At 43.8% G+C, this 576,716-nt stretch overlaps 1 protein-coding gene and 2 pseudogenes across 1 annotated transcript; 1 reads left to right on the plus strand and 2 right to left on the minus strand.

Annotated features, from left to right (window-relative positions):
• The first annotated feature begins 33,822 nt into the window (after nt 1–33,822).
• Nucleotides 33,823–33,941, plus strand: LOC148508958 (5S ribosomal RNA; annotated as a pseudogene).
• A 56,016-nt stretch (nt 33,942–89,957) lies between these two features.
• SV2C (synaptic vesicle glycoprotein 2C) lies at nt 89,958–442,782 on the minus strand. Its single transcript, XM_088443732.1, has 13 exons — nt 442,671–442,782; nt 331,498–332,174; nt 239,294–239,474; nt 184,970–185,121; nt 141,758–141,891; nt 135,132–135,221; nt 122,791–122,901; nt 115,188–115,276; nt 112,954–113,118; nt 102,754–102,887; nt 100,079–100,282; nt 93,442–93,601; nt 89,958–92,101 (listed from the first exon to the last, which is right to left on the minus strand). The coding sequence occupies exons 2-13, from the start codon at nt 332,057–332,059 to the stop codon at nt 91,918–91,920; spliced, it is 2,166 nt and encodes a 721-aa protein (XP_088299858.1). The 5' UTR covers nt 332,060–332,174; nt 442,671–442,782; the 3' UTR covers nt 89,958–91,917.
• On the minus strand, nt 122,182–122,300 carry LOC148508960 (5S ribosomal RNA; annotated as a pseudogene).
• Nucleotides 442,783–576,716: the final 133,934 nt, after the last annotated feature.

The raw sequence follows: 576,716 nt of genomic DNA on the forward strand, positions 1-576,716 counted from the left end.
TAGGATTGTATTAGAAATCGTCAAATCACTTCAGCTATGCTTAACAACTCCTCCCCCCCCCAAAAAAAAAAAAAACTACATCTATACATAGGGATAGAGCATTTGGGAAGGCTATTCATGTTTTGTTGGAGTGCAGTCTTTTTGGACATACAAGACTACCTCATCTCTACTTTATGTCTGCGGTGGTGGTGGGAGGCTGCCAGAAATTACTTAAACTGTTTTACATTGTCTATGCACATATGTATGTAATATTACTAAAGCCACATAAGCACAACCACCTAGGTGCCTTCATCAGCATACAGACCTATCATTTCAGGAAGACAGAGAGAGAATGATAACTTTCTGTAGGACTTGAAAAAGAGATGCTGATGTTGTCTAGTGAGATGTTATCTGCTGTAACATAGATGTAGTATGCCAATTTGTAATATAAATATTACTTATATAATCTGTGAGTGCCACATCTGTTCGATATGGAAACTTGGGAGGATATATATATTGTAACATGACCGGATTAGGGGTCCCTCTCCTGGGGTAGGTGGACTCCCTCTTCACACACACAGCAGCCGGAAAAATAGTACACCAGTCTGGGGTCTCGTACTAGCTGGTCGGTACCAGTCTTTATTGTGCAACATAAAAGGAAAACAAAACATAAAAGTAAATGCTAGCCCGTCTGGGCGCTAACTAGACAAAAGGTTCCCTCTAAAGAAATAGTGGGGCCTACTGCCTCCACCATCAACACAAGCGTATGCACAAGACTTACAGGTAGTTTTCACCAAGTGTCTCTGAGCCAGCCAGTCTGCTTGCTCTTCTAGGTATGAGACACTAGCTTACAATCACACACAGCCTATATCAACCAGTTCCAGGTGCAGACCCTAATGAGCCTGCTAACAGGCCAAAAAGGTCAAAACCTGGAGTGGCCTGTAGATGGAGCCCTCCCTCTCCTCACATCCACACCCCCCAGACCCAAACTGGCTTTTCAAAAAGCCTACACTCAAATCTGCTTCACTGCAGACTTTTCTCCTGGGTTTTTTTACAACACATAGGTCAAAAACCTAGGAGAAATGTATCTACCACTGACCACTTTACCAGTGTTCCTATCACAATATGTACTTGAAAATGCTGTGTGTGTCTCTCTTTCTCTCTGCAGAATGGCAGCATGTCTGGCCAAATCTTAACACCTGTGAAGGCCTCTCTTTTAAAGAAAAGGTGGGGGTGTGGTTTGACTTTTAATCTAGGAGGGGGAATATGGGGTATTTAAGGCCTCTGTAGGCCATGTATCAGTATGACCGACACCAGTTAATTGTTGATGACTAGGGGAGTAGGTCTTTGTTAATAAGTGAGAGGGCTGTAAACATACTTCTCTGTAAAATACACTGTATTGCAGTCATCCTGAAACCAATAAAGCAGTGGTGGAGAAGACCAGAATCAGTGTGCATGCTTCTACTATAAGGCTACTTTACCACAAGTGGTGTCAGAAGTGGGATAAGGGAGGCCTGTTTCCGCTTCCCAACCCACGATGAATCCAAAATGGAGGAGATGCTGAAAGTGCTAGTGAGCGGGTGGCAGCAAAGGCAGCAGCTACATCAGCAGTTTCAGGAGCAAGGCCAGCGACAGTATAAGTTTTGGGAACAAAGTCAGCAGTAGCATCAACAGTTTCAACAGAAACTGCTACAGATGCAACAGCAACTGATACAGATGCAGCAGCAACGGCAGCTGGGTCCTACAGAGTATGGGCTCCTCTGAAGATTGGGCAACTTCAGAAAATGACAGCTGATGATGACATAGAAGCTTATCTCACCAGAACAGCAAAATGGGGTGAAATGGCCACCCAGATCTCTGGGTTTAGAAACTAGCACCATACCTGACCGGTGAGGCCCTGCGGTCTTATATGGACTTCGATTAGAGAGGGGCATCAGTGTATATGACCTTAAAGTTGGAGATGCTGTCTTGTGCCGGTTTTACCGGGCCAGGTCAGGCTCAGCGTTACCATGAGTGGCATTACTCCAAAGAACTTCCAGTCAGACCTCAGCTAGCTGCTTTCATCAAATACTAAAGAAGTGGTTAAAGCTGGTGGAAAATTCACCCCAATGGATGGTGGAGCTACTGGTGATTGACCACTGTGTATGGACCTTGGACGAGGGTCTGCAAAAGTGGGTGCTGCAGACAGACCTCCAAGCCCCCAAAGAACTTGCCATGCTAGTGGAGAGGTTTGGGACCTTGCAGCAAATGGCCAAGCCTCCTGACTTTGTGCCGAAACCTATGTCAAGACAAATTCTGGGTTTGCCCGGAAACCGCCAGGACCCAACTGTGACAAGCCATCTGGAAAGAGGTGAACCCAAGGCTGGTAAAACTAACATGTTTTGGATGTGGGGAACCTGGACACGTGCCGATGAAGTGCCCGACACTGCAGGAGTCTATGGACTGCTCCCTCGTCCAGAATGTGAGGGCCAGTATTTCCAAGCTGCTGTACCATGAATGTACCACGGAAGGGCAATGGGCTATTCCACACAACACTCCTGGTTAACCAGATTGCGGTCCTGGCCTTGGTGGATACTGGTAGTGAACTCACTTTAGCTTTGGGTTCTCTGGTCCAAGCGAAACCAGCACCTCGGTTGCCAAGAGTGAAGGTCTTGTGTATTAATGGGACATATGAAGAATATGAGTGGACCCTCCTGCCACTCACCCTCAAGTGCCAGACTGTATGGGCCATAGCAGCGATAGCTCCTAAGCTGCCATACCCACTTATCTTGGAGCATGATTTCTTGTTATTCCAGGAGGTGATCTTGGAGCAAGTCCAACTGGACATACCGGCAATTGATTCACTAGCTGGGTCTTCGATTATAAAGGATAGGCCAGTGGGAAAAGAAGATCTACACATCGGGACCACAAAGCTTTCAGAAGATGTTTCAACTTCTGTAGGCAAGGTGATATAGAAATCACCCTACTGCTCCCGCTCCTCCTGGGGGAACAGACAGACGATCCCATCATGGAGCCCAATGTGGACATGGACTGGTCACCAGTGCCAAGACTATTTCCATTGCAGGACTTTGCATGGGACCAAGTAAATAACACTACCCTGGAACAAGTCTTTAAGGCAGTGATGGAGGTAAACAGGGTGTCCCAAGTAGCCCCACCATTAAGGGGAGAAAACTACTTTGTAATTAAAAATGATTGTCTGTATAGAGGGAGTACTGTTCAGGAGAAAGTAATAGAACAGCTAGTGGTACCCCAAGTACATGTCCTGGTCTAAAAGCAGCACATACCCATGTTTGGGGGGACATCTGGGTGAGGACAAAACCCGGGAAAGGCTCCTGCTTAGGTTCTATTGGCCGAGGGTACACATGGCTGTAAAAAAAAGTATTGTCAGGTTTGTCCAGTTTTCCAGACAACCTGCCCTAAGCCCTCATACTGGGCCCCTCTTGTATCACTACCATTGATACAGTTGCCATTTGAGAATATTAGTATGGATTTGGTTGGCTCCTAGAGAAGTTGGCTTGAGGCCACCACCAGGGCCAGATTAAGGCTTGTGGGGGCCCCAGGGCAACTAAATTGTGGGGGCCCCCACCAAGAAAATTGACAAAGATCCCCCTGCCACTATTATGCCCCTGCATAATATTAGTAATAATACAGATATGGACATACCAGGGTACTTTGGGGAGCAGTAGGGCCAGCGGGGAGGGTGTTCTTTAGGCAGCAATGTGCCACTTTGCTGTGCCAATTTGCCAGCTGGAACTCCTCATCACAGCTGATTTTGCAATAGGCAGGGGGAGGGCAGAGCACGTGCACACACACAGGAGAGGGCCAAGAACCGGGCACCAATGTGCTACCTTTTCAGGACCCTGGTCTTGTGGTCCCGATCTTCATTCTGCTGGAGCCTCTGTCACCACTCACCGGCTGTTCACAGAGGAGCAGCAGCCTGTGGTGGGAGCGCAGATAGCAAGGTAAGGGAACCGAGCACCTATCACATCTATCCCGGCTGAGAAGAGAGGGCTTTTGCAGTCAGAGAGACTGCAATGCCGCCGGGAGGCAGGAGCTGGGCAGGCCTGGGAGGGTGCATTGTGACCAGGTAGGAGCAATATGTGGGGGCCCCTGGACGACTGCCCCGTCCGCCCTGCCTGTAATCCAGCCCTGGCCACCAGTATGTATTGAGGTATTAGACTACTGTTATATCTGTGTTCGGCTGGTTGAGTCTAGACTGAATCATTGGAATAGTTGCTGACTTTTTCACCTGTAATAATGATGTCGGCCTGGGCTTTGGCCTGATCGACTGTGATTGGTTTGCCAGCAGTTTAAATCAGGTGCTGGCTCTTGGGCCTTTGTGGGTTCTGTTTTGGGGATAAGGTCTTGGTTCTAGTGCCAACCCAAGAGAGTAAGCTCTTTGCACATTGGCAAGGACCCTATGAGGTGGTAGAGGCAGTTGGCCCTGTGAACTATAAGGTCCCAAACAGAACGAAGTACCTGCACAGATTCAAAATACAATTATTCCCTACTGTGTTCATATAGTTACAATTCTCACAGTAGGGAGGTGCACCCAGGAATGAAAATAATTATACCCTAGAAAGAAAATATATGGTGGACTCAAGAACCTCAATATACATAATCAGACAGCAATATTACAACAGTTTGGAATATGACATAATATTAAAATATAACTTTTAATCATTTATTTTTAAAATAATGCCAGCGAAATATTAAAATTTAAAAACAAAAATGTGAATCAAAAAGTGAAATAAAAAATGAATGTAATGCTTTCAAGACTCTTCTTTATAGATATTAGCTCCTCAATGATTTATTTAAATTGCACATGAAACAAATCTACCTTTGGGTATAATATGACACAATATATTGTTGTTTTATGTAGTAATTCTTATAGAGGGTCCTCTATTAACACTTAATGTCCAATGTACCAAAATTAAATTATATGATAATAGTTCCCAAAGTGTCATGACATCATTTGCCATGGCTGTTTATAAGTCAAATAGTGACAGTGTTAGTTCTATTGGTTTATCCAAGAATAGAGGCAGATATTCCACAGGTTAAATCAATTGTACAATAACTCCCCAATAGGATCCATTTAAATTTTTAGCCTTGTACATATTGCTCCTATGACTACTATCAATTGGTTATTCTAAAATCAACTAAATATTATTTTTATCACTGGGTATAGGGATATACACTCTGACACTACATAACTATTTTTTTATCAATTGCCATGGGGCTATATTGTAGATGGATCACCTTGTTATCATATGCACGTTATCACACGGGAAATAAAGGGACTCTCTTTAACACTAAATTAATTTAAATACTTAACTAATCTATGGACACTTCACTTTACATTATTAATAATAATTATTGGGTTATTGGGACAAATACAAGGATGAGTTAAAGGCAATATGGAAATAAATAATTATTTTGCAGTTAGAATTATAATAATTTTTACACTTTCTGTATGTAATCTGTTTTTATTGAAAACGAGAACAGCACAGTACATATATGGCCTGCAGCGGCCTACATAAACATCAGATAAGTACAAATAACAATATAAGTTCAATGGACAAATATAATCATAAAGCATGAAATTAAAGAGCATGAAAGAATAAGTCCCAGAACACTTAGTTTTGAACGTGCTTTCAAATATTGCTAGCTAAAATAAAAGAGAATACAAGAACAGAAACCATAATAACTAATAAAATAAGATACATAAAAATTAAGAAAGAAAATAATATATAAAGATAGAAAAATAATGGGGAAAAGTAAGTGAGGATGTCGCTATATCCTAAGAGTCATTTAAGTATTTATTTTGTACTCAGTAGTCTCTTTAAAATTCAGCCAGCTTTGCCAAATGTCTGTAAAATCTAGGGAAGATGATTTAGACAATGAGAGGTCTTCCATACACATATACTGATCTATTCTCTGGAACCATCGAGAGATGGGAGGACAAGTCGAAGACCTCCAATAACATGGAACAGTAGCCCTCGCAGCATTCACCAGATGACGCACCAAGGATTTTTTATATATGGATATCGGAAGGTCAGATAAATTTAGTAACCAAAATTCAGGTTTATCAGATAAAGGAAGACCAATGATCAATTCCGATAATTGTCGAACCTTCCTCCAGAAGTCAGCTATCCCTGGGCATTGCCACCAGATATGGAAAGGAGAGCCCACCGTTTGTTGACAACGCCAGCAAAGATCAGATAAATTTGGAAACATCCGGTGGATGTGAACAGGGCACCTATACCACCTAGCCAAGATCTTATATTGGGTTTCTAGAACTTGGAGTGAAGAGGAACTAGCAAAGGTAAATTCAAATATTTGTGACCACTGATCTTCAGTTAGTTCCCTTCCTAGTTCACCAAGCCAAGCAGAGACATAAGAAGGCAGAGATGGGTTAGAGCACTCAAGACACAATCGATATATGGAAGAAGTAAGGTGTCTTGGTGGGTCTACTGCCATACATAAAACTTCAAACTTAGTTGGAGTCCAGCGAGAATCACTAGCCTTAAGAGAATTAACATAGTGTCTTAATTGGAGATATACCCAAAATGAACGGGATGGGAGATTATATATTTGCTGGAGATCTGTAAAGGATCGCATTCCACTAGGTGTAACTAGATGGGATATACGTGTAATACCCCTTGTGGACCAACCAGATAAATTAGACGCCATAAGACCTGGGGTAAAATCCGGGTTATCTACCAGCGGAGTAGGTAATGAAGCACCTGGGCTAAACAAGGAGGCGTTTCTAAATTTTTTCCAACAGCGGAGAGTGGGACCTAGTGTTGGGTGAGATAAAGACGGACATTTAACAATCCAAGGAAGGACATGGGGTGGTTTACCTACTGTGTGACCTACTACACATGCCCATTGTTTGATTGCAGATAGTCTAGACATTTCAACAATCCTAGACAAGTGGACTGCATAGTAATAAGGAAGTGGGGTAGTTGCAAACCACCTTTCAAACGACTTTGCATTAATACAGCCTGTGATAGTCTGGATCTACCTGAGCCCCAAACAAAATGACCCACCAAGCTTTGTAATTCCCTAAAAAAGGAAACTGGTATGGTAATAGGCAGTACTTGCATCAGATATAAGACCTTTGGTAAAATAGACATCTTAACCGTGTTAATTTTACCCAACCAGGATAGCTTCAGTAGAGACCATTTCTGAAAGTCTGTCTTAAATTGTTGAATAAGAGGGGGAAAATTTAGTTGGTATAAATTACTATTTGAAGGGGATAGAAGAACACCCAAATATTTAAGACTAGATGAAGTCCAAACAAAAGGAAAAGCACCTCTAAGACTTGTCACAGTGCTGTCAGGGGCTGATATATTCATGGCAACAGATTTGGAATAATTGATTTTAAAATTAAAGATCCCACTGAATCTATCAAACTCATGCATGAGGGCAGGGAGAGAGGTCACCGGCAAAGAGATGGTAGCAAGGAGATCGTCAGCAAATAGTGCCAATTTGTACTCATGGTCTCCAATCTGCACACCTTTAATATCCCCGTTACACTGGATAGCCCTCGCCAATGCCTCCATGCAGAGTACAAATATAACAGGAGACAGTGGGCATCCTTGACGTGTGCCGTTATTGATCGGGAAAGGCTCTGAAAGGGCCCCATTGACCCGTACTCTGGCCGTGGAAAATTTATAAAGGGCTAAAATACGATGAAGGCAATGAGAGCCTAACCCCAGATAGCGAAGAAGGCCATCCATGAACTGTCAATCAATCCTGTCAAAGGCCTTCTCCACATCTGTTGAGAGAAGGATAACAGCGGACTCAGTACCTTTAAAAAAATGGATTATATCAATAATTTTAGAGGTATTGTCCTTAGCCTCTCTACCTCAAACAAATCCCACTTGGTCTTCGTGTATCAAGCCAGGGAGAAGAGAACTCAACCTATTTGCCAGCATTTTAGCATATAATTTGAAGTCATTATTCAATAAAGAGGCCTATAGCTTGCACATTGGGCAGGATCTTTCCCCTCTTTAGGGATTATTGAAATATGGTCTTCAAGTGTCTGAGGGGAAAACCTACCCTATCGGACACTTCATTACAGGCCTTCAAAAAAAGTGGCAACAGCATAGATCTAAACGTCTTAAATTAACTTACAGGAAGATCATCGGGGCCAGGGCTTTTCCCAAGTGGGGTATTTGACAGAGCAAGATCTAGTTCCTCGTATGTAAAGGGGCGATCGAGAGAAGTCAGATCACTCTCATCAAATTGCGGGAAATCAACCGAGGAGAGGTAATTTCTAATCGCTTCCTGATGCGTTAAGGAATGGGTAGGTGATTGTTCCTTGTGTAAATTATAAAGTTTCATATAATAATTTTGGAAGGCAGCCACAATCTGGGGAAAGGTGTGGACAATATTCCCCCCGGAATCCCGGACATTAGAGACATAAGATTTTAGCCTCTGAGTTTTTAGAGCTCTAGTAAGCATTTTGCCAGGCTTGTTACCCCATTGATAAAATTTATGCCTGCATTTCTGTAAATCCAATTTAGTTTTATCTTGAAGAAGCTTATTAAGGGCCTGTCTTGCTTCAGTAAGTTCTCGCAATATAGTTTCATCTAAAGAAGATTTATGGGATGTCTCCAGGGACTTAATACGGGCTAGAAGTTGCTGCCGTTGAGCCATCCTCTCCCTTTTTAATCTGGAACCTAACTGGATACAGTGTCCTCTAATCACACATTTGTGTGCCTCCCACACCATTATTTTAGACACATCCGGAGTGTCAATAATAACGATATTTCAGTAATGGTTTTGAGAAGGTCATTTTTAGTATCTCATTAAAGCGCCATGTCCATGGTCTAGGTATCGAGTTAGGAAAACATATATTTGCAAAGATTGGGGCATGGTCAGACCAAGTAATATTACCTATTTGACTATGGGAAAAATATTGAAGGTTTCTATGATCTACAAGAAAGTAATCAATACGTGAATATACAGAGTGTGGGTTAGAGTAAAACGTATAATCTCTAACCGTTGGGTGTTGAGTCCTCCATAAATCAATTGGTATTCAGAAAATAGTTGGCGTACTCTACGATGATCCCGCAAGGAGACTCGGGGCGATCCCAAAGAACAGTCTAGCACAGGGTCTAAGGACCAATTAAAGTCCCCACCTATTATTACACATCCCTCTCTCAATGGCTCCAAAAGTTTTAAGACCTTGTTAAAAAATTGCCTCTGTTTCTGGTTAGGAGAATAAACATTTACAATAGTGTATATTTGATTATATATCTTACATTTCAATATCTGACATCTGCCTTCCACTAGAATATAATGAGATATATCTGTAATGGCAAGCCTACGAGAAAGGAGTATAGCCACTCCTAGGGACTTACTCTGAGAGTTATTACTACAAAACACATGAGGATAATAATAATTCCCAAGCTTAGGAGCTAATTGCTTAAAGTGTGTTTCTTGCACAAAGGCCACATCTACTCTCTCTAGATGAAGTTCTCTTAGTAAGGTGGAACGTTTCTCAGGAATATTAAGACCTTTAACATTAAAGGAACATAATTTTATATTTTCTGGCTTAAGGGGGGCCATGGCATTGGCTATGGGAAAGGTTAAACATATATAGAGAGTAAGGTATTATATGACTCTTATAAAAAAATTAAAATAAAAACAAGAATAAAAAAAAAAGAAATAAAATAGTAAAGAAAAAACAAAAAAAATAGTCTTATTAGAATAAACAGAAAAATATATCCATGAGAAAAAATTTCCGCTGTTGGAGCAGACGGGAGATGATAGTGGGCCCATGCTCCAAGGTCAAAAATGCGGAACGACACAACTGGGGTAAGGCAGCTATAACCACCCCCCGGGAATAAAGAACTAACATATATCCTGTAAATGGCAATATAAAAAAAAATCATCTCCATAATAAGAATAACAATACCATCTACATCAGTATCATAAATGTATGAGGCAAATCTATATAGCAATTCTAGAAGAATTTCGTAACAAAAAAGAAACTTCCTAAAACATACACAACCCTACAAAATCTGCTGTGTGGTGAGAACAAAAAGCATAAATAAATTCTTTCCTTTCGTAGAAGTGACAAATATAAAGCATTAAACTGTTAGGCAAGAATCAAGACAATTATAAAAATCTATAATCATCAAATGATCAGTGAGCGAACTGACCCCCAACAATGTCAAAAGGATACAATTCCGAACATGTATCCTGTCTGAGCTCAACATAAAAGCAAACAATCACATTTAAATATCGCAGGTGATCAGGTGCCAGAGGCTGTCTGTTCAACTCGTGGAGAAGTTGATTTATGTCTCTGCCCCCTCACTGTTATCCAAGGAGCTTTTGCAACAGGTGGGATGGGTGGATCTAGACGTGAGAACAAGTGGATCCAATCTTGGAGAGGAGGTATTGAAATAGAGAGTGCGTCACAAAAATTATCCAGGTCTTCCGGTGTCTGTAAGACGAGTTGGCGACCATCATGCATGACTTGGATACTCAGAGGAAATCCCCAACGAAAGCGGACACCTTTCTGTTTAAGAATGTCAGTGAGAGGCTTAAGAAGGCGCCTTTGATGGAGTGTATTCCAGGAGAGATCAGGGAAAATTTGAACTTTATTGCCATTAAATTCAATACCATCCAGTTTGCGTGCTTTGCTGAGAATCTCTTCCTTAAGATGATGGTAGTGGAGTCGACAGATAATGTCTCTGGGAGCCTCAGATTGGAGACCCTTTGGTCTTAGGGCCCGGTGAGCACGATCAAAAAGAATTGTATTATCTGGTTCTGCATCCGTAAGTTCATTGAACATTTTGGTGAGCGCATCAATGATACCAGAACCTTGGACGTCCTCCGGAATTCCCCGGATACATAAATTATTGCGACGACCTCTATTATCGAGATCATCTAATCTCCGCTGCATCATTCTCATCTCTTGTGCATGCGTAGAGACAATGTCCCAAAAGTTTTTGTTGAAAAGAACTAACATCCTCCATGTGTGCCTCCATGTCAGACACCCGGTGGGCAACATGAGAAATTTCTTTTTGAAGAGTAGCAATTTCCGCTTTGACTGTGGCTCCAATTTTCTTATCAAGGTCTAGAAAGTCTTGTTTCGTGGGGAGAGAGCGTAAGTGCGCTAGAACCTCAGCCATAGTGGTATCTGACATAGCTCCGGAACCAGTATGAATTGGTGACGCCATAAGACCAGTATTATCAGACGACATAGATGGGTTAGAATCAGAACGTGCGTTATCTTCAAAAGCACCACCGTCAGGGGTGAGGTAGCGGAATAGATTGGGTTGCAACGATGTATCCGCAGTCTTCTTAGCACTAGGTGTCCGGACTGTCCTCTTAGTCTTTCCCATCAGAGAAATAAAGACAGGAGAGACAAAAAAGAAAACACACACATAGAGAAAGGGGAAAGAACAAGCACAGCAGATATGGAGGGCAAAAATATTAGTACATGTATAGCCTCATGAGGTGCATTCCCAGGATGCGGTCACCACGTACCCCTCCCCATATTATACGGGTGAATCAGGGGGTCATGGCCATCCTGCAGCGTACGTGTCAGCCCATAGAAATCAACATCTATCTCCACAGCGATATATAGGAGATATAATAGTAATATTAGGCAATACAAGATGTTATAGACACCTGCTGTGAGGTCAAGTAGGGGGACTTTTATAAATAGGGAGGTGTGAAGTTACAAGCGTGGCCACACGGGGGATCTCCAAGCCCAAATATGTCATAATATCAATACACACTCATAGGAATGAAAGGAGACATACTGGAAGAAAGGAAAAACACATATGGGTTGGCTTGCAGAAGGAGTATATCTGTTATCTGACAGAGTGGCACAGTATTTGTTGTTGGGTACTTTCCACTGGCTCTCTTCCTTTGTATTGGGCAGTCACAGTCCCTGCAATGTAGCAGCGAAAATTGTCACATACAGCTGTCTCATATATGGCAGCAGAATAGAGTCTCCACAGGCAGTGCAGTACCTCCCAAGGCAGTAGCCTCACCGTCCAGCAATAGGCTGGGGGAGATAGAAAGGGGAGCCAGAGCACCAGTAGCGGGGATGTATAAGGGTAACCTCCACCCGGTCACCACTGAGTCCCGCAGCGTCCCGCGATATAGTTACAGGAGGTCCGGAGCACCCGCAGCAAGTGCGCGGCTAGGAGCTGCCGGAGCGCCGCCTGTCTCCAACCAGGGCGCGGTACGGATCTGTAAGTACTTGGGGTCCTCCAGGGGCTACTCGGTAGAGGGGAGGCTGTACCTTGATGCGTATAACGCAGGCTCCGTCGGGCGGCTCGCTAACTCCGGGTCCCGGCTTCTTGGCGCGAACCAGGCCTGAAACCTCCGGGGGCCCACAGACTGCCTCCGGGGACAGCAACTACCCCACAGGCAACACAGCAGGGTCCTGAGATCAGGAAGAAGTGCCTGAGAGATAGATAGATCACGATAATATCTCCAGTGAGGGCTTTAAGGGCTGATTTTGCAGGAGCTCTCTGGAGATGCGACTGCTCAGCTCCAAGTCCAGGCCACGCCCCCCATTTTTACACTTTCTAATTAAGAAATTAGCATAGATTTATTCTATTTTATAGGTTGAAAATATGATGACGTGGGAGGTGCTGAGCATTCTCCCTGATCCTGGTGTGTCAGGCGGCCTGGTGCGCGGGGATCAGAGTCTCCATCATGGGCACCGCCATGACACTTCCTCCTCTGACTTGCCTTCCTTCCCTGACAGTCTGGCCGGTCAGCTGGTGCTGTGGACCAATCAGCGGGCTTCCAGGGGTATACCATTGTTGCTACTAGTGTTACTAGTGGTCTCTCGTTCCAGTTTCCCTTGCTTTCAGTGAGCCACCTCAGCCTGTGAGCAGCTATATCGTCCATCTCACCAGTGCGTTTCCACCTCGCCTGTGTGCAGTATGCCTCCATTTCACCAGTGCGTTACCACCCTCACCTGTGTGCAGTATACTATCTATTTCACCAGTGCTTTACCATCACAGCATGAGTATACTTAAACGTATCCACCTCTTCAGTGTTACCATCTCTGGCCGGGCCCAATACCACTACCTACCTCGTTACTGGACTCCGTGGTTCCTACCTACATTTTACAATATTACACCGTGGTGCACTCCTTCTGACCGGCAACCTGGTAGAGTGTGTCCCCAGTCCCTATGTGCCTCTTACTGGCACCGACCCATTGAGCGATGAGTGTTCATCTCTCCTTTTCCCGTGGGCTTTGGTCACCTAGTCAAAGGACCGCGACCTGCTCACGGGGTGCAGCTCAAGCCCACATCGCGATTGGAGGGGTCACTAGCGAACACCACCTCGTGGGTTAGATTCCACACCTTTGACTAGGTCTCGCCAACGACCAAGACCCGTGGATGCAGAGATCGTACATCCAGGCCCCTCTCCTTCGTTTCCTCCCGCAGCCTCAGGCCTCAGCTTTCAAAGACCCGCCTCCCAGCGTGACAGTTTGTTCAGGCCCAATGGAAGCTGCAGGCTCCCCAGGTACTGGGACTCTTCAGGAGCTAATGACCCACATGGATAACCAAGAGGCGGCACAGCAACATGTGGCCCAGTACCTACAAGAATTATCCGGTCAGCTCATGGCCATCCAGAATACCCTGGCAGCTATGTCTCCTGCTCCGCCTCCTGTCGCTCCCGCGGTTTCTTCAGCATTACCCTATGGGGTCATTCCACAAAAGTCCCTTTTGCACTTGGCTACTCCAGAAAGGTTCGATGGTAGTCCTCAACGGTGTCGTGGTTTCATAAACCAGTGTGAGATCCAGTTCGAATGCCTTCCCCAGAACTTCCCTACCTCCCGGTCTAAAGTGGCTTACGTAATCTCATTACTAACTGGGGCAGCTCCGTATTGGGTCTCCCCATTGTGGGAACGAGCGGATCCGATGGTTTCTGGATATGAGGATTTCGTAGCAGCTTTCAAAAGGATCTTCGATGAACCCAGAAGATCTGTCTCTGCTTCTTCGGATCTGCTTCGTGTCCGTCAGGTTACCCGGTCCGTTGCGCAATATGTAGTACAATTTCAAACCCTGGCGTCCGAACTGAAGTGGAATGAGGAAGCACTTAAGGCAGCCTTCCTACATGGCTTATCGGAGAGGATGAAGGACGAATTGGCATCAAGGGACTTGCCTCCCACCTTGTCGGATATTATATCCCTCTGTATAAAAATTGATCTTCGTCATAGAGAGCGGTGGGGAAATAGGGGGCGTGAAGATCATTCTCGGGTTCACCCATCCTTGGGAAGTCATTCCCTTCCTTCCTCCTCTAGCAGCGAGGAGCCGATGCAAATAAACAGATCCCGGTAAGTACAGCCAAATGGAACCGGCGATTCCAGAATAAATTGTGCTCATATTGTGCTGCTCCGGAGCACATATTAAGGAATTGTCCTTTACTGGCGGGAAACGCGAAACCCTAATTGATGTTGGGAGCATTCAATTAGGGGTTATTACTGACTCCTCCCAGATAACTGACAGTTTATTGCCTGTGTCGCTCTCCTACCAGTCCAGGACAAGGATGATTAAAGCCCTTGTAGATTCCTGGGCTGCCGGCAATTTAATTTCCAAACCACTGGTTCAGACCCTAGGCATTCCGGTGGTCACATTGCCAAACAAATTACTTCTCTCCGGTGTAGATGGCAAGACCCTGCTAGGGAAATCTATTTCCTCAAAAACTCTGCCAGTGTTCCTCCAGATTGGATGTCTGCACCAGGAAACAATTGAATTTTTCGTTCTCCCTGACTCAGCTTATGAGTTAGTTTTAGGCTTCCCCTGGCTAAGAAAGCACAATCCTATGTTTGAGTGGTCCAGTATGCAGATTTTATCTTGGGGTCCAAGTTGTTTCCATGGATGTCTCACCCAAGTAGTCCCTGTCCGCACTAACACTGTTCTCTCCAGTGAAAATGTAAGTTTCTCCTCGTCTGACAAGCCAAGGAGTTCCTCTGTTTCCGGTCTATCGGCAGCTTATCAAGACTTTGCCGATGTATTCTGCGAACAGGCTGCGGATAAACTTCCACCTCATCGTTCCTGGGACTGTGGTATTGAGCTCCTGCCAGGGAAGAACCTATCCCTTGTCAGTTCCTGTAACAGCCGCCATGGCGGCATATATAAAGGAAAATTTAGCTAATGGATTTATCCGGCCCTCTACCTCCCCAGCAGGGGCAGGTTTTTTCTTTGTTAGCAAAAAGGACGGCGGGCTCCGGCCCTGTATTGACTACCGTCGTCTCAACCTGATTACGGTAAATAATCGATACCCTCTGCCTTTGATTCCGGAGCTTTTTGACAAGGTTCGCCGGGCTTATTTGTTCACCAAACTAGATCTACAGGGGGCATATAACTTAATACGTATTAAAGCTGGAGATGAGTGGAAGACCGCTTTTAATACCAGAGATGGCCACTTCAAATATCTTGTAATACCTTTCAGACTCTGCAACGCCCCAGCGATATTCCAGGGTTATGTGAACGAAATCTTCCGGGATGTTCTCTACAGTTTTGTCATCGTCTACTTGTATAATATTCTAATTTTTTCTAACAATCTGCAAGACCATCGCCAGCATGTTCGTGAAGTCTTGTCACGTCTTCGGAAGCATTATCTTTACGGAAAAATATCTAAGTGCCTGTTCGAACAAACCTCGGTACCCTTCCTAGGACATATAATTTCGGGGAAGACCCTTTGGATGGATCCAGAGAAGTCGAAAGCCATTTCAGACTGGCCGCTAACCAAATCCTTGAAAACTACCCAACGCTTCTTAGGATTTTCAAATTATTACAGACGATTTATACCAAATTTCTCCACACTGGTGTCACCTATTACTAATCTCACAAAGAAGGGTGCCAAATCCATCTGTTGGCCAGATACTGCCATACAAGCCTTCCAAAAATTAAAAGAAGCTTTCTCCTCTGCACCTATCCTGTGCCAACCCCAATTGGACAAACCGTTCACAGTTGAGGTAGATGCCTCTTCGGTAGGGGTAGGGGCAGTTCTGTCTCAAATCTCAAGTGATGGAAAGAACCACCCCTGTGGGTATTTCTCTCGTAAATTTTCCACTGCCAAAAAAACTATGGAATTGGTGATCAAGAGCTACTAGCAATGTGGTTAGCTTTAATGGAATGGTGGCATTTGTTGGAAGGAGCCAACTTTCCAGTTACCGTTAACACGGATCATAACAATTTAATCTACCTCCAAATGGCTCACGGTTTAAATGCTAGACAGGCCCGTTGGTCCTTGTTCTTTTCAAGATTCAATTTAAAACTTCAATTTCGTCCTGGCAGTCTAAACAAAAAGGCTGCCGCCCTCTCACGGTCTTTTTTGTTCAACACTCAGGAATATCATCAACGTTCCCGACCAATTCTAGATCCTATGGTCTTCTCCTCTACTCAAATTTTGTCTCCTCCAGGGAAAAATTTTGTGACCCCGGAACTATGGAAAAAATTGCTAACTTGGGCTCATAGCTCTCTGTTCGCCGGTCATCCAGGTATTCTCAAAAGTTACAAATTCCTCCAGTGTTCCTATTGGTGGCCCACAATGAAAGGGGACATTCGAGAATTTGTTCTATCATGAGTGAAATGCTCTTAGAATAAGACTCCCCGTAAGAAGGCAGCAGGTCTCCTGCGACCCCTATCCATTCCTGATACTCCTTGATATATCCATGGATTTCATCTCTGAACTCCCATGCTTCAAAGGATACAATACCATATGGGTAGCGGTGGATTGCTTTTCAAAGATGGCACACTTTATTCCATTGATGGGTTTCCCTTCTGCTCCTCAGTTGGCAAAAATGTTTGTTAAGGAGATATTCAGGTTGCATGGACTTCTTAAAGAGATCATTTCCGACCGCGGAGTCCAGTTCATAGCCAAATTTTGGAGAGCCTTATGTAGCACTTGTGTAACCAAGTTAAAATTTTCATCTGCCTATCATCCACAAACTAATGGGAAAACCGAAAGAGTTAACCAAGAGCTGGAGACCTTCATAAGACTCTTTGTTTCTTCCTCACAAGATAACTGGCTGGATCTACTACCTTGGGCAGAATTTTTGCACAACTTCAAATATCACACTCCAAAACCACTCCTTTTTTTACGGTGTTTGGGAGACATCCTTGAGTCCCAGATTTTCAAAATTTACCTGCAGTAGAGGTTCCTGCAGTTTCTAATTTGGTGGAGTCTTTTGCAACCATTTGGAAGAGGGTTCATTCTTCTCTGAAGCAGTCGTCTAAGAACTACAAAAAATTTGGGGATAGACGTGTCGCTGTTCCATTGCTGAGAGTTGGAGATAAAGTCTGGGTGTCCTCCAGGAACATTCGATTAAAAGTACCCAGTATTAAGCTAGCCCCACGCTTCATTGGTCCTTACCGTGTTCACAAGGTCATTAATCCAGTTGTGTATAAATTGGAACTCCCTCCTCAACTAAGAATATCCAATACCTTTCATATATCTTTGCTGCGTCCTCTGGTGTTGAATCATTTTCAGACTTCTGCTCCCAAGTTACCTCAAGTGCAAACCTCTCAAGGTACGGAGTTCGAGGTGGGGAAGATTCTTGACTCTCGGTTTACTAAGTCTAACAACCTCCAATATCTCATTGACTGGAAGGGGTATGGTCCTGAGGAAAGGGCATGTATCAGAGCCACAGATGTTCACACGCCTCAAATGGTTCAAGCCTTCCATATTAAATTTCCTGGTAAGCTTGGTGGGTGTCCGGTGTCCACCCTGAAAGGGGGGGGGTACTGTCAGAGTTCAGCCGGGGATCGGCCGTCCCTTACCGTCCCGCCGGCTTCCTCTGACTTCCCGGGCAGTCGGGCAGCTGGTGCGGCGACATGGGAGGTGCTGAGCATTCTCCCTGATGCTGGTGTGTCAGGCGGCCTGGTGCGCGGGGATTGGAGTCTCCGTCATGGGCGCCGCCATGACACTTCTTCCTCTGCTTGCCTTCCTTCCCTGACAGTCTGGCCGGTCAGCTGACACTGTGGACCAATCAGCGGGCTTCCAGGGGTATAAATCCGGTTCCTGTGTAACAGGTAGTTGCCTGAACAACCATTGTTGCTGCTAGTGTTACTAGTGGTCTCTCGTTCCAGGTTCCCTTGCTTTCAGTGAGCTATCCCAGTGTGTGCAGCTATATCGTTCATCTAACCAGTGAGACAGGACAGAAATATTGTCTCAATATAGAAAACAGCATTGTACAACAATTAAACGAGCATCTAGAGTTCTTCACAATTACAGTGTTGAGAAGTATATAATGCAAAGGTTAACGAGTCAAGGTGTTGGATAGTAACAAGAGGATTCTATGTACTATGACAATGAGACACAATACACAATTAGTATATAACAGCATGCCAGACTAATTAAAATATTGCCGTGTTTTATAATTCCAAACAATAGTTGTAGTAACATTATAATGCATTTATGACATCCCAGGAATACCTCTATACTAGTTGATGTATTTTAATGAAGTTGATAATTATATGTAATGCAACTGTCGTAGTATGTACCTATGTGGTAATTAAAGGAGGATTATAATACTAAAAATTAAACTGGATCCTATTGGAGGTCATTGTACAATTGATTTTACCTGTGGAATATCTGCCTCTGTTCTTGGATAAACCAATAGAACTGACACGGTCACTATTTGGCTTATAAACAGCCATGGCGAATGATGTCATAACACAAAGAGAACTATTATCATATAATTTAATCTTGGTACCTTGGACCAATTAAATCTTAATAGAGGACCCTCTATAAGAAATACTACATACAACAATATATTGTCATATTATACCCAAAGGGAGATATGTTTCATGTGCAATGCAAATAAATCATTGAGGAGCTAATATCTATAATCAAGAGTCTTTGAAAGCATAACATTCATTTTTTATTTCACTTTCACTTTTTGATTCACATTTTTTTATTTTTTTTATTTTATTATTTCACTGGCATTTTAAAAATAAATGATTAAAAGTTATATTTTAATATTATGTCATATTCCCAACTTGTTGTAATATAGCTGTCTGATTATGTATATTGAGGTTCATGAGTGCAACATATATAGGAATACTCTTTTTCTACTTGTGAGAACTATGGGTGCGATTCAATTCAACGCGAATTGAATAGCGCCGAGAGCGAGCTCCCAAAGCTATTCAATTCAGTGCGCTGTGTGGTCAGAGAATGCCAGCTATCGCGCCTTAACAAGGGTGTTAAGGCGCGATAGCCGGCAATCTCTTACCAAAGTGCGGGGGCTAAAGAGAAAGGTCTGCGTTGCTCAATTTGACGACGCTGGGAGGAGGGACATGTGGCAAAAGGAGCCAGGTGTGTTGAGTAGCAAGCCCAGGAAAGTTATGCATTGGAAAGATAAAATTGGTGTTTTACCTGCTTGTTGAAAATGCTCTCTCTCTCTTTCTCTCAGGAAGGAGTGTAATTTGCCATCAATCTAGGAGCGGGAGGAGGAATCCTGGGTATTTAAGATCTCTGCAGGCCATGTATCAGTATGACTGACGCTAGTTAGTGGCCGGTGACTGGGGAGTAGGTCTTAAGGTGCCCACACACATGCCGAGTTTTCATCCAATTTGGCCGATTTAGACGAATCGTGACGACAGATCATGTAAAAAAGGGCCAAATCGTGAGTTTCTACTCTTGATCACGATGCCGATGCTCGTCCCCACTCGTCGTACCTCGCATCTTCAGATCTGCCATGCTGTAGGGCAGATTAGCCAATCTGGGATACAATGCACTGGCTGCAAGATAGATCTTAAGTCAGATTGGACATTTTTAATTCCAAATCGTGACCACGACTGCCTGGGGAGAGTTCAGGGGAAATCGTGTACATCGGCTGATTGGGAGCAAGTCGGTATGTGTGTGGGCACCTTTAGTAAGTGACAGGGCTGTAAAAATACTTCTCTGTAAAATACACTGTTTTGCGATCTTCCTAAAAATAATAATACAGTGGTAGAGAAGACCAGAATCAATGTGCATGCTTCTACTATAAGGCTACTTTACCACAATATATACATATATATATATATATATATATATTTATACATACACACATAAAACAAAAGGTCACTCTCCAGTATTCAACCTGAATGTCTTTGTTTAATATCGCGTATAAACGTTTATACTGCATGATCTCTGATAAGCAGTTGATGGATTGTTGGATGTCTCTGTACAGTCTGGCAAGAGACTGAAGTCGACTAACACATAAGTATTTACATTGAAGTTTCTGCCAATTGAAATTCCGCTGTGGACCTATGGGTTCTGCTGGATGTTGTAAAGCTGCTATGTTATAACTTTGTATGCAACTGCTTTGTCTCGATATTAAGCAAATAACACACATGGAATTATGTTGTAAACAAAAAAGTGTTAAATAAATCAAAATATGTTTTATATTTTAGATTCCTCAAAGTAGCCCCATTTTGCTTGGATGACAGCTTTGCACACTCTTGGCATTCTCTCAATCAGCTTCATGAGGTAGTCTCCTGGAATGGTTTTCCAACAGTCTTGAAGGAGTTCCCAGGGGTGCTGAGCACTTGTTGGCTGCTTTTCCTTCACTCTGCGGTCCAACTCATCCCAAACCAGCTTGATTGGGTTTAGGTCGTGTTATTGTGGAGGCCAGGTCATCTGACACATCACTCCATCACTTTCCTTCTTGGTCAAGTAAGCCCTTACATAGCCTGGAGGTGTGTTTGGGGTCTTTATCTTTTTGAAAAACAAATGATGGTCTACGTAAGCGCAAACCAGATGGGATATCATGGCGCTGCTGAATGCTGTGGTAGCCATGCTGGATAAGTGTGCCTTGAATTTTGAATAGATCACCAACAGTGTCACCAGCAAAGCAACCCCACACCAGCACACCTCCTCCTCCATGCTTCGCAGTGTGAACCACACATGCAGAAACCATCCGCTCACCTTCTCTGCGTCTCACAAAGACACGGCGGTTGGAACCAAAAATCTCAAATTTGGACTCATCAGACCAAAGTACAGATTTCCACTGGTCTAATGTCCATTCCCTGTGTTTCTTGGCCCAAACAATTCTCTTCTTCTTGTTGTTCATCCTCAGTAATGGCTTCTTCGCAGCAATTCGACCATAGGAGGTCTGATTCACGCAGTGTCCTCTGAACAGTTGATGTTGAGATTTGTTTGCTACTTGAACTTTGTGAAGACTTTATGTGGTCTCTAATCTGAGGTGCTGTTAAGTAGCGGTCCCTGAGGCTGGTAACTCTAATGAACTTATCCTCTGCAGCAGAGGTAACTCTTGGTTTTCCTTTCCTGTGGCGGTCCTCATGAGCCAGTTTCATCATAGCGTTTGATAGTTTTTGCAACTGCACTAGAGGATACATTAAAAGTTCTTGAAATTTTCCTTATGAACTGATCTTCATGTCTTAAGTAATGATGGACTGTCATTTCTTTTTACTGAGTTGAGTGGTTGGTGCCATAATATGGATTACAACAGTAGTCAAATAGTGGTATCCACTGTGTACTAACCCTACCTCTGCACAACACAACTGATGGTCTCAAACACATTAAGAAGGCAAGTAATTCCACAGATTAACTCTTGACAAGGCACACCTGTTAATTCAAAACCATTCCAGGAGACCACCTCATTAAGCTGATTTAGAGAATGCCAAGAGTGTGCAAAGCTGTCATCCAAGCAAAAGGGGGCTACTTTGAGGAATCTAAATTATAAAACATATTTTGATTTGTTTAACACTGTTTTGTTTACAACATAATTCCAACTGTGGGCCTGATTCAGAGCCGGACGCTATTTGCGAACGGTCGTTCTGAAAAACGGGCTGGCTATTTAAATGAAGTGCTCGCTCTTTGCGGTCTGCTGACGCCTCTAAGTCTGAATGAGCGAACAAAACCTGCGGCCGCTATTTTGATAAAAACGCCCCCTGGCCGCTCGCATCCTACATCATCTCCGCTATTTATTTGATTAATCGAGTACATCGAAAGGCGTCTGAACTGCTCGCAGTGCTTGTGGTTGGATTTTCCTACCGCAATCATGCGAACAGTTCAGGTTAAGAAACAACCAAGTGACGTGGTCGATGACGCTGCTTTGTTAATTATGCACACCCTTAAAATGCACGTTTTGGCACGCCTGCGTTCGGATCACCACTCCCCGTTTTCAAGCACCTTCCCCTGTTAGCACCAACAAATGCCTCATTCTGTCACTCAAATTATCAGGCATTCGCTATTTTGCGAGCACATGAATTTCGACCACACTGACTGGTTCGCACATGGGTATTACGAGCCGTACGCATGCGCAGTTGTGCGAACATCGCTCGGAGTGAACGAGCAGCCGCTTACGAGCGGCTCTGAATCAGGCCCTCTGTTCTTTCATAGTTTTGATGTCTTCAGTATTAATCTACTATGTTGAAAATAATTTAAATAAACAAAAACCATTGAATGAGAAGGTGTGTCCAAACTTTTGACTGGTACTTGTATATATACGAAGTCCAGCTATATCAGCATCAGAGATGAAACGCGTTGAGGACAGAGTGACCTTTTGCTTACTGACATGGTCAGCTATCAGATAAGACTATTGCAATCTCATTTGATGTAATTGTGCATTTTTTATGTGTTTGTGTATTTGTAATACATTGTGTGTACTACTACACCATGGGAGTATTATCTATCTTTCCATATAGTGACTGGGTCCTGTGACAACTCTTATATTGAACCTTTGGAGGTACCAGAAGGGACATCCTTACAAGATTATCCATATTACCTATTACATGCCTATGTACTAGGGCAACACGGTACGCAGATTTTATATGTATGTTGCGTCCTACCGTTATTGTAAACGATTTACACTATTGTGCGCTTGTTTCCATTCTTTTATTATTATAAACACTGAGGACCATACAACAAGGGCCTTGTTGGGAAACTTCGAGCAGCTGTCTCCAGAATTGGGAAATATAGTGTTTGGAAGTGGATGTACATATCAGAGACTGATTGTCCGATTAAAACACCCTGACTTTGGTTTAGCGCTGTGACCAGTACCTGGATCATTATATATATATATATATATATATATATATATATATATATATATCAGCTCAGGGTGGATGGCACTCCCAATAATAGAAATAATAGTCCCGGGTGCCCTCCGCAGGAAGCCATAGACAAGTTTCCAAATATAAATCCCTCAGTGGCGGCGCTCCGGTAATAACAGATACAGCAGCAGATAAGTAGTCAACATTTCGATGTTTTAATACATCATAATCAGGATACCTGATGTTGATGTATTAAAACATCGAAACATGTACTACTTACCTGCTGCTATATCTGTTATTACCGGAGCGCCGCCACTGAGGGACTTATATATTGCTATTTTTCAGCAGGTTCCAGAACCTCTCATTAACTGTGACGTAATGTCCTGGGCCAAAATTTATTTTCCACAAGATAGGTTGTCTTCTTTTCTGAATGATATATATATATATATATATATATATATATATATATATATATACAGGTTGAGTCTCCCATATCCAAATATTCCGAAATACGGAATATTTTTAGCATGACTGAGATAGTGAAACCTTTGCTTTTTGATGGTTCAATGTATACAAACTTTGTTTAAGGCACAAAACTATTAAAAAATAAAGTATAAAATGACCCATAGGCTGTGTGTATAAAGTGTATATGATATGAAACATAAATTAATTGCATGTATGAACACAAACTTTGTTTGAGCTACATAATTATTGAAAATATTGTATAAAATTACCTTCAGGCTGTATGTATAAGGTGTATATGAATCATAATGCATTCTGTGTTTACATTTGGGCCCTATTCCTAAGACATTTCAATATGGTATACAAATATTCCAAAATACGGAATATTCCAATATCCAAAATACTCCTGGTCCCAAGCATTTTGGATATGGGAGACTCAACCTGTATATATATATATATATATATATATATATATGTACTGTGTGTATATATATATATATATATATATATATATATATATATATGTTCTGTATATATATATATATATATATATATATATATATATATATATGTTCTGTATATATATATATATATATATATATGTAATTGCTTTTCTGTAACTTCACATCCAGTAGCTCCACTCACAGTTCATGAACCTATTTTTCCAGAAAAATAGTCATATATATAGATTGCTGGAAGACAAAAACTCATATGTCACATTGCAACAGGATCCACTAGTAGAATATACGGAGGAACTCAGAGTACTACTTCTACGAGGCCTGCGAGATGGAACCCTTGGTAAAGAAGAATACCAATACCTGATGACGACTAACCCCATCACCCCCATATTTTACTTTTTACCCAAAATTCATAAGTCTTTGGTAAATCCACCAGGAAGACCTATTGTAGCAGGCATAGACTCTTTGACCTCTCACCTCTCGGAATATGTAGATGTCTTCCTGCAAAAATATGTGGTCAAACTAGACTCATACTTGAAAGACACCACGAACCTTCTTCAACACCTGGAAACAATTGAATGGAAAGACACATATAAATGGATCACTATTGATGTACAAGCCTTATGCACCTGTATTGAACATTCCAAAGGTGTTAACGCATGTAGACTAATCATGGAAGATGATGAACTCATGGATACCACACATTGGCCCTCATTCAGAGCCGCACGTTACCAACAGTACGCTCGTTGCGTTCCGATGTTGACTAACCGCGCATGCGTCGGTGTTACACTGCGCATGTGCGTACGGCAGATTGCGATTATTTTTTCTCTCGTTCCTAAAATAGCGTACAGGAAGTGACATGTCAAATGTGATTGACAGAACAGGGCGTTTTTGGGTGTTGACGGGGGTGGAGATGAAAAAACGCAGGCGTGGCGAGGCGTTTTCGGGGCGTACATACATTAGCAGATGCGAACGTCAAATGTGTTCGGACCGTCTCATACGTCACTGGAACATCCGCTTTCCCTTCAAAATGCTCGCACAGCTTAGGGTCAGGATTACTCGACCACATTGGCGATGGCCTTCTCCTCCGTCCCGGGACTCAACGATGGTGCTGCGATTAATCGAGGCGGGTCAGTAAAGTAATTAGTGTTGGATTGAAAACCGGCTTGGTATGTGTTTGGAAAGCAGTTTATTGGGATAGCACAAAAGCGTACGCAGGTGGAAATCAGAGCTGCTAATGTCATGATTACACAATCAATTAGCGTACATTTTTGGTGTTTTATTTTGGCCACAATTTGTTGGTTATGGCCTATTGTAACAATAATGTCATCATGTTTTAATTAGCTCCCCTTTTTTTTGGTTTACTGTGGAATTTGCATCGCTATGTGATTTTTTAAACGTTCCTTAAAGAGGCCTTTTTTTTTTTTTAAGAGGGTCAGTTTTTGCCTTTAGGGCCAGGATTAAATGGAACCCATTTGTACAATAATGTCACAATACAATGTCAGTTTTTTGTTTTAAATTTATTGTTTAAACACAAACAAATTGGCCTAATATTTTGTTGCCTTTTTTTTGTGGCAAAGATATTTGTTAAAAAAAAAAAAAAAGCCATAACTGCTAACATCAACGTAAATACCAAATGTAAAAACATTTCACAAGAAAGGAGAGGGAAGTTTTGACCAGAAAGGAATATGAGCCAAGCACAGAAGGAGTGTGGGAAAAGTCGCCATTGCTGTCACCGTTTTCTCGCCCGTTTGGCTGGGTGAGGGTGGGCGCCAGACCGGGTCCGGGATGCCATCGGGCTGGCCTGTACAGAGGCAGATGTTGTGGCCTCTGGACTAGGCACAGGGCTAGGCACATTTGGAGGATTGGCTGATGTTGTGCCAGAGGTGGAGGATCCGGATGTTCCGGCAGGAAGGGAGGTCGGCTCCACCATGTGCTGGCGAACGAGCTGCTCGAGGGCATCGGCGATGCGGATGTTGGCCCTGGTATTTTCCGCCAGGGCCTGAGCAATGGTCACGTTGGCCGCAGCATTTTGCTCCAGGGCCTCAGCCACCCGTATCAGACTGGTGTCCATCCTCTGCAGAATCTCCGTATGGCAATCCGATTTAAAATTGAGTTCTGTGAGGAGGCCCACTGCCTGCGAGGGGGCACGCCCTGGACTGGCTTCTGCAGGGTCCTCAGCCGGATGTACTGGTTCCTCCCCTGCAGAGCCAGCAGAAATTCTGCGGCCAAGGCTCCCCTCTGGAGCAGACTCATCCGCCTCTGTCTCTGTTCGGAAAATTGGGAAAAGACTCACATTAGAATCTACATATTGGCACAATAGCATTTCAGAGTTGGTGACATCACAAGACTTACCTTGGCCAACATGAGGAGCCGCAAAGTCTGGCATGTCCGTATCCATGTTGGACACGCCAAACACCTCCACAGCCTGCACACAACCCTGTGCCAGCTCTTCTAAGTCTGTCAACTCCAATGACACAGGGGTGGGACCCCCACCTGTCCCCCTTGCATGCCTAGCCCTGTCGGCAAGTTTTTGCTTGAGACGATATTTGAAGTCTGCCCATCTGTGGAATGAAATTGGAACCATTATCCTTTTTTTTACAATGGGGTTTGTTTATAGGATGGGAAAGTGTTTACTTACCGCCGTTTGACATCCCGGGCTAGATGGACATAATCACCCACCCTATTGACAGCAACGGCGACCTCCTCCCACATTCTCCACTTCTGGCTTTGGCTCATATTCCTGGCTGCCTGGGGCAGGATGTCAACGCACTTCTGGATCAAAACCTCCATCTCCTTGCTTGTGAAATGTGGCTGCCTTTTTTTTTTGGCAGCTTTGGCGGGTTGACTGGGGCCAGCAGTCTCTTCCATGTCATCCTCCTCACCTATTTGGGTAAATATGCAGATTTAGCCACTTCTCAACTTGCCCAATATATTTGTTTTCAAATAATCATTGAGCCAAAATGCATGAAGGCCTTACCGCCGGATTTTTGGCCATTGTTTCCCTGGTCTGAAGCCATGTCTCTGCTTCCAGAATGAAATCAACCAGAAATTCAATGTGATTTCATGACGTATTTATACATGCGTCCTTTGTTTGCGGCCGCATCATTGATTGTGCGTCCCTATGATTCATCCTTAATTTGTGCGGGAAAATAAACACTATTTATGGCTTGGTGTGTGTGGAGTCGAGGTTGGGTTGTTGGATTGTTGGCGGTTAAGTTGTTTGGATTTGGTTGTTTGCGGTTGGAGGATTTGGCAGAGTTGGTTTTTTGTTTGGTTTGGCTACAGTTGTTTTGGTTTTCCGTTCGCATTTTTTTTCTTTTTTCCCCATCCTTTCCTGATTTGGTAAGTTTTGTGCAGTCTAATTTGTGTCCAATTGGTGTCTACTTCTGTTTTTTGCTTAGCTATTTTTTTTTTAACACTAATTTCATCTTTTTTAGTTTGTTTTGGCTTTCGGACCCAAAGACCTTTTTTTTGGAAATTTTATATATTCGAGTTGGGTAAGTCCATTTTTTTTCTTGCATTTGCGAACTAATTAACGCATTTTTGAGTGTTGGTGTAGTGACTTGCATTTGCGAACTAATTAACGCATTTTTGAGTGTTGGTGTAGTGACTTGCATTTGCGAACTAATTAACGCATTTTTGAGTGTTGGTGTAGTGACTTGCATTTGCAAACTAATTAACGCATTTTTGACTGTTGGTGTAGTGACTTGCATTTGCGAACTAATTAACGCATTTTTGACTGTTGGTGTAGTGACTTGCATTTGCGAACTAATTAACGCATTTTTGAGTGTTGGTGTAGTGACTTGCATTTGCGAACTAATTAACGCATTTTTGACTGTTGGTGTAGTGACTTGCATTTGCGAACTAATTAACGCATTTTTCGCGGCATATTCATCATGTAAACCAGTTTTGCTTTTCCCTTTTCCATTTTTGGGGTCCATTTGAACCCTATTTGACGTACGGTGTGCAATGTCGTTTTCATCGATGGCCAAATGTGTGTTTCGCCTATTTTATGTGTTGGCTTGCAACAATTTGACAAACAAAAAATCACCCTCGAAATTTTTGATGTCTCATTTTTGGCTTTTTTACAGTTTATACGTATCATGACAATACCCCGGCATGTAAGCAGCTATGGATGGTATCCGAAAGCTAAGTTGTTTTATGTTACTTTTGGGGTGGCTCAAAAGCCTTACATTGTAAACTTTGAATTTCAGGTAGATCTGGGGCGAATTGTTCTGGCCCTGCTCCCGGAAGACGACCAACCTCAAACTCGTCCCAGGCGTAGGCATCGTAGGCATGCAAGGCCCCAGATATTTCGAACACGTGTCACCCTTTTTGGAATGCCCGATGATGAGGTTTTAAGACGCTACCGTCTACCTCCCAAAATCATCATAGACACTCTCTCATTAATAGAAAGTGATCTTGAGCGGCAAATTGACAGTCCAACAGCAATACCACCACTGACGCAATTTATGGCGGTGTTACATTTCTGTGCCTCAGGATCGTTTCAAACAACGGTGGGAATAGTGACGGGCATCTCCCAATCCTCCTTTTCCCGGATCCTGAGGGCAGTGATGGAGGCACTTTTCAAGCACCTCCATCATTTTACTAAAATGCCTTTGGATATGGGTGCCCTTAGTGTGGCCAAGGCCAATTTTTACCAAATAGATGACTTCCCACACATCATAGGGGTTGTGGATGGTACTCACATACCACTTCAGCCTCCAGCATGGCTGGAGGCAATATTTAGAAACCGTAAACACTATCACTCCCTGAATGTAATGGTGGTATGTGATGCCTCCCTCCAGATCCTGTCCCTGAATGCTAAATTACCCGGAAGTGCTCATGACTCCTTCGTCATCCGGCAATCAGGGATATGGCAGAAATTAACCAACCTACAAGCTGGTGATGCGTGGCTTCTGGGTAAGTGGAGACCTTTAGTACATAACAATGTTAAGCTTGATACACAGTGTTCCTGATGTGGTCTATTTTTGTTCACAGGAGACAGTGGATACCCTTGCATCTCCTGGCTGCTCACTCCTTATTTGGCTCCCACACCAGGGCCACAAAGTGCATATAATTCCGCACTTACAGCCACCAGGCAAGTGGTGGAGCGCTGTATCGGCCTTTTAAAAGGCCGATTCAGATGCCTCCACCGCTCTGGTGGCGAGCTCATGTATGTGCCGGATATGGTGTCTAAAATTGTGGTCCTGTGTGGGATATTTCACAACATTGCCATAAGGAGTGGTGTCCCAATGCAGCCAGAGGATGCCTTACCTGAGGATGGCCCCCCGAGGTTGGTCGAAGGTCAGTATGTGGGGGGGCCATACGCGATGATGTGGTGGCCAGATTTTTTAGGTAAGTTTGAACAAAACTACAGTGTTTATACCTAATGTGTTTGTGTTTGTTTGCGAACATCTAATTTTGTTTTTTTTTTCTCAACATCTTCTGTTTGTTCACATAATCTTTTGCACTCCAACGCTCACTACTTCCTGCTACCCTTACCAAACCTGGATCTGGTCCTTTTGGGCATATATTCTGGAACCCATATCGCAACGCCATGTTTGTGGAATCATGTTGGCATGGTCCTTCGTCAACCAGTTCTTGATTTTTTGTTTTTATTTAATTATTTCTTGGTATGTGTTGTATTTGAATTTATCACTGTGTTCTTTTTTTGGAAGTGACCACTTTGTTTTCTCTGTTATGTTGTGAATAAATGTTTGGAGAGTGAAATGGTCTTCCTTTTTTGGGACGTTAACAGCAAGTGTAACCAGGTTAACACAAGTTACATTTGACTAAGGGGTAAACCAGTACTGACGCCAGTTGAGCTAAACTAAAATATGTTTTCAGCTTCCCAACCCACACCAAAAGGAAGCCTGGCCCAACCTTGGGATTTGTAAGATTGGCCTAAGCAGCTTGCGCACCAACTAGGAACCTGGAAAATGTAGAAATATGTAATTGACACTACACCCAAAAAGGGAAATGACATTGTTACTGTTATGTGTTTCTTGTGTCTGTTTGACATACAAAGACAAAACACAATCTAACATTTAAAAAAGGGAAATCCTTGCAGGAACAGTCTACTTATGTCATGCTAAACTATCTTGGTTTAGGATTTTAAAAATGAGCCACAACGTATATTTGTCTTAATAAATTTATTTAGAAAATATAACAAAAAGAAAAAAACTACTGGCGAAGGAGGCCAGACAGCCGGTCGAGGGCCACCAGAATGCCGATGACATGTTGGCGCGTCTGCCCCACACAATCCGCCACCTCTTGCCGACGCCTCTGTTCCTCTGTGGGTGAGAAAAGTGTGTGGGTTAATACAACAATAGGGAATCCACATTAAAAAAAAAAAACACAACCAAATCACTCCTAAACCCAAACAAAAAAAAAAAAGGGGGAGGCTGGCAAAAATACAAGGCCTAGGTACAAATTCCCACAGGTATGATATGTGTATGTTGAAATCACCAGGAAGAGGTAAAGGCAAACCTTCAAAATCACCAAAAGTCAAGCCACAAAAACACGAAGAAAGGCACGACACATGATTACATACAAACAGTTTGTGCTTTAAAAAAAAACAAAAAAAAAACATACCGGGAGCCAAAACGGGAGCTCCGGAAATACCTCCATGATCCTCCTCGGAGGATCCGTCATTACCCAAAGAATGGGGAGGAGTTATGATGGACTCCGGGGAGGGGGTAATTGGAAGAGGGGTGGGTGGAGGAGAGGGGGAAGTGGGACGGAGGGGAAGGAGGCCCGACATTTCCGGGAGAGGGTCTGGGAAGGATGGGGAGGAGTGGGGAATAGGGGAAAGATTTGGGGTGGAGTGTTGGCTGGGGGTTGGGGATAGTGGCCGGGAACGCCGTCTGGACGGACGGTGATGGCGGAGTCTTGGCTGTCCCCCTAAAATATGACAAAGAAATTGCGGTTAGTTTATGGACAAATCCGGGCAACAAAACTAAAAAAAAAAAAAAAAAAAAACAAATAAGCCAAATAGCAGTAGAAAGAATAAATCAGAAATAGAGTGAAAACATGCACACGCAGATATGAGTACAAAGAATAAATAGAACAGACAGGAAAACATGCACACGCAGATATGAGTACAAAGAATAAATAGGACAGACACTAAAACATGCACACGCAGATATGAGTACAAAGAATAAATAGAACAGACAGGAAAACATGCACACGCAGATATGAGTACAAAGAATAAATAGGACAGACAGGAAAACATGCACACGCAGATATGAGTACAAAGAATAAATAGAACAGACAGGAAAACATGCACACGCAGATATGAGTACAAAGAATAAATAGGACAGACAGGAAAACATGCACACGCAGATATGAGTACAAAGAATAAATAGGACAGTCAGGAAAACATGCACACGCAGATATGAGTACAAAGAATAAATAGGACAGACAGGAAAACATGCACACGCAGATATGAGTACAAAGAATAAATAGGACAGACAGGAAAACATGCACACGCAGATATGAGTACAAAGAATAAATAGGACAGACAGGAAAACATGCACACGCAGATATGAGTACAAAGAATAAATAGGACAGACAGGAAAACATGCACACGCAGTTTGCCCCACAAACACAAACATTAAAACCACAATACATAACACTTACTTGCCAGGATCTGCATGCGAAAGCATGCCAGCAAGCGGGGCGTTCGCCGTTGCAGGTCGGACCACCTGCGCTCCAGCTGCCCGATGTTGCGGCGTGAGCCGAAGGACCGCAGGCGGGACCGTGCCTCCGCATACGCGGAGCGCTTCTGCCGGTTGGTCATGGGTTGAGGTTGGCTGGTGATCCGGCGATCCATGACCTCCGTAAGCACCAGCAGCTCGCGCCTGGTGAATGCGGAGGCTCTCATGATGGCAATGGGGTTTTTCTTAAAAATCATTTTTGATAAAGTGTATAAAAATTTTCTGATTGGCTAATGTATTTTGGAAATTAACAGGAGCAATTTTATTGGTTAGTGTATGAGTCATGTGTTCGACAGGGCCAGAAATCTCTGGAGAGTTATGATAGGCTTGATGCAGTGACATGCGTAAGCAAATTTAAATAAATAAATGAACCCAGGGAAATATGCGGGGATCCACAGCAATAGTACAATTGTTTAATTGTGGTTCACATGTTTTTTGAACAATAAAAGCGAATGTTTCATCCGTACGTATTCTGCGGGTAAACACAAACACGGACAAGAGTAAAGTTTCTTGCATTGTGTTGAAAAAAACAAACAATTAAGGTAATTGATACATTGATTGGCATGATACGATTGATGGAGGTAGGCAGAATAAAGGAGCAGGTAATCGACATCTGACAAGGCCACTTCCTGTTTATACTTGTGCGTGCGTTCCTTTCAAGCCATTTCGGGGATGTACGCTCGCTATTTCGTACGCTCGTTAGTTAGAGGAGGGGTCGTCAGAGTTTAGGGAGGAATTTTAGATGCGAACGAAAATACGAGCGAGCCATTGAATTTAAATATTTTTGTACGTACGCCTAACGTATGTGCGCCCGCTTGCAAGTGGGTCTGAATGAGGGCCTTTGTGAGTTTTTATGTGATCTTATGACTTTTATACTTAAACACAACTATTTAAAATTTTTAGATGTGTTTTATCGCCAAGTATGTGGTACTGCTATGTGTACGGTTTTTGCGGCAAGTTTTGCCAATATTTTTATGGGACACTGGGAAAAAGAGTACATTTACAATAACAATCCTTATAAGAACAGAATAATCATGTACAAAAGGTACATTGATATCCTCATTATTTGGAATGGATCAGAGGAAGATTTTAAAAGGTTTTTAGAATATATTGAGCTCAATGATATGAATCTGAAATTTACATCTCACTTCAGTGATACGTCAATAGAATTTTTGGATCTAGTGTTGGATCATGACAGAGGGAAAGTCATCATGAAAACTTATATCAAGGAGGTAGATACTAACAGCTATCTGCATTATAAAAGCGGGCACCTCAAAAAATGGAAAAACAACATCCCTTATTCTCAATTTCATAGAGTTAAGAGGAATTGCACTAGAGAAAGTGACTGTCAATATCAGATTAACATCTACACTGAAAGATTCACGCAAAAAGATTACCCAGTGGAACTCCTAAGTAAGGCAGCAGAAAGCACAAAAGAGCTGAAGAGAGAAGATCTCTTGAAATATAAGAAGATCACACCTAAAGAGAACTTTATACCCTTTGTGACAACATACAATGGACATGAGAGCAAGATTAAGGGATGTATCCAGAAGCACTGGAATATATTGCTTATGGATCCAGTACTTAAGGACATTCTTCCTCCTAAACCAACTGTTCTCTTCAAGAAAGGCAAAAATCTAAAGGATACTTTGGCACCGAGCATGATTAAGGACACTAATCAGACGAGACATGATCTTCTTCCTCCTTGTCTAGGATGCTACAAGTGTGGTCGTTGCAATATATGTCGGTATCTTCATCCACGGAGAAAAGTTTTTTAGAATTATAATGATTCTAAAGAATTCAAGATTAAAACCTTTATGAACTGTAACTCCACTTCGATTATTTATGTTTTGGAATGTACATGTGGCTTAAAGTATGTAGGGAAGATTAAAAGACCCCTCAAAATAAGGATTCAAGAGCACATTCGAAACATCAAAAATAAAGTAGAAGGACACGCGGTTTCTAGACATTTCATCACACATCACGGATCCAATCCTGAAGAATGCACTTTTAAAGCAATTGAACAAGTGTCTTTGGGAGACAGAGGAGGAGATCTGAGCAATAAACTTTCACGGAGAGAAATGTTTTGGATTTTCCAACTAAATACTATGACTCTGAACGGCTTTAATGAAAGCTACGAAATTGCCCCCTTCTTATAAAGGAAGAGTCGGTAGCTGTGGTTATCTATTAAATATCTACAACCTTACCATTGTACTGACGCCCAATCTCATCTGATCTTGAAAGCTAAGCACAATTGGACTGGGTCAGTACTTGGATGGGAGACCTCCTGGGAATACCCAGTGTTGTAGTATATGATATCCACAGTAGGCCATTAAATAGCCACTCAGTCCTTTTTGAGGATTATGGGTCACATACGAGTCAGAAATGCTGGAGAGAAAAAATGAAGATCCTATCTATTTATTTATTCATTGATCAACATGGATTCATAAGTTGTGGAGCACTGAAGCTATCATTGGACTCTATTTTATACAAGACTAATTAGTCATCTTATATCCCCCATTTTTTGTTTTTAAAAATTTGTTTCCTAGTATAAGAGACTTTTTACATATAATATTGGAACTACCATACATGTTTTTCACCGCTTTTTCACATTGGTATCAGAGATTTTTTTTTTATGTATTACCTTCGCTGAGTGAATACACATGTCCAGCTAAATACATGATTAAGAAGCCAGCCTTCTACTTATATATATCTCTATATACATTTTTCTAATTTCTTTCCCCTTATTTTTCATTAGCCGTATATGAAAGATGGCGTCCCCGTTACCATAGCAACAATGATGCCGCTATGTTCCAGTGTTCGGAGAACACTTGAAGAATCCTGCCGAACTGAGATTCAATTGTACACGGACTACAACAAAATGGCGGACGCAACAACAGCATACGGACTACAAGAAAATGGCGGATGCAATATTATAGATACGGACACCTCATGGAATGGCCTAAAGTTAACCTGTGCTACCGGTCACATGACAGATGACGTCATCATTGGGCGGAAGCCGAGCTAGTAATGGCGGAAGCCAGTATACGAAGAAGTGTCACCGCAGGTGTCACCGCGGGGAGAGACGCCACTGTTTATGTCACACATTCCACAAATCATTGTAGAATATATGTAAGTCGCTAATCACCTAACATATTTGCACTATATATATATATATATATATATATACGGCAGTCAGGAGGCCCATCACCATACAAATATATTCATACAAGCCCCAGTGCCCTCCAAAAGGATCCCAGTATATGGAATCCACAATACACTGCTTTGTTGACAGCACTCAGGTAATAAAGTACTATAAGACCCAGGAATACTCCAACGTTTCGATATCTTTACTCGTCATCAGGGATACAAATAATACAAACAACTCCACCACCAATACCATGTGCAAACTTGCTCATCCGGTCATGGAACTCTGCACCCACCAATGACATCAAAGTCCATAGCCCGTTGCCAGGGAAACAATAAGTGCCACTAAAAAAAATTCCATCTCATCCCAACAAATATAATGTTATCATAAAGTTACATATGTTAGTCATAGAATAGCATCAATAAAATTGACCCTAGATTGCACAGAAAATCCCATATAATACCAATAGCCATAATGTTATCTTAGAGACTTAGTAATAAGAGTCATAAATTCACATCAAGACAAGAGTCATAAAATACATAATAAATAGCTATATAGTCATTAAATGCATACATAACTACCTCACAAGATTCATAAATAGCAATGCAGTCCCAGGGATGACACAGGACTGATGGTAGTGGTCACCTTTCTTTCTCCAGACAACAGTTTTTCCAGATACCCCAAACAATCAGCAGGCCATTCCCTGTACATTATGAAGAAACTCAGTCTGTCCCTGATGTTTTTGCTGGAGAGAAGTGGCTTCTTTGCTGCCCTTCTTGACACCAGGCCATCCTCCAAAATTCTGCGTCCTGTGCTGTGGCGGATCCAGGGAGGGGGGGGGCGATTGGAGCGATCGCCCCCCCCTAGCACAGTTTGTCTGACCTTTATTATCTCTCTCTCCATCATTAAGTTCAGAGGAGAGAGATGATAATGGCTGTGCTGTGATCGGAGCTCCCGTCTCCCAGTTAGGGGGATGTGTCACTGACAGGCTGTCACCTGACCCGGGAACCTCGGAGGAAGCGATCACAGCCGGCTCCTCATACCCTGTGATCAGCTGTGTGGTCTAAACAGACCACATGCTGATGTTTGATAAAATAATTTAAAAAAAAACTTACCTCTGTCCAGGGAGCGAAGATCGGGGGCGGGCTCCGGTGATGTCCTCCTTCCAGTCAGCTGGTCTCCTGGCTCCTGCACTGTGACCCTGGTCAGCTGCTGCATTAAACAGCTGACCATGTAACAGTGCAGGATGGGAGAGCAGCTGACTGAAGCCCTGAGGGAGAACATCACCGGAGCAGCAGAGGTAAGTGATGGTAAAGGGGGGGATGGGGGGTCGCGGGGAGGGGGAGGGGGGTTTGCTGCGAGGGCTGAATTAATCATTCACTTGCCCCCCCTAATACAACAGTCTAGATCCGCCCCTGGTCCTGTGTCATGCCAACAGTAAAGCATCCTGAGACCATTCATGTGTGGGGTTGCTTCTTAGCCAAGGGTGTGGGCTCACTCACAATTTTGCCTAAGAACACAGCCATGAATAAAGAATGGTACCAAAACATCATCCAAGAGCAACTTCTCCCAACCATCCAAGAACAGTTTGGTGATGAACAATGCCTTTTCCAGCATGATGGAGCACCTTGCAATAAGACAAAAGTGATAGCTAAGTGGCTCGGGGAACAAAATATCAAAAATTTTGGGTCCATGGCCAGGAAACTCTCCAGACCTTAGTCCCATTAAGAACTTGTGGTCAATCTTCAAGAGGCGGATGGACAAACAAAAACCCACAAATTCTGACAAACTCCAAGCATTGATTAGGCAAGAATGGGCGGCCATCAGTAAGTATGTGGCCCAGAAGTTGATTGACAGCATGCCAGGGCGAATTGCAGAGGTCTTGAAAAAGAAGGGTCAACACTGCAAATATTCACTCTTTGCATAAACTTAATGTAATTGTTAATAAAAGCCTTTGACACTTATGAAATTATTGTAATTTTACTTCTGTATTCCATTGTAACATCTGACAAAAAGGTCTACAAAACACTGAAGCAGCAAACTTTGTGGAAACCTATACATTGGGGCATATTCAATTAGCCGCAGGCTAATTGTCGCGCTGGACGGGATACAATTGATGGGGATTCCACGCACGGGTGTCCCTGAGACCCCGCGCGCAAGTCCCCGCTGTTTGACTTTACCTCGCACCTCTTGTAGGTGCGAGGTAAAATCAGCGTGAGACCGCCCTGTTCGGCCTCGCGCGAGAGGTTATTACACACTGTTTCCGCGTTGCTCGCAGAAACAGTGTGTTCCCGCGCGAGACAGCAAAGTTAACGGCGCGGGGAGAAAGCTATTTTATTGAATAGCTTAACCCCACGCCACTGGACTTTCAAGCCCCAATTACTCGCGGGAGAGGTCCCGCGTGTAATTGGATATGCCCCATAGTGTGTCTCTAGTAGCTCTGGACTTGGATTTGGTATGAATTAGAATTTTATCTGACTGTTTATACCTGTTGTTGCTACGACTGATTGACACTGACCGATAATGCCCCAGGATTGAGTGCGTTTCTTTTGTTTTATTGATGAGGGTATTTGAGTCAGCTCTTGGTGATGGTGCTAATATCTCTCTTTGGCTGCGTGGTCTGCACTTGTCTGGTTGCTGTGTCCTGATGAAGGTCCCATAGTGGACCAAAACGTCGACTTTATGCACTGCACTTTGTCACCTGTGAGGTATGACTATTAAATAAGAAACTATTTTTGAATTAGTACGGTGAGTGTCTGAATTTTTTCCTTTTGAATATGTTAAGGACTTTGGTCTTTATTGGAGCAACCCCAAGTATCTATCTATCTATCTATCTATCTATCTATCTATCTATCTATATATATATATATATATATATATATATAAACTGCAAGGAAGCGGCTCTCCTCAATATGTGCAAATCACTGCAATAAATACCTAAAATCTAGTGCCTTCCAAACAGCTGTACACAAAGGCCCTCATTCAGAGCCGTACGCTCTGAGCAGAGCGCACGCTCTGAATGAGGGCCGGCCTCCATGAAAATGGAGCGTCCTCCTGGACGCTCGTATAGCTGTGGGTCACCACCCACAGCCTATACGAGCGTGCAGTTTGATGGCCGCGATGGTCGTGACCATCGCGACCATCGAAATTGCGAACCGGAGCCTGCGGTTGAGGTTTTCAACCGCAAGCTCCGGAGTGATTTTGGCTCTATCAGAGCCAAAATCACTCCCACTGACATCACTAGTGATGTCAGTGGGCCGGCTTCTGACGGGAGGCGTTCCCGTGGGAACGCCCCCGTCAAGGAGGCACGCCTACCAAAGGGGGCGTGCTGTCAATCAACATCGACAGCACGCCCCCTTTGATCAGACACAACGAGCGAAGGACTATCCTTCGCTCGTCGCGTCTGGCGCATGCGCACGACAGAGCTCCCTCCGTCGTGCGCATGCTCAGTCCAGAACATCGACCCACTTGCGAGCGGACAGCCGCTCGCGAGTGGGTCTGAATCAGGCCCAAAGTGCAAAGAAGTTGTCATATATCCATGATGGCGGCACTCAGGAAAAAAGACAGACGAAAATGCACTACCCAATACAGCATAGAAACGTTGGTTACTCACCCTGCGAGTCTGTCTTTTTACCTGAGTGCCACCATCATGGAGATATATATATATATATATATATATATATATATATATACACACACAGTCAGGTGCATAAATATTGGGACATTGACAGAATTTTCATATTTAGCTCCAGACCTTTTACCTGCTGAATTGATAATGAAATAACGAGGGAATAGCCCACACCTGTCCATGAAATAGCTTTTGAGTTGATAGTCCCATTACTTTTGGCCCCTTAAAAAGTGGGAGGCACATATAGAAACCATTGTAATTCCTACACCGTTCACCTGATTTGGATGTAATTACCCTCAAATTAAATCCGAAAGTCTGCAGTTAAAGCACATCTTATTTGTTTCATTTCACAGCCATTGTGGTGGTGAATAGAGTCCAAAATATGAAAATTCTGTCAATGTCCCAATATTTATGCACCTGACTGTATATATGTATATATATATATATATATATATATATATATAAAACAATTTTCAATAAAATGTAATCATGCTACATGAAAGACTAATGACCAATTATTATATAAGACACTTAATGAAGCACTATTTTAGAAGCTCCTCTTTTGTGTTACTAAATTACCCCTCGGGCTTTGATTTCCAGCGCGGCAACAGATTAGGGTTTGAGGCTTTTTAGAGAATTTTAGATGAGGAGGGGAGTCCCTTATTTCAACAATTTTGTTGAATGAAGGGATACTACATTGAACTGTGATATTTTTTATACAAATTGCAATTCTTGAGATCTGTAACAAATGTTGGTAAACTAGTCATAGAAGCATAGCAAATGCAATAGCTATAGGACATAAAGTTTATGAATAATGGTCAAAATCAGACCTGTAAGTTCTATTGCCTCACTACTTTAGGACATTCACAACACAAGGGAGGACCATGCCATCTAGTGGCCTGCATAATGTATTGCTTTAAAGTTTACTAATTATTATTTTGAAGTAACTCCTTTGTTGTATGCACACTTTAGATCAGAGGTTCCCAAACGCAGTCCTCAAGGCACCCCAACAGTTCATGTTTTAGAGAGATCCATCACAGGCTAAATTTATATGAATGTAAACTCCAACTAATCTTCCTGCAGAGCTTTGCTAGGAGATCTCAACTACAGATCACTATAATGGCACCAGTGTGAATGCTTGGTATAGTTCTCCAGATGTATGTGGTGCTTCGCCAACATACAGTCCAAATCAGTATATTAAAGCCCACATTGACCCTTATATGAATAGACCCACACACATTTCCTTGCTTCTCAGTTATTGCTCACATTACAAGATTGTTAGGTTAAGATTATTCAAAATAAAAAAAGGCTCCTGGTAAAAGATGTGTCCTGCGCAGTGGCACCAGCCCAACGTTTCCTACAGAGAAGTTCAGGTGCTGGTGCAACTCATGGTGGAGAGGCTGAACTTAAGGGGGCAGAACCCTCACCACTTGCCTCTGGTCCTGCAGCCCCAGATCACTTTGAGACACACCTGGTGACAAAGGAAATATTGTCCCTGGGGACAAAAAAAAAGAAAGCCCTAACCAGTGAACAATTTTAATGTGTTAAAATGAGACTGCAATTGTGAAATAACTGCGGTTTGCAGGCAATAACCCTCTTTGTATTACACACATAAGTAAACAAAAACATCACATTATCATACCTGCCTGAGCATAATAGTCTTCATTAATATTCACAAATATGCATTAGCTTAATTATTTCATATAGGTCTGTTTATTGAGCGCAATCATTCTTGGATTTGCACCTACCCTGCAGAAGTTGCAAATTGTATGTGCGTACGCAAATTTTTCAAGTCTTCATAGGATGCACTACGTGAACACATCCTTATTGTACATTGCCTACCTGAGACAATGGGGGAAGAGAGAATGCCTATTCCCACCCCAGTTCCACCACTTTGTTCGTAACTGAGATGTACATCTCTGCTTTAGATTTACTTCCAGTTCTGGAGAGTGCACAAGGCGAAAAAACACAAGATATACTATGCAAGCTTACTTTTGTATCAGCCCGACAGTGGTCTGTGTGAGACTTCTTATAAGTCCGTGGCAAGAAGATTGTACATGGTGTATAAGTAGTATCTTGCAGGAAAAATAGTCTCTGACTAAGAAAACTAATATGGAAGGAGAGAGGAGTGAATTAGAAAATGTATGTGAAGTTTGAAGACAGGGAATGGCAGAATATTCTTCTTTGTTCAAGGAGACAACATGTAGGGAACACGGGAATAAACTTTACTGCGAATAGTATATGTAAAACTTCATACAGATATTCCTCACTTAACAACCGATATCTGGGCCTGATTCAAACCCACTCGTGAGTGCTCGCAAGCGGGTCGATGTTGGGCCAGTACGCATGCGCACGACGAACCCAGCTCCGTCGAGCGCATGCGCGAGACCCGGATAGCGATGGGCAAGCCGTCGCTATGGGTCTCGCTACAAAGGGGGCGTGCTGTCGATGGTGAGTGACAGCACGCCAACTTTGGTGGGCGTGCTGGGGGTGTGGCTGGCCAGACGGAGGCGTTCCCATGGGAAAGCCTACCGTCTGGGGCCGGCCCCACTGACATCACAAGTGATGTCAGTGGGAGTGCTTTTGGCTCTGATAGAGCCAAAAGCACTCCAGGGCTTGCGGCAGACGAGACCCTACCACAAGGGTCTCGTCGCAAGCCTGATGGTCTTGACCATCGCGACCATCTTTTTGGCCGCTCGCTATAGCTGTGGGTGGTTACCCACAGCTATGCGAGCGGCCAGGAGGCCGCTCTAAACTCAGGAAGGACGGCCCTGATTCAGAGCGAGCGCTCTGTCAGAGCGTCCGGCTCTGAATGAGGGCCTCTGTTCCTACGACTTGGACATTAAACAAATTGGTCGTTAAATGAGCAATTATAAAATGAAGCTGGCACATTCAACTATTTTGAATGGTAAAAATAGAGTAAAAGAGGCAGAGAAAGCATCAACAGGATATACTATACCGTAATAGTACAGTACAGTGTTGTATACATGTACAGTAGTATATACAGTATACTGTACCTGTATGAAGTATGCACAACAATTATTTATGTATTTACCTGCATTTTTTTAACTTTGCAAAACTTGTTTTATTTTGAATAACTTTGTTTACTTTGCATACTGTAATTTTGCATTACTCTTTACAGTACAGTAATTTGCATAACTTTGTTTTATTTTGCATACCTTTACATAGAATATTTTTTATTACTTTGCAACACTTGTTAGACTTAGCATAACTGTTGCATACTGTACCTTTACAGAACATGTACAGGACAATTGGCATAAAAAAAATAGTTATAAAAAAAGACATTCTAGCCAACAAATCCTTCATCATGTGATAGTGGTTCGGGGTCTCCAGCGTCATCATTGGTGTTATCAGGAGGTGTTATCAGGATCTGTAGAGGACTCAGGTAAGGGAGATGACGGACTTGTAGGGGTAGGTATACTGGGTGTAGCTTTCGAGAAGAATTCTGTTAGGGTGGTCTGCTTTGTAATTTTGTTTTTTTCTTCATAAATTTCATGATAGCATTGTAAAAGTTAATTCATTTTCTGTTTCACTTTTGAGAACCTTTCAACATTTGGATCCATACCCTCTAGTTATAACATAGCCGCATTCACTTTCGAGAACACACCAGCTAACCCCTTAACAGTAAACATCTTTTGTACTTCTTCCATTCTTTCCTCTTCACCTTCTTCCTCCTCTTCCAGGTGCTGCCGTGCTTCCAACTCTATTAAATCTTCGTTATTTAGCTCTCCCTTAACATTTTCCACTAATTCTGCAATATTTTCCACTTCAAGATCTAAATTAAGTACGTTAGCAAGTTGCACAGTTGTTTGATTTATGTCATCGACATGTTCGTCTATGTCAAACACTTCAACATTATTCACAAGACTTTTTAGCCATTTTTTCCATATGCCTTGCATACAATTTTCTGTCACTTCCTCTCAAGCGGATTCTATGTTCTTTATGCAGTGTAAAATGTTGTATAATATCCAAAAATCAAAACGGGTTACTTCATAATTTTCTGTTGCTGAGATAATTTTGAAAAAAGTTGTGCGCAAATAGTATGATTTGAACATAGCTATAGCTCCCTGGACTGGCTGTAGGATAGCAGAGTTGTTTTTAGGCAGATACATTACCTTTACATCTAGGTTAACATCAAGATGCTGGGGGTGTCCTGTGCAATTATCAAGCAGAAGGATAATTTTGACCACCCTTGTCCAGACAATAATGCTTGACCAGGGGAATGAAGCATTTGGCAAACCAATCCCCAAATAAAGCTTGTGTCATCCATGCCTTGTTATTTGCACAATAGTATACGGGCAGCATGTGCTTACTGACCTGCTTCAATGCATGTGGATTCTGGGAGCGATAGATGAGCAAAGGCCTGAACTTAAACCCAGTTACATTTCTACCCAGCAACAACGTGACCCTGTCCTTAAAAGCCTTGAAACCGGGCATTGTTTTAGCTTCTTTGTGTACGTAGGACCTTTTGAGAATTTTCTTCCAAAAAAGTCTTGTTAAATCCACTTTGAAGATTTGTTCTGGACGGTAGCCACCATTCTTGATGATTTCATCAAATTGGTCAACAAATTTTTTAGCTAATTCTATGTCAGCACTTGCTGCCTCACCACTGATACTGCGATTATACAGGTTGAATCTTTGACTAAACCGTTGAAACCATCCATGGCTTGCCGTAAATGTTTCCGTTGATTCATCCTTCTCACGCGTCTTCAAAGTTTCAAAGATACTGCATGCCTTGGCTTGAATAATTGAAAGGCTCAGTGGCATTTTTTTTTCCATTTGGTCATCAAACCAGATCGCCAGTAATTTTTCCATTTCATGAATGAGGCCTTTCCGCTGCCTAGTTATTATGGCTTTAATTCCTGTTGCCTCTTTCACATTATCTTTATCCTTCAAGATTGTTGAAATGGTTAAATGTACCAGCTCCAAGTCTCCTGCTATCTCTTTAACTACGACCCGCCCGCTAAAGAGTCAGGGTGGGTCGTAACTCCGAAATGGTTGCTAAAAAGTCTGCGCAGGTCATAGGATGACGCGTGAGTGCGGTTGTAAGTGCGGACAGTCGGTAAACAGGTAGGTCATTAAGTGAGGAATGTCTGTACTGTGTATAATATGGAGGATTAGCAAAATAAGTTTACATTGTCACAACTCAAGAAACAGTGCCATCTACTGTGCCTCAATTGCAGCTTCTCAAGTTTACTTTCCTGCTAGCTGTTGCTAGACTTCAACACCTTCTCTCAAGTTGTAAAAGTTCCATATAAGTATTAAGAGGATATTGCCAGTTATTGTGGTGTCCTGGATAAGGTTAGAAGACAAGTTGCATTGTAAAAGCCCAATTGTAGAAATCAATGGAGAAAAATCCACAAGACGCTGGAAGATGTTCAGTGAACTCAGAGTTAGGTAGACTAGATGCAGTGATTGGTGGTGTGGAGCTAGACTGACATGTTTCATTGCAAAACAGGCAACTCCATCAAACGCCCATTATTACAGTCCACATAATAAGGATATCCATGCTTGAGCACAAGTGACTTAATAAGTATCTCAGTCAATTTGATTTAACCATCTGGACTCAAACATGGATATCCTTAAAACCTAGACTGTTATGTTGGAGTTTTGGAACCTCTGGACTACCCTTTTCTATTGCTGTTATCAGTGATATCCATGTATTCAAATTATCAACCTACTGAACAATATAGCTTTACTTTTGTAAATGTTTGTATATATAGTAATAGTTATGGAAATCCAGATTTATTTTAACTTGTAATGTCGAACCTCTGGCACCCAAAGGGTAGAGCATTGCCTGGGGTCACAACGTCTTGCAATGGCCTGGGTTTAATAGCTGGTGACGGGCTGTTGCAATCTAACTGTGATGCAGAATATGCTTCTTTGATCTGTCATCAAACATGAAGGGAAAATTTTTATAAAAAATGACTTTATAATAATAATAATAATCATTTTATTTATATAGCGCTTTTCTCCTAAAGGACTCCAAGTTCTTTACATTTGCCTTTATAGTACAAAATACAAAATGAGTTTAAACAAGGGACATTAGTGAAATGCTTGGGTGAAGAGGTAAGTCTTGAGTCTAAGACTTTAGTATTAACAGAGTAAACATTTCACCTTGCAGATATAACTTAACTTGGAGAATATTCAGAACATTCTGCATGAGATTATAAGAACACAGAGAGACAATTCAGTGACACATTAGTACACATACAGTACCTCGTGTAACTTCTCAAGCAATATTAACTTGAGGCTGATGCTGTATACCAACATGATGACCAAAAAGAGTTGCAAGGTTCATGAAAGTCAGAACACTTTGTTTATAGAGGCAATTAAATCTTACCTGTATTTTGAAAAAGCAAATTCATTCTTTATTTATGAACTGAAACAAAACATAGTCGGCGATATTCTGGAACACAATAAAATAATTGGGGCTCACAGCGGGATACACGAATAGGCCTCACTAAAGGTGTTGGTGCAAAGCTAAAGGTGTTTGGCCAGCCACCAAAGGCACATAAGGAAAAAGGAATAACTGCCCCGGGCACCCCATCTGAGTGATTATTATTTCCTTTTGGTATAATGCAAGGTGCATGGATTTCTTTTTGACCAGTATGAGGCCACTCCTGCACCCGGTACTCACTTTCTCAACCCCTCAAACACTTTTATAAAATAAAAATATTAACTCTTACCTACTGGCTGGTTAGCTGGCATGGCTGCATTCCAGATGTATTGATGTCTGATCTAGAACTTTGTCCAAACTCCAGTGCTGTCCAGGGCCAAATGTAGAATTTCTAGAGGAGTGGTTAGAGATATTAGATTTTGGAAAGCCAGAAACTGTGATCTTGTACTTAAAAAACAATGTAATGAAAGCCTGAAAATCTTCACCAGGTTTTACCTCACATGCTCCTCTAGCCACCAGCTTTCACATCACTTGCCTCTTCCATAGTGTGTTATTATTCCCCACATGTCCCCCATCTCCCTTACGTGCCTTTCTGTACCTACAGTTTCAAATTCATACATCCCTACCACAGCAGGTTATTTCTCACATGCCCACCTGTGTGCCCCACATGCCCGCAATCTTCTCACATGCACCTCTACCCCCCAGCATCTCCATCATACACCACCCAAACAACAAAAGGTTATTCCTTACATGCCCACCAGCATCTCTCTCTGCTCAACAGCTATTCCTTCACATGTCCCCCTGACCACAGCTTCTCCCTTAAATGCCACTGCGCCCACCATGAATCCTACTTATTTCCCACATTATACTTACCTGATTCTCCATTGTAGCCATCACAATTATAGTATATAACACATTGCTGTAGCAGAACTGTGTCAGAATGTCACTGAAAGGGATCATCTAGCTACTAACATTATTATCTAGAAGAAAATAAGAGTTATGGTAGACTTACCTTTGTTAATTATTTTTCTTTGAGGTCCATAGGATCCATATGGGTCATATGTTCCACAAGGATAACCATGGGGTGTAGGAGCTAACCGGGCACCAAACAGTCAAAAGCTTTTGCTCCCAGGATGCATCGGTCCTCCTCCACATATACCCAGCCCCCAGCCAAAGGCAGACCATTTTGTGAACAGGAGCAGGAAAGAGGAGAAAGAAGAACAGTACACATGAGAAACCCTCTCACAGAAGATGAGGGAATCAGTAACCAAGAGGAAATACCCAATAAAGCCAGGTGCATCAGGGTGGGCACCTAGGGACACTATGGACCTCGTAGAAAAAAGAGTTAATAAAGGTAAGTCTACCATAACTCTATAATTATTTTCTTCTTCAGGGTCCATAGGGATCTACTGGGATAACCAAGGGGATGTCCTAAAGCTGTTTCCCCTAAGGGTGGCGATGCTCCTGAGCAGAAAAAAGAATCTGTTGCCTAAAGGAAGCATCCCGAGAGGCAAAGGTGTGAAAGGCGTAGAACCTGGGGGAGGTGTGGATGGAAGACCATGTGGCCACCCTGCACAATTGTTCAGCAGAAGTGCCATGGTGAACCGCCCATGAAGGTCCCACAGACCAAGTAGAATGTGCTCTAACCACAATCTCTTCATTTAAATGGAATTGGGATACCACTTTAGGAAGGTAACCAGCCCAGGTACAGAGGACAGCTCCGTCCATATGAAAAATCAAAAAGGGGGAGCGATAGGAGAATGCTGCTAAGTCAGAGGAGATAGCAAGGAGGAAGAGCATCTTCGCTGTCAGCCACTTGGGGTCTACTGAGTCTGCAGTTCAAATGGAGGAGCCTGTAGAGCCCAGAGAACCAAGGACAAATCCCATGGGGCCAACAAAAGGAGGTTAAAGGTGAAGAACACCCTGAAAGAACATTCTAACATCAGGGAAGCGATCCTTCACTGGAACCAGACTGACAGTGCAGAAATCTGAACTCTATGGGAGACCAAGTGGGAGCTGAGGTCTAACTCAGCCTGGAGAAAGGCAAGCACCCGGGAAACCCTAAAAATTGTAGGGTCATAGTTTCTGGGGGAGCACCATTGAAAGTAAGGGTGCCAAACTCTGTAATAGATGCGGGCTGAGGAAGGCTTATGCGCCCTGAGCATCATGTGGACCACAGAGAGAAACCCTTGACTTTTAAGAGGGATGACTCAAGAGCCACGCCGTCAAAGACAGACAAGGTAGGTCTGGGTGGAGGCAAGGGACCTGCACTAATAGATCCGGCCATAGAGGAAGTGGAAAAAAAGTGTCTATGGAGAGACTTCATAGGTCGGTGAACCAATGGCACCTGGGCTAGGCTGGAGCTATCAGCATCACCGTGCCACCTTCTTGCTTAAATTTTCAGAGAACCCTCGGGAGGAGGGAGATCAGTGGAAAGAGGTATGCGAGATTGAAGTCCCACGGCACTGCCAGAATGTCCACGAAGGCGGCTGAGGGGTCTCTGGACCCGTATCTGGGGACCTTGTGGTTGTGATGTGAGGCTATGAAGTGTACATCTGGTACTCCCCATTTGTCCACAAGGAGTTGAAAGACAACTGGGGAGCCCATTCTCTGGCGTGTACACCTTGACGGCTTAGAAAGTACGCTCCCCAATTGAGGACTCCGGGAATGAACAGCTGCCGGGAGATGATGTTTGTCCCAGACCAGGACGTGTGCTACTTCCCGCATGGCTGCCCAACTTCGCGTGCCTCCCTGATGGTTGAGGTAGGCTACCACAGTCGCATTGTCGGAAACTATTTGGCCTTTCCTGACACGGAGGAGATCTTGCGCGAGTGACTGCTCTGTAAACTGCTTGAAGCTCCAAAATGTTTATGGGCAGGCGACTTTCCTGGGTTGTCCACCATCCGTGAAAGGTATGATGACTGGTTACCGCACTCCATCTGCGAAGGCTGTCATCTGTAGTGAGAATATCCCAATTTGGAATCCAGAAGGGGTGACCCTTGTCCAGATGGGATGTCTGCAGCCACCATAAGAGGGAAAACCGGACCTACGGAGGGAGGAGGATCATCTGGGACCGGATCACATGATACTGCCCTTCCACCAGGAGAGAATCAGTTGTTGAAGGGGCCTGGAGTGGAACTGGGCGTATTCCACTATATTGAAAGACAATCTATTTTCACAGTGATCCACCATATAAGCTGCATTCGTGATGTATCAGATAAAAAAAGTCTTGATTAGATAGTTGACATTATAATGCTGCAGTCGCAGTAATAGTTAGATGTACCGCAATTGTCTTATGGAGACTCCAAATCCTGAATTTCTAGTGTGGTGAGGCTATAGTTACCAGTTCCAGTGTCTGTATAGTATAGCAGGGTCTTTATTAGTAATGCTTACAGAGCTATTGAATGAAGGTAGTCCCTTTAGGCACAGTTCCTGGTCCAAATAGCAGTCTCCAACAATTGAGGATCTCACTAATAAATAGGAAATGGGTATGCTCCTAGCGGTCGACGGTGGTCACATAAGAGCCAGGTCCTGACGTGTTTTGCTCTGTGAAACCGCAGCTTTATCAAAGGTGATGTTGCTCTGGCATGGCACCCTTTTTATCTAAGCCATCCAAGATGGTGTGCATCAACAACATTTAATATAAAATTCAGCAAAATAAACATATATAATACAAACAATAAATATAAATAGTTAATAAAAGTAGTCACAATAGTAGGAGGCAAACCTGATCATTAAATTCCTATTAGATGGATATGGCCATATTATCCTAAATTGTTTAATAAAACGTACCTGCTGTTGCTGGAAAGCAATTAGTTCTGTCATGTCTTTCTCCGGAGTCTAGAATGGAGCTACGACGACTGTACGGGTCCCATCCACGTGATGTAAACAAACATCACGTGGACGGACCCACGCAGAGCGTAAAGCCCATTACGTGAGCTACTGACTTGAAGCCACATCTTGCGATATTCTACAGTGTCTAAAAGATGTTGTAGTAGTTTATAAATAATCATGTGATGTAAACAAACATTGTGTGAGACAATTGGAATCATTTATATATCGGCAAAAAACTGCATCAATCTTAATAATGAAATCAATTTATAACTCCACTTTATTCACCATTTCCAGTCACTCCTATTTATTATCATTTGCCCAAAATTCACAAGTCCCTCACCTCACCTCCTGGGCATCCAATTATTTCTGGTATCAATTCTCTATCTGCCAACTTATCATTTTATGTAGACTCATTCTTACAACCAAGAGTATCTACACTCAGGTCTCATATTCGTGGCACTACCCATTTTCTGAATTTAATTAAAGAGATTGAGTGAAAGGAGTCATATGCTTTTATGACTCTTGACGTTCAAAGTTTATATACCAACATCCCCATGATTTAGGGGTTGAAGTGATTCGGAGATGTCTCCTTTGTGATGGGGATCTCTCAGATTCACTTCAAGAATTTCTCATTAATTCCATTTCTTTCATTCTCAGTCACAATTATTTTCTTTTTTTGGACACTTTTTATTTACAGATGATGGGTATGGCCATAGGAAGCAGGTTCGCGCCCAGCTACACCAACCTCTACATGGGTGAGGTCACGGACCAACTCATTTGGGGTGGAGGGCTGGGCTCGAACCTGGTTCTCTATGGCCGATATATTGATGATTTGTTTATTATTTGGGATGGGTCCCCCGACACTGCACTTAATTTTGTTGATACACTTAATAAAAATCAATACAATCTGAAATTTTCACATACTTTTCATAGACAATATATTGATTTTTTAGACGTATCTTTGGTGATTTGTGAAAACAAGATTACCACATCTAATTTTATTAAAGAAGTCACCAATGTGTATTTACACTTCAAAAGTGCACATTACCCTTTGTGGAAGCAGAGTATTCCAAAGAGCCAATTTATGCGCTTGAGAAGAAATTGCTCAGATCAAAAAGGTTTCCAATTACAGGCTAATTCTTTGGCAGTTTCCTTTAAAACACGGGGATACCCATAACATCTCATCGGTACGGCATACTAAAAGGTGCTCATTATGAATAGAGACTCGCTATTAAGCCGGAAAGAAAAACAGGATGGGTCAGATGTCAGTACAGATCTAACTGTTTTGCCCACATTCAATAGCCAATATACAGACATTAAGAACATTATGAATAAGAACTATAATATATCCTCTGCGTCCTGATTCCCTACAAACCTACAGTTGTCTTTAGGAAAAACAAATCCCTTAAAAACATACTAACTCCTAGCTATTTGAGAAAATCTGAATTTTCTTCATCTAATAAAACATCATTATCTTGGCTCCCTCCCAAATCAGTTGGCTTTTATAAGTGTAGGGGAACTAGGTGCACCACATGTGAACATACACTAAATGGAACCAAGAATATTTCCACACATGAACATAAGGAGAGCTATTTTATAAAGGAATTCATTAATTGTAACTCAAAATTTGTAATATATATGCTTCTCTGTGGATGTGTATATAGATATGTGGGGAGGACCCCCCAGAGTCTCAAGACTCGTTTTATGGAACACCGAAGGAATATTGTAAATAGATTAATGACACATAGTGTATTCAGACATTTTTCAGATACTCATAATGGAAGTACTGAGTCTCTCAGATTGATAGGGATTGAGAAAGTTCCCTATACCCCACCAGGGGGAGATCGATTCAGACACTTTTGTAAACAGGAATCGTATTGGATATTTAGTTTGAACTCTCTCCATCCTTATGGTTTAAACGAAGCACTAGAACTCAATTCCATCATTTAGATTCCATTTTAGGTTACCCTTGTCCCATTCCCTGGTGGTCTATATCTGTTCTAACAATACTACTAGATCATGCCCCAAATAATGCTCTTCATATTGTGCTTATATGTTTTTATATAATCTCATCCTTCTCCAGTATTGGTGCTCTATTTATAATACATATTGGAGTGTATTATAGATATTGCTTTTCTCTTATTATGTTTATATATATTATATTTTTTAACACAATTCCATATTACTTTTGGATAAAAGACTATGGCCTTATTGATACCTCTAGAATCCAACTAGAGTTACATATTTTTATGACTATATATACTTTATATTATGATTATGTGTTTCATAATTATTTATAAAAACGATTGTATATCATATATTGTATGTCTAGATTGGAATTATATTTCTAACCAATCGTCTTATTTAAAATATGGAAGACTGAACTCTATGCAGTGAGCTGTGTGTGGCTAAGGCTCCGCTCCGGATTCGGCAAAATATATACTACAAGGCTGTTTGACAGCCTCAACTCTGTCCCCTGAAGCTCCCTCTGGCACTCGGGACCCCACTTACCTGCATGGAAAAGTACTTCCCCTCCTCAGTGCCGGGGAAGTCACAAAGGAATCGCGCTGACCGCCACCCCTCCGAATCCAAGATGGCGGCCGCGACTCCACAGCAGGGTGAATCGATTCCCACTACTACACAGCATGCTACTCACAACTCCTCTGAGCCTGCCACAGGTACCGCTGATTTTTTCATAACATATGGGGAGGTGGTCCAAGCCATTAAAGAGACTATGAGACCTATGCTTCAGGAGCAGGCAGATATTTTTCAGCAGACAATGTCTGCCTTAAAGGGCCAGATGCAGCAAATATGCCAAAGAGTCTCTGATACCGAGAATGTGTCTGGATCTAATTTACATGAGCTTAACACTATAAAAGCTGAATTTGCCACACTGCATAAGTCTCACCAGAAATTACTTTCTAAAGTTGACGACCTTGAAAACAGGTCACGTCGAAACAATTAAAGAGTCGTAGGTCTCCCGGAGACCATTAAAGGGACAGACCTTGTTAAGTTTTTATCTACACAAATCTCTGTCCTTTTGGATGTTGCTGAGAATTGTCAAGATATTATTGTGGAGAGAGATCACTGTCTGGGCCCTCAAAGAAACACCCCTGACAGGCGACCTCGAGTTGTTATATTTCGATGCCTGAACTATATCCATAAAGATATTATATGGTCAGCATCCCGCAAATGCCGTAACCTCACCTGGGAAGGTCACCGCCTATTTATATTCCAAGACTTTTCTACAGAAGTTACCAAGGCTAGGAAGGAATTTTCCCCTATCTGCCAAAATTTAATTCAACATGGTCGTCGCTTTGCTTTATTATTCCCAGCACGTTTGAGATTATATGACGGTGACACATATAAAGATTTTACCACTGCAGCAGATGCTGAAGCATATACTCGGGAGTTATTTGAATCCGAAAAAGATGCCACACTGTCTTCTCCTGCTTCTCCCACAAGGGTTTGAACAAAATGTGTCCTACTGACATTGACGTTTAGTCTGTTTATAACCCGTGTCACCCTTTAGTTAATAATGAATAATATATTCAGTTATAATGCACATTGTTCCACAAATTTGAAAATGTTGTCTGCTGAAACTTATATTATTGAATATTTTGCTGGGTCTGGCTAGGAGTCCACTGGCCAGGACTTTCTCTTTTTGGCGCTTATCCACCTGCACCAACTGGAAGCCTTAATTTTAATTATGAAACAGCCTGTTTGCAATTACAAGCATTTACCATTGCTTTTCACAACGGCTGTATTTTTATTACCCCATTGTATGTTGTCTCCCCATTGTATTCTCTCCTCCTCCCCCTGTCCATGTACGTATTACTTTTTCTATTTGTCATGTCCTTATGATGAGTTTGGGGAAAAAAAATTATTTGTGATTGGCTCATTGGTATTATGGTACATGTCCTCTTAGTATCATCTTAATTTAATGTTATGTCACAAATAAGATTTGGCACTCCCCGATCAAGCACAAAAAGATTCTAATATAATTAAATAAACTTCATCTAGACTTGGTGTGTTTGCAAGAGATGCATCTAGTCACGACGGAGGTTGCTAAACTTAATATGTTGGGATGGAGGGTGTTAGCGTCATCCCCATACAACTCCAATTCTAGAGGGGTGGTGGTGATGGCCAGACATTCTCTACCTGTTACAGTTCTTAAGACTGTGGTGGACCCTGAAGGTCGTAATGTCATCCTGGAAACTTCCATTTATGATTTACCCTATGTGATTTGTACTATTTACGCACCTAACAGATATGACAAGATATTTTTACGATCTGTTCTATCAAAACTATACCCTATATGCAATGAAAACGTAATTTTTTGTGGAGATTTTAATTTAATAGCTTCAAAGGAGATGGATTGTCAGCACCCATCTCGTCGACCTACACACACATCCAGATATGGTATACCATGTGTTATGCAGCAACTAAAGCTCATTGATGTTTGGAGTGCCAAGCATCCCACTGAAAAGGATTACTCCTGCTTGTCGGCTGCCCATGGCTCATTATCCCATCTGGACTACATTTTGATGTCCGACCCCATATTTTTGAAATCATTTGATAGTTGCATTGAGCCAATAGGTCTGTCAGACCACGCGTTGGTCTGGGTTGATCTTGCAGTTAATGTAGATAAAGGCCCATTTCGCCAATGGCGTTTCCCGTCCAGCCTAATATACTCACTGAAATTTCGTAATAAAATTGAATCCTCATGGCAGAATTACAGGCAGGATAATCTTTCATGTGAGCAAGAGGACCCTCTGTTATTTTGGCAGACCTCAAAGGCAGTACTCAGAGGGGATATAATTTCATATGACAGCTATAATAGGAAAATATTTTTGAAGGCTTTTAAATCTGCTCAACAAGCACTTACAGAATCCTTTTCTAGATTTAAAACTTCTCCTACTCCCACTCATAAAAAAACATACTTGGACTGTAAAGTTCATTTTGACGCAATTCTGACTGATATGGGAGATCGGCACACTTTTCAAAGAGGGTTTCAGTTTTACAAACACGGCAATAAGATTGGATGCTTTTTATCCAATCTTTTAAAGGGCCCGCGACCGTCTACCCTGGTTAAAAGACTTCGTACATCCACCGGCCCTTATACTTCTTCTAGCAAACAAATAGTCGAAGAATTTTGCTCTTTCTATGCCAAGCTGTATGCTGCGTCCCCCCCTGATGAAGCAAGCAGAGATTAATTTTGGTCCACAATCACCCCTCCTCAACTACCTTCCAACTTGGCTGCTTCCCTAAACGCCCCGATTCCCATATCAGAGGTACAAAAAACTATACAAGGTATGAGTTCGGGTAAAGCCCCAGACCCTGATGGGTTTAGCGGAGAATTTTATAAATTTCTCTCCCCTAAAATTGCAGATACATTAACGTCTCTATATAATCGCATTTTGACTACTAAGACCTTACCATCTTACTTTAACTCAGCAATCCTAAAGGTCCTACCCAAACCAGGCAAAGACTTGGAATGCTCTGGCTCATATAGGTCCATTTCTCTTCTTAATAATGACTACAAAATATTATTAAAAATACTAGCAGAGCGAATGAAACTATTACTTCCCAGGCTGGTCCATGAAGACCAGACTGGGTTTATCTGGGGGCGTCACTCGACGGCCAATATACATAGAGTGCTGGCAGCGTCCAACTGGGTTCAGTCATTAAAAACCAGGGATTTACATACCATTTTTATCATTTAATGCCGAAAAGGCCTTTGACCTGGTGTCCTGGGACCATTTATTCTTCACACTACATAAATTTGGATTCCAGTCAGATTTCATTATGCGTCTTACCTCATTATATGCTAATTCATCCTCACAAATTGTTTGTAATTGCTTTGCCTCGGATCCCTTCCCTATATACAAGGGTACCAGACAGGGTTGTCCCCTTTCACCACTCTTGTTTGGTCTCGCCTTAGAGTTGCTTGCCATAGCACTTCGTGCTTCCACGGTATTTCGGGGAATCCGGGTTGGAGCAGTTGAACTAAAGGTAGCATTATTTGCTGATGATATGCTTTTATTTATGTCCGACCCAGCTTCCTCGACGCCAGAGGTAATGCGCCTCATAGACTTATTTGGATACTTCGCGGGTTACAGAGTGAATGTGGCCAAGTCAGAATATTTACCTCTTTCTGGTACACCAGATGATTTTCTTTCAATCCCAATATTTCCAAATTTTCGCTTAGCATGCCCAACCTTGAAGTATTTGGGGATACATATTCCTTTAGATCCTGGGAAACTATACTCAGTAAACTTCACCCCATTACTCCGATCTGTATCAAAATTATTGACAGACTGGTTATCTTTCCTTTGTCCTTACTAGGTCGCATTGCTGTTTTGAAGAGTGTTATATTCCCCAAAATTTCATACCCTATGCAGATGTTGCCGATCTCCCTTACCAAAACAGATCTACATGCACTTCAAAAAATATTAACTAAATTTATTTGGAATCGTGGAAAATCAAGGATTACCTTGGCTAGACTCCCCGTAGAGAAAGAGGATTGAATGTCCCTGATCTAAAGAACTTCTCTATCAGTTTCCTTTAGATATATCTCAGATTGGTTACTGAATCGTTCTGTTTATACTTCCCTGGAAGTGGAGAAAGAATTATTTAAACCGTACTCCCTGAGCGCTCTCCTCCACACCCCCCAAAAATTAATTCCCCAACAAATTATATTAAACCCCCTGTTTAATAACACTTATCTAGCTTGGATAGTGATTAATCACAGCCTGAAAAGGGATTGGCATTACACTCCATTTATTTCTATCCTATCTGTGGCAATCCACTATTCCCTCCTGCTATGACTAATAAGGGTTTTGCAGAACAGAAGAGGAAGGGATTCTAATAATCAATGATGTATTCGATCCGGGGGGTGACATACTACCATTCGTCAATATTAGAAATACCTTTGATGTCTCGAATAGTTGTTTCTATATGCATGTCCAACTGCGACATTATATTTCCAGCTTACCTATAGCTTATTTAACCTCAGATAGATCTGACCCACTAGTTTCGCTTCTATCTTTGATAAAGTCCCGTCCCTACCATACTAATTGTTAAACGACATGTTGAATAAGAACAACTCCCACAATGCCTGGAACTCTTTACATAATAGCTGGTCTAGGGACATTCCATCTTTTCCAGAACCTAGCAACTTTCTCTTACATTTTGATTCTACAATGAAGCACTTGCGTATGGCAATGCTCCAGGAAGTACACTATAAAGTACTGAATAGAGCATATATTTCACAACATCAGAGGAAATATATGGTCCCTAATGAGATAGCCCAATGCCTTAAATGTCATCATGACTCAGCTTCCTTTTATCACAATTTTTGGGAGTGTAGGAAGATTCACCGATTCTGGAATAAGATAATGTTTTTTATTAATAATATTTTTTCCTTACATTTACGCCCAGACCCTTTAGCGATCCTATGTCTTATTTACACTAATTGGGAATTGGGCCCGTACCAAAGATCTATTATTCCATTACTTTCTATTATTTTCACTACTGCCAAAGTTATTTTAAAACAATGGACCAGTAAGACCCCACCCTTTATTTCTGAGGTTCAACATTTATTGCTTAAAAATCTATATTTTGACAGGAGGGCTTCATTTCCAGATATCGAGAAGGGAGTAGTGCGATTTTATAGGAGATGGGGTCCATACATTGATCATCTGCAACCACAGTCCCAAATCCAAATATTACAGGTGTTTGAAAATACGAACTGGCATTTACTGAGACAGCTGATTTAAATATTAAGGGTATAATTGTATTACTTTCTCCATAAGTTAATAATACACATACTATCACTGTATCTATGAGGATATGGCTGACGGATGCAGAAAGTTAGGAGCCTGATTGTATTCATGATAAAGAAATCGTGAGGTTCAAATTACAACTTCTTCCTGAGAATTTTCCCTATGTCCCTCCCACCCCACCTATCGTGTTTTCCTACTTGTATTTATGTCTTGTGTACCCCCATTTTATTAATATTTGTAACTATTGGATTATTATAAGAATGTAGTATGATGGAGATTTCCGTTGATTTATCTTCTCTCTGTATGAGCAGTGACTCTTTTTCTTTTATCTTTTTCTACTACACAAATGGGAAAAACTCAAAGCAGGTCTTTGAGTACAGATTTTCATATGTTCTTAAATCAGTATTAAATCCCAATGTGTGTTATCGCTATAAATGCCTTTATTGCTGTATAGAGAAATGGTTGTTCAACTATATTTTGTACAATTTCTATATTACCTATCTATGCCAAGTTGTTATAGTAATGTCTATTTGTAATTAATACAGAATGTCCAATTTTTGTATGTAATTATTAAAAAATTTCAATAAAAAGATTTAACAAAAAAAAAAATATGGAAGACTGTCTCTTTATAAATTGATTTCATTATTAATATCAATGCAGTTTTTTGCCGATATATAAATGATTCCAATTGTCTCACGCGATGTTAGTTTACATCACATGATTATTAATAAACTACTACAACATCTTTTAGATACTGTAGAATATCGCGAGATGTGGCTTCACGTCAGTAGCTCTCACGTAATGGGCTTTATGCTCTGCGCAGGTCCGTCCACGTGATGTTTGTTTACGTCACGTGGACGGGACCAGTACAGTCGTCATAGCTCCATTCTAGACTCCGGAAGAAAGACATGACAGAACTAATTGCTTTCCAGCAATGTGCTACTGTGTGGCATAATTTGTATCGGGAATACTATAATGTGACCACGGCCCTTTCTTTTGAGACCACGCACCTGAGGCGCGCACTGTCCCATTATTAACTGTGCACCTGGAGGGGGTTCCACCACTTCTCTAGGACCACTTTAAGCAGTGTGTGTGTATGTATGTATATATATATATATATATATATATTAATTACAATGTGTTACACACATGCCTATTTGCCATAACAATATTGATTTCAAATGTAAACATTAGGCAAGATACTATTATTATACATATTGCACAGATTGTATTAAGGGCCTGATTCAGCAAGAAACGCAGTTGCTAATACGCACACAATCGTCCGATTGTTGCATCGCGTGCGCAAACCGGCCACTGCGAACGCAGTGGCACGCATGACCCATCGCAGAGTGATTGACAGGAAGTGCCCTTTGTGGGTGGTGACAGGGCATTGGTCGGCCAAACGCAGAAGTGCCAGTGTGTTTTTTACACCATTGCAGGCGTACGTGGAAGTTAGGCCTGATAGCGTGTGTGAAAGTTAGCAATTTCTGAGTAAGGTCAGGGCTTGTGCAAGTGTGCGTGAGGCTGCGATGGTACTCGATTGTACCAATGGTTTTGCAGTCCTACTAAACAGTACGGATGTGTGTAAGGTAAAGTGTGCGTCCTTATGTAGTCTTCGGCGGCATTGTGATCGCAATGATTTAGCATACTATCGCAGTTGAATTGCGTGCGTAATCGCTATTGCATTTGCAGTTGCGTTCCGTAGTGAATCAGGCGATAAGTTCTTTACTGGCACACCATGACATGGGCAGTATGGTTATATCATATTTATTGTTATTGTAGGATTTATGTTACATAAGGCACTGTTTTTAGTACTGTCCCTAATATTAGCCATGACTTGGGGTGGAAGTTCTTCCTGGGTGGGGCTGTCCCTTAATAAACTGTAGAAGTCATTGTGCTATGGTGTAACCCAGCTGTAGCCAAGCTGCTCTCAGTCATGTGTCTGTATGCTTTGTTCTAAGATTTACATTTTTCAGCTGGCAGGGTTGTCAGCTTGTCCACAGATATGAATTGATCTCTCCCCTGCTGTGCTCCCAGTCACCCCAGTCTCTAAATTTTCCTCTGACTCAGGGCCTGATTCAGACCCGCTCACAATCGGGTCGATGGCTGGGCGCACGAGTGATGTCAGTAGGGCCGCCCTCAAACGGCAGGCGTTCCTTCGGGAACGCCTCCGTTTGGCCAGCCACCCCCCTCCCCGCACTGCGCGTGCGCGAGCCCCGGAGCGAGCGAGAAATCACTCGCAACAAAACGGGGTGGCTGTCGATGTTGATTGACACCTCGCCCCATTTTGTAGGCGGGGAGGAGGGGGGGGTAGCTGGCCAAACGGAAGCATTCCCGAGGAACGCCTGCCGTTTGAGGGCGGCCCTACTGACATCACTCGTGATGTCAGTAGTTGAGCTTCTTGCTTTATCAGAGCAGGAAGCTCACTGGGGCTTGCGGGAACGAGACTCTACCACAATCATGACCATCACCTGGCCGCTCGCTAAAGCTGTGGATGGTCAGGAGGCCGGATTGAAAAAAAAAAAACAGGCTGCCCAGATTCAGAGCGAGCGCTCACAAAGAGCATCTGGCTCTGAATCAGGGCCTTAGTACCTTAGACTGAAAAAAGCATAAACCCTGAAACTGCCAAATAAACTATATGTTTATTGCGTCCAACTACTTGAGTACTGATGCTGTTTTTTTTAGCATGGGTCTTTGCGAATGTACAACAGCACATTGTATATGTCCTATATTGTATATTACTACATAATGAAATGACCTGGGTAATTTTTTCATATGTTTGGCATTGAGCTGAAATTCCAGATCTTAAAGGGATAGGATACTACAATTCCCGTGCATTACAATATATCACTCCAAGCAGATGCTGTAGCGCTTCATGATCCATAGAATTGTCAGACTAGCTTTAAAGAATTTATTAGAAGTGTGCTTATTACTTCATCTTTGGATGCCCATTGTTTTACATATACAACTCTATAAAGCATCTTCCTGTGTTATGTGTGTGTGTATGTATATGTGTATTTACTGTGTGTATTGATTAATCTTTGTGATTATTACTGCAAGCCGTCGAGTGTTGCCATCTTTTCCAGAGCTATATATATATATATATATATATATATATATATAAGGGGTGAGCGGGTTTGGATTTCTGAAATCCGAACCCCCCCGAGCCCCCCCGATCCGAGGCCGATCCGAGTCAGGCTCGACTTTTCCCGCCTGACTTGGATCTGAAATCGAGGCAAAACTTCATCATCCCGCCTTCCGGGTCTCGCGGGTTTTGGATTCTATATAAGGTACCCGCGTCGGCGCCATTTTCTCACTCGGCTGTGGACAGTGAAGAGGGAGGGTGGGAGTTAGGGCTGGCTGGGCTGTGTAGTGTAGTGTTGTGCTGTGCTGTGCTGCTGTTGTCCATAGGGGCTGTGTCCACTCATCCAAAGTCCATAGGGGCTGGCTGTGTTGTGCTGTGCTGCTGTTGTCCATAGGGGCTGTGTCCACTCCTCCAAAGTCCATAGGGGCTGGCTGTGTTGTGCTGTGCTGCTGTTGTCCACAGGGGCTGTGTCCACTCCTCCAAAGTCCATAGGGGCTGGCTGGACTGTGTTGTGCAGTCAGTTGTCCATAGGGGCTGTGTCCACTCCAAAGTCCTGAGCAGTGTCCCAGTCCTAAAGGGATGCTGTAGTGTTGTGCAGGGGGTGCTCTGTCCATCAGGGGTGCTCCCCCCAAGTGCAAAAAAAATTTATATTTTTTCTGTGTTTGTGAATTGTGTGCGCAGTAGCCGCACGTGCATCAACAAAGTAGTGCCAAGCATGCGCCTGTGTCCCATAAGTAAAGGGCCGGCAGGCTTGTCCGTTAAAAGGTGCTGTAACCCCCAAAGGGCACTCCAAACAAAATAAAAAAAATATTTTCTGTGTTTGTGAATTGTGTGCACTGTGGCTGCACGTGCATCAACAAAGGAGCAGCGCCAAGCGTGCGCCTGTGTCCCATAAGTAAAGGGCCGGCTGGCTTGTCCGTTAAAAGGTGCTGTAACCCCCAAAGGGCACTCCAAACAAAATAAAAAAATATATTTTTTTGTGTTTGTGAATTGTGTGCGCAGTAGCCGCACGTGCATCAACAAAGGAGCAGCGCCAAGCGTGCGCCTGTGTCCCATAAGTAAAGGGTCGGCTGGCTTGTCCGTTAAAGGGTGCTGTAACCCCCAAAGGGCACTCCAAACAAAATAAAAAAAATATTTTCTGTGTTTGTGAATTGTGTGCACTGTGGCTGCACGTGCATCAACAAAGGAGCAGCGCCAAGTATGCGCCTGTGTCCCATAAGTAAAGGGCCGGCTGGGTCATTTCTTAAAGGGTGGTGTAACCCACAAAGTGCACTAGTCTCCAACAAAAATAAAAAATTATTTTCTGTGTTTGTGTGCGCCTTAGTTGCATGTATATATCAATATAACATAAATGGAGGACCAAACTTTCTCCGATAAAAATAAAATAGGGAAAGATCAAGAACCACTTCCTCCTAGTGCTGTTGCTGCTGCTGGGAGTTGTTCATCATCCCAGAGAGGAAGTAGGAACACCACTACTTTTATTAAACAATTGACCCTCCAACAGTCCTTAGCGAGGAGGATGAAGTACGACAGCAGTCATCCTGAAGCAAAACGTATAACTGAGGCCTTAACTGCTATGTTGGTGTTAGACGTGCGTCCGGTATCCGCCATTAGTGCAGTGGGATTTAGACAATTGATGGAGGTAGTGTGTCCCCGGTTCCAAATCCCATCTAGATTCCACCTGCATCCTCAAAGCAGCAGCGACAAGCATGCGTCTGTCTGTTAAAGGTGGTGTAACCCTCAAAGTGCGCTCCACAAACAATAAAAAAATTCTTCTTTTTTTTCTGTCTTTGTGAAATGTGTGGGCTGTAGCCGCACCTGCATCCTCAAAGCAGCAGCGACAAGCGTGCTTCTGTCTGTTAAAGGGTGGTGTAACCCTCAAAGTGCGCTCCACAAACAATAAAAAAATTCTTCTTTTTTTTCTGTCTTTGTGAATTGTGTGGGCTGTAGCCGCACCTGCATCCTCAAAGCAGCAGCGACAAGCGTGCGTCTGTCTGTTAAAGGATTACCTCGGTGACAGCATCCAAGTAGGCATGTCAGACAGTCCGTACATGTACTGGCAGGAAAAAGAGGCAATTTGGAGGCTCCTGTACAAACTGGCTCTATTTTACCTGAGTTGCCCCCCCTCCAGTGTGTACTCCGAAAGAGTGTTTAGTGCAGCCGGGAACCTTGTCAGCGAAAGGCGTAGGAGGTTGCTTCCACAAAATGTGGAGAAGATGATGTTCATAAAAATGAATTATCAACTCTTCCAGGGAGACCAGCCTCCATAACGTACAGAGGGACCTGTGGTGGTGGATTCCAGCGGGGACGAATTAATACTCTGTGAGGATGAGGATGTACACAACACTGAAGAGGGTGAGGAATCGGTGAATGAGGAGGATGAGGACGACATCTTGCCTCCGTAGAGCCAGTTTGTGCAGGGACAGATTAATTGCCAGCTTGTTTTGTGGGGGCCCAAACGAACCAATAATTTCAGCCACAGTCGTGTGGCAGACCCTGGCGCTGAAATGATTGGTTTGTTAAAGTGTGCATGTCCTGTTTATACAACATAAGGGTGGGTGGGAGGGCCCAAGGACAATTCCATCTTGCACCTCTTTTTTTTCTTTGCATTATGTACTGTTTGCGGCCTAGTTTTTCAAACTGCCATCCTGTCTGCCACTGCAGTGTCACTCCTAGATGGGCCACGTGTGTGTGCCGCCCACTCGTGTCGCTTAGCATAGTCATCCAGCTACCTCGGTGCAACTTTTTGGACATAAAAACATTATTGTGAGGTGTGAGGTGTTCAGAATAGACTGGAAATGAATGGAAATTAAGGTTATTGAGGTTAGTAATAGCATAGGAGCAGAAAAACCCACAAATTCTGTGATTTTAGCTGTTTTTATGCTTTTTTTCCCAAAAAATACAGATCCAACACCCAGAACCCAAAACACGGACGGGTGGTTTTGGCAAAACCAATCCAGATCCAAAACACGAAGAAAGATCCAGATCCAAAACCAAAACACGAAAAGTGGCCGGTGCACACCCCTATATATATATATTCATTCCCTTAGAATGTTAGAATGAATATGTATTCCCTTAGAATGTAAGCTCCTATGAGCAGGGCCCTCTACCCTGTTGTGCTTCTCCTTACTATACTTTCATCTACTTCTTACTCTCTACCAGGGCACCTGACACTTGGTTGCTTTGCATTGTTTCTTATCTGGGTGTTATGGTCGCGAATGTAGCAATGTATATTATCCGTGTCCTGTAATGTATTGTATTGTACTGTACTGTAAGTCACTGTAAATCAATCTATTTGTTTATGTACTTTGTAAGGCGCTGCGGAACACTTGTGGTGCCATATAAATAAACGATGATAATAATGATAATAATAATTCATGTATAAGCTTGAGAAAGGATGACACTAGATACAAAACGTTGCTTCTGCAAATAAATAAACTAATATGTTTATTGCAATCTCCTGGACTGCTATCTATTCCTTGAATTTTATATCTATATCTAAATGATTGGAGAAAATCTGTCCTGTCATCTCATGCACGCGCAGTGGAAGCCTGAGCACGCGTCCCAGTGGCTCACACTGTGCAGGAGACAGGCCAGGCGAAGGAGACGTAGGAGAGGAGGAGCAGACACTGGGGTAAGTATGGGAGGTGGGGGGGCGAAGCGATGGGAAGAGAGAGCCATGATGGAGCAGGAGGGGTAGGGCCGGTCAAAGAGGGGGCAGGGCCGAGAAAGCCAGGGGTGGAGACTCAGGTGCCTGGCATATGCTGGGACCATTATACTAGTATAATATAATCTGCTAAATTCTATCCTGCATCCAAAAAGCATGCATTGTGGAAGCCAGTGTATGCACCCCCATGGGGGGTGTGATGACCCTCCAATGGCTCTCACTGCTACAACGACGAGACACACTAGCCTAGCCGGAGCCGGTGCAAGGCAGGACAGAGAGTGGGGCATGGTAATACAGGGTGATGGACAGAGAAGGATAGCAGGAGTGGGAGCAGCGGACAGAAAGGAGGCGAGGTGTGGGGAAGAGCACTGGACAAAGAGAGTGACAAGGCAGAACAGCAGGGATGAGAGGAGGGCAGCCGCCGGCTGACTGCAGACCTTTTACTAGTATACTGTATGTATGTGTGTGTATATATATATATATATATATATATATATATATATTGGCAGGGTTAGTACAGAACTGACAGGATGTGTAAGAATGCTGGGTGTCAGATACAGGCCAGGTATTATGTGTGTAAAACAGGGCAGCATGTTTGATTGTAAGCACCTGTCAGTGGCTGGTAAAAGAACTTCAGACACAAAGAACAGTGTTACTGACTCTGGACAAACTGGGGGTTTGGGCTACGCTAGGGACTTTAGGTACTCTGGGCATGAATCACTTCCGTACGCAACTGCGAATACGCACGCAATCTGCCGATTGTTTTGCAGTGGGCTAACTGGCCGATGCGATGGGGACTGCGATCGCAGTGACTACACAGACTCATCGCAGAGTTATTGACAGGATGTGCCGTTTGTGGGTGGTGATGAGGGGGTGGTCCGCCAATCGCAGGCGTGCCAGTGCATTCGCACGCCGTTGCAGAGGTGTGCATAAATTATGCCATACACAGTCTGAGGTCTCTTAGCGTGCGTGATTGTCAGCAATTTGTTAGTAATTTCTAAGTAAGGTCAGAGCTTGTGCAAGTGTGTGTGAGTGTGAGGCTGCGATTGTACCGATGGTTTCGCTATTCTACTAAGTATTACGGATGTGTGCAATGTAAGTTTTCATGAGTTTGCATTGCGATTGCAATGGATTAGCATACTATCGCAGTTAAACTGTGTGCATACGAAATATTGCATTAGTAGTGAATCAGGCCTTCTGTACCAACTTTGCTAAGAAGATTGTAACCTGTTGTGCTGTGACCTGTGTTACTGTTTGAAGATGATGTAAACTGCCTGTAATACCTGACCTGTGAAACATGCATTGTCCTGTGTAACCTGCCTGTGGCGGAGAATAAAAGTGAGTTGGATTCTACCCTGTCTATGTGATCCTCGTCACATTTGGTACCCGAACAAGGACCTGACTGCTGAGCGTTACTACACAGCAAGAACCCGGATATGAGAACTGGACCCACCCACAGCGGCAGTTATACGCATTGCAGGACGATACCCGCTGCACAGCGACTTGCTGAGTCTGAGTCTCACTACTTGCAGCTGGGTAGGTGAGTGTGGCAGGCCAGCCATAAAACAGCAGTTGTCCACAGTGGGCCTGATTCAGAGGTGGACGCTAATGCGTACGGAGCTGCGCTTTCCCATGCTCGCAGCTGTGAAAATATGCTAATGTTAGTAAAAATCACCTGAGCATAATGACGTGCACTGCTGCCTTCATACTTGCATGTGCGATCGCATGCACGCTTAAATATTGTTAACATTGAAGGACATTGGTGGCCATTTTAACCTTGCGAAAGGTCTAACCTGCCGCAGCCTAGGGAGCTCTTCTGCCACGCAGGGCTGCGTATGCACTTGCAGTGGCTAATTTATGCACGCCCACATAATGGTGTTCAAACGCCCAGGCACGCCTGCATTTCCTTTACCACCCCCGTCAACACCCCCAAATGGTCACTTCCTGTCAATCTATCTGCAGTGGGCCTCCGTGGTCTGCGGGATCGCACAGCTGCCTTTTGCGCATGCGCACTGCGAAGCATACGCATGTGTAATGGCAAACAATCTCTCAGTCTGCGTGCAAATTTCAATAGCATCCATCTCTGAATCAGGCCCATTATTAATACCTGTTAATGTGTATGTTGCAAGTGGTGCATAATATAAACTGTTTATTCCTGTGTATGGGGTTGGGAGCCCAGGGAATGTTGTGCTGGGAATCTGGCTTGCCAAAGAGAGATAATTAAGCCTGCTAAGTTTGTCCATAAGGTAGAAAAGCAGGATAAAATGGTGTAGGTCAGAGGTTCTTAAACTCGGTCTTTGCCCAGCGGTAACAGGAGCTAGACACGGTGGATTCCCCAGACAGTAGAAGCACTTCTGTTGTTTCCTCTGGGGATAGCGCTTCCTCTCTCTCATCCCCTGTTGGAATCATAGACAGGGGAAAGCAGAATTGGTGTGCTGCTTTTCTCATCTCCCTGGAGCTTACTTCTTTCCCTTATTCATGACATACATGTCGTTATTATCCTCAGCAATAGAGGTTCATTAGGTTTATGTATATGTATATATGTCAATTCCAAATGTTTTGAGATTTACATGCACATTTCAGGTTTTGTATTCCACATACCATTTTCAACTATTCCTCCTTATACATTTGGAGATTTCCTTCCCTATTATAGGTTGTGTGGAACCAATAACCCACCCATATTGGGAAGTACTTCACGTACTATTTCTTATAAGTCCTTTGATTACACTTACTTACCTTTGAACCTCTTATACCAAGAGTTTTCTTTCCCAACAGCTAATACTGTTATTATTTACATGTGCGTATGATTGGAGGCTATATGATTTCATACAAACAATTTTTCTGGAGTGGGTATTAATCCCTGAAGGATTTATAATGTTTTCAATATGAATTGTGTTTCTGCTTCCTTCAGGGCTTGTTATTTATATATTTTGCCATTTATGTACATCTGAAATCACTTCAAGATTTACTATAAGGTCACCCTAATATACAGCAGAATATTTTGTATATTTACAATAATCTGAGAGATATATATTGATTTCTGAACATGTGTTGACCTTTTTAATTACTGATATCAATTTATTGATATACATTTTCACCCCCAGATGGGAATTCTCCTTTTTTATAAGCAGATCAATAAATGTTACGTTTTATTTTCACTCCAATATTGTATACATCACGATTCTTAATTAATTTTTGAATAAGAGTGCCCCCACAAAGACATATTTGTCTTTCTCTTTTTTTGCTCTTTGCATCTAAAGAATTTTGTATATGTGTTCAGCACAAATCTTTGGGAGGCACCACCAACTCAGAACTAATTGAAATTAATTTTGTTCGCATTATCCAAATGTTGGTACTCTAATTGTGTTATAGTGACTCTTATAAGAGTCGCCGGAATTTAATTACTGGTGCGGACTCATCCTCTTGTTTCTATATAGCTCCTATCCTCACCTGAAGGAGGCTATACTCAGCAGGGTTGGGGTGACAGGCCCCAGTAAAGCCCAGGAGTTTCATGTATTAAAGCTAGATATCTTGGATAAAGGCATTTACTTATATAGGTTACAAATAATGATCAGTCTATCTGATTGTATGAGATCTGATTGTATGCCATTGTGATTTATAATATTGGACCATTCCTTGGGCTTGTTCTGTTCTGTATTTCAATAGGATAACTTTGGTGACCCTGCAGAAATGAACACACCGTGCGGTTATGGAATATGATTAATACAAAGTTCTTACTTTAAATTTACTTTAAGTATATTTATAATTTTACATAACCGTATATTGATGTTTAGTCTTATTTTAATCAGCATTTAATATGTATTGTTTTATAGATAAATATGGCATCTCTGCTGTAAATATAAATGTAATATTATTGATGTAATGTTCTAAGATCCCTTTATTTGCAGTTAAGCAATGTAATGTGCTGCTCCTGAAACTTTATATTTTCCCCTCACCCATGATACTGTAAAACAAAGGAAATCCAGCATGGCATAGTCAATGGTGGGGCCCTCAGGCTTTATGAAGATCCGACTGCACACAACGTCGAGTACAACGTCTATCCAACGTCGAGTACACCCAGATCCCTGCCTGTACCCAATGATTTTATTCCCTAAGGACTATTTGAATGTGAACCTATAAATTGTACTGTAGTGACCTTTGGAAGTCAGTGCACTGAATTGAAGCCTTGTGTTGGTGCCAACCGTGCATGTGCATTGTAAGGGGCGGTATTTCTTTGTGCAAAAAAATCTTTTTGACTTTGGAACTCCAAGTAAGCTGAGCGGACTTCACAATTATTTTACTATAATACATGAGTGGCGGCTGAGCCCGTCTGAGCCTTCAAGGGTTCAATCGGTGAAATTGGACAGACTGAGTAAAGCATGGTTACATCTGGATAAAAATACTGCTCCATGTATAGTAGAAATTGTTACTTTAGACCAGTGGTTCCAAACCACGGTCCTCAACGCACACTAACAGTCCAGGTTTTAGGGATAGCCATACTTGAGCACAAGTGACTTAATTAGTACCTCAGTTATATTGATTTAACTATCTGTGCACATCCATGAATATCACTAAAACCAGGACTGTTAGTGTGCCTTGAGGACCGAGGTTGGGAATCACTGCTACAACAGTGGGTTCCCCAGGCTGACCCGCAAATGTTTGAGGCGTTAGCCGTGGTAATTGAGCCGGTACCTGACCCTTGAAAAATTGACAAAGCCACACAAGCTTTGCCACCAGTTCCTAAGCCCAGAACCCGGGTCCCAGTTGTTAAACAAACCAGCCCACCTCCAGCCATGTGTTTTGAATGCGGCAAGCCAGGACATATACGCTGAGATTGCCCAAAGCAGGGTGAGCCAATGGATTGCAGCATGGGGAAAACTACTCATCCTGCGGTCAGCATAGTTGCCGGAAGCATTTCCCCGGCAGAAACCACCCTGTTTCGTCTGATGGTACAGGTGGAAGGCCGGGAGATCTGGACCTTAGTTGATACTGGCAGTGAATTATCCATAATCTCTGCTAACCTAGTTCAACCTGGAGCAGATGAGGTTTTACCTCCTGTAAAACTGCTATGTGTTCATGGGGAACTAGAAGAATGTTCACGAGTGCACCTGCCGGTGGTAATAAAACGATGACCATTGAAAATGGTAGCTGCAGTAGCCAACAGACCTCCTTACCCTATGATCTTAGGACGTGACTTTCTGCTACTACAGGAAATGGTAACCTGGCATGACAGTGGCAGACCAACAGTGGCTGATGACCTCCAAGAGGCCAAATCTACAGGATATCAAAGTTCTGTGACTATAAGACCCTCTTTGGCCAGAGGGAAAGTGAAACTAAGGGCCTCATTCAGAGGCGGTCGGAGGATGCAAGCGGTCGCTCAGAAACTGGGCAGCCACTTGCATCCTGACCGCCCGCCTCTGTTGCGGTCGTTAGGCTGTGGGTTAACACCCACAGCTCTAACGACCGCTCGGGGCTTACAACGAGATCCTAGGGTAGGGTCTCACTTGTCGTAAGCCCCGGAGAGCTTCTGGCTCTGTCTGAGTGATGTCATTGGGGCCGCCCCCAAACGGCAGGCGTTCCCATGGGAACACCCCCGTTTGGGCTGCCACCCCCCCAGCCCACCTTCGAAACGGGGCGAGCTGTCAATCAACATTGACAGCTCGCCCCCTTTGGATCCAGACTCGCTACGACCGGCGCTGTCGGTCGTAGCGGGTCTCACGCATGTGCACGACGGTGCCGTCGCCGTCGTGCGCATGCTCTGTGGGGGGCCATCGACCCGGTCCGAGCGCATTGGCGCTAACGACCGGGTCTGAATGACCCCCTAAGGCCCTTTGGACTCCCATTGGTGAGAGTGTGTCTTTACAGGACTTTGGGCGGGACCAACAGAATGATGGAAATTTGATAAATGAATTTGTATGTGTTGTGGCGGTAAATTGTAAAGTAATTACCTCTTTGCCACCTGAAGGTGTGCCATATTTTATATTGAAAAATTATTTATTATACCATGTAACTTATTTGCAGGGTAAGAGAGTAGACCAGCTGCTAGTTCACTGGAAGCATGAACAACTGGTATTGAGGGCAGCCCACATGCCTTTATGGGGTGGACATTTAGGGGAGGAGAAAACGCTCCAGCATATCCAGTTTACTGTTCTTTTGGCCAGGCTTTCATGCAGCAGTAATGAAATATTGTCAAAGTGTCCAGTATGCCAAAAGACAGCACCCCGAACAAAGTTTAGAGCATCCTTTGTTCACCTACCTATAATTTCCGTGTCTTTTGAGCGAATTGGTATGGATCTGATAGGGCCAGTGGAAAAATCTACTCATGGGCATCAGTATATACTAGTGGTGGTGAACTATGCAACCAGGTACCCGGAGCCATAGAACTACGTAATATGAAATCTGGTACTATTGCCCGGGAACTATTGATGATGCGGACCCGACTAGGAATACCAAAAGAGGTACTAACGGACCAAGGTACCCCTTTTGTGTCTAAATTAATGAAAGATGTATTTCGTCTGTTGAGGGTGCATAAAATTAAAATCTCGGTTTACCACCCCCAGACAGATGGCTTAGTAGAACACTTCAACCGAAACCTGATGCAGATGATAAGAAGGGCTGTGTCTCAGGAGAAGTGAGATTGGGACCTAATTTTACCCTATCTAAAGTTTTCAGTTCATGAGGTGCCCCAAGCCTCTACTGGGTTTAGCCCCTTCAAGCTTCTCTATATTAGACAACCCAGAGGAATCTTAGATTTGTTGAAAGAAGGGTGGGAACAGCAGTCATCCCAAGAGCCTAACATCATTCAATTTGGTTCCCAACTGTATGGCTGTTTAAGGCAAATTGAACCACTTCTGAATAAGCATATGGTTGAGGCTCAACGCCGTAGATATGACGTTACCGCAGTCAACTGCTCCTTTAATCCGGGAAATAAAGTACTGGTTCTCGTGCCTACCACTGAAAGTAAGCTCTATGCTTAGTGGCAAGGACCCTGTGAGATCTTAGAGGCCGTACGACCTGTTAATTATAAAGTGCGCCAGGAGGGCAGAAGAAATGAGGTACAGATCTACCATATTCATTTATTAAAACCCTGGAAAGAATGTACCAGTCAGCCCTCTTTAGTGGCTAAGAAAACTCCAGAGTGTCAGGTACCCATTGAAGATACACTGACTCTTTTCCAAAAACAAGAAGCGGCAGACTTATGGTGCATACACACGGTCAGATGAACGATGAACAATTGAACGATTTTTAGAACGATGAACGATTTCTGACAGTATTAAAATGAATGAAATCGTTATTATCTGACTGCAAACATCAGATTTCAGAGATCGTTATCTGACATGCGGGAACGCACATCGTTCATCAATGCATGCCCCACATGTCAAAGATATGAACGATTGAAAGATTTTTAAACATTTTTATCTTTCATATCTGAAACAAAAGCTGACCGTGTTTATGCAGCATTAGTAGTACGATATCAGGATGTGTTCTCGGCCCTCCCAGGGAAAACCTGAATCATTCAACATGATATCACTCCACCTGGGGTAGTGATAAAATAAGGACCATATCGTATTCCTGAAGCCAAAAGGGCAGCAGTAAAACAGGAAGTGTAGGAGATACTGTGTCTAGGGGTTATAGAGGAATCAACCAGAGAATAATCTCATTGTCTTGTTCCCTAAGCCTTCGGGAGCTTTAAGATTTTGCAAAGATTTCTGCAAATTAAATAAAGTTTTCCAGTTTGACACCTATCCCCGGGTTGACAAACTAGTTGAAAATGTAGCAAAAAGTCAGTAACTCACCACTATTAACTTAATAACAGGGTACTGGCAAATCCCTTTGACTGAAGCTGCCAAGGCGAAAACAGCCTTCTCCACCCCAGAGGGTCTATTTCAATATAAGATGCTACCTTTCAGATTACATGGAGCCCCCTGCGACTTTCCAGAGAGCTTTGAACAAGTTACTTCGGCCGCATATGGAGTATGCCGCCACTTATAAGGATGACATTCTCGTTTTTAGCTCTGATTGGAAATTACACTTTCCAAAAGTGGAGGAGGTATTACAGTCTCTATGGGCACACGGGTTCGCCGCTAACCAAGAGAAGTGTGCCATCGGAATGGTGGAGGCGAAGTACCTAGGAAATATTGTAGGCAGAGGGCAAGTAAAACCACAACCAAATTAGGTGGAAGCGATCCTCACATGGCCAAACTAAAATGCAAGTCGCAACTCAGGACATTTCTTGGCCTGGGAGGATACTATCGCAGATTTGTACATGACTTTGGGCCTGATTCAGCAAGGATCGCTATGGTGATCACAGCTGCGATTATGCATGCAGTCTCACTGCAAAAATATGTTAATGATTGGTATGGCAATGCTGTCGCAGCCTAACATAAGGATGCCCACTTCACCTTACACACATCCGTAATACTTACCAAGTCTGCAAAACCATCAGTAACATCGAGTACCATCGGAGCCTCACGCACACATGCACAAGGTCTGACCTTACTCAGAAATTGCTAACCTCATCGTACATAGTGAAAGCCCAAGCTGCGTATGGCATCGCAGGGGCTAATTTATGCCTGCCCCTGTAATGGCGTTCAAACACACTGGTACGCCTACGTTTCGCCGAACACTTCCCCGTCACCACCCCCAAACGGCCACTTACTGTCAATCACTCTGTGATGGGTCTGCGTAGTCATTGCGATTACAGTGAAACCTTCATGCACGCTCACTGCAATGCATATGATGCGCGGAAAGCAACAATTGGCCATCTGCATGCGTAATTGCAGTAGTGATCCTTGCTGAATCAGGCCCTTTGCCACTAGGATGGCACCACTAAGCACTATGTCTGAAGAAACAATCCCCAGATAAAATAATGTGGTCTAAGTCGGCAGAGACTGCTTGGCAGGATTTAAGGCAAACCTTGTGTGCAGAGCCTGTCCTGCAAGCACCTGATTTTGGGAAAGAGTTCGTATTGCAAACTGATGCCTCAGTAACAGGATTAGGGGCAGTCCTTTTCCAGGAGGTAGATGGGGAGAAGAAACCCATCCTCTACCTTAGCCGGAAATTGCTAGAGTCGCTAAGATATTATTTGCTGGGACGAAGATTCAAATTAATCACAGGCCATGCGCCCTTACAGTGGATGCACACGGACAATGAAGTAAATGCTTGTGTGACCCGCTGGTTTCTGGCTTTACAGCCATTCAAATTTGAGGTGCACCATCTTCCAGGGAAACAGCACCCCAATGCAGATGCCCTTACCAGAAAGTTTGTGGTCCTGATCCTCCAAACCACCCTGTGGTGAAGCTTGGGGTGGAGGAGAAAGGGAGTGACGAAGGGGAACTCTGAAAGGTACTGGAGGAGTGTATTCCCGGACGGATGGCAAAAATAGATGAATTGCAAGTCTGGTGTATGAAGCTGTAACCTGTCTGTGCTGGTAATAAAGGATATATATATATATATATATACATATATATATATATATATATATATATATACCAGTCAGCTGTAACATTGAAACCTCCTGCCTAATGTAGTGTAGGTCATCCTCCTGACACCAAAACAGCTCTGAGCCATCGAGCCATGGACTCCACAAGAACTATGAAGGCGTCCTGTGGTATCTTGCACCAGTACATTAGCAACAGATCCTGGAAGTTGTGAGGTAGGGCCTCCATGGCTCAGACTTGTTTTTCCAGCACATTCCACAGATGCTCAATTGGATTGAGATCTGGGGAATTTGAAGGCCAAGTCAACACCTTGAACTTTCTGTCTTGTTCCTCAATGTTGGTATATGGGGAGCACTACTATGCTATCTCCATGATTCTCCTTTACTGGAAGCATCTGTCCTTTAACTCCAACAGTGTTACTGTGCATGCATGGCACCATCTTGCCGCTGGGTTAGAGTACCGAAGTACTTGTAGTACTGAGCTCAGGGAAGACCCTGTATTATCCTGAATACGGCTACCAATATACATGACTGGATGGTCCGCTGTCTGCTGATGTTTTTGGGAGTACAACTTTACAATATTTGAGCTCTGCAATAAACCCAAACTCCTGGTTAAGTTGCACTACCTGGTCCGCCTTAATATTGAGGTGTTTACTATCATCCTTGGGGGTCGCAATGGGGTTGGTGTTGGGGTCCTTCTATCCCCTGGTTACTCATACCCTCAGAACCATCTCTTACATTCTCTACATTTGAAGTTCATTCTATACGCTTCTTCCAAACAGTACACCTCCGAGTAGCTGTCATTTACTGCCCCCTGGCCCTCCCTTCAAGTTCCTTGACAACTTTGCTTGCTGGCTCACTAACTTTCTCTCCTCAGACCTTCCCTCTATTATCCTAGGTGACTTCAATATTCCAATTGAGTTTTTTTTTCTACATTTCTGTCTTTCCAATTGCTTTTCACATGTTTTAGACCTAAAAAATATTTTATATGTTCCACCGAACAATTATGTATTAAACAGAAATGTTCTGAAAGATGATGACTTTGAAGACCCTTCTTTATGTTCCTTAAATGTTCAGCTATTCGGATTTTTAGGGGTCTTGAAGTTCTGCCAATATAGGCCAAACCGCATTTACATTCACCTAAATAGAGAACATTAGCTGTATGGCAAGTGATGAAATCCTCTATTTTAATTGTCACGCCATTGACTTTAATGTCCGTATATTTTGAGGATTCAGCTTTAATTTGTTTGCATCCAGGACATAATCCATATCTGTGGAAACCTTTTGTTCGTACTAAGTTTTTAAAAGTTGATGGAAGTGCACTTTTTACCAGATGATCTTTGATGGTTTTTGCTTTACGGTATATGAATATTGGTTTCGTGGGTATTGCTTCCTTTAACACTGGATCACTACATAACAAGTGCCAGTGTTTGGACACTATCCGTTCAACCATCTTATGTTCTGCATCATAATTCATAATGAAAGCCCACTCGTTGTCTTTAACCTGTTTGTCTGGATGGTCTCTGTCAGATTTCAAAAGAGAATCTCGATCCTTGGCCAGAGTTTCCTCCATGATAGATGTTATAACAGTCTGATCGTAACCATTGGCTTCAATATTCCAATCCCCACAGAATCCTCTGCCTCCAAACTACTCACCCTCACTTCCTCATTTGGCCTCTCCCAATGGACCTCCTCACCCTCCCATGCGAGTGTACATTTGCTTGATGTGGTATTCACTCACCATTGTGATATTTCTGCCTACTCCAATTCCCCATTCTCCCTCTCTGACCATCACCTTCCCTCTTTTAACCTATCCCTCTCTTCTCTCTTTTAACCTATCGCTTTCTCCTTCCCATCCTCTACCTCCGAAAGCCACCATCACTAATCGTAACATTGAAGCTATCGACACTGCTTGTTTTTTTCTTACCTACTTGACTCACTTCTCTCCCCTATCCTCTCTTTCTCCTGCCTTGAACAAGCTGCCTCCCTATACAATGCCTCCCTTACTTCTGCTCTTGACTCTGTTGCTCGGGCGATCACTACTCACCCTTCGTAAATCCACACCTCTACCCTGGCATTCTAAATGCAACAGATACAGTAAAAAGAAAAGACGGGAATTCTTTTACAGCGCTACACCTAATAGGTGAGCTGCTTTAGTCAGTTCTCAGTCTTCCCAAGGACTAATAAAAACTTTGAACTAAAAAATTGAAAAACTGACATAGGCGCTACCTTTTAACCAGGAAAAAGAAATGTGGATTTGTGTTCGATGTTATTGAAATGATATGTATACTTATGTAAATATGTCAGGTACACTAAAGACAATCATAAGGTGTACACTATTATTGACATAAAAACATATAAGTATAAAACACAAATATACAATGCATATAGCACATGTAACTTCGGCTTGGTAACTTTGATGTAAGTGACTACGTTTACCAAATTAAAAATCACAAATGCATAACGTATGAAACACATATAAGTCCAATCTCGGTGATAATGATATAAGGTGGCTGCTTTACCAGAATTATGCAGGTCATGGGCATAGGTGTAAATAGTTGCAGAGAGGTAGTCCGGATCCCTCAGATCCACAAGTCCATAGATTCTCCACAATCCTGATGCTGCAGCAGCGACAACTCCCTCCTGCCAACGCGTTTCGGTACTGTATGTACCTTTATCGAGGCTTGGAGGTATAGGTGCTTGGGCTCTCTTAAATACCCCTTTTGGTATTAACTTCCGGTTCCGGTTATCGCGGACCGGAAGTGGCCGCATGTTACTGAATGGAGTCCCTCTCAACATTCTATTAATTGTTCCAGATTTGTGCGGCATGTAAAGATGTTCCTCCCTATCCTGAAGCTCCCGTTTTTTAGTTTTCTATGAACGGTAGTTCATAGCGTCAAAACCGGAAGTTTAGATCGTCAAAACGGAAGTGATGTCATCTGGAGTTACAAGAATAGGATCCTCGGAAATTTGGTGCATAGAATTGGTTCCACATCATAATAAACTGGGACAGGGGTTCTAAAAGAGAAAAATGCACCAATGAGTAGCATTTGTAAAGCTGATATAAAATACTTGAATAAATATATAAAAATGTTTGAATATATATGTATAAAAATGTGAAAAAGGTATAACAAAAGTAATTGGCCTAAATTGCGACCTAGAGGAACCATTTAAGATCAAAATCTTGGTTCAAACCCATCGGGCTCAGGGTTTTCAACTTATAAATTAGTTTCATTTCGGCCATTGCTACATTTTTTTCTACATTTCTGTCTTTCCAATTGCTTTTCACATGTTTTAGACCTAAAAAATATTTTATATGTTCCACCGAACAATTATGTATTAAACAGAAATGTTCTGAAAGATGATGACTTTGAAGACCCTTCTTTATGTTCCTTAAATGTTCAGCTATTCGGATTTTTAGGGGTCTTGAAGTTCTGCCAATATAGGCCAAACCGCATTTACATTCACCTAAATAGAGAACATTAGCTGTATGGCAAGTGATGAAATCCTCTATTTTAATTGTCACGCCATTGACTTTAATGTCTGTATATTTTGAGGATTCAGCTTTAATTTGTTTGCATCCAGGACATAATCCACATCTGTGGAAACCTTTTGTTCGTACTGAGTTTTTAAAAGTTGATGGAAGTGCACTTTTTACCAGATGATCTTTGATGGTTTTTGCTTTACGGTATATGAATTTTGGTTTCGTGGGTATTGCTTCCTTTAACACTGGATCACTACATAACAAGTGCCAGTGTTTGGACACTATCCGTTCAACCATTTTATGTTCTGCATCATAATTCATAATGAAAGCCCACTCGTTGTCTTTAACCTGTTTGTCTGGACGGTCTCTGTCAGATTTCAAAAGAGAATCTCGATCCTTGGCCAGAGTTTCCTCCATGATAGATGTTATAACAGTCTGATCGGAACCTTTGGCTTCGAAATGATTTTTCATAGTGATCATTTGTTTTCTACATATTGAATTTTCGCTACAATTTCTCCTCACTCTCAATAGTTGACCCTTCGGTACGCCTCTCAGCCAATTTTGATGATGTTGGCTATCTATAGGGATGTACGTATTCACGTCCGTTGGTTTATTATAGGTCATGGTATTGATTCCTTTTTCAGTAATATAAATTGTGAGGTCCAAGAAGTTGATCTGTTCTTTACTGCTCTCAAATGTAAAAGCAATATTCATATTGTTCTCATTTAATCTATTCAAAAATGTCTTGAGATCGTCCTCTGGTCCCTTCCAGATGACTAGAACGTCATCAATGTAACGAAACCAAAATAAAAGTTTTTCTTCTCGTTTTTCACCCCAAGCTACGCCATTGTAAATATTCTTCAGTTCCCAATAGGCCATAAATAGATTGGCGTAGCTTGGGGCAAATCTGGTTCCCATGGCTGTCCCGGATTGTTGCATATAATATTCTCCTTCAAAATAAAAATAATTATTATGTAATATGCAATGGATTGCTTCAATAATAAAATCCTTTCTTGCTAGCACATACTCAGTGGTGTCCAGAAACCACTTAGTTGCCTCTAGTCCACTGTCATGTTTAATGCAAGTGTACAATGACGTGACATCTCCCGTTGTCAAGCTCATATCTGACTCCCAAATGATGTCTTTCATCTTTAGCAGGGTATCTCCAGTGTCTTTTAAATAAGAGGGATTTTTCTTCACTATGGGCTGTAATAATGTGTCTATAATAGCCGATAGATTGGATGTGAGGCTGTTAGTGCCTGCAATTATGGGTCTTCCCGGTGGATTGGTGGAGTTTTTATGTATCTTCTGGAGGATGTATATCGAAGGAACCATAGTATTGTCTATCGTGGCAAAATCAAATTCTTCTTTGATTATCCCACCTGTGTCCAAGTGTTTCTTTAAAAATTTCCCAGAATTTTCTTGTATTTTCAATGTCGGATCTGTTCTTAATTTTTTATAAATGGATTGGTCAGCCAGTTGTCGGAAAACTTCTCTTTTGTAGTCTTCTTTATTTAATATGGCTACTCCTCCCCCTTTGTCACATGGTTTTATCACTATATCTTGATCTTCACTAAGGGATTTGAGGGCTTCTCTTTCCTTTTTTGTTAAATTGTATTTTATCTTCTTTTTTCTCCTCTCAGCATTCTTCATTTTATCTAGGTCATTAATGACCAATTTATTGAAAGTGTCTATGTAATTTCCCTAATATGGGCTGGATAGAAGTGAGACTTCTTTTTGAACTTGGTGGTGATCTGTTGTTGTTCAATGTTCTCCATTTCATCTTTCTGTTTTAATTTGAAAAACTTTTTAAGGGTGATTTTTCGAGTAAATTTGTGTGTGTTTATGAATTTACTAAAATCATATCCCAAGGAGGTGGGGGCGAACTTCAGTCCTTTTCGTAATAGGCCTAATTCGACCTCTGTAAGCTTCCTCTTGCTTAAATTGAATATTTGGTCTGGTGGGACTAATTCATGTATTTGTTCCATTCTGTCCATTTGTATTTTTGCTCTTTTCTTTTTGTTTTTTTCTTTATTTTTTATTTTTCTGATCTCATTGTTTTTGTTTCCCGCCCGACAACCTCGTTTTCTCAATTTTCGAATTTGAAGGGGATGATGGCCTGTATTTCTATTTCTCGGTTCCTCATTCTTTTTATCTATTGGAAGTTCCCTTGTTTTTCTGTTTCTGGAGTGCAATTGGGTCTCCGTTGTTCTCTCCAGTTCATATGTTGGTAATTTCTTCTCCCTCTCCTTTCTCCTAGAAAAGGGGATGAGATATGTTGGTCTCCACCAATCCACCGGGAAGACCCATAATTGCAGGCACTAACAGCCTCACATCCAATCTATCGGCTATTATAGACACGTTATTACAGCCCATAGTGAAGAAAAATCCCTCTTATTTAAAAGACACTGGAGATACCCTGCTAAAGATGAAAGACATCATTTGGGAGTCAGATATGATCTTGACAACGGGAGATGTCACGTCATTGTACACCTGCATTAAATATGACAGTGGACTAGAGGCAATTAAGTGGTTTCTGGACACCACTGAGTATGTGCTAGCAAGAAAGGATTTTATTATTGAAGCAATCCATTTCATATTACATAATAATTATTTTTATTTTGAAGGAGAATATTATATGCAACAATCCGGGACAGCCATGGGAACCAGATTTGCCCCAAGCTTATGATCAGACTGTTATTACATCTATAATGGAGGAAACTCTGGCCAAGGATCAAGATTCTCTTTTGAAAGCTGACAGAGACCGTCCAGACAAACAAACCATCAAAGATCATCTGGTAAAAAGTGCACTTCCATCAACTTTTAAAAACTCAGTACGAACAAAAGGTTTCTACAGAAGTGGATTATGTCCTGGATGCAAACAAATTAAAGCTGAATCCTCAAAATATACGGACATTAAAGTCAATGGCGTGACAATTAAAACAGAGGATTTCATCACTTGCCATACAGCTAATGTTCTCTATTTAGTGGAATGTAAATGCGGTTTGGCCTATATTGGCAGAACTTCTAAACCCCTAAAAACCTGAATAGCTGAACATTTAAGGAACATAAAGAAGGGTCTTCAAAGTCATCATCTTTCAGAACATTTCCGTTTAATACATAATTGTTCGGTGGAACATATAAAATACTTTTTAAGTCTAAAACATGTGAAAAGCAATTGGAAAGACAGAAATGTAGAAAAAAATTTAGCAATGGCCGAAATGAAACTAATTTATAAGTTAAAAACCCTGAGCCCGATGGGTTTGAACCAAGATTTTGAACTTAAATGGTTCCTCTAGGTCGCAATTTAGGCCAATTACTTTTGTTATACCTTTTTCACATTTTTATACATATATATTCAAACATTTTTATATATTTATTCAAGTATTTTATATCAGCTTTACAAATGCTACTCATTGGTGCATTTTTCTCTTTTAGAACCCCTGTCCCAGTTTATTATGATGTGGAACCAATTCTATGCACCAAATTTCCGAGGATCCTATTCTTGTAACTCCAGATGACATCACTTCCGTTTTGACGATCTAAACTTCCGGTTTTGACGCTATGAACTACCGTTCATAGAAAACTAAAAAACGGGAGCTTCAGGATAGGGAGGAACATCTTTACATGCCGCACCAATCTGGAACAATTAATAGAATGTTGAGAGGGACTCCATTCAGTAACGTGCGGCCACTTCCGGTCCGCGATAACCGGAACCGGAAGTTAATACCAAAAGGGGTATTTAAGAGAGCCCAAGCACCTATACCTCCAAGCCTTGATAAAGGTACATACAGTACCGAAACGCATTGGCAGGAGGGAGTTGTCGCTGCTGCAGCATCAGGATTGTGGAGATCTATGGACTTGTGGATCTGAGAGATCCGGACTACCTCTCCGCAACTATTTACACCTATGCCCATGACCTGCATAATTCTGGTAAAGCAGCCACCTTATATCATTATCACCGAGATTGGACTTATATGTGTCTCATACATTATGCATTTGTGATTTTTAGTTTGGTAAACGTAGTCACTTACATCAAAGTTACCAAGCCGAAGTTACATGTGCTATATGCATTGTATATTTGTGTTTTAAACTTATATGTTTTTATGTCAATAAATAGTGTACATCTTATGATTGTCTTTAGTGTACCAGACATATTTACATAAGTATACATATCATTTCCATAACATCGAACACAAATCCACATTTCTTTTTCCTGGTTAAAAGGTAGCGCCTATGTCAGTTTTTCAATTTTTTAGTTAAATGCAACAGATACCTGCAAAAATGTTCACGAACCGCCGAGCAACAGTGGAGAATATCGTGCTATCAGGCAGATTTTCTCCATTTCATGCTCCCATCTTGCCCACCTCCTTAATATCTCCCTCTCTTCTGGCACTGTCCCTTCTGCATTCAATCATGTCCTTGTCTCTCTCATTCTTAAAAAACCTACCCTTGATCCTAACATTCTCTCCAACTACCGACCCATCTCTCTCCCCCTTTTTGCCTCCAAACTCCTTGAGCGTATTGTTTACAACCGCCTTACCACATTTCTTTCCTCCCACTCCCTCCTTGACACTTTTCAGTCTGGCTTCCATTCTCTCCACTCCGCTGAAACTGCCCTCACGAAAGTAAGCAACAACCTCCTTACTGCCAAATCCAAGGGCCACTACTCCCTGCCAATTCTCCTTGTGGCGCCATATAAATAAATAATAATAATAATAATAATAATCTAATCTGTGCATATCACAAATAGTACACACATATCAACAGATTATGGGCCCAGTCACCTAAACACCCAGGATGCCCAGACACTCTACCCATCCACCACAAATGCCATAGAACTCTGCATGTGAGAGAGAAACCAAACAGTGATGCTGCAGAATGACACAGCACGTGCACATAGTAGCTTTATCCAAAGTGAGCTTCATAAAACTCAGAGGCTGTGGAAAATAACTATTAATACAGGTGACAGCTCTAGCCCTGATGATGTATATAAAGCTATGGGGACCATAGGTGTAAGTCAAACTTGCCTACTTTTGAAAGAGCATTTCAGGGAGATTGTGAAAGCACCACCTATTAGCATGATGGTAAAGTGGACGTGTATTGCTACATCTGAGATGTTTGTCATAAAATTCACTTACATCCGAATGTAAATGAGCCCAAAGCAGTTAGAAAGATCTACTTGTTGATGAATTGAAAACACAATGATACTTTTCAGAAAACTGTATAAAACTAAGTTAAGTGAATGCACATTTATGAGTGATTATATTGATAAGATCAGAGGCGGGCTGGGCCGGGGGGCAGGATGCCATATGCCCCCCAGGCCGGTACAATTCAAGTTTTCTAGGGCCGCCAGGCTGCGAGAGGCAGAGGATGCTTCTGCTCCCCGGCCACTGCTCTGCAAGAGAGATATCTGAGTAGCTATAGCAGTCTATAAGAAAATGGCTTCCCCCATATCAGGCTACACAAATATGGCCGCTGTCGATCAATGGGGAGCCAGGTTTCCCTACCCAGAAACCCTGGCTGGAGAAGGGAAAAGGGGGCGTGGCTTTTTGGGGGAGTTGGAAGAAGAGCTGAAAAAAATAAATTTGCACCGCACCCATGGAGGAGAGAGTCAGAGAGGGCAGAGATGAGGAGTACCACAGACTGGGGGAGATCCTGCTTCCTGTATACTCCACCCATACCAGGTAAGTGGAGGGTAGATTGGAGATATATAATGTCACAATTGCACAAACTTTGCAGGGAGAAGATGTTTAATTATTTAAAATGTGTGTGCATGTATGTACAGTATGCATGTGTGTATATATATATATATATATATATATATATAACTATATAAAACTGTATACAGGATTGGGTATGGAATAACTGCAGTTGGGAATGCCGGCTGTCAAAAGACCGACAGCGGCATCCCGATGCTGAGGTTCCCAACAGGGGATAAGTATGCTATCCCTGCCCCTTTTACACCCTAATCATAACCATCCTTTTCTTTACCCTAAACCTCACTACCCCACATTCTAACCCTAAGTGCCTACACCTAACCATCCCCCCTTAGTGCCTAACCCTAACCTCCCTTCCCGGGGGAGGCCTAAACCTAATCCTCCCCTCCCCCGCCCGTTGTACTTATGATCGGGATGCCATCTGTTAGGATTCCAGTGTCAGGATCTCCAGGGGGAACGCTCCAGAATGGCATTCCTGGAGGTCTTCTGAAAGATTATGTCTTCAGGAATGGAGTTTCGGAACCTCCCGTCTGTGCAGCTTGAAGTGCTGTTACTCTGGGGTCTGGCCCCCAACACATGAAGCACAGTGGGGACGGTGATGACAGGTAAAAAAAGATCCTGTCATCATAACCAGAGACCCGGGGGGCGAGTGTCTGCTGCTTGTGCACACACTTCCAGGGCCATAACGGCGGTGCGACCATGAGATGGTCACCTGGGGCTCAAGACCCCACCACACACTATAGTCCTGCAGCCCGGTAGCAGCTGCACCTGGCTGCCGGAAGACAGCAACTTCGTATCCCCACTGAAGCAGTGCACTGGCACTCATTACTGTTCGCAGACACGGCACCTAAATCAGCAAAGTCTCGAATGTGATGTCATGACACTGCGATGTTGTCTGTATGCCTACCAGGATCTAAGTGCTGGCTACTGCTACCTGTCACTGTCAGTCAGAGCCTGGAGACAGGAGAGGGATCCGGCGGCTGCAGAGGGTGAGATTGGACCTGGAGCAGGAGCTGAGCTGCCGAGTGGGTTCTCTCATAACCTAGGCAGCATTGCCCCTCCATTCCTAATTTCCCTCCACTGGCATCATAAGAGGAGAGGATTTTGTTTATCTTGCCCCTTTATTAGGGACCTTAGCGCTGCTACCTGACTCTCCTCCTTTATTCTCCTCTTATACCTGCTTACACAGTAATAGAGGCACACGGGACCTTCCCATGTGTACCCATACCCACATTACACAAACCACACCCCCAACATTCCCACGCCCATTTTTTTAATTGCATTTGCTGTTAGAAAACCTGGGCCACTTGCTCTTGTTTGCCCCCCGGGCTGAAAGTTGCCAGCCAGCCCCTGGATAAGATGATGTCCATATCTCAGCAATTAATGTCAGCAGGAGTCTAAGGCAACAAGGTGATCACTATTGCTATACTACAGAACTTAACCCTAACCCCCCCTTCCCCTAGCCTAACCCTAACCTTCCCGGGGGTGCCTAACCCTAAGTCCCCCCGGGGGTCCCTAAACCTAACCCCCCCATCAACGGGCTAAGTATATACTTACCCAGCAGAGAGGACGATCGGTCCAGCATCAGGATTAACATAGGCATCGGTATTTCAATGCCTATGTCAAATCCCTTGCCGGGATTATGCTGTCGGGATTGAGACCACCAGCAATGCGGCCGCCGGTCTCATAACTACATCCTCTGGGCACACATAAGGGCATGGGGGGCTTTGAGCACACATGAGGGCATAAGAGGGCTCTGCCAGATAATGGGGCATGAGAGGCTCTGAGTCATATGACTCTGGGCTGGCATATATGGGCATGAGGGGTCTCTAGGTCGACATGTAAAGGGGCTCTTTATTAGAGTGGTAAGAAAATGGCTTGAAATCTGACATACAAAATGGCAGGATGAAGTTTGCATCCCTGCTGTCGGGATGCTGGTGCTCAGAATGCCGGCATCTGAATCCCGGCACCAGTCAGAATCCTGGCGCCAGCATCCTGACCGCTGGCACCCCGACAGAAAGTATGAGGTTTAGAAGTTAGGCACTAGGAAGCGGGTTAGGGATTGGCTGCTGGGGGAGAGGGTTAGGTTTTGGCTGCGGGAAGGGATAGTTAGGTTTAGTATATATCAATGGTCTCCACAGGTAGCACCTCCAATTATATATATATATATGTCCAGAATGTGCAGTCTGAGATCCATTTTCTTTGTAAACTAATTAGTGCATTGATTTGCACACCTGGGAAGCCTGAGCCACTTCCCACTCAGACTAGCACTTCTACTACATTGGTTACAGCATGGAGTCTGGCAATGTAATATGCACACCAGTCAGAGGCACAATATAGGTAATTCCTGCTAATATTTAGACTGTGTAGTGCAGCTTTGGCTCATTTTTGGGGTGTGGGTCCCCCTAGATTGCTTTGCTGATCTGCTTCAGGGCACCGCAGTATAACACATTTTCCTTTAACACGTTTTAATAACTCACTGTCTGTTTCTTTTATATATATGTATTTCACTTTTTTATTTTTATGCTTTATATGCGGCCAGCGGCTGCTCTTAACACTTCACTTTTCCTATTAGAGCGGTGCCTTGGGGTGGTTTGGCTGGGCTAGTTTGGGTGTGTCCTGCGCTCTGGATTTGAGCCTTAGTATGTTAGGGACCTGCCCGACAAGAGGTTACCCGGATATGGTGGGCAGTCCCATAACCTTGGCCAAGATTATGCCAAAAACCTCTATTGTATTTACTGCAAAATTTATTTATTTATATATAATCAGTTAATTTGGAGTTGTGCACCTGTATTTCTTCTTTGTGTATAAGTCTGCAACTTTATTTACATAAAAAAAAACAATTTAAAAATGTTTACAATTTGAAAAAGTATAGGAAGCATATGTGACCCCTTCAGACCAGCTGGAGAGAAACCACAATCAACTTTGCGCAGAAACTCAGAGCGCTGGCCAAGCACCTAGTACATTTCCACCAAAAACAAAGATTATCCAAGACAGCAACACAAAGTAGAAGGCAAAATATGCACACGCCAAGAGAGCTGCAAATAGGTGGGCAGGAGAGAAGAAGAAAGGTGTGACGAGGAAAAAGTAATGAAGGAACAATCCACAGCAAAATGGTGGCTAGTCCCAAGCCCTTTTATAGCTACGGCTGACCTAGTACTGTACTGTACTTTGAAAACTAAGTTTATAGGAATTAGCAGAACTGTAAATCAGTGGCGAGATTGTGCAGTGATCTTTCCACTTGAGAAGTGACAGCATTGCACAGCATGCTGGCATCCACATGGTCTTGCATGGTGCATGAACAGCACCATGACAATGCAGTCGTGACACATGGGACTTTGGGTATTCGGGAGCAGCATGATTTCATGCTGGTAATGGGTTTGAATTCTTTCATGATCTATAAGATTACAGTTAAAGTAGCAGCCACAGGGTTGTTATCACACTCAGTACAAGGCGTTTCTCAGACTGCTGTCTGCTTCCTCATGCTAGATGCTGTTAAAAGATTCTATACTGGTCAGAAACCATGTACTTTGTTGTGATAACAACCACTGGCGGACAACGTTGTGATATTGTCCAAAGTGTTTCTGTCACTCCAGAAAAGTGAGTGCAATTACACGTCAATAAAAATGATACCTTAAACATAGTGTACACTATTGTGGTTTTCTTTCTATCTTTCGGGTTTTACCTCTAATTCAATTCTATTCCTCTCCTTCTCTAGGGCTGTGTGTATTTTACTGCAGGCAAGTAAGGCTGGGTTCCTACTGAGTGATTTTCCTACAATTAACTTTAGTAAGTAATCTGCAAGAAAACATTCACAGTGCCATCTACTAGCTCTCCTCTTCAATATGATTTATTGTCGTTGTAAGTATCTTGTGATGATAAGGCAAGAGATAAATGGGAACATGGCATTCATTAATACATTTAAATATTCAGTATCAGACGAGAAGCGGATTATTTTGGATCCTAGTCTACAAGATTTTTTTTTTCACTTACAACACAAAGCGCCCCGTCACTTACACATAGTGCAGGCCTCCATTCTATGGACTGAAGAGATATGCTACCTTTCAATTAATTCTAAATTCTAAATTCCTGACTACACTGAGGCATAGAGGGGGAGATGTATCAAGCCATGTAAGGAGTGGAGAAGTCGAGAAGTTGCCCATGCCAACCAATCAGCTTCTACCAATCATTTTATAGACCGTACTTGATAAATGCTAGCTCAAAGCTGATTGGTTGCTATGGGAAACTTATCCACTGTTTAGAGGCTTGATACATCTTTCCCAGGGGGGAGTGGTGTCCTGGATAGAGATAAAGGGGTCTATTTACTACCTTGGATGGAGATAAAGTGAACAGAGATAAGGTGCTAGCTCCTAACTGCCATTTTTCAAATGCAGCCTGTGACATGACAGTTAGGAGCTGATTGGCTCTGTTCACTTTATCTCCATCCAATGCTTAGTAAATATACCTCAAAGTGAGAAGTCGTGCAAAGCAACCAATCAGCTTTTGTCATTTTTCGTGCACAGTATTTGAAATGACAGAAGCCTATGCCTTAACTTTCTCTCTCTCTCTCTCTCTCTCTCTCTCTCTCTCTCTCTCTCTCTCTCCAAGGCTTGGTACATCTCCCCTCCAGAGTGTTTCAAGTATCAGTGACGTCGTTAGTTCCTAGTGAATTTATAGGCAGCATCTCATGTGTATTAGTGCAACTCACAAAATATTTATTTCTTAATTAAATTATTGAACCATAGATTACACCAAGGAATTGTATAGACACCACTATGGGAGACCATATCACAGGAGTCATTATAGAGAATCAATCTTTATTTGTATACAGCAGAAGGAAAAATACTATTTTTTCAGTTTGCTCGTCATTAAATATCTTTGTGTTTAATTACAAGTAGAATGGGTATTTGTCAGATAAATGTACACACACATGTGGTCTTTTATTGTACATAGGGTAAGGTGACACAGAGCATGCCCTTTCACAATTCTACACACAGCGTTGGCTCATGGAACATTTGTAAAAAGGTGTAAAAAGGTTTGGGTAGATTTGGCAATATGATACATACAGCAGTAGCATACAGGACAATGAGGTCACCATGGTAAGAGTTATACTAGAAGCAAGCAGGTCTGGCTGACCACAAGGTGGCAACTACATCTTAGTGACCTAAACGTCAGGTCAGCTCTTGCAGTGCTGGAGATTTCTTACAGTAGAATTTCTTATACAGATTTCAGCAGCTGATGAGATGCTCACTTCTACTTCTGAAAGTTAAGTCCCATAATGGGGAATGTCTTACAGATCAATAGAGATCGGCATTTAGTTCCGTGGATGGTATATATGTAACCATTTAGGTGAATTGTGGACAAGCTGTCTTCCATCGTGGCAAAAATCAGAACAATAGCACTAGTGGGTGGCGTACATTGCCCCTAGTGATCTATTCCAGCCCACTCTAGCAAACCAACTAAAATTAAGTAAGGACAAGGTTTCATAAATCCACACATCATGCTAACACATACACTGAGGAATAGGACAATGCACACTCAGATGCTTGCCCGCTGTAACACAAGGATGTATCACTTTTGATGCAGAGCTGGTATTATAGTAAATTTCTTACTAAAGTGATTCTTAGCCAGAAAATTTGTGTAGGCACCTTTCTTCTGTGTAAAAAAAAAAAGAGCAATTAGCTTACCCCTAAGTTAGTATTATTTCTATGGCTCAGCGTCACATCAGTGTTAGGTTACAAAAATATTTAGCTTCATCATGATCACACAGAGAAGAGGAAATTCTAACTTCTCATAAACCCAAATGGGGTACAGGACACAAAATATGACGAAAGTAAAACACAATCTAAACAATCCATATGAAAAGTTGGCATATTTTCCACAGACATATAACTTTCAGCATCTTACATTTTTCCAGCTGTTCAACAGTTTTGGTCCTGCCCACCACCACCATTATCTACAGTGAATCTGTATTGCAGGTAAAAGCCTCATTACAAAGCCGTGGTGCCCAGTGATGACGTACAAGTCAGGATGAGGACATTGCAGCTACAGCTCACTGAAGTGAACTAAAAGATGTTGGAGGATCATTATTTTCTAAGGGAGTACTTGGATTGCTGCAAGGCACCACAGTGGTTAGTAAGAGTGATTGTGTGGGGACAAGGGATTGCAGTAAAGGTCATTACTGCTGCATAGTCCAAAGATACTTAACACTTCATACTCAAATGATAGGTTTGGCAATATATGAGCAAGTTTTCCATAATGTACCCAGTGTGTTTCTATTCAGAGCAGAAAAGCTATTGTTAAAACTCAATTGACTCCAAAATGAAAAGTTATATAAATCACAAATACAAATGTATACAAGTCGATGATGTAATGTAATTTATAAACAATGAGTGCTGTATGCAGGGCCGCCATCACAGGGGGAACTGCCAGGGTTGGAGACTCGGGCCCGGACAGAGAAGGGGGCCCACCCCTGGCTCCTACCGCTCAGGGCCACTGGGATCTCGAGACAGCTCCCGGAACTCCCCTGAGTGGCTTGACAAGCCCACAGTCCCTGGCTCCCCCATGTTGGGACGATTCTACAGGCCCAGTGACAGGCATGTACCTGGCAATAATTTTTTTTATTTTAATGTGGTACTGCTGAGAGGAACCACGAAGTGAAGAAGAGTAGCTGTCAGCCAGAAGGCAGAATAAGGTAAGTGATGCTGGGGCTGGCTGGAGACACAGAAGGGGGGCTGGCTAGGGAGACAGAAGGGCTGGCTGGAGCTGGAGAGACACTGCATGTCTGGAATTGCAGAAACCTGTGGGAGGGGGCCTGCCAACTTTATTTTGTCAGTCCTGGGCCCCACAATTTCTCATGGCAGCCCTGGCTGTATAGATAAGTTGTTAATGCTATCAGTGCCAGTGCTGTAAATTGTATTCCAATATACGTAACTTACTTTTGGGGTTTGATAGAAGTTTTCTGAATGTAGAAAAAAATGCTACAAATGCTGTAAATGTTACACGTATTCCCTTTACGAAAAAAACAGTTATGCGTTTTCTTCCCTTGTTATTTCCTTGTTTGTCTGCTTTCTTTTACTGAAGGGTTCACACTATGTACTTTAAATAATGGATTAATATCAACATTTGTTGCCAGTTACAGAGTAAAATAATGTGAGTCTTGAAATTAAACATTGCATAATTTTTTTAATGTTTTTTTTGGGGAACTTTTAAAAAAAGATCACTCATAAGATCAAAAATGAAGGTCTTCCCTGTAAATGAATTGAACAAAAAAATGTGACAAAAAACTAAAATTATAACAGCCGCGATTGTGTCTCAACTATATTTTCAATTCAAAATGCCACGGCTGATGGGCTTCCTACTGAGACGGCCAATTGCTACAGCGCTGCATACTAAATTGCACCTTCTGAGATTACACCAGCCCTACAAAGAAGCAATTTCTCCGTCTGAACATGGCCACCTGTGTCAGAGCAACTGCATGTTTAGACATAGTCGTTGACCGCAAAACACACACGACATGCGCTGCGCCTGACTAGCCTTCTTCCTGTGGCCACCCATAAATGCCCACAGCCTCTTTTTGCAACCTACATCTCCACGCAGTAACCACCAGGACGCATGCACAGTACTTCCAATATTGGGCAACTGTGTGAATATTGGTATTGCGTGCAGTTAGCGTGCCTCCCTGAATCAGGCCCGTAATATGATTGCACACATTGGGGCTGATGCAAAGTACTACTCTAGTTTGCATGTGACTTCACTGTGCGCATACTTAGAAAATGATTGCACGCATATGCTCCTAAACAGATTAGCGCAACTCAGCCACTTACTGTCACCTGTGTCCAGAGAAGTGAGACAGGGGAGGGAGGTGGCGGAGATAGGAGAGGGAGGTGGCACTCTAACAGACAGGCCGAGTACATTAAGTACAAGCGACTCATGCCTAAATAAATGTGTATAAACATATATACACTTGTTAGGAGGCTTATCCTAAATAAAAACAACAATATATTTTATTCTCTCATTAAATAAATTGTAAAATTATGTTATTTAATTTTATTCTACATATTGTTAGAATATTTATTAAATAATGTATTTATATAAACTATGTTAAATAAAATATTTTTTTTCCTTTAAAGAAAAATTTATTAATTCACATTACAGATATTAGTTGAGTGGTTGGCATGTAGTCAGCCAATCAGAAAATGCTGGAAAGTGCTGCTGACAGTCATCATCGTTATTGCGTGTCGCTACACATGCCACCAGCACCCGCAAGAGATATGTCACCTAATATGCATATCTGGGAAAACTGACATGTAATGTGAACATGTCCTCACTGTAATTGACCCTGGCGTGTATGTCCAGGCATAGGGAGATGCAACTGAAAGACTTGCCAAACATGTATGTGTATATATATATATATATATATATATATATAGACATATGCTTACACAGTTTTAATGTGCACACAAGGTACAGAAAAACATAGCTTATACAAAGGAAAAAAAAGCATCTAACTTTAAATAAGCCCAAGTGTAATTCAACCTTCATGAAACATCCCAAGTTAATCAGCCCGTGCAACAAGCGCAATTAGAAACACAGGAAAACAAGCAGAGTGACAACGACACTGAATTTGGCAATCCGGCAGGAGAGAAGTACCATCTCTGTCTTCAGATAGCAAATCCTTAAGAACATTCAAGTGAAATATCTGTGTTACATGGTAACACAAAGCCCCACATGACACAAGTCACAGTTGTGGAAGGAGATGGAAAGACTGTCTATGAGAAGTAGCCAAATCCTTCAACCAGCTCCAGAACTGGGAAATTTTTATACTATTATGTTTTTCTAAATATATTACTTTATAGTTTGTTTAAATTTTTCACATGAAAATGTACATAACCTGGGTAGATCTGTTTGCTTTGTTGCCTCCGGATATGACAGTAGCTCAATCATAGGGTCAAAGCTGTGAGCAGGCATCTTTGTAGGCTGCATTGAATAGTGTGATGAATCTATTCCTCTTCTTCCCATGTTTGTCCTATCCTATCTCTGTGTCTCTCCCCCCGTTTGTATCTGTCTCTCACTTTGCAATAGTGTCTTTGTTCGTCCATTTGTATGTATGTCTCCAATTGTCCCCTCATCCCTTCTGTTCCCCCTACTTTATCTCTCATCTGATCTCACATTCGACTGTCTATTTGACCCATACCTTCACTCCTTTCTTCCCTCCTCTTTTAATTGATGTGAAATGCAAAACCAGGTTTGGTGACTACTGATCAGATGTGGATAAGCTGAATGCAAACGCCTCTGGCACCACATAACTGGCTGAACATAACATTTGCAGGTAAGCACAATTTTTGTTCAGTGTCTCCATAGGAAACTTTTGGCAAAGGGGTACCATGAAACTATTTCTGAGACACTAAGGAGCACGAAGAACTGAGAAAGTTTGGAAAGCACTATCCTAATCTATCACTTTTCCGTGCTATAGAAAGTATTGCTATGGGGAAAACTTTGTTTATGTGGATTTGCACAGACTCCTAAATGCAAACATTCATATGAAGTCCAAAATGTAATTAAATATTCCACTTATCAATACCCCTCTTTCATTATGTGTGTATTTTGTGATAGTATTTGTTAACCAATAATGGAAGAAAGGCTTACGGTGACATTGATATTTTGACTGGACACAAGTAGTATAAAATAAATATTTTTTTGCCTGAACTTTGGTGCATTTCAGTATCCATCCAGTCTAATAAGTTACTCACTATAAGTGCCTGTAGTCTGTGTGCATTTAAATATGGCAACACTGCAGTGGTCCTTGATATATATAAAAAAAAATGTAAAAAACAAAGAACATTGAACAATATACAGTATAACTCATGGAAAACGCTAACTAAAAAATTAAAAAACAATGGACAACTTTAGTTCTAACTACACATCACAACAAAGACAACTACATTATAACAACATGATGTGTTGGGGCTTCTCAATTGAATTCTGAGTATGTTATCCAGTTGTTTTATTCATATTCAGCTGACTGTTAGACAGGAATACAGAAAAAAAAAATGGTGATGGCTTTAGTTTCCGTTTACATCAACACCTGGTTTCTTGTGTCTGGCAGCCGAAGTCCCACCAGACCTCCACATACAAGCACGGTTGAGGCCAGAAGAATAGGTATGGCTTTGGTGATTCCGACAAGTGAACCAAATATCAAGTTTCCAAGTACTGCTGCTGCTTTACACAGTGCATTCAAAAAGCCAAAACCAGTGGATCTGAAATTAAACAAATAATGTAAGAATAAGTTATAAAGGGTTGCAACAGATAGATATACATTTTCCTATTCTATCCTAATTTGTTCCTAACTGCATGCTGAGTTCTGTTAAATCCATATAGTATTTCTTAATTTTTCATGCTATCACACACTTTCTATTTCCTCATGTGCTCAATTGCAGAGGGTGTAATAGAACACACTTGCAGTCGCTAAGGCGGAGCGACTTCCTTTGTCTTGACAGCTAGCGGAGAATATTGCTGATCTCTGGTTGGCTGCAGCTGTCCAGGGAAAGAGCTTTACAGCAGCAAGTGTGGAGGGAGAGAGGATGGATAATTGGTTGGCTCAGTAGGAGGTGTTGAGTTTGAGAAGGGCATTGGTAGAACAAGAGGAGGAAGGAGAGGTAAGAAAGGAAGGTGGGCTTTGGAGGAACAAACTAAGATAATAGAAACAGTGGCACAGGAGAGAGAACAGAAAGTTAAGCTACTGTATGTACTCATTTGTGCTTTCTGGTGTCAGACCCATTTGCATGCATTTTATAACTTTTTACATTTACTGTATGTCATTTCAGTAATGTAAAACTACTCTTGACAAAAAAATCTGCTGCTTTTAAAACTGAATGAAGGATAAACTTAAAGCTTAGGCCGTGATTCAGAGCCGGACGCTCTGACAGAGCGCTCGCTCTGAATCAGGGCCGTCCCTCTGAATTTAAGAGCAGTTGTGGGTGACCACCCACAGCTATAGCGAGCGGCCAAAATGATGGTCGCGATGGTCAAGACCATCGCGACCATTGGGCTTGCGACGAGACCCTTGTGGTAAGGTCTCGTCTGCCGCAAGCCCTGGAGTGCTTTTGGCTCTATCAGAGCCAAAAGCACTCCCACTGACATCCCACTGGGATGTCAGTGGGGCCGGCCCCAGACGGTAGGCATTCCCATGGGAACGCCTCCGTTTGGGCAGCCACGCCCCCGGCATGCCCACCAAAGGGGGCGTGCTGTCACTCACCATCGACAGCACGCCCCCTTTGGTGCGAGACCAATAGCGACGGCTTGGCCGTCGTTATTCGGGTCTCGCGCATGCGCACGACGGAGCCGCCTCCGCCGTGCGCATGCACACTTGGCCAACATCGATCCGCTTACGAGTGCTCAGCGCTCGCGAGCGGGTCTGAATCAGGCCCTTAGGTCATAGGGTTCCTAAACAGTTTCCAAAAGGTTTACTGAAATAATGCATCCAAAATTCAGAGCAGATGAAACAATTCTTAGACTTTTGAGTTTGGATACCCATTGTCCAACTTAATACACTTGTTTCAGTTTGAAAATGTTTACAAAGTTCTCAATGTGACTTTACCTCTTGTCTGTTGGGTACAATTCCACAGTGACCACATCAAGAGAATTCCAAGCAGAAATGGTTAGACCGTTGTATACACACAACATCCCGACCATCATAGACTCGCTGGTACCAAACCACAGGAAGAAGCAGCTGATGCCGGAGAGGACCATGGAACCTCCTGAACATAAAATCACCAGAGAAATTGGATGATTGTTGATGATCGTCCTAGCATGTCTATGTTTTGAACAAGTGATTATGCTTGAAGTGAAGACAGCTAGTAGCTGATTGCCAGCTTACATCTCTGTCTTGGGTACCTAAACATCACACCTCTATATAAAAGTACAGCAGTGTACAAATTCATATATAACAAATTTTTTAAATCCTTTTGACACGCTCTATTGTTTAGATAACAAGGTTTTTGTGAAGATCTGTTCTGCGCTAATATAAAATCACAATAAATAAACAGATTATTTACAATGTGGCAGTAATGACAGCTCGTATAGGGCCTGAATCAGAGGTCCACACAGTTCATGTGCGGATGTGATTTCTCATGGATTCACAAGTGAGAAAATATAGAAATGTCAGCTTGAGCATTCCTCTTATGTACCGTGCGATGGGCTGAGCAATCCCTGAGATGTCCATTTTGCATATCTGAGCACTGCTCAAGTGCGCTGCTAGATCTGATCTTTCCACCATCAACACAACATTGGCTCCCCGAACAGCTTCTGCCTGGCGCACAGCCTCCCCTTGTGACATTCTCAAAGTCTGACCATGGCCATGGTGGCTGCGGTGCTGAGAAAGAGGTCGCAGCCGCATGCTGAAACACGCCCATGATACTCGCATGACACGGCCATGACAACTGCCATGAATCACAGAAGCCATCTCAAGTGATAGCGATGTTGTACACAAATACATACGCCATCACACAACTAGGTTGTGCGTGCGCAGTAAGGGTATTCAAGGCTTTCACACATACACAGTAGCAAAACATCACTCAACTGCGCAAATATCGGCACCGCGTCCACCTCTGAATCAGGGCCATAATGTGCATGTTATTAGAGATATCTGTAATCAGAATAACACACTAATCTATTTTCATGGCTTCTCTTGTAGAGGAAAATGTTTAGTTAAAAAAAAAATGAGGATGTTAAGCCTGAGGATTGGAGTTGGTCGGAACAGGCGTGGGAGGCTGGAGTGGAGACTTGGGAGGCGTGGATGAAGCTGGGAGGCTTGAGCCTTTACTTCCTCGTGTATGAAGTGAGGAGTTAGTGAAGCTGTATAGGATGATGAGCCTGAAGGTGAGGGCAGGAATGCAATGTCTTATTAACAGTGAATAGGAATGAGTACTGCAGATAATGATACTGTATAGATGAGCAGAATCAGGTTGGGACCGATGATGCTGGATTGTTGAGTAGGGCCGGAATGACCGGTAATGCTGAACTGAAGAGCTGGATCGGTTTGAGACCGATAGTGATTAACTGGAGTTCTGAATTGGTTGGAGTCCGATGAAGATGTTTTGAATTTCTGAATTGATTTGAGACCAATAATGATGGGATGAGATCCTGGAGTGGTTTGAGACCAATTATGATGAATTGGATTTCTGAATCTGTTTGGGACCGTTATGAAGATATCGGATGGGACCGATGTTTTGGAGATGACAGCTGGAATCAATGATTGGAGATATTGGATTAGACAGATAATTGAAGGTATCGAATGAGACCGATGACTGGAGGTATCGGATGGGACCAATGATTGGAGGTATTGAATGAGACCAATGATTGGAGGTATTGAATGAGACCGATGATTGGAGGTATTTAATGAGACCGATGATTGGCGGTATCAGATGGGACCAATGACTGGAGGTATTGAATGAGACCAATAATTGAAGGTATTGAATGAGACAGATGATTGGAGATATTGGATGGGACCGATGCTTGGAGGTATTGAATGAGACCGATATTTGAAGGTATTGAATGAGACCGATGACTAGAGGTATTGGATGGGACCAATGATTGGAGGTATTGAATGAGACCGATGATTGGAGGTATTGAATGAAACCGATGATTAGAGGAATTGGATGGGACCAATGATTGGCGGTATTGAAAGAGACCGATGATTGGAGGTATTGAATGAGACCGATTATTGGAAGTATCCGATGGGACCAATGATTGGTGGAATTGAATGAGACCGATGATTGGAGGTATCGGATGGCACCGAGGATTGGAGGTTTTGAATGAGACCGATGTTTGAAGGTATCGAAAGAGACCGATGACTGGAGGTATCAGATGGGACCAATGATTGGAGGTATTGAATGAGAACGATGACTGGAAGTATTAGATGGGACCAATGATTGGAGGTATTGAATGAGGGCCTGATTCAGCTTGGATCGCAGTTTCTAATACTGTACGCATGCACTTAGCCGATTGTTGCATTCTGCACATGCATATGCATCACAGTGCATGTGTCAGCCACTGTGATCGTATCTGCGATCGCAGTGACTATGCAGACTCATCGCAGAGTGATTGACAGGAAGCACCGTTTGTGGGAGGTGACGGGGGAGTTGTCAGCGAAATGCAGGCGTGCCAGTGCGTTTGAACGCCGTTGCATGGGCATGCATAAATTATCCACTGCGATGCCATACGCAGCCTAAGGACACACAGCATGCGCTGAAGTTAGCAATTTCTGAGTAAAGGTCAGAGATTGTGCAAGTGTGCGTGAGGCTGCGATAGGTCTCAATTGTACTGATGTTTTCGCAGTCTTGCTAAACATTACGAATGTGTGTAAGGTAAAGTGGGTGTCGTTATATTATGCTGCGGCGGCATAGCGATCGCAATTAATTAGTATACTATCGCAGTTGAACTGCGTGCGTAATCGCAGCTGCGATCGCAATAGCGATCCTTGCTGAATCAGGCCCTGAGACAGATGATTGGAGGTATCGGATAGGACCGATTATTGGAGGTATCGGCTGGAACCGATGGAGGCAGTAAGGACAAGTCTCAGTGGTAAAACTAGACTGGAGTGCAAGATGGTATAGGAGATTTGTTTACCAGACTTTGGAACTGGATATAATGGACTTGGACCGTTTAGATACTGAGCACCAGGGTAACTTCAGCACTCTGAGTGGAGGAAGAGAGTCAGGTGACAGAGGGCCTGATTCAGACCCGGTCGCAAGTGCTGAGCGCTCGCAACTAGGTCGATGGTGGCCCAGAGCGCATGCGCAAGACAGAGCCGGCTCCGTCGTGCGCATGCGCGAGACCCAGACAACGACGGGCAAACCGTCGCTCCGGGTCTCGCACCAAAGGGGGCATGCTGTCGATGTTGAGAGACAGCACGCCCCCTTTGGAGGGCGGGCCGGGGGGTTGGCATGGGGGGTTCCCAAGTGAACGCCTACCATTTGGGGCCGGCCCCACTGACTTCACAAGTGATGTCAGTGGAGAGATTCCGGCTCTGTTAGAGCCGAAATCTCTCTGGGCTTGCGGCAACGAGACCCTACCACAAAGGTCTCGTCGCAAGCCCGATGGTCGCGATAGTCTTGACCATCGCGACCATCTTCCTGGCCGCTCGCTATAGCTGTGGGTGGTCACCCACAGCTATGCGAGCGGCCAGGAGGCCGTTCTTAAACAAAAAAAAAGACCGGCCCTGATTCAGAGCGAGCGCTCTGTCAGAGCGTCCGGCTCTGAATCAGGGCCAGAGTCCAACATGGCTGCGTCCATACTGTTGTTCTGGGTGGAACTCTGGCCTGCAGTTTGTATCCCAACATGCTGGGGAGATACGCTGTGAGCAAGGGACTGCGGAGAGCCACCTCCATGCTCCATGACAGGACACTGGACCTCATTCAGACTCGCTCGTAAGCTTTGAGCTCTCACAAGTCGGTCGATGTTTAGGCCCTGTGCTCGCGCAGCGGCTGCACTGCGCGTGTGCGAGCCCCGGAGTAAGAGAGAAATTCTCTCACTCCGGAGCCCACTACAATAGGGGCGGCTGTCGATGTTGATCAACAGCTTGCCCAGTTTTATAGGCGTGGCGGGGAGGTGGTTTCACAAACGGAGGCCGTTTTGTGGGCGGCCGCACTGACATCAGCAGTGATGTCAGTGGGGAGCATCCTGCTCGATCAGAGCAGGAAGCTCCCTGGGACTTGCGGTTGCCGAGACCCAACCTCAGGGTCTCGTCGCAAGCCCTGATGGTCGCGATGGTCTTGACCATCGCGACCATCAACCTGGTCGGTCGCTAAAGCTGTGGGTGGTAACCCACAGCTTGGCTAGCAACTAGGAGGCCGCACTTCAAAATACAAGCGGCCGCCCACATTCAGAACAAGCGCTCGCATTTTGCGAGCGCCTCTGAATGAGGGCCACTGAGAGGACGGGACAGGAGCAGTGCGGGTAGACTTTAGCAATTTTCAGCATGAGCGGACCTTAGCGCTAGCCTGGACATGCACTGGAAAGGTAGAAAAGGGGTTTTAAGTGTCCGGAGCGTGACAGAGGATGTTAAGGACACATATTAATATGTTTAACAATCTCAGATTTTATACTGGCCATGGGCCTGATTTAGAGGTGTGCGCACCTGTCAGATGTAGTGAAGAGAGATTTTGCTACTGTGCATGCACCTAAGTTGCGCCGCTCATGCGTCATGATTGTGTCTATACAGAGTCGCAGTTGTGATCAGGTCCATGCAGGGAGAGGGTGTATTGCAAATGTAAAATGTAGTTCCCGGGCAGTGACAGGGAGGAGTCTTAGCGCACACACGGAGATGGTCCATCTTATGGGCGTGTTATGGGTATGGTGGTGAAAGTGGATGAGTATACAGACAACTGCTCACACAGGAGGACATACACGGATGGAGGGACTGCACCTGTAATAGGGCTGGTGCAAGTTTCGATGGTGCGACCAATGGTGCATCTAAGGACAGAACAATCGGTCTTACTGTATGTACGGACGCTGAAAATGGATGTCTCAGTCCTTGCACATTCGGATGTAAAAAAGGGAAAGGACTTTCTATCAGCATTTGCATAATGGTGCAGATGGGCGACCGCAATAGATGCAGCTGCGGGCGCTTCTGCATCTATCTCACATTCAGCCCCCATATGAGATACAATAGTGCCCAATATAGTAGTGTTTGAGGACCACAAAACAAGCACAATTCCTGATAATACCCTAACACCCAGCTACACTGTCATTCTGTGTTACATGTGTGGCCAAATTAAATATTTACCCTCTGGTCGGCACTTAGGCTGAGTTGCAGAATTCTATGGATTGTAGCCAGCATTACATAACTAATATTGTATTGGTACCAATGGTGACACATTTCAGCACTATTCACTCTGGTTGTATTTCTCTTTATCTACTATAACTATAAATATACACTTACATCTGACAAATGAGGCTGCTTTGATTTTGTCTGCATTGAATAATCACGGGGACCACACAAGCAATTAAAAACATATCCCTTATTCTACTAGTGTATCCAGTATATGAAGTATGTAATAGAGAATGCCAGGGCTGATTGGGTGCACCTTTGCGGGGTGCCTGGAGTGACACTGGTTAGAGACACATGCCACAGAAGCATCACAAGGGTCAGGATGCCATGCACACCAATTTGAGCGTCTCAACTTAGATCCTTGCCAAACCCATTGGTTGGCAGCGCAAGATGGAGCTCAGCCAATGCACCCTTCAGAGGTGCTGAAGGGTGCATTGGCTGAGAAGTAATTCCTTGTTTTATGGAGCAGTACAGAAAATGATATTGAGATTATTGTGATGAGATAAAGGGGTGAGCGCAATGTAAGAGCTATTTCATGCTGGATGGAAAGTCATTTCCACTCTGCGGGGTAACTTAATTTTTGCATCAGCTCTGAAGACCTCATTCAGATCCGGTCGTTTAGTTGCAAGCGGTCGCACTGAATCAGGGTGGCCGCTTACATCCTGAACGACCGCCTCCTTGTCGATCGTTAAGCTTAACGACAGACCAGGTTGATCACCATCGCGACCATCGGGGCTTACGACCAGAGGTTGGGTCTGGGCACTCGTAAGCCCCAGGGAGCTTCCTTCTCTGATGGAGCAGGAAGCTCCCCACTGACATCACTGATGATGTCAGTGCGGCCGCCCACAAAACGGTAGGCGTTCGTTAAGGAATGCCTCCATTTTGGAAACCACCCCCCCGGCCCGCCTATCAAACGGGGTGAGCTGTCGATCAACTTCGACAGCCGCCCCTTTGGTACCGAGCTCCGGAGCGACAGAGTTTCTCTGTTGCTCCGGGGCTTGCGCGTGCGCAGTGCGACCGCTGCGCTTGCGCAGGACTAACCATCCAGTAGGTTACGAGTGCATCGGCACTCGCGGCCGACTCTGAATAAGGTCCTGAGTCCTTTACACATTTGCACACTGTGCTGTACATCTTAAGAGTTGTTCCCATCTACAGAACACTTAGGAGCACTTCTGGTTTGCATTGGTGGAGAGTAGGCATCCATGTTGAAATGCACTTTGCTAAAATATGTCCGCACTGACAACAGATGGCGCGATGAGAAGGGATATTTTTGCAGGTTGTGCTAGGTGCAAATTCACCTAGAATTATGTTGCATAAATATCAGATCTCCAGTACATTGTAACATTGTATAATTATTGTATAGTAAATTGGGCTAAAGCATGACATCGTAGAGCATGAGACATACCCAGCATTGTTAATCTCCCAATCTTGTCCATTAAAAGGGCTGAGACAATGTTGCCCGGAAGAACGGCCAGTGTACCCAGGAAATTCACAAAGTAGATCCAATAGGCACTGTAGTCATCATCAAACGTCATCTGACATCCCACCTTTGGATTGTCAAATGAGCAGTTTTTGGTATCACTGTCTATGAACTTGTAGTTTTCAAAATCTGCAGAAACAAATGTGACAAAGCCATCATAAATCTGACATTTACAATGCAGCAGGCATATTCTCCTAGGCAACGCCGTCTATCTTATACAGAAGATGATTAATAAGGTTTACAAATAATCCATAAGGTGCGTACACACACAACGATGTAAGTAATGAACGATTTTCATTGAACAATTTTCATTCAGTTTTTCCCTTGAAAAAGTGAACGAAAATCATTTACAAAGTAGTTGGTTTTACTTTACATAATAAACGATTGTCTGTGTGTTGAAGGAAAAATGTTGCAACTTCTATTGAAAATCGTTCAGTTGGCCAGTCTGACTGAACTACAAACTACAATCGACAAATGTGAATGCGCATGACCGATAATCGTTTATCGTTTTACACTGAACGAGTTTTTGAACGATTGAACGATAATGACGTCGTTATAGTTAAATCGTTCAAAAAATCGTTGTGCGTGTACGCACCTTAAGTGCTAGGAACTAATCAGTGGTTATTTTTCAGTCTGCAAAATGAGTTTGTGAGAGTCATATTTACAAACACACATTGGTTTACACAATTATAGTTCAGTAAATATTATTAAAGTATTCTTAACATCTTTATTAAACTATGGGCTGAACATGATTTTTTTAGCAGACTTTTTTAATTCTTTGATTTGGTTTTGTATAATAACGAAACTTTACAAGTGACAGTTATTAAGAGCATTTCCTGCTGCCATCTGTCGCTCATATGATGCATAGCAGATGTCACTATTTTCATATTGTGCATGAAACTAAGACAAATATTACTGCAGCTATAAACATGAACAAGTTACAATATAAAACTGCAGACTTTCTTACAGGTGCATATATTTTCATAATAAATATCTCTTGCATAGTCACACCAACGTCCCTTTACTGATTCTTAAATAGATCACGTCACTAGGTGTCCAGGATAGGACATCATTTGAGTATGACTAGAGAGTGCACATGGCAGCGATACATTATTGGAGTTTACTTGTCAGAATCCTGTACTTGTCTCTACACAGGTCACATAAAAGAGTACACAAGTGTAATAAGTTACAGGCATTCATACTACAGTCCCCAATTAAATAATTCCTTGGATACATGTACCTAAATCTTTATAGTAACTTAGCATAATGTCTTATACAACCTCATGGACAATCCTTTACAGATCATATTTACTTTTAGTGGGGATGTAGTTACCAGACCGGCGGATGGCATGCCATTGGTCTGAATCCTGACGGTGGAAGCCCGATGTGGGACTTAAAATAGGCATCAAAATACCGACGCCTGTCTTAATCCTGATGCTGAATACAGACAGGACACCGGCCCAAATGAGGTAAGCCGGGGGCATTTTAGCTGGGGGGGGGGGGGGAGTGTTAGGTTTAGGTAGCATAGCTAGGTTAGCGTTAGGTTTTCTTTTGGGGGGGGTAGTTAGAGCTAGGCACCCCTAGGAGGGGGTGTTAAGGTTAGACACCATTGGTTTGGGTTAGGTTTGGGCATGAAGGGGGAAGACTTAGGTTTAGGCACTAACGGGCAGGGTTAGGGTGCGGGGTGGGGAGGGTTAGGGTTAGGCTACAAGAAGGGAGGGTTAGGGAGAGAAGGAGGGAGGGTAAGTATACCCGACCCCTGACGGGATACCACCCTTCGGGATGCCGCTGTCGGTATTTTGACAGGAGGCACTACATAACGATTCCCTTTTAGTGCAATAGTTTGCAAATGATCAGTAAACTGTTCTCCCTGCAGAACAATACCATACACGCACTCATCTTACTTTCTCCGTAATGCAGTCAGGATACCGACGGGCGCTATCCTGCCTGACGATATCCCGACACTGACATGCCGACATGGGAATAAAGATAGGTGTCAAAATCCTGACGCCTTTCATTAACCCCATTACAAAATCCCAACACCCGGCATACCGAACAAAGGTAAGCAGGGTGTCCTAGTGTTTAGCCGTGTGGGGGGGGGTTAGGTTTAGGGACCCTCAGGGGGACTTAGGGTTAGGCACACCCCCCGCAAGGGTTAGGGTAGGGAAAGAGGGTGTTAGGCACCACTAGGGGGTGTTAGGCACCCCCCCGAGAGGGTTAGGTTTAGGGTGCTGGAAGGGAGGGTTAGGTTTGGGCACTAATGGAGGGAGGTTAGGGTTAGGTACTAGGGGGGAGGTTAGGGTTAGGCACCACTAAGGGAGGGTTAGGGTAGGGAGAGGAGAGGGTTGGGGTACTTACCTGCTGCAGTCAGGATTTCGTTCCATCGGGCTGCTGCTGTTGGTATTTGATCCGGAGGCTGAACAGCTGCCGGCATTACATACCGATTCCCTTTTTCCCTATACAAGTACATATTGCAACAGGCACAAATGCTGTACTTATTGTATACTCCATACACTGTACATAATGTAACAGTTTGCAATCAGACAGAATCTATTCCACAATTTTATTGCCGTTGTATAAATGCATTGATAGTAACTCACCTGTGTTTACAAAATATGTATTTAAGAAAGTGCAGTTTCTAAAGTAAGTGTTCAGTGACGTGACATCCTCAAAATAACAATTTACAAACAGTGAGTCTTGAAAGACTACAGACTTAAACTTCATTGCTGTGAACCTGCAAAGTATAAACACAATGTATCTGGGTAAGTAGCAGCATTTATAAAATGTTCTTATCAGTAACAGTCATAGTTACATATAAACATAGACATATTTTATACTGTACCAGGTGCGTGGCAATAATAATGCCATATATCTATACAAAATATAAAAACAACTGTTGTCAATGCTATAACTGCAAATACTGAATGTGTGTATCTAGCAAGTGACTATCATAGACACAGTTAGCAGTTGGGGGTTAGATTCACAAAAGTCTCCAAAGCAAAGGAAATTTACGATTGGATTGTCTGAGACAGCAAAAGTAATATTTTCAGTGTTCCATTGATATGATACAATGTAGTGGTATTTTACACATAAGGGGAGATGTATTAAGCACTGAAAAAGGAGGAGAAGCTGCCCATAGCAACCAATTGACTTCCAAGTGGCATTTATCAAGTACATTCTATAAAATGATAGGTACAAGCAGTGGCGTCACAAAGTGGGTGTGGGCCGCACCCGGGTTTCACCCACCGAGGGGTGACACCAAGGTGTTGGCTCCCCCTCAGTGACAGGAGCAGAGTGTTGAACTGTAGCATTAAGTGCAGCTCTTGGCTCCTGTCACAGTGTGGGAGCCGGCACTCCGCACCTCTGGCACCCCCTACAACCCCAGTGATGATACCCACGGCATGGGTCGGGGTTTGGGCAGCGAGGCCACGCCCCTGTTAACGAGGCCGCACCCCATCCACGAGGCCATTCCCCCTTTTCGGCTGCATCCCACCCCGCACCAGGTGTCACAGCGGAGAGGGACTCCACTGGGTACAAGCTGATTGGCTTCTTTGGGCATCTTCTCCACTAGTCCACTTTCACTGCTTGATACAGTACATCAGCCCCCAGGGCTGCCATCAGAAATTGTGGGGCCCAGTACTGACAAAATAGGTAGGGCCCCACGGAGGTATGCGGCAGAGGTGGGCTTAGCTGTGGATAATGGGGGTTGAGCGATTTCGGGGGTGGGGCATAATTGGTGCGTAAAACAGTTTAACAATTCTGAAAGATTGAGCTTTTGGGGCAGTTGTTAGGGAAGGCTGGTTGAACTAGGGGTAGCAAAGGGCATGGAAGGCTGACTAGACTGAGCGAGGGGCAGGTAGACTAGATGGACTAGGGATAGGGCGCAGGGAAGGCTGGCTGGCTAGACTGGGGGGGGCGCAGGGAAGGCTGGCAGGACTTGGGCAGGGAAGACAGTCTGGCTGGACTAGGGGTAGGGTGCAGGGAAGGTTGGCTGGACTGGGGGGCACAGGGAATGCTGGCTGGACTGGGGGAGGGGCGGGGAAGGCTGACTTGCTGTACTAGAAGGCCGGCTGCCCTGGGGGGGAGCGGGCAGAAGAAGGCTGGCTAGGCTGGAGGGCACAGGGAGGGCTGGCTGCTCTACAGCCCCCCTGTAGGAATGTACAGTAAACAATGTAACAGCTGCTGCCAGACATGGCTGGGTGTTCCTCTTCTGCTTCTAAAGCGTTTCATAGATTTGCGGAGATGTCGGATACATAAGTAATCACTTGTGATAAAGATTGCCAAGACTATATATGTGGTACAACGGCAAGGGATTGTTCATATAAGCACAGGGCAAGGTCAGTCAGCATCTCGGGTGGTGGCAGCGGCCAGGAATACACAGGAGGCAGGCACTGGCAGGTTGAAGGAGCATTGGCTCACCGAGCCAGCCGCGAGCCAATCACAGCTTGCGTATCGGCAGCCGCTCCTGATTGGCTGCCGTTCCGTGAGCTGTGATTGGCTCGTGGCTGCAAATTTCTAATGGCGCTACCGCGCTGAGCCTGGTGCGCCGATGCCTGCCAGTGCCTGCCGCATGGCCTGTGTATTCTTCACCGCTGCTACCCAGGCCCCTCTCTGTCCGGGCCTAGGACTGGAGTCCCGACAGTCCCCCCCTGATGGCGGCCCTGTCAGCCCCATACACTGGTAACATCTTTAAATAACTGGAGAGAAGTTTTCTTATTGCTCACCTGTCACTTATATGACAAAAAAGCCAGAATTATCAATAAGGCAACCTAGGCAACTGATAAATTAAATAGTTATGGGTGGTGCCAGAGGTTACCCTATAACTGCAGTCTAAAAAGAATACAGGGCTTCCCAGACTCTTGTGGGTATATAAAAAGAAGGATTCTCCTGCGCTGGAAGAGGCCAAGATACAAATAGTTACTTTACATGAATGGGGTCTTTGACACTATACTGTGATCAGACCTCTACCCTTACTCTCCCATATAGATAGAGCTAATGTGTAGATTGGGGGAGGTCAAAGTAATTATCACAACTATTAAACAATTGGGTAACACCTTAGAACCATTAATAAAAAATGTAATTCAATAATAGAGGGTAACCCCTTAGGCTCAAATAACATTTATTATATATACTGTAAAGTTATAAGTGGCTTTAAAAGTACAAAACAATTTATGTCATGGACAAACGTAATATTGAAACATATGAAACGTTTTTGCTATTTACAGACAGTATAATACTTTAGACCTCTCTCATATGGGCATATCCAATTGCAGGCAAAATTTTGAAAAACCTCACAGCACTGGGTTTTTCACGCAGCTGCAACGTTTTTCCTTTTATTTGCCAGGTAGAAAATCAGTCTCAGTAATTTCTATAGGAGTTACTACAGCTAATTTCTCACATGCCCCAGAGCGGGTCGCTAAAAATGTCGGTGACCCCTTCAGAACCCCTTGGACACTACCCAATGACTGATAAGGCCAATGGAAGTTTCAATTAGCCTAATTGGTACAATAATTACATGTCATTACTGGTTGTTAAAACCAATATTGGGATCATTTTACCCGAAATTATTATTCTTTGGAAATTTTCGCACACAAAATGAATGAAGGCATTTATTTAAATGAAAAATAATTTCTTTACTATCTTTTTTTTTTATTTGGCCAAAAATTACCCCAAAATAACCTTTTTTTCTACTTTTTTTTTTTGCATCTTTCCTTTTCAATAAAATGAAAAACATTATCTTTTTTCTAATTTGTTTGCTTTAAAAAAAATGCACAAATCAGCCAATAAATGCATTTTATATTAAAAAAACAACATATTTTTCTTTGAAACCGTAACAACCATTATTTTTGTTATGCATTATTGTACTTTCATATGACTATTTCCTGATTGTTTACCCTGGGACTCCATTTTATTCTTGTTAGTACAGTGTTAGCACTACTACTAGAAAGTATGTCACATTAGACAGATCATTATACACACATGTATATTTTAGTGATCACCAGCAATTTTAGGGTGTTACAGTATGTTGTATAAGCAGGGAAATATTTCTGCTTACAAATTACATGCAGTTTTATTGTAATGAAAAGCATTGATAGAAGAGATTTTGTATTGCCGCATATCGCAGAGATACAAAATCTTCTATCCTCGCTATATATTATTAAGATGTTGCTGTGGCAGCTGAGCAATGCTGGGTTGCCAGGCAATAATAACACCACATTGGTAAGCACAGGCAGATGTAACAAGTAGTGGAGAGTGTGCAGAAGCGAAGTTGCCCAGAGCAACCAATCCACTTTGATGTAGCATTTATTAAGTACAGTCTATAAAATGATAGGTAGAAGCTAGAGATGAGCAGCTCGGATTGCTTGGATGAGCAGCGGCATGGGTCTTCCCGTCTGACTCAGGTTCCACTTCCAGGCAAAACGTCATCCTTGCGGTGTCGGATTCTTGCGGGTTTTGGACAGGACTTGGTGCCATTTCCCTGTCAGGCAAGCTGCATTGTACTCTGCTGTATAGGCTGTGCTATGTCCAGACTCAGTCAGGGGTGTTAAGAGCCGGCCTGGACCCAGGTGAAGGGGGGCATGTACTAATCCCAGGAGGTGAGGCCACACCCCCTCTAAAAAAAAAATAGAGAAAAAACCCAAGTTGCGCGCTGGGGTGGGCCCCCCAGCCCGGCGCAAATCCATGGGGGGTGCATGATCAGAGTGATTGCTCCCCACCACAGGCATAGAAGACTGCTGCAGCTGCTACTCAGCAGCCGCGAGTAGTCTCCTACTGCAGCCCAGCACACAGCAGTGTGTGCTGGGCTGCTGATAGGTAGGAGGGGGGAGCAACATCAGACCCAGGCCCTTGCCAGGCCCCTCCAGCAAGTACCCGCTTCCTCCCCCTCTCAGCGCCCCTGGGCTCAGTCACAAAGTGTGCTGCTCTTAGTCATGTGTAATGTGTATAGGGGGTACACGCTGCTGTACTCTGCTGTATATAGGCTGTGCTGTGTCCAGACTCACAAGTGGCTGTGCTGCTCTTAGTCAATGTGTATAGGGGGTGCATGCTGCTGTATGCTGTGCTGTACTCTGCTGTATATAGGTTGTGCTGTGTCCAGACTTAAAGTGGCTGTGCTACTCTTAGTCAATGTGTATAAGGGGGGCATTCTGCTGTATGCTACACTGTACTCTGCTGTAAATTGGCTGTGCTGTGTCCATCAGTAAAGATGTTCATGTGCATATAAAGGCCTAGTTATTCAATGCAGTTTGAATTGAGCTGCAACATCAAAAAAAAAAAAAAAAAAAAATTATAGTTAAATTCTATTGTTTGTACTTTTTGGTGCGCTTTACCCTAGTGCGCGTTGTTAACATGCATATGTAAGCCCTGTGACTCCACGCTGTGTGAGCCATGTGCTATTTTTGAAGTTGAACTGGGCAACTTCTATACTTGTCCTCTTCTCCACTCTTTTCACTGCTTGTTACATCTACCCCTATATCATTTATTTCACTAAGTTTAAAAGGAAACAATGCTTTATTCAATTAAAGTATTTTATCCTGTATGGCCCCAGTTATCACCATCCTGAGATGGCAATAGTGACTACTGTTGTAATTGTACAGCTGAGAACCCTTCTAAATACTGTAGGAGGCGCCGCAAAGTTTATCACAGATGACATAGGGCAACAGTTTTTCTAGGATTCAAGGTTTGATAAATAAGGAGACGGCCTATAAAAAACAGCCATTGTCGCTGGATTAGGAGTTTTCTCCCTTTGCTAAGCAGAATGATTATTACATCCTGTTTTATTTTTCTAATTAAGCTAGTTGCTTCCAAAAATTGAAACAACAAAAATTAACATGGTTTTTAAGCTCTTGAGCCCACCAAAGAGATTCATTCTGCATCTATTCACTTGTGCTTCAAAATGGGCTACTCCTGCCTGCACTGGAACATACTAAATCAGTGTATGCTATATATATATAGAGAGAGAGTGGCTGTGTCTGTTTTTGAATCTTTATAAAATAATCCAATTTTCAGATTTGTCTTTGTCATCATCTCCCAATTATGTTTTAGCACATTTCTGGAATAAATAACATGATCTACCATACGCTGCACTGCTGCCTGGCGTGGCAGTTGTGATGCTGCACTGTTAATACAGTACCTTGCTTAAACCAACGTATCTATATTATAGCTGTAGTCTATGCTATAAAACAAATGACTGACAGAATTATTATTACATGTACCAACATCACATGCACTGTTATATAGGCTTTTGCAAGGAGAAAATAAACCAATTTGTAAAGAAATTCCATAGATTTTACTCCACACCAAACCTGCTGCATAAGACTGCAGCCGCTGTAGCCCATATTTCTGACACACATGTGTAACTACACCATGAGACACATGACCGGGGCCGCCATCAGGGGGGGACTGCCGGTACTATAGTCCCGGCAGAGAGGGGGCCCGACCGGCAGAAGAGTGCATAAGGACTAGGGGTATTTTGAAGTTGGTGCCAGCAGCGAGTTTATCATAGCTGGTGAACAGCTCCTGATTTGGTGCCAGGCGCGAGCCAATAAAGCTCGCGAACTGGCAGCCAATCGAAATGTTGCCAGTCCTTATGCACTCTGCTGCTGGCCGGGCCCCCTCTCCGTCTGGGACTGGGGGTGAGTGTAAGCAGCAACGAGGAGCAGCAGCACGGCAACCACCTGCCTCTGAGGAGAGGCTGGCCGGAAGAGAGCAGCTGGGGGAGGAGGGAGTAGCAGCGGCGGGGGAGAAGCTACCTACAGCCGCCGCCCATGCCATATGAAGAGGAAGAGGCTGTGGGGGATCCCACTCCCATCCAGATATTCCTGGTATAGAGACTCCCATTATCACACCTTCACTTTGCTCTCAATCTCTCACCCTGCACTCTCACCCTGCACCCTCAGCCTGCACTCTCACCCTGCACCCTCAGCCTGGACTCTCACCCTGCACCCTCAGCCTGCACTCCCACCCTGTACCCTCTGCCTGTACCCTCAGCCTGCACTCTCACCCTGCACCCTCAGCCTGCACTCTCACCCTGCACCCTCAGCCTGCACTCCCACCCTGTACCCTCTGCCTGTACCCTCAGCCTGCACTCTCACCCTGCACCCTCAGCCTGCACTCTCACCCTGCACCCTCAGCCTGCACTCCCACCCTGTACCCTCTGCCTGTACCCTCAGCCTGCACTCTCACCCTGCACCCTCAGCCTACACTCTCACCCTGGACCCTAACCTTGCATCCTGGCCCTGCACTTTCACCGTGCACCCTCTGCCTGCACTGTCACCGTGCACCCTCACCCTGCACTCTCATCGTCACCCTGCTCCCACACCTTTCTCTAAACTGGTTTACCCACCAATTGATGCCACACCTCCACTGTAGCTCCACCCACATTCACAGCAACACCCATCTCTGACAAACTGTCCCCCCACCCGCCCAAAGTAAGGGGCCATGTCTGTTTTGCCAGTCTGGGGCCCCACAATTTCTGATGGCAGCCCTGCACATGACACATGGAAAACACCACATACAGTATTTATCTACTACTGACTATTACAGGTTACCTATAATAGTCACTGACTACTATAGGTAACCTGTGATAATCCCAACAACATTTCCCATTTATACACAAAAATCTACCGCTACACCCCCTGAATGGAAATATATAGAGAGTATTCTGACTAAGGCCCGTATTCTATTAGAGGCGAAAAGTCGGAAAGGTTTCGCCTGACCGACTTTACGCCTCCTTCACCTGTTTCAGAGGTGAAAACATTTCGTGCGCGCCCCTGCTTTTCGCCCTATTCAGTTCCAAACCATGCTAAAACGGAAACTGGCGAATGCGGAACAGGCGGAAGATACTGTCAGAAGTGGGGACGTCAGTCTGTACCCCAAAAAAAGATGCACAAACATAGGGAATCAATGTAGATGTGTACTAATAGCCCTAATAAAAGTGTTTTGTGGGTACTTAAGCAGTTTAAATTGCTTCTTATTAGCGTCTATGCAAAAGTAGTGAAGAATGGCATAAAGCAGTAATTTTAGGAGAAAATAATTAGTCCTGTCATATTTGGGGTACTTGAAAACGAGTGCAAGCATATTTAAATGTTTCTAAAGTTAACTTTTAAAACATTTCAAAAACGCACCTGCTACATGCACCTGCAATCCCAAAAACACCTGACCCATCCTTGCAGACCCCCCAGAGGTCTATTTCGCTAGTTTTTATGCTTGTCCCCTCACTTTTTACTTTTTCGTCCATAAAATGAAAGTACTTTTTTGGGGTGTTCTTAGTTTGTTTTTTTCTTCAATATTTGGCCTTTGAGGGACTGTGCCAAGGGTTCTAGGTCATTTCCCCACGTTTGCACCCCAAAATAAAGATTTGGCACTTCTTTTCACCTACTATTCATAGGCGAATCTTTTTCGCCTATTACATTGCATTGAGTTTCCGTGTAAGCGAAAGCCGTCTGGAATTGAATTTGGAGATAAGTTCCGACCAGGTGAAAAGCGGCAATAGGCGAACCTTTTTCACCAATTACAGATTTTCACCTCTAATTCAATATGGCCCTAAGCCTTAAATACCACTGTGGGGAATATACCAACCCACAAAAAAAAATAGAGCAATAGATAATTCAAGTAATTCAAGGCGCTGTCAGATCAATGAATTTAATCACAATATGGACAATAAAATACACAGTAAAGATAAAATACAGTTGTGCACTAAGCCACTTCCCCAATAATGGATCCATATGCGGGAAATATCTGAAAAAGTGAATAGAGAAACCTCTCTATACCGCATCCAAAGAAAGGCAACACAGTCATCAATTTGTATCCAGCAGAGAGAAATTGTATCTAATATGTAATTTTATGTTTCTTCACTTTAAAGATGAGACATTTTCACATAGTTGGCAGGGACGGACTGGGGCTGTACATCAGACCTGGCAGTTCGCCCTGTGCACGCGCTCTCGTGAAGGGGGCGTGGTTTCGTTTCAAGGGGGGCTTACCACGAGTCACGGGTCCCTGGCCTCATGGCATGCCCCCCTCTCTTCCTGGCCCACTGCCGCCACCCCTTCCTTCTCCCAGAGCTAATATCATGTATCCGACGGAGTTGGTTGGATGGCAGGGGTACTTCCGCCCTCTTCGAACCAGCCCTGAGAACATCAGCCCTTCTGGCAAATGCCAGAACTGCCACGTGGCCTATCCGGCCCTGATAGTTGGTATATATTTCACGCCATGCTCATTAAAAAGGAAACCCATATAATAATAAAAAGCATACTTTGTTCATCTGCCCGAGTTGCAAAAAGGAAAATGGACCTGATACAGCTTGGATCGCAGTTGCTAATACGCACGCAATCGGCCGATTGTTGCATACTGCGTATGCTTATGCATTGCAGTGCGCGAACCGGCCACTGTGATCGGCAGTGACTATGCAGACCCATCGCAGAGTGATTGACATGAACTGCCGGTTGTGGGTGGTGACGGAGGGGTGGTTGGGGAAACGTAAGCGTGCCACTGTGTTTGTTCGGCGTTGCATGGACATACATAAATTATGCACTGCGATGCCATATGCAGCCTGAGGACACATAGCGTGTGATGAGGTTAGCAATTTCTGAGTAAAGGTCAGAGCTTGTGCAGGTGTGCGTGAGGCTGCGAAGGTACTGTATTGTACCAATGTTTTCACAGTCTTGCTAAACGTTTCGGATGTGTGTAAGGTAAAGTGGGCGTCCTTATGTAGTGCAGCGACGGCATAGCGATCACAATGGATTAGCATACTATCGCAGTTGAACTGCGTGCGTAATCACTATTGCAATCGCAGTTGCGATCGTTAGTGAATCAGGCCCCCAGTCTCCACTTGATACAAATATCTGACATACAAGGATAAAATCACTTGTTTATATGGCTCATAAAAAGTCTCATAGACCAGGCTCCATAATGCTTTCTCACACGCAATTCATATGGAGAAGATTTGTACCATCTATAGACGGCAAGCTCGCCAGCCTGCCTGCTATTTTAATCCGTCCCTCATGTGAGGCTGCAGTGTTTGAATGGAGCTGGTAAGCAGTGATACAGTAGTCAGATATTTGTTTCTCAACGCCGCCTCTCCGGACTTGCGGCTCCAGTTGGAAGCGACCAGAACGGGGTGATGTCAACAGAGACCGGTCAGTAATTTTCAAGGATAGACATCTCTACGCATTTCTCTGCCTTTGACACTATCGGCAGCTTCCTCAAGAGACGGTCTCCTGAGGAAGCCTGTGAGAAAGCATTGTGGAGACTTTTTATGAGCCATATAAACAAGTGATTTTATCCCTATATGTCAGCTATTTCTATCAAGTGGAGACTATTTCCTTTTGCAACTTGGGAAGATGAACTGAGTGTGCTTTTTATTATTATATAGTTTTCCATTTTAATGAGCATTGTGTGAAATATATAGCAACTATGTGAAAATGTCTCAGCTTTAAAGTGAAGAAACATAAAATGACATATTGGATACAATTTCTCTCTGGTGGATACAAACTGATGACTGTGTTGCCTTTTTTGGATGCAGTAACAGTGAACTACAGCTGAGTAATGAGAGATTTATCTGTATTTTATCTTTATTGTTTATTTTGTATTTTATTGTCCATATTGTGATTAAATGCATTGATCTGACAGCGCCTTCAAATGACTTGAATGATCTATTTCCCATGTTGGATATATTGCCACTTCGGACACCTATTAGGGATGGCTTTGCAGCAGCGATTTCCCTACTTGCCGTTCTGTTATATGTGCGATTTACTGTATTATAAATCAGAATGAAACAACATAAATGAAAGGGAGGTAAATACTTGTCATTGATGAAGTCTCCATTTCTGTGGATCTGATTTTCCAGAGTAAAGTTAAAATTGTAATTTGAAATGTTTTCTCCATTGAAAAATTTTGCTCTCAAGGCATATTCATCTGCTTGGAGGTGTTTAATTACATCAGAGAACCAAACCGACAAACCGTAGTAGCTGCGAAGAGAAAAAAAGAGATGACATTGCTTGGGAAACAGATTTCCTGAAAGGAGCTATAAACTGTGCCTGCAATGTGGTTTATATACACACACGGCACATACACACACAGCAATACAATCATGGGTGAGACATTTTCCATTGTACATTAGACATGATCCTACCAATAAATCCTACCAATAAGTCCATTTAAAGACACGGCAGAAAAACATTTAGGGCCTGCATCAGAGTTAGGAGAAAATAAAAATAGGAGCAAAGTAGAAGCAATTTGCTCCCGGAACAAACCATGTTGCAATGCAAGGGGTGCAAACACATTTATTTTTTTGCATGCAAGGAAATTACTGGCTGCTTTTGCATGTAGCAAACTAATACTGGGAAACTTTGTTTTTACATTGACATTTACAATTAAGTTGGGACTCACCCTATCATAGTTCTAAATCAGCCCCACCTGCAGTGCAACATGGTTTTGCCAAGGTACAAATTGCGCCTTTTTTATTTTCTCCTAACCCTGAAACAGGCTTTTATTGTTAAAAATATCTGATTACAGATCATAGCTTTCAGCGATATAGTTAATACAGATTTATATTTTAAAGGATCTGATAATATATCACCCAATGGATGGTTATCTGCTTAAATCAGATATTGTATGTGGTGAATATCAACCTATCCTTTGGGAAAATATATCAGCATTTTATCCTATAAACTATTATATTACAAACTTTATTTTTCTGTGGTAAATGGTGCACAGCACCATCCGCTGACAGATTCGTAACGTTTGCCCTTATTACTCGTTTTCCCTTATTACTTAGGGCTCTATTTGCTACAATCCACATTTAAAATGAGTTTGTGGTATGATATTTCCGACTAAATTCGCATTGCAAATTTAGGAAATTTCACAGGGATTTGTGATAAAGCTCTGTCCCTGTGAATCCCCTCTGCAGTCTTCTCCTTGTATTTTTTGGAAACATACAGGGAGACTGTGTCTGCGCATGCACCCGCCGCCGGAAACTGTGACCCAGCAACTGCCCCCCCCCCTCGCTCAGATCACACTTACCTCCTCTGACGATGCTCCGGCGATGTTCTATGCAGCAGCTAACCAGGGTCACAGTGCAGGAGCCAGGAGACCAGCTGACCGGAGCCCCAGAGGACATCACCGGAGCACCGATCACCGGTCCCTGGATCAGGTAAGTCATGTTTTTTTTAACTATTTTTTTTACAGTGATCAGCTTGTGGTCTATTTAGACCGCACAGCTGATCACTGGCGCCCGCCCCTGCTCTGCCTGTTAGAGCAGAGCAGGAGTGGGGGAATCGGGGGAAACCCTGGATAACGCCATCTCTAGGTGGCGTTATTATCACAGAGCTTCCCTCTATATAATTTCACAATATATTTTTAGTAACTCTGGCCAGATCACATTTCCCATTACAATTATGGGAAATGCGATCTGCTTACTAAAAATATGTGATAATTAGGGCTTGGAGTAGAATTTTACGAATTCTACTCCAATTGCCCTTTAGTAAATTTATGTGAAACTATAGGGCCAAGCTTATTGAACCCTAAGCTTTGCCTCCTTTTTGAGTTATCCCATGTGTCTTGGTTTTCCAAGTTTTTACACTGTAATTCTGCACCTCAAAATATGTTGTATAGGATACAGTGCTTTCTTTGGAATTATATGCCTGATTTTGGGTTTTAGACCTGGAATATAAAAAAAGAGCAAGTGGTGGCTTTTAAAATATGGACAGCATAACCTTCATGTAACATGGGAGTTCTTAAATGTACAGGTCCTAAAAATGGGTGAATAATAAAAGTATCATAAAAGAGCTACACTACAGGAGTGGAACTTTAGTAAATTTGCTGCTAGCCTGCTACATTGTCTTGTCTCCATTGTGTGTATCTAACTATCTATCTGTTGTCATTCCATAGTGTTAGATTTACCATTCCTTAAGTGATCAAACCTGTTTTTCTGAAATTAATTTCCATATTATACACAGCAGATCACAGTATGCACTGTGGGCAGGAATTTTATTAGGCTTATTAAATCTTTATATTAATTTATCCAAGTAAGCCTTACCCAAATGACAGCGTGAGCCATACAATTGTCAGTTTGATTGTGTTATCTTTCACTGGGTAATCAAAGCACCTCATGAACGTTAACCATATCTGTAAAATAACATATAATATTAACAATCATGTAAGTAAAATGATAGACCTTATCACAATACAGCACATCTCATGACATAAAGATAAGGGTAATTAGTGGACTAGGTAATTACATGCTTTCATTTTAATTAATTTTCAGATGGAAGCAGAAATAGCAGCAGTGTAGGAGGGACCATTAACCGCTGGCCTATATTGAATTACCAAGATGCAGTAAGATTGATTTATGCCAAATTCCAAACACTACCGCTCATTGTGCAATCCAATACTGTATACTGCTAAGGTATAATTATTTTAGTAATGCTAATTTTTGCTGAATACAAGCGACATAGAGAATTTTATCATCAGCAAAATAGGTTTCTTAGTAGTTGTTTATCACCTTGAATTGCCAGTGTGCCTGGCATAGAAACAGCAACGTGACCAAGCTCTTCCCTAAACACAGAATCAGTATATAGAGAAATATTAAAATTGCACAAATGTTATTGGATTAAATGAAAAAAGTGTAAACACTAAGAGAAATAAACTTTATATAAGTGAATTTGTGGTCACTCAGTTCTTATTAACTCAGGTTACAGCCCAAAAGCATGTAAGGAGCTTGAAGAAACAAAAGAGGAAAAAATGCACAAATCCTATTAGGGATTGCAATGATAATTGTGGTACTGATATACATGTTATAGTATACTCATGCCCTATTCTTATTAGGAATTGCAATGATAATTGTGGTGCTGATATATATGTTATTATATACTCATGCACTAATCCTATTAGGGATTGCACCTATCATTGTGACGCTGATATACATGTTATTGTATACTCATGAGGCATTGAGAAGATTTAATTGCGTTTTTTAATAAGAGGTTTTGAAATTTTATACATCCAGTAAAACAATAAACAATACAGACACCAACTCACAAAAGAATATTGCATATGAATGGAATTACACATATCAAAGCATAACGCTGGTATATATACGGATAGCACATGTGGTAAACAGTATGAAATCCCATCACAACAATGACAACACAAAAGATAAGGGGCCTCACGGGAGTCGGGCGCCTGGTGTCCAGTAGAGCCAGCATACCAAGAAGATCAATATCATAAGGAGAGACTGGAACCTCTACTCCCCAGACAATTAAGTGTAATTAGATCATAACAATATCTGTGTATAAAGTCTTCATATACAAAAACACTTATAATATCTGACCTGAAGGCACCATTCAGGCCTAGCAACACAGAACCAGGGTAGCTGTAGGTTTTTAATGCTGCATCTTCTAGCATATGTTTAAGTCTACATAAAGGATCACCATACACACACACACACACACACATACTGTACAAGGACCACCTCATCACACTCAACAAGAGACCAGGCCATCCTGATGCAAACCCATGCACATGTAAAACCATCATATAGTGGGTGAGTACCAGGAAAATTTATAGAAAAAGTAACAAAAAAAATAAACATAAACAATTCAGCCATCATTTTCAAATTAACAGACTACAGACAACAAAACCCAACATCCCCCCCCCTCTGTATATGTTGGATATATGTGTGTACAGGTTGGATGATACAGCAGAGTTACTGTACACATCAGAGGATGCCCTGAGACAACAAACTTCTTGCCGGTGGAGTGTTACATGAGATACAGCCATACTCACTGTTATACACACTGGTTGGTTGGAGTAGAACAGGGTGTCATACAGCTTACCGGCCACAAAGTGTATGCAGCTACTGAGTACCGTTGCAGGATCCCTGGTAGGGCATAGATAATGCAGGTAATCTCTGAGGTCTCCAGGAGCTATGTGGAAGACTTGCATTTCGCACTGTGGTGCTCTAACACAGTGAACAAGATGGCACCATGCATGCGCAGTAGTAGCCTCGTTGACCATCTTGGTACAAGGAATGAAGCCTCCCTGGAGGAGTAATATGGAGTCTCCATCTTCAACACTATACTCATTCACAACACAGTATACCTGAAGCCCTAACATCAATCTAGAAAAATAACAACATCCAAAACAACCCTCCCAAACAGCTCAACCAGTATCCCAGGCACCACCAATTATCATAAAAGCCCAGACACTACCCAGGCAATCAGACTATGCATTAGGGAAACAGACATACATAAAACAGATACAATAGAGACAGGAGCAATGTTTTTAGAACAAAAACAGACAGCAGAATGTAGAACAAAAACAAACAGAAATAAAATTATATATTTAAGGGGCAAAGAGCCAGTAGAATCTAAACAGTATAAAAGTCAGGGGGGCCTATATATTAATCAGGTTTTTCATAAAATTATACAGAACTTTTACGCTTCTCGGCTATGTAACAACAGCCAAATGTAGGAGATTTCACAGAAATGTCAATGAGGAATGCAGTCTGACCCCTATGTTTGGTCCCTTTAGTTTACGCCATCCTCAGATGCCTATGGAGGCATATTCGCAGGAGAGGAATCTTTTGATCTCTCCCCCGCAGCCTCTGGCTGGCTCCCGAATCTGATACTGTGCACATTCACAGTGTCGATTCCCTGGAGGACTCTTTCACGGATGAGAGACTTTACCGATGCAACAGGAATCTAACTCACAGGGACAGTGGTAAGAATGTAAAAAAAAAATGAGTATACCTGCTGTGATGTACAACGAATAAAATTGTGACACAATTAACAATTTTTTAGTACATACAGTATGCCCAGTGCTATTTTTCAGCAGGAACTCAGGATCTCATTCAGAGTCAGTCGTTGCGGCCGCACGGTCGTACGCCACCGATGTTCGCTATACTGCGCATGCGTAAAGTTTGCAATGCGCGTGCGCAAACTAGCCGCTACAATCAGAAATTTCTCTCTCCTTGAACACAGCCAGGTCGGTAGTTTGAGTGACAGAATGAGGCGTTTGTGGGTGGTAACAGGGGAAGGTGCTTGAAAACGGGGGAGTGGAGATCCGAAAGCAGGCGTGCCTAATTATGCGAACGGAGTTTTATGGGAGTGCATACGGTTTATGGGAGTGCATAATTAACAAAGTAGCGTCATGGCACATGTGACATGGGAGGTTTTTACACTGACATGATCGTAGAGCTTAAGAGAGGGTATGGTCAACCTTAAGCTCTACGACCAGTTTCGATGGTACCCAATGGTCTCGATTAATCCTTATATGCCCGGAGATGACGTGCAATGTGTACGAGAAGGGGGCGTATTTTTTTTAATTCCGACTGCTTCCTCCCCTTGGTCGGCCAACTACCGATCCAAACTTAGGGACGCAACTTGCAAGGGAATCATTTGAATATCCGGCCCCTTTTCCCATACGACCGTGCAGCCGCTTCGACCGACTCTGAATGAGGTCCTCAGTTCCTGAACCTCTCATTAACTATGACGCAATGTCCTGGGTCAAATGTATATTCCATAAGATAAGTTGTATTTGCAGTGCCTTCTTTTCTAAATACAATTTGTATGTATATATATATATATATATATATAATACATATAGAATTGTTTTTCTATAACTCCACCCCCAGTAGCTCCATCCACAGTTCCTGAACCTATTTTTCCAGAGAAGTAGCCCTGCATATGCCCCATGGCCTTAATATAGTCAAATAGGAACACAGAGTCACTAGTCTCGGAAAAGAGTGTGGTGAGGGTAACAAGGAGGCACATAAACAGGTGCTGGGTTCTCAAAATAAAACAGTGGGGAAATGTCCCTAAAAAGGATATTATGCAGGATAATGGCAGATGAGCTTAGTCCATGCTAAGCCAGGCCACGCCCGAGAGGCTCTTTAAATTACCTATTGTAGGCAAGTCTGAGGATTTATTGTTATAAAAATACATTATATAAGTGCTCAGGTGTGCCAATTGGTATTTATATGTTGCATTATTTATAAGTTACATCTGATAATATAGTGCTAGAAATTATTCTTTGTTACGCTGGTTTCTGGGTAAGAACCCAACAGTTTTACTCTTCTGTTTTATGTTTCTATCCTAATATATCAATAAACTACAGTATATCTGGCCCTTATTTTTTCATTAGATACAAGATATGGCCAGCTGGCCTGGCAGTGAACTATAGATTACATCTAGCACACAACAATCAAAATGTTCCAGAAAAAGACCAAAACCAATAATACAAGGATATGAAAAGCATAAGAAAACAGAGCAAATCCATCAGTAACATGAATACTGGACATGTTGTCCTGTTAGTAGTACAGGGATATCAGAATAAATACAAATAAGCTGGGTAACAGATGTTAAATTGGGTACACACTGCACAGATATATCTGCAGAAGATGGTCTTTCATACACACTGGCTGTGGGTACCGCTGGCCGGGGGGGTGTGCCCCGCTCCCCTCCCCGCGGTCTCTAATGCATATCTACGGGCGGTCTGCCGACCGCCCGTACTCACTGCCCGATAGACAGATATATCTGTCGTCGGCTGTGCAGCACAGCCAACGCAATATGTCTATGAACGACATCGTTCACACACATATCGCTGGTACACACCGGCCGATGGACACCAGATATATTGGCCGATCACTTAATCGGCCAATATATCTGTCAGTGTGTACCCAGCATAGGGCCATATTCAATATGGGGCGAAAAGTCCATTATCTGCAATAATTTATCACCGATGACGTCATTTTCGCCTATTTCCCATATCCCCATATTCAATTACATTGACTTTTCGCCGGTGCGAAAAGTCAATGTTAAAAAACGGGGATAATTTTTCGGCAGTCTTTTGCTGGCGAAAAAAAGTGCAGAATTGGGGTTTAGGGGTGCAGGCTTAAAAAAAAATAGCCTGCACCCTTGGGAATGCCCCCTTAAAACGATCTGTGTAAAAAAAAAGTTTTTACAAAAAATAGGGACACAAATTTGTTCAATTTTGGGGTGGTTAAAAAAAATAATATGGCGAACAAATTTTAAACTAATAAAATAAATTCAGGGGGGGTTCCCAAGTATGCGGCAGGTGTTTTAAAGAATGCGGGTGGTAGCGGCAGGTGCATTTTTTAAGAATTTTCAAAAAGCACCTTAGGGACTTAAAAATAAACTTACACCCATTTTCATGTACCCCAAATTTGATGCACCTAGTTTTTTTTTATAAAAAAAACCCCTAAGTGCTCTTCTTCATCCCTTCTTGCCTGTCGGGAAAAAACACCTGCCGCGGCTGTTTAAAAAAAATACTTACCTTCCGCAGGCCAAAATGGGCGTAGCCATAATGATCCCCCATGTCTGGACATCATTAGGGGGGTCCCTGGATGCTTTCCCGAAAAGTCTCAAATTTTTCCGATACTTACCTTTCCATCGGGTCCCGTTTTTGCAGCTTTCAAATTGAATACGGGGATAAAGTGGGCGTGCGCGCAATACTTTATCCCGTAAAACCTCCAATATGGAGCGAAAAGTCCAGTACGTACTTTTCGCTCACATATTGAATACCCCACATAGTCTATTAAAATGATTGGATCACTCACAAAACAGAACCATGAATTGTCAAGATCATCAAGAGATTGGTTAGAACTTAGAAGTATCATAAAACAAAGACTAAACATGTGTGTTATGTCAAAAGCCTTTAATTTAAAACTTCTAAGTAAATAGTTAAAAAGCTAATTTTAAGAATGGGTAACAAAGCTACAGCAAGCTTTTAGTGCCGAAAGTGAATCTGAGAAAACAGGACCTTCCCTTACTTATTCATGACATTGGCAATGCTACCACATCGAGTTAAATAAAGTACACTCTATACCAGAATTTATCCAATAAATTATTTCAGCGTCAATGAAATGTTGATTATGCTCACTTTTCCCCATTACTTATTATACCAACATTGCTCCTAACAGTAGCATTTCCCTCTTTTGATCATATCTATAATCTATTACAAGTGACACATGTTGACATGTAGCTAAATGGTTACATGGTACAAGCTGTCTCTTAACTGTGTATGACTCATCTTACTCAATAATATTACATGTATGTGTTATTGGCTGTGCATGGCTCATCAGCCACAGTAACACCACGTCTATTGTTAATGACTTGTCACATGTTTGAGTCACCAAACTTAAAAGTCAAGCCATTAGACTACAGGTGCACTTGTTTATAAAAGGGTCAGCATGTGCCCAAGTCTGTCAATGTGTAATTGGAGCCTCACAGTGCTGTATGGCTGTACAGTACTTGACCCAAGAGAGATTACTACCATTACATATTGACTGCTGTTTATCTTGTATAACCTGTATCCTGTTATCGTCACTAAAACCTACTCTAACCATCTTGCTCACATCCGCTACGCACCTACCAACTTGTAGGCATCTGCCAACAACATGAACTTCACAGGCATTTATGGACCAGGAAAAGATTCACAAAACGTTCCTTAATGTTGATATTTGGGATTCTACCACCCCAGCTGAAAAATATTCGGTGAACTGCCCTGTTTCCACGAAATTCATAGTGAGTTCTTATGCATCCTAACCAAAGTCATTTATAACTGAATTTAATTCTGAATAGCTGCTGAAGAACTCACTGTGCCAAATGTAATAGGGTGAGAGTTTAGAAAATGTGAGTTTAGCAGTAAACTCTCACTTTGGTCGAGTTTTATCTTCAAAATGGGAAAACATCAGGATGAGATTTTAAATCTGTACAAAAAACAAAGAGCCAAGAAGGGCTAGTTGTTGGGGCACTCTTAAATCAAATTTAATAAAATTTAACCTTTATTAGTAATTATTAAAAAGCTGCATATTTTAATAGAATAAATGGATACGGCGAAATAAATATTCAAATAATTCTGGGTAATCATGCTCCTATAAGTTCTAGATTATTTATTCACATCATACAGGAGTTTTGTACCCGTTGTGATCCTGAAATCAACATAAACCAAATCAAATGTAATCACTTATGTCCCTGCTATTATACACTTAGTACCGTTCTGCTCCTAAATATTACCTACAACACCCAATATTCCCTGGTGGTCTCCCATCCAAGTACTAATCAGGCCCAATACTGTATAGCTTCCAAGATCAGACGAGATTGGGCATATTCAGTAAGGTATGGTTGTAGGACTATATAAACAGGAGATAGGGGGTCCTGGTGTAATATAGTTAAGGGCATTATGTAGGACTAACTCAGTATGAGAAGTCCGCTTTGATTAAACAATGGACATAAATTCCAAACAAAGTATTGCACCAGCATACTTTGATTAATGAATACATTGGTTATGTTACCTTCTAAAGTATGTATATCATATTCATATAGAAATATAAACATATGATCTAAATGCAGGTATAAGTAATGTCAGTCTAATAGTGCCTGGGGATAATCATATCACATGCAAGTTTGCTCTGTTGCTTTGTTCTTGGACTCTATTACATTGGCCAAGTTTAAAAAGTGTGAGAAACTGACATTTTCTAAACTCTCACCCTATTACATTTGGCCCACTGTGTGTTATACAGAAAAAGCAGCACAGTATAGGGGCACCTCATAGTAACTTTTTGAACAGGGAGTGGAAAGCTTCTGTGGGCAACGGGCAAAAAGAAATGTTATTTTACTTACACCGTACAGTTCTGTGCGAATCCTCACAAAGCATCTCTTATACCATGTCCCTGTGTCTGTCTCAATTTCAATTAGCTCATCTATCTGTTTTGGAGTCTTGATTCTTTGTACCTACAAAAAAGAAATTGATATTATTGTATATTAAATATTAAAGGGGATGGTCAACCAAGTTTATATTTAGAGTTGATGCTGTGCTAGGCATAGAATATTCTCTAACGTAGTGACTGTGCATATACTCACATGCTCCATGTACAGTAACTCAACTCCATTATTTTTATTGGTAAACAGGGTGCTGGTAAAGAATAATTAAAAAACATAAAGGGCATTAAAATAAATTAAAAATATTTGCTGCCATCTGTCTGAACTGTGCTCCCCAAGATATGTGCCAAGCTCAGCAAATTGCAAATACAGCCCAGTGTATGGTCAGATTCACTTGATCACTGGGTCAGTTAGCACCACTTTGAATTTAGCCCTTCCTTTTATGAAGCCAGTTAGCTAAGCTTGAGGCAGGAGCAGAACTATGGGAGACAATGAAGGCACCTACCGACGGGCTCCAGCTTTGAAGGGGCACCTCCTCCATTGTCCACAACATATTCACCCCACTTAGGGCTGTAACTATGTACCCGGAGTGTACCATCATGGCCGCCCAATACATGGCACCCCTTCCCGGCACCTGAGAAGCCACCATACACTAGTGGAGAGCTCCATGTCAGACCATCAGCTCCTGCCTTTGTCAGGGCCACCAAGAGCCGCTCCAGGCCCGGGTGACAGGGGCGTGACCACGCCCCCTTAGGAAAAAAAACAAACATTTTTTTTAGCAGTGCCCCTCAGTCTGGTGCACAGCCAATGGGGGACGCGATCAGCGTGATCACTCCCCCCATTGGCATAGAAGATTGCTCCAGCTGCTGCTTAGCAGCTGCGAGCAGTCTCCCACTGAAGCCCAGCACACAGCAGTGTGTGGGCGGCTGTGATGTAGAAGAGAGGGGTGGGTGGTGCCGGACCCTGGCCCCCGCCAGGCCCCTTCAGCAAGCCCGGGCCCGGGTAATTTGTACCTGCTCTTCCCCCTCTCTGCGCCCCAGGCCTTCGTCTATCTATAGCCTGTCAGCATGCGAATTGCTACATTACATGACAGCAGCTGTGACGGGGAGGGGGGCACCAAATTATAACATGCCTTCGGGCGTCTGGAATGAACTTATGCCGCTGGCTTGGGGAGTCATGATAATTTTTTCCCAGGAACCAGAATCCCACATTTAAAATATCTGGTTCTGCAAAATGTTTTTGCCTATTGCCCCCCTGAGGTGGCGCACACTCACATACACATCCCAGGAATTCCACTTTCATTCACATCAACTCATTATAGTCTCGTTAAGGATTAGGGGTTTAATTTATGTATTAAAGCCCCAAATCCTACATTTTCACAGGAATTAGGGCTATTTTCCAAAGCCCCCTCCTGCTGAAGGCTAGCGCCTGCTATCACAATTAGTGGATTTCACTGGGGGCATTCTACAAAACAATGGGAAGCCTATTTAACACAAAAAAATGCGGAACAAGTACCGCCACTGTCCTCCGATAGCTAACGCCATTTCAGGATGGCGTTAGCTGGGGATCACCACAGTAAAAAAAAGAAATAGAATGAAATGTATCAAGCATTTCATTTTGAATACAATAAGTCCCTCCACTTACCACATTCTTTATTATCGCCGTATGCATTTAGATTTGCGATTAAAACCTTAAAAAAAGAGCTGTGCTATGCGGTGCGAGAACTTCTTGGTTTATGACCAGGGAGTCTTCTGCACGGGGGACACAGGGAGGGTTCCTATTGATTCCTCTCATGGAATTATGCAAAAAATGGCCCATAGGCTTCTACTAGGCAACGCCTTCTATAGGTGGTGTTGCCTATCAGGTGCAAGCTTCAGAAATTATTATATAATATTAAAATTGTTGGATGGGACATGTTCTAGCTCAACTTTAAATCAAAGTGTAAAAGTAAAGGGACCTATCCATTACACAATTTTTTGAACGATCCGACTAAAACCAGGAGGTTTTGGAAGGATCGTTGAAAAAGTCGTCTAATGGATAGGTTGCAAACGTCCTGAGCCGCGTACTCCCGCGAATGACAAATTAAGTATTTTGCCGTTCGAACACACTGGTCAATTTCTGCATGTTGCTGAACGACTTTTAGAAAAGTCGTTCAGTGGATATGCAGTGAACAACCAATGGCAAACACATTTTTTTTAATGAATATTCACTCCAGTCATTAAAAATTTCCACTCCCTTGTCTGTTCAGTGACAATCCTTGGTCCTTGGTATTTAAATATATCTTTCACAAAGTCTTTCATGTTTGTGAAAGACTTTATGTTGGCAGGAAAAGCCTTTCACAAAAAAAGTTTTCTAATGGATAGGCCTCTTAAAGGGCTCTATTTATTAACATTATTTTTACTAAAATAAAGTGAGAAAGGGTGTTTTCACACCCTTTTCACATTATTTTAGTATCACCTAAAGTTACCACAGGGCAATTGGAGTAGAATTCGTAAAATTCTACTCCAAGTCCTAATTATCACTTATTTTTAGTAATCAGATCGAATTTCCCATAATTGTAATGGGAAATGTGATCTGGCCAAAGTTACTAAAAATAAATTGGGAAAAAATACCGGGGAAAGCCCTGTGATAACAACGCCACCTGGAGGTGTCGTTATCCAGGGTCTCCCCCGGTTACCGGACTCCTGCTCTGCTCTAACGGGCAGAACAGAGCCCGGAGCCAGCCCCAGTGATCAGCTGTGTGGTCTAAACAGACCACATGCTGATACACTGCAAAAAAAAGATAAATAATTAGCAAAAAAAAAAAACTTACCTGAGTCCAGGGACCGGTGATCGGGGCTCCGGTGATTTCCTCCCTCCGGTCAGCTGGTCTCCCATCTTGCACTGGGGCCTGGTTGCCACCTGACTGGGTCCCAGTGCAGGATGGGATGTCAGCTGACCGGAGCCACAGAGGACATCAAAGGAGCACCGAGCACCGGAGGTAAGTGTAATTAAGGGAGGGGGGCTCCTGGGGGGGTCATGATCGTGGGGGGCGGGGCTTAGTGACAGGGCTTATCAACTGCCGGTCGGCACATGCGTCGGCACTTGTCATGGTATTTTTTGTGAAAATACCATGATAAGTGTGCAGAGAGCATTCGCAGGGACAGAGCTTTATCGCAAGCTCTGTCCCTGCAAGGGATTTGTAGTAAATCCCTGTGATATTGGCTGAATTCGCAATGTGAATTCAGCCGGTAATATCACACTACAATCTGCATTCAAAAGCGGATTGTAGTAAATAGAGCCCAAATCCTGTTAAATGCAAAAGCAGGCTGTATTATCTCTGTATGCAATAATACAATGTCATATTTTCAACCCTGCAATGGTTCATCCAGGGGTAAATCTGCTGAATTTGCTTGCAACTATAAATGAGGTCAAATATGTATGCAGAGTAGGGGTGAGCGGGTTCGGATTTCTGAAATCCGAACCCCCCCGAGCCCCCCCGATCCGAGTCCGATCCGAATCAGGCTCGACTTTTCCCGCCTGACTCGGATCTGAAATCGAGGCAAAACGTCATCATCCCGCCTTCCGAGTCTCGCGGGTTTTGGATCCTATATAAGGTACCCGCGTCGGCGCCATTTTCTCACTCGGCTGTGGACAGTGAAGAGGGAGGGTGGGAGTTAGGGCTGTGTAGTGTAGTGTAGTGTAGTGCTGCTGTTGTCCACTACTTCAAAGTCCATAGGGGCTGGCTGTGTTGTGCTGTGCTGCTGTTGTTAATAGGGGCTGTGTCCACTACTTCAAAGTCCATAGGGGCTGGCTGGACTGTGTTGTGCAGTCAGTTCTCCATAGGGGCTGTGTCCACTCCAAAGTCCTGTGCAGTGTCCCAGTCCTAAAGGGGTGCTGTAGTGTTGTCCAGGGGGTGCTCTGTCCATCAGGGGTGCTCCCCCCAAGTGCTAAAAAAATAATATATTTTCTGTGTTTGTGAATTGTGTGCGCAGTAGCCGCACGTGCATCAACAAAGTAGTGCCAAGCGTGCGCCTGTGTCATAAGTAAAGGGCCGGCTGGCTTGACCGTTAAAGGGTGCTGTAACCCCCGAAAGTACACTCCAGTCCAAACCAAAAAAAAAATTATTTTCTGTGTTTGTGAATTGTGTGCGCAGTAGCCGCACGTACATCAACAAAGTAGTGCCAAGCGTGCGCCTGTGTCATAAGTAAAGGGCCGGCTGGCTTGACCGTTAAGGGTGCTGTAACCCCCGAAAGTACACTCCAGTCCAAACCAAAAAAAAAATTATTTTCTGTGTTTGTGAATTGTGTGCGCAGTAGCCGCACGTGCATCAACAAAGTAGTGCCAAGCGTGCGCCTGTGTCATAAGTAAAGGGCCGGCTGGCTTGACCGTTAAGGGTGCTGTAACCCCCGAAAGTACACTCCAGTCCAAACCAAAAAAAAAATTATTTTCTGTGTTTGTGAATTGTGTGCGCAGTAGCCGCACGTGCATCAACAAAGTAGTGCCAAGCGTGCGCCTGTGTCATAAGTAAAGGGCCGGCTGGCTTGACCGTTAAGGGTGCTGTAACCCCTGAAAGTACACTCCAGTCCAAACCCCAAAAAAAATTATTTTCTGTTTGTGAATTGTGTGCGCAGTAGCCGCACGTGCATCAACAAAGTAGTGCCAAGCGTGCGCCTGTGTCATAAGTAAAGGGCCGGCTGGCTTGACCGTTAAAGGGTGCTGTAACCCCCAAAGTACACTCCAGTCCAAACCAAAAAAAAAATTATTTTCTGTGTTTGTGAATTGTGTGCGCAGTAGCCGCATGTGCATCAACAAAGTAGTGCCAAGCGTGCGCCTGTGTCATAAGTAAAGGGCCGGCTGGCTTGACCGTTAAAGGGTGCTGTAACCCCCAAAGTACACTCCAGTCCAAACCCAAAAAAAAATTATTTTCTGTGTTTGTGAATTGTGTGCGCAGTAGCCGCACGTGCATCAACAAAGTAGTGCCAAGCGTGCGCCTGTGTCATAAGTAAAGGGCCGGCTGGCTTGACCGTTAAAGGGTGCTGTAACCCCCGAAAGTACACTCCAGTCCAAACCAAAAAAAAAATTATTTTCTGTGTTTGTGAATTGTGTGCGCAGTAGCCGCACGTGCATCAACAAAGTAGTGCCAAGCGTGCGCCTGTGTCATAAGTAAAGGGCCGGCTGGCTTGACCGTTAAAGGGTGCTGTAACCCCCAAAGTACACTCCAGTCCAAACCAAAAAAAAAATTATTTTCTGTGTTTGTGAATTGTGTGCGTAGTAGCCGCACGTGCATCAACAAAGTAGTGCCAAGCGTGCGCCTGTGTCATAAGTAAAGGGCCGGCTGGCTTGACCGTTAAAGGGTGCTGTAACCCCCGAAAGTACACTCCAGTCCAAACCAAAAAAAAAATTATTTTCTGTGTTTGTGAATTGTGTGCGCAGTAGCCGCACGTGCATCAGCAAAGTAGTGCCAAGCGTGCGCCTGTGTCATAAGTAAAGGGCCGGCTGGCTTGACCGTTAAAGGGTGCTGTAACCCCCGAAAGTACACTCCAGTCCAAACCAAAAAAAAATTATTTTCTGTGTTTATGAATTGTGTGCGCAGTAGCCGCACGTGCATCAACAAAGTAGTGCCAAGCGTGCGCCTGTGTCATAAGTAAAGGGCCGGCTGGCTTGACCGTTAAAGGGTTCTGTAACCCCCAAAGAACACTCCAAACCAAAAAAATATTTATTTTCTGTGTTTGTGACTTGTGTGCACTGTGGCTGCACGTGCATCAACAAAGGAGCAGCGCCAAGCGTGCGCCTGTGTCCCTTAAGTAAAGAGCCGGCTGGCTCATTTCTTAAAGGGTGGTGTAACCCACAAAGTGCACTACTCTCCAGCAAAAATAAAAAAATATTTTCTGTGTTTGTGTGCGCTTTAGCCGCACGTATATTATATATCAATATAACATAAATGGAGGACCAAACTTTCTCCGATAAAAATAAAATAGGGAAAGATCAAGAACCACTTCCTCCTAGTGCTGTTGCTGCTGCTGGGAGTTGTTCATCATCCCAGAGAGGAAGTAGGAACATCACTACTTTTACTAAACAATTGACCCTCCAACAGTCCCTAGCGATGAGGATGAAGTACGACAGCAGTCATCCTGAAGCAAAATGTATAACTGAGGCCTTGACTGCTATGTTGGTGTTAGACGTGCGTCCGGTATCCGACATTAGTGCAGTGGGATTTAGACAATTGATGGAGGTAGTGTGTCCTCGGTTCCAAATCCCGTCTAGATTCCACCTGCATCCTCAAAGCAGCAGCGACAAGCGTGCGTCTGTCTGTTAAAGGGTGGTGACACCCTCAAAGTGTGCTACACAAACAATTAAAATATTGTTCTTTTTTTTTCTGTCTTTGTGAAATGTGTGGGCTGTAGCCGCACCTGCATCCTTAAAGCAGCAGCGACAAGCGTGCGTCTGTCTGTTAAAGGGTGGTGACACCCTCAAAGTGTGCTACACAAACAATTAAAATATTGTTCTTTTTTTTTCTGTCTTTGTGAATTGTGTGGGCTGTAGCCGCACTTGCATCCTCAAAGCAGCAGCGACATGCGTGCATCTGTCTGTTAAAGGGTGTTGTAACTCTCAAAGTGCTCCAAAAAATCAAAAAACATTTTTTAATGTGTTTGTGACTTGTGTGCGATGTAGCCACACTTGCATCCTCAAAGCAGCAGCGACAAGCGTGCGTCTGTCTGTTAAAGGGTGGTGACACCCTCAAAGTGTGCTACACAAACAATAAAAATATTCTTCTTTTTTCTGTCTTTGTGAATTGTGTGGGCTGTAGCCGCACCTGCATCCTTAAAGCAGCAGCGACAAGCGTGCGTCTGTCTGTTAAAGGGTGGTGACACCCTCACAGTGTGCTACACAAACAATTAAAATATTGTTCTTTTTTTTTCGGTCTTTGTGAAATGTGTGGGCTGTAGCCGCACCTGCATCCTTAAAGCAGCAGCGACAAGCGTGCGTCTGTCTGTTAAAGGGTGGTGTAACTCTCAAAGTGCTCCAAAAAATAAAAAACTATTTTTTTAATGTGTTTGTGACTTGTGTGCGATGTAGCTGCACTTGCATCCTCAAAGCAGCAGCGACAAGCGTGCGTCTGTCTGTTAAAGGGTGGTGACACCCTCAAAGTGTGCTACACAAACAATAAAAATATTCTTCTTTTTTCTGTCTTTGTGAATTGTGTGGGCTGTAGCCGCACCTGCATCCTTAAAGCAGCAGCGACAAGCGTGCGTCTGTCTGTTAAAGGGTGGTGACACCCTCAAAGTGTGCTACACAAACAATAAAAATATTCTTCTTCTTTTTTCTGTCTTTGTGAATTGTGTGGGCTGTAGCCGCACTTGCATCCTCAAAGCAGCAGCGACAAGCGTGCATCTGTCTGTTAAAGGGTGGTGTAACCCTCAAAGTGTGCTCCACAAACAATAAAAATATTCTTTTTTTTTTCTGTCTTTGTGAATTGTGTGGGCTGTAGCCGCACTTGAATCCTCAAAGCAGCAGCGACAAGCGTGCGTCTGTCTGTTAAAGGATTACATCGGTGACAGCATCCAAGTAGGCATGTCAGACAGTCCGTACCTGTACTGGCAGGAAAAAGAAGCAATTTGGAGGTCCCTGTACAAACTGGCTCTATTTTACCTGAGTTGCCCCACCTCCAGTGTGTACTCCGAAAGAGTGTTTAGTGCAGCCAGGAACCTTGTCAGCGAAAGGCGTAGGAGGTTGCTTCCACAAAATGTGGAGAAGATGATGTTCATAAAATGAATTATCAACTCTTCCAGGGAGACCAGCCTCCAGAACGTACAGAGGGACCTGTGGTTCCAGCAGGGATGAATTAATACTCTGTGAGGATGAGGATGTACACACTGAAGAGGGTGAGGAATCGGTGGATGAGGAGGATGAGGATGACATCTTGCCTCCGTAGAGCCAGTTTGTGCAGGGACAGATTAATTGCCAGCTTGTTTTGTGGGGGCCCAAACGAACCAATCATTTCAGCCACAGTTGTGTGGCAGACCCTGGCGCTGAAATGATTGGTTTGTTAAAGTGTGCATGTCCTGTTTATACAACATAAGGGTGGGTGGGAGGGCCCAAGGACAATTCCATCTTGCACCTCTTTTTTTTCTTTGCATTATGTACAGTTTGGGGCCTAGTTTATCAATGCCATCCTGTCTGCCACTGCAGTTTCACGCCTAGATGGGTCACGTGTTTGTGCCGCCCACTCGTGTCGCTTAGCATAGTCATCCAGCTACCTCGGTGCAACCTTTTGGACATAAAAACACTATTGTGAGGTGTGAGGTATTCAGAATAGACTGGAAATGAGTGGAAATTAAGGTTATTGAGGTTAATAATAGCATAGGAGCAGAAAAACCTACAAATTCTGTGATTTTAGCTGTTTTTATGCTTTTTTTCAAAAAAATACAGATCCAAAACACAAAACCCAGAACCCAAAACACGGAAGGGTGGTTTTGGCAAAACCAATCCAGATCCAAAACACGAAGAAAGATCCAGATCCAAAACCAAAACACAAAACACGAAAAGTGTATGTCAAATAAATAATATAAAAAAGGTATAGTTGGTTTTAAGCCCAGGTAACTACAACTAGTACATTATAAGAGATATAAGTAGTTTACGAAAATTCAGAAAATCCAGATTACATATTGGAGTATCATTAGCGGTTGAGGCCTGAATTAGTTGAAGCTAACCATGTTGGAATGACAGGGGACATACACTCTTTCATTCTTTCTTTAAATATTTTTTGCATGCAGGGAAAATGCTGCCTGCTTCTGCATGTAATACTGGGCAGATCTATTTTAGCTCTGATTTTACATTTGAGCTAGTAGGCATCACCCCACCACCACCAATCAGTTGTACATTTACATTGCCTGCTTCCCCCCTCCCCCCTCCCGCAGCATAAAATGGCTTCTCCAAAATAAACTTTTACATGGGTTTATTCCTAAATCTACATGACACCCTTTGATGTTTGCCAGATACCATTGTCTAATATACAGATGCCTGATAAGGATTGTGCTGATAAAAGGAGCATCAGTAGGTGGCTGTAGCTGGATTAATAATAACTGGTCAGCCATCACATCTCATCCAGTTTTATGCAGAGTGTCAGAAAGGCTGTGAGTAACTTTCCTGGGGAGGCTCATTTTCTCTCTCATATTACTGTAGAATGCTAATCAGGTGCAATATCAAAATCAGATGAGGAGCTGTCACCATTCAGAAGCTATTAATTCTGCTCTTTTAAGAAGAGGCCATTCATTCTATCCTGCCTTATACTGATTTATTTGCTGCTCATCACAGACATAAGTATTAGAGCGTTAAATATATTTAAACTAATACGTGTTAACCTAAGTGTTTCAAAAACTACTGAACAATAAAGATAAAGCCAATAATAGTTAATCAACCAGCCTTTGTTATTTTACATTTGAATTCCTGCCAGTACCGGTCATAGTAGAATGCTGCAGAATATATATGATCATGTCCCATTGACTACCATGTAGCATCTGAGCGTCTGAGGTTCTTCTGTAAGCCACATTTCATTTAATGAAAAAACACTAAATTGTGTTGAAACACAAAGGGGTATATTTACTAAAGTGCAGGTTTTTTAGAAGTAGAGTTGTTGCCCATAGCAACCAATCAGATTCTAGCTGTTATCTTCTAGAAGGTGCTAGATAAATGAGAAGTATAATCTGATTGGTTGCTATGGGCAACATCTCCACTTCTAAAAAAAACAGCACTTTAGTAAATATACCCAAAAAGTCTGGCAGCCAATATCTTCATTTGTTTCCAATACTGTATATCTTATTTGGGGGCAACTACATTCTAGGCAATGTGATGCTGGACATATTAAGGTAGTCAATCTTTGCTCATTCTCCTGTGAAGCCTCTATAGTGTGCAAATAAAAATGAGCAAAGTATTGGCCATGGAGAGCCTTTATCTGACCGCTCTGCGCACAATTTGTGTGTAAATGAACTGCCTCTGATATGTACTAAAGTGTCACATTTTACAAGAAATTTTTATGTGACAACCAGTGGCGTAACTAAGGGGGGTCGAGCGGGGCTCCTGCACTGGGCACCGCTGGCTGCGGTTCACGACACGGGTGGTCAGTGTAGTAAAGACCACACGGAGTGCGGTCCGCACTACACAGTAACAAATGCCACCGCCGACTAGTACACTCGTACTACTTCGCGGCAGTGTTACTTCAGAAAGACTCTCATTGACTGCTGTGCTGCGCCCACTGCTGGAGCTCACTCATGAGCTCCATCTTCCGGTTCCCCCGCAGTGGGTGGGTGATGGGAGAGACGTCATGACGTCTCTCCCATAATGCAGAGCGGGCCGGCCTGGGAGGACGGAGGAGCGGATGGCAGCAGGAACAGGAGCAGGGATTCAGGTAAGTGGGGTTTTTTTTATGTGTGTGTCTATGGCACTGCTGGAGGGGACTACTGGGGGCACTAATGGAGGCACTAATGGAGGCACTGCATCGGGGGAACCACTACTGGGTGGAAATGCATAGGGGGGGACTACTACTGGGAGCACTGCATAGGGGGATCACTACTGGGGGCACAATATAAGGGGCACTGCATAGGGGGGACTACATGGAGGCACTACTGGGAGCACTGCATAGGGGGGACTGTGGGCACTATATAAGGGGCACTACTGGGGCACTGTATAAGGGGCACTACTGGGGGCCTGCATAAGAGGGACCATTACTGGTGGCACTGTATACTGAGGGTAGTGTATAAGGGGCACTACTGGGTGCCTGCATAAGGAGGACCACTACTGGGGGCACTGCATAGGGGGGACTGTATAAGGGGCACTGCATAGGGGGCCACAGTATGAGTGCACTACTGGGGGCACTGTTTAAAGGGCACTACTACAGGGGGCACTGCTACTGGTAACATTGCATAAGGGACACTACTACAGTGGGCATTGTAAGAGGGGCACTACTACTAGGGACATTAAAGTGCATATGTAATGGAAGATGTTCCCAGAGTGATGAGAAAGGGGTGTGTGTCATGTTGACATGTCCCATTTTTCAGTGGCCATGCCCCTTGTGGCACGTGACCAGGCCCATTTTTTTGGCATGCACCCTGGGCTCCATATATCCTAGTTACACCACTGGTGACCAGAAAGGGGGGGGCGGGTACTAATTACCCGGGCTTGCTGGAAGGATCTGGTGGGGTCCCGGGACCGGCACTGCTCCCCCTCCCTCTTATGTCACAGCAGCTCAGCACATGCTGCTGTGTGCTGGGCTGCACTGGGAGACTGCTCCACCTGCTGCTTTAGCAGCCGCGAGCAGTCTCCTATGCCTATGTGGGGAGTGATCACGCTGATCGTGCCCCCCACTGGCTGTGCACAGTGCCCCCCTCCCCAGCACGCAGTGCCGAAAAGGCGCTACAAATATATTTTTTTAAGGGGACGTGACCACACCTCCTGCAATTAGGCCACGCTCCCTGTCACCTGGGCCCGGCGTGGCTGTCGGCGGCCCTGCTGGTGACAACACATGCTAGAATGAAACTCATCCTGATTTTCTTTATAAGATTAAGGGTAACCAATCTACCTGTTTTTTCCTTTTAAATGATTGCCCTTTTAAAACATCGGCCAGACTCGCTGAGATCTGGTCAATGCTTGCTATTACCCCATAGTTTCAGAAATGGGAAACCATAACCATTTTTTAGATTTAGTCCCTCAATATTTTCACATGCAGCTCTGGAAACAAGAATTTAGGGATGGTAATATTAAAGCTGTATTAGGACCTAAACTGGAAAAACTGTTATGTCCACCACCTTAAAATGTCTGTATAGGGGGAGGGCTTGCTTGTCTGCTAGTGGTCCAGTTAGATTACAGCTTCTGATTGGTCCTTCTAATTACAACCAACCTCCACAGCATCACAAAGCGCTGGTTTCTGGCACATGATGCCATCGGTGTTTTATAGCAATTAGTGGAGGCGGGACTCAGCGGGTGGCGAGCCAATTGGGAGGGGGCGAGGCTTCTGACCTTCCGTGCCCTAAAAAAATATTGCAGGGCTCTCAACCCACAACTGGTCGATGGCTGTTAGTCATCAATGGTCGATTGACATCCCTATGACTGATGCTTTGAGCTAAACAAAAAAGCCAGAGGAATACTGCAGCATTAGGCAATTCCCTGGATTCCAGTGAATGGCACTATAGGTAGGGGAAATCGTTTATCCATCCTGTAAGTGCTTCTTTATACTCTCACATATGAGATTATGTCTACAATAAAATATGGTGCAAAGAATACAAAGATTTGCCGAAAGTTCTTGTATTGGCGCACAGAGGACTTACAGTGAAGACTTTCTCTGGTTGTCCACGAGCCCTCATATTTGTGTCATGGATTTGTTTTAAGATCATCCAGGCTTCATCGTGTTTTCCAATCTATAATATTGTGATAAAAGAAAAACATATGATCACATACAGTAAGAGATATTAGGAACAGTAAGAAGTATGTCTCACAAACACAATGGTTAGACATATGCATGTGTGTGCGCGCGTGTGTTTGTGTTCAGAAAGTAGTGTATATACAATATTATCAATATGTCCAATTTCCATACAATTTCAATCTTGTAAGATTTCAGCACTGAAGAGCATGGACCAAGGGGACGTTGCAGGAGGGTGCCCCCCCTCAGCGGCCCTGAATCTTTACAGGGCATCCAATAAAGGAGATGAAGCACCAAGATGTTTAATTTACATTTTTGGGAACTTAGCAAAATTTCGAATGGACCCCTAAGTTTTCAGGGAGGGAACCTCACCCCCTTCCCTTTCTTATCTTTTATGTTGCTCCACTCCCCTTTGGCCTGAGAGTTCCCTTCCCCTTTCATCACAATTAAATTTTTTTGCCCTCATACACAGCATTTTGGAGTTTCAAATGCCTTTCGGTAGCGGATTTTACATATGGGCTGCAGCCTCCCCAGTAAAGTCTGCCACTCCCAGACAGTGGGGCTATGGTCGCGGTGGTGATCCCAGCACTGCGACCTCCGTGTCATATACTGCTGCATTTGCTCGATTGCAAAGATTGCAATTGTGATCCTTGTGAATCAGGCCCAGTGTTCCCTGGCTGTAGCAGTGACTTCCTATTAGCAGCACTGTCTGCTAATTACAGCCAGACAGGCAGTCCCAGGGAAGGTGTTTTTCCTCCAACAGAAGCCGGCCAGACCTATAACAAGGCTGCTGCACGGGCAGCCCCCTGCCAAAAAAGGTAGGAGCCGCCTCTGCTTGCAAAACTCAGAAAGTAGGGATCTCATTAATCACCTTGCTGCCCCACTATTGTGTTCAGAGCACTGTGCTCAGAGCAATTGGCAGTGGAAGAAAGGACCTAGAGAAGTATGAGTGGTAGGCTGGCAGGAACAAGATGCCCAGACCCCAAAGTTGCTAGGCCTTGTAGCAGGCACTACACATGCTGCCCTGCTAGCTACAACCATTGGAACAACCCAAACGTCTGGTATTGAGGGACTGTCTTAAGTTGTTGCTTTTTTAAGTAGACATACTGTAACTGTAATAGCTTTAGAAATGCCTTCACTAAAACTTGTTTCTGTCCCTAGACTGTATGCTGTTTTCTGCTGTCACATCAGATATTTACTTATATATCCTCTTATATACTTTTATTTATCATTTTCCACAGCATACATCAGAATCAAGGGTGTAACCTAACCACCATATTTACAGTTGCTATGGTGTCCACAGCTGGGGGGAAAGGTGAGGGGGAGAGATAGGAGGTAATTCCTGCCAAAATGAGTTGATTTCATTGGGTGGTACACGGGGGGCACTTACAAAATGTTACTATATGGCCCACAAATATGGACTCACTCTCCTGTGTAGAAACACTGTGGGGCCTATTCATCAAACGATAAATGTTTCCGCATTTTAAGTTACCGGGCCATTCATCATTAGGGGTCCTATCCCCGGGTATTCAGCAAAGTCCGAAAACTGAAAGTTTCCGGACTTTGCTGCCGAGAACAAGCGCCATCTTCAGATGGCGCTTGTTCTCGGATCCCCGCTCCGTCCTGTGGATCACTCCGCCGCCTCCTCACCAGCTCCCCGGCGGCTGTGCGCATGAGTGACCCGAGTGCTTTTTGGAGCAGTTGTCCCCTCACCGGAGCAATGATGAATTGCTCCGGTGTCAGGCTTCCCCCGCTGCGAGTTGGATACTAAAGTATCCCTCGCAGCGAGTTCTAAACATCATCATCAGAGGCCATACAGCCTTCAATGATTAATAGGCCCCTGTGTGAGAAACAGACACACAGGTCTGTGCTAACATACCCAATACCCAACATACCCAATCACGCCATTTCTACTTTCCTCCTTCCCCTGCCTGGATCCTTATGTTACGCTGATTCAGTCATTTTAACAGACATTCATTGTTCTTTGCCAACTTATTAATTTGCTTACTGCAGTATAGATGAAAAGAGGAGCAGGCATTCACTACTCATCTCCCTGAAAACACTGCAATGGCTGTGGGCTGCTTTACTAGTAAACTCTGCAAACATATCATTATCATCATCTACTGTACTCAGTGGCAAACGCAGGATTTCCAGAGGGGGGTTTCCAAATGCTTGATTTTAGAGCGAGTGTGGCCAGTCCATGAAGAGGGTAGAATTAGCACTTAACCAGCTTTAGTATGCGTCATACAAAGTGTATTGTGTGTCATAATTCTAACATATACAGGACCAGTGATCACAGTAAGCCATTAGATGCGGCAGTAGGGCCATCCTGCCTGAGCTGAATTTTTTATTTTAGATGTGGGCACCATTCCACAGCATGGGAGCAAGTCCGGGAGTCTGGGAGCAGCAGGAGAACCTAGCACTGCCCTGGACATATATGTACATATTGGGCTCTATAATATTACTGCCTATTACATGTTAAAAGATCTACAGGTGGTGCTAATTATTTCATTTGTGATACTGAGAAGAACATGCAGCGCTAGTAAGATTCTATTACATTACTATATCTATTGTGGTCATGGTGTGGGCTGGGGAGGGGGGTTTCCAGGCAGACGGAACCCCCCCCTGCATTTGCCTATGGTACTATATTTCGACTGTCCCAACTATGCGAGCAGCTCTGCTCTCTTCTGTAGGAAATAAGTAGACACCGGTCCCACCCATGATGATCCTAGTGCTCAGTAAGCAGCCCTGGACGTATCAAATGCTTCCAGCATATGATTCATAGCTACTTACTCAGGTGGAATAAACTACAGAGGATTTTTAATGAGTATTCAGAAAATTACATTCAATATTTGATTATGTCTCATATTAATGTAATAACTGTTAGACAGCAGAGTGGTTCAACCCCTGTAAGGATAGAATGGGGTTTACAAAGTGGATCCAAAACCCCCTCTTTGCTACAACCATAAGATGTGTGATCTAATCTTCTCGCATAAGGACAACTAAACCTAATGCTGGCCATATACTGTGAGATCAGACAGACAGACAGACCAATTATCTGACATTGCCATACACTGTCATATAACTGGTCTGTCTGATGGTGAGTATATATACTGTCATATAGCTGGTCTGTCTGATGGTGAGTATATATACTGTCATATAGCTGGTCTGTCTGATGGTGAGTATATACACTGTCATATAACTGGTCTGTCTGATGGTGAGTATATACACTGTCATATAGCTGGTCTGTGTGATGGTGAGTATATACACTGTCATATAGCTGGTCTGTGTGATGGTGAGTATATATACTGTCATATAACTGGTCTGTGTGATGGTGAGTATATATACTGTCATATAGCTGGTCTATCTGATGGTGAGTATATACACTGTCAGATAACTGGTCTGTCCGATGGTGAGTATATACACTGTGATATAGCTGGTCTATCTGATGGTGAGTATATACACTGTCATATAACTGGTCTGTCTGATGGTGAGTATATATACTGTCATATAGCTGGTCTGTCTGATGGTGAGTATATACACTGTCATATAGCTGGTCTGTGTGATGGTGAGTATATACACTGTCATATAGCTGGTCTGTGTGATGGTGAGTATATATACTGTCATATAACTGGTCTGTGTGATGGTGAGTATATACACTGTCATATAGCTGGTCTATCTGATGGTGAGTATATACACTGTCAGATAACTGGTCTGTCCGATGGTGAGTATATACACTGTGATATAGCTGGTCTATCTGATGGTGAGTATATATACTGTCATATAACTGGTCTGTCTGATGGTGAGTATATACACTGTCATATAGCTGGTCTATCTGATGGTGAGTATATATACTGTCAGATAACTGGTCTGTCTGATGGTGAGTATATACACTGTCATATAACTGGTCCGTCTGATGGTGAGTACTGTATATACACTGTCAGATAACTGGCCTGTCTGATGGTGAGTATATACACTGTCATATAGCTGGTCTGTCTGATGGTGAGTATATACACTGTCATATAGCTGGTCTGTCTGATGTTGAGTATATATACTGTCAGGTAACTGGTCTGTCTGATGGTGAGTATATACTGTTAGATCCAGGCACCAATTATTGCATCTGTCAGGCATGTTAAAAGATTTTTCCTGCCTGACTGTCCGATCATTGGTTGGTTATGGCCATACACAGTACAATTATCGGTCCGAGCAGGCAATAATGGTACAGTGTATGGCTGCCTTTAGATGCAAGTTGGCTTATCTAAAAAACCTGCTTATAATGTTCTCAAATATGGATATACAAGTGACAGGAGCTTCTGAGAATTCCTGTCTATGTTCATAACTGTATCATACAGTTATGAATGATGAACATAGACAGGGATAATTTCCTAGTAGACACAGAAGACTTCTGTTGGTAATCCCATAGAAGGACACTGCCATCTGCCTCTTCTCAATTTGATATGACTGATAGCAGAAAACAATACAGTAGCGTGGTCTATATTAAATGTAAATACAATGCAAAATATTTTAAACTGGAACTTTTATTATACGTGTCTGTGAATGTTATTAGCCCAAAGGTGCAGAATCCCGACAGCAGTGGTAAGTAACGTAACCCTCTCCCCTCCTAACCCTCCCTTAGTGATGCCTAATCCTAAGCTCCCTCGGGAGTGTCTAACCATAACCTCCCCCCACTGGTGCTCAACTCTAACCTCCCTTCCCGCACCCTAAACCTAACCCTACCCGGGGTGGGTGCCTAACCCTAATTTCCCACCGGGGTCCCTAAACCTAACCTCCACTTCCCTGTCATAACGCACACACTTATCCTGGATCCTTAGTTCGGGATTCCGGTATCCTGATCCCCTTCGGGATAGCGGCGTCTGCATTTTGCAGTTCGGCGGAATTCCGGCGGTATATCGACGGCCGGCATCCTGTTTGACGGCATAGTCACTACATCCCGTTATCTGAGAGGCAAGCTTTTTATGTATGTTATAGTGATCCTTAAGTTTTTATGGTTGGAGTCATGCAAAGCAGCAGCTGTGTATTCAGAACTGATGTGATAGCACAGATAACAATAGGACCTAACAACTTGGGGCCTGATTCAGAGATGGCCGCAGCGTCTGTGCTAATATATGCAAAAGCTGCAGGAGGCGTCTAGTGTAAATAGACGCCCACTGCTGGCTTCTGTGATTCGGTGCTGTGTCTGAAGACGCACCATCGGATCACCATTGGGCAGACTTCGCCCATCTGAGTAACTCTGAGGTTACTCAGGAATGCCACCAGAACTCCGCTGCAGAGGCCAGAAAATCTGTGTCGTAAGACGTAGACAATGGCTTCAGCACGCCTACAATACAGGGCTGACACCCCCCAGTTTTGTTAAATGCTCCTCGTCACTGCCCCTGCCCCTCCCCAATGGCTGCAACCTGTCAATTAGGCTGCGGTGTCCAGGGCACTGCAACCAGAACCGCAGCCCATGTGCACTGGGGCTCCGGTTATGCCCAGTAAAAAAAGAAATTGCCCATTTGCTTCAAAATATATATAACGTCCTCAGCTCCTTGGTGCATAATTGGCTAAAAGGGGCATAGAACCTCATTCAGAGTCGGTCAAAGCGGCCGCACGGTCGTACGGGAAAAGGGGCCGGATATTCAAATGATTCCCTCGCAAGTTGCGTCGCTAAGTTCGGATTGGTAGCTGGCCGACCAAGGGGAGGAAGCGGTCGGAATTCAAACAAATATGCCCCCTTCTCGTACGCATTGCACGTCATCTCCGAGCATATAAGGATTATTCGAGACCATCGGGAACCATCGAAACTGGTCGTAGAGCTTAAGGTTGACCATACCCTCTCTTAAGCTCTACGATCATGTCAGTGTAAAAACCTCCCATGTCACATGTGCCATGACGCTACTTTGTTAATTATGCACTCCCATAAACCATATGCACTCCCATAAAACGCTGTTCGCATAATTAGGCACGCCTGCGTTCGGATCTCCACTCCCCCGTTTTCAAGCACCTTCCCCTGTTACCACCCACAAACGCCTCATTCTGTCACTCAAACTACCGACCTGGCTGTGTTCAAGGAGAGAGAAATTTCTGATCGTACCGGCTAGTTTGCGCACGCGCATTGCGAACTTTACGCATGCGCAGTATAGCGAACATCGGTGGCGTACGACCGTGCGGCCGCAATGACCGACTCTGAATGAGGTCCATAATGTGCAATGAGCAACTTTCATGTCTGACCTCAATTTCTTAAGTGAGGATTAAACATTTTTTTTTGGCTTTGTGATCGGTGGCATTTTCCTAGCTAGGACATTTCAATACTTTCTTTTTTTTTAAGAATAAATTTACTGTTTTCTTCACTGATGGCTTTTTGGCTCCTCTACTCTAGGTAATACCAATAAAGAGTCACTTGTCTGTTGTAGGAAAAAGCTGTATGTTCTGTATGCTCGCCGGTCATACATCCCAAGAGTTCCTTTTGAGCCTAGATTAAACATATGTTTCCCACTGAGATAATAAGACAGCACTTTCATTCCCAGGCCTCACCTCTAACAGAAACCGTGGACTTTCTGGCATAAACGTTAGAGCCACAACAGCAGAAACACAGGGCAGCGCACACACGATGACAAACACTCTCCAGCTGTGGAACTGATAGGCTGATCCCATGCTGAAGCTCCATCCTATGAGAAAATAGAAGGTAAGATCATTTTATAAAATGAATAAATTCAACAAATTTGAATATACCTCACCCCGCATACATGCCGACATTGTGGTGTCGACATTATGAATGTCAACATTGAAAATGTCCACCTATTGACTACATTCCCTGATGGTAAACCTTTGATCATTAATTACTGTAGGGAGCAGTTATTATTATTATTATTATTATTATCATTTATTTATATGGCGCCACAAGTGTTCCGCAGCGCCTTACAAAGTACATAGACAAAAAAGTAATCATTGACTTACAATACAATACAATACAATGCAATGCAGGACATGGATAAACGTTGCTATATTAGTGACATTAATGCCCGCATAAGCAGCCAAGTGTTAGTTGCCCTAGTGGCTAGTAAGCGATAAATTAAATGACAGTAGGGAGAAGCACAAGAGGGTAGAGGGCCCTGCTCGAGGGAGGGGAAGACAAACTGGAGTGACACAGAATGGGGTGGGCGGGGAGAAAGGAAGATGTAGCAGCAAGTTAGGATGAGAGCTGGAAGGCTTTAATGAAGTAGTGGGTCTTAAGAGCTCGTTTGAAAGATGATAGAGAGGTGCAGAGTCTGATAGGGAGAGGGAGGGAGTTCCAAAGGTGAGGAGCAGCACAGGAAAAGTCTTGAAGGCGGGAGTCTGAGGAAGTAATCAATTGGCATGAAAGGCGGCGTGTATTAAGTGAACGAAGAGGGCGGACAGAAGAGTGAAGGGAGATGAGATCAGAGATGTAAATGGGAGAGGAATGGGTGAGGGCTTTGTGAGTGAGTGTGAGAGCCTTGAATTGGGTTCTGAAAGGGAATGGGAGCCAGTGGAGAGTTCCACGCGATCCTCAAATTTTGTCATTGGATCTCTATTCCTGGTTCATTTATCTGATGAAATCCCAACTGGCCCACACACATTATGAAGAATAAGTTACAATTTCATAAACTGCAAATACATTTAAATATTATTTATTTAACTTTTTTTCCATTTTCAGGAACATGGCTCTTACAATACTGCCTTAGGGTGCCTAAAACACAAAATTAATTACATAAAGTCATCCATTTAGTGTCTTTATTGTCATTGCTATGGGGTCTATTCATCAAAACATAATTATCACATGTGATAATTATGGTTTGAACTCGCTGCGAGTTCAAAGACAGTTTAGGAGACATTCATCATGCCTCCTGCCCTAAACTATCACTTCTGAAAAACTGCTGTTTCTACGCAGCTTGAAGACAGGCTTCGGACTTCGTTGCCCCCCCGCGTGTGTGTGTATGATCCGAACACCCCCTTCCCCCGCGGGTGTACAATCCAGCCCCCCGCGGGTGTCTGCCCCCCCACGTCGGTGTACGATCCCCCCCCTGCGGATTTGCAATTCCCCCTCCCCGTTGTTTGACCTGCCTCCTTAGCCTGGCTCACCTGTCTTCATTGTTTTTTCGGTGAGCTGGGCCACATGTCTGCGGTGCCCATGGACGCCATTGGTTGATGTATGCTGACCATCAATTTTTTTTGTGATGTTAGTGTTTTTACCATTCGATGGCGGAATTCCGATGTTTGCCGCCATCGAATGGTAGTGATTTGATGATCTTGTGATAGTTACTTTTTATTTTTATAATGCTGAGAGCTGCTCTGTCCGCGTCTGCAGCTTTCAGCTTCGGACATCTCATCACAGGAACCACTAAAGGCCCCGCCCCCGATCCCATTTCGTCTCGCCCCTCAGTTCTGTCTCTTTCCAGTCATGGTAATATTGTTATTGCACATGCGCAAACAGGATATTTTGCGCATGCACAAGTCAAATGATTACTTTTTTCCAAAAAATACTTTTGATGCGATAGTTAGCTACCATTGCATCAAAAGTTTTGATGGTGGAAGCCCACCATCAAATGATGGCTGTGCTTCCACCATCAATACACCATCATCCCACTGCAGACAAAGCAGGGAGGGATCTGAATGGATCCCTGTGCTGTGTGGCTGCCTTGTAAATCTTCACATGCTGACGTGTAAACGAAACCTGAAAGTGGCGTTTAGTAACACCATCGGGTACCCGAAAAAAATGCTTTTTCGAAACTTGATGAATAGCCCCGACAATTATTTTTTACAAAAGTTTCTGAAAATGTTACTTTTCCCATGCTTTTGTGAATAATAAGTGATGATGAATAGGCCCCTATGTCCCCGCATTTTTGACAGTTTCACCTATCTCTGCTTCTCACCTGTGATGCTGCCAGCTGCTGCTATCCAATGTGGAAAATTGACTGAGATTGTTGTGCTGGGCCATGAAGTCACTGCTTGGTGCCACGCTCCCTAGATGATGACATGCCACCCTGCCCGTTCCATACATGGTAAGAAGTGGCATAATGGCAGGAAGGTGGCCAAAGGGAAAGCAGGTGGAAGCGTCTGACCAGAAGGGGGAGACATGACCTAGTGCGTGCCACATATGTGTCTTGATTGAGATCGGAGGCATCGCGGCCGCCGGTCTCATAACTACAACCCTGTGTAAGGTGTCTTCTAGTTTAATCAATCCATTGCAATGTTGGTGCCACTCGGCACCTGTGAAATATTGAAAATTAGATCTCATTCATGTCCAAGGAGTTGGTTCTGTGGTCTGTCCATCCAAGGTGAGTTACATGTACAATGGCTGAAAGAAGATAGGGGTTGTTTTGTGAGATCATCTATTGACTTTAATCACTAGTTCTTGCTAGAATCAATAGACGACCCAGTAAGACATTGACCTGTTTAATTGATTTTATTATCCCAGTCTGTTCTCAGTAATTGGTGCATTTAGAGGCAATACTGTATATCCTGGATTATAGAACACTGAAGCAGCTCCCAGGGCAGCTATTGTATAGAATAATACTCCAGGGCCGGCTCTAGGGGTGTTCGACCAGTGCGGTCGAACAGGGGTGCCACCCATAGAGGGCGCACCCCTCCCTAACATCCCGATTTCAGCGAGACAGTACTGTCCCGCTGTTCCACCCATGGGCCGAAGTGGCCCACAGGTGGTCAAATCGGGAGGTTGGGGACCCCCACTGCAGCAGCTGTGCATCGGGGCTAGACCCCAGAGTCTGAATGGATGCTGCGCGCATGTGCGCGGCATCCATTCAGTGATGGGAGAGGGCTGGGCGAAGCCCAGCAAGTTCGGCTCCCCCCAGCCTGATGTTATTTGGAGGCGTGCCATGTGGGCACGTCTCCAAATAACGGCACATAGGTGTGTGGCCTATGGTAATGTTGGGATGTTAGGGCGCACTGTAGAGAGCGGGCACAGGGTGCTTCGACCCCTGGAGCCAGCCCTATAATACTATCATATGAGAGTATCAACTTTTGATTTGTGAGTGATGGATTCTACTGGATAATACACTTTAGAGAATAATTCTACGTCTTACTTTCAAAGCAATCAAATATCAAATATGTTGTTCAAATAAGAAAATATAAGGGAGATGTCTGAGATGTCCTATTAGTCACAGGGGGTTGAAAGTTTTAGGACAGAATTTTATGGAAAGCTGTCTAAACAAATACAGAAGGACTATCAGGGGTAAATTTACTAAGATGGGAGTTCTATTAAGAATTGATGTTGCCCATAGCAACCAATCAGATTCCAGATATTATCTTCTAGAAGGTGCTAGATAAATGAGAAGTAGAATCTGATTGTCTCAGTTTACACAACTATATGCATACTGCAGGGGCTTTATATTACATACTGTACGTTTATACATGATGCAAGATGGTGGCACTTGGCCACAAAAGAGCACTTTTTACTGTGCCTAATGTTTTACTTACTTTTTGTCTTTTACATTGACCAGTCCAATAGTCTATTGTATTTATTATTCTGGGCTTTGATGACATGTCACGGTTACCTGCTGATCCTTACTGTTCTACACCCCCATCTATTCTCTATCCAGACGATGTGCCATCTATCACTGACTCCACACTCCAAGTTTATCCTTGTCACCTTTCCTCTCACAATAAGTGCAATGAATGTAGATTTCTACTCAGCTTTAATCAAAGCATAATGCAGAGAGCGGCCTTGATAAAATGATTAATGATCTGCGGCTGAGTCATTTTCTCCATCCAGATACTGAAGCTGCAGTGAACCTGTTTCATTTCAACCCTTTGTATTATGTGTTTATCTTATCTGCTACACTCATGGATTCGACCATTTAATTACTTTCTCCTTTACACTTACTAAGTGTTCTGCCAGCCATGTTTTACTGTTTTGATAGAGTACACCGTTGGAATGTAAATAGACGGTGTCCTCATTGAAACCTCAATACATAATAAGTTTATTACAGTACACGAATTACGTCATTTTATTTTTATTTTGTATTTTTTTCTTGTGTAGGTTTATGAAGGTTTATGAAACGAGTCATATACACTCTTAGGGGCAGATTTATTGTAAACTGCACCAAGGCCCTGAAGATTATGAATCCTTATGCCACATATCATAGCTATAAGGTATTGGACCCGGCTGCGCTACTGCACATGCGCGGCTCTCCAGCTGTGTATGCTCAATGTGAACTGGAAGTGATGGGCATCAGGATCTTCTCCAGCCCACTCACCACTGCACTGCGCTTCTGCTTGGAGTGGTCCTAACGCTAAACAATGAGAGTCCCTATATAAGGTCATATATATTATGTGTTTTTTAAAGTGACAGCTACAGTAACTTATTAGGAGGTACACCAAGAACCTCCTATGTGGCACTACAAGGAGCATAGGCAGGCTGTGACACAAGCGTAGTTTGCTAAACATCGCGACCGCATTCGGAATGGCGTGTAATTTGAATCATGCCTACGTATGTGGGAGATGAGGCTCTGGAAAATCCTATTGCCTTGATAACATGATTACACACCATTCTTAATATTAAAGAGTATCAGGGTTATGCACCCTTTTAGGTAGCATAGAACTCAGTCCTTCGCAATGTCATCCTTGGTATCACTGTATCTATCTCCCTGCAGACACTCCGTATCACCTATTCTGTCTGCTCTTTGCATAGAATGCCTAAAAGGATCACCGAGATTTGCCAATCACTCAGACTAATAGGTTATGAAATAGCAACAGTGAAGAAAACACAAGATAATAAATAACTGTGAAATCTCATTTGCTAATGGAACATTACAATTATCGTACTCTGCTTTACTTTGTCCATAGCAATTATCAAAACCTTACTGAACATTTGTAAATATTATTTGCATTTATCACAATTTAACGCAAGACATTTTCTTCCTTTGTATTTTAATGAATCGCATGTTATTTTATTTAGAGTTACTGGAGTATAAGTCATTTCCATTAGGTCCAATTTCATAGTGTTACCAGCACTGATGGATGAGACTCTGATGTCCTTTGGTGTTTGGAAACATAAAAATGCTTGAGGACAAGTAACTCCATTGTATTCTACGTTTGACATCTCATTTCAGAAGCACCACGTATAACATGTTGCAGGAAAAGGCAACACACATGATTATAAATCCTAGGAAGCCATCCCCAGTCTCGGATTAACTGTACCATCAGCACCTACAGTACCGGTGCTCACTCTCTCCACATGCTTTTTTCATGCCTGATCAACCACTGAATTGTAATTGTTTAATAACCCATACAAAATAATTGTAATATTGCATTTCCATTAGAACATACAGCAAGTCAGGATATGTAATAATACCTGTCTACTCTTCCAGCAGGTTAGGAGACTCATGACTCTTGGAAAGTCCCACATAGGACCGTTACTAGGTTCGACCGGTGCCACCACCTAGGGTGCAAGGCCGAGGAGTCGTCACTGTGATAATGGTTCCTGTATCAGGCTTCTGGCATGCCTGGAGGGACACCCCACTGCTTTAACAGTGGTCTTGGTCACTCGCTTCCGTGTTCCCCGTGGCCAGACCCCTCACTTGACGTCATGATGTCACATGTGCGGGGAGCGTTGTCAGCTAGCACAGGACGCTTAAATATTCTACTATGGCTATGGTCCCCTAAACTCCAGGAAGAAGAGTTCACCCTCCTGTATCCCACCCTCGTCCTAGTGAAATGGACAGGAGTTGGAAGAGGGGTGCTGACGCAATTCTCTGCAAATTGAGTCATCATGGCTCTGTCCCCCTCTGCGTGATGCCACAATCAGTTGCACTGCACCACGAGGGGCCACAATAATACATTTGCCTCTCTCCCCACAGTGTCCACTTGCATCTAACTTCAAGCAAGCTGCAATGATTTTAGAATGAATAGCAATAGGATCTTTCCACGTTATTGTAATACACAGACTATAAACCCAGGGTCTGTAGGATTTCCCAATAAGCCACATCCCTTTTGGGACTATTGCTCTCGAAATGGGAGATATCAACCTGTTCTTTTGTGAGTTAGTGTAGAAATCCTGGTACCAGAACTCAATTCTAAATGATCCGGGATTTCCGCTGCCCCACTTTAAGCAATTAAAATCTAATTGTGCTAGAAAATACAAACCAACTAAAACTTAGGATTGATGTTGGTCAAAAGTCCACTTTCGTCTTTAAGCTGACAAGGGCGGTGAAAATCTCATTAAAAGAATGTGGTCACGGGATGGGATTGAGCTGACTCTAAGGATGACTGTGTCAGTGACTGCTAGGGAGATTTATATACCAACTGCTCTGCAGAGTCCTTGATTGGGTCTGGTTCAGTGCTGCTATTCAGTGACAGCGCTCTGCTACACTGAGAGGGAACACAGGAATACAATTCTCATGAATCAGCAGCTTATCCCTCACTGAACAGGCTGGCAGGGACACCTAATGCTATGGCCATTCTCACAAGTCCTCTCAGGACACAAAATATACTGTCTAACTAACTGAAGGAAGATGCACAAAACATTTTATTACATGACTGAAACTGCATCCATTACCTAGGGCTCTATTTACTACAATCCGCATATTGAATGCGGATTGTAGTGTGATATTACCGAGTGAATTCGCATTGCGAATTCCGGCAATATCACAGGGATTTACTATAAATCCCTTGCAGGGACAGAGCTTGCGATAAAGCTCTGTCCCTGCGGATCCCATCCGCACTCTAGTCGCGGTATTTTCGGAAAAAATACCGCGACTAAGAGCCCGCGCATGCGCCGACCCACCGTCGCTACTACCCCCCACCGACGCTAAGCCCCGCCCCCCGGCACTAAGCCCCGACCCCCACGACCCCCCCTCCCTTCATTACACTTACCTGCACCTCCTGGCCTCCGGTGATCTTCTCCGGGCTTCCCGATCAGGTGATCTCCCATACTGCACTGGGACCCGATCACCTGATGACCGGGCCCCAGTGCACTGTGGGAGACCAGCTGACCGGAGAGGAGCCATCACCGGAGGCCCGATCACCGGTCCCTGGATTCAGGTAAGGAAAAAAAAAAATGTTTCTTTTTTTTTCTTTTTTTTTACAGTAATCAGCTTGCGGTCTACTTAGACCACACAGCTGATTACTGGTACCGGCTCCTGCCTCTGCTCTCCCCGTTAGAGCAGAGTGGGAGCCCGGTAACTGGGGGAGACCCTGGATAACGCCACCTCCAGGTGGCGTTATTATCACAGGGCTTCCCCGGTATTTTTTTACAATTTATTTTTAGTAACTTGCACACAGATCACATTTCCCATTACAATTATGGGAAACGCGATCTGCTTTACTAAAAATAAGTGATACTGGGGGTTGGAGTAGAATTTTACTAATTCTACTCCAATTGCCCTGTAATAACTACAGGTGAAACTAAAATAATGTGAAAAGGGTGTGAAAACACCCTTTTTCACTTTATTTTAGTAAAAATAATGTTAATAAATAGAGCCCCTAGACACAGTGCGTGGAAAGCTGCAATATTGTAGGCTACATTTATATTCAGGTTATACTTGCCTACTTTTGAAAAGCATTTCAGGGAGATTGTGAAAGCAGCACCTATGAGCGTGGCTGTAAAGTGGACGTGTACTGCTACTTCTGTGAGGCGTGCCATAAAATTGATTTACATTTGAATGTAAATGAGCCCCAAAGTAGTTAGTAAGATATACTTGGTGATGAAAACACACTAATACATATCAGAAAATGCATGTAGCCATAGGGATCATTGTGCCTTATAACCAATGCAGGGACATGATACTAATGATCCCATTTGAATGTACATGTCTCTGTTTTGTTCTATTTTATATATATATATAATTATATATATATATATATATATATATATATAAAAAGAAATAGCCGGCACTCTCATGCTCCTAAACAAATTGCCAACCCTCAAAAAGGGATGGAAAAACACAAATATATATATATATATATATATGTATATATATAAAACAGCTACATAATTGAGATAAGGTGAATCAGGGAGATTGCTGGTCTCTTCAGGGAGTCAGGAGATTGCTACTATTTCAGGGAGTCTCCCTGACAATGAGGGAGAGTTGGCAAGTATGAGTCAGGTGAATACAGCCTTTACTAGTAAATTGGTGACATCACAGAGACAAGAAATACATTCAAATAGGTATTGCTTAAAGGCACTTGCAGCACAGCGGACGACGATATATATGACAAATATAGCGTTTCATCTGACTGTATGGCTGATCAGCCAACAGCCCGATGTGTCTGCAGCAGAAGTCATTCAATATGACGTCATCAGTGGGCGGTCATATTCAAATAGCTCTGCTGGCACGATTGGACACTATATCTGTCAGCCGGTAGGCCAGGTGTGTACCCAGCTATATAGTATATCTATTTTTTTTTACATAATCCTTCCTTGCCCTTCTATATGAAGGTAGGAGTAATGTATTTGCTTATCAGACTTTTGTTTAAAGGAAAGGAGGAGGGAGGGAAAAGCAAAGGATAGCCAGCAAAAAGAATGTTAGTTATTAAACAGGTCACTAGGAACTTGCCATCCACTGGTGCTAGTAGGTTTCATAAAGAGCCATAACTAGTCTTTTTGGTGCCCTGTGCCAGAAAGAGCATTGGCGCCCCCCTCATTTTTCAAAGGGACATAATGCCCCCAAAAAAGGGCCATGGCTTCATGGGGAAGGGCCAGGGAAGAGATAGGAGAGGCCAGGAGATGCTGGGGATGAAATAAGAGGAAGCTACAAGTGAGAATGATACTAAACAGAAATTTGACAGGCCAAAAAAAGCGCCCCCTGACCTGTGGTGCCCTGTGCCATGGCACCGGCCGCACTACCCTAGCTACGACCCTGGTTTCATATCTTACCATTAGTCCATGTGTCAAAAACCTTTGTACAGGGGTTACCACCTTTTTAATTTCTGATTCCTGGACAGATGGTGTGATCAAAGAGCATGACCAGCAAGGGCGTGGTCAAAACCACAGTAGGGTTACAACATTTTTATTTGTAATTTTTTATCATTTTAATAAAGACAGAAACATTGATTTTTAAGCTCCCTCTCCCAAAAATATGCAAGTTAGTAGCCAATATGCTATTATAGGACATCGCCATCTGGAACTAGCGTTATCCTGTCTGGGCCAAACTCCATAGTACATCTGTGTGCAACTGTTTTCGGGGAAATATTACATAATGTGCTTAACATTGCACTCCAAATAAACACACCCCCATGACAGAGACCCCTCACATCTACATATTGCATCATACCCCTCACACCCCTATACAGGTCATAGCTCCTTCATGTCCCTACAAATGCCAATCAGAGCCCGATCATGCACCTACATACAGTATGCCAAACAGCTCCCTCATGCCACTATTTATGCCAAGCAGGCCTCCCTCATGCCCTTTTATATGCCATACAGAGCTTCTCATGCCCCTTTATATGGTATCAAAGCCTACTCATGTTTCTATAAGCCCCACATGCTCCCTTACAGTATATGGTATCAGAACCCCCTCAGTCATTCCCCTTTTTCATATTAAACAAAACCTTCCCGTAAGGTCTAGGAGGCTCCCGCCATTTCTGGTAGTCTCACGGAAGAGTGGGTGGTTCTCCCGCATCCCACCCACTTCTTAATGGGCAGGATGGGGAGATAATAGCGTGTACTATTGCACCAAGGAGGATTTGGCCACACTTTTTCCAGTACCCATCTGAGCTCTTTGACCACCCTGCGTGGATCCGCAGGGAAGGAGCGGGATTAAAATATCATATTGGCCGCACCCACTCCCTCCTGGCCACCTCTTCTCCAGTTACATCCTCCTTTATTTAATGCACACATTTCAAAATACTGTTATACCCGGGACTCAAACCTATCACTTCTTACATGGCTGTCAGTCACTTTACACATAGCGCTATCTGCTGATGCAAAGTAAGCCCACTACATATTTGGTGGGAGTGCTATCTTCTCCAATCTTTTGAGGATAAGGTAATTGAGATGGCTAGTCTCATCCTTCAGGAAGACTTGCCTTCATGCCCTAGTTTCTGGCTATTGAACCTCGTACGGAAACATCAAGCACATTTTAAAAGAACTTTACTACAACATATACTAAGTGCCTCCAAGGCAGTCATCGCTGTCCACTGAAGAACTACCTCTGCCCCCTCCATGACTGAATGGTGTGCACGTCGTAATCATTATATGTCTATGCATGATAATTGTCAGAATTTTACAGTGATCTGGTACCCATGGTTACATTACAAAGAATCAGAACATTATAAGACGCTCTGTCGTGGTTAAGGATAGAAGTAACAGAACTTGGCGGATATCCCGCTGATCTCTCAAGGTGATTGGTCTAATGCAGTAGTTCCTAAACTGTGTACCGTGGCACTCTGGAGTGCCTCGGGACACTTGCAGGTGTGCCACAGGATGGTGGTCCAGCACCGAATCAAATTCTTTATGGTCAATGTAATTTAAACAGAAGCGCAAACCTGTCCACCATCATATAACTGAACATAAGGATGACAGGTAGCACAACTGACTTCACTTTACTAGTTTACTAAATTTTTTCTGAATTTCTCGATAAACTTTTGACTTAGGGTTGCCGTGGAAACAATGCTGATTCTCTACGGTGCCGTGATTCAAAAAAGTTTGGGAACCACTGGTCTAATGTACAGTTTTGGTATCTGGTAACGAGGCTCCCTTTTCCTTCCCTATTTCTTCTTCTTCTTCCTTTGTTGTTTTCCTTTTTCTTCTTCCCTCTACCTATTGTACTTCCTTTAATGCTTCTGTTAACTTTTTCATTTTTATATTTAGGCTTTTTATAAAATGTGACCTATATTGTATTATTTACACCAAACTGCTATGTCAATTGTTCTCTATTTTATTGGATGATATTTTATTTGTGACGGATTTGACATTATGTTTTGGTCATCAATAAAAATACATTGCGTAAAAAATATATAGTTTTGTAAAAAGTGATCATCATTGCAGCTGAGCAGATTGGACGTGTGGCCGCACACTACATAGATCTGCTTACTTGCAATGGTTTTAAATTTACAAGTAGCTTTATATAGTTAGAATTTGCAGGCTTCCATTGCAGGAGCAAATAGCTACATGTGTATGGTGCAGAATATAAAAATATATTGTAACACATTAAGCGGACCAGGGTTCACCTCACTCAAGTACATCTTCATCACAATGGAGTCTGGGTCTGGCTCAGAGGTTGACACTGTCCAGTAACGGCTGCGATTGTTGTTTTGCGGCCGCTATTGCAAATTTATGCTAATGCCATAGCCGATGGGCTGTCTACTGAAATACCCACTGACTGTGGCTGTAATCACCAGTGGCGTATTTATAATGGGTGCAGGTTGTGCGGTGCACACGGGCCCTTGGGTCCAGGGCGGGCCCGCACCGCGCAGCATCCACCCATAATTATTTTTTCATACTTCTCCAATGTCCCACAATGTAGCACTGCTGAAAATGCGGGAAAATGGACGTCGCGGCCATTTTTCCCGGCGTTTTGCACATGCGCAGTAAGAAGTCACAGTGAAAATGGCTGCCGCACCATTTTCCCAGTGAACCATGCATGCACAGTAGACTCCGGACACATTCTAGTGCCGGAGTCTACTGCTGCTGTCAGTTCGCTGACAGCAGTCGGAGAGAGAGGAGGGGGCCCCGGACTTGGAGTGAACACGGGACCACTCCTCACTGAGGCACACCATCGAGCGGACATCGGCCACACCGGTAGACATCAGAGCAACCCTATGGTTGCTCAATGTCTGATGGTACATGGTTGCCGGTGCCAGTGAGACTGTGTTAGTCACAACTGCAGTTTTCACACACCATACTACTACTCCTATCATCACACAGCAGACCACAATTCCTGTAATCACACACCATACTACTACTCCTATCATCACACAGCAAATCACAATTCCTGGTAATTACACACCATACTACTACTCCTATCATCACACAGCAAACCACAATTACTGTGATCACACACCATTCTACTACTCCTATTATCACACAGCAAACCACAATTACTGTGATCACACACCATACTACTACTCCTATCATCACACAGAAGACCACAATTCCTGTAATCACACACCATACTACTACTCCTATCATCACACAGAAGACCACAATTCCTGTAATTACACACCATACTACTACTCCTATTATCACACAGCAAACCACAATTACTGTGATCACACACCATACTACTACTCCTATCACACAGCAAACCACAATTACTGTGATCACACACCATACTGTACTACTATTCCTATCATCACACAGCAAACCACAATTACTGTGATCACACACTGTGCTACAACTCCTATAATACTACAATTTACATTCAATTACATAAAATATATGGTAAAGAAGATGGCCCTTCCCAAAGATGCACTATGCCAAAAGGCGCACATACAACTCTGTATCAGCACCTGTAAGTTTTCAGTGTGAGTTACAAACCCTGGAATGTTAGTGTGCACCTACGTACATACAAAGCAGACATATGGGCGAATAGAAAAGTATTTTGTAGGCACATATTTTTCTGTTAGTAACTTATATTTATAGTCAATTTCATGTACAAAAAAATTATTCAAGCGCCAGTACAAAAGGATTGCTTTATATTGCAGGAGTTGGAGTAACAGACTGTAGCTTAGACCAACTAAGGGCACAGCAGCAGAAAACAAGAGAGAACAAAAGGCTAATAAGATTAAAGGACACAATCTTTCAATAGCAGGTAGCCAAGGATATCAAAACAGATGATGGGAACATCTGCAGAGGAGAGGAATGACCCGCACAGAGGAGGTAGATGTGTGAGTATCGCCCACGGATACAGTACAAGTAGAACAGAATACTCTAGTCAAATGCCAACCTATAACAATTTACCTAAGTACGGATTATTATTCCCAGTAAAAAATGGATTTAAAAAATCTCTGATGTTCCAAATGTTATATTTTTTTTAAATAATCAACATAATGTAAGTCTATTTGTATATATTTACTACAGTATGTTTATGTAGTATTCAGTTTTCCTGATCAAATACAGTAATCAAATAATATAATCTCTCCATGCCTTTTATAATTTATATTCTTCTAAATAAGAAAAGCTACTACGTTGTTCAATTTGCATATATCATTCCCCTTTCAAATCTATACATCCAAAATAAAAGTAATTTTGAGAACAATAAGAAGATAAAGAGGAAAAAATAATAAAAATAGTACTGATGTGTCCACATACATCTATCCTCCGTGCGCTACAAGTCACGTTACACATAACGCGGGAGCGCGGCGCGACTTGATAGCGCCAACCATCTTTTTGTGAGATTTTTTTTTTCCCTTCAAATGTGTCTTATTAGCAGAGCGATGCAAATAGGACGCACAAGTAGCTTCTGCTGATTAAAATATGCGGAATGCCTATATTCTATGTGCGACTGCAGGTGTAATGGCCTGCATGTACGGCATACCTGCCGATATCCTGGCTGCCCCTTCCGGGAGGGAGGCAGCCAGGTCAGCTTAGCAGGGGGCAGGGCCGGCAAAAGGGGCATGTCTGGGACTGCACATTCCGTTTGGGGGCAGGGCTAGGGGCGGAGCCACATACACGCATCATTTTGGCCCCCACCCCCGCTGGACAATGCTGAAATTTCCGTCATTGTGGAGCAGGGGGCGGGGTCATGATAACACGATTCAGCGAGAATCGCATCATCAGTCCCCATGCTGCGGGTGTTTGGGGTGGTATTGCCGGGAGGCATGCTTACTTTTCCAGGAGGTCGGGAGCGGCACCCAATTTTCGGGAGGCTCCCAACCAAATCGGGAGAGTAGGCATGTATGATGTACGGACCACAAAAGACATCGTTAATAACCCGCGGGAGCGAGCATCGTTGGTCATTCACTGCATACACACTGAACAATATGAGCGATACATCATTGAACGATATAGTTATCGTCCATATCGTTCATAAAAATCATCTAGTGTGTATGTGGCTTAAGCCGCTTTTCAAGGGAAAAAGTTGCACGCAACACGCGCAAGTACGCTAAATGTGTGCGGAGAACTTGCTGAGGACTTCTATGACCACATAAATATATGAGACTAGTTACAGAAATCCAAATGGAATTTCAATATCCATATAATATACAGTAGGGCTCATTCTTCCTTTAACTTGACATTTTTGCTGTGACATTTTCAGTACTTCTTTTTGAGTTGCCCACAATATTAATCACATCCAGGGGCGTATTTATAATGGGTACAGGTTGTGCGAAGCGTATTATAAAGGGTGCAGGGTGTGCGGAGCGTATTATAAAGGGTGCAGGGTGTGCGGAGCGTATTATAAAGGGTGCAGGGTGTGCGGAGCGTATTATAAAGGGTGCAGGGTGTGCGGAGCGTATTATAAAGGGTGCAGGGTGTGCGGAGCGTATTATAAAGGGTGCAGGGTGTGCGGAGCGTATTATAAAGGGTGCAGGGTGTGCAGAGTGTATTATAAAAAAAAACACGTTTTACCATGATTCACAATTCTCCAGGACAGAAAAAGACACCTTGTTTCAAAACTGATCTTTACATAACCTTATTCAATTTCCTAGAATACACACAAACAATAGTGACTGCAACTAGAAGTAAGTAGCACTGTTGTTGGATTATGAAAAGACAAAGTGGTCTATTAACAAGCCCTGGCTGTAAATAGTTATGTTGTAGCATTTTAATTTATCAAGTCGGACTCCTCTAGAAGACCCGGAGAAAAACCAGGTAAAGTTTTCTCCATCTCAATGGCAGTCTAAAGCTGCAGGTAAAATGTTAAAGGGACATGAACATGCTCAGCTAAAGTCCGCCCATGTAACTAGAGATTTACCCGGAAGTGATCCAGTGTAGCCGCTCTGACTCTGCTGGATTGCATCTGGCTGGATGTTAAATTGTGTCAGGTTGCTGTCCCCATAGACTAGGTTTATGGGGATGGTGGTTAGCGGTGCAAAGAGAGGTACCGTAGGAGAAATCAGTGATTAATCTACTGGTATATTGTGAGAAGCTGAGATAAGACCTTTCTCCTGCATTTTCTATGGAATGGTGGAGCAATAATCTGAACACTGCATGTTGTTGGGAGGCTAGAGTTTATCATGTATAACAATGTTTATGTGTGAATGTTTGGCATTGCTGTCAGTAGAGAATTATTGGATGTTATGAATATTATTCTTTAGACCAGTGGTTCCCAAACTGTGTGCCATGGCACCCTGGGGTGCCTCGGGACACTTGCAGGGGTGCCTCAGATTGGTGGTCCAGCACCAAATCAAATTATTTATGGTCAATGTAATGAAAATATGTGGACAAAGAGAAGCCTAAACCTGTCCACCACCACATAACTGAACCTAAGGAAGAAATTTGGCCCCTCGCGGGCTCGCTGCGCTCGCCACGCTTCAGGCTCAGTGGCTCGCTACGCTTGCCACAAGGTTATATTCCCCCTCTATGCCCACTTGGATGGTAGGGAATGACGCTGGATACTGGGAATGACGCTGTACACTGGCTGCTGACGTCAGATTCCTCTCCATGAAGGGGATTTAGACATTACCATGATTGATAATAATAATGAGTGTAGGACACTTAGGTTATCTATGCAATGAGTACATAAAGTACACAAGTACCATATTTTTTTTCTCAATAAAACACATTTGGCTTAGGGGTGAAAACAACGCTGATACTCTAGGGCGCCGCGATTCAAAAAAGCTTGGGAACTACTGCCCTATACTCTCAGCATTTTTTTCATGGCACCCCTAGTCCAAAAGTTTTTTATTGAGAAAGTCCGAAAAAATGATTAACCTGGCATTATTGAGGTTGGGTCATAATGACCCGGGGCATTGTAAATTACATGTATCTTATTACTTAGTTATGCTATGTTGCCAAACCTCTCAGCAGCTGGAGTTAAGACCCCTCCCCTACCTGTTTCCCGCTACCAATCATTCAGCCGGAGAGAACTAGACAGGTGCAAACTCAAAAATACTGTAGTTATTATGACCCAACCTCAATGTCGGTGTAACAAATTTTTTGGTATTTGTATTGTTTTAATTTTCAAAGATCTCATACTCAAGACAACGAAAAACTTTAATTTTAGATGAAAAGTTTATTTTCTGTTAAGATCTTGGCAATAACACAGAAGATGTAAATTCTGTTGTTTTTTTAAGACTTCATAGTTGGGAACCACTGCTTTAGACAAACTACATAAAAAAACACTTTAATATCCAGCATTAAAAGGGTTAAGACAGCATAAAAAAAGAGAACGGAATGTGGGATGCACAGTTATTATTTTCAAGAGGATACAAACACTCTGATATGTCGTTTCATACAATGCATTGAAAGTGGGTGATTATTATAGCTCAGCCCACACAATGTCAGTTATAATTCTTCACACAATACTTCTTATGCAATAGCATTATACGGCAGAGCTTTAAGTATATTGAGACTGTAGTGTGGACATGGGATGAATGTGAAATTATTTGCATATCTGTTGAGAGCAGGAATGCACTGATAGATAAAATATATTTCAGAGATTTTATTATATATAAATCCAAAATTGGTTTATTGAAGTAAATGGCAAAAGCATGTACCTTGGCGCAGAGTGCACCAAATGAAAAGGAAGAAAACAGTATTGGGGCTCGTGTAAAGTTGTGCGCAAGTGCAAATTGTGTTCAGATTCTGACACACTTTGCACTTTTTTAACTGTGATTGCACCAATTTGGAAGCATTGCCTCTTTGCATTTAGAGAGGCAGAGGAGGGGATGGAGGGAGCATGCAAGCATTGGCCAAGTACAGCAAGGGTGCGTTCATGGAAATTCGTCCCATGCAGGCCATAGAAAAGACACATGTGCCTATCAGCAGATGGATCACTGGAAAAAGCCAAAATACAGGATTAGACGGTTCCCCAAGACGATAATTTCAAAACCGCTGTCCAGAAGGCTTGATTTTGGAGCATTTCCACCAGATATGGAATGGATAACCTGGGGCTGATAGGCGATGCCAGCAGACAATGGAAATGCTGACATGCATTTTGCACAAGGTGCCATGGCAGTTGTGCAAGAGCTTATATTGGATTTCAACAACCCTAGAACTGGATGAGCTGGCATGGGCCGGTTGAAATATTATGCTGATTGGGGTGGAGGGGAGGGAGGGCAGTGGTACTAAATTTGTACTATTTAATTATACCATAATGCAACTGGCTCCCTGGAACTTTCATTAAGCAGATGTCTCCTAATGATTGTGTCCGGCCGTGACGCTGTCACAGTGCATAGACGAGTTGGGAAGAGCAACAGGGACAGAACAGTTTGCCGTATCCTAGCAAGTGCAGGAGTGGACAGAAGTTCAATACTGGGTGCCTCTAAGGCAGTTCACCCTATAGGGCATATTTACTAATTAACGGGTTTTAGATCCAATAATTAGAATTTCTTATGGCTGCTATTCGCGGCCATAAGAAATGAGGTTTTCACCTGAATGACAGGACAGTGGCTCTGAAAAAAGCTGTAAAAAAGTGAAATGATCACCAAAGCAATAATTTCACTTCTGTACTAGGATGTTCTAGGCATCGCATCCGCAATGTGGTACATCCTGCCTCTTATCCGGTACATAATTAACCCAGTATGCACTTAGAAATGCAATTTAAATCGCAAAGGACAGCTCTCCCAATAACAGCTTTCCTTTTCTGTAGCCGCGGCTAGTGGGACTTCCGGATCTAATACCCAGAAGTCCCTCTGGCGTCCTTCTGCACATGTGCAGATGGACGTGCGAGCTGCGGGAGGGGCTGGGACGGATCCAATTGGATCTCTATCAGAGGGCGTCCCGATAAGAAGCCCATAAGCTTCTATTGGGTAATGCATTCGGGTGTGTAGTATTTATGGGAGATGTGGTAAATCCCCCCAAAAACTGCATTTTCAGGGGTTTTACCCCATTTTTCATCTTAGTACATCCTGCCTTATATCTGCTGCCCTCCATGAGTGGGATCTGTTTTCATAGAGGTTTATGGGGATGGTATCCCCAGAAAAAGGGTGTTTTAGGGGAATATCTTGCAAATATTATTTAATAAATAGGCCCCTGTATAACATATACAGTCAGTGCTTAATTTATTAGAAAATTGTAGGGAATCATAAAAATTGCTCTTATATAGTATGGGAGGAACAGCTGCAAGTAAACTGATTCATTAATAATTTGATCAATTATAATTAGGTTGTGAGATATATCATTTAAACTTATCTCCAAGTAAAGGGGGTCCCAGGATTAAAATGTGCCTACCCTCCTGGAATGACAGGGAGGCTCCTGAAAATTGGGTGGTGCTCCCGTTCGTCCGCAAGAGAGGGCAAGTCTCCCGGACCAAGAAAGATCCCACCCTCCTTCCCACGCAGCTGCCCACTTACTGAGTGAAAGTGTGCTGTCCTGGGGGGTCCGATCAGGGGCAGAACTTTGGGAGACAATGGAGGCGTCTGCTGCCGGGCTCCAGCACTGAAGGGGGCACCTCCTCCATTGTTCACAACATATTCACCCCACTTAGGGCTGTATCTATGTCCCCGGAGTGTATTGTCATGGCTGCCCAATACATGGCACCCCTTTCTGGCACGTGAGAAGCCACCATACACTAGTGGAGAGCTCCATGTCAGACCATCAGCTGCATCATCCGTCTATCTATAACCTGTCTGCATGCAAATTGCTACATTACAGTATCAGCGGCTGTGACGGGGGGGGGGCACCAAATTATAACTTGCCTCCGGGCATCTGGGATGAACTTACACCACTGGGTCCGATGACACGATTCATGCTGAGTTGCATCATGATAGCCCCATCCCCTTCTTTACAATGCTGGTAATCTCAGCATAGGATAGCGGGGGTGGGCACGAATACGCGATTGTGCCACCACGCCCTTGCACTGCCCACTATTGCAGCCACCACGCCATCAGCTGCATGGCCTTATATAGAGTTAGGGGAAATGGTAGAAATTTTCACCAGGACAAACTATGCTGCAAAGGAAGAGACGCGGGGTCGTACATTGCATCCCCAGGTCTTCCTGCAAAACCATCTGGCCTGGGATGCGATGTACGATCCCATTCAAATGGTGGAGGGGGAAGCCGGCATATCGTGCGGTCTGCGGGGACCGCACAAATACCGGCAGTGACAGCACGATCCGTCTGCTGACGGAGCGGCAGTCGCACTACACGGTGCCACTATGCTAAATGTCACCTTCTAAATAAATGTACTCCTACCACTAAAGTAGGCCCACATTATGTACCGTTAATAAATGTATATATATTATTAAATATTAGACTATTAAGTAGATTTATGCTGGGTACATACTGAACATTATATTATTTGCACAGCTGACAAACGATATATCATCTCGACAGTCGACCATACTTGCCAACTCTCCCTCATTATCAGGGAGACTCCCTGAAATAGCAGCAATCTCCCTGACTCCCTGAAAAGTCTACCAATCTCCCTGATTGCACCCTACCCCCATTATGAGGCTGATGTATTAAAAAAAAAAACCAGATATATACATTTGAATGGGATTATGATTATAATTTTCCTGCATTGGTTGTATAACACAATGATCCCTATGACTACATGCATTTTTTGAAAAGTATTAGTGTGTTTTCATCAACAAATCGATTTTACAAACTGCTTTGGGACACATTTACATTTGATGTGAGACAATTTTATGGCACTCCTCTCAGATGTAGCAGTACACGCCCATTTTAATGCTGCAAACATAGGGGATGCTTTCACAATCTCCCTTAAATTATTTTTCAAAAGTAGGCAAGTCTGCAGTCGACTCATGTGTGCACCAGATATATCTGTGAAAGAAGTTGTTCACAGATATATATTGCATTTGCCATGCAGCGTGTCAGATGCAAAATATCTTGCGGATATATCGTTCACATCTGCTGGTGTGTACATGTAACCAGTGGGTTAAATAATTAATTTCTACATGGCATATAAGTTGTAACACACAACCTGTGCTAGGCCCCATTAAGGTTTGTAAAAGGACATTGTATTCATGTAGTTGCAGTCTATGCACAGAATGGTCAGACTGGGGTCAGACAAGACATATATTGAGAGGCCCAACTTGTACCTTAGCAGAGATGTATAATGAGCCCTTCATACCTTATATGGTGTTATCAATAGACAGTTAGCCACATTCCAGTGGGGTGACCACTGTGAGCTGTGTAGAGATGCTAAGCATTATGGGTTACTGATAGTGATGTCCATATTCTACACAAAGGGGCTTTGAAACATAGTGTAACTCCAGACATTTTAGTATACATCATAACTATTTCTTTGTCTGAGTATATCTTAGCGCTTACTGAGCATGTGCAAGAGATAACAATTGTCCATGCTATGTTGTACCAATCAGCAGGGCCGGCTCCAGGGCTAATAGCGCCCTGTGCCGGCCGAGTGCTCTGCGCAGCTACGCGCAACCGAAATTGGGGGCATGGCCTAATTATCATAGGCCATGTCTCCTTACGTGACGTTATCTGAGGGGTGTGCCCGCATAGCACGCCTCCAAATAACGTCAGCTTGGGGGGAGCCTCACTAGCTGGGCTTCCCCCAGCTCTCTCACGGCACTGAATGGATGCCACACGCATGTGTGCAGCATCCATTCAGACTCCGGTGTCCCGGCACTCCATATTTGACCACCCGTGGCCCACTTCGGCCCACGGGTGGAACAGCGGGACAATACTGTCCCGCTGAAATCGGGATGCTGGGGAAGGGTGCGCCCTCTATGAGTGGCGCCCCTGTTCGACCGCTCAGGTCGAACACCCCTAGAGCTGGCCCTGCCAATCAGTGCTTGATACCCAGTTTGCAACTAATATGGGTTTAATATCCGGAAAACCAACACACAGACTATGGTATATAAATCAAGACCCACACAAAGGCCCTTCGGGTCGTGCATTGACTTGAGACTGCAGTAGAGTGCATGCAATGTAAATTGAAAGACCTGGGCGTTATTGAAACAGAGGCTCCCCAGAGAAGATGAACATGGACTACATCTTATGTTGAATCACTGGTGTCATCTGAATACACAGACAAAAGTTAAGTATACTGTATACTTTGTTTATTGTTTTTTTGTTACTTGTAAATAAAGTGTGTTAATTTATACTCACTCAAATGGTCACGTGTGTAACTATTCACTTAGATCAGAAAAAAACCCACCGGTATGCAGTACACAGGGCCGTAGAGAAAAAATAGTATGTGGGGTGCCACGCAAGGTGCAGGAGGGCGCCTACAGCCACACAAAGTAGCAGTCTGCACCCACAGGATGGAGGGGAGGAAGGGACTTGAGGTTGGGGGGCTTGTGCACTCAGGAGGAAGACTCTCCCCATAGGTACCGATTGCTGTGGGCGGGGCTATGTGTTCTGCAGGAAGTGCTCTGCCTGCAATTAGTACCCACTCCCCTCCCTCTCTGCTCACCTGTGTGTACACAAGACCAACCTACCCATATGCTGGCCACAGGAAAGTTCAAATTATGTTCAAATTATGTCAACACTGCTTCCAATACTCAGACATGCCAGTAGGCCAGCTGGTAAGGGTGTATGCACAGCATAGTTGCCTACCCTCCCGATTTTAGCGGAAGGCACCTGCTTTTTAATGAAGCCTCCTGCTCCCCCGCAAATGCAGCGCTGCACTGATCAGAGACAGCAGCACAGGTGTCAGGCAGCAGTGGTGTGGTGGCCTTTTCTCTCCCCAAGGTGGCCTCAAATGTAAGCCAATGAAACAGAACTTCGTCATATACAGCCCATGATGGTGGCTGCGGCTGGGTGCTGAGTGTCACAGGCATTATTAACTGCACTTTGAAAGGGCACTTACTGATAGCCAATAAATGGATGGCTGTCAGTGAGTGTCCTTTCAGAGTGCAGTTAATGCCTGTGACTGGATATATGATTAAATATATATAAATAAGGGAGCTCTTAAAAATGCAGCTGCCCCCTCTGAGCACATTTCTTTACACACTAATCATTGGCAACTATTGTCTGAGGACATTTTATGGTTTTTATATATATATATATATAAATATATAATTTTTTTTAAATTAAATAACATAACATGGCTCCATGTTTTAAATATCAGAGTCAACAATTTATATATATATGTATATAATTTTTTTTAAATTAAATAACATAACATGGAGGGGGCGTGGCCTGACCTTTGAAGAAGATGGATGCGTGCAGCCTGAGCTCCCGCTGACTAAGGGGAATATTCTGCTCCAGACACGTATTGGTGACTGCTTTCCACCCACCTTACCCACTACTATAACATCCTACCGGGCGCACGAGGTCCGCGGAATCGGGCAGTGTGTATTCACGCTGCCGCGGGTTGCGGCCTCCAACCGCCTTATAAGCCACGGCCTCGATTTCCGGCCGTGTCCAGGCGGGACTCACGGCTACTACATATGCCACACGCCAAGGCACCCCCTCGCCCTCCGCCCTGCAGTGATACCACCGCGACTTCCATCCTCTCGCGGCGGTCCTCAGGATTCGGAGCTGCCCGCTGAAGCGCGTCTTACAGTGAAGCTGAGAGGAGACGCTGGCGCAATTTTGAGGAGCGCTGAGAGCAGTGCGCTGGTCGCGGCTCACAGCTCAGGAGCACAACACCTGGAGACGGGAGATTCATTAGTCTCGCTGCTCTCTGCTCTCCCTACTCTGATCACCTTTGCTGGTCAGAGTCCTTTTCTCCTCATATGGTGAGTGCTGTTTACTTTCACCCCCAGCCTGTTACATACTATACAGGCCTGCTCAATGCTCTCTGTCATGTTGTAAAAGAATCCTACTAACCCTGTGCCTCCGGCGTGATATGGAATAGATCTATATTGAAACTCCACTGCCACCCCGACCATTTACTAACCACCCTTTAGGCGTCCGTGACCCCCCTCTTTATTTAACACATCTCTTGCTGAGTGTCTCCACTGTATGGAGAAATTTTTCCATCCGCTGATGCCAGGAAAATCAAGTCAGAAACAACGGGGAGACAGAAGCAGAGATTCCCCCATGGACGCTGTTATTGAGCCGCAAGTGAAAGACTCTAACTTACAATCTTCAGACTTGATCTCCACTAAGCCTACACAATCCAACCCGGAACAGCCTATAAGTTATGCTTCAATGGTGCAGGCTATAAAAGACACAATGGGTCCAATGTTGCAAGATCAAGCAACCATCTTTACACAGGCTATAGTTGACATTAAGTCAAATATCACACGTGTGGAAACTCTTGTGGACACAATTGAAAATAGAGTGGGGTCAACTTCCATGACATACAAATTCTTAAAAGTAAATGTGAAACGCTGGAAAAATCTAACTATCAACTATGTAGCAAAATCGACGACTTAGAAAATCGTTCCAGAAGGAACAACCTGAGACTAGTGGGTCTTCCTGAATCTTTCAAGGGAGCTGCCTTATACCATTTCTTACGTCAGACCCTTCCTGAATTGTTAGAGCTGACTGATATTAGCTCCGATTTAGTAATTGAACGAGCGCACTGCCTGGGGCCTGTCAGAGATACAGGTTCAAATAGACCTAGAGTGGTCATCTTCAAAATGCTTAAACTTCACACATAAGGAGGCCATCTGGTCAGCTTCTCGACGCAAACGCAATTTAATGTGGGAAAACACCAAGCTATTTTTGTTTCAAGACTATTCTACCGAGGTCACCAGAGCCCATAAAGAGTTCAACCCAGTGTGCTCTCGGCTGATTAAGGATGGACGCAAGTTTGCACTTTTTTTTCCTGCACGCCCTCGGTTGTTTGATGGCTCCTCATATCAAGATTTCTCCACGGCAGCAGATGTGATGGCTTTCCTATCGGAAGAAGGTGACGCTGCTCAAACATCCCCACCCATCCACTCTGTCTCTTCAGTGGGTTGACCTAGAGGCTTCCTTCATTGTGTTAATGAAAGGTGCATAATGAATGTGGTAATTACTACGAATTTCATACTTGTTTCTCTTCTGCTGGTGTATATTACCGTTCTTCTAGCTATATATGATAAATGTCAACACTCCTATCATAGGGCCGTGGCAGGCTAAGAGTATAATGTGTTATATTGTTTTTCTTTTCTTTTCCTGTTTCTTTGCCTGAGGTTTTGGGTATTGATGCTAATTATATCAGAGGTTTCAATGCTTTGCCTGAGGGCTTCAGTTATAGATTACCTCCCTTTGGAGGATAATTATATGTGTTTTTATTTTTTTGTCATTCATTTTTTGAATGTTCTTCTTTCTCTTTTTTCCCCTCTTTCCCTTCTCTTTTCACTTACTAATCCACCCCTCTCCCCCCGACTTGATGAGGATAATGTATTTAACATGCGCCACGCGACTTTTAAGTACACACTACAGTTTATTACTGCCAACCTTGTATATGGGATAACTTTTAGTAGTGATGCTAGTGTGAGAGCTGATTTATCTCTTTCACAATGAGCTCCCTGAACATTGGCTCGTGGAATCTGGGTGGTTTGCATTCTCCTATTAAAAGGAAAAGAGTGTTTACTTATATTCGCAAACTACGCATTGACCTGATGATGTTTCAAGAAACCCATCTACTAGATCCTGAAGTAAATAAATTGAACATGTTCCAATATAAAGTTATGGCCTATGCTTCTTTCACCTCCAAAGCGAGAGGTGTGGTAGTATTAATACATAAAAAGCACTCCTATGTCATACATTCCTCTGTCCTGGATCCAGAGGGCCGTTTTGTAATAATTGATGTGACTATAAATGGTACTAGATAGAAAATATGCAATGTTTATGCCCCAAATGTATATAACAGATCTTTCTTCCAAAAAATTCTTAATAAACTAAACTCACCTACTGGGACTAGGCTTATAGTGGGAGGAGATTTTAACATCATATCGTCATCAATTCTAGACAGACAAACAATTGGGACTCGTCCAATTAAAGCACCTAAACTTGGTATTTCATCCTTTGAACAACAATTAGATCTTATAGATATATGGAGAACGCTACATCCATTAGAGAAAGAATACACTTGCCTATCGGCTGCTCACGGCTCTCTTTCTAGAATCGACTATTTGTTGATCTCGACTAACCTTTTCCCTAAGGTACAGAGGCACATATTGAGACGATCTGTATTTCTGATCACGCATTGATTCGGGTCACTATTACTGAAGAAATTGACAAAGGTCCTTATAAACAGTGGAGATTCCCCACACAGTTGGTCAACTCAATAGAATTTAGATCTATGCTAGAGTCTGCCTGGCAAAAATATAAAAATGATAATGAGGAGCACAGGCTCACGAACCCTACCCTGTTCTGGCAAGCTTCCAAAACGGTAATAAGAGGCGAAATAATATCCTATGTTAAACAACATACGAGGAATTACTATAAAAATTACCATAAGGCCCAACGAGAGCTAACTGATGCTTTCCAAACATATAAATTAACACTCTCTCCCATACAAAAAAGGATATACCTAGATAAAAAATTGATTTTTGATTCCATTGTGTCAAACTACCATGATAGATCACAATATGTCTCAGATTCTAAACTCCACAAATTTGGCAACAAAACAGGACGTCTACTTTCCAATCTATTACGTGGCCCTCGCACAACAAATATCATTCAGTCCCTAATAGATCAAAAAGGTAATCGAATACACACCGGTGCACAAATATCCGAAACTCTTAGGACGTTTTACTCAGATCTTTATGCAAACAGTAAAATAGACTACACACAAAGAGAGAGATTCTGGGAGGGATTACTCTTACCCAGATCAGTCAAGAATTCGTGGAAAGTCTGTGTACCCCCATTACGATATTGGAACTCTCTATAGCTATACGCTCACTCAAACCCAATAAAGCTCCGGGGCCTGATGGCCTTACCGGAGAATATTTGAAGATTCTCTTCCCCCAATGTGGAGACACTTTATTAGAAATGTATAATGATATACTTCAAAATAAATCTTTACCACTTTATTTTAACAGCGCTATTCTTAAATTACTCCCAAAGCCAGGGAGAGATCTTGAACAACTAGGGTCTTACAGACCTATCTCTCTACTAAATTTGGATTATAAACTTTTTACAAAGATTTTGGCAGATCGTCTTAAGCTATGCCTTCCATCGATAATACATACAGACCAAACAGGTTTTATCATGGGTAGACACTCAGTAACCAATATTCGGAGAGTTATTTCGATTATGCAGGGATTAGAACTCAAAGAGAGCCAAGGGACGCCTTTGCTTCTCTCTCTAGATGCCGAAAAGGCGTTCGATTTACTAACATGGGATCATCTTTTTGAATCTCTAAGACGTTTTGGGTTCCCTGAAAATTTAATAAATCTAATTTCTGCTATTTATGCTAGTCCAACAACCCAGATAGCCTGCAACGGTTATCTGTCTCATCTTATTGTGATAGGCAGGGGGACGAGACAGGGATGTCCGTTGTCCCCCTTGCTTTTCGCATTAGCACTGGAGCCTCTGGCGATCACCCTGAGGAAAGACGAGCAGTTTTCTTGTATCAAGATAGGCTCAGTAGAATCCAAGTTGGCTCTATTTGCGGACGACATGTTGTTGTTTGTCTCCCATCCAGAGACTTCTCTACCCTCAATTTTAGAAAACATTGAACGCTTTGGATCCATCTCGGGATATAGAGTAAATTTCCACAAATCTGAGTTATTATATTTAGGAGCAAATTCCCCTTCTATCCTCCCCACTGATTTCTCCCAATTCATAAGATCGCAGAACACTTTAAAATACTTAGGAATTTACATCCCCGAAATAACTACTAAAATATATAGCTATAATTTTTCCCCAATGCTCTCGAAAATCAATAAGCAATTCGAGGATTGGCGTGACCTTCCTTTGTCTCTGATGGGACGAGTAGCGGTCCTGAAGAGTATAATCTTCCCAAAGATTGCTTATCTGATTCAAATGCTTCCTATTGCCCTTACCCAATTTCATATAAACGTTTACTCAAAAGCAGCCTCCAAATTTTTGTGGCGCGGCGGGAAAACCGCGCCACAAAAAGCTCTAGCTAAGCTTCAGGGTAATAAGGGGAAGGGTGTTTTGGGTATCCCGGATCTAAAAGATTTCTCAGAAGCCGTATTTTTTAGATATGTGTTAAATTGGTGCCTTGAACGTAATGTTTATACGGATCTGTCTCTAGAAACAGAACTATTCTCTCCCTTTGCTCCAAGTGCCCTTTTACACACACCTAAACCCAAACTCCCCAATTTAATTTTAAATAATATGATTTTTTGTGACACCTACAAGGTGTGGTGGACCATCAATCGGAGACTCAACAGAAATGCCTGCTCTACTAAATACAACACTCTTTGGGGTAACTCAATGTTTAGCCCGAGCTTAGAAAACTCCCTCTTCCTCGTCTGGAAAACTAAGGGTCTTGTGAAAGTCAAAGATGTTTTTGACCCAGGGGGCACCTTTCTTACGTTTCAAATTCTTAAAGAAAAATTAAATCTCCCTAATTCGCAATTCTTTATGTATCTCCACGTCAGACATTTTATTCAACATATACCTCCTGCTTTGAAAGGCCCAGGTACAAAAGATGCATTAGATTCTATATTTACGTTCACAATACAAAATAATTACAAAACCAAATTTTTGACAACTGAATTTATTTCATCTAAAGCAAACTCCCTATGGCATAAATGTGCAGTGAGATGGGCAGTAGATATTCCTGCAGTAAATTCTCCTGAAATTCTTTTGAGATATTATGAGACCACCTTGAGAATCTTACACTCGGCTCGCCTACAGGAAGTCCATGTGAAGATTCTTCACAGAGTAGTAGAGCTCATATGGTATTAGAGGAGACAGGATAGTGTGTGAAGTGCAAAGCCTCTAAAGCCACTTTCTGGCACAATATATGGGAATGTGGACGCATCCGCAAATTCTGGGATAAACTTATGTGCTTTATAAATGGTTTGCTATCACTACGTCTGCTAAAAGACCCTTTAGCTTTAATTTTAGCGAATTTTAGTAATTGGGATGTGTCCCCACACAATAAAAAAACAGTAATACCGCTCCTTACGACAATAGTAATGATCGCTAAGAAAGCTATTCTCATAAATTGGACGGTAAAAAACCCTCCTTTTCTTGGTGATGTCAAACGTATGTTACTTCAAGTACTCTACTTTGACCGGCGTGACACTCTCCCAGATATAGAGAAGGGTGTAGAACGTTTCCAAAGAAAATGGGGATTTTATATATCACATTTGGATAACACCACTCAATCCAATATTAACAACATTTTTGAAGCCACTACATGGTACTTGCACCAAAGGCTGGCTTAATTCATATACTGTGTCTGTTTCTCTTGAGGGATTTGGAAGAATTTTGTTCAAGTTTTTTGTATTGATATATTAAAATGTCTCTACTATAGAAGACTCAGCCTTAGAGGCACATAGAAATTTGGATACTTATCCTCCCCCCCTCTATTCTATTCCCTTTCTTTCTACCCCTTCATTATGAATATTGTCTATTTATATTTATTTTAGTTTTTTTATATTATTGTACTATTTTGTATTATTTAGTTAAAGATATATATTGTCTTTATTCAACAAAATACCAGACTTTGGAAAGGTGATGTTCTCAGTCTTTACAGTTTCTATGTAATTTGTGAGGTTGGAATTTCTCTTAGAATTCCTTATTAATACATTGTTTTAATTCATTTGTAGTCAGTCTGAGATACTTGATAATAATTGTCTAAATTCTGGTCGACTTTTTTGTCTTTAATCAATATGTTTGCATTTACTCCCTTCTTGTTACACTTGTACGAGTATTTGATCACTATTTTTTGTATTTTTCTGTCTGAAAAACTAAAATAAAAAGATATTTGAAAAAAATAAATAAATAACATAACATGGCTCCATGTTTTAAATATCAGAGTCAATTTATTGACATTTGATTTATATATTTTTCAAACAGGCAGCTGTACTTTCTGATATTAATCATAAAATGTCCTCAAACAATAGTATCCAATGATTATTGATTGTTGAAAGGTGCTCAGAGGGGGCAGCATTTCCATGTACCTGCATACCTTCAGGCCCTGTAGTGACCACACCCTGCACCCTCTCTAGTTTCACCACTGGACTTGGCTTTCACATACTGTATGCAAATTTATATTTTAGTAGTGGTTCGTGCTTTGGTTAAACAATTTATCAGTGACTGCCAGGGCACTCAATGCACATGCACAAACATTTTGCCAGTGAGTTATTTATGTATTGTGCATCATCTCATATACTGTTGTCTTCCATGCTTTAATGGAAAGGTAAATATTAAAGAAATAAAATAAAAAAATAGATACATCTAAAGGCCCCCATACACGGGGCAATATAGCAGGCGATCCGACTGATTGGTGCGATTTGCCTGCTATATCACACTGTTTATGGCCCTGATATCGGGCCGAGTGCGGTCCAACGGGGTCGTACATCGCACCCCCTGATCTGTCTGTAGGACCATGAGATCAGGAGATGCGATGTGTGGGTGAGACATGGGGAGCCGTGTATGGGGGCCTTTAGATACATTTACTATAGGCAGATAAAGTATATGACATTGCTAGATAAACAATAGGTAGATATATATTATTATCCTTTATTTATATGGTGTCACAAGGGTTCCACAGCACCTAACAAACGGCCTGATTCGCTACAGATCGCTATTTTGCTAATAAGCACGCAGCTCCGTTGCGATCATCAGCGGTGATATGCAAATGAATGCAGCCGCTATGCGATCGCAGCAAAACATAAGGACGCCCACTTCCCCTTACATTTGTATACCTTAGCAAAATAGTGAAACAATCGGTAACACCGAACCCGTATGCACACTTGCACAAGCCCAGATCCTACTCAGAAATTGCTAATCCTCACGCACGCTCTCAGGGCCCGATTCAGACCCGGACGCTAAGCGGCGGACGCACGCTATGGGCGATTGTCAGATATGCATCGCAGTGCGCGAACCAGTCATTGCAATCTGGATTTTCACCCTTGCCGAGCTGCCGCTGTCGGGCGGTAATATCTACTACACCCACTTATACAATGCAGGACAAATACGTGGTATATAAACATTGCTGCAACAGGTGTCATAACCCTCAAATAAGTGGCAGGGCGACAGAAGTCAAGGGTTGGGTAGGTGCCATGAGAAATATTACAGGAAGAAAAAGCACAAGGGGTAAGAGGGCCCTGCTCGTGAGAGGAGCTTACATTCTACTTTCTATATTATTCCTATACAATGTCTTGTGTCCCTTATTAACAACAAAAAGCAGAATATTATATAAAGTGAATAACAAATAATACATGATTGCTGGCTTTGACTCTACAGCCTCTGGTAGTATGATACCCATAGAAAAACTAGCTCCGGTGGTATGCTGCTCTTAGTACTATAGTTTTCACCTTCCACTGCAGGACACGCCCCTGAGTGACAATAGACACACCCATAGGTGGAGCTAGACACGCCCTTTGGGATGCACAGGCACACACTTAGCAAATCGGCAGGTAGGCCGTTCCGTCATCCAAATGTGTACCTCCACATAACATATATGAAATATTTATAATTACTTATGCTTAGAAATGTTATTTCCTTAAACTAAAACATGCTAAATTACATTTAAACTACCCCGTGTCACTTCCTTTCTTGCATTCACAGTGAATATAGGGAGAGTCATAAAGATTATTCTCTGTAAAAATGTTATTTATTTATTCATTCTTTCTTGAACTCTCTGTATAATGGAATTTGGGCTGGGTTGCGCAGTGACATTGGGTGACCCATGGTACGGGGAGTAGACAGTGGTCACATGGGGCAACGGCCATGACCTATCGTGTCTACTGAGAGTACTGTACATGCTGCCATAAAGCAGTGGCGCGCATTGGGGGGCATGGTCATGGTATCTCGGGGGTTACACCCAGCCTGTACTCCAGGTCCCCTAAATATTGTACCAGGGTTGCCGACTTTCTGGCTGCCGCTTCTGGGAGGTGGCAGCCAGATCAGATAATCAAGGGGGCATTGCCGGCATTTGTAGGTGGAGCGGGAGGCGTGTCCACGCAATCGCGTAATTTTGGCCCGCACCTGCTACATAATGCCAAGATTACCAGCACTGTGAAGCAGGGGGCGGGGTCAAAAATTACGCCTTTCGGAGAGAATTGCTTCCCCTTGGAAAGGCAGGCAAGCCTTCAGGCAGCCGCCGCCGACTCCTCCGCCGCCCCGCGGTAATAGGAGAATCCCCCGGAGCAGGGGAGGCGGGGCGGCGGAGGAGTCGGTGGCGGCTGCCTGAAGGCTTGCCTGCCTTTCCAAGGGGCCGGGAGGCTCCTGAACGAATAGAGAGGGTAGGCAAGTATGTTTTGTACCCACTTTTCCCCCTTTCCTCTTGCTCCACCCTGGCTCATAGTTACTTCTATTTCTTGATGGCAGAAAATAGTTCTGTAAAAAGGGTATCATGTGGATCCACAACTTAATTTAAAATCTATTTCTAAAGCTGCATACACACGCAATGATTTTTTGAACGATTATCGTTTAACGATAATCGTTTGAAAAAATCGTTCACTTTCTGAGTTAAACGATGAACGATAATCGATCATGCACGTTCACGTTTGTAGTTTGTAGTTCAGTCAGACTTGTCAACTCAACGATTTTCATTAAGGGAATATGCAAAAATCGTTTGTAGTTCAAAAAAATCGTTCATTACACTTTAAAAAATCTGACAGAAAATCGTTCATAAAATCGTTAGTAACAAAATTGTTGTGTGTGTATGCAGTTTAAGTGTTTCCTTTATAAGGGCACGTTGGCAAATCTTATTATCTTGAATTATTAGAGAAATAGACGAATGACAGAGCTACTTGGAATTTTTCCGATAGTGCGGGTGACCATCATGGCTTGTTTGATCATTGTAAGAATTTTGTGGATATCGTTTCTGTGCCTACTATTCAATACTACAGTAAAAAAGAAATCATTACAGTTCATTTCCATTTAGTACATTTTTCATCTTGATCCATCCAAGTCCCCTGTGATAAATAAACCGCTGTGCCTTGAAGAAACCATTCTCACTAATGGAAGCTCGGTATTGTGTTTCAGAAACCCTTGGATGTGCACTCAAGCAGCCACAGACCAGAGAGCTCTGAGTCCTGAGCTATGTGTAATGAACCATATCATGCTTGAATGATTTCATACAGAACAGTCCCTTCAGTAATAACACTCAAGAGATAGCACTAATTCAATATACTAGTCAGATGTTCCAGCACCGGCTACTTTCTTTATAATGACCAAGTGCTCAATTATAGTATTTTACAAGATTAGAAAAATAGCAAATGTTTTTTAATTAGCGTTATTGTGATGTGACAGTGTTTTTGGTGTTTTGTTTTTATCATGTTCAAATAATTAAAACTATTTGAGGTAAAGGCAATCAAATCTGGATGCACATTATCATGTTCTTATTTATAGAAAAATGGTTTGCAGCCAGCGAGCTACTGTACAGAAAAAAACATTCCCACATAAACTCCCAAATTCTAGCAGGAAATTATGGGAATCGATTTGGGTAAAAATTCCTTGTATGGGAATTCCGTGCATTTTTTTCTCTTTGTTTGGGCTCTATTTATTAACATTACTTTTACTAAAATAAATTGAAAAAGGGCAAAAGGGGGCGCGTGATCGTGGAGGGGGGGTGTAGCGGCGGCCAGTCGGCCTCATGTGCGGCACCTTGTCACCGTATTTTTTCCGAAAAATATAGTGATAAGGCTGCGGAGGGGATTCGCAGGGACAGAGCTTTATCGCAAGCTCTGTCCCTGCAAAGGATTTTTAATAAATTCCTGTGATATTGCCTGAATTAGCAATGCGAATTTTGTCGGAAATATCACACTACAATCTGCATTCTAAGGGTTCTGTTTAATAACATTTTTTTTACTAAAATAAAGTGAAAAGGGTATTTTCACACTTTTCACATTATTTTAGTATTACCTATAGGGGTCTATTTACTAAGCAGTGTTAGGAGACAGAGTGAAAAGTGATAAGAAAGTGATAAGGTGCCAGCCAATCAGCTCCCAACTGTCATTTTTCAAACACAGCCTGTGAGATGACGGGAGCTGATTGGCTGGCACCTTATTACAGACTTATCACTTTTCACTCTGTCTCCTAACACTGCTTAGTAAATAGACCCCATATTTACTAAAGGGCAATTGGAGTAGAATTCGTCAAATTCTACTCCAAGCCCTAATTATCACATATAGACCCTGATTCAGAGCCGGACGCTCTGACCAGAGCGCTTGCTCTGAATCAGGGCACACCTCCATTAATATGGAGCGTCCTCCTGGACGCTCGTATAGCTGTGGGTCACCACCCACAGCATATACGTGTGTGCAGGATGATGGTCGCGATGGTCTTGACCATCGCGACCATCGAAACTGCGAGCAAAAGCCTGCGGTTGAGTTTTTCAACCGCAAGGCCAGGAGTGATTTTGCCTCTATCAGAGCCAAAATCACTCCCACTGACATCACTAGTGATGTCAGTGGGGCCGGCTTCAGACGGTAGGTCGTTCCCTTGGGAACGCCTCCGTCTGGCAGGCACGCCCCCCGTACGCCCACCAAAGGGGGTGTGCTGTCAGTCAACATCGACAGCACGCCCCCTTTGATGAGACACTCCGAGCGAAGGAAAGTCCTTCGCTCGTCGCGTCTCGCGCATGCGCACGACGGAGCTCCCTCCGTCGTGCGCATGCGCAGTGCAGACCATCGACCCACTTGCGAGCGGACAGCCGCTCACGAGTGGGTCTGAATGAGGGCCATATTTAGTAATCAGATTGCATTTCCCATATTTGTAATGGGAAATGTGATCTACCTGGAATTTACTGAAAATATTTTGTGAAAAAATACCCGGGGAAGCCCTGTGATAATAATACCACCTAGAGGTGGCGTTATCCAGGGTCTCCCCCGGTTACCGGACTCCTGCTCCGCTCTAACAGGCAGAGCAGAGCCCGGAGCCGGCCCCAGTGATCAGCTCATACATGCCTACCCTTTTTTTTCGGGTAACCCACCCAATAATAACGCAGGGTTGCCTACCATCCCGATTTTAGCGGGAGTCTCCCGTTTTTTAATAAAAACTCCCGCTCCCCCGCAAACATTAACTAAACTCCCGATTTCTTAATCCCCCTAGGATTGCGCATGCGCGAACCGGACATGTCAGGGGCGGAGTCAGCCGAGGGGACGTCATGACGTCACAACGCGTGACGTCATGATACTTAAAGGCCGGCCACCGCGGGGTTGTGGGTAGCGGTGGCCGGCTAGTAAGTAATCAGCGCATATGGACGGAGTGTGCTTGGGCGCGGCGGCGGCGGTGGCAACGGGCAGAGCGGAGCAGATCGGAGGCGAGTCAGCAGCGCTGCCTCACTGGTCAGCAGCGCTGCACTGTGTGCAGAGACAGGTGTGTGACCTGTGATGGCCTCACAAAATATAATTAGAAGAGGCCATTGATACCTGTGTCACAAGCGTCATGAGTATATATATATAGCTGTTGGGGTACTGACTGTCACAGGCAATAACTGCACACTGAAAGTGCACTCACTGACAGCCAATAAATGGATGGCTGTCAGTGAGTAGCCAATAAATGGATGGCTGTCAGTGAGTAGCCAATAATGGATGGCTGTCAGTGAGTAGCCAATAAATGGATGGCTGTCAGTGAGTGCCCTTTCAGAGTGCAGTTGTTGCCTGTGACTGTAATCTGGATATATGATATTTCACAATAAGGGAACTAAAAATACAGCTGGCCCTAATCATTTGCAACTATTGTCTAAGGACATTTAATGGTTAACAAGTCAATATATGATTTATATATTTTTTTTAACAGGCAGCTGTACTTTCAGGAGCCTCCTGCTAATATAGGGAGGGTAGGCAAGCCTGATATTAACCATAAAATGGCCTCAAACAATAGATTCCAATGATTAGTGTTTTTTGAAAAGTGCTCAGAGGGGGCAGCATTTCCATGCCCTGCATGCCACAATGACCACACCCTGCACCCTCTCTAGTTTGCACATTGTACGTGCTTGATTAAACAATTTATCAATGACTGCGAGGGGACTCAGGACCTCATTCAGAGGCGCTCGCAAAAAGCGAGCGCTTGCACTGAATGAGGGCGGACACTTTTTTTAAATTTTTTTATAATTTTTCAGCCTGATTGAAACCATGCTATAATATTATATACAGATACATCTTAACCATCAATCACATCGCAACTAACACATGATATTTGACTATACAGCCTTTGGTAGTATGATACCCATACAAAAACTAGCTCTGGTGGTATGTTGCTCTTAGTACTATAGTTTTCATCTGCCACTGCAGGACACGCCCCTAAATGATAATAGACACGCCCATAGGTGGAGCTAGACACCCCCCAGGGCTGAACATGACACGCCCCCTCAGCCACCGACAATCTCCCTGAAACTAGTTTTCAAAAGTAGGCAAGTATGTATTAACGCCATTATGAAGCAGGAGACAGGGCAACGTTGATGCAATTCAGCACTAATCATGTCACTGCCCCACCCACTGCTGCAGGGGTGTATTTAAAGGGATGTGGTGGGATGGAAGGGATGTGGTGGCCAGCCGGGAGATTTGCCTACTTTTCCGGAGGGCTGGGAGCACAACCCGATTTTCAGGAGACTCATGGCCGTCCTGGGAGAGTAGGCATGTATGGTCCACATTCCTTCAGGACACACCCAGTTTCCGATATCCCTCATACATTTCGGGCTCAGAAACCCTGGCAAAATTGGTACAATTTGGAAATATGTACAGGTGAAATTCTTACCATGAAAGTTCTGTTTCCTACTGCACTACTGCATTTGGCTGCATACTAAACTGTACTATATAATGTGCATTAGGTAAATGTGTAGTGAATTAATCTATTCTCAAATAAATACACTTCATTTGTGTATGTATTCATCTGAAACATAAAGAGTATTCCCCTCCTGTCTGATTATTGCATATCATTCACAATTAATGTTATCGGACCTTCAAACAAATATAACATTAACTAGAAATGATGCTGAGTGAACTAATAACACACACTACTGATTATTACGTCTCTTTAATTCATTAATGGAAGTAACAACCAACGGCGTTTGTGGAGATGTAATTGCCCACTTGAACTCAGTAACTGGATACTGCACCTACAGCAGCAATAGCTGAACTACACACTTCCTGTAATTACAGCTCTCTCCACATTGCAATAATCGTCAATGCAGTGATATTTGGTGGCTTTTGAGCATAAGCTCGATATCTCAGTGGGGTTTAAGACTAGGCGCTCTATTTATCAATCTTTTATTTTTACTAAAATAATATTTAACAGGGTGTTTTCACACCCTATTCACATTATTTAAGTTTCACTGAAATGTATTATAGGGCAATTGGAGCAGTTTTCGTGAAAACTAGTCCAAGCCCTTCAATTCACATTTCTTTAGCAAGCAGCTCGCATTTCCCATACTTGTAATGGGAAATGCGATGTGCTTGAAATTTATTAAGGGAGAATTGTGAAAAAATACCGGATGGGAACCCTGTTATAACAACGCCATCTGGAGATGGCATTAAGCTGGGTTCCCTCTGGTTCCCCTACCGCTGCTCTGCTCTGACAGACAGAACAGAGCCAGGAACCAGCCCCCTGTGATCAGCTTTGTGGTCTAAATAGACAACAAGCTGATTACTGTAAAAAACAATAGTCTAAAAAAAAAGTCAAACAGCCAAGGGTCCGCTGATTGGTGAGCTCTCTCCTCCGGTCAGCTGGTCGCCGGCGCTCCTGCACTGTGAACCCAGTCAGCTGTGCTGTAAACTGGCATCTCAGTTTACAGCACACACCAGATGACCGGGGCACAGACCAAGGGGATATTTACTAAGGTGCTAGTTTTTAGAATTGGAGATGTTGCCCATAGAAACCAATCAGATTCTAGCTAATATCTTCTAGAAGGTGGTAGATAAATATTAAGTAGAATCTGATTGGTTGCTATGGGCAACATCTCCAATTCTAAAAACCCGCACCTTAATAAATATACCACCAGGAGCCTTGATACCAGCTGACCGGAGGAGATAGCTCAGTGATCGCCAATCACCAAGGTAAGTGTCAGCTGTGGGAGTCGCATGGTGGGGGGTGTAAGTGCGGGGTGGATTTGCGCTAGCCATCGTTGGCGCATGCGCAGAGGCACTCTTACAGTATTTCTTTGCGAAAAACTACAGTGAGAATTGTGCTGTGATGATTCGCAGGGACAGAGGCCCTGATTCAGAGCCGGACGCTCTGACATAGTGCTCGCTCTGAATCAGGGCCGTCCCTGCTCCTTTTTGGAGCGGCATCCTGGCCGCTCGCATAGCTGTGGCTGCCACAAGCCCTGGAGTGCTTTTGGCTCTATCAGAGCCAATAGCGCTCCCACTGACATCACTAGTGATGTCAGTGGGGCCGGCCCCAGACGGTAGGCGTTCCCATGGGAATGCCTCTGTCTGGGCAGCCACGCCCCCGGCATGCCCACCAAAGGGGGCGTGCTGTCAATCACCATCGACAGCACGCCCCCTTTGGTGCCAGACCCATAACGGCGGCTTGGCCGTCGTTATTCGGGTCTCGCGCATGCGCACGACGGAGCCGCCTCCGTTGTGCGAATGCGCACTTGGGCAACATCGACCCGCTTGCGAGCGCTCAGTGCTCGCGAGCGGGTCTGAATTAGGCCCAGAGCTTTCTCGCAAGCTCTATCCCTGCTTGAGAATGTTGATACATTCTCGTGATAGGTCCTAAATTCGCAATGCAAATTTAGGTGAAATGATTACACTATAAGCCGCATTTGAAATGTGAATTGTAGAAAATAGGGGCCTATACTTTACCAAAACGACATTTCTTCTTCAACAATTTAAATGTAGCTTTGTTGGTGTTTTCCAGATAATTGTTTATCATATCACCTTGTTTCCGCTCGTGGACCTTCTCCTATCCTACACTTGGAAGCACTCCGCGTCACAGCATCAGCACTCATCAGAACCATCGGATTAGTATGGAAACCATCAGGTTTGTGTACAAATCCGAATCAGGCCCTGTGTGAGCACAACCACATACATACAGTTTCCTTCTAAATGTGTAGACTAAGAACTTTTTATTTACACATGAACTGCACACATCCTAGTGTATGCTACGTATAATATTTTCATGCTGTCCACATCCCCTACACATTTATTGATAAGCATCTCTTGAATGCATTTTCCTGAATGTTATTTTTTCCTTTAATAAAACATCTGTCCAAGCATTTTTCAATTCACTTGGGGCTTTAGCAATCTGGACGCATTCACTTTCCTATTACCTTTTCTCTCAGAAACAGTTGGTACATTTCCATTAATTTTGTTTCCTGTAGGCTAAGTGCGGCATATTTGCAATTGGGTACATTTAAGTGAGCATGAAATCATGAAAGCACGAATCAGAGTCTGTAAGTTATATGAAATATTAAATCTCTGATCTACATTGCAACATAACACAAGCCGTGGTGTTGGTAAATCTGCTGAGCACAGTATATTTGCATTATTCTTCAGGGCAGAACAATACCGGTACCAATGGTCACAACACCCATACACTCGCTGCCTCTAACTCCATCCATATCCTGGAAAGTCTTTCATCACCTGGTACTGCTGCTTAGCCAGTGCTACCACTTACAGTAGCTACATGAATCACACCATACCTTCCAACATATGGGAAGTAACAAACAGGACCCATTTGCACACGTCTGAAATGGGGGCATGGCCTTGTGAGAAGGGGGAATGGCCTCATGGCACATTTCCTTGTTTCCGTCACTCTGGGGGGTGCCCGGAGTCCCTGGAGAAGCTGAACGGCCCCCAGGCCATACCTGCCTGCTCTCCCGGAAGTTGCGGGAGTCTCCCAAATGTGCAGGTATTACCCCGCACCCCCAGAAGAGTAGGCAGCCCTCCCGCATCTTGCCCTTCATCTTCCTATTGAAGTGGGCACTAGGAAGATAATCCTGTGAATCGCAGGTAAACAGTGAAATTACAGAAAGTTTAAAGTTTAAAATGTGTGTGTATCTTAATGTCACGCTCCGGGATTCTAGACTCTCTTATCTCAGTCACCGCTGTTGCTTCTCTAACTGTCTGTCTCCACAGACCAGCCATCTCAGGTGTTCATTCCACTTCAGTAATATGTTCCTGCTGCATGGGGGCAGCCATCTTGCCTGAGGTCAGCTGACACCATTTCAGCCACTAATGAAGACTTACTTCTCATGTAACTCCTGTGTCCAATCCCAGGGCAGTGAGTCATTTATAAACTTATCCCAGGCATCAGTGCTTTGCCAGTTCAGCTACTCTTCTGAGGAGATTCCTGGCTCCAGTACGTATCTCTATAAACCTAAGCAGCTTCCAACATTGCTAAAACGGGATCGGTATGAATGACTGCCGGACCTATGGCTGACGGTTCAAATCCCAACGCCAGAAGACCGGCACTAGAAGATCCCGACACCCGCGCTGGGTGACAGAGGGGGAGCTGCACTAGGCAACAGAGAGGGGGATCTGCGCTGGGTGATAGAGGAGGAGGAGCTGTTCTGGGTGTCAGAGGGGGAGCTGTCACCCAGCATAGCTCCCCCTCTCTGTCACCCAGCGCAGCTCCCCCTCTCTGTCACCCAGCGCAGCTCCCCCTCTCTGTCACTCAGCACAGCTCCCCCTCTCTGTCACTCAGCGCAGCTCCCCCTCTCTGTCACTCAGCATAGCTCCCCCTCTCTGTCACCCAGCATAGCTCCCCCTCTCTGTCACCCAGCGCAGCTCCCCCTCTCTGTCACCCAGCACAGCTCCCCCTCTCTGTCACCCAGCACAGCTGCCCCTCTCTGTCACCCAGCACAGCTCCCCCTCTCTGTCACTCAGCATAGCTCCCCCTCTCTGTCACTCAGCACAGCTCCCCCTCTCTGTCACTCAGCACAGCTCCCCCTCTCTGTCACTCAGCACAGCTCCTCCTCTCTGTCATCCAGTGCAGTTCCCCCTCTCTGTCACCCACCCACCACCATTACAGCACCCTCCCATGGCATCCTGCACAGGAATGAGCATTATTCAGGCCACTTACTCGACCCACTAGCTGAGATCCGTGTACCTGGAGGAGATGTTCATTCCCTCCCCTCCCTCTCTGGCCAAGTAACAGGTCAAATCCTCTCCTCCTGTGATGGGGCTGAGCGCATGGACAGCTCCCGACTCCTCCTCCTCCCTGTAATGAAACTGGTAACCCGCAAGCTCTGGTCCTTAGTGGCTACCTCTGGGTGACGTCCTCTTTGCTAGGCCCCGCCCCCGACACATGTGCAGTCCAGTTACTCTGAGGCGGTAGGCTCCTCCTCCCTGGAATAACAACCATAACCCCACTCTGGACCTCTGTCCAGGCCCAGCCCCCTGACACATGCAGTCTCTCCGTTTACTCGACGGGCAGTGGGGTGAAATCTGGGGTATTTCTTGAACTGTCCGGAGCAGCAGGAGACTCCACAGGGAATCGTGAGTCTACCGCAGGATGCGGGAGGGTAGGCAACACTGGTGTGCATGTGTGACTGTGTAAGCTGATGCATGTGGGACTCTGCATATGTGACTTGCTGGATGTAAGTCTGCATGTGTGACCCTCTGCATTTGAATATGTGTTTTCTTTTGTGATGGAATTGGTGTGAAAGGCTCTTTAATATTTACCACCTACTAGTAACTCTCTCTCACTGGGCCTGATTCAGACATGGACGCAGTTCCTTCTGAGACACCCATTGGCTGCATCGCAAATCCGCCACCGAGCGTACAAATCAGTCACACCATCAGACATGAGCAGACCTCTGGAGGCGGAACATGGCTGCCAGTGCAACATGCCTGTGACATGCCAGCATCTGACTAGCCACCCTTCCAGGAGCGCCCACCAAATTGCTTCTCTACGTTCAAATTCGTTCTGTGTCCTCCAGCGGTAACCATCGGGCCACATGCGCGGTGCTTCTCGGACACATGCGCAGACTTAAAACATCAGCCGCTTGCACCCGATATAGACGCAGCGTCTGTCTCTGAATCATCTGCATATGCTATTCATTTTAGACCATAGAGGCCCCCTGTTTTAAATACTCCAGGTCCCCCAAACCTTTAATCCAGCTCTGATGTGAAGGACATAACAGAGGTGGGAAATCATACTGAGCCCCTAAAAATCTAACAAATAAAATAGCAGGACAGTGATGGAGGCTGTTAGTGGCCATATGTAAGTATTGGAGGCCGTTACATGGGGGTAAATGGCTATCAGGCCCTCTGGCTGCATCCACAGACACAGGATTGGATCAGGTTACTCAGGATGTCAGGCAATACTATGCAGCTGGGGCCAATGAAACTGCCTCTGAGGACGCAGCCACTGACTTTGGCATGCCCCAAAATGGAGACAACACGCCTCTGTTTAGATTAACGCTCCCCATCTCCTCCCCCAAAAGCCTGCAGCATGTCACTCTTGCTGCGTCATCAAGGGCACAGGTGGGCGTCTCAATTCAAAAAACGACACCTGAATCATTTACATACCTTCCCAGATCCGCCGCAACCGAAGACGCAGCACCCATCACTCCTGCGTCCAAATCTGAATCAGGCCCAGTGTACTGTAATTTTTACATTAAAATAAGATTTTTTCCCCCTACTAAAATCCACGTTAATTCCCATTGAGACCTGCATTAAGGGCCTGATTTAGAGATGTACGCTAATGCAATCTGTTATGCAAAAATATGCAAATTCTGTAGCCAGCTAGAAATGTATTGAGTTGCCAATCAGGCCATCGCAAATCCAAGCAAGTGCCTAGAAATTCGCAGCCCTCGTCGTAGATCATTTTATAATCTGCCACCTGAGTAGCCCAATGGTCACGCAGAATGGCCGCCTGAACTGAGCCGTCAGAACCACTTTATTTGATCACAGAAGCAGGCCACGATGCGCCCTGAAAATGGCCGTGACACACCTGCGTTTTTGCCCGCCCTCCCCACTACCTTCCCCCAAATGGTTCCTGACTATAAATCGCTTTGCGAAGGAAACCTCACTGTGAGCGGAATTGCAAAAGTACCTTTGCACGAGCGCACATGCCCAGTAAGTCCGATAATCGCTCAACTGCGTAAATATTGGAGTAACGTACATCTCTGAATCAGGCCCTAATGTGGATTTCTAATTTAATACAAAAAAGTTGCAGCCTTTGTTTTTTAACTTGTGTTAAGCAATTTTTGGCCAACTCATGGCTAATTGAATCTCCCCCTAGCTGTTGTTTCATCAGGGAACTCCAGCAGTCAATCAGAGTTCAATAAAGGAGAAGTAATGATAGAGGGCCTGATTTGCTAAGGATCGCAATATAGTGTATGCACGCAGTTCAACTGCGTTAGTATGCTAATCCATAGCGATCACAATGCCGCCGCACCACTACATAAGGATACCCACTTCACCTAAACGCACATCCATAATGGTTAGCAAGACTGTGAAAACATCGGTACAATCAAGAAACATCGAACCCATACGCACAGTTAAGGCAGGTCAGAGCTCACTCAGGAATTGTTAACTTCAGCGCATGCTATGAGGCCCCAGGCTGTGTATGATACCGCAGTGGATTATTTATGCACGCCCCTGCAATGGCACTGAAACGCACTGGCATGCCTGCGTTTGGCTGCCCAACCCCCCCTCCAGGCGGGACCAACCACAAACGGCACTTCCTGTCAATCACTGCGATGGGTCTGCGTAGCCGTTACGATCGCAGTCCCGATCACAGTGGCAGGTTCGCGCACGACACATCTTTACAAAACTGTGAACAGAAAACTTCACCTACCATAATGTGGAATTATGGCCCAAGCCATGGCTGAAGCGTATATTCCTCCGATCATCCAAAACATACACAGCCAACTCAGATGTTCTCCTCGTTTCTCTCTTGCAAGGACTTCCGAAAAATAGGAGAATGCCGTTGGAAGTGCTCCCCCTATCCTGTAAAAGTCATCAAATATATGTCAATTATTTATTTTTGGTGATCGGGTCTTTTATTTTTAACAACCTTATTTCAAATAAATAGTTTTATTAGTCCTAAACTATCAAGCATGGCTGACAGTTACTCCTAACACCAACAGCCCATCTCATAAAGCTGTGTTTTATAATGCAGCTACAGTACATAAACGGTATTCAGAAGGCAACCGCTGCTCAGGTACATTCCTAAGAAAAAGAATATCATGTTTTTAGATGATAAATTTAAAATATGTTCAAAAGAACAGCAGGCATTCATTATACATACAAACTAGTGTATGTGTAGGGTAACACTGTTGAAGGGACAGCATATAATTGGTTTATTATAAGTATATTCTGTTCTTTTCAAAGAAGGAAACCAGGAATAAAAAATGTTATTGAATCATCGTCAGTGCCAGATTAATAATGGGGTGGATGGAGCTATAGCTCCAGGCCTCCACATTAAAAATAGGCCCTTCATCCCGACAGCATGATGTAAGTATTAAAATTGTATTTTTATTTTCCTCCTAAAATTATGCAATTCTTCTACTTTTATCTATCTAGGCCTATGGAGACATTAGGGGGTTTATTTACTAAGCTGTGTTAGGAGATAAAGTGAATGGTGATAAGGCACCAGCCAAACTGCTCCTAACTGCCATGTCACAGGCTGTGTGTGAAAAATGGCAATTAGGAGCTGATTGGCTGGTACCTTCTCACCGTTCACTTTATCTCAAGCTTAGTAAATAGACCCCTAGGGCTGATAGTGTATGAGGTTACACGTCACATGGTACTGACCACACCCACATAGTACTGGTAACAGCTTCTCTGCTTCTCACAAATGGGCACTTGAACATTTTCATCCCAGGCCCATTTGGCCCTTAATCCGGCCTGACCATCATTAGCAAAACAAGTAGTGCCTTGTTGTTCAGGAGCCCAAAGAAGTCAAAAAGTTAGGCACACATGGTTTTGTCACCTATATCAGTCAATTAGCCCAACTTTCCTGATTGTGCTGCCAAAAAAGCAATTGCACTGCCATATAACAATCCAATTTAATTGTTTGGGACCTTTATTGGCCAGGATGGTAAATGTAATTAACGTAAGACAGCCGTTGCTTGCTAATGGCCTGCATGTGCAGACATCTTCAGATCACACTATTAGGTCTCAATGAAGCCAGATGTGTTTTGGATCCTATATAAGGTACCCGCGTCGGCGCCATTTTCTCACTCGGCTGTGGACAGTGAAGAGGGAGGGTGGGAGTTAGGGCTGTGTAGTGTAGTGTAGTGTAGTGCTGCTCTTATCCACTACTTCAAAGTCCATAGGGGCTGGCTGTGTTGTGCTGTGCTGCTGTTGTTAATTGGGGCTGTGTCCACTACTTCAAAGTCCATAGGGGCTGGCTGGACTGTGTTGTGCAGTCAGTTCTCCATAGGGGCTGTGTCCACTCCAAAGTCCTGTGCAGTGTACCAGTCCTAAAGGGGTGCTGTAGTGTTGTCCAGGGGTGCTCTGTCCATCAGGGGTGCTCCCCCCAAGTGCTAAAAAAATAATATATTTTCTGTGTTTGTGAATTGTGTGCGCAGTAGCCGCACGTGCATCAACAAAGTAGTGCCAAGCGTGCGCCTGTGTCATAAGTAAAGGGCCGGCTGGCTTGACCGTTAAAGGGTGCTGTAACCCCCAAAGTACACTCCAGTCCAAACCAAAAAAAAAATTATTTTCTGTGTTTGGGAATTGTGTGCGCAGTAGCCGCACGTGCATCAACAAAGTAGTGCCAAGCGTGCGCCTGTGTCATAAGTAAAGGGCCGGCTGGCTTGACCGTTAAAGGGTGCTGTAACCCCCAAAGTACACTCCAGTCCAAACCAAAAAAATATATATTTTCTGTGTTTGTGAATTGTGTGCGCAGTAGCCGCACGTGCATCAACAAAGTAGTGCCAAGCGTGCGCCTGTGTCATAAGTAAAGGGCCGGCTGGCTTGACCATTAAAGGGTGCTGTAACCCCCAAAGTACACTCCAGTCCAAACCAAAAAAATATATATTTTCTGTGTTTGTGAATTGTGTGCGCAGTAGCCGCACGTGCATCAACAAAGTAGTGCCAAGCGTGCGCCTGTGTCATAAGTAAAGGGCCGGCTGGCTTAACCGTTAAAGGGTGCTGTAACCCCCAAAGTACACTCCAGTCCAAACCCAAAAAATATATATTTTCTGTGTTTGTGACTTGTGTGCACTGTGGCTGCACGTGCATCAACAAAGGAGCAGCGCGAAGCGTGCGCCTGTGTCCCATAAGTAAAGAGCCGGCTGGCTCATTTCTTAAAGGGTGGTGTAACCCACAAAGTGCACTACATTCCAGCAAAAATAAAAAAATATTTTCTGTGTTTGTGTGCGCTTTAGCCGCACGTATATATCAATATAACATAAATGGAGGACCAAACTTTCTCCGATAAAAATAAAATAGGGAAAGATCAAGAACCACTTCCTCCTAGTGCTGTTGCTGCTGCTGGGAGTTGTTCATCATCCCAGAGAGGAAGTAGGAACATCACTACTTTTACTAAACAATTGACCCTCCAACAGTCCCTAGCGATGAGGATGAAGTACGACAGCAGTCATCCTGAAGCAAAACGTATAACTGTGGCCTTGACTGCTATGTTGGTGTTAGACGTGCGTCTGGTATCCGCCATTAGTGCAGTGGGATTTAGACAATTGATGGAGGTAGTGTGTCCCCGGTTCCAAATCCCGTCTAGATTCCACCTGCATCCTCAAAGCAGCAGCGACAAGCGTGCGTCTGTCTGTTAAAGGGTGGTGTAACCCTCAAAGTGCGCTCCACAAACAATAAAAATATTCTTCTTTTTTTTTCTGTCTTTGTGAATTGTGTGGGCTGTAGCCGCACTTGCATCCTCAAAGCAGCAGCGACAAGCGTGCGTCTGTCTGTTAAAGGGTGGTGACACCCTCAAAGTGTGCTACACAAACAATTAAAATATTGTTCTTTTTTTTTCTGTCTTTGTGAATTGTGTGGGCTGTAGCCGCACTTGCATCCTCAAAGCAGCAGCGACATGCGTGCATCTGTCTGTTAAAGGGTGTTGTAACTCTCAAAGTGCTCCAAAAAATCAAAAAACATTTTTTAATGTGTTTGTGACTTGTGTGCGATGTAGCCACACTTGCATCCTCAAAGCAGCAGCGACAAGCGTGCGTCTGTCTGTTAAAGGGTGGTGACACCCTCAAAGTGTGCTACACAAACAATAAAAATATTCTTCTTTTTTCTGTCTTTGTGAATTGTGTGGGCTGTAGCCGCACCTGCATCCTTAAAGCAGCAGCGACAAGCGTGCGTCTGTCTGTTAAAGGGTGGTGACACCCTCACAGTGTGCTACACAAACAATTAAAATATTGTTCTTTTTTTTTCGGTCTTTGTGAAATGTGTGGGCTGTAGCCGCACCTGCATCCTTAAAGCAGCAGCGACAAGCGTGCGTCTGTCTGTTAAAGGGTGGTGTAACTCTCAAAGTGCTCCAAAAAATAAAAAACTATTTTTTTAATGTGTTTGTGACTTGTGTGCGATGTAGCTGCACTTGCATCCTCAAAGCAGCAGCGACAAGCGTGCGTCTGTCTGTTAAAGGGTGGTGACACCCTCAAAGTGTGCTACACAAACAATAAAAATATTCTTCTTTTTTCTGTCTTTGTGAATTGTGTGGGCTGTAGCCGCACCTGCATCCTTAAAGCAGCAGCGACAAGCGTGCGTCTGTCTGTTAAAGGGTGGTGACACCCTCAAAGTGTGCTACACAAACAATAAAAATATTCTTCTTCTTTTTTCTGTCTTTGTGAATTGTGTGGGCTGTAGCCGCACTTGCATCCTCAAAGCAGCAGCGACAAGCGTGCATCTGTCTGTTAAAGGGTGGTGTAACCCTCAAAGTGTGCTCCACAAACAATAAAAATATTCTTTTTTTTTTCTGTCTTTGTGAATTGTGTGGGCTGTAGCCGCACTTGAATCCTCAAAGCAGCAGCGACAAGCGTGCGTCTGTCTGTTAAAGGATTACATCGGTGACAGCATCCAAGTAGGCATGTCAGACAGTCCGTACCTGTACTGGCAGGAAAAAGAAGCAATTTGGAGGTCCCTGTAGAAACTGGCTCTATTTTACCTGAGTTGCCCCCCCTCCAGTGTGTACTCCGAAAGAGTGTTTAGTGCAGCCAGGAACCTTGTCAGCGAAAGGCATAGGAGGTTGCTTCCACAAAATGTGGAGAAGATGATGTTCATAAAATGAATTATCAACTCTTCCAGGGAGACCAGCCTCCAGAACGTACAGAGGGACCTGTGGTTGTGGATTCCAGCGGGGACGAATTAATACTCTGTGAGGATGAGGATGTACACACTGAAGAGGGTGAGGAATCGGTGGATGAGGAGGATGAGGATGACATCTTGCCTCCGTAGAGCCAGTTTGTGCAGGGACAGATTAATTGCCAGCTTGTTTTGTGGGGGCCCAAACGAACCAATAATTTCAGCCACAGTTGTGTGGCAGACCCTGGCGCTGAAATGATTGGTTTGTTAAAGTGTGCATGTCCTGTTTATACAACATAAGGGTGGGTGGGAGGGCCCAAGGACAATTCCATCTTGCACCTCTTTTTTTTCTTTGCATTATGTACAGTTTGGGGCCTAGTTTTTCAAACTGCCATCCTGTCTGCCACTGCAGTGCCACTCCTAGATGGGCCACGTGTTTGTGCCGCCCACTCGTATCTCTTAGCATAGTCATCCAGCTACCTCGGTGCAACCTTTTGGACATAAAAACACTATTGTGAGGTGTGAGGTGTTCAGAATAGACTGGAAATGAGTGGAAATTAAGGTTATTGAGGTTAATAATAGCATAGGAGCAGAAAAACCCACAAATTCTGTGATTTTAGCTGTTTTTATGCTTTTTTTAAAAAAAAATACAGATCCAAAACACAAAACCCAGAACCCAAAACACGGAAGGGTGGTTTTGGCAAAACCAATCCAGATCCAAAACACGAAGAAAGATCCAGATCCAAAACCAAAACACAAAACACGAAAAGTGGCCGGTGCACACCCCTAGTTATTATTAACATTTATTTATTTAGTGCCAGCTTATTCCATTCTGCTCAGTGGTGAAAGTAAGGCAGTATGGGGGTCATTCAGACCCGGTCGTTAGCGCCGATGCACTCGGACCGGGTCGATGGCCCCCCATAGAGCATGCGCAAGACGTCCTCCCCTCATTCAGACCGACCGCACGCTCTGTGCGACTGGCTCTGAATGACGTCCTATGTGCCGGTACCGCGTACCATTAAAAAATTATTAGCCGGTATATCGTACCACCCGACCACCTTACCTCCGCAGCACCGCCATTAGCTGCTCACTGCGCTGCCGAGCAAGTCACAGTGCACGGCTGAGTGCCATCTCCTCCTGTTTTTGCCTGGCTCCTTGGGACGTGTGGCCAAGGTGTACTTATAAAAAAGAAGTCTACTTGCACCACTGGTTTTGCTGTACAACTGAGTTATAAAACCCAAGTTATTCTATTAGTTTATTGGCGGAAACAAGTTTGAGGGGGGGGGGAGGGGAGGGGCTCACAGGGGGCAAGATTCCCCAGGCCCCCTCTCTCAGGGGGCACCAAGCTTTGATTACAGCTGCACTGCAAAAAGTGTGTGACTATATATATGTGTGTATATATGTTTATGACTGCGTGTGACAGTATGTATATATGTGTATAAGGCCCCTATGTACGACAGTCCACATTTAAAATGTGGTTGTAGTGTGATATTTTTTACTAAATTCATATTGCAAATTTAGGCAATATCACTTGGATGTACTAATATCCGCTTGCAGGGGCAGAGCTTGCGATAGAGCTCTGTCCCTGCGAATCCTCTTTGCATACTTCTCATATGGCATTTTTCAAAAAAAATACAGTGACAAGGTGTCTATGCATGTGCCGCTGCTGGATACCGCGACCCCCCGCAGCCATGCCTCCTCCTTGTCCCCCCACTAAGAGCTGACACTTACCTCAGTGATCCGGTGAGGACTCTTCGATCAGCTGGTCTCCAGACTCCTGGTCTGTGACCCCGATCATCTGGTGTGTGCTGTAAAATGAGATGCCAGTATACAGCATAGCTGTACAGGAGCCCTGTAAACCAGCTGACCGATGGAGAGAGCTCACCGATTAGCGGACCCCCAGCCAGGTAAGTGTTTGATTTCTTCTTTTTTTACACTATTTTTTTTTTTTAAATAGTGATCAGCTTGTGGTCTATTTAGAACACAAAGCTGATCAGGGGACCGACTGACGGGGGGGACACTGCTTAATGCCATCTCCAGATGGCGTTGTTATAGCAGGGCTCCCACCCAGTATTTTTTCACAATTTCCCCTTAATACATTTAAAGCAGATCGAATTTCCCATTGCAAGTATGGAAAATGCGACCTGCTTACTAAACAAATTCTAATTAAAGGGTGTGAAAACACCCGTTGTCACATTATTTTAGTGAAAAAAAGATTGATTAATAGAGCCTTAAGTGTGTGACTGTATGTATGTGTATATGTGACTGTATATATGTGTGTGACAGTATGTATGTATGTGTATAAGTGTGTGACTGTATATATTTGTGTGTTTAACAGTATGTATGTATGTGTATAAGTGTGTGACTATATATTTGTATGTATGTGACAGTATGCATGTGTGTGTGTCTATATGTGTGTGACTATGGGCCCTATTTACTATCTGCATTTCAAATGCGGCTGTGTGATATTTTCGCCTATATTCGCATTGCGAATTTAGGAAATATCCCAGGAATTTTTTTTAAATCCCTGGCAGGGACAGAGCTTTCGATAAAGCTCTGTCCCTGCAAATTCTCTCCGCAGCCTTATCACTGTATTTTTCGCAAAACATACAGTAGGAAGGTGTCCACTCATGCACTGCCGAACTCATTGATAAATGGAGCCCCATGATTGTATGCATACTCCCCAACCATCATCATTTTACCGGGATAGTCCTGTTATTTGGGCACTATGGCACCTGTGAGCTCAGTGCCATCACTAGGGTGCCCTACGCTCTGTGCGAGTGGTGCCCTCACACAGAGCTCAAGGATCTGCCCCACGGCACCCTGCAGCCAGTATCACTGTCACCCTGTTACGGTATTGTGTTGTATGAAGAAAAAGTATGGAGGGAACGCTCCCACCTGCTGTGTGTGTGAGGCTGGGGAAGCGATGTCCACCTCCTTAGCGCAATGTGACATGTGGCCATGACCCCTGTTCATCCCCCTGTTCCAAATGTTGGTCTGTAGGGCCCATGGCTCCCCCCAAAGCTTTAATCCAACTCTGTTTTTAGGCTTTCATTTTCGTAAGTAGATCTACTTTTTACCAGTTACTTGGGGTTTACCAACAATTTATTTTCCCACTAGGCAAAATGGAGGAGGGGGTGCTGACTAGACGTGCATGATCATGTGATATGCGTAACCAGTACTTTAGGCCACGTTTACTCCAAATGCCCAGAGCAGTCTGAATGCTGAATTCAGTCATGGCTGCCCTGTAGATTATCCACCCAATATACTGTAACACTAATGTAACTATAGAAATAAAAAATGTGCATACTTTAATAAAAAAGTCCAAAAAAACAAGCTTAAGACCTTCGAGAATAATAAATGTGTTTAGAGATTAATATTGATTTAGAATTCTGTGTTATTTATCATCTGTCTAAATTCCCATTATCTATAACATGAAAAATGGGTATTTGTGAGGCTGACAGACAAAGTGAAGTAGATCTCCACACCATAAATCATTGGTAAAGATCCAATATTACATGACAGCCATTAATATAATTAATCATTTTGGGAGCAATTTTATCAGTGAGATATAATAGACATTACATTTTCTGACAATCTAAAGAATCGCATTGATCATTTGCCAAGTATATAAGCCACAATCCGCTGTGGCAGATTCTGTTATTCTTATGGTATTTCATAATGAAGCCTACAAGGGCCAGATGTACTAAGCTCTGAAAAGTAATAAAGTGGAGAGGGATACATGACCAGCCAGTGTTTGAAAAATGACAGTTAGAAGTAGGGGTGTGCACCGGCCACTTTTCGTGTTTTGTGTTTTGGTTTTGGATCTGGATCTTTCTTCGTGTTTTGGATCTGGATTGGTTTTGCCAAAACCACCCTTCCGTGTTTTGGGTTCTGGGTTTTGTGTTTTGGATCTGTATTTTTTTGAAAAAAAGCATAAAAACAGCTAAAATCACAGAATTTGTGGGTTTTTCTGCTCCTATGCTATTATTAACCTCAATAACCTTAATTTCCACTCATTTCCAGTCTATTCTGAACACCTCACACCTCACAATAGTGTTTTTATGTCCAAAAGGTTGCACCGAGGTAGCTGGATGACTATGCTAAGCGACACAAGTGGGCGGCACAAACACGTGGCCCATCTAGGAGTGACACTGCAGTAGCAGACAGGATGGCAGTTTGAAAAACTGGGCCGCAAACAGTACATAATGCAAAGAAAAAACCCTTATGTTGTATAAACAGGACATGCACACTTTAACAAACCAATCATTTCAGCACCAGGGTCTGCCACATGACTGTGGCTGAAATGATTGGTTCGTTTGGGCCCCCACAAAGCAAGCTGGCAATTAATCTGTCCCTGCACAAACTGGCTCTACGGAGGCAAGATGTCATCCTCATCCTCCTCATCCACCGATTCCTCACCCTCTTCAGTGTTGTGTACATCCTCATCCTCATAGAGTATTAATTCGTCCCCCCTGGAATCCAGCACCACAGGTCCCTCTGTACGTTCTGGAGGCTGGTCTCCCTGGAAGAATTGATAATTCATTTTAATGAATATCATCTTCTCCACATTTTGTGGAAGCAACCTCCTACGCCTTCCGCTGACAAGGTTCCCAACTGCACTAAACACTTTTTCGGAGTACACACTGGAGGGGGGGCAACTCAGGTAAAATAAAGCCAGTTTGTACAGGGGCCTCCAAATTGCCTCTTTTTCCTGCCAGTACAGGTACGGACTATCTGACATGCCTACTTGGATGCTGTCACCAATGTAATCCTCCACCATTCTGTCAGTGGTGACAGTATCATATGCAGTGACAATAGACATGTCAGAAATTGTTGGCAGGTCCTTCAGTCCGGACTAGATGTCCAAACCGGCCCTTGACTTATGGGACACAGGCGCATGCTTGGCGCTGCTCCTTTGTTGATGCACGTACAGTGCACACAATTCACAAACACAGAAGAAAATGTTTGAATTTTGTTGGAGTGCACTTTGGGGGTTACACCACCCTTTAACAGACAGACGCACGCTTGGCGCTGCTGCTTTGAGGATGCACATACAGTGAACACAATTCACAAATGTTTTATTTTGTTGGAGTGCACTTTGGGGGTTACACCACCCTTTAACAGACAGACGCATGCTAGGCGCTGCTGCTTTGAGGATGCACGTACAGTGCACACAATTCACAACACAGAAAAGAAGAATTTTTTATTTTTGTTGGAGTGCACTTTGGGGGTTACACCACCCTTTAACGGACAGATGCACGCATGGCGCTGCTGCTTTGAGGATGCACGTACAGTGCACACAATTCACAAACACATAAAAAAAATATATATTTATTGGAGCGCACTTTGGGGGTTACAGCACCCTTTAACAGACAAGCCAACTGGCCCCTTACTTATGACACAGACGTACGCTTGGCGCTGCTCCTTTGTTGATGGACGTGCGGCTAAAGCGCACACAATTCACAAACACAGAAGATCATCTTTTATTTTTGTTGGAGTGCACTTTGGGGGCTTACACCACCCTTTAAGAGATGAGCCAGCTGGCCCTTTACTTATGGGGCACAGGCGCACGCTTGGCGCTGCTCCTTTGTTGATGCACGTGCAGCCACAGTGCACACAATTCACAAACACAGAAAATAATGTTTTATTTTGTTTGGAGTGCACTTTGGGAGTTACACCACCCTTTAACAGATGAGCCAGCTGGCCTTTTACTTATGACACAGGCACACGCTTGACGCTACTTTGTTGATGCACGTGCAGCTACTGCGCACACAATTCACAAACACACAAAAAAAATTGATTTAATTTTTTTTGGAGTGCACTTTGGGGGTTACAGCACCCTTTAACGGACAAGCCAGCCGGCCCTTTACTTATGACACAGGCGCACGCTTGGCGCTGCTCCTTTGTTGATGTACGTGCAGCCACAGTGCACACAATTCACAAACACAGAAAAAAATTAAAAAAATATTTTTTTGGTGCACTTTGGGGGAGCACCCCTGATGCACAGATCACCCCCTGGACAACACTACAGCACCCCTCTAGGACTACAGCCTTTATGGGACACTGCACAACACAGTCCAGCCAGCCCCTATAGACTTTGGAGTGGCCACAGCCCCTATGGACAACTGACTGCACAACACAGCCTAGCCCAGCCCCTATGACAGCAGCAGCACAACACAGCCCAGCCAGCCCCTATGGACAACAGCAGCACAACACAGCCCAGTCAGCCCCTATGGACTGAGTGGACACAGCCCCTATGGACAACAGCAGCACAACACAGCCAAGCCAGCCCTAGCTGCCACCCTCCCTCTTCACTGTCCACAGCCGGAGTGAGAAATGGCGCCGACGCGGGGACCTTTTATAGAATCCAAAACCCGCGAGATCCGGAAGGCGGGATGATGACGTTTTGCCTCGATTTCAGATCCGAGTCAGGCGGGAAAAGTCGAGCCTGACTCGGATACGACTCGGATCCGAACCCGCTCACACCTAGTTAGAAGCTGATTGGCTGGTAGCTTATCACTCACTATTTTATCACTTTCCAAAGCTTAGTACATCTCAACAGGATGATAAACACATGCAGACGCCAGGTTTATACAATAGGTTTGAATGCTGTTTTACTACTTATTTACATTCTCTCAGAACACATCCTCTACACATGATACTGTGGGTGGTCCAGCAGTATCTTGCAGTATTGCCCAAATCCCCAATGCAAAAGTCTCAGGGCATATAAAGGATCACTCGATGGAGACCTATTGTGGCACATTAGAGCGGCTATCGTTGAGAGAGCTAGGATTCTGACAGAGAATATTACTATGGGCCTATCAAGTAGTGACAAGTTATATTATGGTAAAAGGTGAAAGATCAATGTGACATGATTTTTTGTTGAGCCTATACAATCCATATTACATATTTACTCCTAAAAAAAAAGCCAGAACAATCTCCAAGCTGCCAGGATAATTCTGACTGAGCAGCCATGTTCCTGATTCACCTTGACCCAACTCTAAACATATCTAAGTCATTCCATACATCAAACCAGACTGTTCTGCAATAAATAAAGGACAGCTGAGGTACATGGGAGCCCTAACCTGTAATGAGCACTGCAGAAACTGTGAGGAACTGATGTTAGTAAAATGTTATCTCACAAACTATTTCCTCTGTTTGGATTATATATGCTTAGACTAAGACTAGATAAGAGATAGTTTCAAGATGATGAGGACAATTTTCTTTTTCCTTACTAGAGTACATCTCCTTGATATGATGCCTAGTTTCTGTTAGAAAGAAGTGTACTCCTGCACTCCTAACTGTGCATACATGCTGGGCACTAGGACCCAGAGTCTACAGGAAGGTTCAACCTCAAGAGCTTATTTCCCCTTCATGCTAGGGACCTGGAAGATTGTGTAATGGTTAGCATTACTGCCTCACAGCACTGAGGGCATGATTCAGACCCTCTCTCAAGCGGGTCGATGGTGCGCGTGCGCAAGCCACGGAGCGCAAGAGAAATTCTCTCGCTCCGGGGCTTGCTACAAACAGGGCGGCTGTCGATGTTGATCGACAGCTTGCCCCCTTTTGTAGGCGGGGTGGGGGGTGGCTGGACAAACGGAGGCGTTCCTGAAGGAACGCCTGCCATTTGTGGGCGGCCCTACTGACATCATGAGTGATGTCACTAGCGAGCTTCCGGCTCTATTAGAGCCAGAAGCTCACTGGGGCTTGTGGCAGACGAGGCCCTACACAAGTGTCTCGTCGCAAGCCCGATGGTCGCATTGGTCGCAACCATCACCTGGCCGCTCGCTAAAGCTGTGGGTAGTCACCCACAGCTTAGCGAGCAGCCAGGAGGCTGGGTTTTTAAAAACAAAGTGGCCGTCCTGATTCAGAGCGAGCTCTCGCTTTTTGCGAGCGGCTCTGAATCAGGCCCTGAGGTCGTGGGTTCACTTCCCACAACGGCCCTAACTGTGTGGAGTTTGTATATTCTCCCTATGCTGCCTGGGTTTCCTCCGGGTGCTCCGGTTTCCTCCCACACTCCAAAAATATACTGGTAGGTTAATTGGCTCCTGACAAAAATTAACCCTAGTGTGTATGTGTGTGAGCATGTAATAGGGAATATAGATTGTGTGCTCCTCTGGGGACAGGGACTGATCTGAATGGCCAAATATTCTCTGTAAAGCACTGCAGAATGTGTGTGCGCTATATAAATAACTGGTAATAAATAAATAAGTGCAGTTCACGCCCATTAAGGCCAGCTAAAGAAGTAAGTTATCCCCACTTAATAAAGTAAGTTGTCCCCTCACGGGCTCGCTGCACTCGCCATGCTTCGGGCTCGTTGTATTCCCGCACTACACAGTAACAAGCACACCGGCGCCAGGTAGTAAACTCGTACTATCCGGCGGCGGTGTGTTTGTTTTAGCAGCCAATGAGAGTCAGACAGACTCTCATTGGCTGTTGCACCCACGTCCGGCTCCCGCAGTGGGTGATGGAAGAGACGTCTCTCCCATAGTGCTGAGCGGGCCGGGAGGTCGTAGGAGCAGACAGTGGCAGGCGTGGGTATTCAGGTAAGTGTTGTTTTCTTTTTCTTTTCTTTGTCTGTCCTATATATGTAAGGGGTATTGCATAAGGGTGGAGGCACTGCATAGGGGTGACTACTATTGGGGGGACTATATAAGGGGCACTGCATAGGGGGGGCCACTACTGGGAGCACTGCATAGGGTGGGCTACTACTGGGGGCACTGTATAAGGGGCACAACATAGGGGGACCACTATTGGGAGCACTGTATATGGGGCACTACTGAGGGCACTGTAAAAGGGGCACTGCATAGTGGGGACTACTACTGGGGGCACTGTATAAGGGGCACTGCAAAGGGGGGGACCACTACTGAGGGCACTGTATAAGGAGCATTACTGAGGGTACTACTGGGGCACTGCATAGGGGGGACCACTACTGAGGGCACTGTTTACTGGGCACTACTGGGGAGACTGCATAGGGGTACCACTACTGGGGGCACTACATAGGGGGACACTGCATAAGGGGCAGTGGCAATACTAGGGGCACTGTATAAGAGGCACTACTGGGGGTGACTGTATAAGGGGCACTGCATAGGGGGACCTCTACTGAGTGCACTGTATAAGGGACACTACTGGGGCCACTGTATAAGAGGCACTACTTGGGGCACTGTATAAGGGGCACTGTATAAGGGGACCACTACTGGGGGCACTACATAGGGGGGCACTGCATAAGGGGCACAGGCAATACTGGTGGCACTGTATAAGGGGCACAGCATAGGGGGGACCACTATTGGTACTGAATAAGGGGCACTACTGAGGGCACTGTATAAGGGGCACTGCATAGGGGGGGACCACTACTGAGGGCACTGTATAAGGAGCATTATTGAGGATACTACTGGGGCACTGCATAGGAGGGACCACTACTGGGGTCACTGCATAGGGGGGAACACTACTGAGGGCACTGGTTAATGGGCACTACTGGGGGCACTGCATAGGGGTACCACTACTGGGGGCACTACATAGGGGGACACTGCATAAGGGGCACTGGCAATACTGGGGGCACTGTATAAGAGGCACTACTGGGGGTGACTATATAAGGGGCACTGTATAAGGGGACCACTACTGGGGGCACTAAATAAGGGGCACTAAAGGGGAAAGGGGGTCTTTAATAAATCGTGCTGGCTTTATTTATTGTGGCTAGATGTTTGTTCATTGGTTTGGTAACCAAGGATTTGGAAACCCCCTTTCAAAATCCTGCATTTGTCACTGTTACCAGTACATGTAACAGTGAGTACGGCTGTACCTGTTATCTTTCAGTAAACCAGCACCACTGTGTAAGTGAATGGGCTGTTCATAGTTTGTCATCCACTGGCGTGTGCCTAAAGGTGTGTCCTTATATATCTAGCCTGTATTCACGGCATGCAGCATGTGAAGCACTTGGCGTGAGTGAGCCACCAGGTCTTGTGCTTAGCACAGAGCACCTTAGTCACAATGTGATGCAACAAAGGCGCACAAGGATACTGCACTGATTCATTTGATATGTTGCACTTGTATATCTGTGTGTGATTGAGTCTGTAAATGTAGCACAACGGAACATGGTGTGGAGAAAAGCCATAGCCGCTGCATTGTAGCACTTTGTATACAGATTCCGACTCATTTGCAATGAGGAATGATTTATCAAGTTAACCAAATGTGACCCTATGACTACTGCATTGGCAATCAAGTACTTACAGCTACTAAAGTTAGAAAAATTAAAGTTTGCATTAAAATAAAAACAAGAACAAAAGTCACAGAGATCCAAGATGTGCTCTATGTACCAGAAATGGGAACACATTTTATCGCCATCAGTGTCCTAGAACAGAGAGGCCACAGAGTTCACTTCGCTAATGGAAAGTGCATTGTACAAAATATAAGAGGAGGGAATGTCATAGCTACAGGCACAAGATGTCAGCAAATGTGCTTCCTTGACACACAGCACTGTTACACAATGATGACAACTGAGGGCCTGATTCACTACGGAAAGCAACTGCGAATGCAATAGCGATTATGCACGCAGTTCAACTGAGAGTATGCTAATTTATTGCGATCGCTATGCCGCCGCAGCACTACATAAGGATGCCCACTTTACCTTACATCCGTAATGTTTACCAAGACTGCAAAACTATCGGTACAATAGAGTACCATCGCAGCCTCACATACACTTGAACAAGCTTTAACCTTACTCAGGAATTGTTTCTTTGCACGTTATGAGGCCTCAGGCTGCATATGACATTGCTGTGGATAATTTATGCATGCCCCTGCAACAGCATTGCCCTGACCTCCCCCTCGTCACCACCCACAAACGGCACTTCCTGTCATTCACTCTGTGATGGCTCTGAGTAGTCACTGTGATCGCAGTACCGATCACAGTGGCTGGTTCACGCACGCGCACTGTGATGTACGCAACAAACGGCCGATTGTGTGCATATTAGCAACTGCGTTCTTTGCTGAATCAGGCCCTGAGTTGCAGTCATTAGAACTCTGGCACAGAAGATGTTGTCACCTTGGATATAACAGTGTACAGAAGCTACAGAGCGGGATGGTCACAAGAATGTTGGTGACTAATGTAGAGAAACCCATATGTGAGAGCTGTATTGTAGGGAAACAAAGTCTTTAGCTATTTCCAAAAGCAACAAAAAGAGCTACAAAACCACTTGAAATAGTACATTTACATGTGTTTGGTATAATGTAAGCACATGTAAGGTATGTGAGTGGATACAGTTACTTTGTGATGTTTATAGATGACTTCACAAGGATGAGATGTGTACTTCACCAGAAAGAAATCTGAAGTGGCAAAAAAGATTGCAGATTACAAGAGACTTGTAGAAATCAAACAGGTTACAGACTCAAGACTCTGAGATCTGATAATGGTGGAGAACATCTAAACAGGGAGGTGGAACAATTCTTATGAAAATTTGGAATAGAGCATCAAGTGACCATTACCTATACTCCTGAGCAAGATAGTGTCTATGAATGAACAAACTGTGCATTAGTAGAGAGAGCAAAATGCATGCTAAAGCATACATGCCTAGAGAATCAATTTTGTGCAGAAGCCATTTCCACAGCAGTTTATCTCAAGAACCGCGCTCCTATGTTGCCCTAAAGGACATAACCCCTGTTGAAGCATGGTCAAAGATAAAACCAAGAGTAAGACATCTCAGAACTTTTGGAAGTACAGACTATGGGCCAGATTCAGAGCCGAACGCTCTGACCAGAGCGCTCGCTCTGAATCAGGGCCCTCCTCCATGAAAATGGAGCGGCCTCCTGGCCGCTCGCATAGCTGTGGGTGACCAATGACCCCCTATGTGCATATATCAAAGGAGACAAGACAAAACTGGATTCAAAGTCAGTAAAGTACATCATGTTTGGCTATTGCCATGAGAGCAAAGGTTACAGATTGTGGAATCCAAATACCAGAAAGTTTGTTAAGTCATGAGATGTTATCTTTAAAGAAACAACGCAAATTGAAGAAATGCTGGAAGTTGATATGCATAGCAAGTATGTGTCACTGGACATACCAGCAACTGAAGATATGTCGGAAATGGAGACCATCAGTGTAGAAGCTCATTTAGAAAGATCTTCTGCAAGGTCAAATATTGTATTTGGTTTTTTTTCTGAGGGTGATGTGTTTTTTTTCCCACTGTCTGTAGTGGTGGGGGTGGGGGTGTATTAATGTTGAGGGCTATATTCATATTACCTGTGTTATATGTGCATCACTGATGGTTATTTATATGTTGGTCACTGCAAAGTTCTCTGTATTATATTGTGGTCACTGCTATGTTCTTTGTATTATATGGTAGTCAATGCAATGTTCTCTTCATTATATGGTGGTCACTGTGAAGTTTTCTGAATTATCTGTCAACATAAATGTTGACATTGTGGTGCCAGCAGAATGAATGTCAACGTTATTAATTTTGACCTTATGACAGCATCCCAACATGTTTGTATACTTTCTGCATAGACCAGTGTAAAGATGAGTTGGAGCTGGTAGCCATCGACGGCCTGCATCTGAGTTGTACCTAAATCAGTTGCAATTCTTGCAGCTTCCAGTAGTCAGAAATTCATGCGAAAATCTGCCTGTGTACTAAGTTAGCCCCACCGATGCAATTGCACTGCCCCCAGCTCTGCGCTTACAAGAGCAGATGTCATCACTACTATCTGTATTTGCACCAGCCCTATGCTCGGCGCAGGAGATGTGACTGTAAACGAATGGATCTCTGCTTACGCTCACCTATAAATAGCCCACAACTCTGTCTGCATGCCCACATTGCATCCTTATTCTACGTTGCTGCCCCGTTGATTCCCCAATAGATCTGAATGTGTTACTGGGTTCAACGGAGATACAGAGAATCTCAGTAATTGCTCTAAGTTGCATCTATGCAGACTGCAACCCATGCGTAGTTTGCTAAATATCGCAAGATCCATCCACATTCAGAATCGCAACTCTAAATCAGGCCCCAATTCTCATCATGTACTTTAAAGCACAATCCAACAATGTAATAAAATACTTTGCACATATAAAATTGCCATTTATAATAAAGGCAGCCCTCATGTCTCTGCACTCTCAGGGAGTAGAGATTTTTTTTTTTTAAATCTTCAAGCTATGGAATTTCACACGTTGTGCCAGAGTGATTTGCTTTTAACTGTACCATGCAGAATTACCCCTATTTATACAATTCATTATTTTACAGGGTTCTGGAAGTGCTATAATGCCTTTAATGTGCTAATTACAAACTGTAGTGACCTACTAATATCACAATTTATGCAACGAAGCGTCTCTAGGAGCTAATTCATAGCAAACATTTAATTACATCTCTAGAAAGAAAAAAAAACAATGTACAACACATCCTTCCAATATCATAATCTGACTAATTTGAATTAATGTTGTAGCAAGTAATTGGCCAGAATGGAATATAATTTCCCCCCAAAATTAAAACTGGTATAATCACCTGGGGCTCATTTCCAGGAGATAGAAAACAGCAAAACGTTTGCCGTGTATCCTTGGATATAGATTTACTGAGTTGTTTATATACCACAGAATAATTCATTGTGTGTGTGTGTGTGTGTGTGTGCTGAAGGTAGAACAGGAAAAAGCTTTACTTTGATATTTTAAGGATGGTGGTAACCATTTTGGGGTATACTTTTTTGTTTTAATGCATTTCTATACGAATATATCGCAACTACACATTTGTCATGTAGGTCACAGAAATGTTATGCTAGTATTTTGGACTCATCATTCACTGGGTTACCAGTTATTGTGCAATTTTTTTTTCCTTTCTCGTCACCTACTCTCCCCCATGTTCTTCATCTCCTTTCCTCCCATCTACCCATGTTCTCCCACCTTTCATCCTGTCTCCCCCATGTTCTTCATCCCCTTTCCTCCCATCTGCCCATATTCTCCCACCTTTCATCCTGTCTCCCCCATGTTCTTCATTCCCTTTCCTCCCATCTACCCATGTTCTTCCCCCTTTTCTCCTGTCTCCCCCATGTTCTTCATCCCCTTTCCTCCCCTCTACCCATGTTCTTTCCCCTTTTCTCCTGTCTCCCCATGTTCTTCTTCCCCTTTCCTCCGCTTTACCCATGTTCTTTCCCCTTTTCTCCTGTCTCCCCCATGTTCTTCATCCACTTTCCTCCCCTCTACCCATGTTCTTCCCCCTTTTCTCCTGTCTCCATGTTCTTCATCTCCTTTCCTACCATCTACACATGTTCTTCCCACTTTACTCCCATTTTCCCATGTTCTTCCTACCCTTTCTTCCTCAAGTGCTGGGCTCAGTGGGGCTATATGTCCCTTCCGAGTAACAAGGATGCAGGGGGTGGCTGGTTCTAGACATTTATCCTCCGGTAGGATGGTTGTGGGCTGGATCCTGCAGGTAGGGTTTGGGGTGTAAAGTGAAGATACCACAGAACCACAGAAAAAAATGCAGTAGGCACTGGCACCTTATGTAACAGGACTAAAAATTGTTTTTTCCCGCATCCTACATACATTTCAGTCATAAGTGTAGGGGTGATTGAAATGCATACTATAGGACTCTTCAACACCCATAGTTGCATGTGCTCAGTTCTGGAGTATGTGCAGTGCAACAACACGCAAGTCACTCTTTGCAAACAGGCATCCAGGATAGGTCTAGCCCACCGGAGGGTCAGAGAGATCCCGGTGGGCCCTTCTGATTTATAGCCATGCCCTCTATCAGGAGGGCAGGGCCTAGACCCGGTCACCAGCAGTGATGTTGCTGTTCACAGGCTGCATTGTGCAGCTGCTTGCCAGGCAGTTGTCAGAGGCTATTGACTGACTGGTGGTGGCTTTAGGTGGCGAGCTCCATCTGTGTGCATCAGCTGCACCACTGATTGCATTTTCCAGAATCAACAGTGAAGTCAGGCTGCTTCAAGCACTCTCTGTACAGACACAAAGGAGTCAGGTCCATTACTTCTGGACAGGTAAGTGCCAGTGGAGGGATGACATTTTTTTTTATGTTATCTAGGGGGGCAATATATTTATACAATAGCGGAGTTTTTTTTCTTTTGGGAGTGGTGTGTTTTAACACTGTCTGTGGAGGGGGGTATATTAAGTGTGTGATCGTGAGGGGTGTCTTCATATTATCTATGTTATATGTGCGTCACTGATGGTTATTATATGGTGGTCACTGTGAAGTTCTCTGCATTATATACAGTCACTGCAATGTTCCCTGTATTATATGGGGGTCACTGCAATGTTCTCTGCATTATCTGGTAGTCACGGATGTTCTCTGTATTATATAGTGGTCACCGTGATGTTCTCTGCATTATATTAGGATAACTGTGATGCTCTCTGCATTATATGGTGGTCACTGCTGCGAAGTTCACTGCATTATATGGCAGTCACTGCAATGTTTTCTGCATTATATTGTGGTCACTGCGATGTTATCTGCATTATATAGAGTTCACTGTAATGTTTTGTGAATTATATGGTAGTCGCTGTGATGTTCTTTGCATTATATGGTGATCACTGCAAAGTTATCTGCATTATATGGCAGTCACTAAAATGTTCTCTGTATTATATGTTGGTCACTATAAAGTTCTCTGCATTATATAGTGGTCACTGTGATGTTCTTTGAAGTATATGGTGGTCACTACGATGTTCACTGTATTATATGGCAGCCACTGTGATGTTCTCTGTATTATATGGTGGTCACTATAGAGTTCTCTGCATTATATAGTGGTCGTTGTGATGTTCTTTGTATTATATGGTGGTCACTGCAATGTTTTCTGCATTATATGGGGGGGTTACTGCAATGTTTTCTGAATTAAATGGTGATTGCTGTGTTGTTTTTTGCATTATATGATGATCACTGCAAAGTTCTCTGCATTATATGCGGTCACTGCGATGTTCTCTGTATATATTGGTGGTCACTGTGGTGATCTCTGTATCATATGGTGGTCACTGTGATGCTCTCTATATTATATGGTGGTCACTGTGATGTTCTCTCTATTATATGGGGGTTACTGCCATGTTCTTTGAATTATATGGTGGTTACTGTGATGTTATTTGCATTATATGGTGATCACTGCAAAGTTCTATACAGTATATGCCGGTCACTGTGAAGTTGTCTGCATATATGCCATATAATACAGAGAACATCACAGTGACTGCTATATAAGCAGTCACTGTGATGTTCTCTGTATTATATGGCAGTTACTGTGATGTTCTCTGCATTATATTAGGATCACTGTAATGCTCTCTGCATTATATTGTGGTCACTGCAAAGTACTCTGCATTATATGGGGGTCAATGTGATGTTCTCTGTATTATATGGTGGTCACTGTGATGTTCTCTGTATTATATGGTAGTCACTGTGATGTTATCTGCATTATATTGGGATAACTGTCATGCTCTCTGTGTTTTATGGTGGCCACTGCGATGTTCTCTGTATTATATTGCAGCCACTGCGATGTTCTCTGTATTATATGGTGGTCATTATGATGTTCTCTGTATTATAATGTAGAGAACATCACAGTGACCACCATATATTGGGATCACTGTAATGCTCTCCGTATTGTTTGGGGGTCACTGTGATGTTCTCTGTACTATATGGCAGTCACTGTAATGTTCTCTGCATTATAGGGTGGTCACTGCAATGCTCTCTGCCGTATATATGGCAGTCACTGCGATGCTCTGTGATGGGTAAGGTAGTGTAGTACAGGTAGCAATACTTAGCCAATTAATTTTGAGACATTTGAGTCTGCATGCTCCATTGAAAAGTGTTGATTCCCACCCCCCTCCCCTACATAAGGGTATCTAGCCCAGGATGACTACTATCTACAAAGGAGGGGGGGGTGAGCAGAGTCTTTGCACGTAGGTGACAGAAGCCCTAGCTTCACCCCTGCCATGCAGCAATGGACAGAAGAAGCATGTAAGTTTGTGTGTGATTGTGTCTAAAGCTTTGCAGATTACCTGTGCTCTGCTCCACTGGTGTGTTTGTCAGGTGGTGTTAGTGGTGGTGGGGCTTCACACTTCCTGCCATCCTCATACTGTATATTATTCACTGAATAGAGCAGTCTCAGAGACCACAAAATAAGCAATGATGGCTGGAAGCCCACTGATCACAGATAGGCTATTTTAATACTGTTAAAAAAAGCTAAAATGTATTATATTAGGACAGTAATCATGTCCAGATGGGATGTACGAATGAATGAGCCTGCTCTTTACACTGTGTTCACAGTGTGACCAGTAAATTCTGTTAAATTCTCCACATCATGGGAGCTTTTATGGATGACCCCTTAACATTTTAATGGATTGTACTTTGGTTTGTGCAGTTGATCATCATGGCCATCTGAATCATGCTGGCATTCTCTTGGATTAGGGAATTGATATACAGTAATTAATCATACGTTCTAGCTCTTAGTGATTGGAACTTTTTTATTATCAAAAACATTATTCAGCAGATCAGGGGAAATGGCGCCTTCACTCATACAGTAGGGCCCTGTCTGGATTGCAAGAGAAGATTGTTACTCCTCGATGTCCTCTATATCACAGTATATGTCACAGCCAGGCCACTGTATGTACTCATCTCCCATAAATAGACCTATGCAGCCAGCCTCACAGGGGTCTCCCAATATCTATATGCCCTTAACTAAACCGAAACCATTACTATGAGGACCAGTCACTTACAGTTTTAATAATGTTTTGCTCTGAGTGAGCATCTGCACAGTGTATTATTGGCCCCCTAGGGCCCACTTTTATGGATTGTGGCTCTCAAGGTAGTGTAATTATGGCCCTTGGATGGACTATTTATTTGATGTGGTGGCTATTTACTTTAATGGTAGGGTCTCAGTGGTGCTTATTTAGTTTTGGTGTATAATTTGGGGAACAAGAAATAGAGAGTGGAGAACAGGTAGGAGAGAGTGGAGGACAGGTAAGAGAGAGTGGAGAACAGGTAGGAGAGTGAACAGGTAGGAGACAGTGGAGAACAGGTAGGAGAGAGTGGAGGACAGGTAGGAGAGAGTGTAGAACAGGTACGAGAGAGTGGAGGACAGGTAGGAGAGAGTGGAGGACAGGTAGGGGAGAGTGGAGAACAGGAAGTAGATAGTGAAGAACAGGTAGGAGAGAGTGAAGAAGTCTGACAACTGCTCTGATTCTGGTGGGGCAGTCACAAATTTAACTGACTGTCTTGATCACTCAGGACTTTGTCCTGACTTCATGAAAAGTTGTGAGGTATATAATGCTGAATACAAATATAAGCTTTGGGTTTTGTTTTTTGATTTTTTGTGGGGTTGCAGAGTGTATTAGCCTAGGGCTGCTAGATCCCCTATCCAGGTCCAGCAGCCTTTCTAGATGAACTTCCAGTTGCTCACAGCTTCTAATCTCTATCCCTTCTGTAGACAGGATGTAAAAAAAAAATGTTACTTATCTGCTTTTAAACTATAACCAGAATACCAGTTTCAGCATTATTGTTATTTTTATTCTTAATTTGGATCTGGACATGTGCAGTTTTCTTATTTTGCTGATGCTCCTCTGGTAGCTAGCCACATACCTGGCTGTCCAGCTTTGTGCCGGCTCCTTTAATTGGGGCCCTACCATTGCATTCCCTCTGTGGCCCTCATGTCTGACACTGATCAGGCCCAATGATCTACATTTAAAATGTCCTTTGTGCAGCCCTAATTTATTCTGTAGATCCCAAACACCACAGAGTAATGGTTCACCATAATTCATTGTTATAAAATGGAATTAGCCTTTGTAGTGTGCACACATGGGGGCCCATTCATCAACACTAAAATAAAAATTAAGGAAATTTTCCTTAATTAACTTTATTTTAGTATTCATGAAGAGACTTAACACAGTAGATATCACTGATATCTCCTGGTTAATTCCCCCTGCGTTCATTTCCACACTCCCCATACATTCCACACTCCCCATACATTCCACACTCCCCATGCATTATTACCGCACACACAAAATTACCGCAGGTGTAAGCAGTGCTGCGCATGCACTGGTTTTATAGATGTAACAGCGCATACGCAGCACTAATTCCAGCTGCGGTAAGGTAGCGTGGAGAGGGAAAACTATTTCCCGAAAAGCTGTCATCGCAAAAATGACAGCTTTTCGAAATAGATAGTTATGGAGAGGAAGAATGATGAATTCCTCCGGTAATTAGGTAGAACTCCATGCAGTATGTACGTGTGAAATAGCCTATGATTTTAACATTATGGAAAGCAAGATATAAGCCAAATAACTGTTTATAGAACAGTGCTGGGCTGTCCAGGAGTGTATGACAGGTGTCCCTGTCTTTTGGGATGAGGACAGCTAGGGCCGGATTAACAATGGGCTGGGTGGATCTACAGCTCCAGGCCGCCCTTGCCGCCACCCACAGCATCTGCTGTAGGCAGGAGATGAGTTTTGCAGCTACAGGCTGCTGCTTGTCTGACAGCAGACATCCGTGGCTCTGCTCTGTGAAACCCCGGCGGGCTGGCTCGTCACATTGCCAGGGTTGTAACTAGGGTAGTGCGACCAGTGCCATGGCACAGGGTACCGCAGGGCAGGGGGCGGTGTTTGGGCCTGTCAATTATCCTGTTTATTATCATTCTCACTTGTAGCTTCCTCTTCTGTTATCCCCAGCATCTCCTGGCCATCGCTATCTCTTCCCTGGCCCTTTCCCATGAAACCATGGCCCTTTTTCAGGTGTACTACCGTATGTCCTTATTTAAAAAATGTGTGGGGGGGGGGCAACAAAAAGTCTTGTTACGGCTCTGGACATTGCTAACTGTAGCCCCCACAAATGCACTGAAATGCAGACAAGCCCGAGCTCCATGAAGGCAGCCCGGCCGGGTATCTGTACCTGACACTGAGTTGACACAGTCCTACAGTGCTGGCTGCTGATCAGAATGCAGTGTCCTGCTGGCTGCTGATCACTGTTCAGGGTCTGAGACAGTGCCTCTGTGAAAGGTATGCAGGCACTTACAGAAGATTGTAACAATTGTATTTTCACAACAATGCTATAAATTTGTGGACAATGCATGCATGTATGTAGGAGTATATAAAAATAATAATATATATATATTTATATGTGTGTGTGTGTGTGTGTGTGTGTATGTGAGTGTGTATATATATATATATATATATATATATATATATATATATATATAAAAGGCAAATATTGGTGTCACTCTCCGGTCTTAGTAATAATCCACAAAGGCAAATGTGTCACAAATCAAGTCAACGTTTCGAGTTTATTATAAAACTCCTGATGACGAGTTTTATAATAAACTCGAAACGTTGACTTGATTTGTGACACATTTGCCTTTGTGGATTATTACTAAGACCGGAGAGTGACACCAATATTTGCCTTATTTACCTCAAGTGCGCACCATGGCAAGTTCTACATTTGGAACAGGAGTGCCTACACCTTGGATATTGTGTATATGTATATATATATATATATATATATATACTCATACTTGCCAACTCTCCCTTATTGTCAGGTAGACTCCGCAATCTCCCTGTCTCCCTGAAGAGTCTACCAATCTCCCTCATTTCACCTTACCCCCATTATGACACTGTTATATAAAAGAAAAAACAGAGATATATACATTCAAATGGGATCATTAGTATAATTTCCCTGCTTTGGTTATAAGGCACAATGATCCCTATGGTTACATGTATTTTCTGAGAAGTATCAGTGTGTTTTCATCAACAAGTAGATCTTACTAACTGCTTTGGGGCTCATTTACATGTGGATGTAAATCAATGTTATGACACGCCTCCCAGATGTAGCAGTACACGCCCACTTTACCGCCGTGCTCATAGGTGTTACTTTCACAATCTCCCTGAAATGCTTTTTCAAAAGTAGGCAAGTATGTATGTACTACAAGTCCCAGTCGCACTTCGCAAACACAGTCCATAAACCAGAGTGCTTGGCACATAAATGTTAGTAACAATAGTAAAAAAGGAGCCAGCACATCCATTTAAATGCTCACTGGATGTTGTTGATTATACCCATTATTATATTTAACAGTCATATGTATTTATATGGCTGCGATTTGTGCCTACACACTTCAGTATAATGCTGTGTTTAAGGGATTGATCGGTTGCCTAACAACGTTGGTCGCTTTGTGTGTTGACTGCGTTGCTATGACACCCGTAATGTCACTTCCGGTTACGACATTGGTTGTTCCGGTTGTTGACACGCGGCTGGTTGCACTTGTTTGGTGTGTATTGAGCAATACTTCCGGGTTGTATGGAGATAGCCGCTGGTGTGCGCTTCTATACAGGTGAGTGAGATTGTCAGTTATGTTGTTGGGTATATATACTGCCATGGTATGTCAGTTATGGTGTCCTGATGAAGGCGCTTGTTTCGCTGAACCAGCTGTCGGACGAACAACTGACCACATGTTTCCACGCATCATGACGGCTTTGGCAAGTGACCATCCTGGCTTAGTTTAGTATGGTACCTGACCGTCATTTTTCACTATGTGTCATCATAGTGAACATAGGGCCTGATTCAGAGCCGCTCGTAAGCGGCCGCTCGTTCGCTCCGAGCGATGTTTGCCAAACTGCGCATGCATACGTATCGTTATACGCATGCGTGAACCAGTCAGTGTTTTGACCCTTAAAACGCCCGTTTTGACCGTTTGGCACGCCTGCGTTCGGATCTCCACTCCCCGTTTTCAAGCACCTTCCCCTGTTACCACCCACAAACGCCTCATCCTGTCACTCAAATTAGCAGGCACTCGCTATTTGGTGAGTGCTCGATTTCTGATCGCACTGACTGGTTGGCGCATACGCATTACTACCCATATGCATGTGCAGTTGTGCGAACATCGCTCGGAGCGAACGAGCGGCCGCTTACGAGCGGCTCTGAATCAGGCCCTGTGTTTGCAGAGTGCGACTGTGACTTGTAGTACATGCAACATTTAATATGTTAGTCGGCACCCACATATTTTAAGAATATTTTTTAAGAAGATTAATTGTTTCTTTTTTTCTGTCCTTTTTTTGTTTGAATATTGCACACGTATACTCATTGTAACATGGATGCCGCTACAAGGTATGTGGATGATTTGACTGATGTCAAGAGATTGATAACCAGGACATTACAATAATTTTGTTCTCAGACACCAATTCATTAGCCTTTGATGTGGACAGCCCGTCTGAAGTATATTCTGATTTATTGAATAAAAAAACGCAAGGTGGAATTGAACCTCTACGGGGCCACATTGTCTCAATATTATAAAGAAAAAGTTATCCCGAGGGGCTTCCGCGTCAGGAATCAACCAACTATTGGTAGATCAACTGCTGGCTTTTGTAAGCAATGGTGCCAAATTGTGAATGAATGTTTATTTCAACTTATGATACTGGTTATTGAGCAGGTTAATACCGATTTGTCTTTTCTTGATAAAGAAATTGTGGTTTGTGAAAACACTGGAATTGATATGCTAAAATCTGACACCGCAGTGTACTGGTTGTCCAAACTTGAGAGCACTGTGAATTTATTTTATACTGAATTGCTTGCCTTTAAGAAAGGTAAATATAAGAGAGTTAAAGAGGATTATAAGGAGTTGCGTGTCTATGGGTTTAAGGGAAGTGATTCAAGACCGAATTGGAGAGGAGGTAACTGGTTTAGGAGAAATAGAGTGGATAGGTCATTTTCTGACATTAATACGTCAGCGAGTGACTCGGATCAGTCTCAACCTAAATCTTTTTTAGGAGGTTCTATAACAAGGAGCAGACGCAAAGACCTAAAAGGCCAGTCAGAAGGGGCTGTGGGGGAGGTTCCCAAAAATACAAAAATGGGGACAAAAAACAAAAAGAAACAGTAATATTTAATTTATCTTCATACCCATTATCCACCACTGAGACAGCCGTTTTATCTAAGGTCTTTCATTTGTTAAGACTTATAAACAACAGGTGTTTGAGTATGAGGTTAAGCTTTATCGCTTTCATCGCTTCCTCAAACTCAAAAACTACTTCAGCAGACATACGAATACACCTGCTGATAATAAAGGCTTTAGACCTAAAAGTACATTAGATCCACCTGGAACTTAGACATTTATTAATCTGGTTAAACGGGATACACTGCCTTTCATCGATAAACAGAAAGCGTCTTATACAAATTTGACGAGAACAGAGAATCAGGCACTGGTTTCTTTGAAGAATAATTCTGAAATTATTATTCTTTCTTCCAATAAAGGTGGATCGATAGTGGTCCTAAATAGATCTGATTACATAAGTGAGATTAAGAGACAATTATCGGATGATTTATTCTATAAAGCACTTAGCTGTGATCCCACCTATGTATATAGAAAGGAGATTGATGGTATTATTAATCTTGGTCTCTTCAATGGTTGGATTGATGAGTCTACCAGGCAATTTCTTACACAGACCCACCTGAGAATACCACTCATATATATCTTGCCTAAAGTACATAAGACCTTGGTGAGGCCGCCCGGTAGACCTGTCATCTCATCCTGCGGTTCACTATGTCAATCTCGTTCTCAGTACATTGACTTCTGGTTGCAGCCAGTTGTTCAAAATACCAAATATTATCTTAAAGACACAACTGACTTCCTTAATAAATTGGATAAATAAGGTCCTATACCTAAGGGTAGCCTATTGGTTACCCTTGACATAACAAGTCTATATACCAATACTGACCATGTTGATGGTGTTGAATCTGTTAGGAGTTTAATCTCCGACAGTCCACACTACAAGTGTTGAGTTTTTGTTACTGCTAATGGATATAGCTTTGCGTAAACATTATTTTTTGTTTGAAAATTCTTTTTATTTACAACTCAGAGAGACTTCGATGGGGTCCATATGGCCCCATCGTATGCCAATTTATATATGCATATATATGAAAATCAACACATTATGTCGCATCCCATTTTTTCAGAATTTATTTTCTTTTATGTACGATACATAGATGACCTGTTTGTAGTGTGGACTGGAGGAGCTGAACTCCTGACTCAACTCATAGATGCTCTCAATTGTTTGGACATCAAAATCAGGTTCACATTGGCATTTAGTAGTATTACTATTAATTATCTTGATGTTTTTGTGTCTAATTGTGATGGTATATTGCTTACCTAAATGTACCGGAAGGAAACTGACAAAAACACCCTTCTTATGGCTGACAGTTTCCATATATATATATATATATATATATATATATATATACACACAAACACACACTATCACATATACCGACTGGAAATAGATGCGGCTGAATGATGTCATCACTATATATATATATATATATATATATATATATATGCACTAATCCATGGCACTTACCATTCCTAGATTTGAGGTGCAACATGGTATGTGACCACATTGTTTAAATAAAAATCACAGGGGCTCTGCACTCACCATAATAACTAACAATAATAATAATAATAATAATAATAATACACATAATAAACAGTGGGGGTTTTGGTTAATGAATTGATCAATGCATTTAAGCTTGCAGCCCCCATCACGGAACCCCATTTTACTGCAAGTCCCTACTCTATTGCTCAGAATCACAACATGGAACTAGCTATCACATTAGTGTTAAACTCAGGGTATGCCACCAAGGTTTAAAGCAACTTTGCTTTTAAACGTGAGACAGTCACCAAGCACACCTGTTGCAAAGCACCTTGGAAAACAGCTAATCCACTGCACTCACCATTCCTAGATTTGGGGTGCAACATGGTGTGCTCGGTGATTGTCTCACATTTAAATTATTGTTAGTTATTATGGTGAGTGCAGAGCCCCTGTGATTTTTATTTAAACAATGTGGTCACATACCATGTTGCACCCCAAATCTAGGAATGGTGAGTGCCGTGGATTAGTGCTTTTTGTTTATTTGATACATTTTTATAATTAATAATTTTTTGATCACATTTTCTCATGCACCCCTTTTAACCTGTTTAATCTAAATTGTGTCAGCTGTCTCCCCCTAACCCTAACTCTCCATTAGCGGTGCCTAACCCTAACCTCCCTCTGGTGGTGCCTAACCCTAACCCCCCCTTCCCATAGCCTAACCCTAACCCTTCTAGGAGGAGTGCCTAACCCTAAATCCCCCCATTGGTGCCTAAACGTAACACTCCCCCTCGCGGCTAACAACTAGAAAGCCCGGCTTACCTTAGTTCGGGATGCCGGCTGTCGGGATTTCAGCGATGGGCTAAAGATAGGCATCGGGATTTCGACGATTTCGACGCCTATCTTTAGTCCCGGGTCGGGCTTCCATTGTCGGGATTCTGACTGCATCCTCTCCTGAGATATCCCCACAGACTCCTGGAATAGCAGGTCACCCATCTGCATCCAATTCACTTTCTATTGAATTGCGTCATCATAGCCCCACCACTTTTGCACGATGCCCCAATCAGAGGCATTATGCAGCAGAGGGCAGAACTTTGAAGATCCAATTTCTGTTGCTCCATCACCTAATACAGGTCACCAGCATCCCTTCCCCGCCTGAAAACTCCTGGAGGGGAGATTAATAAAGGCAGCAAGTTCTACTGGTGTTGTGACCCTGTCTCACTACTCATCTCAGCTGCTTAAACTTTGTGCTTGGACTATTTTCCTGGATGCTGATTTTGGTTCTGTTGCTTATCTCTCCTACCTTTTACACCTTGTACATCTCCATTTAGGTTGTCTACATTGTGTTCCCCTGATTTATGCTGCAGAGCACTGGGGCGTCCTACAAATCTACAAAAAGAATAATGATTCCTTTCTAACAGTAAATGTCAGTGTTATACCAAGTCAAGGAGAAACATTAGGAACATTGGCCCTCATTCAGAGCCGTTCGCTATTTGCGGTCGTTCGTTTAAAAACAAGGGGTGGCTATTCAAATGATCCGTACGCACATTGCAGTCTGTTCACACCTCTAAGTCTGAACGAGCGAGCAAAACATACGCTCGTTTATTTCTTAAAAACGCCCCCTGGCCGCTCGCATCCTACGTCATGTCCGCTATTTATTAGATTAATCGAGTACATCGACCAGCGTATGAACTGCTCGCTATTCTTGTGGTTGGTGTTTGCTACCACAAATTTGCGAGCAGTTCTGGCTATAAAATAACCCAGTGACGTGAATAATGACGCTGCTGTTTTAAATATCCACACCCATAAAACGCCCGTTTTGACCTTTAAGCACGCCTGCGTTCGGATCTCCACTCCCCATTTTCAAGCACCTTCACCTGTTACCACCCACATACGCCTCATTCTGTCAATCAAAATAGCAGGCACTCGCTATATTGCGTACCAATGAATTTCGGCCGCACTGACTGGTTCGCGCATGCGTACTAAAAACCGTACGCATGCGCAGATGTGCAAACATCGCTCAGAACGAGCGTACTGCCGCTAACGAGCGGCTCTGAATGAGGGCCATTGTCTGAATTAATGTGATTTCTGCATAGCTAAAACAGCACAGGCTTCAAAAAGTCAACTACAATCAATGGCACCATTTAATTAAAACACTAGTGATCAATATGTTTCCTAAGAAAGGCAGTTATCAATATATTCATTAGAGTGAATGGTCACCATATGATGATCATTTATTGATCTGACCTGCTGGCTGTTTATCTTTTATGGACTGTTTTATGTCTTTTAATGGCTGGAATCTCAAATTATATTTAGTCTTGTCATAAGGCTTTGCCCAACCTCACTCCAAAAGACACAAAGCTTTTTTTTATTGGGCCCCGTTTAACAAAGAGACATAACCCCTTTAGTACTCACTAAAGGGGATATGCTCTCCTTTCAATATTCGCGAAACAGCTGTAAACTCAGATCACTGCTGTTTGTCTTTGTATTGCTTATGCTATCTAATACCAGGTACACACTAGACGATGTGTGTACCCGGCCAATGCACGATGCAATAAATGACATATCGTGCGTTCATTTGACACTGCACGATCTGGTGAATGAACACATATGTCGTTCACCAGCCACCTATACAATCATTGGGTTTGTAGCCGGTAAGTTCAGACGACCAATGGGAGACTGAGATGATGCAAACAAGTAAGCTTTTTATTCCAGGCTTGAAAAGGCAGAGACAGTGTAATGACTTCTTACGGAATCGCTATGATATCCTGGCGGTAGCATGGCCGGGAGTTTGAATCCCGGCAGTGGCAGCCCGACAAAACAGCAGAGCACGGCAGCGGAAGCTTGACAGCGCTGGACATCCCGATCATCCTAAGGTAAGTATCTACTAACCTAACCTAACCCTCCTTAGGGGTGCCTAACCCTAACCTCGCCCCTGTGCCTAACCCTAATCCCCCCTCTAAGTGCCTAACCCTTCCCCGCTGCCTAAACCTAAGTCCCCCAGGGGGGTGTCTAACCCTAACCTCCCCCCGGGGGTGCCTAACCCTAACCCTCCCTCCCCCTGGCCTAACCCTAACCCTCACGGGGGGTGCCCAACCCTAAGTCCCCCCCGGGAGCCCTAAACCTAACCCTCCCCCCCCGCGGCTGTCCGCTGGTGGCGCCCGGCATCCCTTTGATCGGGATGCCGGGCGCTGGTCTCCCGGCATCGGAAAAATGACAGGCGTCTAGATTTAGACGCCTGTCATTTAACCCTCGCCGGGATAATGCAGTCGGGAAGCCGGCTGTCGGGCTTATGTCATCCGGCTTCCCGATTGCATCCCCTTCTTACATAAGACAAACACAATGCAGGAACAATAATACAGCTTACATGGGACATGCAAAAATAATAGAAGAGACGGTGGACAACTGCGCACAAGGGGCTGCAAAGGCAGGAAGTGCCAATAAAGGGATAACCAACCCCCAAATCAAATAACACTGAACACTCTGCCAGAGTGTCCGGCAGCAGCAGGAAGGAACATCTGGAGAAACACTGAGGAACTTGACCGTCAGATTTGAAAGAAACCTTTATATACACATGTACCTGATTTGAAACGTGAGTTGGCGTACGCCCATTTGATTCACGCTCTGTTTTCCCACACTGCATGATGGTGAGCCCTACCATATGATAGAACATACACTGGTGACATGATTCCCTTGATAAAGATACCTTGATAAGAGGTTACCGTAGCACTATTACGTGAGTACGGTACAGACATCATATACATCTTTGGACTTAAGGAGAGAGGTCGAGCTGCATTGATACATATGTAGGAATTATCTTGAAATACTACAACATCGTGTTTTCCTTTCTCCCTTTTCTTTTTCATTGTCAACAAGAATCTATATAAGGAGAACGTTTAAATCAGTCATCATGTCACCATCTATTCTCACTAAGCACTTCCTTCATTTAGTATCATTACATTATCAGTTGGTGTGCGCAGAGGTTGGGTTTGTCTATATTTGTGTTCAGCTTACATGGGACAGCAGTTCAAACAAGCAGAGTATTCCCAGCACAGTCCAGCATAGGGAGAGCTGCAAAAGGTGCAATCTCTCCCCCACATTTCCACTGACTAAACTTAACATGTTTTTATACCTTAGATGGTCTTAATTGAGGTAAGAGTGTGGTTCCTTCCTAGCTATAGGGAGGTTAACCTTTTCCTCAGAATGTGGGAGATACCCACTCTGTCACATACCTCCCCCCTTAAAGGGCAAACCTAAAACGCCCGTGGCGGAAGGCCGACTCTCCAGCCCAGTTCGGGACAAAAAAAATCTGCATTCATATGTAGACGTCCCGGTCTGTGTCAGACTTCAAAAGAAAAAGGCTGGTGAGCCAGGTACCAACTCGTCAGGCTTGCATTAGAAGGTTTAATAGACTGAAACTATTGTAAAGGTGCACAGTAAATCTGGCCCCACAAAGATAATCTCAATGACTCAAGAGCCCATTTTATAGCGAGGCATTCTTTTTCTATTACAGAATACCTAGTCTCTCCTGGGAACAAATTTCTACTAAGATATTTCTACTAAGATCTTGGTGGTAGTAGCAAATATATATATAGGGTGTTCAATGCCATCAAACTCCTGACACAAAACAGCCCCCAAGTCCACATCTGAGGCATCTGTTTGTACAACAAAAGGCTTGGTAAAATCTGGAGACTTTAAAAACGAGTCTTTTCAAAAAGATGTTTAATCTTGGTGAACGCAGACTGACAGCCCCTAGACCACTCAAGTTTATTTTTAGCAGAATTATTCAACGGTCTGTTAAGGTAGAAGAAAATTGAGGCAAAAACCTCCTGTAATAGCCTGATAAACCCAAAATGGACTTTAACTCTTTCTTGGTAGTCGGAACCGGGGCATCAGCTAGTGCCTATACCTTACTTACAAGGGGCTTCACACACCCACTGCCCAAAACATACCCTAAATACTTGGTTTAATTTTTACCTACAACACATTTCTTCAAATTAGCAATTAAACCTGCCTCTCTCAAAGACTGAAGAACAGCCCTAAGCCTATTAACATGGGCATTACAATGCTGACTATATATGACAATATCATCCAAGTATGCTGCAGCATAATTCTGATGAGGATGAAGCACCCGGACCATTACCCTCTGAAAAGAGGCTGGAGGACCATGCAAGTGAAAAGGCATTGTTTTCCACTGAAAGAGGCCCAACAGAGTAGAAAAAGCAGTTTTCTTCCTAGCTTCCTCTGTCAGCTCAATTTACCAATATCCCTTTGTAAGATCAAGGGTAGAACTATAGCTGGCCGAACCTAACCTATCAAGCAAGTCATTGACCCTTGGCATTGGGTAAGCATCAAATTTGGATACTGCATTAACGAAGTCTATGCAGAATCTTGTAGAACCATCTGGTTTCGGGACCAAGACAATGGGGCTACACCAGTTGCTAGATGACTCCTCAATTACCCCTAACTTCAACATTTCATGTATTTCCTTGATTACCTGCGTTTGTTTTTCCCTTGGAAGCCTATAGGGTCTTTGTCGAACTACTACTCCAGATGGGGTTACAATGTCATGTAGAATTAAATTGGTCCTCCCTGGTTTATCAGAAAAAAATCTAAGAATTCATTAACAAGGTTCCCCAAGGGAGGCTTCAACTTATCTGAATTCAAAGGTTCGAGGGGTGGAGAGACCCCATTAGACTGAGGAATCTGTGAACCAAGGTCACTATGGCCATTACCAGGGTCTACAAAAAACGCCTCTTGATCCTTCCATGCTTTCAACAGGTTGAGAGACTTCATAATTTACTACGCCAAACTTTCTAATGACTTCAAATGGCCCTTGCCACTTTGCTAGTAATTTACTTCCCTAAATAAGTAACAAAAGGACTTTATCTCTAGGTGAAAAAACTTGAGTTCGGGCATTACGGTTATAAAGAACTTTTTGAGCCTACTATGCATTTACCAAATATTCCCTGGCCAATTGACCTAGTAGGTCTATGAAATTGCGCATCTGGACCACATAATGAAGGATGCTTTCACCCTCTATTGGTTGTTCTTCTCATGCTTCCTGCAGAAGGTCGAGAACACCACGTGACTTCCTCCCATAAAGAAACTCAAAAGGGGCAAAGTCAGTAGAAGCCTGGGGCACTTTTCTGATTGCACACAACAAATAGGGTAGAAACTCATCCTACCTTTTTCTATCTCTATAAACTTCTTTAACATAGACTTTAGTGAATGGTTGAATCTTTTGACTAAGCCATCCGTTTGGGGATGATATACTGAGGTAATGACAGAGTTAATTTTTAACAACTTCAACACCCCCTGCATTAACTTAGACATAAAGTTTGTCCCTTGGTCGGTAAAAATTTCTTTAGGTAATCCAACCCTCGAAAATAGCTCTAATAATTTAGGGCCTGATTCAGCAAGGAATGCAAGTGAGAGAACGCACGCGCTCGCCTGATGTTTTCGCACTGCGCGTACTAGCCAGTGCATTTGGGTAAGGGTGCGCAGACTACACGCAGACCCTTCCAATATTGACTGACAGAAAGTGCCATTTGTGGGTGGTAATGGGGGGTGGTCGGCCGAACGCAGGCGTGCCAGTGTGTTTGAATGCAGAGGTGTGCATAAATTAGCCATTGTGAGGTCCTACGCAGCCTGAGCTCTCACTGCATGCAGGAAGTTGCTCAAATCCTGAGTGAGGTTAGGTCAACCACTATTATGCTAATGTGTTCGATGGTTCTCGATGTTTCTGCTATCTTGCGGACTACTCAGGCTGTGAGTAAAGGGAGGTGGGCGGCATTATCTATTGCTGGACGTCTGCATGTTGTGCTGTGGTTGCTGTGTGTATGCATTGATTAGCATATTTTCTCATTAGCTGGGTGCATGCGTCCTCTCACTTGCGTTCCTTCCTGAATCAGGCCCTTAGTCGCTACCTGTTTGGCTGTAGCGACCCTTAAGGGAAATGCCTCTGGATAACGGGTGGCATAGTCAACCACAACTAAAATGAGTTTATAGCCTTTAGATGGTGGTTTAATCAGACCCACTAAATCAACCCCTATTTTTTCAAAGGGGACCCCTACTATTGGGAGAGGGATCAACGGGGCAGGAGACGGTTGGTTTACTGTAGTCTTTTGACACTCTGAACTAGCAGAACAGAACCATGAGACCTCAGCATAAACACCTGGCCAATAGAACTGGGAGGTTATTCCCTCTGTCTTATCCTGTCCCAAATGACCACCCCAAGGAACTGCATTGGCTAAAATCAGAACCTGCTTTCTGAAAGGGCCCTTTACCACCAACTGTCGTATCACCTTCCCAGTTTGTTTGTGCTTGTCTTGTCGATATAAGACCTCTTTAAGCAACACAAAATGGGGATATTTTACTTCTGTTACAGACAAGAGGACACCATCCACTGAAAGAACCTGTTCAAAGGCCTTTTTTAAAGCAGGATCTTCCGATTGGGCCTTTCTTATATCAGGTTGAGGCGCAAGGGGAAGTGTTAAGACCTCTTCATTAATACTACTTGAATCTCAGGTTCATGAGAATTATCAGATATATTGACATTGGCAAGCAGGAGCATTATGGGAAAAGACCTTTTGTCCCAACAAAACATCACGAGCAAGCCAGTCTCTGTGATCCCTTCTCCTTTGTTTATTTAGAAGCCTTTACTTGAGACAGAAACAAATCAGGGGAGAAGGGAAATGTCTTTCCAAGGGCTGCTGCAGGCATCTGTTCCTCTGGCAAACCGAGAGCCCGGAAGTGAGGTCAGTCATGACAGGGGCTGGTAACCAAGGACATACACCCACATATAGTTTGGCAGTATTTCCCCTGATTATCAAAGGGACCATGGCAAAAGGAAAGGCCCGAACATCTCCATGCACACAACAGATGCAGGCTAGTTCATGGGGCAACAACTTGGGGGACACCAAATCCCTTGTATCAGGGTAGTAGCAGATCCAGTGTCCACCAAGCCTGTATTCTAGGCTGAAGAGGGCAGGTCTCTATAGCTTTAAAGACACCGGAAAAAGAGCAAACCATCTGTGTCACAAACTGTGTAAGAGACCTCCACCTGAGACCCCTCCATCTCCCTGTGCGCCTGTGCCATCACGGTCTGAGGTGCCGAGCGGGTCAATGTTTAGCCACTGCGCATGCGCATGCTGGAGCCAGCTCCGACGTGCACATACGCGAGACCCGGCTAGCGACGGGCGCTCCGTCGCTCCGGGTCTCACACCAAAAGGGGACGGCTGTCGATTTTGATCGACAGCTCGCACCATTTTGGAGGCGGGCTGGGGGGGTGGCTGGCCAAATGGAGGCATTCCCGATGGAACGCCTGCCATTTGGGGGCGGCCCCACTGACATCACGAGTGATGTCAGTGGTGAGCTTCCGACTCTATTAAGAGCCAGAAGCTCACTGGGGCTTGCGGGAACGAGACCCTATTGCAACGGTTTCGTCGCAAGCCGCGATCACCCACAGCCATGCAAGCGGCCTGGAGGCCGCACCGAAAAAAAAAAACCCGCCCTGATTCAGAGCGAGCGCTCTGAATCAGACCCTCAGCTTGCCTCAGTCTATCCTCATCCAGCTGCTGGTATAAAAGACCGTCCTGTGACCCATGGTAGTTGCCAGTGCAACAATGTCCATTGCTCCTGCATGGCCTATGTTCCTGAGCTCCCAGTGTGATACTTCTGCTTCCAAGCTCCAAGTTCCACTCTACTCCAGTCCAGAATCAGTTCCAAGTTCCAGGTTTCACTCTATTCCAGTCCGGAGTCAGATGCAAGTTCCAAGTTCCACTCTACACCAGTCCGGAGTCAGATCCAAGTTCCAAGTTCATTCCATATTGCTCCAGTCCGGAGCCAACTCCAAGTTTCAAGTTCATTCCATATTGCTCCAGTCTGGAGCCAACTCCAAGTTCCAAGTTCATTCCATATTGCTCCAGTCCGGAGCCAACTCCAAGTTCCAAGTTCATTCCATATTGCTCCAGTCCGGAGACAACTCCATGTTTCAAGTTCATTCCATATTGCTCCAGTCCGGAGCCAACTCCAAGTTTCAAGTTCATTCCATATTGCTCCGGTCCGGAGCCAACTCCAACATTCAAGTTCATTCCACATTACTCCAGTCCGGAATCAACTCCAACATTCAAGTTCATTCCACATTACTCCAGTCCGGAGTCAACTCCAATATTCAAGTTCATTCAACATTACTCCAGTCCGGAGTCAACTCCAACATTCAAGTTCATTCCACATTACTCCAGACCAGAGTCAACTCGAATACTCAAGTTCATTCTTCGTTACTCCAGTCCGGAATCTAATTTTAATTCTTCAAGCTCATCCTCATCGTTCCAGTCTGAAGTCTAACTACAATTCTTCGAGTTCATTCACTTCCAAGTCTACAGTTCTTCCTACAGATCCTTTTCCAAGTCCAGAGACTATTCAGAGACTTTTGTTCTACAACTTTATTAAGTATCTTCTAGTTGCGTTATCTCTGCACTGTGGACTATATTATAACTTAATATATTACAGTTACCTCTATTCCTGTATGAGTAGAAACTACATTAAACCATCCAGTTTTCAACCATCCATTGGTTCAGGTGTCTCTGTCACTAAACCTAGTACGGGTACACAATCACAAGTTCCTAGTTTTATGACAATCTGTGGACACGCCCATTTTTGATGCCCACTTTGGCCATATGAGGAACACGCTTGAGTTGACATTATTGGGGAAGTCCCCAACTCTGCACCTCCTCACCTTTCCCATAGAATGACTTCTGGGCTGAAAACCCTCTTTATGTGAAGAGAAGGGCGAAGCTATGGGCCTAAAACTTCCCTGGAGCCATCATCTGCGAGGGACACTGGTGCTTATCCGAATCCATATGTGGGGGTACCTTATCCTGAGACAACGCCCGCTGTGGAAACAGACGGGAAGACACCGGTGTAATTAAAGAAGAAAGGTTCTCCATACCATCCTGCACCAGCAAGGCATTTTCCGCTAGCCAGACAGCGGAATCCAAATTCTCAACTCGATGCAGCTGGATCCAGCAAGCAACTTTGGCAGGGAGAAGTAAAACAAACTGTTTGAGAGTGATCAACTCTACCAGCCAGGCAGAATTATGTAGGTCCGGCTGCAGCCATTTAACAGCAAGGTCAGCCTGGTTCTGGGCCAGGACACGTGACCTTCCATCAGGATCATAGGACACAGACCTGAATTTCCGCTGGTACGCTTCCTGATAGAGGCCAAACCAATCCGCTATGGCATTTTTCACTCGGTGATATATATTTGCATTTTCCAGGGAGAGGGTAGTGTATGCAGCTTGGGCCTCCCCTGTTAGCAGAGGGGCAATCTGTATGGCCCAGGAATCTTTGGGCCATGCTTGCAAGGTAGCAACCCTTTCAAAAGTGGTAAGAAAGGCCTCCACGTCATCTGAGGATTGCATTTTGGGAAGTACTAGAGCAATTACCATTGCTTGCTGCTGTTTAAAGAAGTCCAACATTTTTTACAAAATGGCTTCCATGGTGGTCTCTTTAGGATCCTTGGCACAGGATCCACTTAATTCCACTTCTAACACCACAATGTAGCGGGTAACTTCAGACGACCAATGGGAGACTAAAATGATGCAAACAAATAAGCTTTTAATTCCAGGCTTGAAAAGGCTGATCCAGTATAATGACTTCTTACATAAGGCAAACAGTTCAGGAACAATAATACAGCTTACATGGGACAGCAGTTCAAACAAGCAGAGTATTCCCAGCACAGTCATGGTTCAGATTGTCCAGCATAGGGACAGCTGCTAAAGGTGTAATCTCTACCTCACATTTCCACTGACTAACTAAACTCACCATGTTTTTCTACATTAGCTGGTCTTAATTGAGGTAAGGGTGTGGTTTCTACCTAGCTACAGGGAGGTTAACCCTTTCCTCAGAATGTGAGAGAGACCCACTCTGTCACAGGTTTGTTCATTAAATTAACAGATTGAGATGTGAGAAATTACCCAGTGGGAGCGTGCATGGTCGCTCATAGTGGGTTCACACTGGCCCATGTGGACGATATGTCGGCCCAATCCACTGGATCAGGCGACATATCATCTAATGTGTACCAAGCTTAAGGATTGTGATAGCGATACGGTCCCCATTGCCGGGAATGGGGACACAGCAACAGCTCTTCCAGGCTTTGTTGTGTCCCCACCGGGTGAAAGTGTCATGTGCATGTAGAGACGCATGCATATGGCATAGCAGCCCATCGCTGGCAGCGAATGGCTGCCAGCAGCAGAGCAGAGGATACTGCCAAGCAGGGGGACGTCGCTGGACCTTGTCTGAAGGGTAAATAATGTTAAATACCAACAGCAAATTTGTTAATATCACTGCGATACTAAATGAAATATGCCACTGGTATTAAGGTTCATTGACAAATTAGACCCATAGTATGTCATTTATAATTTATACATTACAAAAAAACTCCGCCAAAAATATTTTTAGAAGGGATTCTTTTAATGGTAAGTAAGAAAAATAGCACTGCAAGTGTAGTGTCTTCCAATCCATCTTTTGTTCTTCTTTTCCCTGAAGGAAAGTGGCCAGCCTCCAGTAGAGCTGCTGTACCCCTGACTAATTGCATTCTGAAATTTTACATCCTTAACAATTTGTTAAGAATGCTTCAAAGTCTAAACTACTGTCACTTTAGTGCCACTCCTTCATTACATTATACTTTTTATTTTCTTGTCCTACTGTAAAATTCTTAGTGTAGCCTCATTAATGTCTTAAATAAATCATGAGCAGTAAGTGTGTTAGTTCACATGTCACTAGTTTAATATTTTTTTTTTCTGAATTGGTAGCAATGTACTTAGAAATTATGTTTCAAACATACAATGTAACTGTGAGTTGTTAAATGTGTCCAACTTAAAGTAAAAGTCGAGGCTGGTTTCCTATCAGTATCAACTCGTTCATATGCTCAGCGTTTTTCCACTGGTCTCTCATACTTTATTTATGGTATGTCAGAAAAGATTTGTTCTTGTGCACAAATTTACAGTATCTTTGTTTCTTAATATAGATTCCCCTAGTAGGGCGTTTAGTGCACAGTAACATACACTCAACATTTGTAATGCAAAAGAAACACTAGCAGGGATTTTATAGTTCTGCTGCATGGTCATTATTATTTCTATTCTATCTGTACATACCGGCATGCGGGCAATATCCCGACCATGGGTATTCTGGAGCTCATAATCGCAGCGCCGGAATCCTGACACTTCTGAGAATCCCGGCACCGGCATACCAACCGCAGGAATTCCATGGGTAAGTAGCGGTGTTGGGGGGAGGGTTAGGGTTAGGCACTAGGGGGAGGGTTAAGGGTAGGCACTAAGGGGGAGGTTTAGGTTTAGGGTGCTGGGAGGGGGAGGTTAGGTTTAGGCACTAGGGGAGTGGTTAGGATCAGGCACCAGGGAGGGAGGGTTAGGGTAGGGACAGGGGAACGGTTGACCTACAAGTGTCAGCATTCTAACCCAGTAAGGATGCCAGCATCGGGATTCTGACCGCGAGGATCCTGAACGCCGGCATCCCGTACATACCCTGTGTGGAAGTCTCATAATTTGTTATTTTACAATTGAAAATAGATTAGCCAAATTGCATAATATTGCATGGATGACGTATTGCAGTGGAACAGGCAGTTTGGCTGAGGTGTGAAGTTACGTCAATCTTCAGGAATGAATAAAGCTGCAATGACAACAGTTAATTCATTCTGCTGAGAGCAATGGTTGCAGTAGGTCTGGGAACACTTTAGCCCAAATTCTGCTAATTGAAAAGTGCTACAGTTTACAGCTAAATTGATAGTGCAGGGTGTACTTTGTGGGAATGTTTGGAATGTCTAGGGTTACCACCTTTTTATCCACAGATCCCCAGACAGGGGGCATGGAAAGGGGTGTGGCCAAAAAGAAACTGTCAGCGAGTTACTGAAAAGAGGAGGTACTGCAGAGGGGGCCAACTGAGTGCAAGTATTTTGTTTCTAAAACTTTATTTTGTTTGGTTCTAAATATTCATTATGTTTTGGTTTTGAAAAACCATCATCAAATTTTTCGGTTTTGGATTTCACTACAAATTTATAAGAACAGCTAAAATCATGCCATTTGGACCTGTTGTTGTTCTAACAGGATTATTAACATCAATTACATTCATTTCCAGTTATTTTCAGTCATTTTGACCACCTCACAGTTTACAATATTGTTTTCACCAATATTGGCCAAAGGCTGCAGCGAGCTGGCTGGCTAAAACAAGCGACAGAGCAGTGGAACAAAATGTATAGCAGTTTAAAAGAATATAGGACATCTTTGAAACATAGTGGCACAGCTGAGGCAGACAGGATGGCAGTTTAATAAACTATATGACCATATAGAATTATAGAATGTTTTCATTAATCGAGAACTAATAGCCTAAAAGTAAAAAAACTAGTAGAAAATATAATATATTACCAACACTGCTGAAGTAACGTCTAGTAGAAAACCATCAAACTTATTCCAAGCCACAAATCATAAGCCTGAGGCCAGTACAGGTGATTGGAGCTGGAGTACTATTTAGTGGAAGATAAAGCATTGATTAATTATTAGTTGTAACTATATAAAAAAGAACATCAGAGACATAGGGGCATATTCAATTGGGGGCGAGAAAACCAAAAATCTCGCACCTGCAAGGTTTTTTGTTATTAATTAGGAGCGCGTTTTTTCCTATTTTGAGCATCGGGAGGTTTTTTTTGCACACCTCCAGAACACGACCAATTTTTCCTAAAATCCACAATTTTAGGAAAAAAGGTCGGGAAATGCTCTGGGACCCCGGCGGTACCCCTCCTGATCACTAATTAAGCAATTGGCAGTTTCCAATTAGCCTAATTTGCCAGTAATACTCAACTTCCGAAGTGCTGTCTTCTGCATCCAGCGTCGGGACCTGTTCTCCTGCAGCAGTGTTTGCAAGTGTGTATGAGTGAGTGTGTGTGATCCCCAATGTGTGTCCCCTCCAGTGTGAGTATGCCCCCCCTGTAATGGGAGAACTACATCTCCCAGCAGCCCTTGTGCCTCTCTGGAGCCGCCCAGTAGCCCCCGGGACTCCCAGCAGCCCCCTCCCCATTAAGAAGATGGAGGGGAGGCCACCAGGAGCCACAGAGACCACCGAAGACCCCTGGGCAGATAAGTATCTTTTTCTTTTTTTACGTGGCACAGGGTTTTCAGCTATGAAAACCCTGCAACCACTTTTTTAAAACTGGATACCGTGGGTATTGGGAGCACGTATACCCCCGGTAATCTAAAATTGGGCGCAAGGTTTTTCCTCGCTAAACCTCGCGCCTAATTGAATATGCCCCATAGAATTTTTTTTAAAAAACAAGCATCCATAGTGACATCTATGTGACTGTTTCTGGACTTGGGTGGATATACCCGATTATTAATTTGTGACATCGTGTGCTAAGAGATTTGCATCCACGGACTGGCTACACACACTTTACACACCCGGATGATATAATGTGTCTATTTTAAACACACAAGGCAACAGTGTTGCAAGAAGTGGTTATTTAAACTTGTGAAATGTAAAACATTCATTATTAGTTGTAACTACTGTATAAAGAAAAGTACATCAGAGACTTGGAAAAAAACATCAAAAAACAAGCATCCAAATGAAAGTTTACAACACTGAATCCTAGCAGGAAATTAAAGGTCTCAGAATGCTTGAAATTGATAATTTTAGAAAATAGAACAAAGTACTTTATATAAATAGTTTTGGTTACTTTGATACTTCTATTAGATAAGAGTTACAGATGTGTCCTCATACACCTTTCATTTTTTGCTTCATTTGCCACGAGATGCCATCACGTCTAAGACGCTTCACGACGAATAGCAATTGGATCGATCCCAAATTTTATTTTCCTGCAAAAGTATTCGTATTAAGTAGCAAATTAAAGTAGGAAATTTTAAGAAAAAGCACAAGGCATGGCTAATTTACAGATTCAAAGGCATGGCAAATTTGGTCATATGCTAGATTTTAGAAAAGGTGTATGTGGACACATCTGTATTGTCAGGGTTCGACCTAGGATCAGCTGTTACTCACCCCAGCACCGGCTTCCCCTGACTTCTCATGTGATCAGATGCCAGGTGCGGCGGCGGGTGACGTGCTGAGGATTTTGCCTTAGGTGCTCTGGAACTTCCATGTGTGGCTCTGTGTCTTGGTTTCCGAGGTTGCTGTCATGGGAGCCGCCATGTTAGTCTCTCACCTGACTGTTCCTTAAACCAATGGTAGCGTAGTCTTGGTCAGCTGATGCTGATCTCCAATGAACTGCTACCTTAGGGTATATAACTGGGCTCTGGACACCAGGAAGTTGCCTGTCAACGTCGTCACTGCTGGTGTATGCTTGTTGTGATTCCGTTCCAGGTTCCTGTTCCTCACTCTTGAGTTATTTCCAGATATCATCATCTCGATACCATCCTCCGGAGCATCTGGATTCGCCCATTGTGTACTCATACACACAACTGAGTACAACTACTGAACCACCCTAAGGTGCATCTGGATTTGCACATTGTGTACTCAGTACCCACAACTAAGTACAATTACCGAACCATCCTTTGGTGCATCTGGATTTGCACTTTGTGTACTCAGTACACACAAAACTGGGTACAACTTCAGAATCACTCTCCGGTGCTTCTGGATTCACACATTGTGTACTCTGTACACACCAACCAAGTACAATTACTGAATAACCTGTACCAACCCAATGGTACACCAGTATCCACACTCCGTGCAGTCAGCACCCACCCAGTCAGTGCAACAACCACCCTCCTTCGGTGCCAGTAGAGTATCCTACTCCTCAGTGGACCTTCCCTCTTGTTGTTCTTGTACCACTTCTGGAAGCATTCCCCATTGTGCCAACTCTGTAACGAAAGGTCGAGAATACGTATTAGTACTTCTCCAAAGTACTTCCTCTGAGCCATAGCGGTGTACCTCTCTCCATTTCCCACTCATATCAGATGCCTGACCAAAGGGCCATGACCAGCTTGCCGGGAGCAGCTAAACCCATATCCCGCTTGGAGGGGTCATTGGTGAACACCTTCCGGCAGGTTAGACTCTGCGCCTTTGGTCAGGTCTCATCAACATCCAATACTTGTGGATAAGGAGAACTTACATTCAGGCCCCTCACCTCTGATTTCTCCCTCAACCCAGGACCTCAGCTTTCAGCCCCTCAGTAGGGGATTCCTCAGAGCTGGGTGTGACAGTTTGCACAGGCCCAATGGAAACTACTGCTTCCCAGGGTATGGGGGCACTGCAAAATTAAAGACGAATTAGCCTCTTGGGATCTTCCTTTCGTGGGAGTAATTTCCTTGTGTATTAAGATTGATTTATGTCATAGAGAACAGTTGGAAAGTAGAGGGCGAGAGGACCGTTTCTGGGACCGTTTTTCTCCAGAGGCACGTCTGCCTTCCCCTGCTACAAGGAAGAGCCCATACAGATCAACAAGTCTCGGTTAATGGTGTTTGAGCGTACCCGTCGGTTTCAGAACAAGCTCTGTCTCTACTGTGCAGCCCCAGACCATAATCTCAAAATTTGTCCTCTTCTTGCGAGAAATGCAAGACCCTAACTGGTCCTGGGGGAGTCCAGTTGGGGTTGATGGTCAAGCCATCCCATTTGATGGATAGTCTGTTATCAGTGATCATTTCCTACAAGTCAAGGACAAAAGAGGTGAAAGCCTTGGTTAATTCAGGTACTGCTGAAAATTTAATTTCCGAGTTTCTGGCTGTAACCTTTGGTATACCGGTCACTCCCTTACCAAACAAGATTGATATCTCTGGTGTAGATGGCAATATCATTTGCGGAGATACTATTTTTTCAATTACTCTTCTGGTCTCTCTTCAAATAGGATGTCTTCACCATGAAGAATTGGAACTTCTAGTTCTTCCAAAAGCCTCCTACGAGCTACTCTTAGGTCTGTCGTGGCTTAAAAGACACAATGCCATGCTGAACTGGGCTACTATGCAAATCCTGGCTTGGGGACCTGGCTGTTTCCATCGATGTCTGACCCGTGTGCTTACGGTGCATATCCATCAAGTTTCAAGTAAGCCTCTTCTTTCTGATCAATCAAGTGTCCTCCCCGACTCCTGCTTACCTGTACCCTATCAAGATTTTTGTGATGTTTTTAATGAACAGGCTACGGACCAGCTACCTACCCATCGCTCCTGGGATTGTGGCATTGATCTCCTTCCTAGGAAAATGCCTCCCCAGGGACATATTTACCCTTTATCTGTTCCAGAGACTGCGGCTATGTCCGATTACATCAAATAAAACCTGGCTAAGGGCTTCATCAGTTAATCCTCTCCTGCTGGAGCCAAGTTATTTTTAGTTAAAAAAAAGGATGGAGGGCTCAGACCCTGTATAGACTACCGTGGTCTTAACTGTATCACTATCAAGAACCGATACCGAGTGGAAGATGGCATTCAACACCCAGGATTGTCATTTTTAATATTTGGTCATGCCATTTGGATTATGTAATGCACCAGTGGTATTTCAAGGGTACGTGAACAAGATCTTCAGGGATATCTTTTACAAGTTCGTCATTGTCTATCTGGACGACATCCTAATTTTTTCCAAGGACCTGCAGTCCCACTGACTTCACGTCAGAGAGGTCCTTACTCGCCTTCGAGCTCATAGTCTGTATGGGAAGATCTCCAAATACTTCTTTGAATGATCCTCCGTGCCTTTCTTGGGGCACATCATTTCTGGGAATTCTCTGCAGATGGATCCGGACAAACTATGTGCCATCTAGAATACCTACCCAAACTGTGTGCCATCTAGGCGACCTGCTTGCCGGGAGCAGCTAAACCCATATCCCGCTTGAAGGGGTGACTGGTAAACACCTTCCGGCAGGTTAAACTCCGCGCCTTTGGTCAGGTCTAGTCAACATCCGATAATTGTGGATGAGGAGAATTTACATTCAAGTCCCTCACCTCCGATTCCTCCCTCAACCCGGGACCTCAGCTTTCAGCCCCTCAGTAGGGGATTCCTCGGAGCCAGGCGTGACAGGTATGTTTAGTGCCACAAAAGTTTGTTAGACATATTTCATCCTATAATTATGCGTTGTCTGCTTCTGCTAGCAGTAAATTAACAGTTAATCTGAAGTAAAAAGCATCTAAAATTAAGCTGAACTGCTGTAATGGATGATTAAGTGTTTGTGAGTACAAAATAGGTATAATGGCCTGAAAATGATAGTTGCTGATGTAAGTTTCTATAAAGTAACCTGCAAATTGTGAGCACATTGCTTAGACCTTTCATTATTTAGACCATCCAGTTCCTAACCCTGAGAGTCTTGTACAATTGGTCATGTTTTAACCTTTGCAACTACTTTTTGGAAGAGTGTAGACAGCTAATCATTGTTTCTCTCATAAATCTGTACGTTTAGATCAAATTGTATTTTCACTGTCACAGTATATATTAAAAAGGAAAAAGTAACAATATTAAATACATATTCTGTTTTGTTTATTTTATTTCTCTTTAATCAGGGAAGAATTGCAATTGGTGGGGATTTTTTAAATTATCTACATTATTTCTAATAAACTATTCAGACACCAATAAAATATGGTATTGCAAGACACAGAACATCAGCAGGCCAGTAAAGTGCAGTAATATATACTGACTGTCAAACACACACTATCTTGGCATAGCCCATAACGAAAAGTGGTGCACAATGGAATTGTCCTTGGCCCTCCCACCCTTATGTATATTAAATAGGACATGCACAGTTTAACAAATCAAACACTTTCCATTTGTGGGTAATGTGCTTGGTTTGTTTGGTCCCCCACATAAGAAAACATTGGTTAAACTAAGCTACCAGTGGGCTTAAGGCTACCAGTGTTAATCATCCTCATCATCACTATTGTTAATATCTTCATCATACAATATTAGCTCATCCCCACTAAAATCCACTATTACAGAAGTCTCTGTTTGGCAGCAAAGTTCTTCCTCATGGAATTTGTAGTTAATTTTAAAGAACATCTATTTTTCCAAATTTTTTGGAAGTAGCCTCCTACTTTGATTGCTCACAACATTCCCGGTTGTGCTAAACACTCTTTCCTAGTACACACTGTCATAATGTTGCACTCTGGTATGCTGAGTTGACTCATCATAACACCAGTGGATTTCTTGCAAATGGTAATTTTTTTCCTGGTAGCATTATTTGAAGGAGAAACTAAAGAAGTTGTTGTCATGTTGTCACTCGAGCGAACAACTTCCATGCAAGGAGTTCTTTGAATCTCTTAAGATCTGTGTCAGTTAGAAAGAAAGACATTACATAGGACTTAACTTTGGGATCAAGCATGGTTCCCAAGTTTATTGTGCGCGCAAAACATTGTACGTGATCAAATTGACCCAGTTGTAATGCTCGTAGAATGTTACTTAAATTATCAGAAATTACAAATCCTGATCAGATTCTTAGTGGGGTAAGCAACTGTGTTATCACTTCTGAGTTTTTCCAACATATTGACACCAGCATGCCTCTTAGTGAAGCTAGTGAAACAGGGAGTAGTCTGCCTCTGAATGAGCTGGCATTGTGTGTTAGATACTGCTGCTGTAGGCAATAACCCAGTGAACTGTCACAGTCATGTAATCTTTAGTTTGTCCAGTAGCACTTGTCCACATATCTGTGCAAAGATTAACAGTACAGGTGAGGAATTGCTGTTGTGGTCAAATATAGTCAAGATGGAATTTGGTACTAATCTACTAAAACCAGATTCATTGATGGTGGATATTGGATGCAGATCTAATACTAACATAGCCGTTATGGCTTCAGTGATCCGCTGTGAAACAGGATAGCGGCTATCATTCTTGGTTCCATTTGCAAATGATTGTTTCGCAGTCAATTGTTGTTTGAAACTATTAGTCTTCTTGCTCCACTTATGTGATTAAGATTCAGCAACAGCAGCCCTAGCTGCGTGTAGGACTTCCTTCTATATTGATGATGAGGTTGATGTTGAAGGTGAAGGTGTTGGCGATCGATATTGCATCTCCTGGGATCTATCCATGCTGTTGGTAGCAGGTGCTGGATTACTTGTTTTTATTTTACATGATTTTCCAGATTTTGATAATGCATGAACTCACTGCAAATGATGTAACAGGGAGGAGGTGCCTAGATGGTTAACGTCCCTACCTCTACTTACTTTGGCATCACAAATTGTACAGATCTCTTTACAAATGTCAGGATTTGGGTAAAAATTATTCCACATGGAAAAGGTGACTTACTTTGACACAAACAACATTATCCTCCTGAACTCTATCAGCTTGTTCTTGTCCAATGCATTCATCATGAACACGCTCATTAGTGTCAGATACACAATTATGCCCCTCATCCTGTTTTCCTTCCAAAGTAGCATCCTCAATGTTTATGTCTAATTTATCATCATTATTACTTTTACTACTACTCATCCTCACATTTGCAGATGGTTCAGAAATGGTTGAAGGAGGGTACTCTGGGACTACTCTGTCAGATTTGTGAGACTCACAGATTTAACTTGTGGTAACCCTCAGACTCTCCTCAGTAATGTGTGATGTTTGTGAATACAAAGTTTGTACTTCAGCCTTATATATTTAGTATATTTACTGAAGTGAGAGTTTTTAGAAGTGGTGATGTTACCCATAGCAAGCAATCAGATTCTACTTAACATTTAACTAGCACCTTCTAGAATCTACTAGCTAGAATTTGAAACTTCTAAAAACTCTCACTTTAGTAAATATACCCTTAGTGTTTTTTTGAGCACTGATTTGCTTGTTTTAGAGGTGACACAAGAAGACGAGCAAGAAATTGGTATATGCAAGGTTACAAAAGATGCCTGTGTTTGGCCCTTGCTTTTGCAATAGGCATTGCAATAGGCATTCTAGTACATGAAAGAGCAGTAACAGAACCACCACTCGTAAAGAAAATAATTGGTCTGAAGCTTCCTTGCGTGTGGTGTATGGCATGTTGGCAATTTTATATTTTTCAGCAGTGACTTTTTCCTTCATTTTTAGAGGTAATGTTATTTTTAATATTGTGAAATACTTTTTAGATTTGAGGTGCCCTTTCTTACACCTTATTTCCATTTGGCCTCCTTTAAGAGGAGATGTTGAAGTATTATGATTAGCAGCACTAGTACTTGGTTGTTCTTCTTTTATTGACTGATTTTTTATGCCAGGACAGGAGTAAAGTTAGCTACTGTAGTTGAACTTTACTGCCACCACACCAAGTGAACATACATGAAGATAGGGAAATATGGGACTGTTACCTTTACCATTCAGTTTTCGGTTTATACCAGAAAAAAAATTATTTTGTCCAATTATTTTGGGGTGCAGCTAACAGGGACATGACAACACCCAGAGTAAGTACAGTAATATATGTTGCCTCTCCAAGACAAACTCTCAAAATACTATTTAAATTGAATTCTAAAAGTCTAAATATAAAAAAAGTATTAATTTGTTTTGCAATTTAGGGTACAGCTTGCTCAGACACAGCACAGTATAGTATTTGACAATAGAAATTATATACTGTAGTGTAGATAGATTATATATCCTTGTAAAAAACAAGTGCAAGTTCACTTTAACAAACACTGGATTACAGGGGCTACTATGTGTTACAAATAAATACACAGTAGCATGTTTGCAATTTGCAGTACACTTGATTGCAGTTGCAAGCTCGTGTGTCTGACAACCAAACACACATACACAGTGACAAATATACCTGTAGTCACTCTACCCACCTACTTCATCTACCTACTACAACTCGCTCTTATTTAATGGCATCTAATAGCGTCTTTTGAAGAGCAACTACAGCCCACATCCTCTCCTGTGTGAAATGGCGCCTGATCATAAGAGAGTAACTTTTATATGCAATCCAATATATGAGGATTTATGTTAAATTACATTTTGCCTCATTTTGAGATCCAAACTTGGAAATATATATGTTACATTTCTGGACTGTCTGGAGTAGAGCTGAAGGAGTGGCAAACCTAGGAATCCCATATCTTCCAACATTGGACATATCTCAATCAAAACATGGCCCCAAAAGAGGAATAGCTGTGATATGTTATGGGGCATGGTTATGGTGCAGTGGGCATGCCTTTTGCTCCAAAATGCTAGGCAGCCATCAAAACTGCCGCCCTTCCTCTAAATCACCATTCAAAAGTCATGGATAGCAAAGACACATGCCTCTGGTATCCAGAGCACTGATGTATCTCACAGTCATGCCAATGATGGCACATCTCCCACAAAGCAGGACTTTGTCGTTGAAATCAGCACAATTGGGAGTTATTGAATGTGCCTGTTATTGGAGTTGTGTGAAATTGACTTCTGGCAATCATGTTCATTAGTAAAGGAGATGAACTATGAGGGAGAGAGAAGAAAATCTAGGCAAAGTAGTGGTTTATCCATAATTATTTATTTATTACCAGTTATTTATATAGCGCACACATATTCCACATGTACACACACAAGGATATTTTTTAATGGGGGAGGAGCTTGTTAGCCTATGAGTATATTTTTGGAGTGTTGGAGGAAATCGGAGTACCTAGAGGAATCTCACGCAAGCATGGGGAGAGTATACAAACTCCACACAGTTAGGGCGGTGGTACAAATCGAACCCAAGACCTCAGTGCTGTGAGGGAGTAATGCTAACCATTACATCAACCTCACTATGAGCTGTATTTACTACAATCCGCATTAAAATGCAGATTGTAGTGTGATATTATGAACTGAATTCGCATTGCGAATTCAGGCAATATCACAGGGTCTTATTAAAAATCCCTTGCAGGGACAGAGCTTGCAATAAAGCTCTGTTCCTGCGAATCCCCTCCGCAGCCTTATCACTGTATTTTTCGGAAAAAATACAGTGACAAGGTGCATGTGCTGACTGGCCGCCACTGCCCCCCCCGCGATCGAGACCCCCCCACAACTGACCCTCGTGGTCCCCCTCCCCCGCCGATACCCCCCCTTAATTTCACTTACCTCTGGGGATCGGTGGTCTGGTGATGTCCTCCGTGGCTCCGGTCAGCTGGTCTTCCATCCTGCACTGTGACCCGATCAGCTGACCGGGTCACAGTGCAGGATGGGAGACTAGCTGACCGGAGCCACAGAGGACCTGATCGCCAGTCCCTGGATGCAGGTAAGTTTTTTTTTTATCTACTTGTGGTCTGTTTAGACCAGACAGCTGATCAATGTTATTTGGCTCCGGACTCTGCTCTGCCCGTTAGAGGAGAGCAGGAGTCCGGTAACCGGGGGAAACCCTGGATAATGCCACCTCCAGGTGGCTTTATTATCACAGGGCTTCCCCAGTATTTTTTCACATTTTATTTTTAGTAATTTTGGCCAGATCACATTTCCCATTACAATTATGAGAAATGTGATCTGCTTACTAAAAATATGTAATAATTAGGGCTTGGAGTAGAATTTTATGAATTCTACTCCAATTGCCCTTTAGTAAATATAGGAGATACTAAAATAATGGTAAAATGGTGTGAAAACACCCTTTTTCATTTTATTTTAGTAGAAATAATATTAATAAATAGAGCTCTTAGTATCCAAACTAGGGGCTGTCCTAAAAAAAAAAAATTCCCGTCAGAATTACAATGGTATATACATGCCCCATCTGTAACTCAACTGTACACTATACATTTAACACTACATAGACGACAGTACATAACATATATTTAAAGTGGTTTTAACATGACACAGACAGTCAAAATCCAATGATCGCTTTGGACAAATGGTGGCTCACCTTAAGGGGCATAATTATGAAAGTTACACTGTGGAAACTTTCTTGAAAACAGATGTATTTGGGGGATCCCAGCAAAAGGTAAGAATACCCTGAGCAGATACCTCTTATATCTAATGTGGTCCCTCCACTTCTACTGCAAAAGCAGCCACAATAGGCTTCTATGACGGCTGCTAAACTATCAGATTTACTGAGTTCCAGCATGGAAAGCATTCTGGAGCTTAACCCCAGCAGCTAATACCATCTTCTGCTACCCTCATACACAAAGTGATAGACCTTTTTATCTTTATTCATCATCACTTAAATTTTACAAAATAAATTATAAAAATGAAGTGTTCGGGCCATTCATCAAAAAGGTAATGCAGAAGATATCACAGATATCTCCTACTTACCTTCCTTTTGTGGAATGGCCTGCTGTCCCCATACACTAGTATCACAGATATCTCCTACTTACCTTCCTTTTGTGGAATGGCCTGCTGTCCCCATACACTAGTATCACAAATATCTCCTACTTACCTTCCTTTTGTGGAATGGCCTGCTGTCCCCATACACTAGTATCACAGATATCTCCTACTTACCTTCCTTTTGTGGAATGGCTTGCTGTCCCCATAGACTAGTATCACAGATATCTCCTACTTACCTTCCTTTTGTGGAATGGCCTTCTGTCCCCATACACTAGTATGGGGACAGAATTCATCAAGAAGGTAATGCAGGAGATATCTGTGATATACTTACCTTCCTTTTGTGGAATGGCCTGCTGTCCCCGTAGACTAGTATGGGGACAGAATTCATCAAGCTCCGAAAAATACAATATTTTCGGAGCTTGAGTGCGGCAGATGTCGTATGTTCCCACTCTGGGCTCACAACCTGCTCCTTCCCTATGGGAAGGAGGCCTGGGTTGCGAAGAGGGATCCTTTCGGATCTCTCCGCCCCTGTCCGGCTCCTTCCGCCAGATATCGGGGCTCTTGTGCGCATGTGTGAACTGTAGGTCGCGCATGCGCACTCCCATCACAGCTCTGAAAAGAAATAATGGAGCCGCTCGCAGGGACAGCTGATTTTGCATCATCATTGCTCCGGATTCCGTGGAGATTTAGAATGTTAATTATTGGGGTCGATAATTAACATTATGAAAAGGCCCCTTAATGTGTTACTTATGTATATTGTTGGAATCGGTATGAAATACCGCCGGCCACATTGCCGGTGGTTCGATTCCCGGCAGCGGCAGCCCGACATCAGCAGAGTTCCGAGCAGTGGAAGCCCGACAGCGCTGGAAATCCCGATTGTGGCTAGGTGAGTATCTACTAATCTAACCTAACCCCCCTAACCCTAACCCTCCTTAGGGGTGCCTAACCCTAACCTCCCCCCCAAGTGCCTAACCCTAATCCCCCCTCTAAGTGCCTAACCCTAACCACCCCATTCCCTGCTGCCTAAACCTAAGTCCCCTGGGGGGGTGCCTAACCCTAAGTCCCCCCCGGGGGGTGCCTAACCCTAACCCTTCCTCCCCCTAGCCTAACCCTAACCCTCCCGGGGGGTGCCTACCCCTAAATCCCCGCCAGGAGCCCTATACCTAACCCTCCCCCCCGCGGCTGTCCGCTCGTGGCGCCCGGCATCACTACGATCGGGATGCCGGGCGCCGGTCTCCCGGCGTCGGGGAAATGCCGGGCGTCTACATCTAGACGCCCGGCAATTCACCCTTGCCGGGATATGACAGTCGGGAATCCGGCTGCCAGTATTTAGGCAGTCGGCTTCCCGATTGCATACCATATTGTGTTTTATGTTTGCAATACAAGAAAATTAGTTCAGCAATATCTTAAAAAATATGTATTAGACCAACTAGGCATTTAAATGAGAAATTTAAAATGTTTCCTTACCCAAATCCAGAAAGTAATCGACAGACTAGAAATAGTCCATATCCCTGGACAAACGATGAAAGGAAGGCAAAAAATCCATTGACAGACATGCAGATCAGGAGAGATTGCTTCCTCCCCACCTTGTCCGCTAGTCCTCCCCAGAAGAATGCTCCCATCATCATTCCCAGATACACAATACTGCCTGGGAGAAAGAAGCAACATTAATTAATAAAGTATTGTATGGCAAAGCAGAACCAATGGCTATTTAGCACATGAGAATTGTCAGTTAATAAAAACAAATAGCAAACAATAAATATTACATGATCGTTAATTTAGATAAAAATATTATTTTATAGAGGTGTTGATAAATCTGTCCTAAGATATCTCAAATCAGAAACAGACCAAGGGATATATTTACTAAAGGTCAATTTTAATTGATTTTAATTAATTTAAAATCAATCTACAGTAAATTGTTTAACGTTGATGTTGTGTTTCTGGGGCTCAACCTCTCATTTACTCACAGACAATTTTCGATTTAGTAAATGTGTGATTTAGCCCCAGAAATACAACATTGATGTTGATCAATTTTGATTGATTTGAAATCAGCTAAAATCCACCTTTAGTAAATATACGCCAAGCCTCAGTTAGGGTCATATTTATGAAGGTCTAAATATCAATTCCTATGATCACATTTCACATTGCAACAAAATTTATCAGTGCAAATTTATCATTGCTGAAGAGGCGGAAAAGTGGTTGCAAAAATCTACTGTCCCGATGTAATTTACCTTGTATTTTTGGAAATATCTTGGAATACTTTTGCAAAAGACTTCCTGTTCTATCCCTCTATAACAGGGATGGGGAACCTCAGGCCCTGGGGCCATATAAGGCCCCCGGAATCATTTGGTCTGAGCTTTTTTGTGCTAGCCTCATCTGGCTAGCAGGGTGCCTAGAATGGCACCCTGCAGCCAAAATCTATGAAGCAGTGCCACCTGGAGCGTCCTTAGGATGCTTCAGATGGTCACACCGCTGCCCTTACAGCTCCCGGAGCATCCTGAGGATGCTCCGAGCATTGCTGTAATCACCGGCGATTGTGTGACATCAGACGGACGGGGCGTGGTCTGCATCGGCCCCGCAATAATGTTATATATATCAAAATGGCCCTCGGTGGAAAAAAGGTTCCTCACCCTGCTCTATATGCACATGTGCAAATTTAAGCTTGGACATGTGCATTAATGTTAAATATTTTTTTCTATAATAAAAGGGAAACAATTGTCAGCCTATACATGACTAAAATTAAATAAATCAGATTAATTAAAATTTTTAATCTGGTGTTCCTGACTGATGTAAAAAATCTGGATATGTCTCTGATGCTAGTGTTAACTAGTCCCTCTCTATTGTGTAGTATCTGCAAAGTGCCTGCTAATGCCATGTGAAGATCACGTTAGCTATGGACATTTAGGAGTATATTTACTAAAGTGCGGGTTTCAGAAGTGGAGTTGTTACCCATAGCAACCAATCAGATTTTATTTAACATTTATCTAGCAGCTTCTAGAAGATAATAGCTAGAATCTGATTGGTTGCTATGAGCAACAACTCCACTTCATGGACATGGACTTTAGTAAATATATCCCTTACTCTGGAATAGTAATATATATTTTTCAGGGCTTGAAATGTGAGTAATCGCATTCTTATAGAGCACAAGGGAATGGCGGTGTTGGCATATACTGTATAATATATTTGAGTAATGACCATTCTTATAGAGTACATGGGAATGGCGGTGTTGGCATATACTGTAGAATATATTTGAGTAATTACCGTTCTTATAGAGTACATGGGAATGGCGGTGTTGGCATATACTGTAGAATATATTTGAGTAATCACCGTTCTTATAGAGTACATGGGAATGGCGGTGTTGGCATATACTGTAGAATATATTTGAGTAATCACCATTCTTATAGAGTACATGGGAATGGCGATGTTAGCATATACTGTAGAATATATTTGAGTAATTACCATTCTTATAGAGTACATGGGAATGGCGGTGCTGGCATATATAATATTTTTGAGTAATCGCCATTCTTATAGAATACATGGGAATGGCGATGTTGGCATATACTGTAGAATATATTTGAGTAATCACCATTCTTATAGAGTATATGGGAATGGCGATGATGGCATATACTGTAGAATATATTTGAGTAATTACCATTCTTATAGAGTACATGGGAATGGCGGTGTTGGCATATATAATAATTTTGAGTAATCGCCATTCTTATAGAATACATGGGAATGGGGATGTTGGCATATACTGTAGAATATATTTGAGTAATCACCGTTCTTATACAGTACATGGGAATGGCGGTGTTGGCATATACTGTACAATATATTTGAGTAATCACCATTCTTATAGAGTACATGGGAATGGCGACGTTGGCATATACTGTAGAATATATTTGAGTAATTACCATTCTTATAGAGTACATGGGAATGGCGGTGTTGGCATGTATAATATATTTTAGTAATCACCATTCTTATAAAGTACATTGGAATGGCGGTGTTGGCATATATAATATTTTTGAGTAATCACCATTCTTATAGAATGCATGGGAACGGCGGTGTTGGCATAAGAAGGTGCCGGTACCTAAAGAAAGCAGGAGATATCTGTGATATTGCTTGCATCACAGCTTTAATAAATCTAAACAATACTTAACATTCCTGAAAAAAACCCCAGGAAAGTGCAGTTTCCAATATTTTTCAGCATGCTTGATAAACATGCGCTATAGTGTGAGAGATGTATCGGACAAAATTACTGTTTTTAACATGCATGTATATCAGAAGACAGCCAAGGAAACAGTTTTGCATACACGAATGAGCATTTTTTTTAAGTCAAACTGTCAATCAGTCCTTAGGTAAATGAAAGGAGGAACATATATATATCACAGATTCACTGTATAACTACTATTTTTAAAACAAAATCTAAATACCAAAAAAAATGATGGCAGTTTCATATCTGGTGTCACAACAAGATAAATAAACGCAGTGTTGACCTGTAAGACCAAGTAAATGGCATATTATATAAATATAGAAACACTGGTATCGCTGGACAGCAGGGCATCGCTGACTGTAATCAAATGACATTTTGTATAAGGCTGTGAGTCATTTTTAGTTTGAATGAGTCCAGCAATGATTTGCCATTACTCATATTGAACTTTCAGTTCCTGAAAGCTCAAATGGGGCGTCATGTGCTTGGCACCACCTTCCTACTAGACCCCCATGCTGTCACACCTCTTGTGATGGATAACATTCTGTCTATACCCAAATGTTTCATCTTGACATTGTGTTAACTGCAGCTCACTTTCACAGCTTACAGTGAAGAAAGAAACATATGTATCAGGGCGATCTATCGTTGCAGATACATTTATAAATACTTTAAGTTTACATTGCATAATTCTGTCTCCATACACTTCATTGGGACAACACTGTGCATCGATCCTTGATTTAATGCATAAATTATCTGCAATATCTCCTGTATTGAATTGGTATGTAATGCCGGCTGTCGGGATGCCTCCTGTCCAAATACAGACAGTGGCATCCCGATGGTTGGTATTCCGATAGGGGTCGGGTAAGTATACTTACCCTCCCCCCTTCTCCCCCTAACCCTCCCTTCTTGTAGCCTAACCCTAACCCTCCCCACTAATCACAACCCTTCAACTTGTTCAAGAAATTGTTCAACTGGCCAATAAGGTGGATGAGACAAGTTTGCTGGTGTTACTCTGTTCCTTGGACTGATGCTCATAATAAAGTAGAGTATTTGTCCTGCTCAGGAAGCTGTGTCAAGTATTTGCTAGTGTCAAAACATATTTTACTACTGTGCATGTGATCTTCTCTCCCTTCACACTCCCGCCCGTCCACTTCGCTCAACAAATGCATGTCGCCTCTCTTGCCAACTGATTACTTCCTCCCATTCCCGCATCCAAGATTTTGCCCATGCTGCTCCCTACCTCTGGAACTCTCTCCCTCTCCCTATCAGACTCTCCACCTCTCTACAAATCTTCAAACGGGCTCTCAAGACCCACTACGTCATCAAGGCCTTCCAGCTCTCATGCTAACCCACCTCATGCTCTTTCTTTCCTATCTTCCCCTTCTGTGTCACGCCTGTCTGTCTGCCCCTACCCTTTAGAATGTAAGCTCTCACGAGCAGGGACCTCTTCCCTCATGTGCTTCTCTTTACATTTTCTTCGACTCTTTACTCCCCATAAGGGCATCTAACACGTGACTGCCAACTCCCGGCTGCTTATTGTGAGTGCTTTTATCGCTATTGCAGCAATGTATATAAATCGTGTCCTTGTCCTGCCGTGTAATGTACTGTAAGTTACTTGTTTCTTGTTCACTTATTAGTTCAATATACTATGTAAGGCGCTGCGGAACACTTGTGGCGCCATATAAATAAAGGATAATAATAATAATTAAGGAGTGGAAATACAGGATTTCCCAAGCTGACATTTGATTACAGTGATCGCAGACTTGGGTAATGGTAGTACATGGTGGAGGGGGAAATAAATTATACTGCAAAGTTGGAAAGAAGCACAAAACAAATTGGAATAAAATAAGTTAGTATTAGATTTTTAGATATGTTATTGTGCTCTCTACATTTATAGTGTAACTTTTTTTTTTAAAACAACATATGAGGAAGAAATCATGAATTTGCACCTGTATGTATTTAATATTTATGACAAAAGGTCTGAGAGGATGTAATGGATCCTGTAGTAACAACAGTAAGATTTAGCAGTCTTGCTTCTTCCAATGATCTGCTGGCGGTGCATTTAGCAACACAGCTATGGCAAAAATGTCATCATAAGTAATAGATGGCACTGTCAGAGGAGGACCTTCCTGCTAACAGCTGTTTGCTCTGATAAGGAGAATACATATGAACATAACAGTGAACCGGCAACAGTTCTAAATAAGCTTTTCAGCTTCTGTTTTCATGAACGCTATCAACTGCAATAATATTATTTGCATAAAGAACTAGTTCTGCTGAGTGGCAAAGACAATTGTCTCAGTCTTGATTTCAGTTTTATTGCTTGCATCATTGTCTGGCCTTTTGTTAAATTGCCTTTTTCTCTTCTTCGCAAGACACTGACTGTAGTTGGCTTGCTGTCGTTACAAATTATGCACAAAGTCTGCAATATGTTGCAAATTGTACTAGACAAATCAATAGCCTATGTAGAACGGTGTAATAACCAAAGCAACTTGCAATTCAATGCTGCTTTTTAAAAAAAAAAAAATCTTCAATTCAGAGAAAACTTTATTGAACTGACACAGTATGTTTGTCAATCTTCTTTATTGCTTACTGGTTTCTCATAACCTCTAAATTTCCCCTCCTTACACAGAAGATAAAACTGATCTATTTAATCCTTTCTAATACCACTAATACCAGACTTTCTTCCCAGAGGCAAACATTGAGATTCTCATCCTGACATGACTCTGTGCTTTTCTGTTGTGTATTCAGTCTGCAAAACAAAGCCTTAAACTGACTGGATTAAGTCCAAGTACTGTAGGAACAGTTACTGTGTGAAACTTAACATTCATATCAAGGGCTCAAGGGACAATTTTAAAAATTGATACATAGAAGTATTGAAAGAATATAATATACTTCAATTAAAAATGAATGCCCTTTAACAGAACAAAGTTCAATATTTAAAATGAAAAGAAAAGTCTGTAATTTATAAAGCACAAAATGGCATCTCTGCAGAGGAAATGATAATCCGTTTGCACAAGACCACCTTGAATTTTGCCAGGGTGCAGAACAAGATTGCCCCAATTGCAGATTACCATAAGTGTGCAAGAGGTAATAAAGTATACATGGATGGGCCCAGAGGCGATTCTACTGGGAAACTAATTAAGCTTAAACTTCAGGACCCCTAACCCTGGAGGGGCTCTGAAGCAAATACATTTTTCAACAATAACACCATATACACTAGTTTCGTTATTATCACAAGGCTTCCCCAGTTATATTTTTACAATTCAAATTTAGTAAACCTGAGCAGATCGCATTTCCAGTTACAATTATGGGAAATGCGGTCTGCCTACTAAAAAAATTTGATAATTACGGCTTGAAGGAGAATTTTGCAGATTCTCCTACAATTGCCCTTAAGTACATTTCGGTGAATCTAAAATAATGTGAAAAGGGTGTGAAAACACCCATTTTCACATTTTAGTAAAAATAATATTAATAAATATGCCTGCTAATGAAAAAAAACAGTTCCCATCAACAGTGCACTGTGTAAAATAACATGAAAAAGTAAACAAGAGGCAGCCTGTTCTTCTGAACCTGCTCCAGTTATACAGGCTCAACCCTTCCCCCTGCCATAGTGGAAACCAAAAAAACATACATGATCTTTCATTTTCATTTGATTATCATCTCCGCAGAACCATTATTCACCACTTTATTACATATGAATAAAAAGAAATTCCTTTACGTCATGCGTTGTAGTCCAAATGCAAATAAAATAAATAAATCTTATTTTATTACTTTCTTGATTTGTCACAGTCCAAATGGGGGAAAATGAAAAACTTCACATTAAGAAAAAAAAAAAACCTCTGACGTTTCTAACAATATAAAATACATGCGATTGGTTAGTGAATTCAATAGGACAAAATGTCTAAATTCAGTGCAGTCATGTATACTGTCACTAATAAATGATTTTGACAACCTATTATCATTCTATTTATTTGTAGTGTCCTTAAATATATAGAACTTTTTTAATAACTTTTTTTTTTACTTTGTCTTATATTGCAAGAGGTTGAAGTATAATAATATGTCTGTTGCTGGGCTTCACCTGGCTACTGCTTAAAGTAGATCTTGTAGATATACTGTAGGCGCTATTTGGAAGAGTTTAATTCTCAATGTCAAAGTGTGTAACACTGTGAAACGGTATCTGTGCCTGTGTCTTTAACGCTCACCTGTGCACTTCCCAACAATTTCAAAGTTGCCTGCACTGGATCACTATGGCTTCAGTACTGGTAACACACTGGTGGCACATTTGAACACTAGTGGATGGAGATAAAGCACCAACCAATTAGCTCCTAACTGCCATGTTGCAGGGGGATCGATATGAATGACCGCCGGACCGGCAGCAGTGAAAATCCCGACAGGTAAGTAAATATACTATGGCTAACCCTTTCCACCCCTAACCCTAACCCCCCCTTAGGGGCACCTAGCCCTAACCTCCCCTCCTAGTGCCTAACCCTAACATCCCCGTAAGTGCCCAAACCTAACCCTGCAGCCTAAACCTAACCCTCCCGGGGGTGGTGCCTAACCCTAAATCCCCCCCGGAGCCTCTAACCTAACCCCCCCCGCACGCGGCTATCCATGCCTGCTGCCCGGCTTACCTTCATTCAGTATGTCGGGCTCCTGGCATAGGAATAATGATAGGTGTCGGGATTTCGATGCCTATCATTAGTCCCCTGTCAGGATTGCACAGTCGGGAAGCCAGCAGTCGGCATTTCAACCATCGGCTTCCTGACTGCATACCGTTGCAGGCTGTGTTTGAAACTTGACACTTAGTAGCTGATTGGTATGTCCTTTTTCTCTGTCCATTTTAGTCTTTCCAAGGCTTATTACATAGACCTCCAAGTGGTGAATGAAGAAAAAAAATCTCACACAGGGAAAAGTATATATCAAGCCTTGGAGAGAGATAAAGTGGAGCAGTTGCCCAGAGCAGCCAATCAGCTTATACCTGTCATTTCAAAGACTGTGCTAAATAACTGACAGTTGGATGCTGATTGGTTGCTTTGAGCAACATCTCCACTCCATGTCTATGTAAGGGTTGATCTATCGCCTTTACAGTAACATGTCGATTGGGATCATTAGCGCTGAGCCCCCTTGACAACTCGGGACCCTTACAAATATATTGATAAAAGAAACAAAAAATTGGTGGGAAGTTGTTACATTAGAATGATACATGGCTCACCATTTGATTTCAATAAAGAGGCAAGTTTTTCCCACTCGACGGAAGAATTCAGGAAAGAGTGGGAAAAAATTGTCTTTAATTGTTAATTCTCACTTATGGATCTTATTGTGAAAGAGCGCAGAAGGGAATTGGAAAATGAAATTGAAGAACATTGAATTACCACCATCCCTTTCTCCGATCTACCTGATTTTAAAGAAAAGGAGAGAAAAATTGGGGAAAAAATACAGAGGGTAGAAAGAGAGATTATTTTGAAAAAAAAAATTAAAATGTTGAGGGATATGGAGGAAGTAGTTGATCCCCCCAATACAAATAATCCCCAGACTAGTCCCATACAACGAGTGAATTATTATCCCAATGATGAAAATAGGAACCAATGGAAATATGGGGGAAGAGTTAAAAAGAGGTTTGAAAACAGTAGTTTCAATAACAGGAGATATTTTAGACCTATGGGAAGTTATCAGGAAACTCCTAAAATGAATAAGTTGGATTATTAAATAGAGGTTTCAATTTAAAAAGAAAAGAAAAACATTTAAGACAACAATGGAATAGAAATGATAGGAGGAGCCCACTGATGAAAATGTACAATACATTTTCCTCATTAGCATTAGATGACCCTTGCAGTCCTTTTTTAGTGAGAAAAGGGAGGAGTCTCTATGGCCGTATATGAAATTTGAGGGGAACTAGTGCGGGTCAAAAGAAAAAGAGAGTAGATAGAACACAAAAAAAGAAAAAGAGAAAAAAGAGAAACATAAAAATCAAAACCCTTTAGAAGGTTTAAGTAATGAGGAATCACTACAAAAGATTACAATCTTTAATCTAAGTGATCACATCCTGCATAAGGATGAGATTTCTCTTTTAGATAAAGGCTTAAAATTTGCCCTCTCAAAAAAATTGAAAAGTTTGATACTTTTGTAGATATAGAAAAATTTATAAGGAAACTTACCTTAAAAAAATGCCATAAATTAAGTACTGATCAAGACCCTGACATGACAAATACGGTAACACTGTTTAAACCAAAGTCGTTTTTTTTCCCAACCTATCTTAAAGGTAATTTTTTTAGAGACATTTGGGGCTCTAGTCAAATAAGATTGTAGAAGTTGGAGTCAGAGAAAATTAGATCCAACCTCACTTTTAAGGAAAGAAAAGCACTCAAAGAGTTAAAATCTATAAAGGACCTCATTGTGAAACCAACTTATAAAGGGGGGGATCATTTTGTGGAATAAAATAGACTATGAAAAAGAGATATATTGTCAGGTTGAAGATTGTAACACTTATAAGAAATTAAGGGGAGACCCTACCCCGAAAGTTTTAGCTGAATTAAAAAAGATCTTAGATATGTATGTCAAAAAGAATACTTGAACAGAAAAAGAAAGTAAGTTTATTTTAAACGAATCCCCTGTGATACCTACGATTTATGTGTTCCTGAAGGTGCACAAGAACCCAAGTGCACCCCCGGGAAGACCAATAGTTTCAGGGATGGATTCAGCCATGTCAAATCTTTGAGTTTATTGATTACTTTCTTCAACCTCTAGTAACAAATAGTCCATCACATTTAAAAGACACTGGAGATGCAATTGAATTTTTAGGTAGTGTACAATGGGAGAGCAATTTCATGCTGATCACAGCAGATGTGTGCTCACAGTACACTATCTTCGATCATAATCATGGAATTGAGGCAACTAGGTTGGCACTTTTAGAGTCCACTTCAGGAAAAAATATACAAGAATTTTTAATAGATGGAATAACTTTATAACAATTATTTTATTTTTAAGGACAAATTTTGTATACAAAAGAAAGGTACTGTGATGGGCACTAGGTTTGCTCCAAGCTACGCATACCTATTTATGGGGGTGTGGGGGTGTGGGAAGCAGAGACAATATGGAAGAATAATCCATGTCCTGGAGGCAATGGCGTAACTAGGGTATTTGGAGCCCAGGGCAAATTTGAAAAGGGAGCCCCCCCCCCGATGTGCGCGCGCCGAAACCGCGCGCGGCCAAAAAATGGGCGAGGTCACTTAAAAATGGGGCGTGTCAACATGACACACCCCTTTATTTTCACACTGAACATTCCTATCCATATGCACCTTAACCCCAGTAGTACCCCTTATACAGTACCCCCAGTATGGAGTTGTGGTCCCTCTTATGCAGGCCCTTAGTAGTGCCCCTTATACAGTATCCCCAGTAGTGGTCCCCCCAAATGCAGTGCCCCATGTAGTGTTCCCCCTTATGCAGTGCCCCCAGTAGCAGTCCCCACAATGCAGTGTGCCCAGTAGTGGTATCCCCTGAAGCAGTGCCCTTTATATGGTGCCCCCAGTAGTAGTCCCCCCCCTATGCAGTGCCGTTTATATAGTGGCCCCAGCAGTAGTCCCCCACATGCAGTTTTCCCAGTAGTGGTCCCCTTATGCAGGCACCAAGTAGTGATCCCCCCTATCCAGTGCCCCCTGTAGTCGCAACATTGTATCATTGATGTAACCACAAGATTAACCTCTATTAATCTTGCAGCTACGATGTAGCGGTTCCCACCATAGACTTCAATGCGGAATTCTCACCATAGAAGTCTATGGGACACACAGGCTGGCCGCATTCAGCTAATCAGGGAGCTGCTCCGAGGGAGATGCTCCCTGATTGGCTGGCGGCCCCTTCAATGACGGGGCACACGTATGCCCCGGTCATTTACGCGGAGCAAAGGTATGTGTACACACATACCTTTGCTCAGTCCGGCATGGATCGGGTTTTTTGCGTTTTTTTATTTTAACCCCTGGATTGCCTACTTGGACAAGTGGACGTGATCTACGCAAAGGAGAGGTGAGTATGGATTTTTTTTTCAGGTACACCCCTATGGATTACTTCGGATACTAGGTGAGTATGTGTGAGTGTGAGTGTGCATGTATGTTTTGATAAAATTTTACATTCACGGTATATGTTTGTTTATTTACGTATTTCTTTAGTTGTGGAACTACAAGTGCCAGCGGGCCCGTAATGCCCGGCATGCTGGTATTTGTGGTTCTCCAAATACCAGCATGCAGGGGAGGCTTGTTGGTACTTGTGGTTCTACAACTAAAGACAATATGGACCATTTAATTTTACACTTTACACTAACACTATCAACCCGGCACCCACGGCCATAGGGTGCCGGGGATAGCCCCGGGCTATCAGTCTAGGCCTGGGGTGCCCTGAAGAGGGGTACCCCTTTATTGGGGGGGTACCCAACTCCCCAGGGATCCCCGGCCTGGACTGACTAGCGGTCAGGGATAATGCTTTGGCTGGGGAAACCGGTGAAGGTTTTCCCTGGCTGTGGCATTATCCCCATGCTAGAAAGAGTTCCGTGCTGGTTCTGGAATTTTCAGGGGTCCCCTACTCGTTTTGTCCCCTGATTTTCCAGGACCAGCTCAACAAAGCCCTGTGCTGGTTCTAAATATACAGGGGCCCCCTACGCATTTTGGCCCCTGTATTTTTAGAACCAGAACAGGCTTTATAAAGCCCGGGGCTGGTTATGCTTTTAAGGAGGGGGTGCACGTTTTTTTTTTTAAAACACACACAGAAGCCATCACGGATCTCACTGATCTGTGATGGCTTCTCTAAAACTTGCACCTTTTAATGCCACTCGCATTAAAAGGTGTCAGTTTACATAGTTCTACACTCGCCTAAACTCGCAAATGCAGTAGCCTCGAGCTGAAAAGTTCGCAGGCTATTGAATTTGCGAGTTTCAGTACAAACTCGCACTTTTTAAAAGTGCGAGAAAGTGCGAGTTTGTACTGTTACTAAAACAGACTACCTATTACATTTGGCCCGTAGTGTTTTCCTTTAATAGTAGTAAAGTAAGTGTCAATTTTCTGGATATTAGTTTTTATGTAGAAGAGGGAAAATAAAAAACAAAAACATTTACAAAACCTACGGATTCTAGAGCTTACGTAAATAAAACTAGTTGTCATTATAATAATTGGCTTGACACGATTCCTTCTGGACAGTTCTCTAGATTAAAAAGGAATTGTACATATCCAAAAGTATTTCTTGAACAAGCCCAAGAAATGAAAAAAAACTTTGAAGCCTGAGGATACAAAACAGAGGATGCTGAAAAAGCTTTAGAGAGGGTCATCCCTTTAGATCAAAACACCTGATCAAAGGGAAGGAAAAGAGATTAAAAAAAGGACATTAATGGAAGATTCCAATGGGCTTTTATCACTGACTTTTCATCACAACATGGAAAAGTGGAAAAGATTGTGAAAAAGCATTGGAATTTGATCAAGAAAGACCCGATTATAGGGAATGATGTTCCAGATATCCCAATATGCATTTATAGAAAAGCTCAGAATTTAAGATCAGAATTAGCAAAAAGTCTATGCCCAACATCCCCAAAACATCTATAAATAAGTCTAAAGGATTTTAGGATTTTATAGATGCGGCTGGTCTTAAAGCAACAGAAGTGAATATAAATCAAAAGAAATGCATCATAATAGTTTTCATTATATGTCACACGTCAAAAGTTATGCCGTTGAATGTTGCTGTGGAATGTTTTATATTGGGAGGACCAGTAGACCTTTAAAGGTCAGAATTATGGAACATTTGTGTAACATAAAAAAAGGTCTAGAAACCCATGCTTTAGCATGCACTTTAAAGAAACACATCTTTGTGATCCAAGGTATATAAAAAAATTTATGGGTTGAGCAAAGTTACAGGGGACAGCAGAACAAAAGATACATCTATAATTTTAACAAAAACAGAGTTGAAAATGATTTTTAACTATGAAACCCTACAACCCAAAGGTTTAAACAAAGCTTTTAAAATTAAATTGTTTTTATAATGTTTTCCGTGATTTTTATTCTTTTATCTTATTTTAAGTTTTAATGAGTATTAAGCTTGCATATTTTAGTATACTTGCATATTTTAGTAATATTTATTTATGTGTATTTAAGCTTTCAGATATTATCGACACAAAAATGGCCCCAGTTATTCTAAAAGGGCGTAAAGACTCCATTAAAATGGCCACCGCTAGATGCTTTGGAAGCTCATCATGTCTGTGGAGCTTCCTAAATGTATTGAAATTTCCGCCCTGCAATGAAAACCCATTACATAGAGGACCAGAAAAGATGACACAGCGAATGAGGTCACTTCTGGCTGAAAATAAACGTAACTTCCCTACGAAGGTTTCCAGATGTTGGGAACTGACCGGAAACGGAACAAAGTGTCTCAGAAAAGTGGGGAAAGTTTTTCTAGAGGAACAATGTATATCCTTCCCATTAGAACTTTTTGGAGGGAAATACGAGCGGCACTTTCTAGAAGAAGGAGCGGATATTGAATACAGGGATATTTAGAATAGTGAATTGAAGGATTAGGAGTACTCATTAGCTGGTCTTTGTCTGGTATTAGGTATTACCATGTCATTAATGGTTTGAGGTATAAATATGTGGGATACCTTGAGAAAGAAACAGAAGGTGTCAAAACGCACTGGAGAAGTGTTTATTGTGAAAAAGGAGTGTGGACGGACTCAATCTACTTGGCTGGAGCAAAGGATTGTTTTTGGGGATGCCTGGCTTTCTGCGATTCATGCCTTTATGTCTACCGTTTGTTAGTAGACCGATATATATCTGGTAAGAATCCATCTTCACCCTTTATTTAATTATGCGATGTTATCCATACAAACTTTAATAAAATCAGTATTACACTATTGGAAGCTTTCTTCCCCATTTCTTGTACATCTTGGGGAGGTTTCTTTCATTTCAGTATTGGAAGAAGATTCTATAACATTGGATCTGAAGTGGGTTCAACCCTCTCCTGGTTTATGCGCTGTTTGTCTACCTAAAAGTAGACAAAAATTTGGGGTAGGAGTCCAATCATTATCTGTGGAGATTATTGGAACCCTGTTTGTGACATTATTACACTATTTTTCTATTGTATTTTTTCTTCCTATGTATTGGAGAGACAACTCATGAAGATTGAATATACTGTGGTTTAAGATATTTCTCTCTGGATACACGAAAGGGAAGTGTATAACATTAGCACTCCTTTCTCCTATTTGTGTTTCCTTTTTTGTATTCTCTGAATTTCAAAGTGTGGGTGACATTTTGTTCACATACTGGTGGTTGGAGCAGCTGTTCTTTTGCGCACTGTGTTTTTGTCTTTACTATCCTATTGTACAATCTTCTGGTATAATTGACAGGCGCCTTTGCATTATAACAGGACCTCTGAGGTGCAAAGTTGTCATTCCAGGGAACCCAATCTTATTAGTTATCCTAGCTCCCCATGGGGGTCAAGAATGGCCTACGGCTGTTAGCCTCTAGAAAGGGGACACAGAGCCGTAACTAGACTTTTTGGTGCCCTGTGCCAGAGAGAGCATTGGCACCCCCGCATTTTTTAAATAGGGATATAAGATAGTGCACCTGAAAAAGGGCCATGGCTTCATGGGGAAGGGCCAGGGAAGAGATAGGGGAGACCAGGAGATTCTGGGGATAAAAGAAGAGGAAGCTACAAGTGAGAATGATAATAAACAGGAAAGTTGAGGGCCCAAATAGCGCCCCCTGCCCTGCGGTGCAATGGCACTGGTCACACTACCTTAGTTACGGCCCTGTGGGGACATACTGGGCCCCTGCACTATAGAGACACCAGTTCTCATCCACCAACCTGGGTCTTATTTTCACAACTGAGGAGTCCTGTTTATAGCAGAAATGAGTCCATGGTTCCTTGTGCTTGGGCTGGTTGAAGATTTGTGATTGAGTGAATACTGCTATCACGTTACACAGTAGAGTGTAAATAAGGACTATTTTATTACAGGTGGTGAGTACATCTGAGCCATTGCAAATCTGAGCCATTGAAGCCTAGCATAATTATCTGTAGCTCTGTACAAAATACTAAGAGTATCCAAAATCATAAACAATCCTATTTGTGACTTTTTACTTTAAAACAAATTCCATCAAAAAAAAAGTGCAGCAAAAAAATGATTATTAGCTAATACTGTATCACTCCTTCTCCAACAAGCCGTGCATGTTCCATGCCAGGAACTCTGCATTTAGGGTAAACCCATCTCCGAAAGCCTTCCTAAGCCCCTTCTCTTCTACACAACTAGAAGAAGGGAAGGAAAAGTGTCGTGTGATTGGTTCCAACACAGACATTACATAAAGTATATTGATGCTACAACTTTGTAGCATCAATGTCTATAATAGAAATAGTGCACTTTGGGTTACTTATTTATTACCAGTTATTTATATAGCGCACACATATTCCGCAGCGCTTTACAGAGAATATGTGGCCATTCACATCCGTCCATGCCCCAGTGGAGCTTACAATCTATATTCCCTACCACATGGTCACACACATACACACACTAGGGGTAATTTTGATGGGAGCCAATTAACCTACCAGTATATTTTTTTTTGGAGTGTGGGAGGAAACCGGAGTACCCGGAGGAAACCCACGCAAGCAAAGGGAGAATATACAAACTCCACACAGTTAGGGCCGTAGTGGGTATCGAACCCACAACCTCAGTGCTGTGAGGCAGTAATGCTAACCATTACATCGTCTGTGCTGCCCAACTAACTTAAACTATTCTTGGTTTTCGTCTAAGAAACAGGAATCGCATTACTGGCGGGATGAGTTTCCTGACATGGGACCCCCCAGAGTCTTGCTAGTTAGTGTATTGCCAGAGAATTTCATTCTTAGCAGAAACTGTACACTGAAGTTGTTTTACACTTTTGTAAAGTCCTTGTTATCAATCCTGCCCCACATATACAGCATATAGAGGTAACTCCCTGGCATGCTAGTTTTCAGGCTTGTTTCTGCAAGAAAATCAAGCCCATGGCAAGTCATCCTTTAACTTCAATTGAAAATGCTACAAAATTATTCAATTTCTCCTGTACCAAAAGCCATGATGAGACGTAATGTGTGGTTCTGGAATGAGAACCTGCCTATTTTCTATATGTGGGGATCAGGTTTGAGTAATTAGGGCTTGTTCTATCTGGATTATCTCATTAAGGTGGATACACATGATAGGATATGGTGGGGGTTCCCAAACTGGGTGCTGCGGGGCACTTACAGGGGTGCCACGGGTTGGTGGTCAAGAACCAATCAAGTTATTTCTGGTCAATGTGATAGGCAAAACCATTGCAGGTGGCTGGCAATTATAAAATATGTGGACAAAGAAGTGCATTCCTGTCCACCACCATATAACTGGTGAAGCACAATTTACTTATTTAAAAATGTTATTCTGAGTTTCTCAATAAGAAACTTTTACTGAGTGATCACTGAGAAAATGCTGATACTCTTGGGTGCCGTGACTCAAGAGAGTTTGGGATATGTTGTTTGAGGCAAATGTAAATAAAAGTACACTTAAAAATAGAAATAATTGTGGTAGAATCACTGAAATCACAATATTTTATGGCTTTTCAGTCATAAAACACCCTTGTAGAATTGACCATCAACATTTTAAATCTGAGCATATCATTGCATTTTGCAGTCAGCAATCGTGGGTCCCTATAGTAACCTGGTCAATATCGACCAGGTTGGCCTGCATGCACAGGCGATTGACGATATCATTATCGGAAGGGACCAAAAAATGCACGCTATAAACGAAAACGATTGATATCGTTATCGTTCATATCGAGCATTTTAATCGTCCCGTGTGTATGCACCATAACACTACTATACAGCACACTGCAAATTGCCGCAATATCTAACAAAACGTTAATGTACAAATGTGCTATAAAAAAAAGAAAAGCTGAGTCTTCACATAACGTAATTGGACATGCATGTAAGTTGTTAAAACAGCTACATAAAATACATGATAACTCTGAGAAAAAAAAGAGCTTTTGTGCGATTCCCTGTACTAGCTGACGGAGCGTATTTCATGCACTTGAGCAGGTTGATCGCCTTGTGTCAGGTGGTAAACACAACTTAAAAGCAGCAGAAGTAATTGAATCTATAAAGTCTTTTTTGCAGTGAGATTAACTTTTTGATGAAGCACTTAGTTTGCCAGAGTGTATTATGTATAAAGAAAGAAGTGACAAGGTGTAGGCTGTACTGTGACAATAACAATCCAGAAGGGAATTCAGCAACTTGGCAAGTGCAGTAATTACACAACCCACAAGTGCTGTCAAATTCCATTTTCTGAAAATTCTCCTAAAATAACAAATTTCTTAGTTTCACAGTGTTTTGTGGCAGTGCATTGCGAAGCCCCATTAAAGAAGAGAAAGGAAGATGTTACCCGAAAATTGTATTTGTGGGTTTTTAATTCTTTTTTTTTTTTTTTGTTAAACATGAGCTGTCATGGGTTTTAAAATGTTGACCAATTACTGCCGAAATTATCTCAATTTATACTCAGTACTCCCTAATGTGTGTAAAGTTATTAAAAGTACAGTAACCCTCTTCCTAAGTAAATTTATACCAAACCATTCCTTATGCATGAAGGGTCTGATTCTAAGTTGCAGTAGGAGGAAAGCAAAAAAAACAAAACATGTACTGTAACTGCGCACCTTGGTAATACCGCGTTGCCTTGCAGGTAGGCCAGATGTAAAAAGGTGCACAGAGATTTAGATTTGGGAGGCACATGTACAAACTCAAATAAATTGCAGTGTAAAAATAAACATGTCCAGTATGCGTGGGCTACATGCAAAAGAAGCCAGTATTTACTCTGCATGCAAAAAATATTATAAATGTTTTTGCCCCCCTTATAATGCAACATGGTTTGCTCCAGGTGCAAAGTTACCTGCTTTTTGGGGGTGTATCAGCCGCTAAATGTTTCCAATTATCCATTCTGATTAGCTTTGTATGTTTTATTATTTGCTAATACATTCAATATTACTTTAAGTTACTGTATAGTTAACAGACAGAACTAACCCCCTTGAATGTATCTAAGGTACCAGTTGCCTGTAACATATCTTGACCCCAAGGATGTATATATATATATATATATATATATATATATACGCAATGTAACGGGGTCGGGGAACCAGTACCATCTCCTGGGGTAGATGTCACTGCGCAGCTGCTGAGAAATCACACAAAGTCCGTTGGTCTGGTGCAACTGGCCTCAGCAAGTTTTATTATGCAGCAAAAATAAAATAAACAGAACAGAAGTGATCCTAGCTCACTAACAAAGTAAATACAAAAAGTTTTACCAGTCATAGTTCACTTGGTTTCAGCAACATGTTTCTCTCACAGAGGCACAATAGACTCATTTTCCCCCGGCAGTGTCTCCCAATGATCAGCCTGACAGCCTTTAAAACATAGCCACACAGCTGAAAGACCTAATTAGCCTCCTGTGAGGCCAAAAGCCCAAAAACCTGAACTGGGCCTAATTAATGGAGCCTGCCCTCTCTCTCCATTCATAAACCACAGGAACCCTTTTCCAGCTTTGTCAAAAAGCCCACGAAGCTGTTAACAACCCGGACATTTTCCTGGGGTTTTTAAAATATATAGGTTAGGAACCTAGGAGAAATGTACCGGCCTTCCACCACTATACCGGTGACCTTGTCACTATATATATAGCGTAAAGAAGCCCATTAAACAATGCCAAGGTTGAAGTATAGAATTGTCAGGGTCCAGCTATAGAGGGGCACATGAACATATTACCCCTTGTACTTTTCTGTGTAACTCTTCTCTTGCCACACCCCAGAGGAAATCTTGAGTATTTAACTCCCAGGCACATATGCATGGATAATCTTTGCCCTGGCCCTTTCCTTTAGCTCAACCTCAAATTGGTTTTAGATGTACACCCATCAGCTATAGCATTGAAACCATTGTCAGGTGAAGTGCATAACATTGACTATCTTGTTACAATGGCACCTGGCAAGGGGTCGGATATAATAGGAAGCAAGTGAACAGTCAATTCTTGAAGTTGATGTGCTGTAAGCAAGGAAAATTGGCAAGCGTAAGGATCTGAGCAACTTTGATAAGAGACAAATTGTGATGGCTAGATGACTGAGTCAGAGCATCTCCAAAATGACAGGTCTAGTGGGGTGTTGGCTGTATGCAGTGGGTAGCTTCCTGTGTATGGGGCTATGTAGCCGCAGAATGGTCAGAGTGCCTATGTTGACCCCTGTCCACTGCCGAATGTGCCTACAATTGGCACATAAGCATCAGATCATGGAGCAATGGAAGAAGGTGGCCTGGTCTGCTGAACCACATTTTCTTTTACATCATGTGGATGGCTGGGTGCATTTACATCATTTACCTGGGGAAGAGATGACACCAGGATGCACTATGGGAAGAAAGCAAGCCGGTAGAGGCAGTGTAATGCTATGGACAATATTCTGCTGGTAAACCTTGGGTCCTGCCATTCGTATGGATGTTACTTTGACACATACCACCTACCTAAATATAGTTGTAGACCAAGTACAGTATACTACAGTCAGGTGCCTAAATATTGGGACATTGACAGAATTTTTATATTTTGGCCTCTATTCACCACCACAATGGCTTTGAAATGAAACAAACAAGATGTGCTTTAACTGCAGACTTTCATATTTAATTTGAGGGTAATTACATCCAAATCAGGTGAACGGTGTAGGAATTACAACGGTTTCTATATGTGCCTCCCACTTTTTAAGGGGCCAAAAGTAATGGGACAAACTAAACAATCCTAAATCTAACTTTCACTTTTTAATACTTTGTTGAAAATCCTTTGCAGGCAATTACAGCCTGAAGTCTGGAATGCATAGACATCACCAGACGCTGGGTTTCATCCCTGGTGATGCTCTGCCAGGCCTCTGCTGCAAATGTCCAGTTCCTGCTTGTTCTTGGGGCATTTTCCCTTCAGTTTTGTCTTCATCAAGTGAAATGCATGCTCAATTGGATTCAAATCAGGGAATTGACTTGGCCATTGCATAACATTCCACTTTTTAGCCTTAAAAAACTCTTTGATTGCTTTTGCAGTATGCTTCGGGTCATTGTCCGCCTGCACTGTGAAGCGCCGTCCAATGAGTTCTGAAGCATTTGACTGAATATGAGCATATAATATTGCCCGAAACACTTCAGAATTCATTCTGCTGCTTTTGTCAGCAGTCACATCATCAATAAATACAAGGGAACCAGTTCCATTGGCAGCCATACATGCCCACGCCATGACACTACCACCACCATGCTTCACTGATGAGGTGGTATGTTTTGGATCATAAGCAGTTCCTTTCCGTCTCCATACTCTTCTCTTCCCATCACTCTGGTACAAGTTGATCTTTGTCTCATCTGTCCATAGGATGTTGTTCCAGAACTGTAATGGCATTTTTAGATGTTGTTTGGCAAACTATAATCTGGTCTTCCTGTTTTTGTGGCTCACCAATGGTTTACATCTTGTAGTGAACCCTCTATATTCACTCTTGTGAAGTCTTCTCTTGATTGTTAACTTTGACACATATACACCTACCTCCTGGAGAGTGTTCTTGATTTGGCCAACTGTTGTGAAGGGGTTTTTCTTCACCAGGGAAATAATTCTTCTGTCATCCACCACAGTTGTTTTCTGTGGTCTTCCGGATCTTTTGGTGTTGCTGAGCTCTCCGGTGCGTTCTTTCTTTTTAAGAATGTTCCAAACAGTTGATTTGGCCACATCTAATGTTTTTGCTATCTCTCTGATGGGTTTGTTTTGATTTTTCAGCCTAATGATGGCTTGCTTCACTGATAGTGACAGCTCTTTGGATCTCATATTGAGAGTCGACAGCAACTGATTCCAAATGCAAATGTCACACCTAGAATCAACCCCAGACCTTTTACCTGCTTAATTGATAATGAAATAATGAGGGAATAGCCCACACCTGTCCATGAAATAGCTTTTGAGCTGATAGTTCCATTACTTTTGGCACCTTAAAATGTGGGAGGCACATATAGAAACCGTTGTAATTCCTACACCGTTCACCTGATTTGGATGTAATTACCCTCAAATTAAATCTGAAAGCCTGCAGTTAAAGCACATCTTGTTTGTTTCATTTCAAAGCCATTGTGGTGGTGAATAGAGGCCAAAATATGAAAATTCTGTCAATGTCCCAATATTTATGCACCTGACTGTACCCCTTCCAGGCAATGGTATTACTTAATGGCAGTGGCCTCTTACAGCAGGATAATGTGCCCCTGCCACACTGCAAAAAATGGTCCAGGAACATGACAAAGAGTTCAAGGTGTTGACTTGGCTTCCAAATCTGATTGAACAAATATAAGGCCGAGCCATGGAGACCTTGCAACTTACACCATCTGCTGCTAACTGGTCGCACACCCCTAGTTACGGCGTGGATCAAACCTTCTACGGAGGACAAGTGGTGGTGTTGCTACAGGGAACAACTTCTCCACTTGTTCCCTAATAAGGTATACATCTCTCCCTAAATGAGGATAACCAATGCAAACATTGAAATAAACAATGTAAGTAAGTGATCCTAAGTTCCCAACATGGTAGTAGGATGGAGTTTGAAATTATGTTTTTACTATTTCTGACATATTAAAAAAAACAAAGTAAAACAGAGCTGCTACACAAAAGAATCTTTAGAACCATATAACACATAAGCCTAGCCCTACTCTATGTAATGTCTTTGTGTAATGTGCCGTACACACACTCACGACTCCAAGGAATTTGAACTAAATCTACAGACAGGAATCAGCAAAACGTCCTTTGGCACTGATTTCTCATTTATAGAATTGCAGGTGGTAGTTTTACATGGTAATTGAACTATTACGTTATTTACGTTCTTGCCAAAAGAGGACAATATTCTCTTCTAATTGAATCGGTCTCTAATTAAACATGCTCATTTGTTTCATAATGCCTAAAGCACCCTTTCCATGAGACGTGACGCAGTTAGTTGTTTCTGCAGAGGATTTTTTTCTATTAAGATGTAGATAGAGGTACCTTGTTTCCAGAACTGCTTTTCTAACTCATTTTATTTCCATATAATTGCTATTGTGCATTATAATACATTATACAGAATTTCTGCCAGTCTCAGTCAGCATATTGTGTTTTTATTTTATACTAATAAATGTACGGCACTGCTATTAGCTATATATATTATTTGTGATTTTTTTGCTTGTTTTTTTAAATGCATATTACAATGTAGTTTTTAACATTTATCTATAGCTCTTTGGTCCTGTAGTGATTTGTTCAAGTCTGCTGTAGGCATTGTGAAACTGGAATATGTATGGCTCTGTTATGTTTGTAAAGTTGTTAGTGTAGAGAGCTAAGGGTGTAATGTAAGGCAATGCCCTCATGCAATTATTCCACTGCCAGCCACTCCTTTGCACTGATCCTTTAGTCTGGCCTAAGGCATTCATAACTGGGTGAGGGATTCATGACTATGGTTCTTGCTTAGCATAATGGAGAGCTTGGGCAGAATGTATAAAAAAATAAAATGCAGTAAAATACCGACAGCGGCAGCCCGGCGGGTCGAAATCCCGACAGCTGAAGGTAAGTACCATAACTCTCCCCTCTCCCCCCCTAAAACTCCCTTAGGGGTGCCTAACCTTAACCTCCCCCCCAATGCCTAAACCTAACCCCCCCTCCCCGCACCCTAACCCTCCCGGGAGGTGCCTAACCCTGACCCCCCTAGTGGTGCCTAAGCCTAACCCCCCCTTCCCGTACCCTAACCCTCCTGGAGGGTGCCTAACCCTAAGTTCCCCCATGCGGCTAGACGCTAAGACACCTGGCATACCTTTGTTCAGTATGCCGGGTGTCAGGATTCCGTAGTGAGGCTAATGATAGGTATTGGGATTTCCACGCTTATCTTTAGTCCCATGTCAGGAAGTAAGTGTCAGGATATCGGTGGGCAGGATAGCGCCTGCCGGTATCCTGACTGCATCCCGTAGCAGATATCTGAGATATCTGCTATGGTCCTACGGCACAAAAAGCCCCTCCATGACTTTCCAGTGCTTGTGCCCTTTAGCCAACGCCATATTTAAAATACATTGGCTATAGAAGCCTACAGGCTTAGTTTTGTAAAAGTCTCTGGAAAAGGATGCTTTGCATTCACATTTGCACCCCATGGTCATAAACCAGGAAGTCTATACATCACCAGGACAGCTCTATATTAGAAGAAATGTGCCGGCAAGTAGGTAACAAGGCTTACTAACAAAGCTCTCTGGAGCCTCCATGGTGCTTAACTTCCTGGTGTCTGCAGCCTTGTCCCCGCAGCATGACATCATGTGTTCGTGAACATGGCCTCACAGGGTGCAAAATCGGCACTGTGTGGGTGAGTAGAAGGGGAGGTGAATGCAATTTATTTGCTATAAGGACAAATTTCTCTTCAGGTGAGAAAGCAGATTTTCATGGAAATGGGTTTAATTAACTGGATATCTCCATGTATATTTGTATTTGTATGTAAATGTGTCTGTGCACAGTATGTATCAGCATGTATGCATATTTGGTATTTGTCTAAGTACATCTATATGCTAATCTGTATGTGCATTACTTCTCAGATCAAGGACTGCCACTTTTGTGGCTGAAGTGCTTGGCTTGTTTGGCCCCCTACAAAACAAGCTACCAGTGTTGTTAATCATCTCTACAGTTGGAAGATGTCATTCTCATCCTCACCCTCATCAGTGTTAATATCATCATTTCTTGTTCAATGTAGGTTTGCAATTTCCCCTTGTTTTTAACTGCAGCAGAATTTCTGCTCTCAGGGGAATCGATATGATATCCCGGCTGCCGCATGGCCGGGAGTTCGATTCCCGGCAGCCCGACAAAACAGCAGAGCCCGGCAGCGGAGGCCCAACAGTGCTGGAAATCCCAATCGTGGTAAGGTAAGTATTAACTAATCTAACCTAACCCCCCTAACCCTAACCCTCCTTAGGGGTGCCTAACCCTAACCTCCCACCCTGTGCCTAACCCTAATCCCCCCTCTAAGTGCCTAACCCTAACCCCCCCCCTCCGCCGCTACCTAAACCTAAGTCCCCTGGGGGGTGCCTAACTGTCCCTCCCCCTAGCCTAACCCTAACCCTCCTGGGGGGGTGCCTACCCTAAGTCCCCCACAGGTTCCCTAAACCTAACCCTCCCCCCTCAGCTGTCCACTCACGGCACCCGGCATCCCTTCGATCAGGATGCCGGGCACCTGTCTCCCAGCGTCGGGGAAATGACAGGCGTCTAGATGTAGACGCCGGTCATTTATCCCACGCCGGGATAAAGCAGTCGGGAAGCCGGCTGTTGGGAATCCGGCAGCCGGCTTCCTGATTGTATACCCTCTCAGGTGTGACCCAGGTTCTGAGATGATTGTGGTGGGTAATATCATCATCACACAATATTAGCTCATGGAACTTGTAGTTCATTTTTATGAACATCAGTGTTTCCACATTTTGAGGAAGTAGCCTGCTCCTCCAATTGCTCAAAAGATCTGCTAAACACTCTTTTTTTCTTAATACACACTGGAGGGTGGGTACTTTAAGTAAAGCAAAACTAGTTTGTACAAGGGGCTCCAAGTTGCGTATTTTCCTCACAGTATTCAAAGGGAATGTGTGACATACTAATTTGTACATTTTCATTCAAATAATCCTCCATAATTCTATTGTTGGTTGCTGTGCAAGATTGAGTCACAGTAAAGGTGTCAATCATTTTTGGCAATTCTTTTAAGACTGAGAAGATGTTATAATGTTGTTTCACTCTGGTGCGCTAAATTGACTCATCCTCATCACCAGTGGGTCTTTTGGAAAAGGTCATTTTTTTCCTGGCAGCAGCATTTGCAGGAGAAACTGAAGTAGGAGATGTTGTTGTGTCATGTGCCACTGGAGCTGACAACTTGCTCACAAGGAGCTCTTTGCATCTCTTAAGCTCTGTGTCAGTTGAAAAGTAAGAAATTACATATGACTTAAACCTAAGATCAAGCATGGTTGCCAAAACCCTTTGGTCCTGGCCAAGCGAATAAAGAACTTGATCTTCAAGTACAATATACTTAGCAGAATCACTTTGTTTCATCTCCTGCTTCAGTTTTTCTAGCTTCTATTCCAGTAGTTTAATTAAAGGAATGTCACAAGCCGCAGTCTCTCAGCTGTTAATCATCTGTGCACTCACTGCCCATTGGTGGAGGATATTATTTCAGGATGTCTGGACTGGCGCCACTTTGCTGGTGATAGTTTACAACTTGTCTGTGTATCCCCTTTTTCCTGTCCGTCCTAGCCTATCTCCATCTGTCAGCATCCTGCCAAGTCTTGTTACCTTGCATGAGGGTATTCCTTTAGAGATTTTGTGTGATTAAAAGCATTTCTATATGGTTTTGCACTTCCATATGTGTTATATCACCTTAAGAGATTTATATTCAGATGTTTTCTTGCAAGTTATACAGACTTTCCTTTACAGACCCTGAGAAGAGAACAGATAAACAGTTCTGTAGGAGTGTACTTGTGAAACTTATCTTTTTCTGACATGTAATGTAATTAAAAAGTATCATACCCTTTTTTCTATTTCAAATAAATAGAGCTGACTTATGAATGAACCTCAGAAGCAGTTCAGTGCAGCATTATGCTCACATCTCTTTGTTGAGTGCCTTTACTGCTCTCTAGTTGACTGTAAGGGGGAATATCCAAATAGACATCGAAGGTACTTAGTAGGTGCTGGGTGGTCCCAGCACCCCAACATTTTCTGGGGGCTCATCCGGGATACCCCAATATTTCAACTACTGGCAGGACCAACTCTAAAGTACCCAGGAACAAGCTGAATTAAACTCCATATGGTGGGTAAGTCAAAGTGCACATTTGTGCCTTCTTACTCTGTTCAGCTCTTCCTGAAGTAATTTTTGGGTGTCCAGTAAGGGTTTTAGAGTGGGTATCCCTTGAACCCGGTGTCATTTGGATATGCAAAATTGTTATAGCAAAAGTTATAAAGTAAAAGTGGCTGAAGGCAGAGATAATAGTTATATTGATTTTAAGCCTGCCCATGAGTGTCAGGGGTATTGTCCTGAATGTACATAGAGTATTGTGTAATATAAGCCATCAGGAATAATTACATATATTATGATTGCAGTTACAGATTATTGTAAATCACAATATATATGTCCATATACGTAATACTGTTTTCCAGAAGGTATTAGGAAACCATTGATGAATAATCTGTATAACAGGTGTTAAATACATAAGATCAAATGACAGTATATGAGGCAATTGTGATTTGTCTGGGAAGTGTCTTTATAACTATACTTATTGTTATATTATTGTGGTGTTTAAAAACTGGGCTGAAGAGTTCAAAAGATATTGTATAAATGAGTCTGTATGATTTCTTAGATTTATCTGATATGCCATTTGCATGTACAAGTTGTCTGGGACGTTTATTGATAACAACTGATAATTCAGAGATACCGATTTTTCAAGGTAGTTTGCCCATAATGGCAAAACCAGGTGTGTATTAAGCCTCATTGACAGATCCTACAAATAATGCTCATATTGTCTTAGGAACACATTTGCCTGATCCAATTTATCTTGATCCTTATATTGGTTGTCCATGGGCAGTGTTATATTATTGCCAGGGATTTGTGACATTGCCTTTTAATACTGTTAATGTTATAATCTGTCCTAACAGGGAACAAGGGCTTCTGCTACACTTGAGGGTTTTACAGTCGTTAGACACTTTACAGGTGATACATCATTATTAATATCATAGTTTTATCCACTACTTATGGGTCGAGGGTTGGAGGAGTCTGTCCATATTGTTCTATAGGAGGGCTGCTTAGAAACATTTTGCAAGACATAGCATCACAGGGCAACCCATAAGGATAATTCCATCCCTGTAATACAGTACATAATCTCTACTCAGAGTTGGGGGCGCATTACAGTAAGGATCCCTCTCTCCTGGGATCACCCCTAGAGATTATTAAAGACAGGGAAGGAAGGGTAGCCTCTAAAGGAATACATAGAGTATTCAAGAAGGCAGTTATGCCACCTACATGATGCTTAGAGAAGAAGGAATGGAAGTTGTTTCAAAGCACACATAAAGCATGGATAAAGAAACATAATAAGGAACAAGTTAATTTACTGGTAAAAGCTTGTAGTAAATATAAGAAAGAAGACAAAAACTGTAAAGTCAGTGATAAAGATGATTTTATGCAAGATCCAACACCATACTCACAGCCCTGTGCTCCTGTACAACCTTTGATTCCCAATCAACCAGGTCCTAGTACACCATATAATTCTCTGCCCCATTATCAGTCATTACAGCAAGAAAGTCCACTCCAAAGGGGTACTTCGGCACCAACAGTAGAACCTTTAAATATTGAGAGGACTGGACACCCTATGATCTGTTATGCAGACCCCAATAAAGACACCTGACCCATTCTTCCCAGAAAGAAAATGCTCATACTGTGGAGAATGTGTACATAGTGGATGGGAAAAATGCCCATTCTGTGATAAATTTGTACACCCTGATGTACCACCATGTAACCCTCCACAACCTCAGAACTCACCAATGCACTTCCAGGCCATAACACCTCAACCCTCCACATTTAGGAGCTTATTCAGAGGCGGCCATATGGTCTACGACCGCATGGCTGCCTCGATGTTTTGCCAGTGCGCATGCGCACGAGGGAGCCGGCTCCCTTGTGCGCATGCGTGACACCCGCTACGACCGACAGCGCTGGTCATAGCGGGTCTCTTTCCAAAGGGGGCGAGTTGTCAATGTTGACTGACAGCTCGCCCTGTTTGGAAGGCAGGCCGGGGGGGTGGCAGCCCAAACAGAGGCATTCCTATGGGAACGCCTGCCGTTTGGGGGAGGCCCCACTGATATCACTAGTGATGTCAGTGGAGAGCTTCCGGCTCAGACAGAGCCAGAAGCTCTCCGGGGTTTACGACAAGTGAGACCCTACCCTAGGGTCTCGTCGTAAGCCCCGATGGTCGCGATGGTCTCTGACTATCGCGACCATCACCCGAGCGGTCATTAGAGCTGTGGGTGTTAACCCACAGCCTAACGACCACAACAGAGGCGGGCGGTCAGGATGCAAGTGGCCGCCCAGTTTGTGAGCGACTGCTTGCATCCTCCGACCGCCTCTGAATGAGGCCCTTAGTCCAGAAGGGGTAACACATATGTTTCACCAGTTTCAAGATCTGGTGGGTATAGGAGGAAGAGTAAGTGAAAGACACAGAGCCTGCACAAAAGATGTAGAGGATGGTATGCCCTGTAAGTGTAAAAACTGTACCCAAAAGAAACTCCAATTTTACCCAGTGCAGGTACAAAGGATCACAGGAGCAGCAGGGGGTCTTGAATGTACACAAGAACACCACAAGCCATGGAGCAGTGCAGATATGCAGGGTATAGTAGATAAGGCATCAAACCCCAGAAAGAACCCCACTGCTTTTTCAGCCTACATCTAACGTGTACATGCCATATGGACACCCAGTTGGACTGATTACAAACAGTTAATGACAGCGTTGGCAGGAACAAGAACACGTACACTAATAGAAGGCCTACCCAATCACGATTATGAAGGTATAGGGGTTGTGGAAGCAGTCCCAAATCCAGAATTACAGAAGACAGAAGCAAGTGGAATTCAGTATTTAAGAAGGATCAGAGTATGGCGTATTCAGCAAAGAGATACTGTTCCAGCAGGACCAGATATCAAGCAAGGAAGAACAGAAACTGTCAGGAAATATTATGAAAACAAGCACAGGCACATGAAGATGAAGGTTTTGAAGGTAATAACCCATAGCATCAGAGGTTGTTCAGGACAAAATTTCTGCATGGTTTGTCAGAAATCTACAGGCAACAATTATATCAGACCAGGCCTGAAGCAGTACCTATGATAGTACAAGCCCTTATAACTGTTTTGGAAGGTATTGAAGATAGAGACACAGAAAAATAGCGTAAAGCTAATAAACAGAAAGCTATTCCAAAAGTTACAGTGTATGTAGCACATGAAGTCCTGAACAACCCATTAGGTGCTAGCCCAAAATAAGTAATACACTGTATTGCTCAAGGCACAAGACATCTTACAACCAGCAGAACTGAGGCCATACAAAAAGTACCTATTCCAAAGACCATAAAGCAGATAAGAGCCTTCTTGGGACATAGGATATTGCTGAGATTGACTCTGTTCTGCCTCTTTACTTATGCAACCTTTGTATGATGCCCTTAAGAAGAAACAACAAAATGAACCTATCAATCCTCAGGACATTCACAAGACTGTACAGGTACTTAAACAAGCCATTACAAGTGCATTAGGACTACCAGACTACAGTAAACCCTTTAACCTCTTCTGCCATGAAATGAAAGGACATGCATTAGGAGTTCTTATCCAGAAACATGGAACAAAGCAAAGACCGGTGGCATATTATTCTGCCCAGCTTGACCCCATCATTCAAGGAGCTCTGTCCTGCATCAAGGCAGTAGCAACAGCAGCAATATTAAAGGATAAAGTCATGGATATAGTCCTTGATCATCCGCTTGTTATTCAAGTACCACATTCAGTAACAGAAATTCTCAAACAAGCCAGAGCAAAACACTTGTAAGCAGCCAGACTTACTAAATATGAAGTGGCATTACTCAGCTCTTCACATGTAACTATCAAGTGATGTACTGTCTGAATCCATCTACCCTCCTCCCTGTTGATGATTCAAAAGGGGGGAGTGAGAGGAGAAACGAGGAGAAAACATATGAATCATGAGACAAGGATACCACTATGAACAGGAGCAGATCTCCTGAAGAAGTAAACCAACAGGATAGAGAAACTAAAGAAGTGGATACTGGATATTTGTCTGAAGATGAAGACATGAAATTACACACAAATATTTTTCCTCACAATTGTCTGGAACTCATAGATGCTGAACAAAGTATGCTCTTTAATGTTACTGAGTACTGTTTGCCAAATGCTGACCTTACATTCTTTGTAGACAGCTCCAGGTACTATGTGGATAGGTCCCCCAGAACAGGATATGCTGTCACCACCTTACATGAGGCAATAGTACAAGAAGCTTTACCAGCACATTGCTCTGCACAGAGGCCGAACTGAGAGTACTTACAGAAGCCTGTATTATGGCTGAAGGACAAACAGCTAGCATCTATACAGACTCCAGGTATGCGTGGGGTGTTTCTCACAATTATGGCCCGATTTGGAAAAGCAGGAATTTTCTGGGCTCCAATGGAAAACCTATTAAACATGCAGTTCTTATTGAACAGTTATTTTCTGCTTTACAGGTACCCACTAAAGTGGCCATAATAAAAGTCTGAGCCCACACTTTAGAACAGACACCAGAAGTCAAAGGCAATGCTCTTGCAGATGCAGCAGCTAAGGAAGCAGCCTTAAAATACATACCCATGTGCTTGGCCCAATTAGAAGAAACTACAGATCCATCTCTCTAAGAAGAAGAAACAAAACATCAGAACACTTTGTCAACTCTACAAAAGTTCCAGGAACAAGCTACACAGGCTGAACACAAAACTTGGACTAAAATGGGAGCTTATCAGAGTAATGAACAAGTATGGTGTGTAGGAGATAAATTGTGTTTACCAGCAGCCTTATATCCAGCAATGTTGTCATTGGTACATGGTACTACCCACTTGGCAAAATAATCTATGACCAACACAGTACATAAGCACTGGATAGCACCAGGATTTAATATGGCAGCTACAAGATTTACTGCAGCCTGTTGGATATGTGGACTTCACAATCCAGGACAGAAGGTCAAAGTACCTGAAAAACACACAATCCAAAAGTATATTACCCATTTCAAAGACTACAAATAGACTATATTCAACTACCAAAGTGTGGAATTTATGAACATATATTAGTAGCCACAGACATATTTAGCCACTGGCCAGAAGCATATTTAGCCAGTGGCCAAAGCAACAGCTAAATCAACAGCAAAAAAAATAATTTCAGAAGTAATATGTAGATATGGAGTACCAGAAGTAATAGAATCAGACAGAGGTACTCATTTTACAGGGGACATCATGCAACATGTCATGAAAGACTTAGAAATACAGCAAGCTTTCCACACCCCTTATGGGCCTCAAGCTTCAGGTCGAGTGGAATGCCTGAGTGGAACTCTAAAACTTAAAATTCAGAAAGCCATGACAGAAACTGGAAAGATATGGTTTATGGTTAGAGTGTTTACCATTAGCATTGAATTCCATTAGAGTAACACCCATTAGACCCCATAAGTTGTCACCATTTGAAATTCTGTTTAGGTGTCCACCAAAGACAGGGTGTTATTTTCCTCAGCAATTACAGTATAATCATGGTAATTTAACTGAATATATGTGTAAATTATCACAGACTCTAACTAAAATACATGGTCAAGTCTTTTCTTCACTTCCAGATGCAGAGTCCTTTAAGGAACTCATATACTTCAGCCCAAGGACTTTGTGTATTTAAAAAGACATGTGCGGAAGGCTTTGGAACCCAGATATGATGGTCCCTACCAAGTAATATTGACTACACCCACAGCTGTGAAATTGGAAGGAAGGGACACCTGGGTGCACGCATCACATTGCAAGAAACTAACGGTGTCTATTGAGGAAGTGAAATGAAGCTGTATATCCTTTTTATGTTATCTTGTGTTTGGGTAATTATTAGTTATGCCTGGACACCTGGGGGAATTCTGCAGAGATTGGAGCAGAAAGACTCACAAGGTAAAACGGAAAATGTGTTGATGTACTGATGGTATTGGAACAGAAACAATAAACTCAGAACACAAGGCACATTTCAGTGTGCAGCAAAAGAGTCATGTTTGGTGACCTATGATGGGTGGAGTAATGTTTAAAGGGCTAAGAAACCCTTCCATGAACACTTTGTCATTTTGGAAGTTTGAAAAGAATAGTACATTTTCTGTAACCGTCTGGCCAAACACAATTTGCTGTATCCATGCCTCAGAATATCATACAAATTGGCAGATGGTTAAATAGATTAGAGGGAGACTGAATACAACATGTAGCTCATTAAATCAGTCTAAAGACTATGTTCCACAAACAGATACTACCCTACTATGCATAAATGCTAGTATTATATCTAATAGAACTTTATGGGTGGATGGAATACAATTAATTCATAATAAATTGTCTTTTAAAAATTATACCATTGTACCTGTACCAGCCACCTGTGCAAAGTTGGCAACCAGAAGGCAAACAATAAAGTACATGTTTAACTTTACTTACCCTCAGAACCTGTATTGTAAAGGAATCAGAAAAAGGATGGAATGGTATGATACCTTACTGGGTGCCACAGGTACAGGAGTGGGCCTACTGAACAGTATAGATATAGAAACACTTAGAGGAAAAATGAGCTCAGCAGTTGCAGATTTAGGTAAAATTGTACATATGCAAGCTGATTGGATGCCTACTTTATACAAGCCAATGCTACAGTATGGGCAGTTCTCTCATGAATATTTACAGGTATACAATGCTTTGCTAGTTGGACAACTAGGATTAGATATTAATATCACTAAAATGTTTAATTGGACTTTGTGTAATATGCACATAATGAAACAGGTTATGCAGAAACAGATCACACAGACCAACTTTTTGAGTAGAAGACCGGGCTTTTACAAAGTTCTATTGAATATCTCTGCTAATCAATGGATAAATTCAGATGGTATGTCAATACAATGCAATGATAATTTCTGTTCAGAAGTTATAGAGGTATATCATGTTACAGTACCAATGTCACAGTTGCATGTAAATATTTGATATTGCCGGTTCCACTGTATAGTCCCACAGGAGGAACTCAGTTATGGACACCAACACTTTTATGGACACATATAGAATTAGGTACAGTACTAACAATACATGTGATTTGTCTCTCTGCATATCCACATGTCAAGGAATGGTATGTAATCAACGTCCTACACTTTATGAACCTTGTAAGTTGGATCATCCAACAAGTGCCTGCAATTGGGCCCTGCATGATCCTGAAAAAGATATTTTCATCGAACTAGGTCCCCAATTTGTCTGTGTTATTAGTACAAACCAGTCAGATCTGAACCAGTTAAAAAGGTAGGCGCCATTCTCAGGGTGTATGTATAACATTTAATCCTAGATTTGAGAAGACATACTTACATTTTTTTTCAAAGATGAAAAAAAACTGTTCAGCTACAGGGAATAGGTTATTCCATAAATACAGCAATTTCATTTAATCTACAGCCCCTTATTGATGCTGTAAACAATACACGGCAATTGGAAGAACATCTCAGAAGAGTTAATTATTCAACCAATCATGCTCTAATGACTACAGTAGAAGAACAAGGAAAACTGAAACATCTGGACACCAGACTTAAGGATGGATTAGAATCCAATTGGTGGGACATGTTTGTACATGGCTCACTTTCACTGAACAAAGTTACTAACATACTGATACACCCATTAGTGGTGATTGAATTATATTGTTTTTTACGATTGTTTGGAACTGTTATCTGTCATACAGTTTTAAGAAAATGATACAAAGAACAGAACAAAGAATACCCTTAAGCTTCCCCAATGTACAGTATACCCTGATTGAGAAACCAGACACTAGGGTTTAGACTCTGCCAGAAATATTCAGAAACCAGCAGTCTGACTTTTAGCAAAGATAAAGGATTGATAAATGAACACTTTGTATTTCTGCACAAGGTGATAGAGACTGAATGGTATGTGTTGAACGATGTATTGCTCTTCTCGCATGTGGTCCTCATGATAACATGTGAGGAAAGTAGACACTAGCAACTATGGGCCTGATTCAGAGCCGGACGCTCTTTAAGAGTGCTCGCCCTGAATCAGTGCATTTTTTTTTTTTTGGTTGTGGCCCCCTGGCCGCTCGCTAAGCTGTGGGTGACCACCCACAGCTTTTGCCGGTGGCCAGGTGTTGGTCGAAATGGTCGCAACCATCGGGGCTTGCGACAAGAGACCCTTTGTGGTAGGGTCTCATCCGTTGCAAGCCCCAGAGAGCTGTTAGAGCAGGAAGCTCTCCACTGACATCACTGGTGATGTCAGTGGTGCCCCCCACAAATGGCAGGTGTACCTTCGGGTACGCCTCCATTTGTGTAGCCACCCCCCCTCCCGCCTACAAAACGGGGTGAGCTGTCGATCAACATCGACAGCCGCCCCTTTTGTAGTGAGTCCCGGAGCAAGAGAATTTCTCTCTCGCTCTAGGGCTTGTGCATGCGCAGTACCCCACCATCGACCTGCTTGCGAGCGATATGCTCTCACGAGCAGGTCTGAATCAGGCCCTATACCCTCTCTATCGTCTTGGTGTCTTAGGTAGATTTTTATGTGAATGTTTTAATCAAAAGAGGGGTTTATGAGGGTATTCCTTTAGAGATTTTGTGTGATTAAAAGCATTTTTATATGGTTTTGTACTTCCATGTGTTATATAACCTTAAGAGATTATATTCAGATGTTTTCTTGCAAGTTATACAGACTTTCACCCATGCCACAAAGAAATAACTTATGCACGGCCTTCAGAAACTAAGAATCAGTATAGTGGGAGGTTCTCAAGAAAACAGCGTCCATGACATGAAAGCACAGCAAAGAAAAGAACAGTTTGGGACATTCCTTTATAGTCCCTGAGAAGAGAACAGACAAACAATTCTGTAGGAGTGTACTTGTGAAACTTTTTCTGACAAGTAATGTAATTAAAAAGTATCATACCCTTTTTTGTATTTCAAATAAATATAGCTGACTTATGAACGAGCCTCAGAAGTGGTTCAGTGCAGCATTATACTCACATCTCTATGTTGAGTGCCTTTACTGCACTCCAGTCGACTGTAAGAGGGAATATCCAAATAGACATCGAAGGTACTTAGTAGGTGCTGGGTGGTCCCAGCACCCGAACACTTGCCTTGTCTGTGACCTGGCCGTTCTCTGCTACTCTGAGTTCTGACTCAGCCTGCAGCCTCGCCGCACCTGTGACATTCACCTCAGATCAGCATCTTCCATCTTTGCCATGGTCCAATCTGCTTTAGTCACTCACGCCTCCATCTATGCCCTCTGTGGTGGCCTAGCTACTTTAATCAACAAGGCCGCACTTCAGCCCTCAAGGCCACATCCTGCTACACTTGTCACACCTCAGTCCTCAAGGCTGCACCTCAGCTCTCAAGGTTGCACTTTGCTACACTTGTCGCACCTTGACCCTCAAGGCTACACCCCAGCCCTCAAGGCCACAACCTGATACACTTGTCGCACCTCGGCCCTCAAAGCTGCTCCTTGCCACACTTGTCGCACCTCGGGCTTCAAGGCTGCATCTTGCTTCACTTGTCCTACCTCAGCCCTCAAGGCCGTACCTTGGCCCTCAAGGTAGCACCTTGCCTCACGAGTCGCACCTCGACCCTCAAGCTTGCCACTTCTCATTCTGGTCTCATTACTAATGACTACCATCGTGACCTTATCAGCCTGTACCATCATCAGCTGCTACACATCCATTGATAACCAGGATTGCTATGTAAGCCCCTACTGTCCTGAGTTAAAGACCAGGTGGCCACCTAAGTACCGGTGATTGAATTCAGCTTTAAGGGAACAGCGGGTGGCTGTTATTGGCAGAGGACCTCACCAACGTGACTCTAGGGGTCTTACACTGTGGTTCCTTGGTGATCGTAACAGGGAATCACCTGACTCAAACTGGCAGTGTCTGAATTCACTTTGTTACTACTTCAAATGGTTCAGTAGCTTACATAAAACGGAAAGTATTCTCCACTGTGATGGACTAAGGTACATTCCCCCTCCTATCCTTATGTCATGGCTTGTTGTGTAGGTTTTGATAGCTTGTTGCCGTTCCTCCATTGGCTGAAGCATATAAAGGGTGGAATTCCATTTGTTCACTATCTCTTGCTTCAGTTGGTGGCATGGCAAATTATATTGTTCTTGCAGCCACTGCAATCTTTTACACACAGTTTTTGAATGCTGAAAATGTCCAGAATTTTTTCTGGCCACAGACAGCATCTCCTGCACACCCCTGTAATTGAAGAAAAAATTCTGAACCACAAAGTTTATTGTGTGCGCAAAACATGGGACGTGTTTAATTTGAGCCAGTTGTAATGCTCTCACAATGTTTCTTGCGTTATCGGAAATGACTAATCATGAGGAGAGTACTAGCGGGGTAAGCCATTTTGCTATGAGATCCCTGAGTTTTTCTAACAGGTTGACACCAGCATGCCTCTTAATGCAGCTGCTGATACAGAGAGTAGTGTGCTTGTGAATGTGTTGGCATTGAGTGTTAAGATACTGCTGCTGTTGCAGGTGATACAAGAACCCAGTGGGCTGTTACAGTCATATAATCTTTAGTTTGATTAGAACCGCTTGTCCACATAACTGTGGTTAAGTGGATAATGGTTACAATTACATTTTCTAAGTTAAGAATTAATTTTTTTTTTATCTCGCAAAACAGGCAAAGAATTGCTGTCCTGGTAAAGCTAATCGATATGGAATTTGGCAGCGGGGACACAGGACCTCAATTAACTGTCAAAAACCAGATGCATTGATGGGGGATATTAGATGCAGATCTAATGCTGGCATAGCTATCATGGCTTCAGTGATCCATTGTGCAACTGGATGTTAGCTTATATATTTGCTTCCTCTTGCAAAGGATTGTTTCACAGTCAATTGATGTTTGAAACTACTAGTCTTCTTGGTCCCTTGCTGGGATAAAGATTCACCCCCAGCAGCAGCACTAGAATGCAAGGATTCTTCTGAGGAATCCTGGATAAGGGAGGAGTCAGACTTTGCAAATTTGTGCAGGAGGACTGCCTCTTATCATTAATGAGGAGATTGGTGATGGAGATGTTGGCAGTGGAGATTGCATGTGCTGGGATCTACACATGCTGCTGTTACCTGATTCTGGACTACTTGGTATTACTTTATAGGATTTTTCAGATTTTCCCAAATAACTTAAATGACGTAACAGGAAGAAGGTTCCTAGATTGTTATCGTACCTACCTCTACTTACTTTTTATTCACAAACGGTACAGATGGCTTCACAATGTTGTCAGGATTTAGGTAAAAATAATTCCATACAAAAGAGGTGGCTTTATTGGTCTTATGCCCAGGCATGACAATGGCCGTTTTCTTATCACAAGCAAGAACTGATGCCACTAGTGGCTGACTTACTTTCACACAAACAACATCCTCATTATCAATGTCAATAGCATCAGATATACATTTATCCCCCTCATCCTGTTGTACTTCCACAGTAGCACCCTCAATTTCTGTCACCATCTTTACTTTTACTACTGCTCATCCCCACATTTGCAGAGTCCGCAAAAGTGGTGGAATAAGCCTTCTCTATGATTACAGTGTCAGAAATGTCAGACTCACAGATAGCATTTGTGGATATCCTTAGACACTCCTCAGCGATTTGCAACGTTTGTGAACACACAGTTTGTTATTCAGCCTTAGTGGTTTTTTTGTGTACTGATTTGCCTGTTTTAAAGGTTTTAAAGGTGAGATCTCTGGACTCAGAGCGAGACGGTGTTGCATGTGAGGTTACAGAAGATGCCTATGTTTGGCCCTGGCTTCCGCAATAGGCATTCTAGTGCAGTGGTCTCCAACCCATAGCTCGTGAGCTACCGGTAGCTAGCGGCCCTAATTTGGGTGTGTATATATATATATATATATATATATATAGAATGCTCTCTGTGCTGTATATCCTGCACTCTGTATTTTACAACAGACACTAGGATGCTTTCTGTGTTGTATGGAAGTCACTGGGATGCTTTCTGTACTGTTTCAGGTTACTAGGATGATCTCTGTATGGTACGGTGATCATTAGGATGTACTCTGTTTTATATATCAGTCACTAGGATGCTCAACCTATTGCAGTGATTCCCAAACTCGGTCCTCAGGAACCCATACAGGTTACATTTTCCAGGTCACCCAGCAGGTGCACAGGTGTATTCATTACTCACTGACACATTTTAAAAGATTCACAGGTGGAGCTAATTATTTCACTTGTGATTCTGTGAAGAGACCTGGAAAACATGCACTGTTTGGGGTCCTGAGGACCGAGTTTGACAACCTGTGCCCTATTGAATAGCAGTCATTAGGGTGATCTCTGTATTGTGTGAGGGTCAGTGGGTAGCTCTTTGTATTGCGTAGAAATCATTAAGGTGCTCTCTGTATTCTGTACTGTTTTTGTAGAATGCTCTTTGTATTGTATATTGATCTCTGGAATGATACATCTATTATACATAAACCACTGTTACTCTTTTTGTATTGTTTATACTGTATGTCTTTAAAATGACGCCCATTATTGTGAATTTGAACATAAATGTTGGGCGGTCACTATGAGTATATAACCTAGGGTGGCCGGAGCCCTTAATAAGATCCAATGCACTACCTCCTGATATCTGTAGATGGAATTGTGGCAGATCCTCACAAGTTTCAGTTATCAGTGCTAATGGTGCACTGCCTTCTGTCATCTGTGGCTGGTATTGTGGCGACCCTCACAATAGTCAGTCAGTTCCCTTAGGTTTCTAAAAATCATCCTTTACTGCTAAAAAGTACAGTATTATTTTTATTATTATTATTATCATCCAGATTTTAAAAAGCTCCGATATATTCCACAAAGTTGGTCAAATGAATGGACTACACTAGTTTCATCTGTTTACTACCAAACATGTTTTTCATTTTAATTCTGCAAAAATATTTTTGAATGTTTACATTGAAAATGTTGCACAATCTCCATCTGCTACTAAATTGAATGATTATAGCTATTGAATGCAAATTATGGAACTAGTTCTGAGAACAAATCTCTCCCACTGGACAGCTTTGCTAAACTGTGGTTACATTATATTGGATCGTCCCCAGGTAATTTTCTGTGCACCTGTGTATTTCTACTTGCCAAATAATTGTAACTGGAATGCTTAAAAAAACCTCTATAATAAATAAAGCTGGACTTAAAATTTATCCTAAATGCCCATAAAAAACCTGCACAATATTATTAAGTGAAATAATTAGCCAGCTGCGCAATAAACTTAAAGCAATTTTCTCATTCAACATGTTTTGGCTGGACCACAATATTCTTCATTATTGCATGTATGTCATTGCAAGGTACAACACAAACTATTCCCATGATACTCAGCCAGTTTTCATGCTTACTGTGTTGTTAGAGTAAGAACAGAAAATGGATGAACTTTCTGATTTAAAAAATGTACAAAATTTTTTATATATTTTATATATAATATATTTTCCTCATTTAAACACACATATATATATATATATATATATATATATATAAAGTCAATTAGAGCGGCATTCGCTGGTCTTACTCAATAACGATAAATAAGGACACACAGTCCGTGATATCTGCTTTGCTGCAACGTTTCAAGGTTTAATCCTCGTCCTCAGGCAGTAAGTACATGGTCAATATGACTTTTACATTTATCAATAACAATTTAATAATTCTATGTTATGCATATGATGTTTCTTGAGAGTATTACTGTATATTGTATACAAATTGGATAATGTAATTTTGGCATTTACTCCTAACACTGTTAGGCAACATCTCTATGCTTTTGTTACTTTTGGTGTAAACCTGTGGTATTTTCTATTGTTGATTGAGAACTCCTATTCATGTACCCCAATCAAAGAGAAAAAAACAAAAAAAACACCACTATGAGATTTAAATAAATAAATAAATAAATAGAATAACTTGGGTTAAAAATAATGTATTGCAGAAACAAATCATATTTACCCAAATATATCTAATAAATATATAATTTTATTTATGAATAAATATCTATAAAATATTAAAAAGAAATTAGTAATACTGATTCAGTATTACATTCATGAAGCATTAAAAGATATTTCTAAATAAGGATATTGGTACATTGATTCACATATATAACATATTACATATAAATAGATATTGCAAAATTAACAGATGGTAGAATAATACAGTAATTAACTATTATAGTATCTAAACGGATGAGCAAGGAATTCCATTTACACTGAAATACAGATGTAATCAGCGATAGCGGAAAAAATGCTCATTAGTACCCTAGTGTTGAGGTGGATTAATATGGAACAATAAACTCTCTAATATCTAACAGCAAATGTTTGTAGGATATAGACCATAAAGCTCTCAGAAGCATGTCTCTTAATTTCAATTTTAATTTTGATAAATTGTTCTGGTTAAAATAATACACAGTTAAAATAGCGGTTTGGAGGGTGTTTATTTAATACGTTTTTGCAGTAGTTCGTTTGATCTACTCTTAAGTTTTCAAAAATCTAATGCTGGTTACATACTATGCGATATGTTGTTCATATAACCGACAAATGACATATGATTAATTGCATCGGCGGGTGTGCAGAGACGATATGTCTGTAAATGATGTCAGACATATCAGTGGGAAACCGCCGAAACTGACATCACAACTGTGCAGGCATATTTAAATGAGATGAAAAATCAAGTGGACGAATGGTAAGTGTGTATAGCTGTGTATCCAGCTTAAGGAAATTTAGCAAATTTGAAATACTCTGCAAAACACGACGCGACCCCCGGGCAGCGAGACCCGCGGCCAGATGACAGATGATGGTTGTTCAGTGTGTATGAACAACCATCATCTGAAGATATATCTGTAGGTCAGTCAATCTGCAGATATATCTTTTAGGTGTGTACCCAGCTTAAGCCCTGTTACTTTATAATAATAAACATTTAACTTTTAAAAGTATACAATACTATAATCTGACATTTCTCAAAGTGTGCAGAGTTTTTCTACTCATATTAAGTCTAAACTTTCTGTTACCTTATAATCCCCTCTGGTCAATGAGGACATCCTCCTGCTGCTACTACCCTAACTGTTATGACTTTTTCTCTAGACTGAAATGGCTTCCTGCTGAGATAATGATTACGACACGTTGATGAATCTATTTCACTGAAGAGAATTGGCTTCTAAGTACAATTTCATTGCAATCTTACTGCAGTGAAAACAAAGATATCGCAGATAATACATTTCCCCTTTCTCTTCCCAATACAACATCACACTGACCAATGTGAAATTAAATTCAAGCCACCTGGTAAAAACGAAACTTATAAAAAGATGAAAATATTGATACAATACACGTAAATCCCCACAGAGGCAGGATAACATTGGGCTGAATGACCTGTTTTTTTTATTTCCATAAATTACTGTCAAAAAGATATTTTTTTTGTTTTCTTGTTGCCTAAATGCAACACTATTTGAAATCTGTCAGACCACACAAACTGTGAAATATGGGGGAAAAAAATTGAGAGGCTGCACTCTGTTATTTTAATTCTCTTAGGGGGGTATTCAATTTGGGAGCGAAAATTCTGTGCTGGACTTTTCGCTCCACATCACAGCTTTTCCGGGGATAAAGTATCGGGCGTGTGCCCGCTTTATCCCCGTATTCAATTAGGAAGCAGCGAAAACGGGAGCCGGCGGAAAGGTAAGTATCGCAAAAAATTTGGGAATTTTCAGGAAATGTCCCTGGGTCCCCCCTAAAGATGTCCAGACATGGGGTTCACTATGAGTACCCCCATTTTAGCCTGCTGAAGGAAGTCGGGGATTGTAATAGCCGCAGCAGGTGCATAAATGCGGCTATTGAAGAAGTGGTGAAGAATAGCACTTAGGTTTTTTGGGGGGGAAAATAACTTGTTCCATCAAATTTGGGGTACATGAAAATGGGTGCAAGCATATTTTAAAGTTCCTAAAATGATTTTTAAAAAACACCTGCCGCATATAAGGGAACCCCTCTGGATTTAATTTGGCTTATTTATAAGTGTGTTCTGTATTTTTTTTTTTCACCCCAAATTTAAAGGTCATTTTTTGGGGTGTTCCCATTTTTTTTTTTTTACACATATGTTTTGTAGGGGACATTCCCAGGGGTGCAGGCTATTTTCTTTTAAGCCTGCACCCCTAAACCCCAATTCTGCACTTTTTTTTCACCAGCAAAAGGCTGGTGAAAACTTATCCCCGTTTTTTTACATTGACTTTTCGCATCGGTGAAAATTAAAATGGGATAATTAAAATAGGTGAAAATTACATCATCGGCGATAAATTTTCGCCGATTCTGACATTTCGCCTCAAATTGAATGTGGGCCCTAACTCTCAATATCAATTTGGAATATAATTCTGAAATATGTCAAAGTGACATTAACACACACCACAAGAACGAGTGTGATGCATCCCACGCTATATGGAAGCCTATCAGTGGATCAGCATCACCATGTAAGCAGTGCAGATGCGAAGAGTGGACCGGCAGAGAGCAGCTGCCCCAGAGGCCAGATAATGGACTGCAGAAGAGGCCTGGGGTCAGCGGCTGTCGCACTGTCAGAGAAGCTGCCACAGTGAAGAGGATCCCCCCTGTTATAGTCGGACCTCATGGTGAGAACCCCTTCTGGAAGTCCCTGGTGCAATGAGGACTGGCTGGAGGGCTGATGTTACCCGGGAACGTGCCGCTAGATGGAAAGAGAAACCTGCAGTCTGAAGTGAGAAGATTGCCAGAGAGCGGAATCGGTATTTAATGCTGCTGGATCTATTCCCAGTGGACCAAATACTGATGCCGGAAGCCCAAACAGTGAAGAACCCGACTAGAGCTGGTAAGTACCCTAACCCTCCCCTCACCCCCCCAACCCTCTCTTAGTGGTGCCTAACCCTAACCTCCCCAGGGGGTACTTAACCCTAACCTCCCCCAAGTGGTGTCTAACCCTAACCCCCCCTTCCCGCACTCTAAACATACCCCTTCCGGGTTCCCAACCCTCCCCAGGGGGTGCCTAAACCTAATCCTCCCTCCTGCGGCTAACAGCTAGGAAGCCCCGGCTGGGTACGTTAGGATTTCGGTGTGGGGCTAAAGATAGACGTCGGGATACAGCTGCCTATCTTTAGTCCCTGGTCAAGCTTCCAGTGTCAGGATTCTGACTGGTGGCATTCTGGGCGGCGGTTTCTTAACCACATCCCCAGAGAGCACCAGGACCAAAGGCCAACGGACGGGATACCTAATTCCAGAAGCACTTCGCCAGCATTGTGATAGGTGCCCAGCAAAAGGACCCCGTCAGGAGAAGAGGACACCAGAGGTAAGGCCAAGTCAGAAGCCTGGCTACAGGACATGAAAAGCGGATGCAAACTGGAGGAACCCTGCTGAGTACCCTGGAGGATTGGCTGAGCAAAGGACAGGCCTGCCAGACAGAGGGTTCAGAGCCCAGATACTTGATGGAGAATTTGCTTATCTGCTGACTGGTGCTGGAGGAAAAGAGGAACCTGCCAGAGTACCACTGCAGACAGACCAGAGGAGTCTGCAGTCAGAGGAAAGTCCACTATTGGAATTACCCTTGTGCGTATTCTGGGAGAAGACTTCCGCCGGGAGGAAAGAAGAAGAGGACTTTGCTAAGTGGCTGTTACTGCCCAGTACAGTGTTACACATCCCGGGCATCCTTTAAGACAAGAGAGTGCCGATCGCTGAATGTCATGTGGGGTGCAGAAGAGCCACCGGTGGGGGTGAGAACACTGGTCTAACTTTTTATTCTCTGTTGCCAGTGGCCATTTCCCTGTGTAGGGGTTACCATTCCCTGATTCCAATAGTGAGAGGGAGGGAAAGTACTGTTGGCCCCATAGTTAATGCTTAAGTTATGGACCTCAGGAGAAAGTGGGAGGACCTTTAGCATCCTTTTCCGACACATTTCTACTTTACTTGTCTTTGTCAAGGAATTGTTATTCAAGAGTGGATGTTTTCAGTGACAGCCGGAATGTCTGAGACTCTATTAAAGAATATTATTATCTGCCTACATTCACATTAAACCTAGTAGGAGAAATTGTCACATCTAAGGAGTGAACATTAGAGTAGGATTTATATAACATGTTAAAAATTTTAAAATGTGTTATATTATATGAATAATTTATTAAAGGGCAGACTATGGGATGAAGTATGTGGTGTAAAATAGGTTACCACCGGCGATATTTAACCTCTTCCTCTATAGAGAGAATCAGATAAAGACCCACTCGTTGCCTCGCTGGGTTGCACCATTGTATAGTGTGTACCCAGCTTAACTTGCTTTGGTTGAACACAACGTACATAGGATCCCCAAAACATGAGATCAGTGTGTGAAGAAACGTGAAATAAGGAGGCCCAGAAAACTGCCAGGTTTTGTGTTTTAAAGGGTGTAAATGGCGGGTACCTGTCTCGCAGCACCAATGGAAGAATGATCTCATGGCGGGAGTGCAAGTAAGGATAATCGGGATATGAGGGAAGGGTCACAGGGAGTAAAGGACTCCTAGTAGCTAGTGGAGGCAATTGGAACAACACCACAAATAGTGGACCAAGAGTGCAGTAAAAAGAGCAAAAATATAACTGAATCACAGGTAAAGGGGTTACAATGTAAACAGATGGGAAGTGGGGACTGCCATTGTGCACATACCAAGTATCCCAAACTGTATGGAATTGTTTAACAGTGTAATTCAGCAAGTTATTTATTTATTCCATAGAGGCAGCATGCCAAATCCTGGCTATTAATGCCCTTAGGGAGGAATTTGCAGTGTTCTTCCACTTGTGAGCAATTTGAAGCTTAGCCACATTGCACATGTAATGGATGAGCTTGTCAGATGATGAATTGATGGATTTGATTAGGATGGACAGGAGGAGAACTGAACTTGGGTGCAGTAATCCAAATAGGTTCAATATGTCTTCCCATAAGTGACATAATAGGAGGCATTCCTCCCAAACATGTAGAGAAGAGCCCCTAAGACCACAGTTCCTCCACTACTTATCAGAGGTGTCAGAGTAAATGGAGTGTACCTTTGTAGGGATAATATATAATCTAGTGTATTTCTTGAAGGCGTTTTCCTTTACCAAAGTGTTGATGGAAGAGTTGCTGTGGCTTTATGCTGGTGAAATGATGAGCATTCTTGCTCATCCAACAAGTTATCCAGATCCCATTCCCTTGCTTATTCAAACAGTTAAGTCAATGGGGAGGTGGGGGGAGACAATGGTGTTATACATTAAAGCTATAGTAAAACTTCCTGCAAGGTTATACAAACATGTACTGTACTGTATGTTCAGGATGGGGGGGGGGGGTCTAAGTTCAAATTATTTTATATGTGCTTGTATGAAGCTTTTAAGTTTAATGTAATAAAAATGGAGCCTGGAAGGAAAGCACAAGAAACATTTTTAAACATTTTATTGTGATAGTGAAAAATATATTATTAGGTTTAACCTCCATCAACTATCATCAGCCACCATGTGCCCACAGGTGAGATGGCTTCTGAAAGGCGAGCTGTCCTGGGTCTGCATTGGCAAGCCCTCTCAGTGTCAGATCTGTATATGGACATATGCACACTCTATTTTGTTTCTTTAGTGGGCATGCACAGTACAAATTTACATTGTTTATGTTAAACCAGTTGGTGCATAGCCAACTCAGCCCATAGGGCAGGGGTTCCCAACCATGGTCCTCAAGGCACACTAACAGTCCAAGTTTTAAGGATAGCAATACTTTAGCACAGGTGACTTAATTAGTACCTCACTTATTTTGATTTAACCATCCGTGCTTAAGCATGGATATCACTAAAACCAGGACTGTTAGTGTGCCTTGAGGACCGAGGATGGGAATCACTGCCATAGGGCCATATTTGTGATACCACTGGCTCTATTGGAACCAATGGGTACTGTCATTTAGGAAGCTGCCACTATGTGGAGCTGCAACACACCAAAAAAGGACAAGCCAGCAACAGAAAAGGATTTCAGTCATTTCACATGTGCAGTGGAGAGATGTCGAGGAGCGGAGCAGGAGAGCAGGGTGAGGTGCTGCAGGCTGTGGAGAGAGACTGAGCAAGCAACTTAAAGTGGTGCCAACAGTCACAGAATACCAACTGATGTTGTGCTGGGGACCACTGCAAAAGTACCGGCAGAATGATTGATCCGTAGACAGTGTGACAGCGCTGGGAGCTGCAGCAGAGATCCATGGAGGCTGTGTGAGTTAAAGCTGTTAAAGAGAGACATTCCTATTGCAAGCATATTGAGAGCATGCTGCAAGCATATGGAGAGCATATTGAGAACATGTTGAAAACCTATTGAAAGTACACTGAAAGCATATTGAAAGTACTGAGTAACCCTAACACTTACAAGAGACTGAGCAGGGGATAAGTATGCTGACAGTGTGATATACATCCTGTTTGAGTTAATATTGTACCAGTAACTGAGTCTATTAGTATAAAGAGAGGAATACATTTTGTGAGAGAATTGTAAACTGATTAAAGTGCACTTTAGGACTGAGCTATTGATACTATTAAGTGCTGAAGATATGTGTACTATTGAAAGTGGAACTTTATTTATTGTGCTTTATTACTGGAAAGTCAAAGCTGTTGTTCTCTGGAATCAAGAAAGACCAGCATTTGATGCTAATCCTATTACTTTCATCTATTGTGGATTACAAGTACAAGCTAGTTATAGGACAGTGACCACATACCAAGAGAGTACTCCAGCAACAGAATTTTGTGTTCACTTTAAAGTAAATGACTGATCAGTCTGGAGTTTACTATTCTGCTGAGTAATAATCTGTATATATATATATATATATATATATATATTGTGAAGGTTATTGTCTGTTTGGAATCTAGTGTACTGAAGCAATTAAAAAACTACATGTTCCTTAGTTACAGTATAGCCAAAGTGGAGCTACAGTAGTTAAGTTAAAGAAACCTATTTCACTATTCAAGTGAGTTATTGCCCATTGCCTATTATTACCATATTGCAAACTACTGCTTTAGATTTGCTGATTTGGCCCTGACTAGGTCAGAGCTTAAGACTGTATAACGCTGACTCTTACTAGTGTCTAGTCTGTGATCACGCATATCCCCAAGCCCTGATGTAGTGAGGGAATATAATACTCACAATGATTATTCTATCTGTCTGCTTTTATACTATGCAATTCTCTTCTACCACCACCCATGGAACTAAAACAGGAGCTACAGGTCCCCTAACAATCTATCACAATTGTGCAGGCATGGCAACACAAACTACCACATGGTTAGGTGGTCTCCACCTGCTTCTAGCAACAAAAAATATAGCATAATCTAATTGTTTCCTCAACTGGGTTCTAGAGTACATATAAAAAATAGAACACTTTATATGCAAAGAAGCACAATGCTTAGTTACAGAAATGGTATGAATAAAAATGGTTCCAGATTACATAGACAAACATGTTGTAATTTCAAATAAAAAGGAATTGCATGCGGCTTATTCTGGCCAAGGGGCACAGCAGGAAATGCAGGTCCAGGCTTCAACTCAGGATTGATCCCCAAAGTCTGACACAGAGCATCATGCTCTCATACATTTTATTAGCTTTGCCAGCCCCCATATGATGTCATGACCAAGTGACTGGCTGGCTTGTTAATTAACCCTGGGGAACATACCATAACATTTAACCTAAGTACAAAGAACTGTACATAATTTCCCCTGTATAATATAGGTAGCCACATGAAAGATGGTATGTTTACATTAATCTCTATTACTAAGCTATAAAATGAATGTAATCATAACTGGTCTGAGATGTGTGATTTGTTAGATACCTAATTTCTCCCAAACCATAGTCTTAGTGACTCCCAAATCAAACCAGTAAACGTACCAAATTCTGGTATTTTCAAATGATTTTGGGAACTCCTAGCTGTTATAGAGATATCAATTTTTATGTTAAAAACAGATAAAATATGGCAAGGTCTTTGTCTGTGCTTATGGACAGTCACACCTTTTCATTAGATGGCTGTTTTGAATACCCCCTGTGGTGTTAGGAGGCAGGTAAGCATCCTCTAGTTATCTACAGTATATGTGGACATAGATAAAAGGATGGATATACCAATGTTCTGTCCAGGTAACTGCTTCATCCTGCTCAAAGGATACTATAGTTAATATCGTACATCCTAATGAAACTAAACTACACCACGGCACCTTTAACAGTATACCAAAGGGACATAGCAAAAGGCATTCAGATTACCTGCCCTCACAGATTTTACATTTACAAAATCCAGTTCATATATACAGTTATCATTTCAGTTGAATTATTACTAATGGAAGATATTTTCCTCTCTACAATACCCTGACCATCACAGAGCCACACATACTAATTCATACACTGACAGTTTTTTGACAGTGTTAATTATAAATACAAAAGTCACACTCTACTCACAAACAGAATAATATATGGAAGTGTCATATACACAAAAGAGAATAGTGTCATTAATAACGTGAAAGTCACATTTTCTATACAAAATTAAATTACATACAAAACACTCCTACCTTTGTCATTTACCACTTTATAATGACTCTTTCTAATGCAATAGTCCAAATGGAAATGATAAATAAGAAATCTATTTTGAAGGCCTCGACCTGACATGATGCAGATGCAATGTTAATGAATGATGTACTGGGGTGGTTAATACGCAAACAGCCAATCAGAAGGTGCAATATAGGACTGCTGATAATCATCATCATCACTCATCTTTGTGAATATCCCTGCTAGTCATACGGGAGAGTGAATTTCCTTTCCAGAATGGGGAGACCTTAAAATGTAATCATCATTATCTGGACCCTGGGTCTGCAGTACCTGCAAAAGACACCGCTCTTAAAAAGCATGATCTGGGGATTAGGTTGAGACCCTGCAACCCTCCAACATACACAGCAGAATAATACCACATCACCCAGACACATACAATTATACAGATATGCAGCAGCTTTTGTCCCTTACAAGCAAATAAAAACGAGGACATTATCTGGCATATGTAAACAATATCATGTAAGAAAATGTGTGAATCAATGCAAGTGGCTTTAATCCTTATAAAGTGGACAACATAACTTTTTATACAATCCCTTGCCTGGTGTTACTAAAAGCACATTACTATTCTACAGTAATAAAAGCTGGAGGGAGATATTGCAGCCGGATCAGGATGTGAGCACATCAACTGTACTGTCTTGAAAAGGGTTGTAATAAGTCTCAGCTGAAGCATGTACCTGTCTATCTCTGCTTGGTTCATGAGGCGCCAGCTAAGCTGACACGTCTGACCTGCAGGGGAAGGCAGGAAGCTGATCTGACAAGGGACACCTTACCAGTGATGAAACGCTGCTGTAATCTTTTCTCTAAAGCCTATTTCTGATGAAGTGCATGAATGCAAAATTGGACAGCTGTCTGGGGAATACAGACCATCTAATCGGAAGAGTCAGACATTTAACAAATCAAAGATGTGTATTTGCCACAGAACAAATTCAATTTGTAACTGTAAAAGGAGCCGATGTATGGAGTATGGTGCATCGTTATGTAGGATAATGAGGTAAATGCAGTGCCGAAACTAGTACTGGGGGATCACTAAGCAGGATCCACTCACATCATAGGCTGTGCACTCGCAATCTTAGTATAACTAAATATGGGTGCAGGGTGTGCAGTGTGAGCCCCCCTGGACCCAGGGGCCCGTGTGCACTGCACACCCTGCACCCATTATAGATACCCCCTGGGTCGAGGGCCATTCCAGTGGAGTGGCCGAACATGAATGCCACCCTATAGGTGGTGCAGTGCGTCCGCCGCTGGTGAGATTGGTGAGTGGTAGCAACCGCCAGCCATCTGCAGTAGCATGTCCACAGTGCCAAAAAAATTAACTTCTGGCTCCAGCAACGCTGTACTCATCTTCTGGGTGGCTCAGATGGGCCCGGGCCGTGAAGTCATGGAGGTCACACAGCCACATACCGCATAGTGCACTGCAGTGCAGACTGCACACTGAGGGCCTGATTCAGAGTCGGTGATTGCGGCCGCTCGGTCGTAAGGTAAAAGGGGCTGCATATGCAAATGAAGCGCTCGCAAGTTGCGTCGTTAAGATGGGATCGTTAGCTGGACGAGCGAGGGGAGGATGCGGCCGTAAGACTAAAAATACGCCACCTTCTCGTTCGCAATACACATCATCTCCGGGCATTTAAGGATTAATCAAGACCATCGGAGCTTGTCGTAGGGCTTAAGGTTGACCATACCCTCTCTTAAGCACTACGATCAAGTCAGTGTAAAAACCTCCCATGTCACTACTTAGTTAATCATGCACTCCCATAAAATGTTGTTTGCATATTCAGGCACGCCTGCATTTGGATCTCCACTCCCCCGTTCACAAGCACCTTCCCCTGTTACCACCCACAAATGCCTCATCCTGTCACTCAAACTAACGACCTGGCCAAGTTGAAGGAGAGAGCAATTTCTGATCGTAATAGCTAGTTTGCGCACGCGCATTGCGAATTTTACGCATGCGCAGTTTAGCGAACATCGGTGGCGTACGACCGAGCGGCCGCAGCGACCGACTCTGAATGAGGTCCTGACTCCCTTAGGCTGCCACTTAGTGGGAGGAAGGGGGCAAGGAGCTAGCCTCCACTGCAAGTTACAGTATGTAGCACATCTCTGATAGACTGTCTTCATATTAGGTCAGTCTTCTATGGGAGCAATGTATGTGTGTTTTTTTTCTAGTTGGGGAAATGTGTTTTTTTTCCTGTGGGGCCAATGTGTGTTTTTTTTCCTGTGGGCGAAATGTGTTTTTTTTCCTGCTGGGGAAATGTGTTTTTTTTGCCTCTGGGGGCCAATGTGTGTTTTTCTTACTGTAGGGTCGCACCTGTATTTTTTGCTGGTCACACATCTGCGACTTTATACAAATGATGCTATAAAGCCCTTCCCTTGTGTACATCCGTGCGTCTGAATGTACAAGGACTGAGACACCCACTGTCAGCGTCTGTAAGCACTGAAATACCGGCTGGTGCTTCTTTAGGCACACCATCAGTTGCACCATCCCTATAGTAGGTGCAGTTTCTATCTCTGAGTATGGCCTCCTATGTGAATGGTCGAGCGTCTGTATATGTAACCACTATCACTGACACTCCCATAACACGCCCATAATACGGACCATGTCTGTGTGCTAAGACACCTTCTTGTCAATGCCCAGGAACGACCACTACATTTTCAACACTCTTCTCCTTGCATGCACCTTCATTTACAACTGTGACTCGGTATGGACACTGCATCCTACATTGGCAGAATCAGTCCCTGTGTGCTTTCTTATGTATATTTTCTGTATAATAGTAATTATGGATGTTGTTGGTCGTTCCAAAACTTCTCGTACAGGGTGCTAGCAGACCTTTGGCTTTCCTTGGTGATGGGGGCAGCATCCTCCTAGGACTGGAGATGCGATGATTGTTGTTATGTTCTGCTGTTACCTTTTCTTATAGCAATGAAGCATCATTGCCACTTGTGTCAGCATGTATAATATTGCACACTTGCAGCCGGTTCATGCCCCGCTCCATGTATGTAGCATATGTTTCTGGAAGTTTGAGATCTCCAGCCTACGGCTGCAGCTGACATGTCCTGGCAAGAACCCTTAATCTTATATAATTATGCATCAACAGATTCTGTTTGCAGTTGCATAGCTGTCCTGAACAGGTATTTGGAATGTTATGAGCTGGGTACACACTGGAGCGATGTCGGGACGATTTGCTGTTTCGTAACGACATATCACCTACATCGCTCAGTGTGTACGCATAATTGCACGCTCCCGCGGTCACTAGCAATGGTCGCCAGGTTTGATGTGCTGCACAATTAGCTATATCGCTAGCGGCCAATGCATTGTTAATGAATGACGAAACGGTGATCTTGCCGTCATTCATTAAAGTCGTCCAGTGTGGGCGCACAATCATTTTTTATGGGCATTTGTTCTGACATCGGAATGAATGCCGCTCCAGTGTGTACCTAGCATTAGGCTGCATTTTGGCCTATTCATCATCAGAGGCCATAAGGTCTACTATGATTAAGTATTGAACTCGCAGTATGGGAAAGATTGTACCGGAGTAATTCATCATTGCTCCGATGAGGGGACAGCTGCTCCGAAAAGCAGCTGTCCCCTCAGTTAGGATCGCAGCTACAGATGTAGCTGCATTACTTACCTCCTCGTCGGCCCAGCTATGAATGCGTGACCCGATGCGGCAGAGGGATCCCTCTTTGCATCCCCGGAACTCCTTCCAATAGGAAGGAGAGCAGGGCTATAAGAGCAAGGGCGATCTGAAGATGTTCTCATGAGCAAACTAAAACATGCGGAAACTACTGCATTATTACAGGTAGACACAGACATCACCATCTCCTCATTGCTGTTCTCCTCTCCCTACGAGGGATGGCCATCGACCATTGTAGTAATGGTTATTCATATACTGATAGTGACCATCATTATCATTTATTTATAAAGCATGACATATTACACAGCAATTTACAGAGAATATTTCAGTCATTCGGCCATCAACCTCTGCTTCAGAATTTGGGGTCTATTAATGAATGATACAAGAGCCCTCAGTCTGACACAATTTGTTTACACCGGAGGTAGTGCATATACCTATTTAACCTTCCAACAGTCGGCAAAAGCTTTCACTTCGGAGGATCGAGGTGTAATCTATACCACTGCAATACTTATATCGCTATCAATATCTTTATTTAAATGAAGCCTTTTTATTAAATTTATACATACACTGGTGGCCAAAATTGCGGACACATTTTGAAATTTGAATGTTTATCAAGTTCGAATGCCTATAACAACTGTTACACTTCATGCAGTGCAATGATTCATATACCAAATGAAAGGAAATTTAATGCTGAATTCAACCCAATAAACAGAGGTCAAATATTTGCATTACAAGGGAAGTTATGCAGTGAAAATTCCTGTGTACTTATGATGTTACTGTAACTGTCCTATCACTATTTCATTGGGTATCTTTTATATTTCAAGACAGCAGCACAGCGACGTGATCCAGGATTGTGGTGTTAAGTGAAAATGGTCTTTCATATGCAGCAATTGCAAGAGAATTTGGTGGGAAAGTGACAACATCAGGAGTACGAAAGTTTTGTTTACGCTATCAGGAAACACAATCTATACAAAACAAAGAAGGAAAAGGCCACAAAAAGTGCACAACAGCTGTTGATGATAGGAGTATAAAACGAATTTGCGTCAGGGACAGATGGATGTCATCTGCGGCCATTAGCAGTGACCTGAGTGCAACTGGTGTTTTTGACAGTGCAAGAACGGAACGGAGAAGACTAACGGAGGTTGGCCTAAAAGGTAGGATTCCCCGAAAAAAGCCATTGCTGAATAAAAAGCAACGGCAGAAATGAATACAGTGGGCAAAAGAACACATTGCATGTACAGAAGGTCAGTGGAAACAAGTGATATGGAGTGACGAAGCGAAGATATCCATATTTGGTAGTGATGGGAGAAAATGTGTGAGACGTCGCATCAGGGAAGAGGTACATCCAGATTTTATTCAAGCGACAACAAAGAATCCTACAAGTGTTATGATCTGGACATGTATGACAGCAGATGCTGTAGGCCGCCTTTATGTCATAGATGGCACACTGAACAGCAGAAAGTACATTGACACCATCCTACAACCAAAACTTCTACTTTCTATCAGGGATCTTTTTCCAGATAATGCCCCATTTCTTTTCCAGCAGGATTCAGCTCCCTGCCACACTGCACGGACATGCAAAAAGGGGTTCATGGAGAATGACATACAGGTGCTGGGATGGCCAGGAAACAGCCCAGACCTGAACCCAATAGAACATTTGTGGTTCTGTTTGAAAAAAACAGTACATCTGAGGCGTCCATCCAATAAAAGACAATTAATTGAGGCTATAATTGTCTCATGGCACCACATAAAAAAGAAGGAAGAGTTCCAAACATTGGTTGGCTCAATGACACATCGCTGTGCTGTGCTGCTGTCTTGAAAAATAAAGGATACCCAACGAAATACTGATAGGACAGTAACATCATAAGTACACAGGGATTTTCACCCTAAGTGTTGATTTCACTGCAAAACTTCCCTTCTAATGCAAATATTTGACCTCTGTTTATTGTGTTGAATTCAGCATTAAATTTCCTTTCATTTGATATATGAGTCATTGCACTGCATGAAGTGTAACAGTTTTTCTAAGCATTCCAAGTTGAAAAACATTAAAGTTTCAAAAAGTGTCCGCAATTTTGGCCACCACTGTAAACACAAAACAGACCCAAAATGCGGCAATAGAAAATTTGTTCGGTCTCTGCCAAATGTTAAATATTCTTAGTTCATTTACCAATTATATATATATATATATATATATATATATATGTATATATATATATATATATACATTTGTTACCATGTGATGACATTAAATTGCCTGAAAAGGAAACAATTTAGCATTTCTCCAAAATATTCCTAATTTAGCCAGCTCACAGATTGGGATTTACTGTGGGATTATTAAAAAAAAAATTAGAATTTATATTCATAAGAACAGATTCTACTAAATCTAGAATCTATTGTGTAGCACTGCATCACCACATAACAACAGCAATGTCCACTGCAGTGAAAGACTTGAGTTAGCCAGAGCAAAGTGTCATAGAAAAAGTGTATTGTCTTCCCAAGTGCCTCAAGTCACATACACAGTGACGGGGGTTACATCATGTATATTTTCTTTTTAATGCTTTTGTTTACACTTATACAGTAATACTAATTACACATTTACCATGTGATGAAATGAATGACCTAATAAGACAAGGTGAAGGAAACAATTTAGCATTTTTCTAATTATTCCAAATTTAGGACTTTCTGTATCAAGCAGTGAAAAGTGTGGAGAAGTAGACCAGTGGAGAAGTTGCCCATAGCAACCAATCAGCTCCTTCCTATGATTTTATAGACTGTACTTGATAAATACTACTTCAAAGCTGATTGGTTGCTATGGGCAACTTCTCCACTGGTCTTCTTCTCCACACTTTTCACTGCTTGATACATATCCCCTTAGCCAGTTCACTGCTTCGGAATCACCATAGGACTATTAAAAAAAAAAAAGTTTAAATTTTAGCTATAACAACAGATTCTATTAAAGTGAAAACAACACCCTAATCCTAACCTCCCCTTCCCCGCACCCTAATCCTAACCTCCTCCTTCCTGCACTCTAAACCTAACCCTTCCCCCTTAGTGCCTAATACTAACCCTCCCCTTAGTGCCTAACCCTAACCCTCCTCCTAGTGCCTAACCCTAACCCTCCACCTAATGCCTAACCCTAACCCTCTCCCTAACCCCAGTAGTTACCGTCAGGAGGCCGGTGCCAAGATTCTGTCAGGTGTCGGGATTCCGACACCGGCATTCTAAGCGCCGGCATCCTGACTGACGGTATTTTGACCAGATCCCATTATTATTAAATTATTATGGTCAAAAATAGTGATAAAGTTATAATAATCATTATCATCATCATCACCATCATCAGGAGATAAATTGAACCAGACTGTGGGGAATTTGCTTTTTCTGCTGATAACGTTTATGGAATTCTGTTAATAGGTTTTTATGAAGAAGAACAGTTTTTCTTTGAAAGAGGAAATTGATATAACTGCCTTGGTAAATAATTTTTATGCACATATCGAGCCTTTATTAAGATGTATTTGATGGATTGTCAACATGCGTTAACCACACTTCTCTCTGGGAGCAGACACTGAATGACAGTAAATGGATGCAGTAAATCCCTTCATTACAGAACGTTCATCCTGCCACCCATCAATGTTTCTATGTACATTACAGTTAGGCATGTTTGAGGTTGGAATGTTACTAAGCTGCGCCTACATCTGACTGAGAAGAAATATGCCCATTACCTTATTACTGCATATTTCTAGCAGAACAATTTAATGAAAAAAAGCTATTTAATTCACAGTGTGTAGTCACCCCTACTGTGTAACATTAGCTAGTCAGTCTCCGCAATATGGCAGCTGACCCGCTCCCTGCCGCACTGAATAGACTGCATCGCTGTTGCACAGAATGGAACATTGTTGCTTTATCATAGTACAGGAATAATGAAGGAAAAAATAAAAATGCAAAATGGTTCAGGTAAGTCATAATGAAAGAATCTCAGTTTATCACTGTAATGTTACACAGAGGGGGAAATGTATCAAACCTTCTAAACAAAACAAGTGAAGTTTCCCAAAGCTGCCAATCAGCTTCTAGCTATTATTTATCAAGTACATTCTATAAAATGATAGGTAAAAGCAGATTGGTTGCTATGGGCAATTTCCTCTACATGTCTACTTTAAGAGTTGATATATCTCCTCCATTCTCCTGTTGTACAGTCCTTGACAAAGGAGCATGTCTACCAGAGAATGAGACCACACCCTACTGAATTCAGTGGACAGCTCTTGCAAGGTTCTGAAATGGCTAACGAAAGTCAGGCTGCAAAGGTTGGAAACAGATGGGTGTAATGCAGTGACAATAGGTGGAAAACCAGTTAACTGTTGGAGAGGACTGCGTTCCTGTTCTGTCTCCTTCTCCTCTCTGGGACCCCGCTGAGATGAGGTCACGGACGGTGCATGGGCGACCCTGTGCCCGTTACTGTTTTGGGTGTCATGGTGTCGCATGGCTGTGCAGTACTTGGCACCTCAGAGATGAGACAGTTTACTTTTGTATATTACCTGCATTACCGCTGATATAGCCACTACTGCTATCACCGCTGTTTATCGATGTGTGTGTTACCGCTGTTACCAATAAACCTGCAAGCCTAATTAAGGACCTACTGTTTGGATTAACTTCCATTTCACATTCTGCTGGTATCTATTGTAAATTAATCACCCAGGTTCTACACCAATACTGTAGGTCTTATCAATAGGTTACGGGCCCATTACCCTGCGTGTGAAGGGGAAGCCGACTGCCTATATACCGGCAGCCGGCTTCCCGACTGTCTTATCCCGGCAAGGGTGAAATGGCGGGCGTCTAGATGTAGACGCCCGCATCTCCCCGATGCGGACAGCCGCGGGGGGGGAGGGTTAGGTATAGGGCTCCCGGGGGGGACTTAGGGTTAGGCACCCCCCGGGAGGGTTAGGGTTAGGCTAGGGGGAGGGAGGGTTAGGGTTAGGCACCCCCGGGGGGGACTTAGGGTTAGGCACCCCCCCGGGGGACTTAGGTTTAGGCAGCGGGGAAGGGGGTGGTTAGGGTTAGGCACTTAGAGGGGGGATTAGGATTAGGCACTTGGGCGGGAAGTTAGGGTTAGGCACCCCTAAGGAGGGTTAGGGTTAGGGGGGTTAGGTTAGGTTAGTGGATACTTACCTATCGACGATCGGGATTTCCAGCGCTGTCGGTATGCGGCCGGCGGTATTTCATACCCATTCCGTGTGAAGAATACAGTGAAGCCCTGTTTGTTTGTGAAGCCAGAAAATGCACAGTGCAGCTGCGAGCGTGACCTTCATAGCATTGAGAGGTTCAGAGAATTACGCCATGTTGAAGGTCGCTATGGAGATGCAGCTGTGGAAAATCACAAATGATCCAGGTGACAATCAAAATCCTGACGTGGATTGGGCCATGGGGACCATAGGCCTAGCCGAGGAACAGCACTTGTATTCTCTTTCACGGGAAAGTGTCAGCACATGACATGTGTAGCTGCAGGCAGCGTATGAAGGTCTGATACCAGATGTATGCTTAATGCTGCCCTGCTACGTCTTTGCAAAAATATGCAAATGTCACAGCCACCAGGATTTGTATTGAGACAACTACAGGCAGCAATGCAAATCCAAACGGCTGGGTACAAAGAGGCAGCATCTGTCGCAGATCCCATAATGATCAACCTTCTGAATAACCCTATTGTCACACAGAATGGCTACGTGTACAGAGACGCCAGGACCAGTAATATTGCATACGGGACACATGCAGGCTGTGACACGCCATGAAATGGTCACAACATGTCTGCGTTTTTTCAGTTTCTCCCTTATTACTGTATCTCCTACAAACGGTCCCTGGGCGGGATGTACTAAGCATCGCATTATTGATGCTGGTACATCCCCCCTGACTTCGGGCACATACCGCGGTTCATTACCTTGGTACAGTATGTACCAAGAATTTTCAAAAAGAATTTTGCATGCGCAGAAGGACGCTGGCCGCAGGGGCTCATGGGAGGGATCAGATCGGATCCCTCCCAGCCTGGACCATCCCGATAAGAAGCCCATAGGCTTCTATTGAGTAACGGCACCTGAAGGTGGCGTTACCCATCGGGGTGAAGCACCGGAATGCATCGCATTCCAGGTGCTTAGTACATTCGAGGAAAACCCCAGAAAACTGCATTTTTGGGGGGTTTACAGCATTTTTACCTTTAGTACATCCCGCCCCCTGACTGTCAATCACACTGCAGGTAAAATGTTGCTACGAGAAACGTCAGTAATGTACCTTGATGCATGCACAGTGCCACTAAGATGCATGTACTGTTTACCGATAATCAGTGAACTGCATGAATATTGGTTTTGCGTACATCACTGAATCAGGCCCACTGGACGGTACCAGACTGAGGGCGTGAATCAGCAAGGAATGCAGTTGCTTATACGCACGCAATCGGCCAATTGTTGTGTTCTGCGCGTGCGTATGCATCGCAGTGCGCGCGAACCAGTCATTGCGATCAGCTACGCAGACCCATCGCAGAGTGATTGACAGGAAATGCTGTTTGGGGGTGGTGAAGGGGGGGGGGGGTTGGTCGGCCGAATGCAGGCGTGCCAGTGCATTTCAATACCATTGCATGGGCGTGCATAAATTATCCACTGCAATACATTACGCAGCCTGAGGCCTTAGAGTGCGCTGAAGTGAGCAATTCCTGAGTGAGGTCTGACCTGTTTTAACTGTGCGTATGAGTCAGATGTGACTCGATTGTACCAATGTTCTCGCAGTCTTGCTAACCGTTACGGATGTGCGTGTAGGTGAAGAGGGCGTCCTTATGTAGTGCTGCGGTGGCATTGCGATCGCTATGGTTTAGCATATATTCGTAGTAAAACTGCGTGCATACGCTACAGTATATTGCGATCCCTAAAATGAATCAGGCCCTGAGTGCATACAGAGATATGAACTAGTACATTGACAAGATGTTGTCCATATATCAGCAATTGACATCTGTAGGAGTCCAGGTGGATGAGGATTAGGTGCTACAGAACCTAACGCCTGAATTTGATTTCTTGGTGGTGGCCTTAGAATCCCGTGTGACTTAGTGTTATGATCCGCGGCAGCAGATCACCTTGGCTGCAGGTCCCGGCCATATTAGGCGACTGTTGCAGGCAGCTGGAACTCTGGGCCTAATTCAGCTCATCGCAGATTCCTGATTATCAAGAATCTGCGCGTGCGCATGACCCATTATGCCAGTGTGCAGAATGGGTCTTGCATAGTCGCACGCAGATCCTTGAATGCCTCTGCCTGATTGACAGGCAGAAACATTTAGGGCTGGTGAGGGATCGGCCAGCATTCCCGGAAACAGGGGTGTTTCAATCACTGTAGGTACCAATTATAGTGTAGTTCCATATAGCACATATATTTACCGGTACCGCTCGGTGGGTGTATGGGAGATAGCAGTGTCCAGTCGGGTAAGTAATATTCTGCAGCCTGTGCAGTTCCCTTAGTCTTTCAATAAACACTTCCAAAAAGCAAATAGATCCAGAGCGGCTTCAGAGTGAAATATTCGGTTATAACATTGTAGCAAAAGGAAGTCCAAGTAAGCAAAAGGTCCAGTGTAATATCCAGTTTGGGGATCCTCTGGTATCAGCCTGACGCATTTCCCTGTCACAGACAGCTTTCTCAAAGGCAGTATGAGTTGTAATCCTTGCTCACACATATAAATTAAATACCCCTTACAATTAGAGAGAAATAATTTCACCTGATCGATACTTGCATACTGATCTAATTTCTCTTTATAATGCATAAAATAGGTATATAAAAGGACTCACAGAGTTCTAATAATAATCTCTATTTAGTTTTTATCATTTGGGATGGGGATCACGAGTCAGCACTGTCCTTTGTTAATTACCTTAATTCTAATTCACATCAACTCACCTCACACATACTGTACCTTTCACCGGTCGAATATTAACTTCTTGGATGTGACCCTTTACATACATGAGAACAAAATAACTACCTCAATTTTTTTTAAACCTGTCGATTCCAATAATTATTTGCACTTTTACAGCGGACACTATAGACCAGCGTTTTTCAACCACTGTGCCGTGGCACACTAGTGTGACATGGAGCTGTTGTGAAGTGTGCCGTGAGGTCAGTGCAGTCAGAGCTGATTTTACTTGTACTGCTGGCCTGATCAGTGCTGAGCCCTTCAGGGAGCCCGGGCCATTACCTATAGAGATATTGACATAGATCAAGCACGCCGCGTTGCACGCCTGCCTGCACACTGCTCCCAGCTCTGCACTGTGTGCTCAGTCACTGAGTGTGACTGAGCAACCCCAGCCGATGAGGTACAGGACAGGATGACAGTAAACATTCTCAGCTGGTTATTTTCTGTGGGGACAATGTGATTTTTTTTTTTCTGTGGGGACCAATGTGTGTGATTGTTTTCTTTCTGTGGGGACCATTTTGTTTATTTTTTTCTGTGGGGCCATTGAGTTTTATTTTTTTTCTGTGGGGCCCAATGTATTTGTTTTTGTTCTGTGGGGGCCATTGTGTTATACTTTTTTCTGTGGGGGGCCAATTTGTGAGTTTTTTTTAATTGTGGGGGCCAATGTGTGTGTGTTTTTTTCCGTGAGGGACTGATGGTGTGCCTTTAGAAATTTTAAAATCTTGTTCGGTGTGACGCGAGTTGAAAAAGGTTGAAAATCACTGTTACAGACCGAAGAAAATAAATACCCCTAAAGGCCAACTATATAGGGTAAGGAGAAACCGCTCCACTACAGAATTATTTGACCAGCAAGCTGAAAATATGCTAACTAATTTTAGGGATAAACAATATCCAGAAACAATATTGAAAAAGGCACTAGAGGATACAAGAAAATTAAATCAGATAGACCTTATTAAACAGCCAAATAAGAATTGTCGGATCCAAAATAGCTCTTTGGACGATAACTCTATAATATTATTTCAAAATATAATAAATGCTCAAATCAAATTAAAAAGATAAATAATCATAACTATTCCATCTTAACGCATGATCCCCAATGTGGATATTTGTAGGACAAACATATGGAATATGGATTGAGGACACCTGACTTTTAGTTGTGTTTATACTAGAGATGAGCGGGTTCGGATCTAAGAGATCCGAACCCAACAGAACTAAGGGGATCCGAGTCGGATCTCTGACATCGAGGTAAAAACATAGAGACGAAATCTCGAGGCTCACAAGCTTTCGTCTCTATATATAAGGGACGCGGTGGGCGCCATTTCACTCCGGCTATGGATACTGAACAGGGAGGGTGAGTAGTGTAGGGCTGGGAAGAGGTGCTGAGCTGTTTGCTGTGTCCTGGGCAGGTGTTGATCCATTCTGGGCTGGTGCTGTCTGCTGTGTCCATCTGGGCTGTTGCTGATCCATCTGGGCTGGTGCTGTGCTGTCTGCTGCATCCATCTGGGCTGTTGCTGATCCATCTGGTGCTGGGGCTGTGCTGTCTGCTTTGTCCTGGGCTGGTGCAGATCCGTTCTGGGCTGGTACTGTGCTGTATGCTGTGTCCATCTGGGCTGTTGCTGTTCCATCTGGGCTGGTCCTGTGTGTCTGCTGCGTCCATCTGGGCTAGTGCTGATCTATCTGGGCTGGTGCTGTGCTGTCTGCTGTGTCCTGGGCAGGTGCTGATCCATTCTGGGCTGGTGCTGTGCTGTCTACTGCGTCCCCCCAAAAATATATATATATTGTTAATTTATTTTCTGTGTGTGTGTGCGTGTTAGGCTTAGCCGCACAATATACAGCAAGTTGCAACCTAGTGCTGCCCGACTCAAGTCGTCATCAATCTGTGCTCTGGGCCCAAAGTTCTGGAGCTGAAAAAAAAAACCTTGTCTTTTTTTTGTCTAATAAATAATTGTCTGTGCGTGTTAGGTTTAGCCGCACAAGATCTAGAAAGCTGGCAATGCAACCTAGTGCTGCCCGACTCCAGTCATCATCAATTTGTGCTCTGGGCCCAAAGTTCTGGAGCTGAAAAAAAAACAACTTGTCTTTTTTTTGTCTAATAAATAATTGTCTTTGCGTGTTAGGCTTAGCCGCGCAAGATCTAGCAAGTCGGCAACGCAACTGCTTCAAGACCGCAGAGAATATGGAGGGCTGTCACATGACAGGAGAGCAAGGCCACATGTTGTTGCTGCCACCAGCAGTGCAAGGCCGTCAACTTCCTCATCCTCTATGAAGGCCCATGCCCCAGGGCTTAAGTCATGCTATCGATATGGTAAAGCTACTTTTACCGAAGTTAAGAGAAAATTTTTTTAAGGAAATTTGCCTTTAGATAAACAAAAAATTGGCAATATGCCATTCACTACATGAAGTGGCAAGGAAAGGATAAGGTATTGGCCTTTCTTTAGGAAGACTGCTGGTTCTGATAGCCCTTTGGAAAAACCAACTGTGTACCCTGAGAAATCGAAATCACAAATCCCTGAGGAGAGTGCAAGTGTGTCCGTGGTTGCCATGTGTGAGCCAGACCTAAATACTAGTGTACTGGAGGATCCTCCAAGTTCCAAAATTTTGTGTGCCCTCTGTAAATGTGGGGAAGGGCAGTCAACATCTTGCAGCCGTAGTCATCGAGGATGCTTCTGTGGAATTGCACATGGAGGAGGTGGATATTTTGGTAGTTGAAGGTGCTAAGGATGATGAGGATGTTGATGATGAAGATGTTGGTGATGAGGATGTTGATGCTGAGGATGGCCTTTGTGTAAGTAAGGCAACAGCTGTTGTCCACGGTGTGAAAAAAACCAAAGCCCATTGTTGTCATGCCGGGACAGAAGACAAAAAAATCTACTTCTCACGTGTGGAATTATTTCCACCCCGATCCGGACAACAGTTGTCAAGCCATGTGTGACTGTTACTAAGCAAGAGTGAGTAGAGGGAGGGACCTAAACCACCTAGGAACCTCCTCCTCATTACATCACTTGGAGCGCATTCATCAAATATCAAAGTGTATGTCGCCAAGTTCCAAAACTCAGAACGTAACAAGTCCAGTGTCACCTACCTGCTCCCTCTCTGTGAGATCCAAGCGCCTTCGATCTCCAACACCAACACCTGCATCATCAACATACTCATTCATCATCGGGAGTAGTCCTGCTGCATCCAATGTTGGTATTCGAAGCATGATTGACTCCTCTCTTATCCGTGATTCCTCAGAAGGATCCTTGGTGACTATGCCTGTTGCTGCTGCTGTTGCTGTGAGTGGATCTTCATCCCAGAAGGGGACTAGGAGGAAGACTACTTGTAGCGTACCCTCTAAAAAACAATTACCTGTTAAACAATCGTTTGCAAGGGCAAACAAGTATAACAGCAATCACCCATTTGCACAGCAGATTGCTGACGCCATAACAGCTATGCTGGTATTAGATGTGCGTTCAGTATCCACCATTACTGCAGTGGGTTTTCAACAGTTAATTAAGGTCCTGTGTCCTTGCTACCAGATCCCTTCTAGATTCCACTTTGCTAGAACAGCAATTCCAAGTCTGTACAAGGACATTAAGAAAAACCTTATTAATGTCCCCAGAAATGCCGTTGTACCCACTGTCCACTTGACCACTGATATGTGGACAAGTGGGACAGGGCAAACCAAGGATTACATGACTGTGACAGCCCACTGGGTAGGTGTATTGCCTACAACAGCAACAGCAACAGTAACATCTATGAAAAGACAGCTGATACAGAGGATGGCTACTCTTTGTATAACTGGTTTCCCTAAGAGGCATACCGCTGAGAACCTCTTAGAAAAACTCAGGAAAATCATTGCTAAATACTTACCCCACTTGGACTCTCCTCGGGATTTGTGATTTTGGACAATGCCACCAATATTGTGAGAGCATTACATGTGGGCGAATTCCAACACGTCCCATGTTTTGCTCACACAATTAATTTGGTGGTGCAATGTTTTTTAAAAACTGACACGGTCATGCAGGAGATGCTCTCGGTGGCCCGCAAAATATCCGGACATTTTAGACATTTGGCGACCGCTTGTCGAAGATTGCATGACCAGCAGGTACTGTAAAATTTGCCCTGCCATCAGCTGAAGCAAGAGGTAGTAACTCGGTGGAATTCTACCCTCTATATGCTTCAGCGGATGGAGGAACAGCAGAAGGCCATCCAGGGCTATACAACGGCCTATGACATAGGCCGTGGAGGGGGAATGCATCTTACTCAAGTGCATTGAAGAATAATTTGCATGTTGTGCAAGGTTCTCAAACCCTTTGAACTTGCCACACGTGAAGTTAGTTCAGATACTGCCAGCTTGAGTCAGGTCACCTCATCAGACTTTTGCAAAAACAGCTGGAAAAACTGAAGGAGGAGGTGAAACTGAGCAATTGCGCAAAGTATGTCGGACTGGTGGATCAAACCCTTGATTCACTTCACCAGGATCCAAGAGTCGTCAATCTATTGAAATCGGAAAAATATATTTTGGCGACCATTCTGGATCCTAGGTTTAAGTCCTACCTTGTGAGTTTTTTTACAACAGCCCGAAATCTAAAACTATGCAAAGAGTTGTTGGTATAAAAATTGTCAGCTGCAGCCGCAAGTGAAACGCCATCATCTCCTTCAGTTTCTGCAGCTGCCAGGAAAAAACTCAATTTTCCTTACAGAATGCCTGCTGTACATGCGGATCGTTCACCAAAAAAAGACATCTGGTCAGGCCTGAGAGAACTGCCTACTAGTGACATGTCTTCTACCGTGATGCAGTCTCCATTCACAGAATAGTGGAGTACTATTTCAGAGATAACATCCTAATAGGCATGTTAGACAGTCCCTTTCAGTACTGGCAGGAAAAAGAGGCAATTTGGAGGCCCATACACAAACTGGCTTTGCATTACTTAAGTTGCCCACCCTCCAGTGTGTACTCCGAAGTTTTCAGTGCAGCTGTCAACCTTGTCAGTGATCGGTTTAGGAGGTTACTTCCTCAAAATGTGGAAAAGATGATGTTCAAATTCCACGAGGAAGACATCTACCAACAATTACATCAAAAAATTAGAGGTGCCTATGGTGGATTCCAGCAGGGATGAATTAATATTGTGTGAAGAAGAGGATGTACACACTGATGGGGATAACAAGGACGAAGATGGCGACAACTTGTAATGTAAAGCCAGTTTGTGTATGGGATCATTTTCATTTCCATGTCCAATGCACATTGGCAGCTTGTTTTATGGGGGGTCCAAACAAACCAATAATTTCAGCCACAATTGGCAGTCCTTGTTGCTGAAATGATTGGTTTGTTAAACTGTCCTGTTGCGTATACAACATAAGGGTGGGTGGGAGGGCCCAAGGACTATTCCATCTTGCACCTTTTTCCATTCCATTATTTGCTTGTTGGAGCATTGCTGCCTGAAAATTAATGTTATGGTTGGTTTAGGAATGAATGATTTATTTTTAAATTAATTTATTATCAATTTTGCAGCCAAGGGCTGTACCAATGAATTTCTTTTTATTAGTTATTCAGTCAGGGGCTGCACCCAATGAATTGTTTTTAAATTCATTTATTATCAATTTTACAGCCAGGGGCTACACCCAATGAATTATTTTTAATTAATGTATTATTAATTTAACAGCCAGGGGCTGCACCAATGAATTTTTTTTTATTAGTTATTCAGCGAGGGGCTGCACCCAATGAATTGTTTTTAAATTCATTTATTTTCAATTTTACAGTCAGGGGCTGCACCAATGAATTTCTTTTTATTAAGTATTCAGCCAGGGGCTGCACCCAATGAACTGTTTTTTCATTAATTTATTATCAATTTTACAGCCACGGGCTGCACCACCTATCAATTCTTCAATCCTCAAGGGTATCCCAGCCATCATCTTTGCACAGTCCTAAACTCTATTAATAATTATATCAATCAATTTTGAGCCAGCAAGCTGGATGCAACCTTTTGGCCCTATAACTAGATGAAAAAAAATCAATATTGTGAGCTGTGAGGTGGTCAAAATTGACTGGAAATGAGTGGAAATAAATGTCATTGAGGTTATTAATACTGTAGGAACAAAAAAGGCCAATTTTATGTGATTTTAGCTGTTTTTTATTTTTTAAGAAAAAAAATCCAGATCCAAAACCAAAACACGAAAACAAAACATGGAGGTGAGGTTTTGGCAAAACCAATACAGATCCAAAACCAGGGGAGATCCAGATCCAAAACCAAAACAAGGGGGTTGGTGCACATCTCTAGTTTATACATAAAATAATGAACTCCCAACTAAGAAGATTTATTATGTATTATTTATACGAATATGTATATATATTTTTGCTATGACAACTGATGTACTGTATATAATGGTGCGGATCCAGCTTTATGTGGTATCATATGGGTTTTTATACAAATGTTTATAATATCATTATAGAAACCAAGATAGAACACAATATATATAATTGTGTCTATCTCTAAGTATAAGATTGTTATGGTAATTGTGACACAATGATATATATACCGGGTATTCAACTCCAATTACATGGTTACTATGGTAACCGATGACAAGTGTGATCCCAGTCTGTTTACTTCCGCTTAAGTGATAAATTCAGAGACTAAACATGGTCTGATTGGTTATGGGCGGCAGCGGGATAGTGGAGAACACAAAGCGCTGTGGAAAGTCCTTGGTTATGTGTCTAAAGTCACGTGAGCGAGACACCCTGGAGAGTTTGGACTCCCGCTCATGTGACCCCTCACGGGGAGACCACAGTGCCCGAACATGTATAGAAAAGATAATAAAGAAGGTATCTATATTTATATTTACAAGTATAAATGGTGTGCGATTGTCTCCGACTAAATAGACATTATTATTAGAACTGTGTGAGTCCTTTTATATACATATTTTATGCATTATAAAGAGAAAGTAGATTGCAAGTATTGATCAGGTGAAATTATTTCTCTCTAATTGAAAGGGGTATTTATATGTGTGAGCAAGGATTACAACTCATACTGCCTTTGAGAAAGCTGTCTGTGACAGGGAAACGCGTCAGGATGATTACCAGAGGATCCCCAAACTGGATATTACACTGGACTGTTTGCTTACTTGGACTTCCTTTTGCTACAATTTTATAATCGGATATTTCACTCTGAAGAGGCTCTGGATCTATTTTCTTTTTCGAAGTGTTTATTGAAAGACCAAAGGGACTGCACAGGCTGCAGAATATTACTTACCCGACTGGACACTGCTATCTCCCATACACCCACCGAGCGGTTACAGTAAATATATGTGCTATATGGAACTACACTATAATTGGTACCTACAGTGATTGAAACCAATTCGTGGGACTTCACCCTCTGAGAAATATAGTATACCCCATAAAATGTGTTGTTGATGCTAAATTAACAGGCTACCCCGGTTGTACGGCAGCAACTATAGAATTGTTTTTTTTATGATTATGAGATTTAATTATTATTCTTTATAAAAATAACAGTATTGATATCTTAAAACTCACCGGGGGTGACTTTAGTAGCACCCCATATTATCTGTATATTTAGCGATGGTGACTCTACGGCTCCGGTGAATCCCAGTGCTGGGATTGCAAATGCAGCAGGGGGTGTCATACACCTACTGCTGCATTTGCATAATAGCTGCCTGCATGCAGCTTTGCAATTGCAATCCTTGCTGAATCAGGCCCTCTGTCTGTGTCTTTACAGCTCATAGCTGCATTCCTCCCTCTCAGTCTGTGTGCAGCTCAGCTGCAAAAAAATAAGTGATTAGGGAGGCTCTCTGCAGGGATTGCCCTAATTGATCCCTGCCTCTGATAAGTTACAGCCAGCCCTACACTTCCTGCCATTGATAGTTCTTGTTGGAGCATTGTCATCCGGTCCCTGTTCATGGTTGCTGTCTTCCTGAAGGAATTACTCATCTAAGTGTTTCACTACTCTGCATTAACCCTGCTGATATGTATTCCTTAGTATTCTGCTGTGTGACCTGTGTATGCATTCTGCTGAGCAATCCACCTGTGCCTGTTTCAGATATCATTGCTTTTCTATATTGGGATTGCTGTGCTATGCTGGTGGTGCTGCTGCAATAATAGTGACTGTGTTTAACCATTACTACTGCATTGAGAACTGTGGTGCAGATCTGAGTGTTCTATTATTGCATTTCACCTGTGGATAAATACTGTGCTGCATTTCAAGGACTGCATTACTCTACATGATTCCATTACTTGCATTTCACTTGTGGTTAAATAATATATACACTTCAAGGATTGCATTACTTTACATGATATTCATATCCTCTGTCTACATATTATACCCTTGCTACTACCTGCTACCTGTTCCAATGGACACTAATGACACTTAGCCCAAAAGTCTGAAGTGCAAGTATTTCATGTGTCACAAAGTGGGACATAATGCCTCTAACTGAAGAATGGTGCACAGATGAAGCATGATAAAAGAAACAAGTCAACCATATATGTCACAGACAGTCGCATAGAGGATTGCTGGTACATGGACTTTGGAGCCACAAGGCATTTCAGTTGCATTCAAGAATTCTTTACATCATTGAGTACATATGACCCTATAACAGCCAGTGGGTTTAAGACATTGTCCTTACAGCCACCAAAGTTGGGACAGTCATGATGCGTCTGAGAATTAAAGGTTGAACCATAGTCGCAGACAACCAGGATGTGTTATTTGTACCAGATTTGGGGACCAACCTCATTGTCATAAGTGTCCTAGAACACAAAGGTTTCAAGGTCAATTTCATGGAGGGCAAGTGTATTCTGCAGAACAAATGAGGGACTGTGATAACAACAGCAACCAGCAACCCAGTGCCAGTAACTATACACTGAAGTGCCAAAAGTCATGGGATAGATGTCTAGTATCATGTAGGACCCCCTCTAGCTTGGCGAAGTGCAGCAACTTGACATGGCATTGATTCCACAAGTGGATGGAAGAACTCTGGAGAGATGTTGATACATGCTGTCTGTATAGCTTACCACAGCTCCCTGATATTTGTAGGTTCAGGATCAGATGCGAAGGGACCTTTCCACCACGTCTCATAAATACTTGATTGGATTCATGTTGGGTGAACATGGTGGGAACAGCATTCGTCAGAATTCTCCAAAGTCCTCCTCTAACCAATTGTGGACCACTTGGGACCGATAAGATGGTGTATTATTCTGTTGGAATATTCCATTGTTTGTCGGTGTACATGAAGTCCATAAAGGGCTACAAATAATCATCAAGCAGTGCAACGTAGCGGTTACTGGTCAATGACCAGACCAGAAGACCCAACTCATGCCACGTGAACACACCCCACACCATTACGGAACCACCGCCAGCCTGCACTATGCCTTGTTGACAACTGGGTCCACAAAAGAAAACGCACTTTGCTTCCCTCTATCAAGAACTAACAGATCTACAATTCATGAGCAAAGTCGGAAGAAATCTTAGTGGTGCATTAATCACTGTCTCAGGCATTAGTATGTCTATTTTTCAACGTCTAAACGCTAATTGTTTAAAATGCTGTGAATCCTCGGAAAATGTCAGTTATTAGAGATTGCTGTACTTTAGAATATTTAACAATAGGGTACAACAGCAGATCTCTCTCTCGAGCTCTCTCCTCTCTTAGGGTTCTATTTACTACAATCCGCATTTGTAATGCAGATTGTAGTGTGATATTACTGACTGAATTCGCATTGCGAATTCAGGCAATATCACAGGAATTTATTACAAATCCCTTGCAGGGACAGAGCTCGCGAGAAAGCTCTGTCCCTGCGAATCCCATCAGCACACTAGTCACGGTATTTTCTCAAGAAAATACCGTGACCAGTGCCCTGCGCATGCGCCGGCCGGCTGCTGCTGCTACCCCCTGATGCTAAGCCCCGCCCCTGTCATTAAGCCCCCCCGCATTCACGAGCCCCCCCCCCACGATCCCCCTTCTCCCTTAATTACACTTACCTGCATGATCCGGGCTCCAGTGATGTCTTCCATGTCCTCCGGTCAGGGGATATCCCATACTGCACTGGGACCCGATCACCTGATGACCGGGCCACAGTGCAGCATGGGAGACTAGCTGACCAGAGGGGAGACATCACCGGAGCCCTGACCACCGGTCCCTGGAGTCAAGTAAGTTCATTTTTTTTTACTTTTTTTTTTTACACTGTATCAGCTTGCGGTCTGTTTAGATCACACAGCTGATTACTGGCGCTGGCTCCGGGCTCTGCTCTCCCCGTTAGAGCAGGGCAGGAGCCCGGTAACCGGGGGAGACCCTGGATAACGCCACCTCCAGGTGCCGTTATTATCACAGGGCTTTCTCCGGTATTTTTTTACAATTTATTTTTAGTAACTTTGGTCGGATCACATTTCCCATTACAATTATGGGAAATGCGATCTGCTTACTAAAAATAAGTGATACTTAGGGGTTGGAGTAGAATTTTATGAATTCTACTCCAATTGCCCTTTAGTAACTGTAGGTGAAACTAAAATAATGTGAAAAGGGTGTGAAAACACTTTATTTAGTAAAAATAATGTTAATAAATTGAGCCCTTAGGGGTATATTTACAAAAGTGCAGGTTTTTAGAAGCGGAGATGACCAATCAGATTCTACTTAACATTTATCTAGCACCGAAGATAATTAGAATCTGATTGATTGCTATGGGCAACATCTCCACTTCTAAAAACCTGCACTTTAGTAAATATAGTAAATTTAGTAAATATACCCCTTACTCTCTCTCCTCTTTCTCCTCTCTACCCCTCTCTCTCTCGCTCCCCCCCCCTCATTCTCTTTTGTGCTCGCTCTCTCTGCACATTTTATTTTTTTGAGTAAATCTAAGGCACTTTAATGACTTTTACCATACTCTCATACATAAGTACATTCACAATTCTAATATATTCACTGAATGGAATTTTGAAAACAGCAACTGTAAATGCCTGAGAACTACCTCATTTTCCTCCCTCTAGGAAGAAAATTGCCCATTACATTTTTAAAAAGAGAAAAAAGACATCCATTTGTATGTATCTTAAAGGTTATTTACAAAGCAACCAAAAGTTTGCAGCTTCAGGTGGGAGTAGCTTTGCAGACTGGAGGTGTTGATAATAGTTACTGTACACACAGGTCAGGGTCATTTTAAGAGAGGAAGGGGCCCGTGTGCAGCCTCCATTTGGGCCCCCTTCTCTCTGTCAGTGCAGTAGATTCTGGCTTGATGCCAGAATCTACTGTGCATGCGCGGTTCTCCGGAAAAATGGCATTCGCTCCTTTTTCCCAGGGAACATCTTCTCTGCGGAGTCATTTTCCCTGTGATTTTTTGCTGCTTTGCAGCACATGTACGGCTCTGCAGATCAGCACACTGGAGTTTACGGAATGGTAAGTATAACTAAATATGGGTGCAGGGTGTGCGGTGTGGGCTTCCCTAGATCCAGGTGCCAGTGTGCACCGCACACCCTGCACCCATTATAAATATGCCCCTGACACAGGTTAGGAGCATTTATGTGCCTTGTGTTTCACTTACATGTAAGACACAGATTTATACAGTAGGTCCAAAATTTAACAATTTAACAAGCAGCAATAGCTCTGTCTCTGATTGGTAACGCCATCTAAAGTTGGAGATGGCAGGTCTTACCTACGATTAAAGCCCACCCTGGCAGGCTGCACAGTCAGTGCCTAATTAAACCCGTGAAGGCCCCTAGGCAGTTGAAATCTCGGGCCCCCCTTGGAAATGATCTCCTAATAAATTTTTTATTCGACCAACTAAAGCTACATACACACGTAAAGATTTTCTGTCCAACCATCCAACTAGTTTATTGGTTAGAATGAAAATCTGGTAACATATGATCAGCTGAGGATCAGCAATTTGCTTCTAAATGCCAGAAAACAGATGAAATGGTCATCAGACAAGTTTGTTAAATGTACGATCTAAACAATTTGTTCAAACAACAGTTTTTGTCCATTTTCCAGCGTTTGGGAGCAAATTGCTGATTGTCATTTGCTTTCATACCTTACAAGATTTTCATTCCAACCAATCAACTAGTTGGATGGTTGGACAGAAAATCTTTACGTGTGTATGCAGCTTAACAATTTTAATAAACCGTACGTAGGTTACACCAAATTTTTTTTACAAACTGACAGCTGACAGAAGATAAACATTTAAGACAGAAACTGTAATGTGACTCTGTCTATGGTTTATGTACAGTACTTTAAGTTATTAATGAAAACAATTACATATATACAGTATTTTCTCTATAGGGTCTTTAAAGTAAAGTTTTAGTTTCTTTGAGTTGATTAATTTTTTCTATCTTTTGGAAACAATTTAAGAAAGGTTGATTGTAATTTTCTTTCAAAAATACATAATTTTGATCCGTTGTCGCGGAGCCCCTAAAAGGTGCTGGGCCTATAGGCCGTTGCCTACTCTGCCTATTTGGTAATCCGGCACTGTGCACAGTTCTCCCCTCCTGTACTGCAATTGCTTTTTGTGCATGCATGGACAACAGGCAATTAACAGTGATAGCTATCGCTTTACAGTATCATTCCCAGGATTACTTTATTGTTAAATTGCACTAAACCGCCATCCCTTATTTCTGTGAAACTTAACAGGTCCAAACTGGGATTCTTGATAAATAGGCTACTCAAGGGATTATTTGTTATAAAGTGCACTATGGCCCCAAAGATTAGCATTCCTAATCAACACATATCTCGACAATTTGGAATTAATTTTCAAGCCTATATAGTAAGGACTCTTACTGGAACATGGGCTCTGATGAAGGGTAAAAACTAAAGTGATAACTAATGCTATCACATTACTTCTGGTTTTGGACTTGGCTTCTTTAATGTCCACAGTCAGCCATTGGGCTGGGCATGTGCAAGGGGAACTTACCGGAGAGGGATTCTCCTCCAAACAATATAGGTTACAATGGCTAACGCCAGGTGTTAACTAACGGGTTCAAGCCTCAAAAGTTTTTCAGAGATTTTTCATCATGCCGAGGGGGAGAGAGAGAGAGAACTGCTGCAATACCCTTTGTTAAATAGCCTAAATATTCTAAAATGTAGCAATACTGTAAAAACTGTCATTTTTGGAGGATTGACAATATTTATCTGTTTAAGAAATAGGCCCCTTAGTGTTTGTAAAACAAGATATTTAAATGAGATTCAAGAGGGAGTCTACAGATTATGTGGTCATTCCCAAACTAACGAGCCTCTCTTTCCAGCTAATCTACTTGTATACAGGTCCTCAGTAGGAACTGGTGATTGGGAGTTGTACCATAAGTGTAATGGGATGCCTTTTGCACATTGCAGGTGCATTTGATACAGGCAAAGTGTTTCTGCGCCTAAATAAAAAAAATATATATAAATAATGTAATAATGTAATAAAAACATTTCAGTATACATAGGTTACACTTGAAATAAAGACAGCAAGTCTGATTCAGAGTTGCATCCAAATAGATCCGGCCGCATTGTGTGCTCGGAAATAAATGTGGATCATTGGCTGTATTCATCCACTAATACCCCTTTCACACTGCAACCCGAGATATTGCTCAGTGTGAAAGGGCCCCGGTTGAAATAACCCAAGTCAAGAGGTAACGAGCAGGGTTGAACATGGGTTCAGCCCGGCTCGCAGTGCAGTGTCAACGGGTACCCTGGGCTGATGTGACCCGGGACCCGTTCACAGCATAGAAAGTGCTGGTGCTTGGAGATGAGCCGGTTCGGGACGTCACTCTGAAAGGGGTCTCAGCCAGGTATGGATCCATAAACTAAAAAGGAAAAAATTGTGCGCTTTCTGTTTGAATAGTGTCTGATCCCGACACCTGCAGCTGAAACCAAAGGGATTCCTGCAGAATACCCTCCCAGAAGAATATATAGAAAAAGAAGGTGTCTGCGCTGATGTCGATAGAAAACACAGTAATTAATCGATAATAACAATTGGGTTTAATAACGTACAAAAAGAACTGCAGTTCAGTATAAAATAAACATACAATTATATATATTAAAAGGGCACAGACGCAGTCATGTGCACTCTGATCACACTACCTCAAAAACATAGCTGATATATCATACAATGAAAGGCTGGTAATGAAACATAAGCGCTCCTGAGCAATGATACAATGTATCCACCACTCCTGATGCTCGTATAAGGGAGTCCAACTTCCCAAAGCTTCCCGACAGTGCAAATAAAAATAATGCTCACCAACAGTTGCTGACAGTGTCCTGGTAGATAATGTTCCAATAAACCGAGTCTATTGAATGGGCATAGATGCTTGCATATCTTATTTGTAATCAAAATCGGTAACACAGGCTCACAGCAGTTATATGATGTAATAAACGCTGGATATTAAGCCAAACTGTTCCTGGGTAAGTTAAATATATATTCACCAGTCCTGGTGCTCGTGTGGAGGAGTGTAGCTTCTTGAGGTATGCCCCACTGTGAATAATCCAAGCAAGCTGGAAATAAGATGTGTGTAGTCGCGCCGCTCCAGCGGCTCCCGACTGATGACTGGATGAGTCGTGCAGATGACCAGAAGCAAGCGGCTCAGCGCTGCAGACGAACTCCAGGTGTAAGGCTTGGAAAAATCCTGGGCTCCACGTGTGTGGCAGACAATTGCATCCACTCGTGGACAGGGCTGCTGGTGACTGGTAGGAAGATGAAAGCCACACTAAGTGATGGGTATGAGGTGAAAGCCGCACTTGGTAGATGAAATGCAGTTCAAAAGTTTCCTTGATCCTTGACGCGTTTCTCCCCTATAGCAGGGTTTTTTTGAAAAGGCAAGTAACTTGCCTTTTGTCTGCCACACACGTAGTGCTTGCCACACACGTGGAGCCCAGGATTTTTCCAAGCCTTACACCTGGAGTTCGTCTGCAGCGCTGAGCCGCTTGCTTCTGGTCATCTGCACGACTCATCCAGTCATCAGTCGGGAGCCGCTGGAGCGGCGCGACTACACACATCTTATTTCCAGCTTGCTTGGATTATTCACAGTGGGGCATACCTCGAGAAGCTACACTCCTCCACACGAGCACCAGGACTGGTGAATATATATTTATCTTACCCAGGAACAGTTTAGCTTAATATCCAGCGTTTATTACATGATATAACTGCTGTGAGCCTGTGTTACCGATTTTGATTACACATAAGATATGCAAGCATCTATGCCCATTCATTAGACTCGGTTTATTGGAACATTATCTACCGGGACACTGTCAGCAACTGTTGGTGAGCATTATTTTTGTTTGCACAGTCGGGAAGCTTTGGGAAGTTGGACTCCCTTATACGAGCATCAGGACTGGTGGATACATTGTATCATTGCTCAGGAGCGCTTAGGTTTCATTACCAGCCTTTCATTGTATGATATATCAGCTATGTTTTTGAGGTAGTGTGATCAGAGTGCACATGACTGCATCTGTGCCCTTTTAATATATATAATTGTATGTTTATTTTATACTGAACTGCAGTTCTTATTGTACGTTATTAAACGCAATGGTTATTATCGATTAATTACTGTGTTTTCTACCGACATCAGCGCAGACACCTTCTTTTTCTATAGGTATGGATCCATGCACAAAATCCTGGATGCGACCCAGCAATGCGGTGTGAAAGGGGTAAAAGTAGCTGTCATCACCAGAGCTGTAGCTAGACTTTTTGGTGCCCTGTGCCAGAGAGAGCATTGGCGCCACCCCCCCCTAAAATGCACCTAAAAATGGGCCATGCCTTCATGGGGAAGGGCCAGGGAGGAGATAGGGGAGGCCAGGAGATGCTGGAGATAAAAGAATAGGAAGCTACGAGTCAAAATTATAATAAACAGGAAAATTGACAGGTCAATTTTTTCTGTGCGTGTTAGCCACACTTGTCTGCAATATAGGTGTGCAGGGGTGCTGTGCTGCTGTCTGTCAAGGCGCTGCTGCCTCTTTCAGGGGTGCTCCTCACCTCCAGTGTTAAAAAAACAAAACAATTTTTTCTGTGTGTGGTTGTGTGCGTTAGCCCCAACTTAGCTGCATTACAATTGCTTGATGACACTGCTGTAAGACCGCAGTGAGTATGGAGGACAGTCACATGACTGGAAAACAGAATCCACATACAAGTCTTGTAGCTGCCGGCAGCAGTCATGATGACAATGCAAGGCCGTCAACGTCATCTATGAAAGCCGATGTACCAGGGCTTAAGTCAGGCCACAAAGTCAGGCAAAAAAAATCAACTTTTACCCTGTTAAAGCAAAAAGAATCTAAAGCTAAGTCAGCTTTAGATAAACAAAGAATTGGCAATATGCCATACACTACACGAAGTGGCAAGGAAAGGATAGGGCCTTGGCCTAGTTTATTTATGACTGGTGGTTCTAGTTGTGATGATTTAAGCCCTTCTGCTTGTAGAAGAGGTACAAAAAATTTTTTAATTGTCTCAGAAAAGTCACAGATCCCCGAGGAGAGTCCAAGTGTGTCTGTGGTTGCCATGTGTAAGCCTGACCTTTCTAATACTGTACTTGAAGAGGATCATACTTCCACTATTTGTGTGCCCTCTGCAAATGTGGAGATGAGCAGCACAAGTAAACATGCTGAAGTAGAAATCGAGGATGCTTCTTTGGAATTGCACGAGGAGGATGAGGAGGATATTTATGTAGTTGGCGATAACAACAAGGATGATGAGGATGTTGATGGTGAGAATGTTTGTGTAAAAACTGTAAATCAGGCAACAGTTGTTGCCCATGGTGGGAAAAATCCCATTGTTGGCATATCTGGGCAAAGGACAAAAAAATTTACATCTCATGTGTGGAATAATTTCCATCCAAATCCGGACACCCTCTGCCAAGCCATTTGTAACCATTGTCGTGTAACAGTGAGTAGAAGTACATTACTAGCAGCGCAGTCATCAAATTGGAAAGGGTATTGAAACTTTGGGGACAAAAAACAAACAACAATCAGTCCAATGTCACCAAATTGCTCCCTTCTGTCTGGATCCAAGCACCTGCAATATCCACCACCAACACCATCATCATCAACATCCTCATTCGTGATCAGAAGTAGTCCTGCATCCAATATAATAAGGACTGACTCCTCTCATATCCATTGTTCCTCAGAAGAATCCTTGAGTGTTACGCCTGCTGCTGCTGTGAGTGGATCTTTATCCCAGAAAGGAACCAGGAAGAAGACTACTTTTAGTAGTTCAAGAAGTTCAACCAAGCAATTACCTGTCACACAATCCTTTGATTTGTTGAAAAAGTATGACAGAAAAACATCCAGTTACACAGCGGATTACTGACGCCATAACAGCTATGCTGGTATTAGATGTGCATCCAGTATCCACCAATAATGCAGTGGGTTTTACACAGTTAATGGAGGTAGTGTGTCCCTGCTACCATGTCCCTTCTAGATTCCACTTCTCTACAATAGCAATTCCCAATCTGTACAAGGACATTAAAAAAATCCTTATTAATGTCCTCTGAAATGCCGTTGTGCCCACTGTCCACTTAATCACAGATATGTGGACAAGTGGGACAGGGAAAACTAAAGATTACATGACTGTGACAGTCCACTGGGTAAGTGTATTGACTCCCAACAGTGCAAACAGCAGCAGCAGCTAAAAAATGCCAGCTCTGTGTATCACCGGTTTCAGTAAGATGCATACTGCTGAGAACCTCTTAGATAAACTCAGGGAAATCATTGCAAAATGGCTTAGGCCACTTGGACTCTTCTCGAGATTTGTGATTGTGACAATGCCAGCGATATTGTGCAAGCATTACATGTGGGCGAATTCAAACACCTCCTATGTTTTGCTCACACAATGAATTTGGTGGTGCAACATTTTTTTAAAAATGACAGGGGCGTGCAGGAGATGCTCTCAGTGGCCCAAAGATTTCTGGACATTTTCAACATTCAACAACTGCGTGTCAAAGATTGCAGCACCAGCAAGATCTGTTGAATTTGCCCTGCCATCAACTGAAGCAAGAGGTAGTAACTAGGTGGAATTCTACCCTCTATATGCTTCAGTGGATGGAGGAGCAGAAATGGCCATCCAAGGCTACACTATGGCCTATGACATAGGGAAAGAGGCGGGAATGTACCTTAGTCAAGCGCACTGGAGAATAATTTCCGTGTTGTGCAAGGTTCTCAAACCCTTTGAACTTGCCACATGAGAAGGTAGTTTAGACACTGCCAGCTTGAGACAGGTCATTCCCCTAATCAGACCTTTGCAAAAGCAGCTGGAGAAACTGAAGGAGGAGCTGAAACAGAGTGATTCTGCTAAGTATGTGGGACTTGTAGATCAAGCCCTTCATTTGCTTCGACAGGATCCAAGGGTGATTAATCTCTTCAAATCAGATCACTATATTTTGGCGACCATACTCGATCCTAGGTTTAAGTCATACCTTGTGTCTTTCTTTCCGACGGACATAAATCTGAAAAGATGCAAAGAGCTCGTGGTGAAAAAATTGTCAGCTCAAGCGGAATGTGAAATGTCAGCATCTCCTCCTTCAGTTTCTACAACTGCCAGGAAAAAAACTACATTTTCCTAAGAGACCCACTGCTGGTGGTGGTGATGCAGATCAGTCAGCAAAATCTAATGACATCTGGTTGGGTCAGAAAGAACTGCCTACAATGAGTGACATGTCTACTGTGACTTTGTCTGATATGGTCACCATTCAGAGAATGGTGGATGACTATTTTAGGGACAGCATCTAAATAGGCATGTCAGACAGTCTGTTTCACTACTGGCAGGAAAAAGAGGCAATTTAGAGTCCCTTACACAAACTGGCTTTGCTGTACTTAAGTTGCCCACCCTCCAGTGTGTACTCTGAAAGAGTTTTCAGCACAGCAAGGAACCTTGTCAGTGATCGTCGTAGGAGGTTATGTCCCCAAAATGTGGAAAAGATGATGTTCATCAAAATGAATTACAAATTCAACGAGGAAGACCTTTACCAGCTCTTAAGTCCAAAAAATACAGAAGCATCTGTAATGGTGGATTCCAACGGGGATGAATGCATATTGTGTGAAGAAGAGGAGGATACATACACTGATGGGGATGATGACATCTAATAATCTAATGTATTATAAAGCCAGTTTGTGTATGGGATCATTGCCACCAATATCCACTGCGCATTGGCAGCTTATTTTGTGGGGGGTCCAAACAAACCAATAATTTCAGCCATAAGTGGCAGTCCCTGTCACTGAAGTGATTGGTTTATTAAACTGTGAATGTCCTGTTTCATATATACAATGTAAGGGTGGGTTGGAGGGCCCAAGGACAATTCCATCTTGCACCTTTTTCCTTTCCATTATGTGCTGGTTGGGGCATTGCTGCCTTACATTTTAATGTTATGGTTTATGAATGTCCAGAGATTGTAATGGCCACAGAAAGCATCTCCTGCATGCCCCTTTCATGTTTTTTAAAGAAAATTCTGAACCAATTGCTGCTTGTTGTGTCAACCTGACGGCACAAGTCGCACAACAGTGACATTCAGCCAAGGGTTCTCAGCCCTTAAGGCAGCTACACCCCCCAATGGCTGCATCCTGCTTCACGGCCCAAAGGCCACCTGTTGTCACTCCTCACCGGCCCTCAAGGCTGTAATGGACGCAACTTGTCAAGAGTTCCAGGCCTCAAGGCTGTTGCATGACTAATCATAGCTTTGTATTCCACTACTACTCAGCTCGGAGGCTGCATCAACAATTAACTGTCAACTATCAATTCTTCAGCAAGGAGCTGCACCAATTATCAATTCTTCAGCCAGGGGCTGCACCAATTATCAATTCTTCAGCCAGGGGCTGCACCAATTATCATTTCTTTAGCCAGGGGCTGCACCAATTTATCAATATCAACTCTTCTTACTTCAGCCAGGGGCTGCGCCAACTATCAACTATCAATTCTTCAATCCTCAAGGGGTACCCCAACCATCATCTTTGCACAGTCCTTAACTCTATTTATCACTCAGTTTTGAGCCATATAGCTGGATGCAACCTTTTGGCCTTTAACTATATGAAAAAAAATCAATATTGTGAGTTGTGAGGTGGTCAAAATTGACTGTAAACTAGTGGAAATAAATGTTATTGAGGTTAATAATACTGTAGGGACAAAAAAGGCCAATTTTTATATGATTTTAGCTGTTTTTTCAAAAGCAAAACTGAAACCAAAACACAGAGGCAAAACCAATCCAGATCCAAAACCATGGGAGATCCAGATCCGAAACCAAAACACATCTCTAGTTAAGATGAATAGGCCCCTTGGTCATCAATCATGAAAATGGTTATGTACAGTATAGCATTTGCAGGATGAATAATTTCTTAACTGGTATGAAATGGTCTGTAATCCACATATTCGGATCTAGACTTTTCTTTTAGGGGGGCGGTTTAAGAATTAATACTGACCCCGCCCCTCTCTACTCCATTCTAATGTGAAAAAGGGAATGGAATAGGATCAAAATGAGGCCAGCGAGACACAGTAATTTTGGGCAAAATCTTTTATTGAGTAGTCACAATGCTGCTCTGTTAAGATCCCGGGCAGGTGGGTGGGGTTCAGTGATGAGTGGTGATGAGACTGGGGAGGTAGGTGGACCCTTTTAGGGGGTTCCTTCCCGTGCGGTTCAGTGACCTTGCACGTCACCCCTGCTGGACCTATGGTCGACAGTCTAGGAAGTCTCGGGGGGTGGGGGGATTTGCAGAGTGGGTTGGAACACCTGTGCGGCGTCCCGCGTGTTGGTGTGAGTCTTGGCAGTACTTACCTACCGGTAGGTTTTTTGTTGTGGTGATGTAGGTCGACGTTGCGGCCGTTGCAGATTGGTTGGAAGCTGCAGGTTTGTTGGTGAGCTGGATCAGCGTGTTGCTGGTGTGCTGCAAGTGCACGGCTGTTCTGATTGGTCTGCGGAGGTCAGCGACTGTAGTATGCAGCTGAAATTGGCTCTTGGTCGTGCCGCTGGTGGTGCGGAGCCAGAAGTGTGGATGGGTGAGCTGCTGGGAGGCTGGGTTGCAGCGTGTGTGCTGGGACCACCCCTGGGGGGTGGTCTGCCCGGGATACTGATTCAAAAAAAGCCACTGAGGAGGGGGGATGTGGAAAGTGTGACCGGGATGGAGCTGGTCACTGGCGATGTTGGCTGGGCGGACTTGCGGCCGGATGTGCGGGATGCTCTTATCACTGACGGTCCCTCGTGGAAATGGGGATCGACGGTGGAGACACCCCTGGCCAGGAGTGAGTTGCTGAGCACGCCTGGGAGCAGGGGGGGAGAGGGGCTGGTCCGGGGTGGAGCCGGTCACTGGAGGTGTGAGCGGTGCGGACCAGCAGGCGGGTGGGCTGAGAGCTTTCTGCACTGGTGGTCCCTGGTGGGGATGGGGATCTTTAGTGAAGGTCAGCCTGGATCGGTGTCGGGTTTGATGTGAAGGTCTCCAACGCGTTTCGGCACAGGTGCCTTCTTCAAGGAGGTGTGAGAGGATCAATGCTTCTGAGGTTCTTATGTAGGGCACTTCCGGGGGTGGGGGTGTGATCAGGTGACTCATGGGGCCAATGGTGTGTTTGAAAGGTAATGTGGTGCAGGTGTGTGCAGGGACTTGCTGAATGGTGATGCGGTGCAGGTGTGTGCAGGAACTAGCTGGATTGATGAATTTAATCAGATTAGGCCACTGGTGTGTTTGATAGGTAATATGGTGCAGGTGTGTGCAGGGACTTGCTGATTGGTGATGCGGTGCAGGTGTGTGCAGGAACTAGCTGGAGTGGTAAGTGTAATCATATTAGGCCAATGGTGTGTTTGAGAGGTAATGCGGTGCAGGTGTGTGCAGGGACTTGCTGGAGTGATAAGTGTAATCATAATGGGCCAATGATGTGTTTGAAAGGTAATGTGGTACAGGTGTGTGTAGGGGTTTGCTTTTTTTTTTTTTTTTTTTAAATGTAATGCGGTGCAGGTGTTTGCAGGGACTTGCTGGAGTGATAAGTGTAATCATAATGGGCCAATGATGTGTTTGAAAGGTAATGTGGTACAGGTGTGTGCAGGGACTTGCTGATTGGTGATGCGGTGCAGGTGTGTGCAGGAACTAGCTGGAGTGGTAAGTGTAATCATATTAGGCCAATGGTGTGTTTGGGAGGTAATGCGGTGCAGGTGTGTGTAGGGGTTTGCTTTTTTTTTATTTTATTTGAAATGTAATGCGGTGCAGGTGTGTGCAGGGACTTGCTGAATGGTGATGCGGTGCAGGTGTGTGCAGGAAGTAGCTGGAGTGGTAAGTGTAATCATATTAGGCCAATGGTGTGTTTGAGAGGTAATGCGGTGCAGGTGTGTGCAGGGACTTGCTGAATGGTGATGCGGTGCAGTTGTGTGCAGGAAGTAGCTGGAGTGATACGTGTAATTAGGTTAGGCCAATGGTGTGGTTTTTTTTTTTTTTTTTTTATAAAGGTAATGCGGTGCAGGTGTGTGCAGGGACTTGCTGAATGGTGATGCGGTGCAGGAAGTAGCTGGAGTGATAAGTGTAATCAGGTTAGGCCAATGGTGTTTATTTTATTTTTTTTGAAAGGTAATGCGGTGCAGGTGTGTGCAGGGACTTGCTGAATGGTGATGCGGTGCAGTTGTGTGCAGGGACTAGCTGGAGTGATACGTGTAATCATATTGGGCCAATGGTGTGTTTGAAAGGTAATGCGGTGTAGGTGTGTGCAAAGAATTGCTGAATGGTGATGCAGTGCAGGTGTGTGCAGGAACTAACAGGAATGATAAAAGGTGAGGTGATAGGGGTTGGGGCTGGAGTAGAGCGTGGGTGGGCTGGTTGGAGATTACCTCGTTATAACGGATTTGACTTCGTTGTCAATGTTGAGTCCCCTGGGGGTTAATGTTTTCAGCGTGAATATCCATCTAAGTTCCTCCTTGTTGAGGATTTTGTTATGGTCTCCGCCTCTCCAGTTTTTTTGCATGTGTTTGATTCCTATGAAAGTGGTGCCTTGTGTGCTGCTATGGTGGTATTCTTTGTAGTGTACGGGTATGTTATGGTTCTCTGTTTGTTTGGTGATGTTTCTCAGATGTTCGGCAATTCTGGTTTTTAGTGGTCTGGTGGTCCTGCCTATGTATTGTTGATTGCATAGGCATTGTATGAGGTAGATTACGTTGTTAGTGTTGCATGAAATGTGTTCTTTAATTTTATACGTGGTGTTTGTCTGTGTGGATGAGAATGTTGTAGTGGGTGTGGTGCTTCTATATTTTAGTGTGACGCAGTTGGTACATGAGCCGCAGTGGAAGAAACCCCCTGTGAGTTTGGAGTTGTCTAGAGTGCTTTGTGTTCGGATGGGTGGAGGAATGTGGTTGGATACGAGTTTGTTATGGATGTTGGGGGCCTTGCGGTAGATGACTTTGTGTCTGTTGGGTAGGATACTTGTCAGTTGTGCATCTTCCTTAAGTAAGTGCCAGTGTTTGTTGATGATTCTTTTTATTTGTGTCGCCTGGGTGTTGAATTGTGTGATGAAGGGAACGTGGTTGTCTGTGTTTTGTGGTTGTTGTTTGTATTCCAGAAGTGGTTTCCTATCTTCTAGTCCTATTCGGGTGAGTGTGGCTTCTAATGTGTACGGTTTGTATGCTTTGTCCGTGAATTGTTGTTTAAGTGTTTTGGCTTGTTCGTGATAGTCCGTGAGTTTTGTGCAGTTGCGTCTGATCCGCTTGAACTGTCCTGTGGGGATATTGCTGAGCCAGGAGGGGTGATGACCACTACTGGAGAGGATGTGACTGTTGACGTCTACGAGTTTTTGAAAAGTCTTGGTCTGTATCTGGTGATTATCAATGTATATTTCTAGGTCTAAGAAGTTGACGGAGGATTGGCTGTAATTGGTTGTGAATTTGAGGTTCCAGTCATTGTTGTTGATGTATTGAATGAAGTCAAGGAGTGTGTGTAGGGGACCCTTCCAGATGCAGAGGACGTCGTCTATGTATCTGGTCCATAGGACCAAATTCGCATCCCAGTCATGACCCGTCCATATGTGGGAGTCCTCCCAACTGCTCATGAACAGGTTAGCATAACTGGGCGCGAACTTGGTCCCCATAGCGGTGCCAGTCCTCTGCAGGTGGAAGTCCCCATCAAACCAAAAGTAATTGTGTGTGAGAATGTATTCAATGCCCTGGAGGATGAATGCGATCTGTTCTGGTTCCAGTGTGTCGTCGTGATTGAGATGGTGTTTGATGCTGTCAAGACCCTGTTGGTGATTGGTGATCATGTATAGGGATGTGACGTCGCTGGTGACTAACCAGTGGTCATCCCCCCAGGTGGTGTCCTCGAGTATTTTTAGTATGTGTGTTGTGTCCTGTAAGTGTGAGCGTTGGCGTTTGACGTATGGTTGAAGATAGTGGTCGATGTATTGTGATAGATTAGATGAGATGGAATTGATGCCGGAAATGATGGGTCTACCTGGAGGGTGTGTCGTGCTTTTGTGTATCTTGGGGAGATAATAGAATACGGGTATGACCGGGTTTGGGTTATGGATGAAGTTATATTCCTGCTTATTGAGGATGCCTGTGTCTAAACCGGTCAGGAGTATGCGTTTGAGTGTTTGGTTGAACTTGAGTGTCGGGTCAGAATTGAGTTTCTCATATGTGTCTCTGTCTTGAAGGATGCGCTGTGATTCTGCGATGTAGTCGAGTTTGTCCAGGAGTACTATGCCCCCCCTTGTCTGCTGGTTTAATTATCAGGTTTCTGTCTGATTTGAGATTGTTCAGTGCACTTTTTTCGTTAGTGGTGAGGTTTGGGTTGTGCCGTTTGTTAGAGATATTGAGTTTGTTGATGTCCTCTGTTACCAGATGTTCGAAGGTGTGTATGAGGTGGCCTTTTAGGTGACTGGGGAAGAAGCTGGATGGGGGTTTGAGTTTAGTGTGTTTGTATTGGTTATGTATGGGTTCTTTTGTGATGGGGTTGGACATGAAGTATTTTTTGAGGGTGAGTTTCCGGATGAATCTGTTTAAATCAAGGTAAGCTTCGAATTTGTTAAGAGGGTTATGTGGGGCGAATTTAAGTCCTTTGTTTAGTACGGAGATGTCATTCGGTGTGAAGGTGTGGCTGCTTAGATTGAAGATACCTGTACTGTTGGGTGGTGTGGGATTGGTCAGTGTTTTGGTGGTTTGTCCACCTCTGCATCCTCGTCTCGCTGGTCTAGCTTGTGTTTTGGCCTTGTTGGGGTGTGTGTTAGGGTAGGTGGTAGGCAGGTGCGGTTGCCTGCCTCCAGATCTAAAAAATGCTGTGACCATTGTTCGTCTGTGTGGATGGGTGTACATGGAGGTGGCAGTGGTGGTCGGGTGGCTTCTTGTGTGTTGTCTGTTTGTGTTACTGTTTGGTCTGGTGTCCCTCTGAGTGTGTTGACCCACCCTTGGTTAAGCGATTGTCTTGCTAGCTGTTCGTAGTGTTCCGACTCGGATGGGTCTTCTATTTCATGAATGCTAAATGATGTGTTGCAGTCTGAGTCTTGTTCCTGGTCGTTTGTGTCGTTATCTTTGTTGTGTGTGTTTGATGGGTTCTTTGTGTTGTGAATCTTGTACATGTATTGCTGGTACGTTAAGTCTAGTTTTTTGTATATCGGGGTGCCTGAGGTAGTATGGTTGGTTGTGTGTTGGTGGTGTGATGTTGGTGCGGTGTAAGTGTGTGTCTTTGTGGTGGTGAGACTGGTGGTTTTGTAGTTGTGATGTTTGTCTATGTTCGGATTGTGAGCGTTGGGGCGGTGGTGGTTACCTGGTTTATCCCGTGTGATTTTGGCTAAAAACTCTCACTTTAGTAAATATACCCCTATATTTCTGCTATTAACACTAATTTTCCAATTAAGTACAATAACCTAGGTTGAACTGATGTTAAAAATGTGCCTTTTACTCCATATAATTTACTCAGACTAGGTGATTGCAATAGTAAAACAAGTGTGAAATTAGATGTAGATATTTATCTCACTCTGGAACAAAGGGCCTGATTCAGACCCACTCGCGAGTGGCTGTCCGCTCGCAAGTGGGTCGATGGTGTGCACTGAGCATGCGCACGACGGAGGGAGCTCCGTCGTGCGCATGCGCGAGATGCGACGAGCGAAGGACTTTCCTTCGCTCGTTGTGTCTGATCAAAGGGGGCGTGCTGTCAATGTTGATTGACAGCACGCCCCCTTTGGTGGGCGTGCCAGGGGCGTGCCTCCCAGACGGGGGCATTCCCAAGGGAACGCCTACCGTCAGAAGCCGGCCCACTGACATCACTAGTGATGTCAGTGGGAGTGATTTTGGCTCTGATAGAGCCAAAATCACTCCAGGGCTTGTGGTCAAAAAACCTGACCACATGCTGCTGGTCGCACTGGCGATGGTTGCGATGGTCAAGACCATCGCGACCATCATCCTGCACGCTCGTATGTGCTGTGGGTGGTGACCCACAGCTATACGAGCGTCCAGGAGGATGCTCCATTTTTATGGAGGACGGCCCTCATTCAGAGCGAGTGCTCTGCTCAGAGCGTCCAGCTCTGAATGAGGACCAAAGTCTGTTTTGCAGGTAATATTATTGTAGTTATTGTATTTGATTCTGGTGAAATAGGGCTCTATTTACTACAATCCGCATTTAAATGCAGATTGTAGTGTGACTGAATTCGCATTGCAGTGACAAGTGCCCTCACATGCGTCGACTGGCCGCCTCTAAGCCCCACCCCCCTGCGATCGCGGCCCCCCCCTCCCTTAATTACACTTACACTTGATCGGGCTCCGGTGATGTCCTCCGCGGCTCCGGTCAGCTGATCTCCCATCCTGCACTGTGACCCGGTCAGCTGATAACCTAGTCCCGGTGCAGGATGGGAGACCAGCTGACCGCAGGCAGGACATCATCGGGGCCCCGATCTCCGGTCCATGGACTCAGGTAAGTTTTTTTCTTACTATTTTTTTTTTTTGGCAGTGATCAGTCTGTGGTCTGTTTAGACTGCACAGCTAATCACTGGGGCCAGCTCTGCCTGTTAGAGCGGAGCAGGAGTCTGGTAGCCAGGGGAGACCATGGATAATGCCCTCTCCAGGTGGCATTATTATCACAATTAATCTGGATGATCCTTCTCCCGGTAAATTGTGCAATATGTAGCCCATAGGCTACAATGGATAACACTATAGCTATTGCGATTAGAAACAGGAAAATACATTCAGGGGATACTTACATTTTGCGGGTATCACCCCGAAAATGTTAGTTTTCGGGTGATTTCCCACAAAAGTGTATAATAAATATGACCCTAAAATATATGTAATGTGAGTGACTTATCTTCATGAAGAAATCGAAGAGAGAAGATCCACTCAGAGCTCCCACCCTGGCTGAGCTGTGCATTGAGACTAATTTTCAGCTGGACCCAGTGGGAAACAAGAGGAAGGGGGGGTTGTAGAGTTCTGTGAAGGGAGGGTCAAGGGTGCAGCTAGGGGAGTGTGCCACAAGGGGGTGCGGGTCAGGGATGCCGCGATGGGGAGTGTGAGTGTGTTGCGAAAAAGGGGGGTGTTTGTTTCAATGGGAGAGAGAAAGGATGAAAGGGGAGCAGGGAGGTACATATGAAGTGGGAGGGGAGAAGGTCGCAGGGCTGGTCCCAAAGGAGTAACCAGCCCACAAGTTGCTAGCCACACACTGTAGGGGTCAGAGCTAGGTGGAGAGGGGAGGAGGACGCGGGAGGTGGGCAGAGAGAGGCTGTGGGGAGGGAGGAGGTGGAGCAGCCAGAAAGGGGATTATCTTGTGACCCAGTATGTTCACTGGAGCATCTTTTGCCCCCCCTCCCCCATTCTGGGGCCTATGAACAGGCCTGGCGACAGGGGGGGAGGTGGCACAGCTGTACTGGGCCCTGAGGTTCCATGGTCCCAGAGCCCCACAGATAAACTAGATCTAACCATTGCTTGCACTCCTGCAGAGATCAGTAGAGTGCAGGCAATGGGGTCCATTCAGGGAGCTGTTTTTCTGCGCTGGCAGTGACAGATGCAATAACTTTTCTTTGTCTATTGCGGCGCAGCAAGCTTGATGTCATGCAGCGCTGCACCTCTGAAACAGAGCCGAGGAGCCATCACAGGCTGCCATAAGAAGGTAAGTGTGTGGTACTGTGGAGGAAAGTGTCATTTATCATATCATAAGCCAATAAGTTAAGGTCCTGATTCAGAGTAGTAGGCAAACCCGATTGTTTGTGTCATACTCCAATTGTACGAGACCTGTGCTGGGTCTGTACTGCGCATGTGCGGTCCTCCCTCTGCAATATCGCCTGCAGTACCCCCAAGCCACAGCATGATTGACATGCTGCAGCATTTGAAGGGTGGAGTGGAGACAGTGACTGGGAATGTTCTACAAAACGGGGTCATGTTTCCCCTTTTTTGTAGGTGGGGCCAGGCCAGGATCTGCGTCTTCAACGCACACGTCCTGACCTTGGCTATAGAACTGCGAGAGGCAATCTGAGTAACCTCCGGGTTACTCAGATTGTCAATGGTCTCGCAGTAGATCCAATGCTGTGTCTTAGATTGCAACACTCAGATCTGCAATGCAGTCAGGTAGCGTCTACTTACACCAGACACCTCGTGCTGCATTAGCATAGTAGTTGCACGTTACTGCACAGCCGCCTCCCTGCAGCTGTGCAATACCAGCTATCTCTGAATCAGGCCCTAAATACCAGACAGTGTCATGGCTGATACTTTTCTATTCCATACAACCAAACAAGGAAACACCAACAAAGTCCTCACGAAATGAAAGCAAAAAACTAAAAGGATAATGACTGTTGCAAGCTGACAATTGTTACTTTACAAATTTTGACTTGAATTATACCCCTTTAAGATCGCTAATTGCAGGTTGCACACGGGATTTGTGCACAAGTCCATCCCGAGTGCGACCCTCCTGAGACCCCTTTCAGACTGGTGGATCGACCCGGTAATAATAACTGTTCGATGACGCCATCGGCGTTACGTGATAAGCCGGTGCTTGGAGATGATCTCATCTCCAAGCACTGGCTCTCCCTATGCAGTGAACGGATCCCGGGTTATCTGTTCACAGTGCACCATGAGCCAAGTTGAACTTGTGTTCAACACTTCTAGTTGCCCAGGTTGAAATGCCGGGTTGATCGACCGGGAAAACTTCAACCTGGCCCTTTCACACTGTGCAGTAACCCGGGTTGCAGCGCATTCATGTGCACTAACCAGGGTTACTTGATGGCAGTGTGAAGGGGTATAACATGGAGGATGCAGTCAGGATACCGGCGGGCGCTATCCCGCCCGCCGACATCCCGACACTTACATCCCGACATGGGACTACAGATAGGCGTCGAAATCCTGACGCCTATCATTAGCCCCACTATGGAATCCCAACACCTGGCATACCGACTGAAGGTACGCTGGGTGTCTTAGCATCTAGCCACGCGTGGGGGAGAGGGTTAGGTTTAGGGACACCCAGGGGGACTTAGGGATAGGCACCCTCTGGGAGTGTTATGGTAGGGGACGAGGGGGGTTAGGCTTAGGCAGCACTACGGGGGGTCAGGGTTAGGCACCCCCCCAGGAGAGTTAGGTTTAGGGTGCATGGAGGGGGGGTTAGGTTTAGGCACTACCGGGGTGAGGTTAGGGTTAGGCTTTATTGGGGAGGTTAAGGTTAGGCACCCCTAAGGGAGGGTTAGGGGGGGAGAGGGGAGGGTTAGGGCACTTACCTCCAGCTGTCGGGATTTGATCCGGCGGCTAAACAGCCGCCGCCATTACACACCGATTCCATAACATGGGGCTGATTCTGAGTTGAAAGCGAAGCAAAAAAAAATCAAGCAACTTTCTGTCTGGATCAGGCCATGCTGCAATGTAAGGGGTGCAAATCCATTTAATATTTTTGCATGCAGGGTAAATACTGCCTGCTTTTGTATGTAGCCCACTAATACTGGGCAGCTCTATTTTTACACTGCAAGTTAGATTTGAGTTTGGACACACCCCTCCCAATCTGCAACTGGGTTTTGGCCTGTTGCAAAGTTATATTCTCTGTTTTTATTTGCTTCCAACTCAGAATTAACCCCTATGTTAATATATTGTGTGCACAGGGGGACGGGGGGACAGTCATGGTCACTAGTGAACAAAGATTAGAATATTGATCCACCAATCAATATGTATTGAACCTGGGCTAAGAGTACATTACATTGTACGTTTACACCATGGACCTGATTCAGACCCATTCGCTAAGGCACAATCGCTTGCTCCGGGCGATTGTTGCTCAGTGCACATGCGTATAAGTCGCAGTGCGCATGCGCAAGCCAGTCACTGCGATGGGGAATCGTGTGCTCGTGTCAGGCCAACAAAACGCCGTTTAAAGGGCGTCCATAATTAGCAAAGTGGCGTCATGGTACACGTCACCTGCATGTATTTCAGCCAGCACTGATCGCAGTGCTTGCGGCGGGGTAGGGCTACCTCAAGGGCTGCGAGCTGCGAGCAGCTCCGATGGCTCTAGATGTTACCGATTAATCCAACAATTCCAGGAGATGACGTGTGTTGCGAGGGGAAAGGGGGAGTCTTTATACACTAGCGAGCGCTCAGTGCCGTCGCTTGCTAAGACATAGAGGGCGTCCTTACACCACGCAGTGCGAGCATGGAATTTGAATATCCGGCCCCTTTTTGCCAGCGAACGGCCGCATCTTGCAAGCAGGTCTGAATGAGCTCCCATGTCAGCACTTTGATAGCTACACAATAATACTTGCCTGGATCTGTATGCATATAGGGCTTGATTCAGACCCGCTCGCAAGCGCCTTGCGCTCGCGAGCGGGTCGATGTTAGGCCACTGCACATGCCGGAGCCGGCTCCAACATGCGCATGCGCGAGATCCGGCTAGCGACATGCGCTCCGTCGCTCCGGGTCTCGCACCAAAAGGGGACGGCTGTCGGGTATGAGAAGCACATAAAGGAAGAGGGCCCTGCTCTTGAGAGCTTACATTCTAAAGGGAAGGGACAGACAGGGGTGACAGTGACATGGATGGGGTTGACAGTGAGGAAGAACCATGCAGCAGTGGGATAGGATGAGATGGGAATGGAAGGAAGTAATCAGTTGGCAGGAGAGACAGCGTGCATTTGTGGAGTGAAGTGGGTGGGCATGTGTGTGAAGCGAGATAAGGTCAGAGATGTACATGGGAGGGAATTGGGTGAGGGCTTTGTAAGTGAGTGTGAGAAGCTTGAATTGGGTTCTGAAGGGGAGAAGCCAGTGTAGGGCTTGGAGGAGAGGGGAAGCAGATGTAGAATGTTTGGAGAGGAAGATAAGCCAAGCAGCAGCACTGAGGACAGATTGGAGTGGAGAGAGGTGGGAGCCAGGGAGGCCAGATAAGAGGATGTTACAGTAATCCAATCTGGAGATGACCATTGAGTGGATGAGGGTCTTAGTAGCATCCAGGGTGAGAAATATTTTTGAGATGGAAATGGCAGGACTGCGAAAGGTACTGAATGTGTGATTTAAGGGAGAGTTTGGAGTCAAGGATAATTCCAAGACAGCGCACCTAGAGACTAGAGGAAAAGGTTGTGCTGTCAATAAATAATGAATTTGTGAGAAGTGAGGCTATGTGGAAGGGTAGGAAGATTATCAGCTCAGTCTTAGACATGTTACATTTAAATGCTGGGACATCCAGGGAGAGATAGCGGAGAGAGTTGGAGATACGAATGAGTATAGAGGGGGAGAGGTCAGGGGAGGAAATGTAATTCTGAGTATCATTAGCATTGAGATGATCTTGGAGGCCAAAAGAGCTGATGAGTTCACCTAAAGAGGACATATAGTGGAAGTAGAACACAACCTAGGGGAACACCTACAGTTAGTGGAAGTGGGGGGGGTGGAGTCATGAGAGGAGACATAGAATGAATGGCAGGAGAGGGCAGTATGACGTACACAAATGGAGTGAAGTATTTGCATGAGGAGCGTGTGGTCTACAGTGTCAAAAGCAGAGAGATCGAGGAGAATGAGTATAAAGTAGTAGCCCTTGGATTTGGCAGCAAGGAGGTCATTGCTAAATTTCACGAGGGCAGTTTCAGTGGAGTGGAGAGGATGGAAGTCAGACTGAAATGGGCCATGCAGGGAGTGGGAGAAAAGTAAGGTGGCAAGGCGGTTGTAAACAATACACTCGAGTTTGGAGTCAAAAGGGAGGAAAGAGATGGGTCGGTAGTTGGAGAGAGTGTTAGGATAAAAGGTAGTTTTTTTAAGAATGGGGGAGACAAATGCATGCTAGAATGCAGAAGGGATAGTGCCGTATGACAGGGAGAGATTGAGGGGGTGGGTAAGTTGGGAACAGGCAGAAGGAGAGAGGTAACAGAGGGGATAGGGGATAGGGTCAGGGGGAGGTGGAAGGGTGGCAGACTGGATGAGGGCCAATAATTTCTCTCCAGATATGGGGGAGAGAGATGTCAAAGTTGGTAAGATGGATGGGGAAGGTTGGTCTGGGAAAGGAGGGAATGGAGTGCTGAGGGTCTAGTGGGATGCTATGTCCTGCCGTATGGAGTCAATATTTGATGTAAAGTAGGTGTTAGACAAACATACTGTATATTTATGCCTCAGTCCTCTGGTACACCTTATGCTTTACTGTCAGACTTAACAATGTTCCATACAATTTATATTTTAGACAGGAGGTCATCTTTATTGAATTAATACATGCTAGCCAGAAAATGCCCAATCCTGCTTCCAACTTAACACAATTATAATGTAAATAGCAAAGCCTGTACTTACCAAGCCATCCAGAGCCTGAGTCAGGTATGCACATATCGGTCTCTGCACTCGGCAACACAAAACCAACCACAAACACTTCCACTCCATCAGCCATTAGAGCCATGCCAAGCACAAAGAAGAGAGTCCACTGAAAGCGCCCATGTCCACATTCTTGTATAATTAGTTCATACTGCTGTGCTAGCTCTTCCTCATCAGCTTTCCTTTCACTTTCTAGCTCATGCCGAGCCTTGTACTCATCGGTAATGGGTTGACCTAGGGCAATCATGCCATCTTTTCCTTGACTGGGTATTCCCTGGTATTCCCCATCATATACCTCATCATCTTCATCATGTCCTTCTGTGGCTTCACTAGACCCTTCATCCTCATTCACTTCTTCATTGTAGTTGCCATGTGTGTAGTACTCCTCTTCATCTTGGAACTGGTCTTGAGTTCTGTGAGCATATCCATCATGTTCAACTTCCCTTACTCTGTTTGTAGCCTTGGCTGTGTGTCGCTTAGCTTCCTTAGCTATGTCTTTTGCACCTCTGGCTAGTGAAGTCCTATCTCTGTAGTTATCTTCCATTGTGTCCAATTACTAACTACTCTACAACTGGAAGCACAAACCTTTATTTGATGGATTAGGATGGTGCCTCTGTTATTACACAGATGATATATTATACCAAACGTGAAGTAGGCATCTGTAACAAAGAGAAAAACAATTTTAGCAACAGCGTCTGAGAACAGCTGGCCATGATGAAGACCCTATAGAACTAGCTGCCATATGACAGAGCTCTCAACTAATGTTTTATAAATAATTTAATTACTTTGAATATTAATTTATTGCTCAAGCATGCAAAATAAATAGACTAGTTACTGAGGGGGAGATGTATCAAACCGTCTAAGGAGGACAAGTGGAGAAGTTCCCATAGCAACCAATCAACTTCTAGCTATCATTTAACTACATTATTTAAAATGCTAGGTAGAATCTGATTGGTTGCTAAGAGCAATTTCTCCACTTGTCCTCTTCAGAAGGTTTGATACAGGTCCCCCTGCGGCTAACATTTTTTTTTCCTTTAGCAATACAACATAAGCAAAATAATAATTTTTAGGGTTTACACCGATTTAGATAACAAACAGCACTTCCTCCTAAACCTCGTTCGGTTTGGAAATCTACAAGTAGAGATGACTGTACCTATGACGTTATTAATAGATCATATTGCTATTCATATAGTGAGTATCCCAGACAGCTAGTCAGGGTTCCTGTACTTTATTTCTTTACTTAGATTGGATGTTAGAGCTATTCACTATGGGAATATCTATATGACTTGCTGCTCGTAGTTGGCTTAGAATGCCAGTGACTAGATGACCAGGGCCACCATAAAAAGTTCTGGGCCCTTGTACTTTAAAAAGGGGGTGTGGCCTTCTGGAAGTGTGGCAACTCCCCATCTTGGATATCGTGGTGTTGCAGAGCTGGATTGGGTGTGGCTACACAAGATGGGAGAATGGCTTCTTGGATGGCTAGGGTCCAATCATTTTGTACATGTTCCCCCCCAGTTTGGTGCCCATGAAGGTTTTGATCCGTCGCTAGCAACATACCTGCTGAAGGTATCGCCTAAGTACAAAGTGAAAGGTTCCATTTCAAATTTGCCCACATTCAGGGTGGCCCATAGGGCATATTAGGCCATTCAGAATTTGGGAAGTGCTAGTGTGGAGAGTAGATGACAGTTCGCACAGGCCAACAGCAGAGACCTGAAAAGTAGAGTGTCTGAAATATCTCCAATCAATTGAGATCAAATGATTTCTAGGGGTGCAGATTGTATGGAACCATGCTTACAGATGTGATTTTCCAATTCTATGTCATTTATACATGTGTTGCTAGTATATGGGAAATGAGGAACCTGATATATACATGCTTTCTGGGCACCACAATGATGGATGACATTGGCATCCATCATTGTGGCATCCATCATTGGCATCCATCATTGAGTAGGGAGCTGCAGTTTCACAAGGAAACTGCAGCTCCCTACTCAAAAGGCAATACCTCTGTACCTCTTCTGCCTATTATAGAGACCATACATTGCGTCCCTATACTAAATATTACTGCTAATGTTGTATGGTCCTTTATATACGGTAGTAAAATACGCTCTTCTGTCTTGTGATTGGAGCATATGTTCTTTTATCCACCAAGAGAATTAAAATGATTGCACCCTTGCTGGTTAATGTAAATATGTATTTCATTAGAATGGCACAAACTGCTACATATCATACAACAATACTTCATTGTGGCATTTTTACAGGAGTGCGATGTTTTATTAATACCCACTGATGCTTATTATTCCAAATAGTAATGATTCGTGTTGTTAGATTTATTGATCTTATTAAGCAGTGTAAAAAAAAAAAACCCACATCATTATACTTAATTTACAATGTAACATAACAATACAGCATGGGAGTTTATATAAATACAAATGTACACTGGGAATTAATCTGTGTGCCTTATTCTCAACATTCTTTTTACATTCTCTGTAGTTTGCCACTTGCAGCAAAGGAAAGCAAAATATGTCAAACAATAATAATTTTAATAAAGCTAAATTCACATTTAGATACATAACTACTGTAGAAATGAGCAATCTGCATTTTGTTCACTGAAATGATAGAGTGCAGTAGGTGATCTTCCTATCTGGTGGACATATGCCCACTGCAGACCCTCTACTTCATATTCCCCATATAGTGGGCACAGTACCTCTATTGCACCAGGATATGATCACAGCAGACCCTCTAGTGCATATTTCCCATCTAATGGGCACAGTACTTCTATCGCACCAGGATATGCCCACTGCAGACCCTCTACTTCATATTCCCCATATAGTGGGCACAGTACCTCTATCGCACCAGGGTATGATCACAGCAGACTCTCTACTTCATATTCCCCATATAGTGGGCACAGTACCTCTATCACACCAGGATATGCCCACTGCAGACCCTCTACTTCATATTCCCCATATAGTGGGCACAGTACATCTATCTCACCAGGATATGCCCACTGCAGACCCTCTACTTCATATTCCCCATATAGTGGGCACAGTACCTCTATCGCACCAGGGTATGATCACAGCAGACTCTCTACTTCATATTCCCCATATAGTGGGCACAGTACCTCTATCACACCAGGATATACCCACTGCAGACCCTCTACTTCATATTCCCCATATAGTGGGCACAGTACCTCTATCGCACCAGGGTATGATCACAGCAGACCCTGTGCTGCGTATTTCCCATCTAGTGGGCACAGTACCTCTATAGCACCAGGATATGATCACAGCAGACCCTGTGCTGCGTATTTCCCATCTAGTGGGCACAGTACCTCTATTGCACCAGGATATGATCACACCAGACCCTGTGCTGCGTATTTCCCATCTAGTGGGCACAGTACCACAATCGCACCAGGATATGATCACAGCAGACCCTGTGCTGCGTATTTCCCATCTAGTGGGCACAGTACCTCTATCACACCAGGATATGATCACACCAGACCCTGTGCTGCGTATTTCCCATCTAGTGGGCACAGTACCTCAATCGCACCAGGATATGATCACAGCAGACCCTGTGCTGCGTATTTCCCATCTAGTGGGCACAGTACCTCTATTGCACCAGGATATGATCACAGCAGACCCTCTGCTGTGTATTTCCCATCTAGTGGGCACAGTACCTCTATTGCACCAGGATATGATCACAGCAGACCCTCTGCTGTGTATTTCCCATCTAGTGGGCACAGTACCTCTATTGCACCAGGATATGATCACAGCAGACCCTCTGCTGTGTATTTCCCATCTAGTGGGCACAGTACCTCTGTCGCACCAGGATATGATCACAGCAGACCCTCTGCTGAAGTAAGGGAGGTGGAGAACTATTTTATCTTAAAGATTAATTGAACATATACAAATAAATGGGAAAAAAAACAGCCAGTCCCAAACACTGTTACTTTTAACTGTCAGTACTTTCCTTCAGCATTAGCGGTCTCTGGCTCCCCAACCTACCCAAACAGTGCTCAATTTAGGCAGGATACTTTCCTTATGTCTACCAAGACTCTAAAATGCTGGTAAGTAAGTAGCATTTGTATAATTATGGGCCCCCCAGGTCGGACCACTGTTTTGTATTTGGAGCTAGAATCCAGCTGACAATGTAGTATGTATTGTAGCTTATGTGACCAAGGTGCCACACACTCACACACCACTGTCCTTATGTAACACTCACAAGGCATTGCCCCATAGGATCAATAATATTATAGTGACATAGGCTGCTCCCTATAATGTAATGCAAGGCAAATGCCTAGTGAGGCAAAGCATGATAGCTTATTGGAGGAGAACCTTCTCTTTGGTTATGATGGATGATGGTCATGACACACTTTTATGCTTTTACCTGTTTGTTGATTCTGCCAAGACTGTTATTACAGCATGGATATCACAACTTGAGGCCTGATTCAGCAGCGTACGCATTAGCTGTGAAAATATGCGAATGCTTGCCACAGCACAGCCGGCATAGGTACGCCCACTGCTGCTTTCTCATATCCGTCCAACCCCGCTTTTCTGTGTATAAATAAGTACCATCGTCGCACGTCGGACAGTCACGCAGCATTTACAGCAGGTCTGACCAGAAACTGCAAGTTTCGTCGCATGCAGTGAGCTCTCATGCTGCGTATGCAATCGCAGTGACTAATTTATGCACGCCCATTAAACTGCATTCCAACGTACAGACACGCCTGCCTTTTTTTGACCACTCCCCCGACATCACCCCCAAACGCTGACAGCCTGTCACTCACTTTGCAATGGATTCCTTTGTGCGTCCGTGTGCGTCCGTACACACAGTGCGGCTTGTACGCATGTGCATACCTCCCAACATGACCCTCTCCAGGAGTGACACAATGCTCTGGTCCTGGACTTCCCTTGTAATTTATGATTGGTTGCGGCTCCAGAGGTGGGGCTGCAGCACAGTCCACAGTTCAAATAGGGGAGTCACACCAACTGCCAGTGAGTCCCAGCCAGTGATGTTTGGCAGCGTGTGAAATGACAGTTGGTGCTGCTCCCCTATTTGATTTTTGAACTGCGCTGCAGCCCCACCTCTTACCAGGGAAGTCCAGGACCAGAGCATTGTGTCCCTCCTAGAGAGGGTCATGTTGGGAGGTATGCATGTGCAATGGCAAACAATCGCTGGACTGCGTCCATAATCGCTATTAGACGTTAACATAAACAAACCTGCATAACCTAGTGAAAAGTGATAAGGTGCCAGCCAATCAGCTCCCAACTGCCATCTCACAGGCTGTGTTTGAAAAATGACAGTTGGGAGCTGATTGGCTGGCACCTTATCACTCTGTCTCCTAACACTGCTTAGTAAATAAACCCATACTAGTCTGATGCAGGTGGCAGGCCAGCACATCCATGAAATGCGTAAAACAAAAATTATGCCATAATGATTCCATCTCCATCTCAATATTGACCAATGATATATTTTCTATGAACTTTCAATACATATACATATTCATTACAGATCAGTGGACTCATTTTTATTTTTGGATCAACCTGCACCAAAGAGAAGTTTCTTCACTTATATCTTTTACCAGTAGTTTCTGGAACCCTCTCTTCTCAAAGGCTCAGGGCCTGGGCTAGTCACATGTGTGGAAGAGGAGGGGCTGAAAGCACATTTCAAAGGACTACAGAATTTTTGACTAACGCAGGGCCGGCTCGAGGCATGTTAGACCACTGCGGTCGAACAGGGGCGCCACTCCATAGAGAGCGCACCCCCCCAGCCATTCCCGATTTCAGCGGGACAGTCCGGTTTTTCGGGCAATGCCCCGCTGTTCCACCGTCCCGCGGGCTGTCGGGAGGTTGGGCACCTCCACCGTCACAGCGGTGCTGGCTCTGGAGAAGAGGAATCATCCATTCAGTGCAGGAAGAGGGCTGGGGACAGCCCAGCTACTGACATACAGTAGTGCTGGGCTCGCCCCCAGCCTGACATTAACGGGAGGCATGCCATATGGGCACGGGCCAACGTCATTTAGGGGGCGTGATCTATGGTAATTAGGCCATACCCCCATTTTGGGCATGCAAGATTATGGGGCGATGAGTTGACATCCTGCACAGGGAGCGGGACACCCTGGAGCCGGCCCTGGACTAACGCTTCCTATTTGACTAATGTAGTAGCTACACGTGTTGTAGAAATTTTTTTTATATTCATGACCAAAAATTTGCTCCGTGTTTTTCCAGATATACAATGGGAGTATGATGACTACAGTACGTAGTAACATCAAAATGCAGGATCCTGCTGTGGCCTTCACTTAGGATCAGACAAGACTTGAATCACTGAGAGCACATGAATGATAGTCTACGCTACATCTCAGAAGGACTAAGGGCCTGATTCAGACCCGCTCGCGAGTGCATAGTGCTCGCAAGCGGGTCGATGGTCGGCCATTGCGCATGCACGAGCCCCGGGGGGAGTGAGAAATCACTCGCTCCGGGGCTCGCTTCAAGACGGGGCAGCTGTCGATGTTGATAGACAGCTCGCCCAGTTTTGTAGACTGGGAGGGGGGGGGTGGCTGGACAAACGGAGGCGTTCTTGAAGGAAAACTTGCCGTTCGTGGGCGGCCCTACTGACAACACACGTGATGTCAGTAGTGAACTTCCTGCTCTATTAGAGCAGGAAGTTCACTGGGGCTTGCGATGGACGAGACCCTACCACAAGGGTCTCGTCGCAAGCCCGATGGTCGCGATAATCACGTCCATCGCCAGGCCGCCCGCACAACCTGTGGGTGGTCACCCACAGCGATGCGTGCAGCCTGGAAGCAAATAGCGAGCACCTCTGAATCAGGACCTAAGTACAGACGCTGGCTGACATTGTTGGAGATGTTTTATGGTTGATTTTTGCTCAAGTTGCCATGCATAAAAAGCCACAGCTGCTTTTGTTTTAATGTTATGATACCTCTTAAGACAGCTGATACACTATACAACATGTGAGAGACATGCAGTGTAATGCCATTTGCTGTTACTAAGGGCTCTATTTATTAACATTATTTTGACTAAAATAAAGTGAAAAAGGGTGTTTTCACACCCTTTTCACATTATTTTAGTATCACCTATAGTTATTTACAAGGCAATTGAAGTAGAATTTGTAAAATTCTACTCCAACACCTAAGTATGACTTATTTTTAGTAATCAGATCGCATTTCCCATAATTGTAATTAGGGGTGTGCACCGGCCACTTTTCGTGTTTTGTGTTTTGGTTTTGGATCTGGATCTTTCTTCGTGTTTTGGATCTGGATTGGTTTTGCCAAAACCACCCTTCCGTGTTTTGGGTTCTGGGTTTTGTGTTTTGGATCTGTATTTTTTTTTTAAAAAGCATAAAAACAGCTAAAATCACAGAATTTGTTGGTTTCTCTGCTCCTATGCTATTATTAACCTCAATAACCTTAATTTCCACTCATTTCCAGTCTATTCTGAACACCTCACACCTCACAATAGTGTTTTCATGTCCAAAAGGTTGCACCGAGGTAGCTGGATGACTATGCTAAGCGACACGAGTGGGCGGCACAAACACGTGACCCATCTAGGAGTGACACTGCAGTGGCAGACAGGATGGCAGTTAGAAAAACTAGGCCCCAAACTGTACATAATGCAAAGAAAAAAAAGAAGTGCAAGATGGAATTGTCCTTGGGCCCTCCCACCCACCCTTATGTTGTATAAACAGGACATGCACACTTTAACAAATCAATCATTTCAGCGCCAGGGTCTGCCACACAACAGTGGCTGAAATGATTGGTTCGTTTGGGCCCCCACAAAACAAGCTGGCAATTAATGTGTCCCTGCACAAACTGGCTCTACGGAGGCAAGATGTCATCCTCATCCTCCTCATCCACCGATTCCTCACCCTCTTCAGTGTGTACATCCTCATCCTCACAAAGTATTAACTCGTCCCCACTTGAATCCACCACCACAGGTCCCTCTGTACCTTCTGGAGGCTGGTCTCCCTGGAAGAGCTGATAATTCATTTTGATGAACATCATCTTCTCCACATTCTGTGGAAGCAACCTCCTACGCCTTTCGCTGACAAGGTTCCCGGCTGCACTAAACACTCTTTCGGAGTACACACTGGAGGGGGGGCAACTCAGGTAAAATAGAGCCAGCTTGTACAGGGGCCTCCAAATTGCCTCTTTTTCCTGCCAGTACAGGTATGGACTGTCTGACATGCCTACTTGGATGCTGTCACCGATGTAATCGTCCACCATTCTGTCAATGGTGACAGTATCATATGCAGTGACAGTAGACATGTCAGAAATTGTTGCCAGGTCCTTCAGTCCGGACCAGATGTCCAAACTTGGTCCTGCCTGCCCTGCATCACCGCCAGCGGGTTGCTTAGGATACCTAAGTTTTTTCCTGGCAGCCCCAGTTGCGGGAGAAAATGAAGAAGGAGCCGTTGACGTGTCACGTTCCGCTTCAGCTGACAGTGTGTTCACCAGCAGGTCTTTGCACCTCTGCAGGCTTGTGTCGGCCGGAAAGAGAGACACCACATAGGCTTTAAACCTAGGATCAAGCACGGTGGCCAAAATGTAGTGGTCTGATTTCAACAGATTGACCACCCTGGAATCCTGGCAAAGCGAATGAAGGGCTTCATCCACAAGTCCCACATGCCGAGCGGAATCGCTCCGTCTTAGCTCCTCCTTCACTTTCTCCAGCTGCTTCTGCAAAAGCCTGATGAGGGGAATGACCTGACTCAAACTGGCTGTGTCTGAACTGACTTCACGTGTGGCAAGTTCGAAGGGCTGGAGAACCTTGCACAACACCGAAATCATTCTCCACTGCGCTTGAGTCAGGTGCATACCCCCTCCTTTGCCTATGTCATAGGTGGATGTATAGGCTTGTATGGCCTTTTGCTGCTCCTCCATCCTCTGAAGCATATAGAGGGTTGAGTTCCACCGCGTCACAACCTCTTGCTTCAGGTGATGGCGGGGCAGGTTCAAGAGTGTTTGCTGGCGCTCCAGTCTTCGGCACGCAGTCGCTGAATGGCGAAAGTGGCCAGAAATTTTTCGGGCCACCCAAAGCGTCTCCTGCACGCCCCTGTCGCTTTTCAGAAAATTCTGCACCACCAAGTTTATTGTGTGAGCAAAACATGGGACGTACTGGAATTTGCCCAGATGTAATGCCCGCACAATATTGGTGGCGTTGTCAGATATCACAAATCCCCAGGAGAGTCTAAGTGGGGTAAGCCACTGGGCGATGATTTCCCTCAGTTTCTCTAAGAGGTTGTCGGCGGTGTGCCTCTTACTGAAACCGGTGATACACAGCGTAGCCTGCCTTGTAACGAGCTGGCGTTTCTGAGATGCTGCTACTGGTGACGCTGCTGCTGTTGCTGCGTAAGGTGATACATCTACCCAGTGGGCTGTCACAGTCATATAGTCCTTAGTCTGCCCTGTTCCACTTGTCCACATGTCCGTGGTTAAGTGGACATTGTGTACAACGGCATTTTTCAGGACACTGAGGACACTTTTTCTGACGTTTCTGTACAGTCTCGGTATCGCCTGCCTAGTGAAGTGGAATCTAGACGGGATTTGGAACCGGGGACACACTACCTCCATCAATTGTCTAAATCCCACTGCACTAATGGCGGATACCGGACACACGTCTAACACCAACATAGCAGTCAAGGCCTCAGTTATACGTTTTGCTTCAGGATGACTGCTGTCGTACTTCATCCTCCTCGCTAAGGACTGTTGGAGGGTCAATTGTTTAGTAAAAGTAGTGGTGTTCCTACTTCCTCTCTGGGATGATGAACGACTCCCAGCAGCAGCAACAGCAGCAGCGGCAGCAGTGTAGGCGTAGCAATGCAGGATCCTCCAGAGGAATCCCGGATAGGAGAGTCAGTCATGCCAGTGACATAGCCTGCAGGACTACTTCCGATCCTGACTAAGGAGGAAATTGACGAGGAGGGAGTTGACGGTGTGGTTTGCAGGCGCTTGGATACAACAGGACAACGGGATTTAGGTGTCCCTGGACTGCTTACAGTCTTAGCCAAAGTTTCTGAACTTGACAGTAACTTTTTATGAACGCGCTGCAGGTGCCGTATAAGGGAGGATGTTCCTAGGTGGTTGACGTCCCTACCCCTACTTATTTCACCTTTACATATGGTACATATGGCAAGACAGTTGTTGTCCGGATTTGGATAGAAATATTGCCAGACCAAAGAGGTGGAATGTTTGGTCTTCTGCCCAGGCATGACCGTGATGGGCTTTTTCATCCCACGGACAACAACTGTCTCCCCCGGAGCCTGATTTAAACAAACCACATCACCATCAGAATCCTCCTCGCCAACTTCCTCCTCAGCGCCAGCTACACCAGTATCCTCATCCTGTTGTACTTCAACAGTGACATCTTCAATTTGCATATCAGCAAGTGGACTGTGGGTGCTCCTTTCAGCACTTGCAGGGGGCGTGCAAATGGTGGAAAGAGCCACCTCTTCCCGTCCAGTGCTGGGAAGGTCAGGCATCGCAACCACCACCACACTTGGACTCTCCTTGGGGATTTGTGATATCTTCTTAGAAAGCACAGTTCTTCGCTGTGCTTTTGCCAGCTTAACTCTTTTGATTTTTTTAGTGGGAGGAGGGCTTCCATCGTCATGTGAAGCAGAACCACTAGTCATGAACATACTAGGCATCTACCTTAGCTGTTCCTTGCCACTCCGTGTCGTAAATGGCATATTGGCAAGTTTACGTTTCTCTTCAGCTGATTTAAATGTCTTTTTCAAGGTCATTTTCCTGAACTTTGCCATTTGGGATTGTATGTGCCCTCTACTATGACATTGGGCATCGGCCTTGGCAGACGACGTTGATGGCATGTTATCGTCTATGTCATGACTAGTGGCAGCAGCTTCAGCACTAGGAGGAAGTGGTTCTTGATCTTTCTCTATTTTATTTTTATCGGAGAAAGTTTGGTCCTCCATTTATGTTATATCGATTTGATATATACGTGCGGCTAAACACAGAAAATAATTTTTTTTTTGGTTTGGACTGGAGTGTACTTTCGGGGGTTACAGCACCCTTAACGGTCAAGCCAGCCGGACCTTTACTTATGACACAGGCGCACGCTTGGCACTACTTTGTTGATGCACGTGCGGCTACTGCGCACACAATTCACAAACACAGAAAATAATTTTTTTTTTGGTTTGGACTGGAGTGTACTTTCGGGGGTTACAGCACCCTTAACGGTCAAGCCAGCCGGCCCTTTACTTATGACACAGGCGCACGCTTGGCACTACTTTGTTGATGCACGTGCGGCTACTGCGCACACAATTCACAAACACAGAAAATAATTTTTTTTTTGGTTTGGACTGGAGTGTACTTTGTGGGTTACAGCACCCTTTAACGGTCAAGCCAGCCGGCCCTTTACTTATGACACAGGCGCACTCTTGGCACTACTTTGTTGATGCACGTGCGGCTACTGCGCACACAATTCACAAACACAGAAAATAATTTTTTTTTGGTTTGGACTGGAGTGTACTTTCGGGGGTTACAGCACCCTTAACGGTCAAGCCAGCCGGCCCTTTACTTATGACACAGGCGCACGCTTGGCACTACTTTGTTGATGCACGTGCGGCTACTGCGCACACAATTCACAAACACAGAAAATAATTTTTTTTTGGTTTGGACTGGAGTGTACTTTCGGGGGTTACAGCACCCTTTAACGGTCAAGCCAGCCGGCCCTTTACTTATGACACAGGCGCACGCTTGGCACTACTTTGTTGATGCACGTGCGGCTACTGCGCACACAATTCACAAACACAGAAAATAATTATTTTTTTTTGGTTTGGACTGGAGTGTACTTTGGGGGTTACAGCACCCTTTAACGGTCAAGCCAGCCGGCCCTTTACTTATGACACAGGCGCACGCTTGGCACTACTTTGTTGATGCACGTGCGGCTACTGCGCACACAATTCACAAACACAGAAAATTATTTTTTTTTGGTTTGGACTGGAGTGTACTTTCGGGGGTTACAGCACCCTTTAACGGTCAAGCCAGCCGGCCCTTTACTTATGACACAGGCGCACGCTTGGCACTACTTTGTTGATGCACGTGCGGCTACTGCGCACACAATTCACAAACACAGAAAATTATTTTTTTTTTGGTTTGGACTGGAGTGTACTTTGGGGGTTACAGCACCCTTTAACGGTCAAGCCAGCCGGCCCTTTACTTATGACACAGGCGCACGCTTGGCACTACTTTGTTGATGCACGTGCGGCTACAGCGCACACAATTCACAAACACAGAAAATAATTTTTTTTTGGTTTGGACTGGAGTGTACTTTCGGGGGTTACAGCACCCTTTAACGGTCAAGCCAGCCGGCCCTTTACTTATGACACAGGCGCACGCTTGGCACTACTTTGTTGATGCACGTGCGGCTACTGCGCACACAATTCACAAACACAGAAAATAATTTTTTTTTTGGTTTGGACTGGAGTGTACTTTGGGGGTTACAGCACCCTTTAACGGTCAAGCCAGCCGGCCCTTTACTTATGACACAGGTGCACGCTTGGCACTACTTTGTTGATGCACGTGCGGCTACTGCGCACACAATTCACAAACACAGAAAATAATTTTTTTTTTGGTTTGGACTGGAGTGTACTTTGGGGGTTACAGCACCCTTTAACGGTCAAGCCAGCCGGCCCTTTACTTATGACACAGGCGCACGCTTGGCACTACTTTGTTGATGCACGTGCGGCTACTGCGCACACAATTCACAAACACAGAAAATAATTTTTTTTTTGGTTTGGACTGGAGTGTACTTTGGGGGTTACAGCACCCTTTAACGGTCAAGCCAGCCGGCCCTTTACTTATGACACAGGCGCACACTTGGCACAACTTTGTTGATGCACGTGCGGCTACTGCGCACACAATTCACAAACACAGAAAATAATTTTTTTTTTGTTTGGACTGGAGTGTACTTTTGGGGGTTACAGCACCCTTTAACGGTCAAGCCAGCCGGCCCTTTACTTATGACACAGGCGCACGCTTGGCACTACTTTGTTGATGCACGTGCGGCTACTGCGCACACAATTCACAAACACAGAAAATAAATTTTTTTTTGGTTTGGACTGGAGTGTACTTTGGGGGTTACAGCACCCTTAAAACGGTCAAGCCAGCCGGCCCTTTACTTATGACACAGGCACACGCTTGGCACTACTTTGTTGATGCACGTGCGGCTACTGCGCACACAATTCACAAACACAGAAAATAATTTTTTTTTTGGTTTGGACTGGAGTGTACTTTCGGGGGTTACAGCACCCTTAACGGTCAAGCCAGCCGGCCCTTTACTTATGACACAGGCGCACGCTTGGCACTACTTTGTTGATGCACGTGCGGCTACTGCGCACACAATTCACAAACACAGAAAATAATTTTTTTTTTGGTTTGGACTGGAGTGTACTTTGGGGGTTACAGCACCCTTTAACGGTCAAGCCAGCCGGCCCTTTACTTATGACACAGGCGCACGCTTGGCACTACTTTGTTGATGCACGTGCGGCTACTGCGCACACAATTCACAAACACAGAAAATAATTTTTTTTTGGTTTGGACTGGAGTGTACTTTCGGGGGTTACAGCACCCTTTAACGGTCAAGCCAGCCGGCCCTTTACTTATGACACAGGCGCACGCTTGGCACTACTTTGTTGATGCACGTGCGGCTACTGCGCACACAATTCACAAACACAGAAAATAATTTTTTTTTTGGTTTGGACTGGAGTGTACTTTGGGGGTTACAGCACCCTTTAACGGTCAAGCCAGACGGCCCTTTACTTATGACACAGGCGCACGCTTGGCACTACTTTGTTGATGCACGTGCGGCTACTGCGCACACAATTCACAAACACAGAAAATAATTTTTTTTTGGTTTGGACTGGAGTGTACTTTCGGGGGTTACAGCACCCTTTAACGGTCAAGCCAGCCGGCCCTTTACTTATGACACAGGCGCACGCTTGGCACTACTTTGTTGATGCACGTGCGGCTACTGCGCACACAATTCACAAACACAGAAAATAATTTTTTTTTGGGTTTGGACTGGAGTGTACTTTCGGGGGTTACAGCACCCTTAACGGTCAAGCCAACCGGCCCTTTACTTATGACACAGGTGCACGCTTGGCACTACTTTGTTGATGCACGTGCGGCTACTGCGCACACAATTCACAAACACAGAAAATAATTTTTTTTTTGGTTTGGACTGGAGTGTACTTTCGGGGGTTACAGCACCCTTAACGGTCAAGCCAGCCGGCCCTTTACTTATGACACAGGCGCACGCTTGGCACTACTTTGTTGATGCACGTGCGGCTACTGCGCACACAATTCACAAACACAGAAAATAATTTTTTTTTTGGTTTGGACTGGAGTGTACTTTCGGGGGTTACAGCACCCTTAACGGTCAAGCCAGCCGGCCCTTTACTTATGACACAGGCGCACGCTTGGCACTACTTTGTTGATGCACTTGCGGCTACTGCGCACACAATTCACAAACACAGAAAATAATTTTTTTTTGGTTTGGACTGGAGTGTACTTTCGGGGGTTACAGCACCCTTTAACGGTCAAGCCAGCCGGCCCTTTACTTATGACACAGGCGCACGCTTGGCACTACTTTGTTGATGCACGTGCGGCTACTGCGCACACAATTCACAAACACAGAAAATATATTATTTTTTTAGCACTTGGGGGGAGCACCCCTGATGGACAGAGCACCCCCTGGACAACACTACAGCCCTCCTTTAGGACTGGGACACTGCACAGGACTTTGGAGTGGACACAGCCCCTATGGAGAACTGACTGCACAACACAGTCCAGCCAGCCCCTATGGACTTTGAAGTAGTGGACACAGCCCCTATTAACAACAGCAGCACAGCACAACACAGCCAGCCCCTATGGACTTTGAAGTAGTGGACAACAGCAGCACTACACTACACTACACTACACTACACAGCCCTAACTCCCACCCTCCCTCTTCACTGTCCACAGCCGAGTGAGAAAATGGCGCCGACGCGGGTACCTTATATAGGATCCAAAACCCGCGAGACTCGGAAGGCGGGATGATGACGTTTTGCCTCGATTTCAGATCCGAGTCAGGCGGGAAAAGTCGAGCCTGACTCGGATCGGACTCGGATCGGGGGGGCTCGGGGGGGTTCGGATTTCAGAAATCCGAACCCGCTCACCCCTAATTGTAATGGGAAATGTGATCTGGCTGGTAGTTGCTAAAAATAAATTGTGAAAAATTACTTAGGGAGGCCCTGTGATAATAACGCCACCTGGAGGTAGCGTTATCAAGGGTCTCCACCGGGTTACCGGACTCCTACTCTGCTCTTAAAGTCGGTCCCAGTAATCAGCTGTGTAGTCTAAACAGACAGCAAGCTAATTCACTGCAAAAAAAAAAAAGTAAAAAAAAATGTACTTACCTGACTCCAGGGACCGGTGGTCAGGGCTCCGGGTGATGTCCTCCCTCCAGTCAGCTGGTCTCCCATGCTGCACTGCGGCCCAGTCATCAGGTGATCGGGTCCCAGTGCAGTATGGGATATCACCTGACCGGAGGCATGGAGGACATCGCCGGAGGCCCGGATCATGCAGGTAAGTGTAATTAAGGGAGGGGGGGGTAGCAGCGGCGACTGGTCGGCGCATGCGTGGCCACTTTGTCACGGTATTTTTGGCGAAAATACCGTGACTAGTGTGCGGATGGGATTCGCAAGGACAGAGCTTTCTCGCAAGCTCTGTCCCTGCAAGGGATTTGTAGTAAGTCCATGTGATATTGCCTGGATTCGCAATGCGAATTCACTCGGTAATATCACACTACAATCTGCATTACAAATGCGGATTGTAGTAAATAGAGCCCTAAATCTCTTGTACATTTGGTATATAGCATTGTTCACAATTAAAGGGGCCTTTTCATGGACGCAAATAGTGAGTTTTAGCATATAACACAAAGCCCAAAAGCCAATTTACTAATTGCTGTGTATCTCCGGTTGATTCGGAGTGAGGGAGATGTACTGAGCCTTGGAGAGTGATAAAGTACCAAACACTCAGCTCGTAACTGCCAATTTTCAAACTCAGCTTGTAACATGACAGGAGCTAATTGGCTGTTACTTTATCTCTCTCTGCTTAGTACATCTCCATCTCTATGTGAAATGGGCATTTCGGGACGGTAACTGGGCGGTGACTATGTAATCATACAAGGGTGTCATGGAAGTGTTGTGGGCATGTAGGATGAGTGCCATGCTATTCTGAGGCATGTGTACAGAGAAGGGAAGCCTGTTTCAGATGGGTCTCCTGCAAATAGCACAGGCTGGTGCACGTGGTGGTACTAATGATGACGGTTGGGGCTGTGGATGGAAAAGCAGCGGGTGGCACAGCTTCCCACTTGAAGCAGCACAGATCCTTGCATTAGTTCTATGGAAGCTGGCATTAGCATAAGGCAGTAATTCAGGCTTCCACAAAAGCAGCTACTTTGAGGTTTATTCACTAAGTGTCGGGTTCTAAAAAACCCCCAGCGCCTTGTGTTCTCGAAATTTAAAAGGGCAATGCTCGTTCTAGCAAAACAAGGCTAGTAAAAGCATTGCCCTTTTAAGTTTTGGATATAAATGCGATCGCTTGATAAATAAAGTCCTTTTGTGTCTAAGGGCTCTATTTATCAACATTATTTTTACTAAAATAATGTGAAAAAGGGTGTTTTTACACCCTTTTCACATTATTTTAGTATCACCTAGTTATTACAGGGCAATTGGAGTAGAATTTGTAAAATTCTACTCCAACCCCTAAGTATCACTTATTTTTAGTAAGCAGATCGCATTTCCCATAACTGTAATGGGAAATGTGATCTGACCATAGTTACTAAAAATAAATGTGAAAAAAATATCGGGGAAAGCCCTGTGATAATAACGCCACCTGGAGGTGGCGTTATCCAGGGTCTCCCCCGGTTACCGGCCTCCTGCCCTGCTCTAACGGGGAGAGCAGAGCCGGGAGTCGGTCCCTGTAATCAGCTGTGTGGTCTAAACAGACCGCAAGCTGATTACTGTAAAAAAAAGAAAAAAAAAATGTAAAAAAATTGTTTTACTTACCTGACTCCAGGGACCGGTGATCCGGTGATGTCTCCCCTCCGGTCAGCTGGTCTCCCACAGTGCACTGCTGCCCGGTCATCAGGTGATCGGGCCCTAGTGCAGTATGGGAGATCACCTGACCAGAGGAATGGAGAACATTACCGGAGGCCTGGAGCATGCAGGGAAGTGTAAGTAAGGAAAGGGGGGTCGCGGGGGGTCCGCGATCGCGGGGGGCGGGGCGAACGGTCGGCACATGCGCGGGCACTAAATCACTGTATTTTTTGCGAAAATACCGTGATAAGGCTCCGAAGGGGATTAGCAGGGACAGAGCTTTATCGCAAGCTCTGTCCCTGCAAGGGATTTGTAGTAAATCCCTGTGATATTGCCTGAATTCGCAATGCGAATTCACTCGGTAATATCACACTACAATCCGCCTAAGGGCTCTATTTACTACAATCCGCATTTTGAATGCAGATTGTAGTGTGATATCACCAACTGATTCACATTGCAAACTCAGGAAATATCACAGGGATTTGCTAAAAATCCCTTGCAGGGACAGAGCTTACGATAAAGCTCTGTCCCTGCAAATCCTCTCCGCACACTTATCACAGTATTTTTGCGAAAAATACAGTGACAAGTGCCCGCGCATGCGCTGACCAGCTGCCGCTAAGCCCGCCCCCGTGATCGCGACCCCCCTCGAGCTTTCCCCCCCCCCCTGTGAACCCCCCTCCATTTATTATACTTACGTCCAGTGGTCGGTGCTTCGGTGATGTCCTCCATGGCTCCAGTCAGCTGACATCCCATCCTGCACTGGGACCCGTTCAGCTGATGACTTTGTCAAAGTGCAGGATGGGAGACCAGCTGACCGGAGGGAAGACATCACCGGAGCCCCGATCTCCGGTCCCTGGACTCTGGTAAGTTTTTTTTTTTTTACTAGCTGACCACTGGGGCCGGCTCCCAGCTGACCACTGGGGCCGGCTCCCAGCTGACCACTGGGGCCAGCTCCCAGCTGACCACTGGGGCCGGCTCCCAGCTGACCACTGGGGCCGGCTCCCAGCTGACCACTGGGGCCGGCTCCCAGCTGACCACTGGGGCCGGCTCCCAGCTGACCACTGGGGCCGGCTCCCAGCTGACCACTGGGGCCGGCTCCCAGCTGACCACTGGGGCCGGCTCCGGGCTCTGCTCTGCCTTTTAGAGCAGAGCAGGAGTCTGGTAACCGGGGAAGACCCTGGATAACGCCATTATCACAGGGCTTTCCCCGGTATTTTTTCACAATTTAGTTTTATTAACTTTGGCTAGATCGCATTTCCCATTACAATTATTGGAAATGTGATCTGCTTTAAGTGATAATTAGGGGTTGGAGTAGAATTTTACGAATTCTACTCCAATTGCCCTTTAGTAACTAAGTGATACTAAAATAATGTGAAAAGGGTGTGAAAACACCCTTTTTCACTTTATTTTAGTAACATTTTTAATAAATAGAGCCCTAAGTCAAAATAAAGCCCATAGTATTTGCCCACAGATAATCCCAGGCCTTGGCTGAGGCCACTACACAGCCCCCCCCCTCCCCCAATAATTGACTGCCGGAGAAACTAATCACTGCTCCGGCGCAGTGACAGCTGATGCGAAATCGGCTGTCCCCGCGAGTGGTTCAACTGCTCCTTTTCGGAGTAGTGAATATTTTCTCTGCTCCTTTCGGAGCAGTGACAGGTCATGCATGAACCCCGACGTCCGGCGAAAGGATCCCTGTTCGCAACCCGGACCTCCTTCCCATAGGGAAGTAGCAGGTTGAGATCTGAAGATGGCGAATGCTCCCATGCTCAAGCTCCAAAAATATTATATTTTTATCTGTGATATCTCCTGCTTACTGTCACGTTCAGTGGAGTGGAATACCCTACTGAGGGGATGGAAGCTGAGGTCCCTGGATAATATAGCAACCGTAGGCGTGGGGCCTGGATATATGACCTCCTCATCCACGAGTATCAAACGTTGGCGAGACCTGTCCAAAGGCGCGGAGTCTAGCCAACTGGGAGGTGTTCACCAGTGACCCCTCCAAGTGGGATATGGGTATTTATGCTGCACCCAACTGGCAGGTCGCGGCCCTTTGGACAGGTGTCTGATACTGTGGGAATAGAGACAAATAACCGGTGGCCCTGAAGGTATACTTCTACAAGAAGTACAGAGAACTAGTACTCGTATGAGTAAGGGGTATGTGCTTGAGGCACTGTCTGGTCACAGTATGGCACTAGCAACTTACACTGGAGGAGTGGTGAAAGATGCATAATTGCGTCAGCAGGTGGTAGAACAACGCACACAGGCAAGGACTTAGGACGCTCTGTTGCACAAGGAGTTGGCACTTGTATCGCACACAGGCAAGGTGTTAGGATACACTGTTGCACAAGGAGTTGGCACTTGATTCTCGAGGAGATTGCGTAAGGAACCTGGAACGGAGTATCAGCAATACACAGGGTAGGGGACAATGTTGCACAGGCAACTTTCTTCCATCTGGACGCTGGAAGGTAGCAGGTTATTGATGGACAACGTCAGCTGACCAACACCATGCTACCATTGGGTCAAGGGCAGTCAGGTGATGTGAACTGTCATGGCTGCGTCCATGCCTAAGGTAAAGCCTAAGGTAGCAGGTTATTGGTGGACAGCGTCAGCTGACCAACACCATGCTACCATTGGGTCAAGGGCAGACAGGTGATGTGAACTGTCATTGCTGCGTCCATGACGGCTACCGTAGCAACCAAGGCAAAGCGCAGCACACGGATGTCCACATGGCTCTAGGTATAATACTCAGCGTGTCACGCGCCACCGCACCTAGCGTCTGACCACCCGAGGGATCAGGGGAAGCCGGCGCCACAGTGAGTAACGGCCGATCCTAGGCTGCAACCTGACATTTACCTTCGTGATGAATAACTTAATTTTTACAATTGCAGTGTTCACCTGCTTTTGTAAAAATTAAGCGATGATGAATAGGCCTCTATGAGTGACGCCATTGTGCTTCTAAATTACTGTTTATAGTGGGAAGTACATGTGGAATCTATTTCTTGGTTCTCATACTATTGGTATGTTCTATAGTATATGCAATATGAATCATAGAATTGATTGTGATATACAACATAATGCAACATTACATTACTGTAATTAAAATGTGCCCAATTTCTCTCTTTATTCCCTTCATTATAGTTAATGTTATAGTTAATACGAAGGACATTGGAGCTAAACATTATTCCATACAGAGCACAATTACAGACAATGAAATGAACTCCGTTAATCTTGAGCTAATCATAATGCTCTTGAATGTGTGCTTTCCAGTGTCTTAATAAGGTTCTTGTTTTTAAATAATAAAAAACAAAAACTATTTGGATTTCGTCCAATTTCTGTACTGTGACCCCTCACAGCAATACTGCAAAGCAAGTTATTAAATCAGTTTGTTTATTAGAGATATTATATATATATATAGAGAGAGAGAGAGAGAGAGAGAGAGAGAGAGAGAGAGAGAGAGAGAGAGAGAGAGAGAGAGAGAGGGAGAGAAAAAAGGGTGGAATGACAGAGGTGTGTCGAATTATATGATGTTCTCAACATCAAAACAGAATAGCCTCTTTAAAAATATATATATATATATTAATATACGAAGGGTGTAGCGGTGGCACTCACAGGACCTTCAGAGATGCAACAAAAGGGAAACACAGCCCAATAGTATAGCCAACGTTTCAATCTCCTTTATTAGAGATTTTCCTCAGGGTCAAAAACATACAAAAAAGACACTGCTTAAATAGACCAAACACTCACCCACGTGCAGTACCATCAGAAGCTCAGTGCCGGGAGGAGTGACGTCATAACGCGGCGTCACATGGACAGAGCGCGCGGCGTCATCCATCACGTGATATCACGTGAGCGGAGCGCCCGACATCATCCAACACCGGACTGTCGAGAGTTACCATAGTGATAGTTACCATAGTAATATAAACAACAATAACAGACAAACAGAAACATGAAAATCTCTGTACAAAACATAAATACACACAGCCAACTAGGACATCAGGACACATATATAGCAACCAATAAGCATTGTCAGCCAATTTGGAGAAGCAAGTGGATAACAACCTTGAACCCATACCAAATACAGCAAGACCATGAATAACAAACACGTTTGTCATATTATAGTACACCTAAAAAATGCTTACAAAAATGCATTAATAACCCCCTTACACATAAGGCAAAAGTAAAGGTAGACTGTACACACCAACCCACATTTATCACAAATGGGAGCATAATGCAAACATCATCTTAAAGGGTACTCGTACAAAAGCCCCAAAAGGAAAAAACAACAACAACATCTTAAGGAGGTACACTGACTCCACTCTCTTGGCACATTGGACTAAAGAAAGCAAGAAAAATGTAGATTCTCATTCAGACCATAAGGAGCCACAGTATTTAACCTATGGATCCATCTTGCCTCAAGTTGCAAGAGTGATTTCTCACAATCACCACCCCTCGGAGATAAGGGAATGTGATCTACAATCTTGTAGGTTAATGTCGCCAGAGAATGGTGCAGTTCTTTAAAGTGGCGTGCCACTGGCTGATCTGATTCCCGTCCACTTAAAGCCAACCTAATTGCAGATCGATGTTGGGCCACTCTTTCACGGAATTGGCAGATGGTTTTGCCCACATAATAGAGGCCACAGGGACACTTTATGACGTAAATAATGAAGGAGCTCGTGCACGTCAGGACATATTTAATAAATATTTTGCGTCCTGAATATGGATGGGAAATATAATGTTCTGTCTCCATATATCGACAGGTAACACAACCCAAGCACTTATAGCATCCAGGTTTATTTGTAAGAAAATTTGTCACATGAGGGTTGGAGAATCCTGTAATGTCATTTCTTACCAAGCAATCTCTGAGATTTGGACCTCTCCGATAGCCCTGCATCAGACTAAAGTCTTTTAAGCAACGTAAGTTAGGGTCACTGGAGACCAATGGCCAGTGCTTTTTCACTGAATGGGTAATGCCCTTACTGGCTAAGTTGTAAGTGTTAACAAAAATCATTTTATTGGGGCGTTGTTGTATCGAAGATCTCTGTAAACATTCATCTCTAGTCATACTTAGAGCTTTATGCTTGGATTTAAGGAGTTTTTTCAATATGTACCCTCTATTGTGAAACTTATGGAGCATACAATCAATTTGCTGTTCTGCTTCAACATCGTTGCTGACTATACGTCGAATACGTAAAAACTGAGAAAAGGGTAAACCTTTTTTAAGTGCGATAGGGTGATGACTTGCTGCATGTAGGAAGGTGTTCCTGTCAGTGGGTTTAGTATACAGGTTAGTTTCTAGAGACGTCCCGTTCCAATTAATTTCCACATCCAAAAAATTAATTTTATGGGGGTTACTGTCAAAGGTGAATTTGATGGAATTATGCATGGTATTGATGTAGTTCATGGCTGTCACAAATTCCTCATTTGTGCGGCTCCAGATCACGAAAATGTCATCGATATAGCGGACAAATAACTGTACATGCTCAGAAAAAGCTAAATTATCAAAGAATAATTGTTTGTCAATTTTCAGCATGAAAATATTCGCCAATGATGGAGCTACGTTGGAGCCCATACTACAGCCTTGTAACTGAAGGAAATATTTGCTGTCAAAATAGAAATAGTTTCTACTTAGTGTTAATTTCAACAGTTCTGTAAAAAAAGAAACATGTGGACCAGTGTAGCTGACATTAGAAGACAAATAGTCCAACACAGCTGACAGGCCTTCCTCATGGGGTATATTCGTATATAAATTTACCACATCTATGGTGCACAGGATAGCAGATGATGGCACATTTATAAGCTGTTGAAGGCTCTTCAAGAAAGCTGTTGTGAAATTATCGGTCTACCGGGGGGGGAGGCAAGGTTTTTGTGCACCTTCGGCAACGTGTAAAGGAGAGGGACCACGCGGTGATCCTGGGACAGTGCGGACAAAGGCGGAGGGATTGTGGTACAAGATACTGTGACCTACTGTAATGAAATCTACAGACAATTGGGCGATACAGATGTTTATAAACAATTATCTCATGATCCGATATCATTATATAAATTAGAGTTGGATAATATCCTCCAGTCTGCAGTAAATTCCAATATCATTTCTGAGAAAACCTTGAAAGCACTGTCCCAGGATCACCCCGTGGTCCCTCTTCTTTACACGTTGCCGAAGGTGCACAAAAACCTTGCCTCCCCCCCGGTAGAACGATAATTTCAGCTCGAGAATCACTGTTCAACCCAATATCGGTATATTTGGATTTTTTCCTCCAACCGCTTATACAGGCCGAACCCACTTTGTTGAAAGACACAACAGCTTTCTTGAAGAGCCTTCAACCGCTTACAAATGTGCCATCATCTGCTATCCTGTGCATCATAGATGTGGTAAATTTATATACGAATATACCCCATGAGGAAGGCCTGTCAGCTGTGTCGGACTATTTGTCTTCTAATGTCAGCTACACTGGTCCACATGTTTCTTTTTTTACAGAACTGTTGAAATTAACACTAAGTAGAAACTATTTCTATTTTGACGGCAAATATTTCCTTCAGTTACAAGGCTGTAGTATGGGTTCCAACGTATCTCCATCATTGGCGAATATTTTCATGCTGAAAATTGACAAACAATTATTCTTTGATAATTTAGCTTTTTCTGAGCATGTACAGTTATTTGTTCGCTATATCGATGACATTTTCGTGATCTGGAGCGGCACAAACGAGGAATTTGTGACAGCCATGAACTACATCAATACCATGCATAATTCCATTCACCTTTGACAGTAACCCCATAAAATTTATTTTTTGGATGTGGAAATTAATTGGAACGGGACGTCTCTAGAAACTAACCTGTATACTAAACCCACTGACAGGAACACCTTCCTACATGCAGCAAGTCATCACCCTATCGCACTTAAAAAAGGTTTACCCTTTTCTCAGTTTTTACGTATTCGACGTATAGTCAGCAACGATGTTGAAGCAGAACAGCAAATTGATTGTATGCTCCATAAGTTTCACAATAGAGGGTACATATTGAAAGAACTCCTTAAATCCAAGCATAAAGCTCTAAGTATGACTAGAGATGAATGTTTACAGAGATCTTCGAAACAACAATGCCTCAATAAAATGATTTTTGTTAACACTTACAACTTAGCCAGTAAGGACATTACCCATTCAGTGAAAAAGCACTGGCCATTGGTTTCCAGTGACCCTAACTTACGTTGCTTAAAAGACTTTAGTCTGATGCAGGGCTATCGGAGAGGTCCAAATCTCAGAGATTGCTTGGTAAGAAATGACATTACAGGATTCTCCAACCCTCATGTGACAAATTTTCTTACAAAAAAACCTGGATGCTATAAGTGCTTGGGTTGTGTTACCTGTCGATATATGGAGACAGGACATTATATTTCCCATCCATATTCAGGACGCAAAATATTTATTAAATATGTCCTGACGTGCATGAGCTCCTTTGTTATTTACGTCATAAAGTGTCCCTGTGGCCTTTATTATGTGGGCAAAACCATCTGCCAATTCCGTGAAAGAGTGGCCCAACATTGATCTGCAATTAGGTTGGTTTTAAGTGGACGGGAATCAGATCAGCCAGTGGCACGCCACTTTAAAGAACTGCACCATTCTCTGGCGACATTAACCTACAAGATTGTAGATCACATTCCCTTATCTCCGAGGGGTGGTGATCGTGAGAAATCCCTCTTGCAACTTGAGGCAAGATGGATCCATAGGTTAAATACTGTGGCTCCTTATGGTCTGAATGAGAATCTACATTTTTCTTGCTTTCTTTAGTCCAATGTGCCAAGAGAGTGGAGTCAGTGTACCTCCTTAAGATGTTGTTGTTGTTTTCTCCTTTTGGGGCTTTTGTACGAGTACCCTTTAAGATGATGTTTGCATTATGCTCCCATTTGTGATAAATGTGGGTTGGTGTGTACAGTCTGCCTTTACTTTTGCCTTATGTGTAAGGGAGTTATTAATGCATTTTTGTAAGCATTTTTTAGGTGTACTATAATATGACAAACGTGTTTGTTATTCATGGTCTTGCTGCATTTGGTATGGGTTCAAGGTTGTTATCCACTTGCTTCTCCAAATTGGCTGACAATGCTTATTGGTTGCTATATATGTGTCCTGATGTCCTAGTTGGCTGTGTGTGTTTATGTTTTGTACAGCGATTTTCATGTTTCTGTTTGTCTGTTATTGTTGTTTATATTACTATGGTAACTGTATCACTATGGTAACTCTCGACAGTCCGGTGTTGGATGATGTCGGGCGCTCCGCTCACGTGATATCACGTGACGGATGACGCCGCGCGCTCTGTCCATGTGACGCCGCGTTATGACGTCACTCCTCCTGGCACTGAGCTTCTGATGGTACTGCACGTGGGTGAGTGTTTGGTCTATTTAAGCAGTGTCTTTTTTGTATGTTTTTGACCCTGAGGAAAATCTCTAATAAAGGACATTGAAATGTTGGCTATACTATTGGGCTGTGTTTCCCTTTTGTTGCATCTCTGAAGGTCCTGTGAGTGCCACCGCTACACCCTTCGTCTGTTTGGAGGATACCAATCCCCCCGGGGGGGCACCAAGGCAAGGTCAGTTACATTTTCATGGGGAGTGCCGGTTTGCTGGACTTTGTATATATTAATATATATATTTATATATTATTCAGAAGCTTTAGTTTAAAGCATTATAATTTAGTGCTTTGATGCAGTAGCTTAAATTTCATCAGTGTTCTTCATTGAGAATGTAAGCGCTTATGAGCAGGGCCCTCTACCCTCTTGTGCTTCTCCTTACTTTATGTTCATCTACTTCTTACTCACCACTAGGACACCTAACACTTGGTGCCTATGCTTTGTTGCTTAATTGGATGTTATGGCCACCTATGTATCAATGTATATTATCCATGTCCTTGTCCTTCATTGTATTGTATTTTACTGTAAGTCACTTTTTGGTTATGTACTTTGTAAGGCGCTGCGGAACACTTGTGGCGCCATATAAATAAACGATAATAATAATAATAATAATTGATGTCATTGTGCAGCCACTAGCTTATTTCTATTTGCATAACCAAAGACTGAGAAGATTTAGCATCATTCCTGTGAGCACCACCAACACCTCATTATTAATACGGATTTATACCAAGAATTACTTATTGTTGGTCTTAATACATCATTTAATCATTACTCCTGTGCGGGATCTATTTTCCCACTTCCATCTCCAAATCATTATAAGATTTAGCATCTGCCTTCTCTATCCCCCTTCCCACCATCATACAGAGACTTACAGACAGCTTTATCAAAGGCCACAACAGCACAATTAACATCATTCAGTCCATGCACACTAGGCAGGGGGGCCAAGGTTTAGGGGAGGTACCTGGACCTGGGCCACTTTTGGGGCCGGGGCTTGCTGGGGATGCCTAACACAGCCTACCCCAAGATGGCATGGTCATGGGGGCACATATTTCCTACAGTCCCAGCTCTCCTGGCATTCCGGGCATTATGTCTTCTGAACCCAGGCTCAAACAAGTTGAGACTGAAGTTCCTTGACTTGTACCACACAAGTTTGGAGGTGAGCAAAACATACATGATCCTTTCTTCTGCAATCCAGTGGAAAATTGCAAAATTTTAAAAAGTCACCTTTACTATGAAATATTATCTACCTTTTAAGACTGGATTGGGCCTGTGTGCAGATGCCCATGGGTTCCTTCCCTCTAATAAAAATGCTGCCACACATGCGCAGAAATGCCACTGTGCACATGCACTATATTCCTGCACTATCTTCAGTGATATGGTGATATCAGAAGATATCACTATTATAAAGGTGCCGGATGGTCCCACGGACCGGTAAGTAGATGCAATAATGTGTGCATGTTGTGTGATGTGGATCCCCTTGACACAGGGGTCTGTGGGCCTGATTCAGCAAGGAACGCAGTTGCTTATACGCACGCAATCGGTTGATTGTTGCATGCTGCACATGCGTATGCATCGCAGTGCACGAACTAGCAATTGCGATGGGTACTGCGTTTGCAGAAGCTACGCAGACCTATGGCTGAGTGATTGACAGGAAGTGCTGTTTGTGGGTGGTGATCAGAGGAGTAGTGTGTAGCCAGGGCGCCTGGAGCACATGCATGCTCTGGCGACCCCCTCAAGTGTTCCAGGGAGGAGGCGAGTCCATATGAGATTAAAGTAGGGGTGTGCACCGGCCACTTTTCGTGTTTTGTGTTTTGGTTTTGGATCTGGATCTTTCTTCGTGTTTTGGATCTGGATTGGTTTTGCCAAAACCACCCTTCCGTGTTTTGGGTTCTGGGTTTTGTGTTTTAGATCTGTATTTTTTTGAAAAAAAGCATAAAAACAGCTAAAATCACAGAATTTGTAGGTTTTTCTGCTCCTATGCTATTATTAACCTCAATAACCTTAATTTCCACTCATTTCCAGTCTATTCTGAACACCTCACACCTCACAATAGTGTTTTTATGCCCAAAAGGTTGCACCGAGGTAGCTGGATGCTAAGCGACACGAGTGGGCGGCACAAACACATGACCCATCTAGGAGTGATACTGCAGTGGCAGACAGGATGGCAGTTTGAAAAACTAGGCCCCAAACTGTACATAATGCAAAGAAAAAAAAGAGGTGCAAGATTTAATTGTCCTTGGGCCCTCCCACCCACCCTTATGTTGTATAAACAGGACATGCACACTTTAACAAACCAATCATTTCAGCGCCAGGGTCTGCCACACAACTGTGGCTGAAATGATTGGTTCGTTTGGGCCCCCACAAAACAAGCTGGCAATTAATGTGTCCCTGCACAAACTGGCTCTACGGAGGCAAGATGTCATCCTCATCCTCCTCATCCACCGATTCCTCACCCTCTTCAGTGTGTACATCCTCATCCTCACAGAGTATTAATTCGTCCCTGCTGGAACCACAGGTCCCTCTGTACGTTCTGGAGGCTGGTCTCCCTGGAAGAGTTGATAATTCATTTTATGAACATCATCTTCTCCACATTTTGTGGAAGCAACCTCCTACGCCTTTCGCTGACAAGGTTCCCGGCTGCACTAAACACTCTTTCGGAGTACACACTGGAGGGGGGGCAACTCAGGTAAAATAGAGCCAGTTTGTACAGGGACCTCCAAATTGCTTCTTTTTCCTGCCAGTACAGGTACGGACTGTCTGACATGCCTACTTGGATGCTGTCACCGATGTAATCCTTTAACAGACAGACGCACGCTTGTCGCTGCTGCTTTGAGGATGCAAGTGCGGCTACAGCCCACACAATTCACAAAGACAGAAAAAAAAAAAGAATATTTTTATTGTTTGTGGAGCGCACTTTGAGGGTTACACCACCCTTTAACAGACAGACGCACGCTTGTCACTGCTGCTTTGAGGATGCAAGTGCGGCTACAGCCCACACAATTCACAAAGACAGAAAAAAAAAGAACAATATTTTTATTGTTTGTGTAGCACACTTTGAGGGTGTCACCACCCTTTAACAGACAGACGCACGCTTGTCGCTGCTGCTTTGAGGATGCAGGTGGAATCTAGACAGGATTTGGAACCGGGGACACACTACCTCCATCAATTGTCTAAATCCCACTGCACTAATGGCGGATACCGGACGCACGTCTAACACCAACATAGCAGTCAAGGCCTCAGTTATACGTTTTGCTTCAGGATGACTGCTGTCGTACTTCATCCTCATCGCTAGGGACTGTTGGAGGGTCAATTGTTTAGTAAAAGTAGTGATGTTCCTACTTCCTCTCTGGGATGATGAACAACTCCCAGCAGCAGCAATAGCACTAGGAGGAAGTGGTTCTTGATCTTTCCCTATTTTATTTTTATCGGAGAAAGTTTGGTCCTCCATTTATGTTATATTGATATATACGTGCGGCTAAAGCACACACAAACACAGAAAATATTTTTTTATTTTTGCTGGAGAGTAGTGCACTTTGTGGGTTACACCACCCTTTAAGAAATGAGCCAGCCGGCTCTTTACTTATGGGACACAGGCGCACGCTTGGCACTGCTCCTTTGTTGATGCACGTGCAGCCACAGTGCACACAAGTCACAAACACAGAAAATATTTTTTTTTTGGTTTGGAGTGTACTTTGGGGGTTACAGCACCCTTTAACGGTCAAGCCAGCCGGCCCTTTACTTATGACACAGGCGCACGCTTGGCACTACTTTGTTGATGCACGTGCGGCTACTGCGCAAACAAGTCACAAACACAGAAAATATTTTTTTTTTTGGTTTGGACTGGAGTGTACTTTGGGGGTTACAGCACCCTTTAACGGTCAAGCCAGCCGGCCCTTTACTTATGACACAGGCGCACGCTTGGCACTACTTTGTTGATGCACGTGCGGCTACTGCGCACACATTTCACAAACACAGAAAAAATATAATTTTTTTAGCACTTGGGGGGAGCACCCCTGATGGACAGAGCACCCCCTGGACAACACTACAGCACCCCTTTAGGACTGGGACACTGCACAGGACTTTGGAGTGGACACAGCCCCTATGGAGAACTGACTGCACAACACAGTCCAGCCAGCCCCTATGGACTTTGAAGTAGTGGACACAGCCCCTATTAACAACAGCAGCACAGCACAACACAGCCAGCCCCTATGGACTTTGAAGTAGTGGACAACAGCAGCACAGCGCAGCACAGCACAGCACAACACTACTCTGCACTACACTACACTACACTACACAGCCCAGCCAGCCCTAACTCCCACCCTCCCTCTTCACTGTCCACAGCCGAGTGAGAAAATGGCGCCGACGCCGGTACCTTATATAGGTTCCAAAACCCGCGAGACTTGGAAGGCGGGATGATGACGTTTTGCCTCAATTTCAGATCCGAGTCAGGCGGGAAAAGTCGAGCCTGACTCGGATCTGCCTCGGATCGGGGGGGCTCGGGGGGGTTCGGATTTCAGAAATCCGAATCTGCTCACCCCTAGATTAAAGTAAAGAGAAATAAAAATAAAGATTAAGGACAGCCCCCTGTAGTGGTGCCTATATGTAGTGGTGCCCATATGCAATGTCCCCTGTTGTGGTGCCCATATGCAGTGTCCCCTGTAGTTTTGCCTATTAAAGTAGTGCCCCCCCATACTGTAGTCCTTGTAGTTGTGCCCATATGCCATTCACCCCTGTAGTGGTGCCCATATGCAATGCCCCCTGTTGTGGAGCCCATATGCATTGCCCCCTGTAGTAGTGCCCATATGCAGTGGCCCCTGTAGTGGTGCCCTTATGCAGTGCCCCCTGTATAGGTGCCCATATGCATTGCCCCCAGTAGTGCCCCTGCAGTTCTGTCCCCCCCTCTGTAGTTCTGCCCCCTCTCTTTCCCCCTCCCACTACTTACCTGATCCATCGCGGCCGTCGGCCGTGCTGTCATTGCCATTGGCGCCCTGACTGGATCTAACTAGACCCAGCAGGCACGGCCGTGCCGGCTCCTCAGCTTGCGGGTGATGTCATGACGTCACCTGCGCACTATATCACTGGGAACACTGGCCTCTGAAGCGATCGGAGGCTGTGAGCGCTTCAGAGGCCAGCGCTCACAGTTCAATGCTAGCACCTGGCAGGCTGTCAGCTAAGACAGCTGCCGGGTACACAGCAGCGTGCGGCGCCTCTGGACAGCTGCAGCGCCTGGAGCTTGCGCTCCACTGGAGCCGCTCTCCCTACGCCCCTCATGGTGATGGGGGGTGGTCAGCCAAACGAAGGCGTGCCAGTGTGTTTCAATGCCATTAAATTGATTAGCCACTGCAGTTCCATACGCATCTTGAGGCCTCATAGCGTGTGCTGAAGTTAGCAATTCCTGAGTGAGGTCCGACCTGCCTTAACTGTGCGTATGGGTCCGATGTACCTGAGGAAGGCCCGCTCAGGGCAGAAACGCGTTGGAGTTGCATCCACATCTTCCATACCAAGAACTACACTATACCACAGCTAGCGCGAACATCTGCAACCACAGCAGGCCGCACCACCCACCGGACAGAGCCTATATTAATGCAGAGCACCAACAATGCAGGGAAAGCCATCTGAAGATGGTGAATGCTCCTGCAGTCAAGCTCCGAAAATATTATATTTTCAGAGCTTAATGAATTCTGTCCCCACTAGTGTATGGGGTCAGCAGGCCATTCCAGGAGAGAAAATAAGCAGGAGATATCTGTGATACTAGTTTATGGGGTCAGCGGGCCATTCCAGGAGAGAAAGGTAAGCAGGAGATATCTGTGATACTAGTGTATGGGGTCAGCGGCCATTCCAGGAGAGAAAGATAAGCAGGAGATATCTGTGATACTAGTGTATTGGGTCAGCAGGCCATTCCAGGAGAGAAAGGTAAGCAGGAGATATCTGTGATACTAGTGTATGGGGTCAGCGGGCCATTCCAGGAGAGAAAGATAAGCAGGAGATATCTGTGATACTAGTGTATGGGGTCAGCAGGCCATTCCAGGAGAGAAAGGTAAGCAGGAGATATCTGTGATACTAGTGTAAGGGGACAGCGGGCCATTCTAGGAGAGAAAGGTAAGCAGGAGATATCTGTGATACTAGTGTATGGGGTCAGCAGGCCATTCCAGGAGAGAAAGATAAGCAGGAGATATCTGTGATACTAGTGTATGGGGTCAGCAGGCCATTCCAGGAGAGAAAGGTAAGCAGGTGATATCTGTGATACTAGTGTATGGGGACAGCGGGCCATTCTAGGAGAGAAAGGTAAGCAGGAGATATCTGTGATACTAGTGTATGGGGTCAGCAGGCCATTACAGGAGTGAAAGGTAAGCAGGAGGTATCTGTGATACTAGTGTATGGGGTCAGCAGGCCATTCCAGGAGAGAAAGTTAAGCAGGAGATATCTGTGATACTAGTGTATGGGGACAGCGGGCCATTCCAGGAGAGAAAGGTTAGCAGGAGATATCTGTGATACTAGTGTATGGGGTCAGCAGGCCATTTCAGGAGAGAAAGGTAAGCAGGAGGTATCTGTGATACTAGTGTATGGGGTCAGCAGGCCATTCCAGGAGAGAGAAAGGTAAGCAGGAGATATCTGTGATACTAGTGTATGGGGTCAGCGGACCATTCCAGGAGAGAGAAAGGTAAGCAGGAGATATCTGTGATACTGGTGTATGGGGACAGTGGGCCATTCTAGGAGAGAGAAAGGTAAGCAGGAGATATCTGTGATACTAGTGTATGGGGTCAGCAGGCCATTCCAGGAGAGAGAAAGGTAAGCAGGAGATAGCTGTGATACTAGTGTATGGGGTCAGCGGGTCATTCCAGGAGAGAGAAAGGTAAGCAGGAGATATCTGTGATACTAGTGTATGGGGACAGTGGGCCATTCTAGGAGAGAGAAAGGTAAGCAAGAGATATCTGGGATACTAGTGTATGGGGCCAGCAGGCCATTCCAGGAGAGAGAAAGGTAAGCAGGAGATAGCTGTGATACTAGTGTATGGGGTCAGCGGGTCATTCCAGGAGAGGGAAAGGTAAGCAGGAGATATCTGTGATACTAGTGTATGGGGACATTGGGCCATTCCAGGAGAGAAAGGTAAGCAGGAGATTTCTGTGATACTAGTTTATGGGGACATTGGGTCATTCCAGGAGAGAAAGGTAAGCAGGAGATATCTGTGATACTAGTGTATGGGGACATTGGGTCATTCCAGGAGAGAAAGGTAAGCAGGAGATATCTGTGATACGAGTGTATGGGGACATTGGGCCATTCCAGGAGAGAAAGGTAAGCAGGAGATATCTGTGATACTAGTTTATGGGGACATTGGGTCATTCCAGGAGAGAAAGGTAAGCAGGAGATATCTGTGATACTATTGTATGGGGACATTGGGTCATTCCAGGAGAGAAAGGTAAGCAGGAGATATCTGTGATACTAGTGTATGGGGACATTGGGCCATTCCAGGAGAGAAAGTTAAGCAGGAGATATCTGTGATACTAGTGTATGGGGACATTGGGTCATTCCAGGAGAGAAAGGTAAGCAGGAGATATCTGTGATACTAGTGTATGGGGACATTGGGCCATTCCAGGAGAGAAAGGTAAGCAGGAAATATCTGTGATATCTCCTGCATTACCTTTTTGATGAATGGCTAGAAAACTTAGTTTTTACAAAAGCTAGTGAAAATGTTCATTGTAGATAATAAGTGATGATGAATAGCCCCTCAGAGATATTAGACCCCAGGAAAAACCAGCCCTGTGTTGATGCCACTAGGCCTTTTCCCACTCCTCTGAGCAGTGGGGGTGGTTTGCTAGTATGTATAATATCAAGAAAGAATATGTTTTGTTTTCTCTTAGGAAACTACATCTCCCAGCAAGCCCTGTAATGCTCAGATTTAACGACCGCCAGGGTGTTCTGGAACATGGAAAATCACAAGAGCAAGCAATCCTTGGCATGCATAGCCTGCAGTCCGCCTGTAAAAAAAAACGTTAAAGAAACACCTACACCATGAATAATAAAAATATTTTAGTTAAATAAACACTCCCGGACAACAACTCTTGTTTCCCCTATTTATTACTTACATATATTCCAAATGTCCACTTAGGCATCCTTGATCCATGCTTAGCAAAATAAAATCCACTTTGTAAGATGCCAAACTTGTCCAGTAAGGGACCTCGCAATGAATGATAGGCTTAGAGCAGGGGTGGACAATAAGCGGTGGCTTAGAGCCTGTAATTTCTATTAAATAAATGGCTGATCGGTTAGAGCATGAGAAAAAAAAACATTTTGATTGATTATAATTAACCACCCCCCTGGGCCTTCTAAACCCCACCTAACTATTGACTCAAGATACAATGTAATCATGGGTGTCGGAATGGGGGAGGGGGGGCAAGGGGCGCCCACCAAAACATTTGAAAGGCACACCATGGCCGTGGGGGTTGTGATTTATAGCAATAGGCTGCACGGACCCCTGCACCTCACGATGGAGGTGTAATGTGCGGTCGTAAGATAAAAGACTGCACATTACACCTCCCTCTCCTCCGTGCAGTGCAGGGGCCGTGCTGCCTATTGCTATAAAGCACAGCCCCTGACTGTCCACGGCCACTGCTCCAATCCCTGCGCGCCCAGCCTCAGCAACATGTAAGAGAGGGAGGGAGGGAGGAGGGGACACAGGGTCGTTGGAACAATTTTATTTTGCCCCCCCCAACATAAAATCGTTCCAACAACCCTGAATATCATTAATCCAAGAATCTGGAAGACAGCAGACTGTTCAACATTCAGAGTCCCAGCTACACATTTGATTATATCTCTATATAAAACTTGAGTCCTCTAACAACAGAAACTATTTGGCCTTCACTGCATACATATTATTATCATCCTTACTTTTTATTATAATTTTTTACATACCTCGGGCTGCTAGAGGAAGACTATTGCTGTAGTCTTCACCGATATCACCCAATTTAACATATTCTAACTGCGGATTTTACTTAAAATTATAGTTGATATAAAAGTCCAAGTAGAAGAAAGGATCATCAAATAAAACCTTTTTTTCTGTGATACAATAAAAGGCCCTGCATAAAGCTTGGTTTCATGCTATTTGGCCATTTGTCAAGAGCGTCACTATCACTTAAAATCACCATTATTTCACATTTGCTGGTGTCTAGCTGGAAAGATGCAGTTTTACTGTGTGAAGTCATCTTGTTCCAAAGTAATTTTATTAAAAGGGATAATGTACATGTTTGGAAACATTGGGTCAAACAGACCTATAAATCATTGTGACGCACCCTGCGGAATTCCCATATCTTGTTACTTAATCAGCAGAGGATACCTGTCACTCTTGTCTTCATAAATTACCGTTCTATAAACTAGCATGCAGATATAACAAAGCGCCACGGTACAATAAATTAGATATACTGTATGTTCTTTTATCACCAGGAGTATTATGTACTTAAATCCATTAATTTGTATCACTGTATAGTTTTTGCTATAGGATTAACAAACAGAGCTTCCATATGCTGCACAATACCACTGTTCCCTAACTTACCTGCTTTGCATTATGTATTTTATTATTTATTTAACGAATGTATTAAATGTTACAGCTATTATTGATTAGAGATGTGCTCTGGACCATTTTTGCTGGCTTTGATTCTAATTCGTCGGCCAGTTTTGGTTTTACCAAACTGCCGTGACTGGTTTTGGATTTGGATTTTTTTCCAAAAATTGTCACAAAAAGGCTAAAAATCACATAATTTTAGCCTTTTTTGTTCCTAGAGTATTATCAGAGGAGTAGCGTGGAATCATGGTGCCCGGAGAAAGTGCATGTCATACCGCCCCCTGCTCCCTGCACTGAACTGTGCCAATGGGGTATGGCCAGCCTGCAGGGGAATACTGAAGTGAAGAGAAAGAGAGCAAACAGTGGCAGTATGACACTTGGCATTGAGGTACCATTGGGGGAATAGAATGCTTCAGTGATGCACTATCTGACATTGAGGGGTAGCTCCTTTGTCACTGCTTTATTTATGTATAGCACCTAGGATCTGACTGTTATCGCCTTTGAATCATTGTTATGATTCAATAGAGGAGATTGCATTATGATAATTTAACTTAAATTTACAAAATATATGTGCAAGAGTGAAATTTCACAGGGTGCACAGCTTATGATTGCAAATACTGCCCCAAGCAGCTTTCACTGGAGTGGGAACACCTATGGGAATCTCCCTTCTCAGCTATGCTCCTACTTTGCAAATATACATTGCACCTATATTAATGTGAGCACTACTAACCATGTTCTTTCTGCCATCATTATTATTATTTCACGTCTCCTAATATTTTTTTAAAAGACCTTTCAAATAACACTTTGGGCTCTATTTATTAACATTATTTTTACTAAAATAAAGTGAAATGGGGTGTTTTCACACCCTTTTCACATTATTTTAGTATCACCTATAGTTACTAAAGGGCAATTGGAGTAGAATTCGTAAAATTCTACTCCAACCCCTAAGTATCACTTATTTTTAGTAATCAGATCGCATTTCCCATAATTATAATGGGAAATGTGATCCGACCAAAGTTACTAAAAATAAATTGTGAAAAAAATACCTAGGGAGGCCCTGTGATAATAACGCCACCTGGAGGTGGCGTTATCCAGGGTCTCCCCCAGTTACCGGACTCCTACTCTGCTCTAACAGGGAGAGCAGAGCTGGGAGCCGGTCCCAGTAATCAGCTGTGTGGTCTAAACAGACCGCAAGCTGATTACAGTAAAAAAAAAATAGTAAAAAAAAATTTACTTACCTGACTCCAAGGACCAGTAATCGGGGTTCCAGGTGATGTCCTCCCTCTGGTCAGCTGGTCTCCCATAGTGCACTGCGGCCCGGTCATTAGGTGATCGGGTACCAGTGCAGTTTGGGAGATCACCTAACCGGAGGCATGGAGGACATCACCGGAGGCCCGGATCATGCAGGTAAGTGTAATTAAGGGAGGGGGGGGTCGCAGGGGGGGATCCGCGATCATGGGGAGGGGCTTAATTATGGGGTGGGGCTTAGCACCGGGGGAGGTAGCACCGGCGGCCGGTCGGCGCATACATGGGCACTTTGTCACGGTATTTTTTGCAAAAGTACCGTGACTAGTGTGCGGAGGGGATTCGCAGGGACAGAGCTTTATCGCAAGCTAAAGCTCTGTCCCTGCAAGGGATTTGTACTAAATCCCTGTGATATTGCCTGAATTCGCAATGCGAATTCAGTCGATAATATCACACTACAATCTGCATTACAAATGCGGATTGTAGTAAATAGAGCCCTTTGTGGTCATGTCTGGGAACACCTCATTACTTTAAATAGCAAAGCTGTGACTTTGTTTAATTTAATACCTTATAATGGAAGTTTAGGACTTTACCTCAGATGTGTCACTTTTAAGTCCATTGAAGCACAATGAGGAGAGAAGGAGGGAGGGGATCAAAGAGGAGAGGGGAGAGAAAGTGCTGACCAGAGAGGAGTGGTGACAGAGGCCAATATGAAAGGAGAGGACAGGGGCAAAGAGCCGATTACAGGGTAGAGAGGGGAGGGAATTAAAGAGGTGAAAATTGAATGTAATCAATCTGACAGGAAAGGGGAGGGAATCTGGGCATCTTGAGGGAGCATGAAATGCAGAAATGGATCTCAGATCCGTAACTTATTTAGGATACAGAGCAAACAAACTCAGATAAAACTAACAGGCGGCCGTCATACTGTGCAGCACGTCATAAATTCCTCCCCCACCTCCCAACTGTGTCAGGGAGGAGTGTGTTCGGCATGTGTGGATAAATCAAAGGGAAATAAAAATAAAACATTAGGGGCAGCATCAAACTGGAGCATAGAGGGCTATTTATATATTCCAACCCACTAAGTAATTCAACTAAAAAAAATCTAGTTTTGTGTGTATTCAATAAAAATACACCTTACCGATACCGATATGGTGGTTTCTCTGCAATAGGAAACCTCTAAAGAAATTGATCCTCCCTGGGCAGACAATGTCTTCAGTTGGTACTCACTCTTCATGTAGGAAATAACATGGTCCAGAAGATGCCTCTTTGTGTAAGAATGTAACCAATGTCATCATCATACATCAGCCCCCTTTCACGCTAGCCACCTTTTCTCTTTAGCCCCGTCACATCAGGGTTGTGTATAGATCCCCTTTAATTAATGTACCTTGATGTGACGTGGAGTGAGGACTGAAGTGCGGTGCCCTTAAAGCAATATTACTTTAGAAACTAAGCAACACAGCTTATACAGCAGAGTACAGCAAAGCAGCATGCACTCTCATATATATATATATATATATATATATATTGTGATAGGATCACTGGTAAAGTGGTCTGTGGCAGGGACATTTATCCCAGATTCCTGTCCTATGTGTTTAAAATCCTCAGGAGAAAGTCTGCAGTGTAGCAGGCTTGAGTTTCGGCTTTTGAAAAGCCGGTTTGGGACCTGGGGGTTGTGGGTGAGAGGAGAGGGAGGGCTCCACCCACGGCCACTCCAGGTTTTGGTTCTCTTAGCCTGGTAACAGGCTTGTTAGGGTTTCCACCTGAGAGTGGCCAATATAAGCCTTGTGTGTTGAGGGCTGATTGTCTCACCTGGGAGAGCAGACAGGGAGTTTGCTCAGAGACACTTGGAAAACCTATCTGTAAGTACTGTGCTGTGCTTTGTTGCTGGCGAGGTCATTAGGCCCTGCCAGGTTCTGGTAGTGAGGGAACTACCTGTGAAGTTAGTACCCCGACAGGGCTAGGATTTATGTTTATGTTTTCTTTATGTTATTTCTGACATTGTACAATAAAGACTGGCACCGATCAGCTTGTACTTGCATCCAGACTGGTGTGCTGCTTCCCTGCTGCTGTGTGTGTGTGTAAGGAAGGAGTCCTCTACCCAGGAGAGGGACCCCCTAACCTAACTGTCACAATATATATATATATAATATATATAAAATATATATATATAAACGTGGCAGGAAAGTATATATATACACACACACACACATTACTAACACAGCACAGCTTATACAGCAGAGTTAAACGCAGCATACAGCAGCGCGCTTAACAAGGAAATGGCGCAGAGTCCCATCCGCGGCACCTTATATAGAATCCAAAACCCCCGAGAATGCGCCACCGCAAGGATGACATTTTGCCTCGAAGTGGGATCGGAGTTAGGCAGAAAGATCCAAGCCGCCGATCGGAACTACTCAGATTCCCAATTTTCGAGTGTGTTCAGATTCCAAGGAATCTGAACCGCTCATCTCTATTATTGATAATGGGCCTGATTGTAAGTTACACATAATATATACACACGCTGCATATACATTATGATCAGTATGCAAATGCAATTCTATAGCAGTATTCTGAGCCATATGCAATGCCCAGCAGCTTTGTCTGCAAACACAGCAGTCATTACTATCATCTGCATTTACACCTACCCTGTGCTGGGGGCAGGAGACACGGCATACACACAGCATACACACTGCGTACACGTCACTTAGAATGGTGAGTAATCCTGGCAACACAACCACAGTACGCCCAGGTGGCAGTCCATTTACCATGTATACAGCAAGAAATGGATGACAACCAATTCAGAATCGGTCATGCGGACACAAAGTTCTGCAGCATGCAGGGGAAAATGCAGGATTTTTTTTTTCTTTTGGGGGGGGTCCTGGATCCAGCTAAAACTTTATTCTACCATTACAATATGGTGGCTATATGAAACGTGTTTAAGTTTGTGTTTTAGAGACACTTATCTTGATAAAGACGCTGCAGTGTGTTGAAACGTGTTGATAGAGTGTCTGTTCACATGGGGGATCGCGTGCCTGTCTGGATTGACATTGTCACTGTAGTGATATACCTGGGCTCCATTTACCTACAGTGTACCTGGTGATAACCACGTATGGTATGCAATGCCCCTGTAAGTTTTTATTAATAAAATATACTTTTATCTTCAATATCCACACATCTGATTCCATTTCTTCTTTTGTTTGACGCTGTTCATATATATCACCATGAGGAATTTGGTCATATATACTAAGACTTTGGAGGAAGAAAAAAAGAAACCTTTATGTGTGTGCATCATATTGCTAAGAGGTAAGCATACATGTAAGCATTCTTACTGTATGGTGGACTGTCTGCACACTGGGTGCCTTCTAAGGAAGTTGGATACAATAACGATAAAGATATTCTTGGATGAGGACTATTTCACCACTTTCTGTAGAATTTAACACGAAGGGTGTAAAAGATTTTGGACGCTAAACCTTATCACAGCATTGTATATTTTTTACATATTGGAAACAACATTTGGAAGGAATTCTACATCTGAGGGATTTCTGGAACCATCCATAGCGCGAATATTGTAGGACCATTCTTTTTAATGTATCTTGTTTGTATAAGTGGGTGACTTATTTTACAGTCTTTATTTGCTGCTTGTGGAGTGCAGCGCCAAAGGTTAGAACTTCTGTTTTGTACTAAATAGAGGAACCAACATAAAGGAACCTATAAGTGTATGTCTGGGAGACTTACAAATTGTGTGATGCTCTCCTGGACTTCCAGGACAATAAATCAGCCTCAAGTATCCCGCCCACTTCCCCAGTGAGTGAAGTGAGTGGAAATGCCACGATTCACAGCACAGCACAGTGGGACCACAATGACACAATTAGTGGCACCATGCTACAGCACCTCTTACCTAAAACTCACTTCCCAGATGACAGCTGAAGAGAAAGGCCAGGTATGGTGCACCTACAGTTTTAACTATAAAGAAAGGAATGTATCTATAATGTATGCTGTGTAAGGCATACAGGGCCTGATTCAGCTTATACGCACACAATGCAGTTGCTAATATCAGCGGTGATATGCAAATGTTTGCATCCGCAATGCCATCTCAGCCTAACATGAGGACGCCCACTTCCCTTCACTCACATCCGTATACTTCTGCAACATAGCGAAACAACGCAGAGCCGTAAATAGACATTTTTTAAATAGAGACTTAAGATAGTGCACCTGAAAAAGGGTCATGGCCTCATGGGGAAGGGCCCCCTGCCCTGCGGTGCCCTGTGCCATGGCACTGGTCGCACCATCTTAGTTATGGCCCTGCTGCTTAACCACGTATTGGTCTCTCTGAATACCGGAATAGACTATCCCGGGTACTGCTAATATCCACTACCACCTTCGACTTTACGGCAAACTACTTCCGCACTAACATTGTTACTGGACATTGCCACATTGACTTGTTTTGATTTGTTTTACATTTGTTCTTGTTTTCTTTTGCTGCTTCCTGCATGTCCAAGATTGCCCCTCTTGTGTCATTTTGCACATTACAATATTTATTCATACCAGCTAACCCACATCTATGATTGCTACAGTTCTCTGTAGAAGCACCAATATTCTGTTTACTCCTGCTGTCTATTGAGACAAGTAAAACTATTATCTTGCGACATTTTGGGTCCATTCTTCTTAACACGTCACCCAATCATTTGAAACAATAGCAATTAGCAATAGCTCTGAGCACTACACATCCCAATTTTCTTGAACCTTAGTTTATCAAGAGTATGTCAAGATAATAAATAGTAGTATCCAAAATATTTGCTTCATTTACCACCCATAAAACTTCAACATGGGATAATTATTTTCCTAGAAGCAGTTTCCTCTTACATTGGGATGGACACATGTGAGAGTATATTCCTGTCTTTGTTTTACTGATGTTGGTATCCCGGGGACAGGGTAGATACATTTTATGGGACATCAAGTCACAGCAGTCTGAGATTTGCATATTATACCATTCATGCTTGACAGATATTCCTGAGCCTCAGCGTCTGTTCAGGGCTTCAGGGAAGGTACGTCAGGAAAATACAAATGGAAATTAGTTTTAAGTAAAAAAATAAATACAACTAATGGGGGGCATCCACTAGACGATTTTGTCCCTGTCCAACCTCTTAACGATTTTCCCTTGAAGTTTCCCTTGAAATATGATCTTCCACTCTGAACGATTTGCAAAAGATCTAACAATAAACTATGTTGTTTTAATCTGTGATTGAGAGCTTTCAGCTATAGTGGGCAGACAGTGGTTCATCGTTTGATCGTTAAGCGTGAACGATGTGTAAACGATGTGTAAACGATTTGTAAGCAATCAAGTGAAATTGACCTGCATGTTCAGTCGATGGAGGAGACGATCAAACGACCAGCGGGAGCGCGCATCGTACATCGTTAGAAACAATTACTGCACAATTTGCAAACGATGTTCAAACCATGTTTGAACGATTATCGAACGATTATCGAACGATTTTATCATTATCGTTCAATCGTTCAACTTTATCGTCTAATGGATACCCCCCTTTAGGCACCAAAAATGTGATTGTACTCCCCAGCACATAACATGTATTGTCAATGTTGCAGTTTGCAAATTATTACAGTAATGATTTTGATACATACAGATGAGTATAGATACAGGAGTGACATTTTCTTTATTAAAATAAATGTGTCAGAGCTGTCTCTGTTGCAAAACCAAAGAAGTGACATTGCAGAAGCAAGAAATTAGTTCCTTGATTACTTTTCAGATCTTTCCAGCAACACTGGAGCTAACATTACCTGACTCTGGTCCCACCTGCAGCACCTTGCAGTTGTTAAACCCTTTAAAAAGCAAGCTCTGGTCTCTGCAAGGTGTGGGTTCATCAACTGTCATTTGCCTTCCGTGGGCTAGGTTCAAGTTTACATTGACCCTGGTCAGAGGGCTTTCAGGGTCCCTTTTGGTTGAGCCCTAGAAAAACTATTTGGGATCTTCAGGATCTTTACATTTTACAGCATGGCTGGTATGAAGAACACTTTTTGTTTGTTGGTGGAAGAAAGGAGGAATAAGCATTGCCTGTTTTTAATTGTGAAAGAGATTTCAGAGAAAATTGGAAACGCAATACTGGAACAGATTTCTGCATTCAAGACTCCCATGCAAAGTATTAGGGTCTATTCATATCACTTAATTTATACAAAAGTATGTCAAAAGGTGCATACACACACAACGATTTTTTGAACGATTATCGTTAAACGATATTGTTTAACGATAATCGTTTGAAAAAATCATTCACTTTCTGAGTCAAACGATGAACGATTATTGTTCATGCGCGTTCACGTTTGTAGTTTGTAGTTCAGTCAGACTTGTCACCTCAACAATTTTCATTAAGTTAATATGCAAAAATCGTTCATTACATTTAATTGAACATAGTATTGAACATTGAACATTGAACATTGTGTGTGTATGCAGCTTAAAGCTGCATACACACACAATGATTTAGTTAATGAACGATTTTAGTAAATGATTTTCTCCCTTGAAAAAATGAACTAAAATCGTTTACTAAAGTTGTTCATTTACTAAATGTAATGAACGATTTTTTAGAACTACAAACGATTTTTGCATATTAACTTCATATGCAAATGCAGGGGGGTTTCTGTCTGCCTGGAAACCCCCCTCCCCTGCCCACACCATGACCACAATAGAAGTAGTAATATAATAGATTGTTACTAGTGCTGCATGTTCTTCTTAGTATCACAAATGAAATAATTAGCACCACCTGTGGATCTTTTAACATGTATCAGCCAGTAATAAATAACCTGTGCACCAACTAGGAGATCTGGAAATCATGCACTGTTAGAGATGCTCTGCTATAGAGCCCAATATGTACATATATGTCCAGGGCAGTGCTAGGTTCTTCTGCTGCTCCTCCAGGCTCCCGGACTTGCTCCAATAGTCTGGAATGGTGCCCAAATCTAAAATAAATACGTTCAGCTAAGGCAGGATGGCCTACTGGCGCATCTAATGGCTTACTGTGATCACTGGTCCTGTATATGCTGGAATTAATACACACAATACACTTTGTATGATGCTTATTGAACCTGGTTAAGTACTAATTCTGCCTTCTTCATTGACAGGCCGCACTCGCTTTAAAATTAAGCATTTGGAAACCCCCCTCTGGAAATCCTGCGTTTGCCACTGAACTTACTGAAAATCGTTCAGTTGACAAGTCTGACTGAACTACAAACTACAAACTACAAACGTGAATGTGCATGAACGAAAATCGTTCATCGTTTGACTCAGAAAGTGAACGATTTTTACAAACGATTATCGTTAAACGATATCGTTTAATGATAATCGTTCAAAAAATCGTTGTGTGTGTATGCACCTTAAGTGTTACATAAGTGTCAGGGCTATTCATCAAGCTCCAAAATTTTTTATTTTTTTTCTGAACTTGATGGTGTTCCTCAGATGGCATGCAGCTCCCAATAATCTATAGGAACACCACCTTACCCACTGCTGGATTCAGATGGTGCTACTGGTCCTGTTCAAACCATGCTCTCTACCTGGTCCCTAGGAGTGCTGGTGGGACTCACGGGGACCCGGTACAGAGCGGAGTGTTAAGAGTTTGTATGATAGAGTTGGGAGTAGGATGAGAGTGAAAGGGAATATAAATAGACATGTGAGTGTGGAACCCGATGTATGACAGGGCTATACCCTGTCTCCAATTGTTTATATATGCACAATGTAACCTCTTTTACAGTTGGTTTGGTGTGATATGTGGTATTGTTGTGCCTGGTAGTGGGAACAGATGTATAAAGGATTTAAGACAAGTTATATTATATACAGTCAGGTCCATAAATATTGGGACATTGACAGAATTTTCATATTTTGGCCTCTAATCACCACCACAATGGGTTTGAAATTAAACAAACAAGATGTGATTTAACTGCAGACTTTCAGATTTAATTTGAGGGTAATTACATCCAAATCAGGTGAACGGTGTAGGAATTACAACGGTTTCTATATGTGCCTCCCACTTTTTAAGGGGCCAAAAGTAATGGGAAAAACTAAACAATCCTAAATCTAACTTTCACTTTTTAATACTTTGTTGCAAATCCTTTGCAGGCAATTACAGCCTGAAGTCTGGAACGCATAGACATCACCAGATGCTGGGTTTCATCCCTGGTGATGCTCTGCCAGGCCTCTACTGCAAATGTCTTCAGTTCCTGCTTGTTCTTGGGGCATTTTCCCTTCAATTTTGTCTTCATCAAGTGAAATGCATGCTCAATCGGATTCAGGTCAGGGGATTGACTTGGCCCTTGCATAACATTCCACTTTTTAGCCTTAAAAAACTCTTTGGTTGCTTTTGCAGTATGCTTCGGGTCATTGTCCATCTGCACTGTGAAGTGCCGTCCAATGAGTTCTGAAGCATTTGACTGAATATGAGCATATAATATTGCCCGAAACACTTCAGAATTCATTCTGCTGCTTTTGTCAGCAGTCACATCATCAATAAATACAAGGGAACCAGTTCCATGGGCAGCCATACATGCCCACGCCATGACACTACCACCACCATGCTTCACTGATGAGGTGGTATGTTTTGGATCATGAGCAGTTCCTTTCCTTCTCTTCTCTTCCCATCACTATGGTACAAGTTGATCTTTGTCTCATCTGTCCATAGGATGTTGTTCCAGAACTGTAATGGCTTTTTTAGATGTTGTTTGGCAAACTCTAATCTGGTCTTCCTGTTTTTGTGGCTCACCAATGGTTTGCATCTTGTGGTGAACCCTCTATATTCACTCTTGTGAAGTCTTCTCTTGATTGTTGACTTTGACACATATACATCTATCTCCTGGAGAATGTTCTTGATTTGGCCAACTGTTGTGAAGGGGTTTTTCTTCACCAGGGAAATAATTATTTTGTCATCCACCACAGTTGTCTTCCATGGTCTTCCGGGTCTTTTGGTGTTGCTGAGTTCTCTGGTGCATTCTTTCTTTTTAAGAATGTTCCAAACAGTTGATTTGGCCACACCTAATGTTTTTGCTAACTCTCTGATGGGTTTGTTTTGATTTTTCAGCCTAATGATGGCTTGCTTCACTGATAGTGACAGCTCTTTGGATCTCATATTGAGAGTTGACAGCAACTGATTCCAAATGCAAATGTCACACCTAGAATCAACTCCAAACCTTTTACCTGTTTAATTGATAATGAAATAATGAGGGAATAGCCCACACCTGTCCATGAAATAGCTTTTGAGTTGATAGTCCCTTTACTTTTGGCCCCTTAAAAAGTGGGAGGCACATATTGAAACTGTTGTAATTCCTACACCGTTCACCCGATTTGGATGTAATTACCCTCAAATTAAATCTGAAAGTCTGCAGTTAAAGCACATCTTGTTTGTTTCATTTCAAAGCCATTGTGGTGGTGAATAGAGGCCAAAATAAGAAAATTCTGTCAATGTCCCAATATTTATGGACCTGACTGTATATATATGTGTATATATATTATATACGATTATATGGAGATTGTGTGTGAGAATGAGGTAGCGCTACACAGGGTTAAATCATTAATTAGATGCTTTTTTTATAGTGCTTCAGCCTTTAAAGGTAATTGGGGAAAGTCTAAATTGAAATTTTGGGGGGTGATTATGATAGAGTGTAGATTGAAGGCATTGAATGTGAGCCTGGAAATTTATGTGTTAGGGGTTGTGTTTGAGTATAATGTGGAAGGTGATGAGAGTTGGAGTGAGTGTGGGAAGAAAGTTGGAAGGAAGTTGTATTTTTGGAGAATAAGAGTTTTGTCTGTGTTGGTGAAAGTGGTTGTTAAAAATGTTAATGCGACTATTTTGTTGTTTTTTTGCGACTGTATTTCCTTCCAAGGTGAGATGTATGAAGAAGTTAAATAGGGTTCTTTTTTTGTTTTTCTGGGGGTGTAAAATGAAGCGATTGAGAAGAGAGTATGTTTTTTGGATGTTGAGGTCTACCTAGGAATCAGTTATATTGCTTTGGTATTAAGGTTGAATGAGAACAAATGCAAAGCTGTGTGCAGGGCTGGTGCAAGGCTTCTAGGCACCCTAGGCAAAACTTCTGCCTGTGCCCTGCACCCCCCAACCCACCCCTCTTAATTTTACTTACCTCCAGTGATCGGTGCTTCGGTGATGTCCTCCGTGACCCCGGTCAGCTGATCTCCCATTCAGCACTGTGACCCGGTCAGGCGACCGGGTCTCAGTGCAGGATGGGACACCAGCTGACCGGAGCCATGGAGGACATCATTGGAGCGCCGATCACTGGCCTGAACTGAGGGTACGTTTTTGGTTTTTTATCACAGGTAGCGCCTCTAGGCGGGGTTGGCCGGGGAGTGAGGAGACAGACAGTGCGTGTGCAGCACTGCGACACTGCAGTTACACTGTCTGTCTCAGTCCCTAGTTCCTACTACCTAATAGCTCGGTGGCCGCAGCCGGCTTCACAAGTGCTGCGGCCACCAGGCAGACACGGTGGAACCTGCAGTGGCGGCCTGGTTGTGCCTGCTGCTGGAGTTAGCAGAATAGCGCGGTGGCCGCAGCTGGCATTACTAGTGCTACTGCACCGCTTGTAATTTATACAGGGATCCACTCACATTCACTAACGAGCGGAGTGCACCGCCGCTTCAGTCCATCTATAGCCTATACCCGATCATTGATGTCACTGCTCAGCAGCTTCTCATGCCAGTGTGATTCTGGCGCCCCCTCCTCACCCACTACTGCCAGTTCCACTCCTCCCTGGTGGCAGCTCTAGCTGCAGACCTGTGTGACGAGCACCAGATGGAGCTGTAGGTAAGAGGGCATGGGAGGCGGGGACCTGAGGCACCAGTATGAGTCTGGGGGCAGGTCTTTGGAGGAGAAACTTCCCTGGCATGTGAAGCAGTCGGCAGTAGACTTGGCATTTTGTGATTTATAGTTCCACCACAGTAGTAGTCTTACAGTATCTTGACTCAACTCAGGGCCTCATGCAGAGGCGGTCGTAGGATGCAAGCTGTCATTCTGAAATAGGGCGGCCGCTTGCATCCTGAACGGCCGCCTCCATGTCGGTCGTTAGGCTGTGGGTTAACACCCACAGCTCTAACAACCGCTAAGGGTGATGGTCGCAATGGTCAAGACGAGACCCTAAGGTAGGGTCTCGTGAACCTTAAGCCCCAGGGAGCTTCCTGCTCTGTTTGAGCAGGAAGCTCCCCACTGACATCACTGATGATGTCAGTGGGGCCGCCCCCAAACAGCAAGCGTTCCGATAGGAATGCCTCCGTTTGGCCGGGCACGCCCCCAGCCCACCCAGCAAACGGAGCGAGCTGTCACTCAACATCGACAGCTCGCCCCGTCTGCTACGAGACCCCTAACGATGGATCACCCGTCATTAGCCGGGTCTCGCGCATGTGCACTGGAGCAACATCGACCCGGTTGCGAGCTCGTAGAGCTAACGACCGGGTCTGAATAACCTCCTCAGTCCTCAAAGCCCCCACATCAGATGGTTTTCCCCTCTATCTGGAGTATTAGGAGGGTTCCCCACCCACATCAAATGGCTTTCGTCTCCATCAGGATAACTCTGAGCCTCATGCTAAGGTCACTATCTTGTCTGTGACTAACTCATAGCTGTATATACCCAAAAGGGGGGGGGGATATCCTGCAAATTTACTTTAGTAAATAGGCCTAGTAGTAACAAATTCACATATTTTATATTAGTGTTTCGTGCGTATGTATAGATAGATCTGCACCATATTTATTTTCCCTATTTTTTAGGGGGGGGGCACCAAAGTATAACTTGCCGCCAGGCGTCTGGGATGAATTTATGCCACTGTGTGGTTGATATGGGAAGTGTGATCAAAGTTTTATGGAATACATGGAATGTGCGCATGTACTGTGTAGGGATGAAGATTGGAGTGTGAATCATTGTATAAAAATGTTTTGGCTAAGTTATATGTTGTTTACTTGGTGGATCGGATGCAGGGTGGTGGCCTTGATACAGAAGGAGTTTGGATGTTTATTAAACGGAATGTATTTTTAGATTAATTAGAGTAGAGAAATTGAATTCGCTTTGTAGAGTAAGTTGTTATTGTAATTTGAGAATTAAAAGTTAAACCATGGTGATGAGCATTAAAAGAAATGAGAAGCCATAAAGTCCATTATTCTTTGGAATAGTGGCAAGGCAAACTTTTAATAGCCTAAATGGTATAAAAAGTATTCCTAGCTACATCTATTTACTCTGGGTGGTGTCCTTTGGGCTCCTGGACTCCCTGTGTCTCCAGTCTCCTGTGAATACTCTACTGGCCTCTCCTGCGAATACTCTGCTGGCCTCTCCTGCGAATACTCTGCTGGCCTCTCCTGCGAATACTCTGCTGGCCTCTCCTGCGAATACTCTGCTGGCCTCTCCTGTGACTACTATGCTGGACTCTGGACTCTCCTGCGAATACCCTGCTGGACTCTCCTGCGAATACCCTGCTGGACTCTCCTGCGAATACCCTGTTGGACTCTCCTGCGAATACCCTGTTGGCCTCTCCTGCGAATACCCTGTTGGCCTCTCCTGCGAATACTCTGCTGGCCTCTCCTGCGAATACTCTGCTGGCCTCTCCTGCGAATACTCTGCTGGCCTCTCCTGCGAATACTCTGCTGGCCTCTCCTGCGAATACTCTGCTGGCCTCTCCTGCGAATACTCTGCTGGCCTCTCCTGCGAATACTCTGCTGGCCTCTCCTGCGAATACTCTGCTGGCCTCTCCTGCGAATACTCTGCTGGCCTCTCCTGTGAATACTATGCTGGACTCTGGACTCTCCTGCGAATACCCTGCTGGACTCTCCTGCAAATACCCTGCTGGACTCTCCTGCGAATACCCTGCTGGACTCTCCTGCGAATACTCTGCTGGACTCTCCTGCGAATACTCTGCTGGACTCTGGACTCTCCTGTGAATACTATGCTGGACTCTGGGCTCTCCTATGAATACTCTGCTGGACTCTCCTGTGAATACTCTGCTGGACTCTCCTGTGAATACTCTGCTGGATTCTCATGTGATTACTCTGCTGGATTCTCATGTGAATACTCTGTTGGATTCTCAAGTGAATACCTTGCAGCTCCTATGCAGCCCTGCTGCTAATCAGTACCTGTGTCTTATAACTCGCTGTTCCAAGCAGTTCTTCAGTTCCTGTTTCGCATACTCTACGTCTCCGCTCCATTCCTTGTGAGTCACTCCATTCTGGTATCTACCAGTAAGTCTGCTTGATATATCCTGTGAACATTCTAGTTTTCAATAACCGGCATCCATATGTGCAAGATTACTGGGACATATACATCTATATTGCCTCATCCTATGAGTCTGTTATTATTACAGCTATTTCATTATTGCACCTGAGTGCGCTGTATCAGTGATGAATAAATCTGTTATATCTGTCAAGCAAGTCACCTCCGTATTTGACAGTTGCATTTACCACGTGTAACCATGACAATATGTTTGTATTTCGGTATGCTGCTTAGCAAGGGTCAGTGAGTTGAGGGAGATTACTCATTGCACACCTGCAGTTCTGCTTGGGAAATGTTTTGATTACATCAGACACAAAACTCTTCAAGCAATGAATGTAGTGATGTTCCCTGGTTTCCAAAGTCAGACAGTTAAACTGGTTCCCAACCTAAGTGTGTTTATCAGCTGGTGACAATTACACGCACTCCATTGATTCCTTTGTGTTCACTTGCTTGCATGGGGGGGAGATGTGTCAAACAATTCAACCAATCAGCTTCTAGCTATTAATTATTGAGTACATGTTATAAAATGATAGCTAGAAGCTGATTGGTTGCTATGGCCAACTTCTCCACGTGTCCTCTTTAGAAGGTGTGGTACATGATCTCCCCCATGGTGTGTGACTAGAGATGCCATTGCTCCTGTAAGTCACTGCAACCAATAGGCTCCATCCTATGCTTTTACTCATGATTTTTAATGCCAGAGGGTGACTGGACTAATAGTCCATCAACATCACCATAGTTTATTTTGGTAACACACACAAGGGCTGATTTAGAGCATGGAAATGATTCCAGTCTCCTTGTCTGCAAATCTCCTCCATCTGCACATTCTGGGCCTGATTCAGCACACAAAGTCCAACAGCATGCAAGCAACTTTGCAATTCCGTCCTTGCAATTATTGTAATGCAACAGGAGGCGTCATATCTCCTACATGCATTACTTATCTGAGCTACATTCAAGGACACAGCATCGGGTAATCTGCGATAACATCGGCCGGCTAAGTGACCCACGGGGTCATGCAAGCTGGCAGCTGCAGATACAAGAAAGAGACCAGGAAAGCTCTATCAGCTGACGGAGATTCTGGCCTCTTCCCTCCCCCCCCCCCCCCCCCAACGGCGGCGACATGCCTCTGTTTCGGGAATCTGAGGCCGTCGACACCCCATACTGCCCACAAATGGCAGCAGACTGTCAGTCACTGACGGTCTGCGTGCGATCACGCAGGACCTGTACCGCACATGTGCAATCCGGGTCCGGCACCTGCACAGATTCCCGACCTGCTGAATCAGGCTCTGTCTGTATTTTTAATGACATATATCTTAAATCTAAGATATAGAAGCGTGAGATGAAAAGAATAGGCAGCATTAGTGCCACCGTTCTTGTGTAGGTGCAGAATTTACTCCTGGTAAGGAACCTATATACAAAGAACGCTACATCAGAGTGAGCAGCCAGGTCACTTTTGGCTTCACTACAACTTGATACAGGAGTGCAGTGACTGCACACAAAGGACCTCATTCAGAGCCGCTCGTAAGCGGCCGTACGTTCGTTCCGAGCGATGTTCGCCCATCTGCGCATGCGTATGGTTTGTAATATGCATGCGCGAACCAGTCAGTGCGGCCGAAAATCGTTTGTTCGCTATATAGCGAATGCCTGCTATTTTGAGTGACAGGATGAGGCGTATGTGGGTGATAACAGGGGAAGGTGCTTGAAAACGTGAAATTAAGAACGCAGGCGTGCTTAAAGGTCAAAATGGGCGTTTTATGGGTGTGCATAATTAATACAGCAGCGTCATTGACCACTTCACTTGGATGTTTTATAGTCAGAACTGCTCGCAATATAGTGGTAGGAAAAATCAGCCACAAGAATAGCGAGCAGTTCATACGCTGATCGATGTACTCGATTGATCTAATAAATAGCGGAGATGACGTATGATGCGAGCGGCCAGGAGGCGTTTTTAAAAAAAAACGACCGCATGTTTTGTTCGCTCGTTCAGACATAGAGGCGGCAACAGACCACAAAGAGCGAACGGTTCATTAGAATAGCCACCCCCTTTTTCTGAACGAGCGAGTGCTAATAGCGTCCGGCTCTGAATCAGGGCCAAAGTCCAACAGCGGCCATCTTCCATCTTCATTTGCCACGATGCCAATGACAAGGAGTCAAACAATTTGTTGGGGCTAAACACACTGTTAGATTAGCCGCATAGGCCAATAATGGTTGTGATATTGCACCGTGTGGCAGCCTTAATGTGATAGTCCAGTTCTGGAAAACTATGCCCCTTTATGCTGTCTCCTGCCTGCCTCATGTGGCAGGTCATGAGCAAGACCTCACTGTTTATGTGAAGTATTAGCAGCAGACCCCCATGCACAGGAACTGAGGGGTATATTTACTAAAGGTCAATTTTAATCGATTTAAAATTGATTAAATTGATCAACATCGATTTTTTTGGGGGGCTAAATCACACATTTACCAACAGACATTTTTTTTATTTTTTACTTTTAAGTATTAGTAAATGTGTGATTTAGCCGCAGAAACACAACAACGATGTTGACCGATTTGAAATCAATTAAAATCGATCTTTAGTAAATATACTTTTGAATCTTGTTGATACGAGGGTGGATCCAAAAAGTCTGTTTCCTGACATAGTAGAAGATGTCACTCCGTATTGATTTTCTGTTTGTATGTACTAGAGGTCTTAGTAGAACACTGTGGAAAATTACAGCACAATTCTTCTTTTATTTTTTCAGATATTGAATAATAAATGGAACAACATCATTATAAGTTGAAAAATGGACAAAACTGAAATTTGAGCCATCATTAAGTATCTGCAAATGAAGAAGATGCACACTCAAGCTCAAGAAACACATTAGTTTGAAGACCTTTGCGTGTGGTGACGATGTCATGACTGCTGTACAGGACTGGTCTGAGGACCAATCACCTGACCTTTTCCTGAATGGAATCAAGAGGTTGGAGCATCGATGGGAGAAGTGTATTGAAGTAAATGGAGACTATGTCAAAAAATAAATGCCATTTGAGCTTAAATATTTCTGTTATTCATGGTCAGGACGCAACTTTTGCATCCACCTTCATATATGTGTATTATTGCGATAGGACCATACTGTTGTGTTGGGTACGGGATCCTGGTGGTCAGAATACTGACAGTGGCATCTCGACAGTCAGAATCCTGACGCCCAATGGTGTTGCCTAACCCTAAACCCTAACCCTCCCCCTAACCCACCTTTCCCGCAGCCTATCCCTCCCCCCCCCCACAGCCTAACCCTAACCTACCCCTGCAGCCTATCCCTCTCCCTAGTGCCTAACCCTCCACATATCCCTAATACTCACTGTTGGAATACCTGCGGTTGGGATTCTGGCGCCGGGATTCCAACTGCTGTCGGGATACCGGTATCGGTATTATAAGCGTCAGCATCCTGACCACTGGGATGTCAACTACATCATGTTGTCTTTAATAGACACCAGTGGAATGTGCATATGAAATTGGGCTACAAAGTAAAGCATAAGCAGGCTTGCAAGTTTATTGTGATATGCAAAGTTACAACTGTACTCACAGTAGTCAACGGTAACAGCAAAGAATGCAGTATTCTATAGCGGACCATCCAATCATGTGATCACAGAGGTAACAAGGTTGTGGTACTAACACAGGTCATTGCAGGTATCTCACTGGAGCTAAGTACCACACAGCTGTGGAGCTCAAACACAGTAAAGACGGTGCGGCCACGCATGTGCAGATACATCTTGTCAAGGATGTCTATGCTTCAGTAAAGCCTATGGGGAGCGCACACTACATTGCAACAAATCTATCCAGCACTTTTCAACAAAGCAGATAGTACAGAAAGTGGGGGTCAGGCTTCTACAAAAGTGGACAACCTCTTAAAGAAAACTTTAACCTCTTTTTTTAGTTTTCATTTTTCAATAAATCAAGCAGAGTGACATATGCCCAGTATAATCTACAGTATGTTTTTCTGGTGCATAAGTTGATTGGTAAATCAATTTTTGTACTATTTTTTGGCAACTTGGAACCGGAAGCCCTGCTTCATTGTAGTATAAAGCCAGAGGTAGATTAGTTACTTTGTGGCTGGGTGGACCCAGTAAAGTTATTTTATGAAAATGTAGCCTAAGGATGTGTAGAGTTTTTTTCATTGTGCACCATTACATCAATTCTCATACCTCACACATAAATAGGAGCATGTCTGTTTATTATTGGGGCTGTAATTCCATCTGTAACTACTCTTTAGGAGTAAATAGGAGGTGTATCAAGCCTCCTGAAGAGTGGAGAAGGGAACAATTAGAGAAGTTGCCAAAAGCAACCAATCAGCTAGCATTTATCAAGTACAGCCATGGCCAAAGTTATGAGAATGACACAAGTATTGGTTATCACAAAGTTTGCTGCGTCAGTGTTTTTAGACCTTTTTGTCAGATGTTACTATGGTATACTGAAGTAAAATTACAAGCATTTCATAAGTGTCAAAGGCTTTTATTGAGAGTTACATTAAGTTTATGCAAAGAGTCAATATTTGCAGTGTTGACCCTTCTTTTTCAAGACCTCAGCAATCCGCCCTGGTATGCTGTCAATTAACTTCTGGGCCACATACTGATTGATGGCCGCCCATTCTTGCCTAATCAATGCTTGGAGTTTGTCAGAATTTGTGGGGTTTTGTTTGTCCACCCGCCTCTTGAGGATTGACCAACTGGGGAGTTTCCTGGCCATGGACCCAAAATGTTGATGTTTTGTTCCCCGAGCCACTTAGTTATCACTTTTGCCTTATGGTAAGGTGCTCCATCATGCTGGAAAAGGCATTGTTCATCACCAAACTGTTCTTGGATGGTTGGGAGAAGTTGCTCTTGGAGGATGTTTTGGTACCAGTAATTATGCATGGCTGTGTTCTTAGGGCCTGATTCAGAGCTGAACGCTCTGACCAGAGCGCTCACTCTGAATCAGGGCCCTCCTCCATGAAAATGGAGCAGCCTCCTGGCCGCTCGCATAGCTGTGGGTCTTGACCATCGCGACCATCGGGCTTGCGACGGAGACCCTGCGGTAGGGTCTCGCTGCCGCAAGCCCTGGAGTGATTTTGGCTCTATCAGCGCCAAAATGACTCCCACTGACATCACTAGTGATGTCAGTGGGGCCGGCTTCAGACGGTAGGGAACGCCTCCGTCTGGCAGGCACACCCCCGGCACGCCCACCAAAGGGGGCGTGCTGTCAATCAACATCGACAGCACGCCCCCTTTGGTGCGAGACCCGGAGCGATGGAGAGCCCGTCGCTCGCCAGGTCTCGCGCATGCGCACGACGGAGCTCCCTCCGTCGTGCACATGCGCAGTGGGGGAACATCGACCCGCTTGCAAGCGTCCTGCGCTCGCGAGCGGGTCTGAATGACCCCCTTAGGCACAATTGTGAGTGAGCCCACTCCCTTGGCTGAGAAGCAACCCCACACATGAATGGTCTCAGGATGCTTTACTGCTGGCATGACACAGGACAGGTAGCGCTCACCTTTCCTTCTCTGGACAAGCATTTTTCCAAATGCCCCAAACAATATGAAAGGGGATTCATCAGAGAAAATAACTTTACCCCAGTCCTCAGCAGTCCAATCCCTGTACCTTTTGCAGAATATCGGTCTGTCCCTGATGTTTTTCCTGGAGAGAAGTGGCTTCTTTGCTGCCCTTCTTGACACCAGGCCATCCTCCAAAAGTCTTCACCTCACTGTGCATGAAGATGCACTCACACCTGCCTGCTGACATTCCTGAGCAAGCTCTGCACTGGTGGTGCCCCGATCCCACAGCTGAATCAACTTTAGGGGACGGTCCTGGCGCTTGCTGGACATTCTTGGGTGCCCTGAAGCCTTCTTCACAAGTATTGAACCTCTCTCCTTGAAGTTCTTGATGATCCGATAAATGGTTGATTTAGGTGCAATCTTACTAGCAGCAATATCCTTGCCTGTGAAGCCCTTTTTGTGCAAAGCAATGATGACTGCACGTGTTTCCTTGCAGGTAACAATGGTTAACAGAGGAAGAACAATTATTTCAAGCTCCACCCTCCTTTTAAAGCTTCCAGTCTATCATGCTGATTGAGTTAGAATAACAGAGTGATCTCCAGCCTTGCCCTCGTCAACACTCTCACCTGTGTTAACGAGAGAATCAATGACATGATGTCAGCTGATCCTTTTGTGGCAGGGTTGAAATGCAGTGGAAATTTTATTTTTGGGATTAAGGGCTCGATTCAGACCTGCTCGCTAGATGCGTTCGCATGCAGCCAAAGTATGCAAATCCTGCGATCGCGCGGCAAGGCATTAGCACGCCCACTATGTCTTGGCATGCGATCGTGGTGTGTATTTAGACGCCCACCAGCCTGTCTTAAGGCACCCACTTTCCCACATCATCTCCAGGAAGTGTATGCAACAATCAGTAACATCGAGTACCATCAGACCCATTCACAGCACTTGTAGCTGACCATACCCTACCGCAAGCACTGCGAGTGTTTCAGTGTATAATTCAGCCATGTGACGTGTATTATGACTAGGGGTGAGCGGGTTCGGATTTCTGAAATCCGAACCCCCCCGAGCCCCCCCGATCCGAGTCCGATCCGAGTCAGGCTCGACTTTTCCCGCCTGACTCGGATCTGAAATCGAGGCAAAACGTCATCATCCCGCCTTCCGAGTCTCGCGGGTTTTGGATCCTATATAAGGTACCCGCGTCGGCGCCATTTTCTCACTCGGCTGTGGACAGTGAAGAGGGAGGGTGGGAGTTAGGGCTGTGTAGTGTAGTGTAGTGTAGTGCTGCTGTTGTCCACTACTTCAAAGTCCATAGGGGCTGGCTGTGTTGTGCTGTGCTGCTGTTGTTAATAGGGGCTGTGTCCACTACTTCAAAGTCCATAGGGGCTGGCTGGACTGTGTTGTGCAGTCAGTTCTCCATAGGGGCTGTGTCCACTCCAAAGTCCTGTGCAGTGTCCCAGTCCTAAAGGAGTGCTGTAGTGTTGTCCAGGGGGTGCTCTGTCCATCAGGGGTGCTCCCCCCAAGTGCTAAAAAAATAATATATTTTCTGTGTTTGTGAATTGTGTGCGCAGTAGCCGCACGTGCATCAACAAAGTAGTGCCAAGCGTGCGCCTGTGTCATAAGTAAAGGGCCGGCTGGCTTGACCGTTAAAGGGTGCTGTAACCCCCGAAAGTACACTCCAGTCCAAACCAAAAAAAAATTATTTTCTGTGTTTGTGAATTGTGTGCGCAGTAGCCGCACGTGCATCAACAAAGTAGTGCCAAGCGTGCACCTGTGTCATAAGTAAAGGGCCGGCTGGCTTGACCGTTAAGGGTGCTGTAACCCCCGAAAGTACACTCCAGTCCAAACCAAAAAAAAAATTATTTTCTGTGTTTGTGAATTGTGTGCGCAGTAGCCGCACGTGCATCAACAAAGTAGTGCCAAGCGTGCGCCTGTGTCATAAGTAAAGGGCCGGCTGGCTTGACCATTAAGGGTGCTGTAACCCCCGAAAGTACACTCCAGTCCAAACCAAAAAAAAAATTATTTTCTGTGTTTGTGAATTGTGTGCGCAGTAGCCGCACGTGCATCAACAAAGTAGTGCCAAGCGCGCACCTGTGTCATAAGTAAAGGGCCAGCTGGCTTGACCGTTAAGGGTGCTGTAACCCCCGAAAGTACACTCCAGTCCAAACCAAAAAAAAAATTATTTTCTTTGTTTGTGAATTGTGTGCGCAGTAGCCGCACGTGCATCAACAAAGTAGTGCCAAGCGTGCGCCTGTGTCATAAGTAAAGGGCCGGCTGGCTTGACCGTTAAAGGGTGCTGTAACCCCCAAAGTACACTCCAGTCCAAACCAAAAAAAAAATTATTTTCTGTGTTTGTGAATTGTGTGCGCAGTAGCCGCACGTGCATCAACAAAGTAGTGCCAAGCGTGCGCCTGTGTCATAAGTAAAGGGCCGGCTGGCTTGACCGTTAAAGGGTGCTGTAACCCCCAAAGTACACTCCAGTCCAAACCAAAAAAAAAATTATTTTCTGTGTTTGTGAATTGTGTGCGCAGTAGCCGCATGTGCATCAACAAAGTAGTGCCAAGCGTGCGCCTGTGTCATAAGTAAAGGGCCGGCTGGCTTGACCGTTAAAGGGTGCTGTAACCCCCGAAAGTACACTCCAGTCCAAACCAAAAAAAAATTATTTTCTGTGTTTGTGAATTGTGTGCGCAGTAGCCGCACGTGCATCAACAAAGTAGTGCCAAGCGTGCGCCTGTGTCATAAGTAAAGGGCCGGCTGGCTTGACCGTTAAAGGGTGCTGTAACCCCCGAAAGTACACTCCAGTCCAAACCAAAAAAAAATTATTTTCTGTGTTTGTGAATTGTGTGCGCAGTAGCCGCACGTGCATCAACAAAGTAGTGGCAAGCGTGCGCCTGTGTCATAAGTAAAGGGCCGGCTGGCTTGACCGTTAAAGGGTGCTGTAACCCCCGAAAGTACACTCCAGTCCAAACCAAAAAAAAATTATTTTCTGTGTTTGTGAATTGTGTGCGCAGTAGGCGCACGTGCATCAACAAAGTAGTGCCAAGCGTGCGCCTGTGTCATAAGTAAAGGGCCGGCTGGCTTGACCGTTAAAGGGTGCTGTAACCCCCGAAAGTACACTCCAGTCCAAACCAAAAAAAAATTATTTTCTGTGTTTGTGAATTGTGTGCGCAGTAGCCGCACGTGCATCAACAAAGTAGTGCCAAGCGTGTGCCTGTGTCATAAGTAAAGGGCCGGCTGGCTTGATCGTTAAAGGGTGCTGTAACCCCCAAAGTACACTCCAGTCCAAACCAAAAAAAAAATTATTTTCTGTGTTTGTGAATTGTGTGCGCAGTAGCCGCACGTGCATCAACAAAGTAGTGCCAAGCGTGCGCCTGTGTCATAAGTAAAGGGCCGGCTGGCTTGACCGTTAAAGGGTGCTGTAACCCCCGAAAGTACACTCCAGTCCAAACCAAAAAAAAATTATTTTCTGTGTTTGTGAATTGTGTGCGCAGTAGCCGCACGTGCATCAACAAAGTAGTGCCAAGCGTGCGCCTGTGTCATAAGTAAAGGGCCGGCTGGCTTGACCGTTAAAGGGTGCTGTAACCCCCGAAAGTACACTCCAGTCCAAACCAAAAAAAAATTATTTTCTGTGTTTGTGAATTGTGTGCGCAGTAGCCGCACGTGCATCAACAAAGTAGTGCCAAGCGTGTGCCTGTGTCATAAGTAAAGGGCCGGCTGGCTTGACCGTTAAAGGGTGCTGTAACCCCCAAAGTACACTCCAGTCCAAACCAAAAAAAAAATTATTTTCTGTGTTTGTGAATTGTGTGCGCAGTAGCCGCACGTGCATCAACAAAGTAGTGCCAAGCGTGCGCCTGTGTCATAAGTAAAGGGCCGGCTGGCTTGACCGTTAAAGGGTGCTGTAACCCCCGAAAGTACACTCCAGTCCAAACCAAAAAAAAATTATTTTCTGTGTTTGTGAATTGTGTGCGCAGTAGCCGCACGTGCATCAACAAAGTAGTGCCAAGCGTGCGACTGTGTCATAAGTAAAGGGCCGGCTGGCTTGACCGTTAAAGGGTGCTGTACCCCCAAAGTACACTCCAGTCCAAACCAAAAAAAAAAATATTTTCTGTGTTTGTGAATTGTGTGCGCAGTAGCCGCATGTGCATCAACAAAGTAGTGCCAAGCGTGCGCCTGTGTCATAAGTAAAGGGCCGGCTGGCTTGACCGTTAAAGGGTGCTGTAACCCCCGAAAGTACACTCCAGTCCAAACCAAAAAAAAATAATTTTCTGTGTTTGTGAATTGTGTGCGCAGTAGCCGCACGTGCATCAACAAAGTAGTGCCAAGCGTGCGCCTGTGTCATAAGTAAAGGGCCGGCTGGCTTGACTGTTAAAGGGTGCTGTAACCCCCGAAAGTACACTCCAGTCCAAACCAAAAAAAAATTATTTTCTGTGTTTGTGAATTGTGTGCGCAGTAGCCGCACGTGCATCAACAAAGTAGTGCCAAGCGTGCGCCTGTGTCATAAGTAAAGGGCCGGCTGGCTTGACCGTTAAGGGTGCTGTAAACCCCGAAAGTACACTCCAGTCCAAACCTAAAAAAAAATTATTTTCTGTGTTTGTGAATTGTGTGCGCAGTAGCCGCACGTGCATCAACAAAGTAGTGCCAAGAGTGCGCCTGTGTCATAAGTAAAGGGCCGGCTGGCTTGACCGTTAAAGGGTGCTGTAACCCACAAAGTACACTCCAGTCCAAACCAAAAAAAAAATAATTTTCTGTGTTTAGCCGCACGTATATATCAAATCGATATAACATAAATGGAGGACCAAACTTTCTCCGATAAAAATAAAATAGAGAAAGATCAAGAACCACTTCCTCCTAGTGCTGAAGCTGCTGCCACTAGTCATGACATAGACGATAACATGCCATCAACGTCGTCTGCCAAGGCCGATGCCCAATGTCATAGTAGAGGGCACATACAATCCCAAATGGCAAAGTTCAGGAAAATGACCTTGAAAAAGACATTTAAATCAGCTGAAGAGAAACGTAAACTTGCCAATATGCCATTTACGACACGGAGTGGCAAGGAACGGCTAAGGTCGATCCCTAGTATGTTCATGACTAGTGGTTCAGCTTCACATGACGATGGAAGCCCTCCTCCCACTAAAAAAATCAAAAGAGTTAAGCTGGCAAAAGCACAGCGAAGAACTGTGCTTTCTAAGAAGATATCACAAATCCCCAAGGAGAGTCCAAGTGTGGTGGTGGTTGCGATGCCTGACCTTCCCAGCACTGGACGGGAAGAGGTGGCTCTTTCCACCATTTGCACGCCCCCTGCAAGTGCTGAAAGGAGCACCCACAGTCCACTTGCTGATATGCAAATTGAAGATGTCACTGTTGAAGTACAACAGGATGAGGATACTGGTGTAGCTGGCGCTGAGGAGGAAGTTGGCGAGGAGGATTCTGATGGTGATGTGGTTTGTTTAAATCAGGCTCCGGGGGAGACAGTTGTTGTCCGTGGGATGAAAAAGCCCATCACGGTCATGCCTGGGCAGAAGACCAAACATTCCACCTCTTTGGTCTGGCAATATTTCTATCCAAATCCGGACAACAACTGTCTTGCCATATGTACCATATATAAAGGTGAAATAAGTAGGGGTAGGGACGTCAACCACCTAGGAACATCCTCCCTTATACGGCACCTGCAGCGCGTTCATAAAAAGTTACTGTCAAGTTCAGAAACTTTGGCTAAGACCGTAAGCAGTCCAGGGACACCTAAATCCCGTTGTCCTGTTGTATCCAAGCACCTGCAAACCACACCGTCAACTCCCTCCTCGTCAATTTCCTCCTTAGTCAGGATCGGAAGTAGTCCTGCATGCCATGTCACTGGCATGACTGACTCTCCTATCCGGGATTCCTCTGGAGGATCCTGCATTGCTATGCCTACTGCTGCCGCTGCTGCTGTTGCTGCTGCTGGGAGTCGTTCATCATCCCAGAGAGGAAGTAGGAACACCACTACTTTTACTAAACAATTGACCCTCCAACAGTCCTTAGCGAGGAGGATGAAGTACGACAGCAGTCATCCTGAAGCAAAACGTATAACTGAGGCCTTGACTGCTATGTTGGTGTTAGACGTGCGTCCGGTATCCGCCATTAGTGCAGTGGGATTTAGACAATTGATGGAGGTAGTGTATCCCGGGTTCCAAATCCCGTCTAGATTCCACTTCACTAGGCAGGCGATACCGAGACTGTACAGAAACGTCAGAAAAAGTGTCCTCAGTGTCCTGAAAAATGCCGTTGTACACAATGTCCACTTAACCACGGACATGTGGACAAGTGGAACAGGGCAGACTAAGGACTATATGACTGTGACAGCCCACTGGGTAGATGTATCACCTTACGCAGCAACAGCAGCAGCGTCACCAGTAGCAGCATCTCAGAAACGCCAGCTCGTTACAAGGCAGGCTACGCTGTGTATCACCGGTTTCAGTAAGAGGCACACCGCCGACAACCTCTTAGAGAAACTGAGGGAAATCATCGCCCAGTGGCTTACCCCACTTAGACTCTCCTGGGGATTTGTGATATCTGACAACGCCACCAATATTGTGCGGGCATTACATCTGGGCAAATTCCAGCACGTCCCATGTTTTGCTCACACAATAAACTTGGTGGTGCAGAATTTTCTGAAAAGCGACAGGGGCGTGCAGGAGACGCTTTGGGTGGCCCGAAAAATTTCTGGCCACTTTCGCCATTCAGCGACTGCGTGCCGAAGACTGGAGCGCCAGCAAACACTCTTGAACCTGCCCCGCCATCACCTGAAGCAAGAGGTTGTGACGCGGTGGAACTCAACCCTCTATATGCTTCAGAGGATGGAGGAGCAGCGAAAGGCCATACAAGCCTATACATCCACCTATGACATAGGCAAAGGAGGGGGTATGCACCTGACTCAAGCACAGTGGAGAATGATTTCCGTGTTGTGCAAGGTTCTCCAGCCCTTCGAACTTGCCACACGTGAAGTCAGTTCAGACACAGCCAGCTTGAGTCAGGTCATTCCCCTCATCAGGCTTTTGCAGAAGCAGCTGGAGAAAGTGAAGGAGGAGCTAAGATGGAGCGATTCCGCTCGGCATGTGGGACTTGTGGATGAAGCCCTTCATTCGCTTTGCCAGGATTCCAGGGTGGTCAATCTGTTGAAATCAGACCACTACATTTTGGCCACCGTGTGGTGTCTCTCTTTCCGGCCGACACAAGCCTGCAGAGGTGCAAAGACCTGCTGGTGAACACACTGTCAGCTGAAGCGGAACGTGACACGTCAACGGCTCCTTCTTCATTTTCTCCCGCAACTGGGGCTGCCAGGAAAAAACTTAGGTATCCTAAGCAACCCGCTGGCGGTGATGCAGGGCAGGCAGGACCAAGTTTGGACATCTGGTCCGGACTGAAGGACCTGGCAACAATTTCTGACATGTCTACTGTCACTGCATATGATACTGTCACCATTGACAGAATGGTGGAGGATTACATCGGTGACAGCATCCAAGTAGGCATGTCAGACAGTCCATACCTGTACTGGCAGGAAAAAGAGGCAATTTGGAGGCCCCTGTACAAGCTGGCTCTATTTTACCTGAGTTTCCCCCCCTCCAGTGTGTACTCCGAAAGAGTGTTTAGTGCAGCCGGGAACCTTGTCAGCGAAAGGCGTATGAGGTTGCTTCCACAGAATGTGGAGAAGATGATGTTCATCAAAATGAATTATCAGCTCTTCCAGGGAGACCAGCCTCCAGAAGGTACAGAGGGACCTGTGGTGGTGGATTCAAGTGGGGACGAGTTAATACTTTGTGAGGATGAGGATGTACACACTGAAGAGGGTGAGGAATCGGTGGATGAGGAGGATGAGGATGACATCTTGCCTCCGTAGAGCCAGTTTGTGCAGGGACACATTAATTGCCAGCTTGTTTTGTGGGGGCCCAAACGAACCAATCATTTCAGCCACAGTTGTGTGGCAGACCCTGGCGCTGAAATGATTGATTTGTTAAAGTGTGCATGTCCTGTTTATACAACATAAGGGTGGGTGGGAGGGCCCAAGGACAATTCCATCTTGCACTTCTTTTTTTTCTTTGCATTATGTACAGTTTGGGGCCTAGTTTTTCTAACTGCCATCCTGTCTGCCACTGCAGTGTCACTCCTAGATGGGTCACGTGTTTGTGCCGCCCACTCGTGTCGCTTAGCATAGTCATCCAGCTACCTCGGTGCAACCTTTTGGACATGAAAACACTATTGTGAGGTGTGAGGTGTTCAGAATAGACTGGAAATGAGTGGAAATTAAGGTTATTGAGGTTAATAATAGCATAGGAGCAGAGAAACCAACAAATTCTGTGATTTTAGCTGTTTTTATGCTTTTTAAAAAAAAAATACAGATCCAAAACACAAAACCCAGAACCCAAAACACGGAAGGGTGGTTTTGGCAAAACCAATCCAGATCCAAAACACGAAGAAAGATCCAGATCCAAAACCAAAACACAAAACACGAAAAGTGGCCGGTGCACACCCCTAATTATGACGCTGCGTCTTAATTATGCACGCCTCTGCAATGGCATTAAGACGCTCAGACACACCTGCGTTCGCACCACCACACCCCCGTTTCCATCGACCATTCCCTGTCACCACCCACAAACGGTTCATCCTGTCACTCAATCTAGCGAGGTGGCTATGCTCTGTGAGCGAACAATTCCCGATAGCATGGACTAGTTTGCGCACACGCACTGCGTCTTATACGCATGTGCACATTGCAAACATTGGCAGGCTACGTGTGAACGCAGATTAGCGAGCGGGTTTGAATCAGACCCTAAGTTCATTGTCATGGCAAAGAGGGACTTTGCAATTAATTGCAATTCATCTGATCACTCTTCATAACATTCTGGAGTATATACAAATTGCCATAATAAAAACTGAAGCAGCAGACTTTGTGAAAACCAATACTTGTGTCATTCTCAAAACTTTTGGCCATGGCTGTACATTCTATAAAATAATAGGTAAAAGTTGATTGGTTACTATGGGCAGTATTTCCACTTGTTCATTTCTTCACACTTTAGAAGGCTTAAAACATCTACCCGTAAGGGTCTGACTGGTGTATTTTGGGGAAAAAAAAGTTAAATGTCACCTTACAACCAATTTAGGAGAACCCAATTAATTTTAAACATCTTGGATTAGCCCCAATTACAACTCAAAATTATCAATACTCAATTGTGACACGTACTGTTTTACTATTACATTGGTTGTAATGTGCCTAGCAATGAACTTTGGCCCTGATTCAGAGCCGGACGCTCTGACAGAGCGCTCGCTCTGAATCAGGGCCGTCCCTGATTCTTTTTGGAGCGGCCTCCTGGCTGCTCGCATAGCTATGGGTGACCACCCACAGCTATAGCGAGCGTCCAAAATGATGGTCGCGATGGTCAAGACCATCGCGACCATCGGGCTTGCGACGAGTGATGCGACGAGTGATGTCAGTGGGGCCGCCCCAGATGGTAGGCGTTCCCATGGGAACGCCTCCGTCTGGGCAGCCACGCCCCCGGCACGCCCACCAAAGGGGGCGTGCTGTCAATCACCAACGACAGCACGCCCCCTATGGTGCGAGACCCATAATGACGGCTTGGCCGTCATTATTCGGGTCTCGCGCATGCACACGACGGAGCCAGCTCCCTCGTGCGCATGCGCACTTGAGCAAAACCGACCCGCTTGGAGGCGCTCAGCGCTCGCGAGCGGGTCTGAATTAGGCCCTTTGTTTTATATAGTGCTAAAAGTTTAATTTAGGTTGACTCCTGATTTCCACCATTTCTAAATACATGTAGATTTGAGGACCTTTTGCTGGTCAAAAACTCTCTAACTGCTAAATCGGGAACTTATTACTGCCCCTTCACCACAGCTTGAATCGTATTCATATAATCTCATACCACTAAAAATATTCTTATTTCTACATGTGGGCACAAAACTAACCCCATTATTTGCACCTACTGTAGCAAGCATTCAGTAATTGAAGCGCAAACTGTTGAACCACTCCAATCAGAATTTGGAAAACGTTGCCACCTGCTGTGTTTTATGTGCAAAATCTATGCACATTGAATAAAATTAGGAGCACTTGTGCAAATACCCACCCATACGATATTTGATCTACATCAGGTGTATATGTGTACAGTTTGTATGTTCTCTCATATGTGTGGATTTCCTCTGTGTGCTCCGGTTTCCTCCCACACTCAAAAGACATTTTGGTAGGTTAGCACGATTTTGAGTATATGGACCCTAGTGCAGTGGCGGGCTGGGCCGGGGGGCCAGGGTGCCATGTGCCCCCCGGGCCGCAGCGTCATGCGGGCCGCGGGCAGTCTGTGTCACTGACACAGACTGCACCGCGTGTGTAGCGCTGACCGGATGGAGTTCGGTCAGGGCTACACAAGTGACAAACACACAGCCGCCGGCTCCGGCAGCTGTGCGTTTGTTTTGATCAGCAGCCAATGAGAGTCTGTCAGACTCTCATTAGCTGCTGCTGCGCCCACTGCAGGAGCCGATCCATCTTCCGGCTCCCGCAGTGGGCAATGGGAGAGACATCATGATGTCATATGACGTCTCTCCTATAATGCAGAGCGGTACGACCCGGGAGGACAGACGGAGGAGCAAATGGCGGCGGCGGGAGTGGGGATTCCGGTGGTTTTTCTTATTTTGTTTTTTATATTACGTGTGTCTACTGGGGGGGGGGTCTGGCACTACAATGAGGAGACCACTACTGGGGGCACTACAAAGGGGGGGACTACTACTACTGGGGGCACTACAAGGGGGGTGGGGGACTACTACTACTGGGGGCACTACAATGAGGAGAACACTACTGGGGGCACTACAAAGGGGGGGATAACTACTACTGGGGGCACTACAAGGGAGGTGGGGAACTACTACTACTGGGGGCACTACAAGGGGGGTGGGGGACTACTACTACTACAGGGGACACTACAAGGGGGGGACTACTAGTGGTGGCACTACAAGGGGGGACTACTACTACTGGGGGCACTACAAGGCGGGTGGGGGACTACTACTACTGGGGACACTGCAAGGGGGGGACTACTACTGGGGGCACTACAAGGGGGGGACTACTACTGGGGGCACTACTAGGGGGGTGGGGGACTACTACAACTGGGGGCACTACAAGGGGGGTGGGGGACTACTACTACTGGGGGCACTACAAGGGGGGTGGGGGACTACTACTACTGGGGGCACTACAAGGGGGGACTACTACTACTGGGGGCACTACAAGGGGGGGACTACTACTACTGGGGGCACTACAAGGGGGGTACTACTACTACTGGGGGCACTACAAGGGGAGGGGACTACTACTGGGGGTACTGCATAGGGGGGAGGGGACTACTACTAGGGGCACTGCATCGAGGGACCACTGCTGGGGGCTCTATATAAAGGGCAATACTGGGGGTACTGCATAGGGTGGAGACTACAACTGGGGCCACTATTTAAGGGGCATTGCATAAGGGTTACCACTATTTTGGGCACTGCATGGGGGTGGACTGCTACTGGGGGCACTATATAAGGGGCACTGCATAGTGGGTACCACTATTGGGGGCACTATATAAGGGACTTACTACTGGGGGCACAAGGGGCACTGCACAGGGGGGACCACTACTGGGGCACTATATAAGGGGCTTACTACTGGGGGCACAAGGGGCACTGCATAGGGGGGATCACTACTGGAGGCCTGCATAAGGGTGTTCTCTCCTGTGGCACACGGGGGCACTGCATATGGGCACTACAACAGGGGGCTGCCCCTAATCTTTATTTTTATCTTACATTAATCCCATATGGACCCGTCCCTTCCCTGGAACACTTGAGGGGGGGGCGGCACCGTAGCACGCACGTTTTTTGGGCACCCTGGCTACATGCTACTCCTCTGCCAGGGCCGCCCGCATGCATTTGCCCCCCAGGCTAAAAGTTGCCAGCCAGCCCCTGCCCTAGTGTGTGTGTAATAGGAAATGTATAATGTAAGCTCTAATACGGCAGGGGCTAATTCTCTGTACAGCACTGCATAATATGATCAATGCGTATAAATAAACCGCAATAATAATACTCTACTTATTTCTGTCTCATGTGGTGACCCTGCTAGGTAACAGGCAATAGGCCTAAGTCTGAGTCACATGCTGCTGTGGCCACATATTTTGGCGTAGTCGTGCAGTATCTGCAATTTTATGCTAATGCTAGTATCAATCCTTCCCCTGGTGCACATCCATGCGTCTGCATGTGCAAGGACTGAGACGCTCACTTTGAGAGTCTATATACGCTATAATACAGATTGGTGCATTTTTAGGTGCCACCATCCGTCGCATCATCAAAACTTACACCATCTGAATATGGCCTCCATTCTGAGTAATTAAGCCTCTGTATACGCAAACACTTCAGCGACACACCCGTAAGACGCCCATAAATTAGACCATTTTCATGCGTCTGAATAGCCACCTCCCAGTCATTACCCGGGAACACCCAGTACATTTCTCATACTGAGCATCTGCAATTGCTCCTCCGTGTGTACACTCCATGTAACGCATGTACCGTAGAAGTTTTTAGGGATTTTCGCGCACGTGCAACTAAGATTCAGGCCCAAAAGGTTTTAATGACCATGTATAATCCTACTTATAATTAGTTATATTTACTATTGAGTAAATCTTTTAAGCTTCCCACTTGTAACATTAATAATCATTAATAATCATATGGCTATTTTCTTTGTGTTATATACTAAGGATTCTGGATTCTAACCTCTATACACTCCTGCCTATACCTTCTAATATCCTGCCTATACCTTCTAATATACTGCCTATAAACCTCTAAGGTTGACGCAATTTGCGTACGCAGTCATACATTAAATAAAGGCTCCAGACCTTAAACCTGTGGTTCCAAAGCACAAAGTATTACTCAAGTAAAAGTACAGTCAGTTACACGCTATGATCTAAGTATAATTTAGCGCAAAGAAATTATACAGACCCAAGTACAGTTATACATACGCAGGCGCTCTGGACCAGATCCCGGCATCAGCAAGATAACTTCCGTCAATCAGTAATCAGCAAGAAGACTAGCAACCCAGGGTCAGAGCACACATATTTATACCCCCCCAGAAATAGACAACACAATGGAAAGGCTTGTTGCTGATGCCATTGGTTCCCAGTGCGGGTGCATTTGTTACAGGGCATTTAACAGGTTGGTTCAAATGGACACAGAACAGCCTCTAACAGCTTGTTGCCTCCTCTATTTCCCCTGCATGCACAAAAATACATTTTGGTTCTTTATGTCTTTACAGTCCATAAGTTGCGAACGCATGTTCCGATCTTCACACCGTTGATACCGGGAAGCTGTGGATAAAGTGCAGATCAGTATAATATCAAACATGGCTAACTTATCATGTATTAAACCTTAGATACCAAAATAGTCTTTATTTCACAGCATTTGTAATAAATGAATAAAACTTGAATCTTTTACTTTATAGCTATGGAACCTTTTGTGTGAGTGTGCATTATGTAAGTATTAGGGATATGGGAAAAGACGCTAGTTAGGTTTATCTGATTTGGGGCAGATGTGCACGCATGCAGCTAATTAACAGCGCTCGCATGCAGGATATTGTGCATTCGCTACTGAGCGTCATGTTAGCAGCTCAACTGTGCGTAATGTGCGGTGTTTATGCATGAGATTCTATACACATATATATATATATATATACACATACACACACACACACATATCATCCCTCACTCACAGTTTCAAACTGCAATGCAAATGTGTTACCCCCAGCTGTGAAGCCGGGGCCATTCTGTCTGGGTGTGGGGCTAAAACCTGTTTAGGATTCAGACAAATTCAATTGTGTAGATCAATGCCTGGGTTATATTACAATTGCCACAACTATGCTTGTCTACATACAGGGATTCCCAATTTGTATGTAAAATACTCACAGTATTCTGGTGCATTGTCTATTCTATTTACTTTTTCTCAGGAGGCTGTTCAACCAGTTGCCCTTGGTAGATTATCAAAAACATTGCCATCTGTACTTAGCTCGTGAGTTATAACTTAAAATGGCGCTGGTCGCAAAATGGCGTCTTGCAGATTCTTGTTTCTAAAATGGAGTCTAGCTGCCATTCGCAAGATGGCGTCGCGCACGCTGATTTTTACACTGATTCTGTCTCAGCCACTAATCCAGCTTCGACAATACGTATGATTACTACATGTGAAGACCATCTTTTTTTCTAGTACCTAAACATGTGCAGTACTTGTATGAAATAGTTAAGCAATGTAGAGTATAAATAAATCAGAACGTGCAGCTACTGTGAATAGTTTCCACTGGAAATGTAGAATTAATAATTTATCATTTTAAATTGTACATCTTATATGGTACATTAGATTTCAGAAGCTTTAGTTTTACATTTTGTTACATTGAAGAATTATTGACTGACTATAATAATTCTTATATAATAATTCTTATATAATAATTCTTATGGTTTTGGTGTATTTTACATCATTTCTCTTTGCCCTCCACTTTAGAGAATAATGGATTTAAATGTTTCCTTTTCCGGTTTTGGAGTCTTTAAGCTAGATGCTCTAAGCTTTGGGAGTAATAAAGTGGAGAGTGATAAAGTACCAATCAATCAGCTCCTAACTGTCAGTTTACAGGCTGTTTGAAAAATGACAAATAGGAGCTGATTGGTTGGTACTTTATCACTCTCTACTTTATCAATCTCCAAGGCTCAGCGCATCTCCCCCTTTTTCTCCATTCTGCTTATCCTCCACTTTGTTGAATATATAACATAAAGATGGAGATTATTCTGTCTTTTTATAGTTTTTCAATGTTTCTTTGATTTATCTGCCTTTTTTTTTGAGAATACCGTCCATCTTCAAAACCGTTTTTTCCTCTTTATTTGTAACGCTGCCCTACCCATGCCAGATATTTTATCACTTAAAACTTTTTATTACAGGGTATCCTTCCCAAAACTGTAAAATGTTAGATTGTTGTTTTAGCAGCGATCAGGTGTTTGAGATTTTTCAAAACGGAATGTTTCATACTAAACTAAAAGTAAGACCCCAACCACATATGCAGATGTAAACCAATGTATCTCATGAGATTGTTACAAATCAAGTACTGATGTCCTCTGGATGACTTGATCCCAGGACTACTGTAGGTGGACTCAAGACGAGCGTTCCTGCCAGCTGAGCCACAGCGGTTTCTGGGCCTGATTCAGAGCCGGACGCTATTTGCGCTCGCTCGTTTAGAAAAAGGGGCCGGCTATTTAAATTGAGCGCTCGCTCTTTGCGGTCTGTTGACGCCTCTATGTCTGAGCGAGCGAACGAAACATGCGCTCGCTATTTTGTAAAGACGCCCCCTGGCCGCTCGCATCATACGTCATCTCCGCTATTTATTAGATTAATCGAGTACATCGAAAGGCGCCTGAACAGCTCGCAGTGCTTGTGGTTGGATTTTCCTACCGCAATCATGCGAACAGTTCAGGCTAAGAAACAACCAAGTGACGTGGTCGATGACGCTGCTTTGTTAATTATGCACACCCTTAAAACTCCCGTTTTGACCGTTTGGCACGCCTGCGTTCGGATCTCCACTCCCCGTTTTCAAGCACCTTCACCTGTTACCACCCACAATCGCCTCATCCTGTCACTCAAATTAGCAGGCACTCGCTATTTTGGAAGCGCTCGATTTCCGACCGCACTGACTGGTTGGCGCATGCGCATTATGACCCATATGCATGCGCAGATGTGCGAACATCGCTCGGAGCGAACGAGTGGCCGCTTACGAGCGGCTCTGAATCAGGCCCTATGTTCTGTTAGTGTTGTATCTCCTGGATATTCTTACTCTCCACCCACTCCCTGGCAACAGCCTATCCCCTGCAGGGGGAGGAAGGCAACACACTCAGGAAGGCAAAAAATACACAATGCAAGAAGGCAAGATACACACTCTAGAGTCCTACTGTACTTCACAAATGAGGTAAATGTATGTGATACTATCACCACTTTCAATATGGTACTAGTTAGTCTAGTTACATGTCTGCCTTTTGAAAAAGTTATTACTGTTGAAATGCTTTAAGATGCTGAGGGGAGACGGATATTGTTGGTGGACATCCAGTAGTATGAAGAGGAGGGGGTGCCAGGCTGATGGATTAGAGGACCCATTGACTGTCAAGTACTGTAGATAAGGCCTCTTAATCTTTGCATCTGGTAGTGAATCCAACCTTTTCCATTATTCATTTGTTTCTAAAATACTTATGTTGTATTGTTTTTATAATGTTTTTAGTAAAATATTTGCATTATATACTGTACTGCAGTATATTTGTCTTTCTCTATTTTCATGCATAAACTCATGTGACCGTGGGGTGAGACAAATAAGGGAAGATCCTCAGGAAAGATTCTCTTTTTAGGTGGAAGGGTATTATACCCATCTTACAGTAGGTGTAGTGGTTTGGTTGCACATATATACTGTACATACATGGTTTGAACTTTATTGGGACCTTTTTTTTTGTTATTTGGGTTCACTTAATTCACAGAGCAATAATGTTTTGTTTGTTGTATATTGTGGCTATATATATCACATTGGGCCTGATTCAGACCCACTCGCAAGCGGCTGTCCGCTCGCAAGTGGGTCTATGTTGTGCACTGCATATGCGCACGGCGGCTGGAGATCCGTCGTGCGCATGCGCCAGACGCGACGAGCGAAGGACTTTCCTTCGCTCGTTGTGTCTGATCAAAGGGGGCGTGCTGTCGATGTTGATTGACAGCATGCCCCCTTTGGTGGGCGTGCCGGGGGCGTGCCTCCCTGACGGGGGCGTTCCCAAGGGAACGCCTACCATCAGAAGCCGGCCCACTGACATCACTAGTGATGTCAGTGGGAGTGATTTTGGCTCTGATAGAGCCAAAATCCCTCCGGGCCTTGCGGTTGAAAAACTCAACCGAAGGCTCCGGCTCGCAGTCGCAATGGTCGCGATGGTCAAGACCATCGCAGCCATCAAACTGCACGCTCGTATAGGCTGTGGGTGGTGACCCACAGCTATACGAGCGTCCAGGAGGATGCTCCATAAGGGCGGGCCTCATTCAGAGTGTGTGCTCTGCTCAGAGCGAACGGCTCTGAATGAGGGCCATTGTTCACGGCGCTGAGAGAAATATTCCACTTATTTGCAGTGAGTGGGGTGCGCTGATTTCTTACACATAAATTTTAGATTGTTGCAATGACGTTTAGTAACAAGGGAGAACTTTCATGCGACCAATCCATAAACCACAATAGTAACATCATAAGAATGAAGGTTTATAAAGGACCATTACAGCTGTTTGAGTCCAATTATGAGAGGCCAAAAAGTGTCACGGCCAGGGTTTCTTGGCATGGTAGTCACCAGGTATTATCTGTGAGGTTGTTATGGCGACGGGCATTGGCTGCACGTGGTTCTGTGCGGGCACATTGTCACTAGGCCTGGTGAGGTCTGGTGGTGTTTCCATTCCGTTGGCATGGGCGCCGCCATCTTGCCTGCAGCCATGTGATTCCGGCTGTCCAATCCTGCTAGGTCATGTGCTCATTCCAGCCAGTCACAGCGTGGCATTGAGTATTTAGGAAGGTCTAGAGCTTTCCTTCCTTTACCAGTGCAACGTGTTTCTCAGCTGCGGCTGAGAGAGAGTACCTGTGCCTTACCTGTCTGCCTGTCTGTTACGCTATTAGCATGAACCTTGCCTGCTCCAACCTGCTGGACTTACCCTGCACCCTCCATATACCTTCCCACCTGCCTGAGTACCTGAACCTGCTGTTTCCCTGCACCTTGCCTCCATTCACTCCCAGCTGGACTTCACTACCTCTGCCTGCATCAGTTACAGCTCACCATTCCTGCATTCAGTTACAGCTCATCATACCTGCATTCAGTTACAGCTCATCATACCTGTATTCAGTTACAGCTCATCATACCTGCATTCTGTTTCAGCTCACCATACTGGACTGTTCCTGCCTGTCACTATCTGGACATTTTTCCATTAACCCCCACTACAGTTATCAAGTGCACTTTAGTGCTATACCTGGACTTTTTGTTTGCCATTCCCATGTCTTCTAAGTCACTTATTAAAAACTCCACTTTTTCATTTAAGTCTGCTTCTGTGTCTGCTCCTATCACCACCCCGGGTCCACAACAAATTCAGAACCTCAGAAAAAGATTTTACAAATACAAGGTCGGTAGTGAGAGACAAGTTGATTTGAACCCCATGGCAAAGATGCCAAACTGTGCCCATTATTCTATACATAAAACACATAGTAATTGCATGGCTGCTAAATGGCAATGTCAAAGTGCTCACATTTTAGGCTCCTCTGTGTCCTGATGGCCTTGAAATATAAACCCACATAAAACTAAAAATTAAATTTAGAAAGAAAAAAGGGGGGACTATTACAGGTAAGTCCTAGATAAATTTATACAATGTGTCAGTATTAGGGATGTTAGTGACCCACCTGATGAGGTCACCATGACTTGGTAGGTGGGCAAACATCTTTGGCCAAACATGTACTAAGAACCTCTATAGAAGACCAAGTTAATTATTAGTTTATTATATATATTTTTATATTTGTTATTCTTAGTACTTAGAGTGTGCATCTGCTTCCCCCCTTCTTTCTGCATTAGAACTACAGGTCTCAGCATGGTAGCACCTCTTATTATGTTGAAATTAGGATGTGCAGCCCATCCCTCCCTTTTTTCCTATGTATGTGTGTATTTAAGATACACTTGAAGTTGTGAGACCCCTTCTTCTGGGCTAGCACTCCTCCTACCTGCCCCAGGTGATTTTAATTAGTATTGGTCCTGTGCATTGCTGTACACACATGTAATGGGCACTATTACAGGTAAGTCCTATATAAATTTATACAATGCGTAAGTATTAGGGATGTTAGGGACCCACCTGATGATGTCACCGTGGCATGTGTGTGGGCAAACATCTTTGGCCAAACATGTACTAAGAACCTCTATAGAAGACCATGTTAATTGTAGAGATGTGCGGGTTCAGATCTCAGAGATCCGCACCCACCCGAATTTTGCAGATCCGAGTTGGATCCAAGTCGGCTCAGGTTTTCCAGCCTGACTCGGATCTCAAAGTGAGGCAAAACTTCATCATCCAGCTGTCGGATTCTCGCGGGTTTTGGATTGTATAAAAGGTTCCGCGCTCGTCGCTATTTTCATTCCAGCTGTGGAGAGTGAAGAGTAAGCAAGGGAGGCACTGTGCTCTTGTTGTCCATAGCAGCTGTGCTGTTGCTGACTTGCTGTGCATAGGGGCTGGCTGCTGTTGTCACTTGTCATATGAGCTGGTTGTTGTCCATAGAGGCTGGCTGTATTCCATAGGGGCTGGCTGTTGTCCAGGGCTGTGCTGTGCTGTTGTCCATAAGGGATGTGTTGTTGACCACTCTATACTCTATAGGAGCTATGCTGCAGACAGAAGAGGGGCGCTTCAGTGGCTCCTGTGTCACTGCAGTTCATAAGGGGTGCTGCTGTGTTGTCCAGGGGGGTGCTCTGTCCATCAGGGGTGCTCTCCCACCCCCAGGGGAAAAAATAAAAATGAATAAAAGTGTTTTTTTTCTCTGTGTGTGCATGTTAGCCGCACTTATCAACAATGTAGCTGCACAGGGGTGCTGCCTATGTCATTTATCAAGTGTCTGCTGCCTCGTTCAGCTGTGCTCTCCCCCCAGTGTAAAAAAAAAAAGTAAAAGTATTTTTTTTCTGTGTGTGTGTGTGCGCGTTATCTGCAGTTATCAACAATGTAGCTGTGCAGGGGTTCTGCCTGTACCGTTTATCAAGGGGCTGCTGCCTCGTTCAGGGGTGCTCTCTCCCCAAGTTTAAAAATAAAATAAATAAATTAATAAGTGTTTTGTTTTCTGTGTGTGTGCACGTTAGCCGTACTTATCAACAACAGAGCTGTGCAGGGGTGCTGCCTGTTTTGTTTATCAAGGAGCTGCTGTGTCCATCCAGGGACAGTGGCTACTGTGTCCATCCAGGGGTTGTTGTTTTTATCTAGGGCAGGGGCTGCTGTGTCCATCCAGGGGCAGGGGTTGAAGGGTTGTAACAGTATTACTATTCGTAAAAAATATTGTCACACTGTAAGTGCAAAACCCAGTGTATTCGTAAAAAATATTGTCACACTGTAAGTGGAAAAGGCTGTGTATTTGTAAAAAAATTTTGTCATACTGTAAGTGGTAGTGCAGTGTGTTATTCTTTTCTTATTCTTAGAAAAATCTTATGACACTAAGTGGAAACTTCACAATTTTACAATTTAATAACAAACTTAGCAATAGAAAAATTCAACTTTTCACTTCTTTCCTCAATCATGAATAAATGATTAGTCTACTCTACACGCTGACTACAAGACCACAACAAAGTGCTAAATAACGTGCATTATATATTAAACATAATGACATCACAAACGCCTCAGCTGAGATTCACATAAACATTTTCAAAAGGTGAAAATAGAGGATATGGTTTAAAAAGTGGAATAAAGCAGCTAAAACTGCATTCTCTGATTATAGTGTCCCTACTCCCTACCTATGGCCCCTCTACCTGACTTTCAGCGAGTCAGAGGGGTAACTTCATGCAACCGTATTCCAGAGTGCAGCTGTTCCTCCTGTAGCCCAGTCAGAAGATGTGTAGGGAGTGTGGTGATATGGACTAAAATGGAGCTCACATCCACTAAAGTGGACAATGAATCCCCAATCTAACAGGGAGCACAGCTGTAATTTATACACAACACAGGATGGGATGACAATATAGGCTTGGGTGATGGTATAATCTAGGGTGATGTATACATCATATTCTTCACACAATATTAATTTGTGCCCACTGGAATCTACCATTACAGGTGCCTCTGTAATTTTTGCATGTCATTGATGTAAAGGTCTTTCTCGTAGAATTTGTAGTTCATTTTGATGGACATCATCTTTTCCTCATTTTGGGGAAGTAGTCTAAGGCCGATCACTGACAAGGTTCCCGGCTGTGCTGAAAACTCTTTCTGAGTACACACCCTAAGGTGGGCAGCTCAAGTAAAACAAAGGCAGTTTGTGTAAGGGCCTACAAATTGCCTCTTTTTCCTGCCTGTAGTTCTTTACATCTCTTCAGATCTGTGTCTGTTGGGAAGATGAAACAATGTCTTCATTCCTTCTGGGATGAAAATCCACTCCCAGCAGCAGGCATGGTGCTCAAGAATTCTCAAGAAAGTCACAACGTCACACTTAAACCTTAAATCTGAAATGTTGCATTTGCTGCTCTATTCCGCTTGTCCACATATCTGCTCTGGTTAAGTTGACAGTGGGTACAACAGCAGTTTGAAGGCCACTAACTGTTTTTTTTTCAATGTCCCTGTACAGGTTGGGAAATGCCTTTACAGAAGGTTTACAAAGGATTAATGAAGTCAATTGTTTTTGGAAAGCACTCTTCCTGGTCCCCTTCTGGGATGAAAATCCACTCCTAGCCACAGAAGCAGGCGCAGGATTCTCAAGAAAGACACAATGTAAGGACTTAAATCTTAAATCTTGTGCTTGTCCACATATTTGTGCTGGTTAAGTGGCAGTTTGGTGGCCACTAACTAACTATGGCCCTCATTCAGAGCCGTTCGCTATTTGTGGTCGCTCGTTTAAAAACAAGGGGTGGCTATTCAAATGATCCGTACGCACATTGCAGTCTGTTCACACCTCTAAGTCTGAACGAGCGAGCAAAACATACGCTCGTTTATTTGTTAAAAACGCCCCCTGGCCGCTCGCATCCTACGTCATGTCCGCTATTTATTAGATTAATCGAGTACATCGACCAGCGTATGAACTGCTCACTATTCTTGTGGTTGGTGTTTGCTACCACAAATTTGCGAGCAGTTCTGGCTATAAAATAACCCAGTGACGTGGTCAATGACGCTGCTGTTTTAAATATGCACACCCATAAAACGCCCGTTTTGACCTTTAAGCACGCCTGCGTTCGGATCTCCACTCCCCATTTTCAAGCACCTTCCCCTGTTACCACCCACATACACCTCATTCTGTCACTCAAAATAGCAGGCACTCGCTATATTGCGTACCAACGATTTTCGGCCGCACTGACTGGTTTGCGCATGCGTACTAAAAACCGTACGCATGCGCAGATGTGCAAACATCGCTCGGAACGAGCGTACTGCCGCTAACGAGCGGCTCTGAATGAGGGCCTATGTTTTTTTAATGTGCCTGTACTGGTTGGGAAATGCATTTTCATGTGGAAGCGAAGGATTATTTAACAGTCAATTGTTTTGGAAATCCACTCCCAGCAGCAGGCATGGCGCTCAAGGATTCTTCTGGGGCAAGGACTGATGTGAATGTAAATGAGAAAAAAAATTTGTAAATGCCTCCCCTCCTCTTCTCTCTCATAAATATACTTCGGAATCAAAAAATGAAATTTAAAATTACTAGCAATCAACCCTTCATGTCCCTACGTTCAATTACATAGATACTCCAACTCCCTCAGACCTCTCTTGAATAATAAAAACATTTGTTTCCTGATGTGCCATGTTGGAATTTGAACTGCCATATGTTTGTGCCGCCCACTGCTGCCGCTTAGCTTAGTCAGCCAGCTAGCTTGGTGCAAATTTTGGGCCTAAAGTAAGCTGTGAGGTGGTCAAAATTGACTGGAAACAAGTGGAAATAAATGTTATTGAGGTTAATAATACTGTAGGAACAAAAACAGGCCCAAATTGTGATTTTAGCTGTTTTTACTTTTATTTTTTTTTAAATACAGATCCAAAACCCCAAAACAAAACATGGAGGGCGATTTTGGCAAAACCAATGCAGATCCAAAACCAGGGGAGATACAGATCCAAAACCAAAACATGGGAGTCGGTGCACAGATCTAGTTAATTGATAGTTTATTATATATATTTTTGATATTTATTATTCTTAGTACTTAGAGTATGCATCTGCTTCCCCCTTCTTTCTGCAAAGAAAATATATAATCAGAGCTGGGTTTATGGTAGAAGATTAATTGCACCCAAATGCTCTGCCTCTTCAGGGGTGAACAAAGTCCCCCTCCCTTGTATTAAAGTTATATAAATTTTTTCAGAATAGTTTTAGTAGCTTTTTTTCTACAGTATGCTCATTGTAGTTGGCTCCAGAATGACTAAACTGTGTGAACTGTATGGATGGCAGCTGGTGCGTCTGTGGGGGCAACCGTTTATTGTAGGACAAATATACATTTTCCTGAGGGACTGTTCTGTCAAGTTAAAGGGCAAGATTTCCCAGTGTGCTGGGAATTCAGTTACTTAATGAAATTCAGATAATCTACTTTCATGATGAGTTCCAAGCAGCCGATCCCATGACAATACATGCTGTTTCTTATGTGAATGCAAACAAGAATCGGTGCACTCTATGATAGCCCTGAATAACATCAACATACTTCATTAACTCTGGTATATTACTTTTGTAGACACAGCAGAAGCAGAGTCCTTAGCCTTGTATCTTTAACATATTAGTCAGAGTTCTTTACAGATGGTATAGTTTATTCATCTTTTGTTTGATATTTTTACATTAAAGAAAGGACACAGGCATTTGGAATATGCAATGCTACTGTAACTATACGGGCAGAACATTGTGGTTATTTTCTGGGGTGATTCAGCTTAGGATGGAATTGCAAAGCTGCATGCAGGTAACTTTGCAATTCCATCCTTGTTAATATGCAAATGAAGCAGAAGGTGTATGACACCCCCTGCTGCATTTGCGATCTCAGCACCCAGGTCACAAGCTGGGATCACCATCGTGACCATCGCTTACTCAGGCTGGCCGGCTTGCGAGCCCAGGAAACTGCGTCTGTGGACTTAGGCCCTGGCCTTGCCACTCCCTAAAAATGGGGCGGTCACGCCGGTTGTCCCTGCTCCCGCACCGCCCCTTAAATGTCTCGGCATGCCTGCCTGCGCATCTATAATGGGTGCAGAGTGTGCGGTGCACATGGGCCCCTGGGTCAGGGGGGGACCCACACCACACACCCAGCACCCATACTTTTTAATACTTACCCCGCCGAAGTTCGGCCGGAGATGCGCTACACAAAACGCATGTAAAATGGCCGCCGCAGCATTGCAGGGGCTGCATATGATCAGGGATCGGGTCCTGCGCACTCGCAGATTCCTGATAATCTGAAATCTGCGTTCAGCATTGCACTTAAGTGCAATGCTGAATCAGCCCCTATGTTTGCATTTTATGGGTGTTTTACTAAATGCTCTACCCTATTCTCTGTATGAAAGCTTAATCCGTAGCACTAATAACAAATCTACCTGAAAATAATGTTTATTGATAATTAAGTAACAGCTAATATAAAAAATAAGGGCAAAATGTGATATTTGAATGTATGCTCAAAAAATTATAAAATTTATAGTTAATGTAAATTTTACTTAATTTTTGGCGCCAGCTCAGAGCTGAGACCAGGACGTATCCCATACATTATGGTGACAAATATTGCCCCTTCCAGTTGTACTTTGGTGGCGGATCATATTTTTAGGTTAACTTTACTGAAATGTACTGTAAAACAAATATCCAAACACAAAAGAACATGTAACCAAGTCACTGATATCCTCCAACTATCACGATGAGTTTAGACCAGCATTTCTCAGCCTAGAGCAGGGGTCTTCAAACTTGGCCCTCCAGCTGCTGTGGAACTACACATCCCAGCATGCACTGCCACCTTTTTGATATAACAGCATGCTAAAACTATGTGCAGTGCATGCTGGGATGTGTAGTTCCACAGCATCTGGAGGGCCAAGTTTGAAGACCCCTGGCCTAGAGTATGCAAATCCCCGGCTGTACCAGCTATGACATTCACAAAATGAATTAATATGTATTATCAATTATATGACAAATATTTTGGACTGTAAAGCAAATAACACAAATGGGCTCCCAGGGGGTAGTCAGGCAAACAAATGTTGTTAACCACTAGTCAGTGCCGTATCTTTAATAGGTGCAGGGTGTGCGTTGCACATAGGCCCCAGGGGGACCCACACTACACGCTCTCAATGTAATGACCTTCTGCGGTGGCCATGGGCCGCTCCAGACGAAACTTCCTGGAAAATGTCACCAGCTCCATTTCCCCTGAGATACAGTATGTGCATACAGGGTAGAATCTACCACAGTACCCAGTGCCAGATTAACGTCCACATGGGTCTGGAGCTGAAATTCATGAGGGGCCTATTGTGTGCCGCTGTTGGGGGTGTGACAAGTGCCGCAGCAGTGTGACTGGTGATGTGGGGTCATGACCAATGTGGTGTAGGTGTGGTACACATATGAGTGTGGCCTGTGATGTGGGTCTGTTTAGTTCCATGGAAGGTATTGCTGGCGCCTACCTTAAAACTAAGTGGCCACTGTTGGATATCCGCCACTCTCTCTCCTTCCCTCCAAACACCACTCTCAATGTTTATATATTCATTATATATATATATATATATATATATATATATATATATATAAAAATATATATATATATATTTTAGGGGTGTGCACCGGCCACTTTTCGTGTTTTGTGTTTTGGTTTTGGATCTGGATCTTTCTTCATGTTTTGGATCTGGATTGGTTTTGCCAAAACCACCCTACCATTTTTTGGTTTCTGGGTTTTGTGTTTTGGATCTGTATTTTTTTGAAAAAAAGCATAAAAACAGTTAAAATCACAGAATTTGTGGGTTTTTCTGCTCCTATACTATTATTAACCTCAATAACCTTAATTTCCACTCATTTCCAGTATATTCTGAACACCTCACACCTCACAATAGTGTTTTTATGTCCAAAAGGTTGCACCGAGGTAGCTGGATGACTATACTAAGCGACACGAGTGGGCAGCACAAACACGTGGCCCATCTAGGAGTGACACTGCAGTGGCAGACAGGATAGCAGTTTGAAAAACTAGGCCCCAAACAGTACATAATGCAAAGAAAAAAAAGAGGTGCAAGATGGAATTGTCCTTGGGCCCTCCCACCCACCCTTATGTTGTATAAACAGGACATGCACACTTTAACAAACCAATCATTTCAGCGCCAGGGTCTGCCACATGACTGTGGCTGAAATGATTGGTTCGTTTGGGCCCCCACAAAACAAGCTGGCAATTAATCTGTCCCTGCACAAACTGGCTCTACGGAGGCAAGATGTCATCCTCATCCTCCTCATCCACCGATTCCTCACCCTCTTCAGTGTGTACATCCTCATCCTCACAGAGTATTAATTCGTCCCTGCTGGAATCCACCACCACAGGTCCCTCTGTACGTTCTGGAGGCTGGTCTCCCTGGAAGAGTTGATAATTCATTATTATGAACATCATCTTCTCCACATTTTGTGGAAGCAACCTCCTATGCCTTTCGCTGACAAGGTTCCCAGCTGCACTAAACACTCTTTCGGAGTACACACTGGAGGGGGGGCAACTCAGATAAAATAGAGCCAGTTTGTACAGGGGCCTCCAAATTGCCTCTTTTTCCTGCCAGTAGAGGTACGGACTATCTGACATGCTTACTTGGATGCTGTCACCGATGTAATCCTCCACCATTCTGTCAATGGTGACAGTATCATATGCAGTGACATGTCAGAAATTGTTGCCAGGTCCTTCAGTCCGGACCAGATGTCCAAACTTGGTCCTGCCTGCCCTGCATCACCGCCAGTGGGTTGCTTAGGATACCTAAGTTTTTTCCTGGCAGCCCCAGTTGCAGGAGAAAATGAAGAAGGAGCTGTTGACGTGTCACGTTCCACTTCAGCTGACAGTGTTTTCACCAGCAGGTCTTTGCACCTCTGCAGGCTTGTGTCGGCCAGAAAGAAAGACAGCACATAGGCCTTAAACCTAGGATTGAGCACGGTGGCCAAAATGTAGTGGTCTGATTTCAACAGATTGACCACCCTGGAATCCTGGCAAAGCGAATGAAGGGTTTCATCCACAAGTCCCACATGCCGAGCGGGATCGCTCCGTCTTAGCTCCTCCTTCACTTTCTCCAGCTGCTTCTGCAAAAGCCTGATAAGGGGAATGACCTGACTCAAGCTGGCAGTGTCTGAACTGACTTCATGTGTGGCAAGTTCGAAGGGCTGGAGAACCTTGCACAACACGGAAATCATTCTCCACTGTGCTTGAGTCAGGTGCATAACCCCTCCTTTGCCTATGTCATAGGTGGATGTATAGGCTTGAATGGCCTTTTGCTGCTCCTCCATCCTCTGAAGCATATAGAGGGTTGAGTTCCACCGCGTCACAACCTCTTGCTTCAGGTGATGGCGGGGCAGGTTCAAGAGTGTTTGTCGGCGCTCCAGTCTTCGGCACGCAGTTGCTGAATGGCGAAGTGGTCAGAAATTTTTCTGGCTACCCAAAGCGTCTCCTGCACGCCCCTGTCGCTTTTCAGAATATTCTGCACCACCAAGTTTATTGTGTGAGCAAAACATGGGACATGCTGCAATTTGCCCAGATGTAATGCCCGCACAATATTGGTGGCGTTGTCAGATATCACATATCCCCAGGAGAGTCTAAGTGGGGTAAGCTACTGGGCGATGATTTCCCTCAGTTTCTCTAAGAGGTTGGCGGCGGTGTGCCTCTTACTGAAACCAGTGACACACAGCGTAGCCTGCCTTGGAACGGTATCGCCTGCCTAGTGAAGTGGAATCTAGACGGGATTTGGAACCGGGGACACACTACCTCCATCAATTGTCTAAATCCCACTGCACTAATGGCAGATACCGGATGCACGTCTAACACCAACATAGCAGTCAAGGCCTCAGTTATACGTTTTGCTTCAGGATGACTGCTGTCGTACTTCATCCTCCTTGCTAAGGACTGTTGGAGGGTCAATTGTTTAGTAAAAGTAGTGGTGTTCCTACTTCTTCTCTGGGATGATGAACGACACCCAGCAGCAACAGCAGCAGTGGCAGCAGTAGGCGTAGCAATGCAGGATCCTCCAGAGGAATCCCGGATAGGAGAGTCAGTCATGCCAGTGACATGGCCTGCAGGACTACTTCCGATCCTCACTAAGGAGGAAATTGACGAGGAGGGAGTTGACGGTGTGGTTTGCAGGCGCTTGGATACAACAGGACAAAGGGATTTAGGTGTCCCTGGACTGCTTACGGTCTTAGCCAAAGTTTCGGAACTTGACAGTAACTTTTTATGAACGCGCTGCAGGTGCCGTATAAGGGAAGATGTTCCTAGGTGGTTAACGCCCCTACCCCTACTTATTTCACCTTTACATATGGTACATATGGCAAGATAGTTGTTGTCCGGATTTGGATAGAAATATTGTCAGACCAAAGAGGTGGAATGTTTGGTCTTCTGCCCAGGCATGACCGTGATGAGCTTTTTCATCCCACGGACAACAACTGTCTCCCCCGGAGCCTGATTTAAACAAACCACATCACCATCAGAATCCTCCTCGCCAACTTCCTCCTCAGCGCCAGCTACACCAGTATCCTTATCCTGTTGTACTTCAACAGTGACAACTTCAATTTGCATATCAGCAAGTGGACTGTGGGTGCTCCATTCAGCACTTGCAGGGGTTGTGCAAATGGTGGAAAGAGCCACCTCTTCCCGTCCAGTGCTGGGAAGGTCAGGCATCGCAACCGCCACCACACTTGGACTCTCCTTGGGGATTTGTGATATCTTCTTAGAACGCATAGTTCTTCGCTGTGCTTTTGCCAGCTTAACTCGTTTGATTTTTTTAGCGGGAGGAGGACTTCCATCGTCATGTGAAGCTGAACCACTAGTCATGAACATAGGGAAAGACCTTAGCCATTCCTTGCCACTCTGTGTCGTAAATGGCATATTGGCAAGTTTACGTTTCTCCTCAGATTATTTAAATGTTTTTTTTAAGGTCATTTTCCTGGACTTTGTCATTTGGGATTGTATGTGCCCTCTACTATGACATTGGGCTTCGGCCTTGGCAGACGACGTTGATGGTATGTTATTGTCTATGTCATGACTAGTGGCAGCAGCTTCAGCACTAGGAGGAAGTGGTTCTTGATCTCTCCCTATTTTATTTTTATCGGAGAAAGTTTGGTCCTCCATTTATGTTATATTGATATATACGTGCGGCTAAGGCGCACACAAACACAGAAAATAATTTTTATTTTTGTTGGAGACTAGTGCACTTTGTGGGTTACACCACCCTTTAAGAAATGAGCCAGCCGGCTCTTTACTTATGGGACACAGGCGCACGCTTGGCGCTTTTCCTTTGTTGATGCACGTGCAGCCACAGTGCACACAATTCACAAACACAGAAAATATTTTTTTATTTGGTTTGGAGTGCACTTTGGGGGTTACAGCACCCTTTAACGGTCAAGCCAGCTGGCCCTTTACCTATGACACAGGCGCACGCTTGGCGCTACTTTGTTGATGCACGTGCAGCTACTGCGCCCACAATTCACAAGCACAAAAACATATATTTTTTTATATTTTTTGGAGTGCACTTTGGGTGTTACAGCACCCTTTAACGGACAAGCTAGCTGGCCCTTTACTTATGGGACACAGGCGCACGCTTGGCGCTGCTCCTTTGTTGATGCACGTGCAGCCACAGTGCACACAATTCACAAACGCAGAAAATATTTTTTTATTTGGTTTGGAGTGCACTTTGGGGGTTATAGCACCCTTTAACGGTCAAGCCAGCCGGCCCTTTACTTATGACACAGGAGCACGCTTGGCGCTACTTTGTTGATGCACATGCGGCTACTGCTCACACAATTCACAAACACAGAAAAAATATTTATTTTTTTTTGCACTCTGGGGGAGCACCCCTGATGGACAGAGCACCCCCTGGACAACACTACAGCACCCCTTTAGGACTGGGACACTGCACAGGACTTTGGAGTGGACACAGCCCCTATGGAGAACTGACTGCACAACACAGTCCAGCCAGCCCCTATGGACTTTGAAGTAGTGGACACAGCCCCTATTGATGGAGGTAGTGTGTCCCCGGTTCCAAATCCCGTCTAGATTCCACTTCACTAGGCAGGCGATACCGAGACTGTACAGAAACGTCAGAAAAAGTGTCCTCAGTGTCCTGAAAAATGCCGTTGTACACAATGTCCACTTAACCACGGACATGTGGACAAGTGGAACAGGGCAGACTAAGGACTATATGACTGTGACAGCCCACTGGGTAGATGTATCACCTTACGCAGCAACAGCAGCAGCGTCACCAGTAGCAGCATCTCAGAAACGCCAGCTCGTTCCAAGGCAGGCTACGCAGTGTATCACCGGTTTCAGTAAGAGGCACACCGCCGACAACCTCTTAGAGAAACTGAGGGAAATCATCGCCCAGTGGCTTACCCCACTTAGACTCTCCTGGGGATTTGTGATATCTGACAACGCCACCAATATTGTGCGGGCATTACATCTGGGCAAATTCCAGCACGTCCCATGTTTTGCTCACACAATAAACTTGGTGGTGCAGAATTTTCTGAAAAGCGACAGGGGCGTGCAGGAGACGCTTTGGGTGGCCCAAAAAATTTCTGGCCACTTTCGCCATTCAGCGACTGTGTGCCGAAGACTGGAGCGCCAGCAAACACTCTTGAACCTGCCCCGCCATCACCTGAAGCAAGAGGTTGTGACGCGGTGGAACTCAACCCTCTATATGCTTCAGAGGATGGAGGAGCAGCAAAAGGCCATACAAGCCTATACATCCACCTATGACATAGGCAAAGGAGAGGGTATGCACCTGACTCAAGCGCAGTGGAAAATGATTTCCGTGTTGTGCAAGGTTCTCCAGCCCTTCGAACTTGCCACACGTGAAGTCAGTTCAGACACTGCCAGCTTGAGTCAGGTCATTCCCCTCATCAGGCTTTTGCAGAAGCAGCTGGAGAAAGTGAAGGAGGAGCTAAGACGGAGCGATTCCGCTCGGCATGTGGGACTTGTGGATGAAGCCCTTCATTCGCTTTGCCAGGATTCCAGGGTGGTCAATCTGTTGAAATCAGACCACTACATTTTGGCCACCGTGCTCGATCCTAGGTTTAAAGCCTATGTGGTGTCTCTCTTTCCGGCTGACACAAGCCTGCAGAGGTGCAAAGACCTGCTGGTGAACACACTGTCAGCTGAAGCAGAACGTGACACGTCAACAGCTCCTTCTTCATTTTCTCCCGCAACTGGGGCTGCCAGGAAAAAACTTAGGTATCCTAAGCAACCCGCTGGCGGTGATGCAGGGCAGGCAGGACCAAATTTGGACATCTGGTCCGGACTGAAGGACCTGGCAACAATTTCTGACATGTCTACTATCACTGCATATGATACTGTCACCATTGACAGAATGGTGGAGGATTACATCGGTGACAGCATCCAAGTAGGCATGTCAGACAGTCCATACCTGTACTGGCAGGAAAAAGAGGCAATTTGGAGGCCCCTGTACAAACTGGCTCTATTTTACCTGAGTTGCCCCCCCTCCAGTGTGTACTCCGAAAGAGTGTTTAGTGCAGCCGGGAACCTTGTCAGCGAAAGGCGTAGGAGGTTGCTTCCACAGAGTGTGGAGAAGATGATGTTCATCAAAATGAATTATCAGCTCTTCCAGGGAGACCAGCCTCCAGAACGTACAGAGGGACCTGTGGTGGTGGATTCAAGTGGGGACGAGTTAATACTTTGTGAGGATGAGGATGTACACACTGAAGAGGGTGAGGAATCGGTGGATGAGGAGGATGAGAACGACATCTTGCCTCCGTAGAGCCAGTTTGTGCAGGGACAGATTAATTGCCAGCTTGTTTTGTGGGGGCCCAAACGAACCAATCATTTCAGCCACAGTTGTGTGGCAGACCCTGGCGCTGAAATGATTGGTTTGTTAAAGTGTGCATGTCCTGTTTATACAACATAAGGGTGGGTGGGAGGGCCCAAGGACAATTCCATCTTGCACCTCTTTTTTTTCTTTGCATTATGTACAGTTTGGGGCCTAGTTTTTCTAACTGCCATCCTGTCTGCCACTGCAGTATCACGCCTAGATGGGTCACGTGTTTGTGCCGCCCACTCGTGTCGCTTAGCATAGTCATCCAGCTACCTCGGTGCAACCTTTTGGACATAAAAACACTATTGTGAGGTGTGAGGTGTTCAGAATAGACTGGAAATGAGTGGAAATTAAGGTTATTGAGGTTAATAATAGCATAGGAGCAGAAAAACCTACAAATTCTGTGATTTTAGCTGTTTTTATGCTTTTTTAAAAAAAAATACAGATCCAAAACACAAAACCCAGAACCCAAAACACGGAAGGGTGGTTTTGGCAAAACCAATCCAGATCCAAAACACGAAGAAAGATCCAGATCCAAAACCAAAACACAAAACACGAAAAGTGGCCGGTGCACACCCCTAATATATACACACACACATACATACTGACCTGTAGCAGGAAGTTAATATGGACCTGCTGGGCTGCCTTACTTCCTGATTCCTGAACTAGGTGACGGGATGGTGGGAGCAGGAGGGTCAGTGGGAGGAGCTTTGGATGAGTCAGGGGCGGAGCTTCGGCGGGTCGGATGTGGGCGGGGCTACGGCCGGCCAGTCCGTCCACCGGCCGAGGGGAAGGGATGGGAGGTGGGCAAGGGGTTGTGGAAAGGGATAAACTTAGCTGCAGGTGGCCAGGGGAAGAGTTAGCTGGGCTGGTGGTGACAGGAAAAAAGAAGTCTTTTTTTTTCCTGTGTCCACCGCAGCCAGTGTATGTGGGCCTATTTTCAATGGGAGGCCAATAGCTGTAGCTCCACCCGCCCCATTGTTAATCCGGCCCTGACAGTACCATATAGTCTGCACTGTGCACAGACACTGCACATGGGCCCCCTCCCTTCACAAGACGACCCTGCCACTGGTTTAGGCAGAGGATTACACTTTCCATGTGACAATTACACTTTTTCACCAGCAGGTCTTGAGATTGTTTCACTTCCCAGCATACATATGCACACTTGTGATGTGTGGAGGTCTCCTAAGAATAAGCATTCACCTTAATGCGCTTTGGGAAACCCACTTTGAAGTTGCAATAATGATTCTAAGTGTTTTGTGCAACCTGTCTAGTGTTCTGTAAATTACATCCACTTCTCTATTGGTTCTGTGCATTAAAATGGCCAGTGGGTGCTACTGAACAGTATTTATAGTGGAACTAATGACCATGTGACTTCAAAGTATTTTGATTGGTCTATTCTGAGCAATTGACCAAACATTGTAATTTTGGAATTTTTACAAACACATAAACCTGTCTGTACACTATTCATTATTATTCTGTATCTATTCATTATTATGCTGTATCTATTCATTATTATGCCGTATCTATTCATTATTATGCTGTATCTATTCATTGTTATGCCGTAACTATTCTTTATTATGCTATATCTATTCATTATTATGACGTATCGGTTTTAAAGCCCTTGGGCTTCCATCTTTGTTTGTAGGCCATTTGGTATAATGCAGTTAACATTCAGAAGAGTGAACATCTAATGGTAAATAGTATTTAAAGAAAAAGGCATAAAATTAATGACCTTTTCCGCTGAACACTTTCCTGCCTAACACCTATTTGTATTTGTTTATGAGCCTCTATAATTTACCTTTTAGTTTTCTGGCAGTTAATAAAACAATCTCCCATGCACTTGTTATCTACAGTGGGGTTCTAAAGCCCACCAAGACTACTTATGCAGCTACTGAGCCTTTTCTAACATGTATTTTATATATTTTATTAGGATTTCATACTAGTTTAGATAGTTGAATAAAAGAGAGTTAGTGCAATAGGAAAGAAACAAATATTAAATCATAGCAAGTAGTAAATTAAAGAACGTTAGTCTATACAAAATTAACTTCCCACAGAGCAGGTTATTCACTAAGCAAAAATAAAAAATTGCCCAGAACTCTGTTTCTCTTTACTATAATTATGGTTGGATTTCATTTTCGCAAAACATATATGCTCATTAGTTCTGATTGTTTTATACACCCATTACTCATTACTCTTTGTGACCTGTGATTCCAGTTATTGCAGCGGAGTTTGATGTAAAACTATCTTTTCACCACCTGCACATTTTTACCTCTAACCTCTACCCTCATTAATTCCACGTTTCCAGATTTCTCTCTGATCTTCATAAATGTATTTATGACTCAAAAAAGTAAGCATACATTTTCACGGTTATATTGTGGTGGAGTTGGTGACTGCGCTTCCTATCTTTCACTAGATAATATAATATATCCCTGCTGCCTTTTCACCAAAAAAATATATTTGAGCTGCCCTTACCCGAATTGTAATATTTATCTATTGCGAATCGCATCACTATTAAAGTGCTGAACTCCTGGACACTGACAATACTGAGGTGGAGAATAAATACAGTCCCCTTTTAGGTTCAAACAATTGTGTCCTCTTACACTGAGCATACATACCGACTAATGACAGCTATGGGGGGGTGGGGCCGAACTGTAGACATAATTAGGCCCCGCCTCTTTACGGGAAAAGTCTGTGATTCACGGGTCTGAGGAGGGGGCGGGGTTAAATGATGCAATTCTTCATTTTAGTCCCTCCCCCTCTCTATGGACCCACAAATTCTCCATAAAGTCTCTTCATCCTGCCCTCTTCACTAGGAAGTGGGTGGGATGTGGGAGATCTGCCTACTCTTCCGGGGGTGCCCAGGGCTCGAAAAATTGAGAGCCTCCCGCAACTTCTGGGAGAGTAGGCAAGTATGACACTGAGGGCCTATTTTGCTTGGTAGATGCGTTCGCTCGCTTGATGCGTTTGCAAATTCGGAAAGGCAGAAGATCACACGGCAAGGCATTAGCACGCCCACTATGTCTTGGCGAGCGATCGCTTTGTGTATGCAGACGCCCACCAGCCAGTCCACTTGCACACGTCATCTCCAGGAAGTGTATGCAACCATCGGTCGTATTGAGTACCTTCGGAAGCATACGTAGCACTTGTGGTTGACCATACCCTACCGCAAGCACTGTGAGCACTTCAGTGTAAAATTCAACCAAGTGATGTCTACTATGACGCTGCCGCTTAATTATGCATGCCTCAGAAACTGCGTTAAAACGCTCAGGCACGCCTACGTTCGCACCTCCACAACCCCCCTTCCTAGTGGCCAGCCACTGTCACCACCGACAAACGGCTTCTCCTGTCACTCATTATGCAGGGCAGTCTATTCACGGTGAGCGTACGCTTCCTGATCGCTCGGACTGGTTCTCTCATGCGCCTTGCGATGCGTACGCATGTGCAGAATGCAAAAATTGTCTGGCTGTGTGCGAACGCTTCCTAGCGAGTGGGTCTGAATTGGGCCCTGAGTGTCTTCATGCCATCGCCCGGCACAACTGAGATGCTCTTAGGCGAGTAGCACACTGTATTTTTCTTGACATTTTGCATCTTAGTAGCATGGTAGATGCAGTGAAAAGCCTCTCACAGTGTACTAGACATGCTGGGCTGTGACAATAACCTCACACAGGGCCGGCTCCAGGAATCGGAGCACCCTGTGCCGGCCCCCTCCAGAACGCCCTATCTTCGTGCGTGACTAAAAATGGGGTGTGGTCTAATTACCATAGGCCACACCCCTATGTGACGTTATTAGGAGGCGTGTCCGCCTCCAAATAACGTCAGGCTTGCGGGAGCCTCACTAGCTGGGCTTCCCCCAGCCCTCTCCCGTCACTGAATGTATGCTGCATGCATGCGTACAGCATCCATTCAGAGTCTCCGGGGTCCGGCACCGCCGCACAGCTGCGGCAGTGGGGGGGTCCCCAACCTCCTGATTTAACCACCTGCGGGCCACTGCGGCGCACGGGTGGAACAGCGGGACAGTAATGTCCCGCTGAAATCGGGATTTTGGGGAGGGGTGCTCCCTCTATGGGTGGTGCCCCTGTGCGACCGCTCAGGTCGAACACCCCTAGATCTGACCCTGACCGCACAGGACTAGGTATTACACACGTACAAATTCATAGTCGCGAGGAGAAGCTGTGACTACTCGCATTGGAGAATTTTTACACCGATTCAGACTCTAGGCCTGATTCAGAGATCTTCACGCAGATCGAGCGGATGAATAGAGGATCCCATCACAAAGTGACTGACTAGTTGTCAGCGTTTGGGGGTGGTAACGGGGAGTGGTCAGAAAAACGCAGGCGTGCCTGTCCATTTAAACGCCGTTACAGGCATAAATTAGCCACTGCGAGTGCGTACGCTGCTCTGCGTGTCTAAAGAGCTCTCCGGGACTGCGGCAGGTCAGACCTTCTGCAAGGTTAGCAATGTCACTTACTGTTGTTTTAATTAACAAGACACACATGTTGAGTGATAAAGAAGTTCAGCATGGCCAAATCACACAGGACCTGGTGCGACTCCAGCCACAATATAAAAGGACACATCTGTATTTATCACATTCCGTATCTCTAATTCAGTTGTGATGTGATAACAAAGACTAAATTTGCAGAGCAAAACTTTATATTTTTTCTCAAATTTTTTTTCTCAAATTTCTCTTGCCGGGAAACGAGCTCTGATATCATCATTCCAGCAAAGAGTTGGAAGCAAAGTGATAGCTGCCCCCTCTATATACATCCTGGGAATACTTTATGCTTGCAGGCAGGGCCGTGACTAGGGGTGTACATGTTCTGCCCGCAGCGTCCAAGGAATGCTCCGAACAGGCACCCTGCAGCCTGTGGAGCTGCCCGGCGCATCCTTAGGATGCTCTGGGCAGTGCCCTACTTACCAAAGCTAGCTGCTCTACCCCCTAGGCATGACATCACTCGTCTAGGGGCATGGCCGGCACAGGGCAGCATAGAGCCCTGTTACGACACTGCTTGCAGGAGTTCCTGCAAAATTATTAAGAAAAATATGCCCTTTAGTGTAAAACATCCTCCATTTATTTCAGAGCCAGTCATCCTATGCATTGCTTTGCAAAATACTATAACTGCAATGCCTATTTCAGTGACATCACTACGGGGGTGCGGGCTGCACCAGGTGTCACCATCTGAGGGGGTGACACCAAAATGCTGGCTCCTCCTCAGTTATTGGAAGCCGGACACTGCACTCTGAGGATGAGGAGGCAGTGCTGGGAGAGTCTTTGGGGGCAGCCCAGCATCTCTGATAAAAGTGCTAAAAAAAAGGGACATGTTGTGAGGCCACGCCCCTTCCCAGTAAGGCCATGCCACTTTTTTGTAGGTGTGCGTGGAGGTCTTTTTGGCGCACTGGGTATCAGTCTATAAGTGTCATGTTTGCCATTGCTCTATGGGCAAAGTCACCTAATTCTGGTACTGCTAATTAGCTGCTCTCATTTTGCACTGTTACGCATGCATCTCACGCAATTAGGATGACACCCCAAAGGCAAATACCTAGTCAAACACTTTTGGTAACCAGTGCACGTTGTTTCCAGGCGTTCAAAAAGCACTTTGTGAGAGTCAACAGAAATTGCAAAAACTACTGGAAAGTATTTTTTATTTTAAAGGGAAAATTTTAACATTGATGAAAGAAGCCAAGAAAAGTCTGTCACAGACAACTTACATGTCACTTCCTGTATTTGCATTGATTGTAACATGTATTACCTCTCCTAACAATGCCTTATAGATCTGGAGTGTGGGAACATTGAATGGGGTTTTCTTTTAACAGAATCAATTCATATTCTCTCTACCAACTTCTAATGAGACGGTTACTCCATCATGTCTTTATGTGCAACATGATGAATGTTTAAAAACACAATTAGTTTTCTGTGTACATAAAGATATAACGATTATATGTTCATTGGAGTCGGATGAATGCATGGGAGCAAGAGATAAGTTCCACAGAGGCTCTTCAACACCTTAATTATAGATAACAGCCCAGTATATGTTTGCTTTTTGCGCTGTGCCATCTCCTTGACTTTCAAGTCTTTGCTAATTTATTATGTCGTGTTATCAAATATTTGGTAGAACATTTATGTTAAATGAAAGTGAGAGCTAGAAATATCACGGTGCTCCATCTGTGCCTGACCTACAATACATAGCACGCTCTGCAAGTAGAGGTCACATTAATATTTGTGAGGGCCCCAATCAGGTAACTTGTGTAGTCCCCTGCCATCTTCACTGTCCAAAGTATTTGTCTGACCTGCGCATGCACATCATCTGTGTCCCCATCCTGCCAGTGCATGCACATCATCTGTGTCCCCATCCTGCCAGTGCATGCACATCATCTGTGTTCCCATCCTGCCAGTGCATTCACATCATCTGTGTCCCCATCCTGCCAGTGCATGTGCATCACCTGTGTCCCCATCCTGCCAGTGCATTCACATTATCTGTGTCCCCATCCTGCCAGTGCATACACATCATCTGTGCCCCATCCTGCCAGTGCATGCACATCATCATTGTGTCCCCATCCTGCGAGTGCATGCACATCATCTATGTCCCCATCCTGCCAGTGCATTCACATCATCTGTGTCCCCATCCTGCCAGTGCATGTGCATCACCTGTGTCCCCATCCTGCCAGTGCATTCACATTATCTGTGTCCCCATCCTGCCAGTGCATACACATCATCTGTGCCCCATCCTGCCAGTGCATGCACATCATCATTGTGTCCCCATCCTGCGAGTGCATGCACATCACCTGTGTCCCCATCCTGCTAGTGCATGCACATCATCTGTGTCCCCATCCTGCCAGTGCATTCACATCATCTGTGTCCCCATCCTGCCAGTGCATGCACATCATCTGTGTCCCCATCCTGCCGGTGCATTCACATCATCTGTGTCCCCATCCTGCTAGTGCATGCACATCATCTGTGTCCCCATCCTGCCAGTGCATTCACATCATCTGTGTCCCCATCCTGCCAGTGCATTCACATCATCTGTGTCCCCATCCTGCCAGTGCATGCACATCATCTGTGTCCCCATTCTGCCAGTGCATGCACATCATCGGTGTCCCCATCCTGCCAGTGCATGCGCATCATCAGTGTCCCCATCCTGCCAGTGCATGCGCATCATCTGTGTCCCCATCCTGCCAGTGCATGCGCATCATCTGTGTCCCCATCCTGCCGGTGCATTCGCATCATATGTGTCCCCATCCTGCCAGTGCATGCACATCATCTGTGTCCCCATCCTGCCAGTGCATTCACATCATCTGTGTCCCCATCCTGCCAGTGCATGCACATCATCTGTGTCCCCATCCTGCCAGTGCATGCACATCATCTGTGTCCCCATCCTGCTAGTGCATGCACATCATCTGTGTCCCCATCCTGCCAGTGCATTCACATCATCTGTGTCCCCATCCTGCCAGTGCATTCACATCATCTGTGTCCCCATCCTGCCAGTGCATGCACATCATCTGTGTCCCCATCCTGCCAGTGCATGCGCATCATCGGTGTCCCCATCCTGCCAGTGCATGCGCATCATCTGTGTCCCCATCCTGCCAGTGCATGCGCATCATCTGTGTCCCCATCCTGCCAGTGCATGCGCATCACCTGTGTCCCCATCCTGCTAATGCATGCGCATCATCTGTGTCCCCATCCTGCCAGTGCATGCGCATCAACTGTGTCCCCATCCTGCCAGTGCATGCGCATCATCTGTGTCCCCATCCTGCCAGTGCATGCGCATCATCTGTGTCCCCATCCTGCCAGTGCATGCGCATCACCTGTGTCCCCATCCTGCTAATGCATGCGCATCATCTGTGTCCCCATCCTGCCAGTGCATGCGCATCAACTGTGTCCCCATCCTGCCAGTGCATGCGCATCATCTGTGTCCCCATCCTGCCAGTGCATGCGCATCATCTGTGTCCCCATCCTGCCAGTGCATGTGCATCACCTGTGTCCCCATCCTGCTAATGCATGCACATTATCTGTGTCCCCATCCTGCCAGTGCATGCGCATCACCTGTGTCCCCATCCTGCCAGTGCATGCGCATCACCTGTGTCCCCATACTGCCAGTGCATGCGCACCACCTGTGTCCCCATCCTGCTAATGCATGCGCATCACCTGTGTCCCCATCCTGCCAGTGCATTCACATCACCTGTGTCCCCATCCTGCCAGTGCATGCGCATCATCTGTGTCCTCATCCTGCCAGTGCATGCGCATCATCTGTGTCCCCGTCCTGCCAGTGAATGCACATCATCTATGTCCCCATCCTGCCAGTGCATGCACATCATCTGTGTCCCCATCCTGCCAGTGCATGCGCATCATCTGTGTCCCCGTCCTGCCAGTGAATGCACATCATCTATGTCCCCATCCTGCCAGTGCGTGCACATCATCTGTGTCCCCGTCCTGCCAATGCATGCACATCATCTGTGTCCCCATCCTGCCAGTGCATGCACAAATTGAGCAGAGCACTGGGCAGTGGTTATGACATGGTCATAATGTCAACCGCATGTCAATGTTCAGCATGATGACACAGATGAAATGTCGACATTATCAGAATGTCAACACTGTCTTTTTCAGGTAAATCTAACCCCTAACACTAACCCTAATCATAAACCCTGGTCCCTAAACCTAAAACGTATCCTATCCTCAGCCGCCCTAAACCTATCTTAGATGTAGCCATGTTAGATGTCGACATTATAACTATCGACTTTCTGGTGTTATGAATGTCGACTGATTGTGGACTTAGGGCCTGATTCAGAGCCGGACGCTATTTGCGCTCGCTCGTTCAGGAAAAAGGGGTGGCTATTCAAATGAACCGTTCGCTCTTTGTGGTCTGTTCACGCCTCTAGGTCTGAACGAGCGAACAAAACATGCGGTCGTTTTTTGGAAAACTACGCCCCCTGGCCGCTCGCATCCTACGTCATGTCCGCTATTTATTAGATTAATCGAGTACATCGACCAGCGTATGAACTGCTCGCTATTCTTGTGGTTGGTTTTTCCTACCGCAATCTTGCGAGCAGTTCTGACTATAAAATAACCCAGTGACGTGGTCAATGACGCTGCTGTATTAATTATGCACATCCTTAAAACGCCCGTTTTGACCTTTAAGCACGCCTGCGTTCGGATCTCCACTCCCCGTTTTCAAGCACCTTCCCCTGTTTCCACCCACATACGCCTCCTCCTGTCACTCAAAATAGCAGGCATTCGCTATTTAGCGAACAAACGATTTTCGGACGCACTGACTGGTTCGCGCATGCGTATTACGATCCGAATGCATGCGCAGTTGGGCAAACATCGCTCAGAACGAACGGGCGGCCGCTTACGAGCGGCTCTGAATCAGGCCCTTAGTGACAGCATAACATGGGTAAACACAGCTCTCTGTTAACAGGGCATGTCAATCTGCCACACCATGACTGTTTAGAAGGCACTGCATTGCAGAGGGGGCAATTAAAAAAGATATAAAGAATAAAATAAAACAGAGGGGCAGAATTGGTGCCCCTGTTGTTTGAGGGTCTGGAGCCAACACTCCACTAGCCTACCTATAATCTGGCTATGATGCCAATGCAGCATAATATTCTGTGAACTAATATATATATATATATATATATATTAGGGGTGAGCGGGTTCGGATTTCTGAAATCCGAACCCCCCCGAGCCCCCCCGATCCGAGTCCGATCCGAGTCAGGCTCGACTTTTCCCGCCTGACTCGGATCTGACATCGAGGCAAAACGTCATCATCCCGCCTTCCGAGTCTCGCGGGTTTTGGATCCTATATAAGGTACCCGCGTCGGCGCCATTTTCTCACTCGGCTGTGGACAGTGAAGAGGGAGGGTGGGAGTTAGTGCTGTGTAGTGTAGTGTAGTGTAGTGCTGCTGTTGTCCACTACTTCAAAGTCCATAGGGGCTGGCTGTGTTGTGCTGTGCTGCTGTTGTTAATAGGGGCTGTGTCCACTACTTCAAAGTCCATAGGGGCTGGCTGGACTGTGTTGTGCAGTCAGTTCTCCATAGGGGCTGTGTCCACTCCAAAGTCCTGTGCAGTGTCCCAGTCCTAAAGGGGTGCTGTAGTGTTGTCCAGGGGGTGCTCTGTCCATCAGGGGTGCTCCCCCCAAGTGCTAAAAAAATAATATATTTTCTGTGTTTGTGAATTGTGTGCGCAGTAGCCGCACGTGCATCAACAAAGTAGTGCCAAGCGTGCGCCTGTGTCATAAGTAAAGGGCCGGCTGGCTTGACCGTTAAAGGGTGCTGTAACCCCCGAAAGTACACTCCAGTCCAAACCAAAAAAAAATTATTTTCTGTGTTTGTGAATTGTGTGCGCAGTAGCCGCACGTGCATCAACAAAGTAGTGCCAAGCGTGCGCCTGTGTCATAAGTAAAGGGCCGGCTGGCTTGATCGTTAAGGGTGCTGTAACCCCCGAAAGTACACTCCAGTCCAAACCAAAAAAAAAATTATTTTCTGTGTTTGTGAATTGTGTGCGCAGTAGCCGCACGTGCATCAACAAAGTAGTGCCAAACGTGCGCCTGTGTCATAAGTAAAGGGCCGGCTGGCTTGACCGTTAAGGGTGCTGTAACCCCCGAAAGTACACTCCAGTCCAAACCAAAAAAAAAATTATTTTCTGTGTTTGTGAATTGTGTGCGCAGTAGCCGCACGTGCATCAACAAAGTAGTGCCAAACGTGCGCCTGTGTCATAAGTAAAGGGCCGGCTGGCTTGACCGTTAAGGGTGCTGTAACCCCCGAAAGTACACTCCAGTCCAAACCCAAAAAAAAATTATTTTCTGTGTTTGTGAATTGTGTGCGCAGTAGCCGCACGTGCATCAACAAAGTAGTGCCAAGCGTGCGCCTGTGTCATAAGTAAAGGGCCGGCTGGCTTGACCGTTAAGGGTGCTGTAACCCCCGAAAGTACACTCCAGTCCAAACCAAAAAAAAAATTATTTTCTGTGTTTGTGAATTGTGTGCGCAGTAGCCGCACGTGCATCAACAAAGTAGTGCCAAGCGTGCGCCTGTGTCATAAGTAAAGGGCCGGCTGGCTTGACCGTTAAGGGTGCTGTAACCCCCGAAAGTACACTCCAGTCCAAACCTAAAAAAAAATTATTTTCTGTGTTTGTGAATTGTGTGCGCAGTAGCCGCATGTGCATCAACAAAGTAGTGCCAAGCGTGCGCCTGTGTCATAAGTAAAGGGCCAGCTGGCTTGACCGTTAAAGGGTGCTGTAACCCCCGAAAGTACACTCCAGTCCAAACCAAAAAAAAATTATTTTCTGTGTTTGTGAATTGTGTGCGCAGTAGCCGCACGTGCATCAACAAAGTAGTGCCAAGCGTGCGCCTGTGTCATAAGTAAAGGGCCGGCTGGCTTGACCGTTAAGGGTGCTGTAACCCCTGAAAGTACACTCCAGTCCAAACCTAAAAAAAAATTATTTTCTGTGTTTGTGAATTGTGTGCGCAGTAGCCGCACGTGCATCAACAAAGTAGTGCCAAGCGTGCGCCTGTGTCATAAGTAAAGGGCCGGCTGGCTTGACCGTTAAGGGTGCTGTAACCCCCGAAAGTACACTCCAGTCCAAACCAAAAAAAAAATTATTTTCTGTGTTTGTGAATTGTGTGCGCAGTAGCCGCACGTGCATCAACAAAGTAGTGCCAAGCGTGCGCCTGTGTCATAAGTAAAGGGCCGGCTGGCTTGACCGTTAAGGGTGCTGTAACCCCCGAAAGTACACTCCAGTCCAAACCTAAAAAAAAATTATTTTCTGTGTTTGTGAATTGTGTGCGCAGTAGCCGCACGTGCATCAACAAAGTAGTGCCAAGCGTGCGCCTGTGTCATAAGTAAAGGGCCGGCTGGCTTGACCGTTAAAGGGTGCTGTAACCCCCAAAGTACACTCCAGTCCAAACCAAAAAAAAATTATTTTCTGTGTTTGTGAATTGTGTGCGCAGTAGCCGCACGTGCATCAACAAAGTAGTGCCAAGAGTGCGCCTGTGTCATAAGTAAAGGGCCGGCTGGCTTGACCGTTAAAGGGTGCTGTAACCCACAAAGTACACTCCAGTCCAAACCAAAAAAAAAATTATTTTCTGTGTTTAGCCGCACGTATATATCAAATCGATATAACATAAATGGAGGACCAAACTTTCTCCGATAAAAATAAAATAGAGAAAGATCAAGAACCACTTCCTCCTAGTGCTGAAGCTGCTGCCACTAGTCATGACATAGACGATAACATGCCATCAACGTCGTCTGCCAAGGCCGATGCCCAATGTCATAGTAGAGGGCACATACAATCCCAAATGGCAAAGTTCAGGAAAATGACCTTGAAAAAGACATTTAAATCAGCTGAAGAGAAACGTAAACTTGCCAATATGCCATTTACGACACGGAGTGGCAAGGAACGGCTAAGGTCGATCCCTAGTATGTTCATGACTAGTGGTTCAGCTTCACATGACGATGGAAGCACTCCTCCCACTAAAAAAATCAAAAGAGTTAAGCTGGCAAAAGCACAGCGAAGAACTGTGCTTTCTAAGAAGATATCACAAATCCCCAAGGAGAGTCCAAGTGTGGTGGTGGTTGCGATGCCTGACCTTCCCAGCACTGGACGGGAAGAGGTGGCTCTTTCCACCATTTGCACGCCCCCTGCAAGTGCTGAAAGGAGCACCCACAGTCCACTTGCTGATATGCAAATTGAAGATGTCACTGTTGAAGTACAACAGGATGAGGATACTGGTGTAGCTGGCGCTGAGGAGGAAGTTGGCGAGGAGGATTCTGATGGTGATGTGGTTTGTTTAAATCAGGCTCCGGGGGAGACAGTTGTTGTCCGTGGGATGAAAAAGCCCATCACGGTCATGCCTGGGCAGAAGACCAAACATTCCACCTCTTTGGTCTGGCAATATTTCTATCCAAATCCGGACAACAACTGTCTTGCCATATGTACCATATGTAAAGGTGAAATAAGTAGGGGTAGGGACGTCAACCACCTAGGAACATCCTCCCTTATACGGCACCTGCAGCGCGTTCATAAAAAGTTACTGTCAAGTTCAGAAACTTTGGCTCAGACCGTAAGCAGTCCAGGGACACCTAAATCCCGTTGTCCTGTTGTATCCAAGCGCCTGCAAACCACACCGTCAACTCCCTCCTCGTCAATTTCCTCCTTAGTCAGGATCGGAAGTAGTCCTGCAGGCCATATCACTGGCATGACTGACTCTCCTATCCGGGATTCCTCCGGAGGATCCTGCATTGCTACGCCTACTGCTGCCGCTGCTGCTGTTGCTGCTGCTGCTGGGAGTCGTTCATCATCCCAGAGAGGAAGTAGGAACACCACTACTTTTACTAAACAATTGACCCTCCAACAGTCCTTAGCGAGGAGGATGAAGTACGACAGCAGTCATCCTGAAGCAAAACGTATAACTGAGGCCTTGACTGCTATGTTGGTGTTAGACGTGCGTCCGGTATCCGCCATTAGTGCAGTGGGATTTAGACAATTGATGGAGGTAGTGTGTCCCCGGTTCCAAATCCCGTCTAGATTCCACTTCACTAGGCAGGCGATACCGAGACTGTACAGAAACGTCAGAAAAAGTGTCCTCAGTGTCCTGAAAAATGCCGTTGTACACAATGTCCACTTAACCACGGACATGTGGACAAGTGGAACAGGGCAGACTAAGGACTATATGACTGTGACAGCCCACTGGGTAGATGTATCACCTTACGCAGCAACAGCAGCAGCGTCACCAGTAGCAGCATCTCAGAAACGCCAGCTCGTTACAAGGCAGGCTACGCTGTGTATCACCGGTTTCAGTAAGAGGCACACCGCCGACAACCTCTTAGAGAAACTGAGGGAAATCATCGCCCAGTGGCTTACCCCACTTAGACTCTCCTGGGGATTTGTGATATCTGACAACGCCACCAATATTGTGCGGGCATTACATCTGGGCAAATTCCAGCACGTCCCATGTTTTGCTCACACAATAAACTTGGTGGTGCAGAATTTTCTGAAAAGCGACAGGGGCGTGCAGGAGACGCTTTGGGTGGCCCGAAAAATTTCTGGCCACTTTCGCCATTCAGCGACTGCGTGCCGAAGACTGGAGCGCCAGCAAACACTCTTGAACCTGCCCCGCCATCACCTGAAGCAAGAGGTTGTGACGCGGTGGAACTCAACCCTCTATATGCTTCAGAGGATGGAGGAGCAGCAAAAGGCCATACAAGCCTATACATCCACCTATGACATAGGCAAAGGAGGGGGTATGCACCTGACTCAAGCGCAGTGGAGAATGATTTCCGTGTTGTGCAAGGTTCTTCAGCCCTTCGAACTTGCCACACGTGAAGTCAGTTCAGACACTGCCAGCTTGAGTCAGGTCATTCCCCTCATCAGGCTTTTGCAGAAGCAGCTGGAGAAAGTGAAGGAGGAGCTAAGACGGAGCGATTCCGCTCGGCATGTGGGACTTGTGGATGAAGCCCTTCATTCGCTTTGCCAGGATTCCAGGGTGGTCAATCTGTTGAAATCAGACCACTACATTTTGGCCACCGTGCTCGATCCTAGGTTTAAAGCCTATGTGGTGTCTCTCTTTCCGGCCGACACAAGCCTGCAGAGGTGCAAAGACCTGCTGGTGAACACACTGTCAGCTGAAGCGGAACGTGACACGTCAACGGCTCCTTCTTCATTTTCTCCCGCAACTGGGGCTGCCAGGAAAAAACTTAGGTATCCTAAGCAACCCGCTGGCGGTGATGCAGGGCAGGCAGGACCAAGTTTGGACATCTGGTCCGGACTGAAGGACCTGGCAACAATTTCTGACATGTCTACTGTCACTGCATATGATACTGTCACCATTGACAGAATGGTGGAGGATTACATCGGTGACAGCATCCAAGTAGGCATGTCAGACAGTCCATACCTGTACTGGCAGGAAAAAGAGGCAATTTGGAGGCCCCTGTACAAACTGGCTCTATTTTACCTGAGTTGCCCCCCCTCCAGTGTGTACTCCGAAAGAGTGTTTAGTGCAGCCGGGAACCTTGTCAGCGAAAGGCGTAGGAGGTTGCTTCCACAGAATGTGGAGAAGATGATGTTCATCAAAATGAATTATCAGCTCTTCCAGGGAGACCAGCCTCCAGAACGTACAGAGGGACCTGTGGTGGTGGATTCAAGTGGGGACGAGTTAATACTTTGTGAGGATGAGGATGTACACACTGAAGAGGGTGAGGAATCGGTGGATGAGGAGGATGAGGATGACATCTTGCCTCCGTAGAGCCAGTTTGTGCAGGGACACATTAATTGCCAGCTTGTTTTGTGGGGGCCCAAACGAACCAATCATTTCAGCCACAGTTGTGTGGCAGACCCTGGCGCTGAAATGATTGATTTGTTAAAGTGTGCATGTCCTGTTTATACAACATAAGGGTGGGTGGCAGGGCCCAAGGACAATTCCATCTTGCACCTCTTTTTTTCTTTGCATTATGTACAGTTTGGGGCCTAGTTTTTCTAACTGCCATCCTGTCTGCCACTGCAGTGTCACTCCTAGATGGGTCACGTGTTTGTGCCGCCCACTCGTGTCGCTTAGCATAGTCATCCAGCTACCTCGGTGCAACCTTTTGGACATAAAAACACTATTGTGAGGTGTGAGGTGTTCAGAATAGACTGGAAATGAGTGGAAATTAAGGTTATTGAGGTTAATAATAGCATAGGAGCAGAAAAACCTACAAATTCTGTGATTTTAGCTGTTTTTATGCTTTTTTTCAAAAAAATACAGATCCAAAACACAAAACCCAGAACCCAAAACACGGAAGGGTGGTTTTGGCAAAACCAATCCAGATCCAAAACACGAAGAAAGATCCAGATCCAAAACCAAAACACAAAACACGAAAAGTGGCCGGTGCACACCCCTAATATATATATATGTACATACACACACAGTGTATATAAATGACCTAAAGATGGAAAACAACAGACTGGTGCTTCTAATTTTGAAAACATTCTGTAACAAAACAATTTCTATATTTAACCTTCATCTCAAAATAAAAAAACAAACATTTTTGTGGACAGTAATCGAGAGGTAGTTGAAATCCTGGCTGTCGGGATGCAGTCAGATTCCCAGCACCGGCATTCCGACCAGTACATACTCGGGTTAGGGGGAGGGTTAGGGTTAGGCACTAGGGGGGAGGGTTAGGGCTAGGCAATGGGGAGATGATTAGGTTTAGGCACTGGGGAAGGATAGGTTTAGGGTGCGGAATTTAGGGTTAGGATACTTACCAACAGGTGTCGGTATCATAACACTGTCAGGATGACGGCGTCGGAATCTTGACCGCCGCTATCCCGTACCCAGCCCCTGTAATCAGTCCCACTACACATTTTCTCGCTGAACTTATATTACCACTGCTGATAAACTGCCTTCAATTCATAGTTTCTACGGAAATGTTCTGCTTAAGTAGGATTTATATTCATATTTTTCTATATATATACTCAGGGAAACATAGCCATGGTTTATTCTACAGTGAGCCTAAATTTACAGTATGTTGACCTTTAATGAATGAACATCTGATAAAATGGCACTTACATGGCAGTCTGTTGGTAGATGCTCTAATAGCCCAGTGGTTGGGGCATTACCTTGAAGGACTGTCTGTATCTTTCTGCTTCTTTGGCCTCCCCAGTGTTGGATAAATTGAATGATTCACATGAAAATACTAGAGACAACTTCTCCAATATAAGGATACAATGAGTGGTCTAAATATGCTATCATTTTGCAATGAATAACATGGAATGTGGAATCTAATTACAAGGGACCCTGGTGAGAAAGTAATGCATACCTATCTACTTTTTAACCGCCAGCTCCGGAAGTGGGCACGCCATATACTCTATAGCATAGTATTATATTGTATGCCTATTCCATCATTATACAACATACTACTGGAAACCATTTAGCAATCTGCAGTTTAGCAGTTTTACTACTGTACTCATACAAAAAGGGTGTAATCGGGCCATAGATGGGACATGTCCCCAAGTGTAATATTCCTAATTGTACCCAATAACTAGGACAAGGATAAGAAGTGTTTCAGTAATGAATTGATAATGAAAAGTGCAAGTCATGTGACTTACACATTCCACTGCTATTGATCTTCTGTCATGCAATAAATAGCTTATACCTCTTCTCTTCTAGAGAGGATGAAATATAAGTAATATTTATGGCTGACCGTGTGACCGAATAGGTAGCTGGTTGTCCTCATGCTGCCATGATTTTGGGCCTATTCTTATGTGGAGGCCTGAAGCTGTAACTATATTCCCCCCTTTTGTTAATCTGGGCCTGTCTATATGAAACCGTCACAACTGACAAACTTGCCCTAAAATCTACAGGGGTTGATGAAGCAAATGGTCTTTAAAAATTCATTTGTCTGCCAAATGTTGTTTTTCAATTATAAAACCCTCTGCTAAATATGATAAGTATATGTTAAATGCAGTTGGAACATTCTGTAGATTTTTAAAGATCTTAATAAATGAATAATGTCCAAGTAGAAACAATCAAGGAAATTATTACATTTTGGATGGGATAAACGTCTAGGTCAAAACATTCGCTATATAGACAAAACAAAGCAATCTAGTTGCACCCATATTTGTGCATTAACATCCTGCCAGTTTTCCATAGTAACATGATTATATTAATCATCTGATATGATGTAAAAAATAAATAGCTTTGATAATTATGTCTATGCACTTGCACATATAACTCAATAGGTTGGGGATCCAGAAACAGGTGTTAAATAAACAATTGGCAAGTAGGCACCAATGTTTGCCTTAACAAGAGCATGTGACTTGTATTTACTATTTATTATCTGCTTTACCTGTACTTTGGGTCTAATTCAGCATTGCACATATCGGTACTCTGCGCGTTTGCAGGACCCGTTCTGCGAATGATCGAATGCAGCCCCCTCTATGCCTCTGCCTGTTTGACAGGCAGAGACATTTAAGGGGTGGTGAGGGGATGACCGGCGTTCCTGGAAATGGCGGCATGTCTGCCCCATTTTATGGGAGTGGCAAGGCCAGGGGCTGCGTCCACGGATGCAGTTTCCTGGCCTCGCGTGCTGGCCAGCCTGAGTAAGCGATGGTCGCGATGGTGATCCCTGCCTGCGATCTCGGTCACAGTGCTGAGATGGCAAATGCAGTAGGGGGTGTCATACACCTCCTGCTGTATTTGCATATTAGCAAGGATGGAATTGCAAAGCTGCCTGCATGTGCTTTACAATTCCATCCTAAGCTGTATCACACGCTCTGTGTTTCATGTGTAACAACCAGAGCCGTAACTAGACTTTTTGGTGCTCTGTGCCAGAAAGAGCATTGGCGCCCCCCTCATTTTTCAAAGGGACATAATGCACCCAAAAATGGGAATGGACTCAAGGGGAAGGGCCAGGGAAGAGATAGGGGTGGCCAGGAGATGCTGGGGATGAAATAAGAGGAAGCTACAAATGAGAATGATAATAAACAGAAATTTGACAGGCCCAAACAGCGCCCACTGCCCTGTGGTGCCCTGTGCCATGGCACCGGCCACACTACCCTAGTTACGGCCCTGGTAACAACACCGTGTTCTTGTACACGTTGGATCACATTTATGGTATGCAGGACAAAAGGCCTTATGGAGCATACACACGGCCAGATTTGTCAGATGAACGATTTGAACAATCTGAATGATTTGATGAACGATTGAACGATTTTTGACTGCATTAAAATGAATGGAATCGTCCAAATCTGACTGCAAACACATCAGATGTCAGATATCGTTATCTGACCATTGGGAACGCGCATCGTTCATCGTTCAGACATGTCAGATTTTCCTTCAGATTTGAACAATTGAACGATTTTTTAAATCGTTATCGTTCAGATCTGAAGGAAAATCTGACCATGTGTATGCACCATTAGTTTTACACCCATGCATATAGATCAGTGGTTCTCAAACTTAGTCCTCAGGACCCCACACAGGTCACGTTTTCCATGTCACCCAGCAAGTGCACAGGGTTAGTCATTACTCACTGACAAATTTTTATAGATTCACAGGTGGAGCTAATTATTTCACTTGTGATTCTGTGAGGAGACCTGGAAAACATGCACTGTGTGGGGTCCTGAGGACCGAGTTTGAGAACCTGTGATCTAGATGATCCTCCATGCACACATCTAAGATCTTGCCTACTCTCCGCACTCAAATGATGCTTCTACAACACAAGCTAGCAGTGCGCCTACTGTAGTGTGCAGTCAGGTGTAGAAGTATGAAGAAGTGCACTGCCATGATTTAGGGGGTTGGAAGAAGACTCACTTGCTGTTTGCTGCCAGTACCAGGTAATTGCAAAAACACTAAAAGAACAGGATGAGAATTAGGACCTGAATCTGAGTCCCACATAAATTCAAATGCGGCTGGATCTAGCAATTTGCCAAAAACTGCCCATGTGCTGCAGTGGACATATGCATCTTAGAGCAGCTGCCAGCGATTCTGTCATGTGCCTCTCACCGACAGGATGTAGTCTGGAAGCCGACGGTCTAAATGCCGATTGCCAGCTTCCTGACTCTCTAATCCTGGTGTAGTACTAATGACAAGGGGCGAAAACTCTACGCCTGTCATTAACCATACGCCGGAAGACCAACGCGCAGCATACCGAACGAAGCTAAACTGTGCGCTGGGCGCAGACAGCCGTGGGGGGGAGGCTTAGGTTTAGGGCTCCCGGGGGGACTTAGGGTTAGGCATCCCCACGGGAGGGATAAGTTTAGGCTAGGGGAAGGGGGGGTTAGGGTTAGGCACCCCCGGGGTGAGGTTAGGGTTAGGCACCCCCCTGGGGGGATTTAGGTTTAGGCAGCGGGGATGGGGGGGTTAGGTTTAGGCACTTAGATGAGGGATTAGGGTTAGGCTCTTGGGGGGGAGGTTAGGGTTAGGTACCCCTAAGGAAGGGTTAGGGTTACGGGGGGGAATTAGGTTAGCGATACTTACCTTAGGGACGATCGGGATCTTCACCCTTGCCAGGCTGCCGCTGTCGGGATTTGAAACGCCGGCCATATGGCCGGCGGTAATACCTACTACACCCTCACTGACAGCTGGGTGTAATGGTGCAAAAATAAAATCCTTCTGAGGATGGAAAATGACAATTCACGTCAATAAGGAGTCTTTAGTCACCTAATTGTATAATTCCGAAGTTGTTGTGACAGGTGTTCCGATATGAGCTCATCCCAGCAATCAGCAAGATGTAAAGTGCACGCATATCTGATCACTTTACTTCCTGCTTCGGAACCGTGCCGCCCTACTATGCATGCGCCGATGGCCATCGGCGCATGTGCTAGTGGACAGAACTGGGGATGGATCTGAAAAAAATGTGTGCTACTTATGTAACCCATAGGCTTTATTCTTAATAAAGTGTATATAAATGGTATAGGAGCCTCACTGCAAAATGGGAGCCTGTATCAATAAAAATGTGGAATAAAAAAAATAATTACCTAATTGTTAAAATACAGATTAGCAAATGTTACATAGAACTAGGGCTGCCAAATAAGAAATGTAAACCTGTGTATGTATGAAACACACATGCCACATAGCTTCATTGATTATTGTTTGGATGCATGGGGAATGTTTATTTGTATAGTATTAACTTCAGACATGTCCTGGTTTAAATGGCTTCACAGTGACTCTCAATGAAGTATATGGCCTTGGCCTCTTGAAAGAAAAAGTACCTGGTAGCAATTGGTGACTCACTCTTGTAGCGCCCATTCTAACTACACCACTGACTCACTCAAATCTTATTGTAAGTACCAGCACCTTGCTTTGTTCATAGTGAATGCAGTCTGCATACTCTCTGGCACAATATAGTGTATAGACATTTTCTCTGCAGTACAGTATGACCGTAGAATGATATGCTGCAAGACGCACAGTCTGGCAATGTGGCTAATGCAGCCAACGCTGCCAAACCCTTTACTACTACTTGACAGTTAATACTTCAGACCTGGTAATACAATTATCATTATTTTGACAAAGCTGCAATTATGCATTATGGAGTCTTGCACGTAAAAACCTTAACATGATGTCATGGTTGTCTGGAGAGAGAAACAGAGGAGAAAGGACTCGTCCCCTTCTATATAATTCCACCCACGCTCAAAAGCATGGCAGACATTTACATTAAATCCAATGAACTATAGTGGTACATCTTCACTGACGTTCTCCCTAAACATCCTACTGTGGAAAGATGCAAAAGCACCACATTTTGCATCAATCGTAGAGGTGAGTTTGTAATATAAATGGTGCCAGGCTATTAATCCATTAAACCTGGTTATGTACAGTATATTCTCGTGGCTATAGCGCAAAAGGTGTGACTTAGACATAAATATAAATTCATTCCTTTAAAAGATATTCTGAAATATGCTGAATCAATTGAAAATGTACATCTGTGAGATCTGTAACAGCAAGTATAATCCGTATCACAGTAAGATGTGCACACCCTTTTCTTTCAATAGAAATTCTAAATGAAAAATACCTTTTCACTACAAAAACATTGTGGCTTACAGTTTGCAAAGATGGATGTGTACATTAAATACCACAATAATAATTGCTTATGTTACAATTCTGATTTAGACAGTGAATATTTGCAAAATTTTAAAAAGTCTAAAAAAATAGAGGTGCCTAGCGATAGAAAATAATTCATTCGTTGCTACAGTAAATAGTATAACATTTCCATCCACAGTTTTTAAGTCTACTGCATTCACCTTGTGTTTAGGGTTCAAACCACTGCACTCTGATGTAATAAAGTACACACTGTATACATATATATATCACCTTTTTTTAATATATATAAATATATTATGACTCAAATCACGTATCACACATATATTGTCTATATATTGTCTACGCACATGAAACAGAGACACCTTTAATTATACCAAATCTGTTTCAAATAATAATGCCTGATGAAATACAGTATTTAGCTCCATTTCCACCATTTAGCTAGTGGTAAATTTTAGACAAAGTTAGTTTACAGTTAGAGTCATTTTATAGAACTGCAGCTAGTGCTGTATGCATAAAAGAGTTTTATTGAAAATGCCTGCTGTTCCATTGGAAATGTAAGTAATTGTCTGGCCTATAAGACCAGGCACTATAATTCCGCAGGAACCCAGCTCTAATGTTAATGGTACAGCTAGACATGATTAGACAAATCCTGAATGAAATAGCTGTCCATAAATAAAAACATTTGTGGTTATTGACTTCATGTTACAATGTTTGCAAACAGAGATATTGTAATTGAATAGCTCTTGTTTAGTCTGATGTTTCCATGAATGACATAACGCTCAGTCACTAGGCAAGGTCTGCAGACTAGAACACAACTGCATTGTGGTGGCTCCTAACTTACATCACATCCCTATTTATATTATAAAATTGGATATGTTTATTTTACACTTATAGAGATATTATACTACATACAGTACATGAAGATCAGATATGTTTTGTAATTACACATATTCAGGTATATCCACCCATGTTATTATTAGTTACTCTATCTTTCTACAATGCTATTTTTCTGTTAAATGAAACTTTGATTACAATGTATGCAGTAAAATTACTATATATACATCATAAGCAACATCAGGAAAAAGAAGCAGTAAAACATACAAGTTCATATACATTATATGCTTTAGTGTGAAAATATAAAAAAATGTAAAAAGCACAATTCCTGTTTACATCCTAGTGCCCAATAAGCATTGTACTTTTCATTTGCCTGCGATTGTTGACCCTAATTTTCTCAATGGTAAAGGGTGTGTAAAATACTGCAGAGATCACATTCAACCAGAAAAGGCTACACAGCAGGGAGTGTATAGTACAAGTGCTAATTATTTCAACTCATGGCAAAAGTCCACACCCAGCCTTGATAATTGGAAATAAAGTATGTATGGCAGAATGTTGCTAAAAATCCACACTTCAATCCTCATATACAATATTAAATTATAAACCAAAGCATGAATATGTGTGTGTGGGGGGAGGGGTGAATTTTTAGCTACATTATGACCCATTATTGACCCCAGGACACATAAATTTCACCTTTTTTTAATTCAATATTACACTGTATATATGTGAAACAGTCTCAGTGTAGGGGTCATGCAGACAGAAGAAGACCCCAGGATTTCCCACTATACAAACCAAAGTGACACATGGAACTGTAACAAAAATATTTTCCTTTCTTTAACACAATCTCTCCTCCCTCTGATACAGAACTCATTCACAATCTAAGATACCAGAAATGTAAGTTTATAACATTTTCTGTCAGCTCCAAGTAATAGAGTTATTGCTGCTGCTGCTGCTGAAAAGCAGTTTCACTGTGAAGTTTGTGATTATGATAGCAATTAGTAATATAGTAACATTTTGGGTGTAATATCCATGTGCTTGGATAACCTAAGTGCTCTGCACTGCAGCTGGCTGCAGATTATCCTGCCTAAAAAAAAAAGCTTGAAAAAAAAATAATCATTTTTTATTGTTATCAGTATTTTATCCAGCCAGTCTACGTTTTATTACCCTTTGCGGGAAGAACGACTACTATCAATCACAGCGCACCCTTTGACGCACACTGATCCTGGTAATGAGATTTTGTTTGCCCTGACACTCTGCATTTGGCTCACTGTGCAGTTGTTTGACAAATGACAGCTCCCGGGAATGACTCAGACTCCGCAGAACCAGCAGGTCTCGTTTAACCCCTTTTTTACCAGAGGGACCTTGAGAAGAGAGTACTGCAGGCAGTGGAGGCAGTGAAGAGTGAAGACACACTAGTTCTGCAGCATGCTTCCTGCACTTCCAGCCAACAGGGCTGCAATAACTTTACTCCGTAGCGTTTCCATCTGCACTGGTAAAACACAATAATATCAACCCTTTCAGCACACATTGCGTCTCTTATAGTCATGGTATCAATCATTAACCCAAAACTGCACTGATTCCTGAGACAAGTACCATTGGCAACTACCAAACGTAATTATGCTACACAGCAAGTTACTGGTGTAAAATATATGCGTAAAATCGGCAGAATTTTTGCAAAATAGCATAAAAAACCCTAAAAATCACCCATTATAAAAATGATTGTCAGAAAATTACCAAGAATAAAAAAGAAGATGGATTTTTTTAATAGCAAGCCATATGTGGAAACAATTCCACCTACGCTGCGGAATATGTGTGCGCTATCTAAACAACTGTTAATAAATGAATAAATAAATAACATTTACACCCCATGCATACCAAAACACAATATCATCTCTAACTCATAGGTACAGTGTATACAATAGTATAAGACATCTGCAAAAAGTTATCAAGTTAATGAAAATCCAATGGCTGATTAAAGCTGGAGGCACAAGCATCCTAATGACAGTGATGGGCCAGCTGGTAAAAGTATTCATCAGCCTGTGATTGTCTACTCACCTCCTCTACCTCCTCCTATCCGCACCTCAGCTGTACTGGAGCTGTCCGCGCCTTAGTGCTGAACGGGCCACCACATAGGGAGGACTAGCACGTTGGGTGGATCTTACGCTGCAGTTCTATTCTGCTGCAGTGCTGAATACAGACTTCAGGAACAAAGTCTCCCAGTCACTCACGCACAGACATGCTTTTTGCTCTGAATAACATGAGAGGTAGCAGCCTACAGATGAAATGAACAAGGGAGGGGAAGATTTGTGTGCAATCAATAATTGAAATGCTGGGAGTGGAGTGGGCAATCCCAACTCATAGCAGGAAGCAGCCAGGAGCAGCTGTGGGGGTGGAGTGATTGCAGGCATGTGGGGTTATCCATTTTGCCTGGAGAACAATGTAGCGTGTTACTAGTGTGAAAATAAGTGAATGGGTTAAAAATAAATTAAACAGCTACTGTAGATATAACTGGGAGCTCGAGGATTCCACTGACGTGGGCGTTATGAACAATCTCGTTTGCAAGTCACTCAGAGTTTTGTTTGCACTAAGTAGCTTCAAACTTTTCTGATTTATCAAAGCTATGACCCATAGCAGTTCTAGTATGTGTGCAAAAAGCCAATGAAATCTAATTTAATCAATGAAACGCATAAGTTTAGTTGATAGCCTAGGGGGTCTATACAGCAAAAATGTCGAAATTGGCTCAAATATTTTTGGCCAATATCAACACTTTTTTTTTACAGTTTTCCCCACTATTCAGCAATAATCTTCTCAGAGATAGCCGTTACATTAACATGCTGTCCCTGCAAAGCCCCTGCAGGCAGTCTTTTCGGTTGAAAATAAGACCTGCACTGCTTAAGCCCCAGCTCTGCAGCATATATATATGCATAGTATATATATATATATATATATATATACTATGTCTATATATAATATATATATTTATATTTATACACATAGCCCTTCCCGGGAGTTGTCTGCCTTAAATTCATATTGCTCCCTTCTCTACACGCTGTGAGCCCCTCAGCCCAGTGCTAAGCCAGGGTGGGCGTGATCAGTGTGATCGCTCCCCCCCCCTACAGGCATAGAAGACTGCTGCGGCTGCTGCTCAGCAGCTGCAAGCCGTCTTCCACTGCAGCCCAGCACACAGCAGCGTGTGCTGGAAGGGCCGGCTCTCCCCAACATCCCGATTTCAGCAGGACAGTACTGTCCCGCTGTTCCACCCATGGGCCGAAGTGGCCCACGGGTGGTCAATTGGAAGGTTGGGGACCCCCAACACCGCAGCTGTGCTGTGAATGCTGCGCGCATGCACGCGGCATCCATTCAGTGACGGTAGAGGGATGGGGGAAGCCCAGCTAGTGAGTCTCCCCCAAGCCTGATGCTGAATAACATCACGTAGGGGGCGTGGCCTATGGTAATTAGGCCATGCTCTCATTTTCACCACGCGCGATGTTGGGGTGCACTGTAGAGAGCCAGCACTGGGTGCTTTGACCCCTGGACCCGGCCCTGTGTGCTGGGATGCTGTGAGATAAGAGGGCCCCTCTAGCAGCCTGGGCCTGAGTAATTAGTAATTAGTACCCGCTCTCCCCCCTCTTGGCCCCTTCACCATGCTGTGCTGTCGCCTTCCTCCTGGGTTTGGTCAATCCTTGATGACATCACAATCAGGCGACATGCACCCCCTGGCGCTTTCTGTCTCCCGGGAGGTTGCCTGGCAACAATCAATACAAAACTATCACCTTAGTGCTAATATTACAACAGAACAAACCGGTCTACTAAGAGAACATAGTGGATCAAAGAACATTGGTCACACAGAGCAAACTGTATTATCATGCCACATTAGTACCACATAACAGTTAAATTGACTAAAATGTCATATTACAGCGATGCAGAAACAAAAGCAGCACAGCATGCAAAGATATCATTGTCCATAATTACATCATGGCAAGATAAGAAGTATAATCTAATTAATTTGCAATTAAACATACATGGTATGTAATTACTAAATCAGAGTAGAACAACTACACATAAAAATTATAATCTCAATGCATATAAATAGGAAAAGCAATCATATAAAGAATCCAGGGGTCCTGTATTTAGATGACACAGTTAAGGCTAAAATTTTCATTCAATCCCTTAGGAAATATAGTATTTAGGCCAGAGGTTCCCAAACACGGTCCTCAAGACTCCCCAACAGTTCAGGTTTTAGAGAAATCCATGGTTGAGCACAGGTAGTTAAATCAAACTGACTGAGGTACTAATTAAGCCACCTGTGCTCAAACAACGGTATCTCTAAAACCTGAACTGTTAGGGACCCTTGAGGACCACTTATCAGGGAACCTCTGATTTAGGCAATGTATCCATCTCGCCTCCATCTTCAATAAGACCTTACTCTGTCACCCCTCTCAACGGCTTTGGTGCCTGATCGATAATGACAGGTTATGTTTAAATTCTTTAAAGTGACATGCTACTCATTGTTCTTGGCCACCCAATGCCAAATGAATCGATCACCTGTGGTGGGCCATGTACTCTCTAAACTGCCTTGTGGTCTTTCCTATATAGAAAAGACAACACAGACAGCGTATGTAGTGGATAACATGAGTGCTTAAGTGTAATTTTTTTACGAGTGGAATTACAGTATATGATACTTTATGTATATGCTTTATCTATATATGTTTCAACTTTTAATTATTAAATTTCAATATTGTTGATTCTTTCAAGCCGCATGAGTACTTTTTATTGATAGCGCTGTATTCGATTTTTTATGTCTTAAGCACATAAGTACCTGCCTTATAGGAATACGTTTACTAGTCTGGGGATGCGCAAGAGAATTTCCGTATTCCAGACAACTACACGTAGTGCTGCCGGTGCACTAGTAGCAATCTGGTTTACATGTTACATGATTTTCAACCACAAGTGGCCTCTGGATTGTAAAGTCATTATGAACCAAAAGTCTCTAAGACTTTTATTATGAGAATAACTGGGCAAAAGATGCAGTTAATTAGTTTCCACAAAGATGTTTATGCATTTCACATGTTGTAGTGGTGCTATGTTAGGTACATAAGGAGAGCATTGTTGTATTGTAATGTTGTGTGTCCTGATGAAGGGGATTCGATCCCCGAAATGTTGAATATAAATACCACATTTTTTCCTGCCATTGCAAGTCTCTGAGTGCCGCCTTCTTTATGGATCTTCATAATATATACTAGCTGAAGTGCCCGGCGTTGTCCAAGTTTAAATCTTCAAGTGATTATGTTTTATTATGTGATGTCATCCAAATCCATCCAGTGGAAGGCCCATAGCAGGCTGCCTGGGTCAAAGTTCTTCCCTGCGCACTCCGCTGTGAGGTCCGTCCAGGACCCCAACAACTCCATTAGGCATCCCAGACCAATTGCCACCTCTCTGTGAAGTTTTCATCAAAATCCATCTAGTGGAAGGTCCAGAACAGGCTCCCCTGGTCAAAGTTCTGCCCAGCGTACACCAACAGGAGGTCCGACCGGGTCCTCAACACCTTAGTATGTCTTCTGGGATCCAATGTTGCCACTCTGTGAAGTTTTCATCCAAATCCATCCAGTGGAAGGCTCAGATCAGGCTCCCGGGGTCGAAGTTCTGCTCAGCATACACCAACGGGAGGTCCGACCAAGTGCCTAATCCCCCTAAAACCTGGCCATAATCCAACTGGACCACCTCGCATTGGTTTCATCCCAGCTGGTGCAGGGGTGTCCGTATGCATAACCAGACAGACAAAAAAATAAAACAGACAATGAATTTTATACTTCCTGGGTCAAAGTTCTGCCCGCGCATGGGAGGTCTGACCGGGATCCAATGTTACCACTCGGGGAAGTTTTTGACCAAATCCATCAAGTGGAAGGTTCAGAACAGGCTCCCAAGGGACCCTAACCCCCCTAAAAACTCGCCAGGATCCAACTGGACCACCTTGCATTGGTTTCATCCCAATCGGTGTAGGGGTGTCCGAATACATAACCGTACAAACAACATACAGACCAATTAATTATATATATATATATATATATATATATATAAATCACAGGGGCTCTTCACTCACCATAATAAGTAACAATAATAATAAACATAATAAACAGTGGGGTTTTGGTTCATGAATTGATCAATGCATTTAAGCTTGCAGCCCCCGTCACGGGACCCCACTTTACTGCAAGTCCCTACTCTATTGCTCAGAATTATAACATGGACATAGCCATCACATTAGTGTTAAACTCTGGGTATGCTATCAAGGTTTAAAGCTCACAGCAACTTTGCTTTTAAATGTGAGACAGTTACCAAGCACACTTGTTGCAAAGCACCTAGGAAAACAGCTGACAAAAGTTAGATAACTAATTAAAAAGGGTGCATGAGAAAATGTGATCACAAAAATGATTAATTATAAAAAAATGTATCATAATAAAACAAAAGCACTAATACACGGCACTCACCATTCCTGTGATTTCTATTTAAACAATGTGGTCACATACCATGTTGCACCCCAAATCTAGGAATGGTGAGTACTGTGGATTAGTGCTTTATATATATATATATATATATATATATATATATTGTGATAGGATCACTGGTAAAGTGGTCTGTGGCAGGTACATTTGTCCCAGATTCCTATCTTTTGTGTTTTAAACCCCCAGGAGAAAGTCTGCAGTGTAGCAGGCTTGAGTTTCGGCTTTTTGAAAAGCCGGTTTGGGACCTGGGGGTTGTGGGTGAGAGGAGAGGGAGGGCTCCACCCACGGCCACTCCAGGTTTTGGTTCTCGCAGTGTGGTAACAGGATTGTTAGTTTTCCACCTGAGAGTGGCCAATATAAGCCTAGTTTGTTTAGGGCTGATTGTCTCACCTGGGAGAGCAGACAGGGAGTTTGCTCAGAGACACTGGAAAAACCTAACTGTAAGTGTTGTGCTGTGCTTTTGTTGCTGGTGAGGGCATTAGGCCCTGCCAGGTTCTGGTAGTGAGGGAACTACCTGTGAAGTTAGTGCCCCGACAGGGCTAGGATTTATGTTTATGGTTTCTTTTGTTGTTTCTGTTTTGCACAATAAAGACTGGCGCCGACCAGCTTGTACTTGCATCCAGACTGGTGTGCTGCTTCCCTGCTGCTGTGTGTGTGTGTAAGGAAGGAGTCCTCTACCCAGGAGAGGGACCCCCTAACCTAACTGTGTCACAATATATATATATATAGTACATGTACATTTTTGCAAAGCCTTTAAGAGAGGAAGGAGCAAGCACGGACTAATTGGACAAAAGCGATGTGTCCCTGCAGTTTTCTTTAGAAGGATCTTCCCTATACAGTACAGGTTGAGTCAACCATATCCAAAATGCTTGGGACCAGGGGTATTTTGGATATCGGAATATTCCGTATTTTGGAATATTTGCATAATATAATGAAATATCTTGGGAATGGGACCCAAATCTAAACACAGAATGCATTTATGTTTCATATACACCTTATACACACAGCCTGAAGGTAATTTTATACAAAATTTTTTAATAATTTTGTGCATCAAAAAAAGTGTGTGTACTGTAAATACATGAAATTCATTTATATTTCATATACACCTTATACACACAGCTTGAAGGTTATTTTATACTATATTTTTTTAATAATTTGTGCTTTAAACAAAGTTTGTGTACATTGAACCATCAGAAAGCAAAGGTTTCACTTTCTCAGTCATGCTAAAAATATTCCATATTTCGGAATATTCAGTTTTTTGGAATATTTGGATATGGGAGACTCAACCTGTATAACACCATTCTCAGATGACGTTATAAAGGGTAAGCCTTTAAGAATTTTTGTCAGGTTTTCCTGCTGAATACCAGAAAATTTTGTAGCAGTTGGGCATTAACGGAGAAGGTAGTTGCGTTATCCGTTAACCCATTCCTGCACAGCTAGGATACTTAAATAATGCGAAAACGTCAGTTTGTGCATGATTTAGGTAAAATTGTGCTTGCTGAATAGACCACCTAGCGTCATGTACTGAGTATGCTATGTTTTAACATATTGCGCGATTAACATAATGTAATGTACTTTTTATATTGTTTTAATCATAAAAACAATTTTCTTTTAACTATAATTAAGTAGTCTGCAATATGATAATAGTTTTTTAAAAAGTATATTATTTAGGAGAGGAGGATTTAATGAATGCTAATACATATTGGGGATTACTTTTTAACATACTGCAAAGAGTAATGTTATGATAGATAATAGCAGTCTAGGACGTCAGACAAATGAAAGGAGAATTCTGATTGGCTGCTGTGGGTTACAGAAGAACAATACTATTTACATATGTTCCATCATAGTTTTACTGTTGTCCTAGAATATTGGGCTGTACTTTTCCTCTAAATGGCTGGGCTGGATATAAATCCTATTGGCTATTTACTTTTAATGGGCTTATTTAATGACAATCTAAACCAAGGTTCTTGCTTTGGATCTAATGGCCTGATTTAAGGGTGGACTCAATGCCGATCGCTGCTGCGATTCTGTATGCAGCGGTTGTGAACATACCTGTAGACGCACCACCGGTCATGCATTGGTCGCACCATTGTACTTCTGAGAAACCCTATGGTTTCTCAGAATGTCTTTCGCAAATAAGACAACGGAGCCTTAACCACTGCATACAAATTCACAGGCGCTGGCTAAGACACGCCCTTGGAACGGTCACAAAACATCTGTTTTAGTCACCACTCCCCCGTTACCCCAACCCCCCCCCCCACCGAAATGGTCACACTCTGTTGATCACTGTCCTAATGCACAGTATGGGCCTGATTCAGTAGCATATGCAAATGCGAGTATGCACGCATGACGAGCGATTGTTTACCACAGTGCAGGTGTATATATGCTGCATTGCTTGTGCGATCGCATTGAGATTATGGCCGCACACAGGAATCCATCTCAAAGTGAGTGACAGGCCGTCAGCGTTTGGAGGTGGTGATGGGGGGTGGTTAAAAAAATGCAGGCGTGCCTGTGCGTTTGGACGCCATCTAATGGGCATGCATAAGCTCTCTGCATTCGAGGAGACTTGCAGTTTCTGCAGCTGGTCAGACTTGTTGTAAACGCTGCGTACCTGTGCGATGTGCGTCCATGGTACTGATGTTTACACAGAACAGCGACATACTGTATGTACAGTATGAGAATATGAGTAAATGATATGAGGATGCAGCAGTGGGCGTGCTGGTATTGTGTCTCACATAGTTGCTCATAAACTTTCACAAATGAGAACAGTTTTAATTGAGACAGTCTACTTTTATGATATTCATACTCATGGATATATTAAAAAAAATAGATATTATTTCCATATACTTCATTGTTATCCTTGTTCATACCCCTTTCATTGTTTATACTTATGTTCATACCATTTATATTGTTCTTACTCTAGTGTTTATACTCTTTTCATGAATCCTATCCAAGTGTTCATTCACATTTCATTGTTCCTACCAAAGTGTTCAAACCCACTTCATGGTTCTTTCTGCAGTGTTCATATTTCAGTGTTCTTGCCAATTCTGTTGTTCACACCCAAGTGTTCATACCCCAATATTCATACTGCACTGTTCATACTCATATAATTATTATCATCCCAGTGTTCATAACCATTTAATTGTTCATACCCAAGTGTACTGTACATACCCACGTCATTACTCATACTCAAGTATTGTTTGTACTCATGTTCATATCCATTTCATTGTTCATACTGTACTGCTACCCCGGTGGCCATACTTATTTACATTTCATTTCTTTCTCTGATCTCCCCTGATCCCTTCTCCTCTTCCTTCATGGACCTTCATGTTTCTACTTACTTTGCAACTATCCATCAAGACATTTTCTCCCAACTTTTTTTGCTGTCCACCCTATCCTTTACTCCTTCTGATCCATTGCTGGCAGTGAAGTCTGTTTCCTCCTACTCCACCTCCACCTGCCTCCTTGACACCATACTGCTCCCAATTACTCTCTCTCTCAATGTTTGCTTCCACATTGCTCACATTTTTAATATCTTTCCACTGGCACTGTCCCATTCTTCTTTTAAGCATGGGCTTATCCCATTCTGTAAAAATAAAATCTCTAGGTCCCAACTCTTCTCTAACAACTGCCCCAACTCTTTACTTCTATTTGCTTATATACTTTCCTTTCCTTTTACTCTCTCTTTCTCTTCATTAATTACCGTAGTACGCAACAGTCGGCCAATTGCGTGCGTCTGCATCTGTGCGTTCCATGCTGAATCAGGCCCTCAATCCCTTGCTCTATGAAACTGTCTATTTGACTGCATAGACTGAAATCTACTCTGAAAATGCACCTGTTCAATAAAGCCTACCAGCCATCTTCACAATCTTAGCTTATGCGCTCTGTCCTCGCTTATCCCCTACCAGTTCACATTCCAGTTTTAACTCCCTAGACTGTAAGCTCTCATGAGCAGGGGCAGTGGCGGGCTGGGCCGGGGGGCAGGGTGCCACGTGCCCCCTGGGCCGTAGCATCATACGGGCCGCGGACCGCGGTGCAGTCTGTGTCACTGTGACACAGACTGCACCGCGTGTGTAGCACTGACCGGACGGAGTTCGGTCAGCGCTACACAGCACAAACACACAGCCGCCGGAGCCGGCAGCTGTGTGTTTGCTGTAATCAGCAGCCGCTGAGAGTCTGTCAGACTCTAATCGGCTGCTGCTGCTCCCACTGCAGGGAGCCATCTTCCGGCTCCTGCAGTGGGTAATGGGAGAGACGTCATGAGTAATGACGTCTCTCCCATGCAAAGCGGCCGGAGGAGCTGTTAGCAGCGGGACCAGGAGCGGGAGTTTCAGGTAAGTGATTTTTTTTTTTATTAAGTCTCTCTCTACTGGGGGGGACTACTGGGGGCACTACCAGGGGGGGATTACTACTGGGGGCACTACCAGGGGGGTGGATTACTACTGGGGGCACTACAAGGGGGGGACTACTACTACTGGGGGAACTACAAGGGGGGACTATTACTACTGGGGGCACTACAAGGGGGGGCTACTACTGGGGGCACTACAAAGGGGGGGACTACTACTACTGGGGGCACTACAAAGGAGGGGGACTACTACTACTGGGGGCACTACAAAGGGGGGGACTACTACTACTGGGGGCACTACAAGGGGGCTACTACTGGGGGCACTACAAGGGGGGGACTACTACTACTGGGGGCACTACAAGGGGGGACTACTACTACTGGGGGCACTACAAGGGGGGGACTACTACTACTGGGAGAACTACAAGGGGGGACTATTACTACTGGGGGCACTACAAGGGGGGCTACTACTGGGGGCATTACAAAGGGGGGGACTACTACTACTGGGGGCACTACAAAGGAGGGGGACTACTACTACTGGGGGCACTACAAAGGGGGGGACTACTACTACTGGGGGCACTACAAGGGGGGCTACTACTGGGGGCACTACAAGGGGGGACTACTACTGGGGGCACTACAAGGGGGTACTACTACTACTGGGGGCACTACAAGGGGGGACTACTACTAGGGGCACTACAAGGGGAGGGGACTACTACTAGGGGCACTGCATAGGGGGGAAGGGACTACTACTAGGGGCACTACATAGGGGGAGGGGACTACCACTGGGGCACTGCATCGAGGGACCACTGCTGGGGGCTCTATATAAAGGGCAATACTGGGGGTACTGCATAGAGTGGAGACTACAACTGGGGCCACTATTTAAGGGGCATTGCATAAGGGTTACTACTATTGGGGGCACTGCATGGGGGGTGGACCGCTACTGGGGGCACTATATAAGGGGCACTGCATAGGGGGTACCACTATTGGGGGCACTATATAAGGGGCTTACTACTGGGGGCACAAGGGGCACTGCACAGGGGGGACCACTACTGGGGGCACTATATAAGGGGCTTACTACTGGGGGCACAAGGGGCACTGCATAGGGGGGGATCACTACTGGGGGCACTACTGGAGGCCTGCATAAGGGTGTTCTCTCCTGTGGCACACGGGGGCACTGCATATGGGCACTATGACAGGGAGCGCCCCTAATCTTTATTTTTACCTTACATTAATCGCATATGGACCCGCCTCCTCCCTGATACATTTGAGGGGGGGGGGCGCCGTAGCACGCACGTTCTTCGGGCACCATGGCTACACGCTACTCCTCTGCCAGGGCCGCCTGCATGCATTTGCCCCCCTGGCTAAAAGTTGCCAGCCAGCCCCTGAGCAGGGGTCCTATTTACTTACTTATTTGTTACCCAAGTGTTTAAACCCACTTCCTTGTTCATATGTATTTTATTAATAGTACGCAAGTGTTCATACCACTATGAGTTTTTTTACCCATGTTGTGCATAACTATTTTCATTGTTTATACCTCAGAAATCATACTCCATAAATTATTCAACACCCAGTGTTCATACTCCTTTACTGCCCATAGTATTTAAGTTAATAATTAATTCAAACTTCTTTTATAATTTGTTTTAGAATTAAACAGCAATTCAGATTTGATGTATCTAAATGAATCCTAGTATGTTTGTTCTATCCACATGATCAAACAGATTTGGGTTATTGTGAGGGCTCAGGATGTTTGATGTAGCTCCTAATGTGAAGATAAGAACTAGCTTTTGTCCAGTTCTTTAAACAATGAATTATGTTATATATTATGTCCCACATATAATAGAAAGTGAAGGGACAAAATAGTCACAGCACCAGTCTCACCTACGTTTTTTTTTAAACTTGTCACTTCAGAGAAATATATATAGACTCAAGTGCATTAAGGAGCAAGTACAGTATTTGTAAGGTTTTGCCATTATCATTTCAAATATGCATGTATGTATCTAGTATGATAAGAATATGAAGTGTTAGTTTTAGATTTTGACTAATACATGTAAACATAGGGCAGAATTCATTTAAGGGTGAATTTGTTTGCCCAGCTGAATCTGGGTGGCAGCTGCCACACTTTATGGCAGCTGGATCTCGCATAAAAGTGTTCGCCACCCTGTAGGCTAGCGAGCACTTTTGTGTGGATCAGGCATTTGGATGGCGAAGAGGGCGAGACGGGGTCCTGGCGTTTAAACGTCGTGGTAACAGCAATTCACACCCTTCGCTGGCAATTGGATTCTCCCCTTAATATCCAACTATGCTTATTCATTTAAATTGCAGTTAAAATCAAGTTAATATGCCACAGCTAAGGGGGATAAAGTGTGACAAAATAATAGTTGTTTAATTTTTTTTTATCATACTTACTATAAATAAACCTTTATGGACTGACTAGATACAGTAGTATCTTAAACTATAGTAAGTAACATTTGCACATAAAGAAATGGAAGAACATTCAGAAATTTGCCCTAAACAGACAACCTCATGTATCAATGTACTGTAGGGCGCAGACATTAAAGTTGACTATAACGCGTCCACAACTGTATTAGAAATCCACCTCAGGTCAGCGGGTTCAGCTTTCTGGTGTAGCTAGCGATTAATATAACAGCTTTACTTAAACACTTTTCTGTGCACCTGTATCTCACAATTGAGGGCCTGATTCAGAGGTGAACACTAACTGCACATAATGCCGATATTTACGCAATTGGGTGATGTTGATAATACTGCAAATGTGTCCGAGTGTCAATGCGCATGAGCCCCAAAAGGTTATTAGCATGAGATGCAGAGCGAATTTGATTCAGAGATGGATTTGCAGAGCTGCACACAAGCGGCTGTGCAAATCTGTCCAAATGTAGAAGGAGGTGTCAGACGGAATTGGTATGTAATGCCGGACGCCGGATCAAATACCGACAGCAGCAACCCGGCATGAAGGTAAGTACCCTAAGCCTTTCTTGTCCCCCCCATAACCCTCCCTCTGGGGTGCCTAACCCTAACCTGCCCCTTAGTGCCCAACCCTAACCTCCCCCTGTTAGTGCCTAAACCTACCCCCCCTCTCCCCGCACCTTAAACTTAATGCTCCCGGGGGGGTGCCTAACCCTAACCGCCCCTAGTGGTGCCTAAGCCTGACCCCCTCTTCCACTACCCTAACCCTAACCCTCAACCCTAACACTACTGTGTGACATAACGTGTATAAAAGGCACTACTACAGTATATGACAAAGAGGTAGCTGTACCATGCCGCTATAACTCTTCTACTTCGTATATTTACTAAGGCGAGGCAGGAAGCACTACCGATGAGATCCCCGCCTAAGTACACAGCCTAGTGCTGATGTGCTGTGTCTCACCTCCTGGCCGGTTCTACTGTGCATGCGCGAGATGTCGCAAGCATCGCTAGATCCCGCGTGCAGCCGGCAGCCACCACAGCAGGGGCAGTGCTGTCCCTGTTGTGCTGATATAGCAAAGACAGTTGCTACTGTTGATATCGATAGCTGCAGCTGTCGGAACCAATGGTTCACTGCCATCGTTGGCACAGAGCCAAACAATGTCTTTTTTTATTTCCTCACCATGTGGTGGGGCCGTGGTGTACCCCTGCCCTGCCCTGTCACAGCTTGTGTTTCACGGAAGGGCACTACTAATGGCGTAAGGAATTGTAGTACAGTAGGGGTTTATTTTTATTCCAATTATTTTCAGGCCGTTAGTATACATTGCACTGAAGAGGGAGCCTGCACAGCCAAGTAAGTTCTGTACAGTACAGTAAATTGTGTTTACAAGCTGGGCCAATGTTTTGGATTGTTTACATGTACCGTAGTGCGAATTTAGATTTTTTTTCTATGTTTGTGCCAATGTGTTTGTTTCCATTAGTTGTTTTTTTAAATTGTGTTGAGGCAAAATTACATTATAGTATTTTGTTTCACAGTAGTACAGTATGTCGACGGCACCGGATATCCTCCTCTGAGGAGGAGGAGGACGTGGACGGGGCAGCAAGGCCCGACAACCCTCCCCAGCCAAGTAAGTACTGCCTGTACTCTACTGTACCTCTTTTCTCCACTCCCAGTGGCTCTACTTCTGCTACTTGTGCCATCACTATTGGAGTCAGGTCCAGGCTTCTGATTATTCCCTTGCTTCTCGGCTGTATTGTGTCCTGTGAATTATGGGGCAGATGTATTAAGCTTTGGAAAGTGATAAATTGGAGAGTGATAAACTACCAACCAATCAGTTCGTAACTGTTATTTCTCAAATACAGCCTGTAACATGACAGCTGAGTGGCTAGTAGTTTATCACTTTCCAAGTTATCACTTTCCTGAGCTTAGTTATTAATTGTGGTCTGTTTATGTTTTGGTTACTGTAATGTACACTTGTGGTGCCTTATACTTGACGATATTAAAATGAACCTCTATATACCCCTGCCTGTACCTTCTAAAATCCTTCTTATAAACCTCTAAGGATGATGCTAATTTGCGTACGCAGTCATACAATAAATAGAGACTCCAGACTCAGAACATGTGGTTCCGAAGCACAAAGTATTATTCAAGTAAAAGTACAGTCAGTTACACGCTATGATCTGTGTACAATTTAGCGCAAAGGAATTATACAGACCCAAGTACAGTATACATACGCAGCGCCTCTGGACCAGATCCCGGCATTCAGAAAGAAAACCTCCGTCAATCAGCATTCAGCAAGAAGACTAAAGACCCAGTGTTGGAGCACACATGTTTATACCCCCCAGAATAGACAGGACAATAGAAAAGTTTCTTGCTTATGCCATTGGTTCCCAGGGGAGAAGCATATGTTACAGTGCATTTAACAGGCTGGTTCAAATAGACTCGCCCAGCCTCTAACAACTGAGGGTCTTTTCCCTCTCGTCTCCCCATGCTGCATCCTAACAGTTGTTCATAAAATATACATTTTGTTGCTTGTAGTGTCTGCGGTCCATAAGTTGGGAATGCATGATGCGATCTCCACACCGATAGTACCGGAATTCTGTTGAAAGAGTACGCATCAGTTTGAAACCAAACACGGCTGTCTTAACATGTATAGAACCTTAGTTATCAAATATCTTTATTTCACAGCATTTAAACTAACTGAACCAACTTAAATCATATACTTTAAAGCTTATTAAACCTTATGTGTGAATATGTAATGTGTGAGTATTCGGGGTTTGATATAAAGACGTATTAATGTGTGTACATGTAAGTGAACATCTCAGCAGTGTGACATGCTGAGCCAGATAGTTCCACATGCCCACTCTGTCAGCAGTCCCCCCCACCTGTCCCAGGCTTCAATAGAAAAACTCTTTATTCTCCCAGTCTCTTGTGTGAAATGCAAATAGCCCAGCTACAAGAGACAGACCTAAGATGACACTCTAGTCTTTGAAATCATGTCATTGCAGGAAGCCTGCTAATGTAGGTGTGTATTCAAGCCAGACCACCTGTAGTGAGGGCAGACACTGTCCAGGAAGCTTATCTACACAAGCTAGTTGTCACGTAGCCATTTGCTCTATTCATCTAATGCAATCAATTTTGGCATACTGTAAAGCCATTTCTGAAATATATATATGTCCTTTATAATACGTAAAGTAATGAAATGGGCTTTTGGTGAATCGCCGTAACCTATGGAGATGGTCACAGATGCATTCGCATGATGCTAATAGTATTATCGCCACATGTACTAAAGTGTGAGTTTATCTAACATGGCGCTTAGGCGGCCATTTCGCAAAATGGCGTCTTGCAGCCAGTCGCAAGATGGTGTCGCTGCGATTCAATTTTAAACTGATCTTGTCAATAATCCAATTTCGACATACTGTAAAGTGTAATGATAATATGAGCCTGAAAGCCCTCCCCAGCCAAGTAAGTACTGTACAGTATAGTACATTGTGTTTTACTACTGTACTATACTTTTCTCTAGCACTTCATTGACAGCCTTCATCTAATCAGTGGCCATATACAGTAGCTCAGAATACAGTAGCTCAGAACTCATGACCGTTTGCCTCTCCCAACAGCTCTACTTCTGCCATCACTATTGGAATCAGGTCCACGCTTCTCTGACTATTCCTCGCTTACTTCCTCGCTTACTGTTCAGTACTGAGAATGATGGTACTAATTATTAATTGTGCTCTTTTTATGTTTTGGTTACTGTAATGTATTGTACACTTGTGGCGATTTAAATTGTAAATAAAGTGTAATAATAATAATAATAATAATAATAATTATAGTCGGGGTTTATTTATTGTACATACATACATGTTCCAATTTTTTTAAGACAAAATTCTATATTTTTTTATTTACACAGGCCCAGAGCCGCGCCAACGCCATGAGGCGGAGGTGGAGGTTGACTTGGAGGCAGAGGAAGACGACGGGCAGCTGGACCCGAAAGCCCTCCACAGCCAAGTAAGTACTGTACAGTATAGTACATTGTGTTTTATTACTGTACTGTACTTTTCTTCCTTTTAAGAATGTCTCTCTCCCTCCTGAACTGTACCTCCTGTACTCTAAAGACCATTCTCCGATTGCTCCCTTGCTCACTTTGCTTCCCAGTCGTGTGTCCTGAGAAGTATGGTGCTAATTGTTCAATAAAGCATTTTTCTTTTACACAAAGACCGCCTAATAATAGACGAGTTGAAGGAGAGTTCCATGGCGGCCGATGAGACGGAGCAGTTTAATTTAGGTAATGTAGTCTAGAGAGAGAGCTAAGCTAGAGGAAAGATGTATAAAGGGGCGATATGGGGGAGTAGTGGTCTTAGTGCATTTTATGTGCGCTGATGCCGCTTCTCCCCCATGTATTATTGTAGGGCGGTCATTATTGGTGCTGCTATCTACAAGATAAGGAAGACAATGTATGAATGTTCAGTTGCACTGATTGTTCCGACAGATGCAGTTATCTATATCGACAGCTGCAGCTGTCGTGGCCCTATCACAACAGCAGGGACAGCACTGTCCCTGCTTTGGCAGCTGCTGGCCTGTGGGCCTCATGCTTTTTCCTGATTACCTCATCAACCTTGTGGTCATACATATGCAAACATATTGAAATCTGACTAATGTACTTTTTATTTTTAAACAGAGCTAATTTCGCTCTGCCGTCGACACCACCACCACAAACGCGGGCCACAAGACCATTTTCGAGGGGGATACACACTCAGTTTGTAATTCAGAGATACCTCTGTCTGAGCTGAGACTTGTAGTTCAGTGATGGTTTTATACACAGCTGTTCAGACCCCACTACTAATTTCTAAAGCATGCCACCACTGTCTACATTGCCAAGGTCACCGGCACTTACTGCTGTGTACCAATTAGCAACATGTTGTACAAGCTCCTAGTGGCACAGCAGTTCTCCTAGCTGCTGGGGGATGGTTTCCTAGCAATGGTCACCATTCCTCTCCTTTTCAGAGCACAAGTACTGTGATTGCAAGGGCAGACCTTGAGCTGACTGCTTAAATGGCTAACAAAGTGTCCTTTATTATGTTAATGAAAGGCTCTTGCTTGCTTTGGGGGAAGGAACCTAGAGGGCACACCAAGTTTGTAATGTGATCTCACTACCTGCTCCAAAGATTTCAAACAGTACAGTAGCTCGCCCCCTTAACAACCTCCACCATTCACTCTTATGCAAGCGGAAATATGTTAAACAATGCCCTCGCAAGTGCGGCCGCTCGTAACTAGGCTGCCGCCCCATATTCACCCAACTCCTCCTCTAGATAGCGAGCGACAGAATTAGTGAGCGGCCCACTCGTCTTTTTATTATGGTTGCGCTCGCAGAATTTTTTTCCGGAAGTGCCCCTGTCATGTTTCGATTGGCTTGTGCTTCGTTTCCAAAGCATCCGTTAATCGATTTCTAGCAATCATTTAATTAATTTGCTTAAGTGATGTCCAAATGTTGACAATCTAGCCTTTTTTCCAAATGTCAATAAACTTTATTGTTTTTGTGTTGTTTAGCAAAGTTGCTCCGGTTTAACCGTATGGTTTTTTATTTGGCAAGATGTTGTTTTGTTTATGTCCTAAAAATGTTTGCTTGTTAGTAAGTGAACTTTGCAAATCGCTGTTTGTTTTAAAATATGGGTATTTGTTTGCCCTTAACTTTGCTTACGCACCTAAACGCATGAAGCCAATCATAACTTGCAATATTATCAGTTTTTATTGTCACATGACTAATGCATTAACCAATCGAAGTTAGCATATGTGTTTTATTAAAGTTAATTAGCCAATCAGATTTGTTTGGTACCTGTAAGAAAACTGTTTTGTGCAAAAATTATCATTGCCATAATGAAAGCGAGTGCCGTCACACGACGTGAGCTGGCAGTTTTAACCAAGACTTTGGACCGCCGCGTGGGCAATGTAGCCCCCCCATCTCAAACTTATTCAAACGGGAAGCGTACGCGGAGGTACGTCGCCACCTCCGTGTGCTTGGCTTTCGCCGTACCATTGGTCAGCTAGAAAGGAGATGGTCCGATTTGCGGCGTAGGTCACCTGCCCTGCTGGCATCTCGGGCTGTGGATCCGGCTGCGTAAGTGTATTTGTGTTAATGGTTCAATGTGTATACAAATGTTTACATCATATTGGACTTTGCGAATGTAAATAAGCCTTAATGCGTGTACATGTAGTGTACAGTATGGCCATTTTTTTTTGGTTGGAGTTACATAATCCATTTGTTAACTTTTTTTAGGATGTTTTTATTTTCACAATTTAAATATAGGGGGTCATTCAGACCCACTCGCAAGCGGCAGTACGCTCGCAAGTGGGTCGATGTTCCCCACTGCGCATGCGCAAGACGGAGGGAGCTCGTCGTGCGCATGCGCGAGACCCGGACTGCGACAGCCAAGCTGTCGCTCTGGGTCTCGCACCAAAGGGGACGTGCTGTCGATGGTGACTGACAGCACGCCCCCTTTGGTGGGCGTGTCGGGGGCGTGCCTGCCAGACGGAGGCGTTCTGATAGAGCCAAAATCACTCCAGGGCTTGTGGCTGGGAAACCCTACCGCAGGGTTTCCGTCGCAAGTCCGATGGTCGCGATGGTCAAGACCATCGCGACCATCTTTTTGGACACTCGTATATGCTGTGGGTGGTCACCCACAGCTATATGAGCGTCCAGGAGGACACTCCATTTTAATGGAGGAGGGCCCTGATTCAGAGCGAGCGCTCTGGTCAGAGCATCCGGCTCTGAATCAGGCCCATAATCCCTATATTCAAATAGATTTTAGTTGTTAAAATATGTTATGGCTAAGTTATTTCTGCTCAACTTTTAAAATATTTGAAAATGACAAATTTACTTGCAAATATGCTTCACTTAGGTCAACAGCGGATACAGAGACGCCGGAGAAGGGCTGCCCAGCAACAGCCACCCACTCCACCAAGGCCATCCCCTGCCCACTCCTCAGAAATTAGTTCTCCCTCCCCTGGCCAATCCTTACAAATTAGCCCTCCCACCCCTGACCAATCCAGCCAAATTACCCCTCCCACCCCAGACCAACTGAATCCAAATTACCCCTCCCTTCCCTGGCCAACCCTCCCAATTGTCCCCTCCCCTCCCTTTGTACTCCTCACAAATTACCCCTCCCTCCCTGCAACCTTCACCAATATATTGGCCAACGCCTCCCTCTGTCGAGGACTTGGCCCAGATTGTCCCTTTGGAGGATTTGGGAGGTATGTTTTTATTTTACTGTTTAAAATGTTTTGTTTTTTTTTTCTTGTAGTTTCTAAATTGGACCCTGTGCATATAATGTTTGAAACTGTAAACAAATGTAAGCCAAACATATAAGTAAACCTTTTGTTTTGGGTGTATTGTCCATACTAGTTTGTTTACCATGTTTAATTCCATAAATAATCAGGCTGAAATTGGTAACATGGAGCCACTCTCAAATGTGTTGAGTTGTTTTGGTTTGTCTAAACCCAAGTCAGTTGCCTATTCTTCAAAATGATTTCAATATGACCATCCTCAATTTTTGAGACAACATTTATTTACTTTACAATATCAATAAATTATGCAAACACATGAACCATGAAAATTACAAGTATTAATGTCATGTTGTAGGTGTCAGTTTTAAAGGTCATGTTTTTTGTTTATTTTTTTTGTTTGTTTTTTGTTGCACATCACAATTTGTAATTAACCATTCAGAATTTGCAAAACTAGATTACTTTGGTCTACAAAGTTGCCTACTATCAGTTTACCCACTCTTACATGGGCCTTTATCATGAGGACATGCCTTTTAAGTTAGACTAATGTCTTAATATAATGTAATAACTAATGCAGATTAGTTGCCTCACCTGTAAATGTATAACTGGATTGCCTAAATATGTTAAAATGTTTTCTTTGTTTTTTGGAGTCTCCTTTTAATCCCATTATATTGTAATGATTCTATTTTTTATTTTTTACTCTTTCAACAGAGCCACAGATGTTGTCAGCAGTGGCGTAACTAGGGCAGGGCGAGCGGGGTGTGTGCCCTGGGCGCCGTGGGACAGGCGGCGCGGGTGGGTGCAGCCGGCCACGTTACCGGCCCACCCTAGTTAGCCAGTGTAGCGCCGACCGCAGTGAGTGTGGTCAGTGCTACACATTTACACAGGACCGGCGCTAGGCTTCCCAGCGCCGGTCCTGTGCTGCACAGCTGAGCCCCTTCCCTCCCCCTGAGCGCTTGCCCAATAGCGCCAGGAGGAGGGTGGCAGGCGGGCTCAGACTGTGCTAACACACTCATCGCCGCCAGCACGGCAGCGATGTGCGTGTTATTCAGCAGCCAATGAGAGTCAGACAGACTCTCATTGGCTGCTGCTGCTGCACACACATCACTGCCGAGCGGCAGCGATGTGTGTGTGAATCAGCAGCCAATGAGAGTCAGATAGACTCTCATTGACTGCTGCGCGCCCACTGCAAGAGCCGGGCTTCCGTCCGGCTCCTGCAGTGGTAAGGGGAGAAATGTCATGATGTCATGACGTTCTCTCGCATAATGCAGAGCGGCCCGGCCCTGGAGGATGGACGTGCGGACAGCGGCGGGAGCAGGAGCGTGGATACAGGTATTTTTATTTTGTTTAATTTTAATGTGTATATCGGGGGGGGCGCGCTCTATTACAAAAAAGGGGACTACTACTGGGGGCACTACTGGGGGGGATACTACTGTGGGCACTGCTTCAGGTGGGGGGGACCAGTACTGGGGACTACTACTGGGTGGGGGATACTACTGGGGGCACTGCTTCGGGGGGGGACAACTACTGGGGATACTACTGGGGGGGATACTACTGCATCATGGGGAACCACTACTGGGGACTACCACTGGGGGGGATACTACTGTGGGCACTGCATTGTGGGGGACCACTACTGGGGACTACTACAGGGGGCACTGCATCAAGCAGGACTCCTACTGGGGGAACTATATAAAGGGCACTGTATAGGAGGGACTACTACTGGGGGCACTATATAAGGGGCTCACTACTGGGGGCACTGCACAGGGGGGTCCACTACAGGGGGCACTGAAAAGGGAGAACTATACAGGGGGCACTGCATAAGGGGGACAACTGCTGGGGGCACTGTATAAGGGGCACTGTATATGGGGGATCACTACTGGGGGCCTGCATATGAGGGATCACTACTGAGGGCACTGTATAAGGGGAACTAATGGAGGCTGCATAAGGGGGACCACTACAGGGGGCACTGTGTAAGGGGCACTGCATATGGGGGACCACTACTGGGGGCACTGCATAGGGGGGACTGTATACGGGGCACTGCATTAAGGTGCAAATGGAAAGAAATGTTCCCAGTGACAAGAAAGGGGTGTGTGTCATATTGACACGCCCCATTTTTCAGTGGCCACGCCCATTTTTTGATGCGCGCTCACATAAGGAGGGGGCGGGCTCTATTTTCAAATTTGCCCTGGGCTCCAAATACCCTAGTTACACCACTGGTTGTCAGGGCAGATTATTGCTGAATTGAGGAATGTGCGGACCCATTTAGGACACATTGACACCAGAGCCGTAACTACACTTTTTGCTGCCCTGTGCCAGAAAGAGCATTGGCACCCCCTTCATTTTTCAAAGGGACATAATGCACCAAAAAAACTGCCATGGCTTCATGGGGAAGGGCCAGGGAAGAGATAGGAGAGGCCAGGAGATGCTGGGGATGAAATAAGAGGAAGCTACAAGCAAGAATGATAATAAACAGAAATTTGACAGTCCCAAACAGCGCCCCCTGACCTGTGGTGCCCTGTACGATGGCACCGGCCGCACTACCCTAGCTACGGCCCTGATTACATCTCTTTGGACCATATTATTCATTTGTTTGAAATGAATTAATTGTTTTAATTTATATTGAATTGGGATTTTTTTACATTAAACTTTTCTTGTTAAAAAATGACTCCTTCACAGACTACCACATTACGAACCAAGGTGAACCAATCAGTTGGTATGTGTTGCATGAGTTTAGGATACATTTGTAAATGCCATTTGTTACAAGAAACATTTTTCAATTTTAAAAGGGTGTCATGTTAAACACATTTCTACTGAGTTAATAATAAAACTTTTTTTAAGTATGGATATGTAAAATACAAAGATGCCATATTTATACTAAACATCATCTAAGAATCTTACATTATAAAAAACTGGTTACCAATACTACCCATATGTAGTATAAGTACCTAATGCATTGGAGAAGCATTGTCACACACTAATTTTTGGTTTCAAAATTTCTAAAATAAAAAAAAACAAATCCAGAAAATAACGAGGAATGTGTCTTGGGTTAATTTAGCTTTTAAGCAAAAACTAACACAATGTAGAAATAGTAATTTTATTTGCCACAACGGCAAATTAATTATTTGGTAATATGAACAAACCAAATCAGTTAATACAAACAAATCAAGAACTGGTAGAATATGGAGCATGACAACATGTGGTGCCAATCCATTCCAAGAGGAGATTTTTCAATGAGCCAAACCCAAGTTTGAGGAGAATGTTGCAAAGATGGTTTTATGAGGGTAGTAGCAAGGTTGTTGATATGTGATGTAAATTAAAAATGAAAAAAAAAAAACAATGTTAAAAAACATTCAAACAGTGGCAAGCAACTACACATAAATGGACTTCAAATCACACTAACAACAACATATACTGCAGACCAAGAATAATTTACCTGAAAAAATGCAAAACCGCAGCATCGAATATGGCCCCCCGGACACTCTCACACGACCTACCTCAGGTGGGCCATCTTCCGGCAAGGCATCCTCTGGCTGCATCGGCACCCCACTCCTTATGGCGATGTTATGAAATATCCCACACAGGACCACTATTTTAAAAACCATGGCCGGCGAATATATTAGGTTGCCACCAGAGCGGTGGAGGCATCTAAATCGGCCTTTTAAAAGGCCAATACAGTGCTCCACCACCTGCCTGGTGGCAGTAAGCGTGGCATTATATTAAGTTTGTGGCCCTGGTGTGGGGGCCAAATAAGGAGTCAGCAGCCAGGGCATGCATGGATATCCACTGTCTCCTGCATTAAAAATTAAAAATAAATTAACAAACAAACATGGACATCAAGCTCATTTGAGGCACAGAAAATACGTGTAATACTTACCCAGAAGCCATGCATCACCAGCTTGTAGGGTATTTAATTTGTGCCAAAGCCCTGATTGCCGGATGACAAAGGCATCATGTGCAGTGCCAGGAAACTTTGCATTCAGGGACAGGATCTGGCGATAGGCATCACACACCACCCGAATGAAAATGTTTACGGTTTCTAAATATAGCCTCCTGCACTGCAGGAGGCTGAAGTGGTATGTGAGTGCCATCCACAACCCCTATGATGTGTGGAAAGCCTGCAATTTCCTGAAACTTACGCTTTACCACAGCAAGGGATACCATATCCAATTGCATACTAATAAAATGATGGATGTGTTTAAAAATTGCATCCATCACGCACCTCAGGATCCAGGAAAAGGAGGCCTGAGAAAAACAAGCCACAACTCCGAGTGTGGACTGGAAGGACTCTGAGGCGCAGAAATGTAACACCGACATCAACTGCGTTAGTGGTGGTATTGCTGTAGGAATGCTAATTTGACTTTCCAGATCACTCTCTATTAATGAAAGAGTGTCTATGATAATTTGGGGTGGTAGGCGGTACTGCCTTAACACCACATCATCAAGCATTCCAAAAAGGGTGACACATGTTCTATATATCTGGGGCCTTGCATGCTTCCGATGCCTATGCCTATACCTAGGAGGATGTCCAGGTAGGTCGGGGTGTGTGAGACCATCGCCACTATGAGATGGCCAACATCTATCTGAAATGTAAACACACATTTGTCATGTTCTTCAAATTTAATGTTGCAAAAAATACTTAACTTTAGAAAAATCTGGCAGAATCTTACAGGGTTGGGTAGGGACATCTTGACCAACTCCTACATGTTTGGAGGCAAACAAAAAAATAGTTGTCAAATATATTAATCTCAAATTAATAAACATAAACACACTAATGTACTTACATTTTGTAAATGATAAAAAGTTGCCAGAAATAAAATAAAAAAAATTAAAAAAATATATCTTTCCCCACGCAAAATGCCTGCAACTTATACAGATTTGGCCACATTCAAATAAGGATTAACAAGGCAGACTAAGGCCACTTCAACACATCTGCTTGCACTACACAGATGTAGTTACGTTTGTCCCAAAAAAAAAGTTAAAAAAAAAAAAGGACGGTCTGGATTTTTATGCAAAAAACACAAACAAGTACAAGAATGTGTAAACTAAAAATGGCCTAACCCACAGTGATCCACCATGTGTGCCCAACTTTAGGGGTGGCCTAGGAACATTATAATTTTAAATACACTACTTAATGCACAATCAACATTACACATATCCCCTTTACGCACACATGAATGCAAAAATTCACATATGTATGCAATAAAGAATGCAAGAATTCACATATGAACGCAATAATGAACGCAAGAATTCACATATGTATGCAATAATGAATGCAAGAATTCACATATGTATGCAATACATACTTGCCTACCCTCCCGATTTGGTCGGGAGCCTCCCGAAAATCGTGTGCCACTCCCGACCTCCCGGGAAGACAGGCAATCCTCCTGGCCCTGGCGATGTGTCCGCACCCCCCCGCGCTTTTAAGTAAAAACCCCGGCAGCAGGGGGGTCGGTGATGCGATTCGCGCTGAATCGCGTCATCGTGGCTCCACCTCCGGCTGCACAATGCCATTAATCACGGCATTGTGAAGACGGGGCAGAGCCACGATGATGCGGTCGCGCTGTCGTGCCCCATGCTCTGCCCCCAATGCCACGTCATGTGCTGGGCCCCGCCCCCTTTGGCCATGTCACGCCCCCAGCCCAGTAAGCCCGACAGCTCCCTCCCAGAAGGAGGGAGCTCAATGTCGGCAAGCATGATGCAATAATGAACGCAAGAATTCTCATATGAACGCGATAATGAACGCAAGAATTCACATATGAACGCAAGAATTTGACATAACTGGAAGTGTCATTATGGGTTGCTTTGGTTTTTTCAACAAAAAGACTGTGCAGGACTGATTGGCCCACATCAGAGGTTTGCGTTGGAGAGAATACCCAAAAATTTATAAATTGTTAAAGTAATGGCTACATTACATTGAAAAACAGCTTTTTAAAAAATGACTAGGGAAATATGGTGTCGACAACAACAATATGTGTACAGCCTGGACATGACAAAACCAGGAGAAATTTTCCGAAAGTAAACTTAAAAAAATTACATACATGACACATATCTACTTACCGCACCAACACGAACAAAAACAATCGAAAGGGATACTCCAAAGAAAGGTTGTAGAGAACCAGGAACCACTACTAAAACAAAATGTAAAAAAAATAAATAAACATGGCTGCCCCAAACATAACTGAAAATAACAGTCTAAGCCCACTTCAACACATAAACAGCATGCAATACACATAGGTACCTACCTTCCAATAATCCAAGCAAAATATTGTGCCAACGAACTCTAAAATCCAAATCTCACACCAACCAACCACAATACCGCACATCGAATGGCTGAAACAACAGACCCTTACATAGGTTTTTTAGATCACACCAAAATCAGTCGCAAAAAAACACCCGCGCAGTGGCGCACACCGCATGATGCGGCCGCATGATGCACACGGATCTATAAATATGGGACGAACACCACAATTACTCCTGCTTCGAAGAGTACTGTAAAAATGGCCTCAGAGGAGCAGCAAACACAAAACACAACAACAAGAAGTAAGTAAAATCGCCAATGTTTGACTTTGAGGCCCCCCCAAAAAAGGCAATTATGCTAAAGTAAAACTAACAAAAAACCATTCACCTTTCAAGGTGGCGAACCTGAAGGAGGAAAATGTGGAGGTGGCTGGCCCAAGCCAACAAACACACCGCAGGAGGCAACCCCAGTTTTTTTTGAGAAAGGAGATAGAGGTTCTGGTGCAGATGTGCCTGGACCAAATAACACATGCACCCAGAAATATGGGGGCATCACAGAAGGGGAAATCTGGGACGACATAACCAGTGCTGTGAATATGGCAGGAAATTCCATCCGCTCAAAAAATGAAGTGAAAAGGCGGTACGTTAATGAACTAAACAATGTTATTTTGATTCCAAAAATTGTTACAAAAAAACCCCAAAACAAATTCATAATCAGATGGAGCGACTTCAAATACCGGCTAAAGCAGAAGCTAGCTGATAGGGCTAGACATGCAGGTGGGACAGGTGGTGTGCCCACCCCATTGTCGCTCGACTTGACCGACTTAGAGGAGCTGGCACAGGGGTGTGTGCAGGAAGAGGAGGTGTTTGGCATGTCCAATATGGACACAGACATGCCAGAATTTGCGGCTCCACATGGTGTCGTAGGTAAATTTGGAACATTATTAACTGTTTTTAAAAATGGTATACTAAAAATAAATACAAACTAATATTGTTATTTGTTTCTTTACAGGCACAAATGAGGAAGAGTCTGCTCCAGAGATGAGCTTTGGCAGCAGCAGATCTGTTGGCTCCGCAGGGGAGGAACCAATGGATCCACCTGGGGACCCTGTGGAGGCCACTCCTGGGGCACCTCTCTCGCAGCCCATGGCCCTCCTCACAGAATTAATTGGGCAAACTAACAACAATACCCAGATTCTGATGAGGATGGAGGCCATTATGCTGCTGGTGGCAGAGGTCCTGGAGGCATCTGCTGCAGCTGATACCAGGATCGCTACTTCCCTGGAGCAAGCCATCTGCCTAGCCATGTCAGAGCCACCCTCCCTTCCTGTAAGACCATCTAGGCCCACCACCTCTGGCACACCATCAGCCAGCCCACCAAATATGCCTTGCCCTATGCCTAGGCTAGAGCCAATTCCATCTGGCTCTGGCCAGGCCAGCCGTCGTGCCGCCCGGCAATCGGCTCGTGGGCAGCTTCAACAGCAGGCAAAGCGCTCAAAAAGAAACAAATAGCACTGGATAACTGTCCCAGATTCCCTTTCTATGCTTGCCCCATATTTTCTGGTAAACCAATCCTCCATCTCCTTCCTCCTGTTTTAATTTGTTTGTTTTGTTTGTATTTTTTTTTTCATTTTGCTTTTGTTTTTTGATTACAAAAAACCATGATGTCAAATGGTTTCATTTTGAATTTATTGAGCAAATAAAAAAATATATATGTACAAATCATAAAAATGTCCGACATTTAATTTCCAACTGTCTAAATGTTACTCATATTAAAAAAATAAAAATAAATTATTGATCCCAGGGAAAAGGAAAATGACTGTAAAATACATAAGCCAGAACAAAAACTTAAAACAAGGCACAAAAAAAGAAATCTTAAACAAAACCAGCACATTCACACATGCAAACGCAAGTAAGCAAATCAACAGGCAATTAAACATGTTATTAGCTACAAGCTTGCCAATTATTAGGTGATTGGATTGTGCCTAAGAAATTGATACATCACTAGTAACATCAATCCCCTTTAGATAGCTACGAAACCACTATCGTCCTTGCGAGACCTCATACCCTACCACAAGCTGAACGAGCAGGCAGAATTGAAACCTGCTCACAGAGTGACGTATCACTACTTCCGCTCTTCACTGTCGCTCGCAGCAGATAATAGATGTACGCCCTAAAAACGCTGTGGCACGCCTGCGTTTTTACATCTCCACCCCCGTCACCACCCACAAACGGACCATCCTGTTAATCTAGTTTCAGAGCTCACTTCCCGCTCGCAGGCCGAAGAAAAAATTACCGCAAAGTTACGGCCGCACATGCGCATAACGGCCCGGACGCATGCGTGGTAGGAATCCATCGAATGCGTACGAGCGAGTGGACACTTATGTCCAGGTCTGAATCATTAAGGATCGCTATTGCAATTGCGATTACGCACGCAGTCTCGCTAATGTCTGCGATCGCAATACCACACGCAGCCTAACATAAGGATCCCCACTTTACCTTATACATATCCATAATGTTAAGCAAGTCAGCAAAACCATCGGTAACATCAAGTACCATCACAGCCTCTTGCACACTAAGGGCCTGATTCAGACCCGCTCGCGAGCGCAGGACGCTCGCAAGCGGGTCGATGGTGCCCTACTGCGCATGCGCACGATGGAGTGAGCTCCGTCGTGCGCATGCGCGAGACCCGGCTAGCGACGGGGTAGCCGTCGCTCCGGGTCTCGCACCAAAGGGGGCATGCTGTCGATGTTGATTGACAGCACGCCCCCTTTGGTGGGTGTGCCGGGGGCATTGCTGCCAAGCGGAGGCGTTCCCATGGGAACGCCTACATCTGAAGCCGGCCCCACTGACATCAGTAGTGATGTCAGTGGGAGTGATTTTGGCTCTGATAGAGCCAAAATCACTCCAGGGCTTGCGGCAGCGAGACCCTACCGCAGGGTCTCCGTCGCAAGCCCGATGGTCGCGATGGTCTTGACCATCGCGACCATCATCATGGACGCTTGCTATAGCTGTGGGTGGTCACCCACAGCTATGCGAGCATCCAAGAGGCCGCTCCATTTTCAGGTAGGAGGGCCCTGATTCAGAGCGAGCGCTCTAGTATGAGCGTCCGGCTCTGAATCAGGCCCTAAGATCTGACCCCAGAAATTGCTAACCTCATCGCATGCAGTGAAAGCCCTATCTGCGTATGGCATCACAGTGGCTAATTTATGCACGACCCTGTGCATATTTATGAACGCCTACATTTTGCCAACCATTCCCCGTCACCACCCCCAAACGGTACTTTCTGTCAATCACTCTGCTATGGGTCTGTATAGTAACTGCGATCGCATTCCCGATCGCAGTGTAGTACTCACGCATGCACAGAATGCAACAATAGGTCGATTGCTGTGCGTAATCGCAATAGCAATCCTTGCTGAATCAGGCCCTAAGTACTTAGAATTAGTATTTTTACTACACTACATCAATTACGCCTCTGTACCCTACACTATATTACTGACCTCTCTTTACCTGTCACTATATTACGGACCCCTCTACAAGTGACACTACATTGTAAAACATCACTATACTAACTGTGCACTAAATCAGAGAAAAAAAGGGTAAGGTGGGCAACAGCCATTGACACACTAGATGTAGAGAGAGAGAGGCTGATTCAGATCCGCTCGCTGCTGGCGAGACCTCGCTCTAAATCAGGGCGGGTTTTTTTTTCGCCTCCATTCGGCTTGCAAAGTGTGGGTGTCTACCCACAGGTTCTGCGAGCGGCCTGGCGACGGTCACGATTATCGCGACCATCGGGCTTGTGACAAGACCCTGTGGTAGGGTCTTGGCTCCCGCAAGCCTGAGTGGACTTCCTGCTCTAATAGAGCAGGAAGTCCACTACTGGCATCACAAGTGATGTCAGTAGGGCCGCCCACAAATGTCAGGTGTTCCTAATGGAACACCTGGGTTTGTGCAGCTAACCCCCCTCCCCACCTACAAAACTGGGCGAGCTGTCAATCAACATCGACAGCCGCCCCGTCTTGTAGCGAGCCCCAGAGTGACTGAACTTTAGTTGCTCGCTGGGGCTCGCGCATGCACAGGGGCCAAACATTGCCCCGCTTGCGAGCGCTATGTACTTGCAAGCGGGTCTGAATCAGGCCCAGAGTCTGAAAAAAGTAAAGCACTAGGGAAAGATAGAGCAACAGACACACCATAGAGAGAGGTACTGTAGGGTCATGTTCCTAGGATTTTGTAGATGCGGATCAGGACCCTTCGATTTTGCTTTGTATGTGGGAGAGTAGTTGAAGCTTGAGGTCTTGTTAAAGCTCCTACTCATCCAGACCACTAGAAGGATATGTATAGTACTATGGATGCTTGTAAGCGAACAGATATAATAGAGAGAATACTAGATAGTGCCGGACGCACGACAGATCTAGGGCCTGATTCAGAGCTGGATGAATTTGCAAAGCCGCACACAAGCATATGTACATATCCGTCCATCTCAGATGCGAATGCAGAAGGAGGCGCCAGACACTTCCTTGCTGCATTAGAGATCCCTGCACTGTGACCGACATCGCAGTACTGGGATCACCATCACAACCATTGCGACCGATAGTCACAATGGTAGCTCCATTGGTCAGGCTGCGGGAGCTGAAGAGGCCAGGAATCTGCTTCCACTGATGCAGACCCTGGCCTTGTCCCTACCAGAAAACAGGGTGACACACCCCTGTTTCCGGGAATGGTGATCAACCATACCCCCACTTCGCCCCCCAAATGCCACATTGTGTCAATCATACTGCGGTTTGGGGTGTCTGCTAGCGTAATCGCAGGACCCATTCTGCATATGCATAGGCACAGACCCATAAACATCAGAGATGTACGTTCATCATTGGATGAATGTACATCTCTGAATCAGGCCCTGAGTCAGATGCACTGTGTAAGCACATATCACTGAAGACTAAGGGCCTGATTCAGCAAGGAACGCAGATGCTAATACGCACGCAATCAGCCGATGTTTGTGCTCTGCGCATGCATATTCATCGCAGTGCGAGTGTGCAAACCAGCAGTTGCAGCGGGAACTGCGATTGCTGAAGCTACGCAGACCCAGAGCACAGTGATTGACAGGAAGTGCCGTTTGTGGGTGGTGACAGGGGGGTGGTCGGACAAACACTGGCGTGCCAGTGCAGTTCAATGCCGTTGCAGGGGCGTGTATAAATTATCACCTGCGTGGCCATAAGCAGCCATTGCACTGATAGCGTGCGTGGATATTAGCAATTTCTGAGTAAGGTCAGGGCTTGTGCAAGTGTGCCTATGGCTCTGATGTTACTCAATGTTACCGATTGTTTCGCTATGTTGCCCTAGTATACGGATGTGAGTAAGGGGAAGTGGGCGTCCTTATGTCAGGATGCGATCGCAATGTGAATGCACACATCTAAATAGCACCGCTGATATTAGCAACTGCGGTGCGTGCGTATAAGCAGAATAGCGATCCCTGCTGAATCAGATGCAGAAACTGAAACAGAGCTGGAAACCACTACAACCAGGAGCCAGGAGACTGTTCTCGGGGAGAAGAGTGCTGTTCTGGTAATGAGCTGGATACAGGATATGGTTTAACTAGTGCTGGGATTAAGTCCCCAATGTGTGACAGGGAGGATAGAGGGAAACACTAGAAAAAGTAAAACAAAGGGGAAAGTGGGCAAGGTATACTAACAAACATGGAGGGGGGGGTAAGTTGTGGACTAGGGAAACATACAAGTCTGACACATTTACATTCACCTATGTAGTAGTCTGCAAGGATCAACATTACTGCGCTCTAGGCTGCATGCTCCTGTCGTACTCTGGCAGCACCATGACGTCACTGGGGCTGCTAAACCACAGAAAAACCCAATGGAGGTCAAATGCTAGCCACAGACCATAGAAGAGGCATTAGCTACAGAAAACAGGGGTGAGGCGACACCTTTGAGCAAGTGGGAGGAAATATGCAGCAGGGGGAAAGCTGCACGGACCAGGGGACAAGGCAGGTTAGACAGGGGTAGCATCACAGAGCAGGGAGGAGTCAGTATGTAACATGAGGAGGCAGTATTTAGTGGGAGGAGTCAGTATGGAACATGAGGAGGCAGTATTTAGCGGGAGGAGTCAGTATGGAACATGAGGAGGCAGTATTTAGGGGGAGGAGTCAGTATGGAACATGAGGAGGCAGTATTTAGGGGGAGGAGTCAGTATGGAACATGAGAAGGCAGTATTTAGCGGGAGGAGTCAGTATGGAACATGAGGAGGCAGTATTTAGCGGGAGAAGTCAGTATGGAACATGAGGAGGCAGTATTTAGCGGGAGTAGTCAGTATGGAACATGAGGAGGCAGTATTTAGCAGGAGGAGTCAGTATGGAACATGAGGCAGTATTTAGCGGGAGGAGGCAGTATGGAACATGAGGAGGCAGTATTTAGCGGGGGAAAGCAGCACATACCAGGGAGGAGTCAGTATGGAACATGAGGAAGCAGTATTTAGCGGGAGGAGTCAGTATGGAACATGAGGAGGCAGTATTTAGCGAGAGGAGTCAATATGGAACATGAGGAGGCAGTATTTAACGGGAGGAGTCAGTATGGAACATGAGGAGGCAGTATTTAGCAGGAGGAGTCAGTATGGAACATGAGGAGGCAGTATTTAGCAGGAGGAGACAGTATGGAACATGAGGAGGCAGTATTTAGCGGGAGGAGTCAGTATGGAGCATGAGGGGGCAATATTTAGCAGGGGAAAGCAGCACATACCAGGGGGTGTTGGAGCAAAAAAGAGGCAGTATGTAGCGGGGGCAGCTCGGACCATGAAGTGGGATGGAAAAGAGGAGAGGCAGCAGCTGCATGGACCAGGAGGCAGATCTTCACTTTTACTTTAGGGGGGCAGTTTTAGAATTAATCCTGACATCTCCCATCTCTACTCCTGACATCTCCTTTTTCTCCTTATTACTACTCACTTCCAGTCCTGGCTCCTCCTATTTTCAGTCCCAACTCCTCTGGGCCCTGCACCTCCACATCCCAATCACCAGACAATGGGCACACTCAGGGCCCGATTCAGACCCAGGCGCTAAGAAGCGTTCGCTCGTAGCTGCCGATGTTTGCATTGTGCGCATGCTTATGCATCACAGTGCGCAAACAACTGCGAAAGATCGGGAAGCGTTCGCTCGCTGAGCATAGACAGCCCACCAGAGTGAGTGACAGGAGAAGCCATTTGTGGGTGGTAACAGGGGCTGGCCACTAGTAACGGGGGAGTGTAGATGTGAACGCAGGCGTGCCTGAGCGAAATAACGCCGTTTGAGAGGCGTGCATAATTAACTGGCAGCGTCATAGTACGCGTCACCTGGTTGTATTTCACACTGAAGTGATCGCAGTGCTTGAGGTAGGGTATAGTCTATCTCAAGCGTTGCGTCCGCTTCCGATGGTACCCGATGTACCGATGGTTGCATACACTTCCTGGAGATGACGTGTGCTAGTGGGCGTCTTAAAACAGGCTGTTGGGAATATGCACACACAAAGCGATTGCACGCCAAGACATAGTGGGCGTGCTTATGGCTTGCTGTGCGATCGCCTGCCTTGCCGTCACTTAGCCGAATTTGCATACGTTGGGAGCGAGTGTACACATCTAGCGGCCGGGTCTGAATTGAGTCCTCAGTGTGTACCAAGCACACTAACCCTCCCACCGGGCATATTCCCAACCCCTTTGTGCATTGCTTGCATAAACCTTTCCCCCTCGCTGGGGACATAGGGGGTCATTCAGACCCGCTCGTGAGCGGCAGTACGCTCGCAAGCGGGTCGATGTTCCCCCACTGCTCATGCACACGACGGAGGGAGCTCTGTCGTGCGCATGCGTGAGACCCGGCGAGCGACGGGCTCTCCATCGCTCCGGGTCTCGCACCAAAGGGAGCGTGCTGTCGATGTTGATTGACAGCACGCCTCCTTTGGTGGGCGTGCCTGCCAGACGGAGGCGTTCCTATGGGAACGCCTACCGTCTCAAGCCGACCCCACTGACATCACTAGTGATGTCAGTGGGAGTGATTTTGGCTTTGATAGAGCCCAAATCACTTCAGGGCTTGCGGCAGCGAGACCCTACCGCAGGGTCTCCATCGCAAGCCCGATGGTCGCTCGGTAACCTACAGCTATGCGAGCGTCCATGAGGACCCACAGCTATGCGAGCGTCCATGAGGACGCTCCAAAAAAAGGTAGGAGGGCCTTGATTCAGAGCGAGCGCTCTGGTCAGAGCGTTCAGCTCTGAATCAGGCCCATAGGCCACACAGAAGACTTGTTATGCCTCTACTTACTGCGTACAAGTGAATCTGATGCTTCACAAATAAAGAGCCTGAATTGCCACAATTCACTAAGTCACAGAGCTATGGAACCTAGTGTTACACATGGGGAGACAAGGACAAGTACATTTACAAAATTAAAGAACTGAAGAAGAGGTGGACTTGAGCTGAAGAGGATGGAGCTTTTACCTGTGTGACAGTGGAGATGGAACGATGCGGACTGAGGGGCCAGGCTGGCTGCAGCTATGCACTTCCAGGCTACAGCGCTCAAGGCGATGGCTTTGTCAGCCTATCTCTTGAGCCGCCCCTGGCCAGGAAACATGCAAAGCACAGATTTCCCCCTAACAGGCATTCTCTGAACATTTACAGTGCATCTGGAAAGTATTCACAACACTTCACTTTTTCCACATTTTGTTATTTTACAGCCTTATTCCAAAATAAAATAAATTCATTTTTGTCCTGAAAATTCTACACACAATACCCCATAATGACAACGTGTAAAAAGTTTTTTTGCGATTTTTGCAAATTTAAAAAAGAATAAAAACAACTAAGAAATCACATGTACATAAGTATTCACAGCCTTTGCTCAATACTTTCTTGATGCACCTTTTGCAGCAATTGCAGCCTCAAGTCTTTCTGAATATGATGCCACAAGCTTGGCACACCTATCTTTGGGCAGTTTCGCCCATTCCTCTTTGCAGCACCTCTCAAGCGCCATCAGGTTGGATGGGAAGCGTCGGTACACAGCCATTTTCAGATCTCTCCAGAGATGTTCAATTGGATTCAAGTCTGTGCTCTGGCAGGGCCACTGAAAGACATTCACAGAGTTGTCCTTTGAAGCCACTCCTTTGATATCTTAGCTATGTGCTTAGGGTCGTTGTCCTGCTGAAAGATGAACCGTCGCCCCAGTCTGAGGTCAAGAGCGCTCTGGAGCAAGTTTTCATCCAGGATGTCACTGTGCATTGCTGCATTCATCTTTCGTTCTATCCTGACTAATCTCCCAGTTCCTGCCTCTGAAAAACATCCCCACAGCATGATGCTGCCACCACCATGCTTCACTGTAGGGATGGTATTGGCCTGGTGATGAGCGGTGCCTGGTTTCCTCCAAACATAATGCCTGGCATTCACGCCAAATAGTTCAATCTTTTTCTCTCATGGTCTGAGAGTCCTTCAGGTGCATTTTGGCAAACTCCAAGTGGGCTGCCATGTGCTTTTTACTAAGGAGTGGCTTCCGTCTGGCCACTCTACCATACAGGCCTGATTGGTGGATTGCTGCAGAGATGGTTGTCCTTCTGGAAGGTTCTCCTCTCTCCACATAGGAATGCTGTAGCTCTGACAGAGTGACCATTGGGTTCTTGGTCACCTCCCTGATTAGGGCCAGAAGGCCCCCATCGCTCAGTTTAGATGGCCGGCCAACTCTAGGAAGAGTCATGGTGGTTCTGAACTTCTTCCATTTATGGATGATGGAGGCCACTGTGCTCATTGGGACCTTTAAAGCAGCAGATATTTTTCTGTACCCTTCCCCAGATTTGTGCCTCGAGACAATCCTGTCTCGGAGGCCTACAAACAATGCCTTGGACTTCATGCTTGGTTTGTGCTCTGACATGCACTGTCAAGTGTGGGACCTTATATAGACAGGTGTATGCCTTTCAAAATCATGTCCAATCAACTGAATTTACCACAGGTGGACTCCAATTAAGCTGTAGGAACATCTCAAGGATGATCAGAGGAAACAGGATGCACCTAAGCTCAATTTTGAGCTTCATGGCAAAGGCTGTGAATACTTACGTACATGTGATTTCTTAGTGGGTTTTTTTACACGTTGTCATTATGGGGTATTGTGTGTAGAATTTTGAGGACACAAATTAATTTATTCAATTATGGAATAAGGCTGTGACACAACAAATGTGGAAAAAGTGAAGCGTTGTGAATACTTTCTGGATGCACTGTATACAGTACGCTGATTTTATGCTGTTCGCAGGGCAAAAAGAGATGTAAGAAGAAGAACCCAATAAAGTGGCTGCGTCGTATATATTTGCAGTTTCTATTTAAAACTATCCCAAAAATATATTTTAATATCATTAAATGTAACGTCATTAAGGTAATTGTCATACAAATTAAATTAAAAAATTTAGTTTTAAACTGCACTGAGCAATGCTACAGTATGTAGTTTGTGTGTCTGCAGGTAATCATATTTTCCTGTGATTTTGTATTACTGAAACTCATTTCACTGTTGTCAAAACATTCATGCTCTGCCTTTGTGTAAAGATTACTAATTGACAACCTGCTAAATGGTGATGAGTTATTAATGCAGGAGATGACTCTGTGACAGATTGTCAGCTATACAGGGGGGTTCTGCTGTTTGATGTGACAATTTAGCTCTTGCTCCCCATTCACCAAATATCCATGGTCTGGAGGCTGGGATGAGAATGGAATTTATATGCACTTATGTGGAGGATGTATTTAGACATTACTCGTAAACTTTTAAATATTTAAAATTTGGATGTTATCCGACACACACTGGTTTAGTTGCATTTCTAGTTTGACAGTCAATTATATAGTCTGAAAGCTAAAAACCTGAGGGTCTGATTCAGAGATGGACGGGTTTCCAAATGCTTAATTTTAGAGTTAGCATGGATAGTCCATGAAGAGGGCATAATTAGCACTTAAGCGGCTATAATATACTGTACATGACACAAAGGGCCTGATTCAGACCTGGTCGCAAGGCTGTGCTCGCACGCAGCAGGTGCATGCGAATATATGGTAGTCATGCATACGCACGGAAATCACAACCGAAAGCAACACACACCCAGCAAAAGTCAATTCCGCCCACCTCTCTCTACGTACAGGCTGAGCAGTCCACAAGTTAGCGGAAGCATCTGTCACCTCGCGAACCATCAAACCCATATGCAAGACATTTGCTAAAATAATCTGTACTCATAGCTGCAATCGATGTGCCATTGCTGGTTGCTTGTTACGTATGCAATGGATGTTAATTGCAGCTTTGATCTTGTTAATGAGGTTCTAGTTGTTGTATTGTTTTCTATTTTTTTGGGGGGGGCTGTGAATGTGATATTTGTTGTAAATATTGTCAGTGATCGCGGTGAGTGAAAAAAATTATGGGTCCTGGGGACCCCTCACTTTAAAAAATTGGGGTCCTACTTCACGGTTTCTGTGTCCCATCACATATTATGCAGGTTGAGGGCAGGCAGCAGTTGGTACATTGGTGGGGGCAGGTAGCAGTTGGGGTAGAGTTGTGGGTAAAGGCAGAGAGAAGTTGGGGTAGAACTTGGGGTAAAGGGGAGCAAGGGCAGACAGTGCTGGGGGAGGGTAGGGAGGGGATAAGTGCAGCCAACAGTTGCAACAGTGCTGCGGGACAAGGAGGGGGCTAGGGGCAGGCAGTGCTGGGAGAAGGGTGAGGGCAGATAGCAGCTGGTGCAGTACTGGGGGGCAAGGAGGAAGTTAGGGGCTTTTACTGGCATTGCTCAGTAGGGTCCCATCACACACTGGCAGCACCCTGGAACTGCACGGAAAGCTCCCATCACACACTAGCAGCACCCTGGCACTGCACAGAAGGCTCTCACCATACACTGGCAGCACCCTGACACTGCACAGAAGGCTCCCATCACACACTGGCAGCACCCTGGCACTGCACAGAAGGCTCTCACCATACACTGGCAGCACCCTGACACTGCACAGAAGGCTCCCATCACACACTGGCAGCACCGTGTCTTTGTACAGAAGACTCCCATAACATACTGGCACCACACAGAAGGGTCCCACTACACAATAGCACCACCCTGGCATTGCACAAAATGGTCCCACCACTCATGGGCACAACAGAGCAGGGTCCCACCACACACTGGGAAATGAGGGCCCCAAAACACATTGGCGAAAACCTGGTTCAACACAAGGCCTCATCTAACCCTGGTACCCCCATGTACCACACAGTAAAGCAACAATACACACCTTGGCACTGCATATCAAAGGAGTGCCCCATCACACACTGGCAGCCCCAGGTAAGACACTGGGCACTGATTAACACAGGATGTGGCCCTGGAGGGCAGCTACTCACAGTCCAGGTGCTTTTTCTTGGGGCAATCTCATGGTTGGTGGCCTTGCAGACGATCCTGGAACAATCTGTGTTGCTCTGGTTGGACATTGTGGATCCGGGCGGGGGTCTGACATGAAGAGGACCGGCCCAGGAAGAGAGGGTGGGATCTGGCGTAACCTACCCGCAGACCTGAGCATGGAGGCCTGGAGCACAGCCCATGCAGCTTAGGGAATGGCAGCTGCTGGAGAGAGCCCGGCGGCATCACTTGACTGGGAGGGGGAGATCCGGCGTCATCTACCCGCAGACCTGTGTATGGAAGCCCGGAGCAGTCATGCTGTCAGCCTGTGCGGACATTGTGGAGCAGGGACCGACAGCTGCTGGAGAGAGCCTGGAGGCATCATGTGACTGGGAGGTGGAGGTGTCAGGCGCCGTGGAAGATGAGACGCTGATGGAGGTCACTGGACCAGCAGCTGCGGCACGCGCACACACATGGCGTCCTGCAGGACCCGGGTACTTTTAAAAAGTGGATCCCTAAGTGCCTGTAGTGCGTATTTTGCAAACCCTGATTGTTATTGTATATAAAAAACACACTGCGGGACTCATCCACCTGTCTGTAAGTATAAATGTGTGTATTCTATTATTCACTTTGTGTGTCCTGATGATGGGGGGCTGACCCCAAAATGTTGTACAGTAAAGCATATTGTTCTCAGTCTGGGAGTGCTGTTTTTTTATGTATGTATATGTGGAGGGGTCTAGTACCCCAGGGTGAGCACCTCAGCAAGTAATTGTGCAAAGCTCCGAGCAAGTGTGAGTGCCGGTAATCTCTGGTGTATATATATATATATATATATATATATATTCAGCTCCTGACTGTCACTATACAGGCCGTGTTTGAAAAATGACAGTTAGGAGCTGATTGTCTGGCAGGGTACCTCCATCCATGTTTTCTAATGTATGTGTTGTTGTTGGTTATGTTTACAGTGTATGTATCAATGTGCATATATATTTACTTACATTTTCTAATATGCTAACATATAATAATTACACAACACATATTTTTATTATAATTCATTTTTAATTATTTTTGAACAATTTTGTAAATATAATAAAAGTATAAAGGAAAGTATAAAGAAAAAGCTCACTCCTGGTCAGCCCCTACCTCTCTCAGCCAATGAACGGCTCCCTCCATTGAAGTCAATGGTGGGAATCGCAAAATAAACTTTAGTTACCCTGCGGCTCTCCATTAACTTCAATGGAGGGAGCCGTTCATTTTTTAAACACAGCAGCATGGATGGGTCTCACTGATCCCGTCCGTCCCTGCATCTGTGTTTATTTTTTTACAAACAGATGTATGCATCACGGATATCCCTGATCCGTGCAAGAATCTGTCTGTTATCCTGCACAATCTAAAGATTAACAAAAATATACCCAGCGCAAAAATGAATTAGGGTACTGTATAATGTCCACTTGTGTAAAATAATCAATAGTCAATAATCCATATATATCCCAAATCTTCTTTCCACTGGGAGCATGTGTCTTCTACTAAATTCATATAACCTTGAAAAAAACGTCTTTCCCCTGTCTCTCCATTCAAAAACAAATCTCTTGACCGAAAATTCTTTTGTAGATAATGTTGTCCCTCAAAGACAATTGTAGAAACGGGAACAGACCATAGTGTATTACTGACACCAACAATTGTATTAATACATACAAACAATAAAATGCCTGCGTACCGTAGGGAGCCTTCAGACCAAGGCAGGTTTTAATCGCATATTACAGAGGACTTTAACTCCGGAAAAAAGCCACGTCCATAAGCTGCTTCCACAGTCCCCTCAGGTTCCTAAACAGGCCACAGTACTTGTAGTCACACTCCTGTAGTCACAATGGTGCCTGTGGACACACCTGCAGATGTGGAGGTTGAAAGTGTGTCTGTGCCTAAACCAGATGTTCTTCCTCCACCTCCTCCAAACACATCACCTCCAAATGTGTCTATCCCAAGGCAAGATACTTGAACAAAGTATTTGTTATATGGTAACTGATACACTTATCCAATAGGTACTTACCAGATATCACAGCAGGCAGGAAGTTCCAGTTCTAACTCGTGGAAAGGTCTGGTCTAAAATTTGCAAGAAAATCAATCAGAAGCACTTCACTAATTAAAGTAACCTACCTTAAGAAAAGGTAATATATGTTTAAATTTGTTATTCCTTTCAAAATCCAAAATAAAACCTTTTAGTATTAAAAGTTAAATATTACAAAAGAAGTATATGTGTTTTTAACAATGTTATATATAGAACTTTTGACATACCAAGATGTTGTTTAGAATTTTGCACTGAAATTAAATTCTTATTAGATGGAGCGACCTTTGCAGCCGGCTCAGGAGAAAGTTAATTTCCCGAATCAAACACAAAAAAAGGCCAGGGGGTCCCCTCCCTGAGAATTTGGCATTAACCCAACGTGATATCCAACTGTTGAGGTCCTTGGAACAGGGGTTGTTGGCAGATACCGATATATTACTTCTGTGTTCTGCCAAAGATGCCCCACATGCTGTGCCTGGTAAATATTTGCATACACCTGTCTCTGTATCTGTCTCTTTATGTGTGGTGCAGCAACCAATTTTCTGTTTTTTCTTTTAAAGGAGCTGTCGAGGCTGAAAGGCTGCAGTCGGATGGGGAAGGGCACACAACCTCCATCATCTGTGTCACCTCCATCCACCACTGCCACCCTTGGCGAAGTCATCAATGGCAGTGGAACGACAAACTGCAGCCATTGAGGCCTTGCATCATACAGTCCAGACCAGCATGGGGGAGCAAGCCTCCTTTCTGAGGACAATCAGCCAAGATCTCAGGGAGAGAGGGTGTTTGAGTGAGGTGGACGAGTGCCCTGCTCTGGCAGGAACTAGCTATGAGCAGGGTACACGACGGTCCACCCGGATCTGGAAAATTACATCTACGGAGTTAGCTGCAAAGTGCAGTGGTGTAACTAGGGCAGGGCGAGTGGGGTGCGTGCCCTGGGCGCCGTGGGACCGGTGGCGCGGGGGGTGCCACCGGCCATGGTACCGGCCCGCCCTAGTTAGACAGTGTAGTGCCAACCGCAGTGAGTGCAGTCAGCGCTACACATTTACACAGGACCGGCGCTAGGCTTCCAGCGCCGGTCCTGTGCTGCACAGCTGAGCCCCTTCCCTCCCCCTGAGCGCTTGTCCAATAGCGCCAGGAGGAGGGTGGCAGGCGGGCCCAGGCTGGGCATAACACACACATCGCCGCCAGCACTGGCGTTGATGTGTGTGTTAATCAGCAGCCAATGAGAGTCAGACAGACTCTCATTGGCTGCTGCTGCTGCACACATATCACTGCCGAGTGGCAGCGATGTGTGTGTGAATCAGCAGGCAATGAGAGTCAGGTAGACTCTCATTGACTGCTGCGCGCCCACTGCAAGAGTTGGGCTTCTGTCCGGCTCCTGCAGTGGTAATGGGAGAAATGTCATGATGTCATGACGTCTCTCCCATAATGCAGAGCGGCCTGGCCCGGGAGGATGGATGTGCAGATGGCGGCGGGAGCAGGAGCGTGGATACAGGTAAGTACTTTTCTTTTGTTTCATTGTAGTGTGTATTTCAGGGGGGGCGCGCTTTATTACAAAGAAGGGGACTACTACTGGGGGCACTACTAGGGGGGATACTACGGTGGGCACTGCTTCAGGTGGGGGGGGGACCAGTACTGGGGACTACTACTGGGTGGGGGATACTACTGGGGGCATTGCTTCGGGGGGGACCACTACTGGGTCCAACTACTGGGGGGAGATACTACTGGGGCACTGCCTCGGGGGGGACCACTACTGGGGGGATACTACTGTGGGGGGATACTACTGAGGGCACTGCTTCAGGGGGGGACCACTACTGGGTGGGATACTACTGTGGGCACTGCATCATGGGGGACCACTACTGGTGACTACCACTGGGGGGGATACTACTGTGGGCACTGCATCATGGGGGACCACTACTGGGGTCTACCACTGGGGGGGATACTACTGGGGGCACTGCATCATGGGGAACCACTACTGGGGACTACCACTGGGGGGATACTACTGTGGGCACTGCATTGTGGGGGGCCACTACTGGGGACTACTACAGGGGGCACTGCATCAAGCGGGACTCCTACTGGGGGAACTATATAAAGGGCACTGTATAGGAGGGACTACTACTGGGGGCACTACTGGGGACACTATATAAGGGGCTCACTACTGGGGGCACTGCACAGGGGATACCACTAGAGGGGGCACTGAAAAGGGAGAACCACTACAGGGGGCATGGCATAAGGGGGACAACTACTGGGGGCACTGTATAAGGGGCACTGTATATGGGGATCACTACTGGGGGCCTGCATATGAGGGATCACTACTGGGGGCACTGTATAAGGGGAACTAATGGGGGGCTGCATAAGGGGGACCACTACAGGGGGCACTGTGTAAGGGGCACTGCATATGCAGGACCACTACTGGGGGCCTGTATAAGGGGAACTAATCGGGGTCTGCATAAGGGGGACCACTACTAGGGGCACTGCATAAGGGGGACTGTATAAGGGGCACTGCATTAAGGCGCAAATGGAAAGAAATGTTCCCAGTGACAAGAAAGGGGTGTGTGTCATGTTGACACGCCCCATTTTTCAGTGGCCATGCACATTTTTCGCCACGCGCGCCTGTGGCGTGCGCACATAGGGGGGGGGGTCCAGTTTCAAATTTGCCCTGGGCTCCAAATACCTTAGTTACACCACTGGCAAAGTATCATTGCCCTGATTGATTTACTTTGCAAATTTTTAACCATATCTTTTCACAAGCTTTTGGAGCTTTTGCCTAACATGAGATCTGATTAGTGCCTCTGTAAACCATATAACGAATACTTTGAACTTGTACCTTGTGTCGAAGACTAATTTACATAATTCCATATTTACATATGCTTTATGCTGTATAATGAAGCAGTACATGAGATTTAACAGGGCATTGGTACTTCCATTTTGTTGCTCTGTCCAAACTCAGATTTAACTGGAAACTAGTGTGATGTCTTTAAGGCCGCACCCTAGGGAAACTGTTTATCTAACAAAGTGAATGTGATCATGCCCATATATGTGTCCTTGTGCTGGGGAAACTATTCAGACTAAATATGGGATGCAGCACTCCATGAGTATCACTCAAAAGGAATTCAGTTTCGAGTCTGATTGCTAAGGAGGAGTTAACAAAAATAAGCTTTGTCTATCTGATAATGTTAGTGGGTGTATGAAAGGGGCGTATAATCTGAATATTGTAATAATGTATAAGTACTGTGTGACAATGTCAATCATTGTTATTCCTGCATTATAACCCTGGGAGAATATGTCCCAGTTAAAAGGGCTAGATCTAATTATTTAATTAATTAATAAAATGACAAATTCTTAAGTATACTGGTTTGGAGAATATTACTTATTATGGAACAACACCTGTTAAAGGTAACATAAACAGTTGGAGGCACTGCTGAGATTCGAACTCAGGATCTCCTGTTTACCATCAGCTCGAAGACATTTATATCCTTAAAGGGTGGCATTAATTGTTAAGTTGAATTGCATCTATTGGTTTTACATACTGGTATTCAGATATTTAATAATGCTCAACTTAGACATGTTCCTACAGACAGATTTTCTCGATGGGGGATAATATGTTAGACTCATATCAATCTTACATATGTCATAATTTCAATTGTGCTACATTGATATTCTTTATCCTCAACAGGGGGGAATATGGTTGATTATGGTTAATGGTGAGGAAAAAGGAAGACAATGAACATGTTTGCAATAATGAAATATAAAAATATTTTTCAGTAATGGAAAGTGTCATTAGATAATCTTGACTTAGTTCTCTTTACTGATGATAACTGTTACAGACAGATACATAATGTTTTTTTTGGTTACAGGGAATGCATTACAGTGACTACCACATTCAACGTAGTTAGCTGAATGTAATGTACAATCAATGCGATTGTAGCAATTGGAAGCATAGGGGTTACAGCATAGCTTCTGGGAACTACAATTTTACATGTACAAATAGTTAAAGAACTGAAAGAAGCAATATGTTTACTAAAAATAAGTTGTAGTAATTAAGTGTCAGGTACAAACTAAAGAGATTGATATTATTTTCATGGGTAACATATTAGCTTACAGGGTAGTATGAAAGGTAATTTTAAGTACATATGATGAGCCAGTTATAGAAACTCAGTTGATGGTGTTTAAGGATATCACATTTGACCAATTAAGGCAATATCAGGAGAATACTTCTCACAATAAGGTCAATGTCTGGAAATTAGAGCATTGTTACAAGAGAAGATGATAATGGGTATTTGAGAAGAATTGAAATTAATGCAAGCCATATAGAGATGTTCATGGGTTAGTACATTTAAGAGCAGATAATATGAATCACATTGTACAATCTTACTGGTATGCTCGAGCCAGAGATAAAGTGAAAATGTGAATGTTTATGTAATTCAGATGATAAATAATGTAGAGAAAATGGTACCTACTAAAACATTTTCAAAGTACTATTGATAATTGATTTTATTCAGTTACCAATGTCGATTAAGAAGGATTTGAGGTATGTTGATTAGAAAGGAGTGGGGCATGTCATTTTAGAGGATTAAAGTATGTTCTTGTTAAGGTTTCGGGATGTTGTAAAATATAGTGTTAGCATGTTCTTGGAGTTTACTGAATTTATAGCTCCATAATGCTAAGAGAAGAGATTTTGGAGGAATTTGTATGTAAGGTATAGTTTGCTTACTGTAAGTGTTATTGAAAGTTACAGGGGAAGTTTTTCAAATAAGTGAAATAATGGGAATAAAATGAAAGTTACACACAATGGTGTTATAAACCACAAATGAGTTAAACTCACAAAAGAGACAGGAATGGCATTGTTTGAAGGCCTACATTTGGTGCTTCATAGTAATAGAATCACACCTGAACCTTATCTCAATCTCTCCTTATTATTAATTTTTTTGAACTACAATCAAGATGTGTTACTAAACCAAAGACTGATTTGAGATTACAACATGATTTGACTGTTCAATATTTTATACAATTGTCTAAGCAGCTAAGATTTTTGGGGAAGCTCAACAGGATATTCAACTAACATCAGCATTTGATGCAGAAGATGAAATACAGTCTAGAGACTATGATGGTATGATGAGAAGTTTGTTACATTCTGGTTCCCTTACAGATCAATGGGATGGTCCTTAACATGGCAAAGTGATGCTGGCAACAGATACAGCTATAAAGGTTGCTGAGAAGGACACCTGGATCCATGGCTCACATTGAAAAAGGTCAGAGAGAGATCCAAGCTTTAAAGGGGACTTATTCTCAGACTCAAGTGCTGATATAAAGACTATGATATAAGACTATGAGAACTCTTCAATCAAGATGGAGATTATTGCTCACAATAGACTATGATATAGACTGATGACAAAGGAACCATAATTTTTCTTAGCTGCGTGATGGAAACAATCGTGTTTATTGCAACATTGAGACTTATTTTTATTTTGGAGAGAGGGCGAGCAAGGGTTCATGGTCTGGTATGACTACACATCCAGTAGTGTGGATGATGGGGTTATTGTAATAAGTCCTTTCCTTCCTCTTTTCTAAGCAGGGAAAATGATCGGTATCAGAAATCTGATTTATCATCTATTGAAAAAGTACATTGGCATTTACTGTACTAAACGAGAAGAAAGATGTATACTATGGTGTATGGATATTATTCAAAAGAGTATCCAATTCTACAAAAATATTAATTGATGGGTAAAGTATTAAATGGAACCATTTCTTGAGTTGAAATATACTGAAAATACTAAGATAACTAACATAAAAACATGTGAGAATTGTGAAAAAAGTTGTAAACAGGAAAAGGGGTTACTGATAACTATAACTTGGAAAAAAACACTAATAATTATGTTATTTTCATATGTAAGTGAACGCATTCCATTCTGTTTTAATAAGAAAGTATATGAAATGAAGCAGACTACACTTCAGATCTGAATAACTACAGGAATGTTTACTAGTCCAACACAAGTAGAAAATGATGAGACAGAATATTGTAATAAAATCTTTACTGTGTACAAACCTTAAATTCCTAGCTATAATGAACAATGTAAGGAAGATTTTAAAAGGACTAAATGCTTATTATGTACAATGTATTTTTACAATGAGGCATTTGATTATACACAGCTAGGGATTAGTTCTAATAGTGAGTATTCCAAATAGTGATACAGATCATATAGTTCAGACATGTTAGTAAGGCTAATTACTACCATATTTGGGTTTGATGTTATTTTCTTGTTACCAGATAATCTTTATTACCTATGAGGAAAGTATGCTTACAAATTATTGCCAATTAATTTAGAAGATATTTCCTTTGTAGGCAAAATGATACTACAATATTATGTTATAACTCATAATAATTTGTGATAAATTCTTTTGCAGGATGCCAGACGTTTTACAAGAGATATTGATCCAGTGAATAAAAATAAATTTCTCTGATTGATACTTCAGTGAGACATTATGTTGGAAACAACTTTGCTAACATCCTTACGTATGATAATTGGGGATATTTGAATAATCAACATGAAAATATTGAACTGGACAAATTTATTGACAATGATACTGGACTTTATATGATAAGACATTTATATATGTTGGACATTTATTAAAATATTCCGGAATGAACTATTACTACAACACCGCCATAATTGATTGCTTAATTGTACAGACTGGAGGATATTATCGAACTTTTTATACAAATCTTGAAATTCAATGTTGAAGTTATTTGACTAATAATACTACAGATGAAGAAACCATTATTATCAATTGCATTAATGAGGCTTATACTATAAAAGAAGAATTTCTATGAATACATTGTGATAGAGACTCTAAAGTGATTTATGATGATCATGATTAGATACTAATTTTTGATTTTCAGGTTTACAAATGATTTTTTTTACATATTTTATGTACAGACAAAGTTTATTCTTGAAATCTTTATCTGATTTTTCTTTGTAGTTGGCCTATGCTGTATTCAGATGGCTACTTTAAAAATGAAAACATACAAGAGATGGAGATGAGATGTAGCACATGTAAGTAATGTGCTTATCTAAGGGTGGAGCTGTCGAAGACTAATTTACATAATTCCATATTTACATATGCTTTATGCTGTATAATGAAGCAGTACATGAGATTTAACAGGGCATTGGTACTTCCATTTTGTTGCTCTGTCCAAACTCAGATTTAAATGGAAACTAGTGTGATGTCTTTAAGGCCGCACCGTAGGGAAACTGTTTATCTAACAAAGTGAATGAGATCATGCCCATATATGTGTCCTTGTGCTGGGGAAACTATTCAGACTAAATATGGGATGCAGCACTCCATGAGTATCACTCAAAAGGAATTCAGTTTCGAGTCTGATTTCTAAGGAGGAGTTAACAAAAATAAGCTTTGTCTATCTGATAATGTTAGTGGGTGTATGAAAGGGGCGTATAATCTGAATATTGTAATAATGTATAAGTACTGTGTGACAATGTCAATCATTGTTATTCCTGCATTATAACCCTGGGAGAATATGTCCCAGTTAAAAGGGCTAGATCTAATTATTTAATTAATTAATTAAATGACAAACTGTTAAAGGTAACATAAACACTTGCCATCATATGTGGCAGACATATTTGGAGGTGATTTTTGTTTTTGAGGAGGTGAAGTAGGGACATTTGGTGATGACACAAAAGTCACATCCCACATCTGTACACCTTCCAGATTAGACAAGAAAATCGTGTATATTCCAAAAGTCATCTTTTTTGTTACAGTATTGTTATTTTATTTATTTCAAAACCCATAATTTTCAGTCATTCTGCATGTTATTAATTTAAATAAATATTTTTGAACATTTAAAACAAAGTCTGTGAGTTTTAATTTTAATATGCATTAAAAACTATTTTGAAAAACAAAAATAAAAATGTATTAAGAGGGGCACTACAGCTGCTGTGGAACTACATATCCAAGCATGGGCTTCCACAGTATTGCTATAAAGGCATGTAATTACTGTGGAATGGCATGCTGGGTTGTGCAGTTCCACAGCAGCATGAGGGGAGCAAAATTGAGAGACAACTATTCATGAGTGTTCTATTTTACACTTGAATTACACAATTTGTAATGTTTTTTTTTTTTATAAAAGGAACATGCTGTAAACTGTTAGGGCACTAATATTTATTTGTTACCTGTAAACACATTTAAAAACAATTCAGACTGCACAAAGTGACATGTAATTGGATTGGGCGAATATACACACCTATACAGCAGTATGCAATCATTCAATGCAAAGGGCAGCACCTGCTACTTTATTGCGTGTGTATGCATAGACAACCATTGAAACCATATGCACACTAGTGGTTGACATGACCCTGCCGCAGGAGTTGAGAGATTCCTGCATGCAGAGACGGCCTGCTGCATGCAGCACAGCAGTGGCTAATTTATGCACGCCCCTGAATTGCCGTTGAAATGCACTGGCATGTCTGCATTCGCCCAACCACTCCCCCGTCACCTCCCACAAATGGCACTTCTTGTCAATCACTCTGCTTTGGGTCTGCGTGCTTTCTGCTAATGCAGTTCCCATCGTTGTTGAAGGTTCGCGCAGGCGCAGTGCGATGCATATGCATGCGCAGTATGCAAACATCGGCTGACTACGTGCCAACGCAGGCTTGCGACCGGGACTGAATCAGGCCCAAAGTTCAATGCATGTCATAACTCCAACATAGGGCTTGATTCTCTATCAATCACAACTGCGATCACGCAATCGGGCAATTGTAGCTTCCTGCGCATGCATCGCAGTGAACGTGCATGAACCGGCCACTGCGATCGGGACTGAGATCGCAGTGACTACGCAGACCCATCGCAGACTGATTGACAGGAAGTGCCATTTGTGGGTGGTGACAGGGGGTGGTTGGCGAAACACAAGCGGGCCAGTGCATTCGAACGCCATTACAGGGGCATGTATAAATTACTGAGGCCTGATAGCGTGCGCTAAAGTTAGCAATTCCTGAGTAAGGTCAGAGCTTGTACAAGTGTGCGTGAGGCTCTGATTGTACTCAATGTTACCGATGGTTTTGCAGTCTTGCTAAACATTATGCATGTGTGTAAGGTAAAGTGGGCGTCCCTATGTAGTGCTGCGATGGCATAGCGATTGCAATGGATTAGCATACTATCGCGTGTGCAATTGCTATTGCTATTGCAATCGCACTACATAGTGAATCAGGCCCATATACGGGATCAGGGATCACAGTAACCCATTATTCAGATGTGGCCATGACACCAGGGAATTGGAGCAAGCACAGGAGTCTGTCGGAGCGACAGAAGAACCTAGCACCAGCCCTGGACATATATGTACACATTGGACTCTTTTATGCACTGGATAGTGTGTGTTATACAGCATTAACAATTAACCCTATAGATCAGAGGTTCTCAAACTTTGTGCTCGGGACCCCACACAGGTTACGTTTTCCAGGTCACCCAGCAGGTGCACAGGTATATTCATTACTCACTGACACATTTTAAAAGTTCCACTGGTGAAGCTAATTATTCACTTGTGGTTCTGTTAGGACACTTGGAAAACATGCACTGTTTGGGGTCCTGAGAACCGAGTTTAAGAACCTGTTGTATAGATAATCTTCATGAACCAAAACCCCACTGTTTAATATTACTGTTAGTCGTTATGGTAAGTGCAGAGCCCCTGTGATTTCTATTTAAACAATGTGGTCACATATCATGTTGCACCCCAAATCTAGGAATGGTGAGTGCCGTGGATTTGTGCATTTTGTTTATTTGATTAATCTTTTTGTGATCACATTATTCTCATTCACCCCTTTTAACCTATTTAATCTAGCTTGTCTCAGCTGTTTTTAGGTGCTTTGCAACAGGTGTGCTTGGTGACTGTCTCACCCTTAAAAGCAAAGTTGCTGTGAGATATAAACTAGATAGCATACCTTGAGTTTAACACTAATGTGATGGCTATTTCCATGTTATAATTCTGAGCAATAGAGTAGGGACTTGCAGTAAAGTGGGGCCCCTTGACGACGGCTGCAAGCTTAAATGCATTGATCAATTCATGAACCAAAACCCCACTGTTTAATATTACTGTTAGTTATTATGGTGAGTGCAGAAACCCTGTGATTTCTAATTAAACAATGTGGTCACATACCATATTGCACCCCAAATCTAGGAACGGTGAGTGCCGTGGATTTGTGCTATATATATATATATATATATATATATATATATATATTATATATATATATATATATATATATATATATAGCAAACCGTCCACTTGTAGATCCACCAGGGGCTCAACCAGAGACGAGGCCAGCACTCAATAAAAGTCATAGATAAATCCAAAAGAGGGTTTTATAGCAACACTGTAGTAAATGACAGGTACATCTTGTTCAGCATATCATACATTACAGCAGGTGTGAGCGTCAATGCATCAGAGCTCCTTCCCCTACTGTCAGATCCCTACAGCTGTTTCGGTGTCAACCATCATCAGGGGATGTCAGACAAAAATATACAGTGTAACATATAAATACCTGTTGCCATCAGCAAAGTAACCTATCTCACCTGTGTGTACAATCACGTCATTCCCGCCTGCACAGCCGCGTGCAGCGGCGTCGACCACCGTCGCCTGTCAGTGACGCAGATCGGAAATCCCAATCCCCGTCACCCGCGACCACGTGACCCCGCTGCCGCACAGTCGGGGTCACTTTTATACTATGGTCACTTGTGCTATGTTTGCATTGTTTGTTATGGATTGATATATGTGGTGTTTATACTTACGTCTTTTTTCTTATATGTTCTTGTTGATGACTTCTAATTTGATATATGTTACCTTGGTATTGAGCAATTCATATGACTCAATACAATTATGGGGGTCATGGGCAGATTACAGCTATATTTTGGGCAGCTTGTGGATTTTCCACAATAACTGTCATACGCTGGAAGACTCTCTTCCTGTTTAGCTGGTCTCCAAGGTGATGGTGGGCGTCTCCTGGGCCTTCTGGCCGACTGTGCGGCAGTGGGGTCACGTGGTCGCGGGTGACGGGGATTGGGATTTCCGATCTGCGTCACTGACAGGCGACGGTGGTCGACACCGCTGCACGCGGCTGTGCAGGCGGGAATGACGTGATTGTACACACAGGTGAGATAGGTTACTTTGCTGATGGCAACAGGTATTTATATGTTACACTGTATATTTTTGTCTGACATCCCCTGATGACGGTTGACACCGAAACAGCTGTAGGGATCTGACAGTAGGGGAAGGAGCTCTGATGCATTGACGCTCACACCTGCTGTAATGTATGATATGCTGAACAAGATGTACCTGTCATTTACTACAGTGTTGCTATAAAACCCTCTTTTGGATTTATCTATGACTTTTATTGAGTGCTGGCCTTGTCTCTGGTTGAGCCCCTGGTGGATCTACAAGTGGACGGTTTGCTATATTATCGTTTATGTGGCCCTGCACCTGTCATCGGATTAATAGGTGTTGTGCGGTTTTTCTCGGTATCTATATATATATATATAATTATATATATATATATATACACATATATACACAGTATATATGTGTACAGTATATATATATACATACTGTATTATATATATATAATGAATGTGAAAGCCAGGTCAGAGTGACCTTAAAATGAATGTAGGTCACAATGCAGTTTCATATAATATGCAGCTCTGTGAAATTAAATCAATCCAACACATTGCTCTTTGTCTGGGAATGGACCAAATGTCCAGATATCTGTGACTCCACGCAGGGATACAATAATTTTTGTGTTATCATGCAAAGATGAAGTCTAATCACATGGAAGAAGCCTGATAGGCAGACGAAACGCGTTGGATACTCCTCTTACCTCTCATGAACTTACTACCACCATATCAGATAAGCCTTAGAGCCTCTTTTAAATATACCATTTGTGATGTTTTTTATTGTAATTTATGCATATTTATTTAAAAAGCTCTTATTTATGTGTGTTTGAAAGACAAAAACAATTATATACAGTACTTGATTTATAGTTGGTAACCATCTATATTTATTTTGTCTTTTTAATTTACTTTAAAATAAATTATTTTTTTTAGTCAGCAAACAGTTTTGATTTGATTGATGGTTCACACAATATGTACTCTTTAGGGGACATTATTGTTGTATATTAAACACTGAAAGTTTTTTATTTGGTATACTCGCACTATGCACTTTATGGTATAAACATTACACGATTATTTGATTCACATATTTTAACTACTTAAATGACTTTTTAGCATTATTTATCTATGCACGGCACTTTGTTTAGCACATAGGCGCTCTAAAACAGATTAAATTCTTACATATATATATATATATATATATTGTGGCAGAATCACCAGAGATGGCGTTGGTGAGCAGCACATTCTGTGTGGGGTTGGAGAGATCCTCCCACACAGGGTAGAAATACTGAGTTGGGACACACCTGTGGGTGCCTTGTGGAGAGAGCTCAGGTGTGGGCTGATGAGAAGGCAGACCAGTCAGGCTGCTGTTGGAAACAGTCTATGTGGGACTGTGTCAGCCAGAGAGCCCAGTGAAGCTAAGCAAGCCATTGGGGGCCAGGAGGCCTGTGTCTGTACCTTGCAGGAGGCAGGGGGGGGGGCATAAACCTCTCAGACTATGTAACATTGAAGCAGCTGGGCTGCAGGCTGAGGAAGCCAGGGCCTACTGTATACCTGGAGGATACAGGGAAGGTCACCAAGACTGATGGTGTTTGTATAGCTGTGACAGCCAAGCCAAGCCAGGCTGGAGCCGGCAATAGACCTGTAGAGAAGCAGACAGAGACTTTATTGGCAAACTAGCTGAACCTTGATAGAGAGGGTTCAAGAAGTGAGCTAGTGCCCTAAGAGAGGGTTAGGTTAAGAGAGGGTTAGGTTGTTTGTTATTTTCTATTTCTGTTTCCTGATTACCATGCTGGAAGTAAAGCACCATTTTCGTCTATTTTACTGGAATGCCATGTGTGGACTCTAATTCTGCACCTAATCACTGCACCACTGACCCCAATCTACCAAGCTAATTACCCCAAGTTATCACAATATATATATAAATATTTTTTTAAGTTATTATAAAAGAGAAGCCACTGCAGGGTGACCTATAATCTGTATAAAAGCACGCTGCTTGGAGCCTTTTATGCTTTTATGTGGCTACAAAACTCTTCGATGACTTCCAGTGTTCATATAATTAGTAGTGAGAATATTTCTGATATATTATCTCACAAAATACAGTGAGTGCAATCTCACATTGCATTAATATAATGATACTGTCAGTAATTCGCATCGTTAATAAAGTGCAGAATAAATTAGATTTATAAATTACCAAGCATATGCAATATGTATTAATGTGTGTAACCCATAACAAATATTGTCAGGAAGCATTTCCAGTCTCACATTTTCAGATATAAGGGTTTCATTCAGAGGAATACAGTAAATTTGTGTGCTAACATTTTACCAATTTACAAATTAGATTGAAGACTATACACGTAGTCAGGGTAATGAAGGGTGAAATTAATTTTTTATGTCTTGTAAAGAATAACACTGTCTGTAGAGTCTTTCACCACTCTGTGATACTTAGCAGCAAACACAAGACTCTATGTAAAAGATGGCATGTTTGGCAATACAGAGTTAAATATAATACAATGTAAATCATTTAATAAATATGTAATGATACTCACTCAGGGTCAATCCATGTTTAAACCCAACACTGCGTGATGAGGGGGTATATTTACAAAGGTGTGGGTTTATAGAAGTGGAGATGTTGCCCATAGCAACCTATCTGAAAAAGATTTGTCTATGGGGCGTGATTCAATTCAACGCCAATTGAATAGCGCCGGGAGCGAGCTCACGGAGCTATTCAACTCAGTGCACTGTGTTGAATTGAATTGCCCCCTATGATCACTGTTATTGCAAAATGTTTATAACAGACATTTGACACACTTTAAAAAACCCATATAGTTTGCTTTGAGCCACTAACAGACTTCTATACTGTTAGCCTGTACCCTCAAAAAATTAATATAGGATCATTTCCCCATTGTCACCTATACTAAACGAATGGGCTGTAACTCATGCAAGAATTATCGCCCGAATGCCAGGAGATGACTTTTCAAATTGAATGGGCGTAAAACGGGAATGCGTATACAGGAGAAGAGTGTCATTAACAGGCAATAGGTGCGTTACGTTAATGCACGTTAACGTTTTATCACGGCTATTTGTATTCCCCCCCATACACTCATACTTATGCTCTCTGTGTAGGCTATAGTATTCCCCACATAGTAATTTGTGGATTGAGGTGTTTCCTCATGAATTTATCTGCATTGGTATGTATTATTGTCACTTTGTATATCATTACGTGCATCATTCTCGCGGGGCTAAAATGACGCATGTCGCCCCCTATTCGCGGCCCTGAGAATCGTTGCCTTTTTTCTGTGGTGGGGCAGGGCCTAATGACGTATACAGTCTGGCCCGCCCCCCGAAGATGTCAACAGAATCTCCTACCCTCCAACATGACCCCCTCCATTAGGTCCAAAATGCTCTGCTCCTGGACTTCCCACCTAATTTATGATTCCAGTCACCTGTGTTATACTAGTTAATTGATAAGAAAGGTGTTTCAACACAGGTGGCTACAATAATAAATTAAGAAGGAAATCCATGAGCAGAATATTTTGCACCTAATGGAATGGGTCATGTTGGAGGGTGTGTAATCTCCTCTCCGGCTTCTCCCGGGGAGGGGATCTATAAAGTCAGCAAGTATGCCCAACAGAAGAAGAAAAAAAACATTGCCTTCCTCAGAAAAAAAAAAAACACATTAGCCTCAACAGGAAAATATTAAACACACTGGCCCCCACAAAGGGAAAAAAAAAAAACACACTTGCCCCCACAGAAGAAAAAAAATAAAACACACTGGCCCCCACAGAAGAAAAAAAATAAAACACACTGGCCCCCACAGAAGAAAAAAAATAAAACATACTGGCTCCCAGAGTAACAAAAAAAATTAAACACACTAGCCTCCACAGTAGAAAACAAAAAAAAAACAGACCTTGGCCCCACAGTAAAAAAAGACAAAACACATTGCCCCCCCAGCAAAATGCAAACACACATTAATTATTGTCATAGCCCCCCACACAAGACTTACCTGATCTGTTCGTAGCAGAGAAGAGAGAGGAGCTCCCAGTCCCTCCCTGTATGTACTCACAGGAAGTCACAGCAGGCACAGCCTCACAGTGTCACTTCCATGAGGGTTGATCTCCACGGGTGAGAGGAGCATGTGATGGACTCCTCCAATTAGAACTCAGCACATACTCCTCTGAGCCCTTTGCAAAGTCTCAATAGCTGCTAGGCCTTATTAAGTCAAAACAGCTGATGATTGCATGGTGAACCGTACATTACAAACCTCTCCATACTTCTTGCTACACTGCTTTCTTTCTTACCCTACTTTAAGTCTATAGTCACCTAATTAACCAATCTGTTGTTTATTTGCTATATTCCAGACTTCCATGCCCCATGCCTTGTCCACCCTCAGATTCACTCCATAAATCCAGAACTTTGTGTTGTTACAGTTTGCGGCTTCCTTCTTGAAGGGCTGATGACATATAGCCAGAATATGGGCTTAATTCAGAGGCGGCCGTACGGTCTACGACCGCACGGCCGCCTCGATTTTTGGCCAGTGTGCATGCACACGAGGGAGCCGGCTCCCTCGTGCGCATGCGTGAGACCCGCTACGACCAACAGCGCCGGTCGTAGCGGGTCTCTTTCCAAAGGGGACGAGCTGTCGATGTTGATTGACAGCTCGCCCCGTTTGGAAGGCGGGCCGGGGAGGTGGCAGCCCAAACGGAGGCGTTCCCATGGGAACGACTACCGTTTGTGGGAGGCCCCACTGACATCACTAGTGATGTCAGTGGAGAGCTTCCGGCTCAGACAGAGCCAGAAGCTCTCCGGGGCTTACGACAAGTGAGACCCTACCCTAGGGTCTCGTCGTAAAGCCCCGATGGTCGCGATGGTCTCTGACCATCGCGACCATCACCCGAGCGGTCATTAGAGCTGTGGGTGTAAACCCACAGCCTAACGACCGAAACAGAGGCGGGCGGTCAGGATGCAAGCGGCCGCCCAGTTTCTGAGCGACCGCTTGCATCCTCCGACTGCCTCTGAATGAGGCCCAATATCTCTTTCTTACTCTGAGTGGTATCAAAACCCTTAGCCATTAACTTTGCCTAGACTACTGCAACCTCATCCTGTCTGGCTTCTCCTCTCCAACTGTGCCTGCATCTATCCATCATCAATGGCACAGACTATTCCTCTTGTTATTTAACATCTGCTGTACCACTATGCAAATACCTTTATTGGCTTCCCAAAGCTAGCAGTGAATTTTTCTTTTTGTAAAAACTTTATCAACAAACTTGAAAATGACAACAAGCACTTCCTGCTTCTCCAATGAGGAGAAGCAGATACCGGAAACTACAGCATACTTGCCTACTTCTGAAAACTAGTTTCTGGGAGATTATAGGCTGTAGTAGAATCTGCAGCATGGATGCCACAGAGAGGGCGTGGCCAGCTCTGACCAAAAGGGCGTATCTAGCTTCACTTTAGGGGGCATCTATTCCCACTAAAGGGGGTGTCTTGCAGAGGCAGGTGAAAACATATGTAAAATGCATAAACTAAAATAAAGCATTGCAATAATAAAAACAAGCATACACTTTTCTAGAATATGGCTGAATGTTTATTGTTGTAAATTATTTCACAGCTACAGTAGCACTGTTCCAAGACAATGGAGTATGTATAAAAAAAGGGACATTAACACATAGCGATGTGCTCAAGATGTGCCGATGTGTACGATTTCCCTTGAAACTCTCCCCGGCAGCTCTGGACACGATCTGCATGCGATTTGGTGTCCAATCTTCAAACAATCTCTCCTGCATCCAGACTTTCACAGTGCATCGCCTCCTGGATTTGCCCTACCGAACGGCAGATCTGACGATGCGATGTGTGTCCAGCGGGGACACGCATCGTGATCGTGAGTGGGGACTCATGATTTACTCTCAATTTGGCCATATTTTACACGATCTGTCATTCCAATGTGTCGGAATCGGCCAGATCGGGTAAAATATCGCCATGTGCGTGACCAGCTTTAGACAAAATAAATGCAGATTTGAGAGCAAAGGGTAGGGAGAGCCCTGCTGGTAAGAGAGCTCACAATCTAATGGAAAACAGATAGAACTATGGGGACAGTAACAAGGGTGCACCAGTGTCAGTATAGGTGGGAGTATGGTTGTCTATTGTAAAAGGATGGGATTTCAAATTAGTGAATTCACGTGAGGGGGTTCAGTGTGAAACTGGGGCTGTCTGGACTAACTGGATTGCCTTATCTTGCAAGGTTATGATCTCATTAGACAGCTCTCTGGAATGACAGGCAGTCTACCCTCCCAGTGGGGACCTGCAAAGTGCAGACTGCCTGTCATTCCAGAGAACTGTCCACAGAGATCACAACCCTGCAAGATAAGGCAATCCCAACCTTAACTCCATACATGCCTACCCTCCCGGTTTTCGCGGGAGGCTCCCGATTTTTCGGGTAACCCCCCGCACCCCCGGAAGGGTAGGCATTTCTCCCGCATTCTGCCCACTTCCTAGTGAAGTGGGCAGAATGAGGAGAATACCCGTGGCGATCGCGGGTCTCCGTGAAGGGGGCGGGGCTTAAGATGTGATTCTGCATGAATCACAGCATTCGGCCCCTCCCCCTATGTAAATTTCACCCAATCGCGGCAGTTTTGCCACGAGGGGGCGGGGCTTAATTACACGAATCGTTAGGCCCCACCCCCATCGGCCCCCTGCTGCTTCTCTTACCCGGGCTTCTCCCGGGAAGAGATTCTAAAAGGTAGGTAAGTATGCTTAACTCTCCATCCTTCCATCCACGGGAAACCATCTGCGCAGAGCAAAGCAACAGGAAACAAAGCTGCTTAGTTTACTGTTACTTTGCAAGCTCTGTCATACAATAAACAAAAGTCCCCGAGTATCTGCTACTTACATTTACTTTTTTTCTAGGGGATCGGTTTAGAGTCAACAGGGGAAGGACGCTGCTGCCTCCAGTCACTGCCATGTGACTCCGGGTGGGAAAGCACTGCAGTGAGTTTGTGTGTCTGATTATGTGCTAGGCAGCTACCAGTGCTCACAACCCCGCGGTGGACAGCCTCTTGCACTGCAGTAGCAAAGCCACGTTGTTACATCCTCCTCACTCAAGCCCCGTCTCTGCCCCGTCTCGCGCATGCGCAGTCATCAGTTTCAACAGCATAGTGAGGAAACCGGGAGGTTCTCATCACTTTCCGGGGTAGCGGGAGCTCCCATATTAAAACGTGAGGCTCCCGCGGAAATCTGACAGGAGGCGGTATCAGTGCTGGAGAAGACACCCAATGGTAAGTAACACCTGGGACACTTAGTGCTGCCATAGGTGTCTATGGCAGCGCTAAGTGACCTAGGTGCAGTGCGGTGTTGTAGCCTGCACTTAGCGCTGGCAGGCTGCAGGCAGAGAAAATCCCTTTAGTACATACTGAGAAGCGGTATGTACAGGGATTTTCTCTGCCTTTAGCATTTTCTCCCCTTAGTACATAGACCCCTTAATGTATGAACTTGAAATAGTAGTACACTACACAGTACTTTCAAGTGTTATTTAACTGTTGCTCCTGTGTACATTACCAGTTGGACCGCAGATGTAGATGCCCATTTGTAACAAGCAGCTGCAAAAAGTGAATGTGGATATATGCATTCATGGGCAAATAGGCACATTAGCACATGCACAAATTGCATTGTACATTTGTTCAACACTTTTGTAAATGGCCCTTTCTGTCTCTAACAAAATTACAAAGCCGGATTGTTTTTAGAGCAACGTTGTTATCATGTTGTTTGCTGCACTAAAACATGACGCTTCCTGGATCAGATAACAAGCCAAACTCAATGTGCATGCCATGAAGCATGCCTTTATAGCGATACAGCACAGGGCCTGATTCAGAGCCATATATACTAATTTCGCCGTCGCTGCATCTTTGTACCCAGCGGCTGTGCAAAATTAAGTAAAAAGATGCCCATTCTCTGATCCGATGATGCATCCGAAGACGCAGCATAGGCTCAACTGTGTGAACATCAGACATCTGAGAAACCCTCAGGTTACTCAGGATGCCTGGCAAAATCACGCTGCCGGAGCCAGTGATGCTGCGCCCAAGGATGCAGGCGCTGGGGTCAGCATGCCCAGAAAACAGGGCCGACATGTCCCCATTTTCTGGAACGCTCCCTGTCGCTGCCCCCATACACCAGTAGCTTGAAAATCATGCTGTGGCTTTTGGGGCACTGCAACCAATACCGCAGGACCTGATCTGCACTTGTGCTCAGCGGCACATGCGCATACACAGATCATTAAACATCTGATATTTACGTAAATATCATATTTTCGTAAATCTTTAAATCAGGCCAGCAATGTGACATAATGGTTGAACTGCATTGACAGTGACACCATGGATAACATAACTACTCAGGGGCAAATGCAGGATTTCTAGAGGGGGGTTTCCAAATGCTTTATTTTAGAACCAGTGTGGCCAGTCAATGAAAATGGCATAATTAGCACTATAGTATGTGTCATACAAAGTGCAATGTATGTATGTCATAATTCTGACAAATACGGAGCCAGTAAACATAGATAACCCATTTGATGCGGCAGTAGGGCCATCCTGTCTGAGCTGAATGTTTTTATTTGAACTATGGGCACCATTCCAGAGTATTGGAGCAAGTCCAGGAGTTGGGGGAGTGTCAGAAGAAACTAGCATTCCTCTGAATATATATGTATATGTGGATAGTGTGTGCAGAGCCGTAACTAGACTTTTTGGTGCCCTGTGCCAGAAAGAGCATTGGCGCCCCCCTCATTTTTCAAAAGGACATGATGCACCCAAAAAAGGGGAATTGCCTCATGGGGAACTGCCAGGGAAGAGATAGGGGAGGCCAGGAGATGCTGGGGATGAAATAAGAGAAAGTTATAAGTGAGAATGATAATAAACAAATTTGACAGGTCCGAATAGCGCCCCGTGACCTGTGGTGCCCTGTACGATGGCACCGGCCACACTACCCTAGCTACGGCCCTGAGTGTGTGTTATACAGTAATTATACTTATCCCTATAGATGGTCTATAGTAGTACACCCCTAACAGTGAATGTTTTCCAGATCTCCTAGTTGTTGCACAGGTGTAACCATTACTGGTTGTGGTAATTATTTCACTTACTGAGATCTTCAAAACATGCAGCTTTAGTAACATTTTTATTATATACTTTTATTGGGGTCATGGTGTGGGCTGGGGCTGGGGGTTTCCAGGCAACCGGGACCCCCTCCCCCCTCCTCCATCGTGTTTGCCTATGCTACTCATTTACCTGATTTTCATGGAATGGGGTGGTAAAATCATTAAGTGCCAATTTACTACATTCTACCAATATAGAGTTAGTTAAGGAAATATGTTGTGCTTGTAATAAATAATCAAAAGAGAAATCTGTCTTAATTTGTCATCATCCTTTAATGGCAGAATATAAACATATTGACCTTCTGAGCAATTAAATAACTTCTGTCTGAATCGTTTTTTTTCCATCTTAAAAGTTTGAAATTTTAAGATGACATGTGGGAAGCTTGTGAATTTCATGCACATAAAGATTACCTCACGTAAATGAAAGTGTGTGAGTCATACTCGGAGATTACGTTTTAGTCATAAGAAGAATTAATGGCACAGTATTTTAAATTACTGTCCTAGAAACACCTCTGTTTTAAAATAAGGTACATATATAATTCCCTCATGAATTTAACATGATTTATTGATGTAAGACATCCAGAATCACTAAAAGAAGCTGCAATGAAAAGATAACTCAATGATATCACCCGGATTGGCCATTTTATTTGGCACATTTAAATACCGAATTGCAAGTGGCTCCCATGATTGCATTGTGTACACAGATCTATTAGGAAATGTACTGAAGAAAGTGTCAAAGTGCAGGACAGAGATGCAGCAACAGGATCAGGTGCCAAAAAGCTACTTCCTAACAAGATGTAAACCATCACATAATTACAATCCCAAGGGGCCATCTACAAATATTGAACCTGGTCCCCCTCCCCCACATGTTGTTTCCATCCCTGTATACATCTTCAATGTCCCAAAGTGGTTTATACTCATCTAGCAGAATGGAGCCATTTCAGTTACCCTGTATGTTAGGAGAACTCACCCATAGGGATGTAGTCACCACTCCAACTATCAGGATACCGACACTCAGAATCCCGACCACCAGCATCCCAATGGTAAGTATTAGGGTTAGGGGGAGGGTTAGGCACTAGGGAGAGGGTTACGGTTAGGCTGCAGGAGGGGAAGGTTAGGCTGCAGGAAAGGTGGATTAGGGTGAGGGTTAGTGGTTATGGTTAGCACCCTTATGTACTTGTGCTGAGATTTTGACTGTTGAGATGCCGCTGTCTATATTCTAACCGCCGGCATCCCGGCCGCCGGGATCCAGTACCCAGCCACACCAATAACAATGCTGTTATTTTCAACACTTTTCCCAGTGTTGACCGTAAGGGAAGGCTCAAACACAGAGGTATAGTATGAGTTTTCAGCATAGGTGCTGACTGGACTTGATTGCACCCGGGGCCATATTAACCCATGGCTGGGGTCCTAGACTTTCAGGTATTTCAGGCCCCTTGCAGCTCTTCAATCTTTCACCCCACTACAGGTTCTGTATGTTGAGTGGTTCTTGTATGCTTGAGTGGAAAATGAGCAACAATATATGGTCTAATACAGCGCGAACAAAAGATGAAATCGAGCAGAATGTATGGTATCTAAGGCAATAAAGGAGTGAGTTGATTCAGTATAGAGTAAGTTTCTGTTTATTAGACTGCTAAAAATGGAGTCACAGTACTCCAGATAATCCCAATAAAATGTACATTAAATCATCAATAATGTCCAGAAAACTGTTGTCAGAGAGGTTGTTGGTGAGATAATCTGGCTCCTTTAGGGTGTTCAGCTGTATGTGTTCCAAACAGAGGTGATATCTCCCTGTAGCAAACCTGCAGTGTAGGGTCTACTGATAGCGCAGTCACACCCTGGGAGTGGGATGTGTTAGATGACCCTTGCTGGGGGGATTGGCTCTCTTGCTGGGTTTTGGATGTCCTTGCATGTGTGTCGTGGTGGCAACCCACACTATCCACTTACCAGTAGGCCGCTGCATTCGTCCTAGTGTGTGCAATCTAGTTGGTTCCACCTCTATGCTGGGATATTCTCGATCTGCACTTGGTGGTGGCTCTATAGTAAGCGACCGAAATCCCTCCGAGACCTGCAGAATCTCCTATACCTGTGTGTGCAGAGGTCTGGATGGAGAGAACTTCCTCCAGGAACTGGCGTTGATGGCGGCGGTCCCGTGTCCTCTCATGGAGGTGTAACAACCCTGTTGCTTGTGCACTATTGTTCCGCTGCTCCCCCTTCATTGTCTTATACAAACTTCAGCTGAGGTTTGTGCCTTGTAACTTCTTTCTGCAGGACCCCTAGGCTTCATCCTAGTCAGCCTTATGAATAATACAGCCCGGATTGCAGCTCAGCAAAGTGAGTACGACTAACACAGCACTGTTCGACTCTCATCTTCTGATAGGGGGGGGATTTACATAAAAATGCACAGAAATGCTTGTTTGGGAGGTGATTCCTTTAAGTTGAATTGACTGCCATGTTCCCAGAACCATTTCAGGACTTTCCAAACATTACACTTTTCTTTCTATATAACATTATCTCACTGAAAAAGACATCACAGATGAGTACTTTGCAGCCAATTATGCATACTAGTTTGTAATGATGTACTGTACTTCTATTCTGTGACATTCATATATTCCTCTAGGAGTATCAAGCCATGGATGTAGCTATAGCGAGTGCAGGGGGTGCATTGCTGTGGGGCCCAGAGTCTAGGGGGGCCCTGGTCCCAGGCCATATAGATGTCTACCAAGTTCCCAAAACTAGCTGCTAAGCAATTGAGGCCTGAAAACAGGGACTCGTCTAGTGGAAGTTTCTGTCTCTCCCTCTCAGTAATGCCCCACACTGATATGATCTATCTCCCATGCTCCTGTTTCACCCTCACAGACACAACTGTGCTAATGAGTGAGCCTAGCACTATGAGAGTGAATGCAGACTTTGTGAAGTGAGCTGTGGGGTGGGTATTGAGCTCCAAGATTAGGGGGTAAATTTACTAAGAATCGTGTTTAGCTGAAAACAAACACAAGATAGAGGGACCGAACACCTCCATGGAGTAGGTGAGCATCTAGTGTGAGTGTGTAATAAAGGATAACCACAGTCGGTTGTGAGTACTGTCTTTTTGAAAATATTGTCTTTACAGTGGAGGTACACTGTAAGGTCCCAGCAAGCCCTTACTGTCTGGGCTTGCTGGGACCTGTAGTTCCACTGTAACAAACAATATTTTTTAAATATTTTTCACACATTACCCATTGCCACCAGGAGTGCAGGGAATAGCACGGCTTCACCCTAGGCCTGGGGTTCCCCCAGGAGATGGGACCACTTTTTGGGGGGAATCCCCACTTCCAGAGGAATTCCAGGCCTCGGGTGACCAGTTTGGTGTTGCATAATGAGATGGCAGGGGACCCCACGCTATGCCCCCCTGCCCTCTCATTATCCCCAAGGGGCTGGTTGAGTCTGGTGTTGGCTATGAGAAAAATGGGTGATCTCAAACCAGTATTTTCCCCAATTTTCCAGTACAAAGGGGTGGCCTCAGAGGTCTGGGGCTGGTTATGCTTTTTGGGAGGGAGGGGGTGGGGGGCACCAAGTTTTTTCTCTATTTTTTAACACTTTCATTACTGTAACACACAGAAGCCTGCATAGATCTGACTGTTCTTTACTGCATTAGGAAGATAGGACCCTTCACTCCTGTCTTTATACATAATATATATGTGATACCCCCAGGCCTGCGAGTACCCCTTTATTAGTATTATTTCTGTTAATACACCCCTGCATTGCTGGATGATAGTGATATTTTTACTTTATTGTATAGGTGGTAAATTAGATAATTTCATGTATGCTGTACTGTGCCTTGGTTGTTATGTATTGGTTTTACTTTATGTCTAAGACTGTACCCCATTGTCATGGAGTGTTATGGTATTCCTAACTTGGTCTGAACTGCTTCTAAAAGGAGGGGTGCGAGGCAAGGACTCTCCCACTGGACGTTATGGGGCAGCCCTGCTTGAATTGGAGTTAATGGCTAACTGTCTTGTGGAACAGCAGTACAGCCTGTGACCCGGAGGGAGGTTATAAAAGGAGTTGCCCAGCTGACAGTTGGCCAGTCCTGAGGTGATAATACGGAGCGCTGGACATGCGCACTTGCCGGGCATCGGCGGTGATCGCCAGTGGGAGCCACAGAAGCTGGTTGCTGGAGAGACCAAGCTACACAGGACCTCCGTTCCCTGCCTGTGACAGGAAAGTCCGGTGTGAGTTGGGAGATGAGGCGGGTCTGTCTGATTCAGGAGGCGAGCTGTGGGTGGAGAGATCTGGAGGCTGTCCCAGTGAGGAGAGGAGAAGGCTGAATGAGGCAGTGATTAACAAGGAGAGTGCAGCCCAGGGTTGGAGCCTTTACTGCAGGAGAGGTCTGTAAATGGAAACAGCAGTACCCTACATTACTGATTCACCTGTCGACAGTCAGTTAATAGGACATTTAGTTTCCCCTTATGCTGGGTACACCCTGGCCAATATATTGGCCAATCAATTGATCGGCCAGTATATTGTGCCCCCTGTCGGCCAGTGTGTACAGACGATATGTCTGTGAACTACGTCGTTCACAGACATATAGCATTGGCTGTGCTGCACAGCCAATGAGCAGATATGTCTGCAGACATATCTGTCCATCAGCAAGTGTGTACAGGCGATCAGCCGATCACCCATACACAGGGGCGCAGGGAGGGGAGGGGAAGCCGCGAGCGGGTACTACTTACCGAGGTCCGGCACAGCTCCCCATCCACAGCAGCCCAGCACATGCTGCTGTGTGCTGGGCTGCACTGGGAGACTGTCCGAGGCTGCTAAAGCAGCAGCCGGAGAAGTCTCCTATGCCAAAGGGGGGAGCAATCATGCTGACAGCGCCCCCCTCCCCAGCACGCAGTGCCGCGTTGGAAATGTTTTTAAGGGGGCATGGCCAAGCCTCCCCTCAATTAGGCCATGCCCCCTACCCGCCCTCAGTCCAGCTCGACCCGCTGCAGCAACAGATGATGGTCGTTCAGTGTGTATGAACGACCATCATCTGCAGCTGTATCTGCAGATCACTCAATCTGCAGATATATCTGTCAGGTGTGTACCCACTTTAAGGGATTATTTACAGTGTTATCATTGTAAGTATCAGAGAACCAGTGTCTTTCATTAAGAAGATTACACGATAAGGGCAGTCTCTTAACTATAGTGGAGGAGTGAAGTGTACTATTGCCTTAACTCTAAATGGCCTATTACCATAACCAGCCATTAACTGTCATTCCCAGCAGCTAATCTCAGATAGTAACAGCCGGCAGGCAACCCTGCAATTAACAATAGCTGTTTGTGCGGGGCGTGGCCTGACCTTTGAGGAAGCCAGAAGCGTGCAGCCGGAGCTCCCGCTGATTAATATATTTAGCTGTGAAATAACACGCAGCAGCGGCCGGGCATTAAGCTGCCCCACCTGGTTTGTGAGGTCCGCGGAATCGGGCAGTGCTTGGTTTCACTGTCGCGGGTTGCAGCCTCCAACTGCCCGTCAAGCCATGGACTCGATTTACTTCCGCATCCCGGCGGGACTCGCGGCTGCCGCATACGCTCCGAGGTGCGCCCGCTCCCTCCGTCCTGCACAGAGACTGCCGCGACTTACCTCCACCCACTCGCGGCGGTCCTCAGGATCCGGAGCAACCCTCCAGTGCATATCCTGCGACAGAGCTGGGGAAGACGCCGGCGCCATTTGTAAGCACTGAGAGTGATGCACTGGTCGCGCCTCACGGTGCAGGTTTACAATACCTGGTGACGGGGTGATTTTAGTCTCCCTGATCTCCTGACTCCTGAGACTGACTTTGACCATCTTTCTGGGTTAGAGTCGCTCTCCCCACATCTATATTGAAACTCCACTGCCACACCGACCATAAGTTAATCGCCTTTTAGACGTCCATGACCCCCCTCTTTATTTGACACACCTCGCGCTGTTTGTCTCCACTGTATGGAGAAATTCTTCCCTCCGCTGATGCCAGGAAAATCAAGAAGAAACAACGAGGAGACAGACGCAGAGATTCCACCATGGCCACTGCCACAGAGCCGCAGGTGAGAGACTCTAACTTACAACCTTCTGACTTGTTGTCTGCTAAGCCTACACAATCCAACTCCGAACAGCCTATAAGCTATGCTTCTATGGTGTAAGCTATTAAGGATACGATGGGCCCGATGTTACAAGACCAAGCAACCATTTTTACACAAGCTATAGCTGACATTAAGTCTAATGTTACACGCGTTGAAACACTTGTGGCCACAATTGAAAACAGAGTGGGGGTCAACTTCCATGACATACAAAATCTTAAAAGTAAATGTGATACAATAGAAAAGACCAACTATCAACTATGTAATAAGATTGATGACTTGGAAAATCGTTCCAGAAGGAACAACCTGAGATTAGTAGGACTTCCTGAATCTACCAAGGGAGCTGCTCTAAACCATTTCCTATGTCAGACACTTCCTGAATTGCTGGAGTTGAGTGATATTAGTTCTGATTTAGTAATCGAACGAGCACACCGCCTGGGCCCTGTCAGAGACACAGGATCAAATAGACCTAGAGTAGTCATCTTTAAATGCTTGAATTTCACTCATAAGGAAGCCATCTGGTCAGCTTCTCGACGCAAACGCAATTTAATGTGGGAAAACGCAAAGCTATTCTTGTTCCAAGACTATTCGATCGAAGCTACCAGAGCTCGTAAAGAGTTCAATCCAGTATGTTCCCGGCTGATTAAAGATGGACGAAAGTTTGCACTATTATTCCCTGCACGTCTTCGGGTGTTTGATGGCTTCTCATACCAAGATTTTTCCACGGCAGCAGATGCTATGGCCTTCCTATCGGAATAAGGTGACGCTGCTCAAACATCCGCACTCGTCCATTCCGTCCCTTCGGTGGGATGACCCAGAGACTTTCTTTAATACGTTAATGTTTGGTGCATGGTGAAGGTGGTAAATACTAAGAGTTGCATACTTATATCTCATCTGTTTACGTATTTTAACGTTTATTTAGATATATATGATAATGGTCAACACTCATGTCATAAGTGTGGCAGGTTAGGAGTGCGATTTGTTATTCTATTTTTTCTTTTTCCTTTTCTGCCTGATGTTTTGGGTATCGATTCTAACCATATCAGAGGTATTAATGTGTTGCCTGAGGGCGTCATCTATAGATTTCCTCCCTCTAGAGGATAATTATATCTGTTTCTATTTTGTCTTTAATTATTTGAATGTTTTTCTTTCTCTCTACTCTCCCCCTTCCCCTCCTTTTCCGCTTACTAGTCCACCCCCCTTCTCCCATCTTGATAGGGGTAAAATGCTCAATTTACACTTCGCTACTTTTAAAAATTCACTAAGGTCTATTAATACTGATCCTTTGTATGGGAAGACCCTTGGTGGTAATGTTGGTGAGTTGTCTGAATTTTCTCTCACACAATGGCCTCCCTAAATATTGGGTCGTGGAATCTGGGTGGTTTGCATTCACCCATTAAAAGGAAGAGAGTATTTACGTATATCCGCAAGCTACGCATTGACTTGATGATGTTTCAGGAAACTCATTTACTAGAGCCTGAGGTAAATAAATTGAATATGTTCCAGTACAAGGTTATTGCCTTTGCCTCCTTCACTTCCAAGGCAAGAGGTGTGGTATTATTATTACATAAAAACACTCCCATGTAATACATTCCTCTATCTCGGACCCAGAGGGCCGCTTTGTAATAATTGATGTGACTATAAATGGTACTAAATACAAAATATGCAATATTTATGCTCCTAATATATATGACAGATCTTTTTTTCAAAAAATTCTTAAAAAATTAAACTCGCCTAACGGGAATAGGCTTATAGTTGGAGGAGATTTCAACATCATAGCGTCACCAATTCTAGACAGACAAACAATTAGATCACTTCCAATTAAACCACCTAAACTTGGTATTCCATCCTTTGAGCAACAATTACATCTAGTAGATACATGGAGAGCGCTACACCCTTTAGAGAGAGAATACACATGCCTATCGGCTGGCCACAGCTCACTTTCTAGAATAGACTATTTGATGATCTCTACTAACCTTTTCCCTAAGGTACAAGAGGCGCACATTGAAACGATCTGTATTTCCAATTACGCATTAATCCGGATCACTATTGCAGAGGACGTTGACAAAGGTCCTTATAAGCAATGGAGATTCCCCACACACATGGTCAACTCAATAGAGTTTAGGTCCATGCTAGAGTCAGCCTGGCAAAATTACAAAAATGACAATGAGGAGCACAGGCTCACAAACCCTACCAAGTTCTGGCAAACGTCCAAAACAGTCATAAGAGGCAAAATAATATCCTTTGTTAAACAACATACGAGGAATTACTATAAAAATTACCATAAAGCCCAACGAGAACTAACTGACGCTTTTCAGGCATATAAATTATCACTCTCTCCCATACAAAAAAGAGCCTACCTAGAGAAAAAATAAATTTTTGATTCCATTGTATCAAACTACCATGATAGATCTCAATATGTATCAGATTTTAAATTCCACAAATTTGGCAACAAAACAGGACGTCTGCTTTCCAATCTATTACATGGTCCTTGCACCACAAATATTATTCAATCCCTAATAGATCAAAAGGGTAATCGTGTGCACTCCGGTGCGCAGATATCCGAAACTCTTAGGACGTTTTATTCAGATCTCTATGCAAACAGTCAGATAGACTACACGCAAAAAGATATGTTCTGGGAGGGATTACACCTACCCAAGATCAGTCAAGAGTTCGCGGAAAACTTAAATGCCCCCATTACGATGCTAGAGCTCTCTAGAGCTATACGCTTACTTAAACCGAATAAAGCTCCGGGACCAGGTGGCCTCACCGGAGAATATTTAAAAATTCTCTTCCCCAAATGTGGAGACTCCTTATTAGAAATGTATAATGACATCTTTCGAAACAAATCTTTGCCATTATATTTTAACAGCGCTATTCTTAAATTACTCCCAAAACCAGAGAGGGACCTAGAACAACCAGGGTTATATAGACCTATTTCTTTATTAAACTCGGAATATAAACTTTTTACGAAGATTTTGGCAGATCGCCATAAGTTGTGCCTCCCTTCAGTAATACATACAGACCAAACAGGTTTTATCACGGGAAGACACTCGGTAACTAATATTCGGAGAGTCATATCGATTATGCAAGGATTAGAGCGCAATGGGAACCGGGGGACACCTTTGCTTCTCTCCCTTGATGCCAAAAATGCTTTCAATTTACTAACATGGAATCCTCTTTTTGAATCAATACGATGTTTTGGGTTCCCAGAAGGTTTTATAGAATTAATTTCCGCTATTTATACTAGACCAACAACCCAGATAGCCTGCAATGGTTATCTTTCCCAACCTTTTGTGATAGGCAGGGGGACGAGGCAGGGATGCCCGTTGTCCCTCTTGCTGTTCGCACTGGCACTAGAACCTCTCGCAGTTACTTTGAGGGAGGACAGGCAGTTCTCTGGAATTAGGGTAGGTACAATAGAGTCCAAGTTGACTCTGTTTGTGGATGACATGATGTTATTTATCTGCCATCCAGAACTATCTCTACCCTCAATTTTAGACAACATTGAACGCTTTGGATCCTTCTCGGGATATAGAGTTAACTTCCACAAATCTGAACTACTATATTTGGGATCGAGTCCCCCTTTTATCTTGCCCGCAATTTGCTCCCGATTTATAAGAACACAGAATACTTTAAAATACTTAGGAATATACATACCTGAAATAACTTCTAAATTATACTGCTGTAATTTCTCTCCAATGCTCTCGAAAATTAAGAGACAGCTGGAAGATTGGCGTGAGCTGCCATTGTCACTGATGGGCCGAGTAGCAGTCCTGAAGAGTATAATTTTCCCAAAAATTGCTTACCTGATTCAGATGCTTCCTTTTTCCCTTACTCAGAGTGATATTAATATCTACTCAAAAACATCCTCCAAATTTCTGTGGCGCGGCGGGAAACCCAGAATAGCTTTAGCTAAACTTCAATGTACTAGAGGAAAGGGTGGTGTGGGAATCCCAGATTTAAAAATCTTCTCAGAAGCGGTATTTTTTAGATATGTGTTAGACTGGTGTCTCGAGCGTAATACTTACACGGATCTGTCCTTAGAAACAGAACTATTTTACCCCTTTGCTCCAAGCGCCCTTTTACACACGCCTAAACCCAAACTCCCCAATTTAATTTTAAACAATATAATGTTTAGGGACACCTACATGGCATGGCTGGCCATCAATTGGAGACTTAACCGAAATTCCAGTTCTACAAAATACAACACTCTATGGGGAAACCCTATGTTCAGTCCTAGCCTAGAAAATTCTCATTTCCTCATCTGGAAAACTAAAGGTCTTGCGAAAGTCAAAGATGTTTTTGACCCAGGGGGCACTCTCCTTACATTCCAAACCCTTAGAGAGAAGTTTAATCTGCCTAATTCACAATTCTTTATGTATCTCCAAGTCAGGCATTTTATTCAACATATACCTCCGGCTCTGAAAGATCCAGGTGCAAAAGATGTGTTAGAATCTTTATTTACATTTACAATACAAAATAATTATGGCACAAATGTGCAGCGAGATGGACAGCAGACATTCCCACATTAATTTCTCCTGAAACTCTTTTGGCGCATTATGAGAACACCTTGAAAATCTTACACTCAGCTCATTTACAGGAAGTCCATGTGAAAATCTTACACAGGGCTTATATCTCACAGAGTAGCAGAGCTCATATGGTGATAGAGGAGACAGGACATTGTGTGAAGTGTAAAGCCACTAAAGCCACCTTCTGGCATAATGTATGGGAATGTGGCCGCATTCGCAAATTCTGGGATAAACTTATGTGCTTTATAAATGACTTGTTATCATTGCATCTGGTAAAAGTAATACCGCTACTTACGACAATAGTGACGATCACTAAAAAAGCTATTCTAATAAATTGGACGATAAAGACCCCTCCCTTTCTTAGCGATGTCAAACGTATGATACTTCAAATACTCTACTTTGACCGGCGTGACACTCTTCCTGATATAGAGAAGGGTGTGGAGCGTTTTAAAAAAAAATGGGGATTTTATATAGCACATCTAGATAACACCACTCAATCCCATATTAATAAAATTTTCGAAACCACAACGTGGTACTTACATCAAAGGCTGACTTAATCACGATACGGTGATTGTTTCCCTTTATGGATTTGGAGAAGGTTTGCTCTTGTCTTTGTATTGAAACATTAAATGTCTCTATTATAGATGACCTTGCCTTAGAGACACCTAGATATATGTGTACTTATCTCCGCCCCCCCCACCCTTCCATTCTTCCTTCTTTTCTTTCTTCCCCTTCTCTATGAGTATTGTATATATATATTATTTTAGTTTTTGTATTACGGAAATATTTTGTATTACTTATTTAAGTGGCATTTGTTGATTGTATGTAATAATATACCGGAATTTTGAAGGGAGAAGACCTCAATTTTTTTTTTTTTTTACAATTTCTGAGTGACTTAAAAGTTTTGAGATTCCCTTTATATTTCGCTACAAATATGTGCTACATTTTTTATGTTTATTTGTAGTTAAACTGGGACACTAGATAATGGTGATTTAAATTCTGGTTACTTCTTACTCAATGTGATTGCCTTTACTTGATCACTTATAGTGAATCCCTTTTTGATGCAAATATTGTTATTACTCTCTGTAATTTTCTGTCTGAAAAACTAAAATAAAAAGATATTGAAAAAAACAATAGCTGTTTGTAAAGAGGGTGTGCGATATTGAGACTCCATAAGCCCTTTCCAAAGCAGCATTATTGTTCAACAATGACTAATCTAACTATCACTCAAAGCTAGTGAGACTGCAGTTATCTTTATACATTAGCCTTGTCTACTGTGCAGAAGTGAGAGATTAGTTACTAGAGGCAACCAGCAACTTTGTTACCAGCGCAAAACAGGATTGAAGTTGGCAATTTTGTTTTCAGTATAGAACAGGATTAAATTGTACATAATTGAACTGTGCAGATTTCAGGAGAGAGACAGGAAACAGTACCAGAGAATAAATTCTGGTTTGCTAAATTAAACTATTTATATACTGTACAACTTCTCAGGAGAGTATAAGATCCCTCTGTCGACCACCGTGCACCACCTATACAGTGATAGCTGGCCAGCAATTTATGAATGATATTGACTTGAGTTTATGTCGTACTTATTATATGATATTTAGTTAAATGGTATTAGTAAGTGTTTATTATTCTGACCTAACCAGCTTCATTTATAGCCTAACACCCCCGGAGTCCAAGTGGTTCCAGATTCCAGTAAAATAAAATACCAACGGGTCATGTGTAATTTCTCTAGATTACACTGTTTTTCATCTATTGCATGTAATGTATTGAATGGAATATTGTTGTCTTTATTCCGGTTTACTTCATTTGTAATTACTACTGTTAATAAAAGTGTAAAAGTTTATAGTACCAATTGGCCTGCTATATTGTACAAACATCTGGATACTTTTGATTCTGATACAAGCAAACTCACTGAGGGAGTGCTCTTGATGGTGATCCTACTTCATATGGTAAGACACCTGACAGACATCATTAGTGTTAAGAGTTGAGTGTCACATTTATTGTAATTTTTTTATCCCTGAAGGCTCTGCAGACTTAGGGCTATAGTGTAAGATACAAAAGCTGCCAAGGGATGGAAAATTAAAGCTTTGCCAACACAAATAAGGTGAAAAATTAAAAGCAAAAAATTTACTAGAACACTACTATGGTGGCATAACATGAATTAGGGCACTAATATGGTGGCATAACATTAACTAGGGCACTATTATGGGGCATAACATTAACTAGGACACTACTATGGGGCATAACATTAACTAGGACACTACTATGGTGGCATAACATGAACTAGGGCACTACTATGGTGGCATAACATGAACTAGGGCACTATTATGGTGGCATAACATGAACTAGGGCACTACTATGGTGGCCTAACTTGAACTACAATAGGGCACTACTATGGTGGCATAACATGAACTAGGGCACTACTATGGTGGCATAACATGAACTAAGGCACTACTATGGTGACATAACATGAACTAGGGCACTACTATGGTGGCATAACATGAACTAGGGCATTACTATGGGGCATAACATTAACTAGGACACTACTATGGGGCATAAAATGAACAACTGCTGCAGAAAGAGTTGTCTCATGGAAGCTTTGGGGCTGGGGCCCTTTTAAAATGTTGCTATGGGGCCCATAATGTTCTGGTCTATGTCAAACAATATAACACAAGACTGCAACCACCTGCTTGCATAACTAACAGGATGGATCCATAGATTCATGCATTTTTCTCCATAACCTAAATACTGCAGTTGGGATTCATAAACCCCGGTGATAGAGTTTTAAAATCATTACTATTCAATGTTATTGTTTCTTAAGGCCCCCATACATCAGTAATCGATTATGGTAATTCTGCAACTTGCCGATGATTTTGTAAAAAAAATCTGCAATGTACAGGTATCGTCTTCACAGATTGCAGATTTCTACCGAAAAGTGATTGGAATTGGTAAATCAGGTTGTCCAACATGTTGGATTTCACAAATCGATTGGGGCTGTAGATTGCCAGTGTATGGAGATGATCAGCAGATTTCCAGACCGTTACTAGTAAAATGATGGGCCTTTCAAAATTCACCTCTGGCCTTGGCACACTCAGAATACTGGGCTGACATGCCCCATATACTGGGATGCTGGCCCCTCAATCTTGCTGCGGCTTAGGGGGCTCTGCAAGCTATATCGCAGACACTGATCGGCACATGTATCCAACGGAGTTGCATGCAAACCATCGGGTTTATGTACAATTCTGAATCAGGTCCATAGCTCCACATAGAGCTCCCGGTGGAAGAGAGCCACTGCAAAAGGGGTGAGGAATTGGAGGTTTTCTTTCTGAAAGGTCCTATGTGCAAATAGGGGCTTCTCAGTGGAGCGAGGAATTTATATTCTATTACGCAGAGTACGGCAGATGTCTCAGGCAACAGGACCAGTGAAATGTAGGAAATTAATCTTAAAAACTAAATTTTTAAATTAATATATTCTATATATACTGTTTATGATCTGTGTGCTGGAGAGAAGTGGCCATTTCCTTGTAGTACAGATAATTTTCCTGCTAGATAAATGTAACACTAAATTTAATTGTTATAACCAATGTGCAGGACAATCTGAGTGGTCAGTTATCTACAGGAAACACTATAGGGAAATAAAATGTAATTTACAGTTTGTAGAACATCATCTGTCCATGTTTAGTTTTACTTGAGTGGTGGCCATATTCTGGTGGTATAGTCAGTGAAATCTGCAAGTGGAGCAATAGCAGATAAATGAGCTTAGCTTATTCACATGAGCCAAGAGGCTTCCCCTCACTCCCCTCATCCCAAAGGGGATATGCTGCTGATCACTGTAGGGGGTGGGTCAAAACTACATATTATCTCTGAGCAAGTTATCTCCTTTGATCAGCAAGCCAATTGAGTCAGTTGTAGCCTGTCTTAATCAAGGGTTACCACTCCTTATATTCAGTCTAGGGGCAGCTGGGGTTAAAAACACCAAGTGTTAAATGCACAAAGTGTGATTACATAACAGTTAATCAAACATTTATCCTGCATGAATATGGACTAATCATCTGTTTATTTCATTCATCCCTCAGGTATGTGACTGTCTCATCTTGCTTATTGCACCGATATTCTGCATAGAACCTCATGCTTGCAATCGTGTGTGGATTCAAATGTATGTGACTGTCTCATCTTGCTTATTGCACCGATATTCTGCATAGAACCTCATGCTTGCAATCGTGTGTGGATTCAAATGTATGTGACTGTCTCATCTTGCTTATTGCACCGATATTCTGCATAGAACCTCATGCTTGCAATCGTGTGTGGATTCAAATGTATGTGACTGTCTCATCTTGCTTATTGCACCGATATTCTGCATAGAACCTCATGCTTGCAATCGTGTGTGGATTCAAATGTATGTGACTGTCTCATCTTGCTTATTGCACCGATATTCTGCATAGAACCTCATGCTTGCAATCGTGTGTGGATTCAAATGTATGTGACTGTTTCATCTTGCTTATTGCACCGATATTCTGCATAGAACCTCATGCTTGCAATCGTGTGTGGATTCAAATGTATGTGACTGTATCTCTTGCATAGTTTTTTTTTTTTTTTCTCTTCCTGTATAGTCTGTATTGGTCAGTGAAGCATAGTTTATGGTATATATCTGGCCTGGTTTTTGCTCCAACTCAGAGCAAGTTATCTCCTTTGATCAGCAAGCCAATTGAGTCAGTTGTAGCCTGTCTTAATCAAGGGTTACCACTCCTTATATTCAGTCTAGGGGCAGCTGGGGCTGTTTGCTGTTGGGGTTAAAAACACCAAGTGTTAAATGCACAAAGTGTGATTACATAACAGTTAATCAAACAGTTGAACAAACATTGACCAACATCTTTGGTAATTTCAGATTAAGATACCATTACTTAAAATTTGTCTAAAAAAACCTAAAACTCACCATGTACTACACATTTCTTTTTTTCAAATCCCTCCTTTGTATTTTCTCTAAGGATATAACATCCCTAACTCTCCCTGCATCTCCCCTCTCTGGGCACACTGCCGCCCTATTGAGTCACTCACCTCCTCTAAAAACTAATGAGATTTCTTTTCATCAAAAATTGACTATTACAGCCTCATTGTGTCACTATAAAAAATTTTTACACACTTATAACTATATGTACTTCTCCATTCTTCTGCTTTTATTAAGGCCCCACACACGGACAGCGGATATACTATGGAATAAATATCCTGTCTCCCATCACCCTCCAAATCAATAAATGTGCCTTATAGAATTCACACTAGATCACAACTTATTATTTTACATCTGAACATCTCTTTACAATAACTACTTTTACCAATTTCTACATTTACTTGAGACTGCTGGTTTATACGTTAACCAAACTCTCTAAATAGCCCTTCACGAAGTGGCTTCAGCTACCCGTCAGACTTCACGTAAACTGATATAACAGCCATGGCTTTCCACAGACACCGACAAAAACTGCCTCTTAAAGTAGAATGTCAGTGGCATAAATCTTAATTCAAATGACTTCCACACATACTGTAAAATAGGAATCCACCCATCTGTCATCTTAACCCTCTGTCCCATGCTCACTTTCTACCCCATCCGTGTCACCCCTGTCTGTTTGCCCATCCCCTCTAGAATGTAAGCTCTCACGAGCAGGGCCCTCTTTCCTCTTGTGCTTATTCTTTCTTTACTTATATTATCTGCTCTATACTCAAAAGCACCTAACCCGTGACTTTTGCCATCCTGCTTCTGTTGCAGCAGTGTTTATATACCATGTACTTGTATTGCATTGTCTTAAACTGTATGACACTGTTTTCTTGTTCTGCTCAACTGTCTATGTACTATGTTTGTGCACTATGTTTATGTACTATGTAAGGCGCTGCGGAATCCTTGTGGCGCCATATAAATAAAGGATAATAATAATAATAATAATCTCTATCCCATTTTAAAAACATGACTTATTTTTTATGCACTTTTAGGTCAATTAACAGGGGAGACGTACTAAGCTCTGGAAAGTGACACATTGGAGAGTGATAAACTACCAGCCACTGAACTCCTAACTGTCATGCTACAGGCTGTGTTTGAAAAATGACAGGAGCTGATTGGTTGGTAGTTTATCACTCCCCAATTTATCACTTTCCAGAGCTTAGTATATCTGATGTCTCCAGAGGGGATGCGGTTAATATCCTGAACACTGGGATTCTAGCACTCAGAATGCCAGCGCTGGAATCCCGACACTTGTCATAATCCCGATCGCCGGAATCCCGAGGGTAAGTACTGGGGTTGGGGGGAGGGTTAGTGTTATGGATAGCCATTAGGCACTAATGGGGGAGAGTAAGGTTTAGGGTGCGGGGAAGGGGAGGTTAGGTTTAGGCACTAGGGGGGAGGTTAGGGTCATGCACCAGGGAGGGAGGGTTAGTGTAAGGAGAGGGGGAAGGTTGGGATACTGATTGACTAGTGTTGATATTCTAACCTGTTGGCAGGGTCGGCTCTAGGGGTGTTCGACCAGTGTGGTCGCACAGGGGCACCACCCGTAGAGGGCGGCACCCCTCCCCAGCATCCTGATTTCAGCGGGACAGTAATATCCCGCTGTTCCACCCACGGGCTGAAGTGGCCCGCAGGAGGTCAAATCGGGAGGCTGGGGACCACCACCGCCGCACCCCCGGAGAGTGAATGGATGGCGCGGCAACCATTCACTGATGGCAGATGGCTGGGGGAAGCCCAGCCAGTGACTGAGTGCTGGGCTTTACCCCCAGCCTGACGTTATTTGGAGGCGTGCCATGCCGGCTCGCATCCAAATAATGTCACAAAGGGGGAGTGGCCTATGGTAATACCATAGGCCACACAACCAAATTCGGGTGCTCCCCCAAGAGCCGACACAGGGTGCTCAGAACCATGGAGCCGGCCCTACCTGCTGGGATACCAGCATCAGGATTTTGACCGCCGGGATTCCGAGCACCGGCATCCCGTATCCATCCCCTCCAGAGAACTCACTGCTTCTCTGCTTGCTCCAGTTTGAACCTTATTGGTTAAGTCCAGTTCATTGAGACGCTACATAGAGTAACACTTCAGAATGGCTTTCTTACTGTGAAAGCTGTAAAGCTGCGGTGGGTTGCGTAGTGGTGGGCAAGCCCCCTTCATATCAAGTTTCTGCAAGGAGCAGTTCTGCTGCATTCATATGTTTTGGGTGTTTTCTTCCACCAAAACAGAAGAATAAAGATGTTGATTTTTTTTGGAATTGATTACTTAAGCTAAAAATTAGGGATTGAGAAGTATTTATTCTAAATAAAGGATTTTGGGGTCTATTTATCAAGCAGTGAAAAGTGTGGAGAAGTGAACCAGTGTGGAAGTTGCCCATAGCAACCAAGTAGCTTTCAAGTAACATTTAGCAAGTACAGCCTATAAAATAATAGGTAGGAGCTGATTGGTTGCTATGGGCAACTTCTACACTGGTCCACTTCTCCACACATTTCACTGCTTGATAAATAGACCCCTTAAGCTGGCCACACACTAGACCAACTTACATCCATCCAGCCAACTTGTTGATTGGTTGGAATGAAAATCTGGTAACGTATGGGAGTAAATGATCAGCAATTTGCTCCTAAATGCTCCAGCGTTTAGGAGCGAATTGCTGATTGTGGGCCTGATTCAGACCCGCTCGCGAGCGCTGAGTGCTCGCAAGTGGGTCGATGGTGCCCTAGTGCACATGCGCATGATGGAGGGAGCTCCGTCGTGCGCATGCGCGAGACCCGCATAGCGACGGCCAGCCGTCGCTATGAGTCTCGCACCAAAGGGGGCGTGCTGTCAATGGTGAGTGACAGCACGCCCCATTTGGTGGGCGTGCCGGGGGCGTTGCTGCCCAGACTGAAGCGTTCTCATGAGTGTTGTCAGTGAGAGTGCTTTTGGCTCTGATAGAGCCAAAAGCACTCCTGGGCTTGTGGCAGCGGGACCCTACCGCAGGGTCTCGTCGCAAGCTCAATGGTCGCGATGGTCTTGACCATCATTTTGGTCACCCACAGCTATGCGAGTGGCCAAGAGGCCGCTCCAATTTTAGGTAGGAGGGCCCTGATTCAGAGCGAACGCTCTTGTCAGAGCGGCCGGCTCTGAATCAGGCCCTGTATTCCTTACCAGATTTTCATTCAAACCAATCAACTAGTTGGCTGGTTGGACAGATAATCTTTAGATGTGTGTCCAGCTTTAATCTATAGTATGTATGTTTTTTATAATATATACCAGGGGTAGCCAACCCTGGTCCTCGCGAGCTACCAACAGTGCATGTTTTCCAGGTCTCCTCACAGAATCGCAAGTGAAATAACTAGCTCCACCTGTGGATCTTTTCAAATGTGTCAGTGAGTAATGATTACACCTGTGCACCTGCTGAGTGGTCTGGAAATGTGAACTGCTAGTAGCTCTCGAGGACCGAGGTTGGCTACCCCTGATATACAGTATACTCATACTTGCTAATGCCTACTTTTTTTTCCATGTGGGTTGTGATGGGGGCGGATCCTGATGGGTTGCTTCATTAAACCCCGCCCTTTCACTGTAAATTGCAGTTATTGGCGCAAATTTAAATAGGGGGTGGGGCTAAATAATGCAATTCATAAAGAATCGCATCATTAAGTCCGACCTACTACACGGGGACACGCATTCGCCGTGGAAATTCTCCCCATTCTGACCACTTCACTAGGAAATGGGCAGAACGTGGGAGAAATGTCTATTCTACCAGGGGTGCGGGGGGTTACCTGAAAAATCGGGAGCCTCCTGGGACTTCTGGGAGAGTAGGCATGTATGATGCTATAATGCTATGTGGCACTACAGGTCCCAGCAAATGCCACATATGAAAATACTTTTTACTTTTACACATTATCACACACAAAAAAAAACCAATGGACCGGATATTGGGAAAGTCCGTTTTAGCATGTGAGATGCATTAGTTTTACAGGCGGGGCCTATTCAACATCACTTATTTTCCACAAAAGCATGTGAAAATTTACATTTTCACATACTTTTGTAAAAAATAAGTGTCAGGGCCATTAATAAGGTTCCGAAAAAGCATTTTTTTCGGAACTTGATAGTGCTAAGCTGGGTACACACTGGCCGATATATATTGGCCGATCAATTGATCATCCAATATATCTGCTGCCCATCGGCCAGTGTGTACAGGCGATATGTCTGTGAACGACGTCGTTCACACACATATCATATTGGCTGTGCTGCACAGCTGATGGACAGATATGTTTGCAAGTGTGTACGGGCGGTCTGCAGCCCCCCCGGCTGCCGGGACCCACGGGCAGAAGCAGATAATGGCCGTTCAGTATGTATGAAAGACCATCAGCTGCAGATATATCTGTCCATCGGCAAGTGTGTACAGGTGGTCTGCAGCCCCCCCGGCTGCCGGGACCCACAAGCAGAAGCAGATAATGGCCGTTCAGTGTGTATGAAAGACCATCAGCTGCAGATATATCTGCTGATCACTCGATCTGTATATAAATCGCTCTAGTGTGTACCCAGCATTACTGAACTACCCAGCATTACTGAACCCCACTCTGAGATGGCGTTCAGCCCCCGATAACCTTCACAGGCTGCTGTTTACATAGCAGCCTGTGAAGATTTACATGGCAGCCACAGCAGAGGGATCTATTCAGATTCTGGGCCTGATTCAGAACTGGAAGCTATTTGTGCTCGCTCGTTTAGAAAAAGGGGCTGGCTATTTAAATTGAGCGCTCGCTCTTTGCGGTCTGTTGACGCCTCTATGTCTGAGCGAGCGAAAGAAACATGCGCTTGCTATTTTGTAAAGACGCCCCCTGGCCGCTCGCATCCTACGTCATCTCCGCTATTTATTTGATTAATCGAGTACATCGAAAGGTGTCTGAACTGCTCGCAGTGCTTGTGGTAGGATTTTCCTACCGCAATCATGCGAACAGTTCAGGCTAAGAGACAACCAAGTGACGTGGTCGATGACGCTGCTCTGTTAATTATGCACACCCTTAAAACGCCCATTTTGACCGTTTGGCATGCCTGCGTTCGGATCTCCACTCCCCGTTTTCAAGCACCTTCCCCTGTGTTACCACCCACAAACGCCTCATCCTGTCACTCAAATTAGCAGGCACTCGCTATTTTGTGAGTGCTCGATTTCCGACCGCACTGACTGGTTGGCGCATGCGCATTACGACCCATACGCATGCGCAGATGTGCGAACATCGCTCGGAGCGAACGAGCGGCCGCTTACGAGCAGCTCTGAATCAGGCCCTCTGTTCCTTCCCTGCTGTGTCTGCACTGCAGAGCCCCAGAGCTAATGGTGCATACACACGTAGTGATTAGCCAGCAATACGATATCACTGGCTGATCATTATGCACCCTCCCTGGTGTGCTGGATGACTTATATCGATCACCCAGCACACCACATACTTAACGACGGCTATAGCGCCCCGCGATCAATGATTGCGGGTCCCTATAGTAACCTGCTCAATATCGAGCAAGTTGACTGGCATGCACAGCCGATGGACGATATCGTTATCGTCCATAAGTGGCCGCGCATTGCTGGTTGATGGTAAGTTGGTAGGGACCTTTTAAATGAACGATTTGAATGATAATGGTAATGATAACTATATCATTATCGTTCAATTGGTCTCTTTTAAATCGCTACATTTGTATGCACCATAAGAGCTCCGGGGCTCTGCAGACCAGTGGCCACACTCACTGGCTGAAGAAGACTGGAGGGGGTCATCGGACACCCGTGCTGGGGGGGGTTGCATCGGACACCCGCGGGGGAGGAGGGGCCATATTGGACACCCACAGAGGGGAGGGAGGGCTTGAACGGACACAGGAGAACGTGGGGGGTGAGCCAGATCAAACACCGGAGGATGCGGGGGGAGGAGGTGAGACACAGCGGTGAATAGAGAGTGGGGGGGGAGACATGCAGCACTGAGGAAATCCTTGTGGATACCTCAGCTGCATGGGGAAAAGTACTACTTTTCCGAAAAGCTGACTCCGCAAAAAGAGCAGCTTTTTCGGAAGTGATACTTTTGTTAGGAAGGAATGATGAATGGCTCCAAACTAGTCTTTGAACTCGCAGAGTTATATAACAAAAAGTGTATTTTTTTTTCTATGTGCGTGTGCATTAGCCGCACTTATTATCATCAGACAGCAACAACCTAGGGCTGCCTGTGTCGTCAATCGCTGCTGCCTCAGTCAGGGTGGTCTTGGCCCTAAGTTCTGGACAAAAAAAATAAAATATGTAACAAAAAGTGTATTTTTTTTCTGTGTGTGCGTGTGCATTAGCCGCACTTATTATCATCATCAGACAGCAAGTTCTGGACAAAAAAAAAATATATATACTTTTTAACAAAAAGTGTATTTTTTTTCTGTTTGTGCGTGTGCGCTGGCCGCACCTATTATCAGACAGCAACAACCTAGTGCTGCCTGTGTCGTCAATTGCTGCTGCCTTGGTCAGGTATGCTCCGGGTCCCAAGTTCTGGACAAAAAAAATATATATATATAATAAAAAGTGTATTTTTTTTTCTGTGTGTGCGTGCGTTAGCTGCACTTATTATCATCAGACAGCAGCAACCTAGTTCTGCATGTGTTGTCAATTGCTGCTGCCTCAGTCAGGGGTGCTCCAGGCCTGGACAAAGAAAAAAAAATACACTTATTATTATATTATATATATATATTTAATTTTTTTTGTCCAGAACTTAGTGCCCGCAGCACCCCTGACTGAGGCAGCAGCAATTGACAGCACATGCAGCACAGAAAAAAATAATAATTTTGTGTGTGCGTGTGCGTTAGCCGCACTTATTATCATCAGACAGCAGCAACCTAGTGCTGCATGTGTTGTCAATTGCTGCTGCCTTAGTCAGGGGTGCTCCAGGCCCTAAGTTCTGGACAAAAAAAAAAAAATATATATATATATAAATAATAGCAAAGTCCGCGGCACTTGAAGATTTGAAAAGTTATTTAATGTGTGTTACACACATATATGACCGACGTTTCGGAGCCACACGCCCCTTTGTCAAGGTAAACAGAGAGAAAGAAAAGAACAACTAAAGTGACACTTACCTTATACCCGGAGAAACCCACCTAACGGTGTGTTCGGACGCCGCCCGGGACCCCACGTGGTGCTGCCGGAGTCCCGCATTGAAGACGTCATCGCGCTGGGAGTCGTCAGTCGCCAAGGCAACCCCGACACCCGTGCTCAGACGCGGCTCGTTCGTCTAAGTAAAAATAGTGAAAACCAACTGTTGGAATAAAAAGAATATAAGCAACCACACCAAAAGATTGTGTATACAAGAAAAGAGAAGAAACCATGGACAGATGTACTAATAATTAAATGTCCAAACATCAAGAAATTTCCTTTAAAGTCCAAACTCTATGTCATCAGTTTCTGTGATACATGAACTTTGAATGTATATGTATTTATATAATAGTTTTTTCTTTTTCTATTTTCACCTCCTTCTGTTAACCTCTGCCACCATAAGGTTATTTAGGCTGAGCTTGCTTTAATATTATGCAGATTGGACATTTAATTATTAGTACATATATTAAAAACAAAAAGTGTATTTTTTTGTGTGTGCGTATGTGTTAGCCGCACTTATTATCAGACAGCAACCTAGTGCTGCCTGTGTCGTCAGTCGCTGCTAACTTGGTCAGGGCTGCTCCGGGCCCCAAGTTCTGGACCAAAAAAAAATATATATAATAAAAAGTGTATTTTTTTTTCTGTGTGTGCGTTAGCCGCAAGCAGCAGTCATGATGATGCAAGGCCGTCAACTTCCTCATCCTCTATGAAGGCCGATGCCCCAGGGCTTAGGTCAGGCCATCGGCATGGAAAAGCAACTGCTTTTACTTTATTAAAGAAAAAAAAATCTAAAGCCAAGTTGACTTTAGATAAACAAAAAATTGGAAAAATGCCATTCACTACACGAAGTGGCAAGGAAAAGATAAGGCCTTTGGCCTTTATTTATGACTGGTGGTTCTAGTGATGATATCCCTTCTGCTTGTTGTAGTAGTGGTGGTAGTATAAAAAAATTTTAAGTTGTTAAGAAGAAGACGAGTAAGACAGCTCCGGTAGAACCAAGTGTGTGCTCAGAGAAATCAAAATCACAAATCCCCGAGGAGAGTGCAAGTGTGTACGAGGTTGCCATGTGTGAGCCAGACCTTTCAAATAGTGTACTTGAGGATCCTCCTTCCATCATTTGTGTACCCTTTGTAAATGTGGGGAAGGGCAGTCAACATATTGCTGACGTAGTCATTGAGGATGCTTCTGTGGAATTGCACATGGAGGAGGAGGATATTTCGATAATTGCCGCTAAGGATGATGAGGATGTTGATGATGAGGTTGTTGATGATGAGGATGTTGATGCCGAGGATGATGTTTGTGTAAGCCAGGCAACATTTGTTGCCTATGGTATGAAAAAGCCCATTGATGTTGTCATGCCAGGGCAAAAGACAAAAAAATCCACTTCTCACGTGTGGAATTATTTCCACCAAAATCTGGACAACAATTGTCAAGCCATCTGTAACCGATGCCAAGCAAGAGTGAGTAGAGGTAAGGACCTTAACCATCTAGGAACTTCCTCCTTGTTATGTCACTTGGAGCGCATTCATCAAATTCCAAAGTATATGCCACCAAGTTCGAAAACTAAAAACATAACAATCAGTTCAGTGTCACCTACCTGCTCCCTCTCTGTGGAATCCAAGCGCCTTCGATCTCCACCACCAACACCTGCATCATCTACATCCTAATTCATCATCGGGAGTAGTCCTGCTGCATCCAATGTTATAAGCATGATTGACTCCTCTCCTATCCGTGATTCCTCAGAAGGATCCTTGATGAATACGCCTGTTGCTGCTGTAGCTGTTGTGAGTGGATCTTCATCCCAGGAGGGGACCAGGAGGAAGATCTTCATCCCAGGAGGGTGACCACCCACAGCTACAGCGAGCGGCCAAATAGATGGTCGCGATTGTCAAGACCAACGAGACCCTGCAGTAGGGTCTCGCTGCCGCAAGCCCAGGAGAGCTTTTGGCTCTATTAGAGCCAAAAGCACTCCCACTGACATCACTAGTGATGTCAAAGGGGCCGGCCCCAGACGGTAGGCGTTCCAATGGGAACGCCTCCGTCTGGGCAGCCACGCCCCCGGCATGCCCACCAAAGTGGGCGTGCTGTCAATCACCATCGACAGCACGCCCCCTTTGGTGCGAGACCCTTAACGATGGCTTGGCCATCGTTATTTGGGTCTCGCGCATGCGCACTTGAGCACCATCGACCCGCTTGCGAGCGCTCAGCGCTCGCTCGCGAGTCTGAATCAGGCCCTAAGTACAATTTAGCGCAAAGAAATTATGGTATGGTATGGTAAAAGATGCAATCGCCTGATGCTAATAATAGCATCGCCATATGTACTTAAGTGTGAGTTTAGCTAAAATGGCGCTGAGCGGCCATTCGCAATATGGGTCTTGCCGATCTCATTTCCAAGATGGTGTCTTGCGGCCATTCGCAAGATGGCGTCATTTAGATCGTATTTTAAGCTGATCTTGTCTCAGCCAATTATCCAGCTTCGACAAAGGACATTAAAAAAAACCTTATTAATGTCCCCTGAAATACTGTTGTACCCACTGTCCACTTGGCCACTGATATGTGGACAAGTGGGACAGGGCAAACTAAAGATTACATGACTGTGACAGCCTACTGGGTAGGTGTATTGCCTACAACAGCAACGGTAGCAGCAGCATCTACCAAATGCCAGCTGATTCAGAGGCAGGCTACTCTTTGTATAACTGGTTTCACTAAGAGGCATACCGCTGAGAACCTCTTAGAAAAACTCAGGGAAATCATTGCAAAATGGCTTACCCCACTTGGACTCTCCTCAGGATTTGTGATTTCTGACAATGGCAGCAATATTGTGAGAGCATTACATCTGGGCAAATTCCAACATGTCCCATGTATTGCTCACACAAATAATTTGGTGGTACTACATCTTTTTTTAAAATGACAGGGGCATGCAGGAGATGCTCCCGGTGGCCCGGAAAATTTCGGAACATTTTAGACATTCGGCAACTGCTTGTCGAAGATTGCAAGACCAGCAGATACTGTTGAATTTGCCCTGCCATCAGCTGAAGCAAGAGGTAGTAACTAGGTGGAATTCTACCCTCTATATGCTTCAGCGGATGGAGGAGCAGCAAAAGGCCATCCAGGGCTACACAACGGCCTATGACATAGGCCGTGGAATGGGAACGCACCTTAGCACAGTGGAGAATAATTTCTGTGTTGCGCAAGGTTCTCAAAGCCTTTGAACTTGCCACACGTGAAGTTAGTTCAGACACTGCCAGCTTGACTTAGGTCATTCCCCTCATCAGACTTTTGCAAAAACAGCTGGAGAAACTGAAGGAGGAGCTGAAAAGGAGCAAGTCCGCTAAGTATGTCGAACTGGTGGATCAAACCCTTGATTCGCTTTGCAAGGATCCAAGGGTCATCAATCTCTTGAAATCAGATCAATATATTTTGGCGACCATACTTGATCCTAGATTTAAGTTATACCTTGTGTCTTTTTTTTTTTTCAAAAAATTGTCAGCTGAAGCGACACGTGACACGCCATCATCTCCTCCTTCAGTTTCTGTGGCTGCCAGGAAAAAACAAAATTTTCCCTACAGAATCCCTGCTGGTCATGCAGATCAGTCACCAAAAATGATATCTGGTTGGGCCTGAGAGAACGTCCTACTAATAGTGACATGTCTACCGTGACTATGTCTGATACGGTCACCATTCACAGAATGGTGGATGACTATTTTAGGCATAACAGCCAAATAGGCATGTCAGACAGTCCCTTTCAGTACTGGCAGGAAAAAAAGGCAATTTGGAGGCCCATACACAAACTGGCTTTGCATTACTTAAGTTGCCCACCCTCCAGTGTGTACTCTGAAAGAGTTTTCAGTACAGCTGGCAACCTTGTCAGTGATCGGCGTAGAAGGTTACTTCCTCAAAATGTGGAAAAGATGATGTTCATTAATATAAATTACAAATTCCACGAGGAAGACCTCTACCAACAAAAATTACAGAGGCTCCTATGCTGGATTCCAGCGGGGACGAATTAATATTGTGTGAAGAAGAGGATGTACACACTGATGGGGATGACGAGGACGATGACGATGACGATATCTGATGTTGTAATGTAAAGCCAGTTTGTATATGGTATCATCCCCATGTCCAATGCACATTGGCAGCTTGTTTTATGGGGGTCCAAACATATCAGCCACAATTGGCAGTCCTTGTCGCTGAAATGATTGGTTTGTTAAACTGTGAATGTCCTGTTTCATATACAACATAAAAGTGGGTGGGAGGACTATTCCATCTTGCACCTCTTTTCTCTGCATTATGTGCTGTTTGGGGCATTGCTGTCTGACATTTTGAATTTGATTATTTATGAATGTCCACAAATTGTAATGGCCACACTCAGCATCTCCTGTATGCCCCTTTCATTTTTTAAAAATGGCCACATGTTAGTGCCGCCCATTGCTGTCGCTTAGTTTTGTCAGCCAGCTAGCTGGATGCAACATTTTGTCCCTAGGCCTAACCTAGATGAAAAAATCAATATTGTGAGATGTGAGGTGGTCAAAATTGACTGCAAATGACTGGGAATAAATGTTATTAAGGTTAATAATACTGTAGGAACAAAAACAGGCCCAAATTATGTGGTTTTACCTGTTTTTATAATTTTTTGAAAAAAGATCCAGATCCAAAACCAAAACACGCAAGGGTGGTTTTGCAAAACCAGAGTGTGTCCGCGTCTATGGCCAAATGTCGGCCGCGCTTAGTCGTGGCTCGGCGAGAGCCTCACTATGGATGTAGCTAGCTACATCTGTACTGCACACATACCCACTGTACACATACATAATGCACAGATGCCCACTGCACACATACTGCTATCTAGCCTTTCCCCCTCCCTACCCCTAGCACTGCCTGCCCATAGCCCCCTTCTTGCTCCCCAGCACTGTTGCAACTGCTGTCTGCACTTACCTCCTCCCTACACCCAGCACTGCCTGCCCTTACTCCCCACTACCCCCAGCTCTATCCCAACTTCTCTTTGCCTTCATCCACAGCTTTACCGCAACTGCTTCTTGCCCTTAACCCCCTCTACCCAGGGAGGTATCTTTGACGGTTGCAGTGTGAGCAGTGCCCACACTGCACACCCTGCACCCCTTCATTCAATACTTACTTCTCTGGAGTCTGCATTAGAAGAAATCACCTAGAAAATGGCCGCCGTGGCTATTTTCCCAGCATTTTGTGCATGTGCAGTGGGGAAATCACTGGGAAAATGGCTGCTGCGGCCATTTCCCCGGTGATCTTCGCATGCGCAGTAAACTATGGCATAGACTAGTGAACAGAGTCTGCTGCTGCGCTCAGTGCACTGCTGTCGGCCAGCAGGCAGAGAGGAGGGGGCCTCAGACGGAGACTGCACACGGGCCCCCTCCTCTCTTAATACATCCCCCTGTCTCTAGCCCAACTGCTACCTGCCCCCAGCACTGTCCCAACTGCTGTCTCCCCTTAGTCCCCCATAATATGTGATGGGACCCAGAAACAGTAGGGTAGGTCCCCAGTCTTTTAAAGTGTGTGGTCCATGGGACCCACACATTTTTTTGATCAGTGCAATCACTGCTGGGATGCTCTGTTTATTTTATGGCAATCACTGGGTTGCTCTGTGAATAGTATGGCATTAACTAGGATACTCTGTATATTGAAGGCAATCATCAGGATGCTCTGTGTACTGTATGGTGGTCAGTGGGATGCTCTGTGTACTGTATAGTAGTGACTAGGATACACTGTATTGCATGCTAGTTACTAGGATTTTCTGTGTATTGCATGACCATTGGGATACTCAGTGTACTGTATGGCAGACACTGAGAAGATCATTGTACGGTACTGTATAGTGGTCACTGGGATACTCTGTGTATGGTATGGCATTCATTTGGATGCTCTGCGTATTGTATGGGGGTAACTGAGATGCTCTGTTTACTGCATGGAGGTCACTGGGGTGATCTGAGTACTCATGACTGTCATTGGGGAATGCTATGTGTTTTGAATGGCAGTCACTGGAATGTTCTGTGTACTAAATGGCAGTAGCCAGGATGCTTTGTATACCGAATGGCAGTAACTAGGGTGCTCTGTGTACTATATTCCTGGAACCACAAACCAGGAATATATTAGTGATATGTTAGAATATGTATCGCTGATACCTACTTCCTTCAAATACTCTGTGTATTGTATGGTGATCACTGAGATGTTCTCTCTATTTGCATTTTATTTAAGTACAGTAAATGTTAAATATTCCATTTATTATGGAATTCATCTGACTGCATCTTTAATATTTGCCACCTACTTTTAAAACTCTATTATGCATGATGATACCCTGCTCTTAATTTGTTGCTGACAGGGGGCCTCCATGTCTCGTGTGCACCGTGCCCCTAAAGTCTTAATTCAGCTCTGGTGCTAGGAGTGCTAGGAGTGCTAGAGTCTACTGCGCATGCACAGAACACCGGAAAATGGGCGCAACGGCAATTTTTCCGGCATTCTGCGCATGCACAGTAGACTCCGGGCACACTCTAGTGCCCGAAGTCTACTAAGGCTCCGGTGGCTGGCTAGCCACGTCAGTCGGCTGCCGGCCACTGGGGAGAGAGGAGGGGGACCCGCACAGGAACTTCACACGGGCCCCCTCCTCTCTTAAGACGCCCCTGAACCTTATGATGGGCTAATGAACATCTGGCTTATCAGTGTTCATATAACAAATGCAGTATACAGTATTTGTATTTTGTACAAACACATTTGAAGGCTGCGGTACTTGTGAAACATATTAAACTAACACATGACTGTAACTATAAAAACAAAAGTACTGGCACATCTCAGTATACTCAATTCAACGACATCAGGACTGCAATGTTTAGAACACGAGTCTAGTAAATGGTTATGCAGTGAGTGGTGGACATACTGTACTATATGGCTGCTGTAAAAATTAGCACAAGCAACTGTGCACTTAAGAGAGGGAAAAAGGTCAAGTCAAGGTTAATCATGTTTCTTTGCATTAAGCAGAGAATATGGTGTTCCTTAAATAGTTCAAGCATAATAAAGTAGATGGCAGTCCTGGCACAGCATCACTACACCGGGAAGTAGTAATCAATACTCAGTCACAATGAGGGAACAAATCCAGCAGAAAGGCTTAATTAGGGCAGCATGACAAAAAAACTAAATTGGGTCTACATAGCGGAACGAATTATCCCAGCTAACAAAATTAGAACTACTTTTGTTTGCTAAGAATTTTCCTAATGCAATTAGATTTCCATACACTGTAATAGAATGGGTTTAGCACAACTATGTTTAGAACGCAATTAATTAAGATTAGGAATGAAATAGTCTCCGAATGAGCCAAGATAAAAATCTCAAAATAGTCTGAAATCTGGAATGACATTACGTATGGAGCGTTACTGCATTACTGCATTCTGTCTAAAACCTTTGTGAATGGTGCACAGTTACCATGTTACTTTAGAGTCCACAGGCAGCCATTATAGATTTGTAATGTCATTTGTCTCATTGGATAACTGAATTATAATGAGATTCATTAGTAATCTATCTTGCTAACCCTGAGACGGCATTTCTGCCATCATTATGATATTTAAATAGAAAACATTGCCGGCCCGGAATGAAGAAAGAAGATAATAAAATCCGTAGTATACGTGAGTGGCTGAATGCTTCTGTGAGCAACTGTGCAATATACTGTATGACGCTATCACTATATTATGTATTTGATTCCCAGAGAAACTAAAGATAACAATGTATTTCAGTCTGTTTACATTTCTTATAGGAGGAAGGGGCCCATGGGCCTGATTTATTACAGATCGCTATTGTGATCACAGCTGCGATTATGCACGCAGTTCTGCTGCGAAAATATGCTAATGTTTGCAACCGCTCAGCCAGCATAGAGACGCCCACTACCGCTTTCTCACATCCGTAAGACCTCGCAGTCCTGCGTATACCTCGGTAACATCGATTAACATTGGCCCCTCACGCAGAATTACTGCAGGTCTGACCTGTCTTAGAAATTGCAAGTCTCGTCACACACAGTGAGTACTCAAGCTGCGTCTGCAGTTGCAGTGACTAATTTATGCACGCTCATGCAACGGCGTTCAAACAGACAGACATGCCTGCGTTTCTCCGACCACTCCCCTGTCACCACCCCCAATCGCTCACATCTTTTCACTCATTCTGCAATGGCTTTCTATCTGCATGCGTGATCGCAGTGCGATCACAATGCTAACCTGCGCACGTGCACTGCAGTGCATGTGCAAGCGCAGTACGCACCATCGGCCAATCTGCGTACACAGTTGCAATTGCAATCCATGCTGAATCAGACCCCATGTGCGGTCTCTGCGCAGCCCCCCATCATGCTGGCACATGCACTAAGAACTCTGAGCCTGACTCCGAGGTGGAAGCTTTGCTGATATTTGCGGAGTTGAGAAATCATCTTGTACTGCGCCTGCGCTGCCACTGAATTCTGATGGTGGTCGTAATGAGAATTTGTGCTCAGAATGAGTGACAGTCAGTGAGTGTTTATAGACGACATCTGGGGGGTGGCTAGTCATAGTAGGCGTGTTGCGAGCATTCTGAGGATGTGTCTGTGTATGCAGTTGCAAACTTGCAATGGCTCTGGCGGTTTACTTCTGACAGACATTTTGAGCAACCATAGGGTTTCTCAGAAGATCGATTGTGCAACCAATGGTGGGATTTTGAACGCAAACAACAATTCGGAGACTCCACCAGAGACCGCCTCTGTACAAATCCAGGTGGCTGCGGCATTTGCATATTTCCGCAGTACTGATGCATATGGATACGCAGTCAGGGGCAAACACAGGATTTTTACAGGGTGGTTTACACACACACACACATATACATATATATATATATATATATGTGTGTATATATATATACCAAAACTCAGGTTAGCACTCACTTGGCTGTAGAGGATATTTCCTGGGGTGTATACAGCCCAATGATCCAAGGCTGATACCATATACAATTTCTTCATAGCAATATGTAGAGCGCACTCACCAGGGCTTTCCACAAGAGTGTCACGACCAGGAGTGTCACGACCAGGAGTGTCATGACCAGGGTTTTGCGGCGTGCAGGTTTGTGGTCCTTACCGGTGAGGGCGCTGTGGTGCGGTCCTTCTGTCAGGGGAGCTGGCATGTGGAGACTGGCATTGGCTGTACGCAGAGGTCTGCCAGAATTGGGCCATTCTGGCAAGGGTAAGTCTAGCGGCATCTCTGCATCACAGGTGTCTGGGCGCCACCATGTTGTCTTTGGCCATGTGACATAGCAGGTCAATCATCTGTAGATCACCTGCTCTCTCTGTCCTATCACGTTCCTCTACTGGGTACTTAAGGGTGTTTGGAGCTCCCTGTAGTTGCCAGTGTAACATGTTCACAGCGTAGCTGTGAGAGAGAATTCTCTGCACTCCTGAAACCTAGACTTGTGCTCCGGTGCTTGCCTTAGCTCCTTGTCGGCCTCTGGCTCCCTGCATAGCCTGCACCGCTCTGCCTGCTCTCCACTGAGATCAGCCCTGCACCTTCCACCAGACCCACTGCTGGCTGAACCTGTCTCCTCAGTTAACCCACTCCTGCCTGAACCTGTCTCCTCAGTTAACCCATTCCTGCGCAGCCATCATCACAGCATTTCCGAATTTCCCTTTCAGCCATCATCCCAGCATTTCTGGATTTCCCTTTCAGCCACTATTCAGCAAACCAGGATATCCACTTCACTCTCACAGTCTATCTGGATTCATCTCTGTCACTGATCTGGACATTCGTTTACTCTCATTCACTACAGTGCCCTTCAACCACATATATCAGTTTGTTTATTACAGGACTTTAGTTTATCTTATTGTTCATGTCTACGAACATTCACATTAAACAACCCACCTTTCAGTTTAAACCTGTTTCGTTGTCTGCTCCTGTTTCCACCCCGGGTCCACAACAAACACAGTCCCTAACAAAGAGCTTTAGAAAAATGTACTTTATTCTTTTATGTCATCAACACATCATTCCAATAGCTCCACCCAAAGAGTCCCCCCGAAACCTGAAGTAACTAAAAATATGGGAAAAACTGACTTTCCTAAACCAATCATCACTCACCTAGAGCCTGGATACAACAATCTCCCTCTAATAGCGTCCTCTAAGTGACTGCTGTCAAACAGCCTCCTTCACCTCATAGTCACTGCCGTTCAGAGCTGCACTTCCGGTGTGCATTACGCCTCCACCGGAAGTCCTGCTGTTTGCGTTCCACAGAGAAACATACACATGGCACTTCCACTAATTGCTCCACCACCTGCGGAAGTGCCATGCTGACAAGCACAGCATTAAAGGGATATCGACCTTTCAAATAGTACCTTAGTTAACAAAGTTATTTATACACATACTTGTCAATATATACTAGCATGTACTGCTAGATAAAGATAATTTAATATATAATCCATGAGGATATATATTAACATCTACTTAGGGAGCCTATATCCACTTAACCCAATCCACTTACCCAATCAGTCTACCCAATCAGCTCATTATTTATGCTTCAGCCGTTATTCAGGGTATATATAAATGGCACATCATGGCATAAAAAACATGAAAGAAGAACATGACACTTCCTCACACCGGAAGTACAGCTCCGAGCGGCAGTGACTATGAGGTGAAGGAGGCTGTTTGACAGCCACAATCTAGCAGTCACTTAGAGGACGCTAGTAGAGGGAGATTGTTGTGTGGAGATTGTTGTGTATATCCAGGCTATAGGTGAGTGATGATTAGTTTAGGAAGGTCAGTTTTTCCCGTATTTTTAGTTACTTCCGGTTTCAGGGGGACGCTTTGGATGGAGCTATTGGACATGGTTAATTAGTAAGGGTATTTAAGAGGCATCTTTGGACTGGTGCTTGTCTGTCTTGTCTGTGTGCGCTATATAAATAACTGATAATAATAATAACTTGTGGCATCCTGTTGAAGCCCACGTTACAGTGGTCGAAACGTTGACTTGGAATGATATGTTGATGACATATAAGAATAAAGAACGGTTTTCTAAAGCCCTTGTGGAAAGCCCTGGTGAGTGCGCTCTGCATATTGCTATGAAGAAATACATATATACAGTATAAATATATCAATAAATGATCACAGCACCAAATATTCCATTCTGAACAGAATGTGATGCTTTAACTAATGGATGCTATTCAGATGATATTTGTATGTATGGTGATTTATAGGTGTATTTGCATATACTTGTGTGTATGCAGCACTTCCTTTATACAAGGTGTCTGCTCAGTCAACAGAATGGTTGCAGTTGGATTCTGCCACCTCGGTAAATATGTATCAAACAGTATAGTTGACAAGTGCCTATTAGTGCAATATTCTGAATAATTTATAAGGTGAAAGTGTGCAACATATGTAATATTATGCCAAAAGTGCAATTGTGCTTACTTGTTAGTATATCATTACTAAATAATTTATAAGTGAAAAGTTCACGATATGAGAAAAAAAATCATGGATCGCCATTGGTATCTATTACTTAAAGATCCGATATTGGGTCCTCATCTTCCGAATAAACCTAGTATAATCTATAGGAGAGCTACAAACATGAAGAACATACTAGCCCCCAGTAGAATGAAATCCCCAAAAAATTTAACCACCGCTAAGAAAGATATTAATGTGGGTCAATTCCTTGTTAAAAAACCAGGTTGTTATCCTTGCAACAAATGCATATGTTGCAAGTTTATGGAGAAAACTAACTTCATTCAGCAGGGAGAAGGTGGTAAAAATTATAAATTACGGGAAGTAGTCACGTGTATGACTACCTTCATTGTATATAGAATTACATGTAAATGCGGGCTAGCTTATGTCGGGAAAACAAAGAGAAGTGTCAAATTACGTATTCAAGAGCATCTGCGAAATATTAAAAACAATGTAAAGAATCATAGTCTACCTAGACATTTTTCGGAAGTTCACAGATCAGAAACAAATGGGTTCACTTTCACAATTCTTGAACATATTAATGAAGATCCAAGAGGGGGAAATAGAGAGTTAACACTAGCAAAAAGAGAGACATACTGGATTTATATGTTAAATACCCTTTCTCCGGGGGGGTTAAATGAAGGGATAGATATAGTTTCTTTTCTTTGAGTGGTTATTGTATGAACTTTCCCAAACACTGCTTAAAGATAAGCTGAACAGTGATTTCCATTTTTAAAACTAAAAAATCGCATATTTTTTTTTAGTTTATTTTTCCATTTTTTAAATTTGTTATTTCTCTATATGTGTTTTATGTGAAATTTGGATGATTTGTCATTTTTGACTTTTAATATTAATAAATTGCAATTTTTAGTTTATGAACCCTTATGTCAGTTCTTTATGTACTAAGAGGTTCTCTATATGTTTTTACTTCAAGATTTTGCACTGAGTTACCTTGAATGTTTTTAAGTGATGCTATATTAGCAAGTGAGCACGCTTGCACTTTTTTCATAACATTGCACATTTTCACTTTATAAATTATTTAGTGATGTTATACTAACAAGTAAGCACAATTGCACTTTTGTCATAATATTACATATGTTGCACACTTTCACCTTATAAATCATTCAGGGTATTGCACTAATAGGCGCTTGTTGTCAACTATACTACTTGATATGTATATATATATATATATATATATATATATATATATATATACACACACACATATATATATATATATATATACACATATATATATATATAAAATACATACATGTATATACACATATACATGTGTCACACATACATTACACACACACATACATATGTCATACATACATACATTACACACACACATACATATATCACACATACATTACACACACACTTACCTTGTAGCAGCTGCGGGTTGTAGACCCGATAAGGATAGGACCTGGCAGGCTGGTACCATATCATTAGGCCCCTCCTCTTAGCGAAAAAATGCTGTGATTCACGGGTCAAACAGGAGGGGGCAGCCAGATTATGCGATTCTAATGGAATCACATCGTATTGGCTCCGCCTCCTCTCGATTGACCCGCGAATCACTGCATTTCACCGCTAGGGGGCGGGGCTTGTGAAGATGGTGCTTGCTCTCCAGTCTGTCAGGCCTGCATGCGCTAGTGGCAGTCGCAACGGGATTAGCATCCACGAACGAATCAGGCAATCTGGCACTGTGCCAGAGCCCTACTGTGCCATTCTCCTTGTGATTCCTGCAAAGTTCTGATGTTAGTATAGTCTATGGGTGCGGGGTGAGCAGTGTGGACCTCCCTGCATGCTCTAGTCTGTATACCTTGCACCAGATACAAGTAGAAACAGAAACATATAAGCTTTGCATGGGTGGTAACTGATTATCACATATATACACTGTTATACCAATAGTTATCAAGTGGGTGATATCCAAGCAAACCCACTTGGCATACTCTTATAGTATCTAGCTTGGGTGGAGGCACTGCGCATAGACACCCTAGAGTAAATATTCTTTGTGCCTTTTAACTGTTTGTTTTCCTTTCGGACACTATGCATTAGAGGGGTGTTATTGATTCTTAATAGCAAATGCTTATTATTTAAGTAAACAAATGGTTAAAGGCATGTCTAATGTACTTGGTGCGGCCCACAAGGAGACATTTTGCACCAGCTGCAGCTTTCCATTTGCCAGCATCATCCATCATGTCTTTACATTCATGCTGCAAAAAAAATACAGAATAAAAATAAATAAAACAAATCCACGTTACATATTATTCAATTAGTGAGAAGATCTAGAAATCATTTTCTCTCTCTTCTATTATCTATCACTTCTACCTTTAGTACTCACTTGGTGTTATATTATAAGGATTATTTAGCTGGTTCTATGTACCTGTTATGTCCATGTTACTTACTATACTCCCTTCATTCACACATGTTCTTCTGATGTCCATGAACGGAGGGACTTCTAATTGATTTTTTTTCAGGGACATTGCAGCTGTTTTCGTTTGTCTGTGATTTATTATCTGGTTGACTAGTTTGAGGATTGTGTTATGGATCATTTTATCAAATCAGCAAGTCCATTATTTTTTTTTTAACCTTACAACCAAAGGTTCCACAATTCTTTCTACAAATAAGAATGGACATAGGATCAAGCAGTATGATGTTCCCCATCACTCATCCTGGATTAGATTACTGAATTGCTTTAGAATCAAGAATATTTTTTCAAGCCATGTTCTTGTCCTGTATTGTATTGTATTCGTCACAACCCTGGTTAGCTTGTCACCTTTTTGCCTTGAGACTTACCCCTGTCGGCTGTCCTGTGGATCTGTGTGTGTAATTTGCCTGGAGGATCTTCTCTGATCATGGTGGCTGCAACACTTCTCTGTATGCATTCCCTTCCAAACTGATTGTTCACCTGGGCTCTCCTCTGTCTGTGAGCATTGCTAGTCTTGATTGGAATCACAGGTATGGTTCTGATTCTCAGTGCTGTAGAGATGAATACTCCCTCTGCATGTTGTGCCTTCCACCACTCAAAATGATACTGCCAGACCACCTGTCCGTATCCACCAATTGCTGCCAGACCCAGGGTATGTATGTCCTCCCCTGATGGCATTCTGGGCCTGAACATCTCGTTACTTCCCATGGTGTATGGTTCATGCTGCTACTGTGTACTAGTGTATCCCGAGCTCCTGCTACTGCAATTCCTGGCAATCCAGACAATCTGCTACTGCAATACCTGGCAATCCTGAAAACCTGCTACAGCAATACCTGGCAATCCAGAAATCCTACCAGTTCCCAGGCCAGTGCATTATGTCCATTGTTGTTGCATGACTTATGATCCTAAGTTCCCTGTGTGTTACCAGTGCTTCCTAGCACGGCCCACGATACTCCAGCCCGGAGTGATATTCCAAGTCCATTCCACGATACTCCAGTCCGAAGTGATATTCCAAGTCCGTTCCACGATACTCCAGTCCGGAGTGATATTCCAAGTCAGTTCACACTACTCCAGTCCGAAGTCAAGTTCCAAGCTCACCAGTTCAATCCACGTTATTCCAGTCCAGAGTCAAGTTCCAAGTTCATCAGTTCAATCCACTTTATTCCAGTCCAGAGTCAAGTTCCAAGTTCGCCAGTTCAACTCAGCATGTCTTCCTGCCGGTCCCGGTCCGGTTCCTCCAAGTCTTCTACTAGTTCCACTCCAACGTTACAAGTTCCTGTTCTTGTCATTTATCACCAAAGGCAGTTCTCACTGCTATACAATTCTTTCGCAAATAGAGCTATTTACCTCAACCATGGTTCCAGTCAAGCCGGGCTCCGCTTCAACACCTAATTCTCAAGCACCATTCGTGACAGTATTGTACTGTAAGTCGCTGCTCACCTATTTGTTTATGTACTTTGTAAGGCGCTGCGGAACTCTTGTGGCACCATATCAATAAATAAATAATAATAATAGTTGTCCTTTGCGAATGAGGACTTCCGGGACTATGACCCAGAAGTCCCTCTGGTGTCATTCTGCGCATTCGCAGAATGACACACACACTGCAGGGGCTTCTACAAATAGAAGATGGCGTTACTCACCGCATCCATGTCCCGGAATACATCTCATCCTGGGGTTTGGTGCATATGGGAAATGCGGTGAAACCCGCATTTTCTGGGGGTTTGACTGCATTAGTCACCTTGCTGCATCTGCCCCTAATGCTTTGGGTTTTTTTAACTTCAAACAGCGAACATTACTATGCTTGAGTATGAGGCTCAACTTTTGCCTTTCTCATGGAAAACCATGAAAAACACTATACAAATTATGCATTTAAACATTGGAAGGGACATGGTCAAAATGTCCCTTGTGCTCTATGTAGTTAGTCTATCTAATGATGAAGACTTTATTACAAATTATTTAACTTTGGAGTTAATTCAACAAACCATAATTGAATACAACTTTTAAACAAATCTCTACAGGTTGTCGAATGATCGGGTTAAGGGGTGCAGTTTCCTATGGTAAACGGTTAATACTTGGCATGCCGGAGCCAATTATTAGCAGACTAGTCCAGGGTCTTGGTGCAAGTATCCACAGCTAGTTTTATTTGATAACAAAAATAAACAAAACATAAAATAAATCCTATCCTGTCCGGCTCTTACATAACATAGCTTTCCCTCTCTAAGTGAAAAAACCAGGGCCGGCCGGCCCATTACGCCAGGTATGCAGCTGTGTAAGGCACCAAGCTGTAAGGGTGCCATCTCCTAAATCCTGCCGTTGTCTCCCACTGCCGCCGGCATTACAATGAGTCACACTGACATTATATGCTGCTGCACTGCCTGCCGCTAAGTGCCGCTGCCTGAACACGGTACACATTGGTGATTGACAGTCCGGGTATGGCCGGAGGTGGAAGAGGGGCTGCTCTCTCTTCTCTTCCCCTCTCCTAAGCTCCTCCCTCCAGAGTGACACTACCTGGTCGCCCACCCCTCTCCTCAGCTCCTTCGCTTTCCACCTTATGTATCAACTCTGGCTTACTCTCTTTCTGAGGCTGTGCTTGGGCACCTGCCGTCATGATCTTGTGACCATCCCCAGCATTAAGTCCAAGGAGGAGCCGCCATCCACACACTGCAGTTCTTGGCCCAGGTAAGAAAATTGAAATACTGTTTATTTGTCATCCACTGGCTGTCACCCACTCTCTGTCACCCACTGCTGTCACCCTCTCCCTGTCATCATCCTCTCCATGTCATCCACTGCTTTCATCCTCTCCCTGTCACCCAGTGCTGTCATTTTCTCCCTGTCACCCACTGTCACCCTCTCCCTGTTATGTGTACGGCCTATGTGTTTGGTTTTTTCATGCTGTGGCCTATGTATGCGTGTTTTTTATTGATCATGACCACAGTGGCCGTTAATGTGTGTGTTTTTTCCCCCTGTTGGAGCCAATGTAAATTATTACTAAGAATTCTGTATGGTCTTATGCAAGAGAAGGTCAATGTGGGGTGAGTTACTGTACTCGGCTACACCAACCCTGGTGACGCCACTGAGTATAGTATTAAATTATAACCATATGTATATACAGTTGGTCTTTTGATCTACAGATTCCCTTTGTCATTGTTACATTATTACATGTACTCTCGAAATTTCACACACCAAAACATGAGGGTTTATTTCACCAGGGGGGTGCCAAATCTATGGGGCATATGTATCAAAGCTTGATGTGAGATAAAATTGTGAAATATATATCACCAACCAATCAGCTCCAAACTATCATTTCTTAAACACAGTCTGCAAAATGTAAGTTAGAAGCTGATTGGTTGGTGATATATATCTAACAATTTCATCTCACATCAAGCTTTGACACATATGCCCCTATATCCGCTTACCAAAATAACTAGGCTCATGCCAGCCCTGGGAAGAACCTAGTGTACAACTCACACATAGCAAAACAGCCTGACACACCCTTTATCACCCTCTCACAGGTGGTCTGGAAATCAAAACTGCTAATTTAGTGTACCAGACAGAAGCTACAGTAAAAACCTGGGGCATATATATCTCCCCTTGATAACCTTTTCAGTGCTTCTGTCATGATATGTATGCTAATATAAACAATGTCACATAGAGACCGAGGAGTTAATGATATCTGAGAGGATGAATACTGTACCTATATTTCCTTTTTGCTTCAAATTCCTAAAATTAAAATGATGAAACCAGACAAACAATAATAAAAGTAGTATTTATCTCTTTTAATTGCTCTTTTAATGTGAAATGAACCATGTTCTCTCCAATATAGAGCATTTTTTAATTCTTCAACTGTTACTTGTATATAGATCATGTTCTCTCTGCCCAGTCACAGAACAATTTTATGTAAAAAAAATTACTGTGTTCTGTGCAAGCAGTTCCATAAATTGCTGGCAGTTCTCATCTCAAGAAATCATTCTGAGATCATTATTTTTTACAAGGTGACTGGAGAAGCTGGTGCTGCAACAATTACTGTCTTTGAAACATTTCCAAATTCAGCCTTTTCAAAGCACATTTAATCACTTTCAGAAGCGTAGTGTATAGGTACTAGGTATGTATGTATGTATGTATGTATATATGCACAGTATGTGCTTCTGATATGCTGGACCCTGACTGTTGTAGTCCCCACAAGTCATTAGGAAGTGATACATAGTAAATTATTTTAGGCTATGAGAAAAAGGGGTTTGATGTCATGATATTCATACTCTGCAGTTTCAACTGATTGATTATATATGACCATATACATTCTCAGCAATTTTGTTAATGAGATTCCCCCATTAGCTGATTACACCACTAACATATACAGTGCAATGGTTCCTGGGGTTTAACCTCTTCACCACGGTAAAGTCGCTAGTTGGTCTGATTTGCTATTTCCTGCATGATATTTTGTCAAAGTGACTTTAATAGGCTGGCAGCATTCCAATACGAAACAATAAATTAAGACAGAGAGTAACATAACTATGGATAATGGCTTATCCGGTCTGATTCATTTCTTTGCCACAGTGGAGGAAGCTATGAGGATTTTTCACTTGTATATTTTATTCTAGGTATTTTTGCATGATAGACAAAATTGATATTGCTAGTTTAGGAAACAGTAAGGGTTAATGACACAATATGGGCACTAGCTGAGGGGCACAGTCCTAGAAACAGACATGCCCGTAACACTCATGTACTAGCTGCAGGTTAATGAGCCCCATCCATCTGCGATGGATTGCCGCAACATGTTGGATTTTCCCGATTTTTCCGATCGCCATCAAAAAATGATCGCGATCATCAAATCTCTGACATTTAACATGTCAAATGTCAGCGATCCGGCGATGGATCGCTGAACATCGATGGTGGGCGATCGGAAATTTCCGATGGGTGATCGAAAATGTCCGATCGCATCCCTGCATCGCGACGATCCGTCGCAGATTTATGGTCACCTTTACACACAGGAGGTCCTCAGGTTGGAAGCACTAACAATGAGATGTAAGATGAAAGGCTTGAAATTCTACAGCATGCCATAGTACCTGTCATGCCTTCAGCATAGGGTTTGTTGTGTTACACTAATTCATATTATCAGCCCCACCTAGTGGTCAGGACAGCAGCAGTTTAAATCTGATCTATTTTGTCCTTCTTAGCATGCCTTAGCAGTCTAGCAATGCATTCTGGGCTAAAGGAGCTGTAAGCAGCCATTTTCCTTTTCACATGGTCCCAGACAGTCATCATTACATATGCTCAATCTGGTACAGCATCCGATGGTGAGTTCTAAGCTTCTACCTTGCCATCATATTGTAGATCTGCTTAGCCAGTTATGTACTGCATGTTAGCTGTACTATGTGACACTACAGCCTATAATTTGCATACTGTATGTTTCATGTTGTTTGCATATGCCATGTTATGTATATGTTTGCCTTGCATTCCCATGTACATATAGTAATCGCTTTTTATTGTTTGTTTACAGTTTAACCACATCACTTGTGATATCACTACTTATCATTTCCACGCAATTCCTCTATCAAATAATAAACTCAGTTCTTCAGATCTCATCTGACTGGATTATTGGAAGATAGAGTATTGATTATGCTGGCTGCTCCAAATTTGTCAGACACTTAGTGCGGGGCAGTACAGTACCTAACCCTTTGTGATTACCCCCTTCATATGCAAGTGCCCCATATGAAATACAATGCCCAGGCAATATCGCATCTTTACATTTTCTGCAGTGGTGTGTCACACGTTCAGTAGTTCAGAGCTCGTATGCCCCATTCAGCTTTGCAATGTCACTATCTGGCATAAGCAATGAAATCAGAATTGTGGTCTTACTTGTCTATACAACCCATTCATCATATGTCCATATATATTATCACATGCACTGAGGACTGGGTCATCATATGAAGTGTTAGTGAGTTTTTGCAATTTATGGCACCATTTACAACTGTGGTGCATCCTGCTTGGGAACTTTACACTTGTTTACATTGTACCTGCACTGAGCTCTTTGCCTGGATATTAACTACAAGAGAACGGCTCCCTATTTTTTGGACAACCCTAGCTTGAATCATTAGTGAACTGTTGCTTTATTGAGATAGTATCTAATTGTTCTGCTTAATCAATGCTATATGTGGAAAGAACTCTGATTTTCATAGTTGGAATAATTGTATGTAATGAGATTTTCCGTTTCTAGTGCAATTGATGTGTTTTAAGTCACGTGACTTATTATTTTTTACTTTTATTATGCGTGTATTAAATATGTATATTTTTATTATATCAATGATGGTTTGAATTTTTCTACAATATCCGATTTAGGGCTGTATTCAATTTGAGGCGAAAAGTCAATTTCCGCGTGTTTATGGCGGAAACTTTTCACCGATTACGTAATTTTCACCTAGGCAGAAAGTCAATGCAATGTAATAGGCGGAAAAGTTTTGCCTATGAATGGGAGGCGGAAAAAAGTGCAGAATTGGGGTTTTCGGTTGCAACGTTGCGGGAACCTCCCTGCAGCCTTCAGACAGTCCCCCAAAGGTAAACTGTATAACAAAAAATAAAAAAAAAACACTTAAGGACAAACCAAAAAATGACTTTGGAAAAGGGGGCGTAAAAAAAATGTTGGGGTACAAAGTTAAAAACTAGTGAACTTGACTCTGGGGTCGGCCCCAAGTATGTTTTTTTGATTGCAGGTGCTTGCGGCAGCATGATTTTTTACGATTTTTTTTCAACTTCACTTTAGCAACTTTTAAATATGCTGACCCCCATTTTCAAGTACTCCAAATTTGATGGGATTAGTTATTTTCATTAAAAAAAACCTCGTAAATACTATTCTGCACTCATTATTAAAAAACGCTATTTACTGACTATTAAGCCTGTTTAAAATCCCCAAATACCTCCAGCAAGCCAAATCAGAGCATCTTTTGGGGGGTGTCAGGCTGATTTCCCCAAATCTCACAGTACTTTCCATCTGTTTCGCCGGGTCCCGTTTTCGTGTACTTTCAAATTGAATACGGGGTAAAGCAGGGACGGCCGCGATACTTTTCCGCCTACAAAACAGGCGAAGTAGGCGGAAAGTCCGGTCCGCGAAAAAGTATCGCGGCTCGGCTCAAATTGAATACGGCTCTTAGTGGCTGCTTTAGAGATGGTTGGTAATGGAGCCGCGATTGCAGCTGCTCTCTCAATAGTGGATGCGGAAATATGCTAATCCCAGCCTTCCTTTTATGCTCCATCATACAATGGAGTGTACGAGCACTCAGCTGCCCACTGTCAGGCTTTATAGTTTGTGCGATTGTGATGGAGAATGTAAACACTCCTACATCTATGCAACATCGGTCACAATATCGACATTTGCGGTAGCCTAGGGACTCCTCTTGCTACTCTACTCTAATCCAACTAAACATGGCCTCTGAAGCAGTGGATTTGTGATTGGGAATGCAGCAGCATTCGCAGACACACCTGTGACACTCCCATAACACGCCCATGAAACGGCCCCTTTTTGCATTCACTTTAGGTCATCTCCCAGTCTCCATGCTGAAATGGGATTGTAAACCCCTTCTCGAGTGTAAGCGATGCTGTATGCAATTGTGAATGCCATCGGACGCTTGGGTTCGCACGTGCGCAATACGGAAAACTCCTCGTGTTCCCCAATGGCCTTAAAGGTTACCAGTTGGCCAGGATTAACAAGTTCTTAAAGGATTGAAAAAAAATGTTAAAATTAAGGGTAATAGAACAATCCAATAGTGAATGTTGTAGCCCCCATTGTGCTGGGATTTAAGTGAATGCAGTATTAAAGCTTGATGCGTACCCATGCTCTGAGTGGATGAACTCCTTGATGGTTAGGTTCAGCCTAGTATATTTCAGCTCTTGATCTCACAAAGAGTATTGGCAGATCGAGCAGACTAAGGAGTCTAGTGGAAAAACAGTCTTTTCTACTCCCTTGGATTTGCTCCAATTGGTTTCTTTGTCTTTCGGGCTTCATGGGGCCCCGGCTTCCTTACAGCGACCTGCTGTATAGATGAGGTTCTTCAGCCTCATAAAAATTATGCTGCCATGTATTTGCCTGGTGTAGTTATTTACAGTACTCCTTGGAAGGGGCATTTAAACCATATTCGGGCTGTGCTCCAGTGATTATGAAAAGCAGGCAAACCAATAACCTTAAAAAAATTGTGTCTTGGAGAAAAAAATAAACCATTTTGGGGGGGTCCCCACTTCCACAGGGAGTCTAGTCATTATGGCAGGGGGACCCTACACTGAGTGTCCCTCTGCTTTAGCGTCAGCAGCCCTGGCTGTTTTCCAATAACACACTAGGCTATGAGCTCTAGGGCTAATTCATAATAGAAGGGGAAACTCCACATCGTTTTTTTCATTTTTTGAAATTACTGGCAACAGGGCAATAACACGGCTTAACAGCACCCTGTGCCATCCCCGCCCCCTTTGCGCATGTCTGTCATGCATAGGGGTGGGACTCAGGGCATCTTCAAGACGCTCCGGGTAGCTGTACACATGGCAGACTGCCTGCCTGTGGCATCCAAAGGATGCTATGGGTGGCACTGCCACAGTAATACTGGCTACAGGGTGCCGTTCCAGGCACACTATTAGCCAGAAGCGAGGGCCATGGGTCAGCGACAGTGCTGCCAACAGAGCCCTGCGCTCTGTGCAGTTGCACCAGTCACACACCCCTAGTTATGCCCCTGACTGGTAAGACTGCACAGATCATAGTGATCAGTGCATTGCTTGATCCAAACTTGCCTGTCTTAGGAAACGTCTATTATTTTGGGTTTAGAACAGGTTCTTTCGGGTTCTAAACACAATTCTTATTAAATCTGCTGTTGCTATTATTGTCTTGTCTAAAAATTTTGATAGTTGGTCCAATGGGCTATTGCAGTCTAAACTCTGTGTTCCTGGCGTTATCACAGCCAGATTTGCCTTTAGTACATCTGTGGTGTTGCAAACACACTAGGAATCCACTGGGAATTGCAAATCTGAAGCTTAGTAAATATACCCCCCGATCTTTTTTGTTCATTGTATTGCCAAATTGATACCTCTTTCCATGTAACTTTATTGTATGCTGAATTGTAGCTCACTGCAGTACTGACACCCAATGGCCATTTCAAATATAACGCTGTTACTTTAAAGCCATATCCTTCCTCAAACACTCCATCTGAGTTGAATATTCAACTGTTCTTTCAAATTAATATTTCATATTAATCATAGAAGGTTTAGGAGGGAAACTTCTCTTAACGCTTATGTTCCTCATGCGGTAAACTACACTAAAGGGTAAGCCTCATTAATACATGTTTGTTAATCTTAAGGGAACACTTTATCACACAATTGACTGCTAAAGCTATATAACCATGTCTCAACGAGCTAAAAAAACAACAACTCCTGCGTCTAAGTAAAGTATCATCACGGACTGGATAAAGCTTGCGTAAATGCAAAAATCCAAGTTAAACACCCAGATATCTCCTCTGATTCCAATGATTCCCCTGTTGTGGAGGTCTCCTTTTCTACCAATGACATGATGGCCATAGTCAAAAAGCCAATTCAATCTAAAATGAGGGCAGTTATGGGATAATACAGATCTACACTAGCTGAATTGGGTTCCCACACAGATTCTCTTGAACACAAACTACATGAGGTCTGCCAATTCCAAGCATCTTTGAACAATATATGCCTGCTGTGAGTCAACAATTTGAGACTTTCAAACAAAAATATGTGGAAGATATAGAGAACAGCAGGCAATAACATTTAGCTTCTAAATATTCTGGAATCAATTACAAAATTATTCACTACCTACTTACAGTATTTGGTGGGACTCTTCTGTCAACAGGCCCCAGTTCTTTCTGCAGATTTGTTCCCCTTTTAGACCATGCTCATAGAATCCATGAGCCCAGATCAACCTCCAGGAGACATAATTCGATTTCACTTACCCTGTTTACTCTCAAAAACAGATGGGACCTAATAAGTATAATGAAGGTGATATGGAGTCATTTCATCAAGTGCAAATAGGGCTTCCCCTGGCCGCTCATAATAACCAGAGAAGATCGCAATCACTCTGTCAAGGCACTGGAAAAAGGCTTTAAACTTCTCAAGAACTTTAGGATAATCGAAGAACTGACTGCTGTACTTCAACCATCTACTTCCTCTCTGCAACCTCCGGCATCATCACCTAAATGGCAGATGACTGTCAATACCATCCTGGCTCAGTCATACGCCATCCATCCTGTAGAAAGAGAACTTAGTAATCCATTATGACTCATATTCATCATCCTTATTTTGTACAATGTTCTACTATAGGTTTGTTTACACAGGTTTATTATTTATTGGTCTCTTCTATCTATATTTTCTTCAGAAATATGAATTGAGCTACAAAGAATGTAAGTACCCTGTATTACAGTATGCTTTATTCTTATAAGTGATTGCTGATCTTATATTTGATTTAACTATTTATTCTGTTCCCACTAAATACATGTTTCACATGTATTCCCCTCCTGCACTACACCACATTACATCTTAACCTCCCTCTATATCAAAAGATACTTTGCTCCTCCTGAGCCAATTCCCTATAACATGTCTCTGTCACAATTCTGTCACAAGCAAAGTAAAATTTACATTGATCCCTGCGGTATTGAAGGGAGGAGGTGTATCAAATGGAGCGAAATTCAATCAGGTCAGAGTAGGTGACTGATGTGTGGGTGGTGACTGATGTGGCAAGATATAGCTCAAGGGAAACCCTGGAGTGGGTCAGAGTGCCAGATGAAGCTGAGATGCAGCAAGGCATGTCAGAAGGAGAATCCAATAGCAGATTGACAGCCAGAAGTCGCCACATGGTGAGATTGGAGTCTTAGCAAGGCACAGTTCAATGGAGATCTGGTAGCAGATAAATATACCAGCAGAAGTCGGCACACAGTGAGACTGAAATTTAAGCATGGTATCATTCAAAGAAGGTCACATATACTAGCAGAGCAGAGGTCATCACATGGTGAGACTGAAGTTCCAGCATGGTATAGTTCAATGAAGGTCAAATATACAGGCAGAGGTCAGCACATGGTGAGACTGAAGTTCAAACATGGTCAATTTCAAGGAAAGTCAAATATACAGGCCATCACATGGTGAGACTGACGGTCAAGCTTGGAACAGTTCAAGGAAGGTCAAATATACAGGTCGGCATACAGCAAGGTTTATTGAGGAAAGCTGAAAGTAAGACATGGATACACCAAAGCACTGGAACACCAGTAGCTTGCAGTAATAACCAAGCACTGATAATTTGGGCTGATGACATTGGCAGAAGGATGCGGGAACAATACACCGGGAGTGTCGCAGAATGCACTGGGTTGCTATGGCAGCGAACTGCCGTGACCCATATCTATGTGCCAGTTGCCATTACAATGCTTACTTCAGCCGCCAAGAGAATGCCACCTCCGGAAAACACAGCAGCAGGCCTTCCTGAACAATGCAAGACACCAACCGATTATGTGGTGAGTTGTGACAGTTTCTTCATGGCTCACGCCCCTTAAAAATAGAATACACGCCCCAAGTGTTTTCTTTCCCCTTGAGACCACTACCATGAACAGGTCCTCTCTAAACCGTCTCATTAGGAGATACCTGGCACCTCCATTCTACACCCTGTTAACCCTCCCCTGTTCTACACTTTCCGGAATTGCTGGGATAAAATCACCTAGTTCCTTTACTTTGCTGTTAGATCCACCATGAAATTGAATATCATTACTCTTAATGTTATCTTAATAGCCTCAATTCCCCCATGAAGTACAAAGTGGCCCTTTAGTGTTTGAAACACCAGAATCCAGACATAATTATGCTATGGAAAACTCATTTCAAGGCCACTCACCCCTCACTGGCAGCATTTCTCACATGCATGGCTGATTGGTTGCTATGGGAAACTTCTCCATTTGTCCACTCTTTAAAAGGCATCATATATCTCCACTATGGAGACATAAGAGTATTTTGTGAAAATGTATGTATTTGACAGTGGAGGCTAATCTAAAGCATTCAACAAGTAGAGGCAGCTGTAGTTTCCCAAATTGTAACTGCTGTATGTTGGTATTTGCTCTTTCACAAAATGCATAGGCAGTGCTGCAACTGGGAAGGCTCTGTGGGTGGCACCGTTGCTGCCCCTAAGGCCCTTGCTTCTGGTTAGCCAGTATCACTGCTGCAGTACCGCCCAGAGTCTGTGCAGCTGCTCGGAGTGTCCTTAGTATGCTCCGGGCAATGCTGCACTTCCCAATGCTGGCGGCCCTGCCCCCTCTGCGTGATGTCATGATGTCATGAGCTTAGGGGGAAGGGCCGGCACAGGGTGCTCCGGAGCCCAGCTACGCCTCTGTGCATAGGCATATATAGAAATATGTAACGTGAACAATATTTAGGATTCTAATACATGAGCTATTCTATCTACAGGATTACGGAACTCATTCTTGCAGAAGTGTCAGCTAAACAAAAAAGACCATATCTCCTATTTTCTGTGTTTCATAAACCCCCAGAGTGAAATGCACTGAGAGGCATTCTGTCACCCATGACAACACGTACATTAGAAGCTATAACGGTGGTAGGGTTTGCAGTGGATGTGCTGTTAATTATGTTAGGCCTGTAGGCAAAACCAGATTATCTAGTTAATGAAGTGTTCAGTGATTTAAAAAAATAACTTAAAAACAATTAAATGTAGGTTGTCAGGACTACTAGAATATATTCAATAAAGTACTTAGCTAGACCATTGGCTGCATCATTAAAGAGATAGAACATGAATATACAGTACGTGAGTTTGCAATTTTCCTCTGTATGACAATTGCAAATTTCCCTTATTCAATCTGCAAATAGCGACACTTGGCTGAAGGAAATGGCTCAGTGGTAAAGTATGTGTGAGCATGTTGGGATTGGCTTTCAGGTCAAACAGGACAGTTTTGTGTAAATAACACATTGGGACAAGATGTACTAATGTGAAGAATGTGGTAAAATCCCTGAAAATGCAGTTTTCAGGTATTTTACCACATTTTTCAGATGAACCATCGCATTCCGGTGCTTTGTCCATCTTCAGGTGGCGTTACCCAATAGAAGCCTATGGGTTTCTTTTTGGGACGCCTCCCCTGAGAGTGATCCCATCGGATCAATCCATCTTCCCCCGCGACTTCTGCGCATGTGCAGAAGGATGCCAGAGGGACTTCTGGGTGTTAAACCCGGAATTACCTCTATCCGGGGGCATCGCAAAGGACAACTGTCCTTTGCGATGTAAATCTAATTTCTAAGTACATACTGCAAGGATCAACCATGGTTTGTACCGCATTGCGGATGCGATGCCTAGTACATCCCACCGTGGCACCCTGGGGCTGATTCTGCTAATGCCACTACGAAGCCCTTCCCTGGTGTACGAATGTGCGAGGACACTTTGAGGTTCTTTGGATGCTCAAATACCGCTGAAATACCGCTTGGTGCATTTTAGATGCAATATCAAAACTTGCACCAGCCCTATACTAAGTGCAGATTCACTGTCTAAGTATGTCTAAGTATGTCCTTCGATGTGAGTGATGAAACATCTTTGTATGCCACACTCCCATTACATACCCATAAGATGCAGCATCTGCGTGCATCTGATTAGCTACTCCCTGTCACAAGGGCCGATGAGAGATTTGTAGGTGCCAGTGGCATAACTAGGGGCTTTGGAGCTCAGGGCAATTTTAACAACGCCCCCTTCCCCCCAATTTCTGTGATCTGGACCTATTGCCCAGGGTCACTTACAGCCTCAGGAGCACAGGCTTCATGTCCACCTTCCAGTGCCACAGGCCTACGGCCTGATTACCCCCACGGGCCTAATGCTCGACAACCTGGTGGTCTAGGAAGGGGTTAATGATGGGAAGGCCTCATCGAAAGCCTACCTTTCTGGTGGGAGAGGCTGCAGTGGGGAACTTCATTAGCTCTTTTACTTCACTATTAGTGCAGCACTCTCCGCTCCTCAGACGCATTCTTCTACCGCTGGCCTGTCCTGGCCTGGAGCGCCACCGCCGGAGGTCTTCTCCCGAGCCCGGCATCTTCTGGCCTCTTCTGCGGCTGCTGTAGCTCTTTGAGCAAAATTCTTCTCCTTCACGCGCTCAGTGGCATCTGATTGGCTCACCGCAGCTGCTTTCTATTGGCTGCCAGTCTGTGAGCCGTGATTGGCTTGCGTTCTGTGACAAATTTAAATTCCTGCCGCTCCTTAATGGGCACTCTGTCCTGGCGCCTGCCGCTGATGTGTCCTGCTGGGGACACATATCACAGGACTTCCGGCGCTGTGATTACACACTTGTTTCCAGCGCTGGCTGCTACTGAGCACATCTCCACACTGTACATTACCCTGTCAGGTGGCGCCCCTTCCTCTGCCAGGCCTGTCATGGCATCCAGGGCACGTGTCCCACTCGCACCCCCTCATTATGCCACTGGTAGGTGCCCAAGACAAAGCCCTAGACAAAGTTTCACATTACTGCACTCAATTCCTCATTACATTCTTTCAATCTATTTACATAAAACCACACTTACATGTTTACCAAAGTCTATAACAACTGGGTGAGTCATTTTGCATATACACATCCTGTCTGTACATGTATTACACTTTGTTGCAGAACCATAGCACCCAATATGCCCCTATCAACCCCATTTACCAAATCACCCCCACTAAGCACTCATTATCCTGCTCCTCTCTAAGAGCCCATTTATCAATTCCCCCTCACCCATTAACACATTTTCTGCACCGATTAACTGCCCCCCCACCCAGCACCCATTTACCAATTCCCACACTCAGCACTTATTAACCCATTCCTCTCGAATCCATTAATCAATTTACCCAAACAGCATCCATTAACACATTCACCCACACTGTCTGCACCCCTTAACCTCACCCCACCCAGCACCCATTTATCCATTCACTCCCAGCACTCAATAAACCCCTCTCAGCACACTTTAACCTCCCCATCACCCATTCATCCATTCACCCCCAGTGGCCATTAACTCCCCTCTCACAGCACCCATTAACCTCTCCCCCACACAGCACCTATTAATACATTCACTACCAGCAGCCAATAACCCCCTCTCAGCGTCCATTAACCCCCTTGTCCATCACCAATTAATACATTCTTCCCCAGCACCCATTAAACAGCTTACCCCTCCCACCTGCACCCATTAACCTCAATCACACAACATTAACAAGTTCCCTTACCTGCCTGCTCCTGCAGCTCATTGTTCTTCCTTCTGTACAGCCTGGGAGGTGGAGCTTGCAAACTTGGCTGTGTGAGAGATAGGGATGGCCATCGATGGGGTGTCCATCGGTGATTACCATCAATGGCACAAAAAAACATCTATGCTGAGGATACAGTTGGTCATGGACCAATTACAGACAGGGGCAGGTATTAGCAGCCACCAAAGGCGGGGCTAAGCTCCGTCCCATCCAGAAAAAAGAAAAACCATTGGCTCCAATCGTCCATCAATTGCGGAGAACCATTGACTCACTGCCATTGATGGCAAATTCATCAACCATCGACAGTTAACATCCAGTGACTGCCATCCCTAGCCCAAGATGCTGCCTGTTTGCTGCAGCTGGCTGATTACATGGATGGCTAGAGGAGCAGGCTGCAGCAGAAGAGACGTAACTATGGTGGTGCGACTTGTGCCATGGCACAGGGCACCGCAGGGCAGGGGGCGCTGTTTGGGCTTGTTAACTTCCCTGTTATTCTCACTTGTTGCTTCCTCTTATTTTATCCCCAGCAACTCCTGGCCTCCCTATCTCTTCCCTGGCCATTCCCCATGAGGCCATGGCCCATTTTCAGGTGCACCTTTCTTATGTCCCTATCTAAAAAATGGGGCGGGGGGGCCAATACTCTCTCTGGCAAAGGGCACCAAAAAGTCTAGTTCCGGCTCTGCGCAGCAGGTATAAATGAAGAGATGGAGCAGATGCATCAGCGGCTTTCACCAGCAGTAAGCATTATGCTGACATGGACCATGTCATCTATAGTTTTTCATGTATCCATGTGGATTGTCGCATCTCGGCAACAATATCAGGGACATTTAAAGAGAGAATGACTCAGCATAGGTCATCCATTCATTTGGCATTGTCTAACAAAAAGACTAAAACCTGTTGCAGAACATCAAGTTACATCTTTGCAGTAAATAATCATAGATTGAGTATCGCCACCTGAAAGGACGGCTATTGCGGTCTGATTTTGCTAAGGAAAGCAGATAAGTGGCTTGGATACTGTGGCCCCAAGGAGCCTAAGTTATTTTAATTCCTTGGTGTTTTTGAATTAACTTTTCTTGTATTCCCTGATATGTCTGCACTAGATACTGACTGGAACTGATTACAATAAGGGCTAGCGCTTACCTAATAGTATAATCATTTTATATATACAACTTTTCTTTTGTATAGATAGTAATCTATTCTAGTCTATACATGACTGTAAGTTTAAAGATGCGTATCCACTAGCAGATAGTGGAACGACCGTATGATTACAACATTGTAATCGTACAGTCATTTCTCATCCCCTATAGTGCCTACACTGAACTATATGTCGTTCAGTGCAGGCACCCTCCCTCATCCCCGAACATGCCCAATCTGTCGTTATCGGCAGATTGACCAGCATGTTCAGGCGATGATTGATGTCGAAAATGACCAGAGGAAGCGCGCATCGCTGTTCGTTTTTGACATTTTATTGCCTGATTTGTGAACGATTAATGAGCGATTGAATGATAACGATGTCGTTATCGTTCAATTGCTCATTTTCATCGCCTAGAGCAGCGGTGGCCAACCTGTGGCTCTCCCATTCTTCTGATGTGGCTCCCCTGACTGACACTGACTGCCTCCACTGATATGTGTGCAGATGTTTATAAGAGGCTCGTCCTTTGTAGCAGCACTCTGCTCCACTCCAGAGGCATGTATCGGCGACATTGTGACGTCACGCCGCAAACAGGAGGCGGAGCTCAACTTGTGACTGAGTCAGCAGCCACAAGAAGGATGCGGTCGCAGACTCAAAAGACTACCTACGTGGTGCATACAGTCCACAGCAAGGTAAGAGCTGTGGGTTTTTTATTTGTTTTTGTTTTTTTTATTTTATTTGTGACATGTGGGGGGGCTGGACTGGCCCAGGGAGAGGGGGGGCTGGGGTGGCACATGAGTGTCTGCTGTTGTGACACATGAGGGTCTGCTGTTGTGACACATGAGGGTCGGCTGTTGTGACACATGAGGGGCTGCTGGAGTGACACATGGGAGGGACTGGAGTGACACATGGAGGGCTGGAGTGACACATGGAGGGCTGGAGTGACACTTGGGGAGGATAGAGTGTCACATGGGGGGGCTGAATTGTATTATGTGATAATTTTTTTTTCAATCTATTTTTTGTGAATATGGCTTTTCCAGTGTATTATTTATGGATGTGATTTTTTCAGTGTATCTGACTTGTTTCACTGTATTTTATGTAGATCTGCTTTTTTTCATTGTTTTCTCTATTGCTCTGGCTTTTTCTTTCCCTTTAACTGTTACCTCCATGGTGATTATGTGCATGCGCTTTACAAGCTCCTACAAACGTCATACCAGGGGGCGTGACCTGGCTGGCACAAGGCCACACTCCTTTTTGGCATGCACGCCTTTCGCGCAGGCATGATCTTGGCTCTTTGACATACCTACAGATATTTTTGGGCTCTTTGCCTCTGACTGGTTGGCAATCTCTGGCCTAGTGGATACATGGCATAAGTGTTTTTTGTGTTTTCTTTTGTGTTAATGTTGGATTGTTGTATATTGTAATTAGGGATGAGCGGGTTCGGTTCCCTGAGAACCGAACCCACCCGAACTTCGGGGATCCGGGGCGATCCGAGCCCAAGCTCGGATCTCCCTGTCTGCCCCGGATCCCTCTCCCGAGGCAAAACCTCCAGATCTGCTGCCGGATCTGGAGGTTTTGCCTCGAGCGGCCATTTTAAAAAAAATGCCTTTGCCTTTAATGGGCAAAGTGCTGATTGGCTGACAGAGCCGTCTGTCACGGCTCTCAGCCAATCAGCATTATGGTGCTCATTTGCATGTAGCACGGACTCGTGAGATCCGTGCTACATGCATCTGTGTGACTGACAGTGACACAGAGCACAGATGGGTCAGTGAGACCCGTCTGTGCTGCTGTGTATTTCAATGACACAGATGCACGCACGGACCAGGAGATCCGTGCTACTTGCATCTGTGTCATTGACACAGAGCACTGACGGGTCCGTGAGACCCATCTGTGCTGCTGTGGTAAAAAAAAAAAACCTGTGTAAAAAAAGAAAAAAATGGCGTGCCCTCCCCCCAAAAAAAGAGCAACCAGCCCCGGGCATTAGTGACCCAGTGCTGGGTGTGCTTAACTACAGGGGACAAACGACGTAGGGGTCCCCTGTACTTAAGCACTACCAGCACCGGGCTAGTCAGAACCAGCGCTGGTTGCCAAAATACGGGGGACAAACGACGTAGGGGTCCCCCGTATTCTGCGCAACCAGCTCTGGGCTCTGATCCGGTCCTGGTTCTGGAAATACAGGGGAAAAAAATTAGTAGGGTTCCCCTGTATGTTCCAGAACCAGCACTTGACTTTTTCTAGCGGGGGGCTGATGCCACAGCCAGGGGAGCCCTTTCACCGGGCCCCCCAGCCGCAGCATCAGACCTGACCGCTAGTCAGCCCAGGCCGGGGATCCCTGGAGAGCTGGGGACCCCCCAATAAAGGGGTCACCCTCTCCAGGGCAGAATACGGGGGACCCCTACGTCGTTTGTCCCCCGTATTTTGGCAACCAGCGCTGGTTCTGACTAGCCCGGTGCTGGTTGTGCTTAAGTACAGGGGACCCCTACATCATTTGTCCCCTGTATTTAAGCACACCCAGCACTGGGTTACTAATGCCCGGGGCTGGTTGCTCTTTTTTGGGGGGGTGCACGCCATTTTTTTCTTTTTTTACACAGGTTTTTTTTTTTTTTTTTTACCACAGCAGCACAGACGGGTCTCACGGACCTGTCATTGCTCTGTGCCAATCACACAGATGCATGTAGCACGGATCTCCCGGGTTCGTGCTACATGCAAATGGGCACCATAACGCTGATTGGCTCCCTGTCTGCCACTGCAGTGCGAATCCTAGATGGGCCACGTGTTTGTGCCGCCCACTTGTGTCGCTTAGCATAGTCATCCAGCTACCTCGGTGCAACCTTTTGGCCTAAAAACAATATTGTGAGGTGTTCAGAATAGAGTGGAAATGAGTGGAAATTAATGTTATTGGGGTTATTAATAGCGTAGGAACAAAAAAAGGCCCATTTTATGTGATTTTAGCGTTTTTTTTATTTTTTAAGAAAAAATCCAGATCCAAAACACAAAACCCAGAACCCAAAACACGGAAGGGTGGTTTTGGCAAAACCAATCCAGATCCAAAACACGAAGAAAGATCCAGATCCAAAACCAAAACACAAAACACGAAAAGTGGCCGGTGCACACCCCTAATTGTAATGCAAATGGACTTACCAGGTCCTGACAATTGTTATAATAACATTATGATATCTGGTACAATAATCAATTAAGGGATATAACATAAATTGTTAAGTAATAAGAATGCCCATTGACATGTGACCTTGGGTTAGTATTGAATATTCGTAACAGTGGTTTAATACGCTTTATTTACAAATATGATTAGGACTCTTCTGGGTAGGTGTGAATTGGTGGTATAGTGGTGTGTACCAGCCGATTTATGTTGTTAGGTACTTTGCCAAGACCCGGATTAACCAGTACATTCCATGGTGGAACATATGGTTTTGTCAATTTCAGATTGGATGAGAGCTTTCATTGCAGTCAGAAGTGGATTCGCTCTGATTCCTGTACTTTGGAGTACAGAAATTATGGAACCAATATTTTTTAATATCATGATGCTTAACAGGTTACATACATGCATGCTGTTAATTTGGGGTTCCTGGTGAGTTTTATTTGCATTTGTTTTATTGTATGATTCACTGATTGGTTAATTAATGCACACATGTAATTTATATACACATTTTGTTAATTGCCTCATCAAGAGAGTGTATAAGACTGTGTTGTTTTTTGAGTAAATCATTCCACTTGCAGCTATACATTGGAAATGTCTTGAAAAGGCACTTTGGGGGCCTAAACGTTGACCTGCGATATGTTGCTTGTTAATGTGGTTCGAAATTGCTTTACAAACTCATGAAAGCTTGGTAACTGCCCTTTAGTATATTTATTATTTATAATATATATATATATATATATATATATATATATATATGTATATATGTGTGTGTGTGTGTATATATATATATATATATATATATATATATATATATATATATACTTATACACAGAAAACTCAGCACTCACCATTGTTAAATCACTCACAATAATATATAAATAAATAATGGGATTTTGGTTCATGGATTGATCAATGCATTTAAGCCTGCAGCCCACATCATGGGACCCCACTTCTCTGCAGGTCCTAGACGATCTGTCATACTTATGGAAACCTGGTAGCTGCTATCACATAGTTTAAACTGAAAAAATGTTACCTGGTTTAAAGCTCACCTGCCAGCTAGTGGCTTTGAAAGGCAAGGCAATCACCAAACATAGTGGGGTCCCGTGATGTGGGAACCACCCTCCCCAGGGGCGGATTGGGAACTTAAAGTGGCCCTGGAAAATATTTTGAAAGTGGCCCCATGTGCGCACGCCGAAGGCGCGTACCCAAAAAAGTAGGTGTGGCAAGGGGTGTGGCCTTATGTGAAATTCCAGAAGGCCTCTCCCCCCATTTTTGTTATGCTGGGGGCATGAGCTGATGGATATGCCCCTATACGCAGGCACACACAAACATACATACTATCACACACATATGCAGTCACACACATAACCATACATACCGTCACACACATAGATACTGTCACACACAAAAATATACATACTGTCACACACATAGATACTGTCACACACATATGCAGTCACACACATATACATACTGTCACACACATAAACATACATACTGTCACACACATAGATACTGTCACACACATATGCAGTCACACACAAACATACATACTGTCACAGATAAAAACATACATACTGTCACACACATATGCAGTCACACACATAACCATACATACTGTCACACACAAAAACATACATACTGTCACACACATAAACATACAAAGTAGTGCCAAGCGTGCGCCTGTGTCATAAGTAAAGGGCCGGCTGGCTTGACCGTTAAAGGGTGCTGTAACCCCCGAAAGTACACTCCAGTCCAAACCAAAAAAAAAATTATTTTCTGTGTTTGTGAATTGTGTGCGCAGTAGCCGCACGTGCATCAACAAAGTAGTGCCAAGCGTGCGCCTGTGTCATAAGTAAAGGGCCGGCTGGCTTGACCGTTAAGGGTGCTGTAACCCCCGAAAGTACACTCCAGTCCAAACCAAAAAAAAAATTATTTTCTGTGTTTGTGAATTGTGTGCGCAGTAGCCGCACGTGCATCAACAAAGTAGTGCCAAGCGTGCGCCTGTGTCATAAGTAAAGGGCCGGCTGGCTTGACCGTTAAAGGGTGCTGTAACCCCCAAAGTACACTCCAGTCCAAACCAAAAAAAAAATTATTTTCTGTGTTTGTGAATTGTGTGCGCAGTAGCCGCACGTGCATCAACAAAGTAGTGCCAAGCGTGCGCCTGTGTCATAAGTAAAGGGCCGGCTGGCTTGACTGTTAAAGGGTTCTGTAACCCCCAAAGTACATTCCAAAACAAAAAAATATATATTTTCTGTGTTTGTGACTTGTGTGCACTGTGGCTGCAGGTGCATCAAAAAAGGAGCAGCGCCAAGCGTGCGCCTGTGTCCCATAAGTAAAGAGCCGGCTGGCTCATTTCTTAAAGGGTGGTGTAACCCATAAAGTGCACTACTCTCCAGCAAAAATAAAAAAATATTTTCTGTGTTTGTGTGCGCTTTAGCCGCACGTATATATCAATATAACATAAATGGAGGACCAAACTTTCTCCGATAAAAATAAAATAGGGAAAGATCAAGAACCACTTCCTCCTAGTGCTGTTGCTGCTGCTGGGAGTTGTTCATCATCCCAGAGAGGAAGTAGGAACATCACTACTTTTACTAAACAATTGACCCTCCAACAGTCCCTAGCGATGAGGATGAAGTACGACAGCAGTCATCCTGAAGCAAAACGTACAACTGAGGCCTTGACTGCTATGTTGGTGTTAGACGTGCGTCCGGTATCCGCCATTAGTGCAGTGGGATTTAGACAATTGATGGAGGTAGTGTGTCCTCGGTTCCAAATCCTGTCTAGATTCCACCAGCATCCTCAAAGCAGCAGCGACAAGCGTGCGTCTGTCTGTTAAAGGGTGGTGACACCCTCAAAGTGTGCTACACAAACAATAAAAATATTGTTCATTTTTTTTCTGTCTTTGTGAATTGTGTGGGCTGTAGCCGCACCTGCATCCTTAAAGCAGCAGCGACAAGCGTGCGTCTGTCTGTTAAAGGATGGTGACACCCTCAAAGTGTGCTACACAAACAATTAAAATATTGTTCATTTTTTTTCTGTCTTTGTGAATTGTGTGCGATGTAGCCGCACTTGCATCCTCAAAGCAGCAGCGTCAAGCGTGCGTCTGTCTGTTAAAGGGTGTTGTAACTCTCAAAGTGCTCCAAAAAAAAAAAAATTTTTTTAATGTGTTTGTGACTTGTGTGCGATGTAGCCGCACTTGCATCCTTAAAGCAGCAGCGACAAGCGTGCGTCTGTCTGTTAAAGGATTACATCGGTGACAGCATCCAAGTAGGCATGTCAGACAGTCCGTACCTGTACTGGCAGGAAAAAGAAGCAATTTGGAGGTCCCTGTACAAACTGGCTCTATTTTACCTGAGTTGCCCCCCCTCCAGTGTGTACTCCGAAAGAGTGTTTAGTGCAGCCGGGAACCTTGTCAGCGAAAGGCGCAGGAGGTTGCTTCCACAAAATGTGGAGAAGATGATGTTCATAAAATGAATTATCAACTCTTCCAGGGAGACCAGCCTCCAGAACGTACAGAGGGACCTGTGGTTCCAGCAGGGACGAATTAATACTCTGTGAGGATGAGGATGTACACACTGAAGAGGGTGAGGAATCGGTGGATGAGGAGGATGAGGATGACATCTTGCCTCCGTAGAGCCAGTTTGTGCAGGGACAGATTAATTGCCAGCTTGTTTTGTGGGGGCCCAAACGAACCAATCATTTCAGCCACAGTTGTGTGGCAGACCCTGGCGCTGAAATGATTGGTTTGTTAAAGTGTGCATGTCCTGTTTATACAACATAAGGGTGGGTGGGAGGGCCCAAGGACAATTCCATCTTGCACCTCTTTTTTTTCTTTGCATTATGTACAGTTTGGGGCCTAGTTTTTCAAACTGCCATCCTGTCTGCCACTGCAGTATCACGCCTAGATGGGTCACGTGTTTGTGCCGCCCACTCGTATCTCTTGGCATAGTCATCCAGCTTCCTCGGTGCAACCTTTTGTACATAAAAACACTATTGTGAGGTGTGAGGTGTTCAGAATAGACTGGAAATGAGTGGAAATTAAGGTTATTGAGGTTAATAATAGCATAGGAGCAGAAAAACCTACAAATTCTGTGATTTTAGCTGTTTTTATGCTTTTTTTCAAAAAAATACAGATCCAAAACACAAAACCCAGAACCCAAAACACGGAAGGGTGGTTTTGGCAAAACCAATCCAGATCCAAAACACGAAGAAAGATCCAGATCCAAAACCAAAACACAAAACACGAAAAGTGGCCGGTGCACACCCCTAATATATATATATATATATATATATATATATATATGTGTGTGACTAGGTGTATGTATGTATGTGATAGTGTGCCCCCCACAACCAGCCCACCAGCAGCACCACCACACTTAGAAAAAAGAAACATTAATTGACACCCTCCAGGCCAAGGCAGCAGTGACCCAAGGCAGCAGCAGCTCCTCTTCTGTTCACCTCCGCGGGCTTCAGAGACACGGCTGTTGAGGGGGTGGGCTGGCGTGGGGCTGCGCAGCGTGACCTCTGACGTCACGACTGAATTGCCGTACAGCCCCACTGCACAGCCTGCTCGCCGGCCGGAGCAGCGCAGCACTCACTCTGAGTCCAAGTGCTCAGCGAGCGCTGCCCGGCTGCAGTGACTGCCTGAGAGGACCGCAGCGGAGACAGCTAAATGCTGTACTCCGCTGGTCTTAGTACTAGTGGCAGGGGACAGGGTGTGGGGGCCCCCTATGTGTGGGGGCCCCGGGACGACCGCCCCTGTCGCCCTGCCTATAATCCGGCCCTGGTCACACACATAGACATACATACTGTCACACACATAAACATACATACTGTCACACACATAGATACTGTCACACAAATATGCAGTCACACATATACTCATACACATATATACAGACACACTTATACACATCTATATAGTCACACACATACATACTGTCACACACATACACATACTGTCACCTACAAATGCAGTCACACATACATACTGTCACACACATATTGTACACATACATACTGTCACACACATATACTCATACATACACATATACAGACACACAGTCACATACACATACATACTATCACACACATATACAATATTTTATTTTTATTTATTTATTAACAGTTTCTTATATAGCGCAGCATATTCCGTTGCGCTTTACAATTGTAAACATTAATAGAACAAAACTGGGTAATAACAGACAGATATATAGGTAGGAAGGCCCTGCTCGCAAGCTTACAATCTATAGGGAAATAGGCATTGATACACAAGGATAGGTGCTATATATTGCATTTGGGGCCTGATTCAGACCCACTCGCGAGCGGCTGTCCGCTCGCAAGTGGGTCGATGTTATGGACTGAGCATGCGCACGACGGAGGGAGCTCCGTCGTGCGCATGCGCCAGACGCGACGAGCGAAGGAAAGTCCTTCGCTCGTTGTGTCCGATCAAAGGGGGCGTGCTGTCAATGTTGATTGACAGCACGCCCCCTTTGGTGGGCGTGCCGGGGGCGTGCCTCCCTGACGGGGGCGTTCCCACGGGAACGCCTCCCGTCAGAAGCCGGCCCACTGACATCACTAGTGATGTCAGTGGGAGTGATTTTGGCTCTGATAGAGCCAAAATCACTCCGGAGCTTGCGGTTGAAAACCTCAACCGCAGGCTCCGGCTCGCAAATTCGATGGTCGCGATGGTCTCGACCATCGTGACCATCACAATGCACGCTCGTATAGCCTGTGGGTGGTGACCCACAGCTATACGAGCGTCCAGGAGGACGCTCCATGAAAATGGAGCCCGGCCCTCATTCAGAGCGTGCGCTCTGCTCAGAGCGTACGGCTCTGAATGAGGGCCTTGGTCCAGCCAGAATGCACAGTTTCTTGGTAGGCTGCATGATCCAGTCACACAGGAATGTCGAACAAATGTCATGAGGATGTGAGAGAAATACAATGTGTGAGATTGTGTGTGGACTGTAAAAGGGGATGTAATTAGATACATACATACATACTGTCTGTCACACACATGTCACAAATACACTTAAGGTGCGTACACACTGGGCGATAAAGTGGACGACTGAACGATAACGATATCGTTATCGTTCAGTCGTCCACTTTATCGTCCATTTTTAAGCCCAAAAAGATGAACGATGACGACGACGCGCGTTCCCGCGGGTTGTTCGTCATTATCGTTCATCGGGCTGACATGCAGGCCAACCTGACGATCTCGTCAGGTTGCTGCATGTCAGGGAATGGGGGAGAGAGCCCGGCGCTGAACGATATCGTTAATGATATCGTTCAGCGGCTGTGCTCAATGTCATGAACGACATTGAGCACAGCCTGCCGGGGACACACTAGACGATATCGCTCAGGGAGCATATCGTCTAGTGTGTACGCACCTTTAGACAATACTATAGTGTCCCACTTACCTTACACTCTGCAGCTGCTGCTCCTCCTCCTCCTGACCCTGACTTCAGGCAGTGCCGTCTAGCTCCGCCCCCTACTCTGACTCCGCCTCCACAATTCTTCTCAATTAATTTCAGATCGCAGCTGCTGTAGCTGCGATCAAAGACTGGGGGGCCCTTCAGAGAGAGGGGGGGGACACACAGGGGCACTTGAGCAGCCTCCCGACGTCTTGCTGCACCTGCTGGCCTTATGTTTGCACAATGCACGAGGAGGGGAGGAGGGCGGGGCAATGCACCGAACCTGTGCTGCTGCTGCTTAACTTACCTTTCGTACCGGTCCTGGGGCCTCTCCACTTCTTACACTATCAGCGGCCCGGGCCTCTGCACTGCTAGTTGTGACAGGCAGCCAGCGGGCTGCCTGTCAAGAAACAGACTGCTAAGCTTTGGGCAGGTGACGTGTATAGGGGGCGGGGCCACAGGTGACAAGCGGCCCCACAACCAAATCGGCCCACCGGGAATCCTCCCCCTGTAGGTAACGGCCAATCCGCCTCTGCCCCTCCCCATCGCACACCATGACCACAATAGACTTTTACTAGTGCTGCATGTTCTTCTCAGTACCACAAATTAAATAATGTTGTACTGTGGATCTGTGGATCTTTTAACAAGTGTCAGCCACTAATAATACATCTGTGCACCCACTAGGAGATTTGAAAAACATGCTCTGTTAGGGGTGCACTGCTATAGACCATAAATAGGGATAATTATTAATACTGTATAATAATATACTATCCATTGCATAAGGCGACCAATATGTACATATATGTCCAGGGCAGTGCTAGGTTCTTCTGCTGCTCCTCCAGACTCCCGGACTTGCTCCAATGTACATCTGAAATAAAAGCATTCAGCTCAGGCAGGATGACCTTACTGCTGCATTATGGCTTACTGTGATCGCTAGTCCTGTATATACTGGAATTATGACACACAATACACTTTCTATAATGCAGCTGGTCAAGTGCTAATTATGCCCTCTTCATTGACTAGCCACACTCAGGGCCTGATTCAGACCCGCTCGCTAAGCTGCGATCGCTCGTTTTGAGCGATTTTCCCCCATCTGCACATGCGTATAATTCACAGTGCGCGTACGCAAGCCATTCATTGCGATCTGATTTTGGTAGCTCGTAAGCCACTATCAGGTTGCTGCTTTGAGTGACAGTGCCGTTTGTGGGTGGTAACAGGGGGAGTGGATGTTCGGATGCAGGCGTGTCAGGCAGGCCAAATGCTGTATACAGGGCGTGCATAATTTACAAAGTAGCGTCATGGTACACGTCACACTGATCGCAGTGCTTGTGGCCCCAAGGGCTGCGAGCAGCTCAGATTGCTCTTGATGGTCCCAATTAATCATACATTTCCCGGAGATGACGTCTGTTGCGAGAGGCAAGGGGGTGTCTTTAGACACTTGCAAACGCACTTTGCCGTAGCTCGCTAAAACATAGTGGGAACCATTGCACAGGTGTTACTCATTGCATTGTATAATAGCAAAGTGGTTGCATAAATTAGCATTTTTTTTGGTCTTTTTTGTTTGTTAATTGGATATTAAATAAGATAGCAAACCCAAAGAAATTTTAATTCCTAAACAATAGTCCCTATATTTTTAAAGTTCACAAATACATGGGGTTTTTTTTGGGTGGTTTTTAAAGTAAAAGTGCTTTTTTGGTTGTGGAACTGCACATCCCAGAATGCCATAACAGTGTAAATACATGCCTTTTTTTGCAATACTGTTGCAGGCCAGGGAAGGATTTGTTCTGCCATACTATTTTATAATAAATATTTTATGTTGGAAGAAGGTACAAAAAACATTCTGTCATTGAAGATGACATTTTTTTTTATTTAATTTTTTTTGGTTTTTGGAAAATTCCAAAACCATAATATTTTGCAATTTCATTGTTTAAAAATGCATCATTGAAAATATATTTTATAAACATAAAAAAACAAACAATTGAATTAATTAAAAATACATGAATTTCTGGACAAATTGTGGTTTTGGATTACCAACAGAAAATGAAGATGTGGACACACTTGCAGATGTGGGTGAGGAAAGTGTGCCTGTGCCGCCACCAGATGAGCCTCCTCCACCTCCTACAAACACATCACCTCAAAATGTGGCAGGCCCATCATATGGAACAATACAAAATTAAGATATTCCTTGTGGGCCTTCCAGGGGCACTAACGAGATTACATTTTTGGACATACATTTGGATAGTTCTGGGTGAAATAAATTAAAGATCATCAATCGGATTTCTTCTTCTTTGCAGCCGACTCCGGTAAACTGAATTTACGGATCCGGGGGCACCGTCGTGGACCCTGCTGGTTGCTCAGTCCAGCCACAGCAGGGCACTGGTCCACCTCACCTTCTATTGGGCCAGTCAGATGTTCTTTGATCTCCCTGACATCTTGGCTTATGAACCTTAGATAGGAGTTTTGCTCCAACATGCTGGCCTGGACAGCCTCCATGGCTGCTGATTGCCTTAACACTGCCACCTAAGCCCATCTAGGACTTGGGTAAGGGTGGCAGTGGAGGATGGGGTAGGCACAATTGATGGAGGTTGTGCCGTCACCCCAGCCATCTGAAGGCTTTCAGCCATGTCAGTTCCTAAAAGATGGGTGAAAAAAAATAAATGAATATAAAGTAATATAAAAAAAAGACAGATACCGAGCCAGGTGTATGCAGATAATTGCCAGACTCAGCATGTGTGTCATCTTGTGGAGGCTCTTGATGGTCTATTTTTGCCTCCACCACTATCTAAGGCATCCAAAAGTAGATGTAGACTTTTGGTCAAAGCCAAGTTGTCAGGAAGGGGACCCCCTGGACCATTAAAGTGTTGGATCTGCAAATTCAGCTTCGTCTCGAGTCGACTGCAAATGTTTCTCCACCATTCGATAAATTTTGCAACAATTAGTTATATGCAAAAACATTTTGTTATGAGTGATATAGATATATAGACCATTTGGCTGACATTTTTAAGTTTAAGTAATTATTTGATTTGTTAACTAGAGAAATATAAAACATTTTTCGAGGACAGTATCCCAAAATTCTAAATTTTTGGTTAAAACTTGAATGGAGTGCTTACGATTGATGATCTCTGTAAATTTCACCCAGAGTGTATCTGAAACCCTACAAGGATTAACTTGACCTTGTATCGTTCCATTTGGAGGTGATGTGTTTGTAGGTGCTCTAGGAGGATCATCTGGTGTGGGATCAGGCACACTTTTCTCAGCCTCATCTGGAAGTGTATACACTACTTCAATTTCTGAAGCAATTCCAAAACCAAATTCATCCAGAAATTCATGTATATCAATCATGCAGTCCTCTACACTGGCCTCCTCAGAATCCATGACTGTAAATGTTAACAAATCTGGCGTTGCTATTTATAGCAAAATGCGTATACATCTGCTACTGTGCGCCACTACCACACTGTGCACAATGCAATGCACAAGCGACCAACACACCCTTTAAAGGCGCACCTCACAATTTCAAACACTATCACAAGGAGCTGCGTAGTGTTGGGAGTCTACTACTGGCCACACAGGCATAGCCTAGCTGTGGAATGAGGTGAGTCACATTATGTATGATAGGTGTTGTGTTGTTATAGATGTATTAAATCAACAAGTGTCCTGTGTTTATCCTCCATTTTTGAATGGACAACCAATCAGACTGCACCCTAGTTGATATAAAGTTTGCACACTGTAATATTTGTCATTGCCATCACGAGATCCTCCAGTTTCAGTAGGCAGGAACTCCGCGTCCTTACTGATGTAATAGACCAGCGCCTGGTGCCTGCATGTGCCCAATTGTCTCAAAATGTGGGCGTACGCGGAGGTGAGGAGGAGGCTCCGCCGCATGGGCTTTCGTCGCACTGTGGTGCAGTTAGAAAGGAGGTGGTTGGATCTCCGGAATTGGATCCTGGCTCTCCTGGAACAAAGTTTAAGGTCTGAATCCATTTTGTTTATTTTTTAAAATGGCTGCCAACAAGTTTAAAGTCCTAATTTCAATAATGTGTTTTTAAAATTTTCACAATTGTTGTAGTCATTAGGTGTGTGTGAGTTTGTGTGTGTATGTGATTATTTGTAAATCAACATGGGTTCTGACATATGCGTTTAAATGTAGAAGATGTCTGACAATTTGAGTGTCATGCTACAGTTTACGCAGTGTCTCTGGATTATTGTAACATGGGTGACACAGGTGTCTGTATGTAATCCTCTGGTTATTTAATTTTGCCTTTTAAAAAAAAGCTGCCTCATCCATTTGCTCTGCTAAACCAGGGATATCTGGATATGATGGTTTAATAAACGTGTCATTCTGCACACCCCGAGTCTGGCTTTTGATGGGATTAACTTTAAAAAAAAAACACTGTTGTACTTTTATAATTCAACCACATTCTCATACATGTATACTGAATTATGGCATTATTTTTTTATTTTTTAACAACTTTTAGGATTACGTCAGAGAAGACAAAGGCCTCGCCAGGCAGATTCCCTACCCATCCCTGAAGCCCCCTCCCCCACCCACTCCTCATCACCCATCCCAGAACCTGCGTCCCCCATCAACTCCTCATCACCCATCCAAGAACCTGCCTCCCCCACCCACTCATCACCCATCCCAGAACCTGCCTCCCCCACCCACTCATCACCCATCCCAGAACCTGCCTCCCTCACCCACTCCTCCCCACCCATCCCAGAACCTTGGCTGATTATATATATATATATATATATATATAAAGAGAGAGAGAGAGAGAACTATATATATATATATATATATATATATATATACATATACTGTGTGTATATATATATATATATATATATATATTTAAATAATTGAAAAAATAAATAAATATATATATATTGAGAGCGATAATATATACTTAGACAAACAAAGTTGGGGGAAGTCCAGTTTACTAACTGCAGCCTATGTAAATTCTAAGTAAAACATAACAAACGAGGCATGCAGCAGCAAGGTCACCAACGTTTCAATGGAAAATGTGAACACATTGTAATGTTGGTGACCTTGCTGCTGCATTCCTCGTTTGTCATGTGCATTGAGTACCGCCACTGGAATATTTTTTATAACTCTGGTTGCCTTCTGGTTACTCGATTGGAGGGAACTTTATAGATTAGCACACCAGCTAATCTATACTCTAAAGCAGCTGTCCCCTGTGCCCTCTAAAGGAACTCTATAGCAAGAGCCTCAATACAATTAGGAAGGCGGCACTCAGGTAAAAAATACACCACACAGCAAGAATGGAATTGATATATCCCTGCTGTGTGCTGTATTACTGACCTGCTTGCCACCTTGCTGCTCGTATATATTTATATTTGCTGCACCAACTGATTTTATTTCTGATTTCTTGGGCATGCCTCTTTCTTTAATTGGTAAGGTATAACGAGTGATGCATCTGGCACTATATAATGTCTGCATATCTACATGTGTCCTTGGGAGTGTAACATATTGTTTTTCATTTTATTATAGAACTTTTCAAAACTTGTTTTGCTACTTCTCTCTGGGTTTGAGATTTTATTAATCCTGGCTTTCCATTTCTTCTCAATAAATCTACATTTTCACACTCCATCATTTTCAATTAATATTTATTGGTATGCCAAATATCTCCGCAACTCACTTTCCTCCTTCATGCAATTGCCAAACCCTTGATCACTTTGGTTCTACCTCATTCATCACATTCCTCTGGCAAAGCTGCTACACAATGTCATTCCAGTGACCTAGAAATCAATTTAAAATGATTGTTCTAAAATTCTCGGGATGGTTTTCTGCTTTCCAATCTCAGCCGCTCCATGCAAGAACATGCTTACGGTAGTTACCAATGGTGCGAAGTCCAATAATTCTCAACAGTACAAGGTCAGCGCAAAAGTAATTGTAATTAAAGTGTAACAGAACTCTCATTGTAATTAGACAGAACTTTGCAGATTGTATAGAGCAAGAGATACAGACATTTTCTGGATATTCACTTTGCAAACTGAGCTCCAATGTCTTTAAATTGTGAATGGGGTGTGTCCCTTTTTGGAATAGTCCTCACTTTTTACTCTTCATTACACATAAATTAATTGGCTATAATAAAAATAATAATAATATGATGTGTGACAGAAACACTGGGGAAGTTGTCGAGGGGACATATATATGCCCCAGGTTTCTAGCTTCTTTCTGGTAAACAGTTAGCTAGTTAGCAACCTTGATTGCCAGACCTTGATTGCCAGACCAGCTGTGAGAGGCTGATAAAAGGTGAGTCAGTTTCTCTAATCAGTCTCTTACTGCCTGGGGAACAGGTTGAGACGTGCAGAGAGAGAGAGAGAGAAAGACTGAGAGAGACTGAGACCATTTATTGTACTGAAAATGACTGTTTTGTTGTGAGTTTGACACTTGGTCCTTCCACCCAGAGAGATGGAACTTTATGTTATTTAGAGCCAGACAGGCTAGGATTTATTTTGTTGTTTTGTTTATTTTATACTGCTAAATAAAACTAGCTGCGTTTACTTCTACCGAGACAACTATGCCTGTGTGCTATTGATTGGTTGCTGCCATTTACTCCTAGGAGATGACACCCATAATCTAAACTTGCAACATAAATTAAATACAATTTTGATTGTTATCATAAACTTAATTATTGAATTGTACCATTTTGCTGCAAGATCCTTTAAATTCTGTTTTTAACTTTATTTTCTATTTTTTTTTTAAATAATACATATTGTATATATTTCTATTAAGAATAATTCCTGGATAGAGTAGTAAACTTATAATTCTTGAGTAACATTTTATTAGCACTTGCGAAAAATGCAAGTCCTTTCTTATGTGGCAGCCCACAGAATTTATTTACCACTAGAACATGATACTAATGAAACCAGTGCCATGGTTATCAATGTAAAAGGATCACTTACTGCCTTGAGCATACTGTTTTAAAGAGGTGATAATTTGTTCCTTCTGCCAAACTAGAGAATATTCACAACCTCTCTGATTAGAGAAGATTATCTTCTTAAGGCCCCCATATATCTCCAATGATTGTACCAATAAATCACCAATGTATGTGCTTCCAGAATTAACGATTGCTATCAAAACATAATCGCAATCGCCAAATTAGGTTGTCCAACATGTTGGATTTCACAGAGCAATCGTTAGTGTAGATTGCTAGTGGATGGTAAAGATCACCTGATTTGCCGAGCATTACTAGTAAAATGATGAGCCTCATAATAGTAAATTGCCACTGTGGTAGTTATACAGTTATTTGGCTGATTGTTTTCACCTGAAGAAGGTCTCCTGTAGAGCAAAACGTCATGCTTTCCTATGGATATGATGTAACTATTGATTTTTCTAAAAGTTCTGGTGAGTGCGATCCTCTTTCTACAAAATTATTTATGTGGAGCCCCTTATTGGGGTGAACACTGAGAAGCACCCCAGTGGTCGCACTAAATTTGTGTGTGAGTGCCGATCCTACAGCGTACTATATATATATATATATATATATATATATATATTCCCTTGTGAACTACCTCAATGCAAAGGTTAGTAATCCTATGCACTGCACTTCAGGATTTGTAGCAATAGTATATATTTTATTTTCAACGTTTCGGGTTAAACTTCCCCCATCCTCAGGAAACAAGAATATCATTAAACATAAAGTGTTTTGCCTTATATCCCCCATGAACGCTTACATCCTCTGCAAGACGCACTGGAGACCCAGGTGCACGTGACTGGGAGGAGAGCGGTGCACAAGGTGATGACTGAAATCCTGGCGGTTGTCATGCCAACGCTGAATGCTTCCCCAGGTTACCAAGCTCTGCAGGTAAGGCTACAATTGTAACACCAAGTCCATTAAGACATAGGATAAACAGATCACTGCACATTTGACCCGGATCGTGCCATTTATACTGCATGGTTTCATGGGTTATTCCTGTGTTAAACCCTGCTACTGTATTTACCTGGGCTGGATTGCCGGGTCACTCGACCCGGCAATCCAACCCTTTCCCCTTTTACACCAAGGAGCTACCCAGGTTAACCCTGCAATAACCCGGGTTTTAGCTCTGGTGTAAAAGGGGTATTAGTTTTGTGGGGGACCCAGCAGCCCATAGACCTCCGGCCATTCCACAACAGTGTGTGTGCATTGTGTGTGCATTGTTATCATATTGATGTTTTGAGATGGTCACACACTTCCCTAATTTGTGTTTCAAGTGGCTCAATTTTTGATTTTTATTTGCCCTGGGTTCCATCAACCTTAAGGCCCCAATACATCAGCAATCGATTGTGGCAATTCTGCGTTTTGCAGATGATTGTACAGTATAAAAAAATCTGCAATGTACAGTATGGGGTTCACAGATCACAGATTGCAACCAAAAAGTGATTGGAATTATCAAATCAGATGGTCCAACATGTTGGATTTCACAGATCAATTGGGGCTGTAGATTGCTAGTGTATGGTAACAATCAGCAGATTTGCAGACCGTTACTAGTAAAATGATGGGCCATACAAGATTGACAGATCTGTATTTGCTAAAAATGATCTGCAGATCACTGAAAAAGATCTATTATGTATGAGATCAGATTGGTGGATTGGGAAATCCTAAAGTTGGGACGCAAATCTTCAAATTGTTCAATTGTGGTTTTCTGATTGCTGATGTATGGGGGCCTTTACTTGCTCCTCTGATGTTCGGTCATCTTCCAATAACACTAATAAAGAGGAGAGATTATCAAACTTTGGAGAGAGATAAAGTGGAGAGAGATAAAGTATCAACCAATCAGTTCCTCACTGTCATTTTTCAAGCACAGTCTGTGAAATGACAGTTAGATGCTGATTGGTGGGTACTATCTCTCTCCAAGTGGTCGCTCTACATCCCGCCCGCCCGACACATGGCCCATTTGGCAACAGACAGATCTCATCCAATTCAACCACCTACATGTGTGTGTGCTCAGGCAGAGTGGTCCAGCCCATATGTGTGACCATTACAAAACAAATGCAGAGAGATTCCTTGTTACTTATAGTAAAGCAATAAAGCAAAGCTTCCATTTTTCATTAGTAAATGTGGTCTTTTGTGAAGGAATTAGTTTTTTTTAGTATATAGTATTTTGCGCAGCTGGATTTACTGTCAGTAGCAGACAGACCTTACAGTGCTGTAAAATGGGCTACAATAATAGTCATTTATATTAATTTAGCTGTTCTTGGGTAGGTGAGTAGAAAGCTTTTTTCTTGTCACTGATTTGAAAAAGAATTTTTCGATGTCCAAAAAATAAAATGCAAATACGTGCAACAAGCAAAAGGAGAGATGAAAAACGCTGCATGGGGCTGCGTGCTCACTGGAGGTGGGTAATTGGTCTATTAACTTCCCTTAATCTTCCTAGTGCAATCCTAGAAGACAGAAATTGAAAAGAAGATAGGTCTATGAGAAATACATTTCCTGGGGTACTATGATGATAGTTTTACAAATATAGTTTTTGTCATATAAAATCTCTACAAAGACCAGACACAAAGTAAAAACTTCTGAGTCCACATCATTCCGCTGTTTTAGGGGATCTTTCAAGAAGGGATTTGTTTGTCCTCAGAAAAGCTCAGGAGAAATTGCAAAAATTCTTCTCTTATTGCACAAGTTGCACATAGCGCATTTTGGGCCTGATTCAGAGCCGGACGCTATTTGCGCTCGCTCGTTCAGAAAATAGGGGTGGCTATTCAAATGAACCGTTCGCTCTTTGCGGTCTGTTCACGCCACTAGGTCTGAACGAGCGAACAAAACTTGCAGTCGTTTTTTTAAAAAATACACTCCCTGGCCGCTCGCATCCTACGTCATGTCCGCTATTTATTAGATTAATCGAGTACATCGACCAGGGTATGAACTGCTCGCTATTCTTGTGGTTGGTTTTGCTACCACAATTTTGCGAGCAGTTCTGGCTATAAATTAACCCAGTGACGTGGTCAATGACGCTGCTGTATTAATTATGCACACCCTTAAAACGCCCGTTTTGACCTTTAAGCACGCCTGCGCTCGGATCTCCACTCCCCGTTTTCAAGCACCTTCCCCCGTTACCACCCACATACGCCTCTTTCTGTCACTCAAAATAGCAGGCATTTGCTATTTAGCGAACAAACGATTTTCGGCCGCACTGACTGGTTCGCGCATGCGTATTAAAATCCGTACGCATGCGCAGTTGGGCAAACATCGCTCGGAGCCGGCTCTGAAGTGCCTGATTGAGAGTCGCAATGTCGATATTATTACAGAACGAGTTACTGTTTGGTATTGCACATGCAATTGCATTGCGATTACTTTCGTATATAGGAATCACTCGCAAAGTGAGTGACGGGTAGTCAGCATTTGGGGGTGGTAACAGGGGGGTGGTTAGAAAAACGCAGGGATTTCTGACTGTTTAAATGTCATTTCATGGGCGTGTATGAATTATCCTTTGCAAGCGCCTTCGGAGTATGAGAGCTGCAGTGGTTGCGGCTGGTCAGACTTGCCTTACATGCTACGTGACTGCCCGATGTGCGTCGATAGTATCGATATTTTCACTGTTGTATGTCGTCAGACAGACATGAGAAAGCTGCAGTGGGCGTCCCTATGCCCGGCTGTGCTTTGGAAGGCATTAGCATATTTTAGCAACAGTGATCAGTAATGAATGCAGCTGGAATTGCATTAGCGTAAATCTCTGAATCAGCCATTAAAGCGGATTTAAAGATACAAGCTCCCAAACATTCCCATAACAATGTGTTTGCAGCTGCTTTTGATTAAAGTTCTCAGAGGGCAGGGCCGCAAATAGGAGTGTAAGACCGGTGAAACCAAACAGAGCGCAGGGCCCTTGCTTCTGGCTAGCTGGATGCCTGGAATGGCACCCTGCAGCCAGAATCACTGCTGCAGTGCCGCCGGAGCATCTTTTGGGCACTCCACACAAGCACTCTGCAGCCTGTATAGCTGAACGGAGCGTCCTCAGAATGCTCTAGTCAGCTCTGCACATACCAGTGCTGCTGGCTCCGCACCCCCTGTGCAACGTAATGACATCATACATGCAACATCATGAGGCCCAGGAATGCTCAGCACATTTACAAAACATTTCTGATAATGTGCATCTCAATGGCAACCATGCGCCGCATAGGTGTGGTATAACAGATAGTTAAAAGGTCAACAATGTCTAGATAGAACCAGATGTTAGACAGGCAATAGGTCGACAGACAAAAGGTAGACATGGAAGGTCGACCATTTTAGTGTTGGCCTTTTGACCCTGTCAGACATTTTCTACCCGTAAACCTTCTTCCATGTCGACCTTTCACGTGTCGACCTTTTGTCCCTGTCAACCTATAGCCTGTCTAACTTATGATGTCTATGTAGACGTTGTCGACCTTTTAACTGTCTATCTGTGCTGTACATCAGAAGGGATGATTCCACGGCTGACGTGGTGATGTTACATACAGTAGTATGTTGTGCGGGGGATCATGCATTGTGTACAGTGGCACAATGTATCATTACATTGCATCACCGCATAGCTAGGTCGCACCATCATAAAGTGTGTACCCAGTGATGTGAGGTGAGGTCAATGGCTGGGGAGGCACACATGGAGATGGGTCTGAGTGCTGGGAGCCTATCTCACCCCTTACTCACTTTAACTCTCTCCTCAATACACTAAGCTTCAGCGTCCATTTATTCTCCTACTTGCATCACCATGTCTTCTCTTGCTGCTGCTGACTGAGCTCCAATCTCTAAACACTGCAGTGCACTTCCTGGTCACATGACACATCCAAGGTGTCCATCCGTGCTCAAGGCACTCCCCCCTCCCATACTCAGAGGCATGTCTCTTAGCTTTGTTTCTGTGCAACTTACTGCAAGCAGTGTCTGACTATACAGAAGTGAGGCTGAGCTCTTGTTGCCTCATCTCTCGTCTCCCTGCAGTTCCAGGGAGCTACACAAAGCTGGTGAATGGTAACTATAAAAATTATTACAATAAACAAAGAAGATGTTTATAAGTTATAAATATCTTCTTTGTATTATTATAATCATTTTTAGATCAAATCTTAGGAGTATAACAAGGGAGGCTCTGCCTCCCCTGCCTACCCTGAGAGCATGCCCCTGTGTGTACCCA

Source organism: Taudactylus pleione, unplaced genomic scaffold, assembly GCF_031769625.1.
Source record: "Taudactylus pleione unplaced genomic scaffold, aTauple2 ptg000333l, whole genome shotgun sequence".
Classification (NCBI taxonomy): domain Eukaryota; kingdom Metazoa; phylum Chordata; class Amphibia; order Anura; family Myobatrachidae; genus Taudactylus; species Taudactylus pleione.

Bases quoted from the DNA above. Each gene is read 5' to 3' on its own strand.
- SV2C (XM_088443732.1), bottom strand. From the start codon at position 332,059: ATGGAAGATAACTACAGAGATAGGACTTCACTAGCCAGAGGTGCAAAA. The intron at 141,892-184,969 runs GTAGGTGAAGTT...ATTTTCTCATAG, and splicing joins GGCCATAATTCCACATTATG to GATGGAGCTTCAGCATGGGA. The intron at 122,902-135,131 runs GTAAGTCCTCTG...TCTTTTTTGTAG, and splicing joins AACCAGAGAAAGTCTTCACT to GTACAAAGAATCAAGACTCC.